The sequence below is a fragment of the Chrysemys picta genome, chromosome 13 (assembly GCF_011386835.1).
Source record: "Chrysemys picta bellii isolate R12L10 chromosome 13, ASM1138683v2, whole genome shotgun sequence".
In the NCBI taxonomy this organism is placed as follows: Eukaryota; Metazoa; Chordata; order Testudines; family Emydidae; genus Chrysemys; species Chrysemys picta.
This window is the reverse complement of record NC_088803.1, coordinates 45,176,622-45,662,137: the sequence shown is the minus strand read 5'-3', so window position 1 is coordinate 45,662,137 and position 485,516 is coordinate 45,176,622. Positions and strand designations below refer to the sequence as shown.

Below are 485,516 nucleotides of genomic sequence, written 5' to 3'. Positions count from 1 at the left end.
TGTAGCACGAAAATGAGACCCACACCCTAGGTGCATAGGTGCTGGAACAGGGGGTGCTACCGCAACCCCTGGCTTGAAGTGGTTTCCATTATATACAGGGTTTATACACTTTGGTTCAATGGCTCTCAGCATCCTCACTGTACAAATTGTTCCAGCATCTGTCTCACTGCATTGTCTAGGTCTCTGATCTTCTATCTCCTTTCTTACTGCAGCAGTAAAATAGTTCACAGTGTTGACGGAAATCATGATCACTGAGCATCGGAGTTACAGCTCACTAGATGAATGGGGCAGTTTGCCCCTCCCAGTTGTTCCAGGCTCTCTGCAAGCTCAACTGGTTCATCTCAGCATCAGTTAGTCAAGGTCACATTTTTGTGGTTTTCTTCACAACCACAACAGTTGGAGATTTCTTTGAAGAAGAATGAAACCTGAGATTCTGGAGAACACCACAGTATCTACAGAACGGTGGAGCGTGTTGCCTGGGCTGGTACCAGCTAGTTTCAGGCCTTAGTCAAGGGCACTCAGTGCCTCAGGGAGAACTCAACACCTGCCAGGCTCTGGTCCACAGTGTCTAAGGCAGGGTTCGGCAACCTTTCGGCACGCAACCCGTCAGGGAAATCCGCTGGCAGGCTGGGACGGTTTGTTTACCTGCAGGTTCAGCCGATCGCAGCCAGGACCGACAAGAGGGGAGGGGAAGCCGATACAAATTACCGGGGCCCAGCGGTCTGGCTTCCTCCCCCCCCCCCCCCCGTTGCCTTTCCGGGGCCCAGCAGTCCGGAAGGGCCCGGCTTCCCCCGACCCCTCGTTGGCCCTGTTTAGCCGATCCGCCCTTCCTGGGGGGCCCAAAAAAAAATTTTCACTGGGGCCCAAACCCGCTCTCGACGGCCCTGATCGCAGCTCCCACTGGCGCGGTTTGCCATTCCAGGCCAATTGGGACTGTGGGAAGCGGCGCGGGCCAAGGGATGTGCTGGCCACCACTTCCCACAGACCCCATTGGCCTGGAACGGCGAACCGCGGCCAGTGGGAGCTGCGATCGGCCGAACCTGCAGACGCTGCAGGTAAACAAACTGACCCAGCCCGCCAGCGGATTTCCCTGACGGGCCACGTGCCAAAGGTTGCCGATCCCTGGTCTAAGGTCTTGTCTGCATCAGGGAGTTTTTGTACCATTGTAGCTAAACAAATGAAGCTCCACTGGGGCAAACCCCTTGTCGGAGAAAAACTCTGGCTAACTGTAACCCTAATCATGCAAAATTTGTAAAAGCAAAAATTATATAAAGCAAATAAAAAAACTGTATAAAAAGTTGTTGCGACCTTATATAAATAATATGTAGCCAACATAATAGACTGCAGTCTAAATAAATAAAATATATATATATCAAAATAACCTATGTATAAAGAAAATGCAGCTGTTGCTTATTATTGTCTGTAACAAAAAGTATAAATGCTTGCTGTAAGTGTTTACCTGTTAAAAAACCTGCCTAGGAGGGGAAAAACCCTGTGTCCTAGTGCACTCTCTCCTTCGACGCAATTGCTTAAAAAAATAAAGTATCTAACTTTGCTGTACCCAACCAAAAGAGTAAAAACTCTGTTATTCTCCGACACCCTCGTGTAGACTCATTGCACCAGTGTAAAACAGGGTTGTCACCAAGCTGCTCTCCTCAAAATGAATCCAGCCCCACTTCACTCCAATGGAGGGCAGGTATACGAGGGTGTTCTGCTCTATTACAGCTACATCAGCGTAGCTGCCACCCTGTGATGCAAACATTCCTGATGTTGACAAGGACTAGATGATTTTCTTTAATATGCTATTTCACTTCTAATATCGAGCTAAATTGAAGTATAGCAAATCACGTTGTGAGCAGCTTGACCCATGTCAGTCCCATGCTGGCTCTAGCCTTTCTCCACTGGTGGTTTAAATGAGCACCATTTCTGCTGATGCTACAATTCTAGCTGGTAACTCTGAGCTCATTGTATCAGTGAGGTATATACCAGGACAGTAAAGACCACAATGTGTTAATGCCTCATATTGTTGGTCATTTATCAATCACTCCCAGAACCAAAGGAAATGAAACACTACCTCTGCTCTAAGAACCCAAGCCACAAAAAAGGAGACCTGCTGTAGGTAGGGAAATGCCCTCATTCCCCATAGCTCAATGCAGGAGCAAGTGTAGTGATAAATGAATCATATATTACATTTACTGAGTAGCCTGACTATTCATACATGGATACCCAGTGTCTGTTCCTGAGCTTGGATTCTGGTGCCTTCACCAAGAGAAAGGGTGAAAATACCACCCTCAATTTAACTGGCCAAAATCATAGAAAAAATCTGCGATGACATGCAAAAAGTCTCCTAGGAAAGTAAGATGATTTCACGCAGCTGCTTTGGTAAATACAGAACATAAGATGAGGCAAAGCATGTGTCATCAGCTCCTTACACTGAGTTTCTGCAGCCATTGCATGCCTATGTGAAGTCCAGGGATAATTGCAGTCAAGGGACCTCAGATTGCCTCCTCAGTGCATGCCTGCGGGCAGACATTTCTTCAAAGGGCTGGGGAGGTTATGCGAACATGATCCCTTGGCCCTGAAGGAAGAAGTCTACATCACAGCATAATCTGTGAACCCCTTGTGTACCGGTGAGTGCAGGGAAGGATTGTGGCCCAGTTGTCGGCCCTTACAAACACAATTGAGCCCTCTGTGACTTTGGATAAGTCATTTAGACCAGAGGTTCTCAACCAGGGGTACACGTACCTCTGGGGGTATGCAGAGGTCTTCCAGGGGGTACATCAACTCATCTAGACATTTGCCTAGTTTTACAACAGGCTCCATAAAAAACACTCGCGAAGTCAGTATAAACTAAAACTTCATACAGACAATGACTTGTTTATACTACTCTATATACTATACACTGAAATGTAAGTACAATACTTATAATCCAATTGATTTATTTATTAATTATATGGTAAAAATGAGAAAGTCAGCAATTTTTCAGTGACCGGGTATTGTGACACTTTTGTATTTTTTATATCTGATTTTGTAAGCAAGTAGTTTTTAAGTGAGGTGAAACTTGAGGGTACACAAGGCAAATCAGACTCCCGAAAAGGGTACAGTAGTCTGGAAAAGTTGAGAGCCACTGATTCAGACAAAGTCCTAATGGGAGTTAGGTGCCTAAATACCTTTGAGGATCTGGGCCTTTGTCTGTTTCCTCATCTGTAAAATAGGGGCAATACCCACTGTGAGAGATAAACGTCAATATTGACACAAAAATGGTTATTATTAAAGTTATAATTTATTCATATCATGTTAGGTTGTTACAAACTTTGCCACACCTTGTCTAAATTTGAAGAAATAGCAGTATTTGTAAGAACTTGTATATACATGGTGCTTGGAAAATAATTTATATACTTATGTTTTCAGTTGATTGTTTTATTAAAGTGTTCAGGCTAATTAAAAATAAAAAGAAGAAATCTCTGATTTCTCCCAATAAGTGACAGGCACAAGCAGCTTTGTTTTTGCAAACTGTGGGTGAAGTTATTGTAGATCCCACTTTTGGGAACGATTAAGATAACAGGGCAACATCCATGAGGAGTATCTGTCAAAGAGCCAGACACCACCTCTTTGTCAAGAAACATGAAGATGTTCTTTTTCTCAGATTTGATAGAGAAGTGGTGTGTAGCACCTGGTTGGCCAATGCCAGAAACACCAAGGCTGGAGCCTCTTCTCTTCTCTTTCTCTCTTCATAGAGGGAAAACTTCCATTTTAAACTCATACAAAGAATTCTAGGAATATTCTGATTAAAGACTGATTCCTTCTATAAACACTCTGAAATCTTTACATACCTTTAAGAAAAACAGGTATAGTTGGGAAATGTAGAAAATCTTCATTTATTCCTTAAATGCTTAGAAACAGCTTCAGCTTCTCTGAGATGTTTATTTGCTAAAGTTTTGTATTTAAATAAATATAGATAGATGTTTTATGCAGAGATATAGCAAGGTCACTTGGTCCTATCACTGGCTACTAATATATCAGAAGACATTTGCATATAAAATATTGTTGTTAATTGGGGAATTTAATTAGGTATCTGGCAGTGCTTAAGCAACTTCCCTATCAAACTCAGAAAGACAGGAGCCCCCTCTCCAAAGATTAAGAGAAGGGACAATAATTTATTTGATTGCGTAAGTGTAAAAGACTTTATTTAACAATTATTCAAGTTTGAAGAGACTATTTTGAAAGCTAATAAATTGCTTTTATAGATGATACAAGGGGTTTTGGACTTACATGAACAAAACCTCAACTCTCATGAAAACCTAATGAAACTAAAGAGTATTTCAGAAAATGGACTGAATATAAGAAAGAATTAAAACTCTAAACTTAAGAAAATGTTCTGAGATTTCCCTCTACTAAACAGACAGTTACAACTCTTCTTGCATTTACATTAACAAAATGCATATTCATGAGCTAAAGAGGCTATCTGTACCATCCATCAACCAATGAAAGGGTGAAATCCAGCCACACCCCAAAAGAGGAGTCTTGCACCTCCAGTGAAATTATGAAATAAGAATATAAATCTCTCTGAATTAAGAAAGCAGCACACTGCTCCCATCTCAACTTCAACATCACAAATGTCTCAACACACTCATCTCAGCCTGCTCATCTCATCTCCTTCAATTAAGCAAACAACAGCAAGAAGACGAAGCCACTTACTGCATCAGAAAGAAGCAGCATAATATTGTCACCAAGACCACAACATGAGGGGTGAGAAGAAGTTTGCAAAAGCACGGCCAAAGAACTAGGTTTAAATTTTTCTTGTAATGATTTTAATGGGACATTGAAATGCTATTGTAACTTAAGACAGTAATAGCTTCTCTTTAACGCCAAAAAGATTTAGACTGTATTCCTAACAAGGAAGACATAAGCTAACTCAGTAAACAGAGAGAAAAGTGGGTTTAATTTTAAATTTAAATTTTTAATTTAAAGAAAAATAAATTTTGAATATTAATATATTTGAATATTTGAATATTAAGATTCTTAATGTTAATTAATCTACCTATCTCAAGACAGTTCCTGGAATGGCTTCTTTTAAGTAACTGAATTTAAATACTTTCTCTAGGTCCATAAGATTTAATTAAAATCACTCACCTTTCCCCATTTATAAACTGTTTAGGATATTCATGATAAATCAAAAAGGACTCACCTGCCCTTAAACAAAATCCCTTTGCCCATCTATAAACTGCTCTTGTATCTGTGATCCACTAATACAGGACTCACTACTAATTTTGGAAATAATACTCTTTGGTCTTAACTATAGAAAAGCAGCCTCACCAAAGGTGGGCCCACTCTCAGCGGTGTAATGTCTATTAGAAACTCTCCCAAGAGACATGTTGAAGTAACCATTGTTAGTATTTTTTTTCCTTTCCTTAATAATAAAACTGTTATAGTTAGTCATTATTTGCAGTGTTGTTGTGGTGGCGCCAGGGAATTAGAGAGATAAGACAGGTGAGGTAATGTATTGGACCAACTTCTGTTGGTGGAAGAGACAAACTTTTGAGTTATACAGAGCTCTGTGATCTGAAGAAGAGCTCTGTGTTGCTCAAAAGCTTGTCTCTTCAACCAACAGAAGTCGGTCCAATAAAATATATTACATCACCCACCTTGTCACTCCTAGTTAATAATTGTGATTATTTTGCTTGTTTTTCTTGTGATGTCCCTTAAGGCATGGCAAGAATCCCATGTGACTAAAATAGTGGGAGTTGCATTTGGGTGAAGACAGACAGTTATTAAGATTTGGCTTAACCATTTCTTGTTTCCATAGATTATAAATTTAGTAATTTGGGGGATACAGTTACTTAATGCTCAGCTAAAAAAAAACCCTTTCTACCCTACTTTCAGGCCCTCAGGTGGAAGGTACTGTGTAAGTCAAAGGACTATTATCAAAGGGGGAAAAAAGGTACAGAAGCCATCTGAACAGCGTAGCTGAGAGAAGATTTCAAAAATCTGTCTGTGATTTGAAATAAGCACTTGTGCATTTCAGCATAAAAGGATAGTGGTCAGCCTTCCGGTGCTGGCTATTGGCAGCTCCTCCAGGCCATATTTCCATGGGCAAAAAATAGTTTTTTAACTAAAAAAGCTCCCTGGCAGTATGGCTTCGTTAGAGCTGTATTAACAGAGACTCCCCCGGCTATGACTGACCCCAAGACATGAGGGAGGCTGTAGAAAAGGGCTGTATTGTCTTTCCCAAGGAATCTCCATGGTGCTGGAGAGGCTCCTCTACTGCTGCCATCTCCTGCTTGTCCCCTCGCCACCCCTTCCCCTCTATTGCAGACCCTGGATTCCACTGAGATGCAGAGGGATGTGGGAAATGGTGCCATCGAGGTGTTTGAGCATCCATTCTGCACAGAACAACGGGAGACTTGTGCATGGAGGATTCTGCACTGTGCTAATCGGGGGACACAGACTTGGGCCTTCAGCAGTTACATAGCAATTGGACTGTCCCCAAGAAGTTCACACAATGGCTCATAAGGAGCAGGTAGTTCTTCAGTACCTAGTTCACCACAGTTCCGTGGTAGTTAGAGCTGTTCTGGGTTATGAGCAGACGTGTCTGACTTGGCAGATTTCTTATCAAACAGGAATTCGACTAGCAATGATTGAGATACTGTTAAATGAAAATGGATAAAAAAACAAGTCATAACTACTAGTTCAGGTAGATCTAGTGCCAAGTGTTTGCTCACTTTATTGCACATTGTAGTTAAACATCAGCGACAGAAGAAAACGGGTATCTTCCGCCACAGAGTTCTTTGGAAATTTGATTTCCAAATAATGTCAGTTATTGTTTTGTAAAAGCTAGACAAACATGACGTGATGTCACGGGGTTTTAAGGTCGTTTCCCTTGAACTATATTCTTAGCTGCCCAATAGAAGGTTATCTCTTCCGCTCAAATGACTGATTAAGTCATAAATGTATGCAACATAGCAATAAACTATGCCAGTATTGTGTTGCACTTCAGAGATACATAAGGCACCAATACAAATAATGAGGAAGTCCTTGGTGCTTCAACTTTTGAAATGCTTTAACTCAACTGTTAAATAAATAAACAATTTTTGTAACATCACTATAACAGGGGCCCTTCTGTGCTCATGTCCTTTTCCCTGCAGAAACTGTGTGGACTCTCCTGGGTGTGCTCTCCATGAAATTTTATTTCAATTCCCTTTCACCAGTATCACCACAGTCCCCCATGCTCCTGCCTATTTACAATATTTGCCAACCTTTAGGCCATCTCAGCAAGACCTGAGGGGAATAGAGATCTCCTAACTCTCAGCCTTTGCTATTACTAGACTCAGCTAGCCCTGTTTCTTTCCTTCCTGTGCCTCTTTTATCAGCCTGGCGCTGATGGGGCCAATTAAGTTTTTCCCCCATCCAGCCCAATAGGCTGATCAGATTATTACCCCCAATCAGCGTCTCCTGGGGCACTAATTAGCATCTAAGTGATCACACTGCAGGCTCACCTACTCACTCCCTGCACTCTGTCACAATCATGTAAAATACAAGAGAAAATCTGAATAGTAACTAAATAAAACAGGCACTGAATAGTTCAGATGCAAGCAATAATATTTGAATTTTTAACAAACATAATGATTTGTCCTGCCATTTATTCCAGCACATTATGATTTTTGCCAAAGAAACTCAATGTGATGGCTGAGTAAGGGTACGTCCAGACTACCCACCGTATTGGCGGGTAGCGATCGATTTATCGGGGATCGATATATCGCATCTCATTAAGACGCGATATATCAATCCCCGAACATGCTCCCTGTTGACTCCGGAACTCCACAGGAGCGAGCGGCGGTAGCAGCGTTGACGGGGGAGCCACGGCTGTCGATCCCGCACCGTGAGGATGGGAGGTAAGTCAGAATAAGATACAGTATTCCCGTAGCTGAAGTTGCATATCTTACATCGACACCCCCACCCTAGTGTAGACCAGGCCACAGGCAAGAAAACAGCTTGATATGTGATTTATTGAAAACAACTATTATTTGTATTGTGACAATGCTTACTAGCCATAATAAGGTTTAGCACTCCATTATGTTAAGCACTGTACAAACTCTTAAAAAGATTCCCTTCCTAGAAAAGCGAGTCATTATTTTTCTGTGGTTTACTTCCTTGATGAAAATAATACTGACATTTAAGATAAAGTAGGTCACATATATGGTTAAAAGCATTTTGACTGCAACGTGCCCTGTAAAAATGATTTTTCAGGTAAATCATAGCATTTCTGGATCTTCCTGTCCCCTTGAGGTTGCTAATTTCCATGGAAAACCTGTTACATTTTTACCACTGGTAATTTCCGTGGAAAACCTGTTACATTTTTACCACTGATAATACAGGGAGTGTGTTGGCAAGCTTCTTCTAATCTCAACAATCGCTAGACTTCTAATTTTTCTGACATTTCTAACAAAACCTCAAGAGACTTCTTGTTTCAGCAAAAGAGAAGGATTCATTTTCCTTGAGGTAAATATTGACTTCAGCTTCATCTTGGTATGCTTGACATTTTTATTTACTCCTTGTATGAATAAATATTAATAGTTACCTCAGCAGAAGTCAGTAGAAAATATTAGAAAATAACAATGAGTCTTCATCAGTTTGACTTTCTGTTAAACTCAAAAGGAGGCCATCCCTAGGATGGGGATATACATCAAGTCTCAGTCGGGGGGAAAGATAGATGGAGGCTCAGCTACCAGGAATCATTGCAACTAAAAGCCCTGGGGTGGCCATCAGTTAGATTAATAGGTGTCTGGGTATAGCTGGAACATGAGATCAGTGTTGGGACCAAAAGAGTGGGTGGGGTACACCTGTCCAGGAAACAAAATGTGAAAGAGTTACACCAATTAAAAAGTATTACAGTCCTGCCCTTCAGCCAGCAAATGTTCCCTTCTGAAGGGCCCAATTGCCCCCAAACACGTATTTCATCCAGTAGCTGGATTTTCAGGTCTTCTAAAAATCTTCAAACTCCATTAAGACAACCATTAATCTAGCTCACAAATGCTTGTCCTGGCTTGCAAGAGCACAGTCCTGGTTAATGTTTGCTTTTCTTTCTTCTGTGACAAAATCAACAGTGTTTTCTGTACCACACAATTGCTGTGGGCACGGAGAGAGAGAGAGAGAGATCTTAGTATTTAGTTTGTAACACTCATGTGAAATACTTTATTATGATAAACCCATTTAAGCAACCATCTGTATGCAGTAAATGAAAGGCCTTAAATGGGCGTGCTTCCTAATGACAAGATGGGGTGACAATCCTACAGCAAAAAAATTCATAGTACTTGGGCAAGTTCTGACCTCACAGCCATACAAATTCATTGACATCAGTGGTTTAATACTGGGATACCAAAGGGCAAAAATCTGCTCTTTCTTCATGATCAAAGGGTATTCTTGCACACAGTAATTTTACCCATGCTGAGCCAACTTCTGCAAGCAGGTGTGTGTATGGGGGGGGGAGGAGGGGAAGGTCCCGAACAGCACCAGACTCTGCGTTGATCTGCTCTGCTCTTTCAGGATGGGATTTTCAAAGAGGTCAAAGAGTTAGGCACCCAAACTCCCCTTTCTGCCTTTGAAAAATCCTCCCCCCTTCAGCTTCATATGGAACCTCACTTTGCTAATTCCATAACCCCTAGAATGAGAGATGCAGCCCCTCTTTCCAGCAAACAGCACTGCACTCACGTCTAAGACTGTATCTTCATACTACTGTTTGCTGTGTATAGGTCAGTACATCTTAGTACGTGGTGCTGATTTTTAAAGTCTTGTTTGTTCACTTATATGTGTAACTCACTTAACAAAGGGACAAATCCAGATCCCTGCAGAAGGCCCCTACACTGGGACGCTAGTACATTTGTGCTGGGACAGGATTGTCATTGGAACACTATAACATGTAACTCACCAACTCTAGCCTGTACCTGGGTTAGCTGTGCCCCAGAAATAAGACTAGTGGCCTTCTCTAGTTGCCCCAATTTCTCATCATGTTCTTGGTTCTTAAAAAATATTCCAAACTGCTGCTGCACTATTGGCCCCATCCCACAGGGATCCGGTCAAGTCTCTCTTCTTTCTAGAGGAAATAACCCAAGCCCTCAGTTGTGCTAATCTAATGGCAGCCCCGCCTTTGAACAATTTGGGTATATAGAGGTGATCTGAAAACTGGATAAGGGCAATGAAAATTTAACAGTCCCTAATGTAGTGTTAATCACAGTCCATTAATATCTTAATACATCTCACTTTGGTGTAGTACTGTACCACATCTGTTGGTTAAACACCTTTATGTACTTCTGGGAGGCATTGATATTAATGGCATAAGAAGGGGTGTATTACAATAAGGTACAGGTCACATTATTAGTCACTGGAATAATTTTTATGCAGGTAAAATTTCCAGTGGCAAAACAAATTCTTTGGGTATTCGTTTAATTGTTCACTAATTGGGTGACCAAATAACAATAAGGGCCTCTCTCATTTAACACAGTGCAAATTCCAGGAACAGCCATTATATCTACTTTGCTATAGAACCCATCAATTGCAATTACAGATTCTTGGGGTTCACCGTGTGAAAGTGAAATGAATTATATTAAAGAAATAGAATGAATTAAAGAATGCTGTATGTACCTTTAAGTAGAAATGAGAAATGCTGCAAGCCAGGGGGCAGGAAAGCAGACATTAATTGCTTAATGAATTGCCCCACTTAAGGGCAATTGGTGAAGCATTAGCCTTAGATCGATAAGAGTTAATAAGGAAGCAGGATATGCATATTGTGCCCTATGCAAATTTTACAATTTTGCTCTCTCTGTCCCTTTGTTTAGTTTGCACCCTTTTATCTGTATAAATAAGACTGTTTGAATCTTGCATGGGGGCTCACATTATCTGAATGTATTATCAGAGCGCTGTGCTAATAAAACAGAGGGGACTCATAGTTCGTTAGACCAGAGTCTAACTTTGACAACTGATAGTGATATAATATACTTTTATCTCCACTGATCCACTTGTTTTCCATTTAATTGTTTGCTTATATGGGATATCCTGAACCTTAAAAATAATTTCTTTTTCTAAACAATATTTAAATAAATCACTAAAGTGTGAAGGCCTTGGCCATTGGTTTTATCAAATAAATGGCATTGTCTGTATTTGGCTGTGTTACAGGGGTAATAGTATAATGGAGGAGATGGCAGGGGCAGTGGCAACAAGGTGCCTTTGTTACTTGTCATTTAAAATCCAGTTAGGGATGGCAATACATACTGAAGGACTTATCCAAAACACAGGTCGCAGCCTGTAGAATAAACCCCAAAATCCAATCAATACCACATTCCCAAGCATGGGTCCCACAAGTTCCTTCCTGCCAGTGTATAATTCTTTGTTTCTTCACTAGGATCAGTTCTTAATGTCTTTTGTAGTCAGGAATCCCTGGACTTTGGTGGTTTCAATGGAGCGAGTGTTCCTTCTTCTCTTTTCCTGAAACAGTCATGGTTCAGCATCATACAAGGGAGAGGTTACTAGCACTTCACATTGTCCTTTTTCCCTGCTGTCCAGAAGGCACAGCAGAGCTAGAAGGAGAAATAGGCTTATCAGTCAGAGAGCCCGCCCAAGGTGGAGGGGTCTTTTTACAGTGAGAAGCATGGGTCCAGGCAGGCAGTCCTTGGCACTTCACGGCGGTGTTGGTTGTTAACAGGACTTGCAAAGGGCCTTTCCAGCATGGAGCCAAAGCAGTCTTTCATTGATGGACTTTACGTAGACTCAGTCTCCTGGTTTCAATGAATGGCAGGGCTGCTAGGGTCTTTGGATAGCACTTCTTTACCTGTGAGAAAAAACCTAACACATTTCATTAATGCCTGGCAGTGTTTTGCAGATATTTTTATAGCTGCTTCAGCACATTCAAGCCCTCGCTTTTCTTGGTTGTCAGCCAAGTCTTAACTGTAGCAGAGTCCTTGAATGGGGCTAGCGTCTTATCTTTGGACTGAGCTTGCTAGCTATTTTTTTTCAGTTAACTCGTTCTGTTCTTTTTCCTTCTCCCCTTCTTGGCTTTTTTTTTTTTTTTAACCTACAAAGAAAACTTCCACTCTTCACTCATACACCTTTTCTCAACAATAAACACATACACATTGCCATTATACAGTACATTAGTCTTATTATTCAATGTATTCCATATACACCCTTCCAGTAAAATAACTTTATTACAGAGCTATGGAGCAACAAACCAGGACAAGCACACCCACTTTTGAGGAGTCCACTCGGTACAACCTCTGGTGTCCAATAGCTTTCCTCCCTTCCCAGCCCTCTGGCTAGAAATCTGAGGTAGCCAGAAGGATCCCATGTGCAATATAGGAAGTTGGTTAACCTTTCATGTCCTTGCTTCCAAAGACTGTTGGTATGCAAATTTTTAACAACAATTTTTTTTTCAATTAAAAGATCTGGCCAATAAAGTTTCTTTTTCTTATTTAAGCAAATGTATTAGACTTTAGTATATCACATTTTCCTGATTTATCCAAACACTTTGTATTCCAAGTTGAATAAAACAAGTATCTGCTTTTTTTGATTTAACAGTTCTATTTAATTTTGAACTAGACTGTCCTATGAAAATATTAAACACAACAATTCTGACCACAAGACAAACACCACAAGACAGGACACAGAACACAAAAATAATTCCTATTGTGCCAGTAAATGCATGAGTACTTGTGGCACCTTAGAGACTAACAAATTTATTAGAGCATAAGCTTTCGTGGACTACAGCCCACTTCTTCGGATGCATATAGAATGGAACATATATTGAGGAGATATATATACACACATACAGAGAGCATAAACAGGTGGGAGTTGTCTTACCAACTCTGAGAGGCCAATTAATTAAGAGAAAAAAAAACTTTTGAAGTGATAATCAAGCTAGGCCAGTACAGACAGTTTGATAATAGGTGTGAGGGTACTTACACGGGGAGATAGAGTCAATGTTTGTAATGGCTCAGCCATTCCCAGTCCTTATTCAAACCGGAGTTGATTGTGTCTAGTTTGCATATCAATTCTAGCTCTGCAGTCTCTCTTTGGAGTCTGTTTTTGAAGTTTTTCTGTTGTAATATATTTTTCCCTGCTGTCCAGAAGGCACAGCAGAGCTAGAAGGAGAAATAGGCTTATCAGTCAGAGAGCCCGCCCAAGGTGGAAGGGTCTTTTTACAGTGAGAAGCATGGGTCTTCTATTACAACAACTCCCACCTGTTTATGCTCTCTGTATGTGTGTATATATATCTCCTCAATATATGTTCCATTCTATATGCATCCGAAGAAGTGGGCTGTAGTCCACGAAAGCTTATGCTCTAATAAATTTGTTAGTCTCTAAGGTGCCACAAGTACTCCTGTTCTTCTTTTTGCGGATACAGACTAACACGGCTGTTACTCTGAAACCAGTAAATGCATGGTACGTTAAATGCTGTTCAGCTGGCATCTCTTTTCTCTGATGATCTAAAAGACAAAAGAACAGAAGTCTACCCCTTCTGGGTAGTCAGTCATTGCTTAAAATATTTCCTTTATATGCAAATACTCTTGTTGATTTCAGGCAAAACAAAGGAATTTCCCATATTTCCTTGTAATTGTTTCATAGGCAGCCCAGGTTTTAGTGGCTTCTACATTATCAGTTAAGATAATTTGCATTAGTACAGATGCTTTCTGGCTTGCTTCTGGATCGAAAGCTATCCACAGCTTAATGACTCTTACTTAAAAAAGGGACACAATTAACTTAACTCCTGTTTTCAAACACATAGTGATCTGAAAAAGACAACACAACCTATTTTGGTAGGTTTGCATTTCTTTTACCTCTGCTCCAATATACACTGCACATGTTCTGGGGAAAATGCACATCAGCTCCATCAATTTCTACACACGGTGTAACTGTTTCTTTTGTGCTTACAAAATCTCCATGCAACCACAGCAAGTGACAGCTTGACCACACAGAGCCAGGGGCACTGTCCTTCTCCCTCTTTACCAGATCTTTTATCTGCTATTTTGTTACCCAAAAACAAATTCAAATCTTTTATTCTCCTGGCTTTGACTACCCTGCTGCAGCCACAACCTTTGGTCTTTATTTAAAACATTTTAAATCTTGTAAAGCATTAAGTCACCTTAAGGATTAAATGCTAAATACCTTAAACAACACTAGTTTCCTGTGTCTGGCAAAAGTATTCTGTTTTGCAACTTTAAACAATACCAATTCATCTCAAACTTATAAAATACAGATTGTACACAGCAGTAGTGTTCTTCAACAAATTCGACTAAATTATTCATAGTTGAATAATTCCACTTAAATAACCTCTTGCCTGGATTACTTATAGACATTCCTACCAAGTTTCACGGCTTGATTCCCTCCAGTAACTACAGAGTTAACTTCTCACTTTCTTTCTTTCAACTTCCTCAAACTGTGGTTGCCTGCTTGTTTGGGCCCGATCCTTTTTTCTTTGCTGCATTATTTCTTTCCATGGGCACAGGCATTGTTTCACTACCAATTTAGCAAGGAGAGTGGGCCTTATGACTAACCCCCCTTTTATTTATTTATATACACCTATTTACATACACACATTACATCTAGATGCATCTTACTTAATAACAACTTTAATTCTTTATGTCTGGACTTAATACAATCTTTTCTTGAGGCGATAATAACCCCTCAGCACTGGTGCATTATGAAAAGAATAATAACAGGGCTAGGGACAACGGGAGCGGGGAAAAAACAACAGCATGAACAGCATGATAAAACGGGGGAGTTACACTTACTGACCATAGAAATAATGACTTTTTGTTAAATCAAGGCAATAACAACAGATTACATTCTTCCTTGGCCTGTTTTGATAGCGGGTACTGCTGCACCTTGGGAAGGGTTCTTGTTGGGTTTAGGCCAATCTTAACGGCTTGGGCAGACCCAATGCACCCAACCTGGTTGGCATGATCGGCTCACAAAGCCCACAGGGAGGGAGAGACCTTAACCAGCAGTTCCTGTTGCAACGAGGAAGGGCTGGGGTCAGTCTTCTCCTATAAACTGCCAGGACTTCATTATGAGCGGGACCAGGCACGTCCAGATACACACCATCTGGGGTACAGCAGATTATACAATTTAATTTACACAGCAAGTCTTTTCCCAAAAGGTTAACCGATAAACAAGGACTAAAGAGAAAAATTGACAATAACAGGTCTATAAGATCGTCAAGAGGTGCGGAGGGGATACTCCAAAGGGGCTTTGTCTCCTGAAGGGGTCTAGATAAATAGAGCGATATCTACTGGCCAGCAGGGTTACGGAAAAGAGTCAATTTCCTTTTTATCTTTTTTTTTTTTAGTTGCGTTTTAAGCTTTTCTTGGGAGTCCTTGGGACTCTCTACTTGAGATTTATGGTGCCGTTTTACTGTTTCCTTACACCAATGAAAATATACATTATAATGACCCTGCCCCACTTTGTTAACCAATAGTGCGCCTCTAAGGTGCACAATTTTATCAAGATCAAAACTTCCCTCTATGGGAAACTATAAATTTGGATCATCCCTGGTATACCAATTCCATTTGTCTAAAAACTTACAAATAAAAGGACTATAATTCTTATACATATAAAACACTGGTGTGCCTTTTGGAGGGACGGCAGATTTTTTGGACTCACCGCCCCCCATTTTCCCAGAGTCTACCTGATTGTAGGATTTTGGTCAGCTATCCCGAGGTTACCGACTGTGAGATCCAATCTCACAATCCCTAAGTTTCCAATAACATCTTCCTGAACCCACAATCCCTTTTTCCCACGATCCTCAGCTCCCCTGAACACTATCAGGCCACTCACACGGGTCATAGGGCTTGCTTTAGAGACATTCCTGGTTGTAAGCCTCAAGGCCTCGCAGAAAGCTCTGGGTGTCTTCCTATGACCCTCACTCGTTTCAGTCATTCACACTTGCACACAAACGCTGAGGTAAGGCCTACAACCGAGGCCTATCCTTGTGGGAACCCCGACTCCCCGCCACTTACCCGTGGCTCCTCCCGGGGAAACCAAAAAGGTTGTCAGGCGAGTCTGGCAGCAAAGGTCCATATCTAGCCTGCTACTCACCCGACCCAGGGCCTACGGGCAGTCCTCCACCGATAACCCAAACAGAGATTTAAAAGGTCTCTCACCTATCAAGTGCCGGCTGGGTTCGGAGGGGAACAGTCCGCAGTCTCCTGGCCCGGTGGACTGTCTGTGGATCCGAGTCACGGCACCAAGATTGTTGTGGAAAAACGACCACGCGTTGTGTTTGGATCAGAATCGCCTGAGGCCTTTTTATTTTCATGCATGCATGGGGGGTACCAGTGAACTAGCAATCCCCCCGACTACAGATTTTCAAATAGCTTATATAGCATAAAACCACAATTAAGTAATGCATACTTTCTTATCAACATTATTGCCATATTTGGAATACATTCCCCAAAAAAGGGAATATAGCTTAACAAGCTTTCCTGTTTTTCACAGTCTGCCCCTTTGCGGTTCTCAAGCTTTCCTGTTTTTCACAGTCTGCCCCTTTGCGGTTTCTTGCTCTGTCACCTGACATCTATTAATCATAATCTAATTACAAAGGTTAATTCTACTTTTGATAATGTTTACAGTTAGTTCTGCTTTTATGATTTCTGTCTACCCTTCTCCTTTTACTCTCCCCCCGCTTTTCTCCTTCCTCCAGGCCACACATACAGTTCACCTAACCCTACATACAGTTCACTTGACCAAAGTTTAGGCCTTAGACTATTTTCCTCCACAAGCCCATCCCTTCTCCCTGTCAAGTGGAGCGGGACTTGAACTGGACATATCCCACTGGCTACCTTAGCCAGCTCCCTGCCTAATGTGCTGGCTTTTGTGAATTGCAGTGTAAGGCACCTATCTCTCCCCATTCATTGTACATGAGTCTAGGTGCCTGACTCAGGCTTTGTGAATCACAGGTATTTTCTAGGCACCTAAACATTAGGTGCTGTGATGCTCCGAATCACAACACTTAACTCCTTTTGTGCGCCCTGGCATACGTGACTTCTGTAGAACAATACAGAATGTAAATGAGCACAAATGTTGGCCCGTTGTTCTTTATATTAAATTAATTCCACCTCATTTAAATCTTCCTGTTTCGTTGGTCTCTCATTTTGGGTGTTTGTCCTCTCTTTGGACACTAGCAGGCGATGTGGGGTTGCAATCAGCAGACACTCTGCTAGGATTCACAGTAATGAGCTTTGCATCTTAATTAAAAATATTACTAACAGAGCAAAAATTGTATTGTGCAGCTCCCACTATCTGACTCATCATTGTCAGTTCAGGTTGGGAAGGGACTGACAGCTTGCATGGCATGTGAGTCAGTAAAAGGTGATGTTACATCGCAGTAAGCACTTATTAACCCCCCACACACACACGTACACAAAATTTGGTTTTACAATCTTGTGCAAAAGATACTAAAAAAATCACACTTCCCCAACGCTTCCATCAAAAAGGGTTCAGGAGCTTGGACCTAGGAACAAATGTTTGGTCATTCTACTTACAGTAGTACAAAGAACAAGGATTGGGTAAATCTTGTGGACTTTTCCAAACAGCTCAAGCTGCTTTGGGGATGTGAAAAAAATGTTTTGAATTTACAATTATTTTTCATGCCTACATTCTAACCCTCATGCTTTCCCCACATGTAAACGATGACTCAGTTTTAAGAGACAAAACACTTTTACTACCGTAAGTGAAGCTTGAGCTTTATATGACCCCACCCCCAAATCAAAGCTGGTGTAAATGGAATATGCAAAGCATATACCAAGGAATTATATACTTGCTGGTCTGCTTCTACTTTCAATTCGCTGGCATATGTCACTAACAACTCCACACTATAAACTGGCATAAGAGACTAATCAGGCCCAGTGGATTTTGTTGTTGTTGTTGTTGTTATAATTTAGCTCTCTTTTTCCCAAATAATATAAACTCTGGGCAGAAGTTTTGAACCCACAATGCTCAAATGGGTTTGAAATTAACCAAAACAAGTTTGTCCGCACCTAGCAGCGGCACCAAAAAACAGCTTTTAATGCCTTGCAAACACTTACCCATGTACTTAACTTGCTTGCAAGATCAGGGCCTAAGTATCCATGAGGCTATCACAGAGCGTGTGAAGTCCATTGGATTGGGTAGTTTATTTTTCAAATTGAATCAACACATTTTCATAATACTGAAACTAAATTCTTCCCACTGATTTGGAGTCTCTTCAGGCAGAAGGTCAATAAAAGATTAACTTACAGTCGCCACCTTGTGGCTGATGAAAAAACACATCAAAATGACAAAGATACAGTATCACACCTTTATGTAAATAAATAGTATATATTGAATTAGCAAGATCGTTTTCCTATTGATATTACTAGCAAAAACAAACATCTGATAAACACAGGAAGCTAGGCTACAAAGTTCTCAGAAAGTTATATATTACTATTGTTTCAGATACAGCACATTTATGGCCTGATTTTCAGAGAGCCTGAACACCCACACATCTCCCTGATGTCTATGGGAGCTGCAGATGTGCAGCGCCTTTGAAAATCAGCCCATTAAACGACATCTATGGCATTTTTTCATGGTTGAAATTTTAACTATTGTACAGTCACAGAAAAAGGCACTGTACACTGAATATTACAAACCCCTCTCAGCAAAAACACCATGAAAAAGTTCTGTAGCTAGTACTAGATCCTTGAAATAACAGTGTCAAGATGTAAATTGCCTCAGAAACAGCAATGATCATCACATACAAATGGAGCATGCAGGGGTGTTGATTTTTAAGGTAAAATTTAGGAAATATGAAGTTAAGTGGGCAAAAATAGCCAGGTTATTGACGGATATCTATACAGGCTACTGTACTTGTTTTGTGGCCATTTTTCTTATATGACAGGTCCAGCTCGCAAGGATGAATTAAAGTTACACTCAGATCCTATATGCAGTACTATTTATGAGCCAAGTCGCTCCTCTATCCTACAAAAAAAGAAATTCCCACAGTATGGGGTCAGAGGGAAGAAAACATCAATGAGATCATTCCACTAGGGAGGATGGGATTATCCCAAGCCCTCTGCATGTATCCCCTGAGTCCCATATTGAATATGATGGAGATAGAGGGACATTCACACAGATGCTCTCTGACTCCATGCTGGTGCTACATCTCCTCCATGTTATTCTCCACTGCTCTTCTATCAGTACCGTGCTCCTCTCTTGTGACCCCTTGCTCTTGGGTGGGGGTTCTATAGTGGGAGCATTCTTTATTCCAGGCTGTAATGACTTCCAAGTCAATTCCCTGCAGAGGGGTATGTGTGTGTGTGTGTCACTGATAAGGCATCTGACATCCTTCATTCCACATGAGAAGGAGGAGATCCATGCATAGAGGATTTTCTTTGCGTATAGATCCTCATGAGATGTTCTGGCCTTTTCTCAGGTTGTTGACATGCTCTGGTGTGACTTTTCTGCTCGTAAGGTCAATATGGTGAGATGTTATGCACCTTCAGCTCCCGCTGAAGTCAACAAGAATGGACGACACTCAGCACCTTGTAGCAGGTATTCAACATCTTCTAGGACTGAGGCCAGATCTAAGCAATTTTAATGATATAAGGCTTGATCCAAAGCCCATTCAAGCCAATGGAATTTTTTCCATTGACTTCAATGTGCTTTGGATCAAGCCCAGACAGTGTTATTCCTATGTGGTGGAGAGTAATTAGGGGAGTGAAGGCTGATGCAGGATACAGAGTTACAAGTGATTGTTGTTAGCTGTGATCATGGGCAGTGGTTCCCAACATTTTGGGCAACTGTACCCATATATCAAATAGTTCCACTGTGCCAGTTACCATTTTCCTCTTCTCCCTAGCCCCTCGACCAGCATCAATCTTCCCTGTCAATTTTAATGATAATCTCCAGACTCTGTAGTGAGCACTGCCACTGCCCACTCCCATTTAGCTGTGTGCCCTCTAACCTGCAATGCCCGTTACATTCTAGAGAACTTCAAATCCCAGAGTACACTAAATTTTGAAAGATTGGGATTTGGACCTCCATTGCTGGTTAGCGTGCCCAAGTGATGGGAGATGGGTAGCAGTGGCTCAACAGGGCCATCATATTTATACAAAGGGGTTAGGCTTTGAATTCACTAGTACAATAAAAAGCAGGGACTACTAGATTGGAACATCAGTACCTGAATGTTAAATTGATGGGAAACTGACCATAAGCAAAAGCTAATTTCATTGTGCAAGATGAGGGAAATGCAGAAAAAACAAACACACCTACAAATTGAAAAAAGTAAATTGGTTTTACATTTTTACATGTAAATAATTTGAGATATTATTAGTAATGTAATTAAGGAAATGTTTGAGCTTAAAAATATTTGGGGCCCAAATTCTGTTTAGTTTGAACTCAGAGTAACTCCATTTAAGATAATGGAGTTATTGTAGGTTTATACCAGTTTACCTAGAAGCAGAATCTCTCCCTACATTTACAATGGAACCTCAGGGTATGTCTACACCCAGCCGCTAATTTGGCGGCTGGCAATCGAAGTTCTGGGTTCGACTTATCGCGTCTTGTCTGGACGCGATAAGTCGAACCAGGAAGTGCTCGCCGTCGACTGCGGTACTCCAGCTAGACGAGAGGAGTACCGCGGAGTCGACGGGGGAGCCTGCCTGCCGCGTGTGGACCGAGGTAAGTTCGAACTAAGGTACTTCGAACTTCAGCTACGTTATTCACGTAGCTGAAGTTGCATATCTTAGTTCGATTTGGGGGTTTAGTGTAGACCAAGCCTAAGAGTATTCATTTCAGTAGGCAATAAACAGTCAGAACCTTGGGTTATCTAAACTTGCAATAAATCACCTTAGTAAAATATTCCAAATCATGATAAATTTGATGTTTGATTATTAAAAATGGAAAAATACAATATATTAAAGTGATGTTCTTCCATCATTCTATCAGAGATACACATGTTTAGCCTAGAGTTGACTAGAAGACAACATTGAAAATCACTCAAACTATTCCTGAGCATGACTTCATTTTGAATGTACAGTAAAATATACCATTTTATTACTACTTTTACGAGCATTCATATTTCCAAAGTACATATAAATACATGCTATAAAAGTTTATGGAGCTGAAGTCAGGCAGCACATGATGAAAAAGAAACAATTCAGCATTTTACATAGCAAGTTCAATCAATAGTAACGTAATTTAAATTGCTTAATTTGTTCTCTTGTATTTACAGCTTCTTAATGTAAACCATAATAGGCAAGAACTACAAAGAGTCATGACTTAGTCATATGTCAAGTAACAGCTCTGATGCTGGTCCCTGGAGCAGAAGATTAGAATCTGCTATATAAATATTTTCTTCTTTGTTTTGAAAAGGCGGGGCCATATCCTCAGTTGCCTGTGTCATTCCATTGGCTTGGAATGACACCAGCTGATGATCTCATCCTTCAATTCTTTGGTAGCTGTTACGCTAATCTCTCTACTTTCCTGTCTCCCACAGAATTCCACTCTCCCAAAACAAACACTTCAACCCAAACATAGTCCTGAAACAGTGCCCGATCCTGGCTGTAGAGTTACATCACATTACAGCAGCTTGCACTATATGGAGTAATTTCACTCACTCCTGAAATTGGAACCCAAACAAGGTGAAGTAGAGTGGATTGCAGGACAGTGCTATGGACAGTAGGTGGAGATGCATATAAGTGACTGAAAAGGGACTAAAAATGTATTGGTGCTTCAGCAGAAAGCATGTAGAACACACCATGTAAACCCTCTCCCCAGTGGCCTGATTTTCAATGGGAGCTGCAGAGCTCAGCACGCTTGAAAATCACAATTTAATGGGATCCATCATTTTTCCTTATTCTTCAAACCTCATAGGAGAGGTGGGACTGATCAGAAAGTACAGAAGTTTCATCTAGAAAGTTTGTTGGAGAGGAAGAGGGAGAGGAAATCACAACAGAACAATCAGACAGTTGTCAGGTTCCTCAGACATGTTCTGAGTAGGCTGGAAAAAGGGCCTTGAATATAAATTATTGGGAGAGGGGGAAAGGTTCAGGCAACACAAAAGGCTTAAGAGATAGTTATAGATGCCATATGTATGAGCCTGACGGTTTCCTCAGGCATTTTATGTGGGACATTCTGGACAAGGAAGGAGTAACCATAAAATCAATCCATAGCTGTCCCCGACCGACTAGAAAAATGCTACACCAAACCTACCATCTTTTCTGTCCGCTGATCAGTTTGTTTTAGCCAGAGAAATTCTTCAGAGTTAGGGAAAGCAGTGCCACAAGACACAGTAACTTCAAAGGTTTAGGGCAATGGTTACTTCTGTGTCTTTGGTCTAGAAATTGAAATAAATGTGTAATTACCATAATTCTTGGGCTACCTTGTTCCTAACAACTGTCATCTCTCCCTGCTGACCAGGTAGGAGAAATCACACTAAAAAAAGATATGAAAAAGACAGACTCCAGTTCCCAGGGACAGGTGTCTGTGTCACGAAAGTCACCGCCACAAAGGGCAACCCCAGCAATGAGAGGGAAGAATGGTCTGAAACACTGAACTACCACACGGGAGACAGACCTGGGGAGGAGGGCTGAAAGGGGAAGGCTGCCACTCTCACTGCCCATGATGTGTAGACAAATAACTTCATTCCTTATGGCTGTCAGTTCCCCTTTCACCAGCATGACAGTCACATCCTCTTTTTAAAGCTATGAAAGAGGAGCTGATTGAAGTGAGAAGTTTGGAGTAGCTGCGCTTTAACTCATTCCTGCTCCTGGGAAATGGTAACATTACTCCACTGGGCTTAATTTTGCTTCCAACATTTGGGGGGGAAATATTTTCAAGGGTTGTTTGAATCCAATTACTGTCACTTGTAACAGTGTGGTTTTATGTAGACAAAACCAGGCTGCTGTCTCACAAGAAACTTATCTTTACTGAAAAAAAGGGAAGAGATGCATCTTTTCTCTAAACCATTGTGGGCCCAATCCTGAAAGCTATTAAGTAACTTCAACCTCCATTGCCATCACTAGGAGCTGAGAATGAACAGGAGCTTTCAAGCTAATGGGCACAATCACAAGATAGTGAACATAAAATGGCCATATAGGGTCAGACCTGTAGTCCCATCTAGCCCAGTATCCTGTCTCCTGGCAGTGGCCAGTATCAGAGGCTTCAGAGGGAATGAACAGAACAGGGCAATTATCAAGTGATCCATCCCCTGTCATCCAGTCCCAGCTCCTGACAGGCAGAGGCTTAGGGGAACCCAGGGCACAGGGTTGTGTCCCTGACCATCTTAGCTTGTAGCCATTGATGGGCCTATCCTCCATTATTTATCTAATTCTTTTTTTAACCCAATTATACTTCTGGCCTTCACAACATCCCTTGGCAACGAGATCCACAGGTTGACTGTGCACTGTGGGAAGAAGTACTTCCTTATGTTTGTTTTAAATCTGCTGCCTATTAATTTCATTGGGTGACCCCTGGTTCTTGTTTATGAAAGGGCAAATAACACTTCTTTATGCACTTTCTCCACACCATTCATGATTTTATAGAAGTTTATCATGATTCATATCCCCCCCTTAGTCATCTCTGTTCTAAGCTGAACAGTCCCAGTCTTTTTAGTCTCTTCTGATATGGAAGTTGTTCCATACCCTTAATCATTTTTGTTGCCCTTCTCTGTACTTTTTCCAATTCTAACATTTTTTTTAGATGGGATGATGTGATGGAGTATACCAAACCCTCTGAGGTCCCCTGCTGAAGGCCTCGTGGCTGTGGAAGGCCAAAAAGGGCAGTGGAGAGGGTCCTCCAAAGTGCCTAGAGTGGCTGTGTGGGATACAGCCAATCAGGGCCCAGCAGGCCTCGTATAAGAAAAGCTGCAGGGCCAGTGGAAGATCAGTTCCTTGCTGGAGCAGTAGGAGTGTGGATGGTATGTGGCTGGCTGACAGAGCTACAGACCCCAGACAGGTCAGTGCTGCTAGAAGCTGCGGAGAGCGAGAAGGAGCCATGAGCTAGTTGCTGGGACTCTGTTAGGACAAGGTCCTGAGGTAAGGGTGAAGACAGTGCAGGGCCGTGGGGAAGTGGCCCAGGGAATTAGAGAAGCCGTGCAACATAGTTAAAGGGATGGCTGCAATCTACAGGGTCCCTGGGCTGGGACCTGGATTAGTGGGTGGGCCTGGGTCTCCCCCACCTCATCCCCCATTAGCCACTGCGGGGAAGTGGCCTGGACAGTGAGGTGCCCCAGAGGGGGAACTGAACTATAGTGACCCAGATGGAGAGCTGTAGCCAGGAAGCCCCAAGGGGGCAAAGATATTGTCTCCTGGGAGGGAGCCCTGGGGTGCTGCTCTATCCCAGAGGAGGGACAATCAAAGCGTGTGCACTCGGCCAAGGGGTTGCTCATGAGAGGTGAGTGCATGCTGTTACAGGTGACCAGAACTGCATGCAGTATTCCAGGTGTGGGAGTACCATGGATTTATATAGTGGCATTATATGATCTTTTCTGTCTTATCTGTCCTTCTCCAAACAGTTCCTAACATTCTATTTGCTTTTTTGGCTGCCATTACACACTGAGCAGATGTTTTCAGAGAACTAAGCAGGATGACTCCAAGATCTCTTGCTTGAGTGGTAATAGTGGTAAGAGGGTCACCTTCTAAATGACATAAAGCAGCAAGACCTACAAGGTGGACTTTAAGGAAAATGGTCTAAGACTACAACAAAGGTAGCTGTATAAAAATATTCAGGCCATATCCTTGGCCTATCACCAGATGAGCGGATATCAGTCCTTTAGCAGCGGTATGATTTTAACTAGTAGAATCTCTTCTGACTCAGAAGATTACTTCAAAACATTCTCTGCTCCCCAAACAGTCTGATTTTGTGCTCTTCCCTCAAGAATCAGAGACTTTAACTTTGCATAGATGAGCCTGGCCAGTTCCATTCTCTTATAAAATCAACTAAACTCTTCTCCATCAGAAAGAAAAGCAAATCTGTCTCACCCTATATGGCATACGTGTGTGTCTGCTCAATGGAGAGTGTATGGATTTGATTCTCCTCTCACATACACCAGTGTATATCAGGAGTAACTCCACTGAAGTCAATGAAGTTACATGGGTGTCAGTGTGAGAAGAAATCAGACATTTTATATTTTCCTAACTTTATTAGCTAGAATCTTCTTACATAAGCAAGTGTCTACCCTTTGAGTAAAGACCAGTGGAAGACATTTGTCTTCAGAAAAAAATATTCCCTGTTGGCCCTGCTAGTTTAAGGTCCAATGTACTTAAATGTGCAGAAATTTGCAGCAAGAACAATTTTCTACAGGATTTCCTGATGGAAAAACCATGGCCCCTCCACTCTCCAGCAGTCAGCATTGCATTGCCAAATTACTAATTAATTCTTCTTTATTATTTAAATGTACATGATGTTTGCTTCACACCATTTGTTTTTAACTTCCTGTCCCCTGTTGGTTTCTTGGAAGGAACATAATTATTAGCATTTCCATTCTTCTTCAGATTTGAACATGCCTGTGTTTTTTGCCCCTGGGTGGGGACAGCTGAACTATGGAACTTGGGACATTGTTTGAGGGGTCTAATGTTACCAATATCCTGAATACCAGCATCCTTAATCTTAGAGCTGCTTGCACAGGGCTGCGTATTGAGAAGTTGCGGCTTGGTGGCTGACCTCTTTTTCATCTCATTCCTCATTTCACAGGCATGTTTCTGTGGGGATGATGTGCCACCCATAACCTCAGCAACTTTTGAGTGACTTGGATATGCATTTAACTGGCTATTTTCTTCACAGTGTACATCTCTTCTGTGACCTGAAAGGCTGGTGGGGAGCTTTATCACACTTTCTTTGGGAGTTAACTGCTTGTTAGGCGAAGGGCTATGCAATGATTTGCCTTTGCCAGGGCTTTTTAGGGTCCGAACGATACTAGGAGCCGTCTGAGGCCTAGCTTTGGCTGTCTTTCCTTTCTCGTGCTGTATAGTTTGCACCTGCAGCCACTCCAGCTGCAAAAGCCGATCGATATATTTCTCAATAAATCCTGCTGGTTGTGGTCGAGATTCCGATTTACACTCCGTGTTAACAAACATTGCCAGCTGCTGCAGGTCCCAGGAGTTGAAAGGAGGTGGGAGGAAGTCAGGATAATAATACATTGATTCTTTATACCCTGCATCAAAGAGCTGTTCAAAACATGCTGGGTCAATTTCTTCAGCTCTGAGGTTGAGTTCTGGCAGTGTGCAGGGGGAAGGAGGAATGGGAATTCTTTCTGAGTCAGAAAGGTCACTGGCACTGTCCTCGGCAGCATCCTCTTGAATAATTCTCACTGATTGAAAGTCAAGAAACATCTCATTGACAGAGGTCCCTGGATATTTAGAAGTGCAACGGACAGCTTCAGTCACATGCTCTCCAAGACTTCTTTGAGATTCTCCTTTTTGATTAGAATAAAATCTTTGCATCAGAACATCTTCTGCCCTACTGGAGCCACCTTGTGAATTCCCCTTCAAATTGGAAGGGATTCTGTGTAGTCCAGATTCACTTTGCTTTCTTTCTGTGAGGTCCTTCTTTGCCCCTCGTACTTTGTACAGTGATGTGCAAACACTCATCATTCTACATGAAAAGAAAGAGCATTTACAGTTAGATCATTTAACCCCTTTTGGAACTCCAACTACCCCAGAGCTTGCTAACTCCACAACCTCTGGAGCCCCAGTTGTGTCCACAAGATGAGTCAAAGACTGAAAATAAAATATAAGAGAATTGGTATGACTTGAGAATCTATGAATGAGATGACATTAATATTTAACTTGCAGAAATAAACTTGCCTAAGTTCCCATTTAATGGTTTGACCATTTTGATGCACATCACTTACAATGTGTTTATACGTAAAGTGTAGAATATATGGAAGCAAATTTGGATCTGCAGGAAAAGGCAGGCTCTTGTAAGAAGGGCCAGTTGAGATCTGAGACAGAAATAAAATAGCAAATAAAATAGCTAGGCTTTCCAGGCCCTATCACCAACTCATGTAAACTGATGTAGCCTCCTTGACTTCTACTGACCGTTGCCAATTTATACCAGCTGAGGAGCTAGCGCTCTGTGTGGTTAAATGGTTAAAAACCAGAAAACTTCTGCTCTTAGCTCCTAAACCAGTAAATACAGACATTAGCCACCATTTGCCCCTGGGTACAATGAGGTGAACGGGAGAGATCCGTTTTTAATTATGCTTAGAACAGGAAATAATGGTGGTAAGCGTGTGGTTCCTGTTGGGAAAAGTTGTCTTTATAAACACATACAACTGACTTTTTTTTTTCTCACTGTCTCCCATTTCATTCAAATCTGATTTTGACTATAAAGCTCTTTGAGGTAGGATAACAAGATTCCAATAACTTAACTTAAATCTGTGTTCCTAATAACTGAACATGAAGGGTGATATCATGGCCCCAGTTAAGTCAAAGGCAAATCTTCTATTGACTTCAAAGCCAGTATTTCACCTGAAGACTTATGTGCAGCTTCGAAAAATCCATGGACATCAGACAGACAATATAAAAAACGTTACCTGTTTTGCTGATGAGCCTCATCTAGCCTGTTTCTTTCCTTGTAAAGAAAACTTGGTTGACTATCATCTTGGGTGCAACGGAAAGTCTAGAAAACAGATGTAAATATGTGTATCTAAAACTGTAATAAAGAAAAATCTGACATAAAATGTAAGCACATTTTTATATATGCAAAGGATTTGAATTGATTTACCTTTTTGGTGGTATTTAAAATACTTTTGCTTAATCTGCTGGGAGAAGGTCTCACAGGGGAAAGTGGTTTCTCTAGTCCTTTGGTACTTGGATGTCCCTTTCCACCACTGGAACTAGCAATAAATAAACAGGGTATTGTCAAGTATATTGTTGTTTAATTACAATCACAGCTTCAGTACAGATTTTTAATGCAGATTCATTTTAAAAAGGGGGCGAGAAAGAGATGGTCACAATTATACTTAAGTGTTCCTTAGATTTAAGGGATTTCTCATTTATGCTTCACTAAAACTTTTTCATGCATATTTGGTGGTCCCTTTTAATGTACATGCCACATAAGTGCTTAACTTACAAATAGATAATTCAACAGTAATACTTCACACTTTTATAGAACCTTCTATCCAAGGATCTCAAAGCAATTTACAAACATCAGTAATTAACCATATTGCTATTGTTTTACACAGTGCATAGTACAATGAGGACCTGGTTCATGACTCGGACTAGGTGGTTCCACAATACAACTAAAGTAATGATAATAATATGCAGTATTAAGAATATAGCAAGCCAAATCTTGCTTGCCTTTTTTATGTGCATAGTGCCAGTGATGCTCAAGGGATTACTCATGAGGATGTAAGCAGAATTTGGCTCAGAATGTGCAGTCTGTTACAATATTAATAGAAGCTATTTAACAACAGTGGCACAAAGCAAAATTTGCGTGATTACAGGTTGGTGCTTAAATCAGGAGCAAAAAATCCCCCACACATTCAAAATGAATGCTATGCATTACTGACCTGGACAATTTGATATTATATACCAGAGAGTATTCCCTTAAATAAATCAGACTCTCTCTGGGGCCACATTAGGAAAAAAAACCCCAAAAATTTAACATATTAAAATAATGCATTCTCTAAGAATAAGAAAAGTTGTATTTGCATTGCACATAAGCACTATACCTTATTTAAAAAAAAATGCTTGAAAATGTCACTTCAAAACAGCAATCATATTTTACCTCCACGTCTGCTTTCAGATGGATTGTAGTAAAATTCACTTCTGTCAATACATAGTACTCATTTTTAGTTGGAGTCAGTACCATGCGTTTTGTTTGGGAAAATGATGTTTTGCCACTTTAATGGGTTATAAAATAATGAAAGCAACTCCCAGTCCCTCCAGCATGGAAACAATCACCTCTAACTTTGTGACCTGCACATAAATTATTTGATCATCTGTTTCGTTGTGAATAAACAAATAGGTAAATGAAGAGGAAATAAATGACAACCTGGCTAGCCCACTGAGTCACACAATCAGTTAGATACTAATATGCAATAACTACATATTTCCCTAGCAAAGAGATAGAAAATAATTTCCTTACATTACCATTCCTTTGTGGGTTTCATGGATTTGGCTGTCCTTTTTCATTGTCCCTCGTTGCAGTAGTAAGGGATAATCTTGAATGCCTGGTCCCATTATTATTCCTTTTAAAGAGTACTTGCAAGTTACACCTTTTTCTTTTTTTACATCATTTTTTCACAATCTTAAACAAAGGACTCCAACCTTTTCTGCGTATAAGGCAGAGTGCAGTGGAATTAAATATCACCACATCCTATGGATGCAGTAAACAAACACCATGCACTCCCCTCATAAAACACGTGATATAATCTTTCATAACCGTAGGATAAAAATACTCAGCCAGCCAGCTGTACTGGAAAACAAGATTTCCCTCCCCCAAAGCTTGCGGAAGGAGCAGCTGCATTATTCATCTTCGGATTGCTGATCTTTGTGGAGCTGTCATTACCGGGGTTATTGAATGGAGCGCAGCACAGTGCCCCCACCCCCTTCCTCCCTGAGGAATAGGTTGGCCATTAGAATTGCAAAGCATTGTGGGTCAAGGACAGCAGGGAGATACGCATACTTTTCTATGGGAAGCTCGGCTGCTGCTGCTGCAATATTTATCAGGCACAGCCTGCCAGTCACTCCTGACTAGCATACCCTGGATTAGGGGAGGCTGCGCCAGGACCATCCCAAAGCATGAGGACCCCTGGGAATCTGTTGACAAACATGGCTGTACACGATCACTTGTAAAAGCAGAGGGCTGCATTTAAATGCACAGCAACACTGGAACAGTGACCCTTCGTACACTCCATGGTGATTTAACTTCCTCTTGCACAGAAGCATTGGGTGGAGCTGAGTCGCATTTGCCAATGGGTGTGGGTATAGGGTGACCAGACAGCAAGTGTGAAAAATCGGGACAGGGTGAGGGATAATAGGAGCCTATATAAGAAAAAGACCCAAAAATTGGGACTGTCCCTATAAAATCGGGACATCTGGTCACCCTATGTGGGTATCTCAACTTTTACAATAACAAGAACAGGTGATCAGTCACCTGTGCTTTCCCTTTGAGCTGCCCTTTTGTCAAAAAATAAATAAATTCATAGACCTTGTATATCAGGGGTAGGCAACCTATGGCACGCATGCCGAAGGCAGCACACGAGCTGATTTTCAGTGACACTCACTGGCCACCGGTCCGGGGGGCTCTGCATTTTAATTTAATTTTAAGTGGAGCTTCTTAAACATTTTAAAAACCTTATTTACTTTACATATAAGAATCATTTAGTTATATGTTATAGAATAGATTTATAGAAAGAGACCTTCTAAAAACGTTCAAATGTATTACTGGCACGCAAAACCTTAAATTAGAGTGAATAAATGAAGACTCGGCACACACTTCTGAAAGATTGCCGACCCCTGTTGTATATATTTGTAGACACTGGCAAATTTTAACACTACATCCATTTCATTTTTGCTCCTCCTTCCAAAATTGCAATTTTAAATCTGAATTGTATATCGAAAATGCCTGGACTAGAGCAGTCTATGGGCTGCTCTCTCTTATCCGCTTGAAATTGCATTCTCTGGACTAGGGATAAAGAGAGGGGGGTGATGTAATTTCCAGAAGGTGACAAACAACCAATTCCAAAATCCCATCCCCTCACCTGTCGTTGGTTCTGATGTAGCAAAATGCAGTTTCTTAAACATTTCGCTCTTCTCCATTAGAAATCTCATCCCTTGGACCAGGAGAGAGGACACATGGTGGATGTGATTTCTGATATGTTTCTCTGCCATCCTTCCGCAATTGCTTCAACCACTTGTCTTCCGCCCTGCCAAGGGATGCGATTTCTGATAAAGCGAAACATCTCAGATTTTGCATCCTCTATCTATTCTTGGCCCTATCCCCCCCCAAGGGAGCAAATTTTGACAAGTCTCACCCTTCAGAGAATTTTGCATCACTTCTTTGCTTTAAAAGTGACGACTTTTTTTGTTACTTTTACTAAATATTACATTTTACTTGGAATGTCTCAATTCTAATTGTATTCCAGAGGGGAATAATTTTTTAAATGGTACTCTATAAAGGTATAATGATGAGCATTCTGTTGGGAAGGACTGCTCAGTTAAAAGTAATATCCCTAGCCTGATTTCTGTCTGTGTCTGTCTCTTTCCCATAGCTGTCCCACCAGAAAAACTGAATTACTCTCATTACAAAAAAATTAGGACCAGATCCTTGCTCCCAGTAAAATTACTTTTTGACGTTCCAGCCAACAAAGCAGCCTTCAAGCTGATCTAAGTGGCCAGCTAGGGATTCTCCTAGTATAATACAGAATTTCCAGTGGCATCAGGCCGGTGTAGCAATGGTAACTGTGGATGTTCATCCCCTTGTTAATTCATGCCAATTATGTTGGCAGTCAATAATGTCCTTAACTAGTCTGTCACATTCCCTCTACCCCTTCTGCTCTGCCAGTGACATCGTCAGCATCCTTTAATCTGCACACACAAACACCTCTGCACCCACCATCTCTACAAATATGCCTGGAACGCTCTCCTACAACCTATTTTTCAAGTCAACATGGGCAAATTTGCCCAAGTGGCTAGTGATTTGGGGTGCTTCATTTTTTGAATGCCCAACTTGAGACACCTTAAAGGGGCCTGATTTTAAGGAAGTGCTGAAATCTCACCTCTAAAAATCAGTCTTAAGTTGGCCCCCAAAAACTGAGCCATGGAAAATCAAGTCGCTTTTGAAAAACTTGGTTTAGCTCTCCCAAAAATTCACTTTTGACACAAAGCCTGTAAGAGGTGAACTATAAGAAATGTAAACTTAAAACTGAACTGAGTTACATGATCATGTGTATTTAAACTTGTCCGTTTCCTCTCCTTTTGCTATAATTTGTTCTCTCCCGCCTTTGTTGTCATTTTAAACTTCTAAACTGTAAGTGCTTCAGGGCAGAAACCACGTGAAGATCCTTGCACACCTGTCCTCTTAATACAAATAATAAGTTACGTTTTTGTTTGCAATCTTTTATTGTTTTCATTTGTGAGAGTAAATGTATACACAGCTTTTAAGTGTAAATACATAGCAGGGACTATGAATTACTTTGTATTTGTGCAGCATCTAAAAAGAAAGCATCCCAAATTTAATTGGAGCCTTTGGACACCAGCAGAACATACTGATGATCTGGAGATCCTGCCATTATTTATTAAATCAGTGAGGGGAAGGTACCTAACTTAAAAATGGCTGCAAAGCAACATCCAGGTTCCTCTACTAGCTTTGAAATTGTTATTGGAAAAATCTATCAATGAACAAATGCTAAACTCTCAGAGGCAGGGCAAGGCCAGCCCTTTTGCTCTGTTTATAGACTGCCTTGCACAATGGTCCAGGACTGCAGCTCCCAGGTGCTACCACAGTGCAGGGCCACATTAACTTTTTGTCGGCTCGGCGCCAGACATATTTGTGGGCCCCCATAAGGAACAATTGTAAAAGACAGGCAATTGACATAGGAGTTGTCTTTGACACAGCGCACAGCTGCACAGCTTTTATTTAAAAGTTTAAGTTGCAGATGGAGGTGGCTCCCACTGGGGTACCAGCAATGGTAGCCTTAGGACAAAAAGAACACACACAAGTGCACATAAACTACATTATAGATGTAAGCAGAGTCAGGATGAACTGTACCCTGACATCTGGTGGTGAATTATGTCGAGTATGGAAAAGAACTCCAGGGGCTGATCTTGTTTGGATAGGCACACCCACTCGCCTGGCATGAAACAACAGCAACTGAAAGTGGTTACTTTGGCTGGTGTGGGATCCCCACTTTTCTCTGTTATTGGGGCAGGAAGAATAAAGTTTTGTTCCCCTGATTCTGTGAATCAAGGCCATTGGAACTGTTGTATGACAGAAGGACTGAGTGAGTCCTTCACCATTACCTAAGTAGCACTTGCTTGACAAGGGGCATGGGTTACAAAACCCAGTGAATTGAGAGAGGATGGGGAAAGGTATTTGTTCCTGATGGTATGGGCTCCCCTCTGAGGGTTTGAAACACCAATTGCACTATTGTCTCTCTCCACTATTGAATGTCAGAGCTTATTTTGATTCCATTAGGAGTCTAGTTACAGGCTGCTGAGCTGAATTCACTTCGGGCCAATGGTAGGGTTACCATTCGTCCGGATTTACCTGGACATGTCCTCCTTTTGTGTGCTAAAAATAGCGTCCGCGGGGAATTTGTAAAGCACTCACAATGTCCGGGATTTCCCCCTCCCCCGGCAGAGCGAGCGGCTGGGAGGGCTGCAGGAAAGTCCCGGGCTGGACTCCGGAGCAGCTTCCTCCTCCCACCCCCCCCCTCCCTGCATTCTGAGCCGGCCGGCAGCTCCTCCTCCTGCAGCCCGCTCCGGCAGCCCTGTGCAGGGCCAGGGACCGGGTTTTTGTGTTGTGCAGGGGAGCTCAGCCATGTGTCCGGCTGGCACAGAGCCCAACACCCTGTTCTGAGCAGCAGGGTAAGGGGGGGCAGGAGAAGGGACAGGGAGGTTCTGGAGGGGGCAGTCAAGAAACGGGAGGGGGCTTTTGGAGGGGAGTGGAGAAAGTTTTGGGCAGTCAGGGTACAGGTAGGAGGTAGGGTCCTGGGGGGCAGTTGGGGGGGGGGTCTTAGGAGGGGGCAGTTAGGGGACAAGGAACAGGGAGTCTTAGGTAGGGGGTGGGGTTCTGGAGGGCAGTTAGGAGCAGGGGTCCCAGGAGGGGGCAGTCAGGGGACAAGGAGCGGGGGGGTAGGGGGCTGGGAGTTCTGGGGGGGAGCTGTCAGGGGGCAGGAGTGGGGAGAGGGATCGGAGCAGTCAGGGGACAGGGAGCAGAGGGGTTTAGATGGGTTGGGAGTTCTGGGGGGGCTGTCAGGGGGCAGGAGTGTGGAGAGGGATCGGAGCAGTCAGGGGACAGGGAGCAGAGGGGTTTAGATGGGTTGGGAGTTCTGGGGGGGGCTGTCAGGGGGTGGGGAGTGGTTGGATGGGGCGTGGGAGTCCCAGGGGTTTGTCTGGGGGTGGGGGTGTGGATAAGGGTTGGGGCAGTCAGGGGACAAGAGGCAAGGAGGCTTAGATAGGGAGTGGAGTCCCGGGGGGCAGTTAGGGGCAGGGGGTCCCAGGAGGGGGCAGTCAGGGGACAAGGAACGGGGGGAGGGTTGGGGGTTCTGGGGGGGCGGGAAGTGGGAGGGGCAGGGGCGGGGCTAGGGCGGGGCTCCTCCCGTCCTCTTTTTTGCTTGTTGAAATATGGTAACCCTAGCCAATGGTGCACTAGCACTGGGGCTCCCCTACTATGAGCTGACATTACTAAGAGCTGAAATCACGAAAGAGCTAAAGTTATTAAGAGCTGAGATCACTGAGTGCTGTGTTAACTAGTGGGGGAGCCTGAAGCTATATTGCTAAGCAGCTGGCGGAACAATTTGTGGGGACGACTGGAGGAGCAGCGAGCGGTGCGGAGCCTTGCGGGGCCGGTTGGAGCGGCCCAAGGAATGGCGAGCGGAGCTGTTTGTGGGGACGGCTGGAGCGGCTCACAGGTCGGTGAGCGGAGCAGTTTGTGGACGGCAGGAAGGGACTGGCTCGTGGTGAAGGTTGTGGCGGAACCCCTAGATACAGAACCCGGCCCTTGTTGCTGCCAACTTAGATGGGCAGAAGGGTTACATAAAAGAAAAATACAAAATAAAACACAGTGGGTAAAAACAGCTAACAAAAGCCAAAGCTGGCCAAAACACCAGCCACGTGCTGCTCCCACTAAAAGGGAAACTTCACGCTATCTCATCCTTCCCTACCAGGGCTTGAATTAATTTTTTTGTATGAAACTGGGGAAGATTTAAAACTTTTTAGAACATTTTAAAATATAAAAAACTGTAATACATTTTATTTACAGCATCATTATTCATACTAGTCTTGCTTGTCTAACGAGTACATCTGCCATACTTGAAAGAACCCATCAGTGCCATAACAAGGGCCAGGCGAGTGAGGCACTTGCCTCGGGCACACAAAGCCAGGAGGGGGAGGGGGCGCAGAAAATGGTGGAGGGAAAAAAAAAAAAAAAAAAAGAGCAGAGAGTCCCCTGTCTCTCCCCTGCAGCAACTGCTGCCGCAGGATCCTAGCGCCCCCCCATCTCGACTGCCAGGGCAGACTGACTCTGAGCCTGCCCTTCCCCCTCAGACCCTTTCATTTTCCAATGGGACCCTCCAGTAGCACAGCCCCCCTTTCCCCCCGCCCACAGTCATCGCTCCTGCCCCATGCTGGGCAAGGAGGCAGTCCCATCCCTCATCCCCAGTGAGGCTACAGTCAGGGGCAACAGCAGGGGAGGAGGCACACGCAGCACCCCTCCGGCACCCAGCATGGGGGAGGCGAGGGTGATTCCTGGACGTGAGAGGGACCCTAGGAGCAGTAGCGTAGCTAGGGGGGTTCAGGGGAAGCAGCCGCTTCCCCCAAGTACATTTTTTGAAAGCGGCGCCTGCTGGGCCGCCTCTGGGCTCCTGCAGGCAAGGGGGGGGGCAGCACGGCCGGACTCCGGAGGAGCCATTGAGGGGTGCGGCGGGCGCAGCCGGAGGAGCGAAGGAGCCGGGCTCCTCAGCCATCGCGCCCCACACTCAGCGCAGCCGCCTCCTGCAATGGCTCAGGGCTCGGCGGCCGAGCGCTCCACAGCTGGCGGGCAGATCCCCTCTCCCCGGCAGGTGCCACTTTTGAAAAAATGCTGGGCTGCACGAACAAGGGAACCAGGAAACTGCCGGGGAGAGGGGATCTGCCCACCAGCTGCTGCCCACCCCACTGCTCCGCTCCCCCTAGCCCAAGGGAGAAGCGAGCAGCGCCCACCCACCACCCCTTCTCCCGCCCCCGCCCCCCCACCGAGCCCCTCCGAGGGGGGGGGGGGGGCGCAGCATGGCCGCAGCATGGCCGGAGGAGCCGGGGGGGGGCGCGGAGCGGTTGGAGGAGGAGCCAAGGAGGGGGCGTGGCCAGAGGAGGAGCCAAGGGGGGGCACCTTTGTTATGGTTGCTCCTCCTGCACTGAGAAGTTGGCTACGCCACTGCCTAGGAGCACATGCAGTGACAGTGGTGGGGGTGAGTGTGCTGCTGGGGGGGCAGGAAAGGGGGACTTCTCCCCCAGAGCTTGCTGCTGCCAGCAGGGAAAGGGCTGGGGGGAGTCCTCCTCTCTGGCCCCTGTCCCAGAGCAGCCTGCCTGCACCCCAAACTCATCCCCAGCCCTGCCCCACCCCAGAGCCCACACCCCCAGTCAGAGCTTTCACCCCCCCACCACACCCTCAATCCTCTGCCCGAGCCCTGAGCCCCTCCAGTACCCCAAACACCTCATTCCCAGCCCCAGCCAGAGCCCTCACCCCCCACACTCCTACTCTCGCCCTGAGCATTTGCATTGTAACAAATTAAGTTTCAGGGATCACCCATTGTAGTTTTCCCACAAATACAAACCCTATCACATATGAGCATGACCAGAAAAGAATTCACCTTGCTTAACTGCACTGAGATTATTACTTAGCCCTTTCTATCATGGTGTGTTGAGGGATAGATATGAAAGGTTTATTTTTCTTTTTATTGAACATTTCATATCTTTACTTAATATTTAGATTAAGGTCTCTCCTACACACAGACACACACTTTTGACTGGAGCATTATACACTTCATTACTAACACTGCATCAGTTTATTTTAGGGCTGTTGATTAATCGCAGGTAACTCACGCAATTAACTCAAAAAAATTAATCACCATTAAAAAAATTTAAAAAAAAATACTGCATTAATTAAATTGTGACTGAACTCTTGGGAGGGAATTATATGTCCCCTGCTCTGTTTTACCCACATTCTGCAGTATATTTCATGTTGTAGCAGTCTCGGATGATGACCCAGCACATTGTTCATTTTCAGAACACTTTCACTGCAGATTTCACAAAATGCAAAGGAAGTACTAATGCGAGATTTCTAAAGATAGCTACAGCACTCAACCCAAGGTTTAAGAATCTGAAGTGCCTTCCAAAATCTGAGAGAGATGAGGTGTGGCGCATGCTTTCAGAGCAACACTCTGATGCGGAAACTACAGGACCTGAGCCACCAAAAAAGAAAATCAACCTTGTGCTAGTGGCATCTGACTCAGATAATGAAAATGAACAGGCATCGGCCCACGCTACTTTGGATTGTTATCGAGAAAAACCCATCATCAGCAAGGACGCATGTCCGTTGGAATGGTGGTTCAAACATGAAGGGACATATGATTCCTTAGCGCATCTGGCACGTAAATATCTTGTGACGCCGGCTACAACAGTGTCATGAAAATGCCTGTTCTCACTTTCAGGTGACATTGTAAACAAGAAGCGGGCAGCATTATCTCCTGCAAATGTAAACAAATTTGTTTGTCTGAGCGATTGGCTGAACAAGAAGTAGGACTGAGTGGACTTGCAGGCTCTAAAATTTTACATTATTTTATTTTTGAATGCAGTCTTTTTTGTACATAATTCTACACTTGTAAGTTCAACTTTCATGATGAAGAGATTGCACTACAGTACTTGTATTAGGTGAATTGAAAAATATTTTGTTTTCCAGTGCAAATATTTGTAATCAAAAATAAATATAGAGTGAGCACTGTACACTTTGTATTGTGTTGTAATTGAAATCAATATATTTCAAAATGTAGAAAACATCCAAAAATATTTAAATGGTATTCGATTATTTTTAATCGCATGATTAATCTTTTTAATCGCTTGACAGCCCTAATTTATTTTAGAAGGCTGACAAACTATAGAATAGTATAAAGACTTCTAAGTCTGCAGATGTGACAGTTTAGCATTCAGCTCCCTCCCCATACACCCTCTGAGTCCCAGTGTGCATTTAACCTTCTAGCTGTTAGAGATTTGACCCCCTCCCACCAGGCCCACAAAAGGTTAAGCTGGCCCTTTTTGGGGTGCAGACTCTGGGATGGAGTTGGGGTGCAGGCTACGGGGAGTTTGAGTGAGGGGTGCAGGCTCTGACCTGGGGCAGGGGATTGGGGTACAGGAGGGGGTGCAGACATGTGGGCTCTGGGAGGGAGTTAGCAACTCAGCACGTTATATAAGAGAAAGGAGCTGCAGTGATTTCATATAGACATAGAAACTGATAGAAGACACTTTTACATATTCAAAATGTGAGATGCAGAGTTTGAGGGAGGGAGGAGGGGGGCGGTGTCTGTACAATATTTCACAGCATTCAGTCTCCTGGCTGGAGCAGTAATGTAGCCCTGCACAGGGCTGCCCAGAGGATTCAGGGGGCCTGAGGCAAAGCAATTTCGGGGGCCCCTTCCATAAAAAAAGTTGCAATACTCTAGTAACGTGTATTTGGAAATGTAAAAAATAACCAGTGAAATATATTCAAAAATTAATTTGTAATAATTTGAAAATACACTAAATACATTATTTAAAAACATTAAATGCTTTAATGGTAAGTATACATTTGCAATTACATAATGGGCTGTCGCTGGGTGATGGTGATGGTTGGTGCCAATGGGCTGTCGCTGTCTGAGGGTGGTGCTGCTGTTGCCCAGGGCTGGGTGGGGAGCTGGGCTCTGGGTTGGGGGGTGCCCGGCTCACAGGGGCTGGGCTCGGAGCTAGGGGTCTGGGCTGTGGGGGGGATGGGGTTGGGGGGATGCGCGGCTCAGAGGGGCTGGGCTCGGAGCTGGGGGGCTGGGCTGTGGGGGGATGAGGTCGGGGGATGCTCGGCTCAGAAGGGCTGGGCTCATAGCTGGGGGTCTGGGCTGCGGGAGGGATGGGGTGGGGGGATGCCCGGCTCAGAGGGGCTGGGCTCAGAGCTGGGGGGCTGGGCTGTGGGGGGGATGGGGTCAGGGGGATGTTCGGCTCAGAGGGGCTGGGCTCGGAGCTGGGGGTCTGGGCTGTGGGGGGATTGGGGCCGGGGGGGTCTCCGGCTCAGAGGGGCTGGGCTCGGAGCTGGGGGGCTGGGCTGTGGGGGGGGATGAGGTCGGGAGGATGCTCGGCTCAGAGGGGCTGGGCTCGGAGCTGGGGGTCTGGGCTGTGGGGGGGATGGAGTCAGGAGGTGTCCGGCTCAGGGGGGCTGGGCTCAGAGCTGGGGGTCTGGGCTGTGGGGGGGATGGGGTGATGCTCGGCTCAGAGGGGCTGGGCTCGGAGCTGGGGGTCTGGGCTGCGGGGGGGATGGGGCCGGGGGGGTGCCTAGAGGCGGGGGGAGCTTCTGACATACTCGTGGGGGCCTGGGGCAAATTGCCCCACTTGCCTCTTCCCCCCGCCCCCGGGTGGCCCTGGCCCTCCAACACTTGTATAAGATAGAGAGGAGCTGCGGTGTCTAGCTTTGACAGTCTAGGAATTGGGCTGCCTGTGCCTTTAAGACCTCAGCCCCAGGAACCCGCCCTTTGCTCCGGGGCTGACATGCAGCGTCCTGTGAGCAGAAGGAAAACAGCCTCTGCACCCCCCACACCCCTAGATTAGCGAGCACAGCAGGTGGCTCATCCCACGGGGTCACTGTTCCCCCCTCTTCCCCTCCCTAAATGGGGGTTTTGTCCCTGCACAGGGTCTGGCAGCATCTCCCCCCCCCCCGATTTTTCCCCTTCAGCCCCTCTTCTGCTGCTACTACAGTAGCTTGATCCCCCCGGACCAGTAAATTTCTGCCCCCTGCTCAGACCCTGACAGCCCCCCCACTGCGATTTGTCCCCCTTAATCCTTTTAAACCCCTCCAAAGAGCAGGCAGCAAGCAGAAGTAAAGGCAGAGAGAGGGCAGTGGCAACAGCGAAGGTTACTGGGCATGCTCCGTTCGGGTGAGCATGCTCAGTGCACCCAAAGTAGGGAATTGGGAGCAGGAGCTGTTTGTGTCATGACACGGGTCCAGTGAGGGATGGCTGCAGCCTGCTGGGAGAAGCACAATCAGCCCGGCCAAGCCTCCCGCGGTAGGGGCTGAGACCAGGGAAGTGGGCAGGGACCCCCAGGAGCCGGGCAGCAGAAACCCCCCCAGAGCCGGAGCTGTGCTGGGGACGGGACAGACCCCTGGGAGGAGAGCCCAGGGGAAGCCGGGGGGGGGGGGGGTGAGGAGGGAGGGGACAAAGAGGGGGGAGCAGGGCGGGGAAGCCCGGGGGGGGAGGGGCCCCTTCCCGAATGTGGCCCTGGCTCCTGTGGCACCATTATAAACCCAGTACGTAGGGTTACCATTCCTCCGGATTTTCCCGGACATGTCCGGCTTTTTGGGTTAAAAATAGCGTCGGGGGGACTTTGTAAATAGCTACAAATGTCCAGGATTCCCCCGCCCCCCATGCAGAGCGTGGCAGGGCTGCAGGAAATTCAGCCGCTCGCATGGGGCTCTCCCCCACAGCTTCAGATCAGCTGCCCTAGAGCTACTCCCCTCCCCTCCCTCCCTGCATTCATCGGGCCTCGGCAGCTCCTCCTCCTCCCCCCCCTTCTCCTCCTCCCCTGCTTCCCAGCGCCCTGCTCCGGCAGCACTGTGCGGGGCAGGGACCGGGTTGTGTGTTGCGCTGGGGAGCACAGCCACGTGTCGGGCTCCACGCGGAGCCCGACATGCTGTTCTGAGCGGCAGGGTAAGGGGGCCAGGGGGCTGGAGAAGGGGCAGGGGGTTTCTGGAGGGGACAGTCAAGGGACCGAGAGTAGGGGGGATTGGATGGGTCAGGGGTTCTAGGGGGGCTGTCAGGGCGGGGTATGGAGAGCGATCGAGGCAGGCAGGGAGCAGAGGGGGTTGGATGGGTCGGGAGTTCTGGGGGTCCTGTCAGGGGGCGGGAAGCGGTTGGATAGGGTGTGGGAGTCCCAGGGGTCTGTCTGGGGAGGGGATGTGGAGAGGGATCGAGGCAGGCAGGGAGCAGCGGTGGTTGGATGGGTTGGGGAGTTCTGGCGGTCCTGTCAGGGGGTGGGGAGCGGTTGGATAGGGCATGGGAGTCCCTGGGGTCTGTCTGGGGGAGGGGGTGTGTATATGGGGTAGGGGTGTGGAGAGGGGTCGAGGCAGACAAGGAGCAGAGGGGGTTGGATGGGTCGGGAGTGCCGGGGGTCTGTCTGGGAGCGGGGGTGTGAATATGGGGTGGGGGTGTGGATAAGGGTCGGGGCAGTCAGGGGACAGGTAGGGTCCTAAGGGGGCAATTAGGGTGGGGGGGTTCTCAGGAGGGAGCAGTCAGGGGACAAGAAGCAGGGAGGCTTAGATAGTGGGTGGGGTCCTAAGGGGCAGTTAGTGGCAGGGGTCCCAGGAGGGGCCAGTCAGGGGACAAGGAGCAGGGGGGGGTTGTGGGTTCTGAGGGGGGCAGTCAGGGGGTGGGAAGTGGGAGGGAGTGGATGGGGGCGGGGCTCCCCCCAGTGTCCTCTTTTTTGATTGTGGAAATATGGTAACCCTACCGGTATGGCCACAGTGCAAACAAAAACACATTAATGCACTGCTTACAACTATTCTCCCGCCTTTTTGCCTCCTTCTCTCCCCCCTTGTCCCGCGTCCCCCTCCCCACACAGCTTCTTTCTGCTCTTGCAAGCAGATCCAACCAACACCTAAGGGCAAACCGAGTGGGGCCGCCTCAGTGGCAGCAGCTTCATTTCCGCTAATGCGCATGTGCCTAGGGGCGGTGGCTGGGCTGTACGATTTGTCACTGAGGGAAGGCGCATGGCAGGAGGCGCTACCATGCTGGGGGAGACGGGGGCGTTGCACCAGAGCGTCGGAGGGTGTGTGGCCTGCATGCCCCAGTTGCAAACCAATCTGTCAGCTGATGCACAGGGCAGCTGGAGCCCTGAGTGCCCTGGGACCTGGTTGCTGGGCGGCTTCCAGCACTCGGCCTGCGGTGGGGCTGAGTCTTGGCTACCACCCCAGAGCTGACAGGCGCCGTAGGAGAGTAGTTGGAGGAGCGGGGTTAGAGGTGGGCTGCAGCGCTGCCTCTTCCCCCCCCCAGACCTGGATTCCTCCTTCTCCCACCAGTGACACAGCATCGATTCCTCCACCAGGCATCCTGACAGCCTCCAACCTCCTCCAGCCTGTGCAACAGCCTCTGTTCTGCCTCCTTGCAGCCCAGTGACCTCCAAGACCCCTCCAGCCTGTGCAGGAGTCTTGAATCATCCAGCATCAAGTGGGTCTGCCTCGAATCCTGCTCCAGACAGGGCAAGCATCTTGGATCCATCATAACAGCCTTCAATCCCTCTTGAGTCTGTGCAACAACCTCGAACCCCATAGTGCCCACCACAGCAGCTTGCAGTCCGCCTTCAACGGGTGCAACAGCCTTGAATACACCAGCGTCCAGCACAACTGTCTCTAGCTTTCCTGATAGCCTCAAGTCCACCAGCATCCAGTTTGACAGCCTTGATCCCACCTAAGCCTGTGCAACATCTTTGAGTGCTCGTGCTCCACCATTCAGCGTAATAGCCTTTTAGCCTTGAATTCTCTACTCAGTGAGACGACGTATATCCTTCCATCCGGTGCATTAGCTTCAAATTCTCTTCAGGCTAGTGCAATAGCTTCCAGATTCCTGTCATTCATTGCAACAGCCTGTACCACTTCAGCCAACGCTAGTTACACCATCCAGTGCAATAATCTCAAATACTCAGTCACTGCCTCTGTGACTGCTGTCATCTCGGAGCCCCCTCCCTGTCACAAAAGAGACAGTTTTCAGTAGTTGCGGCATCAACTTTGTCACCTTGCCTTCAGGAAACAATGGAGGTACGTGTCCCTCGGAGGAGCCCCAGTTACCTCTCTGGTCTGTATGAGAACATGCTAAGGGCTGAAGAAGCATTGGGTCCAGGACGGTGGCAGCCGGAGCACCAGCCATTGCGTGGCCGCTCCAGTCTGAGCACCCCACCCAAGAGGGAGCCACAACCAAGTCATCTTCAGAGCAGCACAACTATCAGCTGTGACCCACACCTGCAGCCTATCATACGCCGACGAGCCAGGTCTTTGCCCACTTCCCCTGAGAGGTTGAAGAATACGGCAGCACAATGCCGTGTTCCTGTGTGCAAGAGAAGCCGCATAAACCGGGTGAGATTTGCGGATGCATTGGGCTTGGAGCTGGCTGAAGTGAAAGTCTTTCAAGTTGGAGAGGACCCATCCATCCCCTTGCATGTCCTCTCCAGGCTTTCCATCAACTCGGACCTTTGCTGCAACCAGCTGGATATGGAGATCACCATGCAGTGCTTGGTGCCTGACTTCCAGCAGCCTGTGGACTGTGTGGACTTCTCCACCCGCCTTCATCAGCAGCTGGTGTGTCTAGAATGTGTGACCAGCTCAGACCTAGGGCTCAGTGGCACTATCCAAGTTCTCAATGTGGCCTTCGAGAAGCAGGTGTCTGTGCGCTACACCTTCAACCAGTGGAAGAGCGTGCATGAAGTGTGTGCTCATTGGCACAGCGGCAATCCTCAGGAGGATGGGAAGGGCCAAGCTGATGTCTTCACTTTTTTTCTCCCCATGCCTCCTTTCCTCCTGCAGCTGTGCTCTGTAGTCCAGTTTGCAGTGAGATATTGTGTCAATGGGCAGGAGTACTGGGATAACAACCAAGGTAAGAACTACAGCTTCACCTGCAGGAGTCACCTTCTCAAGATGCCTAGGGAATGTGAGGAGAGCTGGATCCACTTCATCTGAGCAAGAAGAAGATATATGGATATGGAATGGCTGCAGTGGCCTTTTCTTCCTTGGTGTTCCTCTCTGCTTCTTTGACACCACAGAAATCCTTCAAGAGGCAAAAATGTTTCAAAATGAGAGTAACAAGTGATCTGTACAAAACATTTTTGTAAGAGCTTGAGAAAGGATAAAGGGCCAAAGTCTGCATGGATTTACATCCCAGGAGACTTCATGGGATTCAACGAGATTTCATAGACAGAAATCAGGGCAGAACTGGCTCAAAGGAACACTGTCAGGCTAAATATATCAAAGGGAAAATTATGTGTTACTAATAATACTTTACATAAACAAAAAAGTTTAAAATTCCAACTTATTTGTCACCATTTTATACTGTTTAATTTTTTGCACTTAACTAACTGGAAAATAGGTTAGCTTTACTTTTTTTGTTATAGATTTGTTTGTAGTATTACACTGGTTCTTGGGCATAATTCCAGTGCCGCAAACACTGGGGTGCAAACACTGCAGGGCAATGTTTATATCCAAATTATTTGTATTCCTATTTAAACACATAAAAATATTTCTATTGATATTTGGTTTTATAATTATTTAACAAAATCTAACTATTGATCTGAAACTACCTGATGGGGTCCCCATAAATAAGGTTTTAACCTGATTCTTTTTCTTTCTCTTATTATTTTTAATCTCCAGTGCTTGCCATTGATACAGTCAGAGTGATTCTTGCTAAGATGTGTTTCTTAAGCCATAAGGCTGGCCTCCTTGGGGAAGGCCTGATATTTTCAAGGTGAGGTTCAAGCAGTTCTCTGGATAAAGTTTTAAAATATAAACTTGTTCTTTTCTTGCATAACTATTTTCACTAAACAAAACCAGAGCAGTTTTGCACTTTTAATTGCATCTTCCACCAGAGGATCTCAAAGCCCAATACAAATGTTAATGAAAAAAGCCTCACTGCCCCTGTGCGTGAGACAGGTAATCGTGCCTATTTACAAATGGAAACAGACACAAGAGGTTGAGTGCCAGGGGCACACAGTGAATCAGTTACAGAACCATGGAACAGAGCTCAGGAGTTGTGATTCCTAGCCCTCCATTCCAATACCCTAACTATTACCATAGTATTTTGAATCCTAAAATTAGCTAGTTCTGATCTTTTTTGACCAGTGGAACAAGAAGGAGGCTCCCTCCTCTTTAGCAAAAAGTGGGGTCTTCAGGGAGGGACAGTGGCATGGCTGGTAAATCCATGTCTGCTTGGATCCACAGGCAGAAGTCTCCCCTCTGTGGGAGTGGGAACACAGCAACCACTTGGAGAGAATGGCCTTCTCAGTACTTAGCCTGTTGCTTTGCCTCTTTGTTGCAGAGGATTTGATCCTATAAAATTTTTGTGATATATGCAGGGTTCAGTTTGGAAAGTAAATGACATCTACAGTTATGAAAATATGTGAAAAACTTCTCAGATAGCTTGTTAATACAGCCTAAATATTAAAAAGTGACTCATGATCTTGGGTGCCTGAATTTGGAGTGCTCAGCTAAAGGCACCTTAAAGGGGACTGATTTTCAGAAGGCAGGTGCTCAGCACTTTCTGAAAATCAGGGCCCCTTTAAGGTGTCTCAAGTTGGATATGAAAAATTCAAGCACCAAAATCATTAATCACTTCTGAAAATTAAGGCCATAAGCAACACACACAGCCAGGTGTATACTAGTACAGATATGCACACACCTGTGTTATTCCAGTGCAGCCTTATGTCATTAACCGCCTAAGAAGTGATTGGTATCCAACTACTGTGCAACTTAAAATGTTAATGCTTTTTTTAAAAAAAGTTCATTTAAGAAATAAGAAACAATTACTTTTTAAAAAGTGCATACATGAAATAATTGGACTGGAAATGTCATTCTAACCTTAATCAGTTTTGTTTTTTTAATTAAGCACTTTTAACATCCTGTCCTAACATTGATTTTAACAAAGTGGACAATGGCCTCTAAAACTTGCTGTATTGACCTAAAGAGCTTAAAAACTGCTCTTTTAAATGTACTGTCTGGTACCTAAAGTCTCTAGGTAACTCTCAGAATTTCGCATTTTCAAGTTTCAGCTGTCAACCACCAGCTGAAATTGACAAGGGACATTTCCCATTCTCCTCTGCTGGTTGCCAAATATTCAATACATGTTAAAATATAAAAATCCTATAGGGGGAACTATCCCAATTAATACCATTAGGAGGCAGATTTGACTGGTGGAAAGACCAGAGAGTGGCAATCTGAAAATCCGGGTTCTGTTCCCCACTCTTCTACAGTTTTCTGTATGACTTTGGGCAAGTCGTTCAACCTCTCCATGATCTGTTTCTCTTATGTAAAGTGGGAATAATACCCACTTTTTATAATGGTTTTGATATCCTTGTATAGAAGGTGCTCTCTATAGTAACTGCATTATAATCTATAATAAGAACACATACAGAATGTATATAATTTCAATATGACTTGATTGATTATTAAAGTTAATATATTTAATTGGCTGACAAACTTGAAACCATCATATATCTAGTATTACTGCACAGGTCAGAACTAATAGACAATTTTTCTTCCATGAAATTATATTCTGATCAATTGGGGAAACATGTTAAAGCATATTTCTTTAATGAAATGTTTCCCCCCAGTTTATAATACGGTAGCATAGCCTTAAGGTGTCTAATTCTCAGTTACTCCATAGCAGAAATGAGATAAGGTGGCAAACGTGCCTTTAGGCCGCCTTTGAACTACCTGTATTTTCGGTATTGCTGGGGCCCTGCTCCTATGGGTCCTGAAAAGCAGAGAACAGCCGTAGTGCACTTTGGCTACTCACCCAGCACTACCCCTACTAGGTCTGGGAGGAGGGCCAGAGTAGAGCTGTTATGACAACTCTTCATTGACTGAGTAGGCCCTATAGGAAGGAGGGATTTTCTGCTCTCTTTAAGGTCCCTTTGCATTGCTACATCTGTGTTGAAAGGGACTTGCGGTAATTGAGAATCCGTTGGAATCCGCTGTCCTAATATATGTAATTTTTTTTTTAAATCAACAATTTCTCAGCTGACAGCTAACAACTGAAGTTTGCACACAGTTGCTGTTCTTTATTTGACAGGGTGTTAACAGGCCAAGGGCTTTCAAAACTAACCTAAACTCTTTTGCTCATTTTGATTTTCCTAGCTCTGCAATGGCAAAGTATGCAAAACTTTTAAAATCAATCAGACATCCACACTGCTCAGTGTCTTTTGAACTGCACCAGCTTTTATCTTTCATTTTCTATTTTTAAAAAATTGCCAGGGCTGGTTCAGTGGTATATTATAGTAATGCAGTGTGCTGTCATGCTAGAAGGAATGGCCTACAAGCTTAAGCTAAAGGGTTGAAAGCTCTGAACCACAGAGTTGGAAGTAGAGGGTGGATTCAACCTTCTATATGAGGCAGTTTTATTAAGTACTGCATAGTTTAATGTATGTAGGGCTTTTGAATACAGCCTTCAAAACTGAAGTCCTGGCTGCTCTTTGTAGACATTAGAGATTACCTGGTGGTTGGTAAAAGTGGAGATTTGCCTCAGTCTTCTGGCCAAATTTCAGATTTGACAAGACAGAGCCGCCAGGTATGCCAGTTAACCTTTGCAGAGTCAAGAACTGAAACATTGTTGGGCCTGGTATGTGTCCAACTGGTTAAAAAATAAATAAAGCTAGAGATGGAACATGAGAAACCCTCAGGGGAAAATAAATTATATCTAAACTTAGTCTCAAACCTATTTTTTACAAGAACTGAAAGATAAAAGCCTATGCAGCTGCTAGTAAGTGCTATTGAAAGCCTAGACTGGCAGGATAAAATGTAAAACTGAAAGGGGAAAGGCTTTTGCATAGCAGCTGAAGAAAAAAAAACTATAAAAGTTTAAGGAATTTTGTAAAAATAGCCATCTATTATTAATAATATACAGCTAGCTGTACATTCATCAGTATTTCCATTGTAGATGTCATGTAATAACAACAAACAATTCAAGCTTGGCTAACATAGCTTTTGTTTTTGACACAAACCCAGAAACTATATTGTTATATAAACAAGTGTACATTTCTGGATTCTTTATTTTCATATAACATGTCTTATACCTTGATATACAGTGGTAACATAATCATCGTGATAGGCTAAAACTGGTCAAATAATTTAGAATTAGCAGGGGGGCAGTCCTCATAATAAACCATTCAACAACTAAAACTAGGATTTTCAAAGGAGTGTAAGGGAATCAGGTGCCCAGGTTCTGTAGAAAATCACAGCCTAAAGTCATGGAGACCACTCCTGTAAGTTGTTGAGCACCTTTTGCAAAGTGCTGAGAAAACTCAGCTCCAGTTTAAGCTAATGGGAATTGACTGTGTTCATCACTTTGCAGGATAGAACCCACCGACTGCAAATTAAATTGGACCTATGTATTTGACTGTGTTGTTCTTTATATTTTGAATTGCAAAATGTTTGAGTGTTGCAACCTACAATCCTATGTATATCGCTGTAAAATCAATCTGAATTTCAAAACAAAATTCACACTTCTAAAATCAGTGTTAGCCTCATTGTGGTGTTTAGGAAAGCTTACAGGGTAGTTAAAATTCCCATATTGAATGCTTACAAATTGTTTTGGTAGGGAAGAGAGAGGGATTTCTTTGAAAACAATCATTCACCAAAATTTGCTGCCTGTATTGCATTTCATACTATAATTTGAATTTGCTTCTCAGATAGTTTGCTTTGGCAAATGCTACTACTTAAGTCTCTGCTTATGTGCCTTTTGTCTTTTAAACAAAGAAAAACAAACAAAAATCTAAGACTTGAGTAATATGACTTAATGTTTCTGCTAATGTACTGTATTATTCAGTACAATATGCACTTTATACAATGAGAGTCTGTCTGACTATCAGAGGTGCCAAGCATCTGTCCTCCCACTGAATTCAGCTGGAGTTGTAATTATTCATCACGTCTGAAAGTCAGGCCAGCCCTGAGTGTAGATCTTTATTATAAATGACTTCAAGCTACTAGCAATGTTTTCTACAAATTGTGTATGTAAATTATTTCCAATTACAAGGATGCTGAGTTAAACTACCAAGCTTCCCATTGTAAAAAAACATAATTAAGGTTAAGATTCTGTCATTTGTATTTTTAGTAAACAAAAATTCATGGAAGCCCACAACCTGTCCCTGACTTCTACTAAAAATACCCTGTGGAGGGAAGAGGGGGAAATAGAGCGCTGCCGGGGCTTGCAGCTGCTCTAGCCCTGCCACTTCTCCTTCGGCAGGGGCTGACTGCTGCTGCTCTGGTCCAAGGGGGGATGACCCAACCCCAGCCGTTGTTCCAGCGTCCAGGGGCTGTCCACCGATCGGCTGTTCCGGTGACCTCGGGGCTGGCCAATAGGCAACTGTTCCAGTGGCTGCTGCTCCAGCAGCCCCAGAGCTGACAGCTGCTCCATCTCTGCCCCAGAAGAAGTCATGGAGGTTCTAGAAAGTCACAGAATCTGTGAGCTCCATGACAGAATCATAGCCTTAATCATAATTTCTATATTAGTCTTTATTATAGCCTTAAAGGTCCTGTACAGTATTAGAAGAAAATGAAATGCAGTAATACTTGGGAAAATGATCTGCAAAAATGCCACTGTGAGGTTCCAAGTTTAGATATAAATTGTGTCTTTAAGGCACACTGCCAGGATTTGAGAGGCAAGCACAGTGCTCCTGGGATTGCGAATGTATGCACTTTGAAAGGGTACAGCATGCTTCCCACCCACTTTCCCTGTCCTCCAGGTACAGGTCAGAATAGTGGGGTATTAACACAATCTGTGGCAGCTCTTGTGTTCTGCAAGTATAAGGATGGATTGTGTATAGCCCTTGTGCAGGGATGCCAGGAAGAGTGGAGGGCTCTGGGGGTATCCACATAAGGCTGAGCACAATCTAATCCTAAAACATATTGTCTCTCAGTGGCTCCAGATTACATCTGCTCCCTTTCAGTCCAACTGCGTACCCCTTACGATGCAAAACACTTTCTCACTTGAGTAGTCTCATTCAAGTAATTGGGACTACTCATGTAAGTGTTTTCCAGCGTGGGTAAGAACTATTCAACTGGGCCTTTATTTTTTGTCAGAAAAGTAAGCAGATGAAATGGAATACACTCAGGAAGCACTTACGTTGAGCAAGGAAGTGCCACTTTTCCATAGTCATTTTTTCTGATCATAACTGCTTTTCTTCCATTTGTTAGAAGCACTGAATTGCCTTTAGGTAAATCACTAGAAATCTTCCTTTTTTGAGTATTGAACTAAACACCAGTTTATCATGGATGCTACTAAATCCCAAAGTTTACCATTGGTTTATGGTAGAAATACACTGCTGGCTTCCACTGATAGAAATTCTGCTAAGTGTTAACAAATGTTTAAAAAAACCTTAGTGTGAGTGCAGCCAGTGCACAGTAATAATGCTGCCAGATTATGCAAAGTTGAGGCTCTCAGTTTAAAGGTTACGTCATATATATTGCAATGTCTAGAGGAGAGGGTAGAACTGAAGTTGTATGGGCTTTCAACATACGGTAGTTTTATGTCTCCTCCCTTCCACAGCATTGAAGGAATTTACACATGCAAAACCTCAGTATTTGCCCACTAATATGCAAGTCCAATTTTGCCTATTAGTTTACATAGCTTGCACTGCTGGATAAATAAAAGCTAAAAGTAACTCTTATTAAATTATCTGTATAACACTGCTGACTATGTGGGTTGAGTTGGCCCAGGATGAAGTAGAACTGAGAGCAGTCTTGCTTTAATTTGATATATGAAGTGGCTTTTCTTTGAGGTGCTTCTAAGTGGATAAATATTCACACACTACTAATAGTTTCTATCACTGCATATGATATATGACATACTCCTACTTGTATAATTTTTCCTTACACATATTCTGATCATCAGCTGGTTTTGAGCTATCCAGTCCAAGATCTGTACGTGATGGGTACATACCCTGTTTCCCCGAAAATAAGACAGTGTCTTATATTAATTTTTGCTCCCAAAGATGCGCTAGGTCTTATTTTCAGGGGATGTCTTATTTTTCAGAAATGAAAAATGCCTTATTATCGGTGGATGCCTTATTAGCAGGGAGGTCTTATTATCGGGGGGATGCCTTATATTACAACGAGAGGCAAAACTGTAAGTAGGCCTTATTTTCGGAGGATGTCTTATTTTCGGGGAAACAGGGTAGCACCTCTTGTTGCATTGTGAAGGCAAACTTGTGACCATTTTTGTAAATTCACAGGGCAACTAAACTTGTCTACATGTGGTATCTTCAAATTTGGTGTTTCCCATCTCATAGTACAAATTTTGTAAGAGTGAATTCTTCACAGACAGATTGCCACATAATGCACTTAAAAAAAAATCAAATTACTGTGTATTTAAAATGTTCACATAGTAACTGAATGTCTGTTAGTTTACATCTTGCAAGGATGTTTCAAATTCATTTTTTAAATTAAACGTGGAATATGTGTCAGTGAGAAGAGAATAAAGGCATTGTCATTATCAGTAAAATGTCTCATAATACTGTACAGAATAAAATGGATCACAAATTTACCACTGCACTAAAACAAAAATACTTTTGCTTTGGTATATGTAATAATGTTTTGTGTATAGCACATATTATGTAAAATGCTCTATCCGTTTAAAATAAATAATTTGAAATTTATAATTTTACTATAAAAATTGTGATTATAAAGCATTCCTTTTTCACTGTTTTATGTTGTTGTTGGTCAATGATACTTTTGTTGTATGCAAATACACAGTGTTTGGAAATCTCAATATGCAGTTAGCACTGTGTTGTTATTAAAAGAATGAGAGACTCAGGTTACTCAGAAAATAAATAAGATACAACCAATTCAAATAAAGATGGAAATTTCAGACACAGCGGGCAAGATCCACAAAGGGGACTTAGGCTCAACATAGCAATGCCTCATTTTAAGCATCCTTCAGTTCTAAGTTAGATTTTCAGGATCTCTTTTCAATGCATGAGGGGAGTTAGGCTCCTAACCAGGGGATTCAAAGAAGCCAGCAAGCTGAGTGAGGAGCTGCCTAAGCTAGCCAGTAGGAGAGGGTTGGTGTCTAAGCCCCACCTCTCAAAGGGAGTTAGGGTCCTAAGTGAGCTGGAGGGAGGCACCTATTTTCACTTGGGATTCACAGCCAGGAACCCCTCTTGGAGTTGGGTGCCTGAGACAGGTCAGCCCTTTCTCACAAAAAAACAATTGAGAGTTCCATACACAGAGCAGCTGTAGGACTAGTCTTAATGTCTATGGAAGTAGACAAGAACTCACTCTTCTTCATCACTTATACAGCCTGTTTATGTTGGTAATTGGTGCCAATGAGAAAAAAGATAAATAGATGCTAGGGAATATCTGGGATATGCCTACATCTTTTTTATTTCAATGTGGCACTACTGTTTCTTAAACTGCTTTACCTTACTAGACATCTACTCAAGTTCTGTTTGTATTACACATACTAATGATGCTAATTTCAGTTAAGGAAGAATTGCACTATATTATGGGAGAATTGCACAATAATATTCTCGTAAACCTATACACAATAGGGGAGGCATGTAAATTATTTTTTGTGTAATATTTATCTCTTGGTGTACTCTTTGTGCCTAGCTATCAGAGGATATTCTGCCGTTAACAATTTCCATGATATGTTAGTTTATATTCCAGGCCTTAAATATTATTTGATGTAGTGTTTGTGAATATGAATTTACACAGATGGAGAAATCTTGTTTCTACACTAATAAACAGAACTTGTTTCTACACTAATAAACATTGTGATAATGCAGAACAGCAAAATAATAGAAACAAGATGTAGTGAGCCAAATCCCTGTCCCACTGAAGCCAGTGAGAGTTTTGCAACAGACGTTAATGAGAACATACATTTTGCATAAGTTTTATGAAGTTATACTATATTTTAAACAAATATTTTGGGAGGGTTAGTGTACTAGCTTTTTTATCTTTTAAGGTCAGGTGAGGGTTCAAATTTGCCTGAGACCCTTAAAAACTTTACCCCGGTTATATTGAAAATATATTCCGTGCAGCTTTCCCCCCAACCATGAGCATCCAACTTTATTGTCTCCCTAGCTTTTACTGGATCACGTTCTAACTCCTTGCAGTTTTGCCCCCACCTGTGTCTCCTCTTTCCTTCTAATCTTCCCTCTGTACTTTTCCCAATCTATACTATTGCAATATTTCTCATAGCATATTGTTTTCTGTCACATGGTTCTTCAATATCTATCCACCTAGGGTATGTTAAGATACTCTTAGTATGCACAGTGATTACTTTAAAACTGTAATAATTACAAAATGCAAATTTAGATTTATCCTCTATCTGAAATGCCTTTCCCTCAACACTGAGCAAACACTTATTTCAGATATGTCATGTGTATGTAGATACAATTAAATATTTGAGGCATCAACTGCAGGGCTTCTTGTAATGCAAAAGAACAACCTGTAATTAATTGTGATGTATATCATCAATATACATTTTAATCAGCATTAATAACTCTGACATTGCATTGTTAAATTTATTCGGAGAAGAAAATATTGCAAATGACAGACTAAATAAATGATAGTATTTACATTACTCTAGTTTGCTTAAGAATGTCAGTTTCACTTTGCAATTGTAATATAAAAATTTGCATTGAAGGGGGGGATGTAAATTAGGGTGCTTTTAGAAATACATAGTGTCATAATGCTGTCTGTATGACTCTCCTCTTCCCCTTTTCCTATGCTACTGCCCCATGAACAGCTCATTATTTAGTGCTCACATTAAACCAGAATGGACTTTACCCCTTTCCCTCTTCTTGTCTCCTTTAAATTATGTGTGTACTGCAAATCTATTGGATGAGATGGGAGTGGATGTGGTGGTTGCACAGACATATATCACCCATAGTTTTTATACATATGCCAATTTCTGCACTGTTACACTAGTGTAAATCGAAAGTAATGCCATTAAAGTCCATGAAGTGTCCATGAAGTGATTCCAGACAACAGATTTGTGTCCATAGATTTCATATAGCACTTTTCACATGTATTCTAGTACTTTGCAGAAATAATAAGCAATGGTAAAATCAGTCACAAGTTTAATTAATTTTGTTGCTTAGATCATCATACGGTTAAGGAGTGATAAAATAATAGCACAGCTTTGCTGATAAAATGACAATATCTATCTAAGCAGAGAGAAGCTATCTACTTCTGTACTTTGGTTCTGAAAGGTCAATGTAAATGCTAATTGATTGTAATCCCTTTGCAGCCATTAGTGCTCTATTTTTACTGGAAAAGTGATCCCTGCTATTTATGTTGCCTCATTGTTTTATAGCTCCAGTGAATGAACTATAAAGGTATCAAGAACATTAAGATTAGCTGTTTTTCTAAGTCGCTGACTTCATGTTTCAATAAAGTGAAAATTGAGCCTTCTGCTTTATTTCAGTGATAGTTTTAAACATATTTCTGTTATTCTTTCACGTTTATATTACCAACCCCTGTTGATTTTATTTGTCTTTTTTTCTTTACAAGAGAAATAAAATTGTTAGCTTTTAGTCATAAGTTATAGAGTCAGTTATATCTATACTTATTTTAGAGCATAATCAGTGTCTCAGGTCTCTTATCTTACTATACATACTTTCCAGCTTCACTTGTTAATAACAAAGTCAAAAAAGGGCAAGGCTAAACTTGTCAACACAAGTCTAATGGTTAGAACCAGCTTCTTCCCTGATTAGCTCTTCTGCCTATGATCTCAGACTCACAACTATTTCTGTTAAGGTAATCCAATATGACACCTGATACTGGAGCTTTTTGGCATAAACACCTTTGACTCTTCATAAGGTTTTCCTACATCAGTTGAGCGGACCCCTCATTAGAATATTTAAGATCATGAAGTACTAGAGCAGGAAGAACAAAATCTACAAATCCTTTTTTCCACAGTATTATACTTGGAACTCAATTTTATTTTGGGGACTTGCATAAGGATCTGTTTTGCAAAGGCTTTTCTGTTATACAGTCAAATAGTCAAACTTTTTTCACAATTTTTTTGATCTTATCATCATCTTTCAAATTTTTATATAATCTACAAGCCTGAAAGTGTGTCATCACTTTATTTTTAAATTTCTTGTATGTTTTACTGCTTTCTGACCGGCAACATTAATAAAATCATCCCATGGAACACTTTCCCTCTCCTTTGCTATCGTGTAGATCACCTCTCTTCCTGTTCACAATCACATAACATTGCTGAAGCAATTACAGCAGCTATTTATATAGAAAACACTAGGGAAATATTTAATATATTTTAGCAGTCTTTATTGATAATTAACACCTGAAAACAAGGGAAATGAGTCAGCACCATGAGACCAGCCAGCTTCTTACAAGCCAGTTTGAGTACTGCTGAAATAGCCTACAAATGCTACTTATTCTCACACTTAATCCATGCTACACAGAACACCACCTTAATCTGACCTTTCACTCACATCAGGCAGAAACATATTTCAGTAAGGTAAAGGGTGCACTGTAATGGCAGAGTGTCAAAATGCTGGGAGGGAAGGTTGGTATTCTACATACAGGTGCTTGCTAGTGTCTTGGGTTGGGCAACAAGATCGGTGCATAGATTGGCAGTTTGGGGAGTGGCACCTGCAAAACAAGTATTAATCCCTTTAGATTCAGAGATGAGGAGAAACCAGTGATGTGGAAGTGATGGAGGGGGAGTCATAGTGGGGTCACATGAGGAAAGGGTGTTGTGGAGGGGGGATGCCATCTTAGGGGGTACAGGGGGTTCATGGTGGGGCATCACACGAGAAGGGGTGTCATGGGGGCACAAAAGGAGTGAGGGGAGGAGGAGGCACAAAGAGGGATGTAATGGGGGGGGGGTTAAGAACATAAGAATGGCCATACTGGGTCAGACCAATCACTCTGAGGGGGGTGCCAGATACTTCAGAGGGAAGGACCAAGAGACTGCTCCCAGCTTCTGGCACTTGGGAGCTTAGGCCATGCAGAGTCTGGGGTTCACGGACAGGCTTCTACGACGGCAGAAGGAACCAAAGGGGGGCAGCACTGGAGTCTCGGGGGAAGCCTGTGCAGGGACAGGCTGGGGTTATGGGAACACGGGGTAGTCTGTGGGGGTTTCCACCCCAACGGTCAACGAGGAACACCCGCCTCCTCGACAGCAGCTGATTGGCTAAAAGGCGGAGTCGCGGCACACCGGAGGACAACGCAAACACAGCGCTCAGAAGGTGATTGGCTGGCAAGACGCCGCGCTGCGCTCGCGGGCGGCGATTGGCTAGGAGCCCTTCCCCTCAGTACGAGAAGGTGATTGGCTGAGAGGCTCTGGCGCCCTTTTTGCTCTGGTGGCGGCGAGGTGTGGGTGACGCATTTGTGTGAGTCCAGAAGAGGACACGTACCGTGCTGCCGTCCACCGTCCGTCCCTTCAGAGCCTCCCCGGCGCGGGGGACGGGCCAGCTGACGGGGAGGGGCACATTTTCAGTCACTGTAGGCGTCTGCGGGGAAAGGTCGCTTAAGGAGTGGGCCACGGGGCTAGGAATCGGATTTCTCGCCTCAGTGGGTGGGGGGCAAAGCCCCTCTCCTCGCTGACGGGGTCTGGAGGTGGTCCCAGGGAATAGACGTAGCGCCGCAGTGACTAGAGGCAGGGGGCCCTTTCAGTAGGTAGGCATGGAGAGCAATGCGGGGGTGGGGGGCGATGCCTTTTAGAGTCCATAGGCCTCAGCAGGGATCAAATATCTGTCATGAATCCCTGAGGGCTTGAACTCTCCCACCCCTCCTCTAGCACATCTCGATCCTCAGGCTCACTATGGTGGTAACACAGAAGGTGCTTCCTAGGCAAAAATAAATGGGTTGTGGCCCTCCAGTTGCCACCATTTTTGACAATCTCAGCAGGGAGTTGAAGGATTGAAATGAGCAGGATCATTTCAATGCAATGGTGTGTCATTGCTTCAAAACCATACAGCAGTGGTTGCGGAACCCATCTGCAGAAGGCGTTTGACACCTTGGAGAGGGCATGTTTGAGGCATATTAGCAGGGCAGTACAGAGAACATTGTGTTCGTGCTGTCTGCTGTTTCGGTGAACAAAAAGAGGAAGGGCTTAAATTGCCAAAATATTCCTTGGAGTTTAGCACATTGTTGTGGAATTCTCTGCTTGGTGTCTCCTCTGGATCACTTGTTTTGATCCTCTCACCTACAAACCTGCCCCTTTTTTTAATGTTTTGTCTCCTCATAGCTGCTGATATCTGGACTAGTGACCCCTCTGCCACCTAAGGGGGTGGATCTTTGTTTTTTTGTTGGGCTTCACCGACCCATACCCATTGTCAAATAGATTGGCTCCTTTTCACAAGCATGGAATTATCGCATGCTAATAAAGACCTCTTATTGACTGTAAGATTTCTAAAAGTAAAATGGAACTGTTGAAACTAATTGAAAATTCATTAAGATAAAGCAAAGAATTGCTTGAATACTAAAAATAATCTAGGGTGCATGGTTGGTCTCTGAACAAAACATAATACTTCTTGTAGTGCCCCACTCAAATTTTTAGAAATTCTAATGTACTTTCTTACTGACTAAAAATTAAACCATGCTTGTCAAATCAATTGTAAACTCTACTGGAAAATCCATTTTAGTCATTTGTATTTTTTCTATGACATTTTGTTCCTTTGCTGTACAGCTGATTATGTGAAGTTGCCAAAATGCCAGCTAAACGTGAGGTGCAGGTATGTATTTGTAAGGTAGGAAAACTGTGTTTACTGTGTATTAGTTAGTTGTTGGTTTAAATTAATTAATTTACTACCTTTTCTAGTCCCTAGTTATAAGTAAAGATTTAAATATATTATTTAACAATTGAGCACCATTGTGTGCTTAGGAATACTAGGTCAAGAACTCTAGTTCCTTTCCCCAAGGATTTTATAATGTGACAAATTAGAAAAAACAGTTTGGAAAATTGAAGAATGTAAGAAAATCAGGTATTCATAGACATCTGAGATGTTGAAGAAAGTTTGCATCACTATATATCATTCTTGTTCCTTTTCAAATGATAGCTTTTCAGCTTCCTAATAAAAAAGCTATGAAATGCTAGACAGACTACCTGAGTGACCCTAGGAACAGGACAAAGAATACCAACCTGTATTATTAGTATCGCCCTGCATGGATACAAAATTTGTATGCACATCTGGTCCACAAAAAATGATCAACCAATATAAAGCAGATATCTGCAGATTTGCAGGGCTTCAGATGTGAAATTTGGATCCGCATCCATCCACAATCTGCAAAAATGGTCTGCGGATGCAGATATCTGCAGCTGTAAAGCAAATATCCAGGGATTTGCAGGGCTCTAATTATTAGGTAAATTAGAAAATTAAGAAAATACCACAGAAATAAGATATATTTATTCCAAACTTTTTTTTTTAAGGGACAGGTATACACTTTGAAATGAATAAGGTGCTGTAATGTCAATGTTTAAAAAAAAAAAGATGAGGTGGGTGAGAGATAAGGTTTCCTGAGGAAGAGCTTTGTGTAGATTGTCTCTCTCACTAATAGAAGTTGGTTCAATAAAAGATATTACCTCACCCTCCTTGTCTCTCTAATGTCCCGGGATCAACACAGTTACAATAACATTGTATACAATGTTTTTAAAAATTGTATTAATTTTGCAAACTTTTGGGGAATTTTATTTTCAGCTTGAAACAATTTTTTTGTGAAATCACTATTTTAAATTCAGAACCATCATGTGTTTTGGCGTGTCATATATTGCTGTACAGTAAACAGAATTTTGATGGTACGAAGTAAATAATATTAATGATAGAATGTCTTATTTATACAGTCAACTGATTCTACAGGCCTGATCCTGCAGACACTTAAGTACATGAATAACTTTTCATATGAGTAGTGAAGTGAATTCTATGTAGTTTTGGAATACTAGGAAAAATGCTTTTTTCTTTACATGTTCAGCTTTTCTTTTAAACAATGGTATGGTAGAACTCAATGAGATTACTCATAAGTGTAAAATTGCTCATGTGTTCTGGTGTTAGCAGGATTGGGCCCTATATTTGATATTAAAGATACTGCATCATTAGTTCTATGGCATAATGCTGAACGGTAGCTTTTTAGCACTGTCCAAGAAGCTGGAGTGCTAACATTGTACTGCATGACTGTTACTAACAGTTAAGGCTAATTGTGTTTAACACTTATAATTTTAGATGATATTTTCAAAGAATAACTGTAAGGAAGTAGGACAGTGTGGGCCCCAATCTTGCTGCAACTGAAATCAGTGGAAGTTTGCTATTGATTTCAATTGGACAAGGAGCAGGCCGTTGCTTATTTAAATAATAATAATAATAATAGTTTTTGCTTGATTTTAGTTATCAGGCTAATAAGAAGTAACAATGACTAGTGTCTATCAACTGTTGTCTTTTTCTCATCACTTAGACATCTGATCTTGCAAAGTGATAGTGTTCTATAATGCACTTTTCCACATACTTTCAATATTATCATATTAATATGGGAAAGCACCACATTATTAGCTAAGATCCTGAAGAGGAGTATGTTAAAAAAAATTTGTATCAAACCTTGTTAAAGTAACATAAAATCTCAACATATAGTAATGTAGTTATTTTTTTGTTTTCTTTGGCAGTTGGAAAAATGCATAGATGATGCCACAAGAAAAAATAACTTCCAGTTATTAGAACAATTTCTGCAAACAGAAGGATGTGATAACATTTCTCATAAGTGCAGCAAACAGTTTTTCAACAAATTTGACAAACTTATATGCCGGGTAATTTGCTTTTTATTTCAAAAAGTTTCAGGCTATTATTGCTTGTGGAATATTGCAAAAAACATTATGTGGGATGGTCTGGATTACATCAGCAATTCACTGGAGAGCTGAAAAATAATAAAGACATCAAAACTCAGGGTTTGATAGTAGTATTTCCTTTAGAGAATGAAATATTCGTTATTAAATATCTACTATTATCTACTGTTCAAATTTCTGTTATTTCAATACACTGACCTTAGGTGCTTTGTCATTTTTCACATTTGGCTGGTAAGTGTCACTTTTCTATCTGTACTAATTTTCTTAATACTCTTCCATCATCTCAACTTATCTAAGGGCACCTTCCTGTGCTCCTTGTGCACCCAAAGTTCCCACAGAGATCATTCTGTTCCCTTTTCACTTCCTTTCAACAAAGAACCATGGGTCAGATTTTCAAAAGTCTTCTGCTTTCATAGATGGGACCATCTTCCAGAAGAGCTCAACACCCAGAAGCTCCCACTGAGAATATACTTATTCAATGGGAGCTGCTTGGTGCGAAGTATTTTTGAATAATCTGTCCAGTTATTTAGGTGCCTAAGTGGGAGCTGTTGTTTGGTGAGTTCTTTTAAACATTTGGCCCCTTATAGTTAAGTGATCTCTGCCCACTGCATCCAAAACTCAGTGTGCATGTACAAAGAGAGGTTGTTGAGAGTTTCTCCTCCATCATAATCCCTAGATAGAGGCCAGGCACAATGAGAACTCTTGCACTCTTACTGGGCTAGCGCTTCTGTTGGCTCCAGCCTCTAGTCTACAGAGATATATGAGAGGCGGTTGGGGCAGAGTGTGGTGCAGAAAGGAACACATGGTTCACTTTCTTTAAGGATGATGCAGTGTCTGCCCTCCTCTGAGCTCCAGGAGGTATTGCATTTCCCTTACCTCCCTCAAGGGCAGTATGATTCCACATTGTCCCCAACATGTGCTTGCTTAATGCCACAATTTAACTCTGATTAATTACAACAGTAGAGGTCTGCTGGTTCTAAGGCTACTAATTAACCTTTCAGGTAATTTATACAAACGTTTTATGTTTGTCTGAGCCATTGAGAAGAAATTTCACAATTATATTGTCTATACGATCTGTATTGCTACAAGAATATAGCAGAGTTTTTAGCTGCAATGCTATGCTTGTATATAGCCAGCAACCTAGCAAAAAATGTCTGGTGCATGCTACTAGCGTTTTTTCTTTAAAAAGATCTTCCTTTATGACCACAGTATACTTTTGGATATTTGAATTGATCACACTACATTATATTACTTTTCCTCTGTAATGGTGACCTACTTCTTACTTGACCATTCTAAAGCACCAAATAAATTCCATAGCAGTCATATCTTTTAGTGTTACATTCAAGACTCTAGAAATCAGGTTACATTCAGAGGCGTTTACAATGGCATTGCAGTGCTTACTTTTATGTATCACTTTAATATCAATACTCCACATGTACAGTTATTCAATAGTCCTGTGTTAGAAATACTAATTTTGAAAAAACACGTTTCATTTTAATGTATGTTAATTATACAAATTTAAACATAATGAAATGTGATTATAATTTGACTTTTTCTAATTGAGTTACAGGATATTTAGAAGACTGTCTTGAGGTGTTTTAACAATTATTGTGACCGTTTTTTTTTTCTTTTTTAAACAAATGCATTTTTATTTTTGAAAGGTTTACTTGTTTACTTGTTCATCTTGAGATTGTTCATTTGTTCCTGAGATAAGGTGATTCTCTCCCCAGGAAGAAAAACTTTTTCATATATGCATAAATTAAGATTAGTTACCTCAAATTTTTCAAGAATAACTGCTTGAAAATATGTAGTTTTGAATGAAAGCCTTAGATTTTATTCGGTTTTACTTTTTCTGACACTAAAATTAGATATCTCTAGTGACCTCCAGTGGTAAAGAGTAGTAATGAAAAGGTATAGATTACAACTGAATCATTGGGGCACCGGTCCAACATTTAACAGCAATTTTTTTTCTCTTTCTCTCCAACTGCTTGAAAGAGAAATATTATCCAAGCATATGTAATAATTTATGAGAACACAAAAACATTTATTTTGCTAAATGAAGTACAGATTGCTTTATACTATACACTGAAGCTTCTACTGGTATTTCAATTTTAGGAACTTGACAAACAAGAAGTCAAGAATGTTTCAACTTTGCTAAATTCTCTTCAGAAACATGGTAAAAATATCATCATACCAGGTGGAGATGGTTTTCAAGCAATGATCAAATATGGTCTTGTTGAAAAGATAAGTATAACTAAAATCATACGTATTGCACTATAAAGCATATATAATGCTATGGGTAGTTCAATAAGCAAACATTTTTTTCAAGATTGTTAGAAATTTTGTTAATTCAGAAATAATTGAAGACAAAATAACTGATTAATCAGTTCTAAATATTATACAATAAATTATATCTTGTAAAGAGATGTTGATACAGCACAGTGAAGTCTTCATAAATAATGAAAGGTGTAATTAATTTAGATATTCTAGTAATTATTGGAATAACAATGATAGATATTTCATGTAAGCTTTGTTCCTGGCTAAATTAGGAACCCTTTGTATTTTTGAAAAAGGAGAGAGAAGAGAAAAGAAGTTCTGTTTTTAGGTTTTCATAAAATACTGCATTAGTGCCAAAAGCTGGAATTTCCTGGTGCAATGTGTTAATAAATTTTGCATTAGAGCTAGCAATAGGAGCCTTAGATCTAGCACCTTCAAGGGGTTAACATACAATTTCAATTAATTACTACCAGATCAACCTGTACAATGTGTGCACCAATCCATGACTCAAACTTGTATATTCATACTGATCTAATATAGACAACTTCCAACTTGCATAAAGTATCTGTTTCACTGAATAGAATTAATGGTGGTAGACTTAGAAAATGTTTGCTGCTGGCTTGTTTCTCAGTTGCTTTCAGAAAAAAGAGAAAAATGACAAGATGGGTGATAATGGCATGACTCTATTCACATTTATAGGCAGATTTTCAGCCAGCCTTGTACCCTCTCCCACTTTTTTGTGTAAACAATAGCAGTAACAAAACTGGGCACATAGTTATTGTGAGTACAAATCATGCAGTAGGATATGTAGTTACAGAAGTGATCACTTTGAGCTGCATTTTCTTGAGTATATGTGCAAAATTGGAGGCTGCGGTTGTAATCTACTCAAAGAAATCTGGACACTTTTAAAAATAATAGAAAAGAATAATCTGGAAATGTATAATACAAAATGTTGCTTTTTTGCTTCATGTTTAATAATAAAAGTAATGTTTTTACCCTTTACATGGTTAGTTGGTTTGAAAAGGCAAAAGAAATTCTGATATTTAGAAGAAATGAAAAAAATGAAGCACTTACAAGTCTAGTTGAAGATTTCTTCGATGTTTTGATGGTAAAAATATTTCATAAACCATTTTATAAAATATTAAGCATGAATTTGTAAAAACAGTGATTTAACAGCAAAAGATATTTTCAAACATTCTTTTCCTACTTAATTTTCTTTTTCAGCTAATGTTGCACTGATGTGGTTTTTGACAAAGATAGATTACCAGCTCATTTTGTTAAAAAAATACTATACTTGCATTCAGACTTAAATACTGCCTACTAATAAAAGACCTGACCATGCAAGTGCTTAGTGCACAAATTTCTCAATTTATCCTATTATTTTATCCAAAAGGTAGTAGCAGTGCATGTCTATTAAGCCTCCGAGGCGCTGGTCATGCAAATCATGCTTACATACATGCTTAAATTTATGCAGAGAGACAAGGTAGGTGAGGTAATATCTTTTATTGGACCAACTTCTGTTGGTGAGAGAGACAAGCTTTCGAGCTATACAGAGCTCTTCTTCGGGTCAGGGAAAGGTACTTGAAATGTCACAGCTAAATACAAGATCAAACCGATCATTTTGCATAACTAATTAGTGCACATTCAAGCTGTGACACTGAGTATCTTTTCCCAGACCTAAAGAAAAGCTGTTTGTAGTTTAAAAGCTTGTCTCTTGGCAACAGAAGTTGGTTCAGTAAAAGATATTACCTTACGCATCTTGTCTCTAAGGACTGACACAGCTACAACATCACTCCATATAACTTTATGCCGTCATTGGCACTACTCCTGTTCATAAAATTAAGTGTGTGCATAAATATTTGCACCATTAGGGGTTTAATTATTGACACGTATATTCTATATTGGAATTGGAAAAGGTTCAGAAATCATATGGTAGGGTACGCAGTTACAGAAGTGATCACTTTGATGGGTAGAAATCAGCAGTAGGAAAGGTTCAGAAAAGGGCAACAAAAATGATAAGGGGTATGGGACAGCTTCCATATGAGAGATTAATAAGACTGAGACTTTTCAGCTTGGAAAAGAGACAACTAAGGGGGGGATATAGTAGAGGTCTATAAAATCATGACTGGTGTGGAGAAAATAAACAAGGAAGTGTTATTTACTCCTCATAACACAAGAACTAGGAGTCACCAAATGAAATTAATGGGCAGCAGATATAAAACAAACAAAAGAAATTATTTCTTCACACAATGCACAGTCAACCTGTGGAACTCTGCCAGAGGATATTGTGGAGGCCAAGACTATAACAGGGTTCAAAAAAGAACTATCGGTAGATAAATTTATGGAGGATAGGTCCACCTCTGGCTATTAGCCAGGATGGGCAGGGATGTGTGCCAGAAGCTGGGAATGGGCGACAGGGGATGGATCACTTCATGATTACCTGTTCTGTTCATTCCCTATGAAGCACCTGGCATTGGCCACTGTCAGAAGACAGGATACTGGCTAGACGGATCTTTGACCCAGTATGGTCGTTCTTATGACAGATAGATTAAAATAATATACATGTTTTAGTTGTGGGAGAGAACTGTAAAATCTGAACATTGACCAAATATTTTTAGGTCCATGGACACAGAGTAAATTATTCTGCATGTTAATATGTAAAGTGTTTAAAATGTATTCATATTCTCATTTTATTATAGCTTGTACATGATACCAACAGTGAAGGTATGTACAAAAATCAGTATTTAAGTTACTGTTATTTTGCTAATCATATCCACTTTTTGATTGATCACTACTGAAATAGCTTCTTTATATTACTGGCAAAGGATCTGATCTAGTTAAAATCTATGACCTTTGGAACCATGTGTATTCTGGAAGGTCATGGAAACCCAAACAAACAAGCATTTGTGGAGCCACCTAGAAACACAAGAGCTCAAACAAATGAGCTTTTAAGTCCTTGGGAAATTAAAGCTCCTCACTTGCAGATATCAGTGTGAAGGTAGCAGAAAGTGTTCCCCCAGTATGTTGAAGCAGTTCTCCTATGTGGTCATGACTGAACCATGTGCATACAGAATTGTGTTTTGCCAAACAAGTGTGACGTTTGTTAGATTGCTGTAGCAACTAATAAGCACATTCTTTTTCAAGTATGTGTCCATGAGGATCTCTCACTATGTGGGCAAAGTCAGCATCTTTCAAATAAGTGTCCATTGGGCCACACCAGTGCCATGCATGTCCTCGTGCCTCCCCACCCAAGATCATGAAGGGCAGAGTGATTGCAACTTTTCTGTTTCCTCTTACCGTCCATGGCAGCGAGAGGGAACTAGTGGCGTGTGCCTGCTACCCTTTAGAAGATTTCTCTTCTACCAGTAGTTATCTACTTACAGTTAAATTTCCCTAAATACTTCTCCTTTATTGCTTTGTTTTTCTGATTCAGATAAAAAAACAGAACAACCCCAACCCTCCACCCCCAGATTTTCTAAGTTTCTCCTGTCTGATCAAAGGCAGATCCCATTAGGAGGTGCTGCAGCCTTGAACTATGTCCTTCAGTCATTCAGGCAGCTGGGCCTCATAGCTAACTATAAGAAATCATCTCTCATTCCCTCACAGACAATGGAATTCATAGGAGCTGTATGCAACTCCAAAAATGGCAAAGTCATATGTTTCTGAAGAAAGATTTGTCTCTTTAGTTGATAATCACCCCAGTATCAAATTGAATCCAGCAATGATAGTACAGAACTATCTCAGACTTTAGGTCACCTGTCAGCCTGTACTTGATGCTGCTTGCCAGGCTTTACCATCATCCATTACAAGCCTGGCTACGGTTGGAGTATTGCCCTATGAGACATCAAATGTGCATGCAGATTGTTGTTTCATCATGCAGTCTGTCATCTTTAAACTGAAGACCCCTCTCTGACCCCCAGAAATTTCAGAGAGGGGTCTTTCTCCTACAAAGATACTGATCATGGATGCATTGGAGACAGGTTGGGACATGCATCTTGCCACCTCTAAATACAAGGAACTTGTTCTCAAAAGGATATGACGCTTCACATACATGTACTGAAGCGAAGAGTGATCAGAGTAGCTTGCATGGCATTCTATCCTGTCCTGTGGAATTCCACAATGCAGATTCTCACAGACAACACATCTGTAGAGTACTCTAAGCAAGCAAGGAGGTGCTGCTCATCACCTCTGTATCAACAGGTTATCAGATTATGCATATGATGTCAACAACATGGGATTAACCCAGGAACTCTTCATCTCCCAGGAGTCAACAATAATCTAGGAGATTTTCTAAATAAACAATCCATGACCAACTGCAACGGATATCTGAAGAGCTCCACCATCAAGCCAATATTTCACCAGTGAGGCAATTCAATAATAGTCCGGTTTGATAGCAATGACAATGTGGAATGTCCAGCCTTTTGTTCTAGGGCAAGCATGAGCCCTTGAACAAAAGAACCTTCCTCATACCATGAGATCAAGGTCTTATGTATACCTTTCCAATCCCCTTGATTCCCCGAGTGACGTATAGGATCAGGCAGGATGTAATGATACTAATCCTGATGTCTCCATGTTGGCTGAGACAATGCTAGTTATATTCTCCACGTCTATTTCGTCTCCTATGCCACTTCCAGTAAAAAAGATCCTACTGCAAAGTAGGATGCTTTCCACAAGGAAAACGTATTCCTGTAAATGGAAAAAATATTTAATCTGGACATCTCAACACAATCTTGACATGGTGAAGGCCCTTATTCCAAAGACCCTGGACTGTATTCAGTATTTAAAATATTCTGGCTTGTGGTCACACTGCCATTTATGCCCACGGGTCGAGGAAATGCACAGTGCAGGCCTGGCCCACTACTGTTTAAAAGGTTCTGAGCTCATGTTTGTGGGGCACATGCATATCTAGAGTTGAATCCACACAGATGACACCAAAGAACCTCTTGTATAAGGTAAGCAGCCGTTCTTTTTGCATTTTAACTGCAATATATGGAATTTATAATATCCGTACACTAAATATCAGCAATCTTGTGTGACTTTGGAAAGGAATTATTAATATGGATTGTTTCATTTGTAAATAAAAACATTTTTATTGGATATATAATAATGCTAGACTTGTGAATACTGTTGAAAAACTAATGTGTGCAAAACCTCTCAGTTTTTAACTCTTTTTTCTTAATTGATTAGGTAAAATACAAACATTAGAAAGCTTTATACTGAGAATATGTACCCTTGTAGCTGATGTAAGAATCAATATTTATATTCAGCAAGAGGTAAAAAAAATTTAACCAACATTTTTATTAGTAGGCATTTAACAGAAGGTTGTGAATTTCCTTAGTAATTTAGCTAGACAGATGTCAAAAGGGGAAGAACAAAATAGTTGTAGAAACTTTTTAATGATTCTGCCATCTCTCTAAGAATGTACAAAAGTTTACTTGCCTAGACTAGAAATTCCATTTTAGGCAATAAAGTACAAAGTATATGCTATTTGTCATACAAATACTATAGTGATAAGCATCATATACAAGCATATAAAATATGCTATATTGCAATTGCCAGAAATATCTCTTTTTAAAGTCCATTACTATAAAATGGTTAATAAATTGTATCTGTAGTATACAGTATTTTACATAGTATGCTTTCATGTCAATAAAATATCTTGGGTGAAATCGTGCCCCCGTTGAAATCAATGGGAGTTTTCCCATTGACTTCAGTAGGGCCAGGATTTCATTCCTTGGGTATGAAACTATTATAAAATCATTATCTTTTATAGAAAGACACTCTCCATTAAGGGCTAAATTTTCAAAAGCCCAGCCTTTTTTATGGATACAAATTGCCCACATTTGTTGCATCCATAAAAATTGCAGGTAATTTTTGCTCCAGCAATGAATTGCAGGCACCCTGATTTACATCAACAAGTCAGGATGTTGGCCTTTTAAGTTCTTATATTAGTGTCCATGTTAATGTAATGAATTGAAGTCCAATTGTGTTACTTTGGATTTATACTAGTGTAACTAAGATCGGCACCTGTCACTCTTTTATTTTGCTTTGTGTCACAATCTTCGTTATTTAAACATGTTCCCTTTCTGCTAATTATGTTGTAAACCTACATCAGAGTAGGCCCACAGTGTAATGAGAGAATAATTTTAAAACTTTTTTAAAAAGTTTAATAGTGTGTTTCTTTGTAAACATATTCTTTTTTTCCCCTCTTTAGGCTGTAAGAAAACTTAATTCAATGCTTGATACCATGCCTCGAGAAGCGAGAAAAAAAATTATTTCCACGAAGGAAATGTTCCTTGTCATGTAATTAATTAATCTTTAATATACTTTTTACATGAATATATTGTTTACATAGTTGCGAAGAAAACTTTTTACACCTGACTATTTTATTGGATCCATTTATAACTGTACAAATGTAGGCTCTATTCAGTCCATGATTGCGTTCGTCACTACATAGCACATGGAGACTGCACTTTAGTCCATTCAGGTAATTCTTCCTTGGATGCTCAGATCTGCCCTTCTCTCAGTCATAGCTGAGTCCACCTCACCTGATTGTCCTAAAATAATTGGTTCTTGGGAATCACTTCTGAGGAGTCTTTACGAATGCACTGGTTGGAGGTAGATTGTTCATCCAGGGAAATGTCTTGAAAGGTCTGCATAGCCAAAAGAGAAATCTCCAGGCTTACAGGTCAGAAACATGGAACTGTCATCCATGAAGAAAGATCCATGGAGTATGTGGAAAAAATATTGTGATTTCAGAGGAGTGGAATGTGGAAGATAGAAGGAGGCTACCAGCACCTTTTTCATATGAGTAGACTGTCTCCATGGGGAAGGATGATACTGCTATATAGGATCAGCTGGCACCCCCCAACACACTTGCCCTAGGTGGATTTGAAATGAGTGGCCCTTCATTTCTTCCCTCAACAACAGGTTTTCTTCTGGTTTCTGTTTTTTAAAAACATCTCAAGCATGTGGGACTTTTCCCAGTTTCCTCTGGTGGACATGGTGTTGGGGATTTACTCTGGCTCTAAAGTTTTTTTGCAGAGCCACAGTGGAGTGGCAGAGGAAGAAGTTTGGATTGCAAATCTAAATCTTCTACGCAATCCAGGTTCTTAAACAAAACAGAGGGTAACACCATATGTGGAGCGGGAAGCAGGAGGCATGGAGAATTCATTTCTGCGGTTCTTCACTACCACCCCCAAAGACAGAACAAAACAAATGCATCTAAAGGTCTTTCACATGCAATTAAGGATGCTTACTAAACATTTGGCCTGTAAATTCCTACATTTTAAAATTACTAATTTGTCTGGAGCCAAAAACACTGCTGTTTTATGGATGATATATTGGCCCCATTGAAGTCAATAGCAAAATTATCAGTGAGTTCAGTGGGACCAGGATTTCACTCCATATTTTGAAAGTTATTCTCTCTGATGCCAATATAAGCTTTTCTTATGTACTTTTACATTGCCATTTTATTTGAGTCAAATTGAATCATCTACATTATTTATTTCACAGGAATGATATGGGAAAGAGAATTTTAGATGCTGGAGGTAAGCACTTAAAAGGTTCATTATTAAACTGTTTAATTATTTTGATGTTATATACCCGTTAAAAAGACTGGCAATAAAAAAAGACAAGACTAGTAGTATTCAGTCATCTGAAAAATGTATTTTTCAGAACGGCAGTTAAAAATGGCACATGCAGGATTAATATACATTTAGAAATTTTAAAGCATTTGGAGTATTTTAGGCATTATTTATAATATAAATAATGCATAGCCAGGTCTATCAGTCCCTCCTGGCCTTCTCCACCATAGAAGTTCCAAAATGAATTGAAATAGTGCGGATCTTTGAGGACCATTATCTGCCAACACAGGTTAGAACAGACTTCTGGTAGACAGTAAGCTGGTATACAGCCACCTATCACCCTTTCACCTTCCATGTGTGTTGAGTGCTGTTCTGGTGCACCTGGGGATCTAGCCTGTAATACTTATTTTTGAATAGTAGTTTCTTTAGCAGCTTTATAGCTGTTTTTGTAGAACGTCACTGCATTATATGGTGGCATTTTATTTAATATCAATGTAAGAACATCTAAAATGTACTTTTAGTTTCTTTTTAAGTTGAAATAACTTCGTTTTTTTATATAAGACCTTATATTCAGCAATATTAGTATCTGTTTCCTACATATAAACTTTTAAGCTTGGCATTCTATTTAATTGTACTGTTTCTGTAAAATCTATGTTATAGACTATGACTTGCAAGTAGCCATTACTGAAGCTTTATGCAGAATGACATCAGAAAAACAAAGAGGAGAACTGGCACGCCAGTGGTTTTCTATGGCGTTTGTGACCAATGCATTTAAAGGAATTAAGGACTCTGAGTTTGAAACAGTAAGTCATATAAAAACACTAATTATTTTCAGAGAGAGAAAATGTTACATTACTTAAAGGTGCTCTGCTTCTTAATAGGACTGCAGAAAATTTCTTAACCAGGTGAACGGAATGCTTGGAGACAAAAGAAGGTAAATGAGTATTGCTAAAGGAAAGATGTTTTCAGGTTGGAATCGAATGGCTATTCAGAAAGAAAATGTCAGAAAAAAACCCTTTTTTTAATTAATTCTGAGCTACAATAATATTAGCAGAAGCACATGATGCTGCTCTGTTGCAAAAACAGCCAAGGTGCCATGCACAACTATAACATTTTAGAATCAATAAATAGCAAATATAATGAGAAATGCTGAAGGGTTTGGTGTATGTTCATTGTTGTTATCTTTTATAACTAGAGGCTGGGTTTATAAAATTCCCAAATGTGTGTTTATAAAAAGATAACTTCAAGTTAGGGTTGTGGGAATAACTATTTCGAGAAATACATACAAAGAGTATTACAGTTTTTAAAAATAACTAAGAAATAAGAAACAGAATTGTTCAGTTCTCTATCTTTGGTGCAAGATGAATGGAAACAATGTCATATATGCATTGTCTGCAATCACATTCTTCATGTCTCTACTGCAAGATCCTTAGACTCTCTAGTCCTGGAAGAAGGTGGCTCTCTTAGGTACTGTGGGTCAGATTATCACTGATTCCAATAGACCTACACCAATTTACATTAGCTGAGAATCTAGCTATGGGTATTTATCCCGTGATTCCTTTTTTTAGGGTATCTTTAGACTGAGATAATGCACTAGTCCAGGATGATACCTATTGGAGAGGTCAGACCTAGCAGAAGTGAAGAAATATATATATTTCAATATAATGTTGAGGGTACTCCACATGTCATTTTAGTCTTATGAGTTGGCAGGGTAGTTAAGTGATTGTGTGATAAGCACTCAGGTCAAGGGTTTATTCAGTTCTTATTTTAAAATTATTGCAGCCAAATTCTGTTTTTGCTTAAATTGTGAGGATGCATTGCGGAAAACTGGAAAATAGTTATATTTTTATAACTACCATATGCCGCTCAGTGCATCTTTGTCATATTACCCTGCATGAATGCATAGTTAGATGAAAGGAGTTGTTAAGGAAACCAGGCATGAAAGATAAAACAACGGCCTCAGTGAGGAGCTGCTCCTCAAATGCAATAGCCAGATTTATAGCTGTGAAGAGGGAATCTTCAGATCCGACTCTGGCAACTGGGCTGTTTTGTCAAGGCCAAGATCCTGGAAGATCAAAAGATCTGACCAGTAGAAAAGGTGCCACTGCAAGGGTCGGGGGCGTGGTCAGCATGCCATGAAGTTGACACAGAAAGTTTGTGCTGCAGGCTGGCAGAGACTGATTGTGAGCCAGGGTCATAGAACCTTAAAAATGTAGAGCTGGAAGGGACCTCAAGAGGTCATCTAGTCCACCTCCCTCCCTCCCCAAACAGAAAGCAGGTTACAATTTGATCTTCATGAGAACAGGAGACACCAAAGCTAAGTCATGTCTACTTAGGGGCTCAAGGGGAATGCCAAGCATGGACAAGGCAATATGTGTATAGGTCTCTTTGTTACTTTAATCCACTTCTCTAAGCATTGTGTACCTTTTGGCAAAAGAAATCATACTTTGTTTTGGAGAAGCTGCTTCTGTGTCACTACATAGTGTTGTTATCCAGAGGCTGCCAGAGGAAAACCCTTCGAGATGCCAAGCCCATTGGGCCAGCTAAGTAACATGGTTAGCAAACAGAGGCAGGATGTAACCCAAAGACTGTCAGAGAGTGGTTGGGCCATGGGGCCACATTCCAAAGAGAAGTGGAGGCACTAGCCTATCACTTAAAAGAGATGCATTTGGGGGACAGGGAAAGAAAGGTTCGCAGCAGCAGCAGCCTATCCAAGGACTGTGACATGTATAAATGTAATTTTTAATTTTTTTAGAGTGCAAGTTTTGAATAGTCAATCTTCCTGGACTGTCCCACTGATTGTTTTGAACTCTTTTTCTCTGAAGTAGAATTTTTTGGCAGAGGGGAGGGGAACTAATCCATTATTTTTATGTTGTTCTAGTCTAGGTATAAAGTAATGTAAATAATTTTGCAAAAAGATTTACTAGATATTTTTCTTATAGAGTTTTTACATATCCTTGTTTGTCAGCAATCCTTGATAAATATGAGGTACGTTACAACTTCATTGTGAATTGTATAGATTTTCCCTTAATACAACTGATGTATAGTTCTGTAAGTAGAGAACAATTCGGAATACATAGAGAGTAAAACAAAGATTAATTTAAAGTGCTATACAGACATCTTGTATGTATTTAAGGTTTGTTTAAATTACTTACTTTTGTGTTATAATACATTATTCTGAGAACCTCCTGTTCCTCCTAAGTTAATTTTTAAAATATATTTTAGCTACAGATACCTTTGGATGAAAATCTTGACGAATTTTGGATTGATTTTAATGTTGGTAGCCGAAGTATATCCTTCTATGTTGCAGCAGATGATGAAGTAAGCTAACTTTCCCTGACCATATGGAAAATTATTTCTTTTTCCAAACAAAACAATCAGCCTGAAAAGAGATGTTCTCAGCACTATTGTGAAATTGGAGAGTGAATTGCAAACCAGTACAGTTCATTTTAAAATAAGTACTAAGTGGAAATACATAGATGGTATCTCGCTTATTCTTAAAACATAAATATTAACAGAAAATGAATGGCAAGTACCAATTTACGGCATTATTCAACAAGGTTTTTACATACTTGGAAATTGTGGCCCACATTTTGTAATATGTTTATGCACACAATTTCCTGTGCAGTTCTATGCCTAAGTTGTTTGAAAATCTGTTCTTGTGTGTCCTCATTCAGATAGGCAGTGGCATTACTGGTCGTTCAGCCATAACACATCAGTTCAACTTCAGTTGGGATTCTTTCACTTGCTAAATCCCTTACATTTTTGTACACATCAGATGTGTACAATTTCAGAATAGTAAAAATTAAAGGCTTTTAAAACTAAGAATTTCCCTTCCGAATCTAATTTGCAGCTGTTCATTGCTGAATGAGGCATCAAATGTTCTGGTTTCATCTTTGGAAATGTCACTCACACTGTTGCCAGATATAAGTTCTTGTACTGGTGAGTCTGAGTGTTCAGATGTGAGAAATATCTTTCTTTTTATAGAATTTTAGTTTCTGCATTTCAGCTCCTTTAGAATACATTATTTCCATCCATTCCAGTTTGTTCTGAATTGATGGATTTGAAATCTCAATAAAAAAACTGTCACAAATGTCTTGATGTTCCAGGATGTTATAGTTAAAGAATAATTGTAATAATGCACGTTTACATTTAATTTATCATTTAATATGAGTTTTTATTTTCAAAACATCTTGTTTTTTGTTTGAGGATCATCAATGGGAAACAGTCAGCATACCTGAAGAAGAGGTAGAAATGTACAGTCTTGAAGGTATTGACACACATGAATGTATTCTTTTACTCCTGAATTATTCTGTCTGCCTAACTATAAATTAATTTTGTATTCTGAATTACTATGGATCAAATCCTAAAGTCCTTACTCAGTTCTTAAATGAGTAAAATTCTCATTGCTTTCAAGAACTTCAAATCCATGCATTTATATGGGTACTGATTTGTCGTTAGTTGCGCAGTTGCTCTGCAAAATTCATGCTTAATTTGCTTGTGCAGTTACCACAGCTGCATACATATTTTGGGTGACTGTCCACAAGTGGCTAATTATGATTTCTTTGCATAATTAATTATAATTATAAATGTTATAAAATTACTTATAAACATATTAAGGAAAAGCCCACAGCATGAAAGAGTGATGCATTATAAATTATAAAACTCTTTTGAATCCTGATTTATGAAATTATTGCAAAGTTTTGGAAAATATAATGGTATTGCAAGAATTTTATAGGGAGAATAAACTAACTTGTTCTGCTATTATAATTATTGTGAAAGTGAATATAAATATTAATTGGGCTTGATTTCTTGAGTGCCTTGTAGTCACTTAAACCTTTACAAAATGGGTGCAAAATATTATCAGATTGGAATTCTCTACTCATGTATAACATTGTCAGTATTTTACACCCATTTGTCATTTTACACAGGTGTTACCAGCTACACGAACTTCAAGACAGTGAATAATCTGGCCCTTTTTCCAGAACATTATAAAAAATGTAAAGAATTAAACCCTATTTTCTACAGTACTTATTAATTAGTCTGAAAACAGAGTAAATATCTTTTTAAATACATTTTTGAAGGTTAAAGTACTTTGTTAGAAAAATAACTATTTTTCATACAGTTGAACGAACGTTAAATTGTTTCATTTAAATATAATCCGGTTTAGTTTTGATTAGAGAGCAGCAGGTAGGCAAATTGAGAACGCTACATTTCAACTGAGTTTCATGTTCTTTCAATGCTAAACAAGAGGTGTTTGAAGCCTAATGAATGCTTCATCTTTATGCAGAAAAAGAGTCAAAGAAGTTACTAACAATAATTCTAAAAAATCCAGTAACTGTGGGTAATCAAGAAGGGGAGCAAATGTTCCTATATTTTGATCCTGTCTTGGAAATCATGGAAGTGGCCAGAAAGGTTTATGGTGCAAATAAATGTAAGGTAAGACTGAAATTTTCTTCCTCTTTCAGCATTTTCTGTCTAGCTGGGGAAAAAAAGATTCCACTGTGTATCTGTTATTTTAAAATGGCTTCTTTATTGATACTTATTATGTATTGAGATGCTTGCTAACATTTTCACAATAGATGCTCCAGCATTTCCATTGTAAGCTTTTCTGTTAAGGGTTAACATCTTTTAAAATATACTGCAATTGAATTTAATGGGCTATAATGGGAGTTTAATTGGAGATGCTAGAGGTTGAGATGAAGATTTATAGTATTGTGTGTCTGAAAAAATGTATGTGCAATTGGATGCATGCAAAGGCAGCGAATGCATTCACATGGACACTTTTAACTGTGTATTTACCACTGTTATGAGCACAACCCTAGTAATTGTGCATGCAAACTAGCTACTAGGTAGTGTCTTTTTGAACAGGGACCTTTTTCCATTCTATTAATCTGGGCCTGAATTAATGTAAAACCAAATAATTAGTTTAATTCAGAATGTAACAGGGCCTCCTTCTGACTCTTGTCTACAAATCACATAGAGACCCTTGTGCTGGTTCAACACCTTGTGCAGTTTATTTATAATTGAATCCCACCATACCTAGAGCCTTTACAAGCAGGGGGAGAGCAGTCTCTTTCTTCCCTTCACTACTTGCTTTCTTCCCTTTTCACTTCCTTTCTGTGTCTATTTGTGGGCTCTGGCTAATGGTTTAATTAGCCTTTCTGCCCTGCCCCATCCACAAATTAGGCACAGGTCTGCCTTGTCAACTCCAATCTGCTTTGCCTGATTGGAGCTGCTGTGAACGGAGTGCTGACTCTGGGTTTCATACCTAGCACTCTGTCACGCAGAAGCAATACAAACCTCTGTATTCAGTATGCCTCAGCTCAGTCTGATCTGGAGGTGCAAGTCTAGCTCACGCTCCAAGCCATTCAGTCTATGTCATCTTTACTAAATCATGATGATTATCTTTTTATTATGTGGACACCTATCTACTAGGAATTACACTACGATCTTCAATTTATTTCACGTAGGCTATAAAACAACAAAGAGATGGTAGCTACTTTTAGTCACTAATGCCCTAGATCTAATATCCTATGTTATGATATTTTCTCTTAGTCAGCCAGTCCTTTCCCCACTTCTAGGCATTTACAGCTTGGCCATAAGAGTTTGCTGTAGACTAAAACCAAATACACAAGCACTCCATCTGGAAGCAAATTTTTAAAGTAGGTCTCTTCTAAAAGTCTCCCCAACTGCCGAAACTTTTGGCTAAAAAAATGAATGAGGAACTGAGCTTCTTATTAATGAACAAAATGCCCATTATCTCCATTGATCAGGTTTAAAAAACCATAATCGACCACTTTTTGCGCCAGTGAGAGCTGGAGCTTTATTTTTCAGTATTGATTTTTTAAATTCATGCACACAGGGCAACAGTGGAATGGAATATTTCCAGAAATACCTGATTTATGAGGCAGTAGCAAAGCTGTTAATATTTACAGCATCCCAATCACAGGCACCGACTTTTCAAACTGCCAGGGGGTGCTCGACCCCTGGCTCTGCCCCAGGCCCCATCCCCACTCCACCCCTTCCTCCAAGGCCCCGCTCCACCTCTTCCTGCCCTCGCTCCACCCCCACCACGCCTCTTCCCACCCAGTTACGCCCCATCCCCGCTCCTCCCTCCTCCCTCCCAGCCACACTGCGAAACAGCTGATTGCAACAGGTGGGAGGCGCTGGAAGGAAGGGAAGGTCCTGATCCACGAGGCCCGCCGGCGGGTGGGAGGTGCTGGGGGGAGTTGATGGGGGGCTGCCACCTACCATTTTTTCCCTGTTGGCACCTATGATCTCAGTTACATGTTAACCTTGCCTAATCGGCTTCATAGGCTATACAGATTATTTAAATACATACAACAATTTGGAATCCCTGTGGTGAAATTTTTTTGTCCATTTTGCTTTTATTCTTTCTTAGATAAGAAAAGGCCTTTTTAAAGATTCCAGAGATTCCTTCTGAACTTCATTCTCATTCTTTTCATTGTCATGTATTTCAGTGTACCACATTTCTTACAAGTGAATGTGGACCAACATGCTTGCAATACAAATCCTGGACCATATTGTCCCATCCTTCTCTGCAGATGGAGGGAATGAAAGCAGTCAAATCCTGGTGCGGGGAGACTCAGTAGGAAACAGTGCTGCTTTGGTGGCTTTCTCTCAACCTTGCAAAAGTCCCTCTGTAGGATTTGGGATCCTTGAGTTGGGGAAGAGAAAGAATGGTACAACAGATGTTGTCTACGTCACCTCTCCCATAAAGTAGCGGGCTTTCTGTGAACATAATAGTGCATTCTTTAGCAGGACATTAATGAACCTCACCCGCCTCCATGATGCGGAACCTCCCATAAGGGGAATTCTAGTATCAGTGGCTTCCAGAGGAATCACTAACAGTACAACCACACCAGGAGAATTTGCTGCTAAGAAGCCAGAAGTTTCTGTGACCCAAACTCATTGTGGGACTCCACATAGATGGTCATGTGCCTCTGGATATCTTAAGATTTGCTGGTTTGAAGAACTTAACTCCCTATTACTTGTGTGGATTAGCAAACTGCTCTTCCCTAAGCGCCATCTGATGGAAGAATTCATAATAAACTCATCTGGTGCAAAGTTGAAGTCTTTTCCCGTATGTGGGAGTAACCTCAGTTGAGGATTATATAACCCTATTAACGTAATGTTTTATTTGTGATTCATATAAAAAGATGAGAAAGATTAGAAGGTAGAGCAAGTGTGTATTTTACATTAATTATTTGTGTTTTGTAGGGATTTACCAAGAAGCAAGCCACATCAGTTGCCAAAACATCAGTTCATATAATTTTTGATGAAAGTGGATCACAGGTATGTTACACAGTTCTGGTTGGGAAATTATTTTAATCATGAGGATTTTCAGACCCAAATCATGTGTCTTTTCAGGGGCCTTACACAGTTGAGAGAAGCTGCCATAAATGGTGCATTTTGTTAGATGGATTTCTCTGTTGGTTATAGCGATCATGATCCGACCTAAAGACATTTAACATGGTATTTCTCTTATGTTGATGTTCTCCAATAGCCAGCAATTCTCTTGATTATTAGCCAGTTTGGTTGTTATAAATCACTGTAAGAACAGAGGGGTTTTTAAGGCAGATAGTAAATGGTTGGAAAATAGATAACTAACATAACAAACTTTTTTTATTTTGTTTTCTTAAATAGAAATCTTGTATTTATTTTTTCAGAATGCTGCAGCAACATGCAAATCATAAAGCTGTTTAGACAAAATCTATGCAAAGAAAACACACTGAGTGGCTATGATAACAATGAGTACGATTCAGTAAACTATCCATACTCAGGATAGCACTTAGATGTTTTCCTAAATAGGAATGGACATAAGCACATGTTTTCCAGAATTGGAGCCACTAGACTTCCACACTCCTTAAATTTCCCACCAGTGGCAGCAATGGTGTGAGTTATGCTATAGACGGGGCTCCAAGAAGCTGCTGGCATTTTAACAACTAGGTTGTCTAACACTTTTATAGCTGGCCTATGCAAATATGGTGAGTACTACTGACACTAGTACTACTGACACTACTGACACTTACACTAGTGCATTGTTTGCAACGTTAGCAATACTGGAAAATTTTAGGAGAAAAATGTAATATAGACAAGGCCAAAATATACAGATGTAGTAAGGATGGGGGGAACTGTAGAGGAAGTCATTAAAACATTCTGAGTCAGGAACTTTGAAAGCAAACCAATCAGAGTAGAGTTTTTAGTGTCTCAATTCATTCTGTATTTTTCCCTTCACTTTTTTGTGCCACATTCCACATAAACCCCTACTCACCTTGCATGTAGGAATGCAGTCGTGAGAGAAGCTCCAGTGGTGGACCAGAGTCGCATACAAAAGATTGTAAACAGTGATTAACCCCACAGTATTAATTAGGGCCTGTTCTTGCAAACTCTTCCACTTGTCTAGTCATGCTGCATGTGAAAAGTTTAACTGATGTTAACAGGGCTACTATTTAAGTAAGGGTTTGTGGAATTGTGTGCTTTTTATTTATTTTAAAATAATATTAAACATTACATGTGATGTCATTTTCCCCAAAATACTGAGTAGGTTCTTGTACCAGAAAGTCAATTGTCACCTTGCTTGAAAGAAAAATCAGGAATGGAAGGGAAATCCAGTAAGTCTGTAAAACAACAACTTCCTGTACAACAAAGGAATTGGAATATAAAAACTAACCAAGAGAACTGCAAAAATATTCAATCTAAGGTAAGTAAGTTTATCAAAACAGAAAGAGTTTAGCATAAATAAAAATTAAATTAAATTCTTAGTTATAGAGCCATGACTAATATATTGTAGTTACACTGCAGTTCATACACTTCAAGGTTAGAAGCAAGTGTAATGATAATCTAGTCTGATCTCCTGCACCTTGAAGGTCACAGAACCTCACCCATCCACTCCTGTAATAGACTCCTAACCCCTGGGTGAGTTACTGAAAACCTCAAATCATGATTTAAAGGGTTCAAGTTAAAGAGAATCCACCATTTACTCTATTTTAAACCAGCAAGTGACCCATGCCCATGCTGTAGAGGAAGGCAAAATAAAACCCCAGGGTTTTTGTCAATCTGACCTGGAGGAAAATTCCTTCCCGACCCTAAATATGGTGATCAGTTAGACCCTGAGCATATTGGCAAGACCCACCAGCTGGACACCTGGGAAGGAATTCAGTGTAGTAACTCAGAGCCCTCCCCATCTAGCGTCCAATCTCCAGTCATTAGGGATATTTGCTACTAGCAGTTGCAGAATGGCTATGTGCCACTGTAGGCAACCTCATCATTCCATCCCCTCCATAAATTTATCAAGCTGAGTCTCGAAACCAGTTAGGTTTTTTGCCCTCACTGCTCCCCTTTGAAGGCTGTTCCAGAACTTCACTCCTCTGATAGTTAGAAACCTTCATCTAATTTCAAGCCTAAACTTGTTGATGCCAGTTTATGTTCATTTGTTCTCATGCCAACATTGGTACTTAACTTAATACTAATTATCACTAAGCTATATAATTGAAGGTTAACCATCTTTCTGAATTTTTAGCTTTTTGGTTTAAAAATTAATACAATAGAAAATGTTATTTTTAAATAGGTCCCTTGCAATTCTGAGAAGAATCTTTAGATTTTTTTCTTAATTTTTTTAACATATTTGCGTATCCTGTGGTAGATGGAAGTTTAAGTATATTTTAACCCCTTGCTGGCCTGTTAATAACCTTCAATATTTACATTTCTCCCTAGAGTAAGGTTTCTCTCTCTCACACATACATTTGTGCATGCATACACCCACACACAGAGTGCAGCTCTAGGTGAGCATGTGAGAAGCCTGTAAAGAGGATCTGCAGCCCTTGTGTATGCAAAGCACAACCCTGTGTGGATCTTCCTGTGCATAGGGGATACTGTAAGCTGGGCCATGGGAGGAACAGAATGAGTGAATCTCTGAGTACATCGGTCCACTAGTCATTATTCCACCCAGTGGTTCTGCAGCCTTAAAGTTACAAATATAGCAACTGAGTGGCTCTACTGCTGCATCATAGCCTACTTGATGGATTCTGACACCAGTGGAACTCCTTGTAATCATCCAGTTACTTGTGCTATGTATTGAGAAAAGGATTTGTCCCTTGCTGAATTACTTCATAAAATCCCAACTCCTGATCTCAGTTACAAATTACATGCTAATTAAAACTCATTATTTTATGTCACATTATTCTCTAGTATTTGAGAAGTAAAACTTTAAACATTGCCATCAGCACAGGGTGCAAAAATTGAGGTACTGATAGTTAAAATATTGACTGACTTCAAGAAATATAAAAAACCCCATGGTGTCCTAAGCTGTGGTATTAAAATGAATTGGGTTTTTTTTTTATGCATTTCAAGATTACTACACCTACTAAAAGGAAAGTGTCTGAAGCATCAGTGATTGTCCCAGGTACTGGTAGACTGCCTCTGAGGAGCCCATTGGTATTTGTCAATTCGTGTAAGTTGATATTTATTTTTAATGTTAAAAATATGTTTAAAATAATTTTTGTACTTTACTTGTAATTTAAAGTAATTTATTTACCCAAGGCATTATGTACTGGTAGTTAACACTTCCTATAGAAAAACTTGCATTATGTTACCACAATCAGGCATGAACTATGATATGTTTGCGAAGATGGAAACAAGGCTAAAATGTTATTCATGAGATCTCCCCAGCAAATGCTTAATCCTTAAGTTTCTATGCCATACTACTCACAGACCTGAAGAGATTCTGAAGTGAAAATTGTAAGGAACTCTTCCACCTTCATTGGCATATTAAGTATCATTTTCAGGAAACTCAAATATAAATAAGTGGCATTTCATAAAGATATTTGGCAGCATTCTCAGGAATCACAATGTGTACAATGTCTACAGCAATCACAGTGAATCACATTTTTACACTCATCAACCAAACTTTACTCTTGTCTTCTTGACAAAGCACATCACCAGCTTTGTGAGAGTCATTCAGCAGCACCTTTTCCCTAGCATTTTGTGTGTCTCTTCAAGAACAATCTGACTATCTTGCTGACTGATGAGGTGCGGGAGCACTGCAGTTCTGGGCAGAAGAAACCAGGTCTAGAAGTGCTTATATTCTCTTCACAAGAGAATCACTGATTGAGGAGGAAGTGGGGGAGAACCTTTCCCTTGTCACTCCTGGCTCACCTCCAGGATCTACCATCTTCCCACTGGCAAACCCACTAGCAGTCTCCCATCACTTGCTCCTTTCCCTTTACACAGAAGCTGCATAGGAGAAAGGTCCGTAAGAGCTCAAATGTGACAGGAGAGGAACTGGTGATTGAGGAACATTCATTGACTTAGCTTTCTCACAGAATCCCCTCAAATGCACAGTATCCTCATACTATGTATAACATACAAAGCTAAGCTAAAAGAATAATGAAGTTGCAAAGCCAAGCTTTCAAAAGTTAGGAAATGCCAGAATTAAATGCCTATGCTACCTTTGGTTGACTCATCTGTGCAGAAGCATTATGATACAGACTTGAAATTACATGATCACATACTCTCTTTCAGAGGACTCATGCCTCTTTCAGTACACAAAATCCCTATCTTCTTATCCAGTAGTGTAGCTTCCTTAATTTCACTGGCAGTATTTTTGATTTTCACTTGTGTGATATCAGAATTAGGCTAAAATTGTTTAAAACTTTATTAAATGAATATAGTGATGAGAAACAGCCTTTAAATGTTGCAATGCCACTGGGATTGCAATAATTTTAATGTACAAAAGTAAAATTAACAAGTCTCTGGTTTGTTTTCAGCAACTCCCCGAAAGGCCCGCTTTAAACTGCCGTTGCAAATGATGAGCTCTTCTGAAAAAAATAACATTACCAGAATAACTGAGAGTGGAATAAATAATTTAGATCTAGAAAATACTGGACCACATATATCTTCTATAGCTGACTCACTTAAAAGGCGTAATGTTGCTGCAGAAAAAGTAAGTTTTTTTTAGAAAAGAATAATCCATTTTCATCTTTTCTTTTCTTCATAATACTTATTAGTCTCATCCAGTTTTTTGCTGAAACAAAAGTGGTCTTGTAGATCTCCATTATTTTTTTCTAATAAATCCTTTTTTTTTCTCTAAATCCTGCCTTGTTTCAGATTCAAGCTTTCAGCTGGCTAAAACTGAGCAGTACTCCTACTGGCAAACAAGGATACCTATACAATTATGTTTGCAGTTTTATCTGTATTGGTCCCAGGATATTAGAGAAACAAGATGCGTGAGGTAATACCTCACCCACCTTGCATCTGTAAAATTATTCTAAGATCTGCATTTTATCCCTTAAGGCTGACCATACCTACTCTCACCCTCTGGCAAACTTGCTTTTTCCTGTCCCATCCTCATACACGATCTGTCAATTTTTTTATCCATTGGAATCTCCAGTTCACTCAGCGTAATAGTCCCCATATGCTATAGTGTTCAAGGGTTAATGAGCTTTTTTGGACTAATAGGATAGTTTTACATTATTGACATTTAATACGGAAAACATTTACATGCATTAATTTTTAAATTGCAAAACAGACTTTCTTTGAAGTGATCACTTTTTTACTGCAAAGTTTAAAGGACAATGCGAATCTAAAGAAATGGAGAAGATAAAGATGTGGCCTATTTATATCCAGCCTCTACCTCTGCAATGCTATCAAAACACAACAACCAAATATTTTTAGTGCCAAATTTTTAGACCGTTTAATTGTCCGATTGTGTTTCTACTTTGTGAACACAATTACTACAGATGTTTGGGCAAATCAGGTAGTTGCACAATCAAATGGATTAGGCTTGTTTCTATACACAATCCCTGAGTTTGCATGAGCATATTTTGTGCATTAATTGAGTTGTGCACCTAATTCTCTGGAAAACCATCCCTTGAACTGTTCAACTTTATTAAAACTCCACTGTCATTATGAAATATTTTAAGGAACAAACAGTAGCATCATCTACATCTGTGAAATGACATTGTCTTCATATGGTATCATTGACATTTCTGCAAACTGATGGCCTGACCCAAAGCCCATTGAAGTCAATGGAAGCACTCCTGTTTACTTCATTGTGCTTTGGATCAGACCCTCAAACTAAAGGTTAATGGGGTTGCACAGATGTAACTGAGTATTTAACCTGAAGATACTGGTTTTGCACTGGTGTAGCTACAGGTATAATTTGCCCTAAAGAACCTCTCGTACTGCTGTGAGATGAAAATATCTGTTTGACTGACTGTCAGAACCATGTTGAGTTTGTGGGGCTTGAAAAAAACATCTTGTTACTTCAATTTGAGCAAATGTCATAGAAATTCCTGAGACACAATGAATATGTAAAAATGATATTTTGGGATTCCAAAACAATTTTTCAGGGTAGAACCACACTGTCTGAAAAACATTTTGTAAGAGTCAGAAAAATAGTTTTCCAAAACTTATTCTTTAATAGTAAAATTACTTCCTTACTTAACATTACTGACTTCTGCTTTTTAGGGTAGAGATGGCTCTGTTCTAGACGATGTATTTTGTGAGACTCAGCAGAATACCAGCAAAACAAGAATCAGAAATGAGGCAAAACTATCTGAAAAGGTTTTGGGAGTCATTATTTTCTAACATTAAAAAAACTTCTATTCTAAATAAAATGTATTTTTGTATGTAACAATGTATATCTCCACGCCAATATATTCTTTGTAATTTTTCAGCAGCATATGTCAGCTGAAAAAGTTTTGGAAATGATACAAAATGAGGCAGACAGTGAGACCAGCCAAAAACAAACACTACGTAAGTATTTCTGCAAATTTTGACAATACTATTTTTAAATTATTCTGTTTTCATATTTTTACAAAAGAAAGAGAAAATTAATTTTTAATATCAAATTTAATATATGTTTCATTTAGATGAACTATTAGATATTGTTCCTGATTCTCAGCCAGTAGGCAGAAATGACAAACCTTTGTAAGTATTAAAAAAAATCCTAAATAACTATTTGTTTTATCTTAAAAAAAAAAAAAAAAAAGCTATATGTGCAAGTATTGCCAGAGTGTTTCTGAGATTTTGATAATGATCTCCAGAGATCTTCCAGCTCTACATTTTTATGATATTAACATTAATTAATCAGCAGTGTTTTTATTTGTAAACCTGTTACATTTAGCAATAATGACCAAATTTCTGCAATTTAGTGTAAATAAAATAGGATTATTTTTGTAGATTGCCTGGTCTTTTGGAAAGTTCTGCTGATGAAAATAAAATCTGGAAAAAACAGGCATGCTCTGTACCTGAGAAGCTTATAACAAAGTGTGACAAGCAGAAGAGAAGTACATCATCAGGACATACATTCCAACAAGGTTAAGCTTATGCCCTGTTAGTAATAAGTATTTATGAATGGCAAATTAAGTTTTTTATATTCAAACTTTTTTTTACAAGTTTTTATCTTAAAAAGATTTTATTTTTTGTTTGCATTAGTTCCTGGTCTCAGTGAAAGAGCTGCCAAACAAAAAGCTTTCTATTCAATCTTTGAAAGTACTTCTCCAAAACAACAAGCTCAGAATAGAAAAATATCAAAGAAGCAACAAAATGAAACTGAAAAACCAGAAGAAAACTGCATAAGACACAGAGGACAAACGCTAAACAGTTCTAACCATTTAGAACAGAAAATACTAAGTACAGAGGCAAAAGAAGTTCCCACCACACCCAAAACATCTTTTAATTCAGTTTATCCAACTAAAATGACTGAAAAATCTCTGGGATATTCAACGAAATTAGTGTTGGCCAGAAATTCTAAGGAAGAAGTTGATGTTTCTCTTAGAAAAGGGACTACAAATCATAAAAAATCTGAGACGGTGATAGACTCTCATCTTGGTTCCTCCGACTTAGCAGTAAAGGGAATGGTATAGTTTCAGTGTTCTCTCTACCATATTTTCAATATTTTAATATAGCCTCAATAGCATATTTTTAATTCTACTTATTTCTAAATTTGTTCATCATTTGGTTTACACTAATGCAGATGAATAAGGGTTCTACCATATTTTCAAATGTAACTCATTTGTATATGTTTTGTGCTGAAAATTTAAAATATTAATCTATTTTTATTTCAGGGGGTTCCTTTTGTTTAAAAATATGAACCAGTCCTTTGTTCTGGTGGCACTTGTGACTGTTAGAATTTAAATCAAGATCCCTGATGAAACATCCCAGTGCAAGCCCAACCCTATTTAAATATTGGGTCAGAGACAGGATTTTAAATTCTGTCCATTAAATGTAGCTGGTTTACTGATAAAAATGTCCAGATTGTTGCCACTTGCATCGAAAGCTGTGGTCATTTTGTGGGGAAATTTCTGTGAAGGCTTCCTTATATTGTTCAAGTAGAGGGGTGTGATTTTCTTCCTGTGGAAAAGCTGCCCTCAAGCCTGATGAATCCTGAGGGATCCATGGGTGTCAAGTGCCAACTACTTGGAGTCTTTGTACCCAAACTTCAGCTCTGCCCTTTTATTGTACAAAGTTTACTGTCAAAGTTAACAGGTTATTTACAAAGTCTGTTGTTACAGAAAGCAAAATCTAAAGAAATGGCTGAACCAATAGAATCAATAATAAGTAAAATCAGTGACAGATATAAACAAAAGGATGATATCGAACATGCAAGAAAAGCAAGAGATTTTTTAGCTAATAACAGGTATGGTATAAATTGTTTTCTTATAATATTTGAACAGCTTGATTGTGACTTACTTCCTTGTGCACTTGCAAAGAAGGAAGAGCACATAAAGCCCCTATGCAGCCTAGTTGGGTTTATCCAGATCATAAATCTGTGTGAGAAGGTGTAGGACAAGCTCAGCTAGGCTGCTACTCCCAGTTTGAGTAAGGATTTTGAAGCGAGTCTCCCAGCCCAGGTTGATAGACTTGGGCTCGCTTTAGGGCTCTAAAAATAGCTGTATAGACCGCGTCTGAGCTCCAGCCTAAGCTACAACTTTAAAGTGCTGCCTGTACTTCTATTTTTAGAGCACTAGCAGAGGAACTCTGATGCTCAGAGTTCCTTTAAAGACTACAATAATTTGGTTGTATGTAAATTTAATCACATAAATGTGTGATCTTTAGAGATGCTTAATCCCTGCATCTTCGATTGACTTCGTGGGAGCAGTTGTTGCTCAGCACCTTTGAGAATCAGGTCATAAAGCACAATTTAAATAATTTTTATATTTATCTAATTGTGAACAAATGCATCAATATATGTTGTAAAATTGGTTATGAAAATTATTTTGAAAAATGAAAACAGTAAAACAAAATAACTTGAGATTATGCTTATATCATAACTCATGATATTTGGCAGTTATGGGTTTGTAACTTAGTTCATTCTAAGTACTATTTGTTTGCAGGCAGTTCCTGCCCTGCTCTCCCTGGAATTGGTTCTCTTCTGCTAGGCAGAAATGGAGAATGCTAGAGGCTCCAACAAAAGTGGAAGGAATTTTGGGGGTTGGAATGTATAGTCACTGGTTCTGTGACTACGCAGATTTTCAGCACTAGCTATCCCAGTATGTTAGTGATGCAGATGTTGCCTGGGGATGAAGAATTCTGGGACACATTTTTCACCAGTGTAAATGGGTGTAGCTCCCCACTACTGTATCAGTTTACACTTGCAGAGAACTGGGCCCTTTGTTTCTAGTTCAGCAAACCTACACAAAGAGCAGTGACTTGGGGTAAAATTTTTAAGAGCCTAATACACTGAAATCAATGAGAGTCTGGCACCTAGCTGTGTCTGAAAATCCCTCTAGGCCCCTATGTATATCTAGGCACTGAAATACCTTTAAAAATCTCACACTTAGGCTCCATGAAAATGTCACTCTTAGGCTCCTAAACCACTTAGTTTAAAAATTTCATCCAAAGCATTGAAAGTCAATGGGACTTTAACCATTATGGTCTAATTCACTTTTGAAAATGAGACTCAGTCTTAAGTCACTTAGGCTCTTTTCATAATTTTACCTTTTGAGTTTTGTACAGTAATGAGAATTTGGGCCTATTGGGAAAAAAATTGAAATTGCCTGGATTTGGCTAATAATTGTGCAGTTTATTTGTAGACTACATCCTAAGTTACTAGAATTTTAAGACATATTTTTACTATATAAAGTCACATGTTATCTTAGAATCTGTTATTGAAGAACTCTGATACACTGTACAAGCAAATATTTTCTTATCTCGTTATGGTTTTCATTTATATTAGTAAAGTACATTTTTGGTATGCATTTGATGGTTTTTGATTTTTTTTTTTTAGGTCATGTTTAAATAAGTCTGGTTTCAAAGTCAATAAGGTATGTTTACTGTTGGTTTTTTTACATAGAAATTTCATCTGAAAGTTGATGTAATCTACTAGAATCTACGATAAAATCTTGTTTATCATAGCACTTTTCAGACTTGAAATATCCCAATGTCCTTTAGAAAGCAATGCGGTATAAAATGATATAAAAATATGGCAGTTTGTAGATGCTCCGCAATAGTTCACTAGCATTCCTGAATATGAAATCTCTCTTCTTTAAAAAGGACTGTTTGCCAAGTCACAGGGTTTATTCCCAGTCATTTTTAAAAATGATAATGGACTATTTAATTTGCATCTCCATCTGTATATCCAAGAGTGACAGGCTTATGGGACCATAATTTTAACATCACATCCAAAACTGGTACATTGCAGCACCTACCCACCTTATTTCTTCACAGAAGTGTCAGTTCATGTGTTGGTGTGTTTTTATAGCTATTCAATAACGCTTAATATGATTCCTTAATAGTACCACCTATAACAGAGGTGGGCAAAATACAGCCCACGGGCCACATCCGGCCCACGGGGCCATCCTGGCCAGCCCCTGCGCTCCTGGCTGGCCCTGGTCCCTTCCCTGCTGTTCCCCCTCCCCCTCAGCTCGCTGTGCCGGCAGCATGGCTGGCTCTGGCTGGGCGGCGTGGCTCAGGGGCAGATTTGCCAATGAACACAGGGTGCCCTAGCACGGGCCCCCCCATCAACAGGGGGACCCAGGACCGGGCACTCAGGCAGCTCAGCACCGGCGCACCCCCTGCAGGGGGGCGGGGCTGCACTGTGGGGCAGGGGAGCAGGTGTGCGGTGCCGGTGGTGGGAACGCAGGCAGAGGACTCAGGAGGAGCACTGGGTGGCTGCGCAGCCGGCTGGAGAGAAGCGGCGCTTTGAAGGGGAAACCGCTGCTTCTTTCCAGCTGCGTGGCTGCCCCTGCTCCTCCTGAGTCCTCCGCCCATGTTCGCAGGGCCACAGGGGCTGGGAAGGGGAGGTAAATAAGGAGGGTCCCAGGGGGGCGGTTGGGGCAGGGGGTCCCAGGAGGGGGCGGTCAGGAGACAGGGAGCAGAGGGGGTTGGATAGGGAATAGGGTTCCGGGGGACAGTTAGGGGCGGGGTTCCCTGGAGGGGGTTGTCAGGTGACAAGGAGCAGGGGTGGGGTTGATGGGTCGGGGGTTCTGAGAGGCAATCAGGGGGTGGGGGGCAGGCTGTGGGGGCACAGCCTTCCCAACTCTGCCCTCCCATACCGTTTCGCAATCCCGATGTGGCCCTCCGGGCAAAAAGTTTGCCCACACCTGACCTATAATAATAGTGACTGATGCTTATATAACACCTATCAACTGGAATTCTCAAAATTCATGACAGATTTTACAAACTAATTTCATGGCAAACTGAGGTGTGAATCTATCCCACGGTAGTCTGCTGTACACTAATTGTCTGTGTCCCTGCAGATGTGCACTAAAAGTTCTTCAAGTGCTTGTTCATGTCGATTCCAATCAGGTGTGTGAGCGCATACACGCGCCTGGTAGCCAGAAGATTTTTCCCATAGCCCCATCCTTCAGGTCGGTCCGGGCATTCCCTGGAGTCGCACTTTCATGGCGCTCAATTTAGAGCCCTACTGACCCCCAAGTGCAGTCAAGAGGGAAGCTGGCCATGATGTCCAGGTATTCCCCCTCTCCACAACCTTCGGCACCAGTCCACTCGGACAGAGAGCCTAGTCGCTCCCCAAACTCTTGATGCTCGAGGCACCAAAGCTCAGCTCCTCCATGGTCTTCAATCTCGGAGACCTCAGAGTCTGACTTCTACCGCTTTCGGAGGAGTAGGAGCTGACGATCGAGTTCAAGGCGAGATAGACTAGCTCGCCTCGGTGCCTATCCAGACGCTAATGCCATTGGCTGCAGCACCATCACCGGCACTGGTGACTCTTTCGACCTCGGCGCCGACAGCATTTTCGGCACTGATGATGACCTCGGCACCGACAGCGGCACGGATAACGGCCTGGCCACCTTTGTCGGCTCAGGCAGCTGGTTCAGCACCGGCTCCACCGGCAGTACCATCAGTGTCTCCAGTGCCCGTTCCAACACAGAGTTCGGCATTGATAGCCCTGACCCCAACGGGTGCTCCATCAGCACCAACGTTCTCTCGAGACCCCCCAAGAGTCGCAGGACCCTTTGGGAGCTGATGGCAGGGAGCATCCGCTGCTTATAGGGACTTCCTCCTCCTCGTCTGCAGACGAGGCATTGGCAGGCATAGCCATAGCCCCAGCACTTGAGGACAAAAGGGTGCTACATCAGTTGCTGCGAAGGGCTGCTTAAGATTTGGCCATTAAGACTGAAGAGGTGGTTGAGGAGGCTGATCCCATGGTGGATATCCTTGCCCCCTCAGGTCCTTCTCGTATTGCCCTACCACTTAAGACTATTGTGGATATTACCAAGACCTTGTGGTAGACCCCAGCTTCCTTGCCACCCACTGCCAAGCGCAACGAGAGACGTTTTTTCGTGCCCTCCAAGGAGTACAAACTTTTTTCCTCCTCCCACCTCCCAACTCTCTTGTTGTGGACGCTGCTAATCAGCGTGGGTGGCAGGGTTTCTAGGAGCCCTCCCTTAAAAACAGGGAGGCTAAGCAACTCGACCTTGTCAGGAGAAAGGTCTACTCTACAGGGGGTCTTCAGGTCTATATTTTGAACCAGCAGGCCATCATCAGCAGGTATTCTTATAACACCTGCTAACCTTATGGTCAGCTGGTTCTTAAAAGGGCTCGACAGACTATACCCTAACGTCAGTCAGTGTGTCCCTGCCTGGGACCTCAACCTGGTCCTTTCTAGGCTCATGGGACCTCCCTTTCAACCATCAGCAACATGCTTCCTGCTCTACCTCTCTTACAAGGTAGTGTTCCTGGTAACAATAACCTTGGCCAAGAGAGTGTCTGAGCTCAGGGCCCTAACATCAGAGCCTCCCTACACCATGTTCTATAAGGACAAGCTTCAGCTCAGGCCCCACCCGGCTTTCCTCCCGAAGGTTATGTCGCATTTCACATCAACCAGGACCTCTTTCTCCCAACATTCTACCCTAAGCCTCATTCCAGTGGCAGGAAGCAGAGGCTCTACTCTCTGGAGGTCCACAGGGCACTAGCTTTTTACATTGAGAAAACGAAACCGTTCAGAAAATCGGTCCAGTTATTCGTGTCAGTGGTGGACAGAATGAAAGGTCAGCCTGTGTCGTCACAATGCATCTCGTCATGAATAGCATCCTGTATTCATGAGTGCTACAATCTGGCAGTTGTTCCTGCACCTCCAATCACTATGCACTCCACCAGGGCGCAGGCTTCATCAACAGCGTTCCTCGCTCAGGTTCCCACTCAGGAAATCTGCAGGGTGGCGACGTGGTCCTCCATACATACTTTCGCCACACACTACGCGATTACCCAGCAGGCCAGAGACGATGCGGCCTTTGGACAAGCAGTGCTTCAATCAGTGGAAGACTCCGACCTCACCACCTAAACTTGGGCTTGTGATTCACCTGATTGGAGTTGACTTGAACAAGCACTTGAAGAAGAAAAACGGTTACTCACCTTCTCATAACTGTTGTTCTTCCAATACCCATCCTCCTTCCCCTCTGTTGGAGTAGCCGACAAGAAGGAACTGAGGGGGTGGCTGGTCAACAGGGCTCTATATTGAGCGCCATGAAGGCGCGACTCCAGACCAGACCACCCCAACAGATGTGGCTATGGGAAAATCTTCCGGCTCCCGAGCACATGCGTGGGCACACACCTGATTGGAATGGACATGAACAACACATCTCAAAGAACAACAGTTACAAGAAGGTGAGTAACCATTTTTTTCCTTAGTGTGCTTTGATCTACCTTTTGATGTTCACATCCTTTTGATCTACCTGTTTTGAAAAGGGAGTGATCAAAGCTCACTAAGGAATGATTAGTGTGCATCAGTAGGGTCTTCATGGACAGTTAGTATGCAGCAGGCTAGTGTGGGGTAGATTCACACCCTTCTTGATGTGAACTAAATGTTCATGTAGACAAGCCCTTACCACATAGCATATAACGGGATCATTTAATTTATGACTGAAGTTCATTCTTCCACGATATGCATAGCAACACTATACAGCAATTTAAAAGATACATTTAAGAATACTTTATCCAGATCAAAATATATGAGAATAAGTAGGAAATCACATTACTCAAATGGAATTGGTGCTTGGTACAGAAACCAACACTGTTATTTTTGGAATAAGTACCATGAGATTTTTAAGGGCCACAGATGATGATTTTACATCTAAAAATATTTCACCTCCAGCAACCTTGACGCCTAATACCATATTTGAATATTGCAAGTTAAGCGAGATTTAGAGTCAAAAGCAACTAATTTATCACCCATGCTTCTGTTAAATAACTTGCTGATGTATTGATGACTATAGATGAACATGTTTTGAATATTAGACCTGTGTAACTCTTCTTGTATGTATAGGAAAAAGTTCAGAATAGAAGCTGTAGAAATGTAAAAACTAGAGCTGTGCTTAATATGACTACAGGACATATTGTGTAAGTATCTAGAAATTTTGTCTGAAAATGTTTTAATATCCAATTATATTAAGAATATTCCTTGATTCACTAACTAAAGCTTTATTTGTATCTGTTTTGACAGGGATGATGTTTACAATTTTAACTTAAGTGGATTTGATGAACCTACGATAAAGCTTGGAGTAAGATTCCAGTAGTCTACATTAATGCAAACTAGGAACCTTTTAGTTCGTGCCCGCAGCATTCACACACGGGAGTTACAGCGCAGCACTGTGGCGTGCACTGCTGTTCACATCCTTGTAGTCCCAATTGTAGGGCAATGTAGACAAGTCCTGAGAAAGACTCACCTCCGAATACCTAATAGCACAGTGGTTAGGGCACTCACATAAAAAGTGGAAGACATGGGTTCAAGTCTTTGCTCCACATTAGGCAAATGTAGGAAATTGAACCTAGGTCTCCCACATCACGGGTGAATGCTTTTTAAACAATGGGCTGAAAGTTATAAGGGGGAGCACCACCTCCTCCTCTGTATATATTTTATGGGTTTAGACATGCTCTAAGCCTTTTGAAAGGGAGAAGAGTGGAAATTCATGGAAACTAGCTCTCGGTGCCATGAAATCTGGCAGATCCATCCTCTAGCTTTTCCACTCTGCTATCAGCTCTGTCTTTACCAGAAATGATGATGTAGTTGCATACTTTTCTAAGTACCAATTGGAGAATACGGGCCAATTTATAACTGCATATAAAAATAGTAACATTATTTATGTGAAATCTGGGAAGTTTGCATTAAAATATTCAAAGAGAAGATGTGAAATATTCTTTAATGTGTAAATTGACCATTGTAAATTATTGCAAACAAGAAATTTTGTATTTGGAGTAAAAAAGGCTTAGTGTTACTCTTTGCATGAATAACTAATGTATTTTATATATATCATGTAAGATACATTTGCAATTATTTCTCATTTATTTGTACTTATATTTTAGGTCCAAGAATTACATGTTACTAACCTGAAAGCTAGTACAAATCTGACAGAAAAAAAGTAAGACTGTTACATTGTATTATTATAATCTTAAAAAAAAATATTTTTTCCTTAAGGATGGTATTAATGAATAGTTTTGTTTGCATTCTCCAACGTCCCCCTATGCCAATCAAGATAGCAGGTGCAAGTCCTTCTAATAGATATAAACCGGAAAAAAACACTCTTGACTCACTTTCCCTGTAAAGTGGGCTGGCATAACTTCATCATTTATTTTCCTTTCTTCGGCAAGTAAAGGCAGCTCCAATGGCTTCCTCAGCTGCATTTTGTTTTTGGTGGTTTTTTTTTTTTTTTTTTTTTTTTTTTAACTGTTTTCCTTTGGCAAATTTCTCCCTAAGCCTTTCATTTTCATCAGATTAGTTTAATGTGTGGTATTTACTAATGAAGAGAGCTTCCTCATGGAGCGCTCTGGGGAGGCAACCTAATGGTTGCAGTATGTCTAGTTGTTGTTGTGTGTCCCTGTTTGCCTGAAACTAAGAGGCTGCCATGTCAGATTTGAAAGTGAACTGTGGTCTCCAAACTTGCTAAAAAGAGATCAAGTGCATGTGCCTCATAATTCCCCTCCCACACACATACATACCAATAGCAGAAAGATGACAATAACCCCAGCAGATGTCTTCAGCTATGGATGTATTTAGTAATGTAAATATCTTTGTTTAAGGAATCCTGATGAAAGCAAAAGTACCATCCAGAAAAAAGTAGATAATAAAGTAAGTTTCTTAAACTCAGGGAAACTGATATTAAAAAGACCAGATTTTCAGTATGGAAAATAACAATTCTTTTTCCTTAAAATGATACAAAGAATTATAAAATCTGTAAGCCATCTTTCCACTCACATGGTCCTTTACTTGAATGGAGGTGGAACTGCCCCTTGACATAATTTAAAGCAGCCGGAAGTTATTGAATTTAATACTGTGAAAACTCTTGTAAAGATAGGCCTTTAGATTTGACTTTTGTAACTCAAATGCTTCTTATCTCTAGAAATACCACATTTAGGTAAAAATTTTATTATAAATCTAAACAGAAATAAATGACCTTTAACCATTTTTGTTTGTTTTATAGAATAGAACTAATAAAAATAAGAAGCATCTCTTTAGTGACACTGACACAGAATACAGAGGTGATGACAGCAAGACAGATATCAGTTGGCTACGAGAGTCTAACAGAAAACCTAAACCCCAACTAATAGACTACAGCAGAACTAAAAATCTGAAGAAATCTAAAAGTATAGAAGCAAGTAAGAAACTAATTGTTGAACATTTAGGGACTGCATTTCACTTACCTGTAAATAGTTTTTAAATTATTTAATTATATTTGCTATGCATAATATATGTTGCGTGCAGTGTGTCTCAGTTTATGGTAACTGCACCTGTGGTCCCGTGAGGGCAACCAGTCTAGGTTCCCAGCTCCTCAGCCATCACCTCTCTTGGGCAGAGACCGACAGTTTCTCCTTCCTGACCAAGGGATCTTTAAAGACTGCACAGTTCCCAGCCTACACTGTGATATTCCAGCAGTCCAGCCTACCTGAAAAGCCAGCGTCTGCACTATGCTTTCTCTCTATAGTCTCTGCCCAGTGTTTTGCCTGTAGTTATAAGTTACCACACAGCTCTTTATAAGCAAGCACATTCATTCTTCAGGTGAAAGCATTACAGAGAAAACATATTTAAAAACAATAAAAGAAATACACGCATGCTAAAAAACTTACTAGAGATTATCCAACTCCAACCTTGGGCTCTGGTGGGTGCCAGTCCTTAAAATCCACAACTGTGTTTTCCTGTGATTATAAGTACATAATTTGTCTCAGATTCCGAACCAGAACAATCATGAATAGTTCTGTCATTCCTTTCTACAGCTTTGGCTTTTGACCTTGCATAACTAGAGGTGGATAGTTTGCATTCACCTCTCCTTAAATTCCTCCAGAAAAACCACTTAACATTTTTTGTTCCAGAAGTTCATTCTTGTCTGGCACCTTGTTTAAGATAATCCTTTGAACCTCCGAGTCTCACATCTGTCATCTCTCCCAACTTGAGAGGTTACATATAGTCCTAGCCCACAATAATGCATGAAATACAATAGACTTCACACACATTTAAACTTCTCCTGAAGATATGGCAGGAAATTGCCATATCTATCACACAGTTTACAGTGTGTTTTTGTTCTGCTACCTTCCATAAGCTATGGACTTTGAAATGTACTTATCCTCAGTATTTGTGAAGGTGAATTTTGTAAAAAAGGTGTTTATTTAGGACAAAAAGAATTCTTTTTAGCAAAACTGTACTACTGTCTGAATACTAATCTGAAGGCAGTTTAATGCATTGATAAAGATCTGTGGGTATATACATGATACCTTGTTCTGACAATTAAAATTGTAGATGGTCAACATTTTTTGGATATTAGGCTAGTTTTCTAAATGCTATTGATTTTAACAGCAGATACGTTCTGTGACCCTGCATGTCTGATGGATATATCTGAAGGGAAAAAAACAAAAAATAAAAAGGTAAAGTAAAATTGCAACTTAATTTTAATAGATATTTTTAATCTATTTTAATTGACCATAGGATTTTTTTTAAATATTTGTATTAATGCACTGTTAACTTTCAACAAAATCCTTTCAAATTCACAGCCAATTAAAATGGTTCTGACTGCTTTAATAATACAACAGAGCCAGTTACAATTCCTATTCCCTAATACTACTAGCTGAGAGTTGGAATGATTATAGCATTTTGATGCTTGCATTTTGTTTTCTAAGATGTTGTATAATTTTTTAGTACTAACTAGTTACTGATTAATGGCAAGACAAACCATTGTATTTAATTATTCACTCTTTCAGTGATTTGGATTAGTTAATGTAGCTTTTTGCCTCTGAATTATTCACTGCATTATAATACCTCTGAATTGTTTGTAAGATTATTTAGAAAAATGATAAACCTAACTAAGTATAAAAGCTATAAAATGAAAAAGTCATACTTGAAGTTACATTTATAAATAGTTCATAAATCATGAATAAATTATTACAAGATGTTATAAATATGTTACAGACATGAGTATAGATGGTTATAACCATATTAGTGGACAACATTATAGATGTTTGTAAGCCATAGTTCAAAGCAATCTATTGACCTGCTAGACTTTATAACAATTGATTTAAACCGGTTATTAAAACCGCTATTAATTATTAATGCTTTATAAACTATTTATAAGCACACACTTAATATAAAGTGTGACAAATAGAAAATAATGTGATAGTTCAGTGTGTGCATTTAATAATACAAAATTAAATGGAGACTTTGTATTTTATGGCTATTTTATCTCAATCATAAGCTTCAGTCCTTTTGATATAGATCAGGACAGGAGTATCAGGCCTATAGAAACTATATTCTATGTCATAACTAGGAAGGAGAATGGAGAAACATTCACTCTACCCCCATCCTGAAGTCTTCTGTTTCTCTTGGCTCTTCTTTTTACTTGCATATAACACTTAGCAGTAGATCATTACCCTTCAATTATCACAACTTACATTTTCATCTGTTCCATTTAGAAATCCATGGAATTTCTAGGTTGTCCAGTTTAATAAGTATATTCTGATCCTTCTCTATCCAGGAGAATGGGGAAGAGGGAACCTTTTCAATGAGTAATTATTCTTTAGCTTGTTAATCTTTCAGATTTTGTCTTGGCCAGTGCTAAACTACCATTAAAGATTATTTGCTAAATTCATCCCTCCTGAAGTCAGTGGAGCTACATCAGAGGTATTATTGCCCCTATGTTCTGTACAATAAACGTAAAATTCTAAGGCTAATATGTGCTTCCTTTTTTCAAAATACTGTAGCTAGTTCCTGGTACATACAACATGGTGCTGTGCAATTCGTTCTTTTCCATAGTTCTTGTCATTAGATTCTTCAGTTTACATCAACATTATTTCTTCCAAAGGTACCCGGTAGTAAAAAACAAAATACAAAAGCTGATGAGAGAATAAAACAGACAACCAGACCAAAATGGCCTCGAAGAGCAGCATTAGCAAAAAAAAGTTATAAGGATTACTCAAATTCAGAGTCAGAAAGTGAACAGGAATCTTCACAGTACTTACGTCGGAAAGAAAAATTCAGAGTACAGGTAAACGGTATTATTGATCTTCTGCAGCATCTTTATGAAACTAGGGCCCTAATTTTCAAGTGGCCACTGATTTTAGGTGCCTCAAATTTTGAGTGCCCAAGTTGGAGAACCTTGAGCTCATGGGCAGCAGGTATAATAGGCACTGCTGCCGACCTGCCGCCGGACACCTGGGCCGCAGTGGCCTCAGCCCTTCCCTCAGACCGCCTCCACCACTCCACACACCACCACCACCAACACCCCAGGTCCTTGCTGCTCACTGCGTCCCTCCCCCGCTGGACGGGGCAGTGAGGAGGGACGTGGAGAGCCAGCAGACTAAGGAGGCTTGGCTGGGTGCTGGGGCCAGCAGCTTGGCAGGGGGCTAAGGAGCTGGCGCAAGGGGGACGGCGGCTTGGCCTGGCCCAACCGGCAGGGTGGACAGCGGCTCAGCCTGGCAGGCACTTGGAGGCCAGCGGGGACAGCAGCTTGGCCCAGCACTGGGGACAGCCTGACTTTGGCGGGGGGGATGGGGACGTCAGGGCTGGGGGGGGGCAACAGCTTGGGCTGGCCTGGAGCTGGGGGAGGCTGGAGGCTTAGCCCAGCGCTCAGGGAGGCCAGCAGCCCAGCGCTGCAGGAGGCTGGCGGCTTGGCCCATCACTGGGGCTGGCCTGACTGGCCGGGGGGCCATCAGGCGTGGGGGGGCTGGTGGCTCAGCCTTGCATTCATGCGGGGTGGGGAGGGCCGCAGCTGCGGCTCAGCCCGATGTGGTTGGGACGGGGCTCCTCCGGTCACAGGGGCGCCTCACAGTCAGGACTTCTCCTTTTATGGGGTGGGCTTTGGTGTGCGGGGGGGCTAGCCTCTCCAAAGCAGGGGTTCACCCACCGCCCATGCTTGAGCTTGATTTTCTGAAGCCCCTGTACTTTCCATTGACTTCAACTGAAATTGTTGGTGCTCAGACCCTCTGGAAATTACTCCCTATTTCTTTTTTCCCTACTCTAAAGTAGTACATTGATTTATACATACAGAATCTTCTGTCCTCCAAAAACATACGTTTTAGTAGTTTTTTTTATTTTCTTTTAAAAGCACCTAAGCTGCATAGGAGCCTAAAAGTCCCTAAGTAGGCTCTTTTAGATGACTTATACACTTTTTTGAAATTTGAAGTAGGGCTGTCAATTAATCGCAGTTAACTCAGGCAATTTAACTAAAAAAAAATTAGTCGCGATTAATCACAGTTTTAATTGCACTGTTAAACAATAAAATACCAATTGAAATTTATTAAATATTTTTGATGTTTTTCTGCATTTTCATATATATTGTATTCTGTGTTGTAATTGAAATCAAAGTGTATATTATTTTTATTACAAATATTTGCTCTGTAAAAATGATAAAATAAATAGTATTTTTCAGTTCCCCTCATACAAGAGCTGTAGTGCAATCTTTGTCTGAAAGTGCAAAGTACAAATGTAGATTTTTGTTGTTACATAACTGCACTCAAAAACAAAACAATGTAAAACTTCAGCACCTACAAGTCCGTCCACTCAGTCCTACTTCTTGTTCAGCCAATCTCTGAGACAAACAAGTTTGTTTACATTTACAGGAGATAATGCTGCCCGCTTCTTATTTACAATGTCACCAGAAAGTGAGAACAGGCATTTGCATGGCACTTTTGTTGCCGGCATTACAAGGTATTTACATGCCATATATGCTAAACATTGGTATGCTCTTTCATGCTACAGCCACCATTCCAGAGGACATGCTTCCATGCTGATGACGCTCGTTAAAAAAAATAATGCGTTAATTAAATTTGTGACTGAACTCCTTGAGCGAGAATTGTATGTCCCCTGCTGTTTTACCCGCATTCTGCCATATATTTCATGTTATAGCAGTCTCGGATGGTGACCCAGCACACACTGTTCATTTTAAGAACACTTTCACTGCAGATTTGACAAAATTCAAAGAAGGTACCAATGTAGAGATTTCTAAAGATAGCTACAGCACTCGACCCAAGGTTTAAGAATCTGAAGTGCCTTCCGAAATCTGACAGGGGCGAGGTGTGGAGCATGCTTTCAGAAGTCTTAAAAGAACAACATTACGATGCCGAAACTACAGAATCACCAAAAAAGAAAATCAATCTTCTGCTGTTGGCATCTGCTGCTTTGGATTGTTATCAAGCAGAACCCGTCATCGGCATTAACGCATGGCCTCTGGAATGGTGGTTGTAGCATGAAGAGACATATGAGACTTTAGCGCATCTGGCATGTAAATATCTTGTGACACTGGCTACAACAGTGCCATGCGAACGCCTGTTCTCACTTTCAGGCGACCTTGTAAACAAGAAGCGGGCAGCATTATCTCCTGCAAATGTAAACAAGCTTGTTTGTCTGAGCGATTGGCTAAACAAGAAGTAGGACTGAATGGACTTGCAGGCTCTAAAATGTTACATTGTTTTATTTTAGAATGCAGGTTTTTTGTACATAATTCTACATTTGTAAGTTCAACTTTCACGATAAAGGGATTGCACTACAGTACTTGTATTAGATGAATTGAAAAATACTATTTCTTTTGTTTTCTTACAGAGCAAATATTTGTAAAAAAAAAAAAATATAATGTGATCACTGTACACTTTGTATTCTGTGTTATAATTGAAATCAATATATTTGAAAATGTAGAAGACATTCAAAAATATTGAAATAAATCATATTCGATGATTGTTTAACAGTGCGATTAATCACAGTTAATTTTTTTAATCTCTTGACAGCCCTAAAAAGAAGCATACATTAATACATTTGTTGAATGCCTAAATCAGTTTGGGATCAATTAAGCAATGGTGTGTTTTAATAAAGTACTGACAAACTGAAAAAGAGATGTTTCGCTCTTTTTTTTTTAATATAATTTTAATATTATATCAAGTAAAATTTATATACTGGATTAAACAATTTCTGCAACATGACAAATATGCTCAAATCCCAGTGAAGTCCATGGGAGTTGAAGACACCTAGGCACCTAGTGGGATTTTCAAACGCGCTTATCTGCATCTTTAGGCACCTAAATACCTTAGTACTAAAGGAAGAACTCGGCACCTCTCCAGATTAGACCATGTGTCTGACTGGACAAATAGATATATTGTACTGTATACTTATCTATATATACACATGTGTAATCTCTAGTGTGTTTAAATGTAATGCTTATGTAGATTTGTGTACCTCTAGCAAGAGCACAAAAATGGCCAAAACAAAGCTGTGAGTCAACACAAGGAACTACAGAACAATGTTTCTACAGAGCCAAAAAAGGGAATATCAAGAAATCAACAGCAAATATTTACTAAATCAAAAGACCCTATAAAACAAAGAAAATTAGAAATGTCACCAGTAGCCTCACCTGAAAGCCCAGCATCTGTTGAGACGATGAGATGTGTGTATTATTTTGTATTTTAATTTTTAAAGTTGTCAGCTCCAGTTTTGGATATGAATTAATTAATGTCTCTCTGTAATATTAATTCATTTCAAATAATTGCTTTAAAAATATATGTACTATATTCTCTTTACGTCCATTTAAGGTACAACATTATATGTTAAAATGCAGAAAATACATAGGTGTACTGTCATCATTGTTATAGATATTATGGTTGATATTTCATACCAGAGTGTAATAGAAATACAATGTATCAGTGAAAAGAACAGTTGGTAATTTACTTTCTATTAAAATATAGTATAATGATGAGCAATGCTAAGTAAAGCAATTTATTTCCTGTTGTGTAGACTTTAAGGACAAAGCACTTACATGAAAGTAACTCAATTGTGATATGAAAATATATTTCTAAATATCCATCTGTGCCATATGAAAGGTATAGCATTTTATTACAAAATCCAAATATTATATGGTCATGGGCAAATACATGTTTTTTCTTTATATGGTCAACACTCGAAGTTCCAGTATGTATTTTACTTGACTGCTTATTCAGTTTCAAAGGCAGTTTTTAATATGAAGGTATACCTTATTAAAGGATAGGATTTTCATGGGGAAATCCCAGTCCATTCAGTTTGCAATTCTTTTTTTCTAACACTATGGACTGTATTTTCTAAAAAGTATTATAGTTCTTAGGTCAAATCTGGACCGTTGAGCACCCACAACTCCTGTTCAAGGTAACTGGAGTTACAGGTTCTCAAAGACATTCAAGACAACCCCTTGAAAGCCAGCAACATGACTTTCTGGCCATCCTTCCATGGAACTCTCAATGACATCAGTGGGAATTCTGTACACAGAGAAGACTTGTGATATGAAGTATAAAAGAAAAAGGTGTTAAGGCATAATATCCTCAATTAAGTGTTTATACTTAAAAGGTGCTGAAAAAGTACCAGAGGAAACATTTACCCAGGAACAGGTTTCCTTGAAAAGATCATCATCATCATATCTTCAGGACTCAACACCAGAAAAGAGGGAGTCCTTACGCATTGTGAAAGGAATTTCAGCTAACAAGCTTTATACAACAAAAAAGAATAAGCAAAGTATACATCTAAAACAATCCCCTGAAAATGTCAAAAAGTTGGTATTTGGAAATGAAAGTTTATCACCAGTTTTAAGTTCACTTTCTTTGGTAAGAATTTAAAGTTACTCTTTACAATTATTTCAATGTCTGCATTATCTTAAGTAAAGTATATAGTATTCATTAATTAATCAGAACAGTTTCTTCATTTGGATGTTTTCAGGGGAACTGATTTAGTCTATTTATAGTGAATGAGAATTACTTCTCATAGTAATAGGAATAGAATTAGTATGCCATTCTAACAAGAAAGCAGGCCTGTAGAAGGTGGTTACATTGTATTCAACCAGGTGCTTTTGTAAGTGCAAAATTCCATGCTCTTTTTCAGAACAGAAGTATCCAAAAAGAGATTTAAAAGATGGAACATTAAAGCACAGATATGATAAATATAATTTATATTATTTTATATTTATGCAGTTCAAGTATTTAACTTTAAGATTTGTTGTATGGTCTCTTTTTTTACTTGGTGTCATGATTAGGACAGATGCGTAATCAAGAAAATCAAGTAGTGAAATAGGCTGTTCTAATCAGGAATACTAGTGTAATAATCATGGGAGGAAATTTACAATAATACAAATAGTATTGCTAAGAGGTCCCAACCAAGATTGGGGCTGGCCCCCTTCTTTTAGCTGCTTTATGTATACATAGTAAGAAGTAGTCCTTGCTTCAAAGAACTTGCCATCTAAATAGACAAGACAAAGGATGGGAGAAAAGAAATTATTCCCATTTTACAGATGAGGAACTGAGGCAGTGAGAAATTAAGTGAGTTGCTCAAGGTCGTACAGGAAGTCTGTGGCAGAGTTGGGACCTGCACTCAGAACTCCTGAGACCCAGGCCAGTGCCTTACCCACCAGACCATCCTTTCTTCTCCCTCACATCTCTGTTTATTTATTGGTCAGTAGAAACAAACACTGATTTCCCCAAGAGAAATAAAACTGAATATCTTCCACAATGTATTTATATACATTTGTATTAATCAGAGTTCTCATTCAGTTGTACAAGTCCATTTCAGTAAAGAGGTGCCAATGAAAATATCCTCCTTTTCTTTATCTCCAGCTGAGGACTGAATTTGAGGTTTTCCCTAACCCACAGACACATTCCAAATTGCTCAGTCTAGAGTCTCACGAGTGTGTGTTACACTCATGTGGGAGCATGACAACTCTATGTTTTCACTCATGGAGCTTTTGGAAGTCCTGTTTACTTGGCAGTAGGTTGGGCCCACTTAATCCATGAATACATCAAATTCCATGTGGATGTTTGATCAGTGGAGGCCAGGACAATCTTAAAATGCCTTCAAACTGCCTCCCACTCCTTGGCTGTCCTCCCATCCTCATGGCAGCAAAGCTGAGAGTTCCATGTTCCCATCGGTACCCCGCTCTAGCCACTTTCTCCAAGTCCTGCTTTAGGGATTTCAGATCATGAAGGGAGAACACATTTAAATTAATAGACTATGGCATTAACTCAATCAGAGGATTCCTGCATGATTGAAGGGGTGAACTCTGTGGAAAGTGTGCTCTCTTGTGAAAGATTTCAGTTTCTGGAGTACACTCTCAGAGGGGTGGGGAGATGGGAATATCACAGAGTAGGCACTTTCTTCTTCTATGTCCCCATCTCAAGTCTGAGTCTCTGATTTGGATCTCTGTCCTCTTCATTTGTAGACACTTAGGTTATGGTCTGTCCCTTAATTAGAAAAGTAAAGACAACTAGCTCATCTTTATCTTACACTTTCATAGGATTATGAACATGTTTACAGTCATTTTTATTTTAATTATGCATCCTGGTATGTGCTGAGATATTTTTTAAACTTCTGTTTAGATTTCCTACAAACTGATAAAATCATCTTCTCCATATGGCTGGTGTAAATGTAGAGCAACAACTATAATTTTACATTTAGATGGTTAAACCAGATAATTGCATCTGGAGTAGCAGAGTGTATTGCTGTGATGCCTGTTCTGGGTGACCAGTCACACACTGGAGAGTCTTTTTAATTTTCCATTTGTGCAACAAGTATCCGCATCTGCCATGGTTTGTGTGGATATGGTTTATGGTTGTCCATGAGCTTCATGGGAGATCGAAGCCAGGGATCTTCTGCATCAGGTCTTTCATGTGGTGTTTGTGACTTGTGAACTCCATTCGGCTTTCCATGCTTCATCAGGGTTGAAGTTGCATTGTTGAAGGTTAAATGTGTGGGTCCAAAAGGGCTTACATGACTTCAAGCAGCGGTGAGGGACATTGTTAAGGTCCTGGTGGAAGGAAGATGTTCATTTTCCATGATTCTCTGGAATTCCTAAAGGGTTGTGGCATCACAGCAAATGTGTGAGGGAGCAATGTGCAACAGCACTGGCAGCCAAGGTGTTGGGGTCGACTTGAGGGTTCCAGCGATGCATCACATTGCAGGGTTTAGTTGGACAGCAGCAAGTCAAGTATGGCTACTTCTGGTCCATACCGATGCACGGAGTACACAAGGGCTATAAAATTATACATTTGAATACCTATTTTCAATAACATTTTATTATTTTCTTTTGTGTAGCCTAGTCTGACTCCAGTAACTATGGACAAAGCTGTCACGAGTGGAAAAGACACAGAGGTTACTGAACCTGAGGTGGAAATATGTGATATTAGTGAGGCAGTGAATGTTACGAATTACCTTTCAGACAAACTCTCCATTACCGCAGAACTGAAAGATCTTACTAAAAATATGCAAAATAAAGGAGAGGTATGATAGAGACCGTCTATCCCATTTAAAAGCTGCAGCTTTATATGTTTGTTTATTTTACAATTGGTGGCATTAGGGAAAAATATATGTATATTGCTTTACATTTTTAACATTATTTTCAAACGTTTTCTTGTAATCTTGCCTGCATATTTCAGTTTAGTATAAAAACAGTGTTGTCTGGGATGTCATTGTTGGAAAATATCTTAATTTAGACTTTGCCTGTGTTATGACTGTAAGGAAATAATCTCTCATCCCAGCAATAGCACTGATCATTTGTATTTTAACAAAGAACACAAAACATATCTTTGCTTTTGCCTTGAATTTTTTTTAAATGGAAAAAAATTTCAAGAAGAAAATGACTTGTCACTTCTGCATGCAGAAACTTAAAAAATAAAATTAGGTAGTTTCTTGTACTTTTAGCCTTAGGCTATTAATATAAGTCCTGGAGAATTAATAATTATTAAAATTTTTGCCACTTAGACAAAACTGGCATGTGCAGACTGATTTGTTTGTTGTAACTGTACCTTAGTATTTTGATATTTATATTTCTAGTTTTTAATAAACATGTAAATGTTCATTTATGATTAAGACTATCTAAATGGGTTCACTGTCCTGGAGGTTGTTAATATATCATTTTATTTTGTTTAGGAATCTGTACCTCCATCTCAATTATACACTTCCAGTGGAAGCAGAGAACAGTCATGGTGTGAAGATCCCTGTGGCACCATACATGAATCTGGTATGTAAGTGTCTCTTATGAAAAAGCACTTTCTTTGGATATCTGTAAATAGTTAATGAAAAACTTGTCTTAGATACAGAAATATGGCCTGATTCTTCAAGCCCTACATGTGGAAATGGATCTCCTATAAACTTTATTTAGTATTTTTTACCAGTATATTTGTCTTTTCATATATTCTCAGTTTATTCTGTTCCTAAAGTTAGTGTTAATCTTTGTTGTTATTGATAGGAAGCTACTGTTAGATGTGAATGTTTTTCACTTAAGCATTAGAAGCATCAATTGGGAGTCTGTTTAGGCACCCCCTATATAAACTGAGAATTTAACTCAAAAAAGCCTCTAGAGGTCTGCCTTCATGAAAATAATGGTAAGTGGAACTTTTTAGCACTCCCAGGATTGCTGGACTGGGTATGTGAGAAGACAAATTTACAGGTAAGAGACTAAATTGGCCCATTTGGAGAATGTGGTTGGGTAGAGGTGTGTGGTTATACCTATGGATCCACAATTCTGCCATGGAGGCTATTATATCCCTTGGAACCCCATTGCCACACTTAATTTAGGAGCCAGATTTAATGCTTTTTGTGAGAATAGTCCCTTCATCTTGATTGAATTAAGTAGTCGACCGTTCTCCAGAGGGTTTTTCTGCCCATCAGTCTGTCAGGAGTAAGGAATCTGCAGAAGCAATTCCCAGTGGAGAAAGGAAGCATACTTGTTTTAACAGATGTTCTCCAAGTATATTATGTCAGCAGACCCACACTAACTGTATCATCCATCCTTTTCTGCTTCATTGGAGTCCTTGCATGGTATATGGCCTAAAGACACTGAAGGTGATTGTGGCAACAGCCCCTTATATTGACATGCACCAAACATCCAGGGCTGTGCACAAGTCCTCTTGCAAATGCAACATTCATTGATTTCTCTATAGCTCTGAAATTAAATATGTTTGTCATACTTTAAAGGGCCTACAGTTCAAGTGAATCTCAAACGAATGTACCACAGTGATGCAGAAAGTGATTCTGATGAAGTGGAAATGAAGAAGGAAGAAGAGAGAAAAACAAAGCTTCTCCCTAGAAAATTATTTAAAGCAGATGATGATACTGTGTATAAAGGTTAGCTGGAGCTATAGTCATACAATAAGTGTAAACCAGAAAACTGCTTAAAGTATTAACCATGAACAATAACATTACAATTCTAATTAAAACCCTTAGGATAGGGTGACCAGATGTCCCAATTTTATACGGACAGTCCTGATATTTGAGGCTTTTTCTTAAATAAGTGCCTATTACCTCCCCGCCCCCCAGTCCTGATTTTTCACACTTGCTATCTGGTCACCCTACTTTAGGACATCTTAATAAGCTCCATTTTTATTGCAGACATTTAAGAAAAGAGCATTACCGGCTCTTCTCTGAGACATTGATACAGAATGCTGTGGAAAATTTTCTTTCCTTAACTAATAACATAAATGTTCAAGAAACACAGCAGTCAACTTCTTATCATTCAGATGAATAAACAAACAGAAGTTTGATCACTTATGGTCAATAAAGAGCTAATTGCATGTTTCACAAGAGATGCATCCCAGTATTCTCTCCAAATTGGAATCTGAATGTTTATATTTTGCCTACCTAAATTTGTAATACACCTCTACCCCGATATAATGCTGTCCTCGGGAGCCAAAAAAATCTTACCGCGTTATAGGTGAAACTGCGTTATATCGAACTTGCTTTGATCCACTGGAGTGCGCAGCCCTGCCCCCCCACCCCCCCGGAGCACTGCTTTACCGTGTTAAATCCGAATTTGTGTTATATCAGGTCGTGTTGTATCAGGATAGAGGTGTAGTTTACCAGTTAGATAAGGTGTTGTCTGAGATCACTTCTTCCTCTTACTGAAACAGGAACACATTCTCCATAGACTATGTTATGTCTCTACCTATTAGGAAGTAAAGAGGCAAATAATTCGGAGTCACTGCAGGTATATCAGATAAACGAGTGCCCCCTACTCTATGTACTTCCCTCAACCAGTTCCTTGGCATGAGACTTGCTGGGGATAGGGAGAGGAGCACTAACTGGAAGGAAAAACAAGTAGTAGAAGATAAAAGGCTCCATCATGCTCAGTAGTACAACAGTGAAACTGGTGGTCTGGGACAGTAGGGCTGACCATGAGCTTCCCCTAAGGCTCCTAGAGGAGGAGGAGTTAACATTGAGAATACCTTGGGGTCAAGCCCATGGACATAAGATACTCTGATAGAAGACCACATTCCTAAGGGGTCTCACTCCCATCCCAAAGGACTGTAGAGAGACGCAACTGAAGGTCCTGAATCTGGGAACTAGAGCTGGATGACACTCTAGCTCCTTCGTCCCTCTTTTTCTGCTTGTTCTCCTTTCTTGCTTTTTCTTGTCTCTTCTTCTTTCTTCCTCCTTACCATCTTTCATCAGACCTGAAGAAGAAGATGCAAAATTAGGGGAATTAGCTGAAGCATGGATTCAATGCTTGCAATGAGAGTAGAGGCAAAGAAGACTTAGACTTGGGGAGGGCACTTTTAAACCTCCGCTGGCTCATAGAATTTGTTGTGTCCTTGCTTTCTGCTAGAGAAATCCATAATGCAGTGTGCAAGGACTCATTCCTTTTCCAGAAATGGGAAGAAGTGGGGTGCAACAAACGAAATAACTGGTAAGAAATCTTCTGTCATCACTTTCTTTACTAAATTGCTATATGTTAAATTGTTGTGTGGGATATAATAGTAGCTGCATTTCATTCAAGAAGTCGTTGCAATCTCTTTGATGGAAATAACAATGTCTGTTTTATGTTTGTAGTGGTGTATGTTTAAAATTTTAAAGCATTTTGAAATCCTTTAGTAGTAAGGGTGGTATGCAAATTCAAGGTATGGTTGGGTCATAGCCTGCATAAGGACTTCAGGATATCTCCTTTCGACATAACATTTTACCTTCTAAGAGATCTTCCCCTTTGGGTCCTAATTTTCAAATATTAAGTATGCAATAACATGCCAAATTTGTGTGTGCCATGTTTTTGGGCAGATTTTCAAAAGGTCTAATATTGGCCTGCTTTTTTTCATGCTCAACTTTTTAAAGTTTTGATATAATGTCATTTGTGTATTTAGAGTGGTGTTGCCCCTGTACATTGAAGAGGTGGGGGAGAGAGAGTATGTATGTAATACATGTGTACTTGATAAATCTTGAGATGTTTTAGTGGCTGGGTGGATAATGGGCTTTTCACCAAATTTCTAAATAGTATATTTAATAATTATAGATTTCAAATGTCTGGTAAATGTCTCATGCAAAACATGAAACATGTTTAAAAAAATTAGAAAGAAAAAGATCAAACATATACAAATGAAATCTGTTAAAGACAGAAAGTGGTTAATAAAATATATAGAAGGTCAGGAGTTTAGTTTCTGAAATTAAACTGGATGCAATTGAAATTGATATGAGCCCTAGTCTTAGGATTTATAAACCCAGCCATCAGAACTGCAATAACTTATACTGTACAGATTATATATTAATATGTTCCTACTTTGCTAACTTTACATATGAACTTTTACAAATTTTCAGTGTCCGAGAGCATATCTACTGTGTCTGTAAATGAGTTGTCTGTTTTGGATGGAGAGGTCTGCGACCCTGGTTGTTCAAATATAGGGATAGGTCAGAAGCTCCATAAGGAATTTACTAGGAAAATTCAGGTAAGGCATATATGTGTGTGTATAGAAAAAATATACTTTCTTTCATTCATTCTCATATATGATACTCTTAACTGGAAACATCATTAACAGAGCTACCTTATATATTATTGCATACAAGAATAAATATGAAAAGAATGTTAAGGTCGTTATGTCAAAGACTGAGAAGTTAGTAAATTCCAGAATAAAGGTTGTCTGCGCAACCTTTATATGGCACCCTTTTTGCATATGCATTATGATACATTCTTTTAATTACATGATCATTCTTCAGGACCTCTTCCTCATTCAGTGCACAGGATAGACACTGCTCAAGGATTGAGGCAACTCTTCAATATTTCTTTTTATCCTTCGGTGGTGCCCCCATGTTACATTTACTACATACCATTCAAACCCTGCCCAGCATACAGAATTATTAATTTCTTCTGGATCTGTTTTTTTTGGCACTCATCACTGTTGCATCTCAGTGCTTCAGAAACATTCATGCATTTATCTTCACAATACACCTGGCTGAGATAATGTTGTTATCCCCAATATGCTGAAGTGAGATTAATGGACAGTTGTCCATATAGACAACAACCTCATATATTTAATAGATTCATAGATTCATAGATTATAGGACTGGAAGGGACCTCGAGAGGTCATCGAGTCCAGTCCCCTGCCCGCATGGCAGGACCAAATACTGTCTAGACCATCCCTGATAGACATTTATCTAACCTACTCTTAAATATCTCCAGAGACGGAGATTCCACAACCTCCCTAGGCAATTTGTTCCAGTGTTTAACCACCCTGACAGTTAGGAACTTTTTCCTAATGTCCAACCTAGACCTCCCTTGCTGCAGTTTAAACCCATTGTTTCTGGTTCTATCCTTAGAGGCTAAGGTGAACAAGTTCTCTCCCTCCTCCTTATGACACCCTTTTAGATACCTGTAAACTGCTATCATGTCCCCTCTCAGTCTTCTCTTTTCCAAACTAAACAAACCCAATTCTTTCAGCCTTCCTTCATAGGTCATGTTCTCAAGACCTTTAATCATTCTTGTTGCTCTTCTTTGGACCCTTTCCAATTTCTCCACATCTTTTTTAAAATGCGGCGCCCAGAACTGGACACAATACTCCAGCTGAGGCCTAACCAGAGCAGAGTAGAGCGGAAGAATGACTTCTCGTGTCTTGCTCACAACACACCTGTTAATACATCCCAGAATCATGTTTGCTCAACAACCTTGTTTCACTGCCTGAGTTCTGTTCATCCTGTGCATTGAATGAAGCATGGGTCCTGTGGAAAAAATTGTATGTGATCATGTAATAAAGACTATATCATAATATATATGCATAGGACAAACAAATTAAGGTTCATCAGGAAATCTCAATTCTGGCATGACTTGACTTAGATAAAACAATGTTCAAGTTACATAGGTTTTTTTTTTTCCAATGTAATTTCCTAGCTTTTTAAAAACACAAAATGAAAAAACAAATTCCATTATGCGGAACTGTATTTACCCTAGATATGGATCCATCAACAGAGCTGGAACCTTTAAATCCACAGCAAAGACCTCTCTGAGTTATAGAGTAGTTGATATTTACTAGAGGGAAATGAGAGACACTTTGCCAGTGAATTTCACAATGTTTGTTGACAACAGAAGAATGTTCAGACTGAATCCTAACTTCCATTCTGGGTTCTAGAGGGGGGGGTGTTCCAGTGCTTAGACCCTTTTGTCCCTGTGTCCCCTAGTATGTCTTCCTCCAGCTTGTGTCCCATGTGTCTGTCCCTCTCTGCTCTTGTCCCCTCCCAGCCTATCCTTGTTCCTCCTTCTCCAATTCCAACCTTCTCCTGCCCTGTAGCGCCTTCTCTTCATTCAAGTCCTGCTACTTCCTCCTTTTCTACTCACTTGGGCACTGCAGGGGAGCATTGAGAGCATAGGAGAGAGAGAGAGAGTCTCCCTACTCTCAAGTCTGGTATGCAGCTGCCACTGACATGAACAAACACATGAAAAGACCATGCTCAGTGAGCTCTCTGGAGGTGGAGCATGCTCAATGAAGACAGAACACTTGTAGAATTTTGCTATCAGCCTCTAACTAACCTCTAATAAGTATATTCAAACAGTGATTTTTCAGAGACTTTTATAATTCAACTAAATTTTGGTGCATTTTCAAGGGAAAGCAAAAGGAATGTACCTGATATGAAGGTTAATGTTGACTTTTGTCCACTGTAACCTATGATCTTATATAAGTAATTACAATGGTTATGTTTTATAATACAGTATTTTATCATTCTCTTCTCAGCTAGTCAATTAAACTGAAAGTAATCTTAATGCATATGTTTCTAGAGCCGCTCAAGAAGAATGGACCACTTTACCAAGCAATCCTTGAAAACAGCTCAGCAGCATTTGACAACAGTGAGTTGTCAGTTGCATGAATGCAGGTCTGTAGCACAATACTCATTCAAATAAGTTTTTGAATGACATAAATGCTTTTTTATTTTCAGTTTATTTCTGTTTTGGTAGGATCAAGCAGCTGGACAAATTTCATTTCACCATCGTAGAGGAGCTTGAGAGTTTTGAAAAAGATTCCCAATCTTTGAAAAATATGGAGAAAGAATTATTGGTTTGTATTTAAATTGTTTAATGGAAAAAAATCTGTTTTCTAAAAATATTGGATTTTTCTCTTTTTTTAATTTGGCATTTATCTGTGGACCATTACTACTGGCTCTGAGAAGACGTGTTTTATAACTTGATATTAAAAAAAAGCTACACATTTTGTGTAAAGTAAAAAATTTACCATCTTCCTGGCATTTGGCTTTATTTTTATTTTCAGAGAAATTAACAGTCAAATTACAAATAGTTTATTCAGTCCTTTTTAAGCTTGGCTACTGCTATGCACTTAGTTGCTCAGTCCCCATTCCAGATTGACTCTCTAGAGAGAACCACTCCCACCTCCATAAAGAAGCCACCTGCCTCACTGTGTAAGGCTAACCCTTTCCCAGCATGATCAACACTACTAAGTGGTTAGGATGTTTCAGGCAAACAAATCCAGCCTTTGAAATTGAATGACTGTGTATTCTAAATAAGTCACCTAGCCTCCATAGGCCTTAGTTAACTCAGATGTAAACTTATTTAGTATCAAAAACAACAAGGAGTCTGGTGGCACCTTAAAGACTAACAGATTTATTTGGGCATAAGCTTTCGTGAGTAAAAACCTCACTTCTTCGGATGCATAGAGTGAAAGTTACAGATGCAGGCATTATATACTGACACATGGAGAGCAGGGAGTTACTTCGCAAGTGGAGAACCAGTGTTGACAGGGCCAATTCAATCAGGGTGGATGTAGTCCACTCCCAATAATAGATGAGGAGGTGTCAATTCCAGGAGAGGAAAAGCTGCTTCTGTAATGAGCCAGCCACTCCCAGTCCCTATTCAAACTCAGATTAATGGTGTTGAATTTGCAAATGAATTTTAGTTCTGCTGTTTCTCTTTGAAGTCTGTTTCTGAAGTTTTTTTGTTCAATGATAGTGACTTTTAAATCTGTAATAGAATGACCAGGAAGATTGAAGTGTTCATTTACTGGCTTATGTATGTTACCATTCCTGATGTCCGATTTGTGTCCATTTATTCTTTTGCGGAGGGACTGTCCGGTTTGGCCAATGTACATGGCAGAGGGGCATTGCTGGCACATGATGGCATATATAACAATTGTGGATGTGCAGGTGAATGAGCCCTTGATGGTGTGGCTGATGTGGTTGGGTCCTCTGATGCTGTTGCCAGAGTAGATATGGGGACAGAGTAGGCAACGAGGTTTGCTACAGGGATAGGTTCCTGGGTTGGTGTTTCTGTGGTGTGGTGTGTAGTTGCTGGGGCACATCTAGTTGAGGGGCACTAGGGGACAAGAGCTGAGGAAGCGTTGTTCTAAGTCAGCCATAAAAATGTTGGCATACTGTGGGGCCATGCAGGTAACCATGACTTGAAGGTATAAGTTGTCCCCAAATCTGAAGTGTCAGTATATAATGCCTGCATCTGTTGTTTAGTATCAAAATGGCTCACCTTGGACTTGGTGAGTCTGTTGCTAGCTCTAATGTAAAATTAGCATTAAGAATATTAATATTAAGATGAAGACAGAGTGAAGTAGTACAATAGGTTTTTACTCCGGAAAGAGCTTAAAATCAAACTTAAATCACACATTAGAACAAATTTAGTCTCATTTTAACCACATTGAACCCTCTTTGGAATGTCTGATCAAAGTGTCTCAGGCCTTCTATTTGCCAGTAGGGGAAACAGCCCATATTTCCCAAAATCTGGTGTGAATGGCTGAAATTGCTGGTTGAGTTAAAGGTGAGTGCTTTATGGTTTGATCTTGCCTCACTGAGCCTTTAATTTTTTAAAACACCTGAGGATATGGGCTGTTGTAGAATGCCTATTCATTCTGTTCTCAATCTCATTATAGGTTATTCGGGATCAGGAAGAAATCTTTTTTTTTTTTTAAAAGTCCTACATTCTGTGGATTAATTTCTTACTGGTTCAGTTAATTATTATATTTCTTTTTAGAACTTTTGGAAAAAACATGCACTTACGTTTAGTGCTTGCAAGAAAAATGAACAGCGGAGGTTAGTGGGGTTTGTTAATGTTATTATGAGACCTGTATTCTATTTATGGCTCTGCAGTTTACTCAATATATGATTTTGAGCCTAGTAACTTAATGCTCTACACCTTCGTTTCCTCATCTGTAAAATGAGGATAATAATCCTTGCTCATTTATATGTAAAACATATTGAAATCTATGGATGAAAAGCACTGTATATGAAAACATTAATAAATAATATTTTTATCCACATAATTTTCTGCCTGAGTCTAGTGCAATATTACCCTAATAGGGATAATAATGGTCATCAATGTTTTTAAATAGTATGTTAGACTAAAAGTTGAATTGCCCTATTCAAGATCTTTGTGGGATTTTCATATATGCCAAGGATCTTTAATTTGCATTTTTGTTGTTGTTAGGATTCAGATTCTTAAAACTTCATTTGAAAAGCACATCTCCCACAGTGTTAACTATGAGGAAAATATTTTTACTTCTGAGGTATGACATTTGTTCTGTTTAGTTTTCTTTTTATTTCTTACATTATGTCACCTGATGACTTCTTTATAGGCCAAGTCTTTACCTCCAGCATTATACTAATGTCCTCTAGATACTTTTTAATAACTTTTTTCATTAATTTGACCATAACTTGTGCAACATTAAGCGCCTAACTTTACCCTTTTAGAAGAGATGAACACCTAACTTGATAATCATGGCACAAATTTCATGGCCAGGCGGTATAGTTTATATTACATTCTGCCGCTTTACCTTACCAGTGTTTCAGTTATGCAGGAAAGAATCAATTGGAAACAAGCAGTTTGGCAACTGTCCTCTCAGTTTTTCTCTCTTCCTCAAGTTTTTTCCTGCCTCACAAATAAAAAACATCAAGCACCTCTAGCTTAAATGCTACCTTTTAAGGCACCCAAACTTGTAGTTCTTTGGGGAATATAATTAATATCTTGAATTTCACCAGGGAGAGAGTGAGCAGTAATTGCAGTCTTTTGGAGTACTGTTGTAATATGTTCCTTGTAACCAACACTGCTTAGTGAACAGGACACTGTATTGTACTCTAGGTGTATCTCCTGAGTGGGGCTAATCTTGAAATCTATATAGAGACCATTACAATAATCTGAAAATCATAAATGACAATGTCCATATCGGAGAGAAATGGGTACTCACAAACAGATGAAAAAATGTCACTTGCGGCTACAAAGGTCACACAAGGTCTCCGAAATAATGAAAGATCTGGAAGATCCAGAATTACCTTTAAGTTGTTAACTCCTTTGACAAAGGGCTGCTATGCTTCCTCAGTCAAGGGGGAATCTCTAGATGTTTTCCTTTATTCAACATCTTTGCTATATGTAGATAGAATTGTTTGAGATTCAATCATATCTAGGGCCCTGATCTTGAAAACACTTAAGCATGTGCTTATCTTTACTCATGTATGTAATCCCATTGAAGTAAGTGGAACTACATATGTATTTAAAATTAAGTACTTGCTTAAGTGCTTTGTTGCATAAATGCCTGCTCCTTGCAGGATCAATCCCTAAACCCTTGTCTCAGCCAATCTGAGGGGAAAAGTTGTCTGAGTGCAATAGAGAAGAGGTAAAATTTCATGTTTGCATACTTGTGGCACCCAAGCTAATGCTAATGTCAGAATTTGGAGTAGATGCCATAGTACTTAGTTGCTTCTGCCCTAAAAAGATTAATATTTCCCACCAGTTTTCTGGACAGCCTTATTTTGACCAATGGGAAGACTGAGCATTAGTACAATCTGATTTTACATTTAATTTGAGGGCATAATTGTCTTCATTAAAATGTATTGTCACTTGTGAAAAGAAAACGTGTGTGTACATGACATATGTTGTCAATTTTTATAGATGCATCTAATGAAAGAAGACATGAAAGGGCTTCAAGAGAAGCTTCTTAAAGAAATGGTAAATAATCTTGTTTTGTCTCAATTTGTTTTTGTATGCTTTCCTAAAAGAACATAATTATCTGCACATTCACTTTTTTAAAAGTTCCTTTCAAGATGCAATTTCTAGTACACTGTAATTTGAAGCAAAAATGGAAATACTAATAAATAGTATCATTAAAATAATGCTTAATTTTTAGTACATTAAAAGTGATATATGTATATACTCTTTTAGTTATGTAGTGCCTCATTTGGGTTTTAATAGAGTTAATATTAGCACAAGAAGGAAAAAAGAACATTCTAATGTTGCAATATCTGTCTGAATTCTGTGATACTTTTAAAAAGTTTGTTTTAAAGTGTATAATAAATGTGATACTGTTCTACCATAGCATGAAGAGGAGCTGTTTAATGTTCGCAGAGGATTGCAGACACTGTTTCTGGCAGAAGGGAGAAAATTCTAATATCGTAAATTCATATATTTTTGAAAATGTTTGTTTATATTAAGATTACTTTTTACTAATGAGAAGTTTTGACAATTGCATATTTACTGAAAGCTTTTTAAAGAAGTGCTATTTTAAAAGGATCTTCACATACTAAATTAGGAATATTTATTAACAAGGGGTCATTTTAAAAGGTTTATTTATTGGCATAGAAAAGAGGAGCAATTTGCAATTAAAACTGAAGTAAGTGTCATGTTTTTGATTTGCATGTGTACATAGGACTGCTATAGCAATTAATAGGAGCTGTGTTGTACATACCCAGACACAGAATTTGACCATACATTCTTTAGCACATGAAAAGGAGATCAAATGGCATTTTTGAAAGTTGTATCCTATTTACTTATGGTATTAGCTTTCAGTTGGAATTTGTCATTGACTAAAAATGTTTTGTAAAAATATATATATGTTTTAACCATATTGAAAATGTGTATTAAACATTTCAGAAAAAATATACTTTTGTGTCTTTTTTCACATTTACAAATTTGTGGCATTATCACAAGGCCTAAGCAAACTGGTGCATATTTTAGGCCATTTTGAACTCAAAGTCTCTGTAAATCTATGATTGGTAAAGCTCTCTAAAACAGATCGTCCAGGATGGCCTGCCCTTTGTATAGAAATACATCACATTAACCAGACTATACATCTTCCTTTTTTTTCCCCCTAAACCACACCTGACTAAAGATGAGACAGTATTGCACACACTCAGTGTCAAGAGGACATTAGCTTTTTACCTGGACAGGACTAAGCCATTTAGAAAATCTCCCATGTTGTTTGTGTCTATTGCTGACAGGTCCAAGGAATCTCCAGTTTCCAATCAAAAACTCTCTGGATGAATATCTTTTGCTATCATTCTAATGATCTCCAACCTCTTCCTAAAGTACTAGGTCTCTTTCTGCTTCAGCAGCCTTTCTTAAGAATGTCCTCATAACTGAGCTCTGTAGAGCTGCAACTTGTATCTCCATATGCACTTTTTCTAAACATTGTGCAGTAATTCAGACTTGGCTTTAGATGCCGTGATTGGCTCTACTATACTATCTTCCCTTTTGGACTCTATTCAGAACTCTATTTCCATTCCACTAGAGCAGTGGTCCCCAACCTCTGGATGATGCTGCTTGTTGGCGGCATTTCAGCGGATGCTCGTCCATTGGCCAGTACGCGGGCACACTTGGATGCCCCGGTGGGCACCATGGCACCCCCGGGCACCGCGTTGGGGACCCCTGCACTAGAGGGTATTGCTCAGTAGTCACCTGAAGTGGAGTACCTGGGGGACACTACTCAAAGAAGGAGAGGTTACTCATCCTGTGCAGTAACTGTAGTTCTTCAAGATGTGTGTCCCTAGTGATGCTCCACTACCCGCCCTCTTTCCCCCCTGCTTTGGAGTTTCTGCTATGGAACTTTGCAGTAGAGAAGCAACTGAGGGTGGTTTGCCCATGCAGCTCTATATAGCCTTGGTGTGGCACATGGAGTTGTGTAGGGTTCATGTGTGTACTGAACAAGCACTACTACTTAAAATCTTACCAAAAGCGCATGTGCACCTGCAGTGGAGCACCTATAAGACGACGTATTTTGAAGAACTACTGTTACTGCACACTGTGAGTAACCTTTTCTTCGGCTAGCATAACTCCATTGACTAAATTTTAGTTACCCTAGCAAAGAATTTGGTCTGTTTATTCCAATTCACAATTATTGAGATCATCCTAATCAGACAATTCCCTAATAACTATTACCTTTCCTGTAATCTGCACCTCTGTATTATTGTTCCACTCTGGTTTTGTTGAACTTTCACTGCATGTACTGTGTTTATTGATTTATGGTGCTTGGTTACACTTGTGTGAAGCTGTTTTCTGTTCCAAAATTGGTACTGATTCCATTCTTTATATTTGTTAACTCACTCAGTTTCAGTTAATTTTGCATTGGTGGTCACATCAATAAATACCAGTTTCATTAAGGTGCTGTGCCTTCCACTTGCTGCTACGAATTTTGTATTATTTACTTGGTGTTATGTTTGCTTCTCTATTTTGAGTAGATATATGAATAACTTGATTATAGGTCTGATCCTTTAAAGCAGTGGTTCTCAAACTTGGGCCGCCGCTGCTTGTTCAGGGAAAGCCCCTGGCGGGCCGGGCCGGTTTGTTTACCTGCTGCGTCCGCAGGTTCGGCCAATTGCGGCTCCCACTGACCGCGGTTCGCCGCTCCAGGCAGTGGCATGGGCCGAGGGACGTGCTGGCCGCCCTTCCTGCAGCCCCCATTGGCCTGGAGTGGCGAACCGCAGCCAGTGGGAGCCGCAATCAGCCGGACCTGCAGACGTGGCAGGTAAACAAACCTGCCCGGCCCGCCAGGGGCTTTCCCTGAACAAGCGGCGGCCCAAGTTTGAGAACGACTGCTAGGGGACGAGAGCTGAAGAAGCATTGTTCTAAGTCAGCCATAAAAATGTTGGCATACTGTGGGGCCATGCGGGTACCCATAGCAGTGCCACTGACTTGAAGGTATAAGTTGTCCCCAAATCTGAAGTGGTTGTGGGTGAGGACAAAGTCACAAAGCTCAGCCACCAGGCTTGCTGTGGCCTCATCAGCTCTCGTCCCCTAGTGCCCCTCCTCTACTTGCGCTACATTGATGACATCTTCATCATATGGACCCACGGAAAGGAGGCCCTTGAAGAATTCCACCTGGACTTCAACAATTTCCACCCCACCATCAACCTCAGCCTGGACCAGTCCACACAAGAGATCCACTTCCTGGACACTACAGTGCAAATAAGTGATGGTCACATAAACACCACCCTATACCGGAAACCTACTGACCGCTATACGTACCTACATGCCTCCAGCTTCCATCCAAGACACATCACACGATCCATTGTCTACAGCCAAGCCCTAAGATACAACCGAATTTGCTCCAACCCCTCAGACAGAGACAAACACCTACAAGATCTTTATCAAGCATTCGTAAAACTACAATATCCACCTCGGGAAGTGAGGAAACAGATTGACAGAGCAAGACGGGTACCCAGAAATCACCTACTACAGGACAGGCCCAACAAGGACAATAACAGAACACCACTGGCCATCACATACAGCCCCCAGCTAAAACCTCTCCAGCGCATTATCCACGATCTACAACCTATCCTGGAAAATGATCCCTCACTCTCTCAGACCTTGGGAGGCAGGCCAGTCCTCGCTTACAGACAACCCCCCAACCTGAAGCAAATACTCACCAGCAACTACACACCACACCACAGAAACACCAACCCAGGAACCTATCCCTGTAGCAAACCTCGTTGCCTACTCTGTCCCCATATCTACTCTGGCAACAGCATCAGAGGACCCAACCACATCAGCCACACCATCAAGGGCTCATTCACCTGCACATCCACTAATGTTATATATGCCATCATGTGCCAGCAATGCCCCTCTGCCATGTACATTGGCCAAACCGGACAGTCCCTCCGCAAAAGAATAAATTGACACAAATCGGACATCAGGAATGGTAACATACATAAGCCAGTAAATGAACACTTCAATCTTCCTGGTCATTCTATTACAGATTTAAAAGTCACTATCATTGAACAAAAAAACTTCAGAAACAGACTTCAAAGAGAAACAGCAGAACTAAAATTCATTTGCAAATTCAACACCATTAATCTGGGCTTGAATAGGGACTGGGAGTGGCTGGCTCATTACAGAAGCAGCTTTTCCTCTCCTGGAATTGACACCTCCTCATCTATTATTGGGAGTGGACTACATCCACCCTGATTGAATTGGCCCTGTCAACACTGGTTCTCCACTTGCGAAGTAACTCCCTGCTCTCCATGTGTCAGTATATAATGCCTGCATCTGTAACTTTCACTCTATGCATCCGAAGAAGTGAGGTTTTTACTCACGAAAGCTTATGCCCAAATAAATCTGTTAGTCTTTAAGGTGCCACCAGACTCCTTGTTGTTTTTGTAGATACAGACTAACACGGCTACCCCCGATACTTGACATCTATCTGTGTAGATTTTCTCAAATCCTGCAGTCTTTATTCATGCAAATCTCTGACTTCAACATGGAATTGACTCATCTATTTTTACTTTGTTGAGTAAAGTCTTACTTATACAATTTCACTGTGTGTGTATTTGACTCCGTGTCTCTCTCTCTCTCAAAGTTGTTAAATCACGTGATTGTTGTGAAGAGCACAGTAAACTACACTGTGTTAAAATACATCTTGGTTTTCTTAATATTCAGAGCGTGGTTTGGCCCCCCAATCAGCTATGCCTAGAAATACCTATTCAAGAGTTTGGGGTTGTTGTTTTTAATGTTTTATTTGTCCACAGAACACGTATATCATGGACACTGGCAATGTAAGTTTTCCCGTACACTCTGTTTCTCTCCCCAACAAACACACTATATTTCAATTCTGACCTGCAGGGCAAAGGCACCTTGGTTCTGATGCCTATTCAGTACTGGGCTATTTTGTTGAGTCTGTCAGAAAGGGTTCTAGACTGTGGTAGAGGCGTTAACATGGATACCTCTCTAAAAGGAACTGGACTGAAGCCACCCAGTCTCTTCATCACATGGGCCACCAAACAATGATCAGATGATAACTGTTAGTCATGGAAGACCCAGACCTTGATTTTCACCAGTGACCTCGAAGTGAAAAATTCTGTTGTCCCCTTACTTGTCCCTAATCATTCTGCCTCTCCCACCACATGCACAGGTTTAATGCTTTTAGGAAGATTGTTTTGTCTGAGATATCCTTGTGGGGGACCAAAGTAGTTCTTAAAAGGTGACCAATCAAGTATTTATTAAAAAATGGGCTTGTGCTGGTATTTGCGTCTTTAGTATGTAAATAAAAAGACCAAAAAGTTGAGGGAGGGAATTGCTTTTGTTTTGATATAAATATATATGGTCCTCCCTTTTAGCTAGAGGAATTCGGGGATGTCTCAGGGAAGTTTACTGTGAGCTAAAGAATTAAGTCAAGGGGTGTGCATATCAAGTATTTCACAAAGGATTATTTTATCCAAAATATTAGTTATTAAAGATAACTAGGAATTAATAAAAAAGAGCTTTAAACAGTCCAATTAAAAATTCCTTTCCCTTTAAGATACTCAGCTTTCACTTAGCTCTTGTGATGTCATCCTTCCAGTAGTTCTTTAAGTAGAATAAAGAAGAAAAAAATGCAGAAGCCAGTTTTTTTGAAAATTCTTTGCAGGTTATCTGATTGATCTTGAAACTTAGTTCATGGGTGTCAGTGTAGCTTAACAAATTTTGATATCTCCATTGGTTATAGAAGTTATGATTAAGTCATAAATCAATTGGTAAATTCTCTCAGATCTAATATGTGATTGCTTGTCATTTCCACTAGGTGGACCTCCTGATCTGAGTCAAAGATTTCTTACCAGCATAATTGACTTATTCAAGAATATGCATCTGAAGAAGTGGGCTGTAGTCCACGAAAGCTTATGCTCTAATAAATTTGTTAGTCTCTAAGGTGCCACAAGTACTCCTGTTCTTTTTGCGGATACAGACTAACACGGCTGCTACTCTGAAACCTGTCAAGAATACGTGAAACTAATGAATATTTTCTTTGAATTTGCAAGGTTTTGAAGATTGTATAAAATACAAAAGCTTTTTTTTACTTTGCATCTGTATGTTGTAAAAATAATACACATGTAGTTGCATTTTTTTAAAAAAGCTGCCCTGACTAATATATCGTTAATATTCCTTTGTGCTTATAATACTATATTTTTCAGAACCATTTTCTTATCAAGGTAGTATTTATTAATGAGGGCTTAGTGGGAAGGTGAATCACTGCTAAACTAAAATGTTTTGCTCAACTCCAAACCTGGTACCTAGATTGCAAGCGTTTAGGGGTAGGGATTGTCTTTTTGTGCTGTTTGTACAGCACCTAGCACAATGAAGTCATGGTCCCTCACTAGGGTTATGAGGCATTTTGATAATACAAATAATAATAATAAAGTGTACAATCCACGATGCTTGTTTATACTGCAAGGCTCATCTATTTTCCCTCTCAAATTAGAAAAAGTATTTCTTACTGAGAGGTGTTTCTTTAATGTTTTCACTCTTTCCCTGTATTACTCCTGAATTTTCATTCATTATATTATGACGGTCAAATATCAGAACTTGTGGTTGAATTATTCTAATAAAAATGTTAAAATACCAGTTAGCATGATGATATAGATTTCCATGATGAGGCTACAAAGTTCTAAAATCAGGTAATTAAAGAGACAAATCATTGGATTAAATCATGATGGTTACTCAGGGACTTATAAATATTGGTCACATAGATCTAAGTCTAAGGTTATACAAAATTAAATCTAACTAGACATTAAGCTGAATGGCTTCTAACAATGGCTGAAACTAAGTATATTATCAGTATGTCCTGTACATTCATAATTCCTATTATTGTGGAGGGAGTACAATAGATCTTTGTGTTTAAATGAGACATTTCACTCCAGTGCTGATCACTGGAGAACCAAAAGCAATTAGGCCATCCATTAGATGCATTAATTCTGCACACCATCCTGCAGTCATTTATCAGGAGTCTATATCCATAATTCCCTTTACCTTTTATCTGTTTGCTTATTTGTTTTCATGTCTTCATTGGGGTCCTTTCTGCTGGCTTGAGGTTGACGTGTCCTACCCAAAATTTTTTACTCTTTTTTAAAACTTTTACAAAGGGTAGAACTTGAAACATCTATGGACAAAATTTTGACTTGTATGCGTATGTGCCACTTCTATTACAGTCACTGAAGAAACAGAAAAACAAACACGGCTACCCCTCTGATATAAAGAAACAGAATATCTTATGCAAGTATCATTCACATTTTCATCAATATTACCTACTGTTAACATTATCACTTACATATTTATGATTTTTAGCCAAATCCTGTATTCCTTACTTAGGCAAATCTTCTGGATTTTGTTAAGCGTTGTGGCCTATCTTGCTTATAGTTTTTCATAATCATTTCTGTTAGGTTTGTTTTTAGTAATTATTAGTAGAAGTATCTTTTTTCCTCATCAGGAAGTTATCAAATCTCACGTACATTTTTACTAGAAAAAGAATACAACTATCAATAGTTTGATAGGTAAACTGTTAAATACACTTAATTGACTATGTCATGTTTAAATTTGCGAAAGCTTAGTAATTTTTTACTGTAGTGACAGACTACATTTCTTACAAAGGGCCAGGTCCTCAGCTATTGTAGAATTACTCCAGTTGTAAGCATCTGGTCCAATATCTTTCCTCCACAAGGTGGGAAGCCCATTGTCTAAATTCTACTGATCATGGTCTCCCAGACTGTGTGCTGACTTTTGTGGTGCAGGAAATCTGGCCCATAATAATTACAAATCCCCTCCCCTTCAATCCCACCTGGGGGAAAAAAGCAATTTAAAAGAAGTGCGCTCATTTCCTGCAATAAGTAGTCATTTAATTAAAGAACAAAATTAACAGGAATCAAAAATGTTGCAGTTGTGTTTTCGTTAGACATTATATAAAAAAGAAAGAAATTATAATACATTAAATCATTTTGTATAACATGAACGTAAGTGTTTTACAAACTAATTGTGATTAGTTCAAAATGTCTTGTCAACATAATACTGAATGACAGTGCGTCATGTCCATTATGTCAGAGGCCCTGGAATGGTAAAGCCTGTACATGCACAACATCTCCTTTTCCAAGATATGCTGCAAAACAGTTTAAAACAAGTGTTAAAGGAGAGCAGTAAGTTCCTTCCAGTAGCTTTACTTCATTCGTTTTCAGCTGATCCTCCCACCCCACAGGCCATCACTCTTCAGGCATCAAAGAGCGAAGTACGTCCTCTGGTAGGTAGCTCCTGTGTGTACGAGCTGCAGAGATTTCACCTGCACAGTCCTTCTCTCACACACACGTCAGGTTATCGTGAACTGAACTTCAGGGAAAGACCTTTATACGTTCCCTGATGTGTGTTCAGCAGCAGTATCGAAAGTAAAGACAAATTCTTCTCAGAAGAAAATCTCTATGGCCTGTGAAATCTAGAGGATTATAAAAAAGAGACACTTTAAAAATCACTTTATAACAGCATTTTTTAACATTAAATATATTATTGCAATAAGAAATAATACACCTCTACCTCGATATAACGCTGTCCTCGGCAGCCAAAAAATCTTACTGCGTTATAGGTGAAACCACGTTATATTGAACTTGCTTTGATCCACCGGAGTGCACAGCCCTGCCCCCCCCGAGCACTGCTTTACCACGTTATATCTGAATTCGTGTTATATTGGATTGTGTTATATCGAGGTAACGGTGTATTTAATAATGTGTCCATTCTGTTTAATACCATTGAATCACATTTCTAGAGCATCTTTTTTTCATGAAAGATCCCCAACGTGTTCTACATATAAGGCCAATATGACTAAAAATATGCCAGGGTTCATACCATTTTATCCCTTTGGTTTGAGGGTATGTCTATACTACCCACTGGATCGGCGAGCGGCAATCGATCCAGTGGGGATCGATTTATTACGTCTAGTCTAGACGCGATAAATCAACCCCCGAGTGCTCTCCCATCGACTTCTGTACTCCACCGCCGCGAGAGGTACAGGCAGAGTCAACGGGAACGGCAACAGTTGAGTCACTGCGGTGAAGACACCACACACAGTAAGTCAATGTAAGCACGTCAACTTCAGCTACGTTATTCACATAGCTGAAGTTGCGTAACTTAGATCGATGCCCTCCACCCCACCCCCCCAGTGTAGACCAGGGCTGAGTGCCTCTGGCGAAAGTCCTCTCTGCATACGGGCTTCCTCAACTACAAATTCTCTCTTCCTTGAGTTCTGTTATGTTCTTTTCATTCCTCATTGACTCCCATTTCCAAATCTCCCCATCATGTATTTGCAATAAGGAGGATGGAAGTGAGGCTGGGAATTGGTGTGGGGGAAAGACTAGGGGGCTGAGTTGTGAAGAAAGGGATACTTCAGGGGTTTAACTTTGAAAAGAAAACAAAAAAAATTGAACTAATAGGATGTGCCTATCTTCACCCTTACCACTTTGCTTGTATGTTAATTGCTTCTCTTTACTTCATTCTTTGTCTGCCTTTTTTAGAATGTACCCTCCAAAACAATGACTGTGGTGCAGATCTTCAAAGATATTTAATAATTGATTTAAATAGGAGTTAGCCACCTAAATACCTTTGAGGCTGTGAGCCGTGGCTTTGCAAAGTGCCTGCCAGAGTTTGGCTTTTACCATTATCTAAATAGTAATAATAGACAGGCAGAATGCAATTTTGACATGACAATAGCAGCAAAACACCTGACTCATTCCAGCATGTTTGTAGTACATTATTGTGGTTGTAGAACTGAAGTGGCGTCTTTAAAAGGATTTTAATGTTCTAACAAGCAGTTTACAGTATCAGACTTGATGTTTTCAGCATGATTATGAATTAATTAGAATATCATTTTGGGCCTACCCATTACATATGAAAATTATGCTAGTAGACACAATCACTGTTCAAATCATAATTGATAAATGCCATATACCCGAATATACATAGTAAGGGGATGTGATGGTGAGAGTAATTCCACAGCAAGCAATACTTGGTAAAATGCATAGAATTATTTTAAAATCTATCACGAGGAGGTTATTCAAAACCTTTTTATTAATGCCTTTTTAGGAGGTGTGGTAGTGAAATTATATATCTTCATATGTTCTGATACCCTTTGACTTGTGTACCTCAAAAGTATCTAATGGATGTTATATGTGATTGTTTTACCACACCTGTTTGCTGTTTTAACTCCTACAATAATGGCATACGCTTCCTCAAAATGTAAACAAGCTAGAATAATGCTCAGGCTTATCCCTCTGTCGATAGCCTACATTTTCAGAAAAGTGTGTGTGTGTGTGTGTGTGTGTGTGTGTGTGTGTGTGTGTGTGTGTGTGTGTTTGAAAATATGTGCACATTGTGTGTGCATCAGCCATGATTGCATGGCCAGACACAGTAACTGCATGCACGTGTCATCAGTTAGCAGTCTGAAAAGTCATTTGCACGTATAATTATTTGAGCATGCAAACACAATTGTGCATGAATTTTTTTAAAGATATGGGCCATAATTTTGTTTGTTGCTAATAATATACCATGATATACTGTGATCCTGTCGGCTTTCACAAAATAAGCAATGCTGAGTTGGTATTTTGATGTGCACCTTTTAAAAAAATACCCAAACAACCAGGTACTGCCAGTAGAGGTATTGTTGATATACGAGGTGGCACTCTTTCTTCTGAATCCGTACAGAAGAAATACCCTGAGGCATTGGACAGTTTTTCTCTTGGATGAGATGTAAAAATAAAGTCCTAAACACGGTACGATGGCACTAGCTGAAAGTGGTTAGGAGTATTTAACCCTGGTGTCCTGGCCACATTTCAAAATGTCTCATTTTAATCTGCCTAATTAAACTCCTCAAGTAGCTTCAATTAAATAAACTATCCTTCGCTGCCAGACCTAAGCTACAGTCTTCCCATTACTGTAGCTATTATTTTGCCAGAAGCCAGTGACATAAAACACATGGCTGAAGCTCAGGTTCTGTAATGTCACAAGAACTGTGACAAATTCCCAGCTCTGTATATGCAGTCTGGAATTATCTAATGGTTAATATAAAACTTTGGGTCAGTTTCATCCCTCAGATGTGTCCCATTTGAGAGCCAATGAGATGCTAATAGAAATCAAAGGGCAGAATTTGGCCATTACTGTTGCTATTCACTGCAAGGTTTCACTCTCCAGGGTTTTTGCCGCCCCACGCGGCGCAAAAAAAAAAAAAAAAAAGCCGCGATCGCGATCGGCGGCGGCAATTCGGCGGGAGGTCCTTGGCTCCGAGCGGGAGTGAGGGACCGTCCGCCGAATTGCCGCCGAATAGTTGGAGTGGCCCTCTCCGGAGTGGCCGCCCCAAGCACCTGCTTGGCAAGCTGGTGCCTGGAACCGGCCCTGTCCACTAGTAACTGGATCGAGACCCACTAAACATTTTACATAGGCCACTAAAACGTCTACTTTCTATTGAAAAAGCTGGCAAGACCGTGAGTGCGTGAATGATACTGAAACCTTCAAGCAGAGCTTTTTCTTTTAAAATCCAGCAGAGTGAATCCTTTGTGTATTATTTATAATCAGTACAGGCCTTCTTTTATGTACTATAGTACAAACACTTTGTCTTCTTATTGTTCAGCATTGGTGTTACAGCTGAATGATGAGACTGCAAACGTAAATACTTTGCCTATTCAGCTGTGTTAAATCCCATGTCATGTTCTCTGTACAGTACATCCTGTGTTCCTTCTCCAGTGAGGGCCTTTTAAACCACAGGTACAAACAATGTATTTTGAGGGTTGGGGGTTTGGGGAGGGAGTTGCTTGTCAACAGAAGATAATCTAACAGCAAATATACTCTGAGATGAAGCAGAAGCAGAAGCGCTTTTATTTTTTTCCCCAGGTAAAGCTTTTTCTGCAGATTTTAGAGACATGCAGGAACAATATGTTCTGCGGATTCAGGACTCAAAAGAATTGATACTGCAGGTAAAGGAAAATGAACAAATATCTGGATGACCGACCTTGTCAAATGCTTGCTTGATGCATGTACCTCCATTTCATTACTTTTGTATTCATTTAGCTCTTTACGAATTGCTGCCTAGGAATTGAAAATGGAAGCAAGGTTAAAAAAATCATTTTGGATTTGTAAACATTTTTAATAGCAAATAAGAGCCCTGAAAAATAATCAAAACAGCAAATTCCATGTAAAGAGTGTGGTAGGCTACACACAAAGGACATGTGGTCAGCAAATATTGAGGCGAGCCAATATTCAGCTTCTCTCCATGCATACTGGTCACTGTCTTTTAAAGACATTGACATAAATACTATCATCAAAACCATTATTGCAAAGGATTACTCCACATCATCCGTCATCACTGACTAGCTGATCCTAAGACCCGTTTATAGAAGCAGTCCTTAGAGGAACATAAAATCATAATGCTCACTCCCCAACACTTAATGACACTCTGGTTAAATTAGTGAGCAGAAGTTCCTCATCCAGCAACTGGACAGTTGAAATGTGGAGAATTTCAGTACTGAACCATTTCAAAATAAAAATCAGACTGCATTGTTACAATATGCAAATAATGGATCAGATGATATAGTCATTTACATGTGTGGTGTTGCACAATCATATATGAGGGGGGAAATTTCCGTCTTGGTACATTACACACCATAAAATCCAAAACAGCTGTATATCGATTTGTTCCCTTTCCCCAAATGACTACTCAACATCCCCAGTTGTTCTCCCAACCTCCTTAGCCAAAACTTTAAAACTTCTTATTCAGCAACCATTGTAGCCTGATTCATTGTAAGCCATTTCCTTACTACCCAGTAGGGTGACCGGACAAGCAAGTATGAAAAATCGGGACAGAGTGTGGAGGGTAATAGGTGCCCATATAAGAAAAAGCCCCGAATATCGGGACTGTCCCTATAAAATCGGGACATCTGGTCACCCTACTACCCAGCCACTTAAGTATGAAGTCTAGGATCATTTAATACTGTAAATCAAATATATGAGAGAAACAAGGTGGGTGAGGTAATATCTTTTATTGGCCCAACTTCTGTTGGTGGAAAGGACAAGCTCTGTGAAGCTCAAAAGCTTGTCCCTTCCACCAACAGAAGTTGGACCAATAAAAGATATTACCGCACCCACTTTTTCTCTCGTATCCTGGGACCAACAGGGCCACAACAACACGCCAAAAAAAAAATCAAATATATGGTAAGCATATAATAAAGTGAAAATGTGTGTACTCTAGATTGGCCACTCTCATGGCTAGTGAAAAAGTGCTTTCCATGGGAGTTCATCAGTTGAGAATAAAGTAGTGATGTGTACATGTTTGTAACAAAGATTTTGTACTGAGTAACTTTGGGGTAAAGTTTGGTCCTAGATTTCTCAGACACTACAGTAATGGGTGGCAAAGATCTATGATAGATTGTGTAGTATACTGCCCTCCATACTTTTTCTAATAACTGTTGTTAGTAAAACCACCGTTTACATGACCTGAGGTACTGCTTACAAGCAAAGCAAACAGACAGTAGTCTTAATTATATTTGTAAGTATGTCTGTACCTTATCAGCTGCTGATAGTCTTGTCCAGGGTTTGTCTGCTCGTCTGTCGTAGTCCTGTGCTTTTGCCACCTCAACATAATCGCTGAATCGAATTAAAATTTTTCTGTCTCTTAGTTCATCGACTGTAGGTCTCTGATTGAGCTGTATTAATAAGTTTTGTAAAGAAGTATATCAATGTGACTAGGAAGTAAAATTGAGACATACATTCAACAGCACAAAAATGGAATCACATGCATTTTTATTCCCCATCTTCATTTTGTGTATTGTCTATTTATGTATACAAAATATACATCTATTTAAACTGAAAAGATTTGAAATTGATTAATTCGTCTTAAATGCACAGGAACACTGAGATCTAGAGCCAGATTCTGATCTTATTTACATGGGTAACGCCATCATTCCAGATTCACACTGTTATAATTGGGTTCAGAATCTGTCCTGCAGTCAGTGAGTGAAACTTATCTATGATTAGAAACATTAGGATAGTTTTTGTAAAGGAAAATTATTAATTTTAATACTGTGCTATCTTTAGTCTTTCTACAAAGGCATTTTTCTATTAACTAGACTTCGCTCTCCATGTGCCTTTATCTCAAAGAGCTATTGAAACACTTCTGAGTATTATTGTTAAACAGTAATAATGGGGTAAATGGAGCCGAGGGCTATTGTACAGTGGCTTTATAATGGAACATTTTGTCACACACAGCTTTATAAAGCTGAAGTTGCAATATATTTCAAGTAACCACAATGAATTACAATGTAGGGCTCAATCTTGTAAAATTCCCATAACTTTGTCTGAATAAGGGCTTCAGGATTGGGCCCAGTGTAAGAACTACAGACCCAAGGCTTAGCAAACTGTCATCACAATGTGCCTTTGAATATTGCACTGTGTTACCACTGACTCCCGTGGGGACTTCTGCAAACAGAGCAATGACAGGATCAGGCCTAGAAGCTGATAGACCTTCAAATGAAAAGGTCTGCAAACAGAAATTTCAGGCAGGAACGCACCTGCTGCTCAGCAAGGAGGCAGCTTACTCTGGGATTCTCACTGCTACGAACAGTGGAAAGGAACTGCTTTCCTAGCAATTTAGTTGCAAAATCTGCAGGATGAGGCAAATGATCGCAAATTAGCTGATTTTTAGGTTCTTGTGTAAATTTTCCATTAGCCTCTCAAATACAGTGAGCGCCATTTTAAAAGCCAACATTTGTGGATAATTACCTGAGATATTGTAGTTATTTTCTATTCTAGTTATTAAACACTACTCTCATATATCATTGTATATACATGTTGACTTTTGAATGGTGACCACCACAGCTGTTTGTCTTTAAAATGATTTAAAACATTTAGATACTGTTTTTACTCTGGGCTCTTTGTTATTAGTTTGCACTCAGCTTTTTAAATGTCACTGAAAACATTTCAAGATTTTACCTTTCTCGTCAGCCTCTGCTTGATTTCCCTTCTTTCTTCCTGCTCTGTTTGATCATTTCTTTCTGCAGAAAATATAAAAAAAGAGATGACTTTCCTCATGTAGGAAGATCAGCTGTTTCCAATACATCCAGGCAATAAAAGTTACAATATGGAGAAGCGTGGTGCTGTTCCTTAGTCCTTCTGAATTGCTAGCTCAGTCCTTACTATGCCTGCTTGGTGCATTGCCAGAATATACAGCTATCTTTCAATGAGGACACAGAAGCACGTATGCCAATGTCAGCTTTTCCTGTGACATAACCTCCAGTTACAATGAGCTTTAATAAACATAAAGCAGCCAGTCCAATTCTTCAGCTAGATAAACTTTTAGAGGGAAAAGCAATACCTTTAAAATTATGAATGATTGTTTGTTATGCCATGTCTTTGTTAGAGTCCTGCCACACTTGCATTAAGATGCTGAAACATTTTCCTGTACATACTTCAGGGAAAGCATGTACCTCGTGAGCTTATGCTCTCAGGCTTCATATTTAGTTGGTCACGTTGCTACGCTATTCATCCTTGACTTACACACTATCCCTTTCCCTCTACTACTCAAGATATGCCAATTGTATTAGAGCCTCTTTATACTCACAGGTTTTCTTTTGTGGTATTCTGTTCTAACCCAATCCAGTTCGCTTTTGTGTGTTCTATTAACATTCAAGCCGTGATAACGCCTACACACTGGATCTAAAAATAGACTCGAGTCCTGTACCATTGTGTGAAATATAGTCTTTGCCTTAGGATACTACTTAATGGATTTTCTATTTCTAGTGCAATCTGTTACTAAATTTAGACTCAAGTCCATGGCCTAAATGCTAGAGACCTAGGGAAAAGATGTTTAACCATTCAGTGAGCCTAGAGATCAGTGGTTTTCAACCTTTTTTCATTTGCTAAAAAAATTTGTATGGAGATGCAGACCCCTTTGGAAATCTTACACATAGTCTGCAGCCCCCAGGGGTCCATGGACCACAGGTTGAAAACCACTGCTATAGATAGCAGTGTTATAATAGTCTCTTAGTTAAGCAAAAGCCATATTCTGTTAAATGTTGTCAGAGTTAAACTATTGTGTCTTAAAAGGCTAGTTTTGGAAATGAGCCTTTTCTTGCCCCTCCCCTTTTTCTGTATTCTTTAGATTACATTGAAATACAGACACATGAATCTATTTAAAGAAGTATTGTAGCAACATATCTGCAACTAGGTAAACAGAAAATGTAAATCAGAGAACCTAAAATCACACAGTACACTATAGGGGTGGTGTATATGACTTTGAAGTAGAGTACATGAGACTGATATGGCAGTGTTTCAGAAGTGTCAGTGAGATGACCAAAGATTTAGATGGCAATTGTCTGCAGTATCTGAGGAGGAAATATGAAAAAATGGGGAAATATAGCTTTAAAAAAATTGAACATACTATGTAATGGCAAGATGCCCCCAGGAAGTAACTAGCATGCCTAGTTCAATATTTATTAACCCCTTTTTGACTAGACCTTATGGTTGTATTTTCACTTAAAAAAAAAGCTGTTCTCCATCAATTTAAATGTCCATCGGAATATAGTCATGATGCATTCTACATGGGCACTGGATGGTTTTCTAAGATGGAAACACGAATATGCCTATCCGGTCTGAAGATTGTTTTTTGTCGTTTTGAAATGCTAAGCACACATCATGGTCTGTCTAGGTTGGACATTAGGAAAAAGTTCCTAACTGTCAGGGTGGTTAAACACTGGAATAAATTGCCTAGGGAGGTTGTGGAATCTCCATCTCTGGAGATATTTAAGAGTAGGTTAGATAAATGTCTATCAGGGATGGTCTAGACAGTATTTGGTCCTGCCATGCGGGCAGGGGACTGGACTCGATGACCTCTCGAGGTCCCTTCCATTCCTAGAATCTATGAATCTATGATAATGGCACATCTAGATTTAGGTAAATTAAACTTGTTTTGCTTAACAATTGTGGAAGTATGAAAAGCAATTCATCAGGAAGCATATGCAAGATCTTGGTAAACTTTACCTATCTGATGGAAGGAAGTGTCAGCAGGGATATTACAGAATGCAAACATTAGTACAGAGAAGAACTAGAGAGGTTTTCACAGCAACTTCACATTGCTGTATTTGGATTCATTCATTAGTAAATGGCTGACTTTAACGCTACACATCTCAATGGAGTAACAGTCCCATTACACAGTGTCACATGCAGCAGTGTAACTCACACCCTTGCTCTGTATGAGTTATGCAGGGAATTCTAAACTATGCATGACACGGCAGCAATCACCAGTGTTAAGAATGAAGCAGGGATTGTACAATCCGATGTAAGAGAAGCTGCCTGTTTGAATATGAATATCAATGGCTTGCTCTCAGAATATAATAGAAAACCCATCTGAACTCCTGGGACTGATTTTTAGGTTTGAACACACAGTTCCTGTGGCAGTCGTGCCCTGTACTGAACAAGCAGGGTTCTTCCATATTTAAAGCTATAGGAATGAATAAAATCAATAAGATAATAAGTGTTGGGTTTTTTTAAGTACCTCTCTTATCCAAGAGTTGCCTCCATGAGGGAGAGTAAAAAAAATTATTTCTCTTCATCTCCTGAATACTTTAAAAAAGTAACATCATAATAGCACTTACAAGTCATGAGGTCGCACTGATTTCAGTGGGGGTACTGACATAATCATGGTTTGGCAAGATCAGATCCAATCATGCTCTCATTGAAGTCATTGGGAACAGTGTCAGGATCTCTATCACTAACTTGAACACTGACTTTTCAACAGCTGCAGTCAAATTATTTACCCTTCTTTGTCACATGTTCTAATGTCCCTGCTGGCCCAGTGATGACCTGGGTTCTTTGCAATGTAACTGACATTTTTATGTCATGAAAAAGGTAAAGTAAGTAGAATTGTGCAGCTTCTGATCCAAGTGCACCCCGTGCAAACCCAGAGTAACTGCGCTGAAGCTGACAGAGTTGCTCCAGATTTATGCATGGTAAATCTAACCCAGTATGCTTAGCTGGCATTGAGGACATATCTTTAATTCTGCTTCATCTTCTGTTCTGCTTTAGCTCCCTCTGTAAGCTCATTATATGAATGTAACACAATGTGGGGTTTTTTATATATTAAAGCTGGTCAGTTTAACCTAGATTAAGGATGTAGCCAGCGTACATCAGAAAGTAACAAACATGAAGGACCAGATTCTCAGAGGAGCTCAGCTCTGATTTAGACCAGAGAATGAAGGGAGCAGGTGTTCAATGGGAGATGCAGAGTGTTCCACTCTTCTGCAAATCTGGCCCCATCTGATACAGACATTTTTAGATCAATTAATTTTCCTTTTGAGAGCGAGGGGTTGAGGTTAAAGTGGGTTAATATGTTTACAGGTCACAAGAATTTGTGTTGTGTTATTTGTATTTTTGAATATGTGTAAATAAATCTGGGTATGCATTGAGTGGGTTATTAGTTTACATGTCATAAGAACTATTTACAAAGTAAATGGTTTGATGTACTTGAATAACTGAACCAACCGAAGATGACCAAGGAGTCCCCTTCAGTTCCCTCTGTCTCCAAATCCTATTGACTTCAATGAGAGCAGCATCAGGCCCTCTTGTATAAACTGATAAGAAAGAAAAAGCAGCATGCAATCCAAATCCTCACAAATTAAGGTGACACTGTAATCTTTGTGGTCATGCTGCTTTTTCCCTCTTTCTTAGTATAATTTGCCTATACATTTCTAGTTTTCTCCTTCAGGAGAAAAATTGGGATGCACAATTTAACTTTGTAAAGACGACCCTTCCTAAATCTAAACCATTCTGGAAAACTAATGTCCCCCATGTTCACAGGGACTTCTTTCTTCAGTTTAAGCAAGAAAATGAATCTGTCAAACACCTGAACAAATGGTCAGATTAGAACATCAGGCTCATCTTGTGACATGAAATTATGATTAAAGTAGGCAAATTATTTAGGCAATTTTGTGTACTAGTGAAATACAACCTTCGAAATGATTAGATCTGATTTAAAAGCCAAAGACAGCATTGCTTTCATAGAATGCAACCACGTATTCCATTAAGTTGTTCACGCTTGTTTGAACAAGTAATTGGTTATTTTTCACATAATAAAGTCTTTTACATTTTTGGTGCTAAGATACACCATGAATAGAGCAGAATGTATGATACTTTTCCTTAAAGCAGTGGAACTCCACCTTTTCCGTCCAGATACCCCATGTGACAACAGAAACAATTTTCAGGATTCCCCTGTTCTCATCGTTTTGGGGATTCCCCGGCCATCTAAAGGAAGTTCAGCAAATGTCTCCAGCAGCTCAGACAATAGTAACAGGCAAGGAGTCTGATACCCTTGAACTGTCTCAATTTGCCTTTTCCTGTCTTTAATTCAGTTTCTGTTTAAATTAGAAAGGTCAGGAACGGCTCTGATGCAATTGACTTGCTAGGAAAGTCACTGTTCTGCAAGGATGCTTATGTGCTTCACTTTGGCATTGATGGATTTTAATTGACAGTGTGCCCTGACTCTTTGTAAAATGATAATCGAGGTGATTGCTAAACTGACTCACACCAAGACCATGCTTCCTTCCTCATGCAGCCATAACAGCAGGAATTATTTGAAAATTTACATTTGTATTCCTTTTTTCTGCATTAAGTGGTATGCCTTCAGACAAGTACACATAATAGACACCAGAACACACCCCAGTGAAAATTCCATTGGTTACAAATCCATTCCCAAAGGGAGGGCATGAACTTGTCTACAGCGGAGAAATGGCTCGGAGAAATGTACTCAGTAGTTTCAATACAAACATACAAAATGCTATTATTTTTTTAAAGTACTCACGTTTAAGTATATTCCTTCGTTCGAGCTCCTCGACAGCAGGTCTTTGGCTCAGGCGCCTGCGGAAAAACACCAAAATCACATTTTGTACCATGTCTGTTCTTGCAAAAGTCTGTACTGGGCTAGGTGCAGGTGTTGGGGTTTTCCTCAGAAAATCATCTCCGGTCAGTGAAGGAAGGGAATCCCGAAAGCTGGATATTTAGTTCTTTTATTCTTCCCAAATGCCAGCAGTGCAGGTGGAAGTTTTCCTCTAGTTTGCTCTGCTATCAGTGTAATCCTTCCCTGACGTATACATTCTTTTCATCCTATTTTCCAAACAAAGTCAGCTGAAAATAGTGCCCCACTACAGTTAAATTCATTCTTGAGGAGGCATTTACCCTGAGAATCAAATGGGGTTCTTGGAAATCTTCTGCAGCAATTACTGCCTCCGCTCATGTAGCAATGGGTGCCCCTTTTCTAGCATCAACAATGATACATCCTGAAAAAACATCGCCTTGCTAGAAATAAAGCCTCTCTATGCAGGGTGGTTTCCTGGTTACAGATATGACAGAGCAGTCCACTAGCGTTACTAGTGCCTGGTGAATAAAATTCATGTGCTGCTCACAGTTTCCTGCTGTCTGAACTGAGTGAGTGTCTTCTGCAGCTTCACCTCCCCTTTCAGTAGTGCTGCCTCAGGATTGAGTCTTCAAATCATATGATCAGTGCCAGAGCGATTTTATCTTGCATACCAAATGAGACTTCCCCAAGAGATGCTGCTAATATCTGCAGAGACTCTCAGGTAATTGAACACCCACACACAAGCCTTTATAGTTATTGCATTTGCTAGCTTTCGAACAATAATCCAGCCAACAGAGAGATAAAAGGGTTTCTACTGATTTCTGGCAATATTAAGGATCCTCGCTTCCTGCCTGAAATAGATGTTACACTGTAGGAGTCTGGAGGTTCCAAAGCCAGCGTGAGTGCCAGCAACGGGCTAACACGGAGACTCGCAGGCACCATGAGAGTGATTCTAGTATCACGGTAAATAAAGGGCAGAATTCTAAAATGATCTTATACCCTTGCACTGTGTCGAACACAAAAGAGAACAGACACTAAAATGATGAATTAACGTCTCTGATGCTAGGTTTCCCCCCAGCATTTGTCACCTGATCAAATTCACTACCGAAATCAGTTCCTTGGATTTGCCTGGCAGCATCGGGATTCAAGCACAAAATGAACCCTGGCAGCCTTCATGAACGTGCCTCCTTTCCTTTTTGCTTATTAATTCCCCTAAAACCACTGACAGGGCCAAATCTACTCTCAGTACCACTGGTGTAAATGTGGCGTAACTCCTGATTTACACCAATGTAAATGGTAGCAAGATATGGCCCCGTGAGCTTTAGTGTTTCAGTAACAACCCCTGTACCCAACTCCAGCCATTCTTCCTTCTATTCCCAAGGATTTTTTGTGGGTGTCTTTGATTTCTCCTTAGACTTAATGGAGCAGGTCCTATACCTCAGCCTAATTCTACTGAAGTGAATGGAGCTATGCAGAAATGCACCAGTTGAGAATGTGGCCACATGTTTTTAATTCGGGGTGGGCAAATTTTTTGGCCTGAGGGCTGCATTGGGTTTTGTAAATTGTATGGAGGGCCGGTTAGGGGAGAGAGTCGTGGCCCAGCCCCCACCTCCTATCTGTGTCCCCCCCAGGACTCCTGCCCCATCCAAACACCCCTTCTCCCTGTCCCCTGATTGTCCCTGGAACCCCTGCCCCTAATTGCCCCCTGCCGCCCCATCCAAGCCCCCCTCCTTCCTGACTGTCCCCCTGGGACTCCTGCCCCCATTCAACCCCCGTTTCCCCCCCTGACCGCCCCGACCCCTATCCACACCCCCACCCCCTGACCACCACCCCGAATGCCCCTGCCCTCTATCCAACCCTCCCTGCTCCGTGCCCCCTGCCCCTTTACCGCACTGCCTGGAGCACTGGTGGCTGGCGGCACTACAGCCGCGCCGCCTGGCTGGAGCCGGGCCACGCCACCGCCACCGCGCAGCGCAGAGACCGGGTCAGGCCGGGCTCTGCAGTGGTGCTGCCCCAGGCGCTCACAGCCCCGCTGCCCAGAGCATTGCGCCGGGGGCGGAGCGAGCGAGCTGAGGCTGCGGGGGAGGGGGAACAGCGGGGGAAGGGCCAGGGCTAGCCTCCCGGGCCAGGAGCTCGGGGGCCGGGCAGGACTGTCCTGTGGGCCAGATGTGGCCCGCGGGCCGTAGTTTGCCCACCTCTGTTTTAATTCCTATTGTCCCTCCTCGCCCCCCACCCCACCCCCATCCCATCACAGTATGTCTCAGCACTGATACAATTTCCTGAGGATGTTTTGTTTCAGAGAGATTAACATGCTCTTCACAATCCAGATCAGGGAAGAGTGACTTACTCTGTGAGTTTATCTGTAAATCAAAGGGCCACCAGGCCTGCTGTTCACATGCCTCTCTATCAAACCATTTTTAATTACACCACGTCCATGTGATGTTTCTAGATTCTCCTGGGAATTGTACATTAGATCCTGAAGGACCTTTAAACTAGAGGATTAAAAATCTAACCAAGAATATCAAAGCAATTAAAGCAGTGTTCTGAGTGCTTATGAATATTGATGATTTGTATATTTGTGTGTTACGGTAATCCCAGACTTTTTAAAATCCACCCTCCCTTTTTTTGCACCCACAAATAAAACCTGTAAATCTCTCACTGGAAAAAAAATGTGTTGGTGACAGAGTCAAGTCAATCAGGCAATTGAAACTACCCTCTGTTGCTTTTTACAGTTTTCTTCAAAGCACTAGTGCCTAAATTCACTATCACATGATGCAGGACCAGATTTTTCACAACTATGTGCACACACACCATATCTGCATATGTAATTACAGAAACTGCACATGGTAAATACACATGAACACAACCAGGCAGGCAGCTAATAAGCCCTTTTTTACAGTATTGACAACCTCAAATATTCAGTGATCAAGAGTCAGCCCTCCTCCCCCCCAAAAAAAATCATGAAATTGGCTTAAAAATATGACTTTTAAAAAATATTTTTATTTGCCTTCTTGTTTTTGAGCCTTTATGGTGCACTTGGACCACATTTGCAAGCTTCTCTCCACAGCCATGAGTGCTAGAAACTCACTTGTTCTTAAAACACAAGGTGAAAGTCTCATGAAATGACATGATTCCAGAAGCTGGGGCTTTAAGAAAAAAACCCATATAGCCAGACCCTGATGATAACCTCGTCAGAGATGTTAACATTGTTGATGTCTGAGTACCCTGGTGTAATTCCATGCAGTTGTTATATCTACTGCTCAGGTGGGATATTTATCTTTATTTGTCCTCCATCACTGTGGTATGTGAGCACTTCCATGGTTTCTGAACATATAGGGGAATGTAAAGGCCTCTTTCACTACAGCTGCACTCACACACATATGGGAGAAGGGCAGTCAGCCAGCAAAGGTTAACGGGTCCAGCTGCTTCCCTCCCTTTGTTCTGACTGGAAAGGAGAGAAGGCAGCTGCGTGTAGCCCAGTCAGGGAGAAGAGGGCATCTCTAACTCTAGAAACCCTCTTCAGAAAGGTGGAGAGATTGAAAAGAGAGCGAGAAAGGCTTTTCTGGCTGAGAGGTTCTCAAAGGGCTAAACTGCTTCCTGATGCTTGTTGCAAGCTGTTCTGGAGCAATCTGTATCTGTGAGTACTGGGGCTTGGTCCCTTTTCTCTCTACTGAAATGTTTCACTAGGTCTCCTATAGGAGGGGACTTTTCTGCTTTGAAACAGGAAGCTGGGGGTGAGCTCAGAACTTCCTGACTTTGCATATGTTCTGGGCCTTCTGCACAGTACTTAGCCATTCCTAGTGCCAAGAAACTGCAGTTGCTTTCTCAATAGCGAGGGCTACATTCACCTCAGCTGTGTAAGCACAGCCTGCCCTGTCCAGGGGGACCCATAGAAGTTTCCCCTGGGTGTTCTGTAGGCCCTTACCAAATCAGCCATACTGACCAGGCCCTCAACCCAGCCAGCAGCACCCCATTTCTCCAAAGGAGGGGTTGCAGCCATCTTTCACCCTGCTGCGGCCTCCCCTTGGTAGGCGGCCCCTGCCTGAGGCCCTCTGCCTTGTTTCACCTCAGCGGGACTAAGAGTAAACAAGGAACAACTGTGGTTCTGAACTGCAGGCTCCTCCACTGTCAGTGACTCAGTGTGATGTGGAGAGAGCTGAGGATGTACCTTGGTCAGAGGAGTCTTTCTTTTTTAATACTGTGTTTTAGCTGTCTGTAGGGCTGCCAACCATCCAGGATTGTCCTGGAGTTGCCAGGAATTAAAGATTGTCATGTGATGAAATCTCCAGGCATTTATCCAACCAAAGTTGGCAACCCTGGGTCTGTGTTTTGAACCTGTTAACATCTCTGCTGGGGAGAATTCCACTTCAGGCTCTGTAAGCAAGGAGCCATCCCTTCCCTACTTGGTAGTCCATGCTGAGAACTCAATAGCACTCTTTGGATTTCCCCCCAGCCTTAAAAAAAAAAAAGCCTTCCCATTTTCCTTGAGCTCTGTGAGCCTCCCTGAAAAGAGATCAGCTCGATCCTCAGGACGGCAGCATTACTGTCCTAGAATCTCCTCTCTGTGCAAGGCAGTCAAGAGTAACTTGGCATGAGAAATGACTTCTCTTGGGAATTTGGGTTTGTTTTTTTTCCACCCACTATTAGAGGGAGCAGGTGTTGTCAAAGATGAGGACTTGTTACAGGAAACACTAATATCCTCTGTATGCTTTAACATCTCCAGCAGTTTAAAGGCTAAAAGCAGATTTCAGGCCACAGCTGGGAGCTCTTGCTTTGTAATTTTGGAGGAGAAGATGGTAAGCAAGTCAAAGCCTACAAAGAGGCTGAAACGGAGCAGCCAGTGGACTTAGCCAGACTAACTGTAGTGTCTGTGCCAGCTCTCCCTGAAAGGGTGAAAAGACAAATTTTAAAAGTTCAATTGATTTGTAAAGGATGGAAGAACTGCTGTGCTTGTTAATATGATTTTCACATTGATTAGTTAAGTTTAGACACCTACCTATTTCTGGCCACCAGAATGAGCATCCAATCTGGGCCCATCATATACTGTAAATGCACAGAAATCTTAGTGTCAGTATTTGAATTACACCTCTATCCCGATATAACGTGACCTAATAGAACAGGGGTCGGCAACCTTTCAGAAGTGGTGTGCTGTGCATGTGAGTAAGGGGAACACGATTGGTGCCAAACATGTCATTACAAACTGACCTACACAACAACCCACTCTGCGTGGGCCAATGCGTACTAGCACTGTGTGAGTATAATTCAGGTGTTGAAAAGAGATGGAGACACTTCCCAGCTGAAATTCTTTTCGCTGAAAAATGCAGACTTGCCATATTTTATGAATTTGTGTTGATTTCACCAAATTGTTTTGTCGGGGAGGAAAAAAGTCTCAAAAAGGGAAAAACATTGTTTTCACATTTTCAGCACGAAATGTTTTGGCCTTTTTAATTCAAAATGACTTTGTCTTGAAATTTACTTCAGTTTTATTTATTTTTTTTAAATTAGAAATTCAAATTAAACAAAAATGTTTCGTTTGATCCAAAACAAATTTTTTTTCCACTGTTCATTTCGTTGAGAAATTTTTTTTTTCTTTTGAGCAGCCAGTGAACTAAACAAATCAGTCAATCATACAGTTCTTGTGTTAATTTATGAGAATGTGGAGGTGGCTCTGGGCTGTTTTTTCCCTTAATGTGCACATGTGAATTCTGTGAGGTTCCTAGAAGCCCCTTGCTGACAGTGAGAAGGAAACACTTTCTCTCTTGATGCACCGGTGAAGGCATCAGCCATGCAAGACCAGGCTGCCTGTGGAGACAATTACCATAGCTCCTACTAGATCTGTCAGTGAGAGATTCTTCACCAGCTCCCCTGGTAGAGCTGTCACTGCCTTTTACCACGAGATTCCCAGTTTGAGTCCCAGCTAAGGTAACGTGCAGGAGTTGCAGGATAGGGTTACCATACGTCCTCTTTTTCCCGGACATGTCCGGCTTTTCGGCAGTCAAACCCCGGTCCGGGGGGAATTGCCCAAAAGCCGAACATGTCCGGGAAAATGGCGGCTCTGCTCCTCCCCGACTCTTCGGCTCTGTTTAAGAGCCGGGCTGCCCGAGGGCTACCGGCTTCGGGCAGCCCCCGTGCCTCCGGACCCTGCGCCGCCGGAGCCTGGGAGGGGAAGTGCCCGGCCGGGGGCGCAGGGTCCGGAGGCATAGGGGCTGCCCAAAGCCCGAGCGCTACCGGCTTCACGGTTTGCTGGGCAGCCTCCAGACCCTGTGCCCCTGGCTGGGTGCTTCCCCTCCCGGGCTCCAGCTGCGCTGGGGAAGCGCCGGCTGGGGGTGCAGGGTCTGGGGGCTGCCCGGCAAACCCTGAAGCCGGTAGCACTGGGGCAGCCCTTTCCCCCTGGCTGGGAGTGGAAGGGAGGAGGGGGTGAAGTTGGGGCAGGGCTAGGGGTGGGAAATGGGCGGGGCCAGGGCCCGTGGAGGGTTCTCTTTTTTTATTTATGAGATATGGTAACCCTATTGCAGGACGAACACATGTGTACAATCACTGGATCCCGCTTGCAGGGGAAATCACTAATTGACTGTCTCCTCCAGTGCCAGGTCACATCCGGTCAGTTCAGCAATACACATGTAGGTGCATGTGTGTGTATCAATCAATAGGTCAATACTTACTTCACACACAGCGATTGTCTCTTCACGTTGCAGGGAATTAACCTGAGGACTAGTTCAGTACCCAAGTGAATGACATTGCGCTGCTACAGATCAATCAGACAGAGAGATAAACATCCAGAGCACTCCAGGGATTTGCTGGTTACTTGAATCGACTTCCAGGCAGGAGTTATGAGAGAGTGGAGCCAGCATGTTTCAAACCTGGGAGGAAATTGCCTCGTGCACTTTCCTTTGTGCTCCCTAAATTGAGTTCTTCACAGGATCTGCACCATCCATCTGCAGGATACGTATCCTGGCTAGTATCTTTGGACACTTGATTTTTGACATGATCTGGGGTGTAGCAGCTGTATGTGCAGAAGGCATGTTAAAGTGTGGGCCAGATCCTCATCTGGCATAAATAGGCAGAGCTCCACTGAAACCAATGGTGCGACAGTGATTTACACCAGCTGAGGAACTGGCCTTCTGTTCCTAAGTCACTGTAGCAAACGGAGCTATTGAAAGCTGCTGCTGCGGTTGTTGGAGACAGGCAGAGCCTGAACACACAGCCTGGCAGCCCCCACATTTTTGGTTTTGCAAAGTTTGGTGTAAAAACATCTGCTGGTCCATTTGATCTGATTTCTCATCTGCAGGCTGAGTTTTGTTTTTCTTCAGTTGAGAGATTTGCCTGATCTAGCAAGATCTTTCCTAAAAATGGATTGACGTCTTGTTTGTACTGAATTGTGGAAAATACAATTATGTTTCTTACAAATATGCCCTCTAGCTGGGAATCTGAAAGACATTTGCACAGCTGTTTGTGTGTGTAGGGTATGTGCATATGTCGGCTGGGAGTAGGAGCTAGAGTTGGGACACCCTTTGCAGGAAACACATTGGGCATCATGACACCCACGTCAGCTGTTTCACCAAGGGATAGGCCTTCCTCACCTGCCTGAGGCAGACAGGAAATAAGTATTTCTTAAGTGCAAGGATCTAACAAAAATAATGGCTCTTGCAAGGATTTTCTGAAGATTTTTAAAGTTAGCCTAATATCAATGCTTCCCTAAAGACCATGGAGCCAAATTCTGCATTCGTTTAACCAGGCCCTTGGCCCGCACCGCTTCCAGCAGCTCCCATTGGCCTGGAGCAGCGAACCGCGGCCACTGGGAGCCGCGATCGGCCGAACCTGCGGACGCGGCAGGTAAACAAACCGGCCCGGCCCGCCAGGGGCTTTCCCTGCACAAGCGGTGGAAAAAGTTTGGGAACCACTGGTTTACACCAATGTAAACTGAGAGTGAACTCCCCTGATTTCATTAGACTTACTCTGGATTGACAGGTTTCGGAGTAGCAGCCGTGTTAGTCTGTATCCGCAAAAAGAACAGGAGTACTTGTGGCACCTTAGAAACTAACAAATTTATTAGAGCATAAGCTTTCGTGGACTACAGCCCACTTCTTCGGATGTTTCACTCTATATGCATCCGAAGTCTGTAGTCCACGAAAGCTTATGCTCTAATAAATTTGTTAGTCTCTAAGGTGCCACAAGTACTCCTGTTCTTTTTTCTGGATTGACAATGAGCTTTGCATGAGCCACCTGTGTCAAACAATCGTATATTTTTGGTGTTGTATTAAGTGTTATAAAGTGGATTTCTCAGGAGGGTTAAGGGGGGCTCATTTGGGTGTGTCCCTGATTCCACCCTTGTGTAAAATTCTTATTCTGCGCTAGGGAAAAAAGTGTGCTAGAATGTATAGAAAAGTGAAGTGGGAGTTCAGTATGTCAACATAAAGCATCGGAGGGCTGATGCTCCTATGAGACATGTGCCAATGCTGAACATCAGGAGGAAATGCCTGAATCTTAAATGGGCATCTCTATTATCAGAACATCAAGCACAATTCAACAAGGAGTTTATTTTCATCCTTCCTATTAGTAGCTGTAAAGAGGGTGCATGCCAGGCCTTTGAGTCATCCATGTATTTTATTGAGACAGGCGCTGCAGTACTGTTTTCAATGTACAATTATGGGTAGTAGTAAATCTTTGGTGGGAGTTGTTTGCCTGTTAGTAGAAGCCTGTATACAAAATTAGAAGGTGGGCACCAAAGACATGAGCTTGTTTTTCCCTGTGTAATTTAGGAGCATGTATAAAGTGGTGTGTGGGTGACATATCTTGTTACTGAAAAACCTAGAAGAGCAACTACTGCTGTTCTGTGACAACATTAGGCTAAAGAGCAGAAGGAAGAGGGTGAATGTTACTGTATGTTCTGCCATATAGCCTTAGTCATCTAACAATGACTGCAGATTGAATTAACTGGGCTATATTTTTAAAGCACATGGTATACTGTGGCTACAGGGTGGGTGTGGATCCTGGCAGAAATATGTAAGGCAGGATATTTGGAAAGAGAAGATTTTAAATGTGGCCACTGCTATTCTGTTTGCTTGTCCAAACAGAGTAAGTTATGCAAACAGCTTAAAAGCATGGGCGTAGTTGGGGGAGGAGGGCATTGCTGCCTTGAACTGCAAGCCTCCGGCAGGCGCGGAAGCTGCCCCCCCCCCCAAATAGGAGTCACACTACGCCTATGCTTAAAAGTGGTACCTGAATAATAGTCCCTTTAATAATTTTGTTATACTTTGACTAGAAAAATTGCACAGGCAGATTAAATGCATTTTGGTTTTGAAAGAATTAGAGGGGCAGTTGTTTTTTTTAAGTATGCAACTGTTCATGCCAAACATGAGCTTAATTTGCACTTGTAGTGCAATTTAGACATGTTTGCACAGATAATTAGTCACTTGATGTGCCATTTCTGATTGGTGTTGTAATCATGGTAACTATGGGCCAGAACCTCAGCCTAGGGCAGGGGTTCTCAAACTGGGGGTCGGGACCTCCACCTCAAACCGCACTTTGCCTCCAGCATTTATAATGGTGTTAAATATATAAACATGTGTTTTTAATTTGTAAGTGGGGTTGCACTCAGAGGCTTGCTATGTGAAAGGGGTCATCAGTACAAAAGGGTGAGAACCACTGGCCTAGAGTCACTCTTTTTTGTGCTGCTCCAGCAGTGTATGAGAACTTAACACTGCCCTAATGCGAGAACTCCAGAGACACAATCTTATACCACCTACTGTACCCCAGTTGCACACAGGGGGGATACCCTAGATGGGTTTCGGCATGAATGCATTGTGCTACAATGATCCTGAAATGGAGGCGCAAGAGCTAGTGAGTTGTTACACGATCATAAACTAGAACAACATTATGGCCACTCTAGGTTGTGCCCAGGGCTGGTCCAGCACCAGGATAAGGGGAGCCAGAAAAGTAGCTCAGAGCCACCTTTGCCTCCCCGACTGCAGCTATGTTGAACATGAGGTTGGTGTAACTGAGTCATGAGCCCTACATGCCTAATTAAAAACATCTGACATTTGGTTACTTTACTAAATAAAAATATTTTCAAAATACGTCATGCTAACAGCACTATGCAACTCTTACATAATGTAGGGCTGTAACACATGGTAGGTTTCAAATTGCACGTTGTGCTGTATCATGGGCCATGTCATACCTACTATTGCCCACAAAATACCTCTCTCACCCAGAGGAAAGGAGCCACTGTGGTGTTACCAATCTATATCTCATAAGTCCAATCCATCAAACCCTTATACAAATGCCATACGACTAACATAAGTTACAGATCTTTTTGTCCCATTTAGGACACCATCCCGAATTCTGTCCTGACTCCCCAAGGCTGTAAATCAGAGTGGTGTTTGGCCCAATGTATGCGTTTGATTATGTGCCCATCCCTCTCCCCCCACCACTGAGTTACAGTTCACCACCACTATGATCCCAATCACATAGAAGCCCCACAGGATGGTGCTCAGATACTACAGATGAGTGCAGAATAGAAAACCTGCCATCCACACACTGCAACCCATCCTCCCTGAATGACTGATAGAGTCTCATAGACTCTAAGGTCAGAAGGGACCATTATGATCATCTAGTCTGACCTCCCGCATGATGCAGGCCACAAAGCCGTCCCAACCCCTTTCCCTTGACTCTGCTGTTGAAGTCCCCAAATCCTGTGGTTTAGAGACTTCAATTAGCAGAGAATCCTCCAGCTAGTAACTCCCGCCCCATGCTGCTGAGGAAGGCGAAAAACCTCCAGAGCCTCTGCCAATCTACCCTGCAGGAAAATTCCTTCCCGACCCCAAATATGGCGATCAGTAGAACCCCGAGCACGTAGGCAAGATTCTCCAGCCAGACCCTCATTGGCCATTGATGCTATTTACCAGCGATGGCACGCTGTTCATTTGACTAAATCATGTTATCCCATTAAACCATTCCCTCCATAAACTTATCTAGCTTAATCTTAAAACCAGACAGGTCCTTCGCCCCCACCGTTTCCCTCGGAAGGCTGTTCCAATATTTCACTCCTCTGACGGTCAGAAACCTTCGTCTAATTTCAAGCCTAAACTTCCCCACGGCCAGTTTATATCCATTCGTTCTCGTGTCCACATTAGCTGAAATAATTGAAATAACTGAGCTGAAATAATTCCTCTCCCTCCCTGGTATTTATTCCTCTGATATATTTAAAGAGAGTCCTTAGGCTGGTCTATTGTTGCATAGTACTATATAAAGATATGCTGTGTGGGGGCTGAAATACAGTCAGAGCACCACTGTCTAATTAGGTGGGAGGATTCAGATGGAGAATGCTACAAAGTAATCACTGTTTTCTCCCATGTGAAAACCCTAGAGTACTCGACCATTGATATTAGGGTGACCAGACAGCAAATGCGAAAAATCGGGATGGGGTGGGAGGTAATAGGAGCCTATATAAGAAAAAGACACACAAATCGGGACTGTCCCTATAAAATCGGGACATCTGGTCACCCTAACTGATATCAGAGTTCCCTAGATCTGTCAGAAGGGAAGGCTACTCGGAGCAGCTGAGCAGCGACTGTCTCTCTACCTCTGCATTCCAAGGGCCCAATCCAAAGCCCATGGAAGTCCATGGAAATCTTCCCATTGACTTGGTTGGGCTTGGCTTATGCCTCCACATGTGCCGTCCCCGAAATGTTCAATCTCTGCCAGCCTAGGGAAGAGAGAATCCAAAGTCTCCTGCGTGGCGCAATAACATTCTGCAGCTGTGACGCTGAGGCAGCTGTGACCTGATTTGTCTGATCCAGTCTTGCTCTCATCCCTATTGTTGTGCAGTTAGTGGGATATTTTCATCTGCAAAGCAGAAGCATGAAGCAGTACTAAGGAGGGTTGTATATAGCATCCGTGGGTAATACTTTCCAGAGAGGGAGTGATTGACTCATCTGAATTTTAAGCACTCTCTCTATACATATATATTTTTTTCTGAATAGCCATACATTCCTCTTGGAGCTTGTACTGGGGTGATGCTCTACTTTTTACTTTAGCAAACCTGAGTTTTGAACTTTATAGCCACATAATTGCTAGTTTGCCACCACGAAAAGGAAACGGTTTGCATGATTTTTAGTGCAAAAAGTCCTTGCCAGCATCAATGGCCTGTTCTTAAGAGGTTCTGGGCATTGAATTAAATGGGAGTTGCAGGATCTCTGGGCACCTCCCAGGATCAGGCCCAATTCTCAAAGGCCCCTAGGTTATGACTACCCTTAAATTGTCAATTGTGTTTTAATGATTCCATGTTAGCTAACATGACTATAAATTCTAGTGTAGTCAATATACACGTCTGTTTCAGGATACACATCTCTGCTTCCAGCCTAGGGTTAAACACAACTAGCAAATAATGTTTGTTTTCTGTCTGGAATTTACAGTTGTGTTAATTCACGTGTGTTAAACCACAACTGAACAAACATTCAACTGTAGACACACACTGAACCCCCAGCGAACGTTGAAGGCATTCGGCATCTCCTAGCATGAGGCCCAGGATTTTCATTAAAATGTCTGATGAGCAGCCTGTGGGAAGAAAGTGAACCAGTGAATGACTTGGATAGCACCATGCTTGAGCTCCGTAAGGTACACGCATACCAGGAGCTCCTCTCTAAGTCTGTCGTCTGCTTGCAGGTGGACAAAAGAGGGCAACTGGCTTAGCCATGAAATGCTAGTCCATGGGGTCGGCAACCTTTCAGAAGTGGTGTGCCGAGTCTTCGTTTATTCAATCTAATTTAAGGTTTCGTGTGCCAGTCATACATTTTAAAGTTTTTAGAAGGTCTCTTTCTATAAGTCTATAATATATAACTAAACTATTGTTGTATGTAAAGTAAATAAGGTTTTTAAAATGTTTAAGAAGCTTCATTTAAAATTAAATTAAAATGCAGAGCCCCCCAGACCGGTGGCCAGGATCTGGGCAGTGTGAGTGCCACTGAAAATCAGCTCGCGTGCGGTCTTTGGCACGCGTGCCATAGGTTGCCTACTCCTGCGCTAGTCCTTGTTTTGAAGCTGCAGTAAAACTGGAAGCCCAGCATGCCCAAGAAGAGGCGAATGAACCAATGTTTCAGACAAGTTACCAGCATGTCTAAAATGTAAGCAGGTTGGTGCTTCCGAGCAAACAAACGCCTGTGATGTAAATCCCCGGGATTAATTCTTACTGCATAATATGTTGGATTTTAAAATAGAGACATCTGTCACTGAAACAGCAGGAAAAACAACTGAGAGAAAAACCATTAAACACACCAGGCAATATGCACAGTAATGAGTGAGAAAGCAAAAAGCACAACATAGAATCTATTCCCAAACAGCAGGGAATTGGAGGTACAGAGAGGGGAGCAAACCACATCTGTTTCTCCATTTTTCTCCACTTCGTATTTAACAAGAGCTTTCAAATGCTCTGGCCGATGTGCTTTACATCTCCTGGAGGCCTCTGCCTCTGGAGTGCAGCAGACTGCTAGGAGCAGCCTCTCTGTTAACCACTTTGGAAACTCTGCTCCGTGGGTTCGAATCCAGCACGCGTAGCATGAGCAGAGTGGTAGCAAGTGGCTGCAGTGGTTGGGCTTTCCAGCAAAGCCACATAGGGCTAATTTGCAATTAGGCAAGAGAGATTCTGAATGTATTTGTGGGTTACTAAGTGTCAATGTTTTTTTTTAAGGGCCGATGCACAGAAGGGCCTTCTAGGTTTAATGTGCTGTACAAGGGTGAGTTTTGCCTGTGGAATTGATTCCTCATTCACAGAGAACTCCGCAGCCACTGAACTGGCTTGCACGAACAGTGCCCTAATGTACTAAAGTCTGTTCAAATTCAGCTAGGATGCACAGGTAGCTCTACAGCTAGTTTTGAGATCCTGAAATTTGTCACACTTAACCCACACTCTGTGGTCCAGGTGCCCCTAGAGTGAGATTTGGGCTACAGCAAGAAACCAAGGCTTGATTGGTCAGTTGGAGAAGATGTTGAGAAGCACTGCTCACTAAGCTGTGTCGACAAGCATCTGCAGAAATCTCCTTCCCCCGCTGTTCTCGATTAATGCAAAAATCTTTGAGGATGACGATTCTTTTCACTGATGCAAAATGCTGAGAATTTCCCTGCGTGATGCAAGCTCTCAAGAGAAATAGTGTTTCCCCCAGTGAGCTGAACTATTTATAAAGGGAGCCCTTGGCAATCTGCGAAGCCTTTGAAGTATTAGAAGCATCTCTGTAATTATAGCCAGTGAGAAGTTCCAGCACTGGTGGTTCGAAGGAACAGTCAGACTATGGCCGCTACACAAATGGTCCAGCTAACCCAGCTGTCTCAAATCCTAGCTGCAGACAGCAGGTGCCTATACATTGCATGCTGGCTGGGGTGTCAGTTTCTCTCCAAACAGCGAACTTTCTCAGTCCTGGAAGTAAGTCTATGAAAACATGATGCTGTTATGTTTTTGTATAATCCTGAAAGCAAAGCACAAAATGAGATGTGATTCCTAAAACTGCAGACGCTTCTGGGACAAATAGCCCCACTTGATGCCATACGTGCAATCACGCACTTGTTAGAGCGGCAGAGATCTTTCTGGGCATATTCTCCTAATCTCCTTTGTTACCAAAACCCTCCCAGGCCTCTCCCTTCATCCACCCACACAGCATTTTCAAAGGATGGGGTATCCCTGCTTGCAGATAGCATGTCACCAGCTGGGTGGCAAGAGCATATGGTGCACTGCTTTCTCCTTCTCTCACAGACACTGTTTTCCTCCTGGGCCATGGTAGCTCACAGCTCAGTTAGTGTCCGCAGGATGCAAAGCAGACCTGAGCCATCCATCCCCTCTCTTCTCCCCCCCGTCCCCATATAATAGGTTCTGACCGTGCATTGTGGCTTTCTTTAAAACTGGCACTGCACTCCAATCTGTTATGTGGCATGTGCTTAGAAAGACCTGTCTCTTACACCGTAATAAGAGTATTACATTATTTGGAGTATACCCTGCCATCAGCATGCATGTGGGGCTCTGCATAGAGCTCCCTAAGGAGTTCCACAGAGAACTCAAGGATGTGATTTGGCCAGAATATAAGATTCTGCCACCCTTACTCCTGTTTGGTGTCTTACTCCTCAGACAGTTCCATTAAGTAAATGAGACTGGCTGTTACTCACCACATGACGTACCACCCAACGTATCAGAATTTAGATCATTATGACTACGTCCCCTCTAAATGGATCTGAATTTAAATGTGAGCTATTCACCCCGTGCTCTTCAGTACACACCATCTCCTGGATCTACATTTTTGGGCCAGAGTCTGAGCTCAGTTATGGTGGTGTAAGTCTAAAATAGAGCAGGTAAAAGAATGGAATTCCTGTCGTGTGGGGCATTCCAGTTTTTTTTTTTTTAAACTTGGTTTCACTCTGAGTCAGGTTGAAAAGTTGAAACCTCAAATGTTCACAACACAAATGTACCAAAATATTTTGTTCGACCTTATCTAAATGCTTAGGTTTGACTGAATCACCTTGACTCGTTAGAAAATTACAAAATGAGAGTGTCAAAATGAAACAGTTCAACCTTATTGAAACGATCCATATTGACAATGTCCTGTCAAAAACTTTGGTGAACTTGATACGTCCTCAGGAAATGGTTCAGTGTAGTCAAATCGGAGAACTGTTCCAGCAGAAAAGTCTTGACCAGCACTAGTCTGGAGTGACTGGGCCTCACGGTCCTCTCCCATTTTACATCACTTGGGCAGTGTATAGCATGCATAAATGTAATTTAGGCTCACCTTAAGACCACTTTGTGCAGCCATAGCATCAAAGGTCTCTACTATAAATGAGAATTCAGCCATTGACTTCAATGGTGGTGTTCTAGATTTATATCCATGTAGCTAAGATCAGAATCTGACCTTTATATTTTCAACATATGGAGAGACTTTCTTGCAAACCTGTTTGTAACCTTTCTGCTCTTTCAAAATAAATCCGCCTTACTGCCCCTTTTGTTACCATATGAGACTGTGAAAGTACTTTGCTTAAAACCTCCATTGCTTTAGCTAGAATCCAGCTTTGTTCTTAGCTCTCTGTCCTGTTTTAAAGCTCTCGCCAATTGTGACAAACCCAGGTCTTACAACGGAGACAGAACAAACCGTTTAACAGTAAAATATGCTTGTTCCCCAACATCAGCCTGCCAAACTGTCAAATGTATTTTGTTATAGGTCATATGTCTCACCACAGGAACAGCACGTGGGAGCTTAACTGAACCTTTGCAAAGCAATGTGTCCTCCCGCATGTCCCTTTCATCAAAGTTTCATCAAAAAGAATAACTATCCCTTTAGCTAGGCTCTGTGCCTCCTGAATAATTGATGGCTCCGTTGATATCTTTAAGATTGGCTTAAAGATCAACATCCAGGAAAAGTCCTTGGCCTTTTAGGAGCCAAGGGGTTCCAAATTGAGATGTATGTGTGCTGAAGAATATCCACCGTGCTCAGAAACCCCACGTGTACCAGAATGCCCTTTGGTTCGCCTGGTCCATGGCCTTTCCAGGAAAGGTTGGGGGCCGTAATCTCAGGTGGTATAAATTGGCACAGCTCCACTGAAGTCAGTGAGGCTATGCTGAGTAGCGCCAGCTGAGGATCTGGCCACATGTGTTTGGTACGCAAAGAAATAGCCTGTAATACAACTGCCTGATTGGACCAAATGCTGTTTCATCAGTATTCAGGCCCACTCCTATGACACACACACACACAACCAAACCCCACGGAGGAGCTAAGCAGAGCAGTGAAAGCCTGCCCGCCCCCCGCCCCACCCCCGGTAGTTCCTCAGCAAAGCTAGAAAAAGCAATGCTAGGTCATTTCTTTATAAGCACATCCTCCCGTGATCTGTCACTCCATCAAGCAGCCGCAAGCTTAAGTCCTAGTGCTGCAGCTGTGGCCTGTATGTTCCTTTAACGCACATACTGGGCTAGACTGTGATCAGCCCAGGCATAAGTGTGCATGTGCCTGGTGAGTGGGAGCACACCCAGAGCGTCTCCAGCGACGCACCTTATGTGGCTGATAGTAGGGCAGAGCCCAAGAGCAGCCCATCAATGGGGATATCCGCTCCTCCTCCCGACAGTGAACAAATTGCCAGAATGGGAGCTGGGAAGAACAGAGGCTACATCCCTTCCTCTACCCCACTCCCTCTGCTCCCACCCAGTCTGGGGAGAGGGGCTGGTGCACTGGGGGCACCAATTTGCTCCATTTATTAGGCTGTGACGCCCCCCCAACCCCACTCTGGGTACAGGAGCCTCAGCAGCCATGAGTAAAATGTGGTGCAGTGAAGCTAAGCAATGTGCTTAAGGTCTCATTAGTAAAAACGAGACGAAGCCAGACTCATAGGTCAGAAGAGACCATCATGATCACCTAGACCAGGGGTCGGCAACGTTTGGCACGCGGCTTGCCAGGGTAAGCACCCTGGTGGGCCGGGCCAGGCCAGTTTTATTTACCTGCTGACGTGGCAGGTGTGGCCGATCGCGGTCCCCGCTGGCCGCAGTTTGCCGTTCCGGGCCAATGGGGATGGCGGGAAGTGGCGCGGGCGAGTGATGTGCTGGCCGCGGCTTCTCGCCACCCCCATTGGCCCGGGACGGCGAACCGCGGCCAGCGGGGACCGCGATCGGCCGAACCTGCCACGTCAGCAGGTAAATAAACTGGCCTGGCCCGCCAGGGTGATTACCCTGGCGAGCCGCGTGCCAAACGTTGCCGACCCCTGACCTAGACTGACCTCCAGCACATTGCAGGCCACATAACCTCGTCCACCCAGTCCTGTTCTAATCAGGAGTACGCTAAACACCCTGGCTACGTTAATCACACTCTACATTCAATTCTTTGTATTGAACAGGTTGCCAACACTTTTTTAAAAATGCAGTTAACTAAATGGTGGGTAAAAAAAATGTTATTTTCCTTGCAATGGTACAGTATGTTTCACTTTATTTTTTTCGGAAAGAGGATAACTCTTCTCTCCCTTTAATGGCTGTTATTTTGAAGAAGTCTGGCCACGTAATCTGATATACAGCATTCTTATTTAGAGAGAGATCCTCTCTGATATAAGACATTCACAGATTGCTATCGGATTAGCCTTTTCTCTTTGCAATACACTGTTGGCTATTTATACAGAATAGGTTTTTCCTTGGTACATGACTGCTGTAAAACAAAATATTAACCATTCTGAAATTTCCTTTTCTTAAAAATTAATAAAACCATACCAAGCAAACCCAGGGTAGCTGAAGATCTGTTTGCTCTTATAGAGAATGATTTCTATACTGAGTCACTAGCTTGTCTTTTGCAGTTTGCATCTTGGCAGAATGATTTTCTTCATTTTGTTTAAGGACAAAAAGCAAATCTCACCTCTTTGCAACATATCAGTTGAGCTATAATGGATGGACCTCATTGCAATGCAGTTTAAGACTGATTCTGCAAGCTAACATGTTTTCTGGTTGCCTGGATACAGTCTGCTGGGTTTTTGCATGGAGTACTGTCTCTAGCCTCAGAAGTCAATGACTATTTTTCCTGTGGGCAATTCCATCATACAGCCTGACTATAACTAGGGTGACCACATGTCCCAATTTTATACGGACAGTCTTGATTTTGGGGACTTTGTCTTATATAGGCTCCTACTACCCCCCACCTCCTGTCCCAATTTTTCACATTTGGTTTCTGGACACCCTAACTATAACTGTCCTTTGAAAAATTAAACCATCCTGGAGTCCTTTTGATATAGTACATTTTACATTAAACCACCTACCTACTGTTTAATACAAGTGCTTCCCTGTCAGATTTCAACATTACAGTTCACTTGTATTTTTTCCCATTTCACTAGATAAATCCTTCACAGTGTATTTATAAACCCAGGGGTTCCTTTTGACCTCTTGATACATAATATGCATCGGCAAACATACACTTGGTGCCTCTTGGGAGGTAACTTCTACCAAGCACCAAGGGGTGAAGAGGGAGGTCACTGAAAGGTGAACCATCAGTAGAAAATAGCTCTGTCCTGTATTTGACCTAAGCTGCTTTTAAGTACAGAAAACAAGAAGGCATGATTAGACCCAATACAATTTTGCCAGGATGGAAAAGGGAATGGAATAAAGCAGATTTAGCTAGAACTACATCAATAATTTACAAGCCCATATGAGCATTTATTAAATATTGTTCAATTTAAAGCAAGAAGTGCCTCGTATTTTTATATGATCTTTCTTTCTCTCCACATTCTTTTTCCTAAATATTTATTTTCTTCCTCTTTCATTCCCCAGCATCCCTAAGGTCACTTCCGTATGGTAGACACTGTGCTTTTTTGCACTGACCCAGTTTTGCAGCATGAAAGCAGGGAAGCCAAAGCCTTGGGGAAACAAGGTTCTGTCTTTGAGTCTGAATGAAATGCAATGGTAGAGTCACGATCTGTGTTGCGGGAGGAGGAGATTGTAGTGCTTACAATATTTATGGATGGCTGCCCGTCCTACCAGCTTAGGCTGGGATCTGATCGGCTCTCATGAGATGAACAGTTAGACTTGGCCAGTTCTTAGAGAGAACTCCAAGGAAACACCGGAGTTCTACAGCCGAAGGAGTGGGTGATTCACTCAATGATATCTTGCCCAATAAATCAGTAATAACATACTCCTGCAGTGGGTGTAATACATAATCAGTAGCTGCCCCCTCACCATATGGTTGTGGTACCACAGGAATATACTGTATCTACATCTCAAAATTTCTACAGGCATGGGCATGCTGTGAAAGCAGACTTGAACCATATGCTTCCCATTTAAATCAATAGGAAATTCACAAGGTTAGGCTCTCCCCACCTTTCACATGGGTAAATAGGCAGCCTATAAATGTTCTGGTGTATGTGGAAGGAGCTTTGAGTTAAGGCCATCGGACGCTCTGCAGGCTGGCCTGAGCTGCTCCTTAGCTGAGCAGTGGAGCAGACCCTCTGTGGAATCAGAGATCACAGTTCTCACCTATTGCTGCCAGTACATACATTAATTAATTGTGAAGTGTAGTCCATTACGGACGTATGCATGCACTTCTGCTTGCAGATTACTAGCCTCTGGAGGGTCCAAAGGCCAATATACGTTCACAGGAGATCATCATTATACATTCAAAGATGGGTTGGGTAATAGAATAGAATCCTGTTTGAACTAAAGGGAGTAAGACCTGCTCCTCACAAAAAGTTCTCTGCTTCTTAAAAAAGAGAAAAAATAGTCAGTGTGTGTCATCTATACGTGGAGCCAGAAGAGCAACATACAGTATATTCTTTTCTGATTCATTTGTAGCTTCATCAGGTCTGAGGGGAGCCACAAATTGGAGGCTAACGTGAACATGACACACAATTGAGCCTTCTCTCTTTTGATCCAGAAGTCTCTTTATCCCCATTTAACAGATGGGGGAATGGTGGGACAGGGTAGGCGACTTCCTCAAAGTAGCTCAGGAAGCCTATGTTGGAGCTGGGATAGAGCTCACTTGACCTGAGTCCTAGGAAGTTAGGAATCTCATGGGCTATTTTGCATCTACAAATATCTTATCTACATAACAAACGATGTGCAAATTAGGCACATCCGGGCATGTGCAATTTTCCGTGTGGTCCTGGGCTTCTTATGTTTTGAAAATCAGGCCTGATATGTCTATAAAGCTGTTGGTAAATCATTGAAATATGCAAAAGTACGTTTTGGGTTCAATTTATCAGGGTGTGAGAGCCAACATCCCAGCCTTCATGATCTGCTTTATTTGCACAAGCTCCATTGTGTTCACTTTCACTGTAAGAATCTCCTAAGTTTCAGGGTTAACCTCATAACTGTGTTTACTTATGTAAACTTATGCTCTTGGTATGTTGTGTTCTATTCATTATAACACTAGAATACACAGGGCCATATTTACAAAGTACCCACTTGAATTATGCCGCTTTAGACAGGCATGCGGCCTTCTGCCTGAAAGGGATTCTGGACACTGCTGGATGGAATCAGGGGCGCTGGAACAATTTATACAGTGGGGGTGCTGAGAGCCATTGAATCAAACTGTAAACCCTGTATATAATGGAAACCACTTCAAGCCAGAGGGTGTGGCAGCCATTACACCAAGTTCCAGCACCTATGGATGGAATATGCTACTGCCTGTTAGTCTGCCAACATCAAGCAGAACACAGGTAAAACATTAACATTTACGGGACTCAGGCATCTAAATCCTTCAGGTAGTTTTGAAAAATCTCAGCCCTGAACTTCCCTCTCCTCATCTCCTTTTCAGGCTCAGTTCTCCATCGTGAAAGAGCGACAATAAAACATTAATAATAAAGGTTGTGTATAAAGCACCAGCCTGCCAAAGCACTTGAGATACTGCACAAACCCCTAATAAAATATAGCAACCAACCAAAACATCATGCAATAAATAAAGCAACGGCAAATAAATATCTTCATTAGAAATGCCTGAGTCAATGCGGAACAACAAGAAGGGGAGCCTCTGTTAATTTACATGCACTCCTACGGCGTTAAATTGCAGCCTTATATATAGCTCTTCCTGCCTGAGCGAAAAGCAGGGGCTTGCACAGACACCCACGCTGCATTCTCTGACTGATTATTTTTAGCATCAGTGACACGCTTACCTGAAGATAACTTCTACCAAATAAGGACACCATTTGTCACATTGTACATAGTTAATTAGCTGTGACAGTAGATCTCAGTATTTGTCTCTCTCTCTCTCACGAGCAAAGCTCAGTGCTAAATGTTCCCAACAAAATCACAAACAGTTGAATACTTGTGTGGTTTGAAATCAGTGAAATTCTGTGCAGGCGGGGGGAATCCATCCACCCAGTTCTCTTTGCAGGGCGCCTGGGAGTCCGATGAGGTTTATCAAAAGGCTCACTAAAATCCATTTGAACCTGGGCTGATTTCCAAACAGAGTGCCCAGTTCACGAAAGTATCCCAAGGAGGCTTAAAGCTCGTGTTTAAAGCTAAGCATGTGGGTAAATTCAATCTGACATCAGTGCTGTAGTAACTCAGACCCTTCTCTGATTGAAACCAAAGAAAACAGTCACCTGAAGCCTTGATCAAACCCACGTAGCTACACACCTCCCAATCAAACGCGATGCTTCTACCAGGGAGAAGCTGGAACACTGATGCTGTGGCCCCACCTTCTCTGCCATTTCACATTCAAGATGGGATGTAACTTTATAGACCCTGGAAGACTTTGAGTGTTATTTTCAACGTTTCCGAACAAACAAAAAGTTATCAGCCACGAAAATAGGCAGGTGGCAGTATGGAGGTCTAATGTGATGGGGTTTCTCAATTCTCTCGCAGCATGGCGCACGATGCCCCAGCTACATGATAAAAACTTGTTGTGTGCACACTAAGGGGAAAATGGAATCCATGTTTCCCAAAGTTTATCTCCTTGAAAGACCCATGTGCCAGGCAGTGTTGTGGTTTCCTCTCTCTCGTGTCTCCTCAGGTGGTGTGTGCAGTTTTGGGAAAGCAATCACAACCTTGGTTTGGTGGATAAGCACAATTTGCTAGGGACTTCTCCTCTGGCCCAATTCCATGACTTCATCCTAGCCGCGGTCACAATACAGTTAAGATCAGATAAACTAGGCACTGTGGGCTTGATTCTCAGTGTAATCTACTGCTATTTTTACTGCCGATGGTATAGTGTAAACATGAGAATTTGGCCCTCTGTGCTTGCTCTTTGCCTTTAAACTCCAAGCTGTTGTTATTGGTTTGTCGACCTTTTCACTATTGTGTAGTGCCATGAATGATACAGTGGTACAAACCAACTGGTGGCAAGGGTGAGCAGTTTGTGACATCTGCAGCTTCGTGGCTGGATGAGGGATATTTTGTGCCACCCCACTCAGAGGCACACTTTCAGGAACCACGGGACAGCCCTGGAACTACAAAGTTCCTGGCACCATGCAGTAATGCATAAGGAAAACTGCCCTCCAGAGCTTGCATAGATGAGAAATGCTCTCAGCATGCACCAGTGCCAAAACTTGCAAATTGGGGCCACTTAGTGCTAAGCCCCCACATATGGAATTTTTGGGGCCAGTGACTATCCATGACTGTCTGTTTTAATAAGTCCTTATATAGCCCTCAGCACCATACGAGCTGAGCTCCTGTTTCTGCACATCTCTGCTGAATACTACTTAATGTGTCGTGTCTACTTATGCAAACACCTGAGGAAGCAAAGCGGAACATGAAGGGAAAATTACAAGTATAATTTGTTCTAGGAATTCATGTTTTCATTGAGACATTAAGAAATAAAGGAGTGTTTCTGAGTGTTCCTGTACAAGGCGTACTATGGAAGTAACAGCCACCCTGGCAGTTCGGATATTAACTTTTTAAAGAGTCTCAATAATGTCCTAAATTAATTAAACAACCTTTCTACGCATTGCTCTTCATTCTAAAGATCATTTTGTTCCGCTGGGTTTCCGCTTAAATCCCTTCTAGAATGAAGTACGTCTGTCATACAGAGAGCAATTATTGCAAATAATCATATTTGTAAATGGTTTTTTTTTAACCTCTTGATATAATGGGCTCAGTTCATTTAATGCCATTGAGGTCTTATTATCTGCACTCAGAACACATAGTGAAGGCGAACAAGGAATGTCAGGAGCCTGGCGCATCAGAACCTCAATTGTCTAGAACACAATAGATTATTACCAGTGTCTGCCATGGCCTGAAGCATCAGGGACAGATAAATTAGTAAGAGATGAATGCTACTGAATGAGGCAATCTGGGGAAATATGGAATACTGCCATTTGGGGAGGGGCATATTTCCATAGCAACAAGTGGCTAATTTATTTGATTAGAAATGGGGGGAAAAGAGAGGGATTCTGCCCCACACTGATGTCAGTCAGGAGCAACTCCACTGAAGTCAATGGATTTCTAATGGAATAAGAGCAGAATCTGCTTAAGGAGTTTTCAGGATTCGGTTCTGATGGGGAGTGAGGAGGCCACCTGATAAGTTGGAGTGAGGAAGGGTGCTGTGGGTCTGGCTGTGTCACTATTTATCCGTGCAAAAGTTGAGCATCCACTTTCTCTCCAGCTATTATAGCTATCAGTTAGAATTGATCCAGAATCTTTGAATGTTGACATTTTTTTGGGTGAAGCAACGGGACCCGTTTTTCATGAAAAGTTTTCCCATTTTTTGACTAACTCTAAAATAATTATTTCAGTATTTTCATAAAATACTTAAGCACGGCTCTCCTTCCAGCCAGCAGAATGTTGTGTCATGTAAAATTAGTGATTTAAAGGTGGGATGGAAGTATAAGCCACACACCTCCTGGGTGTGGTGCTCTGTTCCATCTAGTGGCACCGAGACCACTTAGAGAGAGATATTAATGAGTTTGCTTTACAGCCTTAGCTAACAGCCAGTTGGCTTTTAGTTCATGCTGTAGAGGCTCATGCACTAAGCTCCATAGGTCCCAGGTTTGATCCTGCCCACCGATGATTGGGGTCTGTCGGTGTTACAGAAGAACTTTGCTAGCTACCCTAGAACTCCTTCAAATCCATGAGGATACAGCTGGTAAACAACGTATCTGGAACATGGCTGCCTATCTACTGGCTAGTTTATCAAGAATCAGACAGCTGTTGAACGACGAGTCATCAGTCTCCCGGTTCTATCTCCTCTCTTAGGCTATGACTACACCTAGAGGTGGGAGTGTAGACATACTCACACTAGCTCTCATCATGCTAGAGTGCTAAAAATAGCAGGGTAGCCACGGTAACACAGGCAGCAGCAAATGATAGCATGGGCAAGCTGGCCTGAATACAAGCCTGCCTGGACCCTATGGGTAGGTACTTGGGACAGCTAACCTGGGCCATTGGCTGTGCTACTGTGGCTAAACTACTATTTTTAGCGCACGCACTCAGTGAGAGCTAGCACAGGTATGTCCGTGCAGGCTGGGAATCACATCTCTAGCCGCAGAGGACAGGTTTGTAATTGGATTGTACATTTGGATTCATAGTTGAGTAAGCCCCGCTCAGCATTATCATCACAATGCTATCATTGGAACAGTAGCTGCCGTGTGCTGAAATCCATCTACATGGTGGTCAGATCACACACACATTAGCAATTTCCACTGGAACCAGATGCTGGATCCTAAGATAAAGAGAGTTCCTTAAATCTGAGAACTCACTAGTGAGTTCCACATCTATAAACTCAGGGCTTAAATTCAGCCGGAGTTGTCCAGAGCAGAGCTCAGGTAAATATTTTCCAATCCCCTGTAGTTTTTATAGCATGTTGGGGGGGTGGGGGAAGGCGGATCCGGGAAATACTCTATAAGAATACTCTTTAAGAATTGATCACCACTGAGATTTTCAAAGCCAACTAAGGGATTTAGCCACAGACTCCCATTGAAATGGATTTAAGGATATTTGAAAATCTCAACGCATCTCTGCACTGCATAGGCATCTCCACCACCTTAACTAAACTTACAAACTCCTGGCCAAGTATGCACCAAGTTTAGTGTAAAACATGGCATGGTTTTTTGGGGAGAAGTCGGTTTTTTCTGTGGTTCTCCCCAAAGTGGGAGTCAGACATTGAGGGGATATCCCCAGGACACTACATAGTTCTGTATTTCCAAAATGGGGTTATCCTTGACATGTGCGTGCCTTTCATCATGAAAATATTTCCCCGTGAGATATCTGCAGACATCGTCCTGCTCTATTCTGTTTGATGAGCAAAGAGCAAGCTGTCTCAGTGCTCATATATGCTCAGAAATTGTGTGGGGGACTGGCTCCAATCTGTTTTGCATGACAGGCTATTCTAGCAATCTCTGCACCTTCTGTTTCATGAGTGGCACTCAACCTGTTTGAGTTCTGGGAAGAAGGAGGAGGTACATGAAAGCATGTCTTCAGTTACACTAAATGAGCATGTGCTTTCAGCCATCTGTAGACATTACCTACCAGATTAATAACTTACATCATAGACTGCTCCTCATCAGCTGTCTTCTTTATATTTGTGCACCAAACCTTTCCTTCCACAACTTCCAATCATGATCATGCATTATGCTCCTCTGGTAGGCAGACACACTTATGTCGTAAGTCCTTATATTGACACTAATTTTAGGCATAATTTCTTAAACTTATTTTCCTTTTCCACCACAAAGTGGCTAAATGGTACCCACAAAGAAAGGGGAATGGCCTGTAGCCATCCTAAGTTGTGCTAAGATTCCACTGGCTCTCACAAACCAAATAGGGTCAGGCTGGACTAAGGTGACCAGATGTCCCAATTTTATAGGGACAGTCCCGATATTCAGGGTGGGTTTTCTGTATATGGGCTCCTATTACCCGCCCCCCCCCCCCAAACCTCCATCCCGATTTTTCACACTTGCTATCTGGTCACCCTAGGCTGGGCTGGTAGTTAGACAGGAGACCTCCACGGAGCACCCAAGTGTTACAGCAGGAAGAGATGTTGGAGATTCACTAGATGACGCCCTTCACACTGAGTGAAGACTATACAAATGTCCCCGTCTAGCATCAGGGGGCACTTTTCCAAGTGTTTCAGATGAGTTGTAAAATCAGGCTCCTGACTGCCTATTACAGATCACATCGTAATTTTGCACGTGTCACTAAGACTGTTAAGCCCAATATCTTGGCCAAATTGCAACTTGGGGACTTCTGCCTGCCTAAAATGCACCTACACTTCCAATAGCTCAGGAAGGCAAATGGACGTTTCACATGTGCAGGGCTTACAGGATCAGGCCCATGTATTCTTCATTTTCTGTCCTAAGCTGTTGGCAAGACAGTTATATATGGTGGAACGTCCCCCATGATCCACTCCCAAAGATGGCTTCACATCTTGGCACTAACGTGGTGATTGTCAACCATCACATTGTTCACTCTACCTGCATGTTAAATCCATTGTCTGTGTTTTACTCTGTGTTTGTGCAGTGCCTAGTACGATATGGTCCCATTATCTGTTGGCTTCTAAGCACTACCATAATACAAATATTAAATAAAGATAATAAACAAAGTAAAATGAATCCTCTGTATCCATTATCAGCATCCCGGGTACTGTGAAGCTTAACTAACATTTGTAAAGTACTCTAAAATATTTTATTCTTCATGTTCAATCACTGGTCTTTTTTTTAGCTGAGATTGCCAGCAGAGGGGCCAAATGTGATGATGTGTTTTATGATGTAGACATCTGTCCGTTATGAATTGCACTCTGATCTATCAACCTCATTCCCAATCCTCTAGCACAGGGATTGGCAACCTTTGGCACGCGGCCCATCAGGGAAATCCGCTGGCAGGCCGCGGTTCGCCGTCCCAGGCCAATGGGGGCTGCGGGAAGTGGAGGCCAGCACATCCCTCGGCCCGAGCTGCTTCCCGCAGCCCCCATTGGCCAGTGGAAGCTGCGATCGGCCGAACCTGTGGATGCTGCAGGTAAACAAACCATCCCAGCCCGTCAGGGGATTTCCCTGATGGGCCGCATGCCAAAGGTTGCCGATCCCTGATCTAAAACAAAAGTTCATTAAATGTACAGACTGAAGAGCTGGCCCAGCTCTTGCTTGAATAACAGCAACTGTTTCTTGAAAAAGCAGATTCCAATGATTAATATTTAAAAAGCCTCCAATATGAACTCCTGTTCAGCTTTCACAGTTGGATTTCAACCATTTTGGCTGCCTTCAGAACTGCCTATTCTAGTGTGGGAGCACCCAGCACAGATTATTTAACAATCCATTTTGTCACAACTAAAATATTCAGGTTTGCAAATAATCTAAATTTAGCTATTTAAAAAAAAAAAAACCAATGCAATTTGAATCTAATGGTTTCTGTAAATCTTTGCTTACACTATCTAACTGCAATACTGGTTTCTCCTATACAGCTGAGCCCTCATGCCCTGGTTAAGTGTTTGCAAGCCATTTACTCAAAGAAAACAGGTCTTTCCTACCCTTCCAATTAGCCCAGATTTCAGCCATCTGTGGAGCTGCCCCTCTGCAAATCTCTAGCTCTGGCAAAGAAAGCCCTGCTGAAGCTGACCCTTATTTGAAACAGGGTCAGTTAAGCCCCACCAGTGCACACTGCAGCTTTCCCTGCCTATAATGCGGGTTTGCAGATACACTGATGGCTGCAATCAAGGATAAGTGCAAGTGTAGACAAAGCTGAAAAGTTTGGTGGTTAATTTAGTGCTCCTGATAGGAGCTAGCACACTCAATTGACTTCAAGGGGAAGTGCAGGCATACATTCCAGGGCCAGAATCTAACTCACTGCATTGAGTTTTGCTTTTTATTTTAGGGTGGAATAGCCTGATTCAAGGAGATCAGGTGACCAGCCCACAGCACAAAGTGTGTGAGCTCAGAGATCAAAAGCAAAGCATGGCCCTGAAACCAAGACTGCTGTCTGCTGTTGATGTTGTCCCTTTCTGCATGACTCCCCATGGGAAATGGGCTAAGGGACATGTGTATAGTGAGGTGAGGTGCAGAGGAGACTTCACTATAAAGATTACCCCCCTTCCGTCTCTTAAACTGACTTACTTTGAAAGTTTCATTTCGATTTGCTGCCGGATTTCCTGTCGTTCCTCATCCGTCCTCCTTGGGAAAATGTTCCTGTCTTCCAGTTCCTGCTTACTTGGCCTGTTCCGTAGCTTTACTGCCAGCAGCTCTTTCTTGCATTTTCTTGGCAAGGTACCTGGGACACGCATTGAAATGAAAAAAGGTCAGGAGGAGAGCTTGGAATTCCTGCTCCCCCCCTCCACTTAAAAGCTCAGAAATGGGCAAGTAATGAGTGGGCAACGGAGGATGTATGTCTGTGAAATCTGCACCTGTATGGGAGAGGCCGCTTTGTATTTATTAATAAAAGTGGCGCTAGGGCTGAGATTGCCAACACAGCTGTGGGTAATGGTCCATTCAGAAATGCTTGAGATTATCATCTCATTGCACTATTGTAGGCCAGGATAATGCTCTCAGATGGCTATGACTCTTGGTAACTATCAGCTGAGGCAAGGTTCAAACCACTAATCTAGGAGTCAAAGGGGGTGCACATCATCAGTCCTTTGAGCCATCCCATGTCCCAAAGTAAAGCTACATCTGGAGCACTTTGTAGTAGGACTAGGTAGTGCAGGGGAATGGGAATGGCTGGAATGGAGATCCTTTCCCCTCTGGATGGTCTCAACCCACCGGTTAGCTGACAGAGCATAAAAAACACCAGCACTCATTGGCATTCTTGCGAACGGTCTTAGCAAAGAAGCCAAGGAATGAATTGGCTTTGCAGACTGCACTTTAGTCTCACCCTTGCATGGTATCTCCACAAAGGGGTTTTAAGGTGCAGCTGGTGAGGAGTTGTGGGACACGTTTGCTGATGGTTTCCTGTACCATTCTGTGGACAGCAGAGGAATTTTGAAAAATGCTGAGCTTTATTCCCCTTGAAATCAATGGGAGTTTACCAGTTGGTTCAGTGTGAACAGAATCAGACTGATGCTGAACGCTTTTGAAAATCCTATTCTTAATGACCAGGACTGACAGTCCAGCACTGATAACTTTAAATTAGCCACTCACACATGCAATAGTTCCAAGTTAAGTGGGTGATTATTTGTGAGGTGCCATTGGCCCAAATTTGCCGGTTTCTGAATAAGCATATTAAACTTTTTGAACATTTCACTCAATTTTGAACAAACACAATTCAAAAGATGGAGTATCAGGAATAGTCAGCCTGGAGAGTGCACATGGGTCACAAGATATGAGCCATTATTGACAAATCTACCCCATTATGTTGACTTAGGGTATGTCTATACTACCCGCCGAATCGGTGGGCAGCGATCGATCCAGCAGGGGTCAATTTATCGCGTCTAGTCTAGACACAATAAATCGACCCCCAAATGCTCTCCCGTCCACTCCTGTACTCCACCGCCATGAAAGGCGCAGGCAGAGTTGACGGGAGCGGCAGCAGTCAACTCAGAGCTACTCACCGCGGTGTCTTCACTGCGGTGAGTAACTCTAAGTATGTCGACTTCAGCAACGTGAATAACGCTGCGTAACTTAGATCGATTTCCCTCACCCCCCACCCTGCCCCCTGTGTAGACCAAGCCTTAGAATGCCACAGTAAAATTGCAGACCTGTATTCAGGGTTTCCCCTCTGGAGAGACTTCAAGAAAACCATTCCAAGGAATGAAATAAAGGGTCAGATTTTCAGAATGATGTGTGCAATGGTGGTAAGTCGGTAAGATATTTTGGCAGTGGGAGGTGTGCATACTTCTCACAATGGCATGATCTACTGTGGTAACTGCAAAACATGCACATGCAGGAAAATCTGGCCTGAAATATTGTTGGTGATGTTTACAAGAGGAATTCCCATAAGGAAAAGTGCAGCAACTGTTCTGAGTAATATTTCACTACTCTTCTGAGGCTGTCATCCGACGGCATTTGAAACAACCTTTCATTCTGAGAGAACGCCTTGGGGTCAAATGCATCTTGATGTAACTCCATGACTTCAGTGGGCTTAGTGAAGGGTTGAATTGGCTCCTTGACTGATTAAACCATCTTGCAATGCTAGCTGGAAGGTATATGGTAATAAGGTTTCTAAATTTAAACTGCTTACAGAGTGGAAAACCCAACATCTTTCACTGTACTTTTTTTTTTTTTAACTGACAGTAAAATGTAGAGTGCGAGTCGTAGCTGGGAAAGCCCCACATTGCTTGAGGTTGAGTTGCTAAAAGAAAAGCACCACAGTCTCTGTCTGGCTCACCAGTTTCATTGGTTTGAGTAGAGCTTCTCTTTTCTGAATCTCTTTCTATAATAAGCAATCCCGTAACAAGTTTACTGTAACATGTGGCAGTTATACCGAATATCTTCCTTGTATAGAGTCATAGAAATGTAGGACTAGAAGGGACGTTGAGCTGTCATATAGTTCATCCCCCTGAACTGAGGTAGGACCAAGTAAACCTAGACCATCCCTGGCAGGTGTTTGTCAACCTGTTCTTAAAAACCTCCATTGACGGGTATCACAGCTTCAGGTTAATTGCATCTGTACCCCCCTCTCCATGGTCCACTCCAAGAGTTCTCAGTCAGGTCTCAGGTCTTCTGCCATCACCTGTCTCTGGGTAGGGGCCCTTGGGGGTTTTAAGTCTGCTCCTTGCCTTACGCTATAGTATCCCCAGCCAACCAATCTGCCTAAAGGCCTGTGCCTGTGCTTTGCTTTCTCACCAAGGACTATGCACAGTCCATTGCCAGCAGTGTACAAGTTACTACACAGCTGTTTCTAAGCAAGCACATTTATTCTTAAGGTAAAAGCATTACAGAGAAAACATATTTTAAAAATACCAATAAAAGAACCTACCCGCAAGTGAAAAGCTTAACAGAGGTGACACCCCCCTCACCAACTCCAGCCTAGAGCATTGGTAGGTGTCAGTTTTTCAAACCCACCATTGGGTTTGCCCCCTTGGTATCAAGTTTATGTCAGGTTTTTAGATCATCAACCAGACCCAGACTGGACAATTTGTACAGTGAGAGAGGTTTTCCCAATATCTAACCTAAATCTCCCTTGCTTTAGATTTAGACAATTACTTTTTTCCTACTTTTAGTGGACATGGAGAACAATTGATCGCCATCCTCTTTATAATAGCTCTTAACATATTTTAAGACTATTATCAGGTCTTCCCTCAGTCTTCTTTTCTCAAGACTAAACATGCCCTGTTTTGTTTTGTTTTTAATCTTTCCTCATCCATCAGATTTTCTAAACCTTTTCTCATTTTTATTGCTCTTTTCTGGACTTTCTCCAATTTGTCCATATTTTTCTTAAAGTGCAGTGCCCACAACTGGACAGAGAACTTCTGCTGAAGTCTTATCAGTGCTGAGCAGAGCAGGACAATTACCTCCCGTGTCTTCCATTTAGCACTCTTGTTAATATATTCATTAAGTATAGTTAATGTCCTACACAGAACTTAAGTTCAATGAGAGTTTTGAGTGCACAATCAGTGTGGAATAGTCCCCTTAAGACAGAAGGTGAACTGTTGTCTGGCTACACAAGAAGTACAGATAAATCTGTGTATCTACTTGTCTTGGAGTATTCTACTGAATGTATAGTGTGCGTTAAAAATCATGAGAGCATGTTTTATTTTAATACTTGAGCTCTCCTTTTAGAAAAAATCATCCAATTTTTAAAGAAGACTGAAGTTAGATTTGTAGGTAGTTTTTGTCTGGCATTTGAGATGTGAATAAAGGCTGTTTTGTAACGGGGTGCTCTGCAGGTTGGCATGCCCCAGTTAGTCTGCTACCTGTAAATAACAGGTTCACCTTTAGGATGTGTCTTTTAGGACACTACTCACTTGCTGATCTCCAAGTGCTTTATAAAGGAGGGTGAACACCGTTATCCCTGGCCTACAGGTAGGGAAACTGAGGCAGAGAGAAGTTGAGTGACTTGCCTAATATCATACCCTGAGTCCCTGACAGTTGCAAAATTAGAGCTTTCTAAAACTGTGATCAAACCAACCCTCCCCAACCGGAATCTGACTGCGGACACGCTATAATAATATGCTGACTCTTCCACTCAAAGCGCTTTGCAAACATCAATTAACGAAGCCTCACAGCACTCATGTGTGATGTTAAGTATTCATTTAACGGTTTTAAACCAGGTAAAATAAGGCCCAAAGTGGCAAAGTCAGTTGCCTGAAGGCACACAAGTAAGTGTCTAAACTGGAAACATGCCTCCCGCATGACATGCTCTGACTACTGGACCAAACCCTTTGGGCTCTGTCATGGCTTTTCGAGCACAGCCACAGTGCGGGTGGATGCAGAGGGCCACGGCACCACATGGAGTATTCTATCTGCACAGCATGTGCACAAGCAGAATTACATCCGGCAGCCGTGGGAGCAGATCTAACACCCATTCTGCAGGTGCAGTTTGCAGTATCATTCCCCCCAGCCAGAGGCTGAAGTGGGAGCTGGTGCAGAAAGCAGAACAATAACCCCTCCCCATGATCTTTGGGGTGTATAAACCTGTGGGCAGTGCTGTAACTCCCACCCTCCTTATGCTGTTCCCTTATAGGTGGGGTCCGGGCTCTTTTGGTGCTTTCCCCCATCTCATGTGGTCATTCAGGACGAGCTGAAATCTCTCTCTACACAGTACAAAGGGATCCAGGCCTTTAAAAGAGTCAGGCTTTAAGGTCAATGGAATGACATCATTTCACACCAGCTGAGGATCTGGCCCATAGCCCTGTATTCGAAGATGCAATAGAATACACTGTAGCAATGCAATCGCTCGTTACAAATAAAATGCTGCCAATTTGTCATCTAATGCCTATTCTGGAGGTGCACTCGGAGGCCTGCCTCTGCTTACAAAGCTCAATCTATGCCCTTAAAAGGGAAAAAAAAAAAGAATCTCCTACTCTGTGAAATTAAAAGAAGCAAGTGCAGTCTGAAAAATTGTACCTTTAACCCAAATCCTACTTGTTGTATTAAAGGAGCAGACAGCGTTCAGCCCACCCCAGCTAAGCCATGCTTGCTTCATCCAGATGTCCGGGTTTCTAAAAAGGCTTACATGGTAACCACTCCCAGGGCCCGTATGCACTGTGCACTGTTTCATCTTTAAGGTATTCCAAAATCCAAATAAAAATGCAGTTGAACCAAGACAGCTGGATTAATCTGAGCTGTCCATCTTGGGAGCCACCATCAGTGACTGGCCAATTTGATTAATTTTTGAAAATACCTGATTGACAAAGTCAGGAGGAAAAAAAGATGGAGTTTATCCTTTAAGAAGGATAGTGCCTATTTTGTGGGTGGACACCCTGTAATTGGTCCATCCTCTGCCCTATTGAGAGGACCATTTGTTCACCAAGACCGCTATCCTGACTCCTGCAGAGGCCAATATCTGATGCTTCAGAGAAAAGAAAAAAAACAACAAAGAGGGAATAAAAATCCCACACTAGCTCTCACCCTGCGCCTAGCCAACAGTGCACTGTGATGGGAAATTCCTTCCTGACCACTGTGCTGATCAGTGTATCCGCTATGATTTAATTACCGGTGTCTTTATTTAAACATCTTCCTAAAAGAAGTTCTCCCTGGGGGCTAAGGTGCATCTCCGTTTCCCCTCTTCCCCATAACTACCAATATCTCAAGTGGGATTTCAGAAGTGCTCTGCCTTGGTCTACCTGCACTCTCAATGGGAGCAATGTGGGAGCAATGCCAAGTGCTTTTGAAGATCTCACCCCTCCACTGTTAGTTTTCAAAAGCTGGCATCTATGGTTCAAATTTAGGTACAATGTGCAGATGCACAATGTAAGAGTGGCATTAATGTGCAGCCTTTTTGCAGCCCTATATACAGCCCCGATCAGAGATTATTGAGTGCTAGGAGAGAGAGAGAGTAATCCGTGCCGTGTAAGAACCAGGAACTGAGGCTACCCACTTGAGTACAGACCCTCTGTCCTGGGCTAACAGCCCATGCTGCTGTCTGTATTACCGCAGCTTCACTACCATTGTCTCTTGAGCCAGCAAGATGAAAGCTAGTTCGGGCATCTCTACACTGGCTGCAGGATAGACAGACCCTATGTTTCTCTGGCCCAGATCCTCAAGATATTTCAGTCAAAGTTAAGCACCCAATTACCTTGGAGGGATCTGGGTCGCTGTTCCACATCTGGCAAAATGGGGATAATAACATTGTCCTATCTTAGATGGGTGTTGTGAGGATACATACATCAAAGATTGAGAGGTTCTCTCATATGTTAGCAATGGGGACCATATAAACACCTTGGATGTTTAGATTCTTTCTAAGCTGCCAGCCAACCCAGACTTCTGAAAGCAGGAGAATTGCACAGGCAATTACGTTGCTGCTACCTTTCTCGTTACTATGGATTTCTTAAATGTGAGTGACCATAAGCCAGTACAAGTGTGTGCAGTGTCAAGAACAAAAATGTCTCATTGACATCCTTTTGGATACAGAGAACACGTGAGAAAACAGTGGCTGCAGAGTTGTCATCCCTGAGGTCCTAAGATGGTCTCTTTCCATCCTGTAGCTTAATGAATCACTGAATCTCTCTGCCATTTGGTCCTCCATTCTCCTGTTCATGGACCTGATTGCATAATTCATTGGACACATTCCATCTTGTTTTTGTTTGTTTGTTCACAAACTGCCCACAGACAGGCTACAATATCAGATGTAATTATTATTCACCAATTTCTGTGGATAATGGTTGGCAAAGGGCTTGTTCTCAAGCAATTTGTTGGGAGTGTTCTGTTCTGCTCCATACAGGTTTTTATACTGTGCTCATCAATACTCAACCTCTGTTAGTTAGTTTGGATTGGACGTAAATGGCATGGTATAATTCTGTCCCCTGACTGGCTGAGCATAACTCTGAGAATCAAGGAATAATTTGTCTTTGATATTTGTTTAATTGTTGCTGTTTCACTCCAACTTCCTGTCATTCGCTAGAATATTCACAGACAATGAACACAAAGGGGGGACCCACAGAAGTGAATTCATTAAAATATCCCACCTGCTCCATATTAATTACTCTCTATCTGCAATGGGCTGTTTTTGTTCTGTTCTGGTTTGTTGTATTTCCATTTCTTTGCCAATCATTCTCACTGGTAAGACTTTTCCCCCCGCATTTCAGCTGATTGTCATTCACTTTCATCACTGAATTTCCATTTATCCCATGGCAACCTCCTTAGACACCATACACCAATGGTAGAACTTTTGAAAAGTTTATCTCACTTGCACACACAGTCCTGGTAGTTGAACAAGCATGTTTTTACATGGCCTAAGGCCTTACGATTTTTTTTAAAAAGGATTCCTAAAACTTGACAAAATTCTAATATACATATTGTAGGAATTCCACTTTGACTGGGGAACAGACTGGATAAGCGAATCGTTTTTTCCATACTTAACTTCTGTCATTTTCTGGTATTTACATGTCATTTGACATTTTCTTGAATTAACGTCTACTGAGCAAAATGACCTTTTAACCCGTTAGAGGGCATACCCCAAGCAGATACCAATGCTTACGCCATAATAAGATGAAATATTTTGAAGCACTTTTTATTTTAAGAGCTGCTTCTGGATGTCACATAAGCTTTTACAGTCACTGGTTTCTTGTCATCATGGTTTTCCACCAATTGCGTAAGCAAAAATCATGTCTAATTAAATAAATATATGACACACGTCTTCAGCGGTAGAATAAACACTTTTATTTGTGTTACAGGAGGACTGCATGGCCTGTGTTAAACAAATTAATCTACAAGAATTTACACCAAACTCAGTGGACTTCTTATAATCTGGGACAATAGATATTCCCAGGGAGATGTGGAAAAATTTATCTGGAGATTTTTTTGTTTGTTTTTAAAAAGGGAATTTTCACTTAAATGCAGGGAAATTCTGCAAAAGATTTCTTTTATTTCCTCTTCTACCTTATCTCAACTATCTCCCCAATCTTGTCTCTCTTAAAATCCTGGGACCAACATGGCTACAACAACCCTTCAATAAGATACCAGAATCAGCAGCAAAGCTAGGATCAGAACCCAATAATCCAGTTCATTACTTATCATTAGATACATTTCCTTTTAAAATTCCTTCTCAATCTCCTACACTACACTGGTTACTTTTGCAGTGGGCTCTCTCTAAGCCTGTCCCGTTCCAATCTACTGAAACTCATTTAAAATAGAACGTGGTCCTGCTGAACTGGCCAGTACTATGAAAACTTGATTGAAATATGATTTCACCAAACAGCAAAGAGCCCCAGTGGCTCAGCTCAATAAAACAATTGGCCTGGATAATAATAATTGTTCCCATAATATTTTGCTAAGAGGTCATATGGTTCAGATAAGCACAGAGCAGTGCTTCCAAGAGAAAATTTAATCTTTGACCTAACTTCATAAATAAATTACCCCTTCCAAAACCTCCCAGAGGGAGACACATTTTTGTGTGTTGTAGGCATACCAGAGCTGTAGAGAGTTCAACAATGTAATCCAGTACAGATACAACTTGGCAGATGGGTAGAAACAATTCACTGAGATGTCAGAGATTCGCTAATAGATCTTCAGGGGAGCTGGGGTTCAGTTCTTCAGATCCCAGCCTATGGACACATGTCCCTCCAAGATAGGTCTGCTACTCATTGCCAAATAGCCTCCTATACTGTATACTCCATCACTGCATTGCTTCCAGACTGGGGCATTTCCAAAAGTGATTTGTCAGCACCAGACTCTCAGAAATCCTCTTTCACGGATGATGAGATGCCCCTTCTGGAAGCTCTGCCATTCAGGTGAGATGGTACAAAGTGGTGTAGGCAGAACTGAAAGGACAGCACCTATTGAATTATCTATGTATCTCTAAATGCCATTTTTGGTATGCTGTAGTTACCAAGACAGACATGAGCACAAACCGCATCGTTCAGGCATAACTTTAGCGCTATCTATTCACTGAGAATCTGTGCACAAAAAATGTGCCATAACATTGCATTTTCACACTCATATACTGAGATATTTTGGACCATTCTTGTCAACTGAAGTGGTATATTTTTATAAGGATAATAAATTAACTTTTCTTACCAGAAATGATGGAGTCATTCAACACCTCTTCATCCTGATAAAAAACCAAGTTGTCCTTGAGTTCTGAGTTCATGATCAGGTTTTCTTTGTTCTCATCTGACTCTTTGACTGAGTTTCGCTTGTTCTCCGGATCATTACTGTGGCTCAGTGCGTTCTCCTTTTCTTTGCTGCCCTCGATGCTAGATGTTCTGGATGGACGGACATCCACTCTTTTTTTGGGAGACCCTTTGCTTTCTCTGCCGTGAAAGCTGTGGATGGAAGGCACACACCTGGGTTGACAGACAAGTCCATTTTAAAGCCATAGTAAAAACCTTAGCATTAGATGAACACGGGCATCATGTCTTCAGTGAGATGTACCAGGGGCATCATTGGACTGCATTCTCAGAATCACCATGAGAATGTCTGGGGCTGTTCCACTTCTCAAACATTGTCACAAGAATAAGGTACAGGAGGGGAATGATTAATGTGTTTTTTTGATGTATAGTTGTGTGCTGTACCATGCTGACCTTTTAAAAGAACCCAGCATGTGCTTCTAATGTAAAACATACATTGTATGAAACATTGCCCTTCTAAAAGTTCTGGCAAGGATTTAACAGGGCCTGGAAAGGGCATTGTATTAATCCGTTTCCTGTGAGAAAGATTGTTGTGGCATTGAGAAATGTTACCAATCATATAGCTTTGGAATTACCTTTGTCTTTCTCTACTGCTGCAGTGGAGGGTTTCTAATGAAAAGCAGACAATGTACCCAACACACTCCTACATAGCCATGTGTATTGCAAAACAAGGTACCATATATGCTCATGTCGAAGCCAAGAGTCACATGCTAAAGTAATAATACTGAGCACTTGTAGAGCATCTTCACAGGGCTACAGTAAGCAGTAACCAGTTAATCTTTTGAGGTAGGTTATTCTTAAATTCACTTCACAGATGGGGAAATGAACCAACACAAGGAAAGGGGTCGAAGTCTTTTAATTGGGAAGAGGATCATCTCATTGGTAGATCTGTTCATGCTTATAAAGTTACAGCATCAACTGATAAAGAGGACAGACAGAAGAGATCAGGAGGACTTGGGGAGAGCAGGGCTGAGAAACAATTCAGAGAAGCCATGGGCCGACAGCAAAGCTATGATCAGGAAAGCTTCAGGAGGCTAGAGAGAAGGCCATGGCTGTTTCCAGCAAAATCAGGTAATTTTTCAGATCAGATGATTTTGCACACCCATGATCAGAACTGACCGTTTGCGGGTGCAATTGCCTGGTTTGTGCATGCAACCTTGGGAAATTTTGCCTGCAGAGTAGTCGTGCATCATTGTGCATGTGTGCCCTTTTGAACATTTGACCTCACATCAGTTCCTCTCTAACAGGATGAAAGTGGCGTGTGTGGTCTGAAAGGGTGCAGTTCTTTTAGGAGGACTTCACAGAAGCAGGATATCAAAATTTCATAATTTAGACAGTGATGAGCCACCTCTTACACTGGGCTGAGGATTAGCAAATGATTCCACCTCCTTGATCCCTTATTTCCATGTTGCAGTAGCTTCCCTGTCATAAAAGTAGTGTATTATAAAGGTAACAGCTGAAACTTTCATTTTAACCATGGATCGATGCCAGAACTAGGGCCACCAAGCAGCGTGCGGACAGAACCAACCTGATTTTAATCAGACTAAATGGGTGGAGTGTTAATGACAGGAAAAAATATTTTCTTACCAGCAATTTGTATTATGAAAAATGCTTTCATTGAAAGGATACTGTTTCCTGGTATTCGCGGTGCCTCTATGTGCTATACTTACCTATCCTGCCGATGTTTGGTGGCCAGAGCCCTGTGGAGCTCCTCAATGACTCTGCTGGGAGGTAAAGGCAGGTGGACAGCAGCGGGATGAGGGGAACCGGTCGGCGTTGGTAGCTGTCCTCTGACATGGGGATCGGAGCCTTTCTGGCCTGATGGATGGAAGAGGGCAGCTTGTCCTGAGATTTGGGAGGAACCAACAATGACATAATTCTTCAGGATAGTGGAAGGAGGGGATTTCACTGCTGGCTCATCTACTTCACTTCCTGCTGCTGAAAACAAAGTAATTAAAAAGTCACACTGAGCCTTTCATTGTGGCACACGGAGCTTGGGTTGAGGTAGATTCTACATGCTGGACAGATAAAAATGGTGTCGTTGTTGTGCCATTGCATAATGGGGATGTGGCTTGTGTGGTGAGACTTGTATACTTAAACAATCTGAAGCCCAAGGACTGAGGCTGCAAAGATTTAGCCTGGAAAAATAGGACATCTTCCCATTTTACTCCCTTCTTCCAATTGGATTCTTCTTTCTTTCTGCCCAAAATCACAATCCATTCCGGACTCCCAACCTAAGTTCCCGCTAAGCTGTGCGGCCGTGCAGTAGGCTATAAAGGGCCACACAGGCGGGGAGAGGGTGCCCCTCCCCGGTCCAGCCGAGCCCAGCCCAACTCTGCTGGAGCTGCCATGGCGGGGGAGAGGTACCCCTCCCCCAGCCTGGCCCAGCTGGGGCTACCACGATCATGGCAGGAGCCTCTCCCCGCCGCAGCCCTGGGGCAGCCTGCATTCCTGGCTCCACTCCAGAGCCTGCACCCCCAGCCGGAGCCCTCACACCCCAACCCTCTGCCCCAGCCCTGAGCCCCCTCCTGCACCCCGAGCCCCTCATCCCTGGCACCACCCCAGAGCCTTCACCCCCAGCCAGAGCCCTCACCTCCCGCACCTCAACCCTCTGCTCCAGCCCTGAGCCCCCTCCTACACCCCGAACCTCTTGGCCCCACCCCCTCCATATTGGTGCACATAACAAAATTCATTCCACACATGGACATTAAAAATTAAAGGGAACACTACTCCCAACCCCCTCTCCCTGATTCCTAATGAACCCTGATGGCCACCAGCCAGGCTTTCCAATCTCAACCTTTCTCTGCTGAGCTCCAGATGATTGTGTAAATTTTAAGTCAATCTGGTCTTCACTGAGGTCAGAATGTGCCAGGATCCATTCTCTGCCCTTCTCCCCCTGCCCCATAATGGGCCCCAGCCTCTCACCCCATATAGGGAAACACCAGAGCTTGTGAGATATGGTGATATTAGCTCGTTCAGCCAAACCTGCCACAGCTGAACTGTTCCAAAAGCATTTAAGCGAAGAACAAAGTGGGGTCGAGTACCAAGGAGAGGGGAAGAGGAGTGGGAGGATGTTTAACTGATGCTTTTTGTACCCAAAACTGAGATTTATTTTTTTTTCCAAGCCACCTAATGCAGCTTGGAAATCTTACACTAAAATCTTTATAGCGGTGTCCTTTTAAGTTCTGGGCTGAGGTGATTCTTCTCTTTTCTGAACAGCCCATCCCTGACATTCTCCTCTCCAATCCCATCACTCATATCTATCACCCCAGTGCAACAAACCCCTGCCTCTTCTATTGCTGTGCCTCTGATATTTCCCCCACTCTGGTTAAGACTGCATGGGAGGAGCTGCGGTAAGAGCCTTGTTTGACAAAGATGTTGCTTCACTTTTCTTTTCTGCAGTTCTTATTCTTTTCATTGCACTTTCCTGGCCACATATCTGTCCGGGGTTGTGGTACTTTCTATATTGGAGACACACCAGCACCGGAGATCTGTTTAGTTCAGTCATTCCCAAACTGGGGTTCGTGGACCCCTGGGGGTTCACAAAATGTTACAGGGGGTTCTCGGGGGAAAATTACCTAATGGCGGACAAAGCTGTTCCTAGGGACCCTGGGCACGGGGCCAGCAGCCTGGAGCCCCTAGATTTCCAAGAGCCAAGCAGATCAAAGCAAGCATATCTATCACACTGAGGAGATTTAAACTTCAAGACTCCTTATAAGAAATGGAAAGGGAGGTGGATATTTTTTTGCTGTTTTTAAAATTAAATAGGCAGCTAGTGTTGTTTTTAAAATTATTCTGAAGAACAAGTTTAAGCTTTGTTGTAACGTGAGTTGTTTGCCTGGACTGCTCAAGACCTGAATGCTTGTGTAGGAGGAACTCTTTGAGGTGGCTTCTTAAATACTTTCCTGCTGTTTCACGTCTGATACTCCTTGATGAAACATAGGGGCCTTGTCTTATAACAGGCTTATTCAAAGTGATACACGCTATGAAAGTGAGATCTTGGAAGAGTGTTGCCGTTTTCATAACATAATAAAAATATTGTGATGCTAAATAATAATAAATAGTGTGTAATAAGCATGTCACAAAAACAAATTTTATATTTCCAAGATCACTGCTTTTATAATTTATACTCAGGTAAAGGAGAAAATCCCTGGAAATATTCATTTTTAAGAGGGGGGGTTCGTGAGACTTGACATTTTAGTGAAAGGGGTTCATAGTTTGTTAAAGTTTGGGAACCACTGGTTTAGTTGGAGTGTGTAGAAGGCTATTCCTTTTCTCTTGTTGCCACCTAGTGTTGATAATATGAATTTAAACTGACACATACCCTTTTTGTTTGCAGTGTTGTGTTGTAGCTGTGTCGGTTCAAGGATATTAGCGAGACAAGCTGGGTGAGGTAATATCTTTTATTGGACCAACTTCTGTTGGTGAAAGAGAGACCCCTCCAAGCTGCACAGAGCTCTTCTTCAGGTATGACCTTTGTAGCTTGAAAGCTTGTCTCTTTCACCAACAGAAGTTGATCCAATAATAGCTATTACCTCACCCACCTTGTCTCGCTACAGGCCCTCCTTACCATTCTGATTTTCTGTGAGGTAAACTCTGTTGTCCTTATCTAGCCAAAACTCCCACTGCTATCAGTGGTATCCTGACATTTCTGTGCAAGGATTTCAAGAATTGACTCCTGGTTAGCCCAGAAACTTGCAAGAGAAAACGGGAGATGTTCAAAATGAGGTCTAGCACTTTAAGGATAATAATAAACATAGGTTATTAAGATATTTCCTTCCAGGACAATTGTGCTGCATGGTACCCTACACAGTACCCAAACCCTGCTCTCAAGGACACTGGTGAAAATCTGGCACAACCCACAAAGTCAATGAAGTAACCCAGGGCAGAATTTTGTCCAGTGTGCATATATTTGAGTAGATTAAAAAAAAATCAAATATTTTTCAAGTTTCAAATTAAAAATAATAAATAAAATTACTAAAGTATTGAATTATAGTACAAATTATTAGATAGAAAATGAAGAGTGTAAAATGAAATCCTGCATAAGTTAGTGGAAACTGATTGTTTGAAATATGTGGTTAGTTACTAACATGCAACATAACAATATACAAAAACTTTTGATACCTGGTGAAACTCTATGGCATTATGGGCTAAATTTTGAGTTGGGTTTCTACCCAGAGCCCATATGTGGGAAAGGATGTTCATGGGCCTGCACTTTGCAGGCACAAAAATTACGGTGTGCACTTTTAAAACTCCAGTACCAGCATGTGCAAGAATTTGCACCCAGGAAATGCGTGTGGCACCTGCAAACACAACACTTGTGCATGTGCAACTGTTAGCATTGGTCTAGTGCTCAGAGAGATGTTTGCGTGCATGTGTGTGTGTGTGTGCGTGTGCGCGCGCGCACAAGTAGAAATCTCACATTGTAAACCAGGCCCCAGGTGTGTAAATTTAACAAGACAAAATGTATGCTATCTCTGGCGCTTATATATGAGCACCTCGCAATCTTTATTGTATTTATCCTCAACACTTCCCTCCCCCTGCTGAGGGAAGACAGTGCGACATTTTACAGATGGGAAATGGAGGCACAAAGAGGCTAAGTGACTTGGGAAGGGTCACACAAAGTTAGAGCAGGGAATCAAACCCATGTCTCCCATGATGATGCCCTAACAACCGGGTAATCCTCCTTCTCTCCGTATGCATGTATACGTACAGCTGAAAGAATGACTCAAATCCATGTAGGTGATCTATTTCCTCAAACCTGGAACACTTTAAAGCATAGGAGCATCTACTGGAGTGTCTAGTAGGCAAAGTACACTGCCACAAAGGCTGTGTACCTGAGCAGTAGCATCTAAATTCCTTCCTCTTTAACTGATCAGCATGCTCTCTCCATACCCAGAGGGCAGAGAGCCTCAGCTACCAGGAGACATATATCTGAGCTCAAGGGGATTTTGATTAGGTGCCACTGTGGAAACACACAATGGATATTTATGATCATTCCACTCTCCACTGAATCACAGCTCAAAGGGCCATATAACACCTCCTAATTCATACTCTATCTCTGTGCAATAGGGAAGGATACTCTGGTCTAGCCAAGCTGCTGAGGGGTTGGGGGACTTTACTGTCACCTTTATGCTACCGTGATCCCAGAGCCTCATCGGGGCCAGTTCAGCCTGGACACAGCTTAGTCTAATGTTGAGCACTTTTTTGTTAATCACACTTTGTTTGTCCTAATGAGAGCTGTTCAGGGAATAATCTTACAAAATGGTATCTTGTACCTTGCCGTTCCCACCCCACCCCCCTTTTGTGATTAATTAGTGCTTGGCTTATTCCCCTCTCCTTCCCTCCACCATCAGCACCTCCAACACTGTTAGGGAAAAAAATAAAATAAAGGGCTTTCCAACCCCCTCTGTTTTTCTCTCATGTCACTCTCTCCCCCCTCTCCCCACCTCCACCCCACTGCCCTCTCCCACAGACGGTACTTGTTCAATCTGGGCTTACAATTACTCCCACTCCCAGAAGCAGAACTGAAGAAGATGTGCCATTATTAGAGCTGGTTGAAAAATAGCTTTTCCCCGAAGAAAATTTAGACAAAAATGAAATATCAAAATGGAAATATTTCACCTAAAAATGAAATATTTTTGACAAACAACATTTTTATGCAAAATGGTGTTGCAAAGTGCCTCATGGGAATTGTACTTTGGGTGCCATATGCGCCCATTCTCCTGTAGGGGTTGAGCTCTCAGGATGGACTATATCTCCCATGTGATGAGGGGAAGAGGTGAGTCATAGGAGTCCTGGGCCATATTGCATCATGGGACCTGTAGTCTGGCCAGAAAGCCTGGCCCATAGAGAAGAATGGAAACAAAAGGCATCTGAACTACAACTCCCGTGAAGCACAACACCACCATTTTGAATTGAAATATTTCAGTTTTCAGCTGAAAATACAAATTGTTTTGGTTTTGGCCATTATATTTTGTTTTTTAAAAAAAGTTTTCCATGGAAAGCAGACACTTTTATCAAGAAAAATAATGTTGGTGAAAACCCAATTTTCCATTGAAAATCAGTTGAGACAGAAAACTTTCAATCAGTCTGAGTCATTAGAGCAGCACCCTATGATCTTCTGCTTCATGGTGACCCTGCAAATGGGGCCTCTTTCTTTGTACCAGCAAGTTGGGGTTGCAAATGATTGCAGGAACAATGGTTGTCAGTTAGCAGTTTAGATGCCTGATTATGGGCACACTCTGGCAATGTAAAGGAGCCTTGCAGTGGGACTAAATCACCGTTATACTCACTTCAAACTCCTTTGCACTGCTGGAAGTGGTGAAAAGTGGAAGATCACCGTTGTGGCACAGTAGAGAATCAGGCTGTGTGTGTGTGTGTGAACCTGAAATTCGGAGTGAAACCTGAGATGCGGGAGTGGGTTGTGAAAGGTTGGGTGAACTGTTCATATGTCATTAGAGGAACTTGCACCGCTCTAATTTAGACCTGCCCTAATGAGCAAATCCTTCAGGCAGAAAGCTTTGAAGGATCTATTGACTTGAGCTTTGCAGTTGACAGCTGAGTTCACTGCTTCTGGACCATTATCACACTGATTCTGTATAGCAAAAAGCATTTAACCTTCCTTGTGTTTCATAGCGACTTGTGGCAAGTCATGCACAAGCGGCTGATTGGGTAGCTGTCAGTGTCCTCTGCTTTACATGGATTAGTGCAGGTGGACTTACTGCAGCCTCCTGCAATAAACAAACCAGGACAGGTCTGATATATGTGCAACATGCAAAGACACAGTGCTTCTAGATCGGGGGCGAGATCCTCAGCTGGTGTAAATCATTAATGCTCCATTCACATCAATGACATTGATTTACACCAACTAAGTAACTGGCCCAAAATATATATAGGAGAAAAATTAGATACAAGGAGAGGACAATGTCGAGGGGATGGAAGACACTTTATTGACCAACATGACTAACCTGTTACGCTCTTGATTTTGGAGATTGCCTTAGGTGGTGGAATTGGAAGTGAAGGGGGGCTGGGGAGCTGTGCTAGGTTTCTTTCCATTGGTTGCTGTGGGGAATCTGTGGATTCAGAAATAAGTAAGGCTTGTGGAGTCTCTTCGGTTACTGGCAGGCAGGCATCTTCTAGTTCTTCAGTGGACAATGAAGGTTTCTTGGCTAGTAAAAGGATCAGAAGCAGTAGAATTAATGAGACATGAAATTAATAATGATGATGATAAACCAAGGGGCCCTACCAGGAAGAATCAAGAAAACAGAATTCACGGCATACAGCTAGCAGCACTTCTTTTCCACAGTGAAAATAATGAATGTGTGCAATAGCCTGCCAGCCAAGGTTGTTGAGGTAAAAATAAAACACACCGGGGTAACTGAAGAAACAGTTAGATACTACGTTCCTAAAGAAACTGATGAGCCTTGAAGGGCCAAATAGCCTTTACTCATTTTCCTTCCCACCCTCGCCCCTCAAAAAAAAAATCGTATGTTCTTTTCTATAATGAGGACAGCAGGGTATAGTGGTTTTTGAGAACTGCAATTGATTATCTTGTAGAACCCAGCTGCAATGATTTAGAGTTACCATGTGAGCACTTCTTGCTAGGAACACAAATGAAGGATAAGGAATGATTAACTTTTAATATAGCCTCACAGATCATTCTATGATTGCTCTCTGCAGGATTTCCTGGCAATTTTTATTTTAATCCTATTAAAATGTGACTTCAGCTTGCAGCCCAGTTCCTCTCTATTCCATCTGATGCCAGGGTGGCTCAGTCTTTCTTGGGGACGATGTTAGGAACCAAGATTGAAGCAACCTGATATAAGAAGACCTTCTCTTGGATAACAATAACAATGCTAGAACAGGGAATAGACATTGGGATGTAGTGCAGAAGAAATCGCCATCTCTGAAGGGGCTGATGCTACAAGCTGTGGAATGCCTCCTGAATGGTGTTGAGTGCACTTAATTCCAAGCAAGTCAGTAAGTGCTGAAGCACTCAGCAGCTTTCCAAACAATTTGCATCCTTGCTTTTAAAATGCAAACACAAGGCTCCAAAGCAGTGAGGCAGTAGGACACAATAGCCTTGGCAAGATGATAGCATTTAATTTGTTGACAAACAGATTAATGTATGTGTCTAGAAGTGGAGTAATGAGTATTTATTGTTTGGGAAGTAAATAAATATGCAGTGTTAGTCAGAGATACTGTTGCAAAATTTTGCTGGATAGAAAGAAAAGTTGCCTCACTTGTGAAATAATCACCTCGGTTTTCAAGGAAGTCATTGCAATTGCTATATATTTTTTATTTTTTAAATCAGTATTTGGTGATGGTTGCCCTCAAAGATCATTGGCTATTTATACTGCAGGGGCTAAGTGCTAAGGTGAAAAGCAAAACAATCCTTTTATTTTGATGACCACTTAAGCCACGTGGAGTAGAGCAAAAGGAAGCCACTCATGAGTGATGTTGGGCACCCCTGAAGGGGTGAAAATCTGAGTATTATTCAAGAACCAGGAAATGCAATGGGTCAAGACAATAGAGTTTCAATTCTGGGGACCCAGGAATGCTGCTGATGGGAAGCTGTGAGAGTGATAAAAGGGAGAGTGTTGCTAGTCAGTTGGGCTAGAGTAGGGGTAGGCAACCTATGGCATGTGTGCCAAAGGCGGCACGTGAGCTGATTTTCAGTGGGCTCCCGGCCCGGGGGGCTCTTCATTTTAATTTAATTTTAAATGAAGCTTCTTAAACATTTTAAAAATCTTATTTACTTTACATACAACAATAGTTTAGTTATATATTATAGACTTCTAGAAAGAGACCTTCTAAAAACGTTAAAATGTATGACTGGCACGCGAAACCTTTATCAGAGTGAATAAATGAAGACCACCACTTCTGAAAGGTTGCTGACCCCTGAGCTAGATCCACAAAGGAGACTGAGGCTCAGAATTGCAAGACCTAACTTCGGGCACCCTGCCACCTAGTGGAATCCTCTGTCCCAAGTTAGGTGTCCATGCGCCCTATACAATAAATGGGGAGAGTCTATGGGAGTCACAGAAAGCCAGCAAGGTGAGCAGGGAGTGAGCCGCTGAAACTAGCCCCACCCTTCAAAGGTAGTTACCATCTAACTCCACTCGGGATTCACGGTCGTGAACCCTCTCCTGGAGATAGGTGCCTAAGCTAGGTCCGACATTATTTTTTTGCAAAAAATAGTGGTGGTGGTCATTCCCTCTCCCACTCCTTATAGCCAACAGACTAGTGCGTAGAGTATTCCTCTGAGATGTGGAAGATGCTGGTTCAAATCTCTGCTTGGCCTTATTTGAAGCAGTGACTTGAACTGGGGCCTCCTGCATCCTGGGTGAGTTTTCTAACCACTGAGCTGTGGTACAAAGGAAGGGGGCAGCACCACCACAGCAGTGTTTTATGTGGGTTAGGCATGCTCTGAGCACACCTATCAGATTAGGCCCAGCAGATGAGATAACCAGGGGAACTCTTAGTTCAAGGATCCTGCCGGGGCTTAGGTGTGAGCTATGCACTTAGCAATAGCAGGACGTAACTGTCCTGATGTTGCAAAGCAAGGCAGTGGCAGAGGAGGGACTAGAATCCAGAACTCCAAATGCCTCATTCTGGGCTCTGGCCTTGAGACCATGACAAAATTCCCAGAATACAATTTTCAAAACCAAAGTTTTTCTGTTTTCCACTGGGCTGGGAACCTTTGGGTGATACTGTCAGCTGATAAACCAGAAGAACACATTTCTGTCTGAATACCACATGTCTAGAAACCCAGAAACATTCAGAATACGCCATGAAAATTCCAAGTTTTGCTATTTGGGGGGTGTATCTGGGTTTCTTTGTTTTTGTTTGATTTTAACTTTTCATTTGAACTCCAGCAAGCTAGACAAGTTTAAAAATTTTAAATGAAATCCTGTGTTGCTGGCCTGGTCTCCTTTTTTTAATATGTGCACAGTAGACCTTTTATCTAAATAACATAAAATTAAATACACACAATGGTGAAATATGTACACATGCACATGGATAGGCTTAGACCATATTATTTCTTGAATGTCCAACACTCCAATTCAAGCCAATGCAGGAGGCTTTCTCCAATACACACCTTTTGTTACTAACTTCAGTGGAAACAGGATAGGATCTAGAATGGAGGATTTGCCAGAGGTTGGTAAAGAGGAGCTAAAAGGACATGTAACAAACAGGAGTGGGTATTGCTGCATAGGAAGTATGCTGTTTGGGAAAATTAAATCCCACCTTTCAGTGTATTGCGGCTGGAGAACTGATACATACCCCAAGGGAAGAAAAAGAAATGCAGACGACAGTAAAGGTTAGGCCAGTGAGATGGTGAACAGAACTGGCATTTGTAAGCGTCACTGGAAATAGGGAAGATCTGGAAAGAAATTAATAGCTACATCCACAATTCAGAAACGAGATGGAAACAATTCAAGAAACTAGGACTCTGCAAATGGGCTTTCAATTGTGAAGGAAACAGTGATGAGAAACAGATGCACAGAGAAATAGACGCCATAGTCCAATAGAGGAAGTTTATTATTAATCACAGTAGTGCCTGGAGGACTCCAATTAGGACTGAGACTCCTTTGTAGTAGGCACTGTTCAGACATAGAGACATGGACCGTCCCTGCCCTACCAAGCGTGCAGTCTCATTCAAGACAAGACACATCAGTGGATAAACTACACAGTAGGAACAGCTGCAGGAGGGAGGAAAACAGCAGTAAGAGTGTGAGTTAATATAATATAAGCCAACTATATGCAGGGCTAGAGTGTTTTGAGTATTTGTTTGTTTAGTTTTCATTGTAAGATACACAGAAGGGTGAAAGCACAAATGTTAGATGCCCCGTGAGTAACAAATCTGTTTTGGGACCATTCATGATGAAATAACACACCGTGTTGAATCAGAGAAGATAAGCTAGGTTTAAAGAAATGGGTTGATACAATAACACAAAAGTCATCTGTTGTCTGCTGTGGGCAAGTAGGAGAAGGGATGAAATACCTGAGGGGAGAGCTGAGAGGAAACCATTCAGGAGGGAGTGGAGTTACCACAAGCACCAGAGGAACAATCTGATATATCATGAAAAGCGCAAAACAACAGTGGTCTTGGAGAATAAACCAGAGAGTGAGAGAGAGCTGGGAATGTATAAAAGACCGAAATGGAAAACCCTTCAGAGCAATGCTTAGACAGCAGAAATAAATCAAATTCTGATCTAATCAACAGGGAGCTGTAAGGGGGGATGAAGTTGTATTTAGAGCTGCAGTGGGGTAAAGGAGAGGGGCTGGGACAAGGAGACAAGGAAAGTGGGGGGTGAGGGTCTGGAATGAGAACCCTGGTATGGGAAGTGGGATGAGGAGCCTAGGGTTTGGCAGGAGACTGGGAATGGGGCAGCCTGGAAGAGACAAAGGCAGAAGGGTCTGTAACCACTCCCCTCAGGAGCCGGAATAGAACATAGGATTCCTGAATATCAAGATTCTTCTCCTGTCGGCAACAAACTGTGCAATCCACTGGCAAAATGTGCACCTCGTCTCTTTCTAGTGGTTGACCCACATAGAGATGACAACCTACTGCTACCAGTTACTCTGTTAGCTCAAGTGGCCGAGGTCTGTGTCGTGGCTCCAAAGGTAGTGGCTTTTAACCCCTCTGTGTTGTTTATTATTAATCACAGTAGGATGAAATTTCTGTTGGTTTTTTTTTCAAGTTGTTTTTATAAAAGCCTAGGAAAGTATATACAAAACACTATGTTAAAAGAACATTATGTCGGCAAAGTCACACACTTGACATTTAAGAAATGTCAGAATTCAGGCAGAATTATACCAATGAAAGATTCTCCTACCCTCGGCCAGCCACTTAGGTAAGCTTTACATCAGCTTTTCACTGCTAGAACAGTGCAAAGCAGACTTCAACAGATCCAAATCCTGGTTTGTATTCTGAGCTAGGCCAAAATATATGGGTGATTAGATGAAGGGAACTTGGTTTGTGTTTATCTGTACTACTGATACAGGCCTGCTCGTTGTAGTAATTGAAATATCTTGTACATATTGTTCCCTAATCCCAGCTGGGGTGACAATATCAATGTGTGTACCCGCGCATGCACAGACATGCATCTAAAGGAAGATGGTCTGGTGCCTCTTACAGTCCTCATGCCATTGTACTGCTACCCATCCCCTGACATGCAGCCAGATTCTTGGTATAGGAAAGAACTCTCCTAATACCACATGGCATGGTGTCAAAGCAGCCTCTCTTATGTGTTTCAGAGTAGCAGCTGTGTTAGTCTGTATCCGCAAAAAGAACAGGAGTACTTGTGGCACCTTAGAGACTAACAAATTTATTAGAGCATAAGCTTTCGTGGACTACAGCATCCGAAGAAGTGGGCTGTAGTCCACGAAAGCTTATGCTCTAATAAATTTGTTAGTCTCTAAGGTGCCACAAGTACTCCTGTTCTCTTATGTGTGCAACTCTTCCCAATACTCCTGGCTTGTGTGTCCTTCACTAAAATGGAGGTCTCAAAAATCACTATTCTTACAGGACTGATTGATTGCTAACCTGGTCTGGAGGGGACTGAACTAAACACGGTGCTCTGGCTCTCTGATGCATCAATTCACTGGACTCATCGCATGGCAGCTCAATAGAAGCACTTTAGCATGTTCTATCCCAGGGGTAGGTAACATATGGCACGTGTGCCGAAGGCGGCACGCGAGCTGATTTTCAGTGGCACGCACACTGCCCGGTTCCTGGTCACCGGTCTGGGGGGCTCTGCAGTTTAATTTAATTTTAAATGAAGCTTCTTAAACATTTTAAAAACCTTATTTACTTTACATACAACAATAGTTTAGTTATATATTATAGACTTATAGAAAGAGACCTGCTAAAAACGTTCAAATGTATGACTGGCACGCGAAATCTTAAATTAGAGTGAATAAATGAAGACTCGGCACCCCACTGCTGAAAGGTTGCTGACCCCTGTTCTATCCAATACCTGCATCGTCTTTCAGCTCCTCTGAGTGCAGCTCCTCGCTAAATGAGGTTGCATTTGTTGTTGCTGCTGTACTTTCCTGCTGCATCTCTTCTGAGGTAAGTGCCTGGCATACGGGGGATGAAGGGTCACTCTGCATTGATCTGGTGGCACCATCAGCAGCGCATGCTTTGCCTCCAGCATCTAAAACACCACATCACTTAATCTTAATTAAGTCATCAGCTGCAAAAGTGAAAACATCCTGCCATTCTCATTCATTAGTGTATGCACAGATAGCCTATCACTTATCCTGCAGCGTTCCTTGCAAGAGCTCACTTTGGCAGCATCTGTCATTTTCAGAGGTGCTGAGTGCCTGCAGCTCCCACTGACATCAGCTGGCCTTGTAGGTGCTCAGCACCTCTGAAGATCAGGCCACTGATATTTGGGTGCCTCGGTGTGCCTTTAGGGGCTCCATTTTAGACACCCAACTTTCCAAATGTTGGGGCACAACTGAAATCCAAACCTCTCTTGACATAGGGCCAGATTCTGATACTCTCCAACTGAGGAGTGATGCCAATAATCCCATCAGCTGTAAGCATTCTGACACCTTTTTAGCTTCTTAAGTATTTTCCAACCCAGGGAACATTCCTCAGTGGGAATACAAACTATGCTGTCTCTCACTTCCCTGATCCTCTCTCAGCAATTACAGGCTCAACACCACCATTGCAAAATCAACCAATTACTCCCAGTTTGAGCCAGCTCTCTCCAATGATGTGTGTGTACACGGTCCACCTCTGACCAGATAACTTATATTTCTCAGTCCTAGACGCTCCTCATTAGAAGTGCATGACAAGGCTGTCTTCTCCTTTGTAATGATTTCATTACAAGTTTCTTAAACAGTGATTTAAAGGAGTTAAACGTTCACAGACCACTTTTTATTTTTTAATATGGAGACCATTTGCAGAGTCTGTTCCTGCTCATTTGAGTGAGGGTATCAGAAGTCAGCCTGCAAATGCTGCAGAGCTAATGCAATATTTTTATAGGCTGAGCTCATCCAATCTGCCTCATAATCACGTTTGGTGAAAAGTTACTGTTCTTAAAATAGCCCCTGCAGTAGCACAGTTGCTATGATACAAGGAAAGGGGGGGAAAAGTTCATTGCCTATGTTTCAGCTGATCGTGAAGCCAGCCTATACATAATCACTGGCATATTAACAGCTGTCTGCACTATTTGTAAGACAGAGCTTTTCTTCCAGGGCTATAAAACATTTTACATTTGATCAAATCTACGCTTCACAGCTAAAAGGGGAAAAACTCCATAAATGTTTCCCAGGAGCAGAATGGGCGGCTCTGCTTTGTAAGTGCCCTGTGTTCTCCAAGAGATAGCTGCTGCTTTGGCAAGCCACCAAATGCTGCGCCACAACAATAAAGATACCAAGACAGAACGTTAGCTCCTTTAAATCACTGCCTAAGAAAACTGTAACGACTCATGAAATAAGCAGAAGCCAGCCCTCTCAATGACCTTCTAATGAGGAGTGTCTAGGACTGAGAACTATGAGGTCCCTGGTCAGAGGTGGACACCACATCCTCAGAGCCAGGGGCGGCTCCAGGCACCAGCGCACCAAGCGCGTGCCTGGGTCGGCAAGTCGCAGGGGGCGGCCTGCCGGTCGCTGTGAGGGTGGCAGGCAGGCCACTTTCAGCGGCATGCCTGCGGGAGGTCTGCCAGTCCCGCGGCTTCGGCGGCAATTCGGTGGTGGGGACGCCGATGGTGCGGCACCAGCGGACCTCCTGCAGGCAAGCCGCCGAATTCGCGTTACCAACGGATCGCCCGCAGGCACGCCACCGAAAGCCGCCTGCCTGCCGTGCTTGGGGCGGCAAAAAACATAGAGCCGCCCCTGCTCAGAGCACTGTAGAGATGTGGCCGGAGCTGGAAGGAAGTGCATCGATTTGCAGGGGTGATATTGACCCCATAGATTTTTGAGCGAGGGTGGGGGAAGAGGGTAACTTTATACCCACAGGTGAGGAAACACAAGAGAATCTACACCGTCAGAACGCCACGGAAAATGATCTCAGGAAGAAGCAATGCTCTTCCATGCTGGAGTAATCAGCCCACTACAGAGCAATGCAGTCAAGGAACAAACCTTATCATTAACTTGCTCCTGCCCTCTAGAAGCCCTGGAGTGCATGTGCATCTCCCAGTGATGAAGGAAAGCCTCAGAAGTGGCACAGGTCAGGCAGAGTTAACAGGAGACAGCAACCCATGGTTAATGAAAGCCGCTGCATCATTTCCAGTAGTGCCCACTGGTGTCAACATGGGCTACACTGTCCCTAGCCCGTACTCAGCCACGCCGGGGAGGAAAGGGGAGTGAGGCTGCGCACATTGTGGCACCAGCCATGGGATGGGGTGAGCAGGGGTTCCTTGCTGGCTATTCCCCTCTAAGCATAAGTGGGCCTTGGCTGTGGCCAGAAGTAGGAGGAGAGTAAACTGCCCTTTGAGAAGGCGGGTGGTAACTTACCACCCGTCCGCAAAGCGAGGCAGGCACAGGAGAGGAACTGCTCTGATGGATAGTTCCTCCCTGGGCTGCTCTTGAGTTGAAGCAGCTCCTGCTCCAGACCTTACCCAGAGCTGGGCCGAACGGCCCTGCTAGGGATGCTGCACGGTTTCTGCAGCCTGGTGTAGTGCAGTATGTGACTTAGCAGAGGGGCACGCTGTACCGATGGAGTGTGTCGCTGCTGCGGGAAAGATGTGAGGGCAGGTTGGCAGGTTTCTCAGACTTGATCTCCATCTCTCACTGTTTGGATTACTTTACTGATGTGAGCAGGTACCGGGATGGTACGCAAATACCTTTGTGAATCCCTCCCCAGATGTTCAGCAGGAGAGCAGAGTCCCAGAGTGAAACCCGGGATTTAGAGATTTACTGTGGTGTGCTTAGCACAATGCTGCCGCTCTGACAATTGCAGTTGATTGCAGTGAGTGTCCATTAAAAAAAGGATTGAATCTGAAAAGATTAGAATGCAACTGCCACAGCATTATCGTCGTCTGAGTAGGCTTCTCATCGGGTATTAAAAAAGATTCTGGGCAATTTTTAAGAGCAGTTAATAAACTGCATATGTTAATAAAGCCATAAAATAGCCTCTGAGATTCAAAACATCCATTGTGTTGGAAGGAAATAACATGGAGCATATTGTATTGCCCTTTGGTTGCCCATAACTCACACTCTCCCGTCTAGACAATTGTGTGGCATTGTAAATTTGCCTGATGGTTTTATAGGCTCCATGTAACTGTAACACAGAGAAATTAAAAACATAAGAGGGGGGGGGAGGGAGTGTGTGTGTGTAGGGGGGGGAAATACCCAGCCAGTCCATTTCCAACTGACCTTTAAAAACCCCATTCCCGTTTGGGCAGTGTTTATTAAACTAGGCTTATCTGCTTTTTGCTAAAATGATTTTAATACATAGCCCCCATTCAACCAGGTCTTAGTGAAGTGAAAAGCTGATCCGATCCTACTGCTATTGACTTTGATGTGCTCTATATCACTTGTCTGTACTGCTCTCTTAAAAACCCATAACTTCCCGTGTCTTCAAATTCAGAGATCACTGAAAACCATGGAGACAAGCCCTGAGAAATCTACTAGATATACATACACACATACGTGTGTGAGTGTACACACATACATACACACACCCCTAGTAGATTTCTCAGGGCTTGGCTATGCGGTGGGGTAATGCACTGCATAGGTGTAATTTTGAAAGCGCACTAATGTGTTGCACATTAATTGGTCAGTGTAAATCCTGCTGCTGCACTTTAACGAACTATATGAAAGTGCTCAGTACTCCCTGAAAGAGCCCTAGGGAACCTTTCGTGCACACCTGTGGAGTCTACACGGAACAATTAACGTGCAATATGTTAATGTACTTTAGAAATCAGAGCCCCGTAAAGCACATTGCCCCACCATGTAGAGAAGCCCTCAGACTTAGATTTATCTATCTAGTAGTACCAATATGCTACCAGACCAAATCTTGGTCTAGAATAAAGAACAAGAGTTCAATGAAAAACTCCTCATATTAAACAGCCAAAATTATGAAAAAACTTCAATTTTAAAGTAAGTTGGCCATGTAGGTTTATAGCCTGTACTTAAGAATCATACATATAGCTTTTCTGCAGTTATGACAGGTGTCTCTGTTTAAAATGCTCACTTTCTGTTCAGTTACTCTCCATCACAGCCTCATCAAGTGTCATTAGGAGAGTTATTTATAGATTTGGAATTTTGTTTTAAACGAGGCAATATAATTATTGCTCCTATTAGTTTCAATAAAATATTCCACCTCTCCAATTGGACTGACTCAGCCGGCCCCTCTTCCCTCATAACACCATCTGTTACAAAGTTCTCAGCCTCAAGGGGGAAAGGCCCTTTTTTTTTTTTTTAAGCTATCTTTAGAAAAAAAATGGCTGTCAGAAGTTGGGTCCTGATGCTGGGAACACACCAAACTTGGTAGAATGCTAAACTCTCTCAGGAACAGGTCTTTTGTTCATTTAGAAGCATCTGTTTGGGGGCCTTAGACGAGCAACATACAGAATTACAAACGTTCCTGCATATCTATGGCAAGTTATCTTGCATTTAATCATTGCTTCACACTTGTTTTGTATTCACGTAAGCTTGTAAAAATAACAGTACTAAATGTCTCATTCCTCTGTAGGAATGAAGAACTTATATAATTAGAATACACCTTGTACTAAACTTGGTTTACCAGAAAGACAGCAGAAAATATGGATTAATATCACTCTGAGATCTGAATTCACGGATTGTACTTGCTAGCTTCATTACTGAATACTTCTGTATAGCTGAGTTCATATTCATATAAGCTTTACTGAGTTTCTTGGCAATCTGAGCAGAAGGGCTTATGGCAATTGCACAAAATATGGTTGAATTCATTTCTTGTGTAAATCCCATGACAGTGGAATGCCACTTAAGATGGAGTTACACCATAAACCACACTGGATATGTTGAGTGACACCAGGTATGAAACTGATCCAATGACTGTTCAAACTGGTCACTGTTTTTTTTCTGACTGTGGGTTCTTATCATTTCTTGCCATCACATGTGTCCAGCCCTCATGTAAAGGACAACAATAAAAAATGAAGACGGGGTTTACTTGCCTTGTTCCATCATCTCCAGAAGACCTTTCTTAATGAGTTCATCCCGACCTGGCCTTGCAGTAATCTTCTTCTCTAACACTGCAGAAAGTGATAGCATAACATAGAAAATCAGAGCAAACAATGGATGGAAGTAGACACACAAGACAACTCAATATGAAAGCTGCAACAGGTGGGTGCTCTCTAGTCCCACATGTAGTGAGCTGACCAGAGGAGGACTACACAGTTGGAGTTTTAGGGGCAAGTGTGGTTTGTGACCAGCTGGCCAGTTCAGTGTGTTTTCATTGCTAGAGCAGTGGTAATATTGCTAGCCAAGGGGCAGGATGCTGAAAAGATCAAAGCTTCCAAAAGGGGTTTGAACAATCATGTTCAGATCCAAAGTCCAAGAGTGTTGCAGACCGGGTCTTTGATTGGACTCATTACACGTAGGTGCCAGCTGTCTGGTTTTCAGTCTAAACTTTCCCCAAATTTGGGAGATGTTCAGGTCCTGGTTTGGGTTCAGACCTCCCTGTACAAAGCAGTAGGGGAAAAAAAAGTTAATGTGTGTGACTGATTTGCAGGGGCAAGACAATGAAACCATCCCCACCAAGCTTTCTTGCCCACTAACCATTGTGTGCCTCTCTTGAACCATGTATTTTGTATTATTTGTTGACTATATTATTGCACCTGACTGATCTTCATCCACAAGGCGGAGGCCTTTATGCGCCCTCCTTGCTTAGGAATTTGTCTAGTAAATCACCAGCTAATTCCATTCACAGAATGAAAAAAGGGGGCTTCCAATCTCTCTCTTCCATTTTCCTATATCTCTAACTACCTTCCATTCTGTGAATCAGCCCCTTCTATGGATCAGAGGAATTTGCCAAGTTTAAGAGAGGAGTGGATCTGATTTAACTCAGTGTTTCCTTTTCTAGATTTATCAGAGAAATGCAGCTGCATGGTGTTGAGAATGGTGGCAATATAACTGTGTTCTCTCTCCTGATAACACTTTAGCTTCCATGGTCAGGGGCAAGTCCTGCACTCATGCTCTTTGGCAGAAAAAGAAGAGCCCTCATGCAATGGAACTGGAATGGTTCTGAGTACACAGTTTGGGAAGAGGGATGCTGGGAGTCCACACAGGGAGTGTGCAACATTTCACACCAGGGATTTATGCTCCCGACTCCCCAGAGAAGAGGCTCCCTGTGTTTTAGAGTAGAAAGCTATTTCAGGGGATGAGTCAAAGGCTGGCAAATGGATTCAAGGCTAACAAGATGCAGCAGTCATTCCTACCAAGGAGCGGGGATGCACAACATGTGGTAGGTACTATACTCTCGATGGTGCAGTAGCAAATATGGAGCAGCCTTGCAGAGTGTGTTCCTTCTCACATGATCCCCACAGAGCACCCATGTGCCCAGCCAGTTTGCATCAGCCCACGCACAGGTACAAGGAGTCACTCCTTAGAATCTCAGGAAAAGACAAGTGACTCTTGTTTCTGAGTGCTGTACCCTGCGGATGTCTTCAGAGATTTGAAAGAGTAGACACTCTCCCTCACACTGTGGTCTGTTGGGCATATTTTTAACACGGTGGCTGACGTTTTCAGGAAGGAATGTTTACATTCTGTAGAGTGTTTTGGTTAAGAGTCGAGCCCTACCAGTCAGAGTAGCTCCCTCTTGTCGTTTTCCATAATGTCAGCGTGATCCCCCATCTCCCCCCCAAAAAAGGTAGAACAATACATGGAGTCGTGTTTCTAGCAACTGTTCTCATGCACAGAAAGTCTCCAAGGAGTGAAATGATGACTGCAAACTTCATTTAAGTTTGCACGTTACAGAGAAGACACCCAGTTGTAGTTTGCCTGCCACTGAACTTACTGAATTAGTTGTATCAAGAATTGCTAGGATTCATTTCTATGCCCTGTTGGAAATAAACTAAAGGTGTCTGGGTCAAAAGATGATCTTGGTGTTTTTGCTTTGGCTGAAACAGGAAAACTGTGTTTTCTCTTTCTGATCATAACATCCATTTTCCATTATATCTGTCACTGGTGACTAATACAGTTGAATAATATGCTATGTTTAGACTTCCTGATAAATTCCCTGCCCAAAAACAATAATTTAAAAATAAGTTTTTAAATACAATATACATGTACAAAAATCCATGTTTAGAAAATTGAAAAAATCACCACAAGCAACCAGACACCTCAATTATGTGGTGTATGGCTACCATTTAGATGCAAACTTTGGGAGATGTCACTAAGCTATAGGAAGAAGGGCTGGTCATATACTATTACTCAGAGTCATTATTTAATGCGTTTTAATATTTTTTAAGTAATTTATCTGAGTAATCCATTTTTCTCAGTATTTAACCTAGTGTTCTTGTTTTTATTATTGAATTCTGAATGCAAGGGGCCAGATTAGTACCACCATATAGCCACAGAGCCGTCGCAGTGTAAGCTTCCTCACACTGTCCCTCTGATGTGCATTAACCCTGAGCTGGAGCATGTATCTCTTGGAAGTACTTGAGCTCATGTTAGTCCATCACCTCTCTGCTAAGTGCCAACACCGGGATCAGTTATGAAGTTGTGGACCTGGATTGATACCATTGACTGACTTATTTCACAAAGGCCACTAAAAGCCCATGGTAATTACTTTGAGACACATCTGACGAGGGGCTAATTCCAAGTACTCTCTTAGCCTTTCTGGGGATTTTAGGTAGATTGGAAGGAATAGTAATGAAATCCCTTCTGCACTTGGCTTTACCAGAAGGGCCAGAGTTTGATACCCTCACTCATTTTCAGTAGCACCTAACTCCACGAGTGGTCCTCTGACTTCAATATCGAAGGTACTATTCAACGTAAGGTATCACGGTCCGGCCTTTAAATTAGCAGCCCCTGCTCATGCTGCGGCATCTTCGTCCCTTACAAAGATCAGTGAAGGGCAGAAGCGGGGCGGTGAGACGGTGGACAGCCTGATAAATCAAGTTTGGGATTTTGCTCTTTGCTGACTGGATTGGTAGAAATCCTGTGGCCAAGAGGTCAAATCATAATGGTTCCTTCTGACCTTAAAATGTCTGAATCTATGACAGGCCAGATTCTTACACTTAGAAACAGCTTATCAATAACCTGCCCTACTTCAGCAACCTCTGCTCATTTTTCTTCACAGGGTGGACTTTGCCTTGCACTGAATCAAGCTGTTGCTCTTCCCATACCTGCTGATGTTTGCTTTAGTTTCTCGTTTTTCTTTTTCCTCCACTTCCATGGTTTGAAGATCCTGCCCAATGTTGCCAGCTTGCTGTTCCTTCTCACAGGCGGAGTTCTAATCCCTGAGACCAGATATTCAGAATGCATTGCAGGGGACTGCTCCATCTCATCTGAGAGGCAAAAACAGAACAAAGCTGCTGGTTAAAAGAAAATAAGACCAAGTGTTTCAGAAGAGGCTTAGTAAGGCGGGGGGAAGTATGGTGGTCATTCCAGCTAAAAGAGCATTCGGTTTAGTCACCAAGCAATGTAGTGCAAGACAGGGAAATGAAGTCATTTGAGTCCTTAAAATAGGGGCACCAGATCCACGCATGCTGAGCAGGGTATGTGCCAGCATAGCTTTTTGTAGTGCAGGGGGGATCTTTCTTGGCTTTGTATCTCACCCATCACCACTGACTCCAAGCACCTGACATCTGAGTGACTCTCTTGCGGCCCCCTTCAAGGAGTTCATCGAGGGCTAGTTCCATGGAGTTTATGACCTCCGGTGGAGGAGATGTACTGAATTTGTGCATCCCCAGTCTGCCCTGGCCATGCTCCCATCTTGGCCAGTGATGCTCACTTTTTGGCGTGATTCCCTACAGCCCTCCCCCCTGCCCATGGGAGGTGTTGGCCTCGTAACTCCCCTTCCCTCCGCAACAGACTATCTCATGCTTCCTCAATGAGAGCATTCTCTGCCAGGCTCTTACTCCAACAAAAGCACTTGTGTGAGAGAGGGGGAGGCTGTAGCTTTAAATGTTATGTTGGACTTGGGAGCTCACTTTCTTCCTTGGCCTATGAAGGGATCAAACTGGAAGTGAAGTGAAAGGAAGGAGCCTCATGCTAGCAAACCACAAGAATTGTTAGTCACCGGCTGAATTAGTGAGTAAGGATGGCCCAAAGGGTGGGACACTACCCCGTAACACATGAGACAGAGATTCAGTTTCCTGCTCTGTCACACGTTTCCAGTGTGAGATTGGGCAAGTGACTTTCTCTCTGTGCTTGTTACCCCTGCAGATGATAGCACTTCTCTACCTCACATGGGGGATTGTGTGGAATAAGTGCTCAAATGCTAGTGTAATGAGGGCCACATAAGTACCCGAGGTTGGTAGACCATAATAATAAGTGCTGCAGCAACAACACCTAACACTTTCCAGCTTTAAAGTGGTTTATAAAAAATGATTAATTTACACCACGCCTGTGTGGTAGGTGAGAGTTAGTTCCATTCTACCAGTGCGGAAATCGAGGCACAGAAAGGTTAAAAGAGACATTTTTACAAGTGACCATTGATTTCTGGGTGCCCAACATGAGCCACCTTGGGACTGACGTTCAGAGGTGCTGAGCAACGGCAGCTCCTAATGACTTCAGCAGACACGCTGGATATGCAGCACTTTTGTGTGAATCAGGCCCATGTGGTCTCAAGTTAAGCACCTAAAACCATTGGCCATTTTGGAATAATTAGGTCTAAGAGGCAGCTTGCTGAAAGTCAGAGAGGGAGTAAGGGTACGTCCAGACTACCTGCCGTATCGGCGGGTAGTGATCAATTTATCGGGGATCGATATATCGCGTCTCGTTAAGACGCAATATATCGATCCCTGAACGCGCTCCCCGTCGACTCCTGAACTCCACCAGAGCGAACGGTGGTAGCGGAGTTGATAGGGGAGCCACGGCCGTCGATCCCGCGCCGTGAGGATCCAAGGTAAATCGATCTAAGATACTTCGACTTCAGCTACGCTATTCACGTAGCTGAAGTTGCGTATCTTAGATCGATCCCTCCCCACTGTAGACCAACCCTTAGTGACAGAGCTAGGATGAGCTCCCAAGAGGGGACTTCCTGGTTCCCAATTCTGTGCTGAAACCACAGGGAGGGACTGTCTTTATGCTGTGCGTTTGTACAGTGCCTAGCACAATGGGATGCTGGCCCATGAGTGGGGTTCCTAGGTGCTATGCTAATGCATATCAATAATTAATTAATGAATAAGATACTCTCCTGAAAATGAACTGACCTCACATAACTACTATAGCACACATCTGGCTCAGAGTTTTACGTATGAGGATAGATTGTTTGGCATGTAGTACTTAAGCAAAACCGTGAACAGCTATTACACTGATACGTTCCTTAAGGAAATTGGGGAAGATGGGAAAATTCTAAGGCATTTCATCCAGCAAAACCACAGGAGCACACAGATAATGCTTCAGGTGGGCAACTGGTTCAGATATTTTCAATATTTTGTCTTCACATGACTGTTTGTTTTGTTTATAGCCAAGCTTCGCATGGAACAATAAAGATTGAATAATGACAGGCTTCTGCCAGCCATTACCATGAAAGATGATAGCACAGCTCCATAAACAAGGATATTGATGACATTGTTGAGATGTGTATTTGGACACCAATATACTAATTCCCAAGAGTGATGCTTTTATCCGTCACCCAGCCATGTCATGAGAGTGCAAATTATAAGACGATTTGCATATCTTTTTCAACAATCCATTGCAATTTAAATGACAGTGTGGAACAATGAGTATATGAACATTTCTGAGCCATTGGTCTCTGGAATAATAAAATGACAATAATTTGCTTTGTGAATAGTGGAGAAGAAAACTAAATATGGTATTTTAATGTTTTGTTTTTTTTTAAAGTTGACAGGGTGCAAATACATAAAGCTCAGTGTAAAGATGGGGATTTCCAAGGAAACAGGCAATAATTTTGAAAAAAATATTCAACACAGTAGGGGGAAGAACTCATTCTTCTTTTTCATTTAATTTTGAAAATACTGGTATTAAATATTGATATTGCCGATGAACTTTAAACAAAGAAGTTAAATACTTTGTCACATTAGTTAGCAGAACTGAACAATGGATGTTAAGACAATTTTTCTTCTGTGTCGTATAAGCACATGAAATAAAGAAACTGCTAAAACGCTCAAAATTGCTACATGAGTATGGGCACAATTTGTTCACCTGCCATTAAGGGAGGTTGAGGAGATAGAGTGCTAATTGCACTATTTGACCCAAAGGACTCAGTTTGTGATTCACCTTGTAACTCAGGAGTCATGTTCTTGGAGCATGATCAGTGCCACCTGAAACATAGTTACATCATAGAGTGAAAATGTAATGGCAAGTAAAATCAGGAGAAAAGAAAAAATGTAAAAGCTACTTGACGGAAGCTTTCTCATCTTCCTCTGTTAAATGGGTTTTCCAGTTTACCACTGCATTGAATGAACACCCTTATTCATCTAGCAGATCAGAAGCAAATGAAATGTTTCTAATAAATAACAGGATTTTTCTCTGTTCCACTATGGAATGTCCCACACCTTGAGATATTAATTTCTTGTTTCCTTCTTGTTCACTGGGCAAATGTGGTCTACCACTTTTGTGATCACTGGAAGACTGATGAGTCTTTGAGAAAAGAAGACTTCAACTATGTTAAGTGCTGTTACAAAGAGGATAATGATCAATTGTTCTCCATGTTCACTGAAGGTAGGACAAGAAGCAATTGGCTTAATCTGAAACAAGAGAGATTTGGTTAGATATTAGGAAAAACTTTCCAACTATAAGGAGTTAAAGACGGGAATGCATTACCAAAGGAAATTAATAGGCAGCAGATTTAAAACACCCAAAAGGAAGTATTTCTTCACACAACGCACAGTCAACCTGTGGAACTCTATGCCAGAGGATGTTGTGAAGGCCAACACTATAACAGGGTTCAAAAAAGAACTAGATAAATTCATGGAGGATAGGTCCATCAATGGCTATTAGCCAGAACGGGCAAGGAAGGCTAGCCTTTGTTTGCCAGAAGCTGGGAATGAGCAACAGGGGATGGATCACTTGATGATTACATGTTCTGTTCATTCCTTCTGGGGCACCTGGCATTGGCCACTGTCGGAAGACAGGACACTGGACTAGATGGACCTTTGGTCTGACCCAGTATGGCCAGTCTTATGTTGTCTAGACAAGATAGACTGTGAATTTCAGTCTGGAAGTATATGCTGAGTGAAGACCAGGAAACAGCAATGAGGCTGAGGGGAACCGCAGCATGGCAACCTTTTAACTGCCACCAGAATGCAGGAATCTCATGGGCTGTTTTTTTTCCCAATTATATAGCTGAAAATAAGAAGTATGATGAAAATGAAGCTGTGAGGCATTGCAACTTTTCCTTCTTATCGAGCCAGCAATGATAACAGAAAATGACACACAGTGGGTCTGCTATTATGATGATTTTAAAGCTATAACAGATGCAGCAGAAAATGGCATTTAGCCCTTCCTCGTGACAGCTATTGTAATGGGAATGTGAACGTTTACAAAATTAGCCCTTCTCCTTCCTAAGGCTGCAAATCAGATCCTCAATGGTAGAATGGAAGCTACTGAGGGGGTCAGGGCAATCTCCAACCAGCTGTCCCTGTGCTTGCCTACACTCTTATGCACCGCTGCTTGAGCAATTCCCATTGTCCTGGGAGTTTTTCAAGCATGTAAGTGGAGATTAGATGAGCCAGCTGATTTGAGAGGATGTCTGGGCAGGTTGCTGACCCCACTGCATTTCATTCAGGATTTAGACATCTGTGGGTGTAAGCATCACCCACAGGTTTCATTGACCACCTCTAGCATAACATCACTGAAGCATCTTTGTCTGAAACCAGGAAATCAAGGCAAGCCTAGGAAATAAACCTCATCCCAAATTCGGCGCTCTCTAGCAATGTTTACTTACTCCCTTGGGATTGTCTTCAAAGCCAACAGCAGAGTTGTTTACAAAGACTGTCAGAAAGGGGAACCAGTCGCTATTAGGAGTTGTGCAGTTGATGGTGTTCCTCCAAAGTTGTTTTGCAATGTCCCTATTTACTCTTGCCTGTTACTCTTGGGCTTTTTAATTAATGGTAGCCAGAAGAAACAGTTCCAGTGTTCAGACCCCACTTATATTTCTCTAATGAAGAAGCAGGAGGTGAGTCTAGCAAGGAAGGAAAAGAAGAGGTGTTTTATGTTTTGACAAAGTGTTAAGCTTGGATGGGGTAATGAGGCATCCACTCTACAACCTTGAGGTCTCCAAAGGGTATTGAATTGAGTTAACTTGATAATTATGTCTTATTGCCTGATTCTTAGCTTTGCACTGCACATGGGGTGAGTTTCGGTTCATTTTAGTTTTGAAGAATAATTAGAAGAAATAAGTATGCTTAGTATGGGGAGTAAAAGCAAAGTTATTGACCATAGTTATATAGAGGGCTGCTGTCAGAAAACAGTTGGCCCTGGGAAAAGCAAAGGTGCGGTGGTGAAATGGAATTGGGGAGCTTGGTCCAAAAAAGGGCAGGAGATGAGGACTGATGAGCAACAGAAGCAAGAGAACGACAAACTGAGACCGGGAAGTCTGTACTGTGAGCTTGACTTTGCTTTGGATTTGAGGAAATGTTGACAACGCAGGGAGGGCAGAGAGTTAACTCCATTGTTTATTTTCTTTTATGTGAAAATGTAGCAGCCCCTAGGAAGCCATAGGAGCACACATAATTTAGAGCAGCCTTGAGACTGACATAATTTAGAGCAGCCATAATTTAGAGCAGCCTTGAGACTGCTCAAAATTATGCTGGGGTTGCACTGGAGCCTGCCTGTTTACCAGGAATGGGGGGTATAAAGGTGTCATCTTCCTCCAGCCCCTCAGGTCCTGTACTGGGCACAGCTTGGCCAGACTCAAGATTTAGTCCTTTAAATTTAAGTTAAAACGTCCTGAAATATGGACACAGAGGATGAAGGCTGGAAAGGGAAGACTAATTTTAGGGCGGGTAAGACCAATCCTCCACTGCAGACTTTGGTATGTCTTCTAACTTTATTGATCTAAATATTTGTAACCCAGGCACATACAGTTCTAAGGAAACTGATTTAATTGCCTAATATTTTCTTGCTGTATGCAGTTCTCAGATTTGGCACTGTCTGACTGAGATGGAGAAAAATTAAAATGGAACCAATGTAAGACAGATGTCCTGAAGTCATAAATATCAAGGGAATGGTCTTCCTGGCAATAAGAACCAGGTGAAAGCCCTCAGAGCTCTTCACCTTTACTCAAATCATTTTTTTCTTTTTTGTGGGTTGGCTATTTGGGAGATAAGAAGACTACCACACAGAATGTAAGCAGTTCCCACATGCTTCAGCGACTACTGAAGTAGCACACACACCTAAATATCAGCCAGATCCTGCAGCCAAGCAAGCTGCCCGGACTTGCCAACTCTCCAACCATTTTCTGAAGCATTCAGTACATTTTTGGATCTGCAGTTAATATTTTAATTATGTTAAATATAATGTGATTATTTCTCTTTTTTTGAGTCTGATTGCCTGGGGCTGGTCTGCACGATTATGTAAAAGATGCACAGGAAATGTAAACAACTGGAAGCCAGATCAGATTCTCATAATCAGGGAAGGTGACCATGAGCAACAGCTTGAAGTGCACTCCAGTGTAGAAGGACATGAGAGAACCTTTACACAAGGGCAGGTAAGCACAAGCTTAGCCCATAGCAGGGACTTAACACAGGTAGGGCTGATTGCTGTTCTGCAAGTCACAACTAGACAGTCAAATCTGCACCCCTCCACCTAGAGACATCTGTCAGTTTGTCTGTGGCCAGCATATGGCCCTTTGACACCACTCCCAGAAGTAATGGTCCCAACTGTGGTGCTTCTGGATTCTGGAAATGATACCCTTGCACCAGAAACATGGACTGGAGAAGGCTGTTACGATTTGATTTCCAGAACTCTGTTAATGAAGGTACCACATCCCGTTAACCAGGAATGGTTACAAATGAACACCGTTGCTGCTTGGACTGTTCGGTGGTTATCCCACCAGTAAACTTTCACACCTTGCACTGTCATTTATCCTTTATAGGTGTGGTAGATAGTGAGCATGCTTGCGGGGAAAATAGACATTTCCAGACTAAATTGGGCCAATCGTCATCTCAGGCCAGTATCCTGTCCAGGCCAGTGGCCTGTTCCAAATGCTTCAGGGGAAGGTGCAAAAATGGACAGTTAAGTACAGTAGAGATTGGGTCTCTGTTAATCAGCCTGCCCTTCCTACATGTTCAGTTATCAGTGGCAGCAGTCTGATATCCAGGATATTTCAACTCAAAGCCATGGACGGGATTCTGAAGTGACCAGTGGTGTCCCAGAATAAACCAGGCAAGAGGGGAGAGAGCCATTTTGAAGGAAAAAGCTTCTAATGAGAGATCAGATCAGAACAATTATGTTAGTTGAATTAAGAGAGAACTGCCGGGGCCTGATATTCCAGAGGTGCTCTGTACCTGCAGTTCCGCTTGACTTCAGCTGGAGCTGGAGGTTCTCAGCACTTCTACAACTCAGATCCAATAGAATAGGTCCCCCCCTTGTCTTATTCCTTTGTCATTTAAAATCTTGTTGGCTGGGGTTGAAGCAAATCATTTCTGCTAATCCCCAGTCCTGTGGGATTTCCTGGTGAGATGTCCATGTGCTCTGCTTGGGGGACCTCCCCCGAGAGAGAGAGAGAGAGAGAGAGAGGTGGGGACTGGCTATTTCCCAACATAAACATCCTGCAGATTTTATTGTCTCAGGTGTTAGCTATGTTGTGAGAGTGTCTGGATTCTGCGGGTTGGCTCTTACATTTTTGGATTTTTCCTGCTGAGCCAAAGAGACTATAGTTTGATGCACAGACTGCTGATTACAGCAACTGCTGTAATTCACAGTGTGGAATCTGTATGGCTGTTAAGCACATCAGGAACCAGAGCTGAGTTATGCGAGCCTTGCTGCAGAGAGGAGCTCTGAGAGCCCTTGGAAGTACAGTTGTGAATATGCAAAGTGGACACAGGGAAGTCCCCCTGTGGCGTTTATGCAATTGCCAAGGGGTCTAGCTAGAGTCTATCAACTTGTTGGGCATTTAGGTAACTTCCATTAATGATAAGCGGAGTCATGCCTGAACATATCTCCTCTGCATCGCTGCGAGAGGAACCCCTGAAAAACTGCAACCTGAAAGCAGTGGAAAAATAACGCAGCAGACAAACTGCAGGCAAATTTGTGAGGCAAGGCATGCTCTGCTTGCTGATGAATCGGTTTGTAATGCAGCTCTGGGGCCTCTCTCCTTTATTGTCATTGCATCTGTCTTTGCACCTCAGCCACAGAGTTAATAATGGAAGAGGAGGGTCCCTCTGAAATGAGCTGACCCTTTGGCCAAAGACGCTGTGGGAAGAATTGTAATGACCTTTAGGCTTCTGATACAAACATAACTTCCCATTGTTACTGGTAGGATCCTCTTCATCAGTGTTGAAGTCTCACTGTCTAACTAGAAATAATGCTAAGGAGGACTTGCCCTGTCTCAGGGCAAACTGGGCCTGCAAAGGGTTAATGTCCACAGCTGACTGTGAATGGTGCTTGAATCGGGTGTTCAAGAGTCATATGACAGCAGCCTGGAAGTGGTACAATTATAAGAGGAGTTGCTTCCCCACCAGTGAGAATGACCTGTAGGGGGCAGGGAATGCTGGGAAGTGATCTGGGTGTGGGTGAGGACTGTGCTTGGCTGGGGGAGAGAATGAGAGAAGGAACCTATGAACTTAACTTGGTGTTCCAGGAACAGGAAGGACTAAGCCTGCAGGGCTGAAAGGTTGCACAAATTTTGAACCCTGCTGACCAGGGGAGGAAATATTTGTACCTGGGACAGCCAAGTAAACTATTTGTTTTATGTTCCAATTAACCAGCCTCCAAACCAGGAAATCTTATTTGTATGTCTGATTGATTGTAAATTTTCCAGAAACTGTAAGTGGTCAGAAAATGCTGATTGGTCAAAAGCAAAATGTTGTGCAGAAATGTTAATTCTGATGACTTTTTGTTTGGGGGGGAGGGGAATGGAACAGAATGTTATGGTAAATAATCTGTTTCGTCCTTTTTGGAATGGAATGTTTGTGTTCTTTTTCACAATGACCTTTTGTTTCAAAATTTTTTTATTGTATAACATTCCAAAGGTCAAAATTGGAATTAAACACTTTGATTTTATCAAAATGAACCATTTTGAGTGATCCAAAACCTGGAATTATTTTTGGATTTTGTTTGGTAGACAATTTCAGTTTTGTTTTGTTTTCTGTTTTGTTTCAAAATAGGAACCATGTTTCAAAATGGTAGAAATTTCCTATGAAGGACAAAATCCAGTTCCCGCCCAACTGTGCTTATTTGTAGCATGTGGAGTGTGTATAATACGTTGTTGAATAGGATGGTAAACTGAGGCCTGAGTAATCAGATGCTGGGATGAGTAGGCTGATGCTCTAACACCCCATTTGGCACATCAGAAAAATATTCAAAGTAGGGAACACCAGATAGCTGCATCAAGATCAAAGTCAGACATGGACTACGTCTTAAATTTTGTCATATCAGTGGGCAGGGTATATGTGTTGGCCGACAGGTAGGTGTAAGTAGTGCTACTTCTCCTATTCTGTTGCTGCTTCCATTTAAGGTATCCTCTGTTCAAGATTTCCCATCTCAGACTCTCTCTTACCCCAGAGCTCAGCATCTTTAAAATAATAATATTAATAAAAACAGACCAACTGTGGGCCAGATTCATGCCTGGGGTAAACTCTCCATTCACGGAGTTACCTCAGGGATGAGTCTGGCCTAGCAAATCTATGCATCCTTCAATTTCATGGAGGTACATGAAGGTGGGGGAAAAGCCTTAAGAAGAGTGGCTGAATGACAGTGGAGAACTGATGCTTCCATGAACATCGTGCACAAAATAGCCCTCTGCCCCCAATCAGAACAAGCTTCATCTCTGGCAACACCACCTGACTCCCACCCTGGCTGCTGCTCAGTCTAACATTTCCCACCCCCCTTTAGGTAAGTGCTACTAGTTACCAGGACTCCTTGCCTTGCTACTTGTTACCAGGTCTCCTGAGTAAAGCTGGGTGAAATATTTTCAACAAACAGTTGATTTATCAAACAAACGCGGGTTTGGCTGACCTGAAACTATTTGCGAATTTGATATTCATTTGCCAAATCATTCTGACCAAAAAACATTTCTTGGGCCTGGGGCACCTTTCTGAAAATGACTGGGATGGGAGCTGCCCTTGACTTTGCCCAGTGGTTAGGGCACTCACCTGGGATATCGGAGACCCAAGTTCAATTGCCCCTCTGCCTGATGTAGTAGGAGAGTGCCCTAACCCACTGCGCTATGGCGCAGTCTAGCACAGGGCGCTCTCAATCTCTCTAATTAAACTTGGGTCTCCCATATGTCAAGTAAATGTCCTAACCAACGGGCTGAAAGTTATAAGGGAGGTGACAACAGCAGCACCGCCTCCTCCTGCAGCCATTTTGTTTGCTTTATTTTAAAATTGCCCAGAACTAGAAATCAAATGGGTCATTTCAGGTTGAATAAAACATTTTGTTTAAGCCAAAAGGAAGTTTTTGTCAACTTTTAAGATTTGCCAACCATTTTTTTGGAATTTTCAGTTTCGGTTCTTGTGGAATGTTCCCCCCCCCCCACTTGAACTCCCAGAAAAAGGGGAAAAAAACCAAAACCACCAAACAACCTGATTTTCTTATTTGCCCAGCTCTACTTCTGAGGTGGGGCTACCAAACCTACCTTAGACCGAAAACTAATTTTTCCACCCATCCCTATTTGAAAATTTCCACCCATCTTTACGAAATTAAGGATTTCTTCCTTATTTTTATTTTTGAACTGAAGGAGAGGGGAAAAAATCCTGTGGCTGACGGGAGGGGGCTGGTCTTGTCAGGAAAGTTTATTTCCATTCTGTCATGCTGAGCTTCCCTTCAAAGTATTTGAATTTCAGAAACGGCTTTAGCTGAAATAACGAAGGAACAGATTACTCTCATCAAAGAAAAGAGAATATGTGAGTGGTGACTCAAGCTAAATCTCTGTGACATAAATATACTGTATATATTTGAGGCTTGTGATTTCTTTCAGAAAACGTTCCTCCAGGACACCTTAACAGCATTATTTTAGTAGGAGCAGAGGTGCAAAGAAATTAATCGGGAACCTTTCATGCCTTTTGGATCAACGTGTCAAGTCCCAGTAACACTTCTTATCATTTATAATGCATGGTCTGACACTAGTGGTTCATTAACAAAATAAGTTTTACAAAGTTTGCGTAAAGCAGGAGTACTCGAAAGGCAGACTGTGGGCCAAACCTGGATCACCAGATGCTTTTGAAAGGACCCCAAAATCTTTTTTATTTACTTATTGTCATTATTGTTTTTAGTATTTTCTCTGGAGTCTGGACCCTGGCTATACCTTGAGCAAGAAATTTTTGACAAAAAATAATTGATTACCTCTGGTGTAAAGGAATCCAAAATGTGGTTTCCTCTCCTTTACCTGGAGAAGAAGGAAACCTACTGACAGTAAGAAAATGAAACCACTGAAGGATCATTATATAATCAAGGCTAATTCAGTTATCTCCACCTGTGCAATGCTTTGTTTTGACAAGTAAAGCATGACAGGTGAAGCATTCACATGTACTGCACCACCCAGCAAGAATCTGGCCAGCCAGAGCTGTGGTTCCCAGGAGAAAAAAACAAATAGCTCAACAGGCTATTGGCATGGCCTGCTGCTCCCCTCACACCCACCTTGTGGAATAGAGGATTGGAGAGTACACTGTGGGACAACCACTGCCAGCTCCTCCCCCCAGCCCTATGCGGTTTCCCCAAGGAGGACTCCATGCCACACAGGCATTGCAGACTCTGTGCGTAGCTTCCCCTCAAAAACCTGTCCTCCTGGTGCTTCACGGCTAAGCACTTGAGCTTAGGACTAATTGCCATAATGCACTATCACCCTGTTTGTACCAGGAACAATTACTTGGATACCGTTATTACAAAAATAAATAAATAAAACAGAGGTTGGGGAATGTTGCCAAAGAAGCTTTCTTAATGCCAGGGCCTACATTGAGTGGTTCAGTTCCCTTCCCTCCCAGTTTAACAGCCTGTGATCACTGGCCTTCCTAGGGATGAACAAAGTGGAGCAGATGACGGTGTGCTATGGGAGACTGGGTATTGTAATAGCTGTACTGGCATAGCCAGCAGTAGTCAGGCACCAATGCTGTTGGAATGATGCATGTATGGCCCCATGAGGGAATTTGCAGCCCCTCAGCAGCTCTCCTTTCTTACTGGGGGTATGTCTACACTGCAATTAGACGCCCACAGCTGGCCCGTGCCATCCTACTCATGCTCGCAGGGCTCAGGCTGTGGGGCTGTTTAATTGAGGTGCACGCATTCTGGCTGAGGCTGCAGCCCCAGCGCTGGGATCTCTCCCCTCCTGCCTGAGCCTGGATGTCTACCCTGCAATTAAACAGCCCCACAGCCCAAGCCGCGTGAGCCCCAGTCAGCTTGCATGGGCCAGCCATGGAATTATACATACCCTGTGTTATATACATACCCAGCAGTATATACATACAAAGGGTCTCTCCAAACTACTGCAGAGATGTTTCTTCATGATACCACGTGCATCTTACTGAAGAGACATCACATTAAAGAAATGGGTGACCTTTAATCTAAGAGTCCCACGCTCAATAGCAAATTGGGAGTGGAGTTGTTATTAAAATGATTTTTGTCTTCTTTTCCTTGAAAAAAGGAACAAAATTCATCACCCAGAAACCCATCTGTCTAGTGTTGCCTTTCTCATTCTGCCAATGGGAACCAATGTCTGCCAGACATATGGTCACCTCTCAATTTTATATTCAATCCAAACCTGTAATCAGAAGGATAACCAAGGACCTCTCTTCTGTGCAATTTTGTGCGCATGCACTTTACGGCATAATTCCCTTCTTTTCTCAATGCCTTATTTGTGCTGCACCATTTCACCATTCCGCTATTGCTGCATCTGCTATAAAAATTTGCCTGCCTGCTGGAAGTCAAAATCACCTATCCTTATTCTCTACTCTGCTGGCCTCTCCTGCACCACAACTCCCCTGCCTCTGTTGCCAATTTATATCCATAAATGGACATAAATCAAGCATCTTTGGTGCAAAATTTAGATCTATTGTCTTCTTAGAGGACACCAGGCCTTGGAGATAGTGGAAATATTTGAGTGCAAACATAAGACAGAAGATAAAATAGAGCGGTGATTGAAAAAGATGCATAAAAATGGATCTAATAGACCAATTTGACTCTCCTTCTAGTGGGGATGCACCCATCTAATCTAGAATAGAATGTGATCCTTTGTGGGTGTACTGAGGTGCTGGGCCCCTTCAAGGACCAGAGCCAGTGAGCCCTGTTCCAATTAGCCCTGGCTGCCACACCTGGGATGGGTGAGGGGTTTAATCAGTAGAACCAGCTGGGGATGGAGTCGCTGATTCCCCTGTAAAGAGCAGCTGGGGTATGGAGGAAGAGAACCAGCGTGAAGCTGGAGTGAGAGAGCTTAGTGGAGCCTTGCCAAGGCAGGGAATGGCTGCTGGAAGCAAGAGGACTCCAGCAGAGAATCTGTAGGTATTAGAGAAAAAGTTCCAGAGAGGGAAGACCTGGGAGCTCTTAGCAAGAAAGACAGGGAGTACGGACTTGATGGAGATTTGAGAACTTTCTTTTGGGAATGAGTTTATTATTTAAAGAAATCCAGCCCCGAAGAGGAGAGGGCTTCATTGAGAGCCCTGAAAAGTGGAGAACTGAGGCAGACCACCTGCAGTGATCTCGGGCCACAAAGGAGTGCTTAGAAGGTGGCTGATCCCTTCACAGTGGGCCTCTGATACTCCTGCATTTGGTTGTATGTAATCCCTGCTGAAATCCTTCCTGTTAGGACCAATTCCTCCACTTGAATAAAGACCCTTACTAGAGGGCCTGCCGTAAATAGACTGTATAACACTCTGTGTACAGAATAAGATGGGCATGCATGGAAAATACTTCCAGAAGTGAGGCAATTTAAAAATGGTTGATTTGTTAGGTTGCCCTATCACTTCAAGTCTGAGAGTGTTTGTTTTCTGAAACAGCAATTACAATAATCTTCAGAGGTTTCAGAGTAGCAGCCGTGTTAGTCTGTATCCGCAAAAAGAAGAACAGGAGGACTTGTGGCACCTTAGAGACTAACAAATTTATTAGAGCATAAGCTTTCGTGGACTATAGCCCACTTCTTCGGATGCATATAGAATGGAACATATATTGAGGAGATATATATACACACATACAGAGAGCATAAACAGGTGGGAGTTGTCTTACCACCTCTGAGAGGCCAATTAATTAAGAGAAAAAAACTTTTGAAGTGATAATCAAGCTAGCCCAGCACAGACAGACAGTTAGATAACAAGTGTGAGAATACTTACAAGGGGAGATAGATTTCAATGTTTGTAATGGCCCAACCATTCCCAGTCCTTATTTAAACCGGAGTTGATTGTGTCTAGTTTGCATATCAATTCTAGCTCAGCAGTTTCTCGTTGGAGTCTGTTTTTGAAGTTTTTCTGTTGTAATATAGCCACCCGCAGGTCTGTCACTGAATGACCAGACAGGTTAAAGTGTTCTCCCACTGGTTTTTGAGTATTTTGATTCCTGATGTCAGATTTGTGTCCATTAATTCTTTTGCGTAGAGACTGTCCGGTTTGGCCAATGTACATGGCAGAGGGGCATTGCTGGCATATCTCCTCAATATATGTTATATATCTCCTCAATATATGTTCCATTCTATATGCATCCGAAGAAGTGGGCTATAGTCCACGAAAGCTTATGCTCTAATAAATTTGTTAGTCTCTAAGGTGCCACAAGTCCTCCTGTTCTTCTTTTTGCGGATACAGACTAACACGGCTGCTACTCTGAAACCTTTCATTATGCAAGGCACTGCATTTAGCCGTATGGAGTGGAAATCCATCAACCTCATGAAAAAACTCGTACAGATACAGACAGACATCATCTTCCTTTCCAAATGCAAGCAGATGGACATCATACCAAAAGGACTAAAGGTAAAAAATCCATTACAATCTACATATCACACAGACTATGCTGAGAGACTGTGTCACACACTCTCAAAGAAACTGCGAAATCACCTGATCAGCATCCTATACAGCAAACAGGGAAAGATTAAGAATGAGCTCTCAGAACTGGATACTCTCATAAGAAACCAACCTTCCACACAAACTTCCTCATGGATAGACTTTACAAAAACTAGACAAGCCATTTACAAGACAAACTTTGCCTCTCTACAAAGGAAAAAGGACACTAAACTATCTAAACTACTACATGCCACAAGCAGCCACAACAGTAGTTCCCTTAACCCACCCAGCAATATTGTTAATCTTTCCAGCTATACTCTTAGCCCAGCAGAAGAGTCTGTCCTATCTCGGGGCCTCTCCTTTTGTCCCTCCAGACCCATGAATATGATACAGTTCTGCGGTGACCTAGAATCCTACTTTCGACGTCTCCGACTCAAAGAATATTTCCAACATACCTCTGAACAGCATACTAACCCACAGAATCCTCCCTACCAGCACTACAAAAAAAAGGATTCTGCGTGGACTCCTCCGGACGGTCGAAACAACAGACTGGATTTCTACATAGAGTGCTTCCGTCGACGTGCAAAGGCTGAAATTGTGGAAAAGCAACATCACTTGCCACATAACCTCAGCCATGCAGAACACAACGCCATCTACAGCCTCAGAAACAACCCTGACATCATAATCAAAAAGGCTGACAAAGGAGGTGCTGTCGTCATCATGAATAAATTGGAATATGACCAGGAGGCTGCTAGACAGCTCTCTAACACCACATTCTACAGGCCATTATCCTCTGATCCCACTGAGGATTACCTAAAGAAACTACACCATCTGCTAAAAAAACTCCCTGACAAAGCACAGGAACAAATCTGTACAGACACATGCCTAGAACCCCGACCAGGGGTATTCTATTTGCTACCCAAGATCCATAAACCTGGATATCCTGGACGCCCCATCATCTCAGGCATTGGCACCCTAACATCAGGCTTGTCTGGTTATGTAGACTCTCTCCTCAGACCCTACGCTACCAGCACTCCCAGCTATCTTCGAGACACCACTGACTTCCTGAGGAAACTACAATCCATCGGTGATCTTCCAGAAAACACCATCCTGGCCACTATGGACGTAGAAGCCCTCTACACCAATATTCCACACAAAGATGGACTACAAGCTATCAGGAACAGTATCCCTGATAATATCACAGCTAACCTGGTGGCTGAACTTTGTGATTTTGTCCTCACCCACAACTATTTCACATTTGGGGACAATATATACCTTCAAGTCAGCGGCACTGCTATGGGTACCCGCATGGCCCCACAATATGCCAACATTTTTATGGCTGACTTAGAACAACGCTTCCTTAGCTCTCGTCCCCTAACGCCCCTACTCTACTTGCGCTACATTGATGACATCTTCATCATCTGGACCCATGGAAAAGAAGCCCTTGAGGAATTTCACCATGATTTCAATAATTTCCATCCCACCATCAACCTCAGCCTAGATCAATCCACACAAGCGGTCCATTTCCTGGACACTACTGTGCTAATAAGCGATGGTCACATAAATACCACCCTATACCGGAAACCTACTGACCGCTACACTTACCTACATGCCTCCAGCTTCCATCCAGGACACACCACACGATCCATTGTCTACAGCCAAGCTCTAAGATATAACCGCATTTGCTCCAATCCCTTGGATAGAGACAAGCACCTACAAGATCTCTATCAAGCATTCTTAAAACTACAATACCCACCTGCTGAAGTGAAAAAACAGATTGACAGAGCCAGACGAGTACCCAGAAGTCACCTCCTACAAGACAGGCCCAACAAAGAAAATAACAGAACACCACTAGCTGTCACCTTCAGCCCCCAACTAAAACCTCTCCAGCGCATCATCAGAGATCTACAACCTATCCTGAAAGATGATCCTTTACTCTCACAGATCTTGGGAGACAGACCTGTCCTCGCTTACAGACAACCCCCCAACCTAAAGCAAATACTCACCAGCAACCACACATCACTGAACAAAACCACTAACCCAGGAACCTATCCTTGTAACAAACCCCGATGTCAACTCTGTCCACATATCTATTCCAGTGACATCATCATAGGACCTAATCACATCAGCCATACCATCAGGGGCTCGTTCACCTGCACATCTACCAATGTGATATATGCCATCATGTGCCAGCAATGCCCCTCTGCCATGTACATTGGCCAAACCGGACAGTCTCTACGCAAAAGAATTAATGGACACAAATCTGACATCAGGAATCAAAATACTCAAAAACCAGTGGGAGAACACTTTAACCTGTCTGGTCATTCAGTGACAGACCTGCGGGTGGCTATATTACAACAGAAAAACTTCAAAAACAGACTCCAACGAGAAACTGCTGAGCTAGAATTGATATGCAAACTAGACACAATCAACTCCGGTTTAAATAAGGACTGGGAATGGTTGGGCCATTACAAACATTGAAATCTATCTCCCCTTGTAAGTATTCTCACACTTGTTATCTAACTGTCTGTCTGTGCTGGGCTAGCTTGATTATCACTTCAAAAGTTTTTTTCTCTTAATTAATTGGCCTCTCAGAGGTGGTAAGACAACTCCCACCTGTTTATGCTCTCTGTATGTGTGTATATATATCTCCTCAATATATGTTCCATTCTATATGCATCCGAAGAAGTGGGCTATAGTCCACGAAAGCTTATGCTCTAATAAATTTGTTAGTCTCTAAGGTGCCACAAGTCCTCCTGTTCTTCTTTTAATAATCTTCAGAAATGCTCTTCAGGACTCAGTAGACAGTCATGATGGCCCACTGCTCTCCTCCTAACCCTCCTTTTCCCCTCTTTCCTTCCCTCCCCCCAAAAAAGAGAGAGAGAATAGAGTATCTCAGACAGTGCACGGTTCCAAAGGGGTTGCGGTAATACTCAGCTGTCACATCTCATGATAAAGTTCACAGTTTCTACTCTTTAGCTTGGCAGTATCTTGAGGCTCAGATCAGCTTGAAAGCACTAGTCTAATTGAACTGTAATATCCCTAAGTATAACACTGACCTGACTATGTTCAAATATGAATGAGAATTCCTGGTGGCCCATATTCTGAAAATGGAGATTCCAAGACCAATCTTTTGGCTGCTGTTGCCAAAATCCATGCACATCTGTGAAACGTTTTCATAGATCCTAAGGCACTAAGGTGCTTTTGAACATTTCAACCCCTGATGACTGAGGTTAGAACAACTTGCAAGTGCATATCAGTTTATTGTGCTAATTATTGCTTTTGAATCAAAAATGCGCAGTATGTTCCTTATGGGAATGGTAGGGACCCCTCAAACACAAAGAATGAGAACATAAAATATTCACAAAATATTAAGCTATGTAAAATGTTTCTCATGCAGGTTTCACAACCACTACACAAGAGAGTGCTTGTGCTTCTTTTACAATTAGTGGGAAGAAACAACTACATGGCTATAATCCTGGTCCTGCAGTGGAGATAAAATGCTACTCGCCTTACAAGGAAATGATAAATTAACAAGAAGAGAATGGCAAAGTTCTGTAATCATTAGCTTCCATGTCCATCAGCCAAGCAGAGAGAACTGCCAAGAAAGTAACTGCTCTTGAGAAAGATGTTGAGAAAGATGAAGAGCTGGTGGCTAATTTTCCAGCCTCTGAACAGCTCTTACCTGAACAGACTAGGAAGCAGGAAAAGAGACAGTAATACAGACTGATTCTGTCTATCAAGGGAAATTTTACTGGGATTTCTCTACACAATTCCACTTCTCCAGTCCCAGCCCGAGGAAAGAGTTTCATCCCTGGATGTCAAACATTGTTTTTAAACCAATGCTTCCCTTAGATGCCTAGCTGTGGCACACACTACCATAACTTCATCTGGAAATGCATATAAGCAGTCTCTTTCTAGGCCAGCATGATTACTGCTCTGATGGCAGCTGAGTCTCAGTGATTCTCTACCCTGACACTGAATGGTTTGTTTCTTTTCTGAAAGTCAAGGAAAAAAGATTATTATAATGGTGGGGGAGGGGGAGAAAGAGAGACCCTTTTCCCCAAAAGTAAACGTAGAATCCCTATCATTTTTGCTCAGCTAGAGAAAAGAGTCTATCTTGAATTCCACTTATTTAACTAGCCGAAAATAACAGTGATTTATCAAGCAGAAGAGGAAAAACCTTTAAATTACAGAGCTTTTTTCGGGCCAATATTTTGAACATTGTCATTTTTGTTGTGCTGGGGAAAACCTGTACCATCCGCATGATGGATAACAGACAAGTTTTAACATCAGCAGGGAATGATGATGCAATATTTTAGAAAAGGAAGCCCAATTGCTGCCTATTACAGGAAGATTTTCCTTACTGAATGCCTTTCTCCACATAGGCCTCAATTCAGAAAAGCACTTAAACCCATAGTTAACTTTTAAACATGTGCTTAAATCCCCATGACCTGCTTAAGCCCTCTTGCTGAATAGGGATACTTTCCAGAATAAAGAATGAGAAGTACTTGTGGCACCTTAGAGACTAACACATTTATTTGGGCGTAAGCTTTCGTGGGCTAAAACCCACTTCATCGGATGTATGCAGTGGGTTTTAGCCCACAAAAGCTTATGCCCAAATAAATGTGTTAGTCTCTAAGGTGCCACAAGTAATCCTCGTTCTTTTTGCTGATACAGACTAACACAGCTACCACTCTGAAATTTTTCCAGAATAAGGGACCTTCGTCTGTCTATAGTTCTAACACAATTTGAAGGCCACATGAGAATAGCATGTAGCAAGTCTACTGAAAAGGGTCATTCAAAAGGACATTGACTCCTTAGGACTTCACATAGTTAAGTTTGCTAAAATATTATTGGCTTCTAAATTTTGCCATTCCAGGTCATCTAACTGGAAACAAAGGTGTGAAATGAATTACTTGTCAATGCATGGCGATGAAATAGTTGCCATTTAGCACTTTATTTACAAGCCAATGTAAGGCCTTGTATTAAGTATTGTTGATTTTGTGGAATGGGGGGCAGGGGAGTGAGGGGGAGTCTGACAAAATGCATTTAGCTTCCTCTCTTTTTGGCTTTGATCCTGCATTGAGCACTGTGAGAATGGAGGTCTGCACCTAAACAAAGCCCTATTGACTTTTATTTGGATTCTTCCCCTCAGTAGTTTGTTGCAAAGTGAGGGCCTTAGTTGTTATTAATTTCTCGCTTCATAAAACATCATCAGCGTTTTTTGTTCAACAATTATCAACAATTTAAGGCAAATCAGCAAACTCATCGGTGACTATTACTGTGGTACTCTGTATTTTTAAAAGATTAGGTTTAAAATAAATGGGAAAAAGTTTTTTTTAAAAACATTTAATATTCACTTTTTTTTTTTTTTAGGAGAAATCCTCTTTTGGGGCTAGTTAAGTTATGTGTTTGATGCCTAGCAATATGTGAACTGCTGCAAAGAACACATCATATTTCAAGAATCCTGTAATGAACAGTTCTAAATCCAGTGTAGAATGCTGGTTAGGAACCGGCAAAAACCAGCATCCTTTATACTGTAGATGTTTGTGATCAAGTAAAAACAGTAGCAGTTGCTTAACCACTTGGATGTAAAATTATGTTGACAGTATTACAAATGCTGATGTGTATGACATAAGTCTATAGTCCTAGCCAAAACAAGGTGCCAGTTAACTAACCTTAAATAAAGAGTCCAAGTATTGGTGACATTCCCTTGTTTCCCCCTGTGTTTGCAATGGGAAATAGAACCTGCAATATTCAGGGTGAGGTTATTATAACTGCAAATACTTATTCTGTTATCGAAAGTAACTGGTGAGTTTTGACGAGTCACCAGTGTCGCTACTGTACTTATATCATATGAAACTCCAAGGAGGAGAGAGCATGTCTAACCAATAAAAGCTTTCAGTCCAATCTCCTTTGTGTAATTTTAAATGGTTTTCATTGCTGCTTGGAATGAACATAAACAAATTTCAATTTTGCTGCACAACCAAGCAGGCGAATTTATGGAAGGAAAGTTAAATACAGCAACAAAGCAAAGTGCCTCTGGGGCACTCTCTGCTCCCTGGCACAAACATCATCTCCTTTCCTGTCCACTAAGGGAATGAGACTAACGATGAGCTCTCTGCTTTTGTGAAGGCTCCAGCCGTGTACCCAGATGGCACGCGGCACACAGAGTCCATTGACTGTAATGGTGCGGGGTCGTCAGTACACAGCTTCTCTTGATGAGCCTGTGTTCGAGCAACTTCCGTACAGTGTTTTTTTGTCACATTTACCAGCCCTTGTTTGCATATATCTGAGGCTTTCTTGCATGGGAATTGTAACCTCGTCTCATTTTTTCCCTACCCAGAGTCCTCTGCTTCTTAGACAAACCAAGAAGACCCCTCAGTAAATTTATCCATGCTTCAACTTGGTGCCACCACGGAGGTCTTAAATCTTCCCTACCATCCTCAAGGGTAAGTGAGGGTAACTGAGACTCCCTTCAGAGCGCCTCAGTGCCAGTCCTTAACGTCTCAGCGGGGGTCGCTAAGAGCAATGTAAAAAGTTCTGTTGACCCCGCCTGGGACCAGAATGTAGGGTGACCAGATGTCCCAATGTTTGGGGCTTTTTTTTATATGGGCTCCTATTACTCCCCACCCCATCCCGATTTTTCACACTTGCTATCTGGTCACCCTACCTGAATGCTCTCGGCCAAATTCTGCTGTCAGTTACATTCGTTATAGGGAGACAGTAATAAACATACGTAACCGTCAGTGAGGGTTCTACCAAAGCACATAGACGCTAAACCTGGCAGTAAATCTTGATTGTCTTCCATCAGAAACACAGAGAAACCCATGAAAACAAACCCCGATGTTGGTATGTCACAGCTGATTTTTCCAGACTGCTTTGCAGCAGTATATTAGGGCACCTGGACATGAAAGTCAAATTTGGTCCCGGTGTCTCCGCACCACTTGCCCCTCTGGGGGGTGAAAGGTCAGTACTAGGAACTGAACTTATGGCTCCCATGTGTCAGTAAACAGTGCTAGTATTTAAACTGTGGTTGCTACTGTTATGTGCTATTTGTACTGCGCTAGCACTCAGGGCCTCAGCCCCACGGTGTTAGGCATTGTACAAATGTATAAGAAAAATATGGGCGCTGCCCCAGGTAGCTTACAGTTGTAGAATAAAAGCTACCTCAGCGCTAAGCAAAACAAAGGGCATACACAGTAGCATCAGCCAGCAAAGCCACCCATACCTCAGGAAGAAGGTACCTAGGGGGTCTCAGGACTCAATCTTTCTCCCATTTAAGTCAATGGCAAAACTCCTATTCACTTACATGTTGCAAGCTCAGACCCTCAGACACTGCCTGTGCTGAGAATCATACAGGTAACTAGATAGATGGTTGTACTAGATGAATGTAGTCTGAGTTAACACTAACATAGGAGAACAGATACATCAGACGTTCTGTTCCATACCCCTTAAAAAATACATTTTAGAACTACCTTTTAGAATAGGGTGACCAGATGTCCCGATTTTATAGGGGCAGTCCCAATTTTTGGGTCTTTTTCTTATATAGGCTCCTATTACCCGCCACCCCCTGTCCCAATTTTTCACACTTGCTGTCTGGTCACCCTATTTTAGAACTACCATAAATAGAATGCTCTACCTAATTTAACTTCAGAATCTGAGGACATTTCTCTGATTGTCCTTGTGTGCCAATTAAGAATATCCGTAGAGCAGGGATAATGACTTTGGTTATGTTTTTGCACTGATACAAGCACACTGACAACACTTAAGAAACAATGAGTAATTATAATAATAATAAAATGACAGCGATGAGAATACCAGCTGTGCATTGATTTGGGAGCAAATACAGAAACAGTAATAAATACATGCAGTCCTCAGTGACATTATGGAAAACAGTGGAGAGGAGACAAATGGAAATAAATCGTGATCTTCCATCAGAAACACATAAAGAGCTCCATGGGATAGGCGCAGCGGCTGGCTCATGCTCATGAAAGCAGACCACTTCGTGGGTACTTCGCCGCTGATTTTTTTCCAAAGGGCTTTGAAGAGGTATAATTATTTTCAAAAGCCTTAAGGAAGCTGCACATCAAAGGAAATATGGAAGAAACAATATACTTTGATAAAGCTAACCAGACATATAGGATTTTATGCTGGGGTCTTGCAGTGTTTTAAAACAAAGCATAGCAGCGCATTTTGTGTTCCATTTCAGGATTCAAATGGAGTAATGGACAACATGAAAGGCTGCATATTAAATAATAATGTTCTTTAAATGATAATCCCATAAGAGAAATTACTCTATTTGTTAATTTTGTTCAAGTAAAATCTATTTCAAAGGTTGAATTCTGGTGGAGGGAAGGGGAGTCCTTATTAAAATCAACCCTCTCCACCCCTCCCCCACCACAATTAGGTTGAATATTGCAGATTCACATGCCTCTAGCAATGACTTCTCGCTTCCAAAACACTAGACGTATCCTTCCAGCATCTTGTAATAATAAAGTCAGCTCTGTGTGTCCTAACAAGCTATTTTGCATGCCCATTAGCAATACAGATGCCTGAGAAGTCAAATCTGAAATGCAGGTATTTCCCTCCAATGATGATTACAAGTAATAGAAACATTAATTTCCACTGAGTGGGCCCTGAGCCAAGCAGACAGACCACTGGGGATGCAGTATTACTAATTTATTAGCCTGGTGCTACAAAGCATTGCATCCTAATTCAATTTTTAAAACCCCCTCATTCAACTGTACATACACATTAAAATTTCATAGAAATTGATATGTTCTTGTCCCAGTGTCCTCTGCTACTTCTATATGTTAAGCTTATCCTGACATAAGCATATTTTTAGGGGTCTTGAAATGAACCATTTATTTAAAAAATGCTATAAGTTGAAACCTTAAGCAGGGAGTTAAATTTAATTTTTAATGTGTCTCTTTTCAAAATTTATTATTTTATTTTAATAATTTTAAATGTATAAGATTGCAATACACACACACACAAATGTGCTCACTCTCTCACTCCCTCTTTCTCTCTCAAAGCCAAATGTTCATCTGGGCTCCAATAAGATGCCTATATTATTTGTGGATGCATCTATTTATATTGGCAAGCCTCAGTGTTCAGGAGTGAGCCTGTTTTTAGAGGTCTTCTGAATGTTTGCCCTCATCATGAGCAATAACGTCTTTGGGACCTGTGGGTTCTAATCCTGAGTTGGGAGGGGGGGAGAAAACGTCAAATTATATGATCGAGGAATCCATATTATCTCTGGGTTGGTATCGATTTAGTCTGATATTGGGCGTGTCACTTGAATCTACAGGTGGTTTATATCCTAATTTGAATTGTTGATAATACTTAGCCTACCTCACAGAGGTGCTTTAAGTTTTAAATTACTGATGTTCATACAGTGTTTTGAGATCCTTTGCGAAAAGGTGTTATAGAACTGCAAAGTTTTAATTATTATATCATTTTTAGACATCCTTTTACATCTGAATTATTGTTTGAAGTTTGTGCAGCCCTCCATGATCGTGGAAATTTTAGTATCCTAGGACTTATCCAATAGTTTAGGTGCAAAATGCATGCCCAATTGTGTACCTAATTTGCGCAGACGATTGTCATGATTGCAAATATAAAGCATGCACAATTTGCATGAAAAATGTGTGCATTCAATCACAGGGTTTACACTGGAAATTACAAATAAAATTGCAAAAGCTTTTTGCACATACTATTGTGTACCTAAAGTGTTTGAAAAGTTTATTTATACTATTTCTACCTAGATCGGGGTAGGCAACCTATGGCACGTGTGCCAAAGGCGGCACGTGAGCTGATTTTCAGTGGCACTCACACTGCCAGGGTCCTGGCCACCGGTCCGGGGGGCTCCGCATTTTAATTTAATTTTAAATGAAGCTTCTTAAACATTTTAAAAACCTTATTTACTTTACATACAACAATAGTTTACTTATATATTATAGACTTATAGAAAGAGACCTTAAAAACGTTAAAATGTGTTACTGGCACACGAAACCTTAAATTAGAGCGAATAAATGAAGACTCGGCACACCACTTCGAAAAGGTTGCCGACTTCTCTAGACACTCAGTTTTCCCCCAAAAACTATTGGGATTAGATTTTCAAGGGATAGTGCAGTGAATGGATGCACCTGCAAAAATTCACATGCACCTGTTATACCTGGGAAACTCTGCAGTTGTGTGTGCAGACAGTGATTTGATTAGACTAACTGGGCAATAGTGTACACAAATATGGATTTTTATTACTATGGTGGATACCTGGACATGTGCTGCCATCTCGTTTGGAAATTTGGCCTTAAACTAAAGTACAAGTACAGGGTTGCCAAAGGTAAAAGGAGATAGCAAATAAAAGTATTCAAAGTATGTACAGTATCTCCAGAGCTGAATTAAAATGGAAATTATTAATGCTGAGAAATGTCTTCCTTTATATTCCAAATGCTTGCTATTTACCAGCAACAGTAAAGGTTAATTAAACTAGGATTACAGCTGAAAAACAAAAGGCAAGCAACAAAGTGCAGCTCAAATATTTCCAGACAAAAAGTAACGCAAATTAATAAAAAGAAAAGAATTCAGCAGGAAAGCGCAAAAATAAAAAAAAATCCCAGACAAAATACTTCTCTAAATACAGCACCTCCACACACTATTGAAGGAGTAATCTGGTCAGGTACTTCATGGAGGTTGATTGACTTTTACATGTAAAAATCTTTTGCTACAGAAGATCTCCTGTTCGGCCTAACATGCTTCCTCCCTATCATGTCTGGCTGCTAACGCAATTGGCAGCACTGAGAGCACAAGTCAACAACATCCAGCATAGAAGCAGTGAGAAGGAACAAATTGCCGCTCCATCTGTGAGACTCCCTGAAGGCAACCTCAGAGGTTCACCGCCACCACTGCAAGAAGCCCCACTGCTTACATAATACCAGCTCATAAAAAGTATTCTAATGTTATTCTCCCCAGTGAATGCACACAATGCATTCTTCTGTTAATGTCTGCATGTACCTCACTCTTCCCTCTGTAATATTTAACTGATCCGTTTTTCTATAGTTACCCCATTCAGGGTGAGCTCGCAGGGAACACAATAGTTGTATTGGATTGACTCATATTGGATTGAGTCAATTGTATTGACCCGTACAATAACATTAAACTGGCCCTTTTTCTAGATTATGGTCAATGCACATAGGTAATTTAGCAAAAAAATAAGAGCTTAGGTTTGATTCTAGGGTGACCAGATGAGAGGAAGAAAATATCGGGAGGTTGTGGAATTTACACCAGCTGTCTAGTGCCCCAATGAGCCGCTCTCGCACCCACAGATCAGCCTATGGATGGTGTAGGAGATGCTCTGGCAGCTTTGTGCCATCCAAGGATTTCCAGTTGCTGCAGGAATCATCCAGCAGCTCTGAGGCAGCTTTGTGGTGGTGGTGGAGCAGTATAAAGCATTTGGGAGAATCGAGCCCTTATTGCATCTGAAACACAATACGTACAGACACTGTGGGGTTTTGGAATTCTCTTGCCCATTAAAATCCTGCCCTGTATGTTATGGCTCAGCTGGTAGGAATACGTCAGTCCCAGAGTTGTGGGCTTTAATCTATAATGCAATAGTATGTAAAATTCAGGGAGCTTCAGCAATATTGAAGGTCCTATCCTATGTGTTTGCAGCTTGCTGGTGATAGTGGCTGTACAAAAGGCTTGAAAGATCAAAAAAAGAAAAAGAACAATGTCCTTTCAACATTAATACTATGTTAAGAGAAGGGTTCTATTATCTTTTCTATGCATATATAACTTCTATTAACATTAGTGACAGCTGAGTGTCTATGTTAGGTGAGAAGAAACTCAAAGTTGTTAAAAAAGCAAACACTTCCCATCCAGGACAGTTGTTTCGTTACTTCCAAATAGCTCATGGTTTTCATCCAAAAGGTCAAGTTTGGGGAAAGAAGCATCTAATAATTTTTTTCTATGGCATTTCACTTTCATCAGCAGGAATATTGGGGCTGTTTCTGTTTTTTCTTTCTCTTAGGGTTTTTCTTTGACTGAAAGAGAGATGACTATATCTCAAAGAAAACTTACATTTTAAGAGGCCAGAGAACACACATTGAATTTCTATCCCAATAGGAAGGTGTTTTATCAAACAGATGTGACGGCAAGTAGATTCTTGTCCCTTTTAGTCCTACCATGACTCCATTGAGAAGTCTCTCAGTGTCTCATGTAAGGGGGCTGGGCAGGGGCGGGAGCAGGGCAGGGAGGGAAATGGGTGTGGAATACTTCGAGCATGTCTGACCCAAAGGATGTAATTTTAAGTTCTTTAAAAAGAAGGTGAAGCAGAAAAACTGTTTCCCCCCCCCTTTCTCTCTCTCTCATTTTCCTTTCGACTGTCAGATTTAAGCTGCGTTCTTGCTCTTTGCATGAGTCATTAAGAGCTGGAAACAAAAGACCCCCTCAATATCCATAATAGATGCTTTCTAATGAAGAACACTATGAATGTTCTGTACATACAGAAAAAGCTACTAACCCTTTCCCCACCCTTCCAATGATGGTGCATATAGCATAAAATAGTAAGAAGCTACGCAGCACCAGTAACCTGAAATGAGAACTAGAAGAGGGTGTGCTATTAAAATGATAATATTGAACAGGTAACAACTGATTACTTACTAAAGTAACTAAAGCTAAAATAGTCAAGATTTATACTACCACTGCGTCCTTAGCTTCATTCCATTGCATCTAGGCATTTGTAGAGACTTCAGAACTGTAGTAATTTTACGTATCATGGCATATGTGCTTATTTGTCTTAGGCATCATTTGGGCCTGATCTTGTGAGGTGCATGTGAGTGACCTCAAATTCTGAAGCCTTTAGTGCCTTGCAAGGTTGTGCCTGAGGTTAATAGATGGTATTTAAAGTTAAGGTTTAAATGCTGCCCCTAACTCAACCCCAGTGATTTGTTGTTGCAGCATAAATGGTATATAAAATCACTTGCTGTTTGGAGCTGCCTACAGTACAGTACGTAGGGATGGTAGGGCAGGTTCAGGGCAGAGTCCCATCCTTCGTTCTCAGTGTCCTGGCTTTGTTCACTACAAACCAAGCCCCAAGCATTTCAGTTTAAGTCTAGACTGAAGAGAGTATGAATCCAGGTCAAGGGTTTCATGCAACAATGGTAGGAATAAAAACAAGGTCAACTTAGTCAAACATGAGATAAGCTGAGTTCACAGACAGGTCAAATAGATACATATGGCAAATACAGGAATAAAAAAATGTCGTGAGACATAACCAAGAGGGAAAATCTATCAAATATCACTCACTTTTGTCCGATGGCTACGCTGTACCTACAGGCATGCATTGCTATGCCTCACATTGTTCTGTATTAATCACGGGTTAAGGAAACTAGATTTTTCTTGTCATCTCAAGCTTACCTCCTTCTCACATGAAGTTTCTGCCCCAAGTACATGTAGATACGGTCACACAGAAGGTCTATAGTAAAGCAAAAAATTGAATCCAGAGCCTCCCAAGTCCAGGCTAGTGCCCTACCCATCCTTCTCCTATGTAAGTATGCAGATTTTCACTCCTATTACAGCCTTTGCTACCTCCCATACTTCACTCACTTGCAGATCTGAATAGCCAACTCCTACCCACAGTCTTCTGTCTGCTCAGAAGTGTTTATTGAGCCTTTGGGCCATGAAAGCCTGACTTTAATCAAGACTATGTAGGAAAGTCCTTTCTTTAAAGAAAGCATTTAGATATTACAAGCGTTCAGAATCGGTTTATCACATTGGGTAACGAAGCAGAGTTAAAACTACCATATGCTGCCTTGACATTGCCCATTCATTGCAATAAATGACTGAATTGGCTCTGACCACAGAACAAAACCATGTTTTACATCTCTGATTTTAAGTGAAGCAGCATATAAAGCTCTTTGCTACTTGGAAGATCCTCTTAGTGTTTTACATAAGAGGATAACAAAGTTTATTTGGAAAATGCAGGGAAGCTTGAGGCATCCCTTTTTCTTTTTCCTGAACCCAGAGTGCAGTTAAATATTAGACTGATAAGATCAAGACCCAGTGGTTCAAGGGAAATGCAGTTGGTCAAATTCTGCTCCGTTCTCTGTTATTGCCATATAATGAGGAGGTCTATTGGGGTTTCACCTTTGTACCTGATGTCAAAATTTGGCCCAGGGTGTTTCCAGTTGACTGCACTGGATAACCCAAATGCCTCCCAACCACCATCAAGCCTCCCATGTGATCTATATAAATCTGTCACAACTAAACAGAGCTTGCTCCAAAGTACCAGAGAGGAACTGACACATATGTCCAGACTGTTTGAAAACAACATTTATTTTAGGTCATTTCATATAGTTTTGTGTATGATACTTGCTTTTTGTATCTCACACAGAAGGGAAGGAAGAAAGAAAGAATTCTTTCTATCAATTCAATATTACATGCAACTCTGAAGGCAGGCTCTATCCCCTTGACAATAAAGTAATATGGAATATTCAAGGGAGACAAAAATAGATGTAATTTCTCATTCTTTTCATGTGCTGAAACTATCTCGTAATTTTATTAATAGCAGGGCCTGTCTCTGTGGAAAAGCTCTTCTTCTGGTGATCTTTCCTTTTGTTTAAAGCAGTTTACAATAGGATGGATTGAAAAAATAAAAAAATATAAGCCTGATATTTGCCTATTTGAATTGCCTTTTGAATTGCTATATTATTCTGTGGGACTAAAATAAATGTGTTCATTTCAGTAGCAAATGATCTCAATAAATGGATAGCCCTGAACATGCAGCAATGCCAGGTGATTCACAGCACAAGGAAGTGTGCTTCTGGCAGTGATTCTCAGCAGGAAAATGAGAAAAGATGTTGCTAAGTTTTAGGAAATGCTGCAAACAAACAAGTTTATGAGGGATTCCACATTGTTCTCATTCAAGAAGAAATAAGCAGTTGAAGAATAAACAAAATATAAGGGAACCTTATAGGGCACTAAGAAAAAAGAGATTACAGATTGCAAGAAGTCAACTTCCGGGCAGGTCTCCCAAGTTCTAGGCTAATCACTGATGTCCTATTTAAACTGATGGGGATTGAGAGGAGTTACTGTCTGATGTCCAGTGTGATATACATTGTTTATCTTGGTCTACCGATTTCACACCTCTTAGGAAGGTCTGCAGGAAGACTGAAGACTGAATGGGACCCTGGATACTGAGTAACACTGTCACCACTAATCAGCGTCATTTTAGGTCAGGGTCAAGGACCTCTGACAAGAAGCATGGGGAAGCTTGCACTGCTGCATTATTAGTGGAAGAAGCGGGTGTCCATTTCTGTTTCTAACTTAACCTTGTTTCTTCTGCCACAAATTTGTTTGTGGGGATGTGGAACGCAACTTGAGTTGGGGGGAATTATAGGTTCACCCAATTTCCCCCCTCCCCTTTTTTATAGCTTCCCTTTAAAACCAACAAATGATGATAAAAAATGCCAACTGGGCAGCATTGATAAGACTGGTGTTCATTCAGTTACAGAAACAGACACCTCCTTCCTCCACTAATGACGCTGGAGTGCAAGCTTCCCCATGCTGCTTGTCACTGGTCCTTGATCCCGATCTAACGAGACCATGCTTAGTGGTGACAGTGTTATTCAGTCTCCATGGGCCCATTCAGTCTTTGGTCTTCCCGCAGAGGTTCCTAAGGGGTATGAATTGGTAGTAGCTATGATTATATTTTATGTGATGCGGACACTAGCCTAAGATGAACAATTTATATCACACCGGACATCAGTTTAAATAGGACACCAGTCACCTGAGCTATGATGCTATATTCAATTGACATGGGCTGAAAGTCAATGATTGTACACATTGACTACATGTTTCATGTGCGGTTTGGCTATTTCATCTGTGTAATTCATATGGCACATGTAGTCCTGATGGAAGTTTCTTGTAGTTCATGTTTTTTTTTAAATATGTGTAAGTCACCGAAACATCTGATTCACAATAAAACCAGGTAATTCCCACGGAAACCCAGATCAGGCTCTCGTAGCTCAAACCCATTTGTGTGTCATGGTCTAGTTATTTGATTCTTTGTTTTATTTATACCTATCTCATAGAGCTGGAAGGGACCCTGAAAGGTTATTGAGTCCAGCCCCCTGCTTTCACTAGCAGGACCAGGTACTGATTTTGCCCCAGATCCCTAAATGGCCCCCTCGAGCATTGAGCTCATAACACTGGGTTTAAGCATGCCAATGCTCAAACCACTGAGCTATCCTTCCCCCACAAGGGAAAGGTCACTTGGAAGTTACAAATACAAACAAATTAGAAAGCCACAAAGGGACAGATTCTGCCCCACTCTGCGACCCCTCCATACCACTGCAGAAACCCCTTGTCATAAGGGGGAGCAGGGGCTTCTCTGCATAATGTACAGGATTACAGGAATGGCTGTAATCACAGGTCCTGGCCTAGAGGGCATGATGGGGCTGGGAAGGGGGAGTGATGGTGTTTTGACTGTAGCTACCTGAGAAATCATCTCCGCTCTGTGACCAAGACATTCAATAACAACTACTTTCCAAGTATCAGAGGGGTAGCCGTGTTAGTCTGGATCTGTAAAAAACAACAAAGAATCCTGTGGCACCTTATAGACTAAAAGGTGCCACAGGACTCTGTTGCTAACCAGGGCCGGTGCAAGGAAGTTTCGCGCCCTAGGCGAAACTTCCACCTTGCACCCCCCCCCAGCCCTGCGGTAGCCCCCCACCACCACGGCAGATCCCCCCCGGGAGCCGTGCAGCAGCTCCCCACCCCAGCTCACCTCTGCTCCGCCCCCTCCCCCAGCACGCCACCCAGGGCCGGCTCTAGGATTTTTGCTGCCCCAAGCGAAAACAATTTTGGCCGCCTCCTCCCCCCTGCCGTTTTTTTCTTACCCCACCCCCGGTCCCGCCTCAACTCCGCCCCTTCCCCAAATCCCCAGCCCTGCCTCCTCCCCCAAGGCTCTCAAGCCTAGGAGGGAGGGAGGGAGAGGGAGAAGCAGCGCGTGCGCCGCGGCCACTCAGGGTCTCCCCCTCCCTCCCAGGCTCTCAAACCCGGGAGGGAGGGGGAGATCCCGAGCGGCTGCGGCGTGCGAATCAGCTGTTTCGCGCGCCGTGGCCGCTCAGGATCTCCCCCTCCCTCCCGGGTTTGAGAGCCTGGGAGGGAGGGCGAGCAGCGGCGCGCGAGCGCCAGCAGCGGAGATGAGTTAGGGCGGCCGGGGCACATTTTTAGGGGCGGCATGGCCCGTGCCAGAATGCCGCCCCTAAAAATGTGCCGCCCCAAGCACCAGCTTGTTTTGCTGGTGCCTAGAGCCGGCCCTGACGCCACCCTCGCTCTAATTCTCCTCCCCTCCCAGGCTTGAGGTGCCAAACAGCAGATTGGCGCTGCAAGCCTGGGAGGCGGGAGAATTGGAGCGGCGACCGCGCGCTCGGGGAGGGGGCGTAGGAACGCTGTAAAAAAAAAATTGGGGGCACCGCTTTTTGGCGCCCCCAAATCTTGGCACCCTAGGCAACTGCCTAGTTTGCCTAAATGGTAGCACCGGCCCTGTTGCTAACTACTTTCCACTGGAACATAAAGCTATTCACCCACTGGGAGAGGTTCAAGAACACTCAAGACAATGTTTGTAGGAGCTGAACCTAAGCTATGCAACTCCAGGCTGCAAGATGTAAGGGTGACCATGGACTGGCCCACTTTCATAACACAATGTGAAACTCATTTTTTCACATTCACATTTCTCAGTTTCTTTGCACGTGTGCGCACAAACATGCACACACATCAATAAACAAAAAGCCTATGAATAAATCAAGCTTTTTCTCCTACAGGCTGGGAAGGAAGACAGGAAGAATTTGTTATTTGTATTTTTATGCACTTGGGAGGTGCCCCAATGCCATGGTGATGGGCCATATAAGAAGATAGATGGATATGTATTAGATAACACCAGTCTCATGTCTACCAGATTCCAGTGAGTGCGGCTCAGTACATCTGTTAGACTATCTCATTCCTGCCTGCTTAGTCATGCGTAGCTTGCTGGTGTTCCAGAAGTCCTGCAGGTCTGTAATAAATGAGAGGGAACATCCAGGGTCAGCTGATACTCTGACAGGTTGTTTTCTTTCTATGGCTGTATTTTCAGTCTCCTAGATGTCCGTTTAGAGACATTTTAAGCAGTTATGAAAGTCACCTTGCATGACATATTATCCTATCTCTGAGCAAGTGATATGCCTGCCCTACTCCAAAACACAGTCAACATGTGCGGCACAAGGCCACCCCTATTTAGGTTTGTACATAGGGATTTAGGAACTTTGGGCACCTCAGTTTGAAAATCTTGACTTCAAACAATATTAATATGTGTTGGCTTTGTCTTTCCCCTAATGCTATTCCAGAATATTTTAGAGAGAGAAACAGAAGTAGGTGCTATTCTGTTCTCAGTTATATGTGAGTATAATTCAAAAGTAGCTCCAATTTAGTCAACAGAGTTTCTCTGGATCTTTACCAGTGTTGCCAACTCTCATGATTTTATTGTGAGTATCATAATATCTGGCTTTTTAAAAAAAAGCCTCAGCTGCTGGAATCCTGTTATTACATAACTTTCAGTTAAAACAAAAAGTTTGTTTTTTTATATTACCGGTAATTATTATTAATAAAAAGCCTTTATTATTGTACAGAGGGCTTGAGAATGTGAAGCGTAAAGGCTCAAAACCCAGAAGGCAAATAAAAAGAACTTCAGATGTATTTATTTCTAAAATCCCATGATTTTTAAGCTAGTCTCATGATTTTGGGGGCCGGCCTCATAATTTCTGAAAACTTGGGGTTGGCAATACGCTATTCCACTGCAATGGAGAGCAGCACTTGGCTTAAAATGTACATTTAAAGGAAACATCATCTTCAGAGAATTTCCCAAAGCAATGAAAACAATAACATTACAGCAGGGAGAACATACCTCCTTTACAGGGTCTATGTGTGGTGAATTTAAACAATGAACAGAGACAAGAATAATAATAATTCCCAATTATTCAGACTTCCTCTGTCTCAGTCTCCCATTCTCAAGAACTGTCCTGTTCTACTGATTACCAGTCTATTGAAGCAGTTCAACTAATTTGGTGTCTACTGTCTACTGATGCAACCCCAAACCACTGAACTGTTTGCTACAGCCTTGGGTTTAATGCCTGTCCATAGGCAGGAAGCAGAAAAACATTCTCAAAGGAGCCAGCTGAGCCCACCCATACTCCAAGTACTAGCTCTTTAAGAACAAGCATTCTGGGATTTGTAGTTTCCTTGTGGGATCATGTGATTGTAGCTACAGCAAGGCCTCTTGGGAGTAGGGGCTTAGGCTATAAAAGAAGGGCCAGCCATCAGTTTGGGTGTGGTTTTGGCAAGAGAGGTTATTAAAGTCCTAAGTAAGTAGCTTGGAGGAAGCCTAAGAGGAGGCTGGTTACAGGAACAAGTGAGAGGAAAAGCTGGAGGCTACATGTAATGGCACACACTGTAATGGTGCACCCCAGTGCTTACGCTTGCTTAGGAGCCCTAGGCTGTGTCTTCCAGAGAGAACTGGGGGCAGCCTGCTATCACTCCCCTGCAAGAAGGGAGACTTGTCTGGACCTTGGGGAAATGACTGTTGAACTGTTCAGCCTGATAAGGGCAAAATGTCTGTCTTGTTGGGACTGTTTGTTACCCCGGATAGAGAGGAGCTTGCTTTGGCTGGAGGCTCAAATCACAGTACACAAATCGCCTGAAAACCCCAATAAACTATATAACTGCCAGCAGAAGACTGTGCACCATTGAGGGGAATTAAGGAATCCCTGTAACTTGATGCTGGGATGAGGTTAGCTGCCCTGTCACAAATATTCTGCCCTTCAGTCAAGGATTGCAAGGTGTGCTGCAGGCTCTGCTGTGAGGTAGGTCAGTATTATTATACTTGATTTGCAGGTGTATTAACTGAGGAACAGGCTGGTGAAATGACGTATCCAAGGTCACACAGGGTCTTGGCTAGTGTGAGAGGCCTAGTCCCTTGATATGGGGCTGCATTCTGTGAGGCAGAAGAAACTGCTGCACAGAGTTGAAGGAGGTCAGTGAAGGAGGTCTGGAGTGTGTTTTTAAATGGCCTGTATTCTGTTGGTGGGCAGTGTGAAAGGGTCTGGGTGGGGATTTGCTTCAATCATGAGACATACGTATGTCCTTATACCTTCCTCTTGCCCCCCTCCCTTTCTCATGTAGGTTACAGGTTTGAAAGTATTTTTTTATAACTTTTTGGGGGCGAGGGGTCTTTCTTGCAAAATTCCTATTGACTTCTATAGGACCAGGATCCTAGCCTGCTAAGGAAAGAATGCAGCTGCTTTGAAAAGTTAAGCTAGTACCCAACCAGCTTCAACTGAGTTGTAGCAGAGTGTTTTCATCTTTGGAAACCATGATAAAAACCATTCAGAAAACATTCCACAATGTGGACAAGCTACAGTAGCTCAGGCTAAAGGGATGGGTCTATGCTTTTATGCTAGGCTCTTATTGCCTCTCTACTCAGAAACATACAGACTTAAGGTTTCAAATAGTGATAATTTTTAAATGGAATTAAACATGAAACAGGTCCCTGAGTTCCCATTAGTCATATGAACACAGGAGGTCACAATTAAACTAGTTATTTGGTTTCAGTTCAGTACTGCAGGTTCTTCATGATTCACCCATATCCAAAACACCTGGATAGACCTGCTATCCATGATAGACATGGGGCCAGATTTTCAAAGTGCATGCATGCTTCTGTGCATGCTCGTCTTTCAGGCATGTAGCGTGTGATCCACAAAGTACTTGGGGGCCTGAGCCCAGTTTTTAGGCACCTCTGCAATCCACAGAACTCCTGCTTGGCTGCCACCTAACCTTGGAGGTGCCTAATCTCCTAAGATTTTTCCTCTGAGCATGTGTATTGCAGCCTCACTCTAGCCACCTATCTCCTGCTTGAGTATGCACACTGCTGCCTCAGCCCCAGAGCAATTCACAAACCAAGAAAGATAAGCGTTCAGCTATTTAAGTCACGTGCCGGGGCCTGATTTGGTCAGGGGTCTCTGAGCACGCCTACTGGATCAGGCCCCTCAGGGGAGTTCATACAAAACAACCAGGGGCTATGGAGTATTCTGATGTGGGGCTCCCTCAGTCTCTCCTATTAAAGTTGTTCCTCTTTAATTAAACAATTGAATAATTAAATATTAATTTAGGCCAGTGAGAAAATTAGACTGACTCCATAGCCCAGTGGCCCAGACATTCACCTGAGGTGGCTGATCCCCGTTCAAGTCCCTTCTCTGGAATTTGAACCGGGGGCGGAGTCTCCCCCACCTTGGGTGAGTAGCCCATCCACTAGGCTAAAGATTATAAGGGAGGGCTTTCACTTCCTCTCCCCGCCCTCCCCATCCCCATCAATTTTGTTTCAGGACCTGCAAGCAACTTAGGTGGCAAAATGCCTGTTTTCTGTCTGGTTTGTGGATCCCAAGCAGAACCAGGTGCTTATTTGCTGCCTGGATTTAAGTGCTCATCTAGGGTTGCCAGGCGTCTGGTTTTGGACTGGAACGCCTGATTGAAAAGGGACCCTGGTGGCTCTGGTCAGCACCACCGACCGGGCCATTAAAAGTCCAGTCGGTGGTGCTGAGGTTCTAAGGGAGGCTAGTCCCTTCCTCACCTGGCACCGCGCTGCGCCGCAGAAGCGGCCAGCAGATCTGGCTCCAAGGCAGGGGGGCCACCCGCCCCGAGCACCAGCTCCGCACTCCCATTGGCTGGGAACCGCGGCCAATGGGAGCTGGGGGGGGCAGTGCCTAACTCAGGCTTTGTGGCTTGGAGTGGTGGTCCTGTGATTTTTCGTGATGCCTAACTTTTAGGCACCTCAACGCTCAGCACTGCAATGCCTAAGTCCCTTCGTGTCCCACCTGTGGTGCCCAATGACACAGGTATTCGGGTGCACATTCTAACTGTGTGTCTACAAGACGCTGAAACGTTCAGCCACACTGCTGCTGGCCCTTTGTTGGATTATGGATTTAACTCACCCCACCAGTGCACATCTGATTTTTCAAATAGTACAATCAAAGATAAAAATTAGAAATCAAATTTTGGCAACAATTAAAGCACTACTCTGTGAATATTGGTGCTCCTAACGCTCAACTGCTCGAACCCAGGTGAAAGGGTTGTGAACACAGTTGAACTGAAAATTCATATTTTAATAGTCTCTAAATTTTTGCCCACTGTTTTCCCTAGTTCTATGCAAGTTTCTCATGGAGTTGGCACAGGGGTTGTGGGAACAGGGGAATATTTTTTGGTATTTAGTCAACTTCCTTTCCACTGACTGCGAAAACCTAACTGTACCCTGCGTGACTCCCTGAGCCAAAGAACTGGTGAAGTCAGCTGAAAAACAAATCTTCCAGTTTCAAATGTGCAAACTTTGCTTATTCGTTGAAAACGTTCCAGCAAGGCCGCAGGGTGCACTGAGCCTGCCTAAAGGCAGCTTTAACTTATGTTTTAGCCACTTAAGAAGGGAAATAATACTCAGCTGAGCCCTCTGGTATTCAGGAAAAAACAAACTTTACCAAAGAACCTATCATTGAGGTCGCTTTTTTTTTTTTAAAGCCGGCCAAAGATACATAAAGCATCATGGTAAAGAATCCTTGCCAATTTATTCTGTAAACTATAATGTGTACATAGTGGTGACAAGAACCCACTTCCTGACCTAACTCATGAAAATAGCTCAGTATCTTGTATATCTTTCAGTAGCTACATGAGGCCAGACCCTTAATCCTGGGAATTCTAATTGCAGTAACATGTCAGTATGATGGAGTTCTTCTATGGTGGGACAAGATATATCATCCTGTGACAGCGCATGAAGAATTCAGTAGTGCAGTCGTGTCACCATGATCTGGGCCAGATGTAAGCTGTAGATGTGCAAATGCATCATATGCAGCTACTAAGTGAACAACCTACAGTTGCCAGTGAAATAACTGTTTGCAGCCAGGTAGTTAGTTACAGAGAAACATATTTTCAGAGTTGTGCAGCTGCACAACAAGTATATGCATAATTGTGGATCTAATCTGCATTCATAGTTGCTGAAGCTGTATATACGAATCCAATAACTGGCTGTACAAATGGCCAGTTCTGACCGTGCATGCATAAACACCTAATTACACAGGCAAGGGCTGGTGGGTCTATGCCTTTTTCAGATTTGTAATGTTTTACATTCTGTACAAGCATAATTTCCCGGGCCTTGTTTTTTTCTAAAAGCATTAATTTTTGTGGAGATGCAGGAGATAGTGGGAGGTCAAGGCACAGACAGGACAGCCCCTTTAGTTATGCCATGTAAATACAGCCAACTGATAGCTGCTGATGCAGTATTTAATGCAATAACATCCAACTACAGATTCTGGGAAAACCATTTTGAAGCGATTTGATATTGCTATATGACTTGAGTGGAAATATGACATATGGTCCCTGTCATCTTGCCTGCTCCCATTTAATCACATTCTTCATGAGCACAGACATGAAAAATTAATGGTCCCCTTTGTCATTTACAATAATGCTAATTTTCTTTAGTCATTATTCCTTTCAAATACCCAGAGTTCATTTTAGACCCACTTTCAATATTTCAGTCAGACAACTGCACAAGAATCCTAGGAATTTTTTTTTAATCTGTTGCAATGTTCAAGTACACTGTGGAAAGGAATGCAATTTTCTCGGGACTTTCCTCTTTAAATAACTGGGCTTTAGTTTTCAGGGGAAGGGAGGAAGGTTGTTCCTTCGCTGTCTTATGGCCCTACTTTATTTCCAGCTAAATAGGGAGGGTTAGTAAAAATGAACATTAATTTAAGGGGAAGAATGTCAGAACAACATAGGCCAGAATGTAATCAGGTTGTGGATATATTCTGTGGGTGCCACTGTATTTGTATTCGGACCTGAAGCCTTACAAATCCATATGTCCTGCAAGGTTTTGCTGCAAGATGAATTCCATTGAATGACAATTAATTTTTGCATAATGAGAAAATCAGTTCTCTTTTCCTGCTGAAAAGGTGGGGTTATTAAGGGAGAGAGTTGCTAAAACACTTAAGGTACATCTACACGGCAATCACAAATCTGCAGCAGCAAGTCTCAGAGCCTGGGTCTGCAGACTTGGTCCTGCACCACTGCTCTAAAAATAGCTGTGTACACATTTGGGCTCAGGATCTGGACCCCATCCTGGGTTTTAGAGCCCCAGTGCCAGCCCAAGCCCCAAATTCTACACAGCTATTTTTAGCACCATCGCGCAAACTGGCGTTTGTAGACTCAGGTTCTGAGACTCGCTGCTGCAGGTTTCTGTGCGCCATGTTGATATACCCTTAGTGTTTGGTAAAACTCCCATTGATTTCAATGTGAGCAGTTAGGTCAATGCAGTTGGTGGCCAAAAACTAGTGTCACTGTGCTAGTGCAAACCGCGAATGTGAACAAGGAAAGCTGTGATTTGCAGCAGTAACGCTACAGTTTCAAGCTGGGATGTTCTGCTATATATCTGGTGAAATGGTCAAAGGTTCATAATAAATGTAATGTACTTGGTTCAGCTATTTATCACATAATATTCACTTCCACGTGCAAACAGAATATATAGAAGCCACGTTTGCACTTGCTTTAGTTGTTAAGGTTGTGAAATAGTCCATACGTTTCTACCTATTTGGCAGGTTATGGGTATTGTCAATCCCAAGTTTTAAATCATGAGTCATACCTCTCCCCAAAATCATTAGATTTTAAAAATAATACATCTAGGGGAGGGGTATTTGCTTTCTGTCATTAGGGTTTGCATTTTCACGCTTTTCTCTGTAATCTGAGGGCTAGAAACTTTACGTGAAAGTTCAAATTCTTATGCAATCATATGATTTTTAAGAGAAATGCTAGATACTATAAGATTGATGATAAAATTAAAAGAATTGGCAGTGCTGGGTGTAACCATACAAACAAAGGTCAATGGTGTTATAGTTGAAACTCGAGGTTCATCGTTGCACAAAATTATTATGAGACTCTTTAAAATATATATGTTTAAATCTAAGGTTCTTCTTCTCTTCACACTGGTTATTTAAGCCTTTAGGATGAACTTGTGTCTAACTTTTCTCCACAACAATGAGGGCCAGAAACTTATCCCTTCCCCCCCCCGCTAAAATTAAAGTTGAAATTCTCACATAACTAGTCCACTACGGCAGTGGCTCTAAGGAAAAACACCAAATATTGAGAACCATGATAAAATTGTGGGAGTTGCTAACAACAGTATAGAGAATTCTGCTTACAGGGAGTTTTTCTAGTGAAAAATTGAAAGCATTCACCAAATAATGAAGTTTAAGGTAGCTTGTATTAATAAGTGTGTGGAACATCTACTATGAGGTGTTATTTGCAGTATTGTGATATTTGGTATTTCTTGTGAAAGCTCTAACTTCTGCAGTCATGTGAATGTGAGAATCTCAGCTTTCATTTAAAAAAAACAAACAAAATAATGTTCTAGCCCTCAAGGTTGCAACGAACAGCTTGAAAACGTAAATTCCTAAAGCAGTGGGTCTCAATCAGCACAGAGCTGCAGCCCATGTGACATCCTCAGAGCCATACAGGTAGCATTGGATGTGGCCCACATAACACATTACGCTCCAGGCCAATGGGCGCTGCGGGAAGCGGTGGCCAGAATGTCCCTCAGCCCACACCGCTTCCTGCAGCTCCCATTGGCCAAGAACGGCAAAGCGCGGCCACTGGGAGCTGCGATCGGCGGAATCTGCAGACGTGGCAGGTAAACAAACCCGCCCGGCCCGCCAGGGGCTTACCCTGAACAAGCTGCACCCCTAGTTTGGGAACCACTGATATACACTAATACATAATTTTACATGCAAAACTGCAAATACAAGTGTCTAATGAGATACTTCTGCTGTTTCTTCAGTGATCTAATTTGTATGCATAACTGTCACAATTGTGGCCACCTGTTAGGCCCCACTTGCAGATTTCCAATTTGTACATACAGCTGTGCCTATCTCTTTCGAACATCTGGCTCTGGGTATCCAGAGATTGGAACTCCACTCTTTGTGGCTTGTCATACAGAGGTGCAAGTGAAATCCATTTCTGACCGTTTCGGGGGAGGAGGCTACGGGGGGCACGTGACCTCCTCACATGACCCTCCACTTGACTCCTCCCTGCCCCCATCCTGGGGCCCCCACACTCTGGCCATCCCTTCCCCATGTTCCGAAGGTGCAGGAAGAGAAGGATAGAGCCCCCCCCCCCCCATCCCTAGGAAACATAGGAAAACGAGCAGAACATTGGCAGCTCCTCCGGCGCCTATACCGCCCCAGCTCCGCCCCCATCCCTGCCCTCCGGCAGGGCTGCTGGTGGGAGCCGGAAGAGATGCAGCTCCGTGGAAGGGCAGAGGGCAGGGCTGGGGGTTCTGCTCCTTTCCCTGCTTCAGTTTCCAGGAGAGCCCTGAACTACAGGGCTGTCCTGGGAACCGCAGTGGGGAAAGGAGCAGCTCCTCTGGCACGGCTGTACCGCCCCCAGCCCCGCCCCCAGCCCTATCCTCCAGCAGGGCTGGCTGCTGTACAGATGGAGGAGACCCTGTTTGGAAGGGCGGTACAGCTGCGCTGGAGGAGCTGCAGGTGTGGGGCTGCCCAGTGGCCCCATGTTCTGTTGCTCCTCTTGCTGGTACACTGTACCAACTATAAATATCTTGCTCGTATGGCGTACCATACCGTACTGCCCTACTTATGCTGCTGGTTCCATATATAGAATACAGTATGGACCTGCATCTAACTTTATAGTGATAGACTCAAAGAGCTCAATCTATTTAGCATTACAAAGAGAAGGTTAAGGAGTGACTTGATTAGTCTAAGTACCTGCAAGGAGAACAAATATTTAATAATGGGCTTTTCGCTCTATCAGAGAAAGGTATAACATGATCTAATGGCTGGAAGTTGAAGCTAGACAAATTCAGACTGGAAATAGGGTGCAATTCTTAACATAATTTAATACTAGAACAACTTACTATGGTCTGTGGTGGAGTCTCCATCAGTAAGAATTTTAAATCAAGATTGGTTATTTTTCTAAAAGATCTGCTCTGGGAATTATTTTGGGGACATTCTGTGGCCTGTTATACAGGTCAGACTAGACAATCACAATAGTCACTTATGGCCTCGGCATCTATGAAATAGGGGACAGACACAACTGGTCAGAAAACATTTTTGTTCCTCCCTAAAACTTGGGAGGGTTTTGTGAAAAAACAAACTTTCAGCCAAAAATCTTACAGCTGAAAGCCAAAAACTCTATTCTGAAATGCCACTGTGGTGCCTTATTGGGCTTGTTGTTCAGGAGCCTCTTACCCCTGTTGTCTTCTCTGGCTCGGGCTCCTAAGACAATCTACATCAGGGATCTCACACTCAAATCACCACGAGGGCCACATGAGGACTAGTACATTGGCCTGAGGGCCGCATCACTGACACCTTTTCATATAAAGATACAAAAGCCCCCCCCCCTCTCCCCTGGACCCGCCCCCCACTCCACCTTTTCCATGAGGCCCCACCCCTGCCCCACCTCTTCCAACCCCTTCCCCAAATCCCTGCCCCAGCCCCGCCTCTTCTCCGCCTCCTCCCCTGAGCGCGCAGCTCCCCGCTCCTCCCCCTCCCTCCTGGAAAGCGCTAAGTGCCGCCAAACAGATGTTTTGCAGCGGGAAGCGCCTGGAGGTAGGCAGAGGAGCGGGGACGCGGCCCACTGAGGGGGATGGGTGGTGGCAGAAAATAACTCCATGGGGGCAGGAGCTTGGCAGGCCTCAGCAAATAACTCCACGGGCTACATGTTTGAAACCGCTGGTCTACATCTTCCCTAATTCACTACAGTCTTACTGAGCCACTGTGATGCATTATAGGTGTCCCTGGCCAGAGTACATCAAATAAAATTGAAATATTTTGGTTTTCAATTAAAAGTAAAAAATTTTCACAGAAAACAGCCACTTTTCATTCAAAATTTTTGTCAAACCAAATTTTCCATCATACTCTTGATGAAAAATTTCAACCCGCCCTAGACAGTCTATGGTTCATTATCCATACTAAGGCAAGGAGAGCTTGTGATAAAATGAGTCACTTTATTAGAATTTCCACCTACCAGCACACAAACCAAAAGCTGGTCTCAGCTGCAGCGGGCAGCACTCTGCTCAGATCATCAGAGACTTGCATGGATGCTATGTGAAGGGCAACCCTTTGAACTTCCGCTATACCAGTCACCCTTATATAACAATTGCAGCTGCTCCACCTGGTACAAAATCATATTTGTATCGTAGTGCATGATCCTTTGCACAGTTGTTGCCCAAAAACAGGCTCATTAGCTACTAAGAAGCACTTGATCAGAACCTTACTAAGTATGGATCAAAAGATGCTAGGCACCAAATAAAGGTGCCTTTGAAATCCAGGTCCTGAACTGAAATTTATCAAAGTTATTCATCTTCCCAAGCTAATGCACTGTTGTTTGGAGGCTACTCTGCTTATGCCATTATGGGATGACGGCCTGTTCTGCATTGATCCAAGAGTGTTCTGCAGAGCAGGTGAAATGACTATTAGACACAGGCTGTAACCCTTCTCTACCCCATTCACACTTAGAAAGTGTGAAACACCTGAATTCTCAACACGGGTTCTGCCACTGACCTTGAGCAATGTATGGTGCCTTCTGGGCCTCAGTTTCCCCATTTGTGTTACAATAACTTTGCTGCATGGCCAGCACTTTCCCAGTAGTGGGTGTCTGAAGAATATTCTGAAGGAAACCTCCCTATATGCTGTGTTCTTTGCATTTTTAAACTTTTGTGGGTAGATGTTCATTTCTGAGTGTACTCTTGACCAAGAACTATTGAGCAGGAGAATGACTGGTTCCCTGAGGTAGCTTCTGTAGGAAGCTGTTCCACATGGAGAGGAGGTTCATGACTGTAGGGTGTGTGCTGGATAAAGTACTATCTAGTGGTACATGTAGGCAATTATCTCAGATGACTTTTCCTCAGCCACTAAGGACTGGCAACATGACCTGAAGTATGAAACTGAACACATAATCTGTGTGGCCTGAGGTATCTCTATAACAGGTCTCATGAACAGTCATTCACCTGACTCCGTGTAATATTCAGACATTATCTGTGTAAAATACCCAGTTTTGGTAACTTGACATTTTGAGTCTCATAATGTTTGGTATTTTTCCCTAAAACCCCAGCTCCTGGAGTCATGTGAGAATCTCAGCTTTCATTTAAAAAAATAAATCTAGCCCTCCTCTTTACAGAGAATGTTTAACATGAATTCTAAAGACTCAATAACCAGAAGACAAATAAAGAACCAGATTTTTTTTTTTAAAGTCTCATAAATTTTAAACCAATCTCCTAATTTTGGGGCCCAGATTAATGATTGTTCAATGCCTGGGACTGACAATACTGTAGATTCTCAGATTCCTTGAGAAGAGAGCAGAGGTCTATGGAGCATCCAAGTAAATTTTTCTTTTACTCATTTTACATTAATTTTGCACATATTAATAATGCGTTTATACAGGGCTACAAAGAGTGACCACATAAAGAAACTACTCCTCAATCTTGCCTTATAGCCCCAGGACCATTTAGAACAAAAACCAACAACTCATTTACCCACAAACTCTTTGTATAATATCACTTTCTAATTCGCATCTGTGGGAATAAACCACTAAAAAACATACTAAATATACTCTGCCTTATGATCAAATTTACATGTGGTATTGGATAGCTCTGATATCTTCATTCTAGGTTTAGTTTTGAGTGGATGACAATATTGTTGCAATCTTCCTTCACAGCAAAGCAGAAAGCCTATTTATGTACAGCACAGCTTTATCTTTGAAAGTTACGTGTTCCCACAAACACACCAAACAGAAAGCGGTATTGCCTGCAGCCTCCGCTTTTGGATTTTCCACATGCCTTAGTGTTTCAAAATCTTTCTTTAAAGAAAAAAAAAATGAGAGCACTAACAGTATGACCAGCCAGCAAGACAGCATCTTAAGAGCAGACAAGAAAAGTAGCCAGAAAATGTTTGCTAAATAAAGTTACGACAAGGGGGAGAATAGAGAACATCTCTGTAGGTGAAATTTATTCAGCAGTAATATTTCAAAGGGTGCAATTGCTGTCATTGGTAGTATTGTTTATGCATGGGATTTTCATAAGTAGCTGAGGGAGTTATGCACCGAATTTCCTTAAATGCTTATGAAAATACCACCCTATTTCTATGGCAATAGTGCCAGAAGCTATAACTGAGATAGGGGCCCCGTTGTACAGGTGCTGCGCAGACACACAGTACTACAAGTCTCTGCCCTCAAGTAATTACAATCTAAATAGGCCAGTCAAATAAAAGGGTGGCAGATAGCCTAGTATTGCCATTTTATTAGTAGGGGAAACTGAGGCACAGACTTCATAACTTATTCAAGGTGTTACAAGATGTTTTGCCGAGCTAGGTAGTGAACCCAGATCTCCTGCATCCTAGTTCAGTGTTTGAACTACAAGACATTGCTCCTGTCAGAGAAAATAAAGTACTTCAAAGAGCAATCTTTATGGGGCTGGCTCTAAGCTGATCTTATAGTCTTTTCCATGCCTCAAAGAGATGTACCATCATCGTGATTCAAAGAAAAATCGGGGACTCTTAAAAACATCACTATAGACAGAACTTGTTGTACCCAACACTCACTCCATGGCTTATCTACTCCAGAGAGTATTAACGTGGACTGAAGTTGGGAAGCAAGGGGGAAGTACTGTAAGAAAATACAGTACAGTACTCATGTTTGGTGTATTTGCCTGTTTCGTGAATGCATTATTACAATCGATGTTGAGATGTTACTCCTGAGCGCTCTGTATAAAATGAAGCCAAGCTTTGTGCTATGGGCAGAAGAGAAGGGGGAATCTACGAGTGAAGGTATTCACTTCACTCTTGTGCTTTCTGCTCAGATGGCGATGCATTGACTTGGTATCCTGAACTTTCTAAAAGCGTGTGTGTGTGTGTGTGTGTGTGAGACAGCAGTCCTTGTGCATTGCAGAAGAAGCTGTGGAGGCCTCACATAAGATCTAGGCATCCGTTAAGCCTTCACTCACAGGATGTGTGTTCTCAAGGAATCTGAAGTTGGGTAAAAAGGTGGTAGAAGCCTACCTCTCTCTAACTCAGATGCCAAGTTCCATACTTAATATTTTAATGAGGACAGATTCCTTCATTCTACCTTGCTGCTTTTGAAAAAGACTTGCCAGACTGGATCAGACTAGTGGTCCATCTAGTCTCCATTCTCCAGCTGTGGCTACCAGCTGCTTCAGAGGAAGGCAGAAGACTGTCTTTCCTACAACAAAAAGTGAGGGCAGGAGACTCTCATTACCATTGCCAAGTCCTCTCCCCCTGCCACTGCCTTCCCTCTCCACACACACACACAAAAATTGTGCTTAGAATTCAAAAATAAAAAGTAAATCAAAATAACAAAATGTGAACTGATTCTAGCTACAAATTAAATAATGAACTAACCCAATTTACCACCAGGGCCTCTGGGATTTCCATAAAACACAACACAGTCTGTTAGTTAGATTTCACAGTGCCCATTCATTGAGAGGCATTTATATCCTTCAGGTTAGCAGATCTTTTCCTTCTCCAACCAGCTATTCACCATCACTAACTCTATAAACCACAAAAATCTATGTTAAGTGTCTGGCTCAAAACCACAAGGCAAGAAAATTCTAAGGCAAAGCTGAAAATCTCTTACCCACGTTAAGGTATGTGTCAAATCACTGTTTGCTCACTCACAGCAAGGCAGGTGGAGGTGAAGAGACCCAACTGAAACTGACCTTTTGTTAAGGAAGACCATGTGATTATCATGATACTATTTACATAAGGGGAGAGAAATTTCCTTCTGATCCTGTGAGGTGTAAGACTTCTGCAGAGTTGAGTGCAAATAGATTAATTGATGTATTGGCCTCTGCTATATTATTCTTAATATACATTTCTAGCACGAACCATAATGCTTGCAGCAGAGCCATCAGAACATATGATAGGATGTGGATTAACATGACTACCAGCTGTATTTGTTATGCATATTGACTATGCACTAAAACTCTAATTTTGAAACCTTCAATTGCTTGTTAATGAGGCCTGCACTGTCTCATCTATATTTACCTTTGTAACCAAGAAGCTCTCCACCAGAACCACTGAAACCGTACTTTACCCTTTGGCATGCAAACCTACAGTTCTGGCTGCACAGAATGTATACTATAGATGGGGCTGGTCACATCACCTATGAAGGTTGCCTCAGACTTCCCATGATAAGACCCTATTTTCAGCTGCTTATAATTTTAGCAAACTTTAATAATTTGGGCTGAAATTTTCCTTACCCGGTATCTGTCTCAGACTGGTGTTTGTCTTTTTTTGGGGGTGGGGTGGTGGTGGAATTTCAGCCAAAATGGATCAGCCATCTGAAGATGAGACTAGGGAAAATACTTTTTGCCCATGTGAAAATAAGCATGCACTCTGGCAACCTTTTTCTTTGAAATGCTCTAGCACAGGGGCTCTCAAACTGGGGGATGGGATCCCTCAGGGAGTCGCGAGGTTATTACATGGGGGGTCGCGAGGTTATTACATGGGGGGTCGCGAGGTTATTACATGGGGGGTCGCGAGCTGTCAGCTTCCACCCCAAACCCCGCTTTGCCTCCAGCATTTATAAAGGTGTTAAATATATTTAAAAGTGTTCTTAATTTATAAGGGGGGGTCACACTCAGAGGCTTGCTATGTGACAGGGATCACCAGTACAAAAGTTTGAGAACCACTACTTAGCACCCCCATGCTCTGGAGCAGGGACTCTCAGTTTGCTAGGAGGATGTCCTTTTGCCATCCCTGTGAAAATCTGCCCAAATGTGGCCAGGTTCTAAGCCTTGGAAAACTGCAGTTTGCACATGTCCAGACTGCTCAATTTGAGCAGCTAAAATCTCTGAAGATTGTGCCTTCACTGAGCGTGTTTGAGCCTCTCACAGCTTCTAATGCTGACCAGACAGCTTCGATAGTCCATCATCCCCATAAAGCAACTCATGCATGCTTCAGCCCAAGGCTAGAAGGACTTTCCTTGGAGTGGATGCTCCCAATGGCTCCTGGCCAGGGTGGGACTGGTGAGACTGGTATTGGGGGAGGGAACTGACCGGGAGTTGGAGGGGGAGACTGGGACTTGCTGAGCAAACAGACTGGCACCAGAAGCTGTAGAAGGGGGAGACTGGGAGCTGGTGCAGGAAATCGGGGGCAGGGACTGGGAGCCAGTTGGCTTGTGAGGATGATGCTGAGTTTGGATGAGGTGCTGGGGGGAAGGGAAAGAGAGAGACTACATACCATTTTGGGGGAAATGGGGAGAGGGGAGAAGCGATGGATCCTACAAAGAACCGGGGTATGGCAGCGGATGATCTAGACAAGGAGATTGGGACTGAGTGTGGGGAGGGGAGAAGATTGGTTCTCAGACAGTGATCCCAGAGGAGGAGACTAGCATTGGGCTAGGCAAGGGGATTGGGATGAGAAGCCTGAGGAGTGGAAACTGGAAAGGCAAGGAGGGCAGGACAGGGAGACATAGACCCTGGAGTGGGGAAGAGACAGGACGGGGGCAGACGGGCTGGAGGGGATGGGGCAAAGGGGGTCAAGCTTGGAGAGAACAAGAGTCTGTTCCCACTGGCGCACACCCCTCTCCAGTCAGGAATGGAACCCAAGATTCCAGAGTTTCACCATTTCTCTAATGTCAGCGAATGCCGAGAAACTGACCAGCAAAATGTGTCCCATCCCCCCTCTGGTGCTGGCTCGCATATAGAATGACAACCTACTACTGCTATTGGTTCCTCCGTTAGCTCAAGTGACTCAGGCCTGTGAGGACAAGCTAAAGTTTCCAACCAGGCTGACAACTCATGTGGATGTCAATATGATACCACATGATGAAATATGAATTTTAATTTGCTTTTTTATAAACCGAGGAATTTAAACACAAAAATACTGTTAAAAGTTCATTAAGGTCTCAAAATCAAGGTTGCCTGTACATTTGTGTGTAATACATACTTATATAAGACTGTGTGATGTATTCTCAAAGTACGGCACTAAGTGTTCTTTAGAAAAGGTCAGAAAGAATAGTTATTTAAGTAAAACATCTTCAGCTTCTCTTTGCTCTGCTTGTGCGTGGAAGCCACAGACAGATTTCAGAACAGCTTTTCATATACCAGATGAATCTCAGAGGAGTGGGGGTGGGAAAGAATCAATTTCTTTTTTTAGTGTGTGCATTTCATTTTATTGGTGGTTGATTTCAACATCGTGTGTCCAAATAATAAATACTCCTATTGAAGGTCTCAACACTTCATCATATGCAAATGAAAAGGTCTGCATGGACAGTATAGGAAATTCCTTTGTTTTTCTAGGTTTGGATTGAACAGGTGTCTCATTAGCTTCGTTACTGAATGTCATCATTTTAATGCTTCATCCTTACAACACTATGCAAAATGCATTCACGCAAATGCTGGACAACTGCTACATGACGTTACATACATTTAAAGGTTTTTCTGAGAAATAAGAGGACTGATGCTGGAAATCAGGCAACCACTTCCCCATCAATGCTCCAAATCGAGAAGCTTGCTGCTCAATGCTACACTGACACAACACTGAACTGAAAAGCCCGGCAACACTTGTATCTGAAAGAACTTGATTTCCCAAATATCAGTAAATCAGTGTTCCTTGTGCAGAGGCGGTCTGCACTGTAACTTTGAAGATACACTGTTTTTGCTGTCTGGCCAATAACAGTGAAGCCAAACACATGCAACAAACAGTTCCACAATGAATCTAACACCTTAGATATTTGCAGTTTTGGAGAGAAACATTCTTTGACTAAAAAAACCTTTCTTTACTTGTGCAGCACAAGCTGAGAAGAAGAATCCTGAATTATTAGCAGGGGGATGGGCAGAATAACCTAATAGGTCTCTTCTATCTCCTCTGAGCTCTACTGGTAAGGAAAATATCAGAACAAGTGACACATCAAGTCAATATTCCAAATTGCTTATGGATGCTTTTAAAAAAAAATCACTAAAAGCGAGCTCCACACCCCCAGGTATAGTACATTGTCTGACAATTTCTATTGAACGTGTAAACAAAAGTGTAGACACCAAGGATAAAATATGTAATCTAAAATCTTGAGTATTTCTACAATGTCCACCTCCATTAAAACTGCTGATTAGCCTAGGCTAGCATATTTACAAAAGAATCTATGGTATCTTTAAAAGAAATGGCACCAATAACATGGAGTAAACATTTAGTGACCTTCCTTTCATTTCTTGCATTCCTTGTTACTCACCCCTGAGTGCTGCCTCTTGCTCAGAGCACATTGAATGCAGCAGCTTGATCCAAGGAAGAAAATGATTAGTTTCCTTTCAGCCTTTCTTATTGTTATCACTTGAAATTTCTTCACCTCTTCTTTTCAGGTCACATAAAAATATAAGGGCAGACCCCTTCAGGGTCTAGACGGATTCTGTTTACATGATGTACAAAGAATGAATGCATTTCCTATTTCAACCAGGAAAATCACGTCCTTGCTGACAGCTGCCTGGATCATTTATAGTATCCTGTGTGTGATTGTAAAATCCTATGCAATGTTCAAAATCAAGCTTGCTTTTCTAAATGGAGGACCTGATGAAAATCTGTAAGTCAACTTGTCTTCATCCTGCAAGTTTCTCTTTCCTGTAGAAGAAGCTGAAAGTCACTGTTTATTCCACAAAGCTTTTTAACTGGAGACGTTGAAGCAAAAAAGGAGGGTACTGAAAGGCCCAGAACCATCTTAGTGCTGAAACCATACTCCCTGCGTATATTATAGCTCACTAAGGTACCTCTGTCAACCCCACAGTAGCTGTTACTCAGCTCCCACGTTAAACCCGTGATTCCCTTCTCCCTAGGCAATTTTGGTTTATAGCACTGTCAGCAAACTGCTGCAGCCACTGTTTGAAAGGATTCTAACCTAAATTATAGTGAAAGCCCGCTCAAGGCATCATGCTTGTTTTTTTTCCCCTAGAATACTTAAATTTGATCATACTCCCCATGCAATCTTCACAAGCTCCCTGCAATGTAGGCAAACAAAGCTTTGCTTTCCTCTTCCAATCTTCGTTAGGGGGACTCGGCATTAAAATGTTTTGGAAAGGCAGATGCTCCAGCATTAGAGCAAAGAAGCAGAAAAAAAGGAAGACGCCCTGTGAACAGCTGCACAGCTCTGTGCTTCAAGCAAGCAAGATACCAGAACAGTTTTGCACATTGTTTTGTCACTGGGAATGTATTATTATCATCTAAATTTAAAATCACTGCTTCTTTCCTGCACTAGGGCAAATGCAGACCTTCAACCACAACCACTGACCTGCTCTGTTCTTCCTACTGCTCCAACACAGAAAATAAGTACAAATGGGTAAAACCACAACCTTCAGGTTCGATGGTGTATGTGCTTGCAAGGTGTTGATACAGAATCAGCCAAAGAGAGAGAGAGAGAGGAATTCTTGTGCACTTTATGGGATTAATCAATATTCACGTTTCTTTGCTGACATCTAATTCTGCCAGCTGCTCCAGCTCCCTACAGACTGTCCACAAAAGACCTAGCTTCTATTAATGAGCACCTTTCTCTTGATTGTGTTAGTGGAGAGGAAAGATTGGACACTTGCTCCATGTGTTCAAGATAACGTTTTTTTTCTCACTTTAAAACCCCCTATATACAAGGTGGGACACTTGGAAGAGCATAAATTATGGTGGGGAAAATGGATTAAAAATATCTTGGGTAAATTTTGTTAACCAGATCAACAAAAACACTATCAATACAGGCTGAAAAAGCACAAGCAAGACATTTTCATAACTCCTCCTTGCCACGTTTGGACTGATTTCCTTTACAGTCTAAGAGCCTTTATCATCTTTGAGCTAGATTCTTTTCAACTAAAAGATGAAATTTCCATGGAAAGCTTTGAAAACAATTCTTTTGTTGTTGTTGTTGTTTTTTGTTTTTTAGTTTCTGTAGAAATTTGTCTTCGGTGCGGGTTGGGGGAAGCAGGCTCGCTTTCTGACCAGCTCTACTCAGTATCCACCACTACTGGTATCTGTCAAAGTGAGAGGGGAAAGTATCTGTTTTCTATACCACAATCTGTACGTTTCTTTGATTTTTTTTTTTAATAAAGGAAGAATCCTAAATATTTTTTAGCATCAAGTTCAATAGACTGCGAACATATTTCACCGATTATATGTAATAATCAAAATGTAGTACTTCAAACAGTTCTGGAAAAGATCTGCAATTTACAGCAACAAGAAATTGCAAAACAACTCAAGCAGATTACCACACTGGGATTATTAATCAAAATGCATTTCCAAAGTCTAAGGATAAAATTTGCTAAGTGTCTAAGTTACTTGGGTGCGCTTGAAAATTTTATCCCAGGCCTAAAATAAACCCCTGTCGTCATGCTCACTGTGAGATAGGTGTTCATAGGCCCTTCTCTAGCTCAACATGTAAATTTTTCCAAGGTTCTTCAGAGTCCTTGGTGCCTTTTCTAAAGCTTCCTCCTTTTGTTGGCCATAGTAACTTAGTGACCATGAAAACTGTCCCATTGGTCAGTGACTGTGTACAGCAGGGGCGGGCAAACTTTTTTTGGCCTGAGGGCTGCATCAGGTTTTGTAAATTGTATGGAGGGCCGGTTAGGGGAGGGGGTCGTGGCCTGGCCCCCACCTCCTATCTGCCCCCCCGGGACTCCTGCCCCATCCAACTCCCCCTGTTCCCTGACGCCCCCCCCCCCCGAGACCCCTGCCCCACACACACACACACCCTCTCACTGTCCCCTGACCGCCCCTGGACCCCTGCCACCCCATCCAAACCCTCCTCTCATTCCTGACGGCCTCCCCAGAACCGCTGCCCCCATTCAACCACCCCTTCTCCCTGTCCCCTGACTGCCCCTGGAACCCCTGCCCCTGACTGCCCTCCCATCCAACCCCTCCTCCTTCCTGATTGCCCCCCGGGACACCTGCCACCGTTAAACCCTCTGTTCCCCCCTGACCGCCCCAACTCCTATCACCAACCCGAACTCCCCTGCCCTCTATTCAACCCCCCTGCTCGGTGCCCCCTTACTGGAGCACCGGTGGCTGATGGTGCTACAGCCACGCCACCCGGCTGGAGCCGGGCCACGCCGCCGCCACCACCACAACCACAGAGCACCAGGTCAGGCCGGGCTCTGCATCTGCGTTGCCTCAGGAGCCCGCCGCCCAGAGCAGCAGAGCGAGCAAGCTGAGGCTGCGGGGGAAGAGGGGAAACAGTGGCGGGGGAGAGGGACAGCAGGGGAGGGGCCGGGGGCTAGCCTCCCGGGGCCAGGAGTTTGGGGGCCGGGCAGGATGGTTCCATGGGCCGGATGTGGCCCGCGGGCCATAGTTTGCCCACCTCTGGTGTACAGGCTGGTTGACCACTTTGATACTGACAAATCACCCATTCTGGTAAAACTGCAAGGATCACACGGATGATGCAAATATTGGTTAACTACTTTTTTGGGGTGCGCAAGGAACATGCACGCATAACAAGCCACAGCCAAATAGCTGTAGACACCTCCGATCAATGGCGATCGCAGATTCTATCCTTTTCAGAACCATAAGCCCCAACTACTTGAACAAATCCATTAATAAACAGCCTTCATCTTACTCATGGGAGTGCCACTAAAGAGCAGCATGGTACAAAGTCTGTTGGAGAGTTTCCATAGACTTCAATGGACTTTGGACCATGTCTTAAGAAGTGAATGTTACACAAAGGTGATGCCCAGTTGAGTACACTTGTATTTTTCAGGTATGATCTTTGCATACCTAATTTCCCCCCACCCCCCCATAGGTGTAGCTTACACTGAAACATGGGAGTTTCATTTTTAGTATGGTCATGGGGTTTTTGTTTTTGTTACTACAACTTTAATATTCTTCCATAGAAGAAATAAAGTTCTTTGAGGAATAAATGCAATGACAGATTTTTTTCCCCAGGCAATTTCAAAGAAGCTGTGTGCGTTTGAATATGAGCCTTCTCCCTTATTTCACAGCTTGTTCATGTGATGAGATAATCTTGTTATTCAGGTTATCAATTGCCACTTCTTTCAGGCCATTGATCTAACTTGCTATTCAGGAAATACTCTGTTATAATCTCCCAAGCACATACTGCTGAATTTAGGGCTTCTCGGTCTGTTATGGATCTCAGGGAGAGAAGGCTGGAGAGCCATTTTACAAGACTCCTCTCCTTGTAGAGCTGGCTGACAAATGGATAATTCCTGAATGGAGGGAGGCTGCAACTGGCTTGGTGGTTGAGCCTATGGCCATAAAGGGGGGAAGGGATAGCTCAGTGGTTTGAGCATTGGCCTGCTAAACCCAGGGTTTTGAATTCAATCCTTGAGGAGGGCATATAGGGATCGGGGGCAAAAATCTGTCTGGGGATTGGTCCTGCTTTGAGTAGGGGGTTGGACTAGATAACCTCCTGAGGTCCCTTCTAACCCTGATATTCCATGATTCTATAATAGTGGGTGATTCACTAAGGCAGTGGAAAGACAGGTAGAAGAGAGAGTGCTGCTACTCCCAGGATGTGCAAGTGAAGAGTATGTGTTCTGTTAAAATACATTTAAGATATTGGCCATCTTCCAAAATATTTTTTTAAATAGTCTTATTAAAATGTAGTTATATATCTCTATTTGTCCCTCCTTCTGTGTGTAATATGCACATAGCTTTCTCTCTCATACTGATCTGCCTTGAAAAATCACACGGAATGTGAAGGCCCAGTTTTCAAATGTAGTTGCCTGAAGTTTAAGCACCCCTATCTGTATTTGGGCAATGAAGCAAAGTGCTTAAGCATATGCTTATTTTTAATCATGTCAGTAGTTTCGTTAAAATCAATAGGACTCCTCATGTGCTCAACTGCTTTGCTGATCTGGGGCCTAAATCCATATTTTTTGAACACCTGCTGCTGGTGATGAGCAAAAGCCCAAAATGATTTGGACTAGTTTAGTGTCAGGGTTTTCCATGATAGCAAATTTAAATAAAAGAGAAATTTCCACCATTAACAGAAACCGGGCTTTTTAGTTTTGGCTTTTGCAGGAGATTTAGAACTGTCCACTGTATGCGTTTCCATCGTTACAGTACCTCTGGCAATTTACATTAATTAACTGGGATAAACCATCTCTAAAGCAAGTTCATACCCTAAAAAATCTTAATAAGCTGAAATCTCCTGATATGTTATAACTTTTCTTTCTTACAAAGGAACTTTGCAGTACTGGGGAGTAACGTTTTTGCTTAGATGTTCTGTGCAAATATATTTTGAGTGAGTTTACTAAAGTGCCAGGAAACAAATATCCTTCATGTAAACTTTTCACTTGGGGGATGGGCACTTAATCTGCTAAAGGATTTCTGGGTTGGACACCTGAGGCACATCTTTTGGCAGACAGTGGATGTTTCTTTGGATTGTGTCTAAGGTGTAAGCAGTCTGAACCTCCATTGAAGTCGAGCAGTGTTCCTCACAACTACACCAAAGAACACTTATCAGGCAATAGAAAAAAGGCTCTTCAATAGAAAGGAAGGTCAGGTTGCGAAAGTTAACTACTCTAGTTAATTTGCAGTCACATGCCACGTTCTAGAGATATGTAATCAGCCTCAGTCTCAGATCTTACACTCTTTTGAACAAACTTGTTGTGGGTATGGACCCAATTTAGATGCTCAGAGGCCTGATTTGCAGGGGGGTGTTTGGTTTTTGGGGTGGTTGGGTTTTTTGAGAGTTTCCCAACTGCCTGATTGGCATCTGCCGGTACAGATTGTTTAGAAGCAAAACGGTGCATGTGCCATCAGAGATGTGTGTACAATGTTTGAGTACCATCTTTTTACAATAAAATACACCTTTAGAATGCCTACAATAGAAAGCAGTACTTTTAAAAAAAACATATTAAGGCTAAGGAAAATATGGCATTTGAGAAATCCCTCAAAAATGACAAAGAAATACCTATAACTTATTCAGCATTTCTTAACTACTTTACTTGTAAATGGTTTTTGGATTTAATTTTGACTTTTTTCTTCTATTGGTTCAATGAATACCTGCATAAAGAGGCATATTAATGAAGACTGAACAATTACTCCTTTAGCCCATAAAATTGGTAGTTATCTATGAGATTACTCTTAGACTGCAGAATAAAAAAAGCTTTGTTCTCCGATTGTCACCGACCTGAAGAGACATTTCTGTTTTCCAAAAGCTTTTTCATTTGGGTGCACTTATAGTGCTTGGACTGTTATGTTAGCTACTTCAGTAATGAACACTTATTCATTCTAAATTAGAAAAATGTATATAGTAGTTAGAAAAGGGGATCAGATGTAACTCTCATATTTCACCGATGTATTCCTGAAAACATCTTAAAGGACTCCACACTGTACACAAATCACATGGCCCTGCCCCTTTGTCCCTTTTTATCTAGCTAGAATTTGTGGATTTCTGTTTTTTAATAAAACCCCCTCACTTTTTCAGTAATGCTTGTTTCTTCTTGGATCTTTTATCTTCTGGTATGTCTTACAAATTTGCTATGCAATTGCAGTGGATCACTAATGTGGTCATTAGGCAACTTAATCATGAGGACTCTTCTCCAGGCTTAACAATCACCGAAAGAATGAAAAATGTCAAAAGATTGGGTTTTCAGACATGCAAATAGTGTAAGAAAATTGCATGAGTTTCTATAGTGGGCACTGCACACAGTACTTACTCCCAAAAAAAGTCACACCAAATATAACCTTCTGCATTCTAGCCTGTCTCTTGCTATTGCCTATCTTAAGTTCAAGTTCATGGGCAAATGATCATTGGAAAATCTGAATCATGATTTGTGTGTTATACAGTGTGAAAGTTCTTGGTGGACTCTGACTTAGCCCATGCCAACATCTGGCCAGATATGGCTGTGCAGGAACATGAGGAAAAAGTAGACCACTATGCAGCCTCCTCTTATCTCTACTGCCAGTGTGGGGCATGTGACGCTGGCAGACCAGCTCATGCCAGAGTGTATTCAGGCCAATTCACTTGTGTATTAGTATAGATCAAAGTGATGGTGGAAGAGTGCATTTGGTGTTTAGCCTTCATAAAACTAATGGTCCGTAACTTGCATCATTTCCCCTTCTCTGTATCCTGTTATAATGCAGCAGCAAACACTTACATTGTGTATACCCCCATAACTAAATAACCCATCAAAGAAACCTTGTGAAATCCTAATGAAGGACTTAAGGGCTTCAATAGAAAAGTGCTAATTTCAAAGCAAGTGGCTATTGTGTGTGATGACCAAAGGTGAAAGATTCAAAGTGCATTCCTCACTGGCAGTGGAAGGAAAAGCCCACACGGGCAGAGACACTGTCAGTTTGGTTTCTGTCAGAAAAAGCTATAAATATGGATTCAGGGAAACATCCTACATCTCTGGACTGTTTAGATTAGATTTTACAGCGAACTGTACTAGGTGCAAAGCAGAGATCCCCAGAGACAATCTGGGTACCCTGAAAAGACTTTTGGGAAGCTGACAGTTTATTACATCACTGCCACCATTTGGAATTTCAAATTCTGATTCATCTGTACATATTCTTTACTTGCTTTAACATCTCAATAACTCTTATTTCTTTTTTCTTAGCTAATAAATCTTTAGTTTACTCTAGAATTGGCTACCACCGTTGTCTTGGTATAATATCTAAAGTACCAATTGATCTGAGGTAAGTGAGTGACCTCTTGGGACTGGGAGCAACCTGATGTGGTGTAGTTGGTTTTGTTTAAGTGACCCTTTATCACAAAGTTGTTTGGGTAGCAAGATAGACTCTCCAGTCTAAGGGGGCTGTCTTCGATTCCATAGAAAGACTGGTATAGTGATCCAGGAGTTCACATTTGTTACTGGCTTGGTGAAATCTAATTATAGACCACACCGCCAGCTTTGGACATCTGCCCTGTTTTCTGACAATCTGCCCTGAGATAGGCACTCACAGTTGTGATCCACTCCACACAGCCAGGAGAAAAGGAAGGGTTGTTTGCCTGGTGCATCCCATGCATCTGGAGTCGTGGCTATACTCCAACTATGCTCACCAGCATAGCTAAGCCAGGCTAGAAGGTGTTGTAAACAGCCCATAGTCAGGGGCCAGTAATACACCTCTACCCCGATATAATGCTACCCGATAGAACACGAATTCGGATTTAACACGGTAAAGCCGCGCTCCAGGGGGGCGGGGCTGCGCACTCCGGCGGATCAAAGCAAGTTCAATATAACACGGTTTCACCTATAACGCGGTAAGATTGTTTGGCTCCCGAGGACAGCGTTCTATCAGGGTAAAGGGGTATATTACTCCAAGAGCAAGAGTAGAGAAGCAGGGGGGCATGCTCCTTCATTAAGCTGCCACAGCTATGCAACATCCCTTACGCAGGGCTGGAACCAAAGGGTCAATGAAGCCCATGCAGATGTTCATAGCAAAGTGGGCCAAAAGCCCCACATTAGCTTTCATGTGGATCATCCAACATGGCAGTCAAAAATTGTTCATAGTGTTAGCATGCTTTATAATTCCAAACCCTGCATTCTGCATTCATGCAAAACTTTCATTAAACTAATTAAACCCAATAGCCGATGTGAGAACCTTTTCATATTATCTTTGGAGGCAAGGGGACAGAGGATGGTGCTTAAATGTCAGTCCAAGCCCTCAAAACTCCACAGTATGCTCAGATTCTAAGGCACAACATTCTTCCTCTGTCTGTCTTTGAGATTTCTAAAGTACCTATTTAAATAATAGCCTATTGTCCATTCCATTCACTGCTTGTTCTTCATAATGCAACCACTCTTTCATGCCATATTTCCATTATGGTGCGCTGTTAAGTGGAGTCGCACCTAACTCTTATCTGGTGTAAGTGAGAGACAATAAGGCCCAGTAATCTTGTCTGCAAACAATGTCACAGATTTGATTTTCTATCAATCACTTCTGTAATCCAAAATGAATACAATGGGCAGGAAGTATAAAGTATTAGCAATAGCTACATGCTGTGAATGCTACAGTTCACAGATTGCCCCAGAATTTAGAAGGGATCTGGGTTCGGGGGGTGAGAGGAAATATGTGATCATATAATCAGACTGTCATAATGTATACATACAAAGGGGCAAATTAAGGTTGTACAGGCAGCCTTAATTGTGTCATTTCTTCACTTATTGAAAACTTGACTTTGCAATCTTAATGTTTTACTAACAGTGGTGTTTTTGGAGGAAGGGGCTGTAATTAATAGAAGGGTCAGATTCTGCCAGCCTTGCTTACATTGAGTTGTATCTTGCTCTGCATATAGTTCCACGGATTTAGTGGGATTACTAAATAAGGTACTACTTAATATGAGAAAGGGTGGAACAATCCAGCCCTAAATTAACTACATGCAAGTAATTCTTATGTTCTGTAATAAGGCAAAGGCTTTATATTACTATAATCGACTTCAACAAAAGCAGCAGCAAGCCTTTAGTTATTTTGAGAGAATAAAGAGAAGTTATCGGGGTTGGAAAATAACCAAACTACTGTACAAGACATAATTCCATCATTTTATCTGTTACTCCAATCATTGCATTCTCATTCAAAATCAAAATCTCAATTCCCTTACTAGGAACCTTTGCATCTCTTTATGTAACCCATACAAATAAAATATATATCCTCATCCATCAATTATTCATCTATATTTTGACAGATGTCCCAAATGTATGCTTTTGACCTTCAAGCAGAAACATTCAAGCACACAAAGAAATCCCACTTGACCTAAATTTGAAAAGGTTAAAAGTCCATGGATTATCAAATATGCATTTAAGGCTGGTAGAATAACTTGTGTAAACCAAGAAATAGCAAAACCAGATCAGTTTTGACTGAATGCCAGGAATCATATGAGCACATACAGAACAGTAATGATTTTCAGTGCCTGGTGACCAACAATATGCTTTAACCAGCTTCTTGGGGTGGATTTGTATCATTGTTAGACTATACCTGAAAGGTTAGGGTTTAACTGTTATAATGCTGTATTTCTCCTCTATCCTTCAAAATCGTACAAGAAGCTCCTTATTTCTAATAGCCTCTACTACAGCTGGTGTAACTTATAGCACCCTTGAGGCTCACTTTGTTACATGTCCAGCACAGGGCTTTATACAACTGCCTTTGACTTCAGCAGGAGGAGGGGTTTTTGTATGTATATATGTAAAAATTGGCCCTCATTTGTGTGCATAATTCACATGTGCATTTACTGCATTTTTCACATGGAACTGTAGTGATATAGCAAGAAAACAACCAGTTAGAAATCAGTTGGTGCTTGAATTCATATGCATGCAGTTGTAAAAATCTGGGCCTCAATGTATATCACTGTACAATTGAGCATCGGAAATTATTTTGTTTTATGGAATGTAGTCTGTGAAACATATTTCAGTTGCTGTGAGAATTATTGCAATTATGTGTGATAGACTGATTCTAAAATAAGTGTACAGATACATCCAAGCCAGGTTGACAGAAATCGTCCAATTTTCCCCAATATCATGCTTTTTATAATTTGTTGCATAGTGGTGCTTCTTGGAGCCCTCACACAAAAATCCCAGCGGGATTTTGGAGTGTGGAATTGGACGTATTGGATAATAAGACTGAAATGTATCAACATAATATGACAACTAACATAGGTGTCTCCTTCAATTCATACTGAGAGGGCTTGACAGGGTTTTATGCTACCCTTTAATAAAAGAACGGACCTATATTCAGCACCAAGGCCAGCTCAGAATCATACGGTCTTTAAAAGAATCTAAATTGATTAACAAGGCAATGCTTTTCATAATTTGGAAGTGTGTAACTATTGGTGGAACAAAACAATTGTACTGTGGGAAACTTTACAGATATTAGATAATAGCCTAAATTGTGTACACACATCAAACTTCCCTTTCGAAGGGAATACAATACTTCAATGCAATGCAATACAAGATGTACTTCCTTTGAGCTACATTCAGCTATAATGACAGTAGCAGTGCCTCACTACACAACAGGAGTGTACCTAGTAAAGGTAATACTTGGCAGGAGAAAGTGTGGCAGAATTGGACCCTAAATGACTATTTGAATTATTCCTTGGAGTATGAACATATACAAAATTTAGGCTAGATTGTGCCTCTAGGCTTGATGCTGCACCACCCCAGAAGAGGCCTTAAACATCCCTCCAAAGCACAACTCCCTCTTTGCTCCCCCTTGCTTTCTGGGATTGGGGATAGTAATTTGTGGCTGGCCTACAATGGCAGCAAATTACAACATGTCTGTGATGGCACAGATGCACTGGACAGTGCGTTGTGGGGGGCAGAACCTTGGCTTGTTTCCACTTCCCTTTGCCTACTCCCTAGCTACACTTTCTGGGAGAGGGACTAGTAAGTGGGTGTTCATAGATTTTTGGCCCAAATCAATGCATCTCAATTAGAGTGAAGAGCAATATACAAGGGACCCACATCTTTTGCATTTTCCATATGTGAAAAGTGACAAATGAGGTCCAATATGACCTATCAAATGCCATGCCAAATAGTGCTGTATTTGTTCAGGAGTGGTATCTTGAGGCAAAGGGGGAATATTGACAGAAATGAACTGTGGCAGCCACTGGCTAAGAAAGCTTTGGAAGCCACAGCATAAAACCTTACACCATCAGCCTAATGCACAGCTTCTCTGGAGACCCAAAAATAAAAGGGTTGGGTGCGTAGAGGACTCCAGGAGAAGTGCGATCACTGCAGTGAGGTTAGCTTGTGCCCTGAATACCTTCTCATTTAGGTGCAGGTGGCTCTTAATGTGCGGCTTCACATATGAAACTCACATGACCTCAGGTTTTCTAAACATGTTGCAAAAATAGAGCTTTCCATCCCGCAGTTAGAAAAGTAAAACATAGACTTATTCCCTAAATGATCAAACTGACGTAGCGCTTCCCACGGAGGAGTTTCAGCCTGGGAGTCTTTCACTGTGAGCGCCTAAGCTTGCTATTACATGGCTATTTCAAGCACATTCTATTTTGGTTCACTTTTAGGCATGGGGGATGCTCAAACTATCTCTGCTCTCTTCAAAAATTCTTACTCTCAACTATCTAAACAGGTTACATAACCTTTCCTTAGACGTTTGGGGCCAGATCCTCAGTTGGTGTAAACAGGTGCCGCTCCGGTGATGTCAGACGCCAATTTGCATGAGCTGATAATCTGGCCCTTTGAATTCTTTGATGCTATTTGCAAAACGCTGCATGTGTGGGGCTCTTAGGGGCTGTGAGATGAAAACAGGTTGGAGATTATATTGTCACCTGAATCTTTCTATTCTAAAATGTTTTAAAAACAGAAATCTGATTCTGGGCCTGATCCTATCATTGTGGCTTAATTAACACTATCCAGCCCATATGAAATAGGCTTCCCACCATTAGAAAAGATGGAGGACTAGCGGCCAAAGGAAATGCTACCTAGATGGAGCTACTATAAGATAGGTGCAAAACTGGTTGGAAAACCGTTCCCAGAGAGTAGTTATCACTGGTTCACAGTCATGCTGGAAGGACACAACAAGTGGGGTTCCGCAGGGATCAGTTCTGGGTCCAGTTCTGTTCAATATCTTCATCAGTGATTTAGCTAATGGCATAGAGTACACACTTATAAAGTTTGCGGATGATACAAAGCTGGGAGGCGTTGCGGGTGCTTTGGAGGATAGGATAAAAATTCAAAATGAACTGGACAAACTGGAGAAATGGTCTGAAGTAAATAGGATGAAATTCAACAAGGACAAATGCAAAGTACTCCTTTTAGGAAGGAACAATCAGTTGCACACATACAAAATGGGGAATGACTGCTTAGGAAGGAGTACTGCGGAAAGGGATCTGGGAGTCATAGTGGACCACAAGCTAAATATGAGTCAACAGTGTAACATTGTTGCAAAAAAAGCGAACATCATTCTGGCATGTATTAGCAGGAGTGTTATAAGAAAGATACATGAAGTAAATATTTCCGCTCTACTTTGCGCTGATTAGGCCTCAACTAGAGTATTGTGTCCAGTTTTGGGCACCACGTATCAGGAAAGATGTGGACAAATTGGAGAGAGTCCAGAGAAGATCAACAAAAATTATTAAAGGTCTAGAAAACATGACCTATGAGGGAAGATTGAAAAAACTGGGTTTGTTTTGTCTGGAAAAGAGAAGACTGAGAGGGGACATAACAGTTTTCAAGTATGTAAAAGGTTGTTAAAAGGAGGAGGGAGAAAAATTCTTGTTCTTAACCACTGAGGATAGGACAAGAAGCAATGGGCTTAAATTGCAGCAAGGGAGGTTTAGTTTGGACATGAGGAAAAACTTCCTAACTGTCAGGGTGGTTAAGCGCTGGAATAAATTGCCCAGGAAGATTGTGGAATCTCCATCATTGGAGGTTTTTTAAGAGCAGGTTAGACAAACACCTGTCAGGAATGGTCTAGATAAAACTTAGTCCTGCCATGAGTGTAGGGGACTGGACTAGATGACCTCTCAAGCTCCCTTCCATTCCTATGATTCTGTTCTTAAAAGGACCAGAGATGACCCATGCCTGCCAATAGTGGCGGGGCGGAGTGAGGGCAGCCGGCTTCAGCAGTGTTACTAAGCTTGCTCGGTTCGTGTGAGCTTGCTCAGTACAAGACAAGCAGCAAATCTGGGGGTGGGGCACATGACCCTGCATGCCCCCCCATGTCTGCTGCATTCATGCCCCCCTCCCCCCCAACACACGTCCCCTCTGTCCAGGACCCAGGCAGTCACAAGCATGGAGTCAGCAGAGCAACCCAATTACGAACGCAAGGCTCTGGTTGAACCTTCCCCACTAGTTAGTCTGTCTGTCTGTGTCTCTCTCTCTCTCTAACTCCTACACACCTGACTGTGGGGAGTATGCAGCCTTCGTTAAAACACCAATAGTAACGTCTGACACTGGTTTAGGCACTCCTTATGGACGCTGGTGCTCTAGAAAGACCACAGAAATACGTGCTGAAGTGTCGTTTGGCTTCCAAGGGGCGTAGGTAGCACAATGAGTTAAGTGACTGATGTTGCTAGGCTTTCACTTCTTGGAGGTTTGAAATCTGATCAATCAAATGTGACCATGCGTGTGATCTCTACTGTAGACCTGAGTGAACATTTGTCCACCGCACAAAACTACTCCATAATCTGGTACAACTAGTAACCCCAATTTGGAGACGTCCAAGGATGTAGGTCTAATGAGTGGATTAGTTGGGTTTTTGGAAGACTCTTCACTGTGCCTGGCTCTAGCCTGGATTGTCAGTTGCTCCCTTTAACCAGCAGAAAATTAAAATGTCAAAGTAAATTATTAAAGTTTGTGTTTGGGGTAACTTATTTTTTTATAAAAAATATTTTGTCAAGGTTTCATGTAATTGTTAGGAGTGACGCATTCTAAATGCATATGATATTTTCTGTAACTCTCCATTAAGAACTAATTAGTTAATAACAATGATGAGCCTGTATGAGTGATTTATTCTAAATCAAACTCATATTTTCATCAGTCTTCGAGAGATAATTACAATTCTTCATGTAGCCTTTGATTTTTTTCAGTCCTTAACATATCCCTTTAGGCCTTAAAGTTTAGGGAGAAGCAAAATGCCACTGATTAAGATGTGCAAAAGAAGTTTTACATAATGCTTTTGAACAATCCATATTCACTTTAAATTCTAAGTAGAAATAAATGCTTCGATCTGTTCATCAGCAAAACAGCCTATAGCTCAAGAAGGAAAACTGGATTTTTCTCTGGCACAACTTGTGGTTTTGGTGCATCAGGTACTGTTTCTATAACACCTAAACAACTGAAGTAGTCCCACGATAAATACATCTTGACTTTGGGACTAACGGCCAGATCCTTGGATGGTGTGTATTGGCATCATGTTATTGATGTCAATTCTGATTTACAGCAGCTGAGCATCTGGCCCAATCAATTGTAACTAGTGTTTTGTTTTTGACATGGGCATTCCCTGCTGCCCAGTAGCTTGTACTAACAAGCACTAACTGCAGGAGACCACCCTAGTATCCCACAATGCAGCAGGAGTTGGTGCAACCATTATCTGCTACATGCAGGAGCGGCGCCAGGGTTTTTGGCACCCTAGGCGGGGGTCCTTCAGCGCTCCCGGTCGTTGTCGGCAATTCTGCGGCGGGGGGGTCCTTCCATGCTCCCAGTTTTCGGGGCACTTCGGCGACGGATCCCGGAGCGAGTGAAGGACCCGCCGCAGAATTGCCGCCGAAGTCCCGGAGCGTGGAAGGACCCCCCCGCCGCCAAATTGCTGGCCCCCCCCCAAATCCTGGTGTCCTAGGCGACCGCCTAGGTTGCCTAAATGGAAGCGCTGGCCCTGTATGAATGGAGTCCTGGTTATTTTTAGAACACAATTAATGACCCTTTGTAAAGGTAACAGGCTAGCAGCCTTCCTGCATACCACTCCATTTGTGTTTATGGTACATGATTTTCCAAGTTGTCTTTTAGTAACAAAACAAAGATATCATTTCTAAAAATGGAGGTAGATAGGCCTTTCAGCTCAGTTTAAATATAACATGAAACAATTAATTTTACAACACGCTGACTTCTCTCCCCCCTTCCCTCTCCCCAAATGTAAGCAGTTAAAATAGATTTGAAAAAATAAATGTTCCTCGTGTTCTAGCCAGATCCCAGCCTATGTAAATCAACATAACCTCACTAACTTCAGTACTGCTTCACCGATTTCCATCAGCTGAGGATCTGGCCCATTAGAGTCCACAGATGGCAGACATTTAATGTTTGAATACTGGCAATGCTGTCACAACAGGACACTTTACTGTTTCAAACATAAAAATATACCACTGGACTGTTGTGATTGGTGGAAACTAGTGTAATTTGGACAGCAGAACGAATCACTGGGGGCTTGGATGCACCACTGCCAATCTTCCAACCCTACTACTGAGACTAAACAACAGCTGCATACATTAAATCTGGCACTTTCTGCCATAATGGATCAGGCTGTGAATACGGGCTCTGTGTTGGTTGGTTGTGAGTGTTGTTGGCCCATAATGTCACTGATGCAGATGTTGGCACATATTCCAAATGCTGTGTTTTCATGTTTTTGCTTTTATCTTAAAATACACCCATTAGGTTTTTTCTTCCCCCTGACCCAGCTGAGATAATAGGTAGAGCTAAAAATGATCTAACAGATAGTACCTGAGAGCTGCTGCCACGCATGACTGTCAAACTGTGATTATGAAAGGCATAAAGAGAGTGTTTTCTTTCTGGGTTCCCATTTTTGATTAGCTATTTTTTGCATCTCTTTCTGAGTGAAATAGAATTTGTTCCTGTGACTGATGCTGCCTTGAAATGTTTTAATGCAATCTTCACTGACGGCTATACGATTCAGCTGGGGTGCTCCACGAATGTGGCCTTTGTTTGCTTGATCTGGAGGGAAATGAATATTGGCAGTTTTAAGGCTAATTAGTAGTTATTAACATGACTATTTAAAATTGATTTGTTAACATGTATATATAGTACATGGATTTTTAAAGCATTCATAGTTTTCGTTGGACATACTGTTCTTCATTACAACTGGGCAAATAATTCCAAATGAGTAATTTATTTGACAGAATTTTGCCTTACTTTCTGTTTGCAAGTTGTTCCATGCTATGAATGGCTTAGTTTTCTTGAATTTATGTTGAAAAACATTTTTCTGATTATTTCTGCTACAAATGCTTGATCTGTAGATTGCGTAAGTGACTTCAATAGCCAGCCAACACAGCTTGAATGTAGCTCTGATTTAATACATGCATCAAGTAGTGTATTTGTTTCCCTCAAGGGCTAAGTTCAACTCCTTTAAATCAGGTTTCCAGTGCAAGATTCATGTTTACACATTCAAAACTTGCTTCCCATGGGTATTTCACAATATTGGTTCCATGGGATTGCAGCAGTGTAACTAAGAGGAGAAGTTGACCCAGTAGATGGAGTGGGACTATAGGGATTCATCTTCAGCAGTGTGCTGGGATGCATCCCTAAACCAAGATGGTCATTGGTATTGATGAGACTTGCCCTGCTATATCACCATATAATGCTTTGAAATTTTAACCTACCACTTTCTTGGAGGTATGTCTACACTACCCATCAGATCGGCGGGCAGCGATCGACCCAGCGGGAGTTGATTTTTCGCTCTAGTCTAGACGCGATAAATCGACCCCCGAGCGCTCTCCCGTCGACACCGGTACTCCACCGCAGGCGGAGTCGATGTGGGAGTGGCAGCAGTTGACTCACCGTGGTGAAGACACCACGGTAAATCGATCTAAGTACGTTGACTTCAGCTACGTTATTCACGTAGCTGAAGTTGTGTAACTTAGATTGATTCCCACCCCCCAGCGTAGACCAAGCCTAAGAAAAAAAAAATCTTGTGATTCAGATAATCATGGGTCGATACCAGTTTTTAATACTCACTTCACTCCAGCTCACGCTGACTCAGTATGTTCGGTTTTGAGTGCATAGTGAGAAGTGAGACAATTTGGGGGATTGATCTGGATTGGCCAGTCGCAATTATTAATTTGGAATAGGATCACAGAGGACTAAGGAGTGAGCACTGTAGGAGGTCACTCATAGTCCACTGGAGAACATTTTAATGATAGCATCAAAGCCTTAAGTGATGCTTGTAGAGGATGATCTGTTTTGGATCCTTAAAAGGCCTGAATTATTACAGTGGTTTTAATCAGGGATAGATACCTTTACTGTCAGCAAAGGGAATAGGAACACAGTAAGGATTTCTACCGAGGTTTAATTGATTGTGCATGGGCAAATGAAGGACTTTAATAAAATGGGAGCAGAATATAATGGATTGCTACTTTGTACACTACAAGGCATCTAGAGCTCTCTGGCCATTGACAGCCCTTGTCTTTCCTGCAGTGAGTCATTCCTCTAACCGAAAAAGCCCAGCTGCAGTCGGAAACTGCAGAACCATGTAATCAATATAGCTATAAACTTTCTATGTTCTCCTGCTACATAAGCTGGTTCTCTGGATTTAGGAGATTTGCCCATGATTTAATAAATGAACAAATAACCCTTTTGTTCCCATTTCAAGTGTAAATGTATTATTCAGTATTGACCTTCATATGCAGTATATACTGTAGGCAGTGTTAGGCAGTGTCATCTGAATTTTCTAAAGCATAATAGAAGGATTTGTAATGCAATAGTTGCCATCAGCTGTGCATATAGTACCAAAAATGTACTTTTGAGATTCTTGGCTGGAAATTCATTCTCATGGCTTCCTAGATATATCCTACATGGTGCTAAATCAGGGGTGGGCAAACTACGGCCCGCGGGCCGGATCTGGCCTGCGGGATTGCCACCCCAGTGGCGCCTTTGGCCCCGCGCCACTCTGGGAAGCGGCTGGCACCACGTCCCTGCGGTCCCTGGGGGAGGGGGGCAGAGAGCTCCGCACCCGGCCCTTGCCTGTGGGTACCTCCCCCGAAGCTCCCATTGGCTGGGAATGGGGAACAACGGCCAATGGGAGCTTCAGGGGAGGTACCCACAGGCAAGGGCAGCGTGCTGAGCCCTCTGCCCCCATTCCCTGCACCACTGCCCTGAGCCCCCTCCCGCACTGTGCATCCCCTCCTGCACTCCCACCCCCTTCTCTGAGCCCCTTCGTACATCCCGCACCCCTCCTCTGCCCCAACCCCTTTCCCTGAGCCCCTTCCTGCACCCCGCACTCCCTCCCGCACCCTAAGCCCCTGCCCCAGCCCTACATTCATGGCCCTGCATGCAATTTCCCCACCCAGATGTGACCCTTGGGCCAAAATGTTTGCCCACCCCTGTGCTAAATATTAACTGGCTAAAAATTATGCTTGGTTGTCTTTTTGAAAACCGTTTGTTACAGATAGCCTACATCTTATTACTGTAGTTATAATGTGGGTATCACTTATTGCATACCTCATGGGTGATTATATTGAGAGTCACAATGTAATAACACAAGCAAAGAGTTGCTGTTTTCTTCTACCATTTTCAGATGAATATATCAAATATTTTCAATACAGATGCAGTAAGAAACAAGTAGAGGATAAACTCATATCTACATTTCGCACAGGTTTTCCTCTCCGTTACGAGATTGGCAGGCTCTCTCTCTCATTGCTGTGCGTAAGGGATGGGAGTGGTAACCCACAGAAACATTGCATTATGTAGATATAAAGTAATAGTATCCTTCCTGACAGGTTGTCTGGGGTTCAGAACTCCCCTGCAGGATTTTCTAGCAATATGAGAACCAGGAAGAGGACAATCTGTTTGAGGAATCTGCATCCCAGGATACAACCTCATCACCTTTCATCTGGATTTTAAGAGCAATAATACCACACTCTCCACCTATTGACTCCATTTCTGCTGCTGTCAATAAGAGTCGCACACCAGGGTCATTCCGTACTCTTGACCCAGGATTTGACAAATTATGAAATAGCAGAACTACTATCCGCGATGTGTAATCTATCACTTAAATCAGTCTCGGTACCATCTGACTGGCAGATAGCTAATGTGATGCTGATTTTTTTTAAAGGTCTCCAGAGGCGATCCTAGCAATTATAGGCCAGTAAGACTAACTTCAGTACCAGGCAAACTGGTTGAAACTATAGTAAAGAACAGAATTATCAGACATGTAGATGAACACGATTTGTTGGGAAAGAGTCAATGTACCTTTTGTAAAGGGAAATCATGCTTCACTAATCTATTAGACTTCTTTGGTGCCAACAAACATGTGGACAAGGGTGATCCAGTGGATATAGTGTATGTGGACTTTCAGAAAGCCTTTCACAAGGTCCCTCACCAAAGGCTCTTAAACAACATAAGCAGTCATGGGATAAGAGGGAAGGTCCTCTTAGGGATCAGTAACTGGCTAAAATATTGGAAACAAAGGGTAGGAATAAATGATCAGTTTTCATAGCGGAAGAGGAAAATAGTAGGATCCCCTAAGGATCTGTACTGGGCCCAGTTCTGTTCAACATAAATGAAAAAGGGGTAAACAGTGAGGTGAAAAAATTGGCCGATGATGCAAAATTACTCAAGATAGTTAAGTCCAAAGCAGACTATGAAGAGTCACAAAGGGATTTCACAAAACTGGGTGACTGAGCAACAAAATGGCAGATAAAATTCAATGTTGAAACATATTGGAAAACATAATCTCAACAATACATAAATTAGTCGTTACCACTCAAGAAAGAGATCTTGGCGTCATTCTATATAGTTCTCTGAAAACATCTGCTCAGTGTGCAGCAGCAGTCAAAAAAGCAAGCAATGTTGGAACCATTAGCAAAGGGACAGATAATAAGATCAAAAATATAATGCCACTTATTGCTTAAATGCCCAAACCTTGAATGCTGAATGCAGGTCTGGTTGCTCCATCTCCAATTATTGGAATTGGAAACAGTACAGAGAATGGGAACAAAAATGATTAAGGTATGGAAGATCTTCCATATGAGGAGAGAGTAAAAACCACTGGGACTGTTCAACTTAGAAAAGAGACAACTGGGGTGGGGGTGGGCATAAATATGATAGAGATCTATAAAACCATGAATGGTGTGGAGAAAGTGCATAAAGAATTGTTATTTACCCTTCACATGACACAAGAAGCAGGAGTCACCCAATGAAATTAATAGGCAACAGGGTTAAAACAAACAAAAGGAAGTATTTCTTCACACATACAGTCAACCTATGGAGCTCTTTGCCCAGGGGATGCTGTGAAGGCCAAAAGTATAACTGGGTTCAAAAAAGAATTAGATCAGTTGATGGAGATAGTCAGAGAGCAGTGTTCCCTTCAATTTTTTTCTCACGTGTGCGGAATGAATTTTGTTATGTGCACCAATATGGAGTTGATACGTGACACATCACCTCCATATTGGTGCATATAACAAAATTCATGTGGCGGGGGTGGGGCTGAGGGGTTCAGAGTGTGGGTGGGGACTCAGGGCTGGGGCAGAGGGTTGGGGTGCGGGGGGCGGTGAGGGCTCTGGCTGGGGGGCAGGCTCTGGGGTGGGGCTGGGGAGGAGGGGTTTGGGGTGCAGGCTGCCCTGGAGCTACAGTGGGGAGAGAGGACCCCCTGCAGCTCTCTCTCTCCACAGCAGCAGCACCTGGGCTGGGGGGGAGAGGTGTCTCTCCCTGCTGCGGCAGCTCCAGGGCTGGAGCTCCGGGATAGGCGTCTCTCCCTGAGCTGCAGCTGGGCTGGGTTGGGGCCAGGGGAGGGGCACCTCTCCCCCCCCCAGCCGCGGCAGGGCCAGGGCTGGACTGGGTTGGTTTGGGGCCGGGAGAGGGGCACCACCCCCACCCTCCAGCTGTGGCAGGTCTGGGGCTGGGCTGGGGCTGGCAGGGAGAGCTGCTGCAGAACCACGCAGTTTAGAGGGAACTTAGGATGCAACCCCATGCTCTGAGTGCCAGAAGCTGGGAGTGGACGACAGGAGATGGATCACTCAATAATTCCCCTGTTCTGTTCATTCCCTCTGAGGCATTTGGCACTGGCCACTGTCAGAAGACAGGATACTGGGCTAGATGGACCATTGGTCTGACCCCATATGGCCATTCTTGCCAGTGTGATGCTGTTGTGGCACCAAATCAATTAAGGATTATTTCCAGTTTTAGAGGCTGCTCCAGCTCTTATGGGTTGGTTGGGTTTCAATCTCAACCCACAAGTGGGCCCAGCAACCCAACCCTTGCTTGTGGTTCTGATAGATTTTTAATTGGCTCCCCACTTGGGGTGGGGGCAGCACACAGAGCCCCCTGGCTGCCCCCAATGCCTAGGAACCGGAGGGGGGATATAGCGCTGCTTCTGGGAGACACATGGAGCCACAGCAGGCAGGGAGCCTGCCTTAGTCCTGCTGCGCCACTGACCAGATTTTTAACAGCTCGGTCAGCAGTGCTGACCGGAGCCATCAGGGTCCTTTGTCGACCGGGCGTTCTGGTCGAAAACCCAGACACCTGGCAACCCTGATTGTAAGTGACCATTTACTTATGCAGTTACATGATCTGCATCACACTTATGTGCACATGTAAATTAGCTACAAAGTTATGAATCACTTTGAAAAATTGTGCTTTAATCTCCAGGCCATTTCACTTGCTTTATAAAAGCACTAAAGTGCACAGTGAAAATTAATAAAATGCAAAGTAAATGTAATGTTCATAGAAGATTCCCAACGGACAGTCTCAGAGACTGAAGTCCTTTATCCACAGGTATTTTGTCTGTAGAAGCAATTAAAGCCCCTTGTTCTGTCCTGTTGATGTGCTTCATCCCTGACATAAAGGGCCTTCTCCATGCCAAATTCTTGGGTGCTCTGAGACTATTTGAGGGGTCTGACAGGGACGCCTATCAGCATGGCATCTGAGCCCTTCCGGGCAAAATCAATAGTAGTAGCAAAGTCCTAGAAGACTTCATGGAGACTCTGGCACTTTCCCTTTTTGGGGTCTTCTTGGTGTGGGGGCTTTAGGATTTGGGGAGGGATTAGGAGGCTGGTAGGGATTTGAGACCAAAAGGGGTTTGTATTGTGAGCCTCACTTACAGTGGAAAGATTTTCTCTAAGGGCTGGTCTACACTGTGGGGGAATCGATCTAAGATGCGCAACTTCAGCTAGGCTATTCGCGTAGCTGAAGTCAAAGTATCTTAGTTCGACTTACCTGGCCATCCTCACGGTGGCAAGTCAATCGCCGTGGCTCCCCGTCCACTCCGCTTACTCCTCCTGCCGAGGTGGAGTATGGGCGGCATTTCGGGGATCGATTTATCATGTCTAGATGAGACACGATAAATCGATCCCCGATAGATCGATTACTACCCGCCGATCCAGCGGGTAGTGTAGACGTGGCCAAAGAGGAAAGTTTGCAACTTTTCCTAAAGATGGTCTGAATTCACCTGATTTCCTCTGCATTATCTTGAACTCAACATTTCTGGAGCAAATTTTAAGTGCCTACCAGCTCCATTTAATCTCAATGGAATGCCCTAGTCCTTGAGTATTGTATACTGGAAAGGCAGGATCAAAGTGGCGAAGCAACTTGCAATAACCGAGCAGTTTTTAGAAAGAAGGGTCCCTTACTATAGCTATATTGACCTTGAAAGTGTGTGTGTGTGGGAGAGGTGGCTGATTGTTAAACAATTTTTATAATTAATTATACACGCAAGCAGTTGTGGTGATTAGGTAAGTCCGGCAACTCTGTGTGTGCAAATAATTCATTATGGTAATTTGTGGGCATAGTTATGCAATGACTATGACTGCATGTGCCCATTGAATTTGCAAATTAGGCATGTAATTAATTGTTAGTGTACTTTTGACTATTAGTGGTAAACCTTTGACTGTTAGTGGTAAATATGCCCAATGGCCTGTGTTGGGACACTAGAGAGGGTGGGATCTGAGTTACTACAGAGAATTCTTTCCTGGGTGTGTGGCTGGTGAGTCTTGCCCACATGCTCAGGGTTTAGCTGATCGACATATTTGGGGTCGGGAAGGAATTTTCCTCCAGGGCAGATTGGCAGAGAACCTGGGGGTTTTTCGCCTTCCTCTGCAACGTGGGGCACGGGTCATTTGCTGGAGGATTCTCTGCATCTTGAAGTCTTTAAACCACAAGTTGAGGACTTCAGTAGCTCAGACATAGGTCAGGGGTTTGTTACAGGAGTGGGTGGGTGAGATTCTGCGGCCTGCGTAGTGCAGGAGGTCAGATTAGAAGATCATAATGGTCCCTTCTGACTTTAAAGTCTGAGTCTATAATAAAAACCAGTTCAAAGAAAACATGTTCTATCCATCATGTGGCTTCCCCTTTCCCCAGCACCAATGCCAGTGAAATCATTATGATGGTTTCACTCCCTACCAAAACAGTGGCTTTCTTCCAAGACCTAATCCGGCTCTTTTACACTGTCCTCAGATTTGTAATGATGAAAAGGGAAATTAATCTTGAGGAATTATTAGTTGATTTGTGGTCTATTAATTGCACACATAATAGGTTCTTATGCAATATAAGAACCAAAGGTGTCATCTTGTGTTGCCATTTCTGAGACCATTTTAAATCATTTTTGGCATTTGCAAGGCCCTTGCCAGAGGCTGTTTTTTTATGTTCAGGATGCACATTGCATTACTTCATATTACATCACAATATGTTGCAAGGGAATGGCTAAGTTATCAAGGCTAATCCTTTAAGTCTTTCTTTCTTTACAATGTCAGACAAAATAAACCTACCTCACACTTCCATAATCTTTTTTGTATAATGAGAATATTATAATCTAGAACAACAAAATCCCCAAACTGCATGCATTCCTGTCAGCCCAAATGTGCTTAGATTTGCCTCTTTCTGTCATAAAAGTAGGTCCTGAGGCTGTTTCTTACAATTTAAAGAGACATCATCAGTCTAAAAATCACATTAATAAGAATCGAGACCAAACCACTACTAGTAATAGCGGTAAAACAGCAAGAGTGAGAGGAATATACGTGGCGCACCAAGACACTGAGAACTACGCAGGGGTGTGGGGAGAGGGTGTGGGTGTGATTTTTCTCAGCTCTACTCATACCCCCTGGGCACTCCGCACCCAAACACACCCCAGACGCCAAGCCAGGTTCATGTTGAATTTGGTTGTGGGTCAGAGCTAATCACAGCTCTTTGGCGCTTTCTCATTGCCACTTGAGTCTTGGTCAGGGAAGTCTTTAATGTGAGGTGGAAACAAGGCTCTAGAGTTGCCAACGTTGACTAAGGTATCATCGTCTGGAGCCCATGCTGGCCCCTGACACCTGACAGGTATAATCTTTTGGAACCCTGACTGTTGTCATGTGACTGGAGCCAGGCCATTGCCATTGTTGAAGGTACTGGCCTACCACATATCCCCTTTATAGACTTTGTTCTCTGCAGGTGTCACAGTGTGATGGAGAAATGGAGGAAAATAGAGAAGCAGAAAAGGAGCAAGTGTCATTGGCAAAGGGAAAACCATCAGAGGAGAAGGGAGATGAGGGAGTGGAGGAAGGAAAATGCAGTGGCCCAAATGCAAGGATGGCTCAGAGAATGGTGTCAAAGCTGTAGCTGCAGAGAGCTCCCACTCATGGGGGTGCTCAACTGATGTTAGTGAGATCATTACTCCTGGTGCTACATGGTAGTGGGTGTGAGTTGCTTCATGCTTGCTGACCGCTCTATAGGGACAGTGATTTGAGCCTCTGTGGAAATCTCATAGACATGGACGGTCATATCAGAGACTCCCCACTGTTTAACAGGAAATCTCCTTCTGCTACTCCATTGATTCTCTCCACAAACATGTGCACCAATTCTGGACACGTCATTGTTTCATTCTCTTCTCCTCTCAGCACCTAAAGGACACAGTCTGCTGAAGGTTGCGTGGCAGAGGAGTTTGGGGCAGGTGGAGGCAGGTCACGTTGAATCTGGGCCCATAACTCTACAGGGAACCTTACGTTGTTTGACCCAGCCCTGCCGAAGTACGGGAGCCTTACGTTCTAGTGGTGTTAAAGTGCCTCTAGACTCCTGGCCAGCTGCCAGGTGCAGAGATCTCCTCTAAGCTCTGTACTTCATAGAATCATAGGACTGGAAGGGGCCCCGAGAGGTCATCCAGTCCAGTCCCCTGCACTCATGGCAGGACTAAGTATTATCTACCTTTCAGAGAAATACACACCATCAAACTTTCCAGCACCTGCCTCACTAGCCCATCCCAAAGCCACGATCCCACTTGGTTATGGGCATTGCTGTTGTTAGGGAACTGCAGTTTGTTCCCCTGCTAGTGAAATGAATGTGCCTCCAAGAACCATCCCTTCTCAGACCTTTCTCTTTGCCTGTAGCCACAGCAGGGATAGCCACAGTGGCTGTTGCTGCAAAGTGGGGCTGAGGATGGCTTCCCAGTCTATGCTATGCGCTCGGACTACACACCGGCACTGTGAACCAACCCCTGCCTTAGATTTTCTTTTTCCTCCCTATGTTCATGATTTTTCACATCGTAAAACTAGGTGTTTTTGCCCCTCTTCAGTTCTTCATCTGAGGGTCTTCAAGCTCTCCTTTATCAATGTGTCCAGCCTATCAACACCCGGGCAAGGCTTTGGTCCTAATTTTCAGATGAAAAAACCTGGAGAATGGAGGTTAGTGGCTTGCCCAAGGACACACGGTTAGTGGCTGAGAAGGAACAGAGCTCAGGAGTTGTGATTCCCTGGGCCTTTCCAACCATCTTTCTGGATCAGGGCTCAAATTCTGCCCTCTGCTACACCTGTGTCAATAGTGTGGTAAAAGAGGTGTAGCATTTGGTTCTCTGACTCTGAAGAATGTCTGCCTTTTGCCTAGTACACCTGCACACCTCCCTCGGTCATGAGTCCAGCAATGTGTTTTGTTTTTGTAATAGTAATATTTGCTGTGGCCTAGATCTGATCTACCATGTGACTCAATGTACGGAAATGGGAGCAGGCTAGGATACTGCATGGCTACAGGTTCTTCCCATCTGGCTAATAGCAAGCCTGGTGCTTGCCTTCATTTTTCTACTTTCATATTCTGCACTACTGGACCCTACGGTTGTAGCTTACTACCTGATTTCTAACCTGTGCAGTGACCGCTCTTTGGAGCAGTGCCAGACTCTCCAATAGGGTTGTGTTGCCCACCTACCTGGTCATGGGGAGCAGCTGGGCTGCTACCACCAGCCTCTCAGTCTCTCCACAGCTCCCTGCTAATATTGTCTGCTGTCCTATATAGCAGAAGTCAGCCTACAGGGAACAGTGCTGGGGGAGAGTGTCTGGAATGCAAAGGGAACTTGAGATGGGCACCACTGGGTTATTACAGTACAGCGACTGGAGTATATGCAGCATCCATTGCTGTATGAATACTGCAGCAATAGTTGTATGGATTTTTTTAACAGTAGGCTAATCAAATATTGATATTTAAGTAGCTACCTTCCTGGGATCAGGAAGGTAAAATTGGGCTAGATTTCAATGAATGGCTTTTTTAAAAAACAAGCCCATCCAGGGACAGTATTCAGGATTTCTAAGGCCTTCTTTGCTGCATGCATTGGCTTGCTGGCATGTATTCTTTCACCGGGCTTCACTGCAGCTGATGCTTCTGGTTGGAACATGATAGGAGACGTGCACCACGGCACCAATGAAGAATGTACGTGTTTGTTATGAGTCCTGACAGCTGCAGCTCACATACCCTGTGTTTGCCTTAAGAAAATAAGCATTTCTTACATTTCAGCATCTGTTACATTAACAGCTAGTTTGAGGGTTCAAGCAAACTAGCCTCAGGCAATGGTTGATTTTTTTGTCTGCTGTCAGAGATGTAGCAGTGTCACTATTATCAGTTGAGATTTAATTTTTTGTGTATCCTGCAAGAGCTTAGCCCATTCAGCTTTGGACTATTCTCAGTCATTCACAGTAAAATAGTTCATTCTCCAGTACCCGTGTAGCGTGCGTTAATGATAAGGGAATCCCAGATGGTGATACTCTTGCTTTCATTCACTACTTGCAAGTGCAGTGCAACAAGATGCTCTGTTCCCTACAGCTATACCTTTCACGTGAGTCCAGAGGTTTTAGTCATCTAGAGAAGTGACTTTGGTTCTTACTCTCCATTCCTTTGCACCACTATAAATCAGAAGTAATTCCAGTGAAGTCTGTTCTAAGTGAATGGAGAATTGGTATGAATGAAGAATCAGGCCACCTTGCCTCTTGCCTGGAGCATCTTCTGCACAGCAGATACTCTAGTATTAGTCAGTGCTGGAAATTAAGTTCCCAGCGTTCAGGCATGGTTGAATAGCCACAACAAAATCAAATGAGCAATTGTGACAGAAAGACCATTCCTAGCAAATCTGTTCTGAGTTTCCAAGTCTGAGAATCTATTCTACATATTTCGTTCTCTCCTTAAAACCTCTAATCCTGGGAAGCTGGTACCCCAAATCTGCATAGCTGTTATACCAAAATCAAATTGAAGTCAAGTGAATGTGTTTGTCTTCCACCATTATAAATGCAAACTTCATACAAGTCAAAAAGGACAATCTGAAAAATATAAACTTCAGAGAAATCCAATTAAGCTAAAACAGCTGTTATCAAGCCTGGATTGTACATCAATAGGCAGAGTCAGCAATACAGAGGAGCAGTGGCATTCAGTGGGGAGAGCTATTGCTAGCCATGCCAGGGATACTGCTAGTAAAAATTTTCTTAACTCTGCTAGCGACAGGGTATAATCCTAGACCTGGTGGCTACTGAATATTGAGGATAGGAAAGAAATTATGATCATAGCTCCCAGAGGTCCAGTCAAGATCCTATTATGTTAGACACTGAACACACACACACAGACCCAGGTCCTGATATTGGACTCTTTCAGGCCTGCTCCTGTAATGGACTTCATGTATGTAGAGTGCTATGCCACATGGAGACCCACTGTCTTCAATGGGGTTCTGCTCTGGGGCAGGTGTCAGCTCACACTGAATCTCCCGCAGGTTTAGGCCATGAAGAAAAGACCCCTATTGACCTCAGTGGGTGCTGGATCAGACCCTAAGAAAATAACTCGAAAATATCCAGAAAATGACAAAAAAATATAACCCCCCCCAACTAGGAATATGCTACAAATCCCAGAGCATCCTAGGTGTGGGGTGAGGGTGGGGGTGGTATCTCAGTTCTATAGCTCCATGTCATGTGAGGAAGCTCTCAAAAGCAGAGCTGTATTGCACTTTCACACTCATGTAAATAACTGTCTCATGAGACAACGTGCAGGAGCTCTAAAATGCCATGCTTTACATGTTGGGCAAACGGATAGTCCTTGTCACAAAGCCTAGAAGTGCAGTGGTGCAGAGTGAGGCTCTGCATTCACTGTTTACGAGTGTGTGCAATGGTAACACCCCCTCCTGTGGAACACCAACCTCCTCAGCACGTGACTTGCCAAGCGTACACCTGCATGTTTGCTCTGACACCTTTGAAAATCAGACCACTTAATTTAGAGGTGGGATTTTCCAAAGCATCCAAGGGTGTTATTCCATTTGATTTTCAATGGATACTGAGTGCCTAACTCCCATGGATTTCTCTGGAAATCCCACAAGTGATGCCTCACTCACTCTTGGCACCCAGATTTGATCATTTTGGGCCAAAGCCAGCGTGTTTGCTGATGGGTGGAATTTCCAAGTGCTCCCGAGTGGCTCAAGTGCCACTGAAAGTCGCCTAGGTACTTCTGAAGTTCCCACCGAGTGTCTGAACTACCTTCTCCTCCTTGGAACTGGCAGATGCACAGTGTTGGGGTGATGAGTCCCTTGCACTGCATGGTGGACAAACTGGGGCTGTCTGACTCAGGGACTGACCACCCAGCAGCTTCACAACCACTCGGGTTTTAAAACACAAAAGCTGTAGTTACAAGATGTAGAATAATACAGCAGCCCCTTGAGTGGATGCTTGGCAGGGACTGTGATCCAGCTGCCCATAATGTGCAGTAGAACTACTTGAAAGGAAACTCTAAACCCTGTTCTAGGTCCCTCCCCGTGCACATTCCTAACAGGCCAGATCTTCAAGTCCAGCCAAACTGTACCCAGCAGGACCCTGGGGGTTGGGATGGGAAGGTGCCTCTTTGCCACCTTTCCGGTCCTCCGATCCTGGGGCCAGTTGGCAGCCAATTCCCCCAGCATAACTCAAAACAGCCCAAGGGTTCCTAGGGACTCTTCTGGTAGCTGAGGCTTGCTAAAGAATAAAATATTCTGGCCATGGCAACTGCTACTGTGGACCAGCCCCTATGCTACAGGCAGGGCTGGCCCTAGACCAAATGGCGTCCCAGGCGAGGAGCATCTTTGGTGCCCCTCACCCCGTTTGTTAAACTTTTGAATACTTTATTTTTTTTATTGCATTTGTAGCCCATTTCGTGACTTTGGTGCACAATTTACATACATGATTTATCCCCGTCATATAAGACTACATTTTCACGCTAGGATCTGTAAATCTGTATTTATTCATGCCATATATAAGCAAATAAAAACATTCATTTCCTCTAAGCTTTTCTCTAAGAGACTTTTGAATTTTAAGAGTAACTGAAATGTACTAACACCAAGAAATTGAACCGTGCACGAACATTGGGTAGACCAGTACTAAAGAATGTGCCTGTAGGTGACTGTCTTAGAATGTTAACCCAGTCCTGCAGTTCGGATTTGCCCCTCTTGCTGCAAACTAGATTGCAATTGAGCTTTTCGCTTCCTATACTGAGCTCCAGAGGGCATCTTTTATTTTCTAGAGGGGGGCCTGTATTAGGGAGAGCAAAAGTCTATGTTCCGCAGTCCTAGAAAGTCATCAAACATTATGTGTTAAGCATAGCAAAAGAAATAGAGGTATTTTTATATTGTTGCGTAGATAGGGTTTCGATAGATATCTCTGGCGTCTCATTATATATGTCCTTTATTAGTTGCTACTTACACTCTTCAAGTCTTAAAACACAAGTACACTTTCACAATTGCACAATAAAACAAGGTTCACAATATCGCTCTCGTCTCTCACTTCACTTCAATTTGTTCTTATATCTCACTGACTGACTGGCGATGTCCCACCCCTTATATACCCACGAGGGCATGGCTGACAAATTCCAGGAGGTTCAAGGAAAATGTACTTCTCAAAGTCTGGAAGGTTCCACAAGATTCTACAAAGGTCCAAAACATTCTAGGAGGTTAGTGAAAAATGAAACCACATATGGAACACCTAAAACATTTTACTTCAAACATTCTATTTTCCCTTTGGTCGCTAACAATAAAAAGAGCACCCCAAGCAGTCACCTACCCCTAAATCCGGCCCTGACTGCAGGCTTTGGTTGAAGGGAAGATTGTGTGACAGAGCTAGCCAGGCTGGCTTTATGCCCCATAGGAATTCCCCTACATCAGGAGATTACCTAGTTGGCCTCATTAGGGCAGTTTTTTTCTGTCTGAACTTCCCATTTCTGACTGAGACTGAGTCTGGCCCAAGGTTCTTAACTATCCCATAAAGGTTCTCTTCATTTGATTAAAACTAAATCACTTGCAAGAGCCAGGAAACTTTCTCGAAGGGCCTGCTTCGCCTGATACTGGTCTGCATGCCTCTGAGTTAGCAGAGCTGGTCCTGTGGGCGAATGAACTTGTCCTGTACAGGGAGGCAGGGCCGGCTCCAGGCACCAGCCCACCAAGCATGTGCTTGGGGCGGCACCTGGAGGGGGGCGGCGCAGTGCGGCGCTCCGGCCGGCCTCGCTGCCCTCCCCCGGCGCTCTGGCCGCTGGGGAGAGCGGAGCCCCGGCCGGGCTCGCCGCCCTCCCCTGCCACGCTCCCCGCGGGGGGGGAGGGGGGGGACGAGAGGCGGGTGGCGGGAGGCTTTTTTGCCTGGGGCGGCAAAAAAGCCAGAGCCGGCCCTGCAGGGCGGGGAGTGTTGAGATCTGAGATTGAGTGTTCACTTTGGGGGTTGTCCCCCAGGGCTGCCTTTGCTCTGCTTCCAGGTTGTGTCACAGCAACAAGAAGGAGGTTCAGTGCAGGCTGAAAGCAGGAGGCCTGGTCACAGTGGGAAGCAGGATGAAACCAGACACATTCACAATAAATAAATGGGGGCAAGGCAGAGGTGGAGACTTGATGACCAAAGGGATCTGACTTGAAGAGAGGGGGTGGGAGGGAAGAGAGAAATGGAGGAACAGGCCTGGCCCAGGGCACTGCACCACTGCAAGCTAGTCCTGTTGCTGGTTATACAGCAGCAGAATGGAGTGAGGGTGCTCAAATGAATAGAACAGGGGAAGGGTTATCTAATCCGCCTTTTGCAGACCAACCTAGCTGTGCAGCATATCTTCTTTAAATGTAACCACCATGCAGCCCTTTCTGCAGGGGCACCTGTATTGCTTATATGTGTTTCTATGGTTACATGTTTGAGTTGCATCTGTTAAAGTAATAACAGTGCACTCCAAAAAGCAAGATCAGATACTCTTTGATTAAGATCATCTCATTGAAATATTTATGTAGACTCAAGCATCAAATTATTGACCTGCTTCCTGTGGTTAGTCTATGAGCTCCCTAGGGCATGTGTAAATTGTGTATACATTACAGACTATAAATCAACGTGGATTTCAGAGACCAAGGCTCTGGATTTAATGGGCACAGAGGCTCCACTGCATTATTATTTAAACTCTAGATAAGAAGCAATATGAGGCCCTCACATTTTGCTTTACTTATTGGTATTTATAAGGCAGACGTGATTAGAGAAGGCAGGGTAATTAATTCTAGATATTACTTTGCACTTTGAAAAACCACAATCTGGCAAGGAACAATTGACTGAAGGCTCTAAATAAATAAATCGTGTAACCCATTAACTGCAGCATTAATAGACCAATCTGGAAAAAACTCTCAAAGCTAAAGGTTGTGGAAAATTATTATAGTCACTTAACTAATGACAAAAGTAAACAGTTAGTAACTCCTAGAAAAACATCTCTTATCACTTATATAACTCATTACATGTTCAAAGTACTGCACAAATAATAATTGACCCACTAATCCTAAAACATCTTCATTTATATCCAGAGCCTGGTTTTTAAATATTAGGCATGTGATTAATCTAATTTGTATATGAAATCAAACGACTGTGCATTTGCAATTTAAGTGTGGGTTTGTGTACCATTTGTGCAATCAAGCTTTGTGCCTAACTTGTTTAAAAGCCAGGCTCCTGATGTTTAATTTTTCTATAACTTGTTCCTATTTAAAGGTTTCAAACAGTAAAATTCCAGAGAAGACAAATGAATCCTCAAGCCCTCTATAGTCTAACCCAGTTAATATCAGTATGTGAGATCAATGCTGATCACTCTGTCTCCTTTGCTACTAAAGTCAAGTTAAGCAACATCCTACACTCCAACAGGTGTTTCACTTTAATTACATATTTTGTAATGCTTTCCATACAGGTTCAAGTATGCTATATATATGTCTGCAACCTTAATGATTCATGGCAATTTCCCCCCACCATTAGGTGGCTTGTGATTGAAAACTGGAGCTGGATTGTTGCGCAGAAGAGGCTCTGTTAAAATGAGTTTCTAATTGCAAAAGTGTTAGAATTAATCAAGTGGTGTTTGTACACAGTTTTATTAAACCCCTGTTGGATTAGATCCCTGAAACTGAAATACAAAATCTTGTCATATATTTAAATCTAACAAGTGATGCCAAACCCAAGATGTAGGGCCAGTTTCTGGTCATGTCTGGTTAATGAACCATGTATCTACCTTATTCAGTGGTGGAACCTCACATGGATTAAGCCCAATATATGGTCATGAGAACACAATTGCCAATTATATTGAGAGGAATTTAAATTACTCAGCAGAACTCCCCTTTACAGAAATAAAATGCATCCTTGTTTAAGTTAGCAGGCGTTTAACAGAGTACAGATATGAGGATGAAAAAATCTTAAATTTCAGGGACCATGTCCCAGCAAATGGTCAGCTCTGCCCTTCTTACCGCCCCCCCAGGTGTAAGAAATGGTCAAGTAGTTTAGAAAATGGAATTTGCAAAGGTGGTTCTGAGAGAGAGAAACAAAAACATCAGCAACAACAACATTAGATGCTGGAATTCCTTGGGGAAATCTTGGTCCTGTATATAATATCTTATTGTATTGCAGTAGTGTCTAGTAGCCCCAGTTATGGATCAGGATTCCATTGTGCTAGGTGCTGTACAAACATATATACATGCACATTTAAAGAAACATGGTACTTAGCTTTAAGTGTCTGAAATTCCATTTTCCCCAATGGCCATTTTAAATTCCTGTTTTTAATCATCTACCCTTCAAAACTCAATTTATTCTAACTTTCATTTTTTATTTATATGCCCTATATATGAATGAAAATCAGGATTAAAATGTATAACTTCAAAAAAAATCTATTTGAAATATCATGGAGTCAGGTATTTTAAGGGGTTAAAAATGCAATGTAAAGAGGAGCTCTAGGGAACATTGATTTTTTTTTTTTAATATAAACACATTTCACAAAGTGACACAGCTCCCTTGCAGCTCAGGTATGAAACTTCCATTCTGTTATGTTCTCTCTCACATGGGATCTGATCCCGAGATACTTTGCGTGAGATTGAGTCAATGCCCTTTGAATTGCAACTCTTACTATGTTATCAATAGTGCTGGCCGGTTCCTTATTTTCAAGCAGATGCAATAATATTGAGCAGAGGCTGCATCTGTAGATCAAGAGTTTTAACAAATAGAAAGTTTGCAGTTGGCTTTTCCCAGCTCCAACTTTCCTTGTGGTGTGGGATCAGCGACTTGTTCACAAACATACCTGCCCAGGAATGTTCATGGACTTCTCTGATACTGAATCAGACTCTTGGGAGCAGAATGCCATAAATTCTTCTTTCATAACTAATCAAATCTTCTAGACCTTTTATCAATAATGCTGGAAATCACAGAACCAGAAAATGTAGGGTGCGTGTGTAATTAATTTATATATATATAAATAAAAAAAGAGAGAGAGATCTTGGGTGTTTTTCTTTTCTCCTCCTCACCACTCCCCCTCGGCACCATTTCTCTCTTACACGTTATGTATTTGTGGGTTACAAACCTAGACCAGAGTCGTCAGACACGTAAGCACGTCATTAATTTTCCTTGTGTGAGTAGTCCCATTTGGTGTGAGGATGATCTTGTGCTTTAGGCACTGTACTAAGACTCGGGAAGCCAGGCTTCCTTTCCCAGCTCTACCACAGACTGCCTGTGAGACCTTGGGCAAATGGCTTAATCTCTCTGGAACTCAGCTCCCCATCTGTAAAATGCGGGAACAGCTTTCTTTATTCCACCCTGTGGGCTGTCTTTAGATTGCAACTATTTATGGCAGGGACTGTCTCTTATTATATGTTTGTACAGTGCCTGGCACAATCAGTCTTCTCTCTGTGAGCTGATGGGTGAAAACATGAATTACCACCACCAAGGAGAGTAGTTGTGTCTGCAGGATGTGGCCCCAAATCATCTGATTTTTGCAGCTCTGACTGTTCCCTGTTATGATGCATGGAAACATTTGAAGTGTTCAAGTAGGGGAACAGACAGAAACACTCTTTGTAGAGGATTACCCCGGAGAGGCCAGTAATTCCTTGAGTGTGATGTATGTGATTATTGCAGCTTTGAAAGAAAAGGGGCTTTTATTTGATATTCATTTTGAACCTTGTCTGTTAAGATTCGGGTTAAGAACTTATTTTCATTGAAACATGTAAATGTAGTAGCTAGACATCCTCTGCTTCTCTTTGTCATCGCTGACTGCCTTTAAAAACACCATGCATTGTTTGCACAGTGTGTAATGCCATCCGTGCTGTCTTTGGCATCAATGCCATAATATTGAAGCTGCAGCTGAGAGGTAAAGGAAAAGAAAGCCACTTGTAAGCCCATGACTGAGTTCATTCTTATGGTGCATGGAGAAGGCAGCAATTGGAACAAGGAGACATGAACTATTCAAAAGGCACTCGCACTGTTTTTTTGCCAAAATCAAATCTGAACCAACAAAGGAAACAAATGATGTTAGAGCTCAAAATTACTAGCCCAGTTGCCTAGAAACAATGTTTTTTTTCACCCCTATGTGATAGGCCTGGATTGAGCTACTTAGTCCAATCTCAGACACCCACATTTGGGCCCAATCCTATGCTCCATGTGCTTTGCTTGCAAGAGAGTGGTCAAAATGGGGGTAACTGAGCCAAGAAACAGCATACTCAGTGCCTGCATGGGGGCGGGGTGGGGGAATACATGCTTTCAGCAGCACCTTGCGTCAATTTAAGAGAACCACTGCCAGGCTCCAAAGAGGAATTCTGTCCAGTCTTCCTTCTGTTACCGAAAAATGTGGTTGTGATATAAAGGAAAGGGTGTGGGGGTGAGTGAAAATAGAGGGTCCTCAAGGGTCACTACGGATGCAGAGGGCTCCACAGAAGCAAACAAATCATAAAAAAAATTACAACTATTTTCACGAGACTATTGTGGATGCTGAGCTAACATTTGAAACTCTGGTTACCAGCAATGATATGATACAGTATTTCCACATCTTGGCTATCAAGTTTTAAATGTATTAAATGGCTACTCCATAACATTCCAACTGCTGGCGAATTTGGGATTAGATTAAAAGAGAAATGTAAAACACATTTCTTACACGCAGTTCTATATTTCACTTACAGAACACTAGACTTCTCTAATATCTGGCTAGCTGCCTGATGTCCCAACTCCGGAAACCATCCCAGCATGGATAAGTTTTAAAATAACAAACCCCATGAATAATATATATATTCATCAATCTCATTCAACTGCTGTAAAAGCAGCATTAAGACTTCAAAGTCTACAGCTTCCACCACGGTCTGACTTGACTCCTTAAGTATGGGTTAGGTGAGGATAAAAAAAAACTGGATAGTGGGAAGAAAGCAGAGGTCTTGAGTTAAGGATATCTATTCATGAAAACCAGCAAGGAGGAGCTCTTCAGGGTTCTCTAGTGGGAGCTGGATTTTAAAACAGGTGTAATAACAAGCTAGATGCAGAGGGAATATGCGATTATTAAATATGCAGATAAGTTACTATCATGCATATTTTTACTCGTGTGTAAACCCCTATGAAGGTTTGTTCTCCTGGACATAGTTCCACTGGCTTCAAATGCAGGAATAAAAGAGAGGTGCAGTAGAAAATCTTTGTAGGTGCGGTCCCTAAACTCAGTGGTATGGTTAAAACACATGGGCATGTGGGTGAGTTCCAGAAGAACATTCGCAGTCTAGGTGAAAGGACTCTGAGTTGAATCATGAAATTTCACACATCTAAGAATTGATTGTGTGCCAATAAACTGAAGTAAAGATGCTGCCCAAGCAGTTTAATTTAGATGGGAATGAATTAGTAACTGGAGGGAAAGGATATATTGACAGGGGCATTTTCAGTTCAGTGGATAATGACAATGAAGAAGGCTAAAATGCTGGCCTATATTGAAGGGCATGTTGCTTTCCAAAGAAACAATCTTTACAGGCCTCTGGTTTCACCACATTTGGAGCAAAGGGTCCAGTTTTTGCCAACTTAATTGATGAAAAATATAGATAAGGTGTGAGGAGTACAATCCAGGGCAAAGAAACAAAAGTAATAGAATGCACTGGCTCATGGAGACCTGATGAAACAGGGATCATTGAACTTGGGGGGAAGGCAATTAATAGTTGACCTGATTGAAGTATTTAAACTGTAAATTAGCTGTGATTTATGACCATTGTAATCTATTTGAAAATCTACTTGACGTGTTGGACAGATCAGAATTAGACCTAAATGGTCCCTGCTGTAAGGGACTGTCGTGCCAGCCACAGATCTGGCACAGCACCATGCACTATTTTCCCATCCTTGACACACTCACCCTCCCATAGATTTTGATTGGTCTTCAGCACATGTTTAATGTTAACCTAAAAAATTTCTCCAATGCTACTAGACTCGTCAAAATGAATTTGGAGGAACAAATCAGAACAGCAATGAATGTTAACCTAAAATCTGAGCACTCTACATCAACCCAGAAGAGGCCAAGGGAACCCACAGTAGGGTTGTAAAAGGAAGTGCAACGGCATATCCAGTGTATGTTATGCCTATAAAAACAGACAGACCGATGAAGAGTATTCCTGTACTGGCTGTTGTTTCCTCATGACTTTCCCTAAAGAGTTGGTTGAGTTATAGCTGATGTCCTAATGTTTTCCATTGTGCTGTACTGAGCAATAATAAATGCCTCCCTCTTCCAAAAGAGACAACATAAAAGGAGCAAAAAATCTAGTTTCTCTCACCTTCTGAGCAGTCTGGCAAAGTAACTGCCTAACTTCACGAAGGTCTCTTGCCACAGCATCTTCTGAATGATGACAGGTGATAAAGGGAAAACAATGAGGAGTACAAGAGGTGGTATTGTAGACTTTCTAATGGATCTCCCTCCAAACCCAGCCTTAATGTTGATCACATTCGTTGCTTTTATTTATGTGGCTGGATCAACTTTTGGCATGCACACAGCTGTGCGTATCTGGAACAAAGATGTTCCATATATAGTGAGATTTTGGGCACATCAGCATGAGTTATTGTGCAACTGAAAGAATTCGTGTGTACTGACAGAGTTTTCAACAGGCTCAGTGCTTGAGCCTACAGCACTGTTTTATATTGACATGTATGAGGCATATCTCTTCCACGCCTAGAACTCAGGAATCTGATGCACTGAGCTGATACAGAAGCTAAGAGAGCCAACACTACTGTTAGTTCTACAATAGTTCCTTGGTTTTCCACTGAAGGAAGGATAAGGTACAATGGACCGTTAGTGGCGTGTATCTGTTACTGAAGAAGAACATTGTGTCAATTCTGAAAAAGAATTCTTTAGCTTGGTAGTTTTGTAAGTGATGCCTGGCATAATTGTGCCCTTCTACAAATTAGGTTTCTTTCATTCTGTAGGACCCATGGTCCCTGCATCTAAATTGTTGGGCGGATAGACTCTCATTTTACTATAGTTGTCTGTCTTTCTTCATTAGTTAAGCTTTGACATTAATTTGCTCTCTTTTTCTGTGAAGTTCCATTTTTTAATGATCTAAGACCCAAATGAGACTACCAGTCTCTCCTCTTCCCTTTGATTGCTGGAAATGTACAAGGAAGGAACTATTTCAGCTTCACCATCTGTTTGAGACACAGGTGCAGGATCTTAAGATCTGGTTTGTGTCTTAAATTCCAGACTTCTTCTTCTATGGCCTCTTACTCCCAAACATTTTTTTTTCAGGGGTGGTGGGAGATGGGTGTAAGCCACTTAAGATGACTTATAGGATTGCTTCAGAGTCTCTGTTGTCACCATCTTTCCCTGTGTGATTCTATCTTCTGTGACTCAAATCAAATTTCCCTCACCATTTATCTTCTCTTGAGCAAGGGTGTTTAACCATAGTGTTCTTGACAGCTTTCAACTTAGGTTATAATTAAATGCTGTCTACTTAAATGCCCCTGAAGTTGCAATAGGATACGTAGTTTTTGCTTGATGTCCTAAACACTTTTGTAGAATTGTGCCCTGTTTAAACATCTACTGGTCTTATGTTTGAAAACACCTGTCATACGAGGATCTGAAAACCCTAACGGGTAATGGTGGTGGGGGTGTTCCTTCTCTATCTGATGCACTGCTCCAGCACTGAGCATGCTGCACTAACAAACAAAATTCTGTTTCTGAATGAGATCATGGCGCAGATGTGTTCTGTACATAATATTAATAGGCTGGACTGGATCCCAAGCATCTTAGTGTAAGGAAGCTCCATGTGTAGTTAGAGGAATTTCTATGGGCCTCCCAAGTTTAGAATGTGCTCCTAATCACCTGGCCCTTTCAATCCTTACTCAGCAAAAAAGTCCCACTGATCTTAATGGGACAACATATACTCATAACCACGATGATCCCTTCCAGTCTTAAAGTCTATCAGTCTGACCACCTGCATGTTGCAGGCCACAGAACCTCACCCACCCACACATTCAATAGGCCCATACGCTCTGGCTGAGTTACTGAAGTCCTCCAATCTTGACCGAAAGACTTCTAGTTGCAAAGAATCCACCAGTTACTCTAGTACAAACCAGCAAGTGACCCGTGCCTCAGACGTGTCTGAGTGAAGATTGACAGATCAGGCCCTAAATTTGCAATATTGTATTCATTCTCACCAGGGCAAAGAACTCACCAGCTTTCAAGAACCTAGTCACTTGAGCTCACTGGTGGTACAAGAGTTCACTGAATCTCAACCCAAAATGCACTTATTTGAATTTTCTTTTTCATGATAAAATACAGATGGCTCCACTTAAAAAACAAACAAACAAACAATCCATCGCTCTTACCAACATTACTTCCAGCATTCCTTACATTGAAACTTGTTAAACAAACCACTGCAGCTGGGAAATGTCCACTTGGTAATGATGCCCACTGCAGACAAAACCTACACTTCATTCTCAGACCAGGGCTGCCATATGATAAAAGATCACTGCAAGGAGCTGTTATTAATTAAAGGCATGTGAAGGGTCTAATTATTAGCAGATTTGTAGGCCTGTTATTTAGTAACACATGTTACTGTTAAGCCTGTTGTCGACATGTCCTGAACATCATGTCTTTTATTTGCTGTAGGAACATTTTATAATATGCAGTTTAACATATCATTTTAAAAACAATTTTAGAAAGCAGATTTTGGAACAGAATTTAGCACTGGCCTGTGCATTTGCTGTAATTTTGTAGTAAATCAAGGTAATAACTTTTCATTTGTACAGAGAATACTGTATAATAAAAACCCCACCATAAATATGGGCCTGATTTTTGTCAGAGATAATGAGCAATTGCAGCTCCGAATGGCAACAGCCAGAATTGTGGGTGCTCAGCACTTCTGAAAATCAAGCTCTGAAACTATTTGCACAAGCAAGTTCTCTTAGTATCTACATGGAGTCTGGCCAATTAGGTACTTTAGACGTCCCTTCCTCATACAGGAAGAAGGAGCTTGTTTTTGAACCATATAAAGAAAAAGAAGATAACTTATCCCAGACCTGGGGAAATCCTTCAGAGGATTTGGCTCCAAGTAGTACCCCAGCCCAAAAAGACAGACTTCAATTCCAACTAGATAGTTTCCTAACATAGGGCAAAAGACTTTCAGCACAATCTGTTCATAGGAAGGTCCCTGAGTCTGCCATTTGACTTGTCCAAATCAGCCAGAAGGAGATCTAGTCTAGTGATTACCTGAAGCATTCTGGGCTCTCGTCCCAGCTGAGACACTGATTCGCTATATGACTTGAGCAAGTATATAACCTTGCTGTGCCTCATTCAACTTGGCTGTAAAATTGGATAAAAAGCAGGAGCTCACTGAAAAACTGATATTGCCCCAGAACTGAGCTCTCTTGGATGGATGGATGGATGGATGGAAAACTAAAGGGTATTGCCTCTGCATCTTCTGATGTCAGTGTCACTGCGTGTATTCCTGGCTAACGATGGGGCCAAAAAACACTCATACTGGGACTTCATAGATCAAGAGAAGGGATATGCAACTTGCTTAAACAAAGGTCATGGCTACACCGGGGAAATGAAACTCTAGAAAACATGTTAACTAATATCTGTTACCACATTTTCTATCATGATGCGTTTTTCCAGTGTAGACACAGCCAAGTAAACGTTGGAGCAGAAGGCTGCTCAGCCCTCCAGTTGTTCAATTAAATCCAAGTCTTCGTGGCCAAAAAAATAAAATTAAAAAATTGAATACTCAGTGTCCCTCCACTAAGAAAAAAACAGTCGAACACAACCACAATGTCAAGGTGACTGGTTTTCAGTATTGACCTCAGTAAAGGTTTAATCCAAGAACAAAATCTGTATGCCAGGTGCTGAAGGAAAGCCATATGTTTGTGCCTAACATATTGGTTTTTTTTTTCCATAATTCATCCTTGAATAAATGTTACCCTTGTGCTTTTGCCAAGGTCAGTGATGTGATATTGGTTATCTTCCTTTATAAAAGCCATTTAGTTAGGTTAACCGCCCAATTACATGGATAACTGCTTTCTTTAAGCATCATCCTCTAACTCTTATTAGATCACAAACCCCCTAATGCAGTCAAAGAGTACTTCACACCCATGCAGATTACTTTTTCTGTACGTGATTTATGTTGTGATGCTAAAGTTTGCCATGCATATCTTAAAAATCATATTTTTGTAAACATTGTAAATAATTTTGTAGAATTCTAGTTTGCTATTGGCACTTTTGTCTGTATAACTTGAAGTATAAATAATATCTCTTTTGGCCTGAGTTTTTAACTAGACCACTACTTTTAAATACAGTTCAGAAACCTAAAAGTTGAAATTAGGACCCAGTTCTACTCCTCTGATGTCTAAAGCAAGGCTTAAATGGAAGCAGGATTGGGATGTAAATGTAAACATTACATTGTAGAATGATCAGGTCTAAACGTTATTTTGACTCTGCGTCCATAGATGTGTGTGTTTGGTTTTAGAACTAAACATAAAATCAAATTATTATTCTTTCTATTAGTAAGGAAGTAAGATGAAAATGTAACTCTGTAGGATGACAGCTAATTCATAGCCTGGTATAAATTATGCTTAAATCTTTTAAATAGAGAGAAAAACAATTTGTCCACAAATTAGGTGGCAAAAAAGTTGTGATTTTGCAGGTAAAGTAGTACTAGTACTGAAAACATTAGATGTACCATCTAACATTAGATGTTAACTGTTTGCTAACAAAATCCATATTTGTAAATTACATGAAAAAAATAAAACAAATTTATGTAGGGTTTCCTTAATCTACATAATACAACACTATACACAGGCTGTAGGTATTGTTTCCTTTTATAATGCTTTTGCAGTATATTTTTTGGAGAGGGGGAGATTTTTTTGCATACTTGGTGCAGCAGCTGCCATGCCACTGGGATGTTTGGTCTTAAATTATGGCATTTTCATTGAAGAAAATGTGCTGTTAACAGTACCCCTTTTCAAAATAAGCATGTTTATTTTCCCTTATATCAAATAGATTTTAAAAATTAGATTCTGTTACATTTGCTGTTTCCCACATTGATTGATTGTTTTGAAATATACAAGAAAGGGCTGAAATTAGATTGTATGCATATAATTTTCCTTTCACTAGTCACTTTTGCCTCCAGAAATCAAATAGCAGAAGCATAGATTCCTCTCTTTCAGTCAGTATTGTCCCTTAAGCAGAAAGTCTAGCACTTCATGTTAGAGGCATCCTTTGTTCCCTTTATGTGGGGTACGACCACAATTGGGCATCAGAGAAATCCTCTATCATTTCCATTAATTTCATTGTTTCATCTAGTTGCAGAGCTACAAAGATGTTCAGAATTGTTTGATAAGGAAAACTAATCAAACTTAAAATTGTCATAATTATTAACGTATAGTCTGCTTCTCTGGGAATGATTTTGGCAAGCAGACCCATCAAAGAAGGCTGGGAGTGTTTAATCACAATCTGCAAAAGAGGAACTAAGGCCTGATCTAAAACCCATTTAATTCAAGAGGCACCTCTCTACTGGCTTCCTTTAGCTTTGGAGTCAGGCCCTGAGTTCTATGTTTATAATTCAATATATTGGGCCACTAAGATTTACACATCTTTCATTGTCTCAGGGTGGTAGAAACCACATAGCTTACCCTGTTTTGTTTAGTCATTCCGTATGTCAATAACCCTCACAAAGAAACCTTACAGTTCATAAACGGTCCACTGTTTATATAAAGTCAGGATAAATTGGAGCATGGCCTCTGTTTCCAGTTACTTGTTGTTGGGCCTTTCCTTGCAAGCACATCACACTCAAGCTATGTGGTGTTTGAGTTGACTAGAGGAAATCTTCACCCAGCAGAGCCAACCTTTTCTTTATTCCAAAGGATCATTATCACTTTGATATTGGCACTTTGAAATTATACCGTCACCACTAAAGACATCTGTATTTAATGGAAGAACTATTCTTTAAAGTGAAGCTAAGCTGAAAATGTTTGTTAGCTGGTGCTGGTGAAATAATTCATTTTCATTTATAAATAGAATAGTGTGATTGGATATTGGTACCTCAGTCCTCTCTGCCACTACACTTCATAAGATGATTATACTTCTCTGTATGGAGTGAAAATTACCTTCTTGGGGGGAGGGGGGCAATTTAATTATTAGTCTGCTTCCTCCTGTCTCCATGGTGATCCTATCCAAACAGCCTGTTCCCTTCTGTTGAACTGGACCCTTTTCTCCCCCTCCAGACAGTAATAAATCAGCTATGCATAAGCCTGAATCAAAGTATTAATCACTGGCCTAGGTAGGAGTACTGCCTTCTGCATTTAGTGCTGTAGCTTCTACATCCAGCCACTCTGCCTTCCTCACTCCGGGGCCTCTCCCTGGGTGCAGGCATGAACCTCAGTCCTGGCTGGATCCCTGCCCTGCTTGCCCCATGGCTTCCTCGTGGCAGGGGAGGACTGGCTAGAGGGTGGGGGGGAAGAGTGTCCACCCCCCTGTGCTAAAGCAGCTCTTGCAGCTCTCCCCAAGGCTGCCACCTGCGTGGGTCCACACAAGGGCCGTTATTGTGCTGAGAAATGCCTGTCAGCAGCCGATGCTGGGCTCCAGGTAGCTCTAGAACTGCGGGCCCTGAGGTACCCCTCCCATGCAGTCCGAGAGGGGGGGGCGGGCAGGCTCTGATCTCAGCCCCGCTCCTCCCTCCCCGATGCACGCGGAGTTTGCAGGCAGTCGCGGGCTTGCCAGGCACCCGGGAGGCTCTGAGGCAATCCTGTTTGCAGCTAAGCCCCTGCATCATTTCAGGATTTACTGCGGGGAATATGCCCCTAATTTCCTGCGTGCCTGGGCGGGCAGGTTTGCAGCAGATGGCAGAGGGACCCCCTCTGCGTCCCGTCCCCCCCCCTCTCTCCACGCCCCTCTTCCCCCGGCTCTGTGTGTGTGTGGGGGGGGGGGCTGTTACCTGGGTTCTCTCCGGCTTCAGGGGCAGCGCAGTCTGTGAGGACGCTGGGGTCACTCTGGGACCTGCCTCTCGGGAGAAAACAGCCGGTCCCTTCTTCCGCTGCAGCCATAGGTGGGGGGGGTCTCAGAGGCGGGGGGAGGACGAGGCGCTCATGGAACGGGAGGCAGCCAAGGTCACAATGGGGAAGGGGGGGATGGAGTCCAGAGCGCCAGCAGCTTCAGCCAGGCAGCCCCTGCCGCGGCAGCATCTTCCCCGGCCTCCTTCCGCCAGCTCCCGTCAATGCTCCCCACCTGCACCATCCAGCAGCCGCAGAGATGCCCCTAATGCACCGGGCTCCTATTGCCACTCATTGGCGAACTTTCTCCCGGTGCCGCTCAGGGGGCTGCTTTCAGGCTGCTCCGTGGGGGGCTGGCATGAGCTGGGGCTGGGCTCTCCCCTCCCCCTTGCTCCCCCCCTCCCGCCCCCTTCCACCCAATAACAAAATCTTCGCTCCTGCAATTGCTTTAATCTGCTGCTCTTCTTAGCGCATCTGTTGGAAAACATTGGGATTCTCCCATCATGCCCCGCGAGAGGGAGTGTGACATCACAGTGGGGTTGGGAGGGGGCTGGGAGGGGGGACACCTGCACTGCACAAAGAGAGGGCAGCAGCAGGTGTGCGCGGCTAGGGGACCCTGTGAGGGGTGAGGGGTGGGAGGAGGGGAAGGAAGCCGGGGGTGTCCTACTGTTAATCTGTCGCTGTTTGCATTTCAACCCCCCCCTCCCCTCAGACACATCTTCCCCCACCCCCTCGGCTGCGAGTCAGGAGCAGCCCCTGGCGGGGGGCTGCTGTCATGTGACCAATTAGATCAGCCCAGCAGGATCTGTCCGGGTGCGTGTGAATGGGGCGGAGGGGGGGGGGGGGAATCCCAGCGAGACTGGCCCCTTCTTCCCCCATGCCCCTTCCGGGAGCTGCAGCTGGCACCCCGTGCTGGCTCCGGTTCGGGCTCCCCTGGCCAGGACTCGCCTTGCTCCGGGCGCCGCGTGTGTGTACACACTAGGCTAGTGTGCCAGACTGCACGTGGAGAGCGTGTGCGTCGTGTGCGTAGAGCGCGTGTCTAGCGTGTGCATTGTATGTGTGTGTGCCTTGTGCGCGGTGTGGGCGTGTCAGCGTGTGCAGTGTGGCTGCCTCCCGCGGCCTCTCTCCTCTGGGCACTTGAGTAGGTTACAGATGGGAGCCGCTGTTGCCCTTAGCCCCCTTTGCCTGTGTCGCGGAGCCCCCGCTTTGCTTCCCGACCCAGCCTCTCCTGGCTACATTCCCCCAGAAGCGGAGAAAGAACAGGTGGTACGACAGACCCAGCGAGCTGCTGCTGCCCATGTCAGCTGACGATCTGCCCAAAACCCAGCCCTAAAAAAAATAAAATAAATAAAAATAAAAGCCCAGGGCAGCTTCCAGTTTGCCAGGCACTAGCTGCCCTGACACTGATTGGGGAAGGAGGGGGGCGTGACTCAGTGGTACTCTCAGTGCTTTCCTTACCAGCCTGCTTTCAGCAACATCACAGTGGCTTCACCTTGGACTGGAACAAGCAGGGCAGGCTGCTTTTCTATGGCTGGGGAATAGAGCTGGTCAGAGATTTTCCAAAGAAACATTTTGTTATTTTTGAAATATCTTTTATAGTCTACATTAAAACAAAAACATAACACACAGTCAAAACTGGAACCAAACATTTCAACTGACCCCAAACGATTGTTTTCTTTGGAATTTCACGTTAGAGGAAATTTTTTTTAAAAAATTGTTTTCATTCTCTTCTTGGATGGATTTTTTTTTTCAAATGTGTGGCATGTCCCAGGAATCAAAAAATCCAGTTCCTGTCCAGAACTATGACCAGGGTGGATTACTTGGCCGCATATGCTCCAATGCTCTGGGTGATTTCTTCCCTGTTAAAACTTTAAGCTATTGATGTCCCAGTTAGAGAAGCAGGGACCCTTTGTAGGCACTGCTCTGCTGGTGGAATAGCACAGAGTTTATCCATGCAGCCCTTGCCTACAATACACAGTGGTCTCGGTCCCACACATTGATCTGTACAGAGCACTCCATAGTGGTGCAGCTGCTGTTGGGATTGTGTGTAATACACCCTTGACACACAAGCAGGGTTTAAGGGCTGGGGGTTTGCACAGACACGTGCACATGTTACAGCAGGGATGGGCAAACTTTTTGGCCTGAGGGCCACATCGGAGTTCCAAAACTGTATGAAGGGCAAGATAGGGAAGGCTGTGCTTCCCCAAACAACCTGGCCTCTGCCCCCTCCCACTTTCTGCCCTCCTCAGAACTTCCCACCCATCCACCCCCCCCCTGCTCCTTGTCCCCAGACCACCCCTTCCTGGGACTCCCCACTCCTAACTGCCCCCTGGTACCCCACCCCCTATTTCACCCCCTGCTCCCTGACTGCCCCGACCCCTATCCACACCCCTGCCCCCTGACAGGCCCCCCGGGACTCTCATGCCTATCCAACCCCCCCTGCTCCCTGTCCCCTAACTGCCCCCCGGGACCCCCTGCTCCTTATCCAACCCCCCCGCTCCCCATCCCCTTACCATGCAATTCAGAGCAGTAGGACTGGCAGTCGTAAGGCCCGGACAGAGCCAGCCACGCCAGAGCGCTGGTAGCATGGTGAGCCGAGGCTGCAGGGGACGGGGGATAGCAGGGGAGACGCCAGGGGCTAGCCTCCCCGGCCGGGAGCTCAAGGGCCAGGCAGGACAGTCCCGCGGGCCGGATGTGGCCCTCGGGCCATAGTTTGCCCACCTCTGTGTTACAGGCATAGCTGGTAGCGACACCTATACTTAAGGTTGCTGGACATGTCCTCTTATAAGACTGTGTACAGTTGCTTATAACTTTGTGAAACTTAAAATTGGGCTGAAATTGTCCATCATAGGTGTCTGCTCCAGGCTGAATTTTTTTTCTTTTTTAATTCTAGCAAATATGGTGTTTGAAGGCCAGAAAAGGGGGTTCGGGAAAGATTTCTTTGAGGCTATGGTCCTCATCAAGTATGGGTTGTAGTAGCTTAACGATACTCCTCATGAGTTCCAACATGGGGTGGTAGGTGACTACAAGGGGCATGCGGTCAGTGGTGTTTTTTCTGTATTGAAGTAGATTTTCTTGGGGATTTGGGTGGCCTGTTCCATGATGCGATCTACTTCTCTGGTGGAGTGTCCTTGTTTGGTGAATGTGGGTTTAAGCAGGTTAAAGTGTGTATCCCAGACTTTCTCCTTGGAGCATATTCTCTAATATCTGAATGCCTGGCTGAAGATAATAGTTTTCTTAGTGTGTCTAGGTTGGTTACTGGATCTGTGGAAGAAAGTGTGGTGATCCATGAATTTCTCATACATAGTTTTTATAGGGTTCCATTGTTGAAGCTGATCATGGCATTCAGGAAGCTGGTGTGGGAGTGTTCTAGAAAGAGTTTGATGGATGGGTGATGGTTACTGAAGTTGTGGTGGACATCTGTGAGGGAGTTTGTCATCTTTCCAGAGGATGAAAAGATCATTGATGCATCTCAGGTTTATCATTGGTTTCGTGGTGTGTTTGTCCAAACCATGGTGTGGAGATTAATGGAAGGAGGAGGCATACATCAGGGCCCTGATGGGGCTCTGGGTGATCGCTCGTTCCCACCACTCAGCACAGATGTAATGAGGCTGAGTAGTGTCCGCAAAAGAGAAACTAAACAACTAATTATTCCTCAAGAAAGGTTTTTAATGACTTATAACTATAAAGGCAACACAGACAGAATGTGCCTAGCGACTTCACGTGTACTGTAACCATCCCCAAACAACACCAATTCATATGCAATACTGATACATTAATTAACTATAGTTTATTAATTTTAACCTACCTATCAACTTATTTAACAACTTATAAACTTCTACTGGCTTTTATGATAAACTGAATGACAACTTATACTGAAGACAGGCACAGCAACATGCAAAGCTATTATTGTTTACAAACTTCTAGCTTCACCAGCACTGTACCCGTTTCCAGCAAGGCACAAAACCATATACAGTTATATATTGATTAACTATTGACTACAAATATCTCTAATCAACTTAAACAATTTTAAAACACTTTACTAAAATAATTAAGTTATAAAGTTAATACAGATTTAAGATTAACTAGCTCAAGCATAACCAGACCTCTTCACTCTGAAACCTTACCTTGCATTCTTCCTTACATTACCTTCAGTCGACGGTTTTCTGCACTGGCCAGGCACAGTGAAGCGCAAGTCCCTTTGGTTCAGGGGGTGTATGTGAGCCTGACAAAGAGTGATCTCTTTTAGGTGAACACACACACAAACACTTGCGTTTTTGCACCTTTTTTATACGGTATTTGCTGGCCGTGTTTCAAAACAGGTCAACCAATTAAGGTGGCCAAATGTTCTAGAGTGGTATTTGCGGTTGTCTTGATCTTATGAACTGTGCACCTGTGCTCAGCTCATCTCTATGCGGCTAATTGTGGTCAATTTGCTAGACTCAAAAATGCTTGAGTCCGCTTAAAGAGGTGTTTGGTTGCAGAGCATAGTAACCCTAAATCCGTATCTATCTTTACAGAGTTTCCTTTTTAGTCTATAAAGCTTCCTAGCTAGATTATGCCTATGCTTGCAGTATTTAACTGTGCTCGCTTTTTACAACTTCCGGAAGTTTTAGGCCTAACACTGCTTAGCCTGACACTACTTGACAAGGCTTATGCACATTAATCACACATGGGAACAGTCATGGGTACTGGGATGGCTCTCCAGTGTGCCAATCTCTTGATGAGCCACCTTGAGGAAGAATTTCTGGACAAAGTGCTTGATGAATGTAAAATTGCTAAAGGTGAGGATGAAATGACTAAGTTTGGCTGTGTGTTTGGTGTGGATATCTGAGTGTTTTATTGCCTTGTAGATATTTGAGGCAGGCAACGATGCTATGTTGGTGTCTAGGGAGGTGTCATGCACAGTGACAAGGATGGCATTCTGAGGGAGGTTGTTAATGTTGTAGAGTTTCTGGAGGAAGTGGATTGTGTTCTGGAGGAAACTGACCCTTTGTATGGTCGGTGGTTTGAGGATGGTTCCTGAGTTCTGATGTTCCTTCCGTGAGAGTGCAATGGCTAGATATGATGTGTTCTTTGTTTGTGTATCGTGAGAAGCATGTACAAGGTCCCTAGGGTGGGTTTGTGGGAGTTGAAGTTGTAGAGTTTCTTTTGGAGTTGTTTGAGGAAAGCAGTGCTTGGATCCTTTCCTTTCTTATGGCTGAGGCAATTGCCTCTGTATTTGCTTTGGTCCCTGCCAATCCAAGCAGCAAGAAACAGGCTGGGAATCAATCAAAAGTATTTTATGCCAGAGCTGCCCTTAGGCCACTTAGTTATTTTTCAATGCACTGGCATCATATCTGTGGTGAGGAGGCTAGGAATAATAATTGTGTTCAATTATTTAAACATTGAACATGTAGCACAAAGCATTTCATATTTTGCAAAAGATAGAGATTTGTATGAAACATCTATCAGTTATCCTCATAATAATAATTAATAGTGAATCCAATTGCACTTTTCATGAGATTATTTTATGAGCGTTCTGCAGTCTTTATGGTGGGTTTAAGCCCCAACGGACTGGTGTGTGGGGATCTCAAAGATTCCTCCCACTCCTCCCTCCCCCCCCCCCGAGGAAAACACACACAACACTTTCAGGATCAGACGCAATATTAGTTGTTAGCATATTTCCTGAGCATAATTCCAATCCTTTTAGCTCCCTATTTATATTTCTCTCTTCATTGCAACATCTCCCAATTTAGTACAAGGAATTGACACCTTTTTTTTTCTTTGTGGATTACAACCTATATCTCATTGATCAGAAGACAAATTTCATGGGTCCCTGTGACAGTCTGTAACCTATGTTCACCCATTTTTCAAGACTATGATACATTTAGTACAAGCTATACCTTGTTAGGTATCATCTGAAAACTCATGATTTGTTGATCATTATTGTCCTGGTAAAATATGTGTGGCAACATTGTATGTAAAGTTATAAGATTCCATCGTATGATGTTACTAACACATATTCTAAATCTGGGGAAACTGCCTCAAACCAGTTCCTCAGAGATAAAAGGCAAACTGATGCCTTAGCCAGATGTCAATGAAATTAAATGGACCATCACCGGATTCAGTGACCATTCTTTGGCAGGAAAACGGGTGTGAATGAGAAATTTACATCTTGGCTAAGAGAAACAGCTGGAAGTTCCCATCTCCACAGACTTGCTGTCTCTTGAACCCCAGATGGAGGTGATTCTCAAGGAAGAGGAAAAGATATAAAAATGGGGGAACAGATGCCCCAAATGATCTCTCCCCTCACCTCTTCTCATGACATGAGCAACACTAGAAGAACAAAAGAAATAGCTTTGGAGTGGGTGGAGAGATCCTGACTGAAAGGGGTTCAGTCAGTAAGATGGAGAGACGTGGTGATCGAGACCTTTTGCTTTGAATTCACTTAGCTTGTTAAGTTAGGTATTAGTTGCATTTTACCTTTTATTTACTTGTAACCAACTCTTACTTTTATGTCACTTAAAATCTATCTTTCTGTAGTTAAGAAACTTGTTTTATTGTTTCATCTAAATCAGTGTGTTTGGATGGAAGGGTTGGGATAACAAGATCTGTGCATATCATTTTCTATTAATGAAATGACAGACTTTATATGAGCTTGTGTTGTCCAGCAAGGTGCTGGGCTGTACAAGACGCACATTTCTGAGGGAGAGTCTGGGACTGGGATCTTGCTGGTGTTTCCCTGCAGTGTAATTTGTGTGTGGCTGACTATAGCACTCATACAGTATACCTGGAGTGATTTACATGCTGGGTGCTGCATGTGAGGAGACCAGGAGTGGTTGCTCTCACAGTGAAGCAGTGTAAAAGGCACCCCAGGTTGGAGAATTGAAGGGACACAGCTGTTCAGCTGTCCAGATTGTACCCTTGGTAATATCATAATAATTTCAATTTGAATTGTGTTCAGTTTAAAGAAAATGGCATTGTATTTTTCTCCATTCAGAATTTAAAAATTGGGCAAACTTATTTTTTTAAATGAAATATCCATTCAATAAATACTAAAATAAGCAATACTTATTTAGATGTATGCACCCCACAAACACTAAAAAAAGAATCCCCTGTCCATCCACTTTAGACTTCATTGACATAACCTAATACAGAAAATTAACAGCCAAACATAATTAAAGTGCAGCAGTACAATTCTATTAATTGTCTTTCCATGCAATAAAAGACAGGTGAACAGATAGTTTTTTTTATGTTCCATTTAAACAACAACAACAAAAACCCCTAGATGTCAATATTTGAATTCTAAAAATGTTTCTTTGAAGGGAAGAAACAAAGAAGAGATGAGTCATGTTGACCCAATTTTTCTTGAGTCAGCAGGATAGTAAACAGCCTCATTTCCATTACTCAATAGCCCATATGTGATTTCTGATCATACCTTTAATCTTTTTCGTTATTCCTTCCTTTGGGAAAAAAATGACTCAGGACAAATTTAGAATTCTAATAATGTCAGCTTTAAAGCTGCAATTGTTTTGATGACAATGGGAGACGATTTTTTTGCTTAGAGCAATGTTTTCAGATCTAGCAACAAAAAGCATAATTTCTGGCTCATGTGGTTCTTGCCCGGCTTTTGAGATTTGAGGCCAGCATGCTGTAACTCAGTATGCTCACATTAGTGATGCTGATGTTACCATCTTCTAATGCTCAAAAGCCCCCTGTGTCCACATACTGTGCTGTTTTTGCTCAGACAATTTCTTGGTAAGTAGGACATGGGGAACGTTGTGGGAAATCGTGTGTCAAGAAGTTGGTAAATAAACCTATGCCATTAAGAACAGATCAAAAATTATCACTGCTGGGTGTTCCATATAGCACTGAAGAATTGGAAGAAGTCTTCTCCAAAACAAGAACCTGTCCCACTCGCTACTATAAAATATGGATAAGGGACCCAACTATTAATAGGCAGGGATTGTCTCTGCATTGGTCTCATACGTATTCACACCTTTTGTGTTTCCTGATTTTGGCTCCAACGATGCTTCTGATTGTTTCCAGGAATTGCCCACTGCTGCACACCTGAGTCTGGGGGCTGATTTTTCCCCATTTGCTTTCTCTTCCAGCTGCACGGCTCTGCCTCAGTTTGTCATGTTATGAAGAATGAGAGACCAATGATGGGAAGAGCCAGGGGATAGTATAAAGGAACAATCAGTTCAGCTGCCTGCCTGCCCAACCCTCAGCTCCAGCTCAGAAAAGTCCCCTATCCCAGCCACCAGTGCCATAACCAACAGAAAGTGAACCCTTATACTAGAGTAATGATCCCACACCACACAGCTTACAATAGCAACATCAGTCTAGAAAATCAAGCAGGGGGAACTAGGAGCTGTAGCATGCAGACGCTGAGAGGGAATTTCAGGGACCTGGTAGCCTTGCAGTAATTAGGTGCAGGGAGTAAGATTTACTAATAACTTGAGGAAATCTTTTTCTTTTCCACATTCATCGATGTTTGAAAGAAACGAATAGGTGGAAAGAAAAGACACCTATGGGTGATGGCGAGGGACAGCATTTATGTGTATAATACAGTGGAGAAATTGTTCAAGCGCAGATTATCCACGTGAAAATATGATTTCTGCAATGTTGTAAAGTCAGACCTGAGGTGACATGCGAGTAAATATTGATTTGTGCAAGTTTAAGGTACCTGGGGGTAAGTCTTGTCTGGCTTCCGCACACAATTTACTCCAAGCTTTTAAAACATTTGGGAGAAAGGAGCACGTGCTGTTCTGGGGCTGGGTCTCCTTTCTTGTCCCATTCTCTTTTGAGCATGTGCATCCCTTACATGGCCCAGTCATATTATTTGCCAAAGCAAATACTCTAGAACAGTGCTTCTCAAAGCTGGTCCGCCGCTTGTTCAGGGAAAGCCCCTGGCGGTCCGGGCCGGTTTGTTTACCTGCTGCGTCCACAGGTTCGGCCGATCGCGGCTCCCACTGGCCGCGGTTCGCCGCTCCAGGCCAATGGGGGCTGCGGGAAGGGCAGCCAGCACATCCCTCGGCCCGTGCTGCTTCCCGCTGCCCCCATTGGCCTGGAGCGGCGAACCGCGGCCAGTGGGAGCCGCGATCGGCCGAACCTGTGGACGCAGCAGGTAAACAAACCGGCCCGGACCACCAGGGGCTTTCCCTGAACAAATGGCAGACCAGCTTTGAGAAACACTGCTCTAGAAGGATAAACAATTTCAAATAACTGGATTGAAAGACACCTGTTGTGTCCACTTTTATCTGCCAAATAATTCATAATCTGATATAGATCGGGGTACACCAGTGATGATTTAGGCACCTGAAAGCCATATAGCCAAAAGAGGACTCACAGTGAGATCAAACCACATAGTTCAACCCCCTCTGTAACAGAATAATAATTAATGCTGCAAAAGCTGGTGAAATGCTTGCATGTTACAGTTGTAGTATAGGAGACGGGTTCTAGACTCAAGGAGAAAGTAACGAGAGGAAAAGCAAATAGTAATACATAGTATTTTTCATAAATAGATATCAAAGCACTTCCGAATCTTTAATGTACTTATCCTCACAACACGTTTGTGAGGTAGGCAAGTACTATTATCCCCACTTTACAGATGGTACCTAAAAACTGGAAGTTAGGTAGCTGAGTCCCTGCAGGGATCTGGGCCAAAGTGATTTACCCACGGTTACATAGAAACAGGGCCGGCTCCAGGGTTTTTGCCACCCCAAGCGGCGCAAAAAAAAAAAAGCCACAATCGCGATCTGCGGCGGCAATTCGGCGGGAGGTCCTTCGCTCCGAGCGGGAGTGAGGGACTGTCTGCCGAATTGCCGCAGAACAGCTGGACGTGCCGCCCCCCTGCAGAGTGGCCGCCCCACGCACCTGCTTGGCAAGCTGGTGCCTGGAGCCGGCCCTGCATAGAAAGTCTGTAGCAGACCTGGGAATTGAACCTGCATCTTCTAGGCTAGTTCCCTAACCACTGGACCATCCTTCCACAAAGAAAACACCAGCCTATTGTAAATATCAAATATAAAGTCCATGTATTTTTAATGGAACCTTAAACTAAAAGTTTAGTTTAAGGTTCCATAAAAAATACATGGACTTCATGTTCCAACATCCATGTGAAATAATCAGCCCTTCATGAAACCCATTTTTCAGGATAAGACAAAGTTTAGCTGAAAGCCCTAAACTGAGGTCTAACCAGCCCTAAGCTCCTAAAGCTAGACACCAGGGATGAAATTCTGACTTCACTGAAACCAACGGAAGCTGCCATTAACTTCACTGGGGTCAGGATTCCACTCCAGATCTCTAATCCCTTGGCTCCATCCATTATGTGTGTTAGCCATTCAGTCTTGTTTATTTTGTTCCCCCGTCCCAATTTCTTTCCTTTTTCTATGTATATGTATTTCCCCCCACCCCATTAAAACAATTTTATCAACATTTTTATAGAAATATTTTCAGGTTTAAACTCTGAAGTTTAAAGTTTTCTGACAATTTTTTTTTCAAAAAATGTTCATTTCCTTTGAAATAAAATCAAAGTTTTATCAAACAATTCTCAACCAGCTCAACAAGTCCAGGGCGTATGGTTCCCTGGAACCCTGGCAGTGGGCCAACAAAATATTTTGAAGTTCTGGCATCTGCTGCAGATGACATAGCTCAAAGGTTCAGATCCGAGGCATGATTCAGGCTTCAAAGGAAAGCTGACTTCAAGCTGGAAGCAAGCAAGTTCAGACATTGAGAGAGAGAGCTTTGGCTTCAGGGCTCAGGCAAAAACAGCTTCAGCCCCAGGGCAAGAACATACCCAGAAATTATTCCAAGCCCTGTAGCATTACTGCAATACAACATTCCTTCTTCATAAGCTTTGTCTTTATCAGGCTACTGCAATGTAATTCATCGTTCTGCTGAAGCAATAATAATAGGATTTAAATCGCACATTTCATCTTCAAAACACTGTGGGAACATTAACTAATTAATTAGGTTATTATAAACTCTCTAGGTCAAACTCTGTCTGGTACATGCACGCAGCTCCCATTGCAATCAGTAGGAATTCCGTGTATGTATCCAAGGTGTCTCCTTCATTGTAACAAACTCTGTGTTCTACTGCACCAAACACATGACTTTTGAGACCAGACCATAGATAAAAAGAAGAACTGGGCCCATTTGTAGATATACAACATGCAATTGCTCAAAGAAAAATCTTTTAATGGAACAGATAACATTTTACATTAAATACTGTAAATAACCTTTTCTGTTACGATAAGGAAGACACATGGATGTGCAGAGATTAACTGCATAAATAATAATAAAATCCCACCACAAATATTTGCACAGTACTCAAGGCTTAGGGCCTGATCTAAACCCATTGAAAGCAACAGAAAGATTTCAGTGAGCTCTGTATCAGGCCACCAGTGATTTAACTGCTAGGGGATTTTAGATTCCCATAGCACCATTGAGATATACGAACCTGGATAAAGTAAAATAATTTCTAATATTAGCTACATCAAGCAAATATGAGCAAGCTCTATCAGTAATTAAAACTAATCCATTGTCCTTTTGTCGCATGTGGACTAAATCCTGCAGTTTTTAGTCAGGAAAACTCCCACTGAACTCAATGCTACTTTTACTGGGAGGTCAGCAGTGCGAAGTCCCGGAGCCAGTTGACGACATTGTTATGTTAGTGAATTTGCACAAAGTATGAAAAGCACCAACATTTAACAGCAGCACCATGTGAAGGTTGTCACCTTGCTCCCTCTGAATTCAATGAGAGTTAAGAGGAAGATGCAGGCTTGATGCCACTGGGAGTTTTACCTGAGTAAAGGTTGCTGGATTTGGTCCTATGTGTATATTCCAGCCACTCTCTCTTTATCTCGTCCTCCTTTAGTCACATTTTCCTTTTTTACCTTCCCCACTCTGCTTGTAAACTGCATGCTTTTACATACCAACCAATTTATATGTTAATTTAATATCCTGGTTGTCATAATAGTTGAAGTAACGATGAAGTAGATCCTAACTCCTGCAAACCACATAGAGCAAACAAGTGCATAGTGCCTGAGTCTGCTCTCCATTACTGACTTTCCATGGGTATAACTCCATTCACTTAATGTAAAACTGGTGGAACAGTGAGGCGATTCAGGCTCACTCAGCTGTGCTTAGGGAGCATTGGGACAAAAAGCTAAAGCCCTAGAAAAATCTTGAGGTGCTAATTTTCCGTACTTTGATTTCTACAAAGTGTTCTCTGCAGATTTGACTTCTATTTTATGTTCATTGAAGCTATTACAAAAGAGCCTTCTCTAACCATATCTGTGAAACAAGGGGTAATTTCTTTGGCTCCTATAAATGGAGGCGGGGGGGAATCTGAAATCTTTAGATAATTGGAGGTCTATTACACTTCATTTAGATCCTAAAATGCTGACTGTAATTTGAATTAATTTATCTTATTTGGTTAATCAAGTGCAGTGTAGATTTACCTCAGGAAGACACAGTTAATAATGTGCATTTAGTTCTGGATGTGTTTGGAAAAGCATGCCTTGGAATGTTGCCTGCATTTTGTCTTTGCCTTTCAGAGAGTATTTGATGTAATGGAATGTTGGTTTTTAATTTAGAGCCTATGGATAATAGACATTTGATATGTATTATCCAACTGTTAATACTGAGTATAAAGTAATTGGCAGATTTCAAATAGTAATTATTTGCTTATAGACTGAGTCATGGGAATGGGGATAAAATAGCTGTTTTGGACAGAACATAGGTTCAGTAACTAAGGTGTAGCAGGTCCAACTGAGAGAGCTTAAAAAGGGGAATATCCTAGAGGCAAGCTTTGCAACTGTCACATTTAAGATTTGGATAAGTGCGTTAAGGGTTCGGCCAGATTTTCGAAGAGATTGGAAGCACTACATACATCAAGTTTATTGTTAATCGGGACTCCAGTAGAGAAGGTTTTGGGGGAAGAGTTCGCTGATGTTCTTCACCATGGTGGTGTGAAGGGGAACTGAGCTGCAGAAAAAGGCACCCAGGGCGGGGAAGGAGGTAGTAAGCTCTTCAGAGGGGCAGGTGAGTTACTATTACTACAAATAACCATCCTGGCCTCTCTGCAAATTATCCATAGGACTAATGGGGCACACGGGTGGGAGAGACCAGAGAAAGAAGCCTGGGAATAGCAACTCTTAAGGCTTTATCCGGGTGCACAGTGCAGCCTGTAGGCACTTAGTTCTCCGCATGCACAGAAAGGCAGCTGTTTTCCCCATCCTGCAGGGACTGATGTCTCGGTAAAACACTGGGATAGTTAAAGATCCTTACAGTACAATAAACGGAACCTTCTCCCAGTCACTGGGGGCTTTTAGGAGCCCAGAAGCAGCAAGTAATCATGGGCAGCATAACATTCCAGCTGTTTGTGCTGAGTGCAGCTCCCAGAGGGAACGTTTCTCAAGGCTTCCTGTGAACCACCTCCCCGCTCTTCCATTTTTTACAGTTCTGCCTGCCTGCACTGCATCCCTGTGAAGTGGAGAACATATAATTCAAACCACATGGGAGTTTTTGACGACAGTAGCTAATTATGTTGGAATTAGAAAAAGAGGGTCTATATGAACCTTGCTATTAACAAGAAGACAGGTTCAGTTTCAGGCTTTCAATTTGTCATGCACTTGAGTGCTCCACTTAACAAATGAGTAGTCTATTAAAGAGTGAGGGCCAGATTGACAGATACAGGCCTGGGGCGGGGGGGGGGGGGGGAATAGGTGGTGGCCCTGCATCCTAGGGAACATGCATCCCAGATACTACATTAGCCTTTACATAAATGCTTCTTTTCCAAATTATTTTTGGCTCAGACTTTCCAAGGTGCCACTTTGTACGTGTCCAACTCTCACACGTGCGAGGTACGTACAAAATGTTACTTTTGATCATCTGAACAACCATCATTAATGTGAGGCTCACTTCTCAAATGTTCAAGTAATTAACTGCAAACGGGTCTGTTTCTGCTCCTCTTGAAGTTGTTGGCAAGAGTCCCATTAGCTTCAATGGGAACAAGACAGTGCTACGAATAACTAGTAATAAATGTTTTGTGGAGGGGGGTTACTTTAATTTTTTCATGGTAAAATGGAGGTACGGAGTCATTCCAATGTCACAGGGCCAAAGATTCTGGAATAGTTATCATAGGATATCAATAATGCCAATGACTATTGGTTTTAAACTACTACCTGCTCTTAACTTCTTAGGTTCTTCAAGTCCCTTGGACTTATCTTCTTCTAAGCATCAACTACATGGTGTCATTGCCTTTACGCTTTTATTACCATCACTCGGGTACTTTCCATCGAGGAAATGAAAATCAACCAAGTACTCACAAGTTTGTAAGTAAGTACTGTTAAGAAAACTGAAAGCAGTTGATTTTTCCCTCTCCCAAAGTAATTTGACTGATGCTTATATTGGGTTCCTTATTAGGCCTTTGTTTTTTATAACCCTCGGCAATCTTCTGAGCTGGTGCAACTCAGCAAACGTTTTCATGTAGGTAGCTGAAATGACATTGGTGGTAGTTAGTAAATCAATTTAAAACATCAATAGAATTCTGCACTAAGAGCTGCAGAAAGAAGATCAAGTTTTGTATAATATTTAAGGATGAACATTCTCCTGCCTTTATCCGCCAATAAATGTGGCTGTTTTGGTCAAAATCTTGTATTGCTTTACATGGAAATTTGATTTAAAAAATACTTGACATTTTCAAATATATCCTATTTATGTACAGATGAAAAGCTAGAGTCTGTAACTTATCAGGCAGGCATACTGAATACCTTGCAAAGAATTCATCTCTCTACTATTCTTACAAAAGCTACTATGATAATATATGCCTACATTCTTCGATATGATTAAGGGACACTGACATGAAGTGGTCTTGTTGTTTACGAGTTGTACATGTTGCTTGATGTATCAAAGAAAGATACTAGTCTGCCCAGTTTTAATAATCATCCTTGGAATTTAAGCACAGATTTCATCTCACAATTTCTGAATGTAGCCCTGTTCATTATGGCTGATTTTTTTCATCATAAAATGATTCTATCCTACCAGGATAAACAAAAGAGTTAATTTCTACACATTGCAATTTGGTCTTTTAAACGTTCCAATCAAGGAGCAATGAAAGTGATTTGTTTAAAGTCAGCAATGTGGAATGATCAGATAGCCCCACTGGTTAAAGAAAAATATGAGTCCTGTATCACTGAAATAAATCTTGTTTGGTTTGTTGTTTATTTTGCACTGGATTGAGCCTTCAGGCTCAACTTGAATAAAGGTTGGTGTGTGAATGCTCTATCCCAGGATATGTTGATGTGTGAATGCTATATACTGGAAAGCATTTGTGGCTTGGAAAAGAGGAGGAGGAGAGCTAGGGTGCCCAGATAGCAAGTAGGAAAAATCAGGACAGAGTGTGTGGGGTAATAGGTGCTTATATAATAAAAAGCCCCGAATGTCAGGACTGTCCCTATAAAATTGGGACATCTGGTCACCCTAAGGAGAGATCCTTTCTAGGCTACAACATGACCAGCTAAACATGATTGTGAATGTGTTACTGTGTTTACATGGGTGTTAAGGAGCTTTTCAATCATATTGAGATCATTCTGCTGAGCTAACTGAAATGGAAAATATACTTTCTCATCATCTAGAATACTCAGGAAGCGATCTAACCCTTTAATATTTTGATTACTCTCTGTCTTACTCTGTGTACTGTGGAACAAAGAGGGCATCTTATGATGCAGAATGGTGAGTAGCTCAGGAAATCAGATACGTAAAAATACATTTTAACTAGTGATAACCAATCAAACACTCATGCTGGTATATAGAGCTGGTTGACTTTTTGTTTCTGATGTTAATATTATCGCAAGAGATTTTCACCATAGTTCAACCAGCTGTATTTGTGCAATAGTGTTAGTTTGTCATATGCAAGCTCCTGTCACTAGGTGGTGACACGTCCTCTCTCTCTCTCTCACACACACAAATGTACGGCTGCAGGTCTGACATTTCATCTGCTATGTGCACCTGGTGTAAGACAGAGAGACAGAAACATATTGTAATTACGGCAGGGATGTTTGATTTCTGGTTGCAAGTGGTAAGCTGACTTATAAAAGAGATGTTCCAGTTTTTTGAGTAACTATTTTTGAGCATGTAAATTTGATCTGGAAATAAAAAATACACACAAAAGGATGAAAATGAACTTTGTTTTGCTGATGCTTTATGTTAGAAGTGTTCATATTTTTGCAGAAATAACATACCTCACATTTTTGCAAGACACATTTTTGATAAGTGGACATTTATACCCTGATCCGATTTGTCCTTTTTTGCTCTTTTTATTATTTGTAATGTTTATGCAATGCTTGCTGATTGACGTCTCATTGCCATCAAGTTTGGTTTAATTCTAACCTGTATCTCTTTCAGATTAAATCCAGAAAAGATCAGTCAATGTCATCACATGTAGGGAGGAAAAACGTGGTGCTCTGTGCTACTTAGATGGATGCTGTAGAATTTCTGATACAACGTTCATAGATTCATAGGATGAAATCCTGGCACCACTGAAGTTAGTAGGAGTTTTGCTCCCCACTTCAGTGAGGTCAGTCAGGATTTCACTCGTATATTTTAAGAGACCACAGAACTCCACCTCGTTATTCCTGCATTGAGTCCAGTAACTAGAAGTTATGTTGCCGTAGAGTCAAACTGCCTTGGGGACCTGATCTAATGCCTAGTGAACTCAATGGCAACGTTTCCTTTGTTCTCAGTGAAAGCAGGATCAGACATTGGGGCTTCTGGGACCCTGATCCTGCAAGATGCTAAGCAGCCTCACATCCCATTAAGACCATGGGTGTGGGAGTTTCTCAGCACCTCACAGGAAAGAGGCATTCAGTACCTTACAGGACTGGGTTCTGAGTGAGGTCTAAGTTCATGGAAGCGAAGGTGGGAAATCTGTACAGCTGATTGGTGACCAAAAGCATAGGAACAGAGCAGAATTCTTAACAAGGATTAAACCAGCAGCCTGTCTGCTGTCAGTTTACTCGTATGTTTTTTAAATGACTTCTAAGAAGGACCTGATCTGATTCTCCACTCAGTTAAATGGTAATACAATGGAGCTAATGGAGATAAACTTGTGCAAATCTGTTGTAAGAGAAGAATGATGCCTACCATGTCTGTTATCACAGGGAGGGTCTTTAACACTAAATCTCAGTGCTAGCATTGCCACTCCTACCGTATGTCCTCTTCTCTGTCTGGTGGTTCCTGCTCCTGATCTACCTTTGAGGAGGGGACAGACCTCAAATTGGTTCCCACTATTTAACCAGCTCCAGCTCCCACTCCCCATCCCTTGTGCAACAGCTGATGGTGGAAGGGGAGTAGATAACAATAACTTTTAAACATTTCCGGGTTAGTTTTAAAGCAGGTAGGGACTGAATTCCCCATCTACTAATAGCCACTACTCTCAAGAGTCATAAAGGTGCTGGTAAAGTCTTCTTTAGTGGGGGAACATAACCACATAAGGAGCATGCCCAGGAGGATTGGGACAATGCATAAAAGTAAGTATTGCTGGCCCTTTACAATTCATAGTTACTTCTCATTGGGAAACAAGCATGCCTTTGGCCTTAATAGAAACACAATGAACTCAATTGTATTTTAACGGTACCAATTTTGCTAATAGTGTAAGGACAGTTGATGTGTATGTTGCCACGACAACATACTTCCTTTAAAAAGAAAATTCTTCTAGTCTAGTGTGTTTCAGTTAAATGTGCTTGGTTTTTTGGTGGTGCTGATGCCACACAGCCATGTTACTTGGAAAGCTGGGCTTCATCCGCAGTTTAAAGGAAACATGTTTGTGGAACAGCTTTTCTTCCAAGAGTTGATTCCAAGAGTAAATTTCAAACCTACAAAGGTTTGGGTTGGTTCAAAATGGAATCAGCTGAGTCCGCCAGTCAGCGGCTTCAAAGCTGGGGACTGTAACATCACTGAAAGGGAAGTCATAATAGTTCAATCATCTTGAAATCATCCATATAGCAATTCCATTGTTAGACACACCCCTGTGTCAGAGAAGGCTTTGTGACAACAGACCTGACTCTAATCAGTTAGGCAAACACTTTCAGGTTACATTGTTGTATTTCTAGATGCTGTGACCTCGTGCATAATACATAGAGGTCTCTTGACACCATCAGCAGCAAGGACAAGAGGCATTTCTTGCCTGACAGACCCCTATTGTTTTGGGAACTGTGAGCTAAACTCATGTGGTCAATACAAAGCCCCTTCCCGTACTGAAGATAACCATGTCAGAATAAAGATGCAAGTTATGATACTGGGAGTTGGATTTCCAATCTGCTTGTTAAATATCCAATTCCCAATCATGATTACATGAGAGAGAGAGAGAGACACACGCATGCGCGCGCGAGCACACACACACACAGCCAAAATGTTTTAATCCCATCAGCAAATGCATATGTTTCCCGAAGCCCCATGTGGTTAGTAAACCAATAAAGGTGTTGGCTGCTGTTTTTTAACAGAGCTATGATAATCATAGTTTGTATTTGATATATGTAACACACTGCGTCAGTCTATTTGTGCCAATGCTCTGGGAGATAAACACCCCCCAAGCTTCTGTTTTCTGACTCCTCTCTTTTGTTATCCCCCTTAGGGAAGTCTATAATGCTATAATAATAATATTAATAATTAATATAATGTAACTTCCTTCTGCAGAGGGACAATAAGAAATTAAATGAAATGTGACACACAACTGGCCAATATCTGTCACTGAACCAATCTTGGGTATATTTTTTAAAGCAGTTTCAATACTTTGACATATCGGGATGCCCTTTAAGTGGCTGCAGGGGAAATGAATTCAGTAATCCTTTCATGCTGTCTTGCACGGTACGTAATGTACTCAGAAAAAGAATAGCCTTAGAGATGGGACAAGCTGCAGACAAGGAAGATTCAGGGAGGTCACACAGAACAGAATATGCTGAGCATTCCAAGTGGAAGCATTTTATGGGTGAAGTGATTTTTCCACCCCCAAAGCATAAATCATGATGACGTTTGTCTGAAATTCCATTCTGGTACATGTGAAGCCTTTTGAATCTCTGGCAATCCCTACTTCTAATTCTCTCCCCTTGTGTGTTGAGGGATCTCTCCCTTTAACTCAGGATGACTGGATGCAGCTCTCTAGTGACCTTGTCAATCCAGCTATTGGGGTTATGCAAGGGGCTATTTGTCGCTGGTGAGAGCGGTAGGAACTGCCTCTGGTGAGGTCTGCAAGATGCCACGGTGCAAAAACCTTTCAGGGAAAGATTTCCATTGCTTCAGAAAAAGAGGTAAAATTTTGATTCTCGTGTGCTGAAAAGTAGCAGTAACACGACGTTCTTCAGGGTTTGGTTCTATAGCTAAAAACACAAGAGACTCAAGTTCTGCTCTTAGCTTTGCCAACATTTCCTTTGGCAAGTATCTTCATCTCTTTGTTCTCTCAGTTCCACCACTGTTAAGTGAGGATGATATACACTGCTGCTGTTGTAGTTCTGGTGGTCCCAGGGTACTGGAGAGAGAAGGTGGGTGAGGTAATATCTTTTATTGGACCAACTTCTGTTGGTGAGAGAGAGACGTTGCTCGTGGGGTGGGGTTGTGGTCCTTAATGCATTAATGTCTGTAAAGTGCTTTGAGGTGCTTTGGTGGAGAAGTGATTATTAGGGGTTATTAAGTTATATGACCCAGTGGGCAGCTCAGTAAGGCCTTATTCTCCACTAAGAGAAAAGGTGTATATTTAATCTGTTAAATTAATAGGTTACCTAACATGTTTTAGAAACCTAATGAAGACAAGTAGGGTTGCCAACTTTCTACCCACACAAAACTGAACATGCTTGCCCCGGCCCTCCTCTGAGGCTCCATCCCCCCCTCCCTCTCTCGCTCGCTCTCCCCACCCTCACTCACTTGCTTATTTTCATCGGGATGACTCAGGGAGTTGGGTGTGGGAGGGGGTCAGGGCTCAGGCTGGGGGTGCAGGCTCCAGGGTGGGGTGAGAAATTAGTTCAGGGTGTGGAAGGGGGCTCCGGGCTGAGTTAGTGGGTTGGGATGTGGGATGGGGTGAGGGCTCCAGCTGGGGATGTGGGCTCTGGGGTAGGGCCATGGATGAGGGATCTGGGGTGCAGGAGGGGGCTCCAGGATGGGGCTGAGGGGTTCAGAGTGTGGGAGGGGGCTCCAGGCTGGGACAGGCAGTTGGGGTGCAGGAGGGGGGTGAGGACTCCAGCTGGGGGTGCGGGCTTTGGGGTGGGTCTGGGGATGAAGGGTTTGGGTGTAGGAGGGTGCTCTGGGCTGGGGGGTGGAACTGAGGGGTTTGGAGTATGGGAGGGGGCTCTGGGCTGAGGCAGGGACTTGTGGTATGGGAGGGGGTATGGGGTCTGGGCTGGGGCTGTGGGTTGTAGGGTGGGGCCGGAGATGAGTGATTTGGGGTGCAAAAGTAGGCTGGGGCAGGGGGTTGGGGTGTGGGAGGGTGCTCCAGGCTGGGACTGAGGGGTTCGGAGGGTGGGAGGGGGATCAGAGCTGGGGCACGGGAGAGGATCAGGGTGCAGACTCCAAGCAGCACTTACCTCAAGCAGCTCCTGGAAGCAGTGGCATGTCCCCCCTCCAGCTCCTACACGGAGGCACAGCCAGGCGGCTCTGTGCACTGCCCCGTCCGCAGGCACCGCCCACGCAGCTCCCGTTGGCCACGGTTCCCAACCAATGGGAGCTGTGGAACCAGCGCTTGGGGTGGAGGCAGCATGCAGAAGGGGGACAAGACGCTGCTTCCAGGAGCTGTGCCGAGCCATGGTGGGCAGGGAGCCTGCCTTAGCCCCGCTGAACCGACCGGACCTTTAACGGCCTGGTCAGTGGTGCTGACCAGAGCCACCAAGGCCCGTTTCCAACCGGGTGTTCCGGTCAAAAACCGGACACCTGGCAACCCTAAAGACAAGGCAGTTCTAGTTTTAACCTATGTTAGCTGGTCAAGGTAAACCTTAATCTGCCTGCTCGGGTTTACCTTGTCTAGCTAAAATGGGTAAAAACTGCGACTGCCTTTTCTTCGCTATGATTGCAACATGGGTTAAAACTAAGTTAAAAATTCACTTTTTTTCCCTAATAAACACACCATGTAAGTGACATTATAGCACATGGGAATAAACAGCTTTACCTATTTCAGAAGTGCCGTAATTCCCTGGAAATACACTAGCGAGAAACATATTTATGAAAATGTATACATAAAAATAAGAGGATGCATAACCATCTGTCTGCAGGGCATTGAATGTGTCTTGGAGCTCTCAGCCTACCATGCAGAAAGCTCCAATTGTGTCCAGCACAATTTTATCTAATTTTATGGCCATTGCATAATCCCATGCAAAGCCTGAGGAAGAAGAGACATGCAGGTATAGTTCCAGACTTGTCACTGTGGAGTGTGTCAGGTAAAACATGCATTGTAAAGTCTCAGTATTTCAGTTGTACCCAACTCATTTATTGTGTGAATGACACTGTACAAAATTAAGTCTGTATTAAGTTAATAAGAAGTGCTAATTTGCATTAGCAACCACACTAGGAAGATTACAGAAATGTTGTTAAAACCCAGGGACCCGGTTACACAAGAAAAAGAGATCTCACTTACCCCAGATCTAAAGCTCTTTGAAGTCCATAGAAAGAGTCCTACTGATTTTAATTGGCTGTGAATCAGGCCCTTTGATGTTTGCCCTTGGGGTGTTCTACGGGTTTACACTTTTCAGCCCAATTTAGTATTGCACATGGAAAAACTGTTAATCTAACTTGTAAGAACAATTGCCATGGTGGTGCATGACTTCTGTGCTGTTTGACAGATCTGACTGGAATTCGGTCTGTCTGTTCTATCACCAAAGTACCTGAATGCTTACATGCTGGGAAAGTATTATCAAAATCAAATTAATAAGTTTAGTAAACCATAAATATTTTAGGCCCCAGTACTGAAAATTGGCAGCATGGGTCCTGTTGCAAAATCAGGGTCTTAATTCTTTATCTTCAGATTTAAAATGTAACATTTTCACATAACTTGATCTGGGATTTAGGGACCTGGGATAATTTGCATGTCTAACTTGTGCATGCTAGTCTGCACAGAAATCGGCTCTTGTAAAACTTACTGGTCATTTGTGGGCACACTTATTGTGACTGATGCCCATACTGCACATGTGATTGCATGCCCCTTGTTTTTTAAAATCAACCCCCTATACTCCCCCCAATTAATAGCCAAACTTATTTTTTACTGGAAAAAAATAATTTAAATATGTTATCAGTTTTGGAGAACTGCAAGTCTAATCATGTCACACACAGAGGAAACCACTAGAAGGATGAATGGAGTTATTCTTGTTTGTTCAAGAATCATTCAGAAGACATGAATTATTTTTACATTTATCCTTTCTCTCCACTCCCCCACCCTTGGGTTTGTAGCTATTGTAAAAATTCTGTTTATTGATGCATTATGAACTGAACTTGTCAAAATGAATCTCTCTCTCCATTTGAAAAGAGGTTATGTACTGAGCATCTGAATGATACAGAATTTACTTCATAAATTTTGATAGCAACCCCCTACTGGACTTTTTGAATAGAGGAGCCAGCTGTCAGTTTATGTGAATTTGACAGCCTGTGCATACTGCAAAATACAAACACCTCTTAGAGCTTTTCAGTTTTTGTATGGCAATTTTCCCCCAAAATTCAGCGAAATGGAATTACTTGGGGCCATATTCTGTCATAGATTTTTTTTTTTAAAGCAGAGCTCCCTATTTGAATCAATGGGGCTCTCCACTTAAAATCAGTGGGAAGCTCTGCTTAAATATCAGCGACACAATATTGTCCTTTGTGCTATCATGAAAATTGTGGGGCTAATGGATGATACTGCAAGTGCTCTGTAGTGGCTTTCTTCACAGCTATTTGTGCTTTATTTCCTTGTACAGGTATCTGATGGAACTATGAGCATGCATTTATGAAGCATTTTTGTACACAGGAAATTAGTGAAATGGCTATCAGGGAGCCCTGGTAAACTATCTGATTGGTTTAAAGGTAATTTTGCCATCTAACCTTTATCTATCTCGAACATCTAAAGTAGTGAATATTCCACCCTAATTTTTCTTAGGATATTTTAAAATAGAAACATTAATGTACCAGCAGCTGTGGAACCATGCCAGGCCCTGCTAGTAGAGGATATTAATTCAATTTCAGACTAATTATGTTAACCTGGCACACAACCGCCCGTACTGTGCCTTAAGAAGATCACCAATCTGTCTGTCTATCTTAGGTGCTTATATGGCCGCCATTACTGTAGTAGCTAAATATCTCACAATCTTTTAAGTATCTATCCTCACAACACCCCTGCGAGGCTGGGAGGTGCAGTTATCCCCACATTAGAGAGGGAGAACTGATGCCCAGAGAGAGGATGGGCCAGATTTTTCAAGGTATTTAGGTGCCTAAAGATGCAGATACCTGGTGGGATTTCCAGAAATGCCAGGCACCTAACTCCCAGTGGCATTTTTGAAAATTCCAGTAGGCACCTATCTGCATCTTTCATCACCTAAATACCTTGAAAAATCTGACTCTACAGGACTTGCCCACAGTCACTCCAAAAGACTGTGGTGGGGTGGGAGGGATAGCTCAGTGGTTTGAGCATTGGCCTGCTAAACCCAGGGTTGTGAGTTCAATCCTTGAGGGGGCCACTTGGGGATCTGGGGCAAAATCAGTACTTGGTCCTGCTAGTGAAGGCAGCGGGCTGGACTCGACTCAATGACCTTTCAAGGTCCCTTCCAGTTCTAGGAGATGGGATATCTCCATTAAAAAAAAAAAAAAGAATCAAACCCAGGTTTCCCAGAGCCCCAGCAAATACCCTAACCACTGGACTTTCCTTCCTCTCAAAGCTAACCAATCCCCCAATCCTACAGTTAATCATATGCTTAACTTTACACTGAGTTACTCATGCTCATAATGCTAATGTTAAGCAGGTGCACGTATGTTTGCAGAATCAGGGCCCAGATTTATTGTTTTATGGTTACATCGTCCTAATTGTGCATCTGACTTATGCCTGTAATAAATTTCCCAATGAAAAATTCATGTCCGATTTAAGAAGGATGAAGCTAATAGAGTTCCACAGAAATTACTCATAAAAACCTGCTGGAGTTAATAGAAGAGATCCTTTCTATACATTTTAAACTACTGTGTACAATTTAAAAGATTACAGCCTTGCGATAGAAATTCTATAGGTTGTCTTAAAACTTCTATAGCAAGTTTATCATTCTCTATTAAATTCCAAAGGATTTGTACAGGTGCTTTGGGCTTATTCTGCTGCGGTGCATGCACATCTTCCAAGCCCGTGTTGCATATGGCTAAAGAGAGGCAGCATTTCCCTTGAGAGCCCTATTCCATAAAGCAAGTAAGCATGTGCTTAAGTTCCTTTGACACCAGCTGAGAGTCTGGCACCAGATTGCTTGTAACTGTGCTGGACAGTGTAATCATGTTGTCAATATTCTGGTTGTAAGCATGTGTTTGAGGGAAGGGAAGGAAAGACACAGGCTGTGGTTATAGTAGACTGAAAGAGGAGGGTAAATTTTTGCTGCAGCAAAGGAGGAGGCCATACAGTACAGTACTATGGTTGGGAGGTGCCCCCACCTTACCCTACACAGGCACAGCCCACTGGCACTGCAGACAATGAGGCAGGCAAGGAGGCTGAAGGTGCTTTAGGATAGGAGACGCACGTTGCACAGCAGCAGCGGCAGCTTCCCCTACTCTGCAAGCACCAGGGGCGGGGGGCTCAACCCTCAGCCTGCCCATTCCACCCCTTTCCCCGAGACTCCACTCTTAACCCACTTCTTCTTCCCCTTTTCTCCGCACGCTGCGTCCTTGCTCCTCCCCCCTCCCTCCCCTGCCTCCTGAACACCACAAGCCAGCTGATTGCCGCGGGCAGGAAGTAGGAGAGGGAGGGGGGAGCCTGCACGCCGAGTCCTCCCTCCTGCCTGCGACAATCAGCTGGCTTGCAGCGTTTGGGAAGCAGGGGAGGGATTGGGAGCCTGCATACCGAGTCCTCACTCCTCCCCCCTCCCTTCTGAACGCCGCAAGCCAGCTGATTGCCACGGGCAGGAGGCGGGGGGGGGGGAAGAGGGGAAGGCGCTGTTCTGGGGGGTCTGCTGGCGGGCGGGAGGCGCCGTGCGGGGGGGCGTAGGGGAGCTGATGGGGGGCTGCCAGCTGTGGACAAAGCAGGCAGCCAAACGACGTTATAGCGAAGCATTGCACAACTTTAAATGGAGCATGTTCTGTAATTGAGCAGAGATGTAAAATCGAAACTACATTAAGCGAGAGGACGTTAAGTGCGGAGTTACTCTACCTGAAAATAAAACGTAGCATGGAAACAATTCAAGGGATTTTTTGATTCAGACCACATCCTGCCAAGTTACACTAATGCCTTTTCAGTTTAAATTATGGAGCCCGATCCTGTGATGTGTTGAGGGCCCTCATTGATTTCGGTCTCTTCCAGGATCAAGCCCTCATTTGTCCTGATTTTCTTTTCTTCCAGTTTTCTGAGGTTAGATTGTATTAATTTGCCTGAAACACTGAAAGCACTTCCTTAAGTGCAACTGGCCTGGCTTCTGGAGCACAGTGAAATGAACAATGCCAATAACTATAAATAGTTTTGTCTGAAATTGAAAGATGGGTGGAATTAAACAGAAACTCTCTCTCTCTCTGGAGGATGACCGTGAGAGTTGGCGCCAGCAAATGAACATAGATATCAGCGAGCAGTCAGATTAAAGGATGCGGCTTATTTATTAAGAGAGTAGAATGACCCATGTGCATATAAATCCTAGAAGCTATTGCTCTGCTTGCACCCTAACGCATTCCAGACACAGACAGGCCTAACATGCTGACATCCAAATGCTGACGAACCTCCCGTATCCCGCTGTGTCTTGGACAACCTTCTGGTGCCGTTATCCTGGGCATCCATGTTCTCTTCATTACGATTGCTCCTGAAAACCCACTTCACCTCACCACAGCCCACCAATTTTACACACACATCTTCTGGGTCTCCCCTTGACCGTTATCCCTTTTAGTGAGATTTAATGAAATCTCCTACCTTTCTGTCCCCAAGACTACATAATAACAATACTTGGCACTTATTTATGTATTAGGTGTGTAGCACATGGGGTTTATTCATGCATATGTCAGTGTTTCACCGCAGTCGGTATGTTTTTATCCTCATTTTACAGAGAGGGAAACAAAGGGGCCTAGAGATGAACTGGTTTAGACTAGATCACACGGTTAGGGCATGGAATAAACTGTCTCTTGGTTTTAACCCCTTTGTGTTACCCATGGGACCAAACTACTTCCCAAAGCTATCCATTATCTGGCTGTAAATATTTAGGTCCTGATCCTGTAAAGACTCATGCATATGCTTAACCTCATGCACTGTGAGTTTGTGACTTGTCCAGTTGTGTTCAATGGGACTTCTCATAATGCGTAACATGAAGCACAAGTCTTTGCAGGATGGCACCTTAGTGACATTCTAGCTCGGGACTGTATTTCTTCCCACCATGCTCTATATGACTGTGTGGTTTTCAGTCTCATTTGCTAAATATAATGACTTTGTTAACCTCTAGCTGCGAGAACTTTGTTCGGCTCCCCTCATCCTTTCCAGCCCAGTTATTTTACAAATAAATCACATGAAGAAATTTAACTCCCAGTCCTATAGGAACCAAATGTTCAAATGCTCTCTGCATCTTTTTCAAAGGCCCAAAATGCGGGCCAACACCTACGAACTTACAAAGCGGAAAGCATAGCATGCTGTGGAATTCTTTTTCTAATGGAACACAGTCAAGTTAAAAATCATATTCCAAAAATAAAGCTTTATCTCTATTAGTAAAAGCACCTTCTTTATTAAAAAGGAAATAGTATTTTAAAAATGGTTCCCCCCTCCCAGATATATCCTGTTTGTTCACTTTTTATTTCACTCACCTGGAACAATGAAATTAGTTTGATTGGTTTAAGATTTGGCGGGGGGGGGGGGGGAGGTTCCTAGTCAGTTTCACAAAGCTCTAAGCAGGATGCTCTGGGAGTTTGGGTTTCCACTACTACAGAGGTTTTGGGTGCAAACAAATCCCAGTTTTCATGGAAACTTTTACAAATATTTTGAAGGAAATCTCTTCATATTAGGTGTTCCAAAGCATTTGTTTATTTTACAAAGCCCGAAGACTGGCCTGGGGAGTAGAAACAAAGGGCAGAAAAATAATGAAGGGCAAACTGTAGGAAAAGAGGGTTTATTTTCAAGCTTTTTAAAAGATAAAACAATGTAAAAAAGTCAGTATAAAAAAGCATGCACTTCTCTGTTCCTTTACTTTTATTGTCACAGGCTTAAGTGCAGTGTAAGCCTGCAGAAGCCCCATTTCTTTGTGTTGTGGTGTTGCATTACTCTAAAAATAATGGAGGGTGTTTTTTTCAGAGAGTACATTTCCCTAAAGTCTTATTCTGGCTTGGCAGCATAATGGAATGTGAAAATGAAGAATAGCTCTGGAACACTCTCTTAGAAACGTGGTTGTCTTGGACTTACCCAGAATTTGTCTTTGCCTCGTCCTGGCTGTCTGTGTTAGCGGAGCGGGATGTACTGTGAAATACTGACAGGGAGACAAATATTTTGGAGTTGAATTTAGTTTAACTTTCAAAATACGGCCAAGTAGATCACTGCATACACAAGTTTTTACAAAACCACCCTTTTAAATAACCAAAAGGATTTAGTTGAACTTTTACATTGCTATTTTTAGACCCAAATATATTCAGCCTTTGAGGTGGGGGCGAGGGTGCAGGTCCCTGTCAGCTGCATGTGCTGTCTGAACTTTCCTGGAGAGTCCCCCATATTCCCAAATAGCCCCCAAAGGATACCTGACATAATGCCACAGAGAGGTTGTCCCAGACACAGCAGAAGTGAGGAGATTCATCAGTAGCATTTGGATGTTAACATGATACGACTGTCTGTGTATTGAATGCACTAGAGTGTAACGGGAGTTTTAGTGTCTCAAGATTTCTATGCACATGGGCCATTCTGCTCTCTTAATCTTCAGGCCTGACTGGAAGACTGTTAAGGAGCTTTCCATGAGGCAGGAACCTGCTGTATTAATGCATAAGGGACACACTGACTATGGTCTGCACAATTCCCAGTCTCGTTTACATTAGCCCCCTGACTGGGTCCCTAGGTTTCCATGGCTGCATAAGGTTGAAACGGGCATTAGACAAATGCCCTCAAAGGAGCAGTGTTCTCTTGAGCAGTCACTTCACCCTCCATAAGCTGGCAGCTGGAGAGGCAACTTTAGACTGCAATATACCCTTGTCAGCAGTTTGGATTAGATCAGGAGCCCTGTGTCTCTCGGCCGCAGAGGCGGCAGCGGGAGAGAGCTCTGAGTAACGGCCTGGGCTGCCTCATTTGGGAGGAAGACCAAGTGAGAGGAAGAAAGGGCCTGATCTGCTCAAAGAACCAGTAGTCTACTGGGGGAGTCTCTCAGCAGAGCACCTCAGATCTGAGAGTGAGATGGAGTGATGTTTTAGAGGGTCTGGACAGCCTTTAGTGACAATCCATGTTTGTTTTTCAAAGAAGTGTTTGGGTTTGTAGAACAGTAAAGCTCCCATTCTCTTAGGGATTCTCTGATTCCCCTCTCACACCAGGTTTACACCAGAGTAACTGAGAAGGCTACATAGACTCCTAGTTCTCCAGTCTGTACACTCTGTCTGTATAGACTGTACTGTGGGCCTGATCCAAAGCCCTGAAGTCAGTGGAAAGGCTGCCCTTGACCAGTGCTTAATTTGTAATGAAAGAGATGCTGGCTCAAGTAATTTTTTTTTACTTTCATAACTAACGTGGCAAGCCCAGAGGGGCCGGCGCTCTGAACTGCCAGGCCCGGAGGGGCCGGCGTTCTGAACTGCCAGGCCCGGAGGAGCCGAGGCTCAGCCCTGACAAGCCCTGGTGCAAATTAAGCAGTGCTCTTGACTCCAGGGGGCTTTGGGCCATGTGGCTAAGGATTCAGACTGGGACTCTAGAAACCTATGTTCAGTTCCCTGCTCTTCCAATAACATCTTATGTGACCGTTGAGCAAGTCACTTACTTTACATCTATGCTGCAATAAAAAATACACGGTGCCAAGTCTCAGAACCCAGGTCAGCTGACTCAGGCTCAGGCTACAGCGCTAAAAATAGAAGCATAGATGTTCTGGCTAGAACTGGAGCCCGGGCTTTGAGATCCTCCTTTCTTGCCAGATCTTACTGTCCAGATTCCAGCACAAGCTCAAACATCTACACTGCAATTTTATAGCCCCGCAGCTCGCGCCCCTCGAATGCAAGTCCGCTGACCCAGACCAGCTGGGGCTGTGCCACACGGCACACATTGTAGTGTAGATGTGCCCTTGTCTCTCTGTGCCTCAATTCCCCATCTGCAAAATGGGGAGGATAGCACTTCCCTACCTCACAGAAGTGTTGTGAGGTTAAATACATTAATAATTGTGATGAGCTCAGATCCTACAGGCTTAAGAGCATAAAAGCACCTTAGCTCAGAGGTCCTAAACTGCAATGGTCTTAGCTAATGAGCATTTCTCATTAAGATGGCACAGTTGCTGTTCACCTAAAGAACTCTGTACCAAGCTGTAAGACTGCATCTATTAAAGGTTCTTCATTTTTCTGATCCTTTCCAAAAAGTTCAGCGTAGCTGTTAAGAGTTCTGTTGCTGTCTTTGTTTTCCTTGCATTCAGAGAGAGTGTAAACCCTTTCTGTTTTGATGACCATCCTGATCATGGTTATGAAAGATGTAGGGTCAACAAGCCTGGAGATTGGAGCCCTGTATTTGGTTCATGTGCACAGAGCAGATATTCAAGAGCCAGATCTCCTTGCTGTGCCTTAGCAACGTGTCTCAGCTCTGAGCTGGTGGGACTATCTTGAAGAGTGAGTTGATATTCAGATGCTTGTTAACAGGAATTGCCAGTTGTGGTAGTGGTTTTGCATTTTTGAGCCAACAAGTGTTTGTCACTTATGATTCAACGTTTTGATCTCCTTGCGTTGGTTTTTTTAGCCAGTCTTTTACAGCTTGGGAAACTCTTTAGGGTAATACTATGGTAAACCACTAGAGGGCACTATCTGATTGTATCTTTCCCAAACAGGGGCGTGTTAACCATACAGGCTTGAAATTAAATAAGGATGATCTCTTCACATCATTTCGAAAGAATCATTTTGCCCAAGATATGGTAAATCAGCCAAAGCGATTAAGGTATTTTATAATGAATATCAAAATGTGTTACCCTTGAAGAAGACTTCACATATCAACATTTTTGTCCTTGCTGATTCTAAGGGTTTCACAAGAAACTGTATCATAGCCAGAAAAAAACGTCATTGTAATGACTAATGTGTTTTTTGCTGCTCTTTTGTAAGTGTACACAGGCCTTTTCCACGAAAAGACTGAGCGATGGGAAATACTCTTTGGGCTGCACTTCCCAGGAAGGGTAGTGGGGTCCTGCCCTCATGAAACCCACAGTGTTTTCTCATTTGGAGGTGAAATCTTTAGCGAATTCAGTGGATTCCAACTTGCTGCCCATCCTACGTAGCGTAATTCGTGGAAAGCCGAGTCCTTCTGGCACTGGAGTCAATGGCAAACCATCTGAAGATTCAGCAAGAGCAGGGACAGAATCGCTGTGGATGTATTTAAAAGACTTGAGCTAGCTCTCAGAGATGGTAAAAGAAAAAAGAAAATACTATCTGAATAGATCCAGCCCTTCCTATCCCCCATAGTCTAAGCACTTTGGGGCTCCCCCCACTCGTTGCCATTGTGGTTTTGGGGAGCTGCTGCAGAATCCTAGTTTGGGTCCATCTTTTTTTTCCCCTGTCACCCAAAACTGTCTCTCTCCCCCCCCCCCCCTCATTGCAGGTAGAGAAATCTGTGGCTTTTTATTTTGTCTTTCCCTGGCTAACTTCTGAAATGGAGCTGTCAGACAGTGCGAGCTTGATACCTTCATGTCCTATCCCTTTAAAATTGTTCCCTGCTTGTCAGGGGGCAAAAATCCTTCCCTGCTGTGGGAATGATAAGGAGGACTTGATGACTATGTGTAGTAGAGTCTCCCAGCGTTGTTCCATATGTCAAATCATCACCTAGTGTGATCAAGGACGGGCTGTAGCATTCAGTATGCAATCCTGCAATGGTTAGCATAAGGGGCATGTCCCCTAAGGATAAGGAGCAGCTACAGAGTTCAAACTTTTCAGCATCAGACCTGTAGTTAAAACATGTCACTGCCACAGCAGACAGTCAGTGTGGGTACTGTCAGAAAAGTGCCCATGGCAGAATGGTATCTTCTTTCTTAACTCCGCTCCCAGTATGTAATCAGAGACACTATACTCAACTAAGTTTTTGCTAGTTCTGCCAGCACTGGTTCCATAGGAGAATACGCTGGATTCTATTCTGGTTTAGAATTCTTAGCCAAGGACCAGTTGTAGAAATGTTACTATTCATAGAATCATAGAACTGGAAGGGACCACGAGAGGTCATCTAGTCCAGTCCCCTGCACCCATGGCAGGACTAAGTATTATCTAGACTATTCCTGACAGGTATTTGTCTAACCTGCTTTTAAAAATCTCCAATGACGGAGACTCCACAACCTCGCTAGGCAATTTATTCCAGTGCTTTAACCACCCTGATAGTTAAGAAGTTTTTCCTAATGTCCAACCTAAACCTCCCTTGCTCCAATTTAAGCCCATGGCTTCTTGTCCTATCCTCAGAGGCTAAGAAAAACAATTTTTCTTCCTCCTCCTTCTAACAACCTTTTACATACTTGAAAACTGTTATCATGTCCGCTCTTGGTCTTCTCTTTTCCAGATTAAACAAACCCATTTTTTTCAATCTTCCCTCACAGGTCATGTTTTCTAGACCTTTAATCATTTTTGCTGCTCTTCTCTGGACTCTCTCCAATTTGTCCACATCCTTCCTGAAATGTGGTGCCCAGAAATGGCCACAATACTCATCCTTTGTAATTTGACCTAGTTTCCATTTTTTGTAGGACTCTTTTTTGATTTTTAGATAATTAAAAATCTCCTGGTTAAGCCAGGATGGTCTCTTGCCATACTTCCTATCCTTTCTATGCAGTGGGATAGTTTGTTCTTGTGCCCTTAATAATGTCTCTTTGAAAAACTGCCAACTGTCTTCTATTGTTTTCCCCCTTGGACTTGCTTCCCATGGGTTCTTACCTACCAACTCCCGGAGTTTCCTAAACTCTGCCTTCTTGAAATCCATTGTCTTTATTGTGCTGTTCTCCCTTCTACCATTCCTTAGAATCATGAACTCTTATCATTTCGTGATCACTTTCATCCAAGCTGCCTTCCACTTTCAAATTCTCAACCATTTCCTCCCTATTTGTCAAAATCAAGTCTAGAACAGCCTCTCCCCTAGTAGCTATCTCCACCTTCTGAAATAAAAAAATTGTCTCCAATACATTCCAAGAACTTGTTGGATAATCTGTGCCCTGCTGTGTTATTTTCCCAACAGATGTTGGCTAGTTGAAGTCCCCCATCACCACCAAGTTCTGTGCTTTGGATGATTTTACTAGCTGATTAGGAAAAAAAGCTGGCGTTGTTGGAAACAGAACCCCTGGTGGCGTGCATGGCATAAGAACCAGAAAGAACAGAATAAAAAGAACTTAGCTTGACTTTCAGGTCCCAAACTGAGGTTGCAAGTCTGGAAGTTAGATAAACCATCTTTATACTTGTAAACTCAGCAAATTTGACCTGGAATTGCTGAGATGCAAGCATGGAACCCCACGATGCTGCTTTTGTCGTCGCCTCTCTGAATAGAACCACACTGTGATGCATTATACAAACCCCATGTTGGGCGTGAAGGGATTACAAGGCAATACTGGGCCCAGGTAGCCCTGCCTCTGCCCCACCCCCCGGTGCCTGCTGAGCATGCTCTGACTGGAACAGTGGGTTAGAAGGAGTTCAGAAGCCCAGGCAAAGAGTGGTGGAGGGGCAGTAGGAGAGATGAATCCTTTTCCGGGAAGCTAGACAGACAGTTGAGCCTGAGAAGAGGACCCACAGTGAAGGTAGGGCCTGTAACCACCACCCTTCCCCTTTGAGAACCTGCAGGTCCCTGCTCACTTGGACTTTTATTGAGCGATTGACTGTTTGGACTATAGGGGCCACATCCCAAACGAAGGAATATATAGGTCGGAAGTAGCCCAGGGGAGTGGACTTACATTCTTTGCAAAAAGGACCCTGCCAGTGTGGCTTCCCACAGGGAGAGCCTGGATCCCCCAACCACAGCTCCGTGAGGGCTGAAGCCCAGATGCAAGTGGAGGTCAGAAGATCCCTGGCTTAGGGTCAGGAACCAGGCACCTCTACTGCCCTGACGGAAAGGCAAGGGATTGGGAGGGGCAGAAGGGGTGGGGGCTGGGGGGGGGGTGTCAGGTGCATTAACCACTAGGCTGCCCAGCCCTGCAAGCACCCTATCTCTCTCACTTTAAAGAAGCTGGCTATTTACTTTAAATAAACTCAGAGCATCAAGAATATAATACGGCAAAGTGACAGTTGAAACTGCATTACAGGACATGTTTTGGTGGGAGTTTACAGTTAAATTTGCTTTTCCAGTGCCAAAAGGCCAAAGTCAGAAAGTCATTTGCCATGTGGAAAGTGTTACTTGTGTTTAAACCAAGTGACCAAAAAAAAAAAAAGCCCAGGACAATTTGTTTAAGCTACTTAAAATAAACACCATTCAGGTTGGGGCTAATGATTGACAAAGCGTAGGCAGTTGAATAAAGTCCATGTCGTCTCACAGTAGCTAAGAAATCCACAAAGCATTGAGGCCAAGTCTTCAAACGGCTCTTTTGCACACGCCTAACTCACATGCATTCCTGGCTGTGAGGCGTTGCCTGGGCGCATTGATTGGCATGCAGGCTAGCAAAGCATGACTTGAGGCCAGATCCTCCTTCCACTGAAGCCAGTGGCGGAACTCTCATTAGCATTAGAGTGAAAGGATCAGCCGTTTAAAGACTTTGCATTAAAATGTCAGTATCTTAAACAGAATAAAGGACAGAAATGTCCAAAAGTACTACAAGTAGAGTTTATATCAGTATTTGTGATTCCTGAGGCTTATGAATCTTAAGACATACGAGAGCACCGAGACTGAAATCCAATGAGCTATACTTGCTTTCCTTTCTAAATGAGGTTCATGTATAGATTAATAAATTCTAAGGCCAGAAGAGACAAATCTGACCACCTAATTTGACCTCCTGTGTAACCCAGACCATAGATCTTCCCCATGTATATAAATACATTCTATTCATATGTTCAGGAAGGAAGGTAAAATGATCTGGCCTTGATTTTCCAGAAATCACAAAGCCCCTCTGCAACTGTGTCCAGTTTGCACATTTGGGCAGTGATTCCGAAAGGTACCTACCCACGGGCCTAACTTTGAGCATGAAAGCATGGAACTCGCAAAATTTTCCCAAAGGGGGTGAAGTTCCTGTGAGCTGGCACATGGCAGAGACAGCACCTGTTCCTGGAAATCAATATAAAAGCCATAAATTATTTTTCTCATCCTTCTCTTACAAGAAGATGTGTAAATGGGCTTCCTTGCAGCACTGACGATCAGCATTAACTTCACACTAGAGTCCCATGGGTTTGGAAAGAGATGATGCTCTGTCCTTGGCCAACCTAAACTCAGTAGAGCACCCACAGAGAAGCTCCACAGGGCCTGGGGCAAGAGGGCCTGGTGCTGTGGAATTCTACCCTCCTCATCCATGAGAATAATCATCCCCTCCATCTCCTGAGGTAGAGAGGACAATAAGGTCTTAGTAAGAATGAGGATTAAAGTGTTGGCTTTGATTTCAGGGTATAGAATTGCTGCTACAGCATTTCAAACATTATTTTTCCACAGTTCCCAGTTACTCTCTCAAAAACTATTTGAGCTATTTCTGAGAACATAAACTTCCAGGGTTTGTTGGTTGTTGTTTTTTTGTTTTGTTTTGTTTGTTTTAGGAGCTCTCTATCATACATTTAGGGGAAGATGGCTACATTGTGTAACAGCAAAAACGTGTGGAATTTGTAGTTCAGGGGGACACCCCGGGGGAATATGGGTGGGAAGCTCAATTAACTATACAAAGTTAAAACAGCAATAATATAACACCTGCCCCTGACAACTTTATTATCTTCAGAAACTGCAGCCAGGTGTTTTTTTCTTTTTGCAACTTACTTGCTCAGAAAATTTCTGTTCCCTGGGAATATTATTTTTTCACACTGTATGGAATGCAGTGCCTGTTATTGAAAAAGAATCTACCTCAGACTGCTGCTATCCGAAATGGGGAAGCAGAACTTCCAACCCCAAACCTTCAATAATAATGAGCCAGACCCCCAAAATCATATTTTAAAAATAATACAATTTGGCTTCTTTTTTAAATTTGCCTTCTGGTTTTGGGGGCGTTGGAGTTTTTCTCCACAACCCTGAGGTCTAGAAACTTCCTTTAAAAAAAAAAATGAAAGCTGTGATTCTCACATAATCACCTGACTCCAGGATTGGGGACTTTAAGAAAAACACCAAATATCATAGAATCGTAGGACTGGAAGAGACCTCGAGAGGTCTCTAGTCCAGTACCCTGCACTCAAGGCAGGACAAAGTATTACCTAGACCCAGGGCCGGTTCCAGGCACCAGCAAACGAAGCAGGTGCTTGGGGCGGCCAAGGGGAAGGGGCAGCACGTCGGGGTCTTCGGTGGCAATTCGGCGGCCGGTCCCTCAGTCCCTCTCAGAGCGAAGGACCCGCCGCCGAATTGCTGCCGAGTAATGAAGAGGCGCAGTTGAGGTGCCGCCGATCGCAGCTTTTTTTTTTTTTCTTCTTCACCGCTTGGAGTGGCAAAAAAGCCGGAGCTGGCCCTGGCTAGACCAGGGGTCAGCAACCTTTCAGAAGTGGTGTGCCAAGTCTTAATTTATTCACTGTAATTTAAGGTTTCGCGTGCCAGTAATACATTTTACATTTACAGGGGCCGGCGGACGGAACCCCAGACCGGCAGCGGGCTGAGTGGGGGCCGGCAGCCGGGACCCCGGGCTGAGCCGCTCAGCCCGCTGTCGGTCTGGGGTTCCGTCCGCCAGCCAGCCCCTGCCAGCCGGGGTTCCCACCACCGGCCCCGCTCAACCCACTGCCAGCCCAGGGTTCCGTCCATCGTAGCTGGGACCCTGGCTGGCAGGGGGCCAGCAGATGGAACCCCAGGCCAACAGCAGAGTGCCACTGAAAATCAACTTGTGTGCTGCCTTTGGCACGCGTGCAATAGGTTGCCGATCCCTGACCTAGACCATCCCTGAAAAGTGTTTGTCCAACCTGCTCTTAAAAATCTCCAATGACAGAGATTCCACGACCTCAATAGGCAATTTATTCCAGTGCTTAACCACCCTGACAGTTAGGAAGTTTTTCCTAATGTCCAACCTAAACCTCCCTTGCTGCAATTTAAGCCTGTTGCGTCTTGTCCTATCCTCAGAGATTAAGAAAAACAATTTTTCTTCCTCCTTCTCGTAACAACTTTTTACATACTTGAAAACTGTTAACATGTTCCCTCTCAGTCTTCTCTTTTGCAGGCTACATAAAACCAGTGTTTCATAGGTCATGTCTTCTAGACCTTTAATCGTTTTTGTTGCTCTTCTCTGGACTCTCTCCAATTTGTCCACATCCTTCCTGAAATGTGGTGCCCAGAACTGGACACAATGCCCCAGTTGGGGTCTAATCAGTGCAGAATAGAGCAGAAGAATTACTTCTCGGGTCTTGCTTACAACACTCCTGCTAATACATCCCAGAACTATGTTTGCTTTTTTTTTTTGCAACAGCATTACACTGTTGACTCATATTTAGCTTGTGATCCACTATGACCCCCAGATCCCTTTCTGCAGTACTCCTTCCTAGGCAGCAATTTCCCATTTTGTATGTGTGCAACTGATTGTTCCTTCCTAAATCGAGTACTTTGCATTTGTCCTTATTGAATTTCATCCTATTTACTTCAGACCATTTCTCCAGTTTGTCCAGATCATTTTGAATTGTAATCCTATCCTCCAAAGCACTTTTAGCCCCCCCCCCCAGCATGGTATTGTCCACCAACTTTATAAGTGTACTCTCTATATTATTATCTAAATCATTGATGAAGATATTGAACAGAACCAGACCTGATCCCTGCAGGACTTCACTTGATATGCTCTTCCAGCTTGACTGTGAACCACTGATAAATGCTCTCTGTGAACTGTTTTCCAACCAGTTATGAACCCACCTTATAGTAGCTCCATCTAGGTTGTACAGTAGAACTTCAGAGTTACGAACAACTCAGGAATGGAGGTTGTTCGTAACTCTGAAATGTTCATAACTCTGAACAAAATGTTATGCTTGTTCTTTCAAAAGTTTACAACTGAATATTGACTTAATACAGCTTTGAAACTTTACTGTGCAGAAGAAAAATGCTGCTTTTAACTATCTCTTAATTTAAATGAAACAAGCACAGAAACTGTTTCCTTACCTTGTCAAATCTTTTTTGAATTTTCTTTATTTTTTTTTAGTAGTTTACATTTGACACAGTATTGTACTGTATTTGCTTTTTTTCTCTTTCTCTCTGCTGCTGCCTGATTGCATACCTCTGGTTCCAAATGAGGTGATTGGTTGACTGGTCAGTTTGTAATTCTGGTGTTCATAACTCTGAGCTTTTACTGTATTTCCCTAGTTTATCACAAGACTTGGAGCAAAATCATGAGAGATGGTCTCCAGTGTCCCACTTAGATGAGTTTTTCTGAAGTCTGTTACGTGTGTGTGTGTGTGTGTACATGCATACATACAGTGTGCTAAATGTTTCAAGTTTTTTTTAGAATAAAGGGGAATGCAGCTATGCTTCTAATTTGCATGGTCACTTGCTACGTTTTGTGTGCAAATTGAAGAATTGTCTAGATGTATGGCCAATACTGGTCTTGTGTACGTGCATACTACCTGCATTATTGCAAGAGGGAATGTTGGCTAGGCAATTGCAGAGTTATTCCCTACTCTTTTTGAAAAGTCCACTGGAGCTGTAACTGTCCCTTGAGCAGTGAGTAGAGATGACATCCTTCGAATAGACTGTTCAAGTGAGATCCTTTCTAACAGTAAGTATACGATCATACTGCTGTGTGTTGCCTGGGAGCCCAGTTCTGGGGTGTGGCTGGATCCTAAGGATAGTGGGCTGGGTACTGCGGCGGGGGGAGGAGAAGGGAAGAGTGATATCAGCAGAGCTCTGCTGATACTATGTTAAATCCTAACCGCTGAGAAGTATTTTTGTGATTTTGTGCAGCAATTCAGAATACTGGCGTCAGTGTTGGAAATTGCTTGCAAAGAGTCAGAATGCAAACTCAGCTGAGAGGAACGGACTCCCATGAACTTAAAGAGTTAATGTAATTCTGTTTACAGACTCCAGAATATAATACAATGCATGCTCTGGCAAGTCATAAAATATTTTCTGTTTTCCCTCTGCCAATCCTATGGAGCCAGAATCTTCATTGGACTTGATAAATAGTGTTTATACATTTCCCTTTAGACCACTAAAGCTGTCTTGAAGCTTGTGTGACCCTCGAGCCTATTCTTCTTCAGACTTAACTAGTTCTTGGGGCCTGTTGATTGAGAAAGATTCACAGCAAGGGTACAGGACTTGTGGGTTTGTGCTGAGGCTTTGCTGTGGGCTCTCTGACCATTCCGTGGCAGAAGTAGCAATGATTTAACACGAAGGAAAAACACTGTGCCCAAGAACAGCAAGATTAGGAATTAGGAGTTTGCGCTGCAGTGTTAAGTACGATCTCCAAGGGAAGTCTTGCCCTGAAATGAAGTGCGTTGGGAAGACATGCTGTAAAAGCTGAAGGACAGGGCTGGCCTTACCATGAGGCGAACTGAGGCCTTACCATGATCTCAGTTTGAATTGTTTTTCCAAGGTAGTGGTGTACATTTCTTGCGTGGTGACTCTTAGATGCTCCTGGAGTCATAGGCGCCAACTTTCTCCGGCGCCAGTGGTACCCGCAACCCCCCCCCCGCCCCTACTCCACCCCATCCCCTGGCCCCGCCCCCATTCCAACCCCACCCCCACAGTCCCTGCCCTAACTCCACCCCCCCAATCCCCTATTGGATCCCTTCCCCAAATCCCCGCCCCGGCCCTGCCTCTTCCCCCAGCGCGCCGCGTCCCCCCTCCTCCCTGTCCCGCGAATCAGCTATTTCGCGGCGCAAGCGCTGGAGGGAGCGGGGAGAAGCAGGACGCGGTGGCACGGTTGCGGAGGAGGCAGAGGTGAGCTGGAGCAGGGGGGCGGGGTGGGGCCACGGGGAGCTGCCGGTGGGTGCTGAGCATTTTTTTCCGTGGGTACTCCAGCCCTGGAGCACCCATGGAGTCGGTGCCTATGCCTGGAGCACAGCATCAGACTCAGCCATCCGCTCCAATTTTAAGAAAGTTTCCATTGTTTGGCACATACAGCTGATCTGAAATGCCGCGCAGTGCTAGGTTTTCGGTAGCAAGCATTCTCACAATGGCAATGAGCCTTTTCAGAACATTTTGCCAGGAAAGAGACTGATGCAATCTTCTCTTGATGCTGATCATCTATGGTGGCCTTTAACCTTAATCTCATCTCAAGCTCTTTCCACCTATGGGAATGCTCTCTGGTGATTTGGCTGCCTTCTCATGGCATGCCAGATTTCTAGCCAGATTTTTCCAGTCCTTTGTTCCTGTAGAGCCCAATGTGGCTAGAATATTAGACTGGAAGAGTTTGCAACAAAAACAGTATGCAGCATTCTGGGTTTTTGAGTACATAAGCCATTGGAGATTTCACGTCAGTAATGTGTTGGATGGAAACTTCTATTTTCATTGTCTTTGGGGAACATGAAGTTTTTCTCTTGCTGGGGCCCATGCAGTACAAGGAAGTCCCTCAGGCTACTGCTCAAGTGGGTCCACAGTCCTGGATCATCTAGACTTAAGGAACTAAACTCAGCTGCAGCTGTTTCTTGCGCTTCCACCACACTCTTCTCTGATCTACACTTTTCTTCAGGAATGTGCCTGATTACATCCATCTGAGATGGAGATATGGATGCTGCAGTAGCTGCCAGGTCACCTGCACTCTGACTAACTGGAATATCAGGCATCTCCTCACCACTCACATCCTCACTGGGGCTGGAAGACTGACCGTGAACATTTGTGTCTCTGTATCTCAGAAGAGCTCCTTCCTGTTTAGATAGAAAAGCTTCCTTTGCTTGCTTTCTTTTTCTGAATGCTGCCCCAGAGGGGCGTTTTCTTCTTTCACTCATGACTGCTGTTCTGTGCCACCAATAGTGGCTCTCAACACTCAGTTGAAGGGGACAAATAAGCAGGCTGGTAGCAGGGCCCGAGTGAGGCAAGATATCCGTGTCTTAAGGGCCTAACTGGCTCCTACTACTTCAGTTGACTGCCTGTACTCCTCAAGTGGGTTCAGGGAAGCAGCCGGAAACAGGAAGCTCCCCGAGAAGCTGGTGTTAATCAGTCCAGGCTCCTGGGGTGCTAGAGAGGTACATAAGAGGCGGCTCCTCCTCTCCCTGCAGAGGAGAGGGAGAGGGATAGCTCAGTGGTTTGAGCACTGGCCTGCTAAACCCAGGGTTGTGAGTTCAGTCCTTGAGGGGGCCATTTAGGGATCTGGGGCAAAAAAATAGTTGGGGATTGGTCCTGCTTTCAGTAGGGGGTTGGACTAGATGACTTCCAACCCTGATATTCTACGAGTCTATGAACTCCTGCTGCTTTCTGTTCTTCCCTCTCACCTTTTCTCCTGCCTGCCTGTTATGTGTCTTGTGCCCTCCTTCCTCCAGCACAGCACGCCACCATCTCTGTGCATCTAGAGCAGAGAGAATATATATGCAGCAGCAGCAGACACAATTTTCTACACTCTGGGTCCTAGAGGTGTCCCCCACCCCCCACAGTATGGCGCCTGAGGCGGCCGCCTCAGTTCGCCTCATGGTAAGGCCAGCCTTCCGCCATGGGGTTCCAGTCCAGGACTGGGACTCCTAGGTGCAACTGCATTACCAATAACAAATAATAATAGGAGTAGGTTGTTATCCTGTTGTTTTACAGTTATGAAAACAAAGGCAGAGAGGCTGATTGGTGTGGGTAAGAACACAGAAGAAGTCAGTGCCAACTTTCCCCAGCGCCTTTGGGTGCTCGCGCCCCTCCGCCCCTGGTCCTGCCCCGACTCCACCCTTTCCCCATCCCCATTCCAACCCCTTTCCCAAATCCCCGCCCTGGCCCCGCCTCTTCCCGAGCACGCCGCATTCCCTTTCCTCCCCCTCCCAGTGCTTGCCACGCGAAAGAGCTGTTTTGCAACGCAAGTGCTGGAAACTAGGGGGAGAAAAGCAGGCATGCAGCATGCTCAGGGGAGGAGGCAGAGGTGAGCTGGGGTAGGGGGGCAGGGTGGGGAGCTGCCGGTGGGTGCTAAGCATCCACCAGTTTTTCCCCGTGTGTGCTCCAGCCCCGGAACACCCATGGAGTCGGCGCCTATGAGTGGCATAGCTGGGATTAGAACTCAAGACTTCATTGCTCTCAGAACTGTATTCAGACCACTAGGAGCTCCCAGCTGTAACCAAAGAATGAATTCTTAGTTTCATGGAGAGCATCTGTCCCTGACTGCAATATTCTCTTCTGAAAAAGGCAGTGGAAGCATGTTAATAAAAATCTCAACATGCCAGTTTTTTGGCTCTTTGTAGTATTTTGCTGGCAGATGAGAGTGTACAGATGTGTTACTAGGTGGAGCAAGTGACTGTTCTGGCAGCCTTTGTTTTTATGACTACCCGTACAGGACTTTCTTCAGAAATGAAATAAGCTTTAGATCAGGTTAACAAGTCAAATTAAAAACACAGCTTCAGCTGTAAGCAATAGATTTCAAGAGCTAGAAGCAAATTATATCCAGCCCGTCTAGCAATAAGTAGAAGTAAAACATCTTATTGATGGATCCCTCATTTATATTTGCACAACAGCCAAACACAGAACACAGTGATTGCTAGATATACATTTGAGTCATATGGCCACACTGTTCCTGCGTTTTAGGAAATCATTCTGAAGCCAGCCCCTTGGCATGCCACAGTTGTGATATTTGAGAAGATTACTGCTTTCATGGGAAACAAACTACTAGGGGTGTGGCTTCTGTAAGAAACAGAGCTGGGTGGCATTTTTCAGCCCTAATTCTTTTTTCACTGAAAAATACAGATTATGGTCAACCGAAACATTCATTTAAATAAATTAAATTAATGGAGATATCCTATCTCCTAGAACTGGAAGAGACCTTGAAAGGTCATCGAGTCCAGTCACCTGCCTTTATTAGCAGGATCAAGTACTGATTTTTGCCCCAGATCCCTAAGTGGCCCCCTCAAGGATTGAACTCACAACCCTGGGTTTAGCAGGCCAATGCTCAAACCACTGAGCTATCCCTTCTTCCTTTTATTTGTGTTTGTGAATTTGTGTTTGATTTTGGTGAATTGTTTCAGTGAAAAAGAAAAACTTGTGTTGAAAAGTTTCACTGCGAAATCAAATTCCAGAAAATTTCAATGAGCCGTTTGCAAAATGGATCATTCTGTTTTAAAAAGAAACTTGCCCCATTTCTCAGCAAGCATGATAGGAAATAGCTGTCCTGAGGTCTCTTTCTTACTGGGGAGATTTTTTTGACGCACAATCTGCAGTATAATCACTACTCCCCTGTGAAGTATGATTCTAAATCATTTAAACCAAACTACGCTTTTTAAAATAAATTAAAAATACACCTCTACCTCGATATAAAGCTGTCCTTGGGAGCCAAAAAATCTTACCGCGTTATATCGAACGTGCTTTGATCCGCTGGAGTGCGCAGCCTCCCCCATCCCCCCGGAGCACTGCTTTACCGCATTATATCCGAATTCATGTTATATCAGGTCGCGTTATATCCGGGTAGAGGTGGTGTACATTGTGCAATGCAGTATCCGTGATTTTTTTTATAATAGTATTTATTCACAAACTAGCTAATTTAGAAATATTTGTATAACCTGCAGTGGGTTGCGCAATCATTGCTCTGGATTAGAGTGGATCTGTTGTGGGTGTGCATGGATGTAGTTTGCTGTGTGTCAGTGTGTGTGGTGTCATTCTATATAGGAAATTTAAGTGGGCTAGTTCCTCAGCTACAATGAGCTAGTTTGCTTTACACTAGCTGAGGATCTGGCCTGTGGTGCATAAGCAAGCAGGGCCGGTGGAAGGATGTTTCACGCCCTAGACGAAACTTCCACCTTGCGCCCCGTCCCTGTCCCCGAGCCCCCGCCCTGAGGTGCCCTCTCCCCCCGTGGCAGCTCCCCTCCTCTGCCCTGAGGCGCTCCCCATCCCCCACCCTGAGGCGCACCCCCCCCCCCCCGCCCCAGCTCATCCCTGCTCCGCTCCTCCCCAAGCACGCCGTGGCTGCCTCACTTCTCCTGCCTCCTAGGCTAGCAGCGCCAATCAGCTGGGGCGGGGAGTTCCCCTGTGTGCCGCCCCCATCCCCCCCGCTGCAGGCGGCCCTCCCCGTGCTCCCCGAAGATCCAGCCGCCGCGGTCGCTGCCAAAGAAAATGGTGCCCCCCAAATCCTAGCGCCCTAGGCAACTGTCTAGGTCACCTAAATGGTTGCACTGGCCCTGTAAGCAAGATAACTTATTAGGGAACCTGCAGTTCTCAGACACACACAGAGTTGTCCTTTCCTTTGTATGTACCCATGTCATTTAAAGGTGTTTGTTTAATAAAGTAGAACCTCAGCATTATGAACACCTCGGGAATGGAGGTTGTTCGTAACTCTGAACAAAACGCTATGGTGGTTCTTTCAAAAGTTTACAACTGAACATTGACTTAATACAGCTTTGAAACTTTACTATGCAGAAGAAAAATGCTGCTTTCCCTTTATTTTTTAGTAGTTTATGTTTAATACAATACTGCACTGTATTTGCGCCTAAGAACAAAGAATGTAGGCCATACTTACAGGATGGGGGACTCCACCATGGGAAGCAGTGACTCTGAAAAAGATCTGGGGGGCGTGGTGGATAATCAGTTGAACATGAGCTCCCAGTGCAATGAGATGTGGCCAAAAGGGCTAACGTCATCCTTGGATGCACAAAGAGGGCAGTCTCGAGTAGGAGTAAAGAAGTTATTTTTCTTCTGTATTTGGCACTGGTGCAACCACTGCTGGAATATTGTGTCCAGTTCTGGTGTCCACGAGTCAGGAAGGATTTTGATAAATTGGAGAGGATTCAGAGAAGAGCCACAAAAGGGATTAAAGGATTAGAAAACCTGCAATATAGTGATAGACTCAAGGAGCTCAATCTATTTAGTTTAACAATGAGATGGATAAGGGGTGACTTGATTACAGTCTACAAGTACCTACATGAGGAACAAATGCTTGATAATGGGCTCTTCAGTTTAGCAAAGAAAGATATAACAACGATCCAATGGTTGGGAGTTGCAGCTAGACAAATCCAGACTGAAAATAAGGCATAAAGATTTAACAGTACAGTGTGATAAACTCAGGACAAACGGCTGCTAGAGGTGTGGGGGGAGGGGCATAGAAAACAATCCCAGAAGGTTAAAAGGCCCTCCTCCCTATCAACTGGGGAGGGGTGACTAAAAGTCAATCACGTTCAGCTGAGAAGGAGTTACCAGAGATCAATGAGGATCAACTGAGAGGGAGTTACCTGAGGTCATAAGAACATAATTTAAATTCTTATGTTCTTATGAGGCTGTATTCCCTCCCGTAAGGGAGAAAAACAAGCCCAAAAGACTGGCTGAGAGAAGGGCGGACTGCCCCGTGCAGCCAAGAGGGACTGTTTTACCTGGAACCCATCTTATCAAAGCTAAAAACAGCTGAGGCTGGTGAGACCGAGAAGGTGCTTTGCACAAAAGATAATTAACCATTGGAACAATTTACCAAGGTTTGTGGCGGATTCTCCATCACTGACCATTTTTAAAATCAAGATTGGATATTTTTCGAAAAGGTCTGCTCTAGGAATTATTTTGGGGAAGTTCTGTGCCCTGTGTTATTCAGGAGATCAGACTAGATAATCTTAATGGTTCCTTCTGGCCTTGGAAACTGTGAATCTATTAATCAAAAGTTTACCCTCTTCTCAAAGTTCTCTCAGTTCAGCAAGGCACAGAAGCACATGCTTAATTTGAATATCGCTTAATATCTCCAAGGCTCAAATGGTCCAGTGGCAGGACTCAGCTGCATGCAGTGCCAACATACACAGTGACCACAACCAATTAATGTTGCGTAAAGTCCTTTTAAAGAGGTAGCGATTGAAGGGTTTTATTTAAATGTATTATGGCCAAACTAATTTGTTTTTTTTAATTCATTGGCTTTATTTTTCATATTTCTTTGTTCTTCGATTGATTGCTCTTGTCCATTTGATGTTAGGTGTGTGTGCTTGCCACGTGAACCGGTGCCAGAAGTTTTTCCCTCAGTGGTAGCCGTAGGTGCCCGTAGGCTCTGGCACCCTCTGGAGTGGAGTGCATATGCGCCAATATAAGGAGCGCTGCTGGCCCCCTCCCTCCCTCAGTTTCTTCTTACCGCCCATGATGGTGCTGAAAAGTCTCCTTGCTTTGGCAAGCGCCTACCTACCCAGTGTTTTTTTCCCTTAGTGTTGTAAATAGTTAGATAAGTAGTTCTTTTATTCTTTAACAACTAGCATGTTAGTGTTGTAGATAAGTTAGATAGTCCCCTTTGGGACTTAGCCCAGAGATGGGGCATGCCCCGGTCCCTGAGCTTCAAGCCTTGTAATCGCTGTAGAAAGCCTATGCCGATCAGCAACACTCAGCAAAGTTTCATAGATTCATAGATTCTAGGACTGGAAGGGACCTCGAGAGGTCATCGAGTCCAGTCCCCTGCCCGCATGGCAGGACCAAAGTTGCTTGAAGAGTTTGGGAGAAGCTCACATTAGCAATAAGTTCGCATTTGTAAAAGCTTCAAGCCCAGAACAAAAAGGAGCAGGACATAAGACTGAGAGCGCTCCTCATGGAGTCAGCCCTCGTGCTGGTCTCCGAGCCGCCGAAATCAGACTCTGCTCCGAGTACAGCGGCATCAGTGCGAAATGCACCTCCGGCACTGGCCTCATGGTGCTGGTCCCAGTCCCTGGTACTGGCTAAGAAGCAAAGGAAGCACCCAGGGAGAGGGTGTTCCTTGACATCGCATGTGGGAAAAGGAAAGTCCAGGGAGGAGCATAGATCCAGAGTTGGTACAAGCCACATGCCAGGCACTGGGCCTGTTGATAAATGAACAAAAATCCACATTAGTGCCAGTGCAAAAAATAGAGTTTATAGGGGCAGTCCTGGACGCGACATGGGCCAGAGCATTTCTCCCGGAGCCCAGATTTGAGGCAACGTCAGCTTTCATCACCCAACTCACCACCCACCCTGTCACCACAGGCAGGGTATGCCTCAGGCTACTAGGACACATGGCAGCGTGCATTTATGTAGTTTGCCATGCATGTCTACCGCTCAGGCCCCTCCAGATGTGGTTAGCCAGGCACCACCTAGACAGAGTCCTCACAATTCCATCGCAAGTGCTTACAGCTCTGAAATGGTGGTCAAACCCGGTAAATGTTTCCAAAGGAAAACCCTTTGCAACCCCAAAACCCACAAAGGTGCTAGTGTCAGACATGTCTGACCTAGGCTGGGGGGCCCACCTTGGATCACTGAAGACCCAGGGGTTGTGGTCCCGGGAGGAACTCACACTACACATCAACATCAGGGAGCTCAGAGCCATTTGTTTGGCTTGTGAGGCATTCCTTCCTCGACTATCCCATCAAGTGGTTCAGGTGTTGACCGACAGTACAGCTGCCATGTTCTATGTTAACAGGCAAGGAGGAACGAGGTCCCCAGCTCTCTGCCAAGAAGCCCTCCAGCTGTGGAAATTCTGTATCCGGCACGGCATACACATTGAGGTGCTACATCTCCCTGGCATCCGAAACACGCTGGTGGATCACCTCAGCAAGGCGTTCTGTTCTGACCATGAATGGTCCCTCCACGAGGAGATTGTCAAAATGATCCCCCAGAGGTGGGGAACTCTCCAAGTGGGCCTGTTCGCCACCAGGGGGAACAGGAAGTGTCACCAGTTCTGCTCCCTCCAAGGTCTTGACAGCGGGTCACCTTCAGATGCTTTTCTCCTGTCTTGGGCAGACAACCTGATGTACGCCTTCCTGCCAATCCCTCTTATCAACAGGACCCCCCTGAAAATAATGAGCGTCATCATGATTGCCGCAGCGTGGCCCCACCAGCATTGGTTCGGCATGCACATGGACTTGTTGTCAGCACCCCTGTGAATGCTTCCCAACCGCCCAGATGTGCGCTCTCAGGATCCCGGGAGGTTACTGCACCCGAAGCTCCCCTTACTCCATCTCACAGTGTGGATGTTGCATGGCTGAACCCAGAGGAGCAGGCCTGCTCTACTCAAGTCCAAGGAGTGCTGCTGGAAAGTAGAAAACCCTCTACTGACAAAGTGGAAACACTTCTGCTGGGCGTTGGAGCGGGGGATCTCCCCTACCCAGTCATCTCTGCAGTCCATTCTAGACTACCTGCTTCATTTAAAGCATCAGGGCCTAGCCTTCTCCTTGATCAAGGTGCACCTGGCAGCCATTTCAGCATTCCACCCCCGTGTCCAGGGCAGATCAGTGTTCTCACGTGGGATGATGATCAGGTTCCTTAAGGGCCTAGAAAGGCTCTTCCCGCTGGTCCGGAACCCGGTACCCCAATGGGACCTCAATCTAGACCTTTCTAGCCTCACTGGCCCTCCCTTTGAGCTGTTAGCCTCCTGCTTTCTTTCATATCTATCGTGGAAAGTCGCCTTTCTTGTGGTTATCACTTCCATGAGACGAGTCTCCCAGATTAAAGCCCTTACGTTGGAACCCCCATATAATGTGTTCTGCAAGGATATAGTTCATTTCCATCCCAATCCAGCTTTCCTGCTGAAGGTGGTGTCGACTTCCCATGTTAACCAGGACATATTTCTTCCGATTTTCTGCCTGAAGCCTCACGTGTCGAATGAGAAGAGGCGTATGCACCTCCTTGACATCAGACAAGCTCTGGCCTTTTACTTAGAGCATACTAAGCCTTTCTGTAAATAGACTCAGCTGTTCATCAAGGTGGCTGGCAGAATGAAAGGCCGCTCAGTATCTTCTCAAAGGCTTTAGTCTTGGATTACCACCTGCATTCACACTTGTTATGACCGGACGTTGGTTGTACCTCCACAGATAGTGATGGCCCATTTGACCAGAGCTTAGGCATCGTAGGCAGCCTTCCTGGCCCAAGTCCCTATCCAGGATATCTGCAGGGCCACAACATGGTCATTGGTGCATACCTTCATGACCCACTACGCCATCACCCAGCAGGCCAGAGATGATGCTGGCTTTGGCAGAGTTGTATTGTAATAGACATGTCCATGAACTCCTACCCACCTCCGGGGATACTGCTTGGGAGTCACCTAACATGTAATGGACATGAGCAATCACTCGAAAAAGAAAAAACGGTTACTAAACTTTCGTAACTGTTGTTCTTTGAGATGTGTTGCTCATGTCCATTCTATGATCCGCCCTCCTTCCCCACTGTCGGAGTTCTGGCAAGAAGGAACTGAGGGAGGGGGCCAGCAGCGCCCCTTATACCTGAGCATATGCATGCCTACTCCAGAGAGTGCCAGAGCTGGTCCCCTATGGATACCACTGAAGGAAAAACTTCCAGCACCGATGCATGTGGCACATAGACATGAGCAACACATCTCGAAGAACAACAGTTATGAAAGGTTAGTAACCATTTTTTCTCCATTCCATTCAACTTTTGGAGAGGAGATCAAAAAGCAGGAGTTTTTGTATCTTCCCAGTTATTTCCTTTTTATGATGACACTGCTTAAAAGCCTTTTCTTTGGCAGAAAACAAGATAATACAGATGGGAAAGATCTGATACCAAATTTTTGCAGAGATTTAGCACATCTGCAATCCAGAAGAAATGTTATCTAAGGCAGATGTTCTGTTATCTGCACATGTCTGTGCGGTTGGTCCATCCCTTGTGTATCTTTTGCTCTCACTTCAATTTGTCTTCCCATGTGTAAAGGGAAAATCAGGGTTGCCTTGCCTTTCCTTACTTGGGAATTCTTGCAAGAGACTTTCAGGCACCCTCTACAGTGACTGAACTCCAACTTACTTTTGTGCATGTCATTCTTGGTGGGAGAGGGAAGGAGAGAGAGTTATCTCAGGACTGCGATTTGTTTTTGAATGATTAATGTCCATAGACTGAACACTAGGTTTTGCTTGATTGCTGATGTTCTTTTTGTCCTGCCAGGATTAAGATTTATGTATCAAATATACACACATATGGTCAAATATACATGAACCCTGTTCAATCATGCTAACAGGCTGGCCTCCGTGGAGCTTTAAACAACCTACTGACAACACTGGGGGCAGGAGGGAAATAAAGTCAGTGAGAGAGACACGTCACTTTAATAAGACTGCAGTTACTCTGCCAGATGTCATCACGGCTAAATGGTCTCCAGTGTGATGACAAGGATTCTCGAAATACCCTAAACCTGGATGAAAAGTTCAACTCCCTGTGACGTCATCTAATTAAAATATATTCATGCAAATCATTATTGCTACCACTGTTCTGTAATTGCAACAGATTTTATACAAAGTGTAACACATGGCCAGAAAGGGTTCAACAGCTTGCAGGCTAACTAACCCAAAGCGAACCTTTAAAGACATGTTGGAAAATATGTGAATGGTAATTAGGGCCCTTCGATGCTATATGGGCTAGAATTTTGAAATGCAAATCTGTATTGTTAGAGAATTAAAGGTGATACTAATTGTATGTGTTTAATTATAGCTGGTTAAATGTTCGCCATGTAAACAGACAGTTCCTGTCTGTCACTGTAGCTGTTGATTCAGAGATCAAAAGGGAATATTAACGTTTAGATGAATCTTGCCTGCAATAATGTCATTGTCTATGTGTCTCTTTAAAGTTTGTGATAAACTACTTAATGGATAAATTATCGTATGTTAATCCATGTAGTTAATTACTGGTGAGGTTTAGGAAACAGAAGGTTACATCAAAAGCCTATTGTCCACCCAAGCATTTGAACTTCTCTAGAAGGATACAAAATGTGGTAACCGTCAGATGTGCCACTCCCTGAATAGAGGCGAGTCAGGGGAAGGAAACAAACCAATAAAGGACTTTTTTTTTCCCAACCCTAAAGCACTGTCACTGCAGTGACAGGCCAGGTTGGCACCAACTAATTCAGCTTTTAAATTGCCAGTGAAGCTATTCTGAAAGGAAATACAATATCGGGCAGCAAATTGGTTATAAAATAATCTATTCCTTTTTTGTGTGTTTACTTTTTCCTTTTTCACCAGCCAAGGTACAATGTTAAATTCTGAGAACTGGTTTACCGTGTTTCCACAATAGTGACTTGATGTAACATTTCACAAGGTTTTTATTGAGAGCAGTAACAAATTTTTGCAAGAAAGACAGGCACTGTTTAAAATCCAGGGGTAAATAATTAGCATTTAAAATGTATCATTTGTTTATTTAAATACTTAATTGAGAGGGAGCTATTTTTAAATGCTGTAAACTTTACCTACATAGCCTAGGGCAGTGGTTTTCAAACTTTTTTTCTGGCTACCCAGTTGAAGAAAATTGTTGATGCCCGCATCCCGCAGTTTGAAAACCACAGGCCTAGGGGCTTTTTTATAATAGTTATTAATGAGCAGAAGACTGCAATTAATATAAGTACATGCAGAAACCAGTATGTTCAATTAATTAAACAAAACTGTGAAAATATCAATTTGAGGAACTGTGTACTGTATGTATTAACCCAACACTCCTTAGCATCCTTTTTCCTCCATAGAGATTGGGATGATCTCAAGATTACAAGGTCACATTTTCAGGATCATGGTCAATTTTTTTAAATAGACCATCTGCAAGCACTGAGCACAATTTTCAGAGGGATATAGATGTGAAGAGGAGACATCCATTACTAGAAAGGGTTTTGTTCTCTTTGTGGCCCAGTACAGAGAACAGTGTTGGAGGGGTCAGGAAACCTGGATTCTATTGCTGGCTTTGCCACTGGCATGCTCTCTGACCTTAGTCAAGGCACCTCACTGCTTCATGCCTCAGTTTCCCTGTCTATTAAATAGGAATAATGATGCTTACTTTGCATGCTAATGTGCTTTCTGATCGATGGCTGAAAAGGATTAGATGGGTCAAATTATTATTATTCTAGCCCTATGTGGCTCAGCTTACCCCTGCACACAATGAACAAGTAATGAAGCCGTATTCCTTTCAGCACAGTGCGTTAGTCTCTGGCCCGGATCCACAGGACTGCAATGAAGTGTGTTGATTTACACCAGCTGAAGAATTTGCCTGTCTCTTTGTAATTTGAGAATACTGTGCTGTCTGGAGCTGGGGCGCAGGCACGGTATCTCAGGGAGCAATCAGGAGTGTGGCTGCAGCTATCCCCTTTGCTATGTGCGCCCCATGGTGTCAAGACAGCTCCATTGGCTGGTAAGGAACGAAGGGGAGGAAACTATCTTCTTGTCACTGCCCTTTGATATTACTAGCCCTGAGCACGGTGCAGCACTGCAGGATCTGCGTCCCTGGGATCACACAATGCATGGACCAGCACTGAGCCTGTTCCATGGGCCGGGATGTGTCTTTTTGTTCTCTTTGCCCTGACTTGCCTCTATTCAGGGAGCGGCACATCTGACGATTACCACATTTTGTATCCTTCTAGAGAAGTTCAAATGCTTGTGGTTTGCATCTAGAAGGATAAAAAATGATTTTCTAGATTCCCTGTGTAGGGAGCAAAACCATTTACATGCAGACCTGGCTGTTCAATGGGGCCAGATCCCCTACTACACCAGAGCAGTGCTTGGCACAAGGTGGGCGTGTGAGAGGTTGAGGATCTGGCCCTCGATAAACTCAGTTACAACTCCAGGGTTTCCCATTGCCGAAGTCTTTGGGGTCAAGTTTTCGGACATGGAACAATTATTCCAAGGCCTTTTTAGCAACACCTGCTCTTCTCTTTTGGCCTCCCTTTGAATGAGATGTAGTCCTCAGCCCAAAAACCAACGAAGATGCTTGCAAGAGGAAGAGCTTTTCTCTGTACCGAGTACACTGCTGCTTTTTGTTTTCTGTTCTCTCACCTGGGGGCGGGAATCACCCAGGTTATATTTTACTGACTGTGCCAAGAGAATGGGGGCGTATTCGTATGAGATGAGGGTGTCCAAAAAAGAGGACAAACCTAACAAGTTATTTTAATAATTACAAGCGGATATTTCAATGAGTACAAATAATTACGCTGAGGCCTCAACACATGTGAGTTACGATCAGTGTTGAGGTTTAGCTACTAGAATTGGCTTTTATATCCTATTCCCATACAGCATGAGCTACTATCACAGAGGTACAGTTGGGTCCCCTTTAGAATAACCCTGGCTGAGCCCAGATATAATTTTAACTCTGACAACATGGGTATCTGTTAACTCCCTATTCCCAATGGCACTAGTCTCAGTCTCCATCATGGAGGTGCCTCTGGTTCTCAAGTCTCAACCTCCCTAATCATGTGTGATGCTCTCCACTTTTAAGAATCGTTTTTTCACCGTGTGAGACAGTGGGCAGCAAAGGCTGGTCACAAAGGGCACTTGGGGCTAACTCCCTCCCCCATTAAATCTTCTGTTTTATTCCTTTAAACAACAAAATCTATGGCAGCCCGAAGGAGATAGCAGCAGTGGGGAGAGGGGGAATGGCGGGCTGGCTTTTATTTCTGTGGGGGGGTTTTAAGCCCCATCAGTGCAGCATCATGGAGTGCAGTCATGGAAAGACTGGCAGTGCCCAGTCCGTGCAGCACAGCCGCATAGAGTCCAGACCGGGACAAGTCAGCGTCAAGCCCCTAAGAGCTCCTCCTTCTGTTGAAAGAGCAGGGCATAGAGCTGCATCACAGGCTCAGAGGCCTTTCCAAACCCCTTTGGGGCTTTAAAAAATCTACCCTGAGAGAAAGTGCAGGGATAGCACCATTGCAGAACTCCACACAGAGGAAAGCTGAGGACCGAATTTGTTCCTGGCACATGCAATCTTTTGTATTGTGCTGATCCGCAACAACATTGGCTGGACTGCAGCTATGTAGAAGCCTAAGGTGGCCCTAAGTGTATTTTACCAGTGAGTGCAGTCTTCATGATAGGGATCCCAGTGGACTCCTGAACCTGGGGTGGGAAGTATCCTGTGAGTAGCCAAGCTCTGAGAGTCTCTTTCCAGTCCTAATCTTTACACGGGTTCCTTTCATCTACTTCCTTTAAATAAAGTTGTTTGTGCTGAGGACAGTACAAGAACACGTATAGCACAGAATAGGAGGCTGTATATATGCCAACGTTATCATGCTGGAGTGACAAAAGCTAGGCATCTTGAATCTATATTTGGACACTTGAATAAATGACCTGACTTTCACAGGTGCAGAACATCCAACTTCCCCAGTAGAGTAATGGGAGTTAGTAGGAATTAATGTGCAGCGTCTTTGGAAAATCAGGCCACTGAGTAGCTGCTGAAATACAGATTTAGGTGTCTGGCTTTAGGCACACATGTTTGAAAATTCTGTCCACCCTGTTCATAGTCTCCAAAGGGCTGATGTATTACAACTCCATCTTTGGACCAAACCAAACAAAACACTATTACTCTGGGTCCTCTCTTCATGCTGCCTTACCCCCCAGTTAAGAACTGTCTAGACAGTATGTGTGCTTTGAACTGCAAGGATGGAAAAGAACGTAGCTTTAGTAGGGGGAGTACAGTGAGAGACAGACATCCTGAAGGGAACGGAGAGAGAGAGAAGCTCAGAAGGACTTGGGAGAACAGGAGCAAAGGGCCAGAAGGGATGGTGATACAAGATGAGAAGAAATGGGGAACTGAAAGGTTAGAGGAGGACTCAACTGAAATTGACAGAAGCCATCAGATGATGAGGTTTCATGGTCATGATTCAGGGATGGGATTCACAGAATGGGAGAGTGGATAAAGTGTACTTGTGTTTGAGTTCTTCTATCCATCCCTTCCTTTGGAGGTTCATGTTTAAAGAAATAGGTGACTGGACAAAGCCACCACAACCTTCCCCAGCCACTGTGAGGGGCTCAGCCACCTCTTGTGACCCTTCTGATTGTCTTCACTTCCTTCCCCATCCCTATCCCTGCATCCTACTTCCTGCACTGTGGGTCTCAGACATCCTTTCACCAACCTACAGTGGATTACAAGTAGAGAATCAGAGGGCGGAGAGAAGATCAAGCTGATCGCAGAAACTCTCTTTTCTGACTTGCCACTCTGAGTCCAGTCCAAGACCATCTACTGAACATACAGGCCCCAATCCTGAAAAATGTCCCACTCAGGCAGACCCTTCGCCTATGAGGAGGCCCACTGAACTCAGCGCAGAGGAGGTTGGAGGGCTAAGGCCATAGTTTTCATTGGCCACCTGTTCATTGCAGTAGTGATAGAGGATACATTTCACATGTTCCAGACTAATTAAAAAGAGTAGTTTGTTCAAGATTTTTTTGTTATACAGTCTGTTAGAGAGGAAACCCCACAAGGGGCTAGATCCCCAGCTGGTGTAAATCAGCAGTACTCTTGATTTCAGGTAGCCCTATAGCGATCGACACCTGTTTTGCATCTGACCCCAAAGAATAAAGTTCTTCAGACGAAATTGGACAAAAACATGGGAGACCTGTTTATATGTCTATGATATTAAAGACTGTTTAGGTGGGCAATTTTATGCTGATTTGAGCATGCAATTACCATGATTTCCCTTGTAATAATAATAATATACACACAAATTACATTAACTAATTGGTTTTTGCATGCAGGTACAGCCTTGCCCCACATTTCTTGTGGTAATTTCATATGCAAATTAGGCACCCAAATGTGTGCCAAACATTTTTGAAAATCAGACCCTAAGATTTAAGAGAATTCCTGTTAAACTTCCTCAGAGGAAATAAGATAAATAAAAAAAGGGAATTTTTGCATAACACATTGGAAAACAGAAAGTTTGCCTGGTGTTCTTTCCTGGTGAGATGGGGAAAGATATATTCTGTCACTGCTTCCAGGAAAGTCATAGAGTATTTATTTGGTGGCTTACTGAAAACTAGATGTTTGATCTCAAATCGGTGTATACTCTTGGCTAGGATAACATGCTGTCGTAAAATTATAACATTAGAACTAGAAATGATCTCCTCCTCCTTAATGCTGTTAGCATCATATGGCCTGTTCCTGCAGATCCTGACCATGGGGTTGGTGCTCAATAATCTATGTAGTCCAATTGAAATCTTAGTATCAAGTGCAGAGATTACTACTGTGAGTAGTCCCATTACTTTCAATGGGACTAGGCTGAGAGTAAGCACGGTGTTCAATAGTAAGTAGTTGCAGGATTGGGCTCTTATTTTGTTGTTTGTTTCTCTCATAAAAAAAATCTAAAGACACAAAGGAAATGAACTGAAAATCCAAAATCATGAACCAGGTCTCCAAAACTCATGAGACTGACTTAAAATTTTTGAGTTTTTGAAAAGTGATCGAATTTTGGATGCTAATTTTGGTCCTAAATGTTTTGTTTAAAGTTGTTGCTATTCAGATCATTGTAGAGATGCATGTGAAGTTACATATGTCAACTGTGTTGTAGCGAGCGCTAGACATAATTTATTCCCACTATTTCTCTCAAGCGTACTGATGATCTGAAATAGACTCAAAGAGCTTTAACGTACTCCAAAATTTAGCTGGCTCTTAGAGGATGTAACTGCTTTTTCGAGGCTGCCAGCCTGCAGTGGGGCCAGGGTCTGCCGGCGGGCCCCGTGCAGTGGGGATCCGGGGTCCGGGGCGGGCAGCTGGCTGGCCCCACACGGAGAGGGTCTGGGGTTGGGATCCGGGCTGCTGCTGCCCTGCCACCTGGCCCCTGTGGCCCAGGTAACACATATGCGGCCCACAATGATAAATAAGTTGAGAACCACTACCTTATGGAGTCAGGGTACTAGGCAAAGTAGTATTGCCAACTCCCTCAATTTTAGCATGCGTCTCAGATGTATATATTAAAATTCCAGCTCCTGGAGTCCTGTGATTACATCATGATCTCCATCTTCATTTACAAAATAAAGAAGTAAGTTTCTAGCCTTCATGGTTGCAGAGAAAAGCTTCAAACATGAAGCCTAAAAGGGGGTGGGAGAAGCAAATAAAAATAACTCCATTTTCTTTTAAAAAAAAAAAGTCATTATTTTTAAGACAATCTGGTGGTTTCGGGGGCTGGACTCACGATTTTTGAAGGCTTGGCATTGGTAGTACTGCTTGAATAAAGGCAGCAGAATCAGGCCCTAAATTCAGCTACATTAGCTGGAATGAATAAAAATAGGTAATAGGTTAGCTTTGGTAGCTCAACGGAGAAGGGAAACTAGTCTAGATTTGCAGAAATGTGCATACTTAGACTCTTCCTGCAGCTGCTTTGCGTGCAGAGCTCATATTGACATCAAAGCAGTTTCATGCATCAAACGGCTGCAGCATCAAGCCCCTAATGTGGGCGCACAATTCATGTGATTGCACATACATTCAAAGTAATTGTGCCAACAGATTTAGGCCCCAATCCTGCAGACACTTCTGCACATGAGTAACTACTACAGAGTTTTGTGAGATTACTGAGATGTGTAAAGCTACTCATGTGTATTTGTAGGATTGTGTCTTTAATGAGTAACATCGATCAGAAAAAATTGATTTTGAAGGTTGGTTTCCTTTTCCTATTTGTATATATTTGAATATAGCCCTTTTTTAGTCTCCAAAAAAAGATTTAAACCATTTCTCTTTTTCCCCTTGCTTGTGGAGAGAGCTTTATCGGAAATAGCTGTAGTGGGGAATAAAGTGTAACATGACCATCTTCAAAGCAGGTATGATTTCATTCTAGAGGGATGTTGGGAGATAATATATAATATAAACTAAACCAGCAGTTCTCAAACTTTGAGTCAGGACCCTAAAGTGAGTCACGACCCAGTTTTAATGGGGTTGCCAGGCCTGGCTTAGACTCGCTGAGGCCCAGGGCCCGAGCCCAGGCCCCACAGCCCAGGGCCAAAGACGAAGCCTGAGGACTTTAACCCTGGGCGGCAGAGCTCAGGTTATAGGCCCCCTTCCTGGGGCTGAAGCCCTTGGGCTTCGGCTTTGGCTCCCCAGGGATGGCGGAGCTCGGGTAGGCTCAGGCTTCAGTCCCCCCTCCAGGGTCACGTGGTAATTTTTGTTGTCCAAAGGGGATCACGGTGCAATGAAGTTTGAGAACCCGAGTTAAACTATATAATTTGATGGCTTTAAAAGATTTACCGTAATGAACAGAGCAGCCAGCTGATTGGATAGGGGTGATAATGAAATACACCTTTACCCCAATATAACGTGACCCGATATAACACGAATTCGGATATAACGCGGTAAAGCAGTGCTCTGGGGAGGCGGGGCTGTGCACTCCAGCGGATCAAAGCAAGTTCGATATAACACGGTTTCACCTATAATGCGGTAAGATTTTTTGGCTCCCAAGGACAGCGCTATATTGGGGTAGAGGTGTATGTTAACAGCTATTCCAGGAATTTGCTATTTAGGGCTTTTATAATAGAGTGACTCAATGTTGATATGTAATTTAACATGGAAGAACACTCATCGGGTCAGAGATTTTACTGGCTGTTAGGATAGGTAACCATTAGAAAACAATGTCAAATCTGTGTGCCTAAAATGATAGGATCTTAAGTCCTTATAAGAGCATCTAAATAAGTGGCCCAATTTTCAAATGTGCTGAGAATAGGGTATGCCTAGTAATTCTAGAGGATAAAGAGCAGTGTATTATGTGCCGTGTTCTGACACACAATCCCGGTATTAGGAATATGCTGTTCATTGTTTTGTGCATCACATGAGCATCTTAAAGGGATGTAATTACCACATCTTCATTTATTTAAAAAATATTCGTGCTGTTTATTGTAAGGGATTTGGCTCCAACGGCTGACTGAAAGTTCAAGGATGCGTGTACTCTTTATTTTTAGCTAGTAATATAAATGGAATCTCCCACTTCTGCTTCTCCTCCACTCTCAAGAACTCTGTCGCGATGACCATCCCTATGGTCAAAGAGGGTGGACCTATGTCAAAAAATGGCCAGAGGACTCGTTAGAGAGCAGTGTAACTAATTTCTTGCTGCTTTTCCTCAAGGCAAGTTTCCTGCTAGTCTACTACCAAAGGATTGAATTAGAGTCTTTGCTGTCACTCGCCAGCTGCAGCTATTAGTAGAGCTAATTAAAAACATTCTAATGTTGCTTATTGCTTGATTATGGTGGGGGTAAAACAAGACAGAAAATTATGAAGGCTGAGTTAGTGCAGTGTTAGCCAGAGGTTTCTCCTTCATGCATGGTACTATTCTATCAATGCCTGATTCCTTGTAATACCGTAGGGTTGTTCAGGTTGCCTGTTTTTATTAAGGCAGGGTTTCCATTCCACCACTTTTAACTTAAACATAGCGCATAAACCAACGGGCATTTCAGTCTGTGTTTTGTAAATTGCAAAGGGCCAGACAGTGAACTCCTTTCTCACACTGGAGAACGGTTACTCCCATTGTCTTCAGTGGGGACTATTTTTGCAGGAAAATGCTTATCAATATAAGTAACATATTCACAGTCTAGTCTCCCCTCTTTCTGGTGTGCACAAAGAGATCATTTGGTAGCTTCTCCTTTATTACTCTTGACTATAATCCTGGGGAGAAGTTCTGTAACAGACGTGCAGATTTTCTTTTATGTTTTCTTCATTCCAAATATCTTTTGCTTGCTCCATTTCTTTTGACCTGTTCCACAATAGATCTTTACCCAACTTGCTGACTAAGTACAGCTGAGCCTGCCCAAGAACTATCATCATTTTCTGATGATATTGGCCAGCAGTACATCCTACCTCTCTACCTGCTCCATCAGAACAAGGAGGAAGCAGGGAAATACTTGCGACTCAGAGGAGTATCTGTAAGGCACAAGGAGTAAAAACCTGGCCTTATTGAAGTCAATGGTAAAACTCCCATTTATTTCAATAGAGCCAAGATTTCACCCTGTGTCTCCTGGGACTACTCCTGAACTGGCGCAGATTAGGCACAGCCCAGAACAAGGGGCAATGTGTAAGGACACCATCAGCCCTAAGTAGAAAAATAAATAAATCCCCAACAGCTTGAAATGCCACTTGAATAAGCACCAAAGCTGAAAATTTGGCCTTAAATGTGTGTGTTGTGATGGAATTATGACTCTTTTTTCCCCAATATGCCCACTCCCTTTTGTGATACCCAGTAAACTGAAACTCTTGAACACAGATCCAGACAAGATCAATATTTGCACGGCATCATGCTGACTTTCTCAAGCTGGTTTTAGGAGTACGTTCTCCTCTTGATGCATTGGACAGAATGGAGCATAGCCTGCAGAAGGCAAAGGAAGCTTTTCTTCATCTCTTGTGATTTAGGTTTGTCTGTCCCGAATGGAAGTACAATTGGGTTGGCGTTAGTGCAGCGATGCCCAGCTCTCCAGGAGTACGTCTACACTGCAATAAGACACCAGCGGCTGGCCCATGTCAGCTGCTTTGGCTTAAGGGGCTGTTTATTTGCAGTGTTGATGTTCGAGCCTCCCCCCCCAGAGAAATGGCTCCCACTTAGCTATTTCGGTGCAATAAAAACAACTTTTGATACAACTAAGGCTATGGAGGAACGTTTTTATTTTGTTGCCTTGAATAACATGAAGGAGACAATACATGTGGCTCTAATAATAGAGGAAATCTTTCATAAGCTGGGAGATAAGTAATGCCAAAGAGAACGTGCATATTTTGGCAAGAGGGGAATAAGATGGCTTTGAGACACATCCTTTTATTGCCCTCTTGCCATCAGTACAATATCCTTTCCTAGAGTTCCCATTGCAAGAGATGTTGAGTGCATGGGAAATGTCTATGGATAAAAATAAGTACAGTATAAGTGGATGACGCCCCATATTCTTCATATTGTTATGATATGATTATGGCCTAACTAGGACGTATTTTATACAAGATGGGTCATGTGAGGTATCATTGAAAAGGTTATGATTTACTGAATATGATTATCCTATTTGCACGTCTGTCTCATTTTTGTATCTGAAGTTAGGAATATGTCTAGGCATCTATTACAAATGTGTTTACACCTGGGGAACGCCCACTAGACAGACTGCGGTCAGTCTAGATGGCTCGCTGGGAAGGGCCATTAGGGAGAACAATAGGTCTTAAAAGATGCTAATTGCCCACTGGGGAGCCTTCCTGAGAGGCCTTCCTGGGGAATGCAGCAAACAGCCTCTGAGTTATGGCTGCAGGGACATGTGACCAAGTCACCTGGTACTAGACTCCATGATAATACTAGTGTTTTTCCACTGACCAGGGTGGTGGGAATCAAACTGGGAGACAAAGGATTCCCGCCATATGCAAAAACTATTTAAGGCAGGGGAGTGACATCATCGTAGTTGGTTCGTCCCTGACTCCCCGCCCAAGAAAGAAGACTGCTGGAAACAGCTGAGAAACAAAAGGACTGAACTAAGGGGAAGGGCTGTACGCAAGCTAGAAGGTTGTCAGCCTGTGAATGGAATATCTGGAGTTTTAAGCTTCAAGCAAGCCTTCAAGACTCTCTGCAAACTGCCTAGAACAGCATTTAGGGTGAGAATATACTGCTCGTATCCAATTTCGTTAGTATACTAAGCTTAGATTGCCTTTTTGTTTTATTTGCTAGGTAATCTAATTTGATCTGTTTTCTATCCCTTATAATCAATTAAAATCTGTCTTTTGTAGTTAATAAACTTGTTTTGTTTTGTCTAAACCCAGTGTGTGTGGAAATCCTAACTTTGGGCAGAAAGCTGTGTGTATCCCTCTCCACTTTGAGGGAGGGGGTAAATTTCATGAGCTTAGCTCCTTAGCTGAGCCTTCTATGCAGAGCTTATTTCAGCTGTGTTTCTGCAGCTGGGTGTGTCCCTACCCATGTGCTGGTGAAAGTGTGAGACCAGGAGCGTGTCTGCAGCTTGTCACAGCATTACAGGGTGAAAGGGAGCCCAGGCTGGTGGATCAGGCTGGCTCAGTGGTATCCCAGTCGTAGGTGGCACCCCGAAGGGGGGGGGGGGGAGAGGAACCCGTCACAGATGCATCATTTTCTATGTAAAATTATACAATAATTTATCATTATAATTGTCATTAGATTTTATTGTCATTAGATCTTATTGTCATTAGATCTTAGGAGTTTTTTTGTTATATACACTGGGGAGTGGAGTTAAATATTCAGGGTTTGATTTCATTTGGATGTACAGGGAGTGGAACTGGCCCCAGAGATACCCTGTTTCCCCGAAAATAAGACAGTGTCTTATATTAATTTTTGCTCCCAAAGATGCGCTAGGTCTTATTTTCAGGGGATGTCTTATTTTTCAGAAATGAAAAATGCCTTATTATCGGTGGATGCCTTATTATCGGGGAGGTCTTATTATCGGGGGGATGCCTTATATTACAACGAGAGGCAAAACTGTAAGTAGGCCTTATTTTCGGAGGATGTCTTATTTTCGGGGAAACAGGGTAGCAGAACAGCCTTCCATCACCACCACCCTGGCATCCCTCGATGTAGGATGTGCTTTGGAGAGTGGGAGGGATATGGCCAAACTGCACTATGCCCCAAATATTCTCACCTTAGGGAGGACCCCTAAGGGGCTGCTGCAGGCAGAATGTAAATTATCCTGAATTATCCTAACTTATCCTGAATCCCAGATTGGCCCTAAGAAAGATTGAGGATTAAAAGGCACAAAGGTAGATTAAAGTCACCTCTGCTCCGCCACTTTCTCCTCTTCCCACCTCCCACCCCAGTTCTTGTACTTGGCAAAAGAACAGAAGAATAGAGGATCAAGGCATTAGAGCAGAGGTCAGCAACCTTTCAGAAGTGGTGTGCCGAGTCTTCACTTATTCACTTTAACTTAAGGTTTCGCGTGCCGGTAATACATTTTAACGTTTTTTAGAAGGTCTCTCTCTATAAGTCTATATTATATAACTAAACTATTGTTGCATGTAAAGTAAACAAGGTTTTCAAAATGTTTAAGAAGCTTAATTTAAAATTAAATTAAAATGCTGATCTTACACCGCCGGCCCACTCAGCCCGCCTCTGGGCTGGGGTTCCGTTCACCTAGTTCAGCAGCAGGCTGAGCGGGGCCTGTGGGACCCCGGCTGGCAAGGGGCCGGCAGCTGGGACCCCAGACTAGGGGTGCAGGTGGGAATGTGGGGGGACAGGTGCAGGAGTTCCTATTTGGTGCTCAGGGTGGGGGTGGGGATGTGGGGGGGGTGCAAGAGTCAGAACGGGGGCTGGAGGTGTGTGAGGGGGTTCAGGGGTCAGGGCAGAGGGCTGGGTGTGTGAGAGGGTTCAGGGGTCAGGGCAGAGTGCTCGGCTCATGGGGGTGCTCACAGCAGGGGGCTGGAGGGGATATGCCCCGTCCCCACCCCTTTCCCCAGGGCTCCATCCCCACCTCTTTTGTGCCTCCTCCCTGGAGCAGCGAGCACACTGCGGCTCAGCTCCGCTCCCCCTCCCCCTCACAAGGGCAATCAGCTGATTGGCGGCAGGGAGTGGGAGGGGCAGGGGCAGGAAAGCACCACACTGGGGGAAGAAGCAGGGGAAGGGGAGCTTGGCTGCCGGCATGACCAAGTTTCTGCCTCATGCCCCCGCAGGAGAAATCGGTAGGCGGGGGAGCTGAGTGGGGCCAGGACCCCGGTAGGCAGCAGCGTGCCATCAAAAATCGGCATGCATGCCGTCTTTGGCATGCGTGCCACAAGTTGCCGACCCCTGCATTAGAGTTTGGGAATAGCATTTGGTAGTGTCCTTTTCATCTTTAGGTTTGGGAACATCTAAATGTTTCCTCTCCTTTCCCCCTCTTTATTTATAATACTGAAAAATAAAAACTCATTTTGAAAAATAAAGCATGCAAATAATTGGCATCATAATTCATTGCCAAAGCTTTCTCCAGACTTGATTAAATGCTAAACATTCTGCTCTTGTTAACCTACAGTAAGTGTCATTTCATTTGTTTAGTTGTAGCCGTCTCATCCCAGGATATTAGAGAGACAAGGTGGATGAGGTAATATCTGTTATTGGACCAACTTCTGTTGGTGAGAGAGACCTGCTTTCAAACTTATACAGAGCTCTTCTTCAGCTTTCTTTCAAGTGTCATAAATCATTATTTAAACTGGTCCTACCCATCTTTCCTAACTAGTCGTCTTATGGTAATAACGTGTAGGATTTTATAGCACCTTTCCGCGGATGAACTGAACACACTTTTCAAATATTCAAACCCCTATTCTATCCCCATCTTTAACCCTTCAACTGTTTTGTGTTTTATGTTGTAAGCCCTGTGGGCCTGTATACTGTGGCATATTAGTACATGGACTGGGAGACTGGAAACCTGGGTTCTATTCTTGGCTCTGCCACTGACCTGCTAGGTAACCTTGGTCACGTCATTTAATGTCTGTGTTTCTGTACCCATTGTCTGCCTTGTCCATTAGACTGTAAGTTTAGCAGGGCATGGACTGTCTTTTACTTTTACTTTTACCAACGCAATAGCACTCTGATCTCAGTTAAGGTCTCTAAGTGATACCAAATCATAACAAATAACAATAATTGAATCCTAATCCTGATTGGAACCTTTGGGCTAATACTAATCAGCCTCTTGGTACCCTTGTGAAGTAGTATTACCACCTCTTTATGTATGAGGAAAGGGAGACCGTTATCTTATTTGCCTAGGGTCAAACAATGAGACTCCCAATAAAATTCAGCAGACCTAATTCTTAGTCCTGTGCTGTAACCAGTAGGCCATATCCTTGTCCAATCATCATAGGGTGATTACAACTTGAGCAATATATCAGGATTTTTAACTGCTGCTTGGAACTAGCCTTAAAGGAGAATTGTGACTTAAATTGGCATAACTATGTGTAGAGTGTAAGTATAGGGTTGTGTCCCTTTAAATAGCTTCCAAACAAGATTCAGCTGAACTTCACCAAGCAATTATTTGAGCTGATGTCAAACACTGTCTCTTAAATATACAGAAGTTCATTAGCCTCCATTCAGTCCCTCCGATTTGTGTTCCTCCCAGTTGATCAAGAACATTTCAGCAAAAGATGCTTGAAACTTTCTAAAATAGTGGTCAAATTCTCTGCTGGTGTACCTGGCTCAAACCAGGAAAGTGTGAGATGTGCAGGAAACAAAAGAACTGCTGCTGTCTGTTTGTGTTTATGAATGTAGCCTGGCATTATGTGGAAAATCATTTTAATTCTGCATTAGTAAATGAAGCCCTAATTTAAAAAGCTCATTGACTTGTGTTTGTCATTCTCTGGAATGTGTACAGTATTATAGAGCCCAGATGAAAAGACAATTAATAACATTCAAGCAAGAGTAGGAAAATGTATCATATTTGAGTCATCAAATATAATTATTAAACTGAAGAGGAAAAAAAGATTTAAACTTGCTACAATGGGTGTAACTTGTTAGAGTTCTGAATTGTGGGAAACAGATAACTAACTTGGGAGCCCTTAAGCGATTTCAGATGAAAGGCCAATGGCAGTGTCCTCTTATTTTCCTGAAAAAAGTCTTAGTACCCAATGTGTTTATTCTTGTTCTTTATGGTTAATCAATTTCCTGATGCTTCTTTCTTGATGACCAAGTGTGTGTAAAGGTACTAAAAAAGCAGGTTTGTCATAGGAGGATTAAGTTACAGTGAACTCAGACCATTTTCCATCCATACAAGGGTTTAATACACTTTAAATTGTGTGCATTGACTTTTCGCCTTTTGTTGATTCACCTTAACTTTCCTGAGTGTCTCTGTGTAGATATGGCCTACAATATACCCATTACAAAGGTCTTACACTTATTTTGTATATCTACAGGAGTCCCATGCAATGGACGTTTGAGCTCTGCATTTATCATTTCAAAATTTGTTGAGAAAATGATTATCTTAGTAAGTCATTTTGGCTTAAATGATTTCACACGAGTCATGGGATCGCAATATGCAAACAGACTGGCTTTTTGGATACAAGTGTGCCAGAACTGAAATGTACACAGAAGGAGGTAAACTGTAGATGATGAGACTATGCAACTATTTTCCATTTCTGCTATTGTGCGGGACTGGGCTATAATTTGTTGATTAAATGACCTTTGGAAAAATTATTTTGGCTCTTAAATTGCCAGATTTATATAGATGAATAGGAGCACATAAGTACAATACCAGATTGATTGTTTCAAGTTCTTTAAAGGAACATTCCATTCATGATGGTCTTGATTTTGGACTAGATTGCTGATGCTACGAACAATTGCTAAGTTATTTCTTCCCTGTCCAGTAAAACTTTATTCAGTAACTGTGAAGTTTTAGATGCTATGATATCTTCCCATTGCATGAATTTCAGATATGGTAATTGTTAAGCAGAAAACATAATCATGCAATCAAACATTCGTGATTTGATGTAGAAATGCTGCTCCAAAAAGATATAAACATCCGCTGACCCCTTTAATTTCCTTGCTCTTTTAAGACTATCTAATGCAAGGAGGCATCATAAAGCCAAGTTGTCCTCATGCCAGTTGCAGTAGAAACTGACAAAATATTTAAACAGCTTGTTCTCAAGCAAATACATATGCTGGGAAATCAGATGAATGTTCTCATGTATCTGATAACGAGTACGTTTTGAGATCACAAATCATCGTGGGTGGCCAAACTCCTTTTCAACCACGTGAGCCACAGTGTGATTAGTAACAAACTCTGGGTTCCAGTTGTCTTGGCTTTTTTGTCTCACTTGCCAACAAATTGAGCTGCCTAGGGCCACCTGGCCATACCCTGCTCTCTTATTTCCCAGCAATCTGTCATTCGTGGCAACATACCGTTGATTCCACCTCTACCATCTCTCCAGTGGCTGCAGCTTGGAACAGCCTGCGCAAACACAAGTGGACGGTTGCAGAGGCTGAGTCTCACCGTGTGGTGCTAGCCTCCATTGCCCACTTGATACACCATAGTGCTCTCTCCCGTACTCCCCCATACCTTTGGGAGGTGCTCCCTGTAAACATCCCTTGTTATCCACCTTCACATTCCTCCTCAAAACTCTCCTTTGCTGAGATGCAGGGCCGGCGCTTCCATTTAGGCAACCTAGGCGGTCGCCTAGGGCACCAGGATTTGGGGGGGGCGCCATTTTGCCGCCCTCGGCAGCAATTCGGCGGCGGGGGGTCCTTCCGCGCTCCGGGTCTTCGGTGGCAATTCTGCGGCGGGTCCTTCACTCGCTCCGGGACCCGCCGCCGAAGTGCCCTGAAGACCGCGAGCGCGGAAGGACCCCCCCGCTGCAGAATTGCCGCCGCCGACCGGGAGCGCAGAAGGACCCCTGCCTAGGGCGCCAAAAACCATGGCACCGCTCCTGCTGAGATGCTTATGAAAAACTTGACAATGGTTAGGCTGTTGGTGTGCAGAGACCACTGCCTATCACGCTGACCAATATTGTCTCATTGTTCACTTGTACTACACCATTTGTCTCTAGCCGTTTGTAATGTTGAGCCAGCAAAGGTTAAACAATCAGTAAGATGGGTGACCTAGAAGCAACCCTTAAGGACATATCAAAAGGGCATTGCAATAGTAAATAGGACCATTCCTTGCAGATAGTTATCAAAGCCATGTTAAGTAGAATCAAATCTTTAACGTGTTTGCCTGTATTAAGGGCACAAGAGCAAACTATCCAACTGTGTAGGAAAGATAGGAAGTATGGCAAGAGACCACCCTGGCTTGACCAGGTGATCTTCAGTGATCTGAAAATCAAAAAAGAGTCTACAAAAAGTGTAAACTAGGCCAAATTACAAAGGATGAATATAAACAAATAACAAAAGTATGTAGGGACAAAATTAGAAAGGCCAAGGCACAAAACGAGATCAAACTAGCTTGAGACGTAAAGGGTAACAAGAAAACATTCTACAAATACATTAGAAGCAAGAGGAAGACCAAAGACTGGGTAAGCCCATTACTGGGGGGGAGGCGGGGGGGAATAATAATAGAAAATGTGGAAAAGGCAGAAACGTTTAATGACTTCTTTGTTTCGGTTTTCACCAAGAACGTTGTGGTGATTGCACGTGTGACGTAGTGAATGCCAATGAAAATGAGAGAGGCTCAGAGGCTAAAATAGGAAAAGAACAAGTTAAAAATTACTTAGACAAGTTAGATGTCTTCAAGTCTCCAGGGCCTTATGAAATGCATCCTAGAATACTCAAGGAGGTGACTGAGGAGACAGCTGAGCCATTAGAAAAATCATGGAAGACGGGAGAGATTCCAGAAGACTGGAAAAGGGAAAATATAGTGCCAATCTATATAAAGGGAAATAAGGACAACCTGGGGAATTACAGACCAGTCAGCTTAACTTCTCTACCCGAAAAGATAATGGACAAATAATTAAGCAATCAATTTGCAAACATCTAGCAGATAATAAGGTGATAAATAACAGCATGGATTTGTCAAAAACAAATCATGTCAAACCAACCTGATAGCTTTCTTTGACAGGGTAACAAGCCTTGTGTATATGGGGGAAGTGGTAGATGTAGTATATCTTGACTTTAGTAAAGCTTTTGATACTGTGTCACATGACTTTGTCATAAAAAGACTAGGGAAATGCAACCTAGATGGAGCTACTATAAAGTGGATGCAAAACTGGTTGGAAAACCGTTCCCAGAGAGTAGATATCAGTGGTTCACAGTCATGCTGGAAGGGCATAACAAGTGGGGTCCCATAGGGATCTGTTCTGGGTCCGGTTCTGTTCAATATCTTCATCAATGATTTAGATAATGGTATAGAGAGTACACTTATAACGTTTGTGGACGATACCAAGCTGGGAGGGGTTGCAGGTGCTTTGGTGGATAGGATTAAAATTCAAAATGATCTGGACAAACTGGAGAAATGGTCTGAAGTAAATAGGATGAAATTCAATAAGGACAAATGCAAAGTACTCCACTGAGGAAGGAACAATCAGTTGCACACATACAAAATGGGAAATGACTGCGTAAGAAGGAGTACTGCGGAAAGGGGTCTGGGGGGTCATAGTGGACCATAAGCTAAAAATCAGTCAACAGTGTAACACTGTTGCAAAAAAAGTGAACATCCTTCTGGGATGTATTAGCAGGAGTGTTGTAAGCAAGACATGAGAAGGAATTCTTCTGCTGTACTCCACGCAGATTAGGCCTCAACTGGAGTATTGTGTCCAGTTCTGGGCACCCCATTTCAGGAAAGATGTGGACAAATTGGAGAGTCCAGAGAAGAGCAACAAAAATTATTAACGGTCTAGAAAACATGACCTATGAGGGAAGATTGAGAAAATTGGGTTTGTTTAATCTGGAGAAGAGAAGACTGAGAGGGGACATAACAGTTTTCAAGTACATAAAAGGTTGTTACAAGGAGGAGAGAAAAAAATTGTTTTTCTTAACCTCTGAGGATAGGACAAGAAGCAATGGGCTTAAATTGGAGCAAGAGAGGTTTAGGTTGGACATTAGGAAAAACTTTCTAACTGTCAGGGTGATTAAGCACTGGAATAAATTGCCTAGGGACGTTGTGGAATCTCCATCATTAGAGATTTTTAAGAGAAGGTTAGACAAACACCTGCCAGGAATGGATGATACTTAGTCCTGCCTTGAGTGCAAGGGAGTGGACTAGATGACCTCTTGAGGTCCCTTCCAATTGTATGATTGTTAGAGACTCAAGAGTAGATGCTTAGTGTATTTGTCTGTGTTTATCTATATCTTGTTAGAACTCTAACAATGTGATCTAATCAGTTTGTAGATGCTAAATACTCTTCCTGTCTCATAATGCTTCATTACTGTATTCTATTGATTCAGAGATCAAAAGGGATATTATCATTTAGATGGGACTTGTGATGTAATAATATTGTCTTAATCTCTCCTGGAAACTTGTAATTCCACATAGTAAACCACCTGTGAACTGTCTTGATCGTTTGAATGGCCAATTGCCTTATAAGAATGGATACAACTAGTCTACCCGTTTATGCATAGGAAATAGAAGATTAGCTTCAAAGCAACAATCTGCACTACCTATTCTTCATTGAGGGGAGGTCCTGTTGTGACAATTGCTGTCAAGAGGTTTGCTAGAGAACTATAAAGAAAGCTTTGGGCCTGATCCTTTTTATCTCAGGTCTGCTTAGACTTTAACAGTGAAGGTCTAAGCCACAAGACTGAGGTCTCCAGGTTTACTCTGGATTTATCCTGGAATTTTCATGGAAGAACTTGAACAAACTCTACACCTGGATGGCCTATTGTACTATAACCTTTTACACTGATTCCAGAAAGACTTTTACAAATGAGCAGCCTCACCATCTCTGCTATGAAACTGACCTAAGGACTTTTCACGTATCTGTATAGACGCTCCCTGACTTACGCAAGCGTTCCATTTCAGAACGCCTTGCGTAACTCAAATTTTTTGTAAGTCAGAAACGTATACCCGACAATTACGGAACTTTTCCCGTAAGTGTGGATTTGCGTAAGTCGGGTTTGCGTAACCCAGAGGGAGTCTGTATGTGTATTGATCTTTTAACCACAGCAACTCTCTTCTTTCTTTTTCCTTTTATTACTAAAACTTTGGTCTTATAGTCATTAAAGAATTGGCATCTGCATGATACTGGGTAAGATCTTAGACTCGTATTGACCTCAGGATAAGTCTCCAGTCCTTTGGGATTGGTGGACCTCACATAGGATGAATCAGGTTTTCAATATCCCCTCACTATTTTAGACTTGGCTGTCTAGATGGAAGTCAAGGCTGGAATGCTTAAAGTGGACTATATTTGGTCACCAGTGTGGCATTACAGAAGCCGTTTTGTTACTGGCTTGGTGACTCTAATTATAGAATAAAATGCCAGTTTGGGGGGATTGTCTGCCCTGTTCCTTGCAGTCTGCCCTGAGTATAGCATTATCAGTGTGACCCATCCAGGCACTCGGTCACTCCATCGGCTGTCTCGTCTTACACTTAGATTGTAAGCTCTTTGGGGCAGAGACCGTCTTTGGTCTGTGTTTTTACAGCACCCATCACCGTGTGGTCCAGGTCCATGACGAGTGCTACAGTATTACTACTGCTACTACTACTAATAATTATAAAATGTTGTAGATACGCTATAGTGTAGCAGCTCTTGCTCTGGTTTGATATTGTGTAAATCAAGTGATCTCAGTGGAGTTACTCCTGATTTACACCAATTTAAATGAGAGAAGAATCAGTCTCTCCATTGCTATGCTGTAACATAGTTGCACGGTTTCTACTGCAAACCCAGGTGCTATGCCAGGCTGTAGCTGCAGAGGGCAATACCTTGGCCACCGGACTCTCCAGTCAAGCAGTTTTGGTATCTCTCATAATTTTCAGTAGAGCTGCATAGGCAATTTTTTTTTCCCGTGAAAAGCTTCAACCAAAAATAATTTGTTTTCATTTAACTTTTCTTCAAATTTTTTCTCTTTTGGTTTGAAAACAATAATATTTTTAGTAATAGAATTTTTTGGCAACTGATTTCTGGGGCGTGGGGGGGGGGAGAATCACCACCATCACACCCCAAATTTTTGCCAGAAATGGACGGTTTTGGTGTGATTTCCTGTTATGCCAAAAAGCCATTTTCCATTTTTTAAAAAAGGTTCTAATGGAATAGTTTTGACCAGTTTTACTTTTTTAGTCGTATACAACTTCCTAGCAAAAGGGATCTGAGGTGCTTCACAATATATGTACAGCTGAAATATGCGGAGCAGAGAGCTCACAGGGGAGTTCTGCTTCAGTAGCTTTATTGTGTTACATTGTCCATGTAAAGTTTTTACTTTTCTCTCTTCTTGAATCTTCTCTTTTGTTTTACAATTGCACAAGGTAGTCCTTGCATTGCAATAAAGAGAGTGCTTGTCCAGCTTTCAAAATGGTCATTGTTCTTCTATATAAATACACTTTGTTTTAATACATATTTAGTTGAAACAATATATCCTACAGAAGACCACAGGAAAATGTAATAATAAACTGGCCTTTATTGATAGGAATTACGTAGGAGGAATGGGTTACCAAATGAAATGATCAAGTGTTCGTCTCTTGTATTACTACAGTACAAGATAATACACTTAATAGGAGTTCTAAGAATTCCTTTCCATAGACATATGTCAGAACGTGACTTTGATGCCTTCTGTTTCCATGAATAATAATTAACATAATCTGAAGTATAAAACCACAGGACTTTTTCATTTTCAAGAGAGTTTTCAGAAACATTTTTGGAGAATGAGGCAAAAGGGCTATTATTACTTGCCATCAAAATCCTCAGTATCCGTCCATCTGGAATGCTTTTATCTTCTTCTGCTATGGTTGCCCTCTTCTCTTACAAATACTTGCTTGAATCTCAACAGCTTGTTGCAGTTTGCTTGGGATAGACATTTAAATCCTGTAAGACAATAAAATTGTGTTCTCTATAGTCAGTGTCCTTGCCCCGAGTAACAACAAGGAGTCTGGTGGCACCTTAAAGACTAACAGATTTATTTGGGCATAAGCTTTCGTGAGTAAAAACCTCACTTTTGTTAATGGAAATCTGATGCTGTTACCTTTCTTATAGTTCTGTACAATTTTCCAGCCTGAAATATGATGATTTTCTCCAGTGTGTATACAAAGGATTATTTTTAGTAACCAAGTTTAAAATCTTTGATGCAAATTTTCCATAAATTAAATTGGTTCAACTTCTTCAAAAGTGAATTTCAACTCTGGATCATCTTAGCTCTGACCTGATTCTTCATCATTTTTTCATTCTGTCTAATTAAAGGTTTGTTCTAGTGGTTTAATACTTCCTGTTCTTTCTACTGATTATCTCTTGTAGTCCTGAATCTTTGTTCTCTGCTCCAGCTATGGGATCTTCCAAGCTATTTAGTCACTCTGATGAATTTTCATTTTTCCCTCCAAAGAAGTAGCACATATGGTGACCACATACCATGGATTTTTGCTGCAGTTTCTGTGTTAGTTGATGGCAGTAATGTTTAATGTGCCCGTTTTTTTTTCCTATGTCTCACTTGTTGGGAGGATAGAAGAGAATATCAACTTAGCTGCAGGATGGCACATGGACTACCTGCTAGAAGCCAGAAAAAAATACTTTTTTTAAAGTCTGGCTATCCTGAGAAGAATGCCCACAGATGTTGAAGGACCCTGGCAATGAGAGAGGGAGATATTGAGATAAGTTGTACGTAAAAGTTCCAATTATAACTATGTGAATCTGGAGTGAACTCCACTGAGTATGGGCTGGTTAACATTGGGAAAATGCATCACAATCCACACCCCTGAGAGATGTAGCTATAGTGACCTAACCTCCAGTGTAGACAGCTCTAGGTCAGTGAAAGAATTCTTCCATTGACCCAACTGCCACCTCGAGGGAGAACCCTTCCTTTTGGCATAGGTAGTGTCTACGCTAAAGCGGTGTAGCTCCAGTGTAGTATCTGTCCCATGGTAGGGGTTTAAGTGTAGACATACCCTGCAGAGATACTTTGCATTTATGCTGGTATAACTGAGGCCTGGTCTACACTAGAGAATTAAGTTGGCTTAACTCAGGCTGTGTTTACAATAGCACTTACTGCAGTACAACATATGTTGTTCAGGGGTATGAAAAACTTATGAGTGACATAAGTCACACTGACCTAAGCACCGGTGTGGACAGCACTATGTCAGCCGGACAGCTTCTCCTACCGACATAGCTACCGCCACTTGCAGGGCTGGAGTAATTAAGCCAACGGGAAAGCTCTCTCATTGGCTTACAGTGGTTACATTAGAGAACTTACAGCAGTGTAGCTGCATCACTGCAGCTCTGCCACTGTAAACTCTCTAGTGCAGCCATAGCCTAAGTCGCTCAGGGGTGTGAAAAAATCTGCACTCCTGAGTGGCGTAGTTAAGCCAGCATAACCCTCTTAGGGAGGTGGATACCTACGCTGACAGAAGAGCCCTTCCCGGCGGTGTAAGTAGTGTCTAAAATGAAGCGCTACAGTCCACCCCTATGTGTGTGTGTGTCTGTGCGTTCACACATAAACTGAGAGAATTACCAGCAAACCAGAAATCCATTCTTCTCACAGCTCTATTCAGTAACCCCTTGTGTTTCAGACGTATCCATCGTGTCCTTGCTATAACACCAGCTCCTTGATTCATGAAACCCTATTTCGGTTGTTAGAGGGAGTGATTATATTTTCTAGTGTGTCTATCTGTATATGCACACATCGGGGAAGCCATCAGACAGATGGCTTTGCTTTAACCAGTCTTGCTTCTCAGTGTGAGAATTAAGCTCTGGGTCTCTTGTGTGGAATGAGAAGTATTAACAGAAAGAAGCATGAGGTAGGGGTACGAGAAAAGCTTGTATCATACGTAGCAGAAGAGAGAGAAGAGTCACAGGAGAAGCAGGAAGAAGTAAAAGGAAGGAAGGAAGCCTCGTTTTAAATACCTCAGTACCAATCTTTGTGTCTTGAGACAATGCCACAGTATGGGCTGTAGGGTTTTGCCTTGTCCTGTCCATGAGGAAGGCACAAGGCTGTGAACCCCTTCATTCACTCTGAGTCCTAAGTCTTTCTCAAAGTTGTGGGTTATAAATACCATTGTTAAAACCCCTTGTGTCTCCAGAGTGAATATATTAACTACTGCTGCTCCACTAACTCTCATCTGAACAGGGCTGCTGATGATGGAAACCATGTATTCGGTGTTTGTTGCTACTACTTCAAGCCAGGGGGTGCAGAAGCATCCCCAGCATCCCTAGGTCCAGTACCACTGCATCTGAACCCCCACCCAGTTCCATCCTGCTATCACACTTCTTGCTTCCAGCCCATCTGAAGATGTTTGTTTGTTTTCAGGGACAGGAGGTTACTAGTTTAAATAAAGTTGCTTTCATTTCTCACTCCGTTGTTCAAGGGTAATCAGGAACAATGTTTTCTCCAGTGATGGGCCAATTTTTGTTTCCTGACAGAGGGAGTGAGATCCGAGGGAACAGCTGCTTTTCCTGCTCTGCGCCTATAAACCTTGACAGGAGCAAGGGAGGAAAGAAATCTTAATTCTACTTAAAGATGCTGGAGGCAATTTTCATCCTTATTTTTTCAACCCCTTGAAACAGAGACACAGTTATTATTAAAATGCTGCCCGTGTCTGTGTGCATAGTGTATGTGTTACTTGAGGCCCCAATCACCTCACTGCAGTAATAGGCATGTAGGCTAACTGAGGCCTTGGCTACACTTGCAGCTGTACAGCGCTGTGAGGTAAACCTGTCTTCGTACAGCTGAGTAGGGAAAAGCGCTGCAGTCTGTCCACACTGACAGCTGCCGGCGCAGTGGTGTGGCCACACTTGTAACATTTGCAGCTGTGGTGGGAGTGATGCATTATGGGCAGCTATCCCAGCAGTCATGTGGCTGCAACGTGCTTTTCAAAACGGGGGTGGTGGGGTGGATTGTGACAGGGAGTGTGGGGGGAGAGAGTGCTTTTTGGAGCATGTCAGCTCTCTATTTTGCAAGTTCCAAACTCCCGGCCCCCTGCTCATTCGTTTACTTACTCCAAGCAAGCTGCAAATTGTTTGCTTTTCTCTGCAGTACGAGCTTTGAAACTGGCACTTCCGCATTCCTGCAGCCGGCCACAACAATGGAGAGGATTGGCCACTTGACAAGGTGATTAGTACAGCGTTTACACTCACACCTGTGAGTCGTAGCCACTCCGCTGCAGCTGTTATTCCTCTCGGAGATGTGGAGTACCTGCAGCGGTGTACCCAGGGAGATACAGCGCTGCAAGTGCCCTGCCACTGTGGACGGGGAGTGAGTTATAGCGCTGGGGGAGGCTTTACAGCGCTGTAACTTGCAAGTGTAGCCAAGGCCTGAGGCATTAATTTCATTAGAGAGATTTGAAGCTATGTCCCCAGGCACATTCTCTACCAATTGGCACTAATGAGCGCTAGCAGATATATTGTTACTTAAAGTCCTGTACCAGTGCATTATCTCTCAGCCACTGCAGTTCTGCATTGTCTTGCTCATAATTTCAGCAGCCCCAGACTGTGTGTGTTGCTTAAGAGACTTTTTTGATGCAATGACTAATAGCTTGAATATTCAGACGCAAGGCTTTAGTTTTGACCTAGCTCACCAAGACATCCTCTGACTTTCCTGGAGCTTTGAGAGCCAGTTCCGAAACTTGTTTAAGACAATAGGAGTTTTGCACAGGATTGGGGCCTATGATGCCCAGCACAATATTTATGATGAGTCAGTGGAATGATGAAACTTCACCCTACTTCTGCCTTTGAGGCTTGATCCTCATTTGTGCTGAGCTAAAAGGGAGGTTAAGCCGCCTTTCTCTCTGCCACAATCTGGACAGATTAAACTCGGCTGCTGTGATTTACAGCGGCTGTAAGAGTCCCCTAAGTACCAGTCTGCCAGGCTATGATCTTTCTGAGCTCACTCCTTTCCGCTTTCTTTTTGCCCCTTTCTACCTGGGGTGTATGCTTGGGGGGAGGAAGGAGAGGCAGGTGGTATAAAGACAGCTATGCACTGGTGAGCTTGTCTCCATTGTACCACTGGGGTAAAATTCTGGCTCTTCTGAAATCAAAAGGAGTTCTTCTCCCGAGCAGCACAAATGTGATTTAATCAAGGCGGAGGATCTGGCCCCTAGTGCTTTGTATCAAAGTAACATTCAGCATCAGCTTTGGGTTGGGGGGCAATGGGGCAACCATCTTTACAAGGCATTAAAATTGAAAGTGATTAGTAAAAGCTAAACTGTTTCTGAAATCCAACTTAATGGGTTTTTACTCCACGTTACATCCAAAACTGGAAGGGGCCTGGTTTCTACTTCTGGTTTGGAGCTGGCTGAAATGAAGGAGAATAGCTCAAGAGGTTTTGGGTGCCCTCAGACATGACTTTAGTCCTGGGTCATTCCAGGGGCGCTGGAATGGGGGGGGCGGTGGCCATGGCCCCATTGCTTTTTACCAATTGTAAGGGCGAGCAATGGGAGGGAAGGGGTGGAGAGGAGCAAGCAGGGGAAGGGGCAACGTGGGGGGGCATGGTTTGGGCACCGGTGGCACCCCTACCCTCCACTTTTAGGCAGCTTCCATCACCCCTGGTTTATTTTCAAACCTGAACTGTGAACCCTAACCCAGATCCAGACCCTGAGGTTCATCTGCAGCATGTTGTGCTTCAAATTGCTAAATTACAAAAGAAATAGAGAATCAGTCTCTAAAAAGCAGGCAATGTAATTCCAGCCCGGCTTCCAGGGTTCTCGTGGATATTTCCTTTGCCTGGATTCATGCACTAGCAGATATTGCAGATTCATGCAGTTGAGTTGAGCTGCTCAATGTCACTTTAATTACCCAACTCCAATTGCTGAACTCCTTGTCTGTTTTATAAAGATGTAACTGCACAGTCGGAATGAATTTGACAAGGGTGGGGGAGTTTTTAATTTCCTGTTCTGGCTGTCTCTGGCTTTAATCCTTCTGAAAATGGGAGTTAAAAGAATGCCTCTTGTATGCTCAGTCTCTTCAGACAGTGGAACCCCTTTCAATACGTTACACTGGATACAATATAACAAGCGTTAACTCTTTACAAAAATAAGGAACTTCAGACCTGGTCCTGGAAACGTATACACACGGGTAACTTTCCACACGAGTCCCACTTATTTAGCTAAAACCTCAAGTCTGCAGGTGACTATTTTGTTTTAAAGGGGCCTTTATACTCACCCCACTTACCACGTTCTACCTTTTGTGCTGTAAATATATAAAAGATTTTATATATATAAACTCCAGCATCAGTGGTGGTATTTATTGTAGTTGCTACGTAGTTTGTAAGCTCTTTGGGTCAGGGACTGTCTTTTTGTTCTGTTTGTACTGCACCCAGCACAATGGGCTCCTCCTGGTCCATAACTGGGTCTCCTAGGTGCTACAGTAATACAAATAATAAGTCATAATAATAATTAAGGGCCCAATCCGGATGAAGGCAGGCAGCATTGTGCTACATTCTGTATATACTCATAGTAAGAAACAGTCTGTGTACCAAAAAGCTTACAATCATGGTCTTAATCCTAGCCCAACCTGAAATCAGCACCTGTAGACATCCTGTGTGACCTTGGGAAAGACATTTAGTCTCTTTGGTGTCCCAGTTCCCCTCTGTAAAATGGGGATAATGACATTTCCTCCCCACCGAGGAGTGTTGGGAGTATAAATAGATTAATGATGGTGAGGTACTCAATACTATGGTAATGAAGGCCATGTAAGTACACCTGACCCTCGCTAGAACGCACGTCTATATAGCACGAATTCCCATATAACGCGGTCGCGGCCATAGATCCCAAATTTAATTACTTTAATTGCAATTCATTTTAACGTGGTCCCCGCATTAACACGGTACCGCGCATGGATCCCAAATCCCACGTTCTAGTGAGGGTCTGGTGTATCTGTGACAAATAGGTAGTTAAAGAACGATGTCATATTTTTAAAAATGTAGTCAGGTTGCTTACCAACAATGCTTATTTTTGTTGGGTCCTCTCCAATGTTGAAAAATCTCCAAAGTGGTATCTGAGTACCTTCCTCATAGAATCAACAGCAATAGCGAAGACCTCTGCCACATCTCCCTTTTCAGGATAAAATCCCTGCTTGGGGATAGGATTTTTTTTAATATTGATTTATTTTTATGGATCTTGGAGTGTTAGTTTTGATTTGTTTGAAGGGATTGTTTGAGGGTTCCTTTGCTTGGGTAGGATGTTTGATTGAAAGAGGTGTCAGTGTTATGTATAAAGCCCTAAAATAGTTAGAATGAGTACATGCAACAACTTTCAACTTTGTAAAGCTATACCTACAAAGGCCCAAGGATTGTGAAATTTGAAATGAACATGAAATTAGCAGTTTCTAACCAAACAACGGGTATTATTTGGAAGAGGCAAGGAACTATGGGCCAAATTCCAAATTCAGTGTAACAGTCTGCACTAATTTATTCTGCAATACAGTGAAAAATTAATGGCATCTTCAAGTGCCAGACATTTTTAATGCTCCAAGGGCCTGGTCCTGTGATCATTTATGCATGTAATTTTACTCTTGTAAATTAATCGCATCTGTACATGTTTTCAGGATTAGGCCCCAAAGGAGTCAATGATGTAAAGAATGCAACAATGATAGATAGAGCTGCTAATGGTACTGAATTTACTACCCTGCAGCACTTAAACTGTCATCTTTTTAATCTGAAATCTTAGTGTTCACAGTGTTATAACTGCTGTGAACATTTGCCCTGGGCTAGATCTTGATCTCTATGCTCGGTCAAGAGCATTTTGCCCAGTCTGCATTTTAACACCCATAAAACGGATCACCACTTGTCTTTTTCTGTCTGTGATACATAGTTAAAGGAAAGGTGCATTGTGGAGTCATCTGAAGTGGTCTATATAATTGCTATAACTATAAAGCCAGTGGGCCTAATTCCTATCTCACACTGTTTTTTCATTGATGTAACTCTATTGACTTTAATATAAATTATTTGATTTACTCCAGTGGAGCTGAGAGAAGAATCTGGCCTGTTGTTTCTTCTTGTTCCTTGAAGCACAGAGATAATCAGAGAGCATTCACCCACAGGGTACAGTGTTCACTTGGACCAGCCCATCAAACGAAGCAAAACTACAATACGTACGTCAAGTCTCCTAAACAGAGAGCACCAGCCTCACTCACTTAAATAAACATGGGCTGAAAAATATTGGATGGGCTTATCTATGCATCAAAGCAGAGAGCAGCATAATGCTCAGATTTAAATAGCCTCAGAAAATTAATGTTACAATAAATAGTCCCTGTCACGGATCCACAGAATCGGTGCTATGGCCCCAGCTTTGGAACAGCGTCTGGGAGGACTCCTTCAGTGAGCCATATCCCCTATGGAGTCTCACTCTTCCTTGAAGGTAAGCCCTATGGAGTCAACACCTCCTTTGGCTGGACTGCTCGTCCTTCAGCACTCCTGCTTCCCACCGTTAGCTCCATTCAGCGAGTCCTACTGAGGAAGACCTGTACTATCTCAGGGAGCAGCACACCACCAACAGCATCTGCTGTGATATTGTCTAAACAGAAGGGTTTGTTAGTCAACTGGAACGGAACACACCACAGAAGGTCCTTGGTCAGCACAGAGAAAAGAAAGTTACAGCATGGACCATCTGGGTTAGCCCAGAGTCCCAGCCAACCCGTGTGTCCCGCTCTTGGCTCCTGCTCTATCCCCTTCGTCCAAATTTCTGGACTAGTCCCACCTCTCCTTTGTTGTCCAGCTGGTCAAACACTGCTGGCTTCATGTGGAGGGAGGACAATCTATGGTCGTTTATTCCTAGGTGGCACTTTCCCATTGTATTCATGGGAACTCTCCAGTCACATGAGCCCCAAACTGGAGCCAGCTAGGCATCAACCATACCTGTGTGGTAGTCTTCCCGAGAGTAAACAACCCTTTTCCAGTCCCTAGGTAACAATGCGGCATATAGGGGAAACTGAGGCACACACAGTATTCATACGAAGTAGTATAGAAAATTACCACTGTCTCCCCCCCCCACACACACACCCCTTTATTTTTAAAGCCCTATGCAGGGCCTCAGACCAAGTAAACTAGAAACCTTCAAAGGAGAGAGGTTTCAGAGTGGTAGCCGTGTTAGTCTGTATCAGCAAAAACAGTGAGGAATCCTTGTGGCACCTTAGAGACTAACAAATTTATTTGGGCATAAGCTTTCGTGGGCTAGAACCCACTTCATCAGATGCATGAAGTGAAAAATACAGGAGCAGGTATAAATACATGAAAGGATGTCTATCAAATGTTCTTAAAACTGCAATACCCACCTGGTGAAGTGAAGAAACAGATTGACAGAGCCAGAAGGGTACCGAGAAGTCACCTATTACAAGACGGGCCCAACAAAGAAAGTAACAGAACGCCACTAGCCGTCACCTATAGCCCCTAACTAAAACCTCTCCAGCGCATCATCAAGGATCTACAACCTATCCTGAAGCAAGGCTGGCTTTAGGCCGATTCCCCTGAATCAGGCCCCGCGCCTAAGCGGGCCCCACGCCCTAAAGAAGAGCGCCTAACTTAGGCGCCTTTTTAATTTTTTGACTCACCCGGCGGTGGTCCGGGTCTTTGGCACGTTGCTCCGGGTCTTTGGCGGCACGTGGGCAACAGGTCCTTCACTTCCTCCGGGTCTTCGGCGGCATTTCGGCAGCGGGTACTTCAGTGCTGCGGAAGACCCAGAGCGAGTGAAGGACCCGCTGCCGACATGCCGCCGAAGACCCGGAACGCCGCCGGGTATTCGAATCGGGCCCTGCCCTTCCTAAAGCCAGCCCTGTCCTGAAGGACAATCCTTCACTCTCACAGATCTTGGGAGACAGGCCAGTGCTCGCCTACAGACAGCCCCCCAACCTGAAGCAAATAAACACAGCAACTACACACTACACAACAAAAATACCAGCCCAGGAACCAAACCCTGCTACAAACCCAGGTGCCAACTCTGTCCACATATCTATTCAAGGGACACCATCATAGGACCTAACCATATCAGCCACGCCATCCGGGGCTCGTTCACCTGCACATCTACCAATGTCATATATGCCATCATGTGCCAGCAATGCCCCTCTGCCATGTACATTGGCCAAACCGGACAGTCTCTACGCAAAAGAATAAATGGACACAAATCTGACATCAGGAATCATAACATTCCAAAACCAGTCGGAGAACACTTCAGTCTCTCTGGTCACTCAGTAACAGACCTAAAAGTGACAATTCTTCAACAAAAAAAACTTCAAAAACAGACTCCAGTGTGAAGCTGCAGAACTGGAATTAATTTGCAAACTGGATAGCATCAGATTAGGCCTGAATAAAGACTGGGAGTGGTTGGGTCATTATAAAACCTAAACTTAATTTCCCCAATACTAATTTCTCCCTACTGTTACTCACACCTTCTTGTCAACTGTCTATAATGGGCCACTCTCTTACCACTTCAAAATTTATTTTTCCTCCCTTGGTATCCTGCTGTTAATTGATTTATCTCATTAGACTGACCTCACACCTGGTAAAGCAAACCCCATTCTTTCATGTATTTATACTTGCTCCTGTATTTTACACTTCATCCATCCGATGAAGTGGGTTCTAGCCCACGAAAGTTTATGCCCAAATAAATTTGTTAGTCTCTAAGGCAGGGGTGGGCAAACTTTTTGGCCTGAGGGCCACATCGGGTTTCTGAAATTTTATGGAGGGCCGGTTAGGGGAGGCTGTGCCTCCCCAAACAGCCAGGTGTGGCCCGGCCCCCACTCCCTATCCGACCCCCCCCGCTTCTCACCCCCTGACACTCCCCCTGGGATTCCTGCCCCATCCACTCCTCCCTGCTCCCTGCCCCCTGACCGCCCTCGGAAACCCTGCCCGCCTCCTAATCCAACCTCTCCTCTCATTCCTGACTGCCCCCCTGGGATCCCTGCCCCATCCAACCATCCCTTCTCACTGTCCCCTGACCACCCCCGGAATCCCTGCCCCTGACTGCCCTCTGCCGCCCCATCTAACCCCGCCCCTGGCTGCTTCCACGGGATCCCTGCCCCCATTCAACCCCCTTGTTCCGTAGTTTACCCACCTCTGCTCTAAGGTGTCAAAGGAGAGAGTTCAGATGATTGTGAAAATGTGAAGGGACTCTCGGAGGTATCTGGGGAGGGTGATTTCTATGCCCTCGGGGAAATGAGGCTATGTTAATTTCTAAGGAAAGGAAATTTGTTGTGATTAATGATGTTGCACCAAAATTGCATTTATTTGGCAGTTTTTATTTAGGAGGGCTCTGCTGCTTTTATTAAAGCCAATGAGTTGTGGTTTGCTACGCAGACAACATGTCCATTACTTTTCCTTGGGGTGCGTTGGAAGTGTATATTTTGATGTATTTGTTTCTTCCTCGGGTACTCATTTACAAAGTGCACGTCTGCATATGCTTTGGATTGGTGCTTGGGAAAATATATTCCTTTTCCAAAATAGTTAGTCTGAGAGTAATTTAAATGGACTTCTTTGTAGTCCATGGGATGGATGAACCTATAATAATTTGAGATGGCATTTTTTTATGAAGCCTCGATGAGACATCGGGTTCGACTGAATTATTCCAAGGACAAATCTGGCACATTATATGAATCTAACGAACTAGTTGCTTCAAACATCTGAAGATTTGGGATACACCAGTGAGGAGCTTTGGTGTGGAGAATTGTATCAGATTCTGAAGACTCCTCCCTAGCTCCCAAAACTGAGTCACTCATTTTGTGGTACACCTCTACCTCGATATAACGCTGTCCTTGGGAGCCAAAAAATCGTACTGTTATAGGTGAAACCGTGTTATATCAAACTTGGTTTGATCCGCCGGAGTACGCAGCCCCACCCCCATGGAGCGCTGCTTTACCGCGTTATATCTGAATTCATGTTGTATCAGGTCGCGTTATATGGGGGTAGAGGTGTATTTTTTTTTAATAGTTATGAAACTTGGGAGTTGTGACTACCGTACCTTTCTTTAGGGTTGCGTGTGGGTGAGTCCCAAAACGTTTCTTTGTTGTAAAATGGGTTTACAGTATGGAAAAGGTTGAGGAGCACTGTTACAGAACATACAGGCTTCCTGTGGTTACTCAGATACCCTATGTGCTTGATGACATATGAATCTGCAGATCTGGCAATGACAGATGTCACAGAACAGGAAAGGTTACGTTTCTTCTGTTTGTAGTGTATGAGGTGGTTTATGTTTTTGGTTAGTTTCCGTTGTGTGTATCACCTTCTTTGGCTCTTTTTAATAACAATTTTCACCCTTTTCCTTACCATTAATTATTTTTTAATTTTATTGTGCCCGTCGGTTTATTGAAGTGCACAGATAGCCCCCCTCGCCAATGCCTCACAAACATTATTGAACCTAGTCTCATCTCCTGAGGTAGAGAACTAATGTTATCTCCATTTTTCTGAGAGGGAACTGAGGCACAGAGAAATCAAGTGATTTGCCCAGTGTCACATGGAAATTCGTGGCAGAGCTGGGGCTTGAACCAAGATCTCCTTAGTCCTAGTCCAGTACCTTAACCATGAGAATATCTTTCCTGCCTATCATAACGAATAGGGATATGTGTCCAGATAGCTACCTAGCTGGCCATGTGTGTAATTGTGATAGCTGCCCACATATAAGTCCAGGTGTAGGTCTGACACACACACACACACACACACACACACACATTCACATCTATTTTTGTGTGTGAAGTTGTGATTGCGAAGTTCCTAAAAATGTCCTGTAAGTGTAAGGCCTAAATGTCTCTATAAGTGTAAATAAATTAAAGCAAATTATTCCCTTTCCTCCTTCTGCGACAATTGCCCATGTGGGACATATTAAATATAAGAACAAGTGATTTTGTAAATGTCTTTAAATTTGGTCTCCCAAAAGGAGATGGAAGCATACCTGCCTGTATTGCTGCAATGCTAATTATGTGCTAGGGGATTTAGAGCCTTGTACAGTTCTCTTTTTTTTCTTATTATTATTTAAACTGAAATAGATGAGGAATTAGGACTATAAAAATGAGGACCCTGTTAAGGGACATGGGTCAAATCCTGCTCAGTCATCCTTCAGGTGAGTAGGTCCCATTGAGTTCAGTGGGAAACTGAGTGATAGTCTCCTTTTGGGGGAAGAGGCAGACAGGGGATGAGTGCTGGAGGTGAGTTAGACCTGGCAGACGGGGGAGACAGAATTAAAGATTTCAGGAATGTAATGCATGGGGAAACATGTCATTGGTCTTGTCAAAGTCAAAATGTCACATGAGCCAGCCATAAAATATTGCTTGGCTACTGCCCTCCCTGTAGCACTCAAGATGGAGATCAAAGGAAGACCCCCTACAACTACATAGAAGAGCCCAGAGGGGGTTCAAGTGTGTTACCAAGGTAAATCCTCTGGGAGCTAATGAAATTGAAATTACTTTAGCCACAGTTTAAAGGTTAATGATCTTGCAATGAATGATATGACAGGATGTAAATTGCACTCTATCCAATGGCCAATTGTGGGCTTTTTGTTGTCTGAATCACTCACCATTTTTTAATTTGCAATTTTTTTATTGATTTGATAAAACACAAGAGTCTGAGCCCATGTTCAAATCCACTGAACCTTCCTTATCAGTACAGATGTTGAATTCTTTTCCTTCCACAGTTTCTATATGTATCAAATATAATAATCCATATTATTTTTTAAAAAGCAAACAACCAAAAATACAGCAAAACCCCTAACTGCAAAGCAAGAAAGATGTTTAATCGATCCTTCCTACAACCTGATGGAGTGAGATTTGCTTTTCTTAATTATAACCATAAGGAGGTTTAGGAAGGATGGTTTTCTTGGTCTAAGAGGGTGAACTGTCTGTTCACAGAGGAAGAAGGCAAAAGTATTCAGATTTTTTGGCTGATGAATATTGGGGTTTTCTTGAGAAATATTCTAAGAAAGGGAATCAAGATTTGCTAGAGTCTCTCTGTTGTTTCAAGTGTATTTTTACTATGACTAATGTGTCTCATGTCCTGGTTATTCTGGACTTAACCATCACATTGTTTTTTCTTCTTGCACTGGGCTGCTCTAGGACATTGTACAGCCACCAGATATTAGCTGGGAAATCAAATGACCCCCCAATACAACCAACACCCCCTCAACTGGTAATCCCAGAAGAAAATAATGCAAAATCCATGGGAGACTTTCTGCAGCTGCTGCAGATACATGTGGAGAAAAAATTGGCCTGTTTCGCCTCTCACTTTGCTGATGTAAACCAGATGCTAATGGGCCAGATCCCAAGGTGCACTGGAGTGGAGCTCAGCACACCTAAGGAGTGGGGATGGGGTGATGGATGCTATATAGGCCGACGTACTGTGGATTGAATCAGGGGCCTTCGGAGCTAAAAGCATGAGCTGCTACAGTTTGAGCTTAACTGTGGCTGTGACAGACTCGTATCCCTCTGCAGATTGGGTGCAGAGGGGGAACCTGGAACACTCATTCACCATTGGTTATGCAGAGGTCTCGTACTAGCCATCTTCACAGGAGTGAATTTTGATTATGGGTACAAAGCTTACTAGCCATCGGAATAGAAGTCTCCTTTCTTTCCCACACTGACTGTACCTCCACAGCAATCCCTGTAACTTGCTTATTTTGGTCTCAGATGAGATGTAGAAAAATCCCACTCCCAGACACTCTGTCTTTATGAAAATAATCTTCTGTTTCGCTCTCATTCTCCTAGCTCAGATTTCATTTATTTAAAGTGTTATCTGTTTGAAATAGGCTGGCTCAAAAGGCCTCCGTATTAATCAGCGATCTCGATTTCTTTAGCAGACCTCCAATGCTGTGGTTTTAACTTCTGGCCCTTAGAATACAGTTTCCGTGCTCTTTTGTTGATATTTATAATATAATCCAAATTGCAATAGGATGAACATAAATAAAAAGTACCAGTCTACAGTTGCGACGGGCTGCTGATTCTGTCAGCTCAGCACAGACCTGTTGGAAGGATATTTCACAATTTAGGAAATATATCTAGTGTTTAGAAAATCAGACCCAGGCAACGCAGGTCAGAACACACGGACTCACAAATTGAGCAGATTTATAGACCAAGCCCACAGAGACTAAGGAAACAAAATTCTAAATAGAAAATCAAAGAGGTAGCTAGTAAAAGTACTTTAGGGGATACATGTGATACACAGTATTGCCAGTCTTAAGTATTCAAAAATCATGAGATTTTAAAAATAATAATTGATAGATTATTTGCATTATATTTTTGAGCCTTTAGGGTTTGTATGTTCAAGCTTCTTTCTGTAACCACAAGAGTTAGAAATTTCCTCTTAAAAAAAAAGAAATTAAAGCTGAGATTTTCATATAACATGACTCCAGGAGCTGGAGCTTTAAGAAAAGCACCATATATCACAAGACTCATGATAAAATATGAGTCTATGAGAGTTGGCTGCACTGCTGAGAATCATAACCCTTGATGCCTGTTGCTTTTCTATCAATAGAATTTGAAGTCAACTGCTGCTGCTGAAGAACATAGTCTTGGTCTGTTCCATTCTATTGTATTTAGACCCTCACAGCAGTGAATGGCTTTAAACAGTGTTAGAAGTAATAACCTTAGATATTAATGGAGAAACTCCAGCCTGGATAATTTAGGTGGATTTAAGAATGAATTTCACCACTATGTTGACATTCTGTTTCCTTTTAATTTAATTTGAAAAAAGAGCAAAGTGTCAAGGATAAATTGACACACATTTCAGCATAAGCAGCTTTCTTGAACCCTGGAACACTTAAGCCTTAAGTGTTTATCTACCCCATAGAACAAAGTCTGGAACGTTTCATCTACAATGTCAAACGAAGGGGAGGAGGGTTCACATAAGTATTTAATTGAACTGGTTGGGAAGTTTTTGATGAAATATTTTTTCACTGGAAAATGCTAGTTTGTCAAAACTGTTTCTCATGTCTAGGGTGAATGTTTGGAGTGGGAGAGGGAAGGAAAAAGTGACCCACTGAACCACCACAGGATAGATTATAGCCTGGTGGCTGGTGCATTCAGCTGAGATGTGGATGAGCCATGTTGCTCTGCCGAATTTGGCAGACTTGATCTTGGGTCTCCCACATCCCAGATGAGTGCCCTGACCACTGGGTTATTAGCTATTCTGGCATGGGTGGCTCTCATTTTCATTAGAACTTTCAAAAGGTCTCATTTTCGTTCTGCTGAAAAACTAAAACAAGTCTGAGAATCTCAATATTTTTTTGCAAACCAGAATTCTTGTTTTCTGGCCAGCCCTAGCCTTACGTTGTCATAAGTGACACTGAAATTTGACCTGTAATGTATAAACCACAATTGCTAAACTATTACATGTTACCTTCCATGTCCGAGAAACAAGAAACATTTGCACTAACAATGACTTCTGGCAAATAAGCATCCAAATCTTACTAATTTCCTGTGTTTCATACGCATAAAACGCCTCCATTGTTGAGTCCCAGTTACCTAACCTCAGCTACTTACTTCTGCAGCAGAAATGTGATTAGCTTGGGAATAAAAGTATTACAAAAACAAACATATTAAACTAATGAGTTTACTGTAAGTCAGTCTCCACAGATGATTGGCTCAGATAAGTGTAAACTTTCCAAATGAAGAGACGACAAGGAAATTAACCTGCCAGAGGAACTAGGACTTTCTAGTCAAAACAGCAGCATATTAACATTTTAATGGAATAAACCAGAACTATCTCTAATTAAAATCTGTAATTTTGCAATCAGAAAGCAGACCTGACTTGTTTTTAATAATGAGGACGTCTGAAAAATATCTTCTATATTAATACATAATTAGAGAACTATATGTTGGGCCTTTCCTATAGGAAAGGGGAAGGGAGAGGAGAGGAAAACTCTGCAAGGTTTTCCTCATGGTGTTTCCTTTAAAATCTTCTGTTATTAGTGTGGGAGGGGCAAAGTTGGCATGCCCATTCCCCCCCATAGGGAAAGCAGGGGATCCAGCCCCCAAAACTTGTGGGTCCCTTAAGATCCATACAGATACAGAAGCATCACTCAGATGAACAAGTCTAGCCATGCAGAGACCCTCAACCTTTGCATTGGCTTTGCAGCCCATGTTGCCAGGAGGGCTGATACACATAGCTCCATGTATCCAGGGATGCTGGAACAGTTTTTATAGTAGGAGTGCTGAAAGCCATTGAACCAAACTGTAAACCCTGTATATAAAGGAAACCACTTCAAGCCAGGGGGTGCAGCAGCACCCCCTACACCAGTGGTCCCCAACGCGGTGCCCGCGGTGCCATGGCGCCCGCCGGGGCATTTATGTGCACCCACCTACTGACAAGGGAGCGCTTCCGCCAGACAACCTGCTGCTGAATTGGGAACTCTATTGGGAACATGAATATGCTATTGCAGCAGAAACGTTGGGGACCACTGGACTACATTGTGTTCTAAAAACATCACAGCTATTTACCTATAAGAGACGTATGCTTAGTTGTTTTAAGTTCCTTTTCAGTGAAGACTGGAATGCTTTAATTGAATCCTCCTAGTTCTCAGAAGTCTAGAAGCAACAGGGTTATTATTTTATTACTATATTTTCAAGGATCTCTCGTATATATTTTTTATTTAAATCTAATCCCTTTTGGTACAAATGAGAGAACAGGAACAAAGTTGCATTAGCATACATATATTGTAGGCTGAAAAATTTAAAGGTTAGCAAAATATATACCCCAAACAGGAAAGATTAGAAATTAACAAGGTGTTTGCAGTTATAGCTGTGGGAAAATTATTCATATGTAATCCACCTTCCCTGTTTTCTAGAGCCCTTAGTTTATTTTCTTCCCCTCTTTCCAGTGTTCAGTTTTGCATTTTGCAGGGATGAATGTTTCAGAAGTTTGCATAACAGTTTTGAATTTTTCTCGCCAAGTCATCAGTACTCACACAAGTAGTTCCATGGACTTCTGATTGCTAATTGATGGCATGATATAACCTATAAATTGTAAAGACATGTTCTTATTTATTTGCTGTCCTTTGCCATGATATTTTTGTGTGTCTGTGTTTGTACTAGTTTACATATGTGATATCCATGTGTATGCGGTGGCTGCATTTTTAGAAATGTTTCTGCAAGCATGCACCTTATTCGTGTGTGCAAATTAGCCCCTGGTGTGCTCGCACGTATGTAAATGTAGTCCTGTATGTTTAGAATGGAAACTCTTCCTTCACTAGTTAAAACGTGACTGGATAGTGAGTTGCTTGAAGCCCCAAGATTTGTTAAAAGCTTTTGGGGATGAAAGCGAACTCCTTTAAAAAGGTGACCAGCAGCAATCCGTGAGTAAAACAGCTGGTACGGGTCGCTATTGGAGGGATGATGCTGGACAAGATAGACCTCTTGGTTCCTATGTGGATGCTGTGATAACCTGATCTTCAGCTAACTGGGGAACAGGAGGGGGTAACTGTTAGTGAGGCTTTCCGTCTTTGACAGCAAATACTGCTGTTACAGACCTCAGTGGTTTGAGCATTGGCCTGCTGAACCCAGGGTTGTGAGTTCAATCCTTGAGGGGGCCACTTAGGGATCTGGGGCAAAAGCAGTACTTGGTCCTGCTAGTGAAGGCAGGGGACTAGACTTGATGACCTTTCAGGGTCCCTTCCAGTTCTATGAGATAGGATATCTCCATATATTATTATTAATGCCGATTCAGTCCCAGTAGGAATATGGTTTGTTGGACATAGAAATCAGAATCTGATTTCTAAAGATGTCAAACCAAACCGGGGAAGAAGAATGAGCAGATGCACAGCTGACGCAAAGGAAGTGACAGGTTTCAGAGTGGTAGCCATGTTAGTCTGTATCAGGAAAAAGAACGAGGAGTTCTTGTGGCCCCTTAGAGACTAACAAATTTATTTGAGTATAAGCTTTCATGGGCTACAGCCCACTTCATCAGATGCGTGCATGAAGTGGTGATGAAGTGGGCTTTAGCCCACGAAAGCTTATGCTCAAATAAATTTGTTAGTCTCTAAGGGGCCACAAGAACTCCTCGTTCTTTTTACATAGGACGTGATAAGTAGAAACATGCTGGTTAAATCCTGTTCTATTCCCCTCTAGTTACATGTGGTTTCAGAGGAAGAGATCCCTGTGGCAAGCTGAACTAGTTTCTTACTTTGCCTCTGCCAGAACTGCACCCTGTTACATATGACTGACTTTCTGTCTGTCTCTCACACACATACACACACACACCCTAACTAGTTCTTAACATTTGGAAGAAATTAAGTGCATATCCTCAAGCTGGAGAAAATCAGCCTTGATTTCAGTCTAAGCCACTTTACCACAGCTGAGTATCTGGTCCCAATTTTCCTTCTCTTCCACAACTGCTATGGCCTATAGTCATGAAGGGCTTCATTCTCTTATCTTGATACATCCAATCCAGTTGTTCGAGACAGTGAGAGCTTCTTGATTCTAATAAACTGCTCAGTTAAGCTGGCTGCAGCAAATTATGTGGACCTAAAATGCAAACAAATCCTTATTCTGTTATGCTCACTAATCATCCATTAGGCGAACGTGGCTCCCAGCAATTATGCAATGAGATTATTATTTTGCAGCAGGCTCTAGGACAGTAGTCAGATTTCACCAGGGCCGCCCAGAGGATTCAGGGGGCCTGGGGCAAAGCGGGGGAGCTTGTACTCACTGGGCGGCGCTCCGAGTCGGCGGCGGGGGCATTTCGGTGGCGGGGGGCCCTTCAGTCGCTCTGCGTCTTTGTCAGCACTGAAGGGCTCCCGCTGCCAAAATGCCACCGAAGACCCGGAGCGACTGAAGAGCCCCCCACTGCTGAAGACCCAGAGCGCCACCAGGTGAGGAAAGGGATTCTCAACCAGGGCTCGCAGGGCCCTTTTTTAACCATGGAATCGTAGGACGGGAAGGGACCTCAAGAGGTCTCTAGTCCAGTCCCCTGCACTCAAGGTAGGACTAAATATTATCTAGACCATCCCTGACAGGTGGTTGTCTAACCTGCTCTTAAAAATCTCCAATGACAGAGATTCCACAACCTCCCTAGGCAATTTATTCCAGTGCTTAACCACCCTGACAGTTAGGAAGCTTTTCCAAATGTCCAAACTTGCTGCAATTTAAGCCCATTGTTTCTTGTCCTATCCTCAGAGATTAAGAAGAACAATTTGTCTCCCTCCTCCTTGTAATAACCTTTTACGTATTTGAAAACTGTTATCATGTCTCCCCTCACTCTTCTTTTCTCCAGACTGAACAAACCCAATTTTTCCTCATAGGTCATGTTTTCTAGACCTTTAATCATTTCTGTTGCTCGTCTCTGGACTTTCTTAAATTTGTCCACATCTTTCTTGAAATGTGGCACCCAGAGCTGGACACAATACTCCAATTGAGGCCTAATCAGCATGGAGTAGAACGGAAGAATTACTTCTCATGTTTTGCTTACAACACTCCTGCTAATACATCCCAGAATGATGTTTTACACTATTGACTCATATTTAGTTTGTGATCCACTATGACCACCACATCCCTTTCCGCAGTACTCCTTCCTAGGCAGTCATTTCCCATTTTGTATGTGTGCAACTGATTGTTCTTCCCTTAATGGAGTACTCTGCATTTGTCCTCATTGAATTGCATCCTATTTACCTCAGACCATTTCTCCAGTTTCTCCACATTATAGTAGCTCCATTTAGGTTGTATTTCCCTAGTTGGTTTATGAGAAGATCATGCAAGACAGTTTCAAAAGCCTGACTCAAGTCAAGATATACCACATCTGCCGCTTCCCCCCATTCACAAGGCTTGTTACCCTGTCAAAGAAAGGTATTTGGTTGGTTTGACATTATTTGTTCTTGACAAATCCATGCTGACTGTCACTTATCAGCATAATTACTTATCAGCCTATTCCGTGAGTGCTCCGGGGCTGGAGCACCCACAGGGAAAAAATAGTGGGGGTTGAGCTCCCACCAGCAGGCCCCTTATCAGAATCTCCCCTGGCATGCCTCACGGATCAGCGCTTTCAGTTTCCCTCCCCGTGCCTCCTGCCCGCCACAATCAGCAGTTTTGAGGGTGTGCAGGAGGCTCTGGGGGGGAAGAGCGAGGATGCAGTGTGCTCGGAGGACGGGTGGAACGGGGCGGGAAGAGGCAGGATAGGGGTGGAGCGGGAACAGGTGGGATGGGGTAGGGGAGAGAAGAGGCGGATGGAGGGTGAGGCCTTGGGGAAAGGGGTTGAGCCAGGGATCAAGCACCCCCCGGAACACTGGAAAGTCGGCATCTGTACTTACCACTTTATTATCTTCTAGGTGTCTGCAAATTGATTGCTTAATTATTTGCTCCATTATCTTTCAAGGTACTGAAGTTAAACTGACTGATCTGTAACCCCCTGGCTTGTCCTTATCCCTATCCCCCTATTCGACACTCCATTTGTCCTTTTCCAGTCCTCTGGAATCAAACCTGTTTTCCATGACTTTTTGAAGATTATCGCTGATGTCTCAGATACTTCCTCAGTCAGCTCCTTGAGTATTCTAGGATGTATTTCATCAGGCCCTGGTGACTTGAAAACATCTAACTCGTCTAAGTAATTTTTAACTCGTTCTTTCCCTATTTTCACCTCTGATCCACCTCATTTTCACTGGCATTCATTAAATTAGATGTTCAATTGCTACTAAACTTTTTGGTGAAAACGGAGACCATTTTCAAGGTGAAGAAAGCCAATAGGGGTGAGGGTGTTTTAGATTTGATTTTGACAAATAGGGAGGAGCTGGTTGAGAATTTGAAAGTGGAAGGCAGCTAGCGTGAAAGTGATCATGATTCATGATTCCAAGGAACAGTAGGGGAGAAAATAAAGACAATGGATTTCAAGAAGGCAGACTTTAGCAAACGCAGGGAGTTGGTAGGTAAGATCCCGCGGGAAGCAAGTCTAAGGGAAAAAAAGAGTACAAGAGAATTGACAGTTTTTCAAAGAGACATTAAGGGCACAAGAGCAAACTATCCCACTGTGTAGAAAGATAGGAAGTTTGACAAGAGAGCACCTTGGGTTAACCAGAAGATCTTCAATGATCTGAAACTCAAAAAAGAATACTACAAAAAGCGAGCTGCAATTTAAAGGGAGAAGAGCCCTGGGTAGGTAATACTGGTTAGTGTTGGGATTTTAAGTGCAGTCAAAGTATTTTCCAGATAGTGTGTGTGTGTGTGTGTGTGTGTGTGTGTGTTTGAATACTGGTGAAAATTTAAACCGTAACACAACAACATTACATCTGATATAGATATTGTAAAACTCTCCTGCCAAATAAGTAATTCAGATGCTGTCATCTGTGAATTTGATATTTTCTAGACTCTTCAGAGTGCAGAATAGCTTTAGTTTCAAACTGCTGTAAAAACTTGTTCGTCCTTATGTGTGCCTATATTCTGAGTGAGAAGGCTACCTGTAGCTGTGATAATTCAATACCAAAGGACTGGAAGTCAGGAATAGTTAAGTTCTGTTCCCACTTCTGTCTTGCAGTGTGTCCTTTGTGAAAGTCCCTCACATTTATCTGTGCCTCAGTTTCCCCACTTGTAAATTGGGGTTTATAATTACCTCACAGGGGTTGTGTAGAGACCTAATTTGATGATTGAAGTGTTAAAATCCTGTATAAACAGTGAGGGTAAACTGTAGTCTGAAAGGACAGCTATTAAACCCTCCCTTCCCCCAGAACCAAAAAAAAAAGTCCTTTTAAGTCTTTGCAATTCGGCTATTTTCAATGATTGTACAGTAAGTTTGGGTTTTTTGCTTACTAAGGACTTCTTGAATATTCTGGTGAAATGAGATTCTTAGCAGCACTTTGCAGACTGAAGTCCTTTCTCTGCCCACCAATAGGCACAGCATGGGTAGCAACAGGAAAAGTTTCCCCAGCCTGCGCCATCTCTGTGCCTGCAATGATAGAAGACTGTTCACGTTGTGCAGCCTACTAATTCCTGGGCCTCTCAAATTCATAGAATATCAGGATTGGAAGGGACCTCAGGAGGTCATCTAGTCCAACCCGCTGCTCAAAGCAGGACCAATCCTCAGACAGATTTTTGCCCCAGATCCCTAAATGGCTCCCTCAAGGATTGAACTCACAACCCTGGGTTTAGCAGGCCAGTGCTCAAACCACTGAGTTATTTACATTGCAGTGGCACCTACGTGCCCCAAACAAAATCAGGGATGATGTGCTGTGTGCTGTACATCCACATACAGTAACGCCTCACTTAACGTTGTAGTTATGTTCCTGAAAAATGCAACTTTAAGTGAAACGATGTTAAACGAATCCAATTTTCCCATAAGATTTAATGTAAATGCCGGGGGTTAGGTTCCAAGGAAATTTGGGGGGGGCAGACATGTACTGTACTGTATTATACTGTGGTAGGGAGGTGCCTCACACAGGCACAGCCCGCTGCAGACAATGAGGCAGGCAAGGACGCTAGGAAGCACCTTGTGCAGCTTCCCCCCAGAAGAACAGGTGCTGACTTTGCCGGGGGATGCTCCAGGCCTGCCTCTTCCCATCACCGCTCCACTCCTGTCCCGCCTCTCCCACCCCCACTCCACCTCCTCCCCGGAGCACGCCGCGTCCCCGCTCCTCCCCCTTCCTCCCAGTGCTTCCCTGCCGCCAAACAGCTGTTTGGCAGCACTTAGGACTAAATAAATCTGTTAGTCTTTAAGGTGCCACTGGACTCCTTGTTATTTTGTATCTGTTCTCTTTATTTTCTCTCACCAGCTATAGGACTCCATAGTCAAAACTTGCTCTCATTTCTGTGATTTGACCACATGAATTGCTGTTTGGTTCTGTCCCCTTGTATTTTTACTGCCCCTCCAATTTTAGTGTCATGTATATATTTAATTAGGGTCCAATTTACAAACAACAAGATGTGTCATTGTCTTTTTGCTCTGTATTTGTACAGCACCTAGCACAATTGGGTTCTAGCCCATGACTGTGGCTCCTACTTGCTACAGTACTACAAATAATAATAATGAAGCAGTTGCAATGGGTGAGGAAGTGCTTAGGCATCTCAAGTTTGGTTGGTCTAGAAAACATCTGAAAAGCCACGAGTCCAGAGCTGGTCTCCATCTGGCAGGAAATGTCTCCCGACTGCATGGCAGAAGCTGCGGCTCAACACTCCTCTTGATAGTGCTATTTAGAGCACAGTTTGAAACCCATCTGCAGCACACCTGGGCTAAAGAAAATGTGATTTCAAATTTAAAGCAAGTTTGTTTAAGTGTCTTAATCCTTTTACGTTACTACTTCAGGGTGAACAAAACGTAAATGAACTATGTTTTTCTCCCTCCTCTCCCCCTATGATTAATTAGACTAGCTAAGCAGTTGGAATCTGGTTTTGACTCTAGAGTTAAATTCTTCTCCTATGTAATCAGGGTTCAGATGTTCAGCTCAGAATTGACCAGGTCTGTTAGGGAAAGTATTGTGATATTTTAAAATGGATTCTAACGTGCCACATCAAGCCTTTAATCGCCTCTGGAAATTTTAACTGTTTTGTGGAATTATATCAGATAATTCTGTTCCCAGCCATCATGACATTCAGTTCCCCAAACTTAGCTCTTCTAATTCAGGTCGCATTTAAAATGCACTTAAAATGTTTTCCATCTGCCTGCTCTCCTTCAAAGATATGTTAACACTGCTAGCTTGAACGTGCTGTGCTTCAGCAGCGCTTGAATTTACTTGAACATGAATTCAGCTGCTCATATGATAAATAAGCAAATAAGCTATAGTTGGCGGGTACTGACTGTACTCCCGCCACCTGTGGTTTGGAGAAGAACCCAAAGAGCTTTGTTATGAAAAGTCTTTCTGAGACGTCCCCTCTAATTGCATATAAAGTATTTTCACCAACCGCGTATACTCTGTGTGTGTTAAGTGCTGCAGTATATGATAAGTCAGAGGCCTGGTCTTCACTAAGCCCCCACTTCAGACTAAGGTACGCAAATTCAGCTACATTAATAACGTAGCTGAATTCGAAGTACCTTAGTCCGAACTTACTGCGGGTCCAGACGCGGCAGGGAGGCTCCCCCGTCGATGCCGCGTACTCCTCTCGCCGAGCTGGAGTACCGGCGTCGACGGCGAGCACTTCCGGGATTGATCTGGGATCGATTTATCGCGTCTTAACCAGATGCGATAAATCGATCCCAGAACATCGATTGCCTGCCGCCGGACCCTCCGGTAAGTGAAGACGTACCCTTAGCTGGCTAAACTTTCATAAGGTTCATTATTGTTTCTGACTAAATAAATTGAAGACGTAGCGCAAGCAAAGCCAAGTCAAATGAGCACTCTACCTGTTCTAGCACACTAGTATACAGTCCAGAAAAACAGGCCTCTGATGTTTAAACTCTAGAACTGTCCCAAAACCATATGAAGTTGGAATTTTAGACTGTAAACTGTTCATAGTGGGAACAGTCCCTTGCTTAGTGTGTTTTATAGTACCTAGCACAATAACTCCATAGTCTTCTCTGAGGTCTCTAGATGCTACTGTAATACAAAAATGTATTATTAACCATTTTAAATGAAAATATCCATTATGTGCAGCTGCCTGATTTGAAATGATTATGCAGTAGCCAACTCTCGTGATGTTATTGCAAGTCTCACAATATTAGGTTTATTTCTTAATGCTCCAGCTCCTGCAATCAGTGAATAGATGAGAATCTCAGCCTGTTAGTGTAAGTTTCTAGCCCTCATGGTTATGAAGAAAAGTTTAAAACTGATGCAAGTGTACCCCTAAAGATTAAAAAAAAAAAAGTAAATAAAAAACTGCAATCTTTTTTTATTTCAGTATTTTCAAGTAAATTCTATTTTGGGTGACTTGACTCATTAAGGTTGAAAACTTGGCTTGACAATTCTTATATCGTATATAATTATTCTGGGCAGATGGTTTTACCTTTGGATAACTGGCAACAAAGACCCTACAAGAGACTGGCTGTTTGACATAGCTCACCAATTTCATCTTGTGTTAAACTAGACTGCAAACTTTTAGTGTCGGGGAAGGGCTTTCTATGGATTTCTACAGTAACTAGCACAATGGGGAGGGGCAATCTATCTCACAAATAAAATCATCATCATAAACTACTTAAGCGTGGGTAAAATTATTACTTAATATAAGTGCTGTGTAAATGCTAAGTATTAAAGCCTCAATAAACCTACTCCTAATCCATTCATAAATGAACATAAGTAAATGTGCTACTTGCTGTCATCCATGGGCGGCGGGTAGCATAGGCTGGGGGAGGCTGTGCCTCCCCAAACAGGCAGGCATGGCCCCGCCCATGCTCCGCCCCCAGGCTCCCGCCTCCAGCTTCCATTCGGCGCAGCTCCAGTCCAGTGTCTCTGTGGGGTGGCCTAGGCTTGGGCCACTCCACCTGCCCTCCCAGCACTCCTGGGCTGGGGCCGCGCTGCCCGCCTTCCCGGTGCTTCAGGCCTGGGAAGGCTGAGACCGCACCGCCTGCCCTCCTGGCGCTCTAGGGCTGGGGCCGCACCGCCCACTCCGGGGCTGGGTGCACTAGTCTGGGACAGGATCTGGCAGCTGCAGAGTGGGGAGCCTCTTGGCTCCAGCGGGGGGCGTGGAAGGGGCAGGGCTAGTTCATGCGCCACCCATGCTGTCATCCACTGAATGTCAGAGTTCTTCTCAATAAAATACCATCATCACGATTTAAAAATAAATTCCCATCAATAGAGTATTTGTAGGAACAGAGAAGCAGAAGAAATTCTTTCTCCAAGGCTTTATTTGTAAAAACTGCCTCATGTTTTTACATTTTAAAACTTACAAAATACAAATCCACCTTTTTTGTCCTGTAAGAATTTTTGTCTTCAGCAAAAATCTTTAGCTGAGTTTGGCCTAAGTGCAGCACTATGCTTACTTTATACGATGTGTTTATCCTCAGTGATGAGTGTTCCAGAATCTGTGGAATGAGATGCTTAGGACACATTCCCTTAGGGATAGATCTTGGTTTCCCTTACGGAAACATTCAAGACCCCAAAAGTAGTGACACTATCTATCTAAGGTACTTATATGGACCCCATGCGTCTGAGCGCACCTCAATCATTAACATGTTTATCCTTACAATATCCCTGCAACGTAGGGCATTGCTGTTATCCCCATTGTACAGACGGGGAAGTAAGACTAAACAACTTGCCAAGATCACACAGGAAGTCTGTGGCAGAGCAGGAAATGGAATTCCGATTTCCTGAGTCTCGAGAGCATCTTAATCACTAGATCCTCCTTTCCCTACCATGTGTCCACCATGCAGGCAGAAACCAACCCATTTAGAGGGTGTACAGGCAGTTTCTGTACCTCCACTGCTTGGTCCTAGTTCTCCTCATTATCATGAAGGCTTTGGAGGAGTGGCATAGTGTGTGGCCACTCGGTACAGAATTCATACATTTTCTACAGGAGTCACACTGAGAGACATGGCCACTCCCAGGGTCTGAAAGATCCCGTAACAGCCAGGGAGTGGCTGCTGTACAAATGGGCTCAAGGTTATGCAGTGAATTCTATTGCCCCCCATCATGGGTTCTTCAGTGCAAAGCTCATTTCCAGGAGGGGAAAGATTTGTGACTCTAACAGTGTAATAACCCAGACCTCTACGTAGATGATGGTCAGTGAGAAGGAATTTGTCCCTGCGCAAAGTGAGTGGGCTTATACGGTGCACGGCCATGTGCTGACCTCTGCACAGAGGCCAGTGTCACTCAATATGCATTCCAGTGGGATTCAAGTGAATAAACGCCTATGGTTTTCTAGCAGGGAGTGTGTTCACCTTCCCCCATCACTGATTTTTTGTGCAGCCTGTGGGCTGAAACCCACTCACTGTATTTACACAAATACTCAAATTCTGAGCTCAGGGTCTAATTCTACACCATGGCCTATCATCCTATGTGCTGATCAGTTGTCACTGGACACAGAGCCAGCGAGTCTACAATGGGGCTATGACAACAAATATACACAAACACTATGGTGCCCACTTTGCCTGTCTGCAAGCTATAAGAGCGCAGTGGCTACTTAAAAGTTAAGCCATAGGGGCTTCAGGGTCCTTAAAAGTGCTTGATCCAAAATCAATAAATAAAATACAAAAGTGTGCATGGGGGTAACTTTAACTCCCAAGCTGGGAGGGCAGGGAAAGCAGGGGCAGAAGTAGTTTTGGCACATCAGTTGGCAGCCGCAAGGGGGTTTCTGTGATCCAACCCATCACACCTGCATAATAGCTGCTGACAACTCCATTAACAAGCATCCTTATCCCCTGCCCTCAAATGCACCACATTGTTTACTGGTGCCACATACACTTTGCAGGGACTCTTAAAAGCTAGGGCCAACAATCATCCTGTGTCCTAAATAAGGCAGATTTTAGCATGAGCCAATAAATAGCCTATTGTTACCTATAATTGTTAGCGTTAAGTTGCTGGAGACTTAACAGGGAATTTTCAATGTGCTGCTTCGGCCAATCTGTTTCTAAATTCAGCTAAATCTTGGCAATCAAGCTAATGGCCAAACAGAGTTACAAAACCGTTAGAGATTCCCTTCCAAAATAATTCCCACAAAAGTGATGTATTTGGTTTTTGGTTTTTTTTTTTTTTTACAAATGAAACAGCATTTCACATTAAAACTTAATTGTGGAACTGGAAAAACTTCCTCAGCCAGCAAGAAGCTTGTTGCTGCTTCCCAGAGGAAACAAGAAAGTCCAAGAATTGAGGAACTCATTAGAATTCAACAGGGGGTTTGGGCTTCTGAGAATAAAACTATATTATTTTGTCAGTGGGTTCTTGTAATTGGCTGATTTTCTTGGACCTGTGGAATCACTTCCTATTTGAATATATTTAGAAGCTCTGGCAAAGGCCCCTGTCCCTATCCATTCCTGTCCAGAGAAAGACCTAACTAAGCCTAATGTGACAATCTAGCAAGAATGGGCTTGTGGTTAAGGCTGTGGAGTGGGTCTCAGAAGAGCTAGGTGTTCAGTTCCCAGCTCTGTCACAGGCTTCCTGCATCACACTGAGCAGTCGCTTAATCTCTCTGTGCCTCAGTTCTCCATCTGTAAAATGGGGATGACACTTCCTCTTTCCCATCCTTTGTCTGACTTGTCTATTTAGACTGTAAATTCTTTAGGGCAGGGGCAATGCCTTACTATATGTTTGTATAGTACCAAGCATAATGCGGTTCCAATCTCAGCTGTGGTCTCCAGGCGTCTGATGGAATAGAAATAATAGTGTGAAGGACCAGTTGTACCTGATAGATACTGGCCCAATTAGGGGTCAGTAAATCTGCCCTAGCGAGGACTATGACTCCCAGCATCTAGTGTGGAGAATAATCTAAGACTGCAACTTGCTCAACCTGTTCTTGGACATGGCATGGTGCATGGAGGGTATGCACGGCCCATCGTTGTCTGGCCTTTATGTGAGCCATCCAAGGAGGAGTGTATGTCCCTGTATTCTGCTGTCTTGCCGCCAATACGTGAGTAAGGGCCAGCCATGCTCTGTCCCACAATGATTGTGTGCTGGATGGAGCCCAGATCTGGAATGCTGCTAGAATAAACACTGATAGTAGTCCAGCCATGTTACTGTTACTAGGGGTTGGGACATGGCAGGCATTGTTTCTCGTGGACATTTGTATCAGCAGAGCATTGTTACCTTTTCACCCTTGTAAAAAGGAATCTAGTTTGGTGATGACAGTAACATGCATGTGTACAGCGTCTAGCACAATATAATCATTTACTAATACAAATATTTCATGCAAGTCCAAGACACATGCATTTCTGCTTCTCTAGAGCAGCTAAGTGCCTATACCTATTTGAGCGCTGGGAATTGTGCCATATTCCCAACTAACCCAAAGAGGAACAATTTCAAGTGAGCCTCTGCTGGGCCTCCCTACACATGCATCTTCTTCCCATGCTCTTCAAAAATGTGAACACCTGGGCATGTGCAAGTGTTAGCACTTGTACCCACAAAACCCATGGGTCTCAAAATGCAGAAGTGAAGGTTAGAGGCTGAAAATCAGGCCTGGCCTTTTTGTGTGATGTCACTGAGGAAATCTTATCTATTTGTACACATCTGTGGTGGGGCAACTGCCCCACACAGGTAGATGAAGGGTTAGAGCAGCAAAACCCAACCAATGGGAGAAGGGCTTGTAGAGAGCCAATCGAGAGAAGGTTTGTTGGAGCAGCCAATCAGGGCCATATAAGAAGGGCTGCTCAACAGAGCAAGGGCAGTCTCTCCCTGGAGTGCAAGGGAGAAGGACTGGCTGCCTTAGAGGAGTACTTAGATAAAGCAGTGCTGGGCGGGGTCAGGGAAGCAATAGGGAGCTCCAGCCTGAGGACTGCCAGACTGAGGCCCCTGATACAAAGGGCCAGGAAGGGGGTAGGGCTATGGGGAAATGGCCCAGGGAAATAGGCAGCAGGAGTTGGAGGAGTAGTATTACATGGCCACTGGCTATGGGGTCCCTGGATCGGGGCCTCGAATAACAGGCCTCCCTCCTTTTCCCCCCACTTATCCCAGAGGGGGTGGCCAGTATTCGGACTGCAGTTTACCCCTTGAGGTGAGGGGCTAGACCGAAGGCTGCAGTAGGCCACAGCGGCAAGTGGATGGACTAGAGACAGCCGGTTCCCCCAGAAGGGGGGAGAAAGCAGAGTGGGGCACAGCCACAGAGTGGACCCCAGAAGTGGATGCCATGGTCCGGGGAGTGATGCGGGTCTTAGAGGTGGAACAGAAGTGATGGTGGTGAGACACCCCTAGAAGAAGGTGCACCAGCAACCAAGAACTAATTCCCAAGACGGCCAGCAGGAGGCGCCGAGGTGGTGAGTCCCACCGCGTCTCAACATCACTTTTTCACTAAGATGTGGGGATCCCAGTTAAATGCATGTTCTGGCAACAGGCACCTGTCAAATATAGTGGACTCCATTATCTCTTAAACTATGTCTACACTTCGAGCTGGAAATGTAGATGCCAGCTTGAGGAGACATACCAGTCCAAGACACTAGGTACATACCAGGACAGTTAGCCCCCTCCTGCTGTTTGCACTGCCATCGCTAAACTCTAGCTTTAGTACACCAGCTCAGTCAGTGCTGGCACCGGTGTGTCTCCTCAAGCTGGAATTTCCACCTGCAGCTCAAAGTACAGACATACCCTTAGATAGTCTAGAATGAAACTGGCCATAATTTAAAATCAGACCCAGAGGACCAGATTTTCCAAAGAGCTCAGATTCCATTTAGGCATCTACATGAAATGGGCAGATTTTCAAAAGTGCTTCAGCACTCAGCAGTTCCCATTGAGAGTAATATAACCCCCCCCCCCTCCCCGTTGAAAACCATGAGAGATACCAGGTTTGGGTGCCTAAAAGGGAGCTGACATCTTCTAAATATCTGGCCTAGAATGAACTAGATTCCTCCACCTCATCACATGTGGTCTTACCAGCCAATGTGGCTCAGGTTGGAGTTGCATGTTACAAGCCTGCTTTTGCACCCCTTACCTTAACTAGCACTCATGAGTCTTGCCACTGAAGTCAACAGGACTACTAAGATAAGTAAAGGCTTCTCGGTGTGAATGAGGGTTGCAGATTCAGGCCCTAAGGAAATAGTTTGTAATCATTAATTTCCAACTGAGTCAAAATTATACTGGCTGTGTGATTTTTCGTTGACCCTTGGGATTACTAAGGCCTGGTCTACACTGGGGAGGGCAGGGGGATCGATCTAAGATACGCAACTTCAGCTATGAGAATAGCATAGCTGAAGTCGACGTATCTTAGATTGACTTACCTCCCATCCTCACGGCGCGGGATCGACGGCCGCGGCTCCCCTGTCGACTCCACTTCCGCCTCTCACCCTGGTGGAGTTCCGGAGTCGACGGGGAGCACGTTCGGGGATCGATTTATCGCGTCTAGATGAGACGCGATAAATCAATCCCCGATAGATTGCTACCCGCCGATCCGGCGGGTAGTGTGGACCAAATCTAGTAAAAAAAACTATTTCCCTTTGCTGTGCAAAGGAACTGATGCTGAGAGGATGGGAAAGCTTTTGTGTTCCAGTTTTAAATGCTTGGTACCTTGACATGGTGAGAATCAGGCCCAGAATGTTTACATGATGTTAGGTGAGCTGTTGTACCTCTCTCAGACATTTCAGTTTTTCAAATAGAGAAGGGAATGTGAGTTAAAAGTATGTTTTGACAGGAGACAATGGCCTGATATATTGAACTGTAAGATCTACTAGTGAGTCCAAAAGGAAACTGCAGCAAATTGCTTCATAAGAGCATCTCACTTATAAGATAAATCACAAAGGTGAAGAATTTCATGTGATATGGGAAGAATGTCTCTAGCATATATTGAAGTAAACACAGATGTGCAAGTGAAAGGTAGGAGATCAGTAGGGAGATAATGTGGGTGACAAAGTGGTATTGAAGTCTAGAATGTTGTTGCTACATGGCAGTTTATTGTAGATTATATGCACATAGAAATATACACAAATATTTGGTTCATTATTCTAAAATCAATAGACTTCTTTTATCAGAGGGGTAGCTGTTGTTGTCTGGATCTGTAAAAAGCGACAAAGAGTCCCATGGCACCTTATAGACTAACAGACGTATTGGAGCATAAGCTTTTGTGGGTGAATACTCACTTCGTCAGATGCATGTAGTGGAAATTTCCAGAGGCAACTTCTTTGTTAATTGCATTTTTAAAATATTAACATTTTAAGAAGTGCTGCCAAAAACATCACACTTTATAGATGCTCAGATCCTAAAGTGATAAGCGTAGTATAAAAACCTATATAGAACAGAATAGAGGGAAAGCCCTCCCTGTTGAGGAACTGTGTGCACAACACTTGGATTGAAGTTAAGGGATAAGAATGGGCCGGGGGGGGGGGAGGGGGGAGACAGGAAGGAGTAAATTTAAGACCAAAACAAAAATATGAAGAAATGAGCAGCAACCAGTTATACAACTTGTAACACTATAAGATATGCAAGGGGTAAGTACAGTTTTATGAGGCTGCAAAATATCATGCCGTGGTGATATTCTGCCCTAGAAAGAGTGGTTTCACTCACTTTAGAATTTGTAGATTGTTACATTTATATTTTTAGCCTGTAAATATAACTTTTTATTGATCGTAAAAACTGTAATTAGTACAAGTAATGGCCCATATAAAGGGACACTATCCAGTATAGTTAAAACTAGACTTACTACCAGCTGTGTTTTATTTTATATATAGGTCATGGAAGCACATGCATGCAGATTGCTCTGCCTGTCTCCTCCATTCATGGGTGCAAGAACAATATTGAAATATACAAGCATCCTGCCTCTTGCATGGGCGTTAGCTAACGCATAATGGATTAATATTAGGAGTTCGTACTAGGGCAAGAAAGACTGTCACATGAGAATGAAGAACTGGCAGAGTCGTCATGTACAAACTGAGAATAGCAATTCATGAACTGAACTCACAGCAGGTTTTGAAATGTGGGCATGTAAGTTGGAAAATCACGAGCTCTCTGTATATTCTGGGCCTCGATTTTATACAAGTTAGAAGCACAATTGTGGGCTGAAGGCCTGATCCTGCAAACACTTAAATACATGTGAGTAGCTTTGCACATGTGAGCAGTCCCAGTAAATTATGGTTGAGTGTTTGCAGGGTTGGGACCTTTATTTGTTTATGTAGTTTGTGAAATTGCCTATGCAAATAGTTAATTATAAACACTTGCCCAAGCAATTTCCAAATTTCCACCTTATTAATTCTAACTTTGACCATCATTTCCCCAGGATAGTTCCATTCACAAAGTTATTAGTCATATTACTGTCCATGAATCTAGCTGCTCTGTACCGGATAGCTCACCCTGCAGAATGAGCATCTGTCCGGCTTGGGATAGAGCTGGTTGGGCAGTTTTCAACAAAATGATTCTTTTGTCAGAAAATGTGAAAACTTGTTGGGTTACAGGAAACTTTCATCAGGAAGGTTTCTCCGGTCCAGGACAGAATTCCTCCTCAGGGAGGGGGAGACAGCCTGGAATAGCCAAGTGATTAAGTTAGGGCACATACTTGGGATGTTTGAGCATCAGGTTGAAGTCCCTGTTCTGAATCTGGCTGTGCAGTATCTTGCCTGGGTCTCCAAATCCTGGGTGAGTGTCCCTAGCCACCTTTGAGGGTGTCCATTGCTCTTTTATTTTATATACACATTTTTGAAAGGTCTCATTTTTGTTCTGCGGCAAATGAAAACAAATTTCATAATCTCAGAATGTTTCATGAAACAGAATTCTTGTTTTCCAGCCAGCCCTGCACAGGATTAAAGGCCTATTCCCTAGTTAAAGGAAATCCCTTCCTGATGGTGCCTTTCCTCACAGCCCTGCTGCTTTTAACTACAAGTAACCCATATATACAGGGAATGACCATATATATAGGGAATGACCAGAAATTCACTTGTGTTTTGCAAAAGGGTCAAACGTTTTTTCCCTACCTGGCCATCAGGTTAATGAGCCTTCATTTGTTTAAAGCATGGGTCATATGGCCAGGCATTTATCCTCAGCCTATGATGTGTAACCCTCTGTACTCCAGCCTTGTACTTAATTCCATCAACTATTTATTCTATCTTGAATTTCCTACATGAGTTTTCACTATTGCATCCTCTTCGGTAAGGGTCGTGAAATTTTGGATAACCGTCTGTAATAACCTGTCAGGGTTCAGAATTAAATACAGATAAGTGATTGAAATGAGGTCAGAAATTTAGTGGGACCTTCCAGATGTGGATAAAATAGACCTAAATAATCATATGATGTTATTATTTTTAATAATACTTAGTGATCTGTCCCTCACTATTGTTTGTTGCTCACACTTATTGCATCATAATTACATTGAGTTCTTTAGTATAGGACCATGGACCATGTCTTTGTCTGCAAAATTCCTAGTGCACAATTGAGTGATAAGTTAGTGTCTATCATGGCTGCAATTTATAATTAAAAAGCTTCTGGTTATGTATAATTAAGTAGTTACATGGAGCAGTTTTTGTAAGATCAAAAAAGTTATTTTTAAAAGAAAACATAAGATTGTCTTCAGAAACCCCGGGCCAGTTTTTCAGCTGGTGTGCATTGGTCTAGCTCTGTGGGTAGCTGCAGTAAAATTGTGCTCTCTGCAATTTAAGCCGATATCCTAATAATTAGGGGAGCTGTAAACAACCATTAGGAGCTGTGGTTGTTCAATGCCTCTGAAAATCAGGCCATTTTATTCTCTTCCAAGTGTTTCTTCACACTTTCTTGTAGTGTTGATTTCACTGTGGTTGGTATTTTGATACACTGCAGCTGCTTTAAGAAAGTAAACTGTATTTAACCAGCTGGAATATCTTGGGACTGAGTCACAGAACTATACTACCAGTACTGACCATTATTTTTTCCTTCAATAAACATGGATTTTGCTTTTGACATCTACAGCGTGTCAAGTTTTAAACTGCCACAAACAGTGCTTAATCAAACTGACTGAAAATGAACCAAGCTGACTGATTCTTCCCACGTTGCTTGCTCACGGGTTGCTCCCCTCTTGATTGTGGAAATAGGAATGAAGACAGAAAAATAAGATAGAAGCACTACTGAACCGAGTAATAAAAGTATTTCTGCTTTGTAATGACATTTTGCTGTAGAAAGGAAATTTGGTGTGTGTATTGGTAACTAAAAATGGCGGAACTTGTCAAGCTCAAGTTTTTGCAAGTGGCTAGTCCTCAATGAAGTCTAGTTTTTAGACCAGTGGCCAAAGATAAACAAACACAAACTGAACAGGAAGAATGATAAGGAACTAAAAAAAAAAATCTGTTTGTTTGTAATTATACAATGCAAAATTTCCGCTGTGTATGGAGTTAGTGAAAGAGCAGGATTGTATAATAACATAAACACGTAATACTATCACTGTAAGCCAGATAAATGATTTTGTGCTGTAGTTTCACTGAGTTCTACAAGTTTTTTTATTATGAAAGTCCATAGTGACATCAGCAGAGAGATTAAGTACTAATTTTTTTCAAAGAAACGTGGAAATTAAATACATAAACTTACATTAATGTAACACTTAAGGTTACAATCAGTACTGCCAACTCTAGGTGTTCAAAAAATAACCAGTCAAGACCCAAAAATCATGATTAACTTTAAAATAATGAGATTTTAAAATATATAAATTTGGGGGGGGCATTTGCCTTCTGATTTTTGTCCCTCTAGAATACACTCAGGACATGTTTTCAAGCTTTTCTCTACAACGATGAGGGCTAGATACTTACGTTTTTTATAAAGGAAAACCTGAGATTCTCATAAAGTAATGACTTCAGGAGCTGGGACTTAAAGAAAAACACCTCAAATATCATGAGACTCAAGATAAAATCAGGAGAGTTGGTAACACTGTTTTAAACACTCGAATGTTAGGGAATGTAAACGTTAAGGTTATCACAGTAACCTTAACTCATCCACATTGTGGATGGAGTATTTGCATTACCAATAATGGTATTATGTCAAATATTCCTTTAATATATAGTGCTCCCTCTGATATTTTCACACAACTACAACTGACTTCAGAGGGAATTGGATGAATGGATTTGAAGTCAAAACTGAGTAGGGTGAGCAAGTTATAAGAACCTACGCTTTTGCGTTTCCTGATATTTCAGTCTATAAAACTGTAACCTTAATGTTGTATTAATGCATATTTATTCATCTATTTATTATTTCATTATATTAGTAGTAGATTTATTGCAGTGGCACCAAAAAATGACCAGACATGACCACGTGTGTTTTACTATGCCACTAGATGGCATTGTGATGTAGTTTTTAACAATAGAGTAGGACGCACATGTTGATTTGGATCGAATGTTGAGGATTGATTGGAAAGTGGATGCGAGCAAATTGTCTTGCTAACACAGATTTCTGGTTTGTTCTGTACAGATTTTTTAGGGCTAGATGTTTGTACTAGGTTAAGCCTTTTTCTTCTGTGATAGCTACGTATATTTTATTCTCTCTCTGATGGTTGTTGTTCTCTTGTTGAGAGACCACTTTCTCCCACGAGGCAGTCCATTTTTTTTTAAGGTTGGTCCAGACATTATAGTCATTCAGCTCTGAAGCAGCTGCCTTACTGTTTTACATTATCAAATTGCATAAATTCAAGCAATCTGATTATCCGATTGTAACATGCATGTTTGTTAGTCTCATAAAATCACATCAACATCATCACTCTAAAAAAGGGATTTTAAAAGAAAATAAGGTGCAATACAGATCCCCATTATAATCATAGTCCAACAGCAGAGCATGTTGGGCATCTGCGCCTAAATTGCACGTCTCAAGTGGTTGGTGTCAAACAGCCTTGTGTCTGCAATTTACCTAAGGTATGAAATTAAGGTACAACAGACATAGTACAGTACTTATGCATCCGAAGAAGTGGGCTGTAGTCCACGAAAGCTTATGCTCTAATCAATTTGTTAGTCTCTAAGGTGCCACAAGTATTCCTGTTCTTTTTATAGTACAGTGATATACCATAGATTACACATACACATCCACACACGTTGCCCTTCCCTTTGTTCTTCGAAGAGGAGATCTATGCAATAGTATTGTGTTCAAGTAATCAGAAAAACATCCCAATGGGGCAGTTTTACTGAATTCATTACAAATGGTCTTTAATGTAATTTGTGCATGAACTATACAATATGGAAAACAGCACAAGGACATTAAAGCCCCCCCTGCAGGCTCATGATAACATTACAAGGCATCAAGCATGCTGTCATGGTTACCTTGATGTTGTGAGACCCCAATTGTTTGTATATATAGGATCAATAATGGGCATGTGAATTGCTGTGTTCAGCAAGTCCATGGGTGCAAGAGCCCACCCGTGATATGTGAAAGATACTCAGTGAATGTCAGGGCAGCAGAAGACAGTATGGAGTGGTAAGAAAGATGCTTCATGGATGCTGATACAGTATGAGAGGAAGGTAGCCAATGTATAGCAAAATCTTTCAAAGGAAAATGTGTCAGGGGAATGAGAGGGGTCAAAATTAGAGGAGGCAGCAGGGTGGGAAGATAGTGGAATCTGTGCGGACAAGAATTTACAACTCGGGTCCTTGTATTTCACAATAAAAAACCAGACACCTTTTGAGTTATGGAATTCTAGTGGATACATAAATCACTTGAGATAGAGAGGCCCCATTGTGAAGTCATTGGAGAGCTCTGTGGTAAAAATTCACTCCATACAGAAGGCCAGCATGAGACCTATGTTATGCATAATTTAAGTCCCACTTTATCCCTATTTTGAGGATTTGAGTGGTACATAAAGCTTGTGCTGGCCCTCTGCACAGGAAAGAATTTCACTCTATATGAATAGCGTGAAATAAATGCTAGCTATTTTATTCTTGATCCCTTCCAAAGCTCCCTAATACCAAAGTTCTTGTAATGGCAGTAGTCTCAAAGGGCTAAATGATGACATCTACAGTCCCTCACCTGAAAAAATATTAGTTCACTCTTCTTGATATGATCCTTTTTACAGACTCTTGATTATTGCACTCGGGCATACTCAAGATGCCCTGGGTACTGCTGAAATTGTTTCCACCTTTTGTGTTTGAGTCCAGTCCTGCACCAGTGATAGTACGTCGTGCCCCGTTAACTGACTGAGGCTTGGGAGCTGTCGCTCATTATTTTAAGGGTCAAATCCAGACCTGGTGTATGTGGCTGCAACTCCATGCAAGTCAGCAAAGCCTCTTCTGCCCACAGTCTGTCAAAATTTGACACTCTGATTCCCACTGGAAACTCTGGGGGAAAATGTAAGTTGGGACCAGTAAAACTTGCCCTTGTCATCTCTTTATCTTGGTTTAAATGTTTCTTCTTCTTGCTGTTTGTTTTTTGCTTCAGTTCTCTCAACAAATCCAAGAACAGATTGTTGACTGCATTGTCCTCAAGGCCATCTCATTGAGGCATCCCTATGCATTAATTTAGGATCAACTCCTGTTTACTTTAACCCAGCAAATTGTGGTACTGTTATTCATGCTCCCATCCTTTTTTTGACATGTTCGTTGTGATTCCTACTGGCTTCTCCACTAGCTCCTTAAACAGCAATATATCCAGGTGTAATGGGGACACTCTCACCTCTTGAGTGCCTTCTAGCAGCTGGGTTTAGTACTGCAGTCCTTTTCTCACCCTGACACCCCCTGCAAGCTGCTGGCCAACCTTGGTGGAGCCAAGCCACAATGTTCAAATGAACCTGTTCCAGGATATTAGAGTCTAATAATTGTCTGTTTGCCCTTGCTTGGATCTTCAGCCCTGGCTCTGGGCCCTTTAAATTCAGCCCCCAAAATAAGGTTTTCCCCTTCTTGGGGTTTACACCACTTTACCTGTGGCCAGTAGGAGAAATACAACACCAAAACCAAATTCCAGATTTATCAGAAATGCATACTTACAACATTACTTTATAGTGCAGAATGCTAGGGAATGAGAAAGTATGACATGTCCAAACTGTCTTCATTCCATATAACCTGCCTCAGAAAAATCCTCTGTATCTTTTGGCCCAGAACAATCTCAAATCAAGATCTATTGACACAGTGCAGCCAAGAGGATATTAGCACCATCCTTGCCAGGAGGCGCTGGAGATGAATTGGCTGTGTGCTTTGGATGGAAACTGATTCCATCACCGGAGTAGCAATAAGGTGGACACCTGAAGGCAAGCAAAAACGAGGCCACCCAAAAACAACATGGTGAAGAGCTGTGGAAGCCAAGCTGAAAAACTTGGGGCACAGCTGGGGAACCATTGACAGACTTGCCAGCAGGGCCGGCTGCAGGCACCAGCCGAGCAAGCTCGTGCTTGGGGCGGCAGATTGTACGAGGCGGCATTCGGCACAATCCTAGGGCGGCACGGCCGCTTTTTTTTTTGGTTCCGCTCCAGCCGCACTGTAGCGGGTGGCGGTGCGGAGGAGGGGAGCGCCCTGTAGCAAGCCTGGCAGGGCAGCCCGCGTCCTTCCCTCCAGCCGACTGCGGCGCGGAGCCCTCCCGGCAGGCGGCTCGGCGGTTAGGGCTGCTGACAGCGCCCCACTGAAGCCCTGGCCGCCCCCTTCTCTCTCTCCCCCGCTAGCCGGAGCACCAGCGCAGGGAGTCCCCCTGCACCCTGGCTCCGGCTGCACCGCAAGTTTTTTTGTTTTTGTTTTTTGCTTGGGGCAGCAAAAAAGCCAGAGCCGGCTCTGCTTGCCAGAAACAGACAGGAGTGCAAGAGCTTTGTCGCTGCCCTAAAGGCCAGAGGCATAATGGGAACATGATGATGATGATGAGTAGGGGAACCCAGGCCTGCCCACTACTCTGGGTTCCACCCAGGGACCCTATAAACAGCAGCTACACACTGCTCGATTTCAGTTTATTACTGCTTCTTCCCTGAGCCTCTTCCTACCTGGCCTCTTTTAGCTTTCTTCACCCTTATGTCAGGGTTAAGGTTTTTAGGTCCTCACTTCCTGCAAACCCAGCTTAAGCAAATATAGCCAGAAACAAACTCTGGGTATCCCTCAAGCTCCTTTGGCCAGAGAGGAGGACCCTGCCTTGCCTATCTGATCCCAGCCAGGACCTGATCTGATAAGGCTCTTTTTATTTGAGCCTGCTGGGCTCTGATTGGTGGGCTGCTTCTATGAGGCCTCTCTAGGCAGACCTGGAAGACCCACCTGCACTTCTCCTTTTTTCCTGGGTCGGTGTGTAGTAAGACCACGGAGCCTTCTGTAGGGAACCACAAAGACCAGACACACCCCATCACAATGGGTTTTGCAAAAAATTGAGTTGCAAGGATTCTATAATTAGGCCTAGCTAAATGGTTTAGTGAACTTTTTCTTAATCTAGCCGATGGATAGGGCTAGCTATAGCCAGACTAAGTCTGCAGCCCAAGATAAAATAAGCACTGGAGTTTCATAAAGATTCCTTCTAGATTGATTACTGGTGTCAAAGATCTTCCAAATAAGATCCTAATTGCTGGCTACAAATAGTATTTTTTTTTGTTTCTTTTATATAGATCTATTTAATCACCAAGTTGATAATCTTCAGTGTGGGTAGCATAAGCCCCAGGTCAGCAAGCTCCTTTATCACATGCCTAACTTTCAGCACATGATTAATCTCATTAAAGACAGTGGGACTACTCAGGCTTAAAGTTAGGCACATGCTTAAGGACCTTGATGAACTAGGGTCTCAAATCCCCATCTAAAGCCCATGGAAGTCAGTCAGTCGAATGGATCTGGCCCATAATCTTGTGGTGGCTAATGATTTTCAGACTTTAATATGCCTCTTGTCACTTATAGCATTTGTGTCATTGTTCCCTTATTCCTGGCACATAGTCTCAGCGCTTTCCTAGTGCGTGTTTTGTGTCGCTGCTTAGTTCTTCTTGAATTACTGCAATGTGTTCTCCCAAGCAGTTAAATTTCCTTAAAGCTTTCTCTCTCTTAGCAGGTTTCCCTGGGATCTTCTGTGGATTCTGTCTGATATAAATACAACTGTCAAACTGCAATACTGAAGGGAAACCTGATACTCAGAAAGCCATTGCTGCAAGTATATGTATGTGTGTTTAGTGACTTCTGGCTCTTCATGCACCCACTTGCCAAAATCATTGACAGTTAATGATGGTTTGCCTGTGAGTTCTGACATGAACATGGGGCTGCAATTCAGAACTGACTTTTTTTTTTTCTTCTGAGCCAGAGGCAATCGGTCAGTAGCAGGCAGAGCCTAACTTGCCTATTTGAGCTGCCGGAGGGGACCAAACCCCTGAGAGCAACAGCCAGAATTAAAAACAAAAAAAGGGGATGGGGGGCAAATGCATCCATGCTATAGCTCAGTTGGAGCCAAAGGTGGATTATACTAGGGATTAATTGGGCCAAAGAATGTAGGCAAGAGGGCATATAATATTGAAATTAAGGGAAGAGGAAGATAAAAAGATAACTTCAAAATCTCCTGGGAGAGCATTTTCACAGTCCCTCAAGGTTAGGAGGCCCACATGCACAAGATACCACTGCTCGCAGCTGTTTCTGTCAAGCATACCCTGTCATCTCCAGCTAGGTTTCCTATAGCTCTTCTTGCCAGAGGTGTAATAGCAAGAATAATCCCATCGGTGACACATCTCAGAAAGGTTCACCTTCTGTGGTTTATTCAAATGTCAGCTAGCGTGAGCAGGTAGAAACCTCCAGGCCTGGAAGAACGGAACACCTTTGACCTAATTGAATTGCCATTAAAAGTCTTCAAATGTCATTCTGAATATTTCACTGGAGACTCAGCTTGTTGCAGGAATCCTGAGAAGGGACATTTAAAAAGAAATTAAAGACAGAAAAAATGAGTGATAAAGGAAAAAAGAATCTTTTGGGGACTTCAAGGAAAAGAGGGTAGATCTCAAGCATGTAAAGAATCTCTCTTCTAACGCCAATCAGCACAAAAAAAGAGAGAAATTTTCAAGTCCATCTCTGAGGACCACAGGAAAGCACTCTCAGGCTCATCTACACATAAACCACTCCAGTGGCACTGCTGCAGTTGCACCGCTTTAGCGCCTCAGTGAAGACACACTACCGATGTCGACGGGAGGGATTCTCCCATCAGCGCAGGTAATGCACCTCCCCAAGAGGCAGCAGCTAGGTTGATGGGAGAATTTGCCCGTCGACTTGGCACTCTGGATTTTTCACGTCCCTGAGTAACGTAGTTCTGCCCACCTGAGTTCCTAGTGTAGACCAGGCCTTAGAATAAAGAGGCAACCCTAGAAGTGGAAGCAGGACTGTAAAACAAAACAAAAGGTTGTCCTCCCACACAATTGGGCCATAAAATGAAAGGCATGAGGTTTTATTTCTATTGAAATTGAAAACAATTTTGTGATTTTTTTCCCCATAAAATCCTGTCGGAGGGTCATTTGGGCCAAGTACCTTTTCTCTGGTTTCATAAAAGCCAAAAGTCCATTCTGTCCCTTTGGACGGAGGTCCAGATGTTGGAGAAGCTATTGCTGATTACAATGGAACTGCTGTTGCTCTGTTTCAGATTTGATCAAGTTGGGTCTGTGTCCAGCTTCCCAGAGAAGTTGAAAAACGAATTAGATTATCTACCCCTGATTCTAAAGTAAATCTTTCCCTGTGCTAATCAGATTTCTACGTTAAGACTCCCTTCCCTATCCTTGAGTTACCATGTCAAATATTTGCCTGTCTAATTCCCTTCATTCATAAATGTTTCCCTTGGAGTGAAACATAACCCTGTCTTGTTTAGATGCACATAATTCACAGGCATTCATTGTGTAATAGGTTTAGCCTTAATAGGTTTTGGGGGTCTTTGAAGGATACCTGAATGTATTCCAGGCTTTTAATATGCCTGTCTAGTGTTTCTTTCCGTTATTTTTATATTTTTATCTAAAAAAGAGATTATCTGTACTCTAATGTAAGCCTTCAGAGAGCCCCATAATATAAAGGTAATGGGACTGAGCCTATGTTAGTTCCATAGAATAAATAACTTTTTGAACAAAAGGCTTCACTTTAGCAGATCTATGTTGTTGATCAGATTCTCAAATTCTGTTTTTCCCTAGCCTTGCTCTCAAAAACAGCTGGACTGTTTTAGCTGAAATATTCCAGAAATGTGCAGTGGAATGTGCAGCCACCTGATACGGAAAAGTTCATCCCAAATAGTTAAAGTTTAGCAAAGTTATAACTGAAAACAGGGTCTTGTAATGGGATGTGTCAGGCAACTTTAATCACAAGCAGCACAACCAGCACTGCCTATAGAAAGTGGGTGCGTGTGTATTTGTATTTATAAATGACATTGAAAAGGCATAATAATATTTACCTGCTTCACAGAGTGTTCTCAAGCTTAAATGTAATGTTTGTGTAGCATTTTGAAACCTTCACAAGGAAGGCACCGTAGACATGCCAGATAGTAGTATTAATTTGAGCATAGCTGCTCTTCTATTGGTACTGTTTGGGTGGGGAATCACTGATGGCATTGGTTGTAGGTGCTCATATTCTATAGCTCTTTATTTTCTGTTTACTTTAATTATCTAAAAATTATTTTTCTTATTATTGGTTTTGGGAAAAGCAAGTGAATCTCCATAGAGAAGATTAAACCATTTACACTAGCTGAAGAGATGGGTATTGTCTCCTAAATGTGTAGTTATGGTTGAAAGGGCCTTTTCTTTCCAAGCTCCTATGTTCACATACTTAAGATCATATTCTCACATATCTATACCTATTCCAATCCTACAGAAATCAATGCTGGACCAGAATTTTTCCTTTACAACTTTTTTTTTTAAAGTCAGGCTCTGCCAGTGTCTTCAAAACACCAATGCACTTTAAACTACAAGGAGACTTAGGAGTGGGAAACCATGCCAAGATCCTCTTTAGTTGAAATTACAATTGAATACATTTACATAATTTAATCGTGTCATTTAAATTACTTGAGGATGCTAATTTGAAGTTGAGACACAGAGCATGACAACAGCTGCTCTAGGTATCCTCTAAAATGTGTAGATATCTTGCTTGATGCTCCCAGCTAAATTGGCAGTGCCCCTTGCTTAAGTGAACATAACAAATATGTTTTGAGATAAGGCCAAAATAACTTAAAAACAGATACTGGGAAATTTTACTTGAAAAAATTGTACATCCAAGATTGGTTAATCTGTGCAATATACCTCCATTTATGAGGATTATCCAATGTATGTTTAATTCGTATGAGGTCGATATCTGCTAAAAGAAATTGTTTGGAGACCTGAGAAATCAGACTCAAAGTATTATATCAGTAGGCTCAGAAAGATTAGATTTTTATCTGTAAATGTCAATTTCACAGTACACGTGCAAACCTGTGAAAAAATATTTCCATTATAAAGTCTTCAGGACAGGGACCATACCTTTCTACTTATTCTGTAAAGCACCTAGCCAACATTGGGTTACTGTCAAAATAATAAACCAAAGCCATCTTCATCCTTTTAAACAGACTATCCTCATCCATCAGTTATGGCACATTTTTCATGAGTGTTGCTGATTAATGTATTTTTAAAATAAATCTATTTCTTCCTCAGTTCTGATTCATTAACCGGGGTGTCTAGTATTATGGCTTTGGAAGGGATGGTTGGGTGTTGTTACCAGCACTGGTGTTCTTGTCTCATTTCCCAACTAAATTGAAAAATGATTAAGAAGATTTTACGCATATTTTAATCTACTTTATGCTAACAGTTGATTATTTGTTTTAAACAGAAGGGTGGGAAGTGCATCCATATTTGGTGATCTAATGAGCCTCTCAGAGTTCACAGTGTGAATGTTTACAGCTGATCGTCAGCTGTGGAAAGAACATTTTGAACAAAATAAAACTATTGTGGAACATCTGAGTCAAAATCCTATGGTGTCTTGTTGGTTTGTTTGTAGGGTTTTGTGGGATTTCCACAGAACTGCTTTTTATAGATCCTTTAGACAGACCATGCAGTGCTATTTTCTGCCACGCTTCTCTGCTGACATGAGCAAGACCACAAGAGACAATATGGCATACTACAGTTCCTTCCTGTCAACATATTTTAATATAATAATTGTTGAACCAAATAGACCAGTGGTCTATCTAGTCCATTATCCTGCCTCTGACATTGGTCACAGGGAGGTATTTTTCCTGGTGCTAGCTACTACTACATTGATATTTTTAACACATGAGGATTCACTAGTGGAAATTCCAATAGACTTCATTAGTATCCATGCCACTAGTTTTTGCTAGAGTCTGTTGGTTTATACCAGTCTCCACTCCTCACGACTGGATGACCAGTAGCCCCATGAATTGGTAGATAATAGACCTGTTGCTGCATTCTAAAATCACCTTGCCAACTGGAACCATGTACATATTTTCTAATGTATGTTCCATGAGGGTTGTTAGCTCATGTAATTTTTATTCTAGGAAGATACCTGGCCAATACATTTGCATTATCCATTTTTATTGTTTCCTTTTAATTTTATCAAATGGCCCTTTGTTGTTCTGTTATGAGACAGATCTTTATTATGCCTTTAAAAATGGATAAGAATGCTGTTGCCAAGTCGGAACACAATTGCCTTTCTTTCCATGTGCAAGGAGGTGTCTTTTTAACGCCTAAATATGGACCCTAAATTTCTCCCACCTCTGCGAGAAAATTGCTCAGATCGTGAGTAGCGTTACATGACCATATACGTTACCATCAATTAAAAACAAACCACAAACAATTAAATGTTTGCTCCAACCACTGAATACCAAAACCAACAGCTAGTATATAGAAGTGGTATGTTCCCAGCCCATATTCTTATCATGTATTCCTAACCATATTCCTTCATGTCAATGCTTCTGGGTGTCCTATATATACTCTTAATTGATTGACTCTAAACTTTTTTTAGTGTCTTGAACTTGTGGCCTTTCTGTCTCACACCTAGCTAATCACAGGAAACAAACAAACAAAAATAAACTTGCACTTGCAAAATAAACTGCAATAAAAGCACTTTCAAACACATGTTACAGTAGGTCATGCTACCCCAAAACTATGGCTACACTCAAACTCTCTGCAGAGGCTCTGCAGAAAAGGTAATACACAATCCTAGGCTACATTATCTCTTCTAAAAAATCTCTATGGGACTGGATGGGGGCTAGTGTGAGGCCCTCCCAGACTCTGCTCCCCACCCTCAACTGTGTGTACCCCAGACCTGCAGAATGTTGTGCATGGAGTGATGCTGGAGGGGATAGTGCCAGATATATGGCTGACCTACCATACCCACATAGGGTGACCAGATGTCCTGATTTTATAGGGACAGTCCCGATATTTGGAGCTTTTTCTTATATGGGCTCCTATTACCGCCCCCCTCCCACCCCCGGTCCCGATTTTTCACACTTGCTATCTGGTCAGCCTATACCCACACAAGGAGGGGAAGTCTGTGCACAGACTACTGAGCCCCATTCCCAGCTAGTGTAGCATCCTTGACTTCAAAGGAGGGGTGGTGATATACAACAGATGAGGACCTGACCCTCTTAGAAGGTCTTCTCCATGCTTAGATCAAGGTGGGAATGGCTCTGCTTTATGTTCCACCAGCTTTCCCTTGTATTGTGTTTTCATATTTATATCCTTTCACCACAGGAAATTTTTATGACCCCATTTCTACACTTTTTTTTCAATCTTCCTTATAAAGCTAGCTAAAATAATTATTGGTTGCATAGAACAAAACTTAAGCATAACGAAGTGGGGCTTGATCCAACTCTTATTGAGCCTTTCCATTGACTTTAATTGGCACTGGATAAGCTCCCTTACCTACCTGTGGACATATATCCCCATGGTTTTAATGAACAAGGATTTCATAACAATCCATAATTACGCAAAAGATCATAGAAGGGCCAGTATGTTAAACTCTATTGTTCTTCTTCGAGCAATGGTCTGTATTCCAAACGTGGGTGCACATGCGTGCCACGGGCCGGAGCCAGAAGGTTTATTTAGCAGTATCCATTGACTCGCATGTGCATCATGTGTCCCCTTGTGCTCGCAGTCAAGGGTATAATAGGCAGTGCGGGTCAATGCCTCTCCCGTTCCCTCTTATTGCCACATGGCCTGAGTCATAACCCCTGTGCCTTCGCGCTCTTCGTTTTTACTAAGACAGTGAGTTTTGTCCGTAATAGAAGGGCCAGTATGCTAAAGTCTACTGGTGCTGTTCCACATGCTCAACTCTGTTGTTTATCTCCTGTTCATTTCACATGGAGGACAACTAGCCTCAGGACCAATTCTTCGTAAAAATAGTCTGTGGCAGGATGCATTTGAAGTAGTTTTCTGTATCATCAATTCAATGTTGTTCCTTGAGGCAATTGTGACAGACCCAGACCAGTGGGGTACAGAGTCTGGTAGAGGGCAAATATACTGGTCACTGGATGAGTAGTTTTCTGTTCCCTGCGTGACCAGAGCAGGGGCTGCACTAGAGTAATCAGGAACCTGCTAGAACCAGTTAAGGCAGGCAGGCTAATTAGGACACCTGGAGCCAACTAAGAAGCAGCTTCTAGAATCAATTAAGGCAGGCTAATCAGGGCACCTGGGTTTTAAAAAGGAGCTCACTTCAGTTTGTGGTGCGAGTGTGAGGAGCTGGGAGCAAGAGGTGCAAGGAGCTGAGAGTGAGAGGGTGTGCTGCTGGAGGACTGAGGAGCACAAGCATTATCAGACACCAGGAGGAAGGTCCTGTGGTGAGACTAAGGAAGGTGTTTGGAGGAGGCCATGGGGAAGTAGCCCAGGGAGTTGTAGCTGTCATGCAGCTGTTACAGGAGGCTCTATAGACAGCTGTAGTCCACAGGGTCCTGGGCTGGAACCCGGAGTAGAGGGCAGGCCCAGGTTCCCCCCAAACCTCCCAATTGACCTGAACTGTGGGTTCTTCCAGAGGGGAAGGTCTCTGGGCTGTTCTCCAACCCACATGGTGAAACTCTGAGGCAAGAAAATCCGCCAATAAGTGCAGGACCCACCAAGATAGAGGAGGAACTTTGTCACACAATCAAAACAAGTTTGAATGCCATCATTTATGAAATACCCTAACTAATTAGAAGATCACCCCCTCAGGTCCTGATTCTGTGCCACTTGGATTGACGTGAATTTATTCATTGCCTTATCTCAACAAAGTAAGTCAGGTCGACTTAATTTTGTCATGTAGACTTGCCCTAAGTGCTAAGTTACATCGACTTATAGCCACCACACTAATTAAACTGGTTTTGCCTGCCAACACTACACTCTTTATGTTGGCAGTGTGTGTCCTCACCGGGAGCACTTGCACACATTTAACTTTCAGTGTGGGGCATTGTGGGATGGCTTCTGAAAGGCAGCAACAATCGATGTAAGAAATACTGTGTCTACACTGACACTGCATCGACCTAACTACATTGTGTGCTACACTTCTTGTGGAGGTGGAGTTATTAAATTGGTGTAGTGGGCAAGTTACATTTGTGGGAGTTGGATTTTAGCGTAGACACTTGCAGAGTTAGGTCGATATAGCCTTATGTCAAGCTAACTCTGTAGTGTGGACAGGGCCGGCTCTAGGATTTTTGCTGCCCCAAGCGAAAACAATTTTGGCCGCCGCGCCCCCCCCCCCCCGTTTTTTTCTTACCCCACCCCCGGCCCCACCTCAACTCCGCCCCTTCCCCAAATCCCCAGCCCTGCCTCCTCCCCTCAGGCTCTCAAGCCTAGGAGGGAGGGAGGGAGGAAGAGGGAGAAGCAGCGCGTGCGCCGCGGCCACTCAGGGTCTCCCCCTCCCTCCCAGGCTCTCAAACCCGGGAGGGAGGGGGAGATCCCGAGCGGCCGCGGCATGCGAATCAGCTGTTTCACGCGCCGCGGCTGCTCAGGATCTCCTCCTCCCTCCCGGGTTTGAGAGCCTGGAAGGGAGGGCGAGCAGCGGCGCGTGAGTGCCAGCAGCAGAGGTGAGTTAGGGCGGCCGGGGCACATTTTTAGGGGCGGCATGGCCCGCGCCAGAATGCCGCCCCTAAAAATGGTCCGCCGCAAGCACCAGCTTGTTTTGCTGGTGCCTAGAGCCGGCCCTGAGCGTGGACCAGGGTTTAGTATAAAAATTGCAGAACTAGTCCTTAAGGTGCTATAATTAATTACTGCAGTTTTCTTTTAAATAACTTCTGTGGATGTGCCCATACCTTTAGGCTCTTCTGACACTTACTTTTGCCAAGGCATTACTTGTGCAAATATACAACCTTGGTGTAGCTTCAGGAAAAACACACTTGTAAATGCACAGCAGAGAGTTACTTTGTCAGCTTTGAAATCTTATTTATTAGATGAAAGGTAAAATAGTTTGACTTGAAAAAAAGATATAATAACCTGGGTTACTCTTTGAACTGATTGCCAAGGGATTAACTTGCTCATGAAGGTTTATCCGTACTTTTTAAATTTTTTGCTGTAAACAGCTACTTTTTATGTCAGTGGTTCTCAAAGCCGGTCCGCCGCTTGTTCAGGGAAAGCCCTTGGCGGGCCGGGCTACTTTGTTTACCTGCCGTGTCCACAGGTACGGCCGATCGCGGCTCCCACTGGCCGCGGTTCACCGCTCCAGGCCAATGGGGGCTGCAGGAAGCAGCTGCCAGCACATCCCTCGGCCCGCGCCGCTTCCCGCAGCCCCCATTGGCCTGGAGCAGCGAACCGCGGCCAGTGGGAGCTCCGATCGGCCGAGCCTGCGGACACGGCAGGTAAGCAAACCGGCCCAGCCTGCCAGGGGCTTTCCCTGAACAAGCGGCGGACCAGCTTTGAGAACCACTGTTTTATGTGACATATGAGATGTGAAAATATAGGGGGTGGGGTAAGTTCTATGGGTAAAAATAGCTGAATTTTCATTTAAAAATCCAATATCACTTTAAAATGTTTGAAATGTAACTTATGGTGTGAAAAAAATTCATCTACTTGGCAAATACCACACGGTATTCTGAAACCTACTGCATTTTCCTTTCTCATGTACCTGTGCTCCTCAGAGTTTATCCATAACCCCTGTTTTCTGTATGTCATTGCTCATATCTTGAAATCAACAAATGGTTTAAATCCTAGAGGTAGGGGACTCATTTACTATGGGAAATGGTGTTGGAATACTGAGCCTCTTACTTATGGGTCACTTTGAATCTTGACCCAAGTCACAATATTACGTAGGCCCCAGTTTTTGCAAACATGCTTGTTCTTAACTTTACTTACGTGACTATTCCCATTGATTTCAGTAGGGCTACTCAAGTGAGTAAAGTTAAGCGCACACATAAATGTTTGTAGTGATATAGAATTATTTTACTTAACGGCCAGGGGGCAAATTTGTCACGTTCACATGGGAAACATGTAGTGTCAGCTATAGGTTGTCTTAACTCAGGAAGTTCCTTCGAGAGGAAATGTAGCCAAATTCCAAACCTATGGACAATGAAATTCCCTGTGCCTGTATCCTGTAACTAACTAACTACTTAGTTTGCAAAATAACAAGGGTGGGGGGCAAGTAAATGAACAATAAGGGGTCACCAGAGGGGCAGATATATGTAACTTGCTAATTATGTATGGTAATGATAGCAAATTTTGACCAATCATAGAGCGATAGATTATCATAAGCAACCGCATATAATGCTTTGGTGTAAGTGTTTTCTTTGTTCTTGCTGACTTATAAGCCTGAACCCAATTGCAATTGAAATAAACGGATCGCCCCTCCCGAGGCTCCTTGCTTGACTATCTGTGTCCGTCTCTCCTTATTCCTCAGCTGGAACGGACAGGAATTTCCACCACAGTAGGATCAGGGCTATGGTTGTTTTCAAAGCCAAGTTTGTCAAGTGACCTGTATGAAGTGAATTGGTTCCTAGTTGGACGTATGTCCACATTACAAACCCAACCGCCACAACTGGCACCTTGTTTTGTGGTTTGAGAAGGGAGGCTAAGAATTAAATTAGACTGGAGATTGAATTATCCTCGCACTTCTTGAACAAGCTAAACCCTAGCTGGAAGATGAGGGGAGATCAGCCACCTTTGCATCCCATAGAATCGTTTATTAAATGCCAATTAATTACACATGCTAACACATTGATAGAAAAGGGCACTGAATAGGAGTCGCTCATTTAACTGTCAGAGCCTTTATTACTGGTGATGATGCATGATAACGAGCCCAGCCTAACTGTCAGATCTCAGATTGGGTTTGCAAGTGGAGATGGCTGGGGGAACTTCGTATTTGTACTGAGCACATTTGACATGGGAAACCAAGGAGGACTTGATCTGGGGACTACTGAAGTGAATGGGAGTCTTTCCATTGACTCCAGTGGATGTTGAAACAGGTTCCAGAGTAGAACTGCCTTATAAGGCACATTGCCTAGGCCCTGTGGGAGCAAGTGCCACCACTTCAGCCTGTGCCTCTGTCTGCTGGCTGTATAAACCACAGGTGCTGGCTTTTCCCTTTGCCCAGAGGTGCTCAACACCCACTCAGCCCCAGGCCCTGGCCCCACTCCATCCCTTCCCCAAGGTCCCACCCGCACCAACCTCTTCCGCCACACCTCTTCCACCCCCTTCCCCGAGTGCACCCTGTCCCTGCTTCTCCCAGCACCTCCTGAATACCGCGGAACAGCTGATCACAACGGGCAGGAGGTACTGGGAGGAAGGGGGAGGAGTTGATAGGCAGGCCGCCGGCAGGTGGGAGGCACTCGGGGGCGGGTGGGAGAAGCTCAGCACCCACTAATTTTTTTCCGTGGGTGCTCCAGGGCTATTAAATCAGCATCTTTCACAAACTCTGAATTTAATTTTGTTAAACAAGGGAGCAGAGGACTAAATTTCCACATGTTACATCAAAGTTATATTGTTATCTCAACTTACTTTCAGGACAAATGTCATGAAAAAGTCTGATTTAAAAAAAAAATTGATTGTATTTCTAACAATAGTCTCCTAAAGAGCAAAACCCAGTTTTCATTTCTTTGTACAGATCTTTAAAAAATTAAAGCAAAAGGCGAAACTCAGGGAAATAGAAGTCCGTATGGAAGGCCTGTCCTGCTGTGCTCTACCTATGTATTTTGATGCAGTAATGAGATGGTGCTTTATTAGAGAGGGAAAGATGCATTAGAAAAATGTAAGAGCTGTAACATAGAATTGATAACCACCATGCTTAGGGTTAAATTAAACAAGGACTGAAAAGAACATGCAAAAAATAACATGTCAGTACGCCTCATCGTGAACCAGTTCAGATATTTTGGAGGTGTGTGTTGGGGGGGCAAATTCTGGTCCCCTCCCCCGCAGCAGGGATTGCGTTTTGGTCCCTGCTAATCTCCTCCACCTCCCCACCCCCCGTCTCCTCCTGCAGGGACCCCAGGTCTCTCAGGCTGGGGAGTCTCCCCCTCTCTTACCCACACAGTACATGAGCCAGTCCCTCCAGGTGTCAAGTTCTCAGCAGACTCCCCTGTGCTCCACCCTACGTGAACAGATTCCCATGCGTCAGTTCAAAACAGCCTTTGACCTGGCTACCCCTGCGTGTAGAGGGAGGGGCAACCGGGCCAAATTTGAGTGGCGTTGGTACCCAGTGTGCCAGTTTACACCACCACTCACTGAAATTTGGCCCAGCTGCCCCTCCACCTGTATGGAGGTGCAACCCGGTCAAATTTCAGTAGCCTTGCAGCCATGCAGCCAAAGTGATGCTCTGGACCACTCTGGCAGCAGCCATATTGATTTCGTACAGGAGCACTACTTACAAGTGGTAGAGTCATGCCCTTCCCCAGCTCTGCAGCCTATGGAACTTTGAGCAAGCACAAAAACTTTTTGGGGGGGGGGGTGGAGGAAGTTGCCCCCCACTGCCCCCTTAATTGGTGCCACTGTTGTCATGTTCGTAAAGTGATCAGGATTTGGCTCCACTCTTCCTAATGAGAGCCTCATTCAATGCCCATTACAGTCAATAGACTACAAGTGGGTTTTGGATTAGGGTCTGAAGGCCTAGCATATTGCCAATGAAGTTGACTGATGTATTTCCATTGACTTTAAGAAGCATTTTGATAGGCCCCTGACTAAAAGCCTTCCGGCAAAGGCTCTCTCTCTCATGACATCAGAAGGGAAGGACTCAGAACCCTGGGCTGGGTCCTGAAAGAGAGCTTTGAACTCAATATATAAATACACTTAAAACAGAGATGTGCAGGAGAACAGAGCAGAAAGAGGTCTTGTGGCTAAGGCACTGGGTTGGACTCAAAATCTGAATTCAGTTCCCAGCTGTGCCACAGACTCTGTGTGACCTTGGGCAAAGTGGGTGAGGTTATATCTTTTATTGGACCAACTTCTATTGATCAGAGAGACCGGCTTTTGAATTTACACAGAGCTCGTCTTCAGTGTAAGCTTGAAACCTTGTCTTTTTCACCAACAGAAGTTGGTCCAGTAAAAGATATTTCCTCACCACCTTCTCTCTCTAATATCCTGGGACCAATACAGCTACAGCAACTCTGCAAAGGAACTTGGGCAAGTCATTTAATATCTCCTTTTCCCTTAGTTTCTCTTCTGTAAAATGGAGATAATAATACTTCCTTCTTTCTTGCTCTTTGTCTACCTTGTCTGTTTAGGATTCAAGCGTTTTTGGAGCAGAACTGTCCCTTGCTAGGTACATTGCTTAGCGTAAGGCGGCCCTCATCACCACTGGTTACTAGGCACTACTGAGATAAAAAATAAATACAGGGTAAATTTTTAAGATGGAGTTATAGAAATGGAGAAATTTCCACTGCAAAGCTTGAATGTTGTCAAGTAAGTGATTATATGGTAATATGCAGTGTTGTTGTAGCAGTGTCAGTCCCACAATATTACAGAGACAAGGTGGGTGAAGTAATATCTTTTATTGGACCAACTTCTGTTTCTCTCACCAACAGAAGTTGGTCCAATAAAAGATATTACCTCACCCACCTTGTCTCTATGGCAATATATTTCTCTTTTCATTTCTAAACCTGTCGACTGGTCTTTGCATAAATAATTATTTCCTTCAGGCACCTTTTTAAAAATGTATGGTATGTTGTTGTGGGATAGACAACCAGTGGGAAAAACAATTAATAAAATACAAGGCACAATTTGTACCATACCAATTCAATTACTGGGATTTAAATTAATACTGAATAAATATCTCCAGCACTAGGGAAATAATAGTAAATATTTTTCCAACATAATTTTCATTTTTTTCCATGATGCCTTTCAACAACTGTTACAAATTTTACACATTTCTCAACAACAGTGGTGAGACACTGTGTACATTTATGATCAAATTTGCGTGCAACTAAACAATGGTGTAGCCTTTAAGTTGTTAACATATTGACTTTAATGTATTATGACCTCTTTTGTCCCTTTTAAAAAAAAAGATAGATAAGACAGACTTAGAGAAATCACCTTTTAGTTTGTTTTAATTGGCACTCCTGTCATCTGGTTTCCATTTAAAATGTCCAGGGTTGGTTGTTTGGTTTTCTTTCAATCCTTAATAGCCAGCATGTCTACTCTGAAGTTTGAAAATTACATTTTTTTTCCAATTCATTTTCCATTTGGAATACAGCAGGATAAGTTTGCCCCTGAACTATGCACCGCTCCCAGTGGTGATCTTATCTCCATTTAAAAAAAAACAAAAACTGTGCATGCAGTCTAAAGTGTGGTACTAATTTTATTTTGTCTCTGAGAAGCCAAAGAGAGAGATTGCAGTCACTTTGGGAATCTGCATGCGCACATACCTTTTGCCTACGCTGCCTAAAAATAGCAACTTTTTTAATGGGAAAATGCAGCAAAGATCAAACATACATCAGTAGCTTTAGTTAAATAAACTTGGGACTTCAATGGAAGTACTTAGATTAACAATTTTTAACGCTGGCGCTTTACTGTCTAGTAGCCTGAGAAGATAACATTACATACCAGCTGGTAAATCCAGGGCCTGGACTCGTAGGCTTTTGGCCAACTGAGGTTGTCTAAGGTGACATCCCTGTTTTCCTTGGCAACGAGAAGGCTTTAACAATGCAGGAGAAGGCCCTAGATTTGGAGATTTATGAGGCATTTCATCTTTTTGACGCTGAAATCAAAGTAACAATGATAGTCTCTTCCCAAAGAGTTTATAATCTCTCTCTTCTGGGTTTGTACAGCACCTGGCTCCTTGGGGACTCATCCTGGTTGGAACCGCAGAGGTTGCTGTAGTGTAAATGACCTATAATAATAATCAAATGAACAAAATCTTTCATGTTCTAAGCAGGTGAATAGCTACAGAAATAGTTCTGGAAAAGGGGAACCTTTATCATAAAGATCTATAGACAATAATTGAGACCAAACCAATACAAAGTTCTATAGAGAGTACCCTTAAGAGCTATAAGACTGGGTGGGAAATAAGGCCCTTTCTTGAAATCGGGATAATTGTTGGACCAGCAAAATTAAACATCTTTTCAACTCTGCACATCCAAGTTATTTTTACCCCATAATGAGCCTGCGTCATTGTGTCTTGCTGACCACATAGGCTCTGTCAATGTTTTCAGCCACTGACGCACTTTGTTCTGGTCTGTTTTTGGGATTATGCTGAAAGCTATATGAAAAGTGTTTGTTTGAATGGCAGTAAGGATGCGTTAATGGCCTTCAAGGCACACGTTATCAGGCAGCATTAACACTTCTTGGCAATTGGAAGCCAGATAAAAATTGCCCCGTTGGATGCTAATTGCTTAAACCTAGATACCGGCTGGCAAATAAGAGTCCTATAAGGAATAGAAAGTTGTTATAAATGGCATGATAGATCAGTGCAATGTGCTGAAGCAAAGTTGGCCAGAATGAAAAGTTCACATCCAAACTTTCATGTGGAGGTTCAGAATCATTGATTATCGATCATGTGTATTATGTGTATCATATGAATTATTGATCAGAGTAGTAGCGGGTCTCTGCCCCAAAGAGCTTACGCTCTCAATAGACAAGACTGAGACAGGGTGGAGATAGGCTTAGAACACCTAAGCAAAGTGAACAATATGATGGCAGCAAATATCATGTTAGTTCCACTCTTGGGGGGGGGGGAGAGGGGAGAGGAGGAGTTACTTAGGAGGAGATATCTGAACTCACATTAAATGTTTCCTCGCATTATCATTATGTCAGTCAAGTCAGTATACACACCTCAGTTTAAAAAAGAAGTCATGGCGACTGTGATCCTATTGTTCTGTTTTTGAGAGAGTGGTGCGAGCAGAACAAAATAGTGCAGCAAACACCTTTAAATAAAACTAAAAGAAAGAAAGCCCTAGCGTACATATGGGAGGCACATGTCACTAGGTATGTGAGAAGGACTGATGAGGCTCTCTGCAGAAATGAGGAAATGACTGAAACAATTGTAGTTAACTCTGTGAAAGACTAGCATGCATGTTATTAAAAATCAAGCTATAAATCAAACTGTGTCTGCCCAGCCTTTAAGTCACGTTCAAGACTTTAATAATCTGGGGCCTGACAAAGGATGCATGAGGTCTCCGTACAGGCAATAAGGAGACTCACTAAAACATAAAAATGTATCTACATCCTCCTGTGAGTCAATAATTACCCCTGAACTGGTGTATAGCAGACATTTTCTTTATTGGCTGCTGAAGAACACAGACAATCTCTACTGAAGGTCAAAGAATAATACACAGGCTATTTGTGTTTTCGTTCATTGTACTAACAGACATTTATACACAAAAAGAAGAACAGGAGGACTTGTGGCACCTTAGAGACTAACAGATTTATTAGAGCATAAGCTTTCATGGACTACAGCCCACTTCTTCGGATGCATATAGAATGGAACATGTATTGAGGAGACGAGTACCCAGAAGTCACCTCCTACAAGACAGGCCCAACAAAGAAAATAACAGAACACCACTAGCTGTCACCTTCAGCCCCCAACTAAAACCTCTCCAGCGCATCATCAGAGATCTACAACCTATCCTGAAAGATGATCCTTTACTCTCACAGATCTTGGGAGACAGACCTGTCCTCGCTTACAGACAACCCCCCAACCTAAAGCAAATACTCACCAGCAACCACACATCACTGAACAAAACCACTAACCCAGGAACCTATCCTTGTAACAAACCCCGATGCCAACTCTGTCCACATATCTATTCAAGTGACATCATCATAGGACCTAATCACATCAGCCATACCATCAGGGGCTCGTTCACCTGCACATCTACCAATGTGATATATGCCATCATGTGCCAGCAATGCCCCTCTGCCATGTACATTGGCCAAACCGGACAGTCTCTACGCAAAAGAATTAATGGACACAAATCTGACATCAGGAATCAAAATACTCAAAAACCAGTGGGAGAACACTTTAACCTGTCTGGTCATTCAGTGACAGACCTGCGGGTGGCTATATTACAACAGAAAAACTTCAAAAACAGACTCCAACGAGAGACTGCTGAGCTAGAATTGATATGCAAACTAGACACAATCAACTCCGGTTTGAATAAGGACTGGGAATGGCTGAGCCATTACAAACATTGAATCTATCTCCCCTTGTAAGTATTCTCACACTTATCAAACTGTCTGTACTGGGCTAGCTTGATTATCACTTCAAAAGTTTTTTTTCTCTTGATTAATTGGCCTCTCAGAGTTGGTAAGATAACTCCCACCTGTTTAGGCTCTCTGTATGTGTGTATATATATCTCCTCAATATATGTTCCATTCTATATGCATCCGAAGAAGTGGGCTGTAGTCCACGAAAGCTTATGCTCTAATAAATTTGTTAGTCTCTAAGGTGCCACAAGTACTCCTGTTCTTCTTTTTGCGGATACAGACTAACACGGCTGCTACTCTGAAACCAGACATTTATACAGTAACTCTCTGGGGCAGTATTTTCACTGTAAAAGAATGTGTGTTGATATGGGGACAGCTAATTTGAGGGAGCCATCTGGATTTGAAATCCTAGTGGAGACCAAGGCATTGTAGAGTTTATGTCAACGTAGCTGGTCGAGGTCAACCCCATCATAGGGTTTACCTCAGCTAGCTACATAGTGATAAGAACTATAGTGCCTTGTCTGGATTAAGCTGCTACCTGGATGTAAAATCTATCTTGTATACACCGTTCTTAGCAATGAAGACATAGATTTGAAATTAGTGGAGTTTTTCCAGATATATTTCAGTGTACACTCTCATCAGAATTTGGACCACTGCACTCATGGAGAAGTTTATTTTGACTCCTCAGCATGCAGTGTAGATGTATATTTAATGATTATTGCTGCACTGTCCTTTTTCATTCATCCTTTAAGAGCCTTCCCCTACATGGCTACATCACCGATCTGTCACCAAATAGTCCTCAGTCATGATAGATTCCAGTGTTTATGGACTAGTCTCCAGGCATGGACAGAAGGGAAGGTTGTATCTTTACACCCACAGTAGTTCAGAATGCAGAGGCAAAGAATCTGAATTCATCTGTGAAATGTAGGGATTGTTTTGGTTCTTGAATTATGCCCAAGGAAGATCTTCGGGGAATATGGTGTGGATATTTTTACTTCAAATTAATAAAAGATTAATATTAATTCTGGGCCAGTTTCTCACTCCTATTTGAACAATATCTTACTCCACAAATAGTCACATTCATTTCACTTGGACTACTCATGGAGTAAGATACCACTTACTGAGCCAGATCCTCAGATAGTGAAAATTGGCAAGGCAACATTGAAATCAATGGTCCTATGACCATTTTCAGTAGCTGAAGATTTGGCCTGATATGAGTAAAGGTATCAGAACCTATTGCTCTTTGATTTGTCTTGAAGTGTTCTATGTCAGTTTAATCTGTAAACACTTTCTTGTCTAGGTTGGTTACTGGATCTGTGGAGGTAAGTGTGACAATCCATGAGTTTCTTGTATATAGTTGTCATAGGGTTCCATTGTTGAAGCTGATCGTGGTATCAAAGAAGTTGGTGCTAGTGTGGGAGTGTTCTAGAAAGAGTTCAATCAATGGGTGTTGGTTGTTGAAGTTGTGGTGGGAATCTCTGAGGCAGTTTAGGTCATCTGACCAGAGGATGAAAGTATCATTGACTGATCTCAGGTATATCATCGGTTTCATGGTGTATTTGTCTAGAAATTCTTTTTTGAGGTGGCTCTTCAAGAGGTTGGCCTCCTGGGGAGGCATCCTGGTACCCATGGCTGTTCCCATGGTTTGGACAACGTGTTTGTTGTTGAATGTGAAGCTGTTATGGGTGAGGATGAAATGGATGAACTTGGCAATGTGTTTGCGGAGGATATCTGAGTGTTGTCCATTGTCTTGTAGATATTTGCGGCAAGCAGCCATGCTGTCATTGTGAGAGATGTTGGTGTACAGGGAGATGACATCCACAGGGGCAAGGGTGATGTTCTGAGGAGATTGTTAATGTTGCAGAGTGTCTGGAGGATGTCAGTTGTATGCTGGAGAAAACTGACCCTTTGTGTGGTGAGCTCTGTGTAAGCTTGAAATTTTCTCTCTCACCAACAGAAGTTGGTCCAATGAAAGATATTGGCTCACCCACCTTGTCTCTATAATATCATGCTATTGTGTTTTAAATGGAACTCTGCTTAAAACTCAATGGTATCGGGTACCTCCAAGAAACTAAAACCTAACCGTGTGTGTAAAAGCAAAAAAATTAGATTTCTTTTAATACTAAATCCTCTTTAAAAATCAAGGAACATATGTATGTAATTGTTTTTCCCACTGGTTGTCTATCCCATGCTTCTGAGTTAGCAAGAATTGTTACATTTGGGTCGTAACGGTGCCTAATTTAATTTCCGCTACTCCAAATGAAAAATGATTTCAAACCAGCAGAATGTAAAAGGACACTTCCATTCTCTTAAGGCTATTTGCTGTACCCATCACTGAGTGTCAGCGCATGAAGTGAAAAGCAATTTAATAAAGCAATTTAATTGTTACTGAATGGTAAATAATGCTTTTTGTAGATCAAGCTGCAGAAACATTTCCCAGAAGGAATTCTCCACTGCACGCTTACTGAGTGCATGAGAAAAAAAAAGCTCTCAAGTGTGCATGTTTTGAGAAAATAGGGAAACGTAATGGTCACGCTGTCTGGAGTGGTTCATGACTGTGAGGGCCAACCTCAGGGCAGACTGTAAAGAAGCAGGGCAGAGATGCCAAAGTGGTTGTATGTTCTATAATTAGATTTCACCAACCCAGTAAAAAGTTCACCAGTGCAGAGGCGTAGCGAGCACCCTCCGTACCCTCCGACCGGAGGGGGCCCCGCAAGGAAGGGGGCCCCTAAAAGTGGCAAAATAAATACCGCATTCCAGTTTCTGCATTGTAAGGGGCCCCGCCCGGACATATGTTCAGAGGGGGCCACCGTTCGGAGGGAGCCACGTTCTTTGTTGCTACGGCCCTGCACCAGTGTGAACTTCTGAAGCACTAAACAGTCTTACCATAGAGTCACAGACAGTCCGCTTGGGCATTCTAGTCTATCTTGCCACCCACACAAGCTGGACTTAGCGATAGTTGGTTGCAATACACCAAAGGCCACACAATAATCACGTTGCTCCCAGTCCCAAGAGACCAGTGACTTACCCCAGGTCAATTTGCATCTTAGACCTCACACCAAAGACAACGCTTTAGCCAGTCCCATAGTAAACTAACTAAGGCTTTATTAACTAAGAAAAGAAACGAGAGAGTCATTACAGGGTTAAAGCAGCCAAACATATGTATACAAATGAGTTACCGTCTATGGTTTTAAAAGATGACAGAGCTGTAGTAATGTATCAGCTCTGAATATCTTTGAGGGCTAGCCCAGGCTGACCCTGCTCTCTGCTTCTGTGTCATAGCTCCAGCCCCGTGAGAGTCCAAACAGCAAAAGAGATTAAATATCTTCTTGTCAGCCATTTTTATTTCCTTCTTCCAGAATTCAGGCTGATGGGATGAGCCCTTTTGCAGGTAGCTTCTTCATGGATGTGAAGGGGCAATTAACAAAGTCTTTGTATTGAGATGTCCCACAGTGGTTTTGATAACCTTCTTGATGAGCAGGAGACAGTCCCTCCTGGCAAGTTCACGGGTTTAGCACAAACATTTTTAGTTATAAAAGCAAAAACTTTAATATTAATCTTATAGCACATGATAAAGATATAAGTGAAATGAATGCACGCAGCATCTTACAAGCATTTCATAAAGTCTAAACACTAAACACATTGTTAAATGTTCAATACCCATCTTAACCACGCTAACACATAGCTGAAATAGACTGGTTTCCAGCAGTGAATTTGTCAGTGCTCAGCTGAGGCCTACAGCCTTGGGCAAGAGCTGGCACCCGCTTTGCCAGCATCACAATACAGTGAAACCTCAGAGTTACGAACACATTGGGAATGGAGATTGTTCGTAACTTTGAACAAAACAATGTGGTTATTTCAAAAGTTTACAACTGAACGTTGACTTAATACAGTTTTGAAACTTTTCTATGCAGAAGAAAAATGCTGCTTTTCCCTTATTTGTTTTTCGTGGTTTACGTTTAACACGTACTGTACTGCATTTGGTTTTTGTTGGTTTGTTTTTGTCTCTGCTGCTGCCTGATTGTGTACTTCCGGTTCCAAATGAGGTGTGTGGTTGACAGGGTCAGTTCCTAACTCCGGTGTTCCTAACTCTGAGGTTCTACTGTAACATGATAATTAACATCAGGGTGGATAGTAGTGATTATAGCGGAAAATACCTAACCTTGGAGCTACTTGCAAAAGTGCACCTTGCACAGTCCTACTTGTTAGTTATTTTTAATAATTTCTATAGCATGTATTGCCATGGCAGCTAAACCGGTCTGTGTCAAAGTTCCTTGTGACTAAAAAGAGAACATTTTCCATGAAAATTTTTGAAAATGTCAGTCCTTTTCACTCTGCAGGATTTGAAAGGGATGGTTTTTCATTCAACATATTTTGCAACCTTTTTTTCAAGTATTTTCATTTTTGAAATGTTTCAGATTTCCTTTTGTCTCCCTTTTTTCTCTCCTCTTCACCCCACTTTTTCTTTTTTCCAATTTGCTGGTGAAAAGAGGAAAAAGAGGAGGGTCGAAGGAAAAATTATAAACCAAAAAAGACCATTTTTCCCCTATTTTTGTTTTTAAAAAAACCAACAGAAATTTTTGAAAAAAATGGTAAAACTTTCTGATCCGAGGCCACTTTTCAACCCCCCAAAATCATTCAACATGTTTTAAAATCTAGCTCTACCTGTGAATTATAGGTAAAAGAGATAAATGAGGTTTTTAAGGTGAAAATTCGATTCTTAGGGAGTATATTCTAACTGTCATTATTGTGATTTTCATAGTGAGAACTGGAGACAAGGTAAGCTTAGGAATAATATGGATACTGAAATGCACTAGGGAGCTGAACTGAGCAATTTCTAGTTCTTCCTAGTAGCCCGTATACGGCGGTTGGGTTGGCATTTAATGCCAACTCTAAAACTATCACCACGGATAATGATCCTTCCGGGAATGATGCTGCAGCAGAAGCTCTGACTGAAGTGACGCTATCGGGTGCCTGTGTACTGATAGTTTCTTTAGAGCTTGATGTGCTTGCCTCTGGGACTGTGGGGCAATAAGAATTCTCCCCTGCTCTTTAATGTTCTTGCACGAGCTGCATGGATTTGGGTCCAGACATGCTGCGGAAAGTAGGTGCTTCCTCCTTTCCCAGGAGAAGAGGACAGAGAATGGACAGGAATGAGCAGAACCCAGGCTTCCTTTTCCCCCAACTCACCGGCCAGCACAGCTGAGCTGGTGCAGAGCAGAGTAAAATGTTGCTCATAGCGGTCAAGTGTAAATTATCTCCTTGGAGAAAAGGAAAAGTAGGGAGGGAAGGAATTGTACTTCTGAGGGCGTGTGTGAGTCACATTGCCTCCTGGGTGGTACTGCTTACACACCATACCCCTTGCTCATGGTTGTGCCTAAAGGCACAGTATGACCTTTAATGACCATCAAATGGAAACAGGCATGAGGGTCTCTCAGAGTTTCTGAAATGCATGTAACAATCACATCGGTTTCAGGACAGATTTTTAAAAGTGTTCCGCATCCAACAGCTTCCCCTCTTCCATTTTGCCATTACTTTCAGTGGGAGCTGTTGGAGGCTCAGCTCTTTGGGAAACCTGCCCAGGAAGGTCTGTATTTTTCTAAGAATAAATCCAAAAATCACTTGTAACAAGCCCGAATCCTGAGCTCCTCACTGGAAAATGTGTGTGTGTTAGGGGGGAGAGGGGAAGCGCTGTCTCTTTAAGCAGAGCACTCAGGGGCCTGAATGCTTTTTTCAGCCATCAGCAGCTGCTGTGGGCATCACTCACTTCTGAGCCAGCAGCAGCAGACAGGCTCCCGTTGTGTTCCCAGGCCCCAGCTCAGCGGTGACTGGGTACATGGGCAAGGAGAGGGGGACACCCTGAAATTAGCCCCACCCTCATCCCCTCTCTGTGCTGGCTCCCAGTCTGAAGCAGCTTGGCCGGGGGTGGCTCCATGTGCGGGAGGAGACAGCAGTGGAGCAGGGTACCCCACGGAGCATGGCACCCTTGTGTGCGATTAATGCTCGTTTTTAAAAAAGGGTTAATTTTTTAAAACTTAATCGCCTGCATTAACTGCGATTGACAGCCCCAATTATTATTTTTGATGGCAAATGTTTGCACTCTAAACAAGATTTTAAAAAAGATAGTGCAATCTACAAGTTGAAGCATGAAGGGGCATACCACTGTTTAGCATATCTGGCACCTAAATACCTTGCAACACTGTCCACAACAGTGCCACGTGAACGCCTGTTCTCATTTTTAGGTGCCATTGTAAATAAGAAGCAGGCATCTTTATCTCCCGTAAATGCAAACAAACTTGTTTGTCTTATCAATTGGCGGAACAGGAAGTAGGACTGAATGGACTTGTAGGCTCTAAAGTTTTACGTTGTTTTGTTTTTGGCTGCAGCTATGTAAAAGAAAATAATTCTATATTTGTAAATTGCACTTTCACGATAGAGATCACATTTCAGTACTTGTATGAGGTGAATTGAGAAATACTATTTTATTTTTTTTACAGTGCAAATATTTAATCAAAAATAATATAAAGTAATCACTATATACTTTATTTATAATAAATTTAAATTGGTATTCTATTATTGTTTATCAGTGTGATTAAAACTGATTAATCACAACTAATTTTTTTAATCTAGTTAATTTATTTTACGTTAATTGCTTGAGTTAATTGCGATTGACAGCCCTCATCTGAATAGAAATCAGAATAAATCAGAATACATGAGAGAAGCCTAGCAGTTCAGGCCGGAGCCTCCCTAATTCTGATTATAGACTCATAGACTTTAAGGTCAGAAGGGACCATTATGATCATCTGGTCTGACCTCCCGCATGATGCAGGCCACAAAGCCGTCCCTACCCTTTCCCTTGACTCTGCTGTTGAAGCCCCCAAATCCTGTGGCTTAGAGACTTCAATTAGCAGAGAATCCTCCTGCCATCGATCCTTGCCCCATGCTGCGGAGGAAGGTGAAAAACCTCCAGGGCTTCTGCCAATCTACCCTTGAGGAAAATTCCTTCCTGACCCCAAATATGGCGATCAGTAAAACCCCGAGCATGTAGGCAAGATTCTCCAGCCTCACCCTCATTTGCCATTTTACTAATTACCTGCCATGGCACGCTGTTCCTTTGACTAAAATCACGTTATCCCCTTAAACCATTCCTTCCATAAATTTATCTAACTTAATCTTAAAACCAGACAGGTCCTTCGCCCCCACCGTTTCCATTGGAAGGCTGTTCCAATATTTCACCCCTCTGACGGTCAGAAACCTTCGTCTAATTTCAAGCCTAAACTTCCCCACGGCCAGTTTATATCCATTCGTTCTCGTGTCCACATTAGTACTGAGCTGGAATAATTCCTCTCCCTCCCTGGTATTTATCCCTCTGATATATTTAAAGAGAGCAATCATATCCCCCCTCAGCCTAGGGTGACCAGATAGCAACTGTAAAAAATCGGGACAGGGGGTGGGGGGGTAATAGGAGCCTATATAAGAAAAAGCCCCCAAAATTGGGACTGTCCCTAAAAAATCGGGACATCTGGTCACCCTACCTCAGCCTTCGTTTGGTCAGGCTAAACAACCCGAGCTCCTCTAGTCTCCTTTCATACGACAGGTTTTCCATTCCTCTGATCATCCTAGTGGCCCTTCTCTGTACCCGGTCCAGTTTAAGTTCATCTTTTTTAAACATGGGAGACCAGAACTGCACACAGTACTCCAAATGAGGTCTCACCAGCGCCTTGTACAACGGAAGTAGCACCTCCTTATCCCTACTAGATATACCTCGCCTAATGCATCCCAAGACCGCATTGGCTTTTTTCACCGCCACGTCACATTGTCGACTCATAGTCATCCTGCGGTCTACAAGGTCTACATGTTAAAACAGACTCACTTCTGACATCCCATAATTATTGTATCAAGGGTTTGCAACACACTTTATTGCAGCTGTAAAACAAAATTAGATTTAACCCCTCAAAATGGTACAGTGCAAATCTGTGCTACTTCCAACAGTTTTAATGGGATAATGTTACCCAGACCCTGTTATCCACACTACTGTCATTTGAACGATTACAGGCAGAATAGTTCCCCACACTCTTCTATTTGCTGTTAATCTTACTTCCGACTGGATTCTGGTTCTCTCAGAGTTCACTCGCTCTGCCAGCTGAATTCTTCCATGTTCCCAATCCTTGCAGAAACACTCTGGCAGGGTGCAATCCTCTTTCTAAAACTGACCATCGTTTTTTAGAAGTCTGCAGGCATATTATGTTCAGATCTTGTAATCACCATTTGTGGTCGGGACAAATATTTTCCTCCATCTCTATCTGTTCTTTTAATAGATTAATGTTGATATACAGATTTTATTATTCTTCAAAGTGGAGGCAGCAGAACCAGGGGACAGAAGGAGGCTAGTGCCCCCTCAGTGGAAATACTGGGGGTGGGGCTGATGTACATTTCCACCCCCAGGATATCTCATGGAGGTGAGAGTGGGAGGAAGGACTGGAGCGGCTGACACGGTTCAGGAAATCAGGCCAGCTGCCAGGGAGTGGGTGGGAACAGTTCTCCTCTTTTCCCGGCTCTGCTACTAAGTGACCTCTGGTAAGTCGCTGCCCCTTTCTGTGCCTCTGTTTCCCTACCTGTAAAGGGGGCTGGTGCTATTGACCTCCTTTGTAAAGCGCTTTGTGACCTACTGATGAAAAGCACTGTATACAAGCTAGGTATTATTATTTTCCTCCTAGAGGGTCTGGATGTTGGATACCTCTGCTATATTCCGGACCAGAAAAGAGTTTGGTTGGGTGAAATGTTCCCAGATGGAGGAAGAGGAAAGCAGATTGCAGGATCAGGGCCTTAACCTGTTTACCTAGCCTTGGAAAATGCATAATTCTCAAATTTTACCAGGTTATTCCTCTTTCTTCTAATTTCATTTCTCTTTGGATTCTCTAACCCTCTCAGGGAAGCTACATGTGTTCACATAATGGCAAAGATTTTATAAAAAACGGACTTTCTACTTTTCTGTGCTTACTCTCCAAGGTACTTAAGCACATGTCTAATGTTCAACATGTGAGTAGTCCCATTGGCTTCAAGGGTGTTAACGCTGCGCTTATCTTTAAGCACATGAGAAATCTACCTTTCTTAATTGGGATTTTTATTGTAATTTAGATTTTCTGATTAAATTCTGCCCCCAAACTCCTTGCATCCAGAGCATAAAGACAGATGAGTGAAGCTGTAAAGTTTGGATTTGCTGGATTTAAAGGTAACAAGACTGTGACACACTTGATTTACATTTATGGAAAAATTCAAGAGACATTATTTGTCTCAGTCTGGGAACAGATCTCAAACAGGCCAACAACTCAGCAATTAAAGAAACCATGTCAATTAGTTTTAAAACTTTATTTGAAATAATAAAATGAATCATTTAAACAGTCTTGCTGTTTGCTAGTTTCATTTTGAAATATAATTTAATCCTAAAAGCTTCTCTAATTACAATTTTTAAATGTATTAACTGTAAAATTATGGTTATTTAACATTTTAACAAAGGCATCTTTACAAGTTTTGCATCTCAAGTTGGGTTTGCGTAATAAAGCTAGAATAAGAACTAAATGTTTTATATTTGTCTAGAATGCACTTCCCTGATCGTAAATACTTACAACACTAGAAGAAAATGTAATTATTCACTTTGGTATGTTCAGACTTAACTGAATAAAATCAGACTTGTGAATTCTGGGAGACTGCTATGTTACAAAACCGCTACAGAGCATGACCTGCCCTGCTAAGGACATCATAGTCTTAAATCTAACTGCAAGTTGTTTGTTTTGCAGTAGCTATCAGTTCTTACTTTTCTTTTTTTTGGCGGCAGTCTGAGCAATACAGTATGCTCAGTGATATCTCATATAATGGCACTAGGCTTAACCCATGTTGCCACTGAAAATAGCTTGTGCAGGTATCTTGGATAGCTTTGGAGAACAGTCATGGGTTATGGAACAATTAACCTCTAAGTCACTGGCTCAGATCAGAGTGACCACACAAATCATTCCCATATGATGACTTTTCTATAATTTATGGCACATGAGTCTAAGAGAGAAAAAAACAATAGCACAGTTGCTCTTGGTGATGGTTGTGGTGGTCTCAGCAAAAAGGTCCCGGACTCAATGGGTTGTGGAAACAGGACTACAGTCTCATGTGAAGTGTTTCTGGGGCATGGCACACTTTGGTGACAGAATATTGGGAATCTTGCAGTGTTTATAATCTAGGTGTTCCAAGCACAGAGGGCTTCTGGGAACAATCTCTAGCATCTTTCACAAGAGCTACAGTTTCCTGTGATTGGGGGTTGGATTTTGGCTTGAGGGTGAGAAGCAGATGTTAGATTTATTTTTGTGTTTGATTGTATCTTTCATTTTTGGCAAAGATGCCTAGGGACTAAGAGAGGTGAATTTTTGGTATGTACTAATAGTAAATCTAAATAAATTCACTTTCCAAAATCCACATACTATTGTATTAAATGCTAAATATTATGGCTAAGCTCTGCCTTCTCCCCCGTCCTAGGGGGTTGCATAGGGGTAAATCTGCCTGGAGTCTGGCTGTTTTCTGCCTGCTATTCAGTATTAGACTTGTGGATTTGTGTGGCATTAAGTGCTGTAGAGATTTTGACCTTCATATAAATTAAATTCAGCTGAAGACTTGATGACCACTCTGTAAATTGGACCTTTTAGCCATTCTTTGTTGTTTTTTAATTAATTCACTGTTAGGCTGCTCTAAAGCAACCAGACTGGATGGTCAGCTAGTGAACGTGACATGGCCTACGTCCTTTAGAGGTAGAGGTGCTTTGATACTCTTCGGTTTTGACATGGTAACTTGACTGTTAACTTCCTCCCATAATTTAGAGTGAGCTGCCATTTCTCACAAAACAATATCACCCACTGTTCTTTCTTTTCTACAGTATCTAGATACACCAAAATACTCATTTTGTCCTTCCTCTCACAAGGTCATAAGTATTAGTCTATTTAATTAGGTAATATTTGATAGTCTCTTGTTTTAACCTTTCCATACCATGGTGATTCAAATTGTATTTTAAGGCTTGCATTGCTCCAGCACATTGACTTGAGTGGCTGACAGGGTCTTGGAACCCCTGAAAAAACAGGCCAGATGTCATAATTGGTTAGTTTTCGAGTGTTTTTCAACAATGTTTGATTCTACCTTGGAATAAGATCCCAAGTTGTGTCCAGGTTTGCTATGAGGCAATAGAGGTGAAACAGCAGACAAGATTCAGCAGAATTGCCTTTGAAATAATTATTAAATAGTTCTTTACATCTGCAGAGCACTGAACAGTAACTAATTATGCCCTGCCACAATCTTCTTCGGATCTCATTCAGCCAGTGTCTAGGACCCCTGTTCCTGGATTCACATGATGAGACCGAAATCTCAGGTTTCACACTATAACAAATTTCTAGCCTTCGTTGTTGTAAAGAAATGCTTCAGAATGTGATCCAAGTGTAACCAGTGCTTGAGTGTCAAGAGAGCCTAAAACAATACCTCCAAGAGGTGTGAACTGCTCCATATATGAAACCAGCTGCTTTGGGCACTTCACCAATGCCACTCCAGCACAGGGCTATGAGTGTCGTCCTCTCCGCTGCCACCCCATCTTAGGTCTTTTATAGTGGTGTTGGGAGGATTATTTCCATACAGAGCCCTCAGCAGAGTGCAGGCTGAGGGCTTTCACCTCGAGAACAGACCCCAGCCTGACTGAAAACACAAAGTGGTGGTTGATCGATGGATATGGGGGACAGAGGAACTATACAGTTCCCCCAGAAAATGTTATACCAATAGAATAAAAACGAGCAGGATCTCATTAAGAGGGATAAGGCAAAGATGCCACATTTATTGTAAATATAATGATAAAGCAAAAGATAAAAGTAAACAACCTTGTTTGACTACTTATTCCTATCACTACTTATTTTTTATACACACACACACATATATGTATATGTTTACACAATTATTTATTTAAGTTCTGAATAGGTTTTATAGTTACCAGCCTAGAAGTTGCTCATGCCAAGTTACTGGCCAGGTATCTTGGTCATGAGGATGGAGCCGAGTCCGTGTCAGGTGCACATATATATATGTGTGTGTGTGTGTGTGTGTGTGTGTGTGTATAAAAAATAAGTAGTGATAGGAATAAGTAGTCAAACAACATTGTTTACTTTTATTTTTTGCTTTATTATTATATTTACAATAAATGTGGCATCTTGGCCTTATCCCTCTTAATAAGATCCTGCTGGTTTTTAGTCTATTGGTATAACAAAAACAGCTCTTGCATGAGTATCCTGTGCCACTGCTGCTCCAAGAAAGGGTGGATCCATTAAGTAGCAAAAGAGCTGAGGCAAGGCACAGGGGTAAGGCCATGGGGCCGTATGTGGAGTGCACCTAGAGACCCAAATTACCTTAGTCTGGCCCTGCCCCTGTGGTAGTTAGGTAGGTTTTATACCATTTAACAGGTGAGGAAACTTATGCTCAGAGAGACTAAATGACTTCCTCAAGACCCTACAGTGAGTCAGTGGAAGAACCAGGATTATAACTTGGAGATATCGTCCGCCAATCCTGGGTATACTCCTATGATCTAACTGGGCCAAACCAGATGAGGATTCCTTTCCACTGGGGAATCCTGTGCTGCTTTCTGAAAGCACCTTTAAATCCCCTTTGCAAGCCTGACTTAGGAGAGGCCATGGATCTGACGCAAAGTCTCTTATCTCCCATTCCTCACTGCCTAAATAGAGAGCCAAATCCTTATGGCCCATAGGATCTTTGTCTGGCTAAGGACTGAATATAAACGGAAGGACCTTAGAATCTGGTCAAAGGCTTTTAGCATTGAATCGTTTATTAGCTTGTGATCAGACTTGTGTAAGAAAAGATTTTTAAATGTAAGAATGGAAACTCCTCAGTTTGGTCTGGCACGTAATATTGCACAGCTTGACCCGCAGTTGACCCATGACTTGATAAATTGACACCAGAGGGTGGTGAATTCTGGCTTTATTCTTGTGGCGTTAACAAGCTTCCCTTCTGCGGTGGACCCATTGGAAATAAAATACAGATACAAAAGCCTGTTAATGCTTTTATCTTGTTCAGGATCTGTGCATCACAGGCGTGCGTGGTTCCAGGAGGCTTTTGGCGTCGAATCTCAACTGGCTTTGATTTTTCAACCCTCACTGGGCACTGCTCTGAGTCAGTGAAAAGTTCCAAGTTCACAATCCTTGCAGCAAGCCAGGGCTCAGAGTCAGGATTGAGTCACTGTCTTCTCCACAGCTTCACTCTGCTCCGTAGAGAACTGGCCCCTTTACTATCTTTTGTTGCCTTCTGGGTAATATATTCAGGAAACTGAAGTCTACTCCCTAGCTTCACCTTCAGTATCTTGAGAGAGAGCCAACTGGCCCTGAATCTTCTTGGCGCTCTTCAGTAAGTAGTTGCCTGACTCTTTCCCCCACTTTTGCTCTATGTCGAAGTTGGCTGATTAGAATCACTCCTCCCTTAATCCTCCCCCTTCACGCATACTCACAATGGGTTGCCTGCCTTACCCTCACCTTTTTAGTCCACTTTAGCTAGAAAGGGTGATTAAAAAGTATAAAGATTCACTGAAATCCAGGATAGGATCAGACCCTGGTCGTCTATGGTGCATGAATTGCTGTCTGCCTAGCTGGGCGTGATCCTGCAAAGAGCTAAGCATCCTCACTAAAGCCAGGGGGCTACTCCATCTTGGAGTGCCCAACACTTGCAGGGTTAATCCCTTAGGGCATGTCTACACTTACCTCCGGAGCGATCGATCCAGCAGGGGTCAATTTATTGCGTCTAGTGAAGACGCGATACATCGACTGCCGAGCACTCTCCCGTCGACTCCAGTACTCCACCCAAGCGAGAGGCGCAGGCAGAGTCGATGGGAGAGTGTCAGCAGTCGACTTACTGCAGTGAAGACACTGCGGTAAATAGATCTAAGTAGGTTGAATTCAGCTACATTATTCACGTAGCTGAAGTTGCATAACTTAGATCGATTCCTCCCCCCTCCCCCCAGTGTAGACCAGGCCTAAGATTGTAAACTTGTTGGGCCAGGGAATCAGTTCTTCTTCTCTCTTTGGCACACCAGCAATCCATGCGACTGGAAATGCAGGAGAACTGTAACCTTAGGTTACTGCAATTTATTTCAATCTCCTTCACACAAAAAGAACAGGAGTACTTGTGGCACCTTAGAGACTAACAAATTAATTTGTTAGTCTCTAAGGTGCCACAAGTACTCCTGTTCTTTTTGCGGATACAGACTAACACGGCTGCTATTCTAAATCCTTCACACAAGAAAGTCAGCAAGAACAATTAAGATCAGATGAGCAGTTAACTCAGTTTCATGGTTCAAAAACAAGGGCATATCATTTATACCGGGGCTGTTTCACATTAGACCATGAAGAGTCTGATTCCTGAAACGTCAGAAAGAAATAAACGTTAAACTATTTGATACATGAGAGGGAAAGAAATGAATTAAACATGTCCTAAGGAAACGGGTTTGTTGTTGGATGTTTTGTTGTTGTTTAGGTTGGGGTTTGTTTTTTTGCTATTTGCTTCCATTTTATTTATTGTAATTTAGAACAAATGGGGAATTGGCATATCTGTGAGATAATCCTTTGTTGCAGACTGTTATCAATGTTCTATAAACAAATGCTGCAAATAAAACCCTTCGATTCAATTTAGGCTTTAATTCTAAAATCGAGCTTGCTGGGGCAGTGGGTTAATAAATGGGATGTGCTGGGCTTTCTTGCATGCCTCTCTGATTTGCACTGGGGAAACCAACTCTGCCTGGACAGCGATGTAGTTCTGCCTCGACATGCTGGGTACAGATGTCATTTCACTGCAGGATAACTAGCACACAGTTGGGATAATGCTACCTGAACACCATGACCATTAACATTCTTCACGCATTTCCTTCTGGCGTTTTTCATGGCTAGGTGGTGTGTCAACTCCCGAGCCTGCTGCTGCCATCAGCTATTTACTTAGTAACACAGCTCGGCTTCACACTGACAGCCAGAGTTATCCACAGCAACTACACAGGGTCCCACTTCCACAGGCATCTCTGGTTTCCTCAGCCAGATGCAGGTCAGCACTTACCACTACCACATCAGATACTTCTTCTGATCCATTTCTTTTCTAGGATACTCTCCATCAAAAGCACCCAAGATCCAAGTTTTCAGAACGGTGCCCTCAAAAAAGGCATGTCTGGTCTGCACATGCCTTTACCAGGTCCGCGCACACATTTAATCAGCCATCTAGCGGTCTATACGCACGCTCCTTGTGAGGACCGCATTTATAACTGTGGTAACGGCACGTGCACATTGTTTTACACTTCCAGTTGCTCTTCTGCAATTCTGAAAATCTGGATCCTACAAAACAAAATAGCAGCGTAGTGTCTGCCTGCCTGAGGGTATGTCTACACGCTTGCACTAGTCCTGATTGAGCTAGCATGCTAAAAAATAGTGTCACCATGGTGGAAGGAGGGGCTAGCTGCCCCAAATACAGTCCCAAGATGAAAGAAGAACAGGAGTACTTGTGGCACCTTAGAGACTAACACATTTATTTAGTCTCTAAGGTGCCACAAGTACTCCTGTTCTTCTTTTTGCGGATACAGACTAACACGGCTGCTACTCTGAGTCCCAAGATGCTAATAATGGTAATTAAAAATTAAATATCAACTTACCAATGTGTCTTGTTCTTCACTGGACTGCATCACCAAAGCAGATTCGTTTTAGCCATTTGGGAATACATGAGAAGTGTAACAAGTCACATGATAGGGGGACGATAAATTATGTCTTAGATTGGCTACACCAGGCGTCAATCATTCTGTGGCTGTGTAAGCACTGTGAATGATGCAGTAGTAGCGAGTTGCTTTGCGCTGGAGTTGCTATGGTTTGACCGTTGCTAAGTGGTAAATTTGAATTGTGTTGAGGAGAATCCAGGACAAATGTTGTCCCCGAGTCATTCAGTCTGGGACCGGGACTTGAAATCTACATTTCGGGACTCTCCCGCCCAATTAGGGATTGGTGGTCACCCTAATTGGAGCAAGCGAGTCAAGTAACTAGGAACTACATCATGAGAAGTCCCAGTTCAGTAGCAACTTCTGGTTTGACTCACAATACCACTCATTGGTGTTCCCTTAGTCACAGATAGGTACTTCGGGAGCAGGAACTCTGGAGCTCTTGCCAATGATAAGGCAATGACTGCCTCTAACTTATGTAAGCTACTGTGAACATGTCATCACATGGAAGATGACTTTAAAGCCCTCTAAGGACACTAGGCATAACCATTTATGCATAGTCCCGCTGCTTTTATTTGTGATTGCTTATACAGGTCTGTCGCATCTTAGGCGCATTTAACATGTGCGATTTCAGCTTTACGCGGTCGGCAAAACCAAAACCAAAAACAAAAGGAGAAAAACAACAATTTAAATACTGTTTCTGTAGTGCGGGCAATTCCGCCCGCCATTACACTCAATGTAATTTTGACGATACGCGATTTTTGCTTTAGACACTGACTGCGGAACGTAACGCTAGCGTAAGATGAGACAAACCTGTATAATAATATGGTTTGTCTCTCTTCCCCAAATACTGCCAGCTACTGAGTGGGATGTCATTAGCACTCCTATCAGGTGTTGGTGATCATGTCTGCTTTTACTGCCTGCAACGCAGAGAAGCTGTAAGCCCTAGGGTGACCAGATGTCCCGATTTTATAGGGACAGTCCTGATTTTTGGGTCTTTTTCTTATATAAGTTCCTTTTACCCCCCACCCCGTCCCGATTTTTCACACTTGCTGTCTGGTCACCCTAATAAGCCCTGAAGTCTGAACTTTTCCCAAGTGGCAAATAAGCCTTATTTTGAGGGTTTATGTGCAATGATAGGGGTGTATTTGGCTTATGTGGGCCCTAACTCCCACTGAATGGGAATTGGGGGCCAGATTTTCAAAGGTATTTATGAACCTAAAGATCCAGATAGGCACCTAGTGGGATTTTCAAAAGTACCTAAATTAGGTTAGGTGCCAAACTCCTATTAATTTCAATGGGAGCTCAGTGCCTTACTCACTTAGGTGCTTTTGAAAATCTGTCTAGGCATCCATCTGCAGCTTAGGCACCTAAACCAATCTGGTCATATGTGCCTAGGCCCCTCTTCCCTCCCCTCCTCCCCCAGGTACATAGAAAACCCCAGCCTACCATAGTATAACAACTTTCCATGTTATATTCCCATTTTCCTATGGTTTGCTATAATGCTAGGCCAGACCCAGTTTACTTTGTCTACCATGGTGGCTCTCAATCTTTCCACACCACTGTACCCCTTTCAGGAGTCTGATTTGTCTTGCGTGCCCCCAGGTTTCACTCACTGAAAACTACTTTCTTATAAAATCAGACATAAATACAAAAGTTTTACAGCACACTACTACTGAAAAATTGCTGACTTTCTCGTTTTTACCATATAATTATAAAATAAATCAACTGGAATATAAATATTGAACTTACATTTCAGTGTCTAGTGTCTAGAGCAGTATAAACAAGTATTGTCTGTATGAAGTTTTAGTTTGTACTAACTTCACTGGTGCTTTTTATGTAGCCTGTTATAAAACTAAGCAAGTATCTAGATGAGTTGAAGTCCCCCCGGAAGACCTTTGCATAGCCCCAGGGGTACATGTTCCCCTGGTTGAGAACCACTGGTCTACAACACTGCAAAGGGCTGATAGGCTGTTGACTTCATCCAACCTAGCAACTCTATATTGCAACAAGGTTTTGCACAACTTTTAAATGCCCAGAAAAATATCACTCTAAAGATATGTTTTTTAAGAAACAGATACACACCGTTTTGTAGCTGCAGCATTTTGCTCTATTTTGCATATGGAGCTAAGAGTTTAATTTTAAAATGCTGGTTTCATCTTAACAGTTTCTTTCCTTTCATCCTTTCTTGTATACACTATTTCTCTCTTGTATGCTGTCTTATTTTGTTTTTATTCTTTGGAAAACAACTGACATTTTAACATTGTTTAGCCAATTGTTTGTGGGGGAAAAAGTTAAATCAAATTTTTCAGTATTGCTGTTTGCAAATCTAATATGAGCAAACAAAATCAAAACAAATTCTACTGAAAAAATTCCATATATTATTGCTTAATGCAATTAATGTTGTTGAACACAATAGAAGAAGTCAGACTTTTAAGTAATTAGGATGAAATTCCTTCTGCTTTGAGACTCGTCCAGCTCTCATTGACTTGAACAGAAGTTGGATCTGATTCTCAAAGCACAGCTTTAAAAGAAGGGTAATTTGATGTCTACTGACACAGCATTAATCATTTTATATGCTCTGGTTCTATCATTCAGATAAAACTGTATAGTCCCCAAATAGTCCAGCATTAAAATATTATTTAATGTACTGTCATTTTAAAGTGCCAAAGTGACTGTTTCCACATGGTTAGTACATACAGTAATAGGGGAAATGAGTGGTAGAACACAGAACTCCAGATAAATGGCAAATTGCAAAGACTTCTGCTCATCTGAAAGAAATTAGGTCAGATCCTCAGCTCTTATAAAGTGGCATGACTCCACTGAAGTCATCAGAGCTCTGCCAGTTCATTCTGAGTATCTGGCTCATTATGTCCATTATTAAACATCACATGGTAGCATATGGCAAGTCTATATTAAAGCCCAACTAACCACCCACTTAAAAAGCCCACTGTTCCCATAGTATCTGAGCGCCTCACTACTTTTAATGGAGTTATTCTCACAACACCCCTGTGAGGTAAAGGGAGTTACTGCCCCTGTTATGCAAATAGAAAACTGAGGCAGATTATTAAAGCTATTTAGGGGCCTGAAGATGCAGAGAAGTGCATAATGGGATTTCAAAAATGCCTAGCAGCCTAACCAGTTTAAAAATCTAGCCCTAAGTAACTTGCATAAGGTCACACAGGAAATCTGGGCAGAGCAGAGAATGGAACATTGGTCTCCTAGGCCCAAGCTAGCCCCCAGCTAATGTTCCATTTTCCCTCTCATGAGAGCTACTATTCTTCAGGATGAGTAAATCAGCACAAATTACAAATTTCAAAGTGGTAGCCGTGTTAGTCTGTATCAGCAAAAAGAATGAGGAGTACTTGTGGCACCTTAGAGACTAACAAATTTATTTGAGCATAAGCTTTCGTGGGCTAAAATACACTTCATCAGATGCATGCAGTGGAAAATACAGTAGGAAGATATATATACACAGAGGACATGAAAAAATGGGTGTTGGCAGACCTACTATAACGGGAGTAATCAGTTAAGGTGGGTTATTATCAGTAGGAGAAAAAAAACTTTTGTAGTGATAATCAGGATGGCCCATTTCCAACAGTTGACAACAGTTGTGAGTTCACCTGCACATCTACCAATGTGATATATGCCATCATGTGCCAGCAATGCCCCACTGCCATGTACATTGGCCAAACCGGACAGTCTCTACGCAAAAGAATAAATGGACACAAATCAGATGTCAAGAATTATAACATTCAAAAACCAGTCGGAGAACACTTCAACCTCCCTGGTCACTCGATTATAGACCTCAAAGTCGCAATACTCCAACAAAAAACCTTCAAAAACAGCCTCCAATGAGAAACTGCAGAATTGGAATTAATTTGCAAACTTGACACCATTAAATTAGGCTTAAATAAAGACTGGGAGTGGATGGGTCATTACACAAAGTAAAACCTATTTCCCCATGCTAATTTTTTCCCCTTCTGTTACTCACACCTTCTTGTCAACTGTTGGAAATGGGCCATCCTGATTAGCACTACAAAAGTTTTTTTTTCTCCTGCTGATAATAGCCCACCTTAACTGATTACTCTCATTATAGTTGGTATGGCAACACCCATTTTTTCCTCTGTGTATATATATCTTCCTACTGTATTTTCCACTACATGCATCTGATGAAGTGGGTTTTATGCTCAAATAAATTTGTTAGTCTCTAAGGTGCCACAAGTATTCCTCGTTCTTTTTACAAATTACAAAGACAGCCTTCAGAATGTAAATTTAGGCTCTGCTGTCTTAATGAGTTCCAAAGCCATTTAGAAAAGCCATTGGAAGCCAAGAGACAAAAACAAAACAAACAAAAACACAACACACCACCATCATCATATTTTATGGGCAAAAATTCTTTTAAATAAAGCTCAAGATACCATTATACTGTCAACAGAACAGTTCAATAGTCTGTTTAAATTTCCTGAGGAATTGTAGGCCTCTTAATCCTGTGAGGTTTCTCTGTCCTGTAAACCCCTCCATAGTCGGTTAGAAGTGTATAATTTCTGAAAATTATAGCCACAAAAGTAAACATTGTTTTCAATCTCATCTGTTTAAAATGTTGCTTGAGTACTATTCCAGTGGCTTCCAAGCCATGGATTTAAAGGTTTAAAGTTCCCATGGCTGGAATTGGTTCCTTTTCTCGTGATAGCCTTCTGTTACACTTTCATTGTTTTACCCCCATCACCTATATATCTTGCTTAGATCTGGAAACATTCTCCTTAAATCATCCAAGACCAGACTGTCCCAAGTGGCCTCCCTTTTTGCGTGACACCTAATTTTCCAGTGTGCTGAGCATAGGGTGACCAGACAGCAAGTGCGAAAAATCGGGACGGCGGTGAGGGGTAATAGGCTTCTATATAAGAAAAAGCCACAAATATCGGGACTGTCCCTATAAAATCGGGACATTTGGTCACCCTAGCTGAGCACTTTCAGCCCCATTGATTTCACCTGGAGTCGCTCAGAGCCTCTGAAAATCAGCTCCTAGAGGCACAATTTTGAAAGATGGTGAAGTGAGCATGGGTGGAAGGCGCTGAGTGCCGCCAGTGGGAACCAAGGGTGTTCAGGACCTTGCTGGGCTGAGCCCTTGGTGTCAAGGTCATTTTTGAAAATATGGGGTCTTAAATATAGATAGCCTTTTACCCTGCTGCAATGAATCATTGCGCAATGTCGTAATAGAATCCGTTTTACTTCTATTATAAAGTGGAAGATTTAGGGCTCATGCAAGTGAGGCACGACTAGCACTGGCCAAAGCTACACAGTACAAGTTCTGCAAGCTTCTCCATGTAAATTGTGTTAATCCTCATCAGTCCTGACCTGCAGCAACTCTGGTATTTTCTAGTCCTTAGCCATCTCTCCTGCATGATGTACGGTGATCTAGGGACAAGTGGCTAAGCAATAGCTGTGTTGGGACCACTGCTACTTATGAGACTCATTGTCCCCTCACCCTTACAGTGTTCTCCCGTGTGTGTCTGTATCCATGAATTGTCTCTCATCATATACTTGGATCTGGGTAGCCAATAGGCGGACCGCAGGGCAAATCCAGACCATCAGATGCTTTTGAACAGACCCAGAAATCTTTATTTACTTAACATTATTGTTGTTGCATTGTGAAAAATGTTTCTCTGGAGTCTGGACCTTGACTATACCCTGACCAAGAAATTTGGACTTGGACAAAAAAATAATTGACTACCCTGACCTAGACTGTGAGCTCTTTGGCATAAGGACCATCTTTTCATTATGTATGAAAGGAGCCTAGAAATGGGGCCTCTTGGCATTATCATAATATAAAAAGGAATAAATAATGTGTTCACTAATGACTAGGACCAGACCACCAAATATTTTATAATGAAAAGCTCACAGAGTTTTCTTCACCTGGACTTTTCTTCCCAATGAAAAGCTCAGGGACCGAACTCTGATCTTAGTCATTCTAAATTTAGATTAGTGTATTGAGCTCAGAATCTGGCCCAGTATGTATATTTTATGTCCATTTTTACAGTGCTATTTTAAAAATACTTTTGAGGGTGCTGAGTCCCTGGAACTCCCAGTGCTCAGCAGCAAACAGACATCACTTACGAAAAATGTTGATCTGTTATGAACAGTAGGAGCTTTTGTACAAGTGGCCCTTGGCAGATCCCCACCCTAGTCAGGAAAAGGTTAAAGAGGATTCTCTGGGCATAATCCCCCTCAGACCAGCTCGTCAAGGCTGGGCAGGTCGTGAAAAGGAGACTCCTTGCTCAGGGCAGGGTGACATTCTGAAGAGCAGAACTCCCAACTCAGAGCTCCGCAGCCCCTGGAAGGACGGGTTGCTGTCTGGGGAATGGCTAGAGAGCGTTGGCCTCCCGGGGCCTCTCAGAAAGGGAAAGGGCCGGGTCTCCTCTCTTTTTTCTTCTTTCTCTTTGGCTTCCCAAAGGCCCAGGACTCTGCTTTTGTGGGTTGCAGAAGCATCTTGACACCTTGGTTGGACTGTTTTAACTCCCCACACAACAAGGCAGAGGGCTAAACAGCAGAGCCAGAGGTCTGTGCTCGGGACTCTGAGACAGGAGCAGCGCCCACCCTCCCCAGGAGGTGCGAGGGGGGTATCGCCTTTTACAGGCCCTGGTTCTGAGTTAAGTGGGGCTTTATGCCACCTCTGGGCAACTAAATTCTGGATTGTTCTGGGGGCTTGCATGGACCCTGGCGTAAGTCTGCCTTCTGCTGCCTCCAACTATTTGCTGCAGCGCCTTCTAGCAGCCCACTGCAGCCATACCGGCTCGCGGAACATCTGCTCCTGCCCACAACTCCTCCCTGGTATGCTCATACACCAAGGGCAGCACAGGGCTTTGCCAGCATGGAAATCCCTTTTTGTCAAGGGAATCCACAACCTGGGGTGGGGGGCTGGTAATCAATCTAGGTCCTGGTTACTAGAACATGTCCCAGAATTGGGACCCTTGTGTCTACTCATAATCATGGCTGAGAGGAGTCCTAAAACTGCATCCTTGTATATGAAACCAGGGGTACATTTACACTGCAAGCAGCGCAAGTCTCCAAGCCCAAGGCAACAGACATGGGCTGGTGGTCAAGCTGTGGCACTAAAAACAGCTGTGGAGATGTAGCAGCTTGGGCTCTGAAGCCCCCACTCTCACCCCCCAGTTTCAGTGCCTGAGCTCCAGCCTGAGCCATAATATCCACCCAGTTCTTTTTAGCACTGCAGCACAGTCCCGAGTCTGTTGACCCGGGCTCTGTCACTCACTTGCTGTAGACCTACCCCCAACGTTCCTCTCCAATGAGAGAAATGAACTGTGCAGAGATGCTAATTCATTTCAAAGACTCTGGAATGATTAGGGATGTGGCCATGTGTTGTTAAAGTGGCCATTGTTCTTTATTAACATCATTTTCTTCAGCGGCGTTGTTTAAAGCAGCTTTTTCAAATACAGCAGAATCCTCATGGGGCTAGCGTATATGCTATAGGAAGGTGGAAATCCCACTGAAGTCTTGCCATGCATCTTGAATTTGATGGGACTTTTGCCTGCATAACAAGTCGGGGTCTGGTCCTTAATTAACACTGCCAGACATAACTAGAAATATGCCCTTGTTTAGCATCTTTGGAAAGCACTTCACTCAGTCTGTTTATTGTCAGCCATGTCAGTTAAGTGGGTGTATTATATCGTTGGGCAGAAGATTAAGTCAATTCTTCTGCATTTAATAAATAGTTTCAGGAAATCAAAGTTCCAGCTCAGCATATTCTTCTAAAGCAAATGAAGAGCACTTCAGCTCGTCATAATTTTAGCCAACAGAAAATGAATTCTATCTGTCCATGCACAATAATTCAATAAGATTTTACCATATCCGTGACCCATCTATCTGATACATTTCAGTGTGTTACAAAAAGCATTTAGTAAGGGAGGTGATGTTGAATTCTGCAAAATGATTTTATGTCCTTAGCCGTCAGATTGTATGAGGCTTAGTTTAGCTTACATAGTGACACGTCAGCTTTTCCATGATATGCAATTTTCCTTTCACATGTCATTTCCTCAAAGCCAGATTTTCAAAAGAACTCAGCTCCCAGATGAAGTAAGCACAACTTCAAAAGGACTCCCCATCCAGCAGCTCCCATCTAGAACAGGTAGAGCTGCCAAGCAGTTTTGAAAACTTTTTCCTAACTGCCTCAGGGTGAAACTTGCTATAAATGCATGAGGGGGTTATTATTTACTGAATGTCAAGCCCATTAATCTTTTCTCAAGTAGAATAACTCTAGTTCCAGCTCAGATAACTCTAGGGCCCCCGTGAGCCTAGTGTTCAGGCATGGGCTGCATTAGTTAAGATTCAGCAGAAGAGGTCCATAGAGGACTCTGCTTTTTGCCTCTCTTGGGTTTGGTATAACTTTCACTTATTATCTTTGTTTTCTTCACTTTGAGGCCCTGATGATGAACTAATTTTCACATGAATTACAACATTACATTGATAGAATGATATCCTCTGCTGTGGGGTACCCCAAAAGCAAACTATTTTACGAGAGCATTCAGATGTAAAATCCAGTCATTTTCTTCCTGATGCCAAAGCACAGCAGTCCCTCCAACACTCCAAGGTCAAATCCAGTGCAGTGCCAAAACTCGCACAGGCAAGTTTAAGTTTATGTCATTACAAGATGGCATAGAACCTCAGTGAATTTGGCACTCTATCTTTGGAAAAAAACACTGTAGAGAAGACATGCGGGACTATGGGGAGGTGAGACTCCATGTAGGTATAGAAAGTTTAAATTGCACCAGCTCCCACCCAGGAGAAAATAGTAGGAATCCAAAATATACTGACCACTTCTACCAGAGAGAGTCTGCTAACAGTACCAGTGGAGGCAGCATTGAGTCAGTAGGGTGCTAGGCGCCTTGGGTCTCTTTATTGCCTGAACCTGAAGTCAGTGGATCTTCCCGCTGAGGCAAAAGTACAGGGTTCATAACTAGCCTGGACTGAGTGCTTCTGCATCTGTCCAACAACTCCAGTGAGACCAGATATGGGTTATACCAAGATATCCATTCAGCCACAGAAGAGACAGAAGATTAAATTATATCTTTTTAATTCATGGTTATATCAAAGAGCTCTTTTTATTGTGATTTTGATTTTACTTAATTCGCAGATTATTAGGAGAGCTACCTCTCCTCTGAAGATGGCAAATTCTCATAATCCTAATTGTGCATATGTATTCCAAAAAAAGTTAATCATGGTTATAAATGAACATTATTGCCTTCATAAAATAAGGTTGGTTATTTAAAATATATATACATATGCGCACACACACACACACACATTACCTTTGTTACATTATTTTTAAAAAGCCACACCAAAAAGCCATAGGTGAAGTGTTTGAACAATAAATAATCTACTTTTCTATAAACGTACAAAATCATGCCAGCAAGTAAAAAACAGTGATACAAATGTGATAATTGAAAGATATATTCACTTTATAACTCTAATAATTTATTTATGAAATATATCCATATATATATAATATATATATATATATAATTTTTTGGCAGAGACGTTACCCTTTCTTGTTTCAATGTCTATTGCCACTGTTTAACCTATATATCCATTTGTATTGTGAACTCAAAGTTCAGTTATATTCAATTTGCAGTTTTTGTTTTGGTCTGCAACTATTTTCTGATAAAATATAAATGTCATTTGCTCATAGTTTCACCTAGGAAGATTTGTATGAAGGTCTAACAAAGGAATCAGTAATGCCACAAGTTAGGAAATTCGTCTGTTACATTTTAAATCATATCAAAGAGCAACATTTGGAAGCATTATTCATCCTCTTGCTTGTTCTTTTGTTTTCCCGCAAAAAACCAGTCCATACTTGCTGATGAAATCACTTTTGATGATAAATTTCCAGGGACCAGCATTGTCCTTGTTCCCATTGTCTTGACATATCCCCAATCCTTCAACTGCTCAGTAAAGTAGTTTTCAAAGGTTAAAAACATGTCTTAAAACGTCAGCAAATAGGAATGTATACACTGGGTATGCATGGCACAGCACGTATGGGATTAGGAGAGAGAGAGATGTAAATTATTTTGAATGTATGAAGTTTAGATAATGCTTTTGTATCTGTCAGTCTTCATTTCATCCTCAGCAGATTCTTGTTGGTGGATAATTGGAATTCCATTCATCAACTACAGTGTATCCCTAGATAGTCATTGTAGCTGTGTTTCTGGATTGAACTTTCCAGCACAGAAATAATTTGTGCCTTAATTAAGTAACCTATTGAATACTTACTGTATATTGCTAACGTGCTATATTTTATAATGATATAATTATTAACCATTCATATTTATTCTGCATAGATACTGACATTTAAATATCTGCCAGCAAAGTTACAATATGATGATTGGCTAATAGCCTTGCATCTGTTAGCAAGAGACATATTTTGTTTCTGTTTATCCATAATGCAAATGTTTATACAGACAATTCTCTATTTTACCAGATTCTCCAATCATAATTGCTTGCATAAAGCTGGAACTGGGTACTTCACGCAGGCAGCAAGCACTAAGTGGAACAGTATGTTTCTACTGTATTATTTTTAAAATCAGGTAAAAAAAAAAGGCATTCTTGAATCTGTTTGTGTTGCTAAAGTTTGAATACTCCTTTTTCCCTCCCCCGCATCTCCAGGGTACATGCAAATACTCATCCTGTACTGCATGGTTTTTGACACTCTCGTCAGAGAAGTATAAAAGGATGCAATGTTCTTCACCCACGTTCATGTGCCCTCAAACTGGCATCAATGCAATAAAGGCGTTGCATACTGCTGGATTATCTATTGGCAGCCAGCCTGAAGCATTCCAATATGTCCATCTCATGGGAGATTTGTAGCTTAGATTCTTGCTTCTGAGCTCTGGCAAACAAACACTAAACCTTTTAAAAAAATAAACTGGAATGAAAATTGCTGGATTATATTGCACTACATGGACCTGATTTTGAGACCAGCCTTGCCATGACCGCTGCAAAACTGGGGGTACAAAATTGTACCCATGATTATTTGTGGGTGCAATGAATGTCACTTGAAAATCTAATTATATCTGATTCTCAAACAAAATCATAAGGATGAATTCAAATCAGGAGTTTCTAATCCCCAACACTTCCCTTGAAAACTGCAGGTATGAAGTTCCAGATTTGGCCTGTCTACTTCCACTGGCTGCTGCGTTCCATCTCAGAACTGAAAGCATTTTGCCTTATTCTGATGTCAAGTGCGGTTAGTATTCAGAGTGGACCGCGGAGTGGAGGTGGAGAGGGTTAACAGAAATCAGAATCTAGGTCAAATTTACCTCTCCACAACTGGCAATAAACCAGATTTACTGCTGCTTCTAAATATTTTCTCCACCCAACTTATTCCACTTTCTGTGACTTGGCAACTTAAGTTTTACTGAAACAATACATGAACAGATGTGTCCAAAGTTGCTCCAAGGCAAATTGAACAAAATCAAACATAAGTAAACAACCACTAAAAACACCAAACATGACCAGTGCCAATAAATCTGTCTTAAAGCCTGAAAGATTAAATCCTTAGAAGTTCTGGCTGATTCATCAGCATTAACTGAGGCCATTCCTGTGAGAGTGCCTTAAATATTTCCGCAGTGTAATAAAGTTACAAAACAAACCTCTTGGCCAAATTCTGCTCTCATTTAGGCTCATGATACTTCACTGATTTGAACTAAGAGCAAGATTTAGATCTTTGTATGCACAGGAACCCAAATTAATGTTTCTATCCACATAAAGTAGAACATGCACGTATATACTGTACCTCTCGGTTCAGAAACTGCCTGGACCCTCTGTGCTAATGAATGAGGGCACGTTCATTTTCTCTACGTTGCTCTTTCTCTGCTGTCTTTTTCAGTGACCCCTGATTACTGTGGAAAAGATAATGAGTTTAGGATTATTTTAGTGTCACCACTTCCATTTTGTCAGTCACCAACAGAGAGCTATTTTTTAAGATTTCAAATGATGTACTTTTCTTGGGAAAGAAGAAAACAGGCATACGCGCTGGATTTTTTTCCTTTTGTCTGAAAAGAATGTAGGATTAAATATGCTCTGAATTATCCTATGTATTCTCCCAACTGAACAGGAGCTCTGCTACTTCATGGGTGCCATGTCGTTTAAAACAAAACTCCAGAAAGCAGTATTAAACTACTATCTGTGAGAATTTCATTTAGAATCAACAAATTTGTTGATCAATTTCATTTGTTGTGTGCAGCTTGATTAATTCATTTGACTGAAGTAGCTAATTGTATATATGTTCAGAGATGTTCAAAATTTACCTTACTATTTTTAAAACAGGAAATCAAAGACCCTCACCATCTGCTGTCCTGTGTTCTTGTGCAAAACAACATGCACTGTTTGTCATGTATGTCCAAACAAGAGCACCGTGATAAAGACCAATCTAAAGACTCGGTGCTCTTGCAAAGCTCTCCAGTAGACCTTTTGCCTCTGAAACTGCCTCGGTAGTTAGACAGCCCATATGGTACAGTCCTCCTGTAATGAGAAACACAGAGACACTATACAATTTTAGGAGCTACTTTGGATACAGTTCAGTATATGTTTCCGTTCATTTATTTGTTTCCATGTAATAAAATGGTCTATTGCTCTGGGCTCCTGAACAATTCATTCATGCCACAACATTCACACAGAAAGTCCTTCCCTAACCAGATTGCAACTCCTCCGAGTTGAAACTGCACATTCAGAATAAGGCAGATAAAATGTCGTATGTGAAAATGCACTCCTAATAGACAGCAGCAAATATCAGCATGGAAAACAACAAATCTGCTTTCTGCAACCCTATTTGTTAATCACAATATACCAAGTACCTGAAATCTGAATAGAAATACAATCCCAGGTTGTTGCTCATTTTAATTCTCACTAGTTTTATTCTTATGTATGGGCCAGTCTCAATCCACTATGTAGAACGTTCCTAGTGAAATTACACATTCAGGGCCAACTCTTGATGATTTGCACCATCTGAGGAGCTGGCCCCCAGACACAACTGCCACTTACTACATGATTTTCATGGAGTGTTACCTGTATGTTCAGTTCACTGTGTCGGGCTTCAGGACATAGCCCGGAACCCCTAAATATGGGAATCAAGGGGACAATCCCCCTGGTGTGGAGGTCAACAATTGTGGAGGCGACCATGGCCCAGATGCTGTAGCATAGTGACTGTGAAATGGCTCCACTACTGCTCATCTACTAGACACTATATTCACTGCATCACATCAGGAAGAAGTCCTCCTTAATCCCCAGCAGTCTGTCTACTTCATTATTAATGAGGGATGTGCACTAGCATTGCCGATTGCTTTTTGCATTGTTTTTCTGAGTGGGTGCCCATTCTGCTAATATCCAAATGCACGTGCCTACTGGCAGCTGGTGTGATAAATCAAATTATCGTGAGAATTACCAGCGGGACTGTATTACCACCATGTGGCTACCAAACATGGGACTTCTAAAAGCCCATGAGGCAGCTCTAATTTATGCAAGGGTCAGGCCAGTCCAGTCAACCCACAAACTTGAAATTAGGGGGGAAAAAACTGTCCTTATTTCTAAAGGAAACAGGATGAGAGAAGAACAAAATAATTTTGACAGAGGGATGCAGAACAAAGCCTGGCTGCCTGCGAGTAATTAACTATGTAAGACAGACAAATATTGCGTGGTTGGACTGCTCCGTTTAATTTGTCCTCCTTAAATACCATTAGGCTAGCAATAAGAGATCTGCACAAGTTTTCCATCAGTACACACTTGGAGGGGCAGAGGGCTGGAGAGTGCAGGACAATATCTTCCTGCTGTCCACAAGAACACAAAGCTCTGAAGATTTTGATTGCTATCCACTGAAGTAATGCAATTTATTTATTCAGAGTTACCCACTTTTAACACATCATCTGTTTGTGTGCTGTCTTCACAGCTTTGTCTGCTGGAGCTTCAGTGCACTTACCAGGCAATGAGTAAAAACTTCCCCAGCCCACATGAAATCGCATCCGAGGAGGGAAATGGCTTGGAAGGAAAGAGACATCCCCTCTCTTTCCGGTAGGAGTTCATAGGAGCTGTGCTGTGATTGGCTCCTTTCCTACCTCCTCTAAAGGGCCTTAGGAACAGCAGAGCAGAAGTTGATGCTTAAACTAATAGCATTAAGTTCCTGTGGGAATCTCCTCAGGCAATCAGGTTTCCCAAGGGACAGTGCTCAACAGAGCAGCTGTACCTAGCTCCACTCCCACCCCAGTGACCTATTGTCTTGGAAACCCATCGGGCATAAACATTGCAGTGGGACATTCACCTGTTCTTGGGGAAGGGACAGTATTAGAGCCCTTGGACTCTACTCTGCCCCTTCCACATGGACCGGTTAGTTCTGTTGCAGATGTACACTACTTGCATCCTGCCCAGGCCTTAAAACTGAGGATGTCCTGGCATGTGAAAGTTAGTCTTAACGTTTCATCTTATTTAGGGCTAGACTGTGGAACTCTACTCATGCTGATTAGCGCCTACTCTAAAAACTGTAAGATCTTGGAGGTAAGGGATAAGACCATTTGTACAGAGGGCATTGTACATTTATAGTGCTAGATGATAATGCAGAAAGCATGGAATGGATTTTGCTGTGATTTGAAACTGAAAACTTTATTTTATGGCATACAGGTGTTAGAGGGGAATGTTTTTTAAAAGTGTTCTTGCAGATAGCATTCCATCACATGCTGAATAGATACAGAAAAATTCCAATAGAAATGTACAGTAAAGTTTTCCTCACACTGGCCAACCTGGTTGCCATGAAAAAGTCAACATTTTCCAAAAGTTAGCAGTTATTTCCTACCCTCTGTAAAAGGGAAACTGGTGTCTTATGCTTCATGTCTTGGAAAAAGTATTCACAGCTTTGAGAATGTATTCAAGAGCACTTCATCCGTAAGGACCATACCAGGGCCAAAGTCCGTCATAGTTTGAGAAAGTGTAATTGCTATAAATGCTAAAACGCACATAAATGAAAGTTTTTATGTAAACCAATGTGCAGACTGGCCAGCTGAGGACAGAAAAATTACATCCCAACTAAAGGTCTCTTCACATCCCTGGCTTCAGATCTTCCTTTATTTCTAAAACACAAACCCAAAAGCAGAACAGAGGTACTCAGAGTATTGGGTAATACCAACCCAAGGGCTTTCCCACTTCAACCAGCTGGGAAGGGAAAATATATCCCTTTGTGAATACTACACTGAGACCCCACATTAGGGTTTTCCTCTGGGGTTCCTATCTGCTGCCCTTGGTTAAGAGGCAAGACACTTTATTTTTGGCTTCCTGTAGGTCACATGCTTGTACCTAATCATGTGCTTGTATCTACAACTCCAAGTTTCAAAGGACCCCATAGCCTGGGACTTGTGCATGTTCTCCCATGCGCTGTTACCTCAGGCTATTGACATTTTGGAAAAAGTCAGGCTCGTGTGCTGTATTCAGTGCCTCTCTGTTAACCAAATCGTCTCCTCCTCACTACCTCTATTCTTCTCCCGCCATTTTCTTTTTATTCTGGGTTCATGCACCCATTCTGTAATCTAAAACTGTGGTCTGTATCACATCTGATGTTACTGAGGGGTGCTGCATCAGCCTGGTGCAGAGCATTTTGCAAGACGCCTCAGAGTTCAGGCCTTGATTTCTACCCAGCTCAGCAATTTGTTTGGGCACGATCCTGTGCTCCATAGACAGGCCCAAACCCCATTGATTTGTGTGTATTGTCTGACGATAGCTATTGTATGATGAGTTTAGTTCATAAGCTTCAAAGGGATCACGTTCCACAGGCAGCAGGGATAAAGTCAGTGGGAGCTGTGCACTCATTTGGTATCCGGGCCAAAACTTTTAGTTGCATCTACTTAGATGGATTAGATCTACTGAGTATAACAAAGCCTGCAGCTTAATCACCTTTGCAGCCATAAACAGCCAAGGATTTCCAGATAATTTGAGTTTATTACAAAGGAGAGGAAATAAGACAATTTAAGAAAGATAAGTTGGCCAAGAAAAAAAGAAAGCACTACAAACTCAGGGCCAAATTCTGTCCTTCTGGTACATCACTATAAATCTGGCATAACCCCACTGCAGTCATATTCACTCACGTAACCGAGAGCACAATTTGGCTGCAAGTACTTGAAGAAAATGTTAGCCTGTGCATATGTATAATTCCAATAAGTGACAGTGTTAGTGTTTCAAGTTAGCACATACCTCTGTCTCCCTCCTTCAGAAGTGAGAAGAATGACATGGTTGAGGGCTTGTCTACATGAGGAAGCTCTTCAAAATAAGCCAGAGTGTGAATTTTAAGTGCGCTCCTCTTCCAAAGTAGATTAAACTAAAGTGCGCAAAAGGACTCTTAGTGCAGTATAAGAGTGTCCACAAGGGGAGCTGTTGTGGAATAGCTACTGTGGGCTATTACCCTGTGCAGAAAAGCCATGAGAGATCCAGCTGATAACAGAAGTATTTGCCTAGCGGCATGCTTAATCTTAGATTGTTACAATACAGTAATCAATTGCAGGTGTCTGCGCAGCAGGCTTTTGTAGAGATGTAATCCTTTGGTTCAAAAGAAGGGAAGTGGAAATACACTTAAGACACAGTGTGGTAATTAAGTCTGTCAACACTTTAATATTTATATTGCAGCTGTGCCTAGCGGCCAACCTGGCTCATTGTGTTAGATACTGCATAGATATATAGTTAATGACAGTATGTCTCTGTTCATAGTTCATTGTATTCTTTCAGTCAAAACATCTGACCGTTAGCACAGGCAGGGCAGCTTGTTTCTTAGAAATGAAGATGAGGGAAACTGAACTGGTACAAGTTATGCCCAGTGTCAAACACAAGCTAGGGCTGTATTGAATTTTATCAAGGAGAGAACATTATACAGCACTGGGACACTGGTGATAGATACAGTGCTTCGCTGAGAGAGAATCAGTCTTCTAGTAACTGCAGTGTATTCTGCAAATGGAGACCTACTGCACAAGCTAGGTTTCTCCTATCTATAATTGACAAAGTGGGAAAAGGTTGTAGTTTCAAAGGCATTGATGCTCGGATTTTCAAACCTGGGCTAATAAATACTGCTTACATATTTAGGGATGATTTCTCTTCTAAGCACAGAGTCTGAGTAACTGGACTGGTGTGTGAGAGCTGGAATCCTCCTACCAGGTTGTGGAGTGGTAACAGAGCCATTCTGTGGCAGCTACCGTAACCTGTATAATCACTACATTCGCCACCTCTAAGGAAGGGAATGGCAGGTGGATCTGTGTAGTCACCACTCACTACGCCATGCTGAAGATCTGTCCAAGGCAGCACAAAAGCAGCCCTAGCAGTTCACGAGGGATGCTGAGGTTTCTGGCATTGTAAGCCTCTTTGCATAAGTTTCATTGCATTCAATGCCTTAGAATGGAAAGACAGAATTTTCCACATTATGGCCCCAATCCAGCAAAGCACTTAAGCATATCCATAACTTTAAGCATGTGCACAGACTGCAGTGGGACTACTCATGTGCTTAAGTACATTGCTGGATCAGGGGCTGTAAGTACCACTTTTAATGTAAATCTTTTACATCTCTTCCAGGCGGGAACAAGCAAGCTGATGTGCTAAGTGGAGTGGATCGGAAATGTTTCGATGGATTGTCCTATGCTGGCAGCCCTGGGATTCTGCCAGTCAAAAACTGCACCTGCAATTCAGGTCCTTAGATGCCTACGTGGTTTCTGTACTTGTGTGTCCACAAATCACAGGCATAACAAGAGGAGGTCATCACGTAAAAGTCAGGCTCTAAAAACACTTTCCCCTCCCCTCCTGAAATTAATAATAACACATGCCACAATGGTGCATGTTTGAAGAACGTCATGTATGCTTAGGAACAATGAAACAACAATTTTGAACTGATGACAATGATAATTTTGCAGACTGCAAAATGATAATTTTGCAAAGACTGCAGGATGATGCTCATTAACAGAACATGGCATACAGCATTTGCAGGACTAGTTAGTGAATGAATGATCTGGCTACTTTCAAAGCTCCTGGCCAGTTATATTATAGTGAATGTTCTGTATCCAGACAGCCAGAATCCAACAAGTTTACTTTTCCTTTTTATAACATGACTATGCCTGTCATGCTATCATTAATTCAGAAGCAGCTACCACTTTCCACTTTCCCAGCCACTTAAATACAACAGATGCCTGAGAGCAGTTCTGAGTTTCAGCCAAAAATAAATAAGGGGGTGGGGGGGGGGAGGAGAGAAGGGAAGGGAGGAACCCTTCAATATTTTCTGGCAAGTTTTCTGGCAATATTTTCTGGCAAAAGTCCAGGCCAGACAAACTTCAAAAGGGGGGTCTTCAAAACTTTGAGTATAATTGTGATGGAGTAGGGAGTATTAACCTGGTAATGTTGCATGGGAGTTTTACTACTTTATTGTCTGCATTAATACTAGCTGGTGTTGGGATATCAGGGTGTGACTTCACTTGAGGGATGATACTTGAGCACGTAACCTGAGCCCAGGAGGGGGTGGGGGCCAGATGACACCTTCTGCCCAGGAAACTGGACAAAGGCTAGAGGAGGAGCCGGGGGTGGGGCTGGGGGAAGACTGCTGGAGTGGGGGGTTTCAGTTTGGAGCTGGCTGGGAAAATGGAGGGAGGCTCAGCACTGGGGTATGGGCTCCCTACCCCCCAAGATGGACCTGACTGAGGGGCCCTGTTTTCTGTACCTACAAGCCCTGTTTTGACTGTGTTCCTGTCATCTAATAAACCTTCTGTTTTACTGGCTGGCTGAGAGTCACGGTGAATTGCAGGAAGTGGGGGGTGCAGGGTCCTGACTCCCCCACACTATGTGACAGTAATCTTGAAACCTATCAGATCCCTGCAGTGTCAAGGAGAATGAAGAATGGGAAGGAAGCAAGAATAATTCTCAAACACCTTTCAATGAAACAAAGGGCCTTATAGGTGTAGGATGATGGGGCAGAAACTAGCAAATAGATCCTGGTGGATTTTTTTGATTCCTATAAAAACTCCAGAACCCAATTTGCTCTTATATTCAAACTGATCCAAACACTAAGTTAGGTAACAGGCCAAGCATTGCAGTGACACCCATTGACCATCTAACCCCATTCACGTCAGCATGGCGCTAACAAAGCAGAGTTTGGCCAAAGATGCTCTGGATGTTTGGCAAAGCATTGTCAGCAACAAGGTAAACGGTGAAAGAGACAAGCAGTTCACAGCCGGGCAAATCACGCTTCAACGCCCATAAGCATGGAAGGCCTTGAATGAAGCCTGTGTCTTGGAGCTGTATTCTTGTGGAGCTCCACATGCCCGGGGCAGAGGGAGGTACTAGGGACTAGTGGATCTGCGACAGGACAGGTGTACAATCTTACCATGATCCTCCCACCTGACTCCCAAAGAGACACAGCACAGCAACCACAGAGGATTCAGAGCCGCCCCACTACCCAATTTGCAGCCTACCTGCCCAGCCTACAGTTTCCCAGTCCAGGCCCATTTATTTGGGCTGGGCACAATGACTAGGATTTGGCCTATATTGTTCACAACTCACACACACACCCCAGCACTCTGGAGTGTCACAAAATAAATGTTTTCTTCCCTTGGAAGCAAAAAAGTTTATACACCTTTGTTTCTGGATCCCAGTGAGTCCAAACCACAATGAATAAGCCAAATTCCAGTTACACCTAGGTAAATCCAGAGTAATTACAGTGACCTCTAGGTAGCCTAGATCCGAATTCAGCATAACTGGCATATTGATGCTGTCCAGAGAATGAGAAGTTTGACATAGAGCTCAGGTTACTAAGTGTATTAGGTAGAATTGCCCTGTATCTGAGAATGCCCTAGAGTGGGAGAGGTGCATTTTTTCCTAGAAACATAAGCACTCTAACCTTTTTTTCCCTGTTTTACTTGTTCCTTGGTGCAAGCGAAACACTTTTGGTGCAATTTATGCCTCAGGCAAACTGAATGATCACATCCATCACAATGGGCAGCCCATTTCTTTGCTGATCCTTTGATGGAAATAATTAAACCTTGGGCCTCTATAAACAGCTCAGAGGAAAAGTTCCCATGGCTGGAATCTTGCTCATTCAGAGGATGCAATGGGAATCCCATTTTTGATAATTGCATTAGCACAGTAAAATAAAATGTAAATATTGAGGCTACTGCACTACAAAATGTGCTATGGTCACTTACTCTGACAAGAGTAGCTTACCTTTAGTGATGGGCAATTTTTGAGTAGCTAACAAATGCAATACAGTCTATGTAAAAGCAACAAAGTCCTAATAGTCAGAGATCCTTCTATTACACTGTATGAGGATAGGGCAGGACATTTCAGTCATAGGATGATAAAAAGGAAGCAGGATTTTTTTTTTTTTTTTTTTTTTTTTTGGCAGAGACAAGACAACAAAAATAAAAAGTCAGTACAGATACCCCAGAAACCTGAGACAGATGGCTTTGTTTAACACAGTTTCAGGGTGTCTCACATCCATCTCCTGGGTCTTGAGATCTGGGAATTTAACTCCTTCCAGGCCCATTAGCTGGAGCTGCTACCCCTTAAACAGCCTACTTATCACTGGAGTTTCCTGTTTGGATTCACCCTTTTAAAATGGCCTTTCCCAGCATGCTCTTCTCTAGCCCTTTATATCTGGGCAGCCCTAAAATGGCCACTTCAAATAACTAACGGCTGATCCTTCCTCTATTCTAGGTAGGAACTATTTTAATTTCTGTGTTGTTTTTGCCTTCTCTCATTCCTGAGATAACATAGCCTCCTCATATGCTGTGTCTGTTATTATGTTTTGCTGAGAAATGGGGAAGAAGTGCCAGGATTTGCACCACATTTGACAGGATTATGTATAAATGCTCCATATAGTCTTTGGAAAATGGGAAAGACGCATCCAAGTTATTCCCTGTGCTATGAGAACATCGTTCCCCTGGCAAAGGATATATCGGCTAATATGTTAGGCCAAGCTTTCTAAAAATGACAAATAATTTTTGGTTCCCTCTGTTTTTGAGAGCTCAACTTCATACTAGCACTGGGTAGGAAAAGGTCCCGTGAATATTTGAAAGTTTGAAATGTTTTCCAGTCTTGTATTAGAACAAAAAGTTGAAATCTCAGAAATATTTGCAAACCAAAAAACTGAAAATTTTTGCTTATGGGTTAATCAGAATGTTTCAATAATTTCTAAATATTTAGTTTCAATTTGACCCTTGAAAACTTTTTTTTTAAATGAAAAGTTATTTTGAACCAAAAACTTGGGGGTATTTTGTTTTAAAGTGTCCATTTTGTTTGTTAATTTAAAAAAAAAAAAAAAAAAAAAACCTCAAGGAAAATTTTTTGAAAAGTTGGCAAATTCATCAAACCCAACCCTGTTTTGAACAGTTTTCATTTCAACTAATTGGCTTGGGGGGGGGGGGGGGGGGGGACAAAAAAGTGCTGAGTAAACTATCTGAAAGGTTGTTTTATACCAAAATCCAGGCAAGAGGGAAAGGCTGGGGGGAACCTTAGTGCTGGTTTTTGTTTGGGGGATGTTTACACTTATCATCATTTAATTTTGAGACCAAAATGGAACATTGTATTGCTGGGTGATGAAGTCAGAGGTGACAACCAGTTATTGTTCTGTACAGCATGAACTTCAATTCCTTTAGCATAATGAAAGCCTTTTGGTTGAAATGTTGTAAACATTGTTTTCAGGAGAGCGTGGGGGAATCTTTCCCTTCCCAGCTAGAAAGCAGATTCCTAACTACCAGTGACATGTTTTGCAACCTGACAGAAATGTTCCATTCATTTTTAATTGATAAGAGTTCACAGTTACCCTGGTTAGACAATGTGCTGGGAGCGGACTATATAAGTACAATGGCCACCGCCCTGGCTTAGAAGGTAAGTGAAAGCAGCTATACAAAATAAATATAAATAAATAGAAAGGGAGAGAAGGAGAAACTGATATCAATGAATATAAATTAGAAGCTAGGAAGTATAGAAAATTGATAAGGGAAGCAAAAGGACACAATGAGACCTCTTTAAAGACAGTAAAAAGGAATTTAAGTATATTGAGAACAAAAGGAATCCTAACAATGGTATTGGTCCATTACTAGATGGACGTGGTAGAACTGTCAATAATAATGCAGAAAAGGGAGAAGCGATCAATAAATATTTCTATTTTGTATTTGGAATTCCAACAGTAACTAGGAACAGAGGGTCCTGTGGCACCTTTGAGACTAACAGAAGTATTGGGAGCATAAGCTTTCGTGAGTAAGAACCTCACTTCTTCAGATGCAAGTAATGGAAATCTCCAGAGGCAGGTATAAATCAGATTGAACTAACCTTGTTATCTCCACACTGATTTATACCTGCCTCTGGAGATTTCCATTACTTGCATCTGAAGAAGTGAGGTTCTTACCCACGAAAGCTTATGCTCCCAATACTTCTGTTAGTCTCAAAGGTGCCACAGGACCCTCTGTTGCTTTTTACAGATTCAGACTAACACGGCTACCCCTCTGATACTGAACAGTAACTAGGGATGATGTTAAATAGCAGCTACTAAAGTTAAACATATTTTAAATCAGCAGGTCTGTATAACCTGCATCCAAGAGTTTTAAAAGAGCTGAGGAGTTCTCTGAAAATCAACATTAATGGTTCAGTAAGTCCTGGAACACTAGGGAAGTTTCAGAGGACTGAGAGTAAGCTAATGTTTTACCAAAATGTAAAAAGGATAAATGGGATGACCTGGGTACCTGTAAGCCTGACATCAATTCCAGGCAACATCATAAACTAGTTGATACAGGACTCCTTTAATTTAATTAAAAAAAATTTAAAGGAGGAAAATAAAATTAATGCCGACCAAGATAGGGTTACAGAAAATAGGTTTTTGTCAAATTAATTTGATATTTTTGATGAGATTGGTTCATAAAGGTAATAATAGTTTTGATGTAATATACATAGCGTTCTGCAAGGTAGTGTTTCTAGTGGAGTCCGGCAGGGATTGTGTTCTTGGCTCTGTTTAATATTTTGAGTTGGAATGGGGGTGGGGGAGTGTAGGGAGGTCCTGGAAAGTTGTTTCTTTTCTCACTACGCTTTATATGACTGGAGATTTCACCCAGAGTTAAAACAAATCTCAAACATCTGAATTTGTTTCAGATAGAGATTATTATCTAATGATTCGTTGTAGAGTGTTGTAACTCACATGCAGCACACTGCAGAAGGAAGTGTAAAGAGAACTCCCTTGAGATTCTCTCCCTGTGTCTCCCTACGGTGATTTCTCTTTATATCAGGACTTGTGCACCTATGCAAAGAGGAAAGGATTTGATCTCCTTTGTTTGTGGTTTTTTGCAGTTACTAGCTCTTATGAATTCTGTTGTAAATACATTTCAGTACTACCACTCCAATACAGAATTGAGCCTATCAGAGCAAAAATAACTACAGGTACAATGGAAAGACAGATTCTTGAAATTGGAGGCACTGGCCCAGTTTTTTTCTGAAACTGATTTTGAGACACCTCCCTCCTTCCTTTGACAGAGGTGAGAGTACATCTGTGATCACCCAAGTCGTATTGTCCAGATAACAAAAGTTCATTCCAATTCTGAGCATGTGCAATGTAATGCAAATACTGTTTCTGTCCATGTTTACTAAAGTAAATATCAGTAGCATAGCGGGGGGGGGGGGGCACAAGGAATGGCCACTCCCCCACTGAGCACAAGTGACGCCTTTTTAATTTTTTGGCGCCTTTTTAATTTTTACTCTGAATGGGGGGGCGGACATAAAAAAAGGCGCCACCCGCTGCGGTGCTTGTATTCACCGGGCGGCACTCCGGGTCTTCGGCATCACTTCGCCGGCGGGTCCTTCACTCGCTCCGGGTCGTCTTTGGCATTTCGGCGGCAGGTCCTTCAGTGCCGCCAAAGACCCAGAGCGAGCGAAGGACTCGCCGCCCAAGACCCGGAGCGCTGCCCGGTGAGTACAAGCGCCGCAGCGGGTGGCGTCTTTTTTTTTATGTCCACCCCCCCCCCCCCCCCGCCCCCCGTTCACTCCACCTGGCTACGCCACTGGTAAAGATATCTTGAAAACTGGGTTTTGTTTTAACACAAAAACCTGGCTCAAGAGACTCAAACCTCTTTCCTTTAATGAGTAATCTACAGTAGGTGTACAAAAATTGTACCAATTTCCCATCCTCCATCAGTAATTTAACCTCCTGCAGTTTACATCTACATGAAAAAGTGAATGCCAGTGGTATCTGTTTTTACTTGTCCGGGGAAAGTTTTGATTCTTTCTCTTTTCATTCTTCCTTAAAATCATGCCCTCTTTTCCCACAGCCTAAGGGTAAGCACCCTGACCTGTCCCCCACCTATATACAAGCACCCTGACCCAGCCCCCACATACTCCCACAGCCCTTACCCTGACTGCTCTCCCGACCAGCCCCACACCCATATACCACCACCCTAACCCGGGCCCCTCCTTGTAGAAACAGCATGTCTGCAGCTTCCTACCAGAGCGACTATTTACTTCCCTTGCCTTCTGCTAGCCCTTCTCCTCCATGCCCCAAATAAGTCCCTGTGGCTGGAACGGAGCTATGCTGTACCCAAGAGATCCAGCACCTTCTCTGTACTCTAGGGCAGGAACGCATTTGCTGTGTGGAGCTGGCCTGCTCAGCTGGGCAGTAACTATGTGAGCTCTCCATGCAGAGCAAACAAGAAGAGCAATTTCAAAACTTCCTGGGGCTTTAAAAGAGGAGAGGCATATACCTGTGTATCTGGCTGCAGGGCAGCAGAGTTCAAAAAAGTGACAAGAGTGGTCATGGCAGGCATTGTGGAACACCGCTTGGAGGCCCTTTAGGACGACATAAGCACCGTAGTGTCTACACTGACACTGCATTGCTCTAAATACATCGCCCTAAGCACTATGGCTCTCATCAAGGTGGTTTTATTAGGTCGGCATAGCGGGAGAGTTAAAGTAGTGGGAGGAGCACTGCAGCATGTACACCTCCAGAGTTCGGTCGACGTAAGCTGCCTTATATCAACTTAACTTTGTAGTGTAGACCAGCCTTAAAATAAACCTCTGTCTCAGCTAGCCCATAAATGAGTGGCAAAGTCAAATTATTTGCTTTTTTTAATAAAAGGAAGTTACTCAGTACACAAATGTAGTAATTTTTCCATCAGCAACCCTCTCCCACTAGCATTCCAAGAATGTTCTCAAACACAGAGCTTTCACCACTGCCCCCCAGAAATACATAGGGTTGCCAACCCTCCCGCTTTCGCCAGGAGTCCTGGAATCCGGCTCGATCTTCCAGAGGCTAGTTCAGCCAAACCGGGAGACTTTGGGCACTAACAGTCCGGCGTGGCAGCGGAGCTAAGGCAGGCTCCGTTACCTACCTTGGCTCCACGCTGCTCCCAGAAACAGCTAGCACTATCCCTGCGGGGGGAGGGGTCTCCATGCACTGCCCCCACCCTGAGCGCCAACTCCGCAGCTCCCATTGGCGCACAGAGACCCCCTGCCCCCCCACCTAAGAGCCGCTGCCAGAGGGATGTCAGTCGCTTTCGGGAGCTGCCTGAAGTAAGCGCCAACCCCCTAACCTTCTCCTGCAACCCAATCCCCTGTGCCAGTCTAGAGCCTGCACCCCCTCCCACACCCAAACTCCCTCCCAGAGCCTGACCCCTTACCCCCTTCCACACCCAACCCCCTACAGGGGTGGACTATTCTATCAAGGTGTTTTAAAAAAAACCATTGCTGCAAAAATGCATTCAGTGTTTCCTAAATCAGATCTCACTGGGGCTTCCCAAAGGAATGCTAAAGTACATTTCACTTAGGCTAGCATCTAAAAACATAGCAGACTCAGGAATTATATGTTATACCCTTAGAAGGCAACAAGAAATCCGAGTAGCTAGGCATCCCAAACCACACTAATTAATTTACCTCTGCATCAAGAAAATATTTACCCACTCTGGGCTTTTGTTTGCACCCATGAAGCCTAATTGACTCCACTGAGATCTCATGGGTATGCTAATAGTGTATAATAGCACCTAATGGTAATCAAGAGTAGGAGTCACGCATTGCACTAAACTCAGTATAAACACTTAGTAAGACAGTCCCTGCCTTGAAGAGTGTAAAATCCAAACAGACAAGACAGAGCAAGATTGCGAAATAGGAATGCAACATACAAGTATAACAGGAGGATGGGAACATAAGTATCAGAATTAGCATTCAAAAGGGCAAACACTCAAGGGGAAAATAAATACTTCCTTCCATCCCCACCCTCCTCATTTTTCAATCTCTGGGAATCTGGCGATGGGCCAGGTGACTGACTTCAGGGGTGTGTGTGTTCTCTGTGACTGGGGGTAGAACTATCCAAGGCCAATATGTCACAGATATCAACTAACATGTGTGTCATAGGGAATGGAATCCTCCTAACAAAAACCTGCTATGGGATTGCACAGTAATTGCACTATGGCAGTGTTTAGGATGATTTATTCCTGCAGAATACAGGTGTATTTTTTTCCTAAAGGCTGCAACCTTCTGTTTCAAAAATACATCCCAAACTCTTTCTCTCTCGCGCGCGCATACACACAGGCCATTATCTAATGAAATAACATTCCCACAGCTTCACAAGTGGAGAAACCTGCCTCTTTGAAACCAGCATTTCCCTCATCCCTCAGGATCTCCCACTGCTCCCAACCAACCTGTCTTCAGCCTCATGGCACAGCAAGCTGTGGAGCTGTCGAGCATAGCAAAGGGCGGGTGGCGGGTGCCTTTCAGCTATTGTCGCTCCAGCTCCCACTGTTACTCTTTCCCTATGACTGACGAGAGCAGAACTTGCTGGGGAGTAGAAGCAGTAGGTAGGCTGGGCCCAGTGTAAAGAGGAGTGGATGAGTTCCTGAAAGGAAGGAGCAACAGGGGAATGAAGGGGATTGGGTGGAAATAGGCAACCAAAGAGTAGCTGGCCCAAAACAGGAATCAAAGCATTCTGCAACCAAATGTTGAACACACCAACGTGGCAAGTATGTGAAATTAATTAAAACAAGTTCTCCCAGCCAGATCTTCACTCCACTCCACTCCACTCCACCATATGTGTAATTCAAAACTGACTGTTTGCAAAAAGCTGGGGAGGAGGGCGAAATAAGTGTGAGGCATTAATTTAATGCTTGTGAAAGGTGCTAGCTTGACAGCCCTGGAGACTGAAATCCTCTGTTTATTCTCAGAATTAGAACAGCCTGTACAGCGCTACAGAAGCTTCCATACACTGCCCTATCAGAGTGCCTCAGTCCCCTCCCCGTCCCCCTTCCCCTGTAGGGTCAGCCCTAAGTCTGGAAGGGAGTTTAGCCTCCCAGGCCAAGTCAATCCCAGATCTTTCAGAGTGGTTATCGATTGTGATATTAATGTCGAGCGGACTAGAAGGGTATTCAGTGCTTTACAGCAAAACACAAAGACCCTGAGATTACAGTCTAGCTCAGGGGTTCTCAACCCGCAGCCCACAGGCCATATGCGGCTAGGGTTGCCAGTCATCCAGTTTTTGATTGGAACGCCCAGTTGAAAAGGGACCCTGGCGGCTCCGGTCAGCACTGCCGACTGGGCCATTAAAAGTCTGGTTGACGGCGCAACAGGGGCCCGGGGCTAAGGCAGGATCCCTGGCTGCCCTAGCTCCGTGTGGCTCCCGGAAGCAGTTGCCAGGTCCCTGCAGCCGCTAGACGCATGGGCGGCCAGGGAGGCTCTGCGCGCTGCCCCTGCCCCGAGGGCCGGCTCTGCAGCTCTCATTGGCTGGGAACTGGTCTAACTAGATCAAAGGGGTGGAAGGATACACAGTCTGAAAGCATAAGGCCCTGTGTCCCCACTTGTTGAGGATCAGTATAGGAAAGCTTCAGACAAGAAGAGGGCTTTAAGGAGCAGACGGGATAAGCTCAGCGACACAGGATGTGGGAGGCTGCTGCTTCAAGCTTAAAGGGGAGATAGGAAAAATTATATGCAGAAACTGTGAGAAAGAGACAAGGGACTGTACAAACACTGAACAAAAAGATGGTCCCTGTTACAGCCAGCGGCGCTGGAACAATTTTTATAGTGGGGGTGCTGAGAGCCATTGAACCAAACTGAAAACCTTGTATATAATGGAAACCACTTCACGCCAGGGGGTGTGACAGCACCCCCAGCACCCCTAGTTCCAACAACTATGGTTACAGTCTGAATAAAAGACAAGAGTCAACAGATGGATATAGACAAATGGGGGAGTGTAAGGAAACAATGAGACGATATTGGTGAGTATTATCGGCAGTGGTATCTGCACACTAGCAGCCTAACCATTCAGTTACATTGTCCAGCTTTACAAGGAAAATCATTGAACGTGATGCCTATAATTCAGAGGGACCCATAAAGCTTTAGAAGTTTTGCAATAAGTGTCGCTCTGAGATTATTTACTCTAAACAGAGTTTGCTAAAGAAGAGGCTCTCATGCCGTGACTGAAGATGCTAAAACTGTAAACTGGATAAAGCTGAGCCTGAATGCAGAGACCAAAAACCACTTTTGTAATCCCTGCCCGAGAAACTAAGATTTCCAAAGTCCTAAATATAAACATATCTTAGATCCACTTGTTTTCCTATAACTATTACAACATCAATGCACCGATATGAGAGGGATCAGCGAATTTTTATGTCTCCCACCCCCTACAACGACAAAGGTCAAAATCAAGGCATGAGAAATTAATTCCTGTCTCGCAGGGTCTCATAATCATGTTATTGCAAAGTTGCAAACAGATGCAGCTCAAACAGCTTCCAGCAATGGGAAGGAGAAAAAAAAGAGTAACAGTAAATACTAATTTTGAACAAGTACAGATCTTTTTTTAAATCAACAAACAAAAACAGCCCTACTTGGTTTAAATAATGCAGGGGATGGAAATTCCTTCTCCTTCAAAGGAGAAAAAAACTCACAACTAACAGCACTGTTTATTGCAGTAAAATCAGGTGCAATTTTGCATACAACTACAATAATTGCATGTGCAAATTAGGTACCCCTTGATCATGCACAATTGCTCACATGACCTGGTAAAAACTGGGCCCTGAAAATCTAGCCAATGTGTGCAACATAAAAGATAGCAGTGATATAATTCAATTATAAAATGATTTAATTTGAAACATGCCTGTTTTGAATGGGAACATTTGTTCAGAATCCATGCATTCAAAATTTTGCAATTTTTGTGGTTAGGAATTTACAGAAAGAACTGTTAAACTTATATTTTAGCTTGTTGTTCTCAACAATTTCTAACTGAAGATAACAAAAAAAAGAAAAACAAAGGACAGTCTCCATTCAGGGCTGGTGCAAGGAAGTTTCGCGCCCTAGGTGAAACTTCCACCTTGCACCTCCCCCCCCGCCCTGAGGCGCCCCCACACAGCAGCTTCCCCCCCCTCCCCCCCCCCCCCGGGGGAGCCATGCGGCAGCTTCCCACCCCAGCTCACCTCTGCTTTGCATTCTCCCCGAGCACACCACCCCCGCTCTAATTCTCCTCCCCTCCCAGGCTTGCGCTGCCAAACAGCTGATCAGCGCTGCAAGCCTGGGAGGCGGGAAAAGTGGAGCGGCGACCACGCGCTCAGGGAGGGGGCGTAGGAACGCTGTAAAAAAAAATTGGGGGCACCGCTTTTTGGCGCCCCGAGATCTTGGCGTCCTAGGCAACCGCCTAGTTTGCCTTAATGGTAGCACTGGCCCTGTCTCCGTTCAGTCAAAAGGAACTAGTGGATTCCAGAAAGGCTTATCTACTTTCTGTTTTGCTTGTAGTTTTACCAGTGGGTATGACCATAGAGTCCATGATCTCTTCATTATTTACTTTTAATAGCTTGTGAGGTTTATTCTCCTTTAATCTTTCTCTGTTTCTGTCATACAGTCTACATTAGGACACACACATGCAGATGGGTAACATGATCCTTGCTGAGCATACCCAGGCAAAACTCCCACAGACTTAAATGTTGTTTGCAGTGTGGTTGTAGCTGTGTTAGTCCCATGATATTAGAGAGAGAAAGTGGGTAGGGTAGTATCTTTTGATGGACCAACTTCTGTTGGTGAGAGAGCCTAGCTTTTGAGCTACACAGAGCTCTTCTTCAGCTACTACACCCACCTTGTCTCTCTAATAGACTCAAATGAGCATATGAATAGGGTCTGTCCAAACCTGCTATAGGTAAATGCAATGTAGTGACAAATCTTCCATACACTAATAGCCATCTTTATACCAAAACAAAACCCAGTAAGAAGTAAAGAGAGACATAAGAAGAAGAATAAATAATAATAAGGCCAAACTCATGTTTACTCCAAGGCACCTTTACACCATTCTAGCAGTTTAAAGGGGCTGTATAGACATGAGAATCAGACCCATTATTTTGTTTCCAAAAGCTTTTTAAAAATTTAAGACTTACTAATTTCCTACGTTAGGGACACCAGGCCTTAGCTATCTGTAAAGTGCCATATACACCCACCGTGCTGTATTGTGTAAACTTTTTTTTTTTTTTATTAAAGCCAGTGATGACATTTATCCTTTCTGTTCATCTGTTTCTATTGGAGTGCTGAAACTTCCCCCACTCCCAGGAAATGACACAAGGACACTCCACCAATCACAGAGGAGGACAAGCCAAAATTCCCAAGTATCCCTTCTCCCACAGACAAATACTTTTGTCTGTTTGAAAATAGTTTGTTCCATTTCATGCTGCAAGATGACAGCAAAATTTTCAAAGGCGACTAAGTGATTTAGGAGCCTATGTCTCTTTTCGAAAGCGACGTAGGCAGTTAAGAGCCTAAGACTTATTTAAAGTCAGAGGAAATGAGACTCTTAAGTCACTTTTGAAAACATTACCAGACACCAACTAAAGCATCTGACAGCTCACTGTAAAGCATTCGGATACTCTGTGTGAACAATGTTATATGGAAATATACTGGATTGGAAGCTATGGGATGAATTCTCAACAGCTGTGTGAAGTCCAGACCCTCTAATTTAAGACAAAATTAAGTGGGTCTGATTCTGCACTTGTTCCACGTGCAGCATTCCTACTAAATGGATGAGAGTCTTCCATACAAAAGGGCTGCGAAGTTGGGTGATGGGATCCAGAACTGTGCTTTGCCACTGTTTACGGGAGAATGGGGAATGCTGGGAGGTTCTGTATCACTTTACCATTTTAGACAGGCTGATTCCCTTGTGAGTTTTAGCACTGGTGCCTGGTGTTGAATCCTACAAAAACTGATTTGAATGGACTGTCAGATCACGTGAGAATATGGAAGCAAATTGTACCTGTCCGTGGAATACTGAACTTCAGTAATATGACACTGATAACTATGGTAATACTATTAGATTACCTAGCACGGTTAGAAAAAAAATAGATGTTTGTCAGTAAATAAATATTATGTTGAAAGAGGCCCATGGCACTAAAAGTGTAACTCTGAATCAGTATCCAAACTTCTAATTCAAGCGTTGGGCACACCAGGGATTTAGTTCAGGTCCATCTTTAATACCTGATATGGTTAGGTCTGTCTCTCTCAGGAGCATTAGCGCTGTCATAATTGATGTTAACTTGATATTCTACCATTTATAACGTACATCACAGGGCTGTTGTTAAAGTGGTCATCCCACAAAAAGAATAAGGAACCCAGAAAAATGCTTAAAGCTGCTTAAATTAAGTTAAATAACTATAATCTGCTCTAAAATATGTAAGCAAATGAAAATAATTCAAATGCATGAACTGAAGCTGGCTTGGGGAAGATAATGGGTACACCCCTCTAGGATCAGCATGCAGCCATCCCTTGCCTGTATAGTCATTTGAACAATGAATGTGTGTATGTACAATCCAAAAGAACTGGTGCACATTTTTTTGTGGCTGTGGATCTACGTAAGAACATAAGAATGGCCATATTGGGTCAGACCAAAGGTCTGTCTAGCCCAGTAGCCTGTCTTCTGACAGTGGCCAATGTCAGGTGCCCCAGAGGGAGTGAACAGAACAGGTAATCATCAAGTGGTCTATCCCCTGTTGCTCATTCCCAGCCTCTGGCAAACGAAGACTAGAGACACCATATGTATGACTCTGCTGTCATACCCTCTAGGATTGAAACTGGTGTTTAGATTGTTAGGTTTTTGGATTAGTAACTTCAATCCTCATTCAGCAAAGAATCTAAGTGTATATTTAAATTTACTTGGCTTCACTGGAACTACTCCTGTGCTCAAAATTAAACATGCATAAGTGATTTCCTGAACTGAGGTTTCATAGCTGCATTTTGTGTTTTCTAAAGTGTCCGACTACGTCTCGGTGTGCTTAACTAATAATAAAAATAATTCTCTTTAAACACTGTAATGCTAATAGCAGTTTACATTTATAACAACTCCGTATCCATAAGGTTTACAGACTACAGTATGTATGGGGTTTAGTTTCAACCACCAACAACCTCCAGCAACCAGTGGGGTGGAATATAACAAGAGGATGGTATGTGGGAAATGATCATTTAGATAGTCAGTATGACATCCTGTTACAGCAGCAGTTTGAGACAAAGTGCACAGGAGTCTTCTCTTTCACGCCAGTATCCCAAGAGGTCCTTTCCTCTTTTTGTGGAGCAAAATTTTGATTTCCAGGGAACAGGATGGATAAATATAGAATGATAACAGAATATGGACCCATTTAATTTCTAGATTGGCATTTTGAAGCTGACCTAAGTCACTCGTGAATGAAGGTGATTAATCTCTGATGGGTATTAGGGCTTGTCTTCACTACCCGCCTGGATCGGCGTGTAGAAATCGATCTCTCGGGGATCGAATTATCGCATCTTGTCAGGACGCGACAATCGATCCCCGAATCGACGTGCGTACTCCACCAGCACAGGTAGGAGTAAGTGCCGTCAACGGGGGAGCCGCGGCGGTCGATTTGCTGCCGTCTTCACAGCAGGGTAAGTTGGCTCAGATACATCGAATTCAGCTACGCTATTCACGTAGCTGAATTTGCGTATCTTAAATCGATTTCGCCCCCCCCGCGTGTAAACCTAGTCTTAGTGGCCTACTGTAGGTGGAATTAGTTGTTGTTGTCAGTCTGACACCTAGTGTCTCACTCCACAATAAGCCGATGACAGTTTCAGCAAAGAGATCAAAGCCTGAATGTGCATGGAAAGCAAAAATCCAACTACCCTTTCTCACCCCTAGAGGTGGGTTCCATCCTGCCAACTCAGGAGCGCATAATTTAATAGGAAAACAGGCTGTCTGCCGAGCACGGTCAAAATCTGAACTATCTGAATCACTAATATTGTTGGAATCAGTATGTGTGTCCGTTATTCAGTGACAAGAATGTTTCACTATGTTTGTGAGATGCTGCTCGACCCATACTCTGCCAACCCATCCTGAACACTAAAAGGGCAGACCACTGGATCATGTTTGCACTCTTTCAGCCCTGGAGGATATATCTGGATAAGTACAGAAGTTCAGAACTGGGCAGCCAGCACAGAAATATTAGCCTAAATTCTGCCTTTAACTGTACCCATCCAATCTTGCCAATTCCTAAATTCATATTTTAAAGTCTGAAGGGACCATTAGATAATCTAGTCTGACTCCCTGTATAACCACAAGACAGATAATTTCATCCAGTTACTCCTATACCGAGCCAGTAACTTGTGTTTGAATAATGCATAATCTTCCTGGATTTGAACACTTCACATGATGAAAAATCCACCACTTATCTTGGGAGTTTGTTCGAGTGGTTAATCATCACTGTTAAAAATGTCTTCTTTCTAATCTGAATTTGTCTGGTTTTAACTTCCAGCCATTGGTTCTTGTTATGTATTTCTCTGCTACATTAATGATCCTTTCAGTACCTTGTATTTTTTCTGCTTGAAGGCACTTTTACATTGTAATCAAGTCACCTCTTGTTCTTTTACTGACATCATTGCAGTGGCCCTGGCAAATTTAACCCATTCAGCATATCCCCAATGACCTTAAATAACTCTATCGGCAACACTATAAAATCTATTTATTGGACCACACATTGCTTTTGAATGCACAGGCTCAGCTCTCATCAAAAGATAAGGGACCATTCAATGTTTTAAAGATGTAACCTAGAAAAGACTTTGGTTTCTTCTCTAAGGGCTGGTCTACACTGGGGGGGGGGGGGGATCGATCCAAGATACGCCACTTCAGCTACGCGAATAGCGAATAGCGTAGCTGAAGTCGAAGTATCTTGGATCGAATTACCTGGGGTCCCCATGGCATGGGATCGACGGCCGCGGCTCCCCCGTCGACTGCACTACCGCCGCTCGCTCTGGTGGAGTACCGGAGTCGATGGTGAGCGCGTTTGGGGATCAATATATCGCGTCTTAACGAGACGCGATATATCGATCCCGGATAAATCGATTGCTACCCGCCGATATGGCGGGTAGTGAAGACGTACCCTAAGTTATTTCATGGGTAAATTTTATAATTGAGCCTGTAAGTCAGTGGGTATTGCCAAAAACTAGTAGTTCTTTCTGTTGAGAGAGTTTCGGTATCTTTAATTACAGATCTGAGCAAGATAAAATTAATCACTTAACAGAGAACACAGAATCATAAAGCAATTCCGTCATTATTACTGAGTAACAGATCGCCTCGGCATGTAGCATATACTAGCTTTTCATAATGGTTTTGCAATGTAACCTTTTGTCCACAAGGACATTAATTGCTGCATCCTGCTGTGACTTTCATTTAGGATTCCCTCCTTTCTCTCTAAGGCTCTCCCATTTCCAGCAAACAAGACAACAACAGTATCAAAATGACACCAGCATGCTCTGAGGGCTGAAGTGACCCCAGTAGTTCACTGACAAGTCCAGACAGACACACGCTCTCGCTCTCTTCATGTGGGGGATCTCCAGGGTCAGAGCCCAGAAACGCGGTAACTTTCTGCCTTCCCACACCTCCCTACTTGCTGATCTAAGCTGCTTCTCACCACAGTGGGGGGTGGAGGGCCGGGGAGGAAGGGGGAGGCGGTTAAGTAATAAAACTGCTTTGGGTTGGCACTCTACCTCCAGCATTGTTTTTATTGAAATCTCAATCATCTCCCTAGGGCCAGAGAAGCCAGAACCAGGGTCTGTTTTGAATATGTTAATACAATGTTTAAAAGCATCTTCTGTTGCAAGAGGTAGGCAAAGAAATGAGGTTGGGGGAGGAAGGGAATTTGGCAGCATGGTATATAATAAGGAAGGGTAAAACAGGAACTAAGGGCTGTGAGGGGGGATAAGAAGTGAGGGAGGAAGGATGTAATTCAAAGGGGATAATGATGGTGTGGGGAGGAAAGAAAATAGGGAGAGAGTGAAAGATGCTGCTGAGCATAGATGGGAAATAAGTGGTGAGGAAGTAAGAGATAAGAAAGGAAAAAAGGTGAGTAAGCAGAAGTTTCAGAAAATCATCCTTCTGGCCTCCTGCTCCTTTTACTTCCTAAGAGTAAATAATGCTCTTTCTAGGGGTGCCAAACCTACTTCTGATCCGCTTTCTTGGACAGCAAACTATTTCACTGTCAAATACTGTCTCAGGTGCACGCACTCAGCAATGGTGACAAAACAGGGCCACTTAGAAACACTATGTACATAACGTTCCTATGGACATTGTGGCTATTCCTATTCAGAACGCATAGGCTGAATGCTAGGGTATATTAAACTACTCACTGCGGGCCACATTCTACTCACTCACATTCCTGATCAATCCAACTAACTTCAGGGGGGCCTGGCTGCTCAGGGTGTACAGTCAGCACAGTAGTAGGGCCTATATGCCTGACACTAAAACCCAGCTGTGCTTTCGTTGCACTGAATGTGTGTATTTTCAAGAAGGGTCAATGTCTCCAGGCACAGCCCTTCCATCTGCTCTCAGATAAACATGCCTGCTTCTGTGGAAGCTCCCTGGGTGTAGCTAAGCCAGTGCTGCCAAGTGTCATACATCTCTGATGTATGCAGTGTTCTAGCTGAGTCCGGCCCAGGATATTAGAGAGACAAGGTGGGTGAGGTCATATCTGTTATTGGACCAATTTCTGGTGGTGAGAGAGACAAGCTTTCGAGCTTACAGATAAAAGCAGAGCTCAGTGTAAGCCCAAAAGCTTGTCTTTTTCACCACCAGAAATTGGTCCAATAACACATTACCCCACCAACCTTTTGTCTCTCTATATCGCTCATGACATTCTCACATTTCTGCAGTCTAGCAGGAGCCTCAAGCATCTAGCTGGGCTGAGAACAAAGGCTGTAGTTACTCCTTCTGTCCACCAAGGTCTGCAGGGACACCTGCTCTGCAGGCAGCCGCCTCTCTGTCTCCCCTCTAGGTGTTCCCTCTCTCTGCTGGAGGAGGGCGGGAAAGGCTCAAGCAACAGGAGGTCTGCTAGCTGGGACAGAAGGTGAGTGGGTTCAGTACAGGCACCAAGCTCTCCCTTCAGAGTACAGCCACCTGTCTTCTTTACCTTCCACTCCCTGGGAGACTCCAGCCACCCAACCAACCCTTGGGGTATCCAGCTAACATTCCCCCAAACTGTACTGTGCAACCCCTGATTCCAGCAACCCCAGCTCCCACTAATTCACACCCCTTCTAGCACCCACCCAACCTAGCTCCCACCCATGCCAGCTGCTCAGTTTTATGCAGCTTCATGGCCTACCCCTGCCACTGCATTTGGGACACAGTGTGCTGACCATAAACTAGTTTATGTTTATGCTCAGATACAAATATTTGAAAATGTTCATAACTCATTCATTTGCATAAAACTTCATATCCAGCTGCATAAAATTTGACAGCTCTAAGGTCAGAAATCAGCCCTCATACTGAAAGCCACAAGTGCTAGATCTGTACCCAGGGCAGTGTTGTGGGACTTCCTGGACACTTTTTAATACAAGCAGGAGAGCCTGATTTTCCCACTCCATTATACCAATTTATATTGGTGGAACGCCTTGAACTTGAGTGGAAATTCACTATGTACACTGATGTAAAAACTAGTGGAGAATCAGTCCTTGAGTGTTTAATTTCTGGACAATTATGCAGTGAAAATGCTTATGTTATTGTCACTGCAAAAGTCATCTTATCAAAAGATTGGTCTGTTTGAATCCTGTCTCATTACTGTAAATTGTCCTTCTCTACTCTGAAATTAAAACCAGATGATTGATTTACTGGTGAAATCCAGCCTTTCAAAAATAAGGGCTTGACCCTGAAAACCTACCATGAATAATCCCATTGAGCTCAATGGCATTACTTGCATGAGTAATGACTGGGATCAGGTTCTGTTCAAACTATTTAAGTAGGGTATTTTTTTAACTGAAGCGTTTAAACATTTATACTTGTTTTAAAGTGTCAATAGAGGCAAAAACTCAAATACTGATTAAAAATAAGCACTCTGGGTTTAAATATTCCTCAGGATCAAGCCAAAACTCACACATGCACTGAGTTCACAATGAGGACTTCAGATTAGTGGATATTTTTAATTTATTCAGTTGAAAATAATATATCATCCAGACAAGAAGTTTAAGAAATATAGGATGAAAAGGGTAAATTTAAAAAAACCTACCCCGAAGGACTAGTAAATCAATGCAAATGAAGCACAATATGGGTGTTTACACTGAAATCGTACACTTCCTAAAATCATTAATCAAATCCTTTGATTTTTAAAAATACAAACTTCTACCCTAAACCTTTCCTCCATTTGCTGCTCTCCTCACAGGGGAAAAAAACCTCAAGTGAAGAAAAAAAAATAGAATTCTCCTACTTCACTCTCCCACACTATCAATGTTGCACGACTGTCCCTTAGAACTGAGCCAAATATGCATGTACTGAACTTGGTTTTGATTTGCCATCTCACTCATGGGTCCTTTTGAACTGATTTCAAATGGGCCAAGGTCAATGTGCAGCCAGGATTCATACAGTTGTGGCCAAAGACAGACAACATCATGCATCACTGACTACTGCCCTCTGACCAGGGTGGATAAAAATCCAATGATTTTTTTTTAAGTTAAAAAATCAGATCTTTTTTAAATTTAAATCGGATTTTTTGATAAATGCCTTTTGGGGGAAAAAACCCTATCTAAAGAGTTTGAGCTATAATGTATCTTAATTAAAAGATATCTCACAATGGAATAGGGATTATAAATTCTAATTCTATAGTATGAGACAATATATTCATGTAATGTTTAAGAAAAGTTTTGTAAATGAGTTCCAATAGTTTATGGATTAGGGACCCAATTGTATGGGGTTCCAGGGGGTTCTGTATAGATTAACCTAAATAATCTTTCTATCTACCCAATGGGTCTCAGTGCTCCGTCTAGAAGATACCATCAGAGATGCTTAGTTTTGCCGTTCTCAAACTGTGGATTTGTGTCTCCAGAGATAACATGCTTGTTAACAGCAAAAAATGTTTTAAATAAATATATAGAGGTGAGAAATAACGGACCTCAACCCTATTATCCCTTTGCAAATTTGTGTGCACAGAGTCAATCCCTTACCTCTCTCTAAAAGTGCAAAGTTTCAAAGAGTTCAATGAATAGAAGATTGTTGGGAGCGGAATACACCTGGACAAGGAGAAGTCTGGAGATAAATGTGAAAAGGGAGGGATAGGCAGTAGAAACAAAAGTGAAACTGTGAGCAGCATATTCCAGAAGTCTTGAGGTCTTTCTTCAGTGTAGCCTTCATTGATCTGAGATCTACCATACCATACGGCAGGGCCGGCTTTAGGCCGATTCCACCGATTCCCCTGAATTAGGCCCCGCCCCTAAGAGGGCCCCGCCCAGATCGGGCAGTGTCCCTGCCTGGAGCATAGCTCTGTGGCTCTCCGGGAAGTAGCAGCTGTTGCTGCTAGGCAACTAGAGACGCTGGCCGGCAGGGGGCTGAGGCAGAGGCAGCAGCGGCTGTTGCAGGTCAGGAGGGAGGAGAAGGCACATGTGCTTTGCAGCCTTCCCCTCCCCTCCCCCCAGCACTCACCTGGAGGAGACACCTAGGGGGCTTCCGGTCCAGTGGGAGACAGGAATCTCTGCAGTGTGGACCTCACTCACCTTAGCAGCTGCTGGGGCTTTGGTCGGTGAGTGTTTGTTTGACCCAGTGATTCCCCATAGGTTTGAAATATTGGGTTGGTTTTCGGTGCTGTTGCTGTTTGAGGGTGAGTTTGTGCCTGCCTGTGTCTGTTTCAAAACTAAACTCGGGATCATGTAACCCAGGAAGAAAGCCCCGAGCCAGTACTTAATGCTGTGAATTCCAGGTGAGAGGGAGGTTTGGAGGAGGAAATCAAATACATCAAGAGGGGAGAATGCGAAAGGTCTGCAACGCGGCAGGCTGAGACTTTTATCTCTCCCCCGCCCCAAATTATTTTGCAAAGGAGGGGGACGGGGGCTCCTATCCAAACCAGTTCCCTTCCCATCAACTCTGCTTCCCCTGCTGCAAGACCACTGTAGGGGCTGAATATTTCCATTAAACTCTGGCTCCTTCATTTGCCCTGCAACAATAAAAAGGAATATCCCCCCCCCCCCCCCCCCCGCAAAGCTGTGTGGACATTAAGTTTTTTTTGGGGGGGGGGGGGGGCACGATAATATTCCAGATCGATCAAACACCCACTCAGCTTTCTAGCCGTCCAGCAGCTCTAGGGCAGGGAAGGAAGGTGCTCTTGGTGCAGAGTGGTCACAAAACAGGGGTGAACTTAGCGGGGGGGGAGGGGGTCCGGTTGAAATCCCACCCGATGCAGCCACACTGAATCGCTGGCGGCGCTAGGAGAGGCCAGGAGTGGAAGCAGGTGGCCTGGGGGTGCGGGGTCATTTGCCCTCAGTCCTGGGCTCTGGGATGGACTAGGCTGGGTGGGTGGTGGGTTCAGTCTAGTCTTCCAGCCTGTTGCTCTCGCTGGGGTTTGTGGTTTTCATGTGGCTCCACCAAAAAGATCAAACAAGCCCAGTAGAAAAGGGGGGTGAGAGAGGCGGGAAGGGGTTTGTAAGGGGTTAAAGTGACCCATCAACAAAAGAGTAAAACCAGAGTTTGACTGGGTTTCCCCCCAGCCACCACTCCTGCAAACACTGGGCAAGCGGCAGCCCCATCCCCCACCGAGGCTATGGTGAGGGGCAGCAGGGGAGGAAGGAAGCCACATGTGATGGCAGTCCCCTCCCCCGCAGCACCCACCACCCCCTCTCCCGCCCCCAAACTCTGTCCCAGAGCCTGCACCCACCCCTCCGCACTCCCTCCCAGAGCCTGCACCCCTCCACCCATCCTGCACCCCACACCATGCCCCAGCCCAGAGCCTGCACCCAAACTCTGTCCCACTCAGCTCTGTGCAAAGCTCTCCCCTCCCAGCCTCTCTCCAAGGGTTGCAGCTGTCTGGAAGTGCCTGACTTCCACACCATCCTCATTCACACCTCATTCATTCAACAGGTCAATTGATTACAAAGTTGGGGGAAGATCTTATTCTACTTCTAGCAAAAAGACATTTTTCTTTTACTTTAATTATACTACCTTAGGGGCCAGCTATAACATTACCAAGGTTCAATACAAAGTCATATAAAAGTTATACAAAAATGCATAATGCAGAGATTTATCTACAACTGCACTGATTGACTGCTGTGTGCAGTAATATAGTGACCCCTGGGTCCTTGAATGAGGCTTTATACTTGGGGGGGGCGAGTGGGGGGGCAAAGAGGCAAGCAGTGAGCCAGCAGGGGTTCTGGGGGGGAGCATGGGGGTTTCTGGCAGGGGAGGGAGAAGGTGAAAGGTGGCAAGTGGTGGGTGGGGGACTGACTAGGAGGGACACAGCAAGCCAGCGGGGGGCTAGGGGGTGAAGAGGGGTGTGATGGTGGGGCCGAGCGGGGAGGGGTCGGGTCCTATTTTACTGCTGTGATCTGGTCACCTTATGTTCCCCCCCCCCCCCACCTTCCTTTTTGGCCCACAGCTGTTTCGGCGGGGCAGCACTGGGGAAGCAGGGTTTGTTTCCGCGGGCCGGGAGGCGCTTGGGGGGGGGGGGGTGGAGGAGGGCACAATTTTATATTAATAAGGACATATTTTATAAATTTTAATAAAATAAACATTATTGAAGAAAATCAGTTGTACAACTATCAAAATGTGAATGATTTTCCTAATATGAAAGTGAAAATCAGCTAATTAATATATGATGCAATGTATGTAATATATAATTTTGTTATTATTTATATAGTCATGGAAAGTAAATAATACATGGAAGAAATGAAAGGGTTCTTTTTAAGTGGCTTTTTTTTTTTTTTGTCATCCCTGCCGGGGCCCCGTCAAAACTGTTCAAATTGGGCCCCGCACTTCCTAAAGCCGGCCCTGCTAGAAGGGAAAACCTATAATGGCAGCAGGCCATAAAAGAGACCCAGTTTGGGCCTCATCTATCTCTGAGTTGTGAAGAATATGTATTAAGGTTATAACAACCAACAAGAATGCACTTTTATGTAGAAATCCATGATTAAATCGAGTCTTCCTGATTAAGGTTAAATCAAATCCACCCTGCTTCTGACCAGATTTGATGGTGGGCTGAGGGCTCTGCATATGACTGGTGAGAGCCACAAATTGGCTTGGCAAGCACCCCACATCCATAAGAAGGCTGCTATATTCAAAGACAAAGGCTCAATCCTATTCCTGCTGGACTAAAAAGGGACTGACTTAAAGGGGTGCAAAATCTAACCCCAAAAAGTTCAAATTGGTTTGGGAACTTGTGGGAAAAACATTTACAATGAAGTTATTGGTTATTAAAAGTTTCACCAGTCAAGCCTTGGTTTAAATAAGAGTGATAAATATTTAGCTAAAATTACTCCTAACTAAGCCCAATGGTGGTGAAGTATGGAGCTTCAAGGACCGGGGTGACTGTCTGATTACTGCACGTTTACAGAGTTCAAAAGCCTTGTCAATTGACAGTGCTTCCAGTTGGAATTGTTTGGTGCATTCACAAAGGAAGTGGCGCTGGATATAGCCTGTAAGTCAGGACCCATTAGCTTCATTAATTTTTGCTGTTACTTGATTTTTCTCAGTGTTGTTATTCTGAACCAATTAAGGTCCTTGTAGTTAATTAAAAACGCATGTTTAGCTTATTGCAGAAGTTCCCAAACTGTGGTCAGTGGACCAGTTGCTGGTAGTCAGTGGAAAGCTAGATGGTCACAGGGGGATGACTCTTCTGTCTTGTTTCCAGCTTCTAAAGTTCATTAAATTAAGCTAAAAAATACATTAAGTTCTTTCCTAATAACTTTTTCAAGGTACAATTTCTGTGGCTACCCCAGGGACAGGGCCGGCTCCAGGCACCAGCCTTCCAAGCAGGTGCTTGGGGCAGTAATCTGCAAGGGGCGGCAGCCCGTGTGTTTTTTGCCCCCAAGCAGCGCGCCGAATTGCTGCTGTGGATGGCGGGGGCAGTCCGTGTGCCATTAGGGCAACATGCGTGTTTCCGCAGCGGCGGCAATTCAGCGGCAGCTTCTATGTTCAGCTGCCCGTGGCGGCAATTCGGCACGCTGCTTGGGGCAGCAAAATCAGTAGAGCCGGCCCTGCCCAGGGATGTTATCTGATTACTAGCAGGAGGCAGCCCATGAAACATTCCCCTTAGGCGACATCTACACTCGGAGCTAGGGTTGTGATTCCCCTGCTCGCATACACATACTCACACTAGTTCTCATTGAGCTAGTGCAAATATAAATAGCAGTGGAGGCATGGTTTAGCTGTGCCAAGTTCAAAGCTGCCTGAAACTTATGGGTACATACCCAGCACAGCTAAGACATGTCTCTGCTGCTGCTACCCATGCTACCACGGCTACACTGCTATTTAAACTTGAGAGAGTGCGAATATGTGTATGTGAACAAGGGAATCACACTCCTAGTTCATAGTGTAAACATGGCCTTAGAATATATTTAAGACCCTGGATTTCTTGTTTCAGGCAGGAGATTGGGGTGCACCCAGTCTAGATACAGGAGCCAAGGCTCAGAAATTGAGGCTGTAGCCTCAGTGTTGCTCTGTCCTGGACTAGGTCTTTCTGTTAATCCATCTAGGTATTGATCCTGCTGTTCAACATGCAAGCCCAACCCAGCCTGAGTTCTAGCATGTGAGACTTCACACTGCAAATATTAACCAAAACAAAGAAGGTAAGAGAGAATTAAGTGCTGTGCGCAGTTAACAGCAACTTTAGACAAGTGTCTGATACTGTTTAATTTATCAGCAGGCACAATCCTAATGGGACAATGTATGTTGTAAGATGTTCTCCACCACTTTGTTGATATGTTTGTCAGAACCTCAACAAAGTGATGAGATACTGTCAGAGGAAAGACTGTGTTGAGGCACAGTATGGGAAAGAGTAGTAGAGATTAGAATTATGCCAGAATTTCAGGATGTGCGTGTCAGTGAAATGGATAATACGCAGCTATGGACAGAAAAAAGTAAAAAGATTTCTACCTCAACGAATCTGCTCCCTGAGTGTATCTTAAATTTTCTCTGCCTATTTAGTGACAAATGAGATTTTACTACACTTATACTTCTGTTTGCTTTGCAAAGCTAGTGCAGTTGAGTTGAGGACTTTATTTAGGGTGACTAGATGTTCCGATTTTATAGGGACAGTCCCGATTTTTGGATCTTTTTCTTATAGAGGCTCCTATTACCCCTCACCCCGTTCCGATTTTTCACATTTGCTGTCTGGTCACCCTAATTTTATTCTAGTTCATGCGTCAACAGAATTGTGAACTAAGGGCTTGATTTTCCCCCCTTGATTGCCCTTCCTCATGTGATAATCCCTTCGATGGGATGACTCATATGAGTTCTCCGAGGGGGTCATTAAATCCAGCACCAAGTTCCAAAAGCAGGATCTCAACTAACTTGTGAAGAAGCATGAGCCAAGACTCACGACTGAGTTGACAGGGCTAGCACTGAGAAAAGCTATCTTTTTACTGGTTAATTTAGCAGATTTGCCCTGGGGTCACTGAGAGACGACAAACATGAAACCTCCAGAGAGTCACTTTTCAGAGCAGAACTTTAATATTTTTTTCTCTGTACAAAGGGCACGATGAGATAGTTCACTGGCTACAAACAACTCTTTCCATTTATTATTATTTTGTAGAATCTGACCTACAGAGCACTAGGCACTTTGAGGGCAATCCCAAAGAGCGTGCAATCTAAAAATATGGCTGCTTCTGTCCTGCCTTCCTTGCACTGAGATATTAACTCCCTGGACAAGAGCTGTTATAAGTTTGGCGCGCATTCACACTCTCTCAGTCTGGGGCCTCATAACTGGTACGGTGGCCAAGTAGCAGCTGGGGAAGTCATGCAGGGGAGGGATGGCAGCAAGAACTTGGTGCATGGCTCTTTGTAGCCTCTCCCCTCTTCTGGGCAGGGAGCCCCAGCCCCCACAGCACACCATCCCTGCGGGGAATGCCTTCAACTGTAGTCTGCAAGGATCATCTTACAGCCCTCCTGTACCATTCCCAGGAGGGAAGGGGAGAGTACCCTCAGCCCCTTACTCACTCCAGTGTACTGGTTCCCAGCTCCCCTAGAAAAGGAATCTCCTTACTCCTCAGGGACACAGCATCTTCTCCCATCCTGCAGGGGCCTCGTTCACTCTAGGGGGCTGAAGCCAGTACCCAATTCCCAAGCTGGCTCACTATGGGTGGCTGACCCCCTATCCCCACTGGGGAGGAGGGATCACTCCACTCCTTATCCCCTTCCTGTTATCATCCTTCAGGGCTTAGGGATAGAGCAGAGACTCATGTCAAGGGGCTGCTCCCCAGCCATGGCCTTGTCCCACCGGGTCTCTGGCTCACTCACTTTGGAGAGCCAGTCCCCATTTGCTCATGCCGGTCCAGCTCCCTTGGCATTGCCTGAACTCCAGGTGCTGCTCCCCCTGCCCCATCCCCAGGGGTCTCTCCCCCCAGCCCTCCCAGGCCTGCTGCTTCCCCTGCCCCATCCCCGGGATATCTCTCCCCCCAGCTCTCCAAGGCGTGCTGCTCCCCATCCCCAGGGGTCTCTCCCCCCAGCCCTCCCAGGCGTGCTGCTCCCCCCCATTCCCGGGATATCTCTCCCAGGCGTGCTGCTCCCCCTCATCCCCAGGATATCTCTCCCCCTAGCTCTCCCAGGCATGCTGCTCCCTCCATCCCCAGGAGTCTCTCCCAAGCTGCTCTCCCCTATTCCCAGGATCTCCCCACAGCTCTCCGAGGTGTGCTGCTCCCCCCCCCCAGATCTCTGCCTCCAGCTTTCTTGGGGGTGCTGCTCCCCCCATCCCCTGGGATCTCTCCCCCCCAGATGTGCTGCTCCCCCCTCCCCAGATCTCTCCGTCCAGCTCTCTCGGGGATGCTGCCCCCCCACTGCCGGGGTGTCTCTGGGGTGCTGCCCCCCCCACTGCCGGGGTGTCTCTGGGGTGCTGCCCCCCCCCCACTGCCGGGGTGTCTCCGGGGTGCCGCCCCCGCCGCACTCACTCGGGGGTGTTGATCCAGATGATGTCCAGGTGGCAGTAGTACACACACTCCTTGTCCTTGTAGGTGTAGCAAGTGCAGCGCTTGGCTCTGCGGCGCGGCGCTCCCGGGCCATCCGCCTTCCCTCCTCCGCCGGCCGGCAGCCCCCCTGCGGCGGCCCGGGCCGGGCTCTCCGCACCGACCCGCTCCCGGAGCGCGGGAAACCTCGGGCCCCGGCCGCTGCCGCTCTCCGCGAGGGGCCGGGGGCGAGGCACGGGCAGCGAGAACCCTGCAGGGTGGGGAGAGAAGAAAGGCTGAGAGCCGCTTGGGGGGGGGTCCCATCCCTCAGCTCTGACCCCCCCCCCCAGCAAGGGGCTTGTCCTTTCCAATGGCGCCCCCCCCCCTTATAACTGGACTTCTTTTGCGGGATGGCGAGCGGCTGAGTTGGGCTTGAATCCCTGGCGGACGGTAGGTGCGGAGGCAGCTCCCGGGGTCTCTGCCTGCTTTGGGGCCCCCCAGGAGCAATGCACGAGGGCCAGCGTGCCCGGGGCCAAGCGGAGTTCTTGGGTCGGGTTAGGGTCGCTGATCAGGCGAGAATGAGGCCGAGGAGGCCCCGCGCTTACCACCGTTTAGTCGCTTTTCATGCAGCGTTCGTTTCTATTCGCTTCTTTCGCCTTTAAACCCCCACCTTAAACTACCGACTTGGGTTCCTACTCACTGACCACGCACCAGAAGCCGCAGGCGCGGCGGCTGCAGCCCCCAGGACTGTGTGCCAGCCAAGCAATCCCCCTTTTACCTGCGCTCGAGGTCACGGTAAGTCCCAAGAGTAACAAGAATCCCAGCTCCATGAAATCCAAATGGCAAAACTTGTCAACGGCCGGCAAAAGGTGGAGTGCGGCGGGGATGACTTTGTTCCAGGAGAAATCGCTTCAGGTTGGAGGCAGGGGAAATCCTAGGTCTCACGGCGAACGCTGCTCCCAGCAATTAGTTCCCACACGGGGATGTGATCGCTGCTTCTGCCTTGTTGGGGGTGGGGGGTGTCTCTTCCCCCCCCCCGTGCAGTATTAGTCCTGAAGGGGAGAGTGTTGTCAAAAGAAGAAAAGATTCATTGCTGCACTTTTCCCACATCCCCCCCCCCCCCAATCCGATTAGAAACTGGAGCTGCTGTTTTAAAGCTGCAGTTGCCTCCCACAAGACGACAGCTGACTGCTCAGTGTATATGGATGTTGAGGGTTGCTATCACTTATCCCCTCGTGGTTTCCCATGTCTTGCAGCCTTGCACAGGTAGAGAAAGGGAGAAGGCACAAGCTGCTGCCTGAACACCCTCCCCCGATGTTCTTAACTAGCTATAAGAACAGGAGGACTTGTGGCACCTTAGAGACTAACACATTTATTTCAGCATAAGCTTTCGTGGGCTACAGCCCACTTCTTCAGATGCATAGAGTGGAACACACAGACAGAAGATATTTATACATACATAGAACATGAAAAGGTGGAAGTACGCATACCAATTGTAAGAGGCCAATCAATTGAGATGAGTTATCAGTAGCAGCAGAAGAAAAAAACTTTGAAGTGATAATGGAGATGACCCATAGATGGTGTGAGGAGAACTTAACATGGGGGGGGAAAGGGGGGATTCAATTAGGGTAATGACCCAACCATTCCCAGTCTCTGTTTAGACCTAAGTTAATTGTGTCTAATTTGCATATTAATTCGAGTTCAGCAGTCGCTCTTTGGAGTCTGTTTTTGAATTTTTTTTGTTGCAAAACTGACACCTTCAAGTCTGTCACTGAGTGATTAGAGAGGTTAAAGTGTTCTCCCACTGGTTTTTGAATGTTATGATTCCTGATGTCAGATTTGTGTCCATTTATTCTTTTGCGTAGAGACTGTCCAGTTTGGCCAATGTACATGGCAGAGGGGCATTGCTGGCATATGATGGCATATATCACGTTGGTAGATGTGCAGGTGAACGAGCCCCTGATGGTGTGGCTGATGTGGTTAGGTCCTATGATGGTGTCCCTTGAATAGATATGTGGACAGAGCTGGCATCGGGCTTTGTTGCAAGGATAGGTTCCTGGGTTAGTGTTTTTGTTGTATGGTGTGCATAACTAGCTATGTGGCTCTTAATCCATCTCTCTTAAAAGAGCTCGTCCTGGTATCGGCTCAGAGAGGTCGGCTGTTTTTTGTGGTCAAAGCATTAGATTGTGACTCAAATTTGTGCTCAGTTTTTTGTTTCTGCCACTGACTTCCTGTGTGACCTTGGGCAAGTCATTTAGGCCCTAGATCCACCAAGTACTTAGCAGCTAAATCCGGTCCCATGTGATCCACAAAACTCCCAGTGAATTCTATAGGCACTCAGTGGCTAAATTTTCAGGGTAAAAATTCCCTAGGGGCCTATTTTTCTGCCTCGGCATAAGCACTGCTGCCTCACTCTAGGCGTCCAGATGCCTATTTCCTCTACTTGTGCCAAAATGATTCACGAAACGTGGGAAGACAGGCATTCATCTGCTTAAGCTGCATGCAGCCCCCAATCTGGTAGGCATGGGCTGTCTACCTCATCGGGTACCAGTCAAAATCTAGCTGGAGGAAGAGGAGGTGGTGCTTGCCCCCATTATAACTTTTAGCTCTGACAAAGAGAGGGAATTGAATGTAGGTCTCCCACATCCCTGGTGAGTGCTCTAGCCACTGGGCTAAAGGGTATAAGGTGAACGCCTCCTCTGTGTCCACTTGGTATGGAGCGAGGCAGGTGCCTATCTCATTCCTGTAAGAAACACCTTGGGCACCTAGCCACCTGATTCCTGCCATCAGTGCATTCCCTACGCCCTCTTTCATGGGGGGAGGGGGGAAAAAAACTACAATTATGCTCACTTTCTGGTATTTCATAAGAGCACTTTTCCCCTTCCCCAGGAAAACACATAATTCTCCTCCCCTACCTCCCCCCCCCCCAAAAAAAAACAACCTCTGGTGTGTGTTGTTCAATAGCCACACTTTATATAAAAGCTCACTTAAATATCATGTTCCATTAATTAAGAAACTCGGTATTATTGCCTGTTTTCAAAGATGTAAAAATTAGGCAGAGAATGTAAATACTATGTTCTTGTCTAATAATACAAAGAAACATAATGTCTCTGAAAGTGACCACACTTTATGACATACATTTATAAAATACCAGAAGCAGGAGAGTGAACAGGCACTAAGTCCAAAGGCAGGCTGAAAAGACAGGATCACTGTGAGTTCTTAGAATTTTTAGTTAAATCAGAGTTTCTAGTAACAGTGAACCTCAAAGAAGCTCATGTCACTAGCACTACGCTGAAGTTTGGCCCTGATCCAGCAAAGCATGTGCTTAAATGTAAAGATGAGAGTATTCCCATAGATTTCAATACTCTCCCCTGCTTAAAGTTAAGCATATGTCTTATAACTTTTAGCCCAGTGGTTAGATCACTTGCCTGGCACCGGACCATTCAAGGTAGAGTGGCCCGTTAACACCTCTGCAGTCATAGGACAAAAAGAGGGGATTCATGAATTACAGATTGTTGTAATCCAGTGTGTTGAATGGTCCCACGCAATATGTGCTAACTACTTATGCTAAACAATCTATTCCACCTTGCATTTTGCTGTGCTCCTGGGAGTTCCTTTTCCAGACCTCATGAAAAGTTCTGTATGGCTCGAAACCTTGCCTCTGTCACCAACAGAAGTTGCTCCAGTTAAAGATATTATCTCACCCACCTTGTCTCTGTAATATCCTGGAACCGACATGACTTCAGCTACACTGCATAATACCTGACATTGCATTTTCGCCTATCTTCAGGAGAAAAATTATAGAGGCATATTGTGTCATTATTTCTCAGTCAGTGGGAAACACTGTTTATAAATCGAGGGTGTGATATGATTCTAAATTCTAATTTTATCACCTGAGTTTTCCTTTGTTGCAATATAAGAATTTTCCTTCTCCCTAATAATGAAGTATTCTCACAGTAATAAGAGAAACAGTGAAAGAAAGGAACAACGTAGCAATATCATCATTTTATCATACTTATGGACTGATTAGCAATACAACAGCCACCAAAGACAGTGTTAGAAACAGCAGTGTCCCAATCTCAAATGCTACTGAAAGGCAGTATTCTGCTTTTAAAATCCTACTATTTCTTTAAATATCGCCTTTAATGTATTCTGCTCTTTCTTACATGTGCTGTTTTCACTCTGAAAAGACAAGGGATGCTGTGTCAGCAAACCGAGTGCAGTGTAAACAAAAATGTAATAAAATGTATCCTAGAATTCGTAATCAAGGTTTAGAAATTAAGAACCCAAGGGCCAGGTTTTGACCAAATGAGCTGTAAAAGAAATAAAAGATTAGATGTAACTTCCGCTGCAAAGACAGAGAGAACCTTAGCAAAGAGATTATTATTTCTGGATTTTGTGTGGCCTGATTCTGTTCTCAACTACATTCAATTCAAAGGAATTATTCCTGATTTCCATCCAAGTAAGTAGGAACAGAAACAAATCTTTATCATGCATCATTATTAGTCCTTCATGTTAGGTAAATAGATAGGCTAATAAGTCACAAATCAGAAGTTGTCTGAAAACACACATTGAATGTCACATCAATAATTATCACAAAGATTGTTTTTCCTTACTTAATAAGCAATTTCAATAAATGTGCTAGGTTCAGAAATGTTGAATGAATGTTGCATGAATGTTCCATATTCATTTAAAAATGTCTAAATTAGATATATAACTTTTAATTTTAGACCTGCATGGGAAATACTATTTTACAGATAAGTTTGTAGCTGTATAGATGAAAACACCTGGAATCCAATACAGTGCCAAAATCTGCTTTCTCAGTCATTGTTTCTAAATGAGGCCCAACGTAGGTATTTCTGATCTAGTGTTCCAAGTTCCAGGAGAGCAGATCAATAAGCATAACTATTCATTTATTATTTACTGTAATGGAAGAATGCCTAATTAGTAATTAGACCCCCCCAAAAGAATGATTATGCTAATCTTTTACTATGGTGATTTTGAATGATGTTTAGGCATTGAACTTTACTCATTTTTTGACATATGATAAAGGTGGCTATGTGAGACCATTCTAAAAAGTGCACTAGCAATATTACATAGTCCTTGGTCAAAAAACCTAAAAGTGATTTTTTTTAAGACATACCCAGCAGGAAGTGTATCTGAGGAGGCAGCTTGGCTCAACAGACAGGAAGTTAAGAGACCTGATTTACACGCTCTTATAGAGCTTTACCTTTGACTTGTTGTGTGACTTTGATAAGTCACTTTCCCCTCTATACCTCAGTTTCCAAATCTTGAGATTAATGTGCTGCATAGATGCTAAAAATCATTAGCATTAATACTCTCTACCCTCTTCCCCACTTCTCCCCACCTCCAATATGCCCCTTTCTGCCCCCTGTGTTGGTGGGTTGCAGAGGGAGTGGTGCCAGGAGTCAGCTATTCTGGTCCTACATCCATAGAGTACTTCCCCACACCAGGGCAATCCCCAGGTCGGGAGATGCAGCCAATCTCCCTTCCCTTTGGGCCACATGAGCAGCTCAAAGGGAGTGAAGAAGAACAGAGAATCTGTCTCATTCTTGAGTGTAAATATTTGAGAAGAAGTTACTTGTAATTGACTGAAAGGAGAGATATGTCTAGAACACAGACAAGGCTGAGACTTAAGGAGTTTTGGAATGTGGAGCAGCTGAAGAGATGGCATTAGAGCTCCCAAATCAGACTGACAGCAGGAATTCCCAAGAAAAGTGAGCTCACAGATTCTATATTTGAAAATTTGAGACTGTTAGTATAATTAGGCACCTTTGGGTTTCTTTAACAAACAGTTTGTTTTTAACATATTTGTCTGGTCCTTGTCTCCCCATCTTATAAATACTTCTGTGTAGGGGATTGATTACTCAATCAGATACTTTCTACCAATAATCGCATAGCATTTAGTCTCCAAACAAGTGCTACACAAAATAGTTGTTACTAAAAGCTTTAGAGCTGTTTAAACAAGGGAAACCACTAAGGGGGAACATTTAAAAAAAAAAAGAGTACCAGGATATACTCCCCTACTAATAAACATTGTATTAGAATTGGATTGTAAAGGTTTGAGAAGTAGTAGCACACAGATGTGGCACAGATGTCTGTTCTTAAAACTATGTAGTGGCCCTGGAACAGAACCTAATTCACAAATTATGCATATTTAAAAAAATAAATGTACCCCCCCATTGTCTTTTATTGGACTTGTTTAGCAGGCACCATTAAAATCTCCTTCCCCATCTGCAATTCCAGCATTAATCACAATATTGTCCTATTTTTGAAATAGAAGATGCTGTAAAACTGCAAAGATTATGTTTTGAATGGCACACATTGTACTTTTCTCAAATGATAAACAAATTAATAGACAATGATTGTGTGTACAATGCAGTGAAATCAATAAGCTCTCCAGAAACACAGTGTTGTGATTATTATTTATTAAGTTACTTGTTGCTTGAGTTACACAGCAATAAAATCCCAAAGCT

The 485,516-nt window shown here is 42.8% G+C and overlaps 5 protein-coding genes across 40 annotated transcripts; 2 read left to right on the top strand and 3 right to left on the bottom strand.

The window, feature by feature from the left end:
- Positions 1-25,373: 25,373 nt before the first annotated feature.
- Positions 25,374-29,775, bottom strand: FAM217B (family with sequence similarity 217 member B). 6 transcript variants are annotated; one of them, XM_065566107.1, is made up of 5 exons: positions 29,638-29,775; positions 29,098-29,200; positions 27,733-27,844; positions 27,542-27,627; positions 25,374-26,598 (listed from the first exon to the last, which is right to left on the bottom strand). In XM_065566107.1, the coding sequence occupies exons 2-5, from the start codon at positions 29,190-29,192 to the stop codon at positions 25,392-25,394; spliced, it is 1,500 nt and encodes a 499-aa protein (XP_065422179.1). In that variant the 5' UTR covers positions 29,193-29,200; positions 29,638-29,775; the 3' UTR covers positions 25,374-25,391. The 6 variants fall into 6 exon arrangements, with proteins under 6 accessions (XP_065422179.1, XP_065422181.1, XP_042714343.1 ...); XM_065566109.1 differs by having other exon boundaries at positions 29,103-29,200; XM_042858409.2 differs by having other exon boundaries at positions 27,733-27,838; positions 29,103-29,200.
- A 9,997-nt stretch (positions 29,776-39,772) lies between these two features.
- On the top strand, positions 39,773-54,083 carry PPP1R3D (protein phosphatase 1 regulatory subunit 3D). 4 transcript variants are annotated; one of them, XM_065566094.1, is made up of 2 exons: positions 39,773-39,952; positions 42,051-54,083. In XM_065566094.1, the coding sequence occupies exon 2, from the start codon at positions 42,691-42,693 to the stop codon at positions 43,609-43,611; it is 921 nt and encodes a 306-aa protein (XP_065422166.1). In that variant the 5' UTR covers positions 39,773-39,952; positions 42,051-42,690; the 3' UTR covers positions 43,612-54,083. The 4 variants fall into 4 exon arrangements, with proteins under 4 accessions (XP_065422166.1, XP_065422165.1, XP_065422164.1 ...); XM_065566093.1 differs by having other exon boundaries at positions 41,988-54,083; XM_065566092.1 differs by having other exon boundaries at positions 41,962-54,083.
- A 1,441-nt stretch (positions 54,084-55,524) lies between these two features.
- On the top strand, positions 55,525-119,820 carry SYCP2 (synaptonemal complex protein 2). Of its 8 annotated transcripts, none has more exons than XM_065566082.1 (46): positions 55,525-55,862; positions 57,305-57,350; positions 59,267-59,407; positions 61,559-61,689; positions 62,726-62,828; positions 64,420-64,444; positions 66,908-66,993; positions 67,935-68,023; positions 69,236-69,270; positions 69,967-70,109; positions 70,188-70,240; positions 72,249-72,294; positions 72,532-72,627; positions 73,516-73,576; positions 74,597-74,745; positions 77,551-77,625; positions 78,878-79,033; positions 80,683-80,782; positions 82,098-82,273; positions 83,800-83,895; positions 84,009-84,087; positions 84,204-84,261; positions 84,514-84,650; positions 84,769-85,193; positions 85,848-85,972; positions 87,563-87,599; positions 92,063-92,136; positions 92,240-92,297; positions 93,100-93,155; positions 93,814-93,862; positions 94,215-94,389; positions 95,582-95,649; positions 97,080-97,262; positions 100,448-100,649; positions 101,579-101,832; positions 104,309-104,494; positions 105,143-105,233; positions 106,190-106,339; positions 107,817-107,897; positions 108,797-108,924; positions 111,243-111,337; positions 111,420-111,519; positions 113,454-113,512; positions 113,907-113,985; positions 115,365-115,421; positions 115,789-119,820. In XM_065566082.1, exons 2-46 carry the CDS (start codon positions 57,327-57,329, stop codon positions 115,858-115,860), a joined length of 4,863 nt encoding a protein of 1,620 aa, XP_065422154.1. In that variant the 5' UTR covers positions 55,525-55,862; positions 57,305-57,326; the 3' UTR covers positions 115,861-119,820. The 8 variants fall into 8 exon arrangements, with proteins under 8 accessions (XP_065422154.1, XP_065422157.1, XP_065422159.1 ...); XM_065566085.1 differs by having other exon boundaries at positions 55,525-55,938; XM_065566086.1 differs by lacking the exon at positions 55,525-55,862 and adding an exon at positions 55,939-56,006.
- Positions 119,821-123,306: 3,486 nt separating this feature from the next.
- Positions 123,307-290,244, bottom strand: PHACTR3 (phosphatase and actin regulator 3). Of its 20 annotated transcripts, XM_065566073.1 has the most exons (16): positions 289,504-289,869; positions 282,853-282,914; positions 228,120-228,218; positions 198,569-198,760; positions 195,230-195,391; positions 192,056-192,133; positions 186,923-187,102; positions 180,905-181,105; positions 174,605-174,779; positions 172,822-173,069; positions 163,825-163,978; positions 135,307-135,362; positions 130,446-130,507; positions 129,020-129,160; positions 127,471-127,547; positions 123,307-123,912 (listed from the first exon to the last, which is right to left on the bottom strand). In XM_065566073.1, the coding sequence occupies exons 5-16, from the start codon at positions 195,384-195,386 to the stop codon at positions 123,897-123,899; spliced, it is 1,545 nt and encodes a 514-aa protein (XP_065422145.1). In that variant the 5' UTR covers positions 195,387-195,391; positions 198,569-198,760; positions 228,120-228,218; positions 282,853-282,914; positions 289,504-289,869; the 3' UTR covers positions 123,307-123,896. The 20 variants fall into 20 exon arrangements, 19 of the variants coding, with proteins under 19 accessions (XP_065422145.1, XP_065422151.1, XP_065422147.1 ...); XM_065566079.1 differs by lacking the exon at positions 228,120-228,218 and having other exon boundaries at positions 180,905-181,009; positions 289,504-289,913; XM_065566075.1 differs by lacking the exon at positions 228,120-228,218 and having other exon boundaries at positions 289,504-289,875.
- A 70,365-nt stretch (positions 290,245-360,609) lies between these two features.
- On the bottom strand, positions 360,610-480,334 carry EDN3 (endothelin 3). Of its 2 annotated transcripts, none has more exons than XM_024114902.3 (5): positions 479,798-480,334; positions 479,026-479,290; positions 446,029-446,205; positions 445,478-445,583; positions 360,610-361,007 (listed from the first exon to the last, which is right to left on the bottom strand). In XM_024114902.3, the coding sequence occupies exons 1-4, from the start codon at positions 479,847-479,849 to the stop codon at positions 445,511-445,513; spliced, it is 567 nt and encodes a 188-aa protein (XP_023970670.2). In that variant the 5' UTR covers positions 479,850-480,334; the 3' UTR covers positions 360,610-361,007; positions 445,478-445,510. The 2 variants fall into 2 exon arrangements, with proteins under 2 accessions (XP_023970670.2, XP_023970668.2); XM_024114900.3 differs by lacking the exon at positions 360,610-361,007 and adding an exon at positions 442,743-444,591.
- Between the last annotated feature and the right edge of the window lie 5,182 nt (positions 480,335-485,516).

Excerpts from the sequence above, each read along its gene's own strand:
- PPP1R3D (XM_065566094.1), top strand. The coding sequence starts at position 42,691 with ATGGAGGTACGTGTCCCTCGGAGGAGCCCCAGTTACCTCTCTGGTCTG.
- EDN3 (XM_024114902.3), bottom strand. The coding sequence starts at position 479,849 with ATGGAGCTGGGATTCTTGTTACTCTTGGGACTTACCGTGACCTCGAGC. Across the intron at positions 479,291-479,797 it reads TACCGTGACCTCGAGCGCAG|GGTTCTCGCTGCCCGTGCCT; the intron begins GTAAAAGGGGGA and ends CCCACCCTGCAG. Across the intron at positions 445,584-446,028 it reads AGAACACAGGACAGCAGATG|TAATCAGGGGTCACTGAAAA; the intron begins GTGAGGGTCTTT and ends TCTTTTCCACAG.
- PHACTR3 (XM_042858392.2), bottom strand. The coding sequence starts at position 289,612 with ATGGCTGCAGCGGAAGAAGGGACCGGCTGTTTTCTCCCGAGAGGCAGG. Across the intron at positions 192,134-195,229 it reads ACTAAAGCAAACATCAGCAG|TGTTAGAGAAGAAGATTACT; the intron begins GTATGGGAAGAG and ends CACTTTCTGCAG. Across the intron at positions 127,548-129,019 it reads GACTATCAGCAGCTGATAAG|GCAGCAATTCGTAAAGAGCT; the intron begins GTACAGACATAC and ends TTCAATTCCTAG.
- FAM217B (XM_065566107.1), bottom strand. The coding sequence starts at position 29,192 with ATGGGACCAGGCATTCAAGATTATCCCTTACTACTGCAACGAGGGACA. Across the intron at positions 27,845-29,097 it reads ACCCACAAAGGAATGGTAAT|TTCCAGTGGTGGAAAGGGAC; the intron begins GTAAGGAAATTA and ends ATTTATTGCTAG. Across the intron at positions 26,599-27,541 it reads GAGGCTCATCAGCAAAACAG|AATGATGAGTGTTTGCACAT; the intron begins GTAACGTTTTTT and ends CTTTTCATGTAG.
- SYCP2 (XM_065566082.1), top strand. The coding sequence starts at position 57,327 with ATGCCAGCTAAACGTGAGGTGCAG. Across the intron at positions 87,600-92,062 it reads CTGGTTTCAAAGTCAATAAG|GAAAAAGTTCAGAATAGAAG; the intron begins GTATGTTTACTG and ends TTGTATGTATAG. Across the intron at positions 92,137-92,239 it reads ATGACTACAGGACATATTGT|GGATGATGTTTACAATTTTA; the intron begins GTAAGTATCTAG and ends CTGTTTTGACAG.